This window comes from Bubalus bubalis, chromosome 17 (genome assembly GCF_019923935.1).
Source record: "Bubalus bubalis isolate 160015118507 breed Murrah chromosome 17, NDDB_SH_1, whole genome shotgun sequence".
Lineage (NCBI taxonomy): Eukaryota > Metazoa > Chordata > Mammalia > Artiodactyla > Bovidae > Bubalus > Bubalus bubalis.
In genome coordinates this window covers 30,009,657-30,586,372 of record NC_059173.1, presented here as the reverse complement: position 1 = coordinate 30,586,372, position 576,716 = coordinate 30,009,657, and the positions used below count along the sequence as shown (strand labels likewise).

Here is a 576,716-nt window from a genome sequence, read left to right as displayed (position 1 = left end):
GAGAAAAGAGAAGTTATGAGTAAATATCACAAAGATAGAAAGTAATATGGATCATATTGGAGTATAGATGTTCCAAAGCATTATTTCATGGATAATTGTCAGTAATTTAAAAACCAAAATATAATAGATAATTTCCTGGAGAAAAATGAATTATCAAAATTCATCTAAGAAGAAAAGAATCTGCATAGACAAATTGCACTTTTTAAAAAATGTACTTAGAATAATAAATGTCTTTCAATTTACCTTCAGTAGCAGAACACTAGATGTGTTTTATGGGAGTGAAAGCTCCAGGCTTATTTAATTTCTTCCAATCTAGGAAGAAATAAGAAGGCACATTTTATGAAATGAGTGTAATCTTGAAGCATAAATAGAATATGGATGCTATAAGAAAATGATATTATTGGCCAATGTCACTTATATACGTATAAAACAATTCACATAACTCTTAAAAGACTGTACTAAATGTAAAAGGAATGTTCTAAAAATAATATGTCACAGACAAAAAAAAAAAAACCAGTTTATCCCAGGTATTATTTCAAGTTAGAAAGTCTTTTAACACAGATGTTACAGTTTATGAGAGAAAAGCAATATAATTGTGTCAGTAGCTGCAAATTGAGACAACGAGTTTATTTAGCATATCATTTTGGGCTCCGAAAGCACTGCAGATGGTGACTGCAGCCATAAAATTAAAAGACACTTGCACCCTGGAAGAAAAGCTATGACAAACCTAGACAGCATATTAAAAAACAGAGATATTACTTTGCCGACAAATGTCCATCTAGTCAAAGCTATGGTTTTTCCAGTAGTCATGTATGGATGTGAGAGTTGGGCTATAAAGAAAGTTGAGTGCTGAAGAATTGATGTTTTTGAACTGTGGTGTTGAAGAAGACTCTTCAGAGTCCCCTGGGCTGCAAGGAGATCCAACCAGTCCATCCTAAAGGAGATCAGTCCTGGGTGTTCATTGGAAGGACTGATGCTGAAGCTAAAACACGAATATTTTGGCCATCTGATGCAAAGAACTGACTCATTGGAAAAGACCCTGATGCTGGGAAAGATCAAAGGTAGGAGGAGAAGGGGATGACAGAGGACGAGATGGTTGGATGGCATCACCGACTCCATGGACATGAGTTTGAGTAAGCTACGGGATTTGGTGATGGATAGGGAAGATGGACAGGAAGGCCTGGCATGCTGCGATTCATGGGGTTGCAAAGTGCCGGACACGACTGAGCAACTGAACTGAACTGTGCATATGAGCTTGGTGAAATTTCTACAGGTTAAATTCTGATTACACTACTTGTTGAATTGAGGGTGTGAATTAAGTTCTTTCTTACAATCTTGATAGAAGTGTCAATTGGTACTATTACTGTAGAAAAATTTTGTTACCAATTAATTTTTTAATTGCACAGAGGGTCTATCTGTAATTATTCGCTGTACAAAGTCATTCTCTGATAAATAATAGAGCACAAAAGCAAAATATGTTTATTTTAGCATTGTTTGAAATTAAAATTTTGAAACAATATGATTACTTAAATAAAATATGATACATGCATATGATTAAATAATCTGTGGATCTTTCTGAATAGTCTCAAAAAACCTAATGTTGTGAGTGATGCATATAGTTAGCATTAATGTAAATTTAAAAACATTAATACTTGTACATTTTTTTCTTTAAAATAGTATTAAATTTGTTTGGAAAAATACAAACAAATTGATAATCATGGTTCTCTCTAGGTGTAAGTGCAGAGAATCAAGATAAAGTCTTAGAGGTCATGATGATTTCAAGTTTATCTTAAAGGTTTTAAGTTGTTTTTTTTTTTTTAGACAAAATATTCATGTGTATTTATCAATAAAAAGAATAAAATAAAACTTCAATCAAATATTCTGGGAAGTTGAGGTGATTTAATTCTATGTTGGGGTATAGGTAATTATTATATTTCCTTTACCATTTTTCTGACTTTTATGGACTCACACCCCTAACTGTGTGTGTCTCTCTCTCAATCTGTTTCTCTCATATACACAAAATAAAAGCGTAAAACAGGGAGATACAAGTGGGAGTAGGGGGTTGAGGAGGTTGGGAGAGGTTAAGAGAAGGATGGGGAGTTAGTGTTTAATGGGGATGGCATTTCAGTTTAGGAAGATAAAAATTTGGGGGGATGGATGATGGTAAAAGTTATACAACAATGTGAATGTACTTAGTGCCACTGAACTGCACAGTTAAATATGGTTAAAATAGTATGTTTTATATGACTTTTAGCACAATCAAAAAAAATTTTTAAAAGAAGTTTTTACATTTTATAGTAGTTTTTTAAAAAATCAGAAAAGATTTCATGACATGCAAAAATTACATGGAATTCAAACTGCAATGTGCATAAAGTTTTATTGGCACACAGCCACACCATTTGTTTAAAAAAAAAGAAAGGAATTTTACATAGTGCAATGTTGTAAATATCTGTTATCTCCAAATTCATATGTAGAAATGTTGATACCCATACCCCCATGGAATGATATTTGGAAATTGAGGTTTGAGAAGGTCATTAGGTCATGAAGGTGGAGCTCTCTTGAAGGGGATTAGTGCCGTTATACAAGTGGACAGAGAGCTGGCCAGCACTCTTTCTGCCATGTGAGGGTGAAAGAGACAGAAGACACTCTTCTGTAACCAAGAAGGAGCTATCCCCAAGAACCTGACCATGCTAGCACCCTGATTTTGGGCCTCCATCCTCCAGAATCATGAGCAATAATAGATGGCTGTGGTTTAAGCCACTCAGTCTATGGTGATTTGTTAAAGCTCAAGCTCTGTACCTATGGGTATTTCTCTACACATGCTGCTGTTAAGTCGCGTCAGTCGTGTCCGACTCTATACAATCCCATAGATGGCAGCCCACCAGGCTCCTCCATCCCTGGGTTCTCCAGGCAAGAACACTGGAGTGGGTTGCCCTTTCCTTCTCCAATGCATGAAAGTGAAAAGTGAAAGTGAAGTCGCTCAGTCGTGTCCGGCTCTTAGCGACCCCATGGACTGCAGCCTATCAGGCTCCTCCATCCATGGGATTTTCCAGGCAAAAGTACTGGCATGGGTCACCAGTGCCTTCTCTGTCTATACACATAGGTAGATAAATAATCTAGGAGAGATTATTAGAGAGCATTAAAGAGCAATAAAAATGCTAATTCAACTCCCATATCCCTAGATGGTGAAGGAAAATAAACAGGGGCTACTTGTAACACACAGAGCTTGAGATCTATTTCATGGTTTGATGTCTAACTTAAACAATTCTCTGGACAGTTCTGGTTCGGTGCATGCATGGCAGAGATAGAAGTAAAACACAGAAAGCTTCAGGATGTGTGGGTTTTATTTATAATGGCACGGACGCTCTAGCAGGCACAAAGGAAATAAGATAAAAGAGTGGGGTATCAAGATATACATCCCAACAAAATGGGGCCATTCTGCAAGTGTCAAAATGCCCTGGAGGACTTGGTGTATGTGGAAGGAGTTAGAATCACTTGGTGTATGTGGAAGTGAGTCCAGAAGAACAAGACAAAGTGAATATGGATGCAACTGGGCATTTTTCCTGCCAGAATCTTTTGGCAGGTAGAAAAGAAGAGTTGCTCTTGATGTCTGGAATGATGGGGTAGGGGAACGGACAGTGCATTTTATGAGTTGGGACAGAATGGACCTGAGGTACATACAAGAGTGGGAGTGCATTTCAGTGTACTGCATATAAATAAATAAGTGGAACAATCTGTTGAGACTAAGTCTTCTTTCTGCGGGCCATCTGGTTCATATCAATTAGCACACACTTACTTTATTTGATCTTTAAATAGGCATTCCTTTAAAGAGCACCTAATGTAACATTCGTGTGAAATTGCTTCAGATATACATGAAATAGGTACACTGTAGGAGTTCCTAAAGAGGAAAAATAGAGTAGCTCTTGGTTGCAAATAAAATACCAATTAATGTTACATACTATATGTATGTATATATACATATGGTTGGCCTGGTGGCTCAGACAGTAAAGAATCTGCTTGTAATACAAGAGACTGAGGTTTGATCCCTGGGTTGGGAAAATCCCATGGAGAAGGGAATGACTACCCATTCCAGCATACTTGCCTGGAGAATCCCATGGACAAGGAGCCTGGGGTTACAGTCCATGGGGTTGCAAAGAGTTGGACATGACTGAGCAAATAACATTTTTTAACAAATATACATATACAAATGTATACATATATTTGCATAAAGCTCTTCACACAAACACACACGTATATACATACATTCATATATATATACATTCATATGGATGTATGTATGTATTTTTTAAAATCTAGTATCTTCTCAGCATTATACTTATGTTTTAAGTATTTAACAAGCTTTCTTCAATAAATGGATAAATACTGTGACTATAATATCAAACATATTACCTTAAGGAGAGTTAAATATGGTTTTATTACCTAAAGATTGGCCTCACACATTTTTAATGTGAATTCTGAATGCAGCACATTACCATCTATATGGAACTGGTTAATTGGATATTTTGATTAATTGAGAATAACCATTGTTCAGTAGTTGGATTACAAATCTTCAAAGAAGGAGAATACAATAAAATATTTTATACAACAATACTATTGAACATAATTTAGTGTTCTCTCTTTGTTTCTGAAAGAATTTTGCAAAGATGCAGTATTCCAGGATGATCATTAGGAGCATTAATTATCTTTTATTAGTACCATACATGCATGAGTTATAAGGGATCATACAATGCATGAATCACTTCCATACATGCACAAGTTATTATGACCTTCATTAGTACAGCCTGTTTAATGCATCTTGGAAATTCTTTTCCTTATTCTTTTTTTTTAAATTCTGAAACATTCTCATTTATTTATTTTTCTTTTTATAGGATAAATGTAAAATATTACCCTTAACTATCTAGATTCTGAATTTTGGACATTCCATTGCCCACAGCCTAATTCCTAAATTATGGATCTCCAACTAAATAATCCAAGAACTCCTTAAACTATTCCAAGAACATTTTAATATACATTGATATTTCCTGCTATTGCTACTCTCTTTAAATTGTTTTATATTCAAAATTGAGCTCAATGATTATGGATGTCAGTGCATATTATTAGCTAATAGATTTTGCGCTAGAAGAAATTTTGAAAGACTGAAACTTCATTAGAAGTAGTGTAGTGCTAGAAATAGTGTAGTAGCAGAAATAGATAAAAGGAGATAATAATAACCATAATTTCCTGCACACTTACTCTGCACTGGGAGCTCTGCTGAGACTACATATAATAATACATTATATCCTCACATTAATGTTACTATGTTCTTTTCATTGGGAAAACTGAGGCTCAGGATGTTAAAAAATCTGCCAACATTTACTCTGGTGAATGGGACGCTATCTCAGACTACCTGCTTCAAAGTCTTTTGTTGTAAAACACTGCAAAAAATAGAACTGTATGCTGTAGTTGGTAATTTTTAGGTTGTTTTTAATCCCTCTCTGAAAATAGGGTAATTGAGAAGAAGATTCTTTAACAAGGTCTGCAGGGTTGTAAATGACAAACCCAAAGCTATAACCACACACTATTATTTCTTTAAGCCCAATCTTTCTACTCTCTCCTGTTCCCTCTGTGACTACATACCGGATAGGCTTCTGACATAGCATAGATTCTGCGATTATTTCTATAGGATGCATGTCCCATGTATATTTCTTGGGAAATTTCACATTTTTATTTGGACATTTAAGTTAATTCCTTGGAAATTTGAAAGTTTCCAAGATACCAGTGGACTGATAGGAGACTCTAGTGATTTTTGAATGAAAGGGCTTTTGAGTACACAAAGGAATTAACCAGAGACAGGCAGCTGTGCTTAGAAAGAGGCTTTATAATAGTCCAAGGCAGAATTTATTAGATATTCCTGCTAATGAGTTCCATGTTATATTTTCTCAGTGAGTGAAATATCATCTTCGTAGCTGACAAGCCAGCAGATTCTGACTTAGATTTATGAAAAATGCTTAAAGTTTGTTAGTAAGCAGCAGAGATGCTGCTGCTCTTGTGTATCAAGTTCATGTCCTCAGGAGGTTTCTAAAAGCTTTATGGAAACTAGGTTGTGGTCCTGCAAGAGAAGCAGCCAGAGCGTTTACTATTTGGAAATGCCATGTTCCTTTGGCTATGTTTGCAACTCCTATAAACACTTAAAAGCACATCCCTTGAGAACATAAAATAAACTCAGCTGAGACTTTCAAAAGCTAAAATCACTTGCCTCTTCATCTTGTTTACCATCTAACAAAATAGGTTTCCTGTTATGTGTCAGCCAAGGCATAGGGGCAAGGTAATGCTAATTGACTAATAAAATCCCTATTTGATGAGGTAATTGACTGCATTCACACTGCTTCACAGAGCACTATAACTCCTGCTTGCCTCACTGTGAATCATATTAACTGAACTGCCATTGCCTCAGGCTACGAATTGGGATTTTTTTTTTTTTTTTTCTGAAAATTGTTTCAAGTTATAGGATTAAGATCAGATGGGAATTTTGGTTAAGAAACAAACACTAGGTAAAGTGTTTTACATCATCAGCTATGGAAATTTTGCTTTCCTGTTCATTATTTCCTCAGTCACTTTAACTAGGAAATAAAATTCAAATGGCACTTTAACTTTTAATGGCAATGTTTCTATCCTTTACCATTCGTACTTTTTCTTTTAGTTAATGTCTAGCTTAAAAATTCTATGATCTGTAGTAAAATGACCTTTATTTGCCTGAAGTAATTTTTACTTATTTTTCTTTAAGACAATTATTTAATTTCAATGATTTTCTTCTGTATTTAAATGATATGCATTATGCATTCTGATTCGTATTATAGTGATTTCTGTAATTAAAATTCTTATCTCTCTCATACTGTTGACTATCATTAAGGAGTGATTCCACCCTTAAAAGTTTTCTTCATCTTAAGCTAACAGAAGACCTTGAATATTTTTAAGTACCCAATAAGCACTTATGTATGTACAATTTTTTATTTACTATTCTACACTGAGAAGATTTAGAAAGACTTGTTTTGGGTATGATACATGTTCATTTCAGTTCAGTCACTAATTCGGGTCCAACCCCATGGACTGCAGCACACCAGACTTCCCTGTTCATCACCAGCTCCCTGGGCTTGCTCAAACTCATGTCCAACAAGTCGGTGATGCCATCCAACTATCTCATCCTATGTCGTCCCCTTCTCCTCCTGCCTTCAATCATTCCCAGAATCAGGGTCTTTTCCAGTGAGTCACTCCTTTGCATCAGGTGACCAAAGTATTGGAGCTTCAGCTTCAGCATCAGTCCTTCAAATGAATATTCAGGGTTGATTTCCTTTAGGATTGACTGATTTGATCTCCCTGCAGGCTAAAGGACTCTCAAGAGTCTTCTCCAACATCACAGTTAAAAAGCATCAGTTCATTGGTGCTAAGCTTTCTTCATGGTCCAACTCTCACACCCATACATGACTACTGGAAAAACCATAGCTTTGACTAGACAGACATTTGTTGGTAAAGTAATGTCTCTGCTTTTTAATATGCTCTCTAGGTTGGTCATGAGAAGGCAATGGCAACCCACTCCAGTACTCTTGCCTGGAAAATCCCTTGGATGGAGGAGCCTGGTAGGTTGCAGTCCATGGGGTCGCTAAGAGTCGGACACGACTGAGTGACTTCACTTTCACTTTTCACTTTCATGCATTGGAGGAGGAAATGGCAACCCACTCCAGTGTTCTTGCCTGGAGAATCCCAGGGACGGCAGGGCCTGGTAGGCTGCCGTCTATGGGGTTGCACAGAGTCAGACAAGACTGAAGCGACTTAGCAGCAGCAGCAGGTTGGTCATAGCTTTTCTTCCAAGGAGCAAGCATCTTTTAATTTCATGGCTGCAGTGACCATCTGCAGTGATTTTGGAGCCCAAGAAAATAAAGTCTCTCACTGTTTCCACTGTTTCCCCACCTGTTTGCCATGAAATGATGGGACTGGATGCCATGATCTTAGTTTTTTGATATTGAATTTTAAGCCAGCTTTTTCACTTTCCTCTTTCACTTTCATCAAGAGGCTCTTTAGTTCCTCTTTGCTTTCTGCCATTAAGTGTGGTGTTATCTGTATATCTGAGGTTGTTGGTATTTCTCCCTGCGATCTTGATTCCACCTTGTGCTTCATCCTGCCCAGCATTTCGCCTGATGTATTCTGCATATAAGTTAAATAACCAGGGTGACAATATACAGCCTTGACATACTCCTTTCCCAATTTGGAGCCAGTCCATTGTTCCATGTCTAATTCTAACTGTTGCTTTTTAACCTACATATAGGTTTTTCAGAAGGCAGGTAATGTGGTCTGGTGTTCCCATCTCTAGAATTTTCCAGTTTGTTGTGATCCACCTAGTCAAAGGCTTTAGCAAGAAGATGAAGACCTTTTTCTGGAATTCTTTTGCTTTTTCTATGATTCAACTGCTACTGCTAAGTCACTTCAGTCATGTCCGACTCTGTGCGACCCCATAGACGGCAGCTCACCAGGCTCCCCAGTCCCTGGGATTCTCCAGGCAAGAACACTGGAGTGGGTTACCATTTCCTTCTCCAATGCATAAAAGTGAAAAGTGAAAGTGAAGTCACTCTGTCGTGTCTGACTCTTCGCGACCCCATGGACTGCAGCCTACCAGGCTCCTCCATCCATGGGATTTTCCAGGCAAGAGTACTGGAGTGGGGTGCCATTTCCTTCTCCAGATGTTGGCAATTTGATCTCTGGTTCCTCTGCCTTTTCTAAATCCAGCTTGAACATTTGGAATTTCGTGGTCCATATACTGTTGAAGCCTAGCTTGAAGAATTTTGAGCATTACTTTGCTAGTGTGTGAAATGAATGCAATTGTGCAGTAGTTTGAATATTCTTTGGCATTGCCTTTCTTTAGTATTGGGATGGAAACTGACCTTTTCCAGTCATGTAGCTACTGCTGAGTTTTCCAATTTTGCTGGTGTATTGAATGCAGCACTTTCACAGCATCATCTTTCAGGATTTGAAATAGCTCAACTAGAATTCCATCACCTCCACTAGCTTTGTTTGTTGTAATGCTTCTTAAGTCCCTACTTGACTTTGCACTCCAAGATGTCAGGCTCTAGGTGAGTGATCACACCATCATGGTTATCTGGGTCGTGAAGATCTTTTTGTACAGTTCTTTGCACTCTTGCCACCTCTTCTTAATATCTTCTGCTTCTGTTAAGTCCATACAGTTTCTCTCCTTTATTGCGCCCATCTTTTCATGAAATATACCCTTGGTGTCTCTAATTTTTTTTAGAGATCTCTAGTCTTTCCCTTTCTATTATTTCCCTCTATTTCTTTACATTGATCACTGAGGAAAGCTTTCTTATCTCTCCTTGCTATTCTCTGGATTTCTTCATTTAGATAAATATATCTTTCTTTTTCTCCCTTGCCTTTAGTTTCTCTTTTTTTCTCAGCTATCTGTAAGGCCTCCTCAGACAACCATTTTGCCTTTTTTGCCTTTCTTTTTCTTGGGTATGGTCTTGATCACTGCCTCCTGTACAATGTCACAAACCTCCATCCATAGTTCTCAGGCACTCTGTCTATCAGATCTGATCCCTTGAGTCTATTTGTCACTTCCACTGTATAATCGTAAGGGATTTGAGTTAGTTTATACCTGAATGGTCTAACGATTTTCCCTACTTTCTTTAATTTGGGTCTGAATTTTGCAGTAAGGAGTTCATCATCTGAGCCACAGTCAGTTCCTGGTCTTATTTTTGCTGCAATGACTATAATCAACCTGATTTTGGTATTAACCATCTGGTGATGTTCATGTGTAAAGTTGTCTCTTGGGTTGTTGGAAGATGGTGTTTGCTATGACCAGTGCCTTCTCTAGGCAAAACTCTGTTAGTTTTTGCCCTGGTTCACTTTGTTCTCCAAGGCCAAACTTGCCTGCTACCCAGGTATCTCTTGAGGAGAAGGGCACAGTAACCTACTCCAGTACTCTTGCCTGGGAAATGCCATGGACAGAGGAGCCTGGGGCACTATAGTCCACGGGGTTGCAAAGAGTCGGACATGATTGAGAGACTAACACACACACAGACACACAGAGGTATCCCTTGACTTTTGGTTTGAGAAATTAAAAAAATACTTATGGAAGTCAAAATGCATTTATTGTTTGGAGTACAGAAATTCCAACTAGAACTGAATTCATGAATTTTCTCATTGCTCTTGGGTAAGGACAAAATTTAATAATATGTATGTGTGTGTGTGTGTGTAGAGAAAATGTATGTGTGTATATCAAAATTAAAAATATCATTTATGCATATTACACACACTAACATTAAAATCACCTTTGAATTTGACATCTCTATTACCCATTAATATCAATCACAAGAAAGTCTGTAAAGTATATCTACTCCATTGATGTAAAGAAAGAACTGAACACTAACCTCTTAAAATGTTAAGACTAGCTTCATACAAAAAAAAAAGGTAGAGGGGAGTTAGTGAATGCTAGATCATTGATAAGTTGCATAAGCATATGAATTTAATTTTAAAATATAAGTGGCAAATTCTGCTTTTCTAAAGCAAGATAGTAATATTCTAACAATAAATCCTTATTAAAGGTTATAAAAATTGTTTCAAACTATTTCTCATCTTAGGCTTGGTACTTAAAAATTTTATATCCAACTGTTTATTAAAACTGAAATTTTCCATTATATGGACGATGATAAATTGAGTGCTATTTAGAGCAGCTTAATCTTTATACTGCATATGCAATCTTTATACTGCATATGTAATGGTAAATATTTTAATTTCATTATTTAATAGAGAGGAAACTGCATAACTGAAAAATGCTTAATGTTGAATAAAAACATTTCAGTTAAAATAAGTATTTGAAGACACGCCATCCAAGAATGACCCACTGTAGAGAAATAATGAGACGTAAAATTAACCACTAACCTAAAAGGAAAGGAGCCTGGCTGAACTTAGCATTCCTGTCAGTGCTAAGTGTGAAACATAAAGGTCAGCTTTGGTTTGGTTGGCATTTAAGATGTGAGCAGTATGAAATGGCTACAAAATAAGTTAAACATTTAACAATCTGTATTTTATATGTCAGAGAGTGGATTTTTTACTTAGTTCATTGGGCAACACAAAGCTCTAAAGATACCTGAGCAGAATGCCATGATCTCAGCTTTGTGTGTGGGGGGGTGGGGGGGTGGGTGTGTAATCTCTAACTTTTCCTTGTTCTAAATTCAAGTGAGGATTTTCTTTCTGGAATTGATTTTCCTGTCTTTTTTTTTTTTTTTTAATGGCTGTCCTGGTTCTTCTTTGCTGTGCCAGCTTTTCTCTAGTTGTGGCAAGCAGGAACTATTCTGTAGTTGCAGTGTGTGGGCCTCTCGTTGCAGAGCACAGGCTCTAGGGCAGGCGGGCTTCAGTAGTTGCTGCACATGGGCTCAGTAGTTGAGGCTCCCAGGTTCTGGAGCATAGGTTTAATAGTCATGGCCCACAGGCTTAACTGCTCTGCAGCATGTAGAATCCTCCCAGAACAGGGATTGAACCCATGTCTCCAGAATTGGCAGGCAGATTCTTTACCACAGAGCCACCCGTGAAACCGACTTTCACCTTTATTTTAAAGAAATTAACATCATGGCAAATAAGTAGAGAATGTGATATTGGATTGCATCCTGATCAAAAAAAGAAAAAAAAAAAAAAAGGTGGGACAATGGGCAAATTTGAATAAAGTCACTAGATACTAATTCATCAATGTCATTTTCTTGATCTGGGTACCTAATGTGTGTGTGCTTAGTCACTTCAGTCGTGTCAGACTCTCTGCCACCCCATGGACCATGGCCCACCAGGCTCCTCTGTCCATGGGATTCTCCAGGTGAGAATACTGGAGTGGGCTGCCATTTCCTTATCCAGTGATAAAGTATGAAGTGAGTGAAGTGAAGTCACTCAGTCATGTCCGACTCTATGCGACCCCATAGACGGCAGCCCACCAGGCTCCCCCACCCCTGGGATTCTCCAGGCAAGAACACTGGAGTGGGTTGCCATTTCCTTCTCCAATGCATGAAAGTGAAAAGTGAAAGTGAAGTCGCCCAGTCGTGTCTGACTCTTAGTGACCCCATGGACTGCAGCCCAGCAGGCTACTCCGTCCATGGGATTTTCCAGGCAAGAGTACTGGAGTGGGGTGCCATTTCCTTCTCCAGTGATAAAGTATGAAGTGATTGAAGTGAGTGAAGTGAAGTCTCTTAGTTGTGTCCGACTCATTGCAACCCCACGGACTGCAGCCTACCAGGCTCCTCCATTCATGGGATTCTCCAGACAAGAGTACTGGAGTGGGTTGTCATTTCCTTCTCCACTGGGTACCTAGTACTACTGTGATTATGAGAGGAGTTCCTTGTTTAGGAAACACACATTGAAGGGTTTAAGTGTAAAGGAACATCATCATATCTGCAACTTTCTTTTAAATGTTTCAGAAAAAAAGTGTCTTCTTAGCACACACAAAGTGGGAGAAAGAAAATAAAGCAACTGTGATGAAACACTAACCTTTGGGCATCTGGATGAATGGTGCACAGGAATTCTTTGTAATATTTGCACATTTTTTGAAAGTTTGAAACAATGTCAAAAAAGTGTTTAAAAAAGAAAAGTAGTATGTCCACAGCATACAACAGGTTAAGAGATGGCTAGGCTGTAAACGTTTGCACACAGTCTACTGACAATCTACTTTAGAGGAATTTTGATGAGCGATTTCACTTTCACTTTTCACTTTCATGCATTGGAGAAGGAAATGGCAACCCACTGTTCTTGCCTGGAGAATCCCAGGGATGGGGGAGCCTGATGGGCTGCCATCTATGGGGTCGCACAGAGTCGGACACGACTGAAGCGACTTAGCAGTAGCAGCAGCAGCAGTAGAAACTACCAGAATTTAATGGGCTTTCCAGTTGGCACTAGTGGTAAAGAATCTATCTGCCAATGTAGGAGAGGCAAGAGATGCGGGTTAGAGTAGGAAATGGCACCCTACTCCAGTATTCTGGTCTGGAATTTTCCAGGGGCAGAAGAGCCTGACAGGCTACATACCGTCCATGGGGCCACGAGTTGGTCACGACTGAGCATACACATCAGAATTTAAAACATAGACATTTTTCAACTCAGTAACTCCTCTTCTGATATCTACCTTGTGGAAATACATGCATATGTGAGCAAAAACATTTAGTGCAATGCTATTTTGCATTAGAAGGGATAAACAGAACTTCCCTGATGGTCCAGTGGCTAAAAGTCTACATTCCCAAAGCAGGGGTCCGGGGTAAATGACTGATCTCTGGTCGGGGAACTAGATTCCAGTTGCTGCAACTAAAGATGCCATGCGCCACTAAGATCTGGTGCAGTCAAATAAATATTTTTTTTGAAAAAGATAATGTTTTTTTAAAAAGAAAGCAAAAACAATAAAAATTTGTGTTTAAAAAGTAGCTAAATTCAGGTACATTCACACTAAATAATAATAGGAGGCCAAATATAGATGTATGGACATCTGATATGACCCCAAATAGAAATATCCCCAACAGATGAAAAATTAGTAAACTGAAAAACTGTACATATGGTAAAATTCCATTGATGTTAAATTGTCCTTTATATTTAAAAAGTAGATAGAGGCTGTAGATGCCTAGAGTAAGGTCTAGATGCTCAAACGACAGTGGTGACCTCTGGGAAGAGAGGAGAGTTTGTAGAAAGAAGGTGGTAACACCAGCATTAAGTGCTTACTTTAAATACATCTGTTTTTCTAATGCAACAAGATATCTATGCATTACTTATGCAATTAAAAAATAAACATCACAAAGTAAATTCAAAAACAGAGTTATGAAGGAGGGAGCCTTCAGACTGCTGTAACAGTCTGATGAACATAAAAGGGAAACAAATTGGGTGGTGTTTACAGAAATGGAGACCAGGTGGTCAGCGTAAGGGAGAGAAGTTTAGGGCTTGGAACTTGACATCGGGTACCATGTGAGAAAGGAAGGTGGATGGACCTCAGAGGACTGGAATAGTGAGTTGTTTTTGTTTTTTTTTTTAATCAGAAACAGAAAATAAGAGAAGCCACTGATTTGTAAGGAGAAGATCATTTTTATTTTGGAAAGATCAAATTTGCAACACTGATATCCAGGTAAATACTGCAAGTTTCCTAGAAAGACATAATATTTAAAGTACACAGATCAGAACTACCCTGGGGTTAATTGGCTAAATTCTCAACATAACAATAAAAAGCAACTGTTGGTGGACACTGATTGTACTGCATTATGATCATTGTGTAATGTTCCATTTGTAGTTATATATACACACTTAATCCTGGGAGAGCTATTTATATATATTTGGGTAGTAAAATGGATCTTAGGAGGCTGCAATATTATATTACAGAAAGAAATTCATTCACATTATTTTCAAGAAATAAATTCTTACAAAATGAGACCTATTTTCCATTGGGTACATATCCCACTTAAAACTGTATGGAAATCAAACTCCCTAATATGAATGAAATTTGCAAGGATAAAGAAAAGAGACTATAAGGAAGTATAATTATTATTAATACAAATGTAAATGGTCTAAGTCTTTTTCAAGACACCTTTTTCCTATCACAGTACCATTAAGATACTACTGCCCTGGGTCCTAGCAGGATGTTAAGTCTACCAATAGGGTGACTTGTGACAATTTTAAAATGATTCAGATGGCTAAGCTTTTGCAACTAGAGGGTGCTGAAAGACCACAGAGGATTAGATACATCTCATTTTGTAAAGATTTAGTAATCAGTGACTCTTTCACAAATTAAAGTCTTCAGTAAAATAGCCTTGAAATATAGGTTGCAGTTTGCATAAATTGTATGTAAACACACTTTATTATTGAATTAACCATCCAAGATCTCAGCTGCTACTAAATTCTCCACATAATGTAAATATATTTATTTGGCCTCATGTTTATGTTATGTGGATTACTGATAGTTCTAGTATCAGCTATGGAGAAATAAAAGGTACTTTGGCTGTGATATTACTAGGAAATTCAAGTCTTATAGACCAGAAAATACTTATTTTCAAGTTAGAACAAGATCAAAGCAAGTAAATTTAAGTAGTCCAGACTTTCAGCAAGAAAGAAAATGCAACTAGAGGTGAGGCCTAATGAAGTAATCATTTACTTAATTGTTAAATGTTTTGTAACAAGTCAAACATTATTCAAATAAGAAAAAAGAAAATGAAAAAAATTAATTTTATTTTAAAATATGCTAGCATTTTAATAAAATAAAGAAGCTACAATCTTTTAATGATTTTAATTTAATGATTATGGATTTTTCTTCCTAACTCAAGTTACTTCTAGTAATAAGGTATTTTCTTCTTGGTTTCTTAAAAATGGTATGAAATCACAATATTCATTACTATATTCCAATTTAAAATATTTATGACTCTTTTTAAGGCACAATGATTCTGTATACTCTGTATCAACAAAATAAAATCCATGAAAATATATTTAGGTTTTAAAGTGGACTAAATAGAATTTCTTTTATCAGAAATATTTAATCAATATATCTACTTTCTTATCAGAAACCAGAATTCAGCACGAATGTAGGTAAATCTAGATTTCCCTTTATTCCAAAAATGCTTACTGGATTTTATTGTCTGGCGTTGCCAACACGGGCACACTTTAAAATTAGCTGACTTTACAAATTAGGAATCTTTTTGAACTTTATTTCTCCACAGCCCCCACATAATTATAGCTGATATATTTCTACTTATAAAGTTATACCATATGTAATATAATTTTGCTTTATCTGTAATAATACCATCTAAAATTATACAAGAATAAGATGGCTTTCTTTGAAAGTTACAAGGAAGATTTGAAATGCTACATACATTGGAATGCTGATCTTAACAGGGTTCAGCGTGCATACCATTTTATTATCAGAATTATCAGAAGTGTTTGCAATTTACACTAACTGGAGGGAAATGTTTGGATTTTATTTTATGTAGTATGCTTATCCTTCATTTATTCCTAAAGCAATTATGTTTGCTTTACCTAAGTACATCATGATTAGAGCACAGACGTAACACAATCATGCTGCCATTCCACATGAAGGTGCCATATTTGTGTTACAATCCCATGGCATCCAAAATGCAATATACTGCTATGAAAATGCAAAGATTGCTCACAGATTGGCATTTATGAACGAGGTTGGTCACAATGCAATGGGATTTTACTTCATATGAATGGAAAGGGTTTATCATAAATATATAGACCAGTAGATAACATTGAAGAATAAGAAGCAGAAAGGAAACAAGGCTCTCGCATAAAGGTCGATTCTCTTTGCTGCTGTCGGAATAACGGGTTTGGCAGGAGGCGGCTTCTTGTTGTTCTTGGCCTGAGACTTCCCAAGTCCATTGTTGACCTCAATGGGTTTTCCATAGCAGTCATAATTGGACAATTCAAAATCTCTCGGTAAGCTTCCCACAATGCTGAAGTCGTTAGATCTCAGATCAGACTTGGACGTACAAACCTTTTTGCATCTGGTCTCCCCAACCTGAGAATAACAATTAAAGACAGAGGGTATTGAGAATTTTTCTACTTATAAATAATCTGGCAAAACCAATACAATATTGTAAAGTTAAAAAATAAAATCATAAAAAAAGAAAAAAAAAAGAAGTTAATATCCAACACATGTAACAGGTCATACAATTCAATATCAAAAAAATAAATGACCTGATTAAAGATCGGCCATAAGAACTAAAAAAAAAATTATGGTTTATTCAGTTGGCTAGTGTCTCATTTAATCCACTAACGGAAATAATAGTCCACTGATTAAACCACATAATTACCTGAACATTTATGGTTCTAAAATGTTGCCTATCTATGTAACAAGGCTTAAGTCGTGGGCATAAACTTTCAGGAGGTTGTTTTATGTTAAGGGATCACGGTACCTATCATCATTTATCTTAGGTGCTCCCAGGCTTGTGAGAGTTCTCATCTGAAAGACTGATTAATAATAAAAATCCAGCATTGAACTATGACACATATCATATTAGTAGACTATACAGAATACAAACATCTTCTGGTGCTTCTAACCTTTGACTTTCCTAGGGATTCTATTTCCAAATTGAGTGGTTTTTAAATGACTGAAGCATGTATCCCTTCAGTGAGACAGACTGTATCTATAAACCACACTCACAAATAACTAAAAATGGTCACAATGATCATAAACCAAAGACTGATGAATGAAAGGCATTCAGCACTTGTTGACTAAAGATAAAATAGCTAGAGAATCCAAAGAAATTGTGTATATTTCAGCCAGATCATATCCTACAGAAAATATTCAGTTGATCATCTATGAATTTCTAAATTTGACTCAATTTCCTATAATATATAAAGTCATTAAAGTTTCTGGAAAAGACAGGTGTATAGTGCTGACCAGTGATTTAAGGAGTGCCTCCATTGCTTAATCTTCCACTGTTCTTACTTCCAACCTTTGTGATTTACCTTTGGAGTCTTCACTAAAATATTTACTGCTGCTGCTGCTAAGTCTCTTCAGTCGTGTCTGACTCTGCGACCCCATAGACGGCAGCCCACCAGGCTCCCCCGTCCCTGGGATTCTCCAGGCAAGAACACTGGAGTGGGTTGCCATTTCCTTCTCCAATGCATGAAAGTGAAAGGTGAAAGTGAAGTCGCTCAGTCGTGTCTGACTCTTAGCGACCCCATGGACTGCAGCCCACCAGGCTCCTCCGTCCATGGGATTTTCCAGGCAAGAGTACTTGTTACCATAACTCTCAGTATACTAGAGTTACACTAGTTTTTGTCTTATTATTATAATATGTTGAGTAATTTTTTGAATTCTATTTATATTTACTAGATTATGCCTGGGTAAAAATGATGCTCAATGTAAGACATAAAACAAATTATTCTCCAGCAGTCTTCCAGGTACCAGGACAGTGTCCTTTATCTGAACAGATACCGAGGCATGTTTTCTAGGCAAAGTCAAGTGGCACTGTTTAGAGGTGGATAGCAAAGACAACTAACATACACTGAGTGAAAAAAACAAGTGAGAATGTGTTTACACATCATCCTGGCTTTATGCATTTAAGTTATTTCTATATTTTTCAATCTTGAACAAGCACTAGTAATGCTTTTTGAAGCTGGTTTACAAATGTTGGCTTTATCATTATATCATTATACCACATAGATATTTGTACAGTCCTATTGGGTAAGAACTTTTGAAAAAGAAGTTTAGGTAAACAAATAGTTTAGGTAATATAATAGTACAAAAGCACTCAAGAAGTAGACTTCCATGGTGGTCCAGTGGTTATGAATCTGTCTTCCAATGCAGGGAACATGGGTTCGACTGCTGGTTAAGGAGCTAAGATCTCACATACTGCACAGAACTAAGGCTGTACATCCACAACTACTGAGCACATGAGACTCCACTAGAGAAGCCCGCGTACCACAGCAGAAGATGCCACATGTCTCAACTAAGACCCAGTGCAACCAAATAAACAAATGATAAACAGAGAGTATACAAGAAACTGTTAATAAGTAGGAATGGGATTGAGGCTCTGGAAGTTCATGCTTCTTGAACGTTCGTCTTATATGTTTAAAAAAATGGAAATCATCAATATATTAAAATATTTAGAAAATGTCTGTTTATCTCCATCCTGGTTTGACTGGACTTTGAGCTAAAGGAAGCAAACCTGAGAAAAGGGGATTTCTGATCCCCATTTTTTTTAATGTGTATTTCCAGTCACCCCAGTGTGAGAGCCCAGTGGGGCTTAAAGGGGAATTATGTCTTGATGGAGTCACCACTGATCCAGAGTCTGATCCAAATCAATTTTACACAGCATCTAGGAAAATGTCTGGAGAAAATAAGGACTCATCAATATAATGAAACAGAACAAAGCTAGCAACCAGAATTGAAGTAATTTAAATGCAACTTTGGGGAATCATTCATATATATGCATGAATACATATATTTAAAATTTACTTCCATGTCTTCTATTTAAATTCCCCAATTTGAAATCTTAAAAGGTCTCTTTCAGCAAGCAGCCCATCATCATCACACAAACACCACACACATGTTTCCACTCACACACCTTCCCAGTAAGTGTCACAAACAGAAGACCCAACTTGAAGCTCCAGTTTTTCAGTGTTGTTTGAAGGATGTGTAAGCGAACTGTATAAAGACTGAATCACAACCTGCACTGGAACAGAAATGGGAACAGCCTCTATGTAACAAACCTTTGCATTATTCTCACTCTCAGAGCAGCCTGCTGTGGGTACTTAAGACTCTTCCTCCCTTTAGAGTCCTCCACTCCAAAAGCACTAATCATGCTTTGGAATCCACATATCAAAACAAAGGAGGACTTAAGCTTCTGACAGTAACTCAGGAAGCATGATTCTTATCAGTTTCTTTTTTTTACTTTTTCACAAAGAAGGCTGTACATATTTACTACAGAAATGCATTTACTCTGAATAATTCATGACATCACGAATGGTTTCATTACCTGTAAGTAACCAGACAAGTAGCCAAATTTATATGATACTATAATCTAAGTAATACATTTAAACACCTCAAATTTTCTAGTTTTTTAACATAAATTTATTCTTATTAATAGATTATGCCAGCAATGTTAATCATTATAAAATTGTATTAATATCTATAGTTTATTAAAAATGTAGACAATGCATGTTATATTTATTTTGAAAGATTGTTTAAATATAGTAAATACCTAAAAGAAGAATAATTACTTCAATGTTAAAGTGATAACATGAAAACCACCTCCAAAAGCTTCAGTTTGGTTATACTAAATGTTTAATCATTTAATTTATTAAACCCTCTTCTATAAATGTATTTGGAGATTTTGATATTTGAAATGAGGGGTGTGAGTATGTGTGTGTGTGTGTGTTGGTGGAGAGAACGTCTACAATGGAAGTAATTTTCAATGATGTGACAGAATTGAATAAGGAATAAAATTAGGTTCACTACCACTCATAATTCTTTACTTAGTTAACTGGTCTCATCAAACACTTTATACAAACAAAACTTTCTTCAGTTATCACTCTGTACATCAATATCAAATCAAATCTTTACACGAGTACAAAGATAAAATAAATACTATTTTGTACTTAAAAATAAATATTATTTAATAAATACAAATAAATATTATTTAGTAAATACTATTTAATAAATATTTACAAAATAAATACTATTTTAAGCATCATAATATTATATGCATAGGGACTAAATGAACTACTTAAAGTAAGACAGTAACCCTACTTAACACATTCTTAAAGGTGATCTTGGTACTATGATTCTCTAATTTATAATTCCCCCACTGCTCCTCTTAGGAACATGTGACTCATTTACTTTCATCATATAAACTTGTCATTTCTGAAAATTACTGGTAGCAAAAATGAGGTATTAATGCTACAATAATGAGACTGTCGAGGATGAAAAATGATGCACATAAGAACTTCCAAAGGCTTCCAACTGTAGCCTCTAAGATTGTCTTTGTGGTCCTTCCCAGCTTCAATCTTCACACATGCAAAAGCGAATCACAGTAAACAATGTTTTTTTTTTTTTTTTTTTTAATTTTAGGGAGATGTTGGCTGGAACAAAAAATAAATTCTTTTTCTCTTTTTATCAATGACAATATTTCTTGGCCAGAAAACTTAGGTGTGATTTCATGGTGATAAAGGTATCCTCTACAGATGATAAAGATGCTCAGAAGGGAATAATTCCTATATATTTTACTGTATTTAAATCAATTCTTATTGTAAAATATACATAATTTTCATTAAGAAATAGCAATCATATTCATGCTACATGAAATGCAGCTCTGACTCATCTGGTGGATACTAGTGGTGGTTTAGGCTCTAAGTCATGTCTGACCCTTGAGACCCCATGGGCTGGAGCCTGCCAAGCTCCTCTGTCCATGGGACTCTCCAGGCGAGCATACTGGAGTGGGTTGCCATTTCCTTCTCCAGAGCATCTTCCCGACCCAGCAATCAAACCTCGGTTTCCGTGCATTGCCGGTAGATTCTTGACTGACTGACCTATGAAGGAAGACTATGAAGGATACTAGGGGTTGGAAATAGGTTCATGTGAACAGCAATAGGTCCTCAACTGTTTTGATTGAATAAAAGTAGAAATATATGAATGAAACAAATCAACAAACAAAATATTAGGATTTGTGGAGGAAGTACCAGATTTGGGGAAGGGAGAAACCTAAACAACTATATATGCCTGATGGCAAGTGATTTTTAAAAATCAGTATCAAAATATTTCTACAATTCAAATTTCACTGTGTTTTCATTAATCACCATTGTTATTCTGTCTGAAAATAAGTGATACATTTCCTGATTGACGTTATTGAGCAAAAATTTGTATTTTGAAAAGCAAAATATACTAGAATAAAGTATTCTGAAACTAAAGTCATAATTATATTTTACATCAGCAAATTCAATAAATTAAAAGGGCAATGGTTTTGAAATTTCCTTTTTCATATTTTCTTTCATGTGTCAATGTATAACAATCTTCTGAATTTGTCAGTCTTACACATTTGCTGTAAGTTGGATGTGCCTATTAAAGTTGAGTTATTTGGGGACTCATTTTCATTTTGAAGCTTGTCTCAGGATACAAATTGCACACAGGTTCCTGTGCATCTTGGAAATTTCATTTTGTAAGAAATAAGAGTACTTAAATTGATTTCTGGAGATGAAAAGTGAAAGTCACTCAGTCGTGTCTGACTCTTTGCAACGTCCAGGCCAGAATACTGGAGTGGGTAGCCTTTTCTTTCTCCAGGAGCTCTTTCCAACCCAGGGATCAAACCCAGGGATCTCTCGCATTGCAGGTGAACTCTTTACCAGCTGAGTCACCAAGAAAGCCCAAGAATATTGGAACGGGTAGCCTATCCCTTCTCCAGCGGATCTTCCTGACTGGGGTCAAACTGGGGTCTCCTGCACAGCACGTGGATTCTTTACCAGCTGAGCCACCAGAAAAACCCTGGAGATGAAAACCTCTGGTCAACTTTTCAACTCTAAAGCGTTATTCTATGACTTTAGTATCAAAATGTTGTAGTAGTTTCAGAATCCAGGCATGTATGCTATTACTAGTTGCTAAAAACATAGAGAATAAAAAGATAAGAGTTTTCAAATATGTTGATTTATTTAAATGTGTGTTTATTTAAATTATTTAAATATGTTGTTTTATTCGTTGGGTAGTTGTTTTAAAGCTTGAAAGCCAAATTTAGGATAATTCAGTCTAATATCCTGGATCCTACTTATCTTTTATATCTATGTTCACAGATCATGCTGGCATGTTCTCTATTACTCTGAAAATCTGAGTGCAAAGAATCTGTTTCCACCAAGACACTGGTTCATGGAATTAAGACCTAAGATTCTGCTGGCACGTCAGTAAACAAAGAATATTGCAGTCATGAACCAATCACATGACAGCCACCATCCTCCTCTCCTGTGAGCCCTGAGGGAACTCAGGACGGAAACAGGATGCCCCTCATCTGGCAGTCAGTCCTGAGGCCGCCCCAGTGTTGCATCTGAAGGAGACTCAGGATGAGAAAACACAGGGTCCTGGCCCAAACAGCCAAGGGGCACATCAGAGAAATGACTTCACTAAGCCCAGACTCTCGCATCTTCCCTTACAGAGAAAAGAGCTAAATTCATTAACTTGAGAAGTCTGGTTTTCAATCTGTTAAAAGATTAACAATAACCTTTTGTTCCAACTATCTAGTCTTTGTTGTAAAGACTCTTGTGCAACCTGGCTCCCCTCTTCCTCTTTGGAGCAGTTCTCTCAGCGTTCTCTGAGATGCAGTCTCCCAGGACTGAAGTCCTAAGAATACTCCCCAAATAAAACATAAATCTCAACTTTTAGTTTGTGCATTTTTCTCCAGTCAGCAGACTATGTTACGATTCCAAGTTCACGTGACATTCTCTGTGATCGGGAATCTCTGCAGTTAGTCAGGCCCCAGGACATTTCAGACGACGGAGCTGACTCTGACACTGCTGGAGACCGGACACCTATTCTTTAGCACAGCTTCACTGCGTGAATCCAGATATCTTGACCAGGGTTCAGGTCAGTGTGTTGGGGGATCAGTGGGCTGGAAACATGAGGAAGTGGGAAAAGACAGGGAGACGTGAATGGAGGGGTTGGCAGAGTCAGAAACTCAAAGAGTGACATCACCCTGGGGTGTAAGGGCCTCAGGGATCCCTCCTTCTGTTAGTGCCCTGGAGAAACACATGTATGTTTCAGAAGGAAATCCTAAGCTTCCCACAAAGAAATGCCAGGTCTTGGATGTGCCAACACGAGCCTTTCATCAGTCATTGGCTCTTTTAGGTACCACTGGATGGCACTGGTGGTAACAGAGAAGAAAGTAAAATCCTGGGAAAGAGAACCATGGTTTCTTTGAGAAGGTGTGTTCCTGATGCATGAAGGCAGTAGGTCTGAACTGGATTAGTAGATAGGAGGGTTGCACCATGAACAGATGCTTAAGAGCAGCCCACTGATACGTCTCTATTTATTCATGAGAATGCAGGAGGCAAGGTACAGGTACAAGGAGGATGCTGAGGGCCCTCGAAAGAACATGGGGCCCTTCTGCTCCCAGGAAGGTTGAGGGGGCACACTCTGGACATTATAAAAAGCTAACATAAGGCTGTGGAGGTGGAGGAAAGGAAGCAGGTCAACTGGAGACTTGGGGGCCAAGGAAGGACACTGTGGTGAGTTCTTGCATTTCTTTTTTGCTTCAGATGTCCTAGATTAGGAACTGAAAATGCCAATGCCTACAGAAAGAAATAGCCCCAATAACAGCCCCTCCTTCTAGACAGAGGACAAAGGAAGGGGCGGCTTAGGGAGACAGAAATCTTTCATACAATAACCTCTCTACTGGAGCCCAGCATCACAGAAACAGCTGTGGCCCCACCCCTATTCACACCAGCAAGGACCAGGCAGGTAGCAGCATCCTGCTTTCCAAATGCTGTGACAGGTGCCCAGCCCTCCCTGGAGGGTACTGCAGGAGGCCAAGCAGGGAGCTGGCCCTCATTCCACCTGGACCAGTAACAAGGCCCTACTCCCTGGGGAGCGGTGGGTGTTGGAGGGGATGGTGCAGGCAGGGCCACCTCCCAACCCAGCAGCAAGCACCACATTGATTCTCCTCTTCCCCTGGATCATTTTCCTAGGAGGAAGGGCTCTCCCCATGGCCAGGCATACGGAGGTACCCCAGTGTCAGGAGGCTACACCAGGAAGAAAAGATGCCCAATGCCACCAGGAAGCAATGGGAGCCCTCACCTAACTGTGAGGGGCCCATCTGGCAGCAAGGAAACAGCAGTCTTCCTTCTCCTGGAAGAACACTCAGAGGAAGGCAGCAACAACAGAAAGTTTACAAGATGCAGAGCCTCATCACATAATATGAAATGTCCAGGTTGCAACAGAAAAATCACTCATCATACAAAGTGCAGGAGAAGATATAAAATTGAAATTAAAAAAAATACAATCAGTAGAGATCAACACCAAGGAGAAACATGTTTGAATTATCCGAGAAAGGTTTTAAAGCATGCATGACAAAAATGCATCAATCAGCAATTATGAACATGCTTGGAACAAATGAGAAATGGGAAGCCTGGGAAAAGAAGTACAAAACCCCTGCCAAGAAAGAGAGAAAAGAAAGGAAGGAATGGAAAGAAAGAAAGAAAAAGAAAAACCAAATGGAAATGTTATAACTGAAAAACACGTTAAACCAAAAAAGAAAAAGAAAAACCAAATGGAAATTTTATAACTGAAAAACACGTTAAACCAAAATATGAATATCAGTGGATAGGAGATGAAGGGTGGGGAAAAGAATCCATAAACTAAAGATATAACAGGAGAAATCACTATAACAGGAGAAGTCAGCAGAGAACTGACTAAGATGATGAGCAGAGCATTGGTGACATATGGGCCCATAACAGAGCATCTAACATTTCTGGCATCACAGTCCTGGAAGGACGAGGTAAAGGTACTCAAAGAAATAATCACTGAAAATTTTTCCCATTTGGCAAGAAGCCTAAACCTGCATCTTTTTATTTTAAACTTTTTTATTTTATATTGGGGTATAGCCAATTAACAATTTAACAGTTTCAGGTGAACAGCAAAGGGACCCAGCTATACATATGCATGTATCCATTGTCCCTCAAACTTCCCTCCCATCCAGGCTGCCACATAACATTAAGCAGAGTTCCATGTGCTATACAGTAAAGCCTGCATTTTTAACAAGCTGAACAAAGCCCAAACAGGATGAACCCTAAGAAAACTACATCAAAATATATAATTAAACTTCTCAACAATAAAGACAAAAAAAAATCTTAAAAGCATACAGAGAAAAATGACTTTACCTAAAGAAGAAAAACAATGTGAATGAAACAGAGTTCTTAGAAGTCACAGAGGCCAGAAAGAAGGAACACAATATTTTTTAGGTGCTGAAAGAAAAGAATCATCAACCAGGAATCCTATTCCCAGTGAAAGCATCCTTTGGGAATGAAGGAAAATCAAGACATTCCCAGATAAAGGAAAACTAGAAGGATCTGTCACCAGAAGAGCTATCTAAAATAATGGATAAAGGAAATTCTCTAAAAGGAAAGAAAATAATAAAAAGAACCTTGCAAAATCACAATAAAAGAAAGATCAAAGAAATGAAAAGTATCCACAAATACAAAAAACTTTCCTTCTCCCTTTGAGTATTCCAAATTATTTTAGATGGCACAGCAAAAATTATAACACTTTCTAATTAGGTTCTAAGGAATATTTTCAATAATTCTGTCATATAGAGAGGAAAATAAAAGGTGTTAGGTAACATCACACAAATTTGTAACATAATGACATTAAGAGACTGTGAAAAAGTCATGTATATATATAATGTAACACCTAGAACAATGATCAAGCAAGGTAGTGATACACTTACAAACAATACAGGAAACTCAAAATGTCATGCTAGAAACTGTTCAAGCAATCCACACAAAAGGGAAAAAAGAAAGATTTTAAAAATATAGAATACACAGGAAATAAAATATAAAATCGACTGAAGCCCTAACATATCATTAAATTTAAATGATCTAAACATAAAAATTAAAACACAATCATGGCAGAGAAGATTAAAAGCCATCAGCCAACCATATGTTGCCCACAAGAAACTCACTTCACATAGAATGATATAGACATGATGCATGGAAAAGGATGGAAAGAGATATGTTAAAGACACGATTTCGTTAAGACCATGATAACTCCACATTAATGGGTATTTTATACTTATTCTTCATGAAGAGGAATAGGGTATAAAGAGCTCTAGGGCCTGAGGAACCTCCCTACAAGGCAGCAATGAAGAATTTGCAAGCAGACTTGACTGAAGGCTTAGAAAATGAGTTGATGACGACTTAACAGAAAAATAAACAAAAAAGAGCTTCAGGCAGAACCACCTAAGAACAGTTTAGTGGCCTCTGTATCTAAAAGTGTGTCCAACACTCTAGGGTTCAGTGGTGGTGGTGGTGAGCAAATGGACATGGTCTGGGGCCAGGGTAGGCAGGTAGGCAAGGTTTCCCAGAGGCAGAATGGTCTGGACCTGTTAGTCTCTTGCAGAACTTCCCATGCTAAGTTCCATGGAACTGGTCCCCTGGATAAGGGTCTTCTCGACTTGAGGATATCAAGTAGGCATAATGGGATAAGTGGACAGGTGTCCTTAACCCATGACATTGCCTGTGGCTCAAGGACTTATCATTACCTGAATCTGGAGGCACTGTTCACTATTCTTAGCCCGATCACCAAGCAACAAGGCAAGGCTATGTTTTTTCAGTTCTTCTCCAGCTACTCATCCTGCACTGGACACATACCAAACCATGGGCATAGTTTCCCTTTGGGCCAGGCACCCAATAAAGAAGTAGCCTGCCTGACATGTGCTTTGTGAAGCCCTCCAACTTGATGCGATCTTAGAGGTGGGAGATTGAATCAAGAACATGGGCTCCCTATGTCCCCTGGCCGTTCGTGAAGGATTGTCACATGAGAAACAGTAGGAAGGTCTGGAGTTTGGGCAAGACCTCCACATTTGATAGTGAACATCATACTGAAAGAATTTAAGCATCCTTGAATTCCACGAAAGTCATCTAGCAATTTGATGGTTGATTTGCTAAGTGTTCTATTCTTTTCCAAAAAGTAGATTGAGCTTAATTCTTTCTCATCTGTGAGCAAGAAATGAGTGTGAATCAATTCTACCAAACCTTTACACCCACAGAACACATTTCACTGGCTGACGTCAGACGTCATCCTTACCTGCAAGGTGCTGATGTGAACAGGTGTGCTTGCGCCATTCACAGTGTTCTTTTTAGCCACGTTTCCCCCCTTCCCATCTGCTTGCTCAGCCTTGGCAATTCTGGCTTTTTCTGCTTCAACTCGCTTGGGGTTATTGAGCATCACCTGGACGACTGCGTACTCCACCAGGGACGCAAAGCCAAAGAGGAGACATGCGATGAGCCACACGTCCAGCGCCTTCACGTAAGACACCTTGGGAAGTTCTGCAGCCAGGGTTGTACACTCAGAGGCCAAACTCAGTACCGAGAAGATTCCTGCAGGACAGAGACCAGAATTCAAGATGCTTCTTGTTGCTGCTGCTGCTGCTGCTAAGTCGCTTCAGTCGTGTCTGACTCTGTGCAACCCCATAGATGGCAGCCCACCAGGCACCTCTGTCCCTGGGATTCGCCAGGCAAGAATACTGGAGTGGGTTGCCATTTCCTTCTCCAATGCATGCATGTATGCTAAGTCACTTCAGTCGTGTCTGACTCTGTGCGACTCCATGGACAGCAGCCCATCAGGCTCTTCTGTCCATGGGATTCTCCAGGCAAGAATACTGGAGTGGGTTGCCATTTCCTTCTAGGGCTGGAGTAAGATGCTTCTTACTCCCATGAAATGTTCTACAATCACTGCTCTTTGATGAAATCTGTCTCCAGTAACTGGAGAAGGAAATGGCAACCCACTCTGGTATTCTTGCCTGGGAAATCCCATGGATGGAGAAGACTGGTGGGCTACAATCCATTCAAGTCACAAGAGTCAGACATTACTTAGAGACTAAACCACCACCACCTCTCTAGTAACCCATTATCACTCAAGTTCCTTTAAAGCATAAAGAGTAGAAGAAATACTATGTATATAATTTTTATGAAGGAATTATTTAATGTGCGTGAGGATGCATGTAAACACCTAACATTTTTTAAAAATAAATATAAATGTAAATCAAGGTATAAAAACCACCATTTGGATCTTATCTAAATATTAAAGATATCTAAAACTATTCCATAGTATCTCTAAGGAAGCCACAGAGCTCTCTGATTAGAGAAGTTATTTCACTTCTTAGCTTTACTCTAAACATTTATAGAGCTGAGTTTTGCTCCCTGAACTACTAAGTCAGAACAAGAATAGAACATATAAAGCAATTTTCTGATAAGGTTCAAAATTTTTAAAAATCTAATAGAAAAGACAAAGCAGAGAACATGCTGGATTATTTCAGGGAAAACAAATGATTCTAGTTTTTTAAGGAAAGAATGAAATCTTGTTATATGTTCTATTAACCTTTATGGGACGCTAACTAGTTGTGTATCAATTTAAGTCAAATACATGTAAAATCCCAAAGGAGAATAGCAATAATTCATCCCCCTCTATCTCTCCCCTCCTGCCACACTCCTAAACTTTCCCTGGGTCTTCCTTCCTCGGTATTTTCAGAAGAGGGGCTGGGAAGCCTGACTCGTTGGGACCATCACCACCACATACTGGGCTGGAGCCTCAGGTGAGGTCAAGGAAGCCTCACTCTAAGTCAAGCAGGAGCAGGTTTGCCCCGGCTCTTGAGAGTGAATTTCAATTATGGGGCTATGTGCACCTTTTTCTTCCTAGATGTGACCACTTCTGAGAGCTAGTGAATATATTACCCTAATGATGAAAGATGTACTTGGCTGTCTTTGCTCTTGTACTGGAAATACAGAAAGTAGTATACTAGTATCAATAATCAGCTAAAACATTGAAAAATATATATTCCATCAGTTTCATCACTTCAGAGGCTTCTGAAAGGTGTAGAGATTTTTTATTTTTGTTTGTAAATACTGAAGAGCTAGGAGACTCTCCCAGAAAGAGAGACTTTTTGTAAAATATAACTTCTGCAGATGGAAACAATATTAAGTATATATATATGTATATAACAATATCACATATATACATGTATATAATAATATTACATATATATTTAGGCTTGCTAAACATCTCTTTTACTATTATAGTAACTATCCTTCATCCTGATGAAAACTAATTATGTAATAGCACTATATTTTAAAAGTTAACATAGGTTTTAATGTTTTCTAACCTGGAAGTGAAAAGTAGCATAAAAATCCAAGATCTTCTCAATCATTGCCCTAACCTCAGTTAATTATAGTTATGGGCAGTCAATTGGTAAGTCATTTTTCCAAATCATTTTTTCTTAATTTTTAATCAAATGTTATGTCAACTTAAGCAAAAAGGGGCCTTGAGATAGACTATACTGACCATTCTCTGTGTTTTCATGGCATTCCATTCTCATTGATAACAGAATGTATCACATTGTAGCAAATTTAGTAGCATACCTGAGCCTTTGTCTTGACATGTTAGCAATCTTATGAATGACATGGACAATAGTGCTGGATTATAGAAGGTCTTGAAAGTCCTAATGTGAATCTCTAATTGTATTTGGTAGAGAAATGATATTATCAAAAGAATGTTTCAGTAATGTCCCTCCAGTAGGGATATAGAAATAGACTAAGAAAGAGAAAATAGGAGATTCAGAAACAAAGAATAACAAAATGAATGATAGGATTGATGTAGAAAGAGGGATTCTGGAGGAAACATTTTTTAAAACTTGGTTACCGATTAAGAAAGAAGGTAGACTGAGACAAACTTCTGGACAGAACGACTGGGGAAACATGAAATACATAATGGGAATAGGAGGCTATAGAAAAGCTGTGACTTTGAAAGGAAAATACCTAGTTAGGTCAGATCAGGGTCTAGAAACAAAAACTGGGAACTTGTTAAAGGACAAACTGGTCAGTCAGTATCATTCAGGGGCATCATGGTGAAAAGGGAAGGGACTCTGAGGCAGGGATGCTCGGGTGTCAGAAAAAGGGGATCAAAGAAGCAGAGAAGAATTAGGAGGGATAGGATATTAATGGACATTTGCAAGGTATTTAAAGACCCAGGTGTTAAGTTAATAAAAACCATAGTGGCCAATTCCACTAAGATTTGTATCATTTTGAAGAAGCAGGAATGGAAATGGAGATGAATTGAGGGACATGACTGTGTACCTTGTCTACAGGAAATCATTAAAATAGGAAACGTCCATTTGCTCTTTTATCCTAAAATAAGAAATTTGAGAAAATAATATTTCTCTAGACAATTCAGTATTTTCTTAAGACAGCTGTCAGATGGGATTACTTCACTTCTAACTAACCCATAGTGAAATTTTGCCTGAATTTTACTATATTATGAACCAATAAAAGAAATGTGAAGCCCATCATTCATACAAATGTGGATTTTTATAATTTCAATATTGTATTCTTAATAAAATATCCCTATTTAATGGAGCACCTCTCTAATAAATGTCAGGACTTCTGGGTTTAATATTTCTAAAAACGTTTAAAATGTATAGTCCTTATTTGTCATTTGTTAATTTTCTCTCCCTAGTGCAAAAACAAATCAAGTCTAGATTTCAAATCAGGGAATATGCCATAAAATTTATATCAATTCTGATAAATAGATGTGGAGGTCTACATATATTAAATGTTATGGCTGACAAATAATATAAATTAAAGCAATAATAAATTACATAAAGAATTGACCTGGACAAAAACATTTATAAAGAATTCAGCGGGAAGAGAAAGTTGTTTAGCTCATCAGTATAAAGAAAATACTTTATAGCGATAAAATCCTTACAGGACCACTATGTATAGTGAACTATGATTGACTGTGGGATGTCCAGAGAGTTCTCATTTAGCCAATCTCAGAGGAAACATCTGCAGAATGATTCTTAAATAGCACATATGCTAGGAACTTCCCTGGTGGCTCAGACGGTAAAGCGTCTGCCTGCAACGCAGGGGACTTGGGTTCAATCCCTGGGTCAGAAAGATCCCCTGGAGAAGGAAATGGCAACCCACTCCAGTACTCTTGCCTGGAAAATCCCACGGATGGAGGAGCCTGGTAGGCTACAGATGGAGGGGTCTGGTAGGCTACTGTCCATGAGTCGGACACGACTGAGCGACTTCACTTCACTTCACTTCATGCTAGGAATGCACTGAATTAAAGAGGAATACCTGTGGTGGATTCATGTTGATGTATGGCAAAACCAATACAATATTGTAAAGTAATTAACCTCCAATTAAATAAATTTATATTAAAAAAAAACAAAAGACAAAAAAAATAAAGAGGAATACCAAAACTAGAAGACTAAAAAAGGAAAAGAAGAAAAAAAGGGAAAAAAAGTATGAAGAATGGAAAGGAAAAGAAAGGGGGTTCTATTCACAACAAACAGAACCAACAGAATGAGTTTAGGAGAAATTGTGCGTAGCAGCTACTATCTAAACCTAAAATCTTTTTTATCCCACACTGAGATGAATTACAATACTCTCTAAATTCCTATATATGTAGTTGTTATTAATAACATGAAAATTCATTTAGGAATACTGCTAAATTATTATGTCAGCATGTTATCATTTCACATCATTCTAACCAAAGGACAGTTAAAAGCAAAACTACAGTTGCTACCATGTGCAAATCCAAAAATAGTTTTGAAATTTTTGAAGGAGATTCTTACAATCAAAAAGACCTTGAACCATGCTCCAGATGATAATAAAAGACTATAAGAAGAAAGAAGGGTACTATAAGAAGAAAGAAAGAAAGAAAGGTGGCCTGCTGCTGCTGCTGCTAAGTCGCTTCAGTCATGTCCGACTCTGCGCGACCCCACAGATGGCAGCCCACCAGGCTCCCCCGTCCCTGGGATTCTCCAGGCAAGAACACTGGAGTGGGTTGCCATTTCCTTCTCCAATACGTGGCCTACTAGAGATCTGAATTGTGACCTGAGTTACTCATCTTTTCACATTTATGATTGAAAATTATTTGTTTTAAAAGATCCTTTATTAGCAGCAACAAAAGCATTTTATGTACCAGGAAAAAAAAATGTTACAGCTTACTTAGAGTAAGAAGTATAAGACATTCCTGCCACAATCACTTTTATAGTTAAAGAAATAGCTGAAGACAAAGCCTACCTAAAATGCACAGAGGAAGCTTTGATTTTTGTTAACAGTGAAGAATGTAAATCAAAAAAAGACAGGAAGAAAAATAAAACTAGAATACAGACCAATCCTTTTTTTAAAAAAGCAAAATGAATCTAGGGTAAATGATACATGTTTTTCTCCTAAATTTTTAAAAAATAATATGAGCCATCCTAGGAAAAGATTGGAAAATTAATTTTGTAATCTTTTGAAACAATGTAGGGAAAAAAGAGAGAAAGGAAATATACACTGGGTCAAAAGAGCCATATTGACAGAATATCCTGAAATTTAATTTAAGTCAGTAACATGATTTCATTTTTCTTTTTGGGTAAAATTATAAATATGTGTGAGTCTAATATGAGAGCTTCAAAATACCTGAAGCATAATTCCATAATTAGAGTTGGAGATTTTAACCATACACTCATCAATAACTATGACCTAGACAAAAGACAGGAAAGATTTTAAAAGTACTATAAACTAACGTGACTCCATTCATATTTATGAATACCACACCAAGAATGACAAACATGCACTGCAAGTGTACATGGATGCTGCTAGGAAACATATGCTGGGCTGGGCATTAAAAAAGGCTCAATAAATGTAAAAGTATTGAAATCATAAACTTTGTTCCCCGATAAAGTTAAAAACAAATCGTATTCAAGTACTTATGAAAATCCTAAATATTTGGAAACCAAACTACACACATCTAAAAAATCCATGGGCCCAATAAGAAATCATAATGTAAATAAGAAAAAAACTGTTAACGAAAGAAGGTAAAAATATATCAACATTTGTGCACTTCAGCTAAAGGAGGCCTTACAAGGAACTTTGTAACTTTAAGTGCTCAAATTAAAAAAGAAGAAAGACCTAAAATGAACAGAGTTTCTACTTCAAGCAGCAAGAAAAAGATCAAATAAAATCTATTAGAATCTAAACAAGAGTAGGTATATGTTTCTGTATGGCTGATTCACTTTGCTGTACAGCAGACACTACCACAACATTATGAATCAACTATGTTCCAATAAAAATTATTACTCCTAACAAATTAATTTAAAAAATTAAAAATTAAAAATCTAAACTAAGTGAAAAGAAAGAATAAAGAGCTAAAATCAATGAAAAAGAGAAATAAATAGAAAAAAATGAATGAAATCAAAGCTTATGTTTTGAAAATACCAAGAAAATGGATAAGCCTTTAGCTAGAGCAGTAAAAAAAAAAAAAAAAAAAAAAAAAAAATTCACCAGTTAACAGTATCAGGAATATATAGGATTGAACACATTGCTACAGCTAGACATTAAAAGGAAAATCAATATTATGAACATGTTTGTGCTAATAATTTTTCCAATTCATCTATATCTAGAAATCAATTGCTAAAATTCATCAAATAAAGGGAAACAACATAAGCATTTGAACATACACAGAGAAAGCATCTGGCAAAATTCAACAGTCATGATAAGTTCAGTTCAGTCCAGTCACTCAGTTGTGTCTGACTCTTTGCAAGTTGGAATAGACAGCTGGTATTATAAGCAACAGTGAATGCTTCAACTATTGCTACCCAGGGTTAGGAATAAACATCTCTCACAATTCTATTCAACATTGTACTAGAGGCACCACAAGAAGACACAAAAATTAAGTGTTTGGGGAGTATGTGACAGAGGAGTATAGAAAACAAACAAAACAGTATATTACATTGATAAAGCCTTACAAATAGCTGTGAAAAGAAGAGAAGCGAAAAGCTAAGGAGAAAAGGAAAGATATAAGCATCTGAATGCAGAGTTCCAAAGAATAGAAAGGAGAGATAACAAAGCCTTCCTCAGCGATCAGTGCAAAGAAATAGAGGAAAACAACAGAATGGGAAAGACTAGAGATCTCTTCAAGAAAATTAGAGATACCAAGGGAACATTTCATGCAAAGATGGGCTCGATAAAGGACAGAAGTGGTATGGACCTAACAGAAGCAGAAGATATTAAGAAGAGGTGGCAAGAATACACAGAAGAACTGTATAAAAAGAGCTTCATGACTCAGATAATCACGATGGTGTGATCACTAAGCTAAAGCCAGACATCCTACAATGTGAAGTCAAGTGGGCCTTAGAAAGCATCACTACGAACAAAGCCAGTGGAGGTGATGGATTCCAGTTGAGCTATCTCAAATCCTGAAAGATGATGCTGTGAAAGTGCTGCACTCAATATGCCAGCAAATTTGGAAAACTCAGCAGTGGCCACAGGACTGGAAAAGGTCAGTTTTCATTCCAATCCCAAAGAAAGGCAATGCCAAAAAATGCTCAAACTACCGCACAATTGCATTTATGTCACACGCTAGTAAAGTAATGCTCAAAATTCTCCAAGCCAGGCTTCAGCAATACATGTACCGTGAACTTCCAGATGTTCAAGCTGGTTTTAGAAAAGGCAGAGGAACCAGAGATCAAGTTGCCAACATCCACTGGATCATCAAAAAAGCAAGAGAGTTCCAGAAAAACATCTATTTCTGCTTTATTGACTATGCCAAAGCCTTTGACTGTGTGGATCACAATAAACTGTGGAAAATTCTGAAAGAGATGGGAATATCAAACCACCTGACCTGCCTCTTGAGAAACCTATCTGCAGGTCAGGAAGCAACAGTTAGAACTGGACATGGAACAACAGACTGGTTCCAAATAGGAAAAGGAGTACGTCAAGGCTGTATATTGTCACCCTGCTTATTTAACTTCTATGCAGAGTATATCATGAGAAACGCTGGGCTGGAAGAAGCACAAGCTAGAATCAAGATTTCTGGGAGAAATATCAATAACCTCAGATATGCAGATGACACCACCCTTATGGCAGAAAGTGAAGAGGAACTCTTGATGAAAGTGAAAGAGGAGAGTGAAAAAGTTGGCTTAAAGCTCAACATCCAGAAAACGAAGATCATGGCATCTGGTCCCATCACTTCATGGCAAATAGATGGGGAAACAGTGGAAACAGTGTCAGACTTTATTTTTTGGGGCTCCAAAATCACTGCAGATGGTGACTGCAGCCATGAAATTAAAAGACCCTACTTCTTGGAAGGAAAGTTATGACCAACCTAGATAGCACATTAAAAAGCAGAGATATTACTTTGCCAACAAAGGTCCATCTAGTCAAGGCTATGGTTTTTCCAGTGGTCATGTATGGATGTGAGAGTTGGACTGTGAAGAAAGCTGAGCACTGAAGAATTGATGCTTTTGAACTGTGGTGTTGGAGAAGACTCTTGAGAGTCCCATGGACTGCAAGGAGGTCCAACCAGTCCATCCTAAAGGAGATCAGTCCTGAGTGTTCATTGGAAGGACTGATGCTAAAGCTGAAACTCCAATACTTTCGCCACCTCATGTGAAGGGTTGACTCACTGGAAAAGACTCTGATGCTGGGAGGGATTGGGGGCAGGAGGAAAAGGGGACGACAGACGATGAGAAGGCTGGATGGCATCACCGACTCGATGCATATGAGTCTGAGTGAACTCCGGGAGTTGGTGATGGACAGGGAGGCCTGGCGTGCTGCGATTCATGGGGTCGCAAAGAGTCGGACACGACTGAGTGACTGAACTGAACTGAACTGAACTGAAACACTATTTTAGAAAAGTGAAACATACTTTCCCCATAAAATGCAGAAATCTCACTTCTAGGTCTTTATGCAAAAGTAATGAAAACATATACCCACACAGAGGCTTGTACACAATTATTCGTAGCATCATTTGTAATACTCCAAAACTGGGAACAACCCAAATCTCCAACAACTGTTTAATAGGAAAGCATACTATTGAAGTGGAGCAGGACCCTATGGGTTTTGTCCCTCATGTCTTCTGTCTGCCTTCTGTCTGTGGAAAAACTTAAGCCAAAGAATAAGTTTAATCATAGAAGTGAGAAAATGCAGAAACAAAAGAAAACAAAGGACATCAAATAATAATAGTTTAGTCATTAAGCATAGTCAAAAACCTTTGGCTTCCCTAGTGGCTCAGTGGTAAAGAATCCTCCCGCAACACAAGAGACTCAGGAAATGCAGGTTCTGAGTTGGGAAGATCCCCTGGAGGAAGAAATGGCAACCCGTTCCAGTACTCTCGCTCGGAAAATCCCATCAACAGAGGAGCCTGGTGTGCTACAGTCCACGTGGTCACAAAGAGTCAAACATGACCAAGCATGTGTGCATGCATGCACAAGAACCTTTAGTTCCTTCTCAAAAGCTGTAGATAATATTCTAAGTCATATCTTGTGAGCCGTCATGTAGATACTGAAACCCCCACCAGGTGGAGAAGTTAACTACACGATTACCAGACTGTAGCCATGACATGTGCACTTAGCTTAGTCGTGTCTGACTCTTTGTGACCCCATGGACTGCAACCTGCCAGCTCCTCTATCCATAGGATTTTCCAGGCAAGAATACTGGAGTGGGTAGCCATTTCCTTCTCCAGGGGATCTTCCTGACCCAGGGATCAAACCCAGGTCTCCTGCAATGCAGGTGGATTCTTTACCATCTGGGAACGGTAAAGGGAAGGGAAGCCCTTCCATGGGGAAGCCCAGCCATGACATACGCTGCCAACATATTGACTGATCCCACTTTAAATTTATGATCATTGATGTCAAGAGGTCCAGGATCCAACCAGGTAGTCAGGATGTATTTCCTCTGTTCCTTTACTACTTTCTCTCTCCCTTCAAACCCACAACACTCTCTCCCACCACACCTGCAACTCAAGATCTTTCTTACTACTTTATTAAGAAATCAAACTCAATGACAAGCCCTACGACCACATTTGTCCACGTTCTCTGTCTGTGCCCACTTGCCCTGCCTTCTCTCCTGACCCTACAGACCAGGGTCAGTCATCTCAATGCACAGGGAAAATGTAACTCACCACCTATTTCTATAAATCAAGTTTTATTGGGATACATCCTCATTTCTTCAGCTATGTATTGTCTAAGGCTGCTTCAGCACTATGACAGAAGATTTGGGGGTCTCAACAGAAACCTAAAATGTTTACTCTCCAGTCTGTTACGGAAAGAGTTTGCTGACCCCAGGGAAAAATTGACTTTAATCTAGTAAAGTCCAGTCTCTCCCTTCCCTACCACTCATCTTTCCTCACTACTGCTGCACTTCTTCCATTGCTAATTTTTTCCTTTCCTACTGATTATTTTCCACCAAAAATAACCATGCGCTGACAGTCTGCCTTAAAAAAAACAAAACCAGAAACCTTCTTGATTCCCATTCCCACCCCTACCATTTACCTATCCTCTTTTACTTTTGGCACTTAACAGTGTCTAACGAGTTGTTCACACTGCCCATCTCCAGGTCCCCCTCCTATGCACTCCTGAAGTCACTCCCACCAGGCTTTCTCCTTCTCCTCACTCCATGGACACTCTTTGTCCTGCATGCCAGCGACTCCCCAGGCTGCTAAAGCCAAGGGCAATCTTTAGCCCTGGCCTTGACCTCCGGGCACTGACTGGTCACTCTCCTTCCCTGAAAACACATAATTATCCACTTGGCAGGATTCTAGGAAACCACATCACATGGGTTGTTCCTCATCTTCTCAATCTCAAGGATTTAGCCCTGAGACTCCACTACCTCCGTTCCACTCACCCCTCTAAATACCATCTAAATCCTGAGAAGTCTCAAATTCAGATCTCCAATTTTGTTTTCTCCAAGACCTGCTATCTCCACCTAACAGATATCTCAAACTCAGTGCATCCAGAACCTCCCCACATTCTCAAAACTACTCTACCTGAAGCTTTACTCACCTCTGTTAATGGCAATTTCACCACTTGTTTATTCTACTTTCTTAAACCCCACATGCAACACATCTACAAATCTCTCTCTACCACATCCATCATCTAATATTCATAAGGACCTCCACTAACACTCCCTGGTTCACACCAGTGATTATTTCAGGCTTCCTACCTGCTTTCCTTGCTTCTATTTTTGCCACCTTTGCTGCCTTTCAGCCTATTCTAAACAAAGCAGTAAAGAGAAACAGTTAAAATTTCAATCAGATCGTACTCAAAAGCTCTCAGGGCCTTCACATTTCACTCTGAATAAAAGCCAAAGTCACCAGAATTCCTTAAGAAGTGTTCCATAGCCCCTCTCTCACCACTGTTAATTTTCTGACCTCATCTACTGATTCCCCCTTCTCTCACTGGATTCCTTAGTGTCCTAGGCAGGCTTCTGCCTCAAGGATGCTCCCCTGATCGCTGACCAGTCAATCCCTTCCTAGAAATCTATAGTGGTCCATTCACTCCCCTCCTTCCTGCTCTTCTCAACATCACTTTCTCATTGAGACAATTCTCCACAAGCAGGCTGCTGCCCTCAACTTTCCATCCTGTGTCTCCATCTTACATATTATATGTTGTACTTATTTGGTGTCTGTTTCTTCCCAAGACAGCATAAATTCACTGAGGCTGAGTTGTGCTTTTTAAAATCTATTTTATAAACTATTTATTCACTACTTACTTTACATCCCATCATTTGCATAGTACCTAGCCCATAGTCAGTGCTCCATAGGTATCTGCTAAATAAACTAGAATGTGTCTAAGTGCTTTGTAAAGTAATATGTAAATGAGGCACATTATGAACTCATGAATGGGCTTAACACTCACTTTTTTCCCCAAATTTCCAAAAGTCCCTGCAGTACTTTTTCATCCCTGTTGATGTCTAAGAGTATGTTCATAGAGGCTGGATCTGATGGCTAGTTGTTACAACTGGTAGGCACAGAGCTGGAATTCAGACCTGGTTTGATTCTAGAGATCGATATTTAACCATTCACTTCTTTCCAAATAGTGCGTCTGCTGGATGCTAAGTGATAGCTCAAGAATTTTATAATCAGAAGTCCTATAAGAGATGAGGGTTTACAGAGAGTTTCCTCCAAAAACAAGCCAGAGATTGGAATGTCTCCAGAGCATTCTTGGAAGGCTGATATTTCAATTTATATCACTTCATGAGAGTAAGATAACTCTAATAAACAGAATATTTAGCAATTTAAGGGAAAAGCATGATATTTTTGACAAGCATAAGACTTTAAATCAAGTTTTGAGGTATTTTAGTCCCAGTACAATATCTACAAAGTTAATTCTACTTTCCTAAAGGATTAATCTGTCAATCATATTGTCTTCCTTAGAGATACACAATTCTTAGGATGAAATTTCTCACTTTTTTTGCTTATTAAGATATAGATCTGGTCTCTGTGGTTCTTATTAGAGAAAAATCACCAAATTTCTTATCTTGATAAAATTGTCATTTTCATTGGCTCTTTCCTGATTTCCTATTCTTTAATATCTGTATTTAATTCCTCCAGTAAGTCAGGAGGGAGGCTTGCACAAGGCCTTTTTGATGATAGAAAAAAAATAAAATGCTGAAACTAATCAGGTTGCTGAGAGGTCAGATATTTTACAGACTTACCTATGTAAGTTTCATGTGATATTCAGAAAACACACACACATACACATGAATGACAAATTTCAAAACTCTCCAAGCAATCAAAATGTGTTTTTACGAAGCTCTTACTTTGAGGTTTATTCACTTTACCCAGAATAAAGGCTCTCAATTATTTTCTCAACCAAAGACTATTTAAGCCTTAATACAGATATAATTTCCAACTCTGGCTAGTGGTGTTTCTATGTCACAGAGCATTAAAACTAACAAACAGGCTTGATATATATCTATAGGATCACCAGATCGTATTTTCTTTAGCTCTCCTTATGGTACACACACAATAATTAGTGTTCAGGAAAATGATGCCAAGTCATTTTTAAAACGATAAATGTTATTACACATTCCCTGATCAAAAGTATGAGATGGTATATAGAATGATTTAGAAAGATTTCTACCCAAATAGTCATTCGTTTTTAAGCTTGGCACTACTGGGGATTTTAGGCTTCCATTATCCATGAAAACCGCTTATTAATAATTATTTCATGAGCATCAATTTAGGATGGATTAACTGTTTAAAATACCCCAAGGACACAAAAAGAGAAAACTTGGTTTAATTATAGAATGCATAAACAGAGAGAAAATCTAGTTCAATGTCAAGGATTGGAGAAAGTCTGAGGAAAAGGTTACAAACAATTCCAAGACTCATTGATTTAGTATGAATTCAAAATTACACAGTCACTTCTATAAAGATGCAAGCACGCTCCTGACCCCCGAGAGAGACACTTTACCCAGGGGCACTCTGGCAGCACTGGCATCGGGGTTGATCCAGAAGGAAAGCCAGGACAGAACCACGATGAGCAGGGTCGGGGCATAGACGCCCATCATGTAGAAGCCCACCTGCCTCCTCAGGGTGAAGATGACTTCCACACACGTGTAGTACCCTGCCAGACACAGAGGCAAACAGGAGTGAGGTTCCTGGCACATCCGACTGCAAAATCACAGTGTGCACGTAAATCAGGAGTCATTGCTGCTTGAGGCAACTTCACAAAGTGAACTCCACCAAAAATGGAGTATTTTTTTCTGTAAATATACATCATTTATGTGATCTAAGAGGATGGAATTATGGGACCTGTTTCACCCAACCTTTTGCAACTCCATTATGAGATTGAGAAGCAGACATCCATGCTGCTCTGTGATACCCAGTCTCAGCTTTTAAGTCTTTGTTCAGAGATTTTTCAATGACTTAAGCTTTTTATCATCCTTGGGTACTCTGAGAGCCACTGGGAACAGCAAATCGAAGCAGCACAAGTCTACAAAGAAACACTCCTGGATTATGCATTGTCAACGTAATTTTCAGCCCTGTGAACCACTTCTTATCTGGGAGGACTGGCCAACTACAGTAGCTCATATGCATATTTATACCTTAACCCTGAAGACAGTGTTAGAGGTAAACATTAGCAAGGATAAGAAATGAATGTCCCCAGTCCATGAAGATTAAAGGTTACAGACAGCAGACATCTGACATCTCTCCCAAGCCTCCCCTGGCTCCACTCCAGGACCTTGAATGTTCCCTAATTGAGGGAAAGGATTTCACTTTCACAGACATAGACTAAAGCAGACACCACTTTACAACATCATTCTAGAGCTACCATGATATCAATATTTGGGATAGTCTCCCAAATTAATCACAAATTATGGGCAGCCTCATAATAGCCTTTGCTGACTGGAGAAAGAAAATAAGTGACACAAATATTCTCACAGCATTGGCATAGAAGAGACATTTCCAGATGTCTGAGATGATTTATTTTAATGCTTACTTTAGATAAAAATGTCATTTCCCATTCAACAAAAGGAAGGTTATGTATGAATTTCAAAAAGTTAAAATATTTTCAGTTGTGCTCAGCTTAAACTGTACAAAATTATTTTCAAATGTCAAAACGAATGAACAGTGAATAAATAAAATAATTATGGGGCAAAAGGCAATATTACTTTTTACTATGCTAACACGTGTATAACTGTGGTGGATTCATGTTGATATACGGCAAAACCAATACAGTTTTGTAAAGTTAAAAAATAAAATTAAATAAAAAAACATAAAATAAAAATAAAAAGTTGCATTTATCTCTTTTTGCTAGTTGGGAAGAAGACACATACTTCAGATGCTAGAATAGTTGTCATGTCATTTTTATTCGTTAGTAGTATCTAGAGTAGTAATTGCACACAATGCACATCTTAAAAACTGTTGAATAAAAGAATGGCTATTCTTATCCTTTTATCAAATAACTTAGATTAGAAATCTATCCTTTTCGTAATGTGAATTATAATGATCGATACCTCGGAGAGATTAGAAAGATATTAGGGCTAATACATAACAAATATAAAGAGCTGATTTGAACTGAAGTAAATTCTAATTATGCCAAATGTTTCCATATTATATCAAAAAAAGCAATGCACAGTGTTTGTCTTTTTTAAATTTTAATTTCACTGAAAGTGAAAATGTTAGCTGCTTAGTTGTGTTCGACTCTTTGCCACCCCATGGACTGTGGCCTGCCAAGCTCCTCTGTCCATGCAATCATCCAGGCAAAAATACTGGAGTGGGTTGCCATTCCCTTTAATTTCATTAAAACTAAGCAATTTGTGAAAATCATGCACAGGTTCTAAGAAGACATGAAAGGCAAACCGATGGAAATTTCCTCTCCTTTTTCAATGCCCATCTCTTATTTCAACTTCCTTCCTGGACAAATAAGAACAAAAGCTTCCAACTAACAATCATGTGCAAAACTTCCAAAATGCCATCTTTTACAAGTCTATTTGCTGTGATCAACAAGGCCCACAGTGTTTTCTACAAGTGGTTCTGAAGTACCTTGCTTTGTAAGAGCATCACTTGCTCAAGGTAACTAATTTCACATCCTCCTAGTGCCTATGAAGTAGGGAAGGACACATATGTGTTTACTGTGTATCTTTAGGAGCTTAGGTTGTCACAAATATCATAATAATTTTCTATAAGGTTGCTTACTTTCAAATGCATTTTGTATCCTATCCCTTCACATTTAGATGACAGCCTAGAAACTTAAGTCCTTCATCTGAAGGCACCCCGCTGGGGAACGTCCCAGGACTTGGATGCATGTGGCAGAGAAACACATGCTTGAATATAACAGTGATTCGCTCCATAAACTTTTATCAGAAACATTTCTTGATCTTTTTTGATCTTTTCGTGGTACTGTTAAATTTATGAGAGGCAGGTGGGCAGCTAATTGATATAAATGTTCATTGGCGAATTCAATTGACTATTTCCTATGAGGCTTTATTTGATTATTATTCACTCGGGCTTCCAATGTAAGTATAGAAATTGAATTTGGAATTATACTTGCATACTCGTATTTTTCTCCACCTGTGTAATTTCTATAATTACAAAAACAATAATTTTTAATAAAGTTAAAGCCAAATCATGATTTTTGGATAATTTTATACAAATTAAAGAAAATATTGGCCATCCTTTTGTACATGCTGCCCTCTGTCTTACCCACTATTCTACACGGTTAAGCATTCCATATATTTTGAATGTTCTATTTTTCTACATATATTTCTAACTATTATCCAAACACTAAAATGTTTCTTATATACATACAATGATTCATATAAATGTCGATAAAGCATGTTTACTGAAATATAGTTTCAATTATTACTCTCTTAGCCATGAGTTTTTGTTATTTTCTGTAAATAATGAGATATAATTGACTCATTTATGATAAACCAAAAAATACCATACACAAAAATATAGGAAAGATTTACTAATCATAAATCTTGAGTATTTCCCCGAATACTCTCCACCACAGCACACCCTAGTTCCTTCTTCGAACTAAAAGGGATTATATTTCATTTATTTGCTTGTCATTGGATCTATAAAAGAGCAGGGATCTATCCTTTATTTACTGCTGAATCCCCAAATGAAAACTTTTAAATTCAGAGCTTAAAGGTGAAAAAATGAATAACACCAGAGTTTTCAACTTTGCTTTTACATAATTTTATACTACATAAAATTAGATATAAAATTACTAATTTTATTTTCATCTCTAGATGAAGTTTAAAACTTCAATAAAAGATATTTCAAGCTTCTCAAAACAATTTAGAGATTATTCATTTTAGAATGTGAAGCATATAATCTGTATGTGGGTAACTATTTTCCAAGTAAAATAACACTCACTGAACTCATAACATTCCTGTGAGGACTAAATTATGGAATTCCTACAAAGCACTTAAAACAATGCCTTACAGCAAGAACTCAAAAAGCCATCTACTAAATGTGTTTCTATACAGCAATCCTCCCAAAAATACCTCTCTTGGCTTTCAAGTTCATTTTTTCATTTGATTTGTAAAAATCCCTAAAAACTGTAGTCAGGCTCTATAATTTGAGTGAGGAGCAGAGAGAGGAGAAGGAACACTGTGCCCAGGTCACAGCTGACACAGATTTGTCCTTGACATTCAGTAAGACATTCACCGTGTGTTTTAGTTATTTTTTGTGTTCAATACAGGAGCTGGCTCAGAATGAGCAAAAAGATCATGCCCATATCCAACAATCACTGAAATCTATGATTTCTTCATTGAGTACACTGACGGTAAAATTTTTAAGAGTGCTCCTTTTTTCCATTAAAAAAAAAATTGGCAATTCTTTCAGTAGTGTATTTGCTTATTTTGTTTTTTGTCCTAAAATACTATAAACTCTACAAGAGAAGGGACTCTTTATATATAAGTGTTATATAATCTGTTAATTTATTTGAAGGTCAGTGATAACGGATGCTTAAACTAACTTTATTTCCGAGCTGGCCTATGTCATGTTTATTACAATGATGCAAATATGCAACTGTTCACGCTTCTATTCTAGTGTCAGATAGGAATGTTTTAAGTCATATCTTGTCCTTTCTTAACGATGTCACAATGGCAGAACTTTAGTGCAAACATTTGATCTCTATAAATTTTCCACAATCACACTATATATTTTTATTTTTGCAAAGTCAACATAAATGTTGCAAAAACTTAAACTTTAATTTCATCTATTCATAAATATCTTTGATTTACTTCCTGATATAGACTTAGAACTGTATGGTAATTTACAAGTTAGACCAATTATTAATATGAATGTAATCATCAAAATCAATCATCGTTTTATTTACATTGCTAAGGGCAATAGCGCTATATTTAATATCTAAAGTCCTCAATAACCTATAACTACCATAGGAGACACAAAGGTTTGAATACTAATCATGTTATGAAAGTATTGATCAGTGAGTATTGCATTTTCACTTCCGTAAAGCTTGATGTAATTTAATGAATGAGATTAATTTGTTGAGATTTCATAATTGGCTGTTCCATAACCTAGGCCAAGAATATTATGTAGTGAATATTTACCAATGCCCAATTACCTCATGTGCTAATTATTTCCTGCAGAGTATAAAGATGAATGCTTTTGAAAATCAAGAATATGTAGTCAAAAACTAACATCAAAAAACTGCCTTAATGACAACAGATGACTATAAATGGGTTACATGTTCACATCCATAATGTCTGGCCCTTCCCAAAGGAGAATTTCTTGGCAACATCTAAGAATATCACTGCCTGGAGAATAAAATATAAAATAAAATAAAATAATAAAAATTGAAAACTCTTTTATTTGTAATTACATAAAGAAAAGCAAAACTATCTACTGAGTAAAAAAAAAATGTTTAACTTTAGTGAATGTAATTTTATGAAAGATTTAAATATATCAGTATGAACCATCTATAAATTTTGAACTTATTTTTTAACTAGTTTTTTCTATTCTGTCCTTAGCATATACAGTATTGAAATAAATCTTTGGAATAGGACTTCGTTTTGTTTAATTTAAAGGACATTACTTACCAGTGCCTTTATAGTATTTTGTGCAGTTACCATATTCAATATCTTCCTTTTTAATATCAAATTGAGGCAAGGCAATTTTTTCTAACTGGACAGGATCCCCCGACTGCCAGATAAATCTTAAGTCATCAGTTGTGTAACCAACTATAAACAAAAATAAACAAAACACTAGCTTGGGATATAACATTAACACTTTTTCAATATTGAAACATCCAAATATTAAACATAGAAATGGTAAAACTATAGGCCATTCTTACATGAAACTTCCGTTAGAAATGTAAAGAGGTAAAAATCTATGGCCACTAAATCAAGTATTCATAAAAAAGTTACAGATAATTGGCTTAAAGAAAGGACAAGCTAAAGTAATCAGCATATGGCAAATGGTTAAAATCCCAGGGTGTCAAAAATGGTAGTACATTTGTCTTTGTCAGAATTCTGAACTGTCATCAAAATAATAGGAAATAAGTGATACTAGCTTCCTGAATGTAAATATTGACAAATCATGCGCATATGCTACCTGGAAATTTTTAGAGAAACTTAAGCACCAAAACAAATTTTCTAGAAGAATTAACTACCAACTTCCCTAAAGGAGTTGCATGGCCTCAGAAAAACAATAAAACAGCTCCTCAAAGGGACATCTCTGCATCACTAGTGCCTCCGGAAGCCCACACTGTGGGCTTAGGTAACCTGGCTATAATTCAAGGGCCCATGGCTTTATGGTATGTAATAGCCTACCATTCAACTCTTACATGCCTGTATTTTTAAAAGCCATACTTTAGTGTATACAGTAACAGAAGTGAATAAATATACACATTTGAAATTTATACAAATATATATTGATACACAGACACACATATACAGCACATACACAAGGTACATACATACACTTATATCTGCAAAATCTGAAATGATAGTCAGAAAGCAATAAATATTGCTCAAATTTAGGATCCAGCTTCAGTAAATTAAAAATAAATAGCAATAACAACAAATAACCACTAAGTAACTGTAAAGTGTATCATCAAGTGCATACAATACATTTTATAAAGTTATTCTCTGTAGAAATAGGACACAGAATATGGGTATTCAGGCTGAAGACTCCTTACATTAGTGTTAGTTTTTCAAGTTTTTTTTTTTTTAATTCTATTTTATTTTTAAACCTCAAACACTGTATTAGTTTTGCCAAACATCAAACCTACTTTTATTTTCACGTGACAAGCTTCATAGCAATTTACCATATTTTAGAGCTAATCCTCTTGGTGAAGACATAATATATCTTTCAGAAACTGAAAAATACATGATCACAGAAGCAAATAAAATCCAAAATCCAATTTTGTAAACAATCTTTTTATAGAGCCATAGAAAGTGAATGCTTGGTAAAATTTAGTTAATATTTTTTTTCAGGGTTTTCCAAATTTTCTGCTGTGATAAATATAGTTTTAACATTATTTTAACATTAGAAAAGTTATTAGGACAGACAATCATTTTCTCCTTTACCTTGTCTATATTACTAATTCAGATGAAGATGGCAATTTGAATAAGTTAGAATTGTACAACTACACCTAAATAACTCAACTGAAATAAAAAAAACTAATAAAATGCCAAAACAAAATATCAAAAAGATTATCTTAGTACAAATTATATAGTAAAACATAATTCTAATAAAATATAAAATATTAAAAATATAAAATTGATAATTTCCCTACATAAATTATTCTAATGCCTGAAGTGATCTGAAAGTCACTCAGTCATGTACGACTCTTTGGGACTCCATGGACTATATAGCCTGGCAGGCTCCTCTGTCCATGGAATTCTCCAGGCAAAGAAAACAGGAGTGAGTAGCAGTTCCCTTCTCCAGGGTATCTTCCAAACCCAGAGATCAAACCCAGGTCTCCCACATTGTAGGTGGATTCTTTACCTTCTGAGCTACCATTCTAATGCCTGAAATGAAGTGAAGTGAAAGTCTCTCAATCTGTTCCGACTCTTTGCAACCCCCTGGACTATACAGTCCATGGAATTCTCCAGGCCAGAATACTGGAGTGGGTAGTCTTTCCCTTCTCCAATTCTAATGCCTATTTACAGTCAAAAGCATTAGCTTCAGCATTGTTATCTACGATATTAGTAGCAAGTAATGTCTCAAAATTTTAAGCATTTTATTCCTATAGTCACTTAGGGTCTCATTTACATACAGCTCTCAAGTTGCATCTTGCAACGCTGTGTATCCATGGGAAACAAGGTCAAGTCCAAAGGGCAGGAAAGAGTAATAGATAACCTGAAAGCAGAAGCAGAGGTCTTAGAACTCGTTTAACACATGCCTCGGTGACACATTGATTTTTAAAGAAAAATATAAATCCACAAATATAAGCCATAAAAAGAGTACCTCATACTGACAAGGACATCTCCATCTCGAAAAATGAAGAGAAGGATGTTTTCCTGGGTGACATCATGAAAATTGGCACTTTTTTCATTTGCAAAAAATAAATCAGGTTTCCACAGACATTTGTACATTGTGGGGTCCACGGTCAGGGCGTCCGAGCCCCGGAAATCACTAGGGAGCTTCAACCTGGGATCGTTCCATTTTTGCCTCAGGAAGATGTTGACTCTATAATCCTGGAAAAAATTATGTGTGCATGTGTGTGTTTACTGCTATTTTTAAGAACATGCTCAGCACCAGAATAAAAAGGGTTCAAAGATTAGCAGCCCAAACATGCTTGCTTGTCTAACATCAAGTAGGGTCACAATAGCTCGGGTATCTTTTGTGTCTTTCTAATGACTCTACAGACATCCTCTCAGCACTTGCAAGTTCAAATGTCATCACAGTACTTTACCGATAATTGCTTTACTCTAACACAAACACTAATTGTACCGGGGGTTAGTTGGTATTGCCATAAAAGCATACGGACTGCTAAATATTACCATTATTCTTCCCCCCAAAGTAGGATAAATTTTAGTTAAAAATAAATAAGAAGCCAAGAGAAAATATTTCACTTGTCTTTTACTCAACAGTAAATTACAAAAATAATTTATATGTATATAAAACTACAAGGTGGGTGGTGGAGGCATGAAGTGGGAGTTTGGGATTGGCACACGCAAACTATTATATATAGGATGAATAAACAATAAGCACCTACTGGACAGCACATGGGGAACTATACTCAATATCTAGTGATAAACCATAATGGAGAAGAATATGAAAAAAGAATATGCATATGTATAACTGAATCACTTTGCTGTACAGCAGAAATTAACAGTACAAATCAACTGTATTTCAATAAAAGTAAAATAAATAAAAATAAAACTATATATAACACTGGATTATATATATATTTGAGAAAGAAAAGAAAAATTATCCTCAATAACTCATATAAGTAAATGATTAGAGAGATATTCAAATAAGATTTGGATTATGCAAAAGAGTAGAAAGTATGTACAAAAGTATGTACAAAATTTGTACATGTGATGCTATATTCAACAATAGTAGAAAAAGGTTTGGAAATCCACTAAATAGCTGCTTACCTCAGTTTTCTGCCTCTCTCCAAAGTTTTAATTTTACAAATTTGTAAAAGTTGAATTATATCAAGACACAGAAATTCTAAGAATATATGACCCTAGAAACATATTTAACACCTTAATACATTTATTTGCCAGTGAAATGGCATTCTGACCCACGTTGGCTTGTTAGTATATAAAGTCAAACTCGGCATTGTGGCATCATGCTCAGGTCTTTTGATTTTAATTTTAGCTGCTGAACTGAGAATATGAACAAAAATGTCCAAGGTGTAAACCACTTTGGGCTTAAGCATCCTTATTTTCAAGTATTCAAAATTCACAAAATATTATCTATCCATAGCCTTTTGATATGATCAAAATGAAACAGATCATCAGCTTCAAATCAAGAGGGATGGTATGGGGAGGGAGGTGGGAGAGGGGTTCAGGATTGGGAACACGTGTACATCTGTGGCAGATTCATGTTGATGTATGGCAAAACCAATACAATATTGTAAAGTAATTAGCCTCTAATTAAAATAAATAAATTTAAATTAAAAAATGCAAATATTTAAACAGGAAGAGATAATAGCTTATCTTTTATTAAATAATAAGATCTAATATTATTATTAGAAGTGAGAAATGGCTCCACCCATCAACAGAAAATTGGATTAAAGATTTACTGAGCATGGGCATGCCCATCAGAACAAGATCTAGTTTCCCCCTCAGTCAGTCTCACCCATCAGGAAGCTTCCAAAAGCCTCTTATCCTTCTCCATCAGAGGGCAGACAGACTGAAAACCAAAATCTCAGAAAACTAACAAATCTAATCACATGGACCACAGCCTTGTCTAACTCAATGAAACTATGAGCCATGCTGTGTAGGGCCACCCAAGACGGACGGGTCATGGTGGAGAGTTCTGACAAAATGTGGTCCACCAGAGAAGGGAATGGCAAACCACTTCAGCATTCCTGCCTTGAGAACCCCATGAACAGTATGAAAAGGCAAAAAGATAAGATACTGAAAGATGAACTCCCCAGGTCGGTAGGTGCCCCATATGCTACTGCAGATCAGTGGAGAAATAACTCCAGAAAGAATGAAGGGATGGAGCCAAAGCAAAAACAACACCCACTTGTGGATGTGACTGGTGATAGAAGCAAGGTCCGATGCTGTAAAGAGCAATATTGCATAGGAACCTGCAATGTCAGGTCCATGAATCAAGACAAATTGGAAGTGGTCAAACAGGAGATAGTAAGAGTGAACGTCAACATTTTAGGAATCAGCAAACTAAAATGGACTGGACTGGAAGAAAAAGAGCAAGACCATCCCCAAGAAAAATAAATGCAAAAAAGCAACATAGCTGTCTGAGGAGGCCTTACAAAAGACCTGTGAAAAGAAGAGAAGCAAAAAGCAAAGGAGAAAAGGAAAGATATACAAATTTGAATGCAGAGTTTCAAAGAATAGCAAGGAGAGATAAGAAAGCCTTCCACAGTGATCAATGAAAAGAAATAGAGGAAAACAATAGAATGGGAAAGACGAGATCTATTCAAGAAAATTAGAGACACCAAGGGAACATTTCATGCAAACATGGGCTCAATAAAGGACAGAAATGGTATGGACCTAACAGAAGCAGAAGATATTCAGAAAAGGTGGCAAGAATACACAGAAGAACTATACAAAAAAGATCTTCAAACCCAGATAATCACAATGGTATGATCACTCACCTAGAGCCAGATATCTTGGAATGCAAGGTCAAGTGGGCCTTAGGAAGTATCAATATGAACAAAGCTAGTGGAGGTGATGGAATTCCAGTTGAACTATTTCAAATCCTAAAAGATGATGCTTTGAAAGTGTTGTACTCAATATGCCAGCACACTTGGAAAACTCAGCAGTGGCCACAGGACTGGAAAAGGTCAGTTTTCATTCCAATCCCAAAGAAAAGCAATGCCAAAGAATCCTCAAACTACCGCACAGTTGCACTCATCTCACACACTAGTAAAGTAATGCTCAAAATTCTCCAAGCCAGGCTTCAGCAATACATGAACCGTGAACTTCCAGATGTTCGTGCTAGATTTAGAAAAGGCAGAAAAACCAGAGATCAAATTGCCAACATCCGCAGGATCATCGAAAAAGCAAGAGAGTTCCAGAAAAACATCTATTTCTTCTTGATTGACTATGCCAAAGCCTTTGACTATGTGGATCACAACAAACTGGAAAATTCTTCAAGAGATGAGACTAAGAGACCACCTGACCTGCCTCCTGAGAAATCTGTATGCAGGTCAAGAAGCCACAGTTAGAATTGGACATGGAACAATAGACTGTTTCCAAATTGGGAAAGGAGTACTTCAAGGCTGTATATTGTTACCCTGGTTATTTAACTTATATGCAGAGTACATCATGAGAAATGCTGGACTGGATGACGCACAAGCTGGAATCAAGACTGCCAGAAGTATCAATAATCTCAGATATACAGATGACACCATCCCATAAGGATGGCAGAAAGTGAAGAGGAAATAGTCTCTTGATGAAAGTGAAAGATGAGAGTGAAAAAGTTGGCTTAAAGCTCAACATTCAGAAAACTAAGATCAGGGCATCTGTCCCATCACTTCATGGCAAATAGATGGGGAAATAGTGGAAATGGTGACAGACTTTATTTTTCTTTTGGCTCCAAAATCACTGCAGATGGTGACTGCAGCCATAAAATTAAAAGACACTTGCTCCTTGGAAGGAAAGTTATGACCAACCTAGACTGCATATTAAAATGCAGAGACATCATTTTGCCAACAAAGGTCCATCTAGTCAAAGCTATAGTTTTTCCAGTAGTCATGTATGGATGTGAGTGTTGGACTATAAAGAAAGCTGCTCCTGCTGCTGCTAAGTCACTTCAGTCGTGTCTGACTCTGTGAGACCCGATAGATGGCAGCCCACCAGGCTCCTCCTCCTCCCGTCCCTGGGATTCTCCAGGCAAGAATACTGGAGTGGGTTGCCATTTCTTTCTCCGATGCATGAAAGTGAAAAGTGAAAGTGAAGTCACTCAGTTGTGTCTGACTCTTCACAACCCCATGGACCACAGCCTACCAGGCTCCTCTGTCCATGGGATTTTCCAGGCAAGATTCCTGGAGTGGGGTGCCATTGCCTTCTCCTAAAGAAAGCTGAGCACAGAAGAATTGATGCTTTTGAACTCTTTTCTTGGATAAGACTACTTGAGAATCCCTTGGACAGCAAGGAGATCCAACCAGTGCATCCTAAATTAAATCAGTCCCAAATATTCATTGGAAGGACTGCTACTGAAGCTGAAACTCCAATACTTTGGCCACCTGATGTGAAGAACTGACTCATCTGAAAAGACCCTGATGCTGGGAAAGATTGAAGGCAGGAGAAGGGGAAAACAGAGGATGAGTTGGTTGGATGGCATCATCAACTCAATTGACATGAGTCTGAGTAAGCTCCGGTAGTTGGTGATGGACAGGGAAGCCTGGCCTGCTTCAGTCCATGGGGTCACAGAGTCGGACACAACTGAGCGACTGGACTACACTGAATGATCCGTCAAAATGATTGGTATTCCAAAAGTATATACACTAAAAGCTATTTTATTACCTCCTCTAACTGCTGTGGAGGGTTTCCTTGGTGGCTCAGACGGTAAAGAATCTGCCTGCCAATGCAGGAGACATGGGTTGGACTCATGAGTCAGGAAGATCCCCTGGAGAAGGAAATGGCAACATACTCCAGTATTCTTGCCTGGGAAATCTCATGGACTGGAATTTCCCATGGAAAATCCCAGAGGAGCCTGGCAGGCTATAGTCCATGGGGGTCACAAAAGAGTCAGACACAACTTAGCCACTTAAACAACACTACTATTGTGTCTTATCAAATCATCAAAAACTGCATCTTTAATCCTCAGTATCTCAACTATGCATTCATGGTATTATGATAAAATACCATGTCCTAAACTTATATTTAAGGGTCAGGCAACAGTGCCGATGTATCTTGTATAAGCCTGTTATTAAAGCCATGTTATCTTATTTTGGTCAGTGATCATGACATGAAAATTTTGAAGATGAATTTTTTAATTTTTCACTTGTTTAATCCATATAAAACTATAATATCATTATACAGGTATTTACTGTGTGCTAGGCATATTTGATCTAAGTGCTTTACAAAAGATCCTTGTATATGCTTCCTATCACTGGGAAATACAATGTAAGCCTATAGTCATGTTTTCCTTTTTGTCTGGTGTTCAGGGAACTAAAAGCTAAGCCCCAGAGCCCAGCAGTCCCCAACCTTTTTGGCATCAGGAACTGGTTTCCTAGAAGACAATTTTTCCATGAATGTGGTGGGAAGTAGGGTGGTTCAGGCGTAAGGTGAGCAATGGGGAGCGGCAGACAAAGCTTCACTTGCCCCCCACCAGCTGCTCACCTTCTGCTGTGTGGCCCATTTCCTAACAAGTACTGGTCCTGGTTCCCAGCCTGAGGATTTGGGGATCCCTGTTATAGCCAATTGAATTAATGCATAGCTCACGTCCTGATATGAGTATCATTGTATGGCTCCTGAACATTTAGTACTATTTCAATTACTTCATTGTATTTTTGTTATTATTAGATACCATAAATCACCTCTAGAAACAGGGCTGGATAAAAATGAAGTAACTGTTGAGACATTGCCACATACTGACAAGAGTCTTTCAGCATTATTTCGGCATGGCTCCCAGGCAACTTTGCCAGTGTAGCTGCTAAAATCAGGATGCTGGTTCCCTCTTTAATGAGTTAAATGAATCACTGACATGTCCTCACAAAATGCAGTTGTTTCAACCTTTTCAAAATTGTGCTTTGTTCTCAAAAAGCGAAACACAGAAGTACCATATGATCCAGCAATTCCACTCTTAGGCATGTGCCCCTAAAAATTAAAAGAAGAGACTACAACCGATATTTGTACACCCTTTTTCATAGCAGTGTTATTTACAATACTGAAAAGGTGAAACAATGCACGTGTCATCAACAGATGAATGGACACACCAAGTGTTGCATATACATATACATCATGGATTATTACTCTGCCATAAAAAGGAAAGAAATTGGGGTACATGTTACAACATGAATGAACCTTGAAAACATTACCCTCTAAAAATCAGGACTAAGGAAGAATTTGCCTAGTATTACTACTTAGAGCAGGGATACAGGGGCAAAGCAAACCCTGGGGAAGAAAAGCATTTAAAGGGCTGGCTAGAAGTCTGAGAAAAGGTAGAAAACCCTGGGAATGAAATTTCACCAAGCTAGAATCAAAAGCTTTAAGACGGTCAACAGAGCAAACACCATCAAAGGTCAAATACAATCAAACTGAATACTTTCAGCAAATGAGGAAGCCATTGACAATTTCAGCAAAAACCCTCATGGAAGGACAGAGGAGCCTGGCGGGCTACAGTCTATGGAATCGCAGAGTCAGACATGACTGAGTGACTAAACACAGCACAGCAGAGTGGCATACAACAAAAGCAAGATGACAGAAGGTTAAGAGGTGAATGAAGACTCCTATCTATAAGATGGAGATAAAATAACACACCCACAACACAGGGTTTTTATAAGGAATAAGTGAGAAAACATACGTAAAGTACATGAGCTTCACCTGACTGTATTATGTGCTAAGCAAGCATTTTGTTTTATTGGGACATACTCATTATGTTGCTATTCTTTTATAATGTTGGTCATAGTGGTTAATAGGCTTTTTGCTTGGAAAAAAAAAAAATCCTGCCTGTACTGTAATTCATTGGGTTTGCTCGGTACTGTGCCAACTGACCTACAATTGTACTAAATAGTATCCCTTTTCTAAGGTCACAAATCTTGAAACTGTGCCTTCAGCATCTACTGAAATTCTTGCTTCTAGCTGCACTGGGATAAGCTCAAAACACTATTAGTTTGGGCTCTCTACTATAATCTGTATCAAATTTTATTTCTTAATAGAACTCCAGAGTTGTTTTAGAATGAGCATCACTGAAAAACTGGAAATCAGTTACTTCATTGTATTATTCTTGGTCATTACAATTTATTATCTCATTATGAAAGTCCTTCCAAGATGCTTTTCCATTAGCTATGTAGCTACATATTATTATAGTGAATAGAAGTTGTTGCAAGTTTATATAAGGAGTGTTTAAAATTTTTACAATTTAAATTAATAGCTTTGGCTCCACATTCATTAGAAGATAAAAGCTTATTAGTTTAGTATGCTTTGGTTCATTTTTTTATGAGCATTTCTAAATAATTGCTAGTTACTGGCATTTCAAATGCTCTACGTTAAGATAACTAATTTGGAAACCTATTTATTTTCATTTTCAATTACTCAATCACTATAATTACAACTCTATCATATTATTTTGCAAAGAAGAAATTCCCATCAGAAACAGACTTCTTTTATCACTGGAAAATTACTTAATTGTTTTGAAAGAACTTGGTGACAAATACTATCATTGTTCATCACAAATAGCACACTTAACAGTCATGATCTGGAAAATGGATGTTCTCCCAGATTTTCAGTACCAATTAACATCCAAATTAAGCTACTTCTCGAGGCAATAAAAATTTCACAAGAAGACATTAAAACTAGTTTGTTTCATTAATGATATTTTAGTTTTAAGAACTATTTTACATCTTGTGTTATCGTTAGGATAGCTAGCACGGTTACTTGTAATTTTTACCTAACACTTACATATGCAATTTTTACTCTTTTATTTTCTTTATGATAAAAAATGGCATTCATGGAAACAAAGAAGATCAAATCTCATGGTATCCGGCAGGATTACATTTAAAGTTCTAGCAACAGAGCTTGTTTTTCAACCAAGCCTGGTTTGAAAAGGATTTACATTTAATCCTTAGTGAGGTTAGACGTTTCATGCAAGAACTGCAAGCTAACCAAACGTCAGTAAAAATTCTTAGGTTACACTTTATTTTTCTCAATATGACATTTTAAAAAGTTTTATTAAATACTGTTCTGTAACAGCATATGACTATCTAAATTTTTCTAGATCTATGCCAATATTCCATTTTGATTGGGGGTGCCTGCTATGCGGTGCAATGCAGCCACCCTAACTATAAGCTCCGTAAGTCTTGCAATCTGCCAGATCAGATACACAGGAAATTCTCAATATATTTCTGTTAAATACAGTAGTGAAGAAGTAATTTTCATGACATTTTCACAGATTAGGATATTGGTCCAGCATTATTTACACCACTTATGTAATGGTGCAAATTTTCTATATCAGTTGATAGTGACAAATTACAAGAAGGGAAAATAAAACTGGGGTGTTTCTCATCCTTCCTGATTGTCTAAGACAGGTGACTTTTGCACAACACTGGGTTAGTAGTGCTTACCCTCCATGCAGCCAAAAATCCACATGTAACTTTATTGTTAGCCCTCTGTATTCCATGGATTAAGCCAACCAACCAACCATAGCTCATACAGTACTATAGTACACAGATAGTATTATGGTGAAAATGGTAAAAGCGGACACACGCAGTTCAAACTCGTGTTGTTCAAGAGCCAACTGTATAATGCTATGACTTATGATGTCGAATCACCAAAGCTTCTGAACAAAACAGCTAGAAGAAATAGATTAAAAAGGATTTACCTTCATTTTGAGGTAAATCCACTAAAAAGTAACTGACAAGGAAAAGAGACAGGTATACAGTATATATTAACTAATAAAAACATAGCTTCTCTTTCTGGTTATGTCCTTTTGATGATTAATTTGAGTGAGTGAGACTTTTAGTAATTAATCACTGCACAAAAAATGACTGGCTATTTTGGCATTTCCATATATGGAAACAGTAATGTACATAATCAGATAGCCCTCTAGCAGCATTTGGGAGAAAGTCACATGTAATCAGATAATTCTCCAAGAGAATTTGGGAGAAAAAAATTATTAACTAGTGTCCACCAGCATGTGTATCAGTTCCTGAATGCTGCTAAAACTATTACCAACAGTCAGTGGCTTAAAGCAAGACCGAACTTGACCTTCTAGGTCTGGAGTTCAGAACATCAGAATCAGAGTCACTGAGCTGAGGTCCAGGCTGGTTCCCTCTGGAGGTCTGAGCAGCCAGTCTGATCCCTTGTTTTGCCCAACATGGCAAGGTTGTCTGCATCCCTTCACCTGCATCCTCTTCATGTCACTTCTACTGCACTGGTTACATCACATCTCCTGTTACTGACTCTACCCTCCTGTCTCCTCTCCTAAGGACTCTGGTGATTACACTGGGCCCACTTGATGATCAGGCTAATCTGCATTGCAAGACTTTTAATTTAATCACAGATGCAAAGCCTCTTCCACTGTGTAAAATAACATATTCACGGGTTCCAAAGATTAGGATAAGTTCCTCTTTAGGGGACAACTATTTAGCCTAGCACAAGGCACAAACCCTGAAGATGAATAGTAAGGGAAAAAATTAAATATTTTAAGATTTGAGTATCTAAGATGCAAAGTAGACAAAAAAAAATGGGGCAAGCATGTCAATATTATCCTATAATAAATGAAACAATGTTGGAAAGTTAATAACAAAAGCAATAAAATGTACAGAATAGTAAACTAAGAAAGTTTTAAGAAAAGAAATTTAAATGTACATATAGAAGAAAATATATAAAATAAAAATTTTTTAAAACAACAAAGATAAGTAATTTCCAAGAACCAGAATTAAGCTCTTTTAGCTGATCCCAAATATGAGTTTTTTCTTGACAGGTACAACTGTGTTGCCCAAACAGAGCTGAAGCCTACTATTAAAACACATAAAAAACTCAGGCAGCAGAAAGGCATAGAAAGTTTGGCAGGATCACAGATTGTAGTGTAACAATAATTCCATATAATTACAAAGCATGTCTACACCAAAGAAAATGGATTGTATAAACAGGCTTTATTTCCATGAAAGAGTTCTTATGTATTTCTGACAAGGCAAAATATGTATATAGATTGTTATAATATATAATACTTAACTATGTCCCATGAATGCAAAAGTTTACATTTTCTATTATAAAAACCCACAGATTTCAGTCAAAGGTAGGAATCGAATGGAGAAATCAACAAATATTTTAAGCATAACCATACAGCAGATGCCACTTCACCTCTGCTGCTGCTGCTGCTAAGTCGCTTCAGTCGTGTCCGACTCTGTGCAACCCCATAGACGGCAGCCCACCAGGCTCCCCTGTCCCTGGGATTCTCCAGGCAAGAACACTGGAGTGGGTTGCCATTTCCTTCTCCAATGCATGAAAGTGAAAAGTGAAAGTGAAGTCGCTCAGTCGTGTCCAACTCTAAGCGACCCCTGCAGCCTACCAGGCTCTTCCGTCCATGGGATTTTCCAGGCAAGAGTACTGGAGTGGGGTGCCATTGCCTTCTCCACACTTCACCTCTAACAAATCTATATTCTCACTGATTTGAGGGTCTTGGTTCAGTTGTCATCAGCAGTAGCATACAAACTGATATAATAAATGACTGTCATAACAACTTCAAAAGAGGATGATTACATTTATTTGATGATTTTGGTGAAAGTGAAAGTGAAATCGATCAGTCGTGTCCGACTCTCTGCAACCCCATGGACTGCAGCCTACCAGGCTCCTCAGTCCATGGCATTTTCCAGGCAAGAGTACTGGAGTAGGTTGCCATTTCCTTCTCCAGGGGATCTTCCCAACCCAGTGATTGAACCAGGGTCTCCCGCACTGCAGGCAGACGCTTTACGGTCTGAGCTACCACGGAATTACAGCATTAATAATGAGACCTTACAGAAATGGAAGGCAGCAGAATGCAGATGAACACACAGACATGAGAAATAGGAACCATAAAGCTAAAAACTGAGATGCGAAAAGCTGAAGGAGCACATAGCCCTGGAGGTTGGAGAGTTTCAGGAATATTTATATGGCTGTGATTTTTCTTCCACTACACAGTTACAGATTGTGAATAAATGTAAGATTGCTTTCTGGTTAGCCATTGACATTTAGCATCTGAATTAAAAGACAAATAAGCAGGAAGGAAATGTTTTGCAAACAGAATTGGCTAAAGTATCCTTATAGTGTTAATGCTCATTGCTTCAATGCATTCTTTGTTAGATAATGAACTTAATACACTGGGGAAAAGGGCTGCCCCCTTCCTTCAAAAGTTGCTCCACCTCTGTCTGCAGCTCCTAATGCTGCATCCACAACCAGGCTCTGGAGTTAGAGTAGAAAGACCTGAACTGCAGAGGAAAGCTCTGGCCAATATTGAAGCTTCCAAATTTTAGGACTTCCTTTATTTCAGCAGACCTTTGTAGGGAAATTTCTAAGGGGATATTAATAAACAAAACCTCAACTGTACAATAGAGTTACTAACAAATGGTTCATTTTCTTTAGGATGAGATTCTACTGTAAAATATGACATTAACTTGCAGATGCATCACAACCCTACAGTCAATGTCCCTTTAGGGTTGCGATGCCAGAAAAAATATTGTTCCTTAATTTCTGTAATTTTTCCACTCATTTTAGGGTGTAACACATCAAGTACACAAAAGATTCAAGCACAAGCCTCTCTGATATCACATTGTTCAGCATACTATTTCCATGAACATATATTCTGTATTTAGACAAATTTAAGTCTCTCTACTTTTCCAGCCTCTTGTTCTGGGGGTATCATTTGTTATTTTCTTTTGTTTTTTTTAAGAAATATGTTCCTTGCTATTACCAAAAAAAGATGAGATCTAACAGAACTTTGTAAATCAACTATACGACATTAATTTTTTTTTTTAATGACAAGCAGTAACAATTCTGTTTAGAATGTGAAGAGATTGTACACTATTAGTGGAAATTCAAACCAGTAAAGCTACTATGGAAAACAGTATGGAGATTCTTCAAGAAACTAAAAATAGAACTATCATAAGATCCAGCAATCTCACTTCTGGGTATATGCCCAAAGGAAACAAGACATCTAGAAGAGATGCTTGCATTTCCATGCTCACTGCAGTATTATTTACAACAGCTAGAGTATGGAAACAACCTAGGCACCCATCAATGAATGAATGGATGAGGAAAATGCGGTACACACACACACACATACACACATACATATAAAGTAGAACATTATTCAGCCTTAAGAAAAGAAGGAAAATACTATCATTTACAACAACATGGATGAACCTGAAGAGCATCATGCTAAGTAAAATAAACCAGACAGAGAAAGACAAATACGCCATGGTATCACTTATATGTCGAATCTTAAAAAAAAAAAAAAAGAGTCAAATCCATAGAAATGGAGAGTTGAAAAGTTGACTGCCAAGAATTTGGACTATGGGAAAGAGGGAGAGGTTGGTAAAAGGTGTAAACGTACAGTTATAAGATGAATAAGGTTTGAGGATCTAGGGTGTAACATGGTGACCATAGTTGTTAACACTACTGTGTACTTGAGATTTGCTAAGAGAACAGAACTTAAATGTTCTTATAAGAGAAAAAATACATATACACGAGATGATGGATGTGTTAATTACCATGATGGGGGAAATCCTTTCACAATGTAGAAACATATCAAATCATCACACACGTTTTAACTTACAATTTCACCTGTCAGTTATACCTCAGCAAAGCTGAAAAGTAAATACACCTACTCTTTGTGACTGGAAGGAAAAAGAAAGAAATACCCACTTATAATATAACTGCTCTCCACACCTGTGTATCCTCTTACCCTCCTGAGTCATCGTTACTATTTCCGATTGGTATTTGTAACAAGTCATGAAGAACAAGCTTTGTCTTAGACACAGTTTTCCCCTTAGAAGACATATAGTGTTATCTCTATACAGATAATAGCTTGTACCTTTCCTAACTATTACACAACAAGGTATTAAAGAGTTTGTTTTTTGGAAAAAGTGAGCAAATCTATAAAATATCACAGCCCTGAAAGAGACATCTGTAAAAACTGTCTTAGAAGTATGAAATAAACATTGCCAAAACCAAAAAATAATCATTACAATAAAGTAGACTATTTAAGTCTATTTGATGAGCATGGTTTCAATTCTGAACCTTTAGGCTATATCTGCACAACACAAAGGGAAAGATAGGTTATTTCATCTAAAGAAATAGCAAATATAAATAATTTGGCTCCTCTGCATAAAGGTCTCTAAATTGACAAAACTAACACTCTACTGTAATAGCATTCTTTACTCTGTTATTTAATCTATAAATTCAACATGGGCTTCCCAGGTGGCACTAGTAGAAAGAACCCACCTGCCAATGCAGTAGATGTAAGAGACTCGGGTTCAATTCCTGGGTCAGGAAGATCCCCTGGAGGAGGGCATGGACAGAGGAGCCTGGGGGGCTGCAGTCCATGGAGTTGCAAAGAGTTGGACACGACTGAAGCAACTTAGCACATACGCATGCATACATTCAACATGAGTCTGTTTTTTTAAAGTTTGCTCTGCTAATACTTTTATGGTGACCTGGGCTCACTTTTTGCTAGGCCAAAGCAGAATGTATTAATTTATTTAATCAATATTAGTTAATAATATGACATCATTTATGGGCTCACTCATTGAGGACCTACTGTCTTCTGTATTTTATGGAAAATGAAGAAGCAGAATGCACTGTTTCTGACTTTGAGAGATTAATACTCCATCAGAGAACAAAATTAAAACACACAAAAAGAGTTGAATTACAGTCAAGAATCGATCAGTTTAACAAACAAACAAATGATAGAGATGAAAGACGTGGATGGAAAAGGGGGCAGAGAGTGAGTGAGTGTAGCTCAGAGTCAGAGGCTCTGCTCAGACAAGAGATGGAGGTCAGAGGTAAGAGTGCAGGCTGAAAACTGATGGAATCCGGCCGCAGCATCGGTGCTCGGGGTTCGCTATTGTGAAGAGTGAGCAGAAGGATGAGACAAGATCATATTGAGAGACCATGCACTATTTTATTATGATCCTCAAATAACCTGTGAGAAAGTTCCTACCCCTTTTCTGTCAGCCCTTTACCCCAGGTATTTTCAGCTTGATACAGTCAATGATGGACTGATGGGACCAAAAGAAGTACAGTGTCTGTTAACTGGAAGGCATTCAATATTTATTAAAGAATAGATACATTAATGGTACTTAATGAGCTAGGACACATGTGTTGCTCTTGTGCAAATGAGAAAAAAAAAAACTGTATTAGTTGTCCTAAAATGCAGGATAGTACTGGGGATGTTTCCAACAGGATGTAACACCTCGATCATGGTGTTTTAGGGGTAGTATAGAGCCTGGTGGGCTGCCATCTTTGGGGTCACACAGAGTCGGACACGACTGAAGCGACTTAGCAGCAGCAGCATAGTGGTGTCATGAAAGATAAAACAGGGTACAGCGAAAAGCACAGATACCAAATAAATTTCCCAGACGTTTCACCTTGAGAAAATTACATTTCTCACTCTTCTTGTCGGAATTGCTTAAACTAGTCATATTTTCAAATGATGAATGCAACTCTTGTCTCCTCAGTGATACATACTTGTCTGTACATTGTTTAAGAGCTTTCTTGATCTATAATATACTAGATATACAGCCATTTAGGTTAACTAAAAGTCACTGGAGTGAATTTTGGACTTGATTTCAAAATAACTAATTATTCAAACTACACACTCTCTAAAAAAATTAAGTATTCAGAGTTAAAGACATGCTTCTATGAAAAATAAATAACATTCTCATCACAATATATTTTACTATGATATTAATTAATATAAAAATGTGTCATAATTTAAATGTAACATACAATTTTATAACATGCTATGATGCTCCTAGGAATACAGGAATACATTCTTTTTCTGGTCTGAGATATTCCCTGAAAAGCTACACTGTGTTGTAATCATTCCTATTAAGCTTTTAATCCACACTTCATATTATTACTTAAGAAACATATAAGTATCTCAAAAAATGATGCTCAAAACAAAACTTTTAAGCCTTCTTCCTCCCACCTGAAATACCATTTCAGCATGTGGTTTTTCAGAAAGGGTATAATATTAATATTTTAAAACATTAATAAGCAAGTGGACTTTCCTGAATGTCTTTGAGAAGCTGAAGGGTAACTGAACCACATGTCACTCAAGGAATCCACAAATCATCCTTCATAGGCTTCTTTGTCCCTAACACCCAACTCACGCCGGTCGGCAGCCCCACCCCAAGCCTCTCTTTCCTGTTCTTCCTTTTCTTCCTGGGCCTTTCCTTGTTCTTTCTTTATATAACATAAACGTTTCAGGGAGCTCTGTTGCTCTACTTTAGGAAAATCAAATTTGCTTTTTACAATTCTCTGCTTCACACATCACAAAATTAGTACAAGAGAGAAAACAAAGATTATCCTCAGGAGACTAGAAGAAAAAAAAAAAAACTATGAACACAAATTTTTTTAATGCTCATACACATAAGTGTATTAGGAAATAATGTTGCACCAGAATATTAATTGCACAAATCCCTTTCCTAGGTGGCATCCACTTAGTTGTTCAGAGTGAAATGTTAATTCTCCCAATTCTGTAAGTTTCAATGCAGTATAAAGACTAAATGTGAACTGCAAAAATACAAAGGCATTGAAATCACTAATTCAACAAAACCCTGAAATTTGAATATTTATACTAGGAGAGAGCATGCATTTTTTTTTTCCCTGAGAATTACTCCTTATTTTTCAGTTATAATTTCTTCTAATATTTTCCAGTTAAACTATTCATAACTAAAAATATTAAATGAATTTTAATCTTACCATTGTTGTCTCTTGAATAGATCCAAAACTGTTGATAAAAATGTTGACTACTACATCAACAGGAATGCCTGTCAATAAAAATGAAGGATATAGTTTAGTGGCTGTAAAAACCTTGGTCAGAATCTTCATATTTTTATGGTTTATGCAGTTGATTGCTATATTTTTTCCAATCCACACAGATGTATAAACCTATGGTTTCAAGATACATGTTCACAATTGCTATTAACTTATTCTTCTAAATAGGGATCAACACACAAACAAAAAATGAGTTATGTTGTTCTTCATAGCATTATTTATTCAGAAATATTTCTCTCTTAAATTGTAGGGACTCTGGGAAAATACATTTACCTTAAAAAGTTTTCAATTGAGCTGATGCATTTAAGATATTGTAAATTATTTTTTAAAAACATCATTTAAAAATATGATTTATGTTTTGCATTTTATAGTGTTTCAAATTTTTTACCTTAAATGGCAAGCAGAATACAACAATTACTATATTTTGATTTTTAATCCATGAAAATGTAAACTTAATCAGACATACAACAGAATTGTTATAAAGATTTTTGCCTGACCTGTTGGAAAATAATTTTAGAGTTCATAGAGTGAGAACTAAGGTATAATGTTGCCAATTTCTTTCTTGCTTTCTTTTTTTTTTTTTTTTTTTTTCACTCATTGTGGGTTGCTGCTTGGGCTAACAAAGGGAAAATGTGAAGTTAGCCTTTTGGCCACATAACCTCTGACTGATGAAAAACAGGTGTCGAATCAATACATGGTAGACATGTGACAACCCAGACCATGGTGCTGTTGAAAGTAACAGAGTAGGTTCTGGTAATGAACAAAAAACTCTGTTTTTACAACATCGTTGTATAACTTCAGTTGACTAGAAGCAGCTGCAGGCTTTACTTTTTTTTTTTTTTCCTTGTAAAGGGAAAAAAAAAAAATCAAGCCTCCTAATGTTAATGCAATCTACATTAATACCTGTCCTTAGCCAGCAACAAAGATGGCAGTTTTCCAGAGATATATTCATATATCTAACTCATCAAGAGGAAGAAAGAAAGAGGGAAAGTAACAAAGAAAGAAAGGAGGGAAGGGAGAAAGGAAGGCAAGCAAACATATACAATCTTCTCACAACTTTTACTGCAAGTACAGTTTTGGTTTTTAAATGGTGTGATAGGTGGTAATATTTTATTGAAATAAAAATATAGTCACATTTATTCACAAAGTTAACATGTTTTTAAAAACCATATGGCTTTTTTTTTCAGCCAAAGCATAGAGGGATTTTTTTTTAAATCAATGTAAAAAACTAATAAAGAGTAAAAAAATAATTTAAATGCTTCTCAGAGCTTTCTCTATTCGGAAATGAGTATATGGCTGTTCTCCTACAAAGTAGAACTTTGGTGTCTGAATGAGAGCCAGAGTCTAAATTTAAATTATTAAGGTTAAGAATACAAAATACTTAGAAAACCCATCACATGGGTTAGTCTATTAATTCACCATAGAAAACCCATCATATGGGTTAGCCTATTAATTCACAATATACGTTTTTCTTTTAAGCCCTAGAACCATATACAACTATTACAAGTAATGTTTTGCTTATCTTTAAACATTTTTTGCATTTAATTGCTCAGACATAAGAACATTACAGAACAGTTATTACTGTTTTGAATATCTGAAATAAATGATTTTACACAGATAAAATTAGGTTTTAAACTGCAAAGAATGGAGATATTGACGGGGGAGAGACAAACCTTTGAAATTTGGTCTTATCCTGGGATCATAACTGACCAGCAGCCTGTTCAAGATATTGCTGGTGGAGTTGGCGGGTACTCGGGCTAGGTCCTCTGCTGACTGTTGCCTATGAGAGAAAAAACAAAACCCTGGTATGTATTCAGAAACAGCAAGCAACAGGCATGGGTGATTTTCATTAAAGACTTTGCTTTTTGAAACAAATATATAGCATGTCTTTTCCAAATAGAAGTGAAAAGTAATAGATATTATCAGAAGCCCAAAAGATATCTGTCATTAAAAAAAAAAATTAAACAGAAAAGTAATCCAGCATTTAATTTTAACAAATGAATAAAACACTGCCGCAAATAATCCATGTTTCTTTCTTTTAAATAAAGTTAGGCAGACCTCTTACTTGTCCTGAAGCAGTATGCAATCAAAATCTAGACAAGCACAAAAGAAGGGCAGACAAGGAGTTAAGAGAAAAAAGAGATAGATAGTTTTTGAATAATATATTAGCCTTCTATCTAAGCAAAAAAGTATGTGAAGACTACAAGATGATATGGACAAAGAGACAGTCCAAGAATTTACAAAATTTATAAAAGTCATATGACACTTGTAAAATGATACTGTGTAAGAAACACACAATGAATGCTCTCTGTGGAGTTCGCTGTTGTTTAGTTCGTAAGTCGTGTTCGACACTTTTGCGATTCCATGGACTGCAGCCTGCCAGGCTCCTGTGTCCATGGGATTTTCCAGTCAAGAATACTGGAGTGGGTTGCCATTTCCTACTCCAGGGGATCTTTCGGACCCAGCGATCAAACCCTAGTCTCATGCATTGGCAGGCGGGTTCTTTACCACTGAGTCATCAGGGAAGCCATTAACTCTGGATTGGTAAAAGCAGGTCCTTTACTATCAGACCAATTAAATAAAGGAAAGTATAGAGGTCTGAGATACAGCTGCTTTTTTCTTTTATTCAATATATACATATTTGCTATCAACTATCAGAAAGAGAAAAACTGCCATATTTTTCTATTGTAATTAACTTTGAACAATGAATTTTGACTAAATTGGTAGTTGCTTGGGAGCACTTAAACTCTTCCTTGGAGGTCTCTGAAAACTGTTCTGTTGTTTACTGTTTGTTTGGGATCTATTACCACCAATAAAATCTTATCATATAATCATTTTCCCAGTCCAAAAATCAGTTCAGTTCAGTTCAGTTGCTCAATCATGTCTCTTTTCGACTCCATAAATTGCAGTACTCCAGGCCTCCCTGTACATTGCCAACTCCCATTTACTCAAACTCATGTCTATTGAGTCGCTAATGCCATCCGACCATCTCATCCTCTGTTGTCTCCTTCTCCTGCCTTCAGTCTTTCCCAGCATCAGGTTCTTTTCAAATGAGTCCATTCTTTGCATCAAGTGGCCAAAGGATTGGTGTTTCAACTTCAGCATCAGTCCTTCCAATGAATATTCAGGACTGCTTTCCTTTAGGATTGACTGGTTGGATCTCCTTGCAGTCCAAGGGACTCTCAAGAGTCTTCTCCAACACCACAGTCCAAAAATAATATCCATGAAAATCACAAGGAAGATTAAAACTACACTTGAGCATCCAGCATTGTCTATTCTGTATCAATATGATGTGCTCCTGTGTGCTCAGTCTCTTCAGTCCTGTCTGACTCTTTTGCAACTCCATGCATTGTAGCCCACCAGGCTCCTCTGTCTGTGGAATTCTCCAGGCAAGAATATTGGAGTGGGTTGCCCTGTCCTCCTCCAAGGTATCTTCCTGACCCAAGGACTGAACCTACGTCTCCTGAATTGCAGGCAGATTCTTTAACCACTGAGCCACCTGGGAAACCCCATTGAGATGGTAAAAGTATCAATTTCATAAATAACATTAATTTATAGGAAGCAAATAATGTAATACACTTGCTTTGAGATCCCAGCTCTGATGTATCAGGCTATTTTGTTCTTTGTTAATTATGCTACTATGTGCTGATAATATACAACCACTATAGGTGAAATATGACATTAACTAGCATTCAAAAAAAAAAATCTAAAAATACCATGAGTTGATACAGACAAACTTTTCAAGTAGCTATCAGAAAGAATCCAAAACATTGGAGAAATAAAGTGAAAACCAATTATTCAAATCTCCCCAAAGTGCAGGAGATTAAGTAGATTTAAGTTGTATCTCTTGACCTTATCAGCTCTCATATCCTACCTAGTTGCAGGTTTTGGGGACTGGTAATGAGATTTTTCCATTTCATTGCAAGGGAAATTGTAACCTTCTTAGAGCCAACTGTCATTCCTAAGCAAAAGGTAGAAAACTTCAAAGAAAATGAGCCTATTTCGGAAAATTGGATATTAGGATGCAAATTAGTGTCCAAACTCATCTACAGGTTTTCTCATTCAAGGAAGGAAGATAGAATTGATGGATTACAAACTACACTTGAATAGGATCAATTAAGAACTGTTATTATTATCTCTCAATGTAAAATCCTTCAAAAGTCTGTGTCTTCTAAGTAATGCAAGAACCAGACATCATAAAACCAATTAATAATCATTTATCTATTTATTTTTTTAGCCATGCCATAGAGGATTAGTCCCCCAAGCAGGGATCATATCCGTGCCCCCTGCATTGGAAGTGTAGAGTCCTAAATACCAGCCAAGTCTCACAATAATTTTTGTGGTAGAGAACTGTTCAGCCTGATTTTTTTCCCAGCTGTGAAGGGAGGAAGAATACGACACCCCACAATCTATACCTCTTTAGCATAAAAATTATTTTGAACCGAAAGCACTCGAAGAAAAGCAAACAGAGGGGCAGAAGAATTTCTCTAAATTCTTCTTATCTGACTACAGTCTGTCACACTGCTATATTTAAAATGAATAACCAACAAGAACCTACTGTATAGCACGTGGAACTCTTTCAATGCTATGTGGCAGCCTGGATGGGAAGGGAGTTTGGAGAAGAATGGATACATGTAGATGCATGGCTGAGTCCCTTCACTGTTCACCTGAAACCATGACAATATTGTTAATCAGCTATGCTGCTGCTGCTGCTGCTAAGTCGCTTCCATCGTGTCCGACTCAGTGTGACCCCATAGATGGCAGCCCACCAGGCCCCGCTGTCCCTGGGATTCTCCAGGCAAGAACACTGGAGTTGGTTGCCATTTCCTTCTCCAATGCATGAAAGTATAAAGTGAAAATGAAGTCGCTCAGTCGTGTTCGACTCTTCGCGACCCCATGGACTGCAGCCTACCAGGCTCCTCTGTCCATGGGATTCTCCAGGCAAGAATATACCCCAATATAAAATTAAAAGTTCAAAAAACCCCCAAAAAAACAGAGAAAGAGTTTCTCCAAAAGGAACCCTCTTGTCTTCAATCCCCTCCCCAGAGTTTTCATCAACTGGGTAAGATGACTCATCACAGGAGAGGACACCAACACTTGATCCACACCCAAGAAAACTGAGTCACAAACATCACACCTCTTTCATCTCTTCTTCTCCAGACCAGTCATCTTTTCTAAAAGTCATCCACTCCCTCTGGAGGCCCACATTCTCCTCCCCTCCCCCTTTCAAGATGATATATAAATTCCCAAAACTCACCACTCTCTCCCATATTCAATTTTGTTTTTCTCTGATGCTGGCCCATATGCACATAACATTAAAAATTAATAAATGTGCATACCTTTTATTCTGTTAGCATGACTATTGTCAGACTACTTCACAGACCCAGCTACTGAGGATGGTGTAGGGAAGAAAAAGAAACCTTTTCTCCCTTACAGGTGTAAGTCAAGTTACCCAAACTTATCTTCTAGCCTTCCAACTCACTACCAGATTTTATTTTTCTCCCGATTGTCAGCCTCTCTTAGTGGAAAATCATAATTCCTACTCATCGTTGAACTAATCTACACTATTCTTTAATACTGCCCCTCTAAAATGATGCTTCAATTATACTGGTTTACTCTAATAAACTCAAACTGAAAAATATACTCTTGGGCCAATATCCACTGGATCATAGAGAAAGCAACAGAGTTCCAGAAAAACATCTACTTCTGCTTTACTGACTACACCAAAGCCTTTGACTGTATGGATCACAACAAACTGGAAAATTCTTTAAAAGATATGAATACCAGACCATCTTACCTGCCTCCTGAGAAATCTGTATGCAGGTCAAGAAGCAACATTTAGAACTGGACATGGAACAATGGACTGCTTCCAAATTGGGAAGGAGTATGTCAAGGATGTATATTGTCATCCCACTTATTTAACTTAAAGGCAGAGTACATCATGCAAAATGCCAGGCAGGATGAAGCACAAGCTAGAATCAAGATTGCCAGAAGAAATATCAATAACCTCAGATATGCAGATGACACCACCCTTATGGCAGAAAGTGAAGAGGAACTTAAGAGCCTGTTAATGAAAGTGAAAGAGGAGAGTGAAAACGCTGGCTTAAAACTCAACATTCAAAAAACTAAGATCATGGTATCTGGTCCCATCACTTCATGGCAAATAATGATAAAACAATGTAAACAGTGAGAGACTTTATTGTTTTGGGCTCCAAAATCACTACAGATGGTGACTGCAGCCATGAAATTAAAAGACACTTGCTCCTTGGAAGAAAAGCTATGATAAACCTAGACAGCATATTAAAAAGCGAGACATTACTTTGCCAACAAAGGTCTGTCTAGTCAAAGCTATGGTTTTTCCAGAGTCATGTATAGATGTAAGAGTTGGACCATAAATAAAGCTGAGCACCAAAGAATTGATGCTTTTGAACTGTGGTGTTGGAGAGGACTCTTGAGAGTCCCTTGGACTGTAAGGAGATCCAACCAGTCCATCCTAAAAGAAATCAGTACTGAATATTCACTGGAAGGACTGATGCTGAAGCTGCAGCTCCAATACTCTGGCAACCTGATGCGAAGAACTCACTCATTGGAAAAGACCCTGATGCTGGGAAAGACTGAAGGCAGGAGGAGAAGGGGATGGCAGAGGATGAGATGGTTGGAAGGCATCACCGACTCGATGGACATGAGTTTGAGCAAGCTCTGGGTGTTGGTGATGAACAGGGAAGCCTGGCATGCTGCAGTCCATGGGATTCAAAGGGTAGGACAAGATTGAGCAACTGAACTGACTGAATTTTTGATAGCTTTTTTCATATCTATGTGTATATTACTAATTATACTGAATGTACTGACTGATTCTTGAGGGAACCATGGCTTCTATGGTTTTGTAATTCCCTACACTCATGTAGCAATAAATACATAATACCCCAGGCACTCTCCACCTGCCAGCTTTTCTACATCAGCTTCAGTCTCTGGATGCCCACGGGTACTATAGGGGTAGCAGCTTTGCTCAACATTTCCATACGAAGAGCATTTGCTCTTCAGAAATTCTCTTAGGAGAAAGGATTTTTTTTTTTCCCTCAGAAGCTTCCCAGCATTGGCCACTCCTGAACCAATCACTAGTAAAGAGGAAAAAGCAATCATTGATTGGCTCAGATATATAGTCTGGTAAAGAACAAATACTGGAGAACCAACCACCATGTCCATTACATGATTTCACCTGATCATCACAAACACTCACTTGGTTACATAGGAGAGACATGAACCACACAGAGAATAGTTTTTCAGCAAAGAAAGCGGAAAAAACAGATAGGTAGAGAGTGAGCAACAGATGAGTAAATGGGGCCATAAGGTATGTATATATGAAAACCAGGACACAGCAAGCTTCAGAGATTTTCCAAGGTGGGAGAGTCAAGAATGAACCCTGGTAATCCCTACTACTAGCCATCATTTCACAAACTTGCCATAATAAAAGTGGAGTATTATCTATCTTTTATTACTGTCCATCCATATACTCCTTTATGTGATAGAGGACATTAATCTTACCAATTTTCAAAATCATTCATCCTGACAATTTTTTTTTTTCATCCTGACAATTTGAAGTTACACTTTCTACAACTTGCCAGGGTCTCCCTTCCCTTTCCTGTAGTCATCTTCAGATGCTTGGACTTCTCTCCACAGTCAAACTTTAAAATATCTTACTTGTTAGTAAGCACAAAAGCACAGTTTGGGTTGACAAAAAAATCTCTTGAAATGAAAACAAGAGTATATCAAATATGTTATAGACCTTTTTCTTTATTCTTATTTGTGTCAGTACATATTTTCGTGTCTTTGCTGCAAGCAATTGGATAGAATCTTTAATTAACTCTTCACCTTTCTTTATATTAGAAATGCAAAGACATTTAAAAATTTAAGTGAAATCTCATGTAGTTTATTTTCACATACATGAATCCAGGGCATTTTCCCTACCTAAAAAAGCAGAAATCTTTTTTTTTTTTTTTTCCAGCTTCATCAATTCTAAAACAACATTAAAGTCATCTTTACCGATTAAGTATATATATATGCCACTTTATTTTCTTTCAACCAATCTGTCAACAGTTCTGATATTATTATACAACAAGATCGATTTCATGGAAATATGATATTAATTTAAGACAATAATTGAGTCTATTCAGGGAAAGTGATCAGATGACTAGAGAAAATAATGTCTTAGACCAAAAGCCTTTTTACAGTCTGTCCTCTTTTGTTCACTTGCCTAAACTTGAACTGATGTCATGACTAATATGCAAAGATATGCATGGAATGGACCAGGCTGTATAGCTGGATGATGTAATGTTTTCCAGAACTAAAGGAAAAATCCAGAAATGTGTTTCCAAAGAGGGAAGCTCAGTTTTCCATTAACTGCAGAATGTTCTTATTTTCCGTGACCCTTTAGCGGCCACACTGCACAGCAGCATTTCAAAACTGGGGTGCACAGACATATTGGCTGTATGTCCTCCCTTAAACCAGGAACCTGAGACATAGGATCATTTTGTTTTTCCAGTGAGTTACAATGCAGCAATGATATCACACATCTTCTCAGACCTGGGTGTGGCATGGATCTCTCCAGCTTGGGTCATCTCAAGATGGGAGCTGCAGAGTTTTCTACAAGCACAGGACAGCAAGGAAAGAGTTACGTTTGCACAATGTGTAGGTTTTATTATTTTTACTCTAAGGCAGTGGTTGTTTTATTCTTTTTTAGCACCACAGACATGCTGAGAATCTGATAAAAGTTATGTTCTTTCCTTAAAAACTGCCCACAAAGTTTGCAATCCTGAGGTTTCCCAGACTGAGCCCCACAGATTGAGAAACCCTCCTTCAGGACCTCCCTGGCACTCCGGTGATTAGGACTCTGAGCTTCCACTGCAGGGGACACAAGTTTGGTCCCTGGTCGAGGAACTAAGATCTGGGATGCCATAGAGCATGGCTAAAAAAAAAAGAGAGAGAAAGAAAAGAAACCCTTCTTCATGGAAACTAGTGCTGTTATCATCACCTAAAGTGAGATAAAGGAAGATTTCTTTTTTTTTTGAGACTCTGATGGGACTTTGTCAAAAAAGACACAGGAACAAACTGAAAGAGCTTCCTACAGCCACATCTAGGATGATTTCAGCAACAAAAGAAAATCAAGTTGGGTTATAATCCAAAGTACAAAATAAAAACCCATAAGTCCATAAAGATGTAAATAAAATGACTGATTGAATAAATAAATGGTAGAGAAAAGACAAATCTCCCATGCAAAATTCCAAGTAACTGGCATAGATCTCTGTGCTCAAACTGGGGCAGCATCACATCCCTCCTTGGTGTGAGCTACGCATAGAGACATCCTTCCAAAGACCACAGGATGGAAAGGAAGAAAAACAGTAACTTCTACACTGGTGAAGTCTAACAAATACAACTTTACCCAGGTGATCAAACTTAACCTGTTAACCCCATGATAAATCATGCTGATTTTGCATACCTTCAATATAGTATGATGAGAATGTTATTTCTAAACGTGTGTTCTTCCTCCGCAGAACACATAACCTCAATATAACCATGACAAAAACATTGGACAAGTCCCCATGGAGGGATGTTCTACAACTACCTAACCACTATTCCTCAAAGCTGCCATGGTCATGAAAAACAAAGTCTGAGAAACTGTCACAGCCAAAACTAGCCTAAGGAGACATGAGGACTAGATGCAATTTATAACCTAAATGAGATCCTGGAACAGAGAAAAGACATTAAATAAACACTAAGAAATATAAATAAAGCATAAATTTTAGTTAATGACAATATACCAATATTCATTCTTGAATTGTAAAAAAATGTGCTAAACTAATATAACATGTTAATAATAGAGAAAACTGCTGCTGCTGCTTCTGCGTCGCTTCAGTCGTGTCCGACTCTGTGCGACCCCAGAGATGGCAGCCCACCAGGCTCCCCTGTCCCTGGGATTCTCCAGGCAAGAACACTGGAGTGGGTTGCCATTTCCTTCTCCAATGCATGAAAGTGAAAAGTGAAAGTGAAGTCGCTCAGCTGTGTCCGACTCTTCGAGACCCCATGGACTGCAGCCTACCAGGTTCCTCTGTCCATGGGGTTTTCCAGGCATGATTACTGGAGTGGGGTGCCATAGCCTTCTCTGAGAGAGAAAACTAGGCACAGAGTATTGGGAACTCTATATCATTTTGATAATTTTTCTATAAATTGTCAATTCTAGAATTGACATTTAAAAATGTCAAGTCTAAAGCCATTATAACTTTTTCAAAGTGTATTTGAGAAAAAAAGAAGAGGGGGTAAATAATAATAATAAACACCTCTGCAAAGGTGAACAAGATGACAAATAGCATTGTGAAAAGATGCCCCACATCCTGTATCACCAAGGAAACGCAAACTAAAACAATAATGAGGTACCACAGCACACCTATTCGAATGGCCAAAATCCAGAGCCCTGACAATACCAAATGCTGGCAAGGATATGGAGCAACAGGAACACATATTCATTGCTGGTGAGAAAGCAAACTGGTACAGCCACTTTGCAAGGCAGTTTGGTGGGTTTTTACAAAACAAAACCTATTCATATAGTATGATCCAGTAATAGCACTCGATGGTGTATACCCAAAGGTGATAAAAACATATTTACACAGAAACCTGCACACAAGGTTTACAGCAGCAGCTTTATTCATCACTGCAAAAACTGGAAGATGTCCTTCAGTAGGTGAATGGATAAACAAACTGGCAAATGTCAAGACAGTGGACGCTGAACATCCAGACAGTGGAACAGCACTAAAACAAAATAAACTGTCAAGCCATGAAAGTACAAGAAGCAACTGAAATGCATATTTCCAAGAAGCCAATATGAAAAGGCTGTACATTTGCAACTATATAATATTCTGGAAAAGGCAAAACTATGAGAGACAGCAGAAAGACCAGTGGTTGCCTAGAGGTTGGAAGTTTGGAGGAAGGAAGACCAGGTGATGCACAGAGGATTTTTAGGGCAGTGAAAACACTCCACATGACATCATGATAATGGATACTGTAATGGGTGGACAACATCATTATACATTTGTCAAAATCCACAGAACTTGGACAACACCAAGAGTGAATCCTCATGTAAACCATGGACTTTGAGTGATTACCATGCAGGGTCATCGACTGTAACAAAGGTAGCAACTGGTGGAGGATGTTGATGATGTGGGAGGCTGAGCAGGGTACAGGGGAAATCTCGTACCATCCTCTAAATTTTGCTGTGAATCTAAAGAAGCTCTAGAAAAGCGAAGTTAAAAAAAAGAACAGGAAAGAAACTAAAAGATTCAAAAGAGGAAATTACACTTTCTTATTCTAAAATCTTTCTTACTTCATAACTCTGTAAACTCTGTATAAAATCATGGAAAACTGACACTATGATCATATGTGAAGGCTGGGGCTCATGATAAACTGCTGCTACAAGTCTGTACATATCACCTCAGAAGGTTCCATTTTTCATCCACATGGAATAATTTTCAGTTGGATAATCAGATAGACATACAAAGATAGATAAACACTTTCTATATCCAGTTAATAAATTTGGTCAGTAGTTACTTAAGAATCTTAAGAATCTAGATAATCTTGGGGTTATTATAGAGTATTTTAATTTGCTTATTATTTGCCTAACTATAGTGTAATTTATTATCATTTCTCTTGAAATCTTTTGTATTTATTTTCCATTTGGTTTTCCCAGATTAAATTATGAATTGAAGGTTTATGCATACAGGGAGTGATAACCTCTACCATCATTAGGTCAGTTTAATTAGTTTATATTATTTGAAAAGAAAGTGTTTATGGGTATATGTGTATGTGGGTGGGAAAGTGTGTTGTGTTATAATTGGCTAAGAATTGTAATTACCAACAGTGTTCCTCAACAATAGTTTTATCACCTCAGTTGGGCTTAAGGAACTGATGAATTCCATGGAAACATTTTAAAATCTTTCATATCTTAAAGTATGCAATTACTTATCCATGGCTCTTTGAAAAGTATTTTTCACAAAGTAGAAACACCTCTTTGAGAGGTGCTGTATACTGGATACTGACAACTACCAAAACCCATCAAAGACTATGGTCCTTTGGATAGAAGCCTCATGACACAACGAATTAAACCTCAATCCAAAGAAAATGTTTCCTGTGCAATTATTTTCCATACTATGCAGAAATCGTATTCCACCTAGCCCAGCAAATCGGTATCCATAGAAATGCCTCTGACTCTGAGACTAATTACAACTGGAACAGGACTTATCTTCACTCAGTTTTTCACACACACAGCATTAATATAAAATATTTCCTGTCTGACTTAATATAAATGGTAATATGAGAAGCCCCACAGTCACATAATAAAGTTACGTGCGACTATCACTGAAGAAACCCTTAAGGGTGGATACGTGTTCTGGTGTCAGACAGGCTGTGAGAGTCCAATGTGACAGTGGTGAATCACTTATGCTCTCCAGCCTTCATGTATTCCATGTACTTTAAATGAAGGTTTAAATGAGGTGACTGATAAGATCCTTCAGGTGACAATCCAAATCGCCCTGTGATGAAGGCTGTGACCTTGTGCCCCTCAGATCACCCAGCAGAACTGAGGCTGCCAAGAGCTCAGAGCTCCGAGTTGCAAAACTCTGGGAACAGCCTTCAGCTGACAGGACATGTCTTGCCCTGGAGGCAACCCAACTCTGAAGACTCTGACGCGGGGACACCAAGGCACCAAGCTCCTTTCTACTAACTTTAGCGGCCATTCTGAAAGTCCATCCCAGTCTCAGAGCTCCCAGGGCACCAACTAAAGCCTCAGTTTCATCTGCATTGTTCCTGTGTTTGAATCCTCCTCTCTCAGATCCAAGAGGTCTTTTTCTAGAAACAATCTCTTTCTACAGGGAAATCTTCATCTCAGAGGCTGTTTCTGAGAAAATTCAACTGATGATATAAACTAAATAAGATTCCTTAAAGAACAACCAAAGCTTCACCAGTAATGCAACTACCAATATGCTACATGTCTCTTCTACTTTAGTTATTTTAAAAGGTTTTATTTAAGAAAGCTCTTGGCATTCACAACATGCCATGCACCAGTTATGTATATAAGAGTCAAACACACATGTGGATGATTCTGATATAAAATGAACTTGTCCAGTGATTCTAAGCTTGGTTGCACTGAACCCCCCTGAGGAGCTCAGCAAACTGCAGGTACTGAGCCCCATACCCCACCTTCAGATTGAGTCAACGTGGGATCAGGATTTTAAAGGCTTCTCAGATGATCTGAATGGTTAGACAAATCACTTGTTAGCTCCATGACAAGCAGACATGGATTGTAATATGAGGAACCCTAACACTTAAGGAGCAGATGGAGGAACACCAGCCAACAATTAAAACAAAGAATGAGCTGCCCAAGAAGGAGGTGTGGTCTACGAATGTCACCTCCCCATTTAGTAAGCAAAGGATGCTGCAACCATCAAGCCGTCAGCTGCTGCAACTGCCCCAGCTATGTACCCCGAGGGGATTCAGGATGAGAATCACAGGATGCTAGCCCCAGAGAGCTGAGATGCACATCAAAGAAATGACTTAAGAGAGCCCAGACTCTTGTATTCTCCCATACATAGAAAGCACTAAATTCCTTAACTTGAGATATCTGGTTTTCCTTAATCAACAGTAATTTTTCAAGTTCTGACTGCCTGATCTTTGTTGCAGAAACTCTTAAATAGCCTGGTTCCCCTTTGCCTCTTTGGAGCCATCCCTCAGAGCTATGTGAGATGCTGCATCCCAGGTTCACATCCTCAGTTTTGTGCACCAAATAAAAGATAATCCTCAACGTTAAGATTGTTTTTTAAGTCAACAGAGGAAACCCATGGGTGTGTTATCAACAGAAATCCAGGAAAAAAAATATTTGATGGAGGGGTTGGTTCACAGGACCAAGGCTGCTGAGAGGTCAGTAAGATGAGAACTAAAGACCTTTCCAAGGATTCAGCAAAAGGGAGAGGTATTTCAAGATGAGGGAGAAATAGAAGCCACACTGGAGTGGGTGGATTGGTCAGAGCAGGGAGGGATAAGGACTGAAGAGCTTGACTGGAGAGACTTCAGAAAACAGAACAAGAACTTCTGTATTCTCCTTCCCCTGTGGACACACTGACTCAAGAGCATCTGAGAGATCCATTTCCTTTGCAAGAAATACAGAAATTAGCTGAGAGGCTTCTCCACTAACCAGCCCCAATGGCACCAGTAGGAAAAGGGGAGATACCATCTCCCCAAGAGCACCCACTCCCAGACACAGACCAGTGAGAACAGGGAAAGAGTGGAACCAGCACCCCAGCTCACCCAGGTACCACCCCAGGGACAGGCTTCCAGCTCTCCAATCTCAGGACAATGAAGGGGCCGGCAGACTCCATTCCCTGCGGACCACAGGGAACCAAGCTGGGACTGGAACTAAGGGCACTGGTGACACTCTTCCTGCCCCGTCAGCGCACAGTGTTGGGCTCTAAACCCCAGCTCCTCCCCATATCTGCACCCCCTGGAGTCTTGCTGCACTCTGCACTATGGACAGCACGTGGAAACAACCCAAAGTCTATTGACAGATGAATGCATTTTTTAAGGAGGCAGTTTATGCATGCAATGGAATATTGCTCAGCCCTGAAAAGGAAATCCTTCCATATGCAACAACACAGATGGACTTGGAGGATGTGATGCTAAGTGAGATAAGCCAGGGAAAGAACAAAAACTGCAGGAGTGCACTTGTATGAAATATCTAAAAAAGACACTCACATAAACAAAGGAAAAAATGGGGGTTGGCTGGAGTGGGCACGGGGGGGACTGGAGCCACTCATCAACGAGTTTAAAATTTCAGTTAAGCAAGATGAATAAGTTCTACAAATCCCCTGTACAACTACCTATAGTCAACCATGCTGTATTGGACATAAGAATTGGTTAAAAAGGGTAGATCTCATGTTAAGTGTCCTTGCCACAATGAATTTTTTTAATTAAAAAAAAATTTCCAGTAACAACTTCCCCCAAAAGAAAATCCACACTTCATGTATACATATATTTTAACTGAGTTACTGCTCAATTTAATAGAGAAAAAAGTCAGTCAAATTATTAGTTTGCTTTTTTTTTTTAATCAAATGGCTGATTATTAAAACTATTTCCATAGCTAATATTTGAAAACCAAATTTAAAGCTCTGGCTTCCTTCTAAGGAAAATCTGGCCCATGAAGAAATAAAAACTGAACATTAGCAGGACAAAACATCATTGAATATATTTCCTGAATACTTCAACTTCAAAAATTAATAAAATAAATCTACCTTTTTTAACCATCCCCCAAAGAAGACTTTGACTACACTGATTCTAGAAAAGGAGAACCAGTGAGTAGAAACAGGTATGGGTTTCAGAGACACACTGACATTTTTGTTCACTTTAGTCTGTGATGCAAAATCCAAGTATGTGATGAAAGATGCAGTTGAGTCGATAAACTTGAACAAATTAATTTCAATTTCAGATTCCCCCCAAAAAACAGGAGTCAATGAAATCTACATCGTGGTTTAGAGAATTAGCCTTGGCTGGATGAAGGGGAGCCCCTTCTCTGAAAGAGATGAAGGGAGAAGAGGACACAGGCAGGATCACATGCCTAGGGAAAGCTGAGTCAGACAGATGTTCTGTCCTCAAAAGCTTCACAATAGCAATCCAGAACACTTTTCTTGTTTACCTGCCAAGAATTAAGTTATCACACAAACACCTAGAAGATATATGAAATACACTGAATTGTATTTTAAAACAATTTTGAACATTAAAGGTAAACAAAATATCAGTGTAACGGATTTTGAAATTAACTCTTTAGGACTGTTACAAAATGATTCACTAAGCATGGTTATTTTCAATTGGTCTATAGTTGTCTATATTTGTTGACACATTTTGGGGAGGGGGGGTGTTCTTTGAAAGTAAATTTTCAAAGAGTTGAAACTCTTTCTCCCTCACAGAACTCAAACTTAAATAAAACTTCAATTATGCATACACAGCATGGGTAGCATTACACAATGAGCCAGCCGCAGCTAGGTATTTTCCTAAACATTGGAAATGCACAAGCAAAACAACATACAAATACACTGCCCTCACAGAGCTAAATCCCTGACTCACAGAGTAATCATCACTGGATCAGTTCAGTTCAGTTCAGTTCAGTCGCTCAGTCGTATCCGACTCTGCGACCCCATGAATCGTAGCATGCCAGGCCTCCCTGTCCATCACCAACTCCCGGAGTTTACTCAAACTCATGTCCATCAAGTCGGTGATGCCATCCAGGCAACTCATCCTCTGTCGTCCCTTTCTCCTCCTGCCCCCAATCCCTCGCAGCATCAGGGTCTTTTCCAATTAGTCAGCTCTTCACATGAGGTGGCCAAAGTGCTGGAGTTTCAGCTTTAGCATCAGTCCTTCCAGTGAACACCCAGGACTGATCTTCTTTAGAATGGACTGGTTGGATCTCCTTGCAGTCCACTGGACTCTCAAGAGTCTTCTCCAACACCACAGTTCAAAAGCATCAATTCTTCGGCACTCAGCTTTCTTCACAGTCCAACTTTTACATCCATACATGACCACTGGAAACACCATAGTCTTGACTAGACGAACCTTTGTTGGCAAAGTAATGTCTCTGCTTTTGAATATGCTACCTAGGCTGGTCATAATTTTCCTTCCAAGGAGTGTCTTTTAATTTCATGCTGCAATCACCATCTGCAGTGATTTTTGAGCCCAGAAAAATAAAGTGTGACACTGTTTCCACTGTTTGCCCATCTATTTGCCATGAAGTGATGGGACCAGATGCCATGATCTTCCTTTTCTGAATGTTGAGCTTTAAGCCAACTTTTTCAGTCTCCACTTTCACTTTCATCAAGAGGCTTTTGAGTTCCCCTTCACTTTCTGCCATAAGGGTGGTGTCATCTGCATATCTGAGGTTATTGACATTTCTCCTGGCAATCTTGATTCTAGCATGTGCTTCTTCCAGCCCAGCGTTTCTCATGATGTACTCTGCATAGAAGTTAAATAAGCAGGGTGACAATATACAGCCTTGACGTACTCCTTTTCCTATTTGGAACCAGTCTGTTGTTCCATGTCCAGTTCTAACTGTTTCTTCCTGACCTGCATATAGGTTTCTCAAGAGGCAGGTCAGGTGGTCTGGTATTCCCATCTCTTGAAGAATTTTCCACAGTTTATTGTGATCCACACAGTCAAAGGCTTTGGCAGAGTCAATAAAGCAGAAATCAATGTTTTTCTGGAACTCTTGCTTTTTTGATGATCCAGCAGATGTTGGCAATTTGACCTCTGGTTCCTCTGCCTTTTCTAAAACCAGCTTGAACATCAGGAAGTTCATGGTACACGTATTGCTGAAGCCTGGCTTGGAGAATTTTGAGCATTACTTTACTAGTGTGTGAGATGAGTGCAATTGTGCAATAGTTTGAGCATTCTTTGGCATTGCCTTTCTTTAGGATTGGAATGAAAACTGACCTTTTCCAGTCCTGGAAACTGCTGAGTTTTCCAAATTTGCTTGCATATTGAGTGCAGCACTTTCACAGCATCATCTCTCAGGATTTGAAATAACTCTACCGGAATTCCATCATCTCCACTAGCTTTGTTCGTAGTGATGCTTTCTAAGGCCCACTTGACTTAGCATTCCAGGATGTCTGGTTCTAGGTGAGTGATCACACCATCGTGATTATCTGGGTCGTAAAGATCTTTTTTGCACAGTTCTGTGTATTCTTGCCACCTCTTCTTAATATCTTCTGCTTCTGTTAGGTCCATACCATTTATGTCCTTTATCAAGCCCACCTTTGCATGAAATGTCCCCTTGGTATCTCTTATTTTCTTGAAGAGATCTCTAGTCTTTCCCATTCTGTTGTTTTCCTCTATTTCTTTGCATTCATCACTGAGGAAGGCTTTCTTATCTCTCCTTGCTTTTCTTTGGAACTCTGCATTCAGATGCTTATATCTTTCCTTTTCTCCTTTGCTTTTCACTTCTCTTCTTCTCACAGCTATTTGTAAGGCTTCCTCAGACAGCTATTTTGCTTTTTTGCATTTCTTTTCCCAGGGTAAGGTCTTGATCCCTGTCTCTTATACAATATCACGAATGTCCATAGTTCATCAGGCACTCTGTCTATCAGACCTAGTCCCTTAAATCTATTTCTCACTTCCACTGTATAGTCACTGGATAGGAATCCCCAAACCCCCAGTTCCCAGTACTAAAAGAATATCATTCAGTGCTAAGGTTTGCATTTGATATGGTTTCAAATACCCCCTATCCAGCCACATTTATGAAAAGGTGGTTATTGAAATGTTACAAAAAATATCCTCATTCCCAATTAATTTGCTTTGCCTATTTTCTCCATGTATGATGACTGTGGGCTTGCTCCAGCTGGCAACTCAGATTCCAACCCTGAGCCCAAGCATCCTGTAGTCCACACGCCTGGGTTTCAGAACCCTCCTGGGCCTCCAGGCACAGCTCCTCTACTGCTAATTTCACGCTGCACTTTCTTCCTCTCTCTCCTGGGACCACATCTGAGTTGCAGGAAGGACTCAATCTTTCTTTCTCCTGACAAATAGTAAACATAGTTCCACTCACAGCAGCCTCTTCTGTCTGTTCCTCTGTCTGTCACCCACAGACACAGCCATGCCTTCACTTCCATGGGGTCCAGGTACCAGGTCGCCATGAGCCCCCCACTCGGGGGACACAGGTGACTCTGCCTCTGGAGTCACCTAGAGAAGGAAAAGCATCCTCTCCATCTGCTGGGGACCATGAGAACTGCCACGGCACCTTCACAATCTCCTCCAAAGAGGCTCTCCCACTGGTCTTCTCCATTCTAAGTCTGCTGAGCCATGGATGCAGATGGCGGGCTAGAGGTCCCACGAGCATGACCGCATCAGAGGTCTGTTTCCCAACTCTAGGATGCAGGCATGGTTGTTCTTGGCCTTTGGAACCTCAATAAAACTGATGGAGAAAAAAATCCTACTTCAAATTCCTGACATACTGAGCTAAGTTTCAACTCCCCTCCTCTGGTTATTGCCAAAAGAAAATACAATTATAGATTACTTATATAAGTTACATAAGTAAATGTACTATTTACTTAATAATTAAATATAATTAATTAAAATGGTCCTTAATATCAAACAATCAATTATCTTGTATATTTTGGATTCTGGCCAGACATACTCTAAGGACAAAAGACTTTCAAATGTGAACAGGTGACTGTGAATTAATATAGGCAGATATTATTAATATATGAAATAAGCTATGTAGGCTCTTTAAAGTAGAAATTTAAGAATTTTCACATGAGGTAGGATTTCAGAATTATGAACATTATCAATTAGAATTTTAATAACTTGGCTTTTTAATTAAATACAAATTTTCTATTATACTTAATAATTGAATGAGCCATTGATCATTTTGACATAAAGAGCTAATAAAAACTATTTCAAAAACTTTTCATTTCTGATGTGAAGCGCTTAGAATAGCATGTAAAAGAGAGTAGAGAATCATGTAGTAATCAATGCTATTCCTCCCCCTGCAAGGTCACTGTAAACATGTTTATGCTATCCACAAGGAAGTCTTATTTTAATATTCCCATTCAAGTAGGTTTTCCTGTAAAACGTTACACAGTTTTGAAAGGTTATTTGTGCAATATTGCTTAGAAATAGGCCTCCAAAGACAGACAAATATGTGCAGAGAAAGCAATTTGAAATGTCTGGAACCCAGGGAAATGGAACAATGAACCACATCCATAATCCACTGCACGGCATGGTGACTTAACGCCTACACAGGTTTTACAGATCATGTGTGCTTCTATGGAGAAGGCAATGGCACCCCACTCCAGTACTCTTGCCTGGAAAATCCCATGGACAGAGGAGCCCGGTAGGCTGCAGTCCATGGGGTAGCTCAGAGTCAGGACTGAACGACTTCACTTTCACTTTTCACCTTCATGCATTGGAGAAGGAAATGGCAACCCACTCCAGTATTCTTGCCTGGAGAATCCCAGAGACAGGGGAGCCTGGTGGGCTGCCGTCTATGGGGTCGCACAGAGTCAGACACGACTGAAGCGATTTAGCAGCAGCAGCAGCAGCCGTGTGCTTCTATAACAGAGGCTTAGAAGAAATACAGCTATGTTCTGTCATCAGAAGATGACAGAAGATATTGACTCTTAAAGCTATGTATGGCATTTATATGTATGTAAAGTATTTTGCCTTGAATCTGTGTCAGCACAGAATAAATGGTAAGGTTTATAGGTGCACAGGGAAGATGCTCAAAATGTAGAACACAGAATAAACAGTACTGATGAACTTATGTCCAAAGCAAAAACAGAGACACGGACATAGAGGACAAACCTTTGGATACCAAGGGTGAGGGGAAAAGGGTGGAAGGAACTGGGAGACTGTGACTGACATGTATACACTACTCTGTATAAAATAATTACGAGTGAAAACACACTGTGTAGCACAGGGAACTCTACTTAGTACTCTGTGGTGACCTAAATGGGAAGGAAACCCAAAAAAAGAGAGGATATAGGCATACATACGTATGGGATCGCTGGGCTTCCCAAGTGGCTCAGTGGTAAAGAATCCACCTGCCAAGCAGGAGATGTGGGCTTGATCCCTGGGTTGGAAGAATCCTTGCAGAAGGAAATGGCAACACACTCCAGTATTCTTGCCTATGAAATCTCATGGGCAGAGGAGTCTGGCCAGCTACAGTCCATGAAGTTGCAAAAGAATCAGATACAACTTAGCGACTGAACAACAACACAGGTATACATATAGTTGATCCACTTTTCTGTACAGTAGAAACTGACACAGCAGTGTAAAGCAACTAAACTCCTACTAAAAAAAAAAAAAAAAAAAAAAGAAACTCCTATTCTAAAAAAGAGAGAGAAAAAAGAGTAATTGAATAAGTTAAATGATTCACTTTTAAAAAAATAAAATTAGAAACAGCAAGCCAGTTAAGAGTCATAGAGAAATCATTTTCTTTTTACTCTAAGTTGGAAGTTTGCTTAAGGTTTGTGAAATCCCAGAATAGAATATTATAAATGCATTCAAAGTACTAATGACTGTACCTTTTATTTAGAATTAACTATAGGACTACTACCATTCCATTGATAATTCAGAGCTGCCTAGACACACCTAATTTTGCTAAGCAAAAAGATGCATGATAATTCCAGGAAGAACTTAAAGGGGTTTGTCTTTATCTTGGATATTTTGATTACAGCTTCAAAGGTCAATTTTGCCTTTTTCATACAATTCTTATTCTAACCAACTCAATCTATTTCAGTACTACTAAAGTTTTGGTCACCTAGCCTGAGTGATGCTCAATATTATTTTAGTCTTAAAAATTTTGAATCCTCTGGAATCAAAAAAGCATAGACGAAGGTAACAAAGATGAATTATACTTCTGGTAATTACAAACAGTGCTTGTATGAACATTTTGTTCTGTATTTTGGTAAACATGTCTACATGTTTCTGCTTAGTATCTATACATAGGAATAGAATGCCTGAGTCATAGGGTGTATGGATTTTCAGTTTCAGGAGACACTGATAAGTGCCTTATCAAATGGTGCTGCCTATGTGGACTTTCACCAGCAGAGAATGAAACTGTACCTGTTCACATTCTCATGCACACCTAGTATTTCCCTCTCACTTCCACTTTAGCCACTCTGCTGAGTTATAATAGTGTCCCACTGTCATTTTAATCTGTATTTCCTTGACTAGTAATGATGTCAATCATCTTTAAATACGGCTCTGGCCTTTTGGCTGCCATCATTTGGGCATATTCAATTATGCTGTCTGCCTTTTTCCTAATGATTTCTAAATGTTTCTTATATATTCTCCATAAAAGTCTTTATTAGGGTGTGTGTGTGTGCTCACATGTCTATTTATTTGGAAACAACACAAATGTCTACAAAAAGTAGAGAAAAATAAAGGACAGTGATTTCTATCATGAACTATTATGCAGCAATGAAAAATGGTTGAACTCTTGCTACATTTAACATTGTGGATCAATCTTACATATATTTACAGGATTATTCCATTTATCATATTTCAAAAATGGGCAGACAGTAAGTGGCTTCTAACTTGACAATATTCTATTTCTAAATCCAGGTTCTGGTTACATAGTTACATGTGAACACTTAAGCTGTGTGCTTAAGATAAATGCACTTTTATATATGCAAATTACACTTCAAAAATGTTTAAAAACAATAACACACAAACAATTTTGTCACATTCTGTTATTTACAAATAATGCATTCCTAGTTATTTACAAAGTACTTCAATGAGTTTTAAGTCTTAGGAAAAGCCTACAATAAACCTAATATATGTTTCTTAAAAATATACAAAGTGAAATCAAGATAAAGTGTTCTTACTGGTGAGGGCAACAACTAGAAAACCACAAACATGGTGGTAAGGAAGTTCATGAAAAGACTTGGACTGGAAATCAGAAGTCTATGTTCCCCTCTGGCTTTTGGCCAGGGCTACGCCCTTGGCAAAAAAATCTTACCTCCTGGGACCCCAGCATTCTTATCTCCTAGATAAACAGGATAAACTATGAGATGTACCCAATGACCAAAAAAATGAGCCACAATACCCACCAGAGAGTATCACTGGAATATCACTGACTACTCTTATGACCCTAAGAAACACATGCCACAAGTTGCTCATGTGTAAAGGGAGGGTGCCACTGCCTGTTGTACAGACTCAGTTGAGAATCTGCCCAGCTCTGAGTCTCACACATAGCTTACAGTGCAGGCCTGGCACAGAAAGGTGGGACATGTGTTGTACTCACCCCAGTCCTAAAATCCTGAATCTTAGGAGAATATGTGCAGTAAAGTGACACAGGTATTGTTTAGCTGTAAAATTAGGTTTTCTGTCTCTAAAAATTAGCTTAAGTCACGATAGAAGAATAAGAGCTAGAATCACGAGTTGCCAGTCCAGGTTCGATGCACGATACTGGATGCTTGGGGCTAGTGCACTGGGACAACCCAGAGGGATGGAATGGGGAGGGAGGAGGGAGGAGGGTTCAGGATGGGGAGCACATGTATGCCTGTGGCGGATTCATTTTGATATTTGGCAAAACTAATACAATTTTGTAAAGTTTAAAAATAAAATAAAAATAAAATAAAATAAATAAATAAATAAAAATAAAAATAAAATTTAAAATTAAAAAAAATATGCAAAACCCCTTTGAGCTCTTTCAAAGAAACTCAGTATCACAAAAACAGGCAGTCCACCTTATAGAATGTTTAGGGTTCAAAAGATAATTTCATACACAATGTCAAATTATATTGTCGGATAAACACTGTAAATCAGTTCATCATTTCTATTTTACAGATAAGAGAACTGAGCACAGGTGGGGCAAAAGAAAGGTCACAAATGCATTAAGTGATCCATCCCAGAATAGTCCCTTCATACTCAAGACAATGGTGTTCCCACCTATTAAACCTGCAGAGCAAACTTCTCTTCCAGTGACTATGAAAAATTCATTAATTCTTTTGGCAGTTCTTTCATTTTACAGATCAAGACTATTAAGGTCCAGAGTAATTTATCTGAGGACACAAAGAAAGTTAGTGACAGAGTGAACCCCATTTTTCTGAATTTCAATCCCATTCTTCCTCTTCTGTATCAATTCAATTAATTCCACATTAATATCTGTCCACATTAATATGCACATTAATAAAGATGAGATGATCAAGGTGAATGTCTGGGACAGAATAGAAGATGTTTAAACCCTTTCTCATGAAAGGCTAGGTGCAGAGCTAAGGAAGGTTGAGAGCAGAGCTAGCTTGATATATTAATGCTGAGGTCCAGAGGAAGTTACAAATAATTAATTGGAACTCACAAGAGTAACTACACCTGGAGATAAGGATGTGTGCATAACCCACAGATACAGGTAGAACTAAGTGCTAAGAAAATAAAAGGACCAAGGATGAACCTCTAGCAGCACTGAGGATATGGATATCTGGTAAAATCCACTATTTCTTGACAGACATAATGGAATAGCCAGGGAAGGTGTCTAACCAGATATATGCTGGAAGGCAAATTGGGACTGGTGGGGGACATGGTCATTTCAGGACACAGAAGACAAACATTTCTACTGCTAAGTCACTTTAGTCGTGTCCGACTCTGTGCGTCCCCATAGATGGCAGCCCACCGGGCTCTGCCATCCCTGGGATTCTCCAGGCATGAACACTGGAGTGGGTTGCCAATTCCTTCTCCAGTGCATGAAAGTGAAAAGTAAAAGTGAAGTCGCTCAGTCATGTCTGACTCTTCGCGACTCCATGGACTGAAGCCTACCAGGCTCCTCCGTCCATGGGATTTTCCAGGCAAGAGTACTGGAGTGGGTTGTCATTGCCTTCTCCTAGACAAACATTAGTCCTTGTCAAATTATAAGGTCTCAAAATAAATTTAGCATATTTTCTTTAAAGGGACAAAATTAATATCTTCATCAAAAAACAGAATGGCTGGACTTCCCTCGTGGTCCAGTGGCTGAAAATCCGCCTGCCAATGTAGGAGACGTGGGTCGATCCCTACTCCAGGAAAATTCTACGTGCCACGAGGCAATGAAGCCCGTGTGCCACAACTACTGAGCCCTTGCCCTAGAGCCCATGTTCTGCAACAAGTCACTCCAATAAGAAACCTAAGCACTGAAACTAGATTAGTCCCTGCTCCCTGCAATTAGAGAAAGCTCACACATAACAACAAATAAGTAAATAATGAATAAATAAATTAAGGAAAAAAGAGAATGGTGACAGGAGTCAATGTGAATAGGAGAATTAATAAGGTTGTATTGCTTCCTTTGTTACAACAGTAATGTCTGGCTTTTGTAATTCAAAGCAATTCAAGTAAAAAAAGGAAAAAAAATAGTGAATTAGAACTGAGAATGATCTCAATGATCCCCCTTCACGGATCACTGCTTTGCTGTGGCTAAGGGGCTTGTGTAATTTGATGAAGCTATGAGGCATGCCATGTAGGGCTAACCAAGATGGATGGTCATAGTGGAGAGTTCTGACAAAACGTGATCCACTGGAGGGGGGAATGGCAAACCACCCCAGTATACCTACCATGAGAACCTCATGAACTGTATGAAAGGACAAAGATAGGACAACGAAAGATATGACAACTTCCCAGGTTGGAAGGTGTCCAATATGCCACTGGGGAAGAATGGAGGAGAACTACTAATAGCCCCAGAAAGAATGAAGTGGCTGGGCCAAAGCGGAAACGATGCTCAGTTGAGGATGTCTGGTGATGAAAGTAAAATCTGATGCTGCAAAGAACAGTATTGCATATGAACCTGGAATGTTAGGTTACTGAATCAAGGAAAATTGGATGTGGTCAACAGGAGATGGTAAGAATAAACCTCAAAATCTTGGGAATCAATGAACTAAAATGGATGGGACTGGACGAATTTATTTCAAATGACCATTACATCTACTGTATAGAATATATAGTAGTATATATTCTATATAGTATACTATATAGTATGAAGTGAAGTGAAGTGAAGTCACTCAGTCGTGTCCGACTCTTTGTGACCCCGTGGACTGTAGCCCGCCAGGCTCTTCTGTCCATGGGATTCTCCAGGCAAGAGTACTGGAGTGGGTTGCCATTTCCTTCTCCAGGGGATCTTCCCAACCCAGTGATCGAACCCGGGTCTTCTGTATTGCAGGCAGATGCTTTATCCTGAGCCACCAGGGAAATAGTATATAGTATCGTAGTATATATATAGAATATATAGTGGGCAAGAATCCCATAAAAGAAATGGAGTAGCCTTCATAATCAACAAAAGAGTATGAAATGTAGTACTTGGGTGCAACCTCAAAAATAATAGAACAATCTCGGTTCATTTCCAAGGCGAGCCATTCAACATCACAGTAAGCCAAGTCTATGTCCCTATCACTGATGCCAAAGAAGCTGAAATTCATTAGTTCTATGAAGAGCAAGAAGACTTCCTAGAACTAACAGCAAAAAAAAAAAAAAAAAAAGATATTCTATTCATCACTGGGGACTGGAGTGCAAAAGTAGGAACTCAAGAGATACCTGGAGTAACAGACAAGTTTGGCCTTGGAGAACAAAATGAATTAGGGCAAAGGCTAACTAAATTCTGCCAAGAGAAACCATTGGTCATAGCAAATACCTTTTTTCAGCAACACAAGAGACAACTTTACATGTGGACATCACCAAATGTTCAATACTGAAATCAAATTGATTACATTCTTCGTAGCCAAAGATAGAAAAGCTGTATACAATCAGCAAAAACAAGACCTGGAGCTGACTGTGGCTCAGATCATCAGCTTCTCATAGCAAAATTCAGGCTTAAACTAAAGAAAGCAGAGAAAATCATTATGCCAGCCAGATACGACTTAAGTCAAATCCCCCATGAATATGCAGTGGAGGTAACAAATAGATTCAAGGGATTAGAACTTGGAGAAAGTGTGCCTGAAGAACTATGGATGGAGCTCCATAATACTGTACAGGGAAGTAGTAAACAAAACCATCCCAAAGAAAAAAAAAAAAGCAAGAAGGCAAAGTGGTTATCTGAGGAGGCCTTACAAATAGCTAAAGAAAGAAGAAAAGTGAAAAGCAAGTGAGAAAGGGAAAGGTATGTCCAACTAAATGCAGATTTCTAAAGAACAGCACGGAGAGACAAGAAGGCCTTCTTCAATGAGCAGTGTATAAAACTAGAAGAAAACAACAGAAGGGGAAATACTAGAGATCTCTTCAGGAAAATTGGAAATATCAATGGAACGTTTTGCCCAAACATGGGCACAATAAGGACATAAATGGTAAAGACCTAGTAGATGCTGAAGAGATCAAGCTATGTAAATGATACCACTCTAATGCCAGAAGATGAAGAGGAACAAAGTGCCTTGTGATGAGGGTGAAGGAGGAGAGTGAAAGAACTGGCTTAAGACTAAATATTAAAAAAGCTGAGATTATGGCACCTGGCCCCATTACTTCATGGCAAATAGAAGGAGAAAAGGTGGATGCAGTGACAGATTTCCTCTTCTTGGGTTTTAAAATTATTGCAGATGGCAACTGCAGCCATGAAATCAGAAGACAATTGCTTCTTGGCAGGAAAGCTGTGACAAACCTAGACAGTATGTTGAAAAGCAGAGACTTTACTCTGCCAACAATGAACCGTATAGTCAAGGCTATGGTCTTCCCAGTGGTCACATATGGTTGTGAGAGCTGAATTGTAAAGAAGGCAGAATGCCAAAATGGTGCTGGAGAAGAGTCATGAGAGTCCCTTGGATAGCAAGGAGATCAAACCAGTTAATCTTAAGGGTTAACGGGACACTCGTTGGAAGGACTGATGTTAAAGCTGAAGTTCCAGTATTTTGATCACCTAATGCAAAGAGCTGACTGATTGGAAAAGTCCCTGATGCTGGGAAAGATTGAGAGCAGAAGAAGAGGGCATCAGAGCATTAGATGGCTGGGCGGCATCACCGATGCAATGGACATGAACTTGGGCAAACTTTGGGAGATGGTGAGGCCAGAGAGGCCTGGTGTGCTTCAGTTCATGAGGTCGCAAAGAGTTGGATACGACTGGGCAACTGAACAACAGAGCCAAGAAAGTAGAGGTTGCTGTGGGCTGTCAGTTTAAGAAGTGTGACAATGAACACAGGCGAAGAAACAAAGCCGATGAAACAGGAATATAAAAACTACTCACTTTTAATATTTTAAATGGATAGTGAATAAGGATCTACTGTATAGCACAAGGAACTCTGCTCAGTGTCATGTGGTAGCCTGGACAGGAGGGGAGTTTAGGGGGAGAATGGACACATGTATATGTATGATTAAGTCCCTTTGCTTTTCACCTGAAAATATCATGATGTTGTTAATTGGCTATACCCAAACAAAAAGTAAAAGTTAAAACAAAAAAAAAAAAAACTGCACACTTTTTCAGGTAGGTTAAACCTCAGCATATTTTTAAGCCCTTGGAAAAAGGAGCCAAAGAAGAGAAGATGATGACACATGGTAGAGCCAAGTGCGGTGATGGGGAGTCTCAGAGGCGTGGGGGGTGGAATCCAAGACTCTTCCTCTAGGTCAGAAGGCAAGAAGAAGAGAAAGGATGATGCCATAGGCAGCTCTGGAGGGAAGAAGGAGGGGTTCAGGGAGCAACTGTCCAGTGACTTCTATTTTTTTTTCTTTTAAAGTTGAAGTTCACATTGAAGGCAAGGACTGAAAGGGGTGTTGATCAAGGACTGAAACCGCTGTTAGGAAAAGAGAACAATGGAGCCACTAAGAGCCAAGTAAATGTGGAGGCCCCGCAATGAAGACCCAGAAAAGGTGAGATCAACACACAAAACAAACCAACGGAGATTCCAAGCAACATTTGTAAAGTGAAAGAAAAATATTATAGACATTCTAATCCAATAAATTTGGAGCTTCTAGGAGATATCAAAGAATGTTGCAATAAGACCTTGAGGATGTCTCAGCTGCAGGGTCCATGGTATAACTCAGAGCTCAACAGTGATGCACAGAAAGCTGCAAATCACTCACTTAAGGTGGGCCTATTCTCTTTGGTTACTCTCAGGCTCAGAGTCCTAAACTTCCCTGAATCCTGAGTCATCATGAATTCCTTCCATTGTCTTCTCACAGGAGGACTAATACAGGTCAGATATTTCACATTCTTTAACAGAGTCTATTAGTGATTAAATCAGTGTTTTGCTATTATTCCAATCAGAGCTCTGAGAAATGTAATTTTCTATTTACATCATTTCTCAGAGGAGCTATTTATATGTACATAAATTTGAATAATTTGCTTTATGAATTCTATGTGTAAATTTCCATAAAATGTCTGGGCCAGAGGAACTCATTTATGAAGAGTTCTCTGTTCTCAGGAGGACAGCTGTGATGTGCCTTTTTCAGGTAGTAGCATAAGGAGAATACAGGAGACTTATGCAAAGCTACTACATCCTTTACTGCATTACAGAAAGTATTCACCTCCAAAAGAAAACAAAAAAACAAACACAAGACATAAGTTTGTAAGTCAAATTCCACAATTTGATAATTATAACTTGTAAATAATTATAGAGCTAAGAACGGTGACTATACACCTTGGACACATATCATTCTTCGATTTGGGAGGACAGTTACATACCTATATTTTGCTAAGTCAAATCTGCAATCATAGCCCTTAGTAATTAATTTGCTTAAGAAACATAATTTTGTATATTCTCTTTCCATTTTTTAGGCTTGATTGGTTCTAAATCAGAAAACAAAAAGATTGTGACCAAAAAAAATAGCCCTGAATATTAAGTTACCAAAACAATCATAAATAAAACAGGATTGTAGCATAATAGATAGAATTGGAATAAATAAATGAAATGAGGAGACTACTGAGATAAAATTTTTCACCATGCAATGAGAAAATTGAGACCAAGATTAATTAAATGACCTACTGAAAATTATAAAGCCTATCAGCAACAGTTCTGAGATACAGCAGGGCTCTTTCTGTCCAATTACAGTGCTTTTTCCATCAAGATTAAACAGAAATACAGAGGGAATTTAAATAGCACATGTTCCAAGTATTTAATCTCTAAATATGGCCCCAGGGAGCCACTGAATTAATTTATGATTAACTTATGATTTTTCTATATACTCAGTCACCTGTTTGATTCCATTTGATTAAGTATTAACACAAACAGAGCTCAAATACAAAGAACTCTGAAGTAGGCAGAATATGAAACTATATATATAATTTGTGAAATTATATATATAATTTCATATGAAACTATATATTCATATCTATATTCTATATAAGAAACTATATAGAGAAACTGTATTTATATATACACATTTTCATTAAGTATATATTCATTTCATAAAGTATATATATATATTTAAATATATATATATTCTGCCTACATCAAAATTCTTTGCATAAGAGCTTCATTTATGCTTACTAAGTTAGAGTGTATATACTATAATGAAAGTGGAGAGACTGCACCATCTCATCTCAAGTATTTGTAATTTAGCTAAAGAGTTAACATAATATAAATGTTTCAATCAGAAAATAAAAGCTATCATATAAAGAGTAATAATATTAAATCTAATCAAGTGTCAAAACATACAAGATAAACAAAAAGGATTCTAAGAGATCCAGAAGTTTAGTTTTAGTTTTAATCATAAAGTCTAATCAAGCTTCCCAGTGACACTTGGTCTGGTTGTTGCCCCTAATCAAGCATGTTCATCACTCTGGTAGCAAAGAACCACCCAAGGAAATTCATTTTTTCTTTGGATAGTTATATCCTAAACTGTAAAACTGAAATGTCTTCTTCTATGTTTCTCTCTCTAGTCTTGGTTCTGTAACGTAAGGTCTAAATACAAACTCCTCGTCTATTCTTAAAGAAAACAATTCAGAGTACAATCGATCAAACCACAGACTTTCATGTTCCAGCAAACCCTGATCATGGTTCTTGGAAGAAATTCTCATGTAAATCCAACCCTCATAAACAACAGCAGCCAGAATTCCACACAAGGTTCCAGTTATGATATACCCGCCAGGAAATTAACACTCTATTCTATCTAAACACTGTATTCTATCAAGGTCCAACTCAATTTATTAACAACTTCAGCATACTATTAATTTGTATTACTATTTTTCTCAATGGAAATTTCTAATCATTTTACAAGTTTCATAAGGCAAGGCAAGGTAATATGATGAATTTATTCACAAAACAGAAACTCACTCATAGACATAGGAAACAAACATGGCTACCCAGGGGAAAGGTAGGAGGAGAGATAAATTGGGAGTTTGATATTAACAAATACTATTATATATAAAATAAACAAGGACCTCATGTACAGCACAGAGAACTATAGTCAATATTCTGTAGTAATCTAAATGGGAAAATAATTTGAAAATGAATATATTATATATATGTATATATACATATATATAATACATACACATACATATAAGTCACTTTGCTGTACACCTGAAACTAACACAACATTGTTAATCAACTATACTCCAATATAAAATACCTTTTTTTTTAATTTCATAAAGCAAAGCAATATCTGAGATGTGCCTGGAAGAGCTGCATAGATTAAGCAGGAAGTTGTCATCCTAACCAAAAGCCTGTCTACGCATAAGTGGCAGACTGGCGTAATGACAGACTGGCCTTTCTGAGACAAGAAAGTAGTTTTATACAAAGTTCTGCACGTAAATCAGAGAGGCCTTTCAAAGTCATAATGAAGAGTCTGCCCTGGATCCATGAAGGAATAAGACAACATTGTGGGTCTGGAACATAAGATTAACAAGATGAAAATGGAAACAATACATAAGTCAAATAATAATGAGCAGAGAAAAAAATACAGTAAATAAGTACGAAGCTATTGTAGCAGATAAGTTGAACATGATGGTAAGCACAGATACAATGAATAGGACAGACATAGGAGATCACTTTAAGAGAAAACAGGTTCCATTTAAGTTTCATGCCCAAATAACTAAAATAACAAAGAAGCTTACTTTAAAACCTAGGGAATTATTTGTAAAAGGAAGATCATTAATTCAACTGACTGCAAAATAATTGCATGCCATTAAATTAGAACGGTTCAATAGCTAGTAAGAAAATACATAACTGCCCATTGATGAAAAATTTGTTCTACTTTGTTATGGTGATAATAATATAGGCAATTTTCAATTACATCCATTGTACAGGCTCTCAATACTCTTTATAAATCAGCGTTTCATCTTTCTTGCCAATGTATTTATCTTGAACATCCCCATTAGGTAGTTAGAAAATGGAACTAAACAAAAATCAACCCATTATATTAATAACTATTAATTATTAATTACTATTAATTAATGCATAGTAGGCAAGAAAATCAGAATAGGAAGAAAATGGCTAACATAATTTAGGAAACACACAATGGCTTTAATTATTCACAGTAACCCAACCCTCCTTACTACACAGAACCGATGTATACAGATGCTATCATTAAATGGTACGACAGCTCTCTCAAGGAGACAAAAAATTCTCGAACACATTTATGCACACACAACTTTCTCAGATTGTGAACAAACTAGTAAAAAAAAAAAAGTCATATTGTTTCCCATTACACACAGAGAGAACCATAAATCTTTATGCCATGATTTTAAAGCTAGAGCGCCAACAGTTTGAGGGCTTCCCGGGTGGCTCAGTGGTAAATAATCTGCCTGCTAATGCAGGAGACATATGAGATATGGGTTCAATCCCTAGGTCAGGAAGATCCCCTGGAGGAGGAAATGGTAACCCACTCCAGTATTCTTGCCTGGAGAATCCCATGGACAGAGGAGCCTTGTGGGCTACAGTCCATAGATTTACAAAGAGTAGGAGATGACTGAGCATGCATGCAAACTGAGCAACAGTTTGACAGAAAGATCATTAAGAAGATAAAATAAATACATGCAAACATGACTACACACTCAGAAATAACAGCAGCCCTCACAAGTATCAAGTAAGGGCTTCTTAGGCTTCTTCACACCTAAGATAGAAATATGGGCCCAAAATGGGAGAAGTGAAAGTCTCTCAGTCGTGTCCGACTCTTTGCGATCCCATAGACCATACAGTCCATGGAATTCTCCAGGCCAGAATACTGGAGTGGGTAGCCTTTCCCTTCTCCAGGGGATCTTTCCAATTCAGGGATCGAACCTAGGTCTCCTGCGCAGCAGGCGGATTCTTTACCAGCTGAGACACAAGGGAAACCCAACAAAACTGGAGTGGGTAGCCTATCCCTTCTCCAGCAGATCTTCCAGACCCAGGAATCAAACCGGGGTCTCCTGCACTGCAGACAGATTCTTTATCAACTGAGCTATCAGGGAAGCCCAAGAAAGGAGATATCAAATGTAGCTTGCAAGCATATTAGTTATACCTATAGTGAGCGAGTAGGTGAAATTCAAACAGTCCTTCGTTAACAGTAAAAGGTTCCCTAACTCAGTGATGCCAAAAAAGGTAGTATGTACTAAGAGGTTATGATCTGGTCAAATTCAGTATTAAAAAGTGTTATTATGTCTGCCATGAGCACAAATAAACATGATAAATCATGTTTTGGTTTTGGTTGTGATAGTTCTCTTTTGTTTTGCTTTTGCTTATTCAATCAAGAATTCTGAAAGTATATTTTAGAAAGTTCTGGTTTCATGTACAATAGAGCAAATCTATAAATCTATGCCTCCTTCTTATCAATTATGGCAGGCATTCATTAGATAATTTAAATTTGTCATCTGTCAATCACTATTTCTTGAAATTAATAGTAGCTTAACATGCTTATTGCAGGAAAAAAGATTGTGTGGTTTTAAAAGATACTAAAAAAAAATCTGATTACTCATGAAATTTCAAGAAGAAATGCTACCACTGAAAGTTAAATCCTTATTACTAGACCAAGATATATTTATTTTATATGGTAGAGCTTTCCAAGACAATGCACCAAAAATAGCAGCTGATCCATTTAAGTCTGGATGGAGATAAAATTTTTAAAAGATGATTCTGTATCATTCTACTATTGGATAGTCTTAAGGCTATCATCACATACAATATATTAGAATCAAAGAATCTTTAGAATCTCACAAAATGAAATGTCCATAAATACTGCCATCTGGCCTAACCACCCATTCAACGCTCAAACTTTCTACAAAATATGCTGCCAAGCAATTATCCCCCATGGCTGAGTGCTTGGAGTCACTGTGAACTCTACTATCTCCCTGCCTAGGCAATTATATCTGGCAGACTGCTATTAGAAAATTCTTCCTAATTTGGAGCCAAAATTATCCCTCTTCGTGTCTTATGTTCATTAGTCCTTGTTTTAACTACTGGTGCCAAGCAGCAAAAACTTTCTCATTTAAATCAAAATTTTTCAAAAAATTGAAGACAACTGTCAAATACCTCAGTTCTTTTAGCTCTTCCAAATATGACATTATGGTAATTACTTCAACTATTCTTATTTCTCTCCCCTGAAAGTACCGACTAGCACAGTACAGAAATCTCTGTAAAGCTTGCTATAAATAACTGAATTATTTTAAATGAAGTAATATGCTTAACACAGAATTAGTAAAATATTAACACTAATTTCCTTCTTAAGTAACTAAATATAGTTATATATAGCTGAGAAAGATATGGAAAGATAAAGTATATAGTTACTCATCTGTATCATGTATATTCTAATATACTATTCTACTCTATTATACTATATTATGTTACATAATGCTTCATCTGTATCATGGTTACAACATTAACATACTGGTTACAATATTAATATATTATAAATAGGGCTGCCCTGGTAGTTCAGGTAGGAAGGAATTTGCCTGCAATGCAGGAGATCCTGGTTCAATTCTAGAGTCAGGAAGATCCCCTGGAGAAGGGAACAGCTAGCCACTCCAGTATTTTGTCCTTAGAATTACACAGACAGGAGACTTGCAGTCCATGGGGTTGCAAAGAGTCAGACACAACAGAGCAACTTTCACTTTCTTTTTTTTTTTAAACAATATTAATAGCATCTAACATTTTTTCCATTTGCTCTCTGCCAAACTATGCTTTCCCCATTCTATATACTTGGACACATGTTTTCTGAAACAAAGTGCAGTTTATACTTCAATTTTGTTAGATTCAGCCCCTCACTTTGGCCCTTCAAGACCATGAAAAGTGAAAGTGAAAGTTAAGTTGCTCAGTCGTGTCTGACTCTTTGCGACCCTGTGGACTGTAGCCCACTAGGCTCCTCCGTCCATGGGATTCTCCAGGCAAGAATACTGGAATGGGTTGAAATTTCCTTCTCCAGGGGATCTTCTCAACCCAGGGATCGAACCCAGGTCTCCTGCATTGCATGCAGATGCTTTAACCCCTGAGCCACCAGGGAAGCTCATTCAATACCATATTAGATCCTAATTCTATCTCACATATCCACCATCTATTTCATTTGAGTGTTTCCCTTGTACAGTCTTATTTTGGCCATTGGTAAAGATGTTTAACATGACGAGGCCAAACTTTCATCAGGAAACATCATGCAGGTTGAAATGCTGTACTAGCTACCTAGTTGTTAACTAATTTTCCCTATACTCAGACTGTAGGTCTAAATACTATCCACAGAGATCTATACATTATTTTCCAGCACTGTAAAAAAATCTAGATACAATGACATGTCATTCAAAGATCTGATGTTTGTATTCATTTTTTAAACAAATTTTTTTTCCACGTACATTTTGAACCTGGCATTATGTCAATCTCTGGTGACCAAGTCAGTAAGATGATGCCCTCAAGGAGCTTACAGTCTAGTAGGCAAAGCAGACAATTACAGGTGATATCATCGGATAGCCTTATAAACGGGACAGGCAATTAGGGAACCACAAAGGAACAGAGTGTGATTATAGAAATCAGATTGTTAGGCTTAGGAAAGGTCTCCCAGAGCAAACAGCAAGGTTTGTGTTGAATTGACTTTGAGGTCATTATAGAACAGTTAGATTGAAATGTTGGATGTGTGGGTGTGGTGCTTTCTAGACAAATCTGGGCTGGACATACAGAAGTCAACAGTGAAAACAGTATTTGCAGCTGTGGATTTGAATAAGAGCACTGAGTCAGAAGTTAATGAAAGAAGGAAATCTCTGGCATTTGGCTAAAATGGAAGAACATTTCAGAGGTCTGAAGCATGAAGTGTGTATGAGACTTGAGTAGGGGTGTGGGCTGGATGGGAAGATAGAGCTGGGGGAGTCAGAGGCCAGTTCAGCAGGAGTTCTGTGCCAAGAAATGAGAACCTTTTCCAGAAGGCTATGGGATCCCTAAAAGAGCTCTAAGCATTGGAATGACTTGAGTAGATTGAAGAAAATACACTCTAGGGTTGATGTGGGGTAGGAATTGATGAAGGACAAGAAGCAAGGAGACTAATAAAGTGAAAGGAGACTAATACAGGCAAAACAGGTGAGAGGAGGAGAAAAAGCAAGGTCATGATAGGGATGGGAGTGACTGACACACTCCTAACATTGTGCAGACTCTGACCTTGGAGTCTGGGTGACGACTGACTGGATTTGAGAAGCTAAGGTAGAGAGAGGGTCCCAGGTAATCCTGAGGATCTGAGCTTGGATGGAAAAGAATGCAAATGGAAACACCACTTTGGGAAAGGGTGGGGAGGGTTTCAATACTTGGTTTTTTATCACTTTAAATTGAGTTTTAAGATCAAGACAGGATAACTAGGTACTAATAGAAAAGCTGGATGTATGAGTATGGCTTGAGCTAAGAGAGGTCTGAGCTAAAATCAGAGCCTGAGAAGGTAATAGTGAATGGATGGAGTTACAGTCAGAGATTTGGACACAACCACTAATCCAGAATATATAGGAAATAAAAAGACCAAAAGATTAAGATTAATGTAAAATTCAACCTGTAAAAGAGAAAGCTAAACAGTGTCCAAAGATTTAATCTAAAATATATTTTCTAATTTTAAGTTTATTTTATATTTATTAATAGAGACTAAATTTCTGAAAATTTTTAACTCAAATTTATCAGGTAGTTTGTCAACCTGGTACTGCTGCTTTCATTACACACCATAAAAAATGAATAATGGCATAAATTTATGATTGTCAAGCTTCTCAAAACAATGTAGGTTAAAAAAATAATAAAAAGCCAGGAAAAGTTTATCATAAGATTCAAGCTTCACGCTGACCTAGAATATGAAGGGTCCTAAGTTCTTTATTTTTTCTACATTTAAAAACATTTTCCTCCTTATTTCTAATCTTTGGAGGGAAAAGTTAAAAGAGTAAAATGGGAAGTTTTTGCTCATGTTTGCTACACGAACATAACACATTAACTGCGTATACAACATCCAACTCCATTACTCAACTCTATTCCAAAAAAAAGTTTAAATAAATGAAAATATCACTGGGCAAGTTTCACCATATTGAAGAGAATATGGCAGTCCACCTAACTTCTTGGTTTTGTGATCTCAAATACTCCTCTTAATCAAGGTGATTAATGTTTAATCAACTTAAACAAAATGGGCAAACTGAACCATATGAGATACAAATAACTTGCATATTCTTTCTCAGCCCATTATTATAACTGAGATTCCAAATCTGGATGTTCAAAGAAATTTAATATAGTGGATCCAATAATAGCCAGAAAAAAACCTTAGTCTTCAGAGGTTTGCTGCTGCTGCTGCTAAGTCACTTCAGTCGTGTCTGCCTCTGTGCGACCCCATAGATGACAGCCCACCAGGCTCCCCCATCCCTGGGATTCTCCAGGCAAGAATACTGGAGTGTGTTGCCATTTCCTTCTCCAATGTATGAAAGTGAAAAGTCAAACTGAAGTCGCTCAGTCGTGTCCGACTCCTAGAGACCTCATCATGGACTGCAGTCTACCAGGCTCCTCCATCCATGGGATTTTCCAGGCAAGAGTACTGGAGTGGGGTGCCATTGACTTCTCCCTTCAGAGGTTTAGTGATCACTTAAAATCAAAATTCTTTATAAAATGCTCAAAGAAAAACTATACCAATCTAACTCTCCAAAGTACATCTACTTTTTAATAAGTTGGATTTGGGGCAGCATAGCTATGCCCGCTGTTCATAAAGTTTTATTTAGTCTCATTATTATTACACAAAAGTAAGTAATATAATCAAAATTTGACTACTGTGGTTGAGATAGATTTCTCAACATATCGAAAATACTGTGATATAGGCTTACCAGGTATATATTGGGCCTTCCACTTAGAGATCACCAATATGTGCCGAAGAGAACCTTCAGAGTTTCACTCTTTATCTATCAGATTTAACTTTAAAAATCTGTCTTAACTGTAGACACACTAAGTATACAGAAGTCAGTTCATGTGTGTGTGTTCAGTCATTCAGTCTTGTCCAACTCTTTGCAACCTCAGGGACTGCAGCCCACCAGGCTGCCATGTCCATGGAATTCTCTAGGAAGAATACTGGAGTGGGTAGCCATTCCCTTTTCCAGGAGATCTTCCCAACCCAGGGATCGAACCTGGGTGTCCTGCACTGCAGGAAAATTCTTTACCATCTGAGCCAACAGGGAAGCCCTAGGCAATAGAATAATTCTGGGAAGGGGTAAGTGTGTAAGTTGTTCAGTTTTGTCCGACTCTGCGACCCCATGGACTGCAGCCTACCAGGCTCCTCTGTCCATGGAATTCTCCAGGCCAGAATACTGGAGTGGGTAGCCATTCCCTTCTCCAGGGGATCTTCCCAACCCAGGACTCGAACAGTCTCCAGCAGGCAGATTCTTTACCAGCTATGCTATCAGGATGCCCTCTAAAAGACTCTTATAAGATACATGATAGTTATAAGGCTTGCAGTTGCCACATTCAGAACTCTGGTTCATGACATTTGATGGGGAGACTGGGTGGGAGAAGGGTGGGGAGACAGGATTCCTATCAGCTTCCTCAGTGATCACAGATGGCTTGACTGATAAACCGAATCACCAGGACTATAAGACAAATACAACAGTTCATGTCAATATGCTATGATTTATCAAATAAAAGGTTAATATAAACATGATCCAAAACAAGACAATGTGTCCTTTTGCTTGGGAAGAGTAAGGCCTGACCATGTCCAGTTCCCTAAAATGCTCATCTCCCGGCTGTTGCACAAAAACTGTATCAGTGAAGATGAGTGACAGAGGCAGGAGGTCACACTCAGCCAGGCAGTTGGGGCCATCCTGTCACACCCAGAACCCGGCCTGACATCAGACCGTGTAAACTGGAATAAGCAGACTGTTATAGTTGTAAACCAGGAGCTACTGCTTAACAGGGAGATTTATGCATGATAAGGCGTTATGTGGGTCACCATACCAGCCCCAGAACTTCTGTCTCACATATTCATACAAACATCCACCCTGAATACAAACTCTAATATCTTTTCTTTAAAAACTACACTTCCTAAACTGTACCTTAAAAATTTTTATGGAACATCTATGAAATTATATAGTCTATATTTAAATAATGATGATGCTGGAATAATGTTACCCCAGACCAATATGGCACTTAAGAAATCTTAATGTAAAAATAATCAGTATCAGCAAATTAATTTTTATTCCAGATAACTGCATACATTGTAACATTACTACCTAAAAGCACATATTTTGTGAAGGTTATTTATTTATATACTATTATTCACCAGTAATATTAACTCTTTATTTTACAAAATGGAGTCCAAACCACAAAACCTTGCTGGTTTTTTTCTGAGTGGGGAGGGAGTGGGAATTGGACTTAGATTCTTTTTTATAAGTAACTTCAAAATTAATGACATTTTCTGAGAAATATCCTAATTTCCTAATATAAATCTTTTGTAAAAAAAAAAAAAATACACTGAAATGGAAACTGATCTACCATGTGAATTTTCTCCTGCCGTGCATTAATATAAATTAAATAGACCTTAAAATTATAGTTCCAGCTATCTGATTTTTTTAATGAATATTCATTTTTAGGAGTGGTTTTTAAAGTCAACTTTTTGAACTGGTACTTGCTCAAAACACATAATCTCAGTATCCAAAGAATTCACAGTAAGAAAGAAAGAACTTTTTTTCCTACTTTTATAAAAGATGTATAAAATTATATAAGTCCACGGCATGAACAAAACTTGATAAAACTCTACTACTTTCATCTAAAAGCTGAGAACTAGCTTTCATTTCCTAAAGCCTTCTTCACTCTGTCACTTTCTACCTATGAAACAAATTGGTACATATTCTGATTGGAATAGTCCTGATGACATGTGTTTCAGTAAACCACTTTACTTTGATAAAAATGCAATAACATCTCTCTGTATAAGAATATAAGACATGAAGGACATACGATGGACATAGGTACTGCTTCTTTTTCCCCTTCCCTTTCTTTGAAGACTTTTCTTTTGAGTAGGCTTCTTCAATACACAAGGAAATTAAAATAAAAAAGGCCACTGCCAATAAAAACTTCATCTTGAAAATTTAAATTTCAGAAGATGGATCTACAAGAAAGAACAAGAAGATATTTACATTCATGAGACAAATGACAATTACATGACTCTTTAAGGATCGTGACTGTTACTACCATGGACAGGGCGCTTGTACATCATATTCTCAGGGCTCTTGGCAAACATCTGTCTTCCATACATGCACAAACATGAAGGCTTTGTCATATTTTAAGCGTACTAAATATATTATACTCGGTAAAATTTTCTATTATTCTTTCTCTTCCTTGAAAGAAAAACTCTGTAAATTGCATCTCTGTAATTACACCTTACTTTATATCTTGTGACGCTCTGTGATGTTTTCATAGTAAAAGTTAGTTTAAAAATTGCTTCGTAGAAAATAAGACCCCCATGAGGAGTAAAAAGTAAGTATGTAAAATTTTCTACTATATAGTTTCATAAAATTATAAATTGATACTGAATTACAGAATGTATCAATACATGCTTAGAAAGATAGCTGGAACGATGTTTACAAGGTGTTAAGATTGTGCTAGTACATTTAAATTTATGTTTTATTTTTTTAATTTCTTCTGTTCTTTGACTGTTGTATGCATATATTTTCAAAGACAATATAAACTATTCTCAAGGAAAAAGTTAATTCTAATTATTAAAGGACTGACAGAAATAAAAGAAAAAAATAGTATCAAAGTTTCATCTCTGAATTCATGGTCTTTTTTTTATATACATTAAATTTGCAAGTTACCTTTTACCCAAAAAAGGAAGGTGCATAATATTTTAAGTTAGCGTTCTCCTTTTCTACTCAGATGGTACTAACATTTAGCATTCAATAGATGATTTCTGACTCTAGAAATTCTAGGCAACACTGCAAGAAATAAATTAGCAACTATAGTCAGACTCCTCCAAATAATCTTCTTAGCCATATTTTAATAACATTTTTCACGCTCCAAGAGAATTACATTCTTGCCTATCTGATGCAACAACAGCAATAAAAACTTAAAGCATCTTCTAAACACTGGAATATTTAAATCTCTTCCGCATCCTTCATTCCCAAACCATAAATTGTTTCTCCTTCTTGTTTCCTGTCGAGTAAGAGACCGGCCTGTTCCCCAACATTAACTTAATCCCCAACTCCTCATAATTTTGCTTCTCCTGTGGCATGTTTTCCACCTATCTTCTTCCTAGGAACTCTTATTTTCCCACACTTATTCTTCATAGTCCCTAAGCAAGCAGTAAGGGCTTCCTCCCTGGTCTTTCTCCTGAAGACACCACAGAGGGGAATTATCAGGCCCACAGCTGCCCTCAGTCAACTCGCAACACTGGACTTCCTACCCCTCCCCCCACGCCCCAGCCTAGGGGGGCATCTGGCGCAGACACCTTGCCCAAGGCCGCAGGTACTGTGCCCACATCTTTGCCCACTCAGCCCCAGGAGCCCAGGAGCCCAGAGGCCCTGGAGGTCTGAGGGTGGAGCAATTCCACCCTGTCTCTCTGTATCCACCTCCCACCTTCCGAAGGGGCTGGCTACAGGGACTGAGGGACCCCTGCAGACCAAAGGACGCCAACTGCGCCTCTGATCCTCCGCTGCCCGCATCCCTCCAGCCGAGCACACCCACACCGCTGACCCGCGGGGACGTGCTCGCCGCCACCACCAGGGATGCTCTCGCCTCCTCCTCTTCTTCCTCCTCGCGCCGCCGCCGCAGTGCCCGGTGCCCCCGCCAGGCCTTGCCGCAGAGGTGCGCATCCCAGGACCCCCGCGCCCCCCCTCCTCTCGGAGCCGACTTACCTGAGGCGCCCCTCCCGCAGCCCCGGGAGGACGCGCGCTCCGCCGGACGCGCCGGTGCGGGAGGGGGGCCGCGGGGGGAGCGGCCGCGTCCCCGTCCCCGCGTCCCCGTCCCCGCGTTCCCGCGATGGGCTGACGCGCCTGCTCCGGCCGAGGAGCCTGCGCCGTGGTGTCCGCGCCGGTGCGGTCTGGGCGCTGCGGGGCCCGCGGCACATCCAGAGCGTGGCGAGAGGTGGGCCGGGCGGGACTGCAGAGGTGTCCCGGCTGCGCGCGTGTCCCCTTCCGGCCTCTGAGTGGAGGAATGCAGTCCCCACCAGGGGCTAAAGAAGATGGGGACGGTGGGTGGGGGACAGGGCGCGGGGGACAGCTGGGTTACTTCGAAAGGAAAAACATTTCGAGGAGCTGGAATTCTTTAGAATCTATTTTTTACCACTAGCAACAAAAAACAATCAAACAACAAATGACCTTCTGAGACCTAAGCAGACAACAGTTTCTGTGACTATCATTTTTATGGTCTTCTGGCATCTAACTTCCTCTCCAGTCTTTTTTACAATTTCTCTGCAGCTGCTGCTGCTGCTAAGTTGCTTCAGTCGTGTCCAACTCTGTGCGACCCCGTAGACGGCAGCCCACCAGGCTCCCCCGTCCCTGGGATTCTCCAGGCAAGAACACTGGAGTGGGTTGCCATTTCCTCTAAGCCTGACCTTTTTAAGCATGCTGAAATTGATCAGAATCAATAAAACCATACAATCTTGGACGCAAGTTGATTCATATCTTGGCTATTGTAAATAATGCTACTATGAAGGTTGAGGTGCATGTATTTTTATGAATTTTCTTCAGATAGATACTCAAAAGTGAAATTTCTGGGTCATATGGTATCTTCAGTTCTATTTTTTTTTTTTTTTAATTTTTATACACCCTCCATAGTGGCTGTACCAGTTTACATTCCCACCAACAGTACACAAAGGATCCCTTTCCTACACGTCCTCACCAACACTTGTTAGTTCTTCTGTGTTTTGATGACTGCTGTTCTGACAGGTGTGAGGTGACAGCTAATTGTGGTTTTGTTTTGCATTTCCCTGGTGATTAGTGATGTTGGGCATTTTTTCATGAGTCTGATGGCCATTGGTGTGTCTTCCTTAGAAAATGCATTCTTGAGTCTTGTGCTCATTTTTTGACTAGGTTGCTTGTTTTTTGATATTGAGTTGTGTAAGTGCTTTCTGTTTTAGAGGTTAATTCCTTACTGGACATACCATTTGCAAATATTTTCTTCCATTCAATAGATTGCCCTTTTGTTTTGTTGATGGTTTCCTTTGTTTTGCAAAAGATTTTTAATTTGACTAGGTCTTCAGTTCAGTTCAGTTCAGTTCACTTCAGTCGCTCAGTCGTATCTGACGCTTTGTGACCCCATGAATTGCAGCACGCCAGGCCTCCGTGTCCATCACCAACTCCCAGAGTTCACACAAACTCACGTCCATCGAGTCAGTGATGCCATCCAGCCATCTCATCCTCTGTCGTCCCCTTTTCCTCCTGCCCCCAATCCCTCCCAGCATCAGAGTCTTTTCCAACGAGTCAACTCTTCACATGAGGTGGCCAAAGTACTGGAGTTTCACTTACTTTTGCTTTTGTTACCTTTGCTAAGGAGATAGATCCCAAGAATATTGCTAAGAGCATACTGCCTGTGTTTTCTTTTCTTCTCAGAATTGTATAGTTTCAGGTCTTAAATTTACATCTTTAATCCATTTTCAGTTTATTTTTGTATGTAGTATGAGAAAACGCTCTAGTTTCATTCCTTTGCGTATAGCTGCCCAGTTTTCCCAACACCACTTATCAAAGAGACTGTCTGTTCCCCATTGTGTATTCTTGTCTCCTTTGTCATAGATTAATTCACTCATACATGTGTGGGTTTATTTCCAGGTTCTCTATTCTACTCTATTGGTCTATGTGTCTGTTTTCCTGCTAGTACCATATTGTTTGATTACTATAGCTTTGTAATTGCAGCATGCCAGGCCTCCCTGTCCATCACCAACTCCCAGAGTTCACACAAACTCACGTCCATGTCCATCGAGTCAGTGATGCCATCCAGCCATCTCATCCTCTGTCGTCCCCTTCTCCTCCTGCCCCCAATCCGAAGCATGGAAGTGTGCTACTGCAAACTTTGTTCTTCTTTCACAAGATTGATTTGGCTATTTGGGATCTTTTATAATTTCATATAAACATTGGAACTGTTATTAGAGTTATAAGAAAATGTCTTGGGTACTTTGAAAGGAATGCCATTGAATCTGTAGATTGCTATGGGTAGAAAATATATTTTTGTTGTTGTTGTTGTTCAGTCACTAAGTCATGTCTAACTCTTTGTAACAGCATGGACTGCAGCATGCCAGGCCTCCGTGTCCTTCAATATCTCCCAGAGTTTGCTCAAATTCATGTCCACTGAGTCAGTGATGCTATATAACCATCTCATCCTCTGTCACCCCCTTCTCCTCCTGCCCTCAAACTTTCCCAGCATCAGAGTCTTTTCCAAGAGTTGGCTCTTCACATCAGGTGGCCAAAATATTGGAGCTTCAGCTTCAGCATCAGTCCTTCCAATGACTATTCAGGACTGGTATCTTTTAGGATTGAATCCTTTGATCTCCTTGCTGTCCAAGGGACTCTCAATAGTCTTCTCCAGCACCACAGTTCAAAAGCATCAATTCTTCAGTGCTCAGCCTTCTTTATGGTCCAAATCTCACATCCATACATGACTACCAGAAAAACTATAGCTTTGTATATGGACCTTTGTCGTCAAAGAGGTACCTCTGCTTTTTAACACACTGTCTAGATTTGTCTGGAGAAGGAAATGGCAACCCACTCCAGTACTCTTGCCTAGAAAATTCCATGGATGAAGGAGCTTGGTGGGCTACAGTCCATGGAATCACAAAGAGTCGGACACGAATGAGCGACTTCACTTTACTTTTACTTTTTCTTTAGGTTTGTCTAGTTTTCCTTTCAAGGAGCAAATGTCTTTTAATTTCATGGCTACAGTCACCATCTGCAGTGATTTTGGAGCCCAAGAAAATAAAACGTGTCACTGCTTCTAATTGTTCCCCTTCCATTTGCCATGAAGTGATGCAACTGGATGCCATGATCTTCGTTTTTTGAATGTTGAGTTTTAAGCCAATTTTTTCACTCTCCTCTTTCACCCTCATCAAAAAGCACTTTAGTTCTTCTTCACTTTCTGCCATTAAAGTGGTCTCATCTGCTTATCTGAAATCATTGATATTTCTCCTGGCAATCTTAATTACTGCTTCTAATTCATCCAGCCTGGCATTTCACATCATGGACTCTGCATATAAGTTGTATAAGCAGCATGACAATATACAGTCTTGCCCTACCCCTTTCCAAATTTTGAACCAGTCAGTTGTTCCATGTAAGGTTCTAACTGTTGCTTCTTGTCCTACATACAGGTTTCACAGTAGACAGGTAAAGTGGTCTGGTATTCCCATCTCTTTAAGAATTGTCCACAGTTTGTTGTGAGCCACACAGTCGAAGGCTTTAGAGTAGTCAAAAAGCAGAAGTATATGTTTTTTCCTGGAATTCTTTTGCTTTTTCTATAATCTGCCAGATGTTGGCAATTTGATCTCTGATTCCTCTGTCTTTTCTAAGTCTAGCTTGTATATCTGGAAGCTCTTGGTTCATGTACTCTTGAAGCCTAGCATAAAGGATTTTGAGCATTACCTTGCTAATGTGTGAAATGTACTGTAGTTTGAACATTCTTTGACATTTCCCTTCTTTGAGACTGGAATGAAAACTAACCCTTCCCAGTCCTGTGTCCACTGCTGAGTTTTCCAAATTTGCTGCCATATGGAGTGCAGCACTTTCACAGCATCATCTTTTAGAATATGAAATAACTCAGCTGGAATTCCATCACCTCCACTAGATTTGTATGTAGTGATGCTTCCTAAGTCCCACTTGACTTCATACTCCAGGATGTCTGGCTCTAGGTGAGTGACCATGCCATCATGGTTATCTGGGTCATAAAGACTTATTTTGTACAGTTCTTCTGCTGCATTTTATTTCCACCTCTTCTTAATCTCTTATGTTCTGTTACTACTACTACTACTAAGTCACTTCAGTTGTGTCCAACTCTGCGACCCCACAGACGGCAGCCCACCAGGCTCCCCTGTCCCTGGGATTCTCCAGGCAAGAAGACTGAGGTAGGTTGCCATTTCCTTCTCCAATGCATGAAAGTGAAAAGTGAAAATGAAGTCGCTCAGTTGTGTCCGACTCTTCGCGACCCCATGGACTGCAGCCTACCAGGCTCCTCCGTCCATGGGATTTTCCAGGCAAGAGTACTGGAGTGGGTTGCCATTGCCTTCTCCAATGTTTCTGTTAGGTTCTGCTATTTCTGTCCTTTATTGTGCCCATCTTTGCATGAAATGTTCCATTAGTATCTCTAATTTTCTTGAAGAGATCTCTAGTCTTTCTGTGCATTGTTGACTTAAGAAGGCTTTATTATCTCTCCTTGCTATTTTTTGAAACTTGAGTATATGTATTCAGTTGAGTATATCTTTCCCTTTCTCCTTCATCTTTCACCTCTCTGCTTTTCTCAGCTATTTGTAGGGCTTCCCCAGACAACGATTTTCCCTTGTTACATTTCTTTTTCTTTAGGATTGTTTTGGTCACCGCTTCCTGTACAATGTTACAAACCTCTGTCCATAGTTCTTCAAGCACTCTGTCTGTCAAATCTAATCCCTTAAATCTATTTGTCACTTCCACTGTGTAGTCATAAAGGATTTGATTTCGACCATATCTGAAAGGCCTAGTGGTTTTCCCTACTATATCAATTTAAGTCTGAAATTTGCAATAAGGAGATCACGATCTGAGCCACAGTCAGCTCCGGGTCTCGTTTTTGCTGACTGTATGGAGCTCTCCATCTTCGGCTGTAAAGAATATAGTTAATCTGATTTCCTTATTGGCCATCTGGTGATGGCAATGTGTAGAGTTGGCTCTTGTGTTGTTGGAAAGGGATGTTCACTATACCAGTGCATTCTCTTGGCAAAACTCCATTAGCCTTTGCCCTGCTTCATTTTGTACTCCAAGACCAAACTTTCCTGTTACTCCAGTATGTCTTGACTTCCTACTTTTCCATTCCAGTCCCCTATGATGAAAAGGACATCTGTTTTTGGTGTTAGTTCTAGAAGGTCTTGTAGGTGTTCATAGAACCATTTGCCTTCAGCTTCTTCAACATTAGTGGTTGGGGCATAGACTTGGATTACTGTGATGTTGAATGGTTTGCCTTGGAAGAAAACTGAGACCATTCTGTCATTTTTGAAATTGCACCCTAATTTCTGTATTTTTGACACTTTTGTTGACTATGAGAGCTACTCCATGTCTTCTAAGAGATTCTTGTCCAGAATAGTAGATGAGTTTCTCCAGGCAAGAATACTGTAGTGGGTTGCCATGTCCTCCTCCAAGGGGTCTTTCCAATGCAGGGATTGAGCCCACATCTTTTTGTTTCCTGCATTGGCAGACAGACTCTTTACCACTATTGCCAGCTGGGAAGTAAAAGAAGGTATTCCTACATATTTTATTCTTTTTGATTGACTGCAAATGAAGTTGTTTTCTTGATTTCTCTTTCTGCTATTTCATTATTATTGTACAGAAATACAATAAATTTCTGAATACTGATTTTATACACTGCAGCTTTACTCAATTCATTTCTTAGTTCTAAGTGTTTTGCAGTGGAGTCTTTTGGGTTTTCTATATATAGTGTCATATCATTGGCAAATAGTAAGTTGTTTTTTCTTCCTTTTCACATTCAATGCTTTTCATTTCTTTTTCTTATCTGATTGCTGTGGCTAGGGCTTCCAATACTTTGTTAAATAGAAGTGGTAAAAGCGGACATCTTTGTCTTCTTCCTGATCTTAGATGAAAAGCTTTGATCTTTTCATCATTGAGTATATTACGTGTGAGTTTGTCATTAATTGCTTTGATTATTTTTGGATATGTTTCCTTTGTACCAACTTTATTGAGAGTTTGTATTATGAATAGATTTTTGAATTTTGTCAAATGCTTTTCTATATCTATGGAGATAAACATGTGATTTGTATTATTTGTTATGTTAATGTGGTGTATTTCATTGATTTGTGAATATTGATCCATTCTGGCATCCCTGGAATAAATTTAATTGATCATGATGTATCATCCTTTTGGTATATGGTTGAATTTTGTTTAATAGCATTTTGTTGAAGATTTTTCATCTATGTGTATAGGAACATTGTCTGTAATTTTATTTTTTGTAGTATATTTTCCTGGTTTGAGTTTCAGGGTAATACCAGTCTCTGTGTATATGTTTGGAAGAGTTTCTTCCTCTTCAATTTTTGGAATAATTTGAGAAAGATAGGTTTTAACTCATCTTTAAATGTTTGGTAAAATTCCCCTGTAAAGCCATATTTTTTGTTTGTTTGGAATTTCTTTGATTACTGATTTAATTTCATTACTAGCAATTGGTCTGTTCAGACTTTCTCTTTGTTTCTGATTTAGTCTTAAAAGTCTTAGGAATTTATATATTTCTTCTAGGTTGTCCAATTTACTGGCTTATAACTGTTCATAATATTCCCCTATGATTGTATTTCAGTGATATCATTTGTGACTTGTTTTTTAATTTTTTATTTTATTTACTAGATCGTCTTTTTTTCTTGATGAATCTGGCTACATATTTATTAATTTTGTTTATCTTTTTCAAAACACCAGCTCTTAGTTTAACCAATATTTTCTTTTCTCTTTTTTCTATATTTCATTTGTTTCCACTCTTATTGCAAGTTATTTTAACACCCTATTTTCTATGAAATACCAGAGGCTCAGAAAGGGAATTTACTTCCTTGGGATAATAGAATTGAAAGGGAAGAGATGGGATTATGTTATCTTTAATGTCCTATTAGAACATTAAAACTCCAGTTCTAGTTGCACATAGGTGAGTTAAAGCAGCTTATGCTTTAGACATAGACCTGGTTTGTACAGAATTCTGACTGCAGTATAGGCAGTTGAAGTAAAAGAGGCTGTTCTAGTAATAGATTCAGAATCTTTACCTCCAACTTTGGATTAGTCCTAAAGATTAACTAATATGTGAATCATTTTTCACTTAATTTTCTTTCTGTTCCACATAATAGCAATAATAATAATTGTCATCATTGATTGAGGGTGTACTGTTTTCCAGATGCTGCACAAGTTTATTATCTCCTCTACACCTTACGAATTTAGTACTATTCTTATAGGGCTTTCCAGCTGGCAGTAGTGGTAAAGAACCCACCTGCCAATGCAAGAGACATAGAGATGTGAATTTGATCCATGAGTTGGGAAGATCCCCTGTAGCAAGGCGTGGAACCCACTCCAGTATTCTTGTCTGGAGAAACCCATGGACAGAGAAGTCTGGCAGGCTACTGTTCATTGCAAAGAGTCAGACATGACTGAAGGAACTTAACAAGCACAGACTCACTATTCTCATAATAAATTATAGATAAAGATCCAGAGTTATCATATGACTTTTCCAAAGTCTGTTAATCACTTTCCTGATAAATGATTGAGAGAACCATACACCTAACTGTGTCTGATTTTGGAAACTGGGCAATATTTTTGTGTGACTGTAAATTGTATATTTAATAATAGCTCATGACATCCAAAATAACATTTGTATACAACCAAAACCCATTAAGTGTGATATAATCTTGAGAAGATAAAAATAGAAATATGAGTAAGAAACTCCTACTTATGAATTTGAATATTGTACTGTTTCATCTAACTGAGAAAACAATTCAGAACAATCAAAGACTGAATATCTGACAATCCACCTCAGCCCTAATCTTATAGAGAGGAACTATCTGTGCTTGGAGGTATATGGTTATCTAGATTTTAATGTTTTGCCAGAATATTCAGTGTAAAACCACCGAGATCATATCATAAAATTTTTAGATAAATTAGATATACTGTATATCCTAAGTCCTTAGCAAAAAAAGAGAAAGAATTACTTACCTCTTTGTAAATGACATGATGCTATCACCGTACTTTAAGAACACACCTTAGGAAAAAACAAGTAAACTAAGTGATTATTTAGTGTTATCTTCATTGAACCAAACTTGGGTTCACTTACCCAGGCACAGAAAAGCCAATTTACTAACACCAGTAGAAAGTGCAGAGTTTATTGCAGGTACCAACAAGGAATCAGGCAGCTTATGGTCAAAAGTCCTGAACTCCCGATAGCTTTAGGGAAGGGGTTTTAGGGATGGTCAGGGAGGGAGCTGCAGGATGCATGATCAGATCATGTACAGTATCAGACTGGTTGGCATTAAAGTGAAGTTTCAAGCATCGTCAACCCTCTGGTTTCAACTAGTCCAGGGTCTATGTGCTTGTGGTCATCAGTTTTCACCTGATGGGGATCTGCTTTCTGTAAAAATAACTTGAAACCATTATCTATTTCTTATAAGAAACAGGGAGTTTGGGGGTTCTGTGTGGCAGATTTATAGTCTAAATTGTTACCAGTTCTCCAGTCCAATAGCTGTCCTTTGTTTCTACATTTTCACATCTCCTAATCATTAACTCCTTTAAAAAAGGAGGTTTTTTTTTTCATTTATTTATTTATTTAATTTATTTATATATATATTATTTATAAATATTTCATTTATTTATTTTTGGCTGTGCTGGTCTTTCTTGCTGTGCAGATTTTTCTCAAGTTGTGGCGAGCAAAGGCTACTCTCTGTAGCTGCAGTGTGTGGACTTCTCACTGCTGTGGTTTCTCTTGTGGAGCACAGGTTCTAGGGTGCACGGGCTTCAGTAATTGTGGCATGTGGGCTCAGTAGTTGTGGTTTGTGGGCTTAGTTTTCCAAGGCATGTAGAATCTTTCCAGACCAGAGATCGAACCCTCATCCCCTGCATTGACAGGCAGATCCCCATCCACTACACCACCACTTTTCTCTGTGTGTTGAATTATTCATTCTTCTGTCTTGCAGTTAGCATGTGACAGGTCAGCGTGTTCCTACTGCTCAAGGCCAAATGCTCCTCTGAAACAACAATGATAGTTCCTGGGGCAGAGGTAGATGAACAGTCACTCAGATCTGCAAATCTTCCAGGAAAATAGAATCTCCGCCAAAAGCATTTGCAGTTTTTATCAAGTCTGAGCAAATTTATAGTTGCCTCTTGACCAGTTTGGGACGCGCCTGTTAGCAGAGCTGCAGGTCTGGGAAGAGGTCAGGCTCCCCTCCCTCAGCCAGGAGTTCACACCTTGCAAGTTCACAACAACAGCTGTCTTCTCCTGGTAACCAGGTGTGTCATATCAGTTTAAAAAGAAACCCTGAAACCTCTTTTAGAAACTTGCAACCAATGTCAGCGTTCATTTATTTTTGCTTATTATCTACTTATTTTTAAGACCTAGGTAAACAATTAATATTGGAGAAGTATTATCTATTAATGATATTAAGAATTTATTTCTCTAGGTTTTCTAATATCAAGCTAGATTAGCTGGAAGTTCCACAAATGCATAATTGTGGATTCAAAATCTGTGTCTTTGTTGGAAAGGTTTTCTATTTGCCCACAAGCAAATTCTACTTACAATTTTTGTCTCTAATGTGAGAGATGATGACTAAAAAGATCCTATCTTAGCAATTGTTTAGTAGAATTAGCAAGTAAATGTATAATGGTAGTACAAATATTTTAAAGTAAGTTATAGAAAGCAAGCCATGAGCTTCATCAAATTATTATGGTCTTAAAATGAGATTTAAAATCAGGCTCATGAAGCAAACTAAGCTCATCATGTTATCATTAAATAACTACTTAAGCTTTCTGTGCCTTTTTTTTTTTTTTTGCATCTCATAGTTTCTGGTTTTATTTCACTAGTGTATATTTCCATTTTTGTATTCTCATGAGCCATCTCTCCAAAGATTATTTTAAATGCTCTTGATGCATTGTTTTCTTCTCAGAATCATGCATTTCTTCTTAATGACAGGGACTAGAATCATAGTTACCAAAATTATACCAAAGAAGGGGGGCACAGACAGTATTTTGGTAATAGCAATATTGTTGGAATGGTTTCTTAGTTTTTTATGGTGAGTGGAGTTTCATGGTAGTGTATATGTTTTTTAAAAAAGAAAAGATTTACTTTGAACAAAAAACAACTATAAAGGTTTAAATATTCTAAGCATGAATATTTAGGCAAGAAGTCTTCTTAAATTGTTACAGAGAAGTAATCAGAATCTGTTCATTTTTGTGACACCACCCTTATAAATCAAGATGAATATTTGTTTTATTAGATTCAATCACCTAACAATAATGGCTGATGTACTAATTTACATAAACTGTTTTTTTCCAAAGATAACTCCCATTAGCATTTATTATACACCATTCTAGACATAAGCTTGCTGTGCATTTTAAACATAGTATCTCTCTAACCTAATTTTTTAAATTTTATTTATTTATTTATTTGCTGCCCTGGGTCTCCCTTGCTGTGCACAGGCTTTCTCAAGTTGTGCAGAGTTGGGGGCTACTCTCAGAGAAGGCAATGGCACCCCACTCCAGTACTCTTGCCTGGAAAATCCCATGGATGGAGGACCCTGGTGGGCTACAGTCCATGGGATCGCTGAGAGTCAGACACGACTGAGCGACTTCACTTTCACTTTTCACTCTTATGCATTGGAGAAGGAAATGGCAACCCACTCCAGTGTTCTTGCTTTGAGAATCCCAGGGACAGGGGAGCCTGGTGGGCTGCCGTCTCTGGGGTCACACAGAGTCGGACACGACTGAAGCGACTTAGCAGCAGCAGCAGGGGGCTACTCTTCACTACTGTGCATGGCCTTGTAGTGGCTTCTCTCATCGCAGAGCACGGGCTCTAGGGTGGGCAGGTTTCAGTAGCTTTGGCGCATGGGCTTAGTTGCCCCACACATGTGGGATCTTCTTAGACCCAGGATCAAAGCTGTGTCCTCTGCATTGGCAGGCAGATTCTTAACCACTGGACCACCAGGGACTCCCCTTCTCTAATTTAATGTTTAAAGCTTACTTTGGGTTTCCCTGGTGGTTCAGACATCAATAGAGTTTCTGTATGGTCCTGGTGCAGAGGAGAAGGACATTTGTTCTAGGTTAGCAGCATTAGCAGAGAGAATGAGGGCACAAAGATGAAGATCTAGTTCTGAAGCTGGTATGCAGGCAAAGAGAAGGCAACAGAAAAGTGAGCAAAGCTTTAAGTTGGGTTAGAAAAAGTGGGACCAGAATAAAATTTTTGGATGCAATTCTCTTGCACTTCCTAAAGCAGATTGTCTACAACATTAGCCCTCAGTGTGCTTAATAAAATATCCAAGCTTTATTTTCATCTATCATGTCTTCTTAAACTTATAAAGTACCCTAGCAGATTAAACGTTTTGTTGTCTTAAATAAACATTTCAACATTGCTTAACCAATGTTATTAAGCTAGTTTCCCCAAAACATGTTTGATCAGAAAATGTTTTTATGCTATATCTATAAATATTCCATACATGAGTCTAGAGGTCCAATAAATATAATTAAGAAAACTGTTCTGTGCAAAAACAATATAATAGACTCCTGTTAGGCTAAACAAATGGTGAAAGCATTTATTCTTTTCTTTATATATATAGTTAATTAAAGTATTATTGATTTACAATGTTGTCTTAGTTTCAGGTGTACAGAAAAATGATTCAGTTATATATGCATATATATCTATTATTTCATATTCTTTTCCCTTAGAGGGTTATTACAACATACTGAGTATAGTTCCCTGTGTTATACAGTAGGTCCTTGTTGTTCATCTATTTAATATATAGCAGTTATGTCTGTTAATCCCAATCTCCTGATTTATCCGTTCTCCCCACTTTCCTCTTTGGTAACCACAAGTTTGCTTTCTATGTCTGTGGATCTATTTCTATTTTGTAAATAAGTTAATATCATTTTTTTAGATCCTGTGTAAATGATATCATACGATATTTGTCTTTCTCTGTCTGGCTTTCTTCAATTAGTATGACAATCTCAATGCTTTTTATGTCTCATGTAAGAATAGAATATTAGCTAAAACCAGGGAATAGTGGCGCTATCAGGGTAGCACTAGACTTTTTTCATTAGAACAAAAGACATACATGAGGTACTCATAGCTCCCTGTGGAGAGAGTAATTAACTACTTTAGGGCATGGGAAAGATTGCCATTTCTCTTTAAAATATTGTCTGAGTTGGGTTTTATAGATCACTGTGCCAGAATGACCAAAGGGAATTTCTGACAAGTGGAAAGATGTGTGTCAAGACATAGATGTACAATACATAGTGTGCAGATGTTTCCGTAGAGTTTTATTTTTCTGGAAACTAAAGGATTCACAATTCAAGAAAGACAGTGACAGAAAATGAAGCTGGACGGGTTCATGGACCAGACAATGAAGGGCTTCATTGACAATGATGTTTATTTAATAGGTTGAAATAAAGAGGGAAGTGTCTTAAGAGAAGGGAATCATGTAACTGGATTTGCTTTGGAGAATGAGCCCTTGAATCATCTAAGAGAATGATGGGAGAGACAAACAGGGAGCAAGAAGGGCATTGAGGAAGTTGGCAGTAAGTAGAATAAGACAGACACCAATGAGACAAAATTCCCAGGGTTGGTGATGTCCAGACCTTGAGGATGCACAACAGACCGTGAGAGGATGAGGGTAACAGAACCAAGTGTGCAGAGGGCCAAAACAGGCCCGGCAGGCTAGTTGTTCTTGGCTTGAATATTTGGTTGGTTTTCAGTGGCTGACAGGGTGATGCAAACTGTGGTTGGGCAGTTTCCAAGAATATCTTTCTTATCAATATCTTTCTTATCAATATCCTGCACTGCAATGCTACCTTTCCTGGACAAAATTCCAATCCTGTGTGAAGCGCATCACCTGCTTTCTCCAAAACTGAGTGGAAAATTACTGTCAATTACTTATCAGGATAGCTTTCATTGCATTTATAGTACATGGGCCTTATTGTGTTTGCTCTGGTTTCCATGGTTATTTCATACACTCTCCATGATACTCAAACCCCCAGAACCCCTGTCCTTATTCACTTTCAACAGATGAGAAAGCAGAAGTCATCATTCACTCTACATTCATTCAACAATGTACTGAAGAGAAGTACTTTGCTTTTCTCCTTCCATTTCAGCTAAAAGAAAACATTTCTTCTCCTTTTCTCCTGCTGTCCATCATCAGCTCTGAGTCCCAACTCTCTCATATGTTCAGGGACCGGTAACACTTGCCTTCTTCTCTCCCTTCCCTTCACTTTCATCTTTACCCTCCATCATAAAACAATGCTTCCATCATTTAAAAATAAAAACCTTCTTCTGAAAACTAAGTAATTGATAATAAACTTTAATATTAAAGAAAGATAGAGTCATATTTGTGAGACATGGATGGACCTAGAGTCTGTCATACAGAGTGAAGTAAGTGAGAAAGAGAAAAACAAATATCATATGTTAATGCATATGCATGGAATCTAGAAAAAATGATACAGATGAAGTGATTTCCAGGGCAGGAATAGAGACACAGATGAGAGAACAGCTATGTGGAGCCAGTGAGGAGGGGGTTATGAATGTATAGGGGGAACAGAATGTATAGAGGAGAGATTTCAAAAGAATGATCCACACTACTCAAAAACTGATTGAAATGTGTAGGATAGTGAAAAGCTCTCAAAGACAACTCACAGGTTTTGAACTTGGAAGAGTAAATGGCCACAAGAAGTACAAGTGGGAAGAAATACAGAGCATTTTATTTCAGGGGCATTGAGATTGAGACACCAAACCAACACTTAGGAGAAAGTCAGAGATGCAGAGTTAAGAGCAGGCACAATACCAACCAACGCACTGAGGAAGACTACAGAAAGAGAAGTGTGTCTGTGGGGATGCTTACACTTAGAGGAGGAAAGAAAGGAAAACTGTTAAAACTGATAATAAAATTCATGGAAGTGAAGAAAGAGTTTGAAAGAAAAAAAAATCTTCAGAAACTAAGGCTGCAATATGTCATCTTCAATGAGTAAGATGCAGCTCACAAGAAAAAGGAGCAGGAAAACACACACAGATCAGTTTCCTTACACCAGAAACTTTATGAACTGTATCTTTAACACTGGAGGCAGGTATTGAATTTCACTTTTTACTATATGTTGGAGCCATTTGAAATCTAAGTGTTTTCATTTTCATACTCTGCTTCATGTAAAGGATTTATAGTAGATTACCTATATGGAACATTAAAAATAAGGGAACTCAAAACACAGAATTGAATGGAAAAGAGAATTGGTAAGAATAAATGATAGACTGGGTAATAAATAGATTGATACTTAGACATCAGTTCGGTTGCTCAGTCGTGTCTGACTCTTCAAGACCCCATGGACTGCTGCACTCCAAGCTTCCCTGTCTATCACTAACTCTCAGAGCTTACTCAAACTCATATTCATCGAGTCAGTGATGCCATCCAACCATCTCATCTGCTGTCGTCTCCTTCTCCTTCTGCCTTCAATCTTTCCCAGCATCAGGATATTTTCCAATGAGTCAGTTCACATCAGGTGGTCAAAGTATTGGAGTTTCAGCTTCAGCATCAGTCCTTCCAATGAATATTCAGGACTGATTTCCTTTAGGATTGCCCTGGTTGGATCTCCTTGCAGTGCAAGGGACTCTCAAGAGTCTTCTCCACCACCACAGTTCAGAAACATCAATTCTTCAGTGCTCAGCTCTCTTTATAGTCCAACTTTCACATCCATACGTGACTACTGGAAAAACCATGGCTTTGACTAGATGGATCTTTGTTGGCAAAGTAATGTCTCTGCTTTTTAATATGCTGTCTGGATTGGTCATAGCTTTTCTTCCAAGGAGCAAATGTCTTAATTTCATTGCTACAGTCACCATCTGCATTGATTTTGGAGCCTCCCCCCACCAAAAAAAATACAATCTCTCACTGTTTCCATTGTTTCCCCATCTATTTGCCATGAAATGATGGGAACAGATGCCATGATCTTAGTTTTCTGAATGTGGAGTTTAAGCCAACATTTTCACTCTCCTCTTTCACTTTCATCAAGAGGCTCTTTAGTTCTTCTTTGCTTTCTGCCATAAGGGTGGTGTCATCTGTGTATCTGAGGTTATTGATATTTCTCTCGGCAATCTTAATTCCAGCTTGTGCTCCATCCAGCCCAGCATTTCACATGATGTTTTCTGCATGTAAGTTAAATAAGCAGGGAGACAATATACAGCCTTGATGTACTCCTTTCCGAATTTGGAACTAGTCTGTTGTTCCATGTCCAGTTCTAACTGTTGTTTCTTGACCTGCATACAGATTTATCAGGAGGCAGATATAGATAGATTCCAAAAACATTAGTAGAAAGCTAATTCCTACTAAAGAGCCTTCTTTTGAGACTTTCTGGACATTTTTCAACCTCATATATAAGTCACCAAGTGCCAATAACAGGAGATCTCATTAGTTGAAACTGATAGTACCAAGTAAATACCGTTAATCCCAAGATGAAATAATTAGCTGTACTTTTGATAAAGATTTTTGTGTTATTATTTTGACAACTTTTTAAATTTATCAATTGTGATAAATTCAACTGTTTCCTATACTTTATTTGTGAATTATTGAAACCTAGGATCCAGTTATTGAAAGTTGGTGAAGATGGAAATGATAGAGGGTTAGAACAATAACATCAGATGTTATTTATTTTTAGTAAGAAAATGACTCATTAAGGCTGATGAAATGACACATATCTAATTTTTATTCTATTTTTCTTTTAATAAAAATATATTCTAAGTATCTACTCTGGGCCAAACATTGTGGAGACAACTGAAATATACAAACTAGTAAGAAATTTTACTAACACTGAAGCCATCCAAAGTAAGGGAAACAGAACTCTCAGAGGGCACAGCACAGACTGGGAGAGTTATGAGTGTTTCCCAAAGGAGATGAGCATTGTGGAATAATTAGAAGCTAACAGGATAGAAGTTCCTCGAGTATAGGTATTTTTTTCCTAAAGAGGATGTACATGAGCATATGAATTGAATGTGAGTTCCAAAGGTATTCAGAACTACACCATGGATGGAGCATGATGGGGGAATGGAAAATGAGGATGAAGCCAAGAGGAGAGTAAAATCAGGTAATGAAGAACATTGAACAACATGCCTATGGGTTTATTTTCACTTTATTCTGAAGACTATGAGAGCTACTGAAGAACTTTAAGTGGGAGATTAAAAGTCCAGACTTGCATTTAAGAAGTTTGATTAGCAAAAGAACATATCAATTTTGAATTGCTATAAAATATTGATGTCTTTAAAACAGATTAAGCAAACACTGTAATGAATTTGCACTGAGAATACATCTCTTTCAAAGTAACATTGTGATTCCAAAATAACACACCATTGTTATTTCAGTTTTATGCTATATTAATTTCTTTTAGGTAACTTTATTAACATAGCAGTAAAACAGACCTAAGAAATTATTTATGGTATTTGTTCATATAAATCTTTCCATTAACAAATTCTGTCCAGAACATGACTGCTAACCAATTTCTATCCACAATTGACTGGCTCTATCTCAATGGTATTTGTTAGGTAATTTTGCACCTAAAATTTCTTTATAAATAAAAATGGCACTGGCACAAAGGAAAATAATCTGAAAAATATACATATATGTATATAATTGAATCACTTTGTTGTATACTTGATAGTAATGCAACACTATAAATCAACTATACTTCAATTTTTAAAAATACTGGGAAAAAAATAGTTGTTCTAGCACAAATCAGTGCTACTCAAGGAAATTCCACCTGTGCTGCCATGAGCACAGCTGCTTGCTGAGCCTCTGGAAGCCTGATGCACAGAATAAGAGTATGTGCATGCAGTAGACAGGATCGCGCTGGGAGCATCCAAAGAGGAAGAACAGAAAGAGAAAGAACAGGTTGAATGCGGAGCACTCCTGGGGAATCTCTTCCACTAGATTTATGAGCTAAAGATTTTATCTTCCTAAGTACTGGAGAAATATATATGACACAATATGGTCAGAATTCCTAGCTATTTAATATAAATCTCTGTCCATGGAGTTTGGAAAACTTCCAGATGAATCATACATTTGAATTTCATAAGGATAAAATATTTGCCTTTTTTCTAACCTAGAATGTAATGATACGTATTTTGAAAGACAAACATACAAAAACAGGTAAATATTATACTTGAGACATAAGTCTACACTCCTTGGAGGATTATGGGGTTTTGTTTGTATGTTTGTTTGTGTTTTTGTCTGAGTTTGTTTTCTCAAAGAAATAAAAGAATTCCAGAAATAGTTCTTCCTTTATTCCATTTGGTTGGTATAATTGCAAGAAAAAAATATGTGCAGTTGATTAATTGTTTCCATTTGAAAACCAAGACAAACAATGGCTTCTCCAAATGCCAAACCAGGTACAGTGTTACTGATGGAATAGCTAAAAGCAAAAGAGGCTTTATTTGACTAGTGGAAGTATATATATCAGATTTTATAATAGAGGGCATTTAGCGCAGTTCCAATGATTTCATTATGAACACTTAAATGCTGCTTTTAACAAATTTGTGTCTCCAGATGGGAATTGATCTGGAAGATGAGAAAAGCCAGGAAGCAGGAAGTGTGCCAAGATTTAAGGAGGTCGAAAAAGCTCAAATGTTAACATGTGAATGAAGCTCAGCAAATTTAACGCTATTTCTGTTGTTTCTGAAGCAATATATTTTACATTCTCCACATTGACAAGTAGGACAAAATGCATTTCAAGAAATAGGCCTCTTCATTTTCACAATTTATCAGGATAATGTTTTTTGTGAATAAATAGGGCAGCCTTGATTTGAAAGATTTCACTTGGCCAGATGCAAAATAAGAGTCGAAAAGTTTGTCTAATACATACAGATACAGTTTTTTACTTTAGTTAATTCAAATGTGAGGAACTCTTTTACCTACAGAAGATGAAATATTGCACATTCTTTAGTTATCATCAGGCACACAATGCTGCAATTTTGCAGACTTCAATAGATGAAAGTGTTGCTTGTCTAACTTTTTTATTCAAGAAGATGGAAAAAAGTTAACAACCAGCAAAAGATTCTATAAAGATGGCTTCCTATGCTACTAATGAATCCTTATTTAAAACAAGAAAAATTTCCTCTAGTCATCTGAGTGTGTATGTGTTCTAAGAAGTTGGGGCCAAGGGCTACAGCTCAGGGAGAAGCAGGAGGTCAGACAGTCTCTTGTACAAGCTGCTCTTTCCAAGGGGCCCTGCGAGGAGCAGCATCCATCACAAGGCTTTGCAGTCTGAAAGGACAGCCCCCTGGGGAGACTCAGGTGATGACATCCCAAGCTGTGGCTTTCATGGAGAAACATCCCTGTCTGCTTTATGATCATGGTTCTAGGAAAAGCATAAAGTTGTTACCCATCCTATTGCCCTAAGGAGAACTGGCCAGGGGACCAGGAAACCAGGAGAAGAATGTCTCTCACTGTTCCCTCTGTAAGAGCTGACAAGCCTGGAAACATCCAAATAAAGTCACTCAATCTGTGGTTAGTTTTCCAGCCCATGCTCGTTGCCAACTGGTAATAGGATTCATTTTTAACCTCTCACCACCTGAGTGACACATTCCTCAGGTCGTCTAAGTAAGGAAATAAAAATGGATTCTTCAAATAATACAAGAAAACACTTCAAAAAATGAGCAGAGAGCAAAATTCTTAAACTGTAAAACAGCAACAATGATGTTTGTAAATTAATAAAGGAAACTAAAAATAGACTACACTGACACTTCATCAGCAGAAGAGTGGATAAAGAAGCTGTGAGATACATACATACAATGAAATATTCAGTTCAGTTCAGTCGCTCAGTCGTGTCCGACTCTTTGCGACCCCATGAATTGCAGCACGCCAGGCCTCCCTGTCCATCACCAACTCCCGGAGTTCACTCAAACTCATATCCATTGAGTCCATGATGCCATCCAGCCATCTCATCCTCTGTCATCCCCTTCTTCTCCTGCCCCCAATCCCTCCCAACATCAGGGTCTTTTCCAATGAGTCAACTCTTCTCATGAGGTAGCCAAAGTATTGGAGTTTCAGCTTTAGCATCAGTCCTTCCAAAGAACACCCAGGACTGATCTCCTTTAGGATGGACTGGTTGGACCTTCTTGCAGTCCAAGGGACTCTCAAGAGTCTTCTCCAACACCACAGTTCAAAAGCATCAATTCTTCAGTGCTCAGCTTTCTTCACAGTCCAACTCTCACATCCATTCATAACCACTGGAAAAACCATAGCCTTGACTAGATGAACCTTTGTTGGCAAAGTAATGTCTCTGCTTTTCAATATGCTATCTAGGTTGGTCATAACTTTCCTTCCAAGAAGTAAGCGTCTTTTAATTTCATGGCTGCAATCACCATCTGCAGTGATTTTGAAGCCCAAAATATAAAGTCTGACGCTGTTTCCACTGTTTCCCCATCTATTTCCCATGAAGTGATGGGACAAGATGCCATGATCTTCGTTTTCTGAATGTTGAGCTTTAAGCCAACTTTTTCACTCTCCACTTGCACTTTCATCAAGAGACTTTTGAGTTCCTCTTCACTTTCTGCCATAAGGGTGGTGTCATCTGCATATCTGAGGTGACTGATATTTCTCCCGGCAATCTTGTTTCCAGCTTGTGCTTCTTCCAGCCCAGCATTTCCCATGATGTACTCTGTATATAAGTTAAATAAGCAGGGTGACAATATACAGCCTTGACGAACTCCTTTTCCTATTTGGAACCAGTCTGTTGTTCCATGTCCAGTTCTAACTGTTGCTTCCTGACGTGCATATAGGTTTCTCAAGAGGCAGGTCAGATGGTCTGGTATTCCCATCTCTTTCAGAATTTCCCACAGTTTAGGCTTTGGCATAGTCAATAAGGCAAAAATAGATGTTTTTCTGGAATTCTCTTGCTTTTTCCATGATCCAGCAGATGTTGGCAATTTGATCTCTGGTTCCTCTGCCTTTTCTAAAACCAGCTTGAACATCTGGAAATTCATGGTTCATGTATTGCTAAAGCCTGGCTTGGAGAATTTTGAGCATTACTAGCGTGTGAGATGAGTGCAATTGTGCGGTAGTTTGAGCATTCTTTGGCATTGCCTTTCTTTGCGCTTGGAATGAAAACTGACCTTTTCCAGTCCTGTGGCCACTGCTGAGTTTTCCAAATTTGCTGGCATATTGAGTGCAGCACTTTCACAGCATCATCTTTCAGGGTTTTAAATAGCTCAACTGGAATTTGCAGGAACAAAATAATGTCATTTGTAGCAACATGGATTGTCATACTAAGCAAAGGCAAGCATATAGAAAAAAGCAAATATTATCACTTATATGAGGAATCCAAAGAAGAATGCTACAAATGAACTTAATTAGAAAAGAGAAATAGAGTCACAGATGTAGAAAACAAATCAAGGGAGAAAGGAGGGAGGGAGAAATTGGGAGACTGGGGACGACATATACACACTACTATATACATAAAAAATGGACAACTAATAAAAGCCTACTATATTACACAGGAATGCAACTCAGTACTATGTAATAACCTATGTGGGAGAAGAATCTAAAATCAGAGTGGATATATAGTATTGAGTGGAACCCCCTATGCTATACAGTAGGTTCTTATCAGTTGTCTGTTTTATATATATAATAGTGTGTGTGTGTGTATATATATATAATATTTTTAATGTAAAACAGCAAAATAATATTTGTATATAAAGAAAAAGTTAAAAAGGAAATTTAAAATATACACAATATATGTATGTATAACTGATTCACTTTGCGATAAACCTAAAACTAACATAGCATTGTAAATCAACTATACCCCATTAAAAATATTTTTAAAAAAGAATTTTTAAACTAATACAAGAAGACACTTCAAAGAATTGAGCAGAGAACCCAAAAAATAAAAAAATTAAAACAGACACAAAACAATTTCTGTAGATTAAGAAAACGTTAATAAAGGTAATTAAAAATAGACTGCTAAAAACAAATTGTGAATTTGGGAAATCAAGGTCAGAATCCTCACATCACAAAGCAACAGTGATGGAACAGCAGTTATATGTTGAGTTGTTCTATTAAAAGACAAACACTAGGTTGGATTAAAAAAACAAATCCAGCTATGTGCCTTTCAGAAGGAATAAGACAAAAACAAAGTTACATTAAAAGGCTGTCAGTGACAAAACATTGAAGGATGTATTAAACAAATGATAAATTAAAAATCAAATAAGGTGAGCTGTAACATGAAAAGGATTAAATGAGACCCAAAACAAGTCGCAGAGTCGGACATGACTGAGCGACTGAACTGAACTGAAAACAAGTGTACTTCCAATGAGAGCCTAGATTAAGGAACTGTAGTTCTGGATGCAGAGAGCTGGGAAGAGCCCAGAAGTTGTAACTTCTGTATTTAGGCAAGAAAAAGCTGAACAAACTGAAAATCAGTGATTTTCCTTAAACCTTTCAGAGTACTAAGTCTGTAGTGAAAACCTCCATCTGAAATTCTGGAAAGACTGGCAAATCTAGAGCTTTCTAACTGAGATCTGGACTGGGCTTTCCTGGCAGCTCAGATGGTTAAGAACCTGGCTGCCAATGCAGGAGACCAGGGTTTGATCCCTGGTTTGGGAAGATCCCCTGGAAAAGAAAATAGCAACCCACTCTAGGATTCTTGCCCGGAGATTTCCATGGATAGAACAGCTTTAGTGGACTACAGTCTATGAGGTTGCAAACAGCTGGACATAACAGAACAAGTAGAAATTTCACTTTCTTTCACCTGGAGTGGAAGCCCCAAAGCTATAAATGGATAGGGACTCTTACAGGTGCTTTTGTCAAACTATTGGAGGCAGAATGTGGATTAATGTAAGAGTGAGACCCTCCTGGGTGCTGAGGGCCTAGTAAGCGCCATGCTTCTTGGACTTCACCTCCAGGGACCTCCCTGACTGTCACAGTGGAGTTTGAAGAAAGGTCCCTTAGTAGCTCTCACAGCGGGCGGGAAGAGTGAGCTATGTGACGGATGCCCAAGACTTCTCTATAACAAGAGCCTACTCCACAGGGGAAAGGAATTCATCAGGACCTGGTCCCAGGGTTGTGTGTGAAGGATGTTCCTTTCCCCACCTCCACCACCCCCAGCCTTCCTGTCCTAAGAGGAGAAGCTATACAGGAGAAATCACTCATGAAGGTCACAGTCAGAGGTATAGTCCCCATGAAAGAGATTTAATGGGAAGTTTACAGATGCCCTCTCTCACCCATGTGCTGTGCTATGCTTAGTCGCTCAGTCATGTCTGACTCTTTGCCACCCCATGGACTGTAGCCTGCCAGCCTCCTCTATGCATGGAAATCTCCAGGCAAGAATACTGGAGTGGGTTGCCATGCCCTCCTCCATGCTTTCACCCATATCTTTTAATAAAAATGATTAATAATAATAATAGTGGATTACAACTATAAGCAAACAGACTCTCTCTGAGAAGTACTTACAGTCCAAGAAGGAAAAAAAATATGACACAAGAAGAATCTGAAGCCTTGTCACTCAAACCACAGCAAACAGTAAGAAAAGCCCCAATCCTAACCAGATTAGCTCAGAACTAAAAGCCTCTCCCCTCACTCCCCATTAGCCAGTAAAATGTGTTCTGATTTCATGAAAAAATGACAAGGCCATCTAAAAAGTAAGAAAAAACCACCTGAAGAAACAAAACAAGCAAAACAAGCATCAGTCCAGATTCAGATATTCAGGTATTTGAATTCTCAAACAGGAAATTTAAAATAACAGTGATTAGGGAATCCCCTGGCAGTCCAGGGATTAGGACTCCGCGATTTCATTGCTGTGGCCCAGGTTCAGTCAATGCCTCATCAGGGAGCTAAGATTGTGCAAGCTACATGGCACAGCCAAAAAAGTAAATAAATAAATAAAAACTTAATAAAAAACCTTGATTAACATGATAAAGGCTCTTATGGGGAAAGTAGCAACAGACAAACACAAGTGAGTGATATAAACAGACAGATGGATCTTCTAAGAAAGAATCAAAAGAAGTGCTAGAAATCTAAAAGACCTAGCAGAAATGAGGAATGCCTTTGATGACTTCGTTAGGAGACTAAACTCAACAAAGGAAGAAATAGCTTACCTAAAGAATATATGATAATCATGAAATTTCTTGCCTCATATGCTACAGGTAAGGCATGTACAGCAAAAATTTATATTAATTAAAAAAAAAGAAGTATGCAACTCACAGTGAGAGATTTTCACATGCATCTTTTAGAAACTGTCAGATGAAGTGAATAGAAATGTATAGAATTTGTTTGCTTTTTGCTTCTTCTGTGTGTTTTATTAACAAGATATATAATTCTCTTTGCCCCTGAGTAAGTCTGTACTGCATAAAACATGAAACATTTAGTAGAATCACCCTCAATTTCATATCCATACTGTCTCTCCTCCCCACGCTTTCCCATCAGTCCAGATTAAGGGCAATGTGATTCTGAGGAGAGAATTCGAATGATGCAATTAACATGATTGATCTAATATAGACAGAATTTTATAGCAAAAAAAAATTTATAGAAAAAAACACAAAGAAATTTTAACAATCCACACATATTCTTACCCCACACCCTAATTCTTTGACCCTGCAACAGTAGATCATGTCCATGTATAAGGCCACAATGAATAACTCGATTAATTCCAGAGAAAAGAATTTATACAGGCCTTATTTTCAAGCCACAATGCAATATACTAGATATTAGCTGGGACTTCTTAGGTGGTCCAGTGATTAAGACTCCACACTTCCACTGAAGGAGGCATGGGTTTGATCCCTGGTTGGGGAACTAAAATCCATCATGTTGCATGGTCCAGCCAAATATAGGCTTCCCTGGTGGCTCAGCTGGTAAAGAATCCATCTGCAATGCGGGAGACCTGGGTTTGATCCCTGGGCTGGAAAGATCCCCTGGAGAAGGAAAAGATTACCCATTCAGTATTCTGGCCTAAGAATTCCTTGTACTGTATAGTCCACAGGGTTGCAAAGAGTCAGACATGACTGAGCGACTTTCACTTTCATATATGTGTGTGTGTATATATATATATATATGCTACAAATGACTCAAAATGTACACATATATTAGCTCCAAATGACAAAATGCACATATACCTGTAAAGTACTACATCCTAAAATTTGAAGGCCATTTCTAAAGAAAATATAAGTTAAAAGAGGAATCAAAAGCAAATATTATGAACTTTATATACCAGTCGTGAATCTCCATATATCAAAAGTAATGGATTTAGACCAAAGCAGTACTGAGAGGAAAATTTATAACTATAAATGCATTCATTATAATTCAAAAATATTTTTAAAAAATAAATTAAACATTCAATCCAAGAAATTACAAAAAAACAAAGCTATTTTTTTTTAAATAAAGCCTTCAAAAAAGTAATTTTATTTTTTTTTAATTTAAATTTATTTATTTTAATTGGAGGCTAATTACTTTACAATACTGCATTGGTTTTGCCATACATCAACATGAATCCACCACGGGTGTACACGTATTCCCCATCCTGAACACCCCTCCTACCTCCCTCCCCATACTATCCCTCTGGGTCATCCCAGTGCATCAGCCCCAAGCATCCTGTATCCTGCATCAAACCTGGACTGGTGATTAGTTTCTTATATGTTATTATACATGTTTAAATGCCATTCTCTCAAATCATCCCACCCTCTTAGTCCAAAAGACTGTTTTATACATCTGTGTTTCTTTTGCTGTCTCGCATATAGGGTTATCATTACCATCTTTCTAAATTCCATATATATGCATTAGTACTCTGTATTGGTGTTTTTCTTTTTGGCTTATTTCACTCTGTATAATAGGCTCCAGTTTCATCCACCTCATTAGAACTGATTCAAATGTATTCTTTTTAATGGCTGAGTAATCTGTATGCAGGTCAGGAAGCAACAGTTAGAACTGGACATGGAACAACAGACTGGTTCCAAATAGGAAAAGGAGTACGTCAAGGCTATATATTGTCACCCTGCTTATTTAACTTATATGCAGAGTACATCATGAGAAACACTGGACTGGAAGAAACACAAGCTGGAATGAAGATTGCCGGGAGAAATATCAATAACCTCAGCTATGCAGATGACACCACCCTAATGGCAGAAAGTGAAGAGGAACTCAAAAGCCTCTTGATGAAAGTGCAAGTGGAGAGTGAAAAAGTTGGCTTAAAGCTCAACATTCAGAAAACGAAGTTCATGGCATCCCGTCCCATCACTTCATGGGAAATAGATGGGAAACAGTGGAAACAGTGTCAGACTTTATTTTTTTGGGCTCCAAAATCACTGCAGATGGTGACTGCAGCCATGAAATTAAAAGACACTCACTCCTTGGAAGGAAAGTTATGACCAACCTAGATAGCATATTCAAAAGCAGAGACATTACTTTGCAAACAAAGGTCCGTCTAGTCAAGGCTATGGTTTTTCCTGTGGTCATGTATGGATGTGAGAGTTGGACAGTGAAGAAGGCTGAGCACCGAAGAATTGATGCTTTTGAACTGTGGTGTTGGAGAACACTCTTGAGAATCCCTTGGACTGCAAGGAGATCCAACCAGTCCATTCTGAAGATCAGCCCTGGGATTTCTTTGGAAGGAATGATGCTAAAGCTGAAACTCCAGTACTTTGGCCACCTCATGCGAAGAGTTGACTCATTGGAAAAGACTCTGATGCTGGGAGGGATTGGGGGCAAGAGGAGAAGGGGACGACAGAGGATGAGATGGCTGGATGGCATCACTGACTCAATGGACATGAGTCTGAGTGAACTCCGGGAGTTGGTGATGGACAGGGAGGCCTGGCATGCTGCAATTCATGGGGTCGCAAAGAGTCGGACAAAACTGAGCGACTGAACTGAACTGAACTGAATACTCCATTGTTTTTTTAAAATAGACAATACAATCAGAAGTAAAAATTCTTTAAAATCAATAGCAAATAAATTATGCCAATTAAGTAAAATAGCATCTAGCCAAGTCTTATTTTTATCAAAATAGAAGTTATTATAAACATATTATTAGTAATAAAAAAACATACAGAAACGATAAATAAAGATGCAATAGTTTTTTTTAACTTTTCAATTTATACTGGAGTATAGTCAATTAACAATGTTGTGATAGTTTCAGGTGAGCAGTGAAGGGATTCAGCCATACATATATATGCATCCATTCTCCTGCAAATTCCTTTCCAATCCAGGCTGCCACATACCATTAAGCAGAGTTCTCTGTGCTATATAGTAGGTCCTTGTTGATCATCTCATCCAAGGATATATATAAATGACCAAAATTGACTCAAAAACACATAGAAAACACAAAAAGACCAAAACCCACAGACAATACTGAAGAGAATACTGTCGATTACAGGAGATGAAAAACCTGGTTTTTCTGTAAAAAGTCAGATAAAGAATATCTGAAACTTTGCCAGCAATATTGTCTCTATCATGTATGCCTGAATGCTTTCTCTTCAGTCATGTCCTACTCTGTGCAACCCCATGGACTATAGCCTGCCAGGCTACTCTGTGCCTGGGATTCTCCAGGCAAGAATACTGGAGTGGGTTGCTGTGCTCTCCTCCAAGGTATCTTCTGGACCCAGGCATTGAACCTGTCTCTTATGTCTTCTGCATTGGCAGGCGGGTTCTTTACCACTGGCGTCACCTGGGAAGCCCATTGTCTCTATTACAAGTACACAACTCTGGAGATGTATCAAGATGGCAGAGCAGGAGAACATGGAGCTCACTTTTTCCCACAAACACATCAAAAAAATCTACAGGTGGAATAGTTCTCAGGGAAGATACCTGGAAACAGGCAGAAGGACTCCTGTACAACCAAGGCTGTAAGAAAAATACACAGATAATCAGGTAGGGAGGGGAAAAAAATCATCACGTGGGACCTGGACCCCTGGGAGGGAACTCAGAGGAAAAGGGAGACAGCCCAGGTAGACACTTGTCCCAGGGAGTGAGCCACGAGAACCACAGATTGGGAGCTCCAGTCTTGGAACCCTATGAGGGGAAGACAACCCCCTTGCTGCTTGGAGGACCTCTGGGAGTCACAGGAGGGCTGTGGATGCCTGAACTGTGCCCTTTAGGGTTGCATGTACTGGCTTGTCCACTGGCAGGACACAGAAAGGTCTGTTCTAGTCGCTGCCAGGCTTGCTGCAATTGTTCCAGCCCTAGTGGAGCAGACACTATAGTCCCGCTCACTCCACGTCACAGGGAAGCACTGGGTCTGTGCAGCCACAGGTGGGGAGAAGACTGGACCTTCACACAGAAGACCCCTGGTTCTGGGCAGAGCCTGGGTGGACAGGGGTACCACTGCTGGCACTTACCCTAATAGCACATTGGAAGCAGCTCACATCTGTGACAAGGCTGATCCAGCACAGCCATCCCCATCCGCACTGGGCCTGCAGACCACACTGATTTCTGTACTCCCCCCCACCCGCCCACTCCACATGGAAAGGATCTCCTTGTGGGGAGGGGAAAACATACCTCAAGGGTACAGATCTCACTTAGGCAAGGATCCACAGGGTTTCTGCTCCAGAAACTCGGAATCAGACACCACCCCCAGTAGGGCAGTGATGGCCACTGAGCAGAGAGGAAGGCTTGCCTCAAACCAGCTTGCAGCTCCATCCCTTCCAACTCAGCCCTACCCCACCAAGGTGACAGCTGCCTGCCTACATGGGGAAAGATAGGACTGCATCCACATCAAACCCAGCTCTCCCCACAAAGGCTTTGGACACACAGCGTATATAGGGATGTTTCCACATAAGAACACTGCTTCAAGACCACAATGGATAACCGTTTTACCTAAATTCACAGACGCAGAGAAAGTTAAGCAAAATGAAATGGCATCGACAGATGAATGAATAAAGAAGTGGTGGTACATATATACAATGGAATATTACTTGGCCACAAAAGGGAACACATTTGAGTCAGTTCTGGTGAGCTGGACGAACCTAGAGCCTGTTATAGAGAATGAAGTAAGTCAGAAAGATAATAACAAATATCACATTTGTAGTATAACACAGGGAGCTCAACCCAGGGCCTCTTTGACAATCTAGAGGGGTGGGATGGATGGAGGATGGGAGGGAGGTTCATGAGGGAGGGGACATTTATATACTTATGAATAATTCATGCTGCTGTATGGCAGAAATCAACACAACATTGTAAAGCAGTTGTCCTCCAATTAAAAAAAAAAAAGAAATAGTAAAGGATCTGCTCTCAACAAATGAGCAGGAGAAAAACCATAAAAAATAAATAATGAAGTGAATGATTTATCAGATAAAGAGTTTGAAGTATTGAAAATAAAAATGTTAAGTGAATTGGGAAAAAAGAATATATATATTTTTTCAGATTCTTTTTTCTTATGTTTCCCTATGCTATACAGTAGGTACTTGTTCAGAGAAGGCGATGGCACCCCGTTCCAGTACTCTTGCCTGGAAAATCCCATGGACAGAGGAGCCTGGTAGGCTGCAGACCATGGGGTTGCGAAGAGTCGGACATGACTGAGCAACTTCACTTTCACTTTTCACTTTCATGCATTGGAGAAGGAAATGGCAAACCACTCCAGTGTTCTTGCCTGGAGAATCCCAGGGACAGGGGAGCCTGATGGGCTGCTGTATATGGGGTCTCACAGAGTCGGACACTACTGAAGCGACTTAGCAGCAGCAGCAGCAGCAGGTACTTGTTGGTTATCTATTTTATATATAGTAGTATGCATCTGTTAATCCCAAACTCCTTATTTTACCCTTCCCTTCCCCCTTTGGTAACCATAAGCTTGCTTTCTATGTCTGTGAGTCTATTTCTGTTTTGTAAATAAGTTAACTTACATCATTTTTTTAGATTCTACATATATGCAATATTATATGGTATTTGTCTTTCTTTGTCTGACATTTCATTCGGTATGAGAATCTCTGGGTCCATCCATGTTGCCTCAGATGGCATTAGTTTGCTCTTCCTTATGACTGAGTGATATTCCACAGTGTGTATGTACCACATCTCCTTTATCCTTCCTCTGTCAATGGACATTTAGGTGGCTTCCATTTCTTGGCTATTGTAAACAGTGCTGCTATAAACATTAAGGTGCATGTATTTTTTCGAATTATGGTTTTCTCTGGTTTTATGCCCAGGAGTAGGATTGCTGGGTCATATGGTAGCTCTATTTTTAGTTTTTGAGGAACCTCCATGCTATTTTCCATAGTGTAAAAAGGTTCCTTTTCCTTTACACCCTCTCCATTATTTACTGTTTATGAATTTTTTGATGATGGCCATTCTGACTGGTGTGAGCTGATACCTCATCTTAATTTTGATTTTGCACATGAACTGTTTATGATCCTCTTTGCTAGCAAGAATGGAAAATAACAAATTCCTCAGATCAGAAGCCATACACAGAGCACCTGTTATTCTACTCTAGCAAAGGCGATCACATCTGGACGAGCAGCTGCAACTTGGATGACGACGTGGTGGACTTTCCAGTAGTCGGCTTCATCTTCCCTCCAGGCAGCAGCCAGCCAGCCCTGAAATCCAGTATTAGCATCTGCTCTTTAGAACACTCCTGGCACTAGCTACCGCGATTTGGCCTCCCTACGAAGCAGGCTCTGAGATGAAGATGAGTTTGCCAGACATTTGTTAAAGAGTGCCCTTGGGACCCCACCAGTGTGGAAGAGATGGAAAGGAAACAGGACTGGACAGAGGGAGAGGCTGAACTGTGACGACGTCCCAGTAAAAGCCTCCCTGCATTCCACGGCCTTTTGGAGTTAGGGAGAAGGGGCTGGGCCGATGGGTCACTGAGTGCAGGTGAACCCCAGAAGCAGCTGTGACCTTGAGCTGGCCAGGTTGCTCCAGCCGAGGATATCCCCATAAATAGCCAAGAGTCAGGAAGCATTTTCAGGCAGGTTCCTCAGCAGCTTCCTCATTCTCAGAGGCAGTCCTTCTTTTGTTAAGGGAAATATGGGCTGCTCATCGGACCACCCACCACTGTCAGGTGACAGGCTACGGGCCACTTCTGGGCTCTCAACCTCTCTATCTTTGCACAAATATCACATTGTTTTAATTATACTGCAGCTATTTGGAAATGTCTAGCACTGTACTTCCAAGGGTCATAAATTATCCCTCCATGTACTTAGTCTTTCATCTTAAGGAGGATTTTATTTTCTAGTGTGGAGTCTTTAAACATCTTTTGATAGATTTATTCATAGATATCTTGTGGTTGTTGATGTGATTATAATGGCATACTTTTTTCCACTTTTTGTTGTTTTGTAGGTGGAATGCAAATTATTTTCGTTGATTGAACACACATGCAATAACTTTGCTAAATTCACTTAAGAATTCTGAATGTCTATGAACCCTTTATCTTTTCTAGGCATACAAAAACTATGTCTGAATAATGATTGCTTTATTTCTTCTGTTTTGGTTCTTATGTCTTTTTTCCTTGTCTTATTTTACTGGCTGAATTTTTAGTACAATGTTCATAATGAACAACTTTATCTCATTCCTAATTTCAAGGACAATCTTTTCAATATTTCACCATTGTGTAAGATGTTTGTTCTAGGTTTTTTTAAATAGATATTTTTATAGATTACTTATAGTTTATTTCCCTTCTGCTTCTAGTGTTCTCAGAGCTTTTAATCATGAGTGGGCTGAAATTTGTCAAATGACTTTTCTCTGTCAAAATAACCATGTGATTTCCCCCCTCTCATTTATTCTCAGTGTGTTAAATTACACTTATGGTTTTTCAGTGCTCAACTAACTTTGCATATGGAAAACCCCACCTGATATCAGTATATACATGCACATTCATACATACTCATATACTGAATTGAAATTGCTAACATTTTATTAAGGAGGTTTGTAACTATGTTCACTATTGGTCTGTAATGTTAGTTCTTTTGTAGTTTCCTTGCCAGGGTTTGGAATCAATGATTAGATGCTACTATTTTTAAAAAAATTTTAAAACTAAAGAATTATCCCCTTTTTCCATATCTTAAAATAATTTATGTCTGACTGGTATCACTATTTATTTACCTTTCTTCTTTAAAAGTTTGGAAAGATACATCAGTGAAACTTTCTGGGTCTAGTATTTTTACTATGAGAAGGTTTTTTAAATGATGTATTCAACTCTAACTTCTAGACTCTTAAGGAATGATATTCAAGGCCCATTTATTGAGTGTATGTTACCTACCAAGCTACTTATTGAATGTATATACTGTACCATTGTGGTAGAAGTCAATGACAATCCTGAGTGTAAATGGAATTTGTGCTGAAAATTCTGAAGTGAGATGCATGGGCCTTCTTTTGTGGAATACACTCTAGAGGGTAGATAGGATTTTGTTATATAGCAGTAAACATAAGATTTCAATTTTTACAAGTTTAAATAGAGGTTCAAGGAGCCATGAGAGTTAATAACAAGAAGATTTGATGCGTAGGCATATTAGAAACAACTTTTAAAAGAAACAATATGTGCATAATTAAATGTTTTCAATGTATCTGTATTTATATCTTTTCATTACTCCTCTCATCTTTGCATCTGTTAACAAGCTGCTCCTCCACATTGCTACTTCTCCAAGACAGGCTGTAAATGTGGTCGCATCTCTCTTATAATTAGGAACATCCACCCTGGAAGGAGAGTCCAACCAGCCTTTGTGGTCCTCTGCTACCCAAAGCTGTTTCTCATCCTCCTCCTGCTGTCATTGCTTCTCCCCGCCACAAGGTGTCTCTGGTGACAATTGGTCCTCCACAGTTGTGACTCCACAGTCACCTAGGAGATGAGTCCCTGCATCTCCAAAGGACTCTGAGAATAACTTGGCACAAGGATCCCCACTGCTTGAATGTTCATCATGCGCTGCTTGTGCTTGTCTCTCCAAGCCATCCTCACCATCCCCCAGACTCAGGGAGCACTGCATCCACATTTTTCAGAAACTGTCTTTGCATTTCTGAACCTGCCCCTTTATAATTCTCAAAACCCAAAGGGCTCCATAAGCCCCTTCTCTCCAGTTGAACACCTACCTTTGTAAGGATCATTAGACTAAATATCCCGGGTCTAGAAAACGAGGCAAAACACAAGAGAAACATAGAGAGCCCTTTTCTAGACTAAGGAATCTACTCTGTTCAAACAAACAGAGGGTTCTATTTTCAGATCTCAAGGGAGATTTCTCCTTCTAAGGATTACTGAGGTAACTTTCTAACACTCCACTTGCTAGATCAAAGAAGTAGAAAAGCAAACACACATTTAACTGGGGGGTATATATACAATTAAATGCTCTGTAATTAAAAACCTTTCTTTTGTTCTAGCAAACACTGGTGTTGAGAAAAAACAATAATTAGTTGCAATCTGATAAAATACCTCATGTATCTAATAATAACAATCAGGCTGTCCCACAGGCTTTTCTTCTCATAACAATTCTTTAAAACTTTCCTCAGGTTATTATTTTCTGTCCCTTCATTTTCCTCATTCCTTTCCCATTTTTTCCAGTTTGTCCACATCTTTTAGAAAGTATAGTGACCCAAAGTAGCCACAGGACCCTAATGTAGCACTCATGAATGCATAATATAGCAGGAAAATTGCTTCCAAATGCCCCATGAATTATTCCTTTTAATAAATTCCAGTACCCTCACAGCTTGGGTTCAGCATCCAGCCACCAGGTTTTTCTCCTATATTTTTGTCTAGTTGATCCTTTCCATTTTTTCCTACAAAGTTTTATCCTGCTTTAGAAACCAATATTTTTGCTAATGTCACTTTGATTCTTATTTTCACATTTCTGAAAAAAATGACAAGATTTCCAAATGCTAAGTTATTTCACATCCCAATCCTTATATATATATATGAGATTGATTCTTCAGTGGTTTCAATTTATTGGGCTTAAATGTGATTAATTTGTACTCGCCTTCCCCCAATATTTTAACATTTATTTTTTTAAAAGCACAGTTTATGAAACGAGTTGCCAGTCCAGGTTCAATGCACGATACTGGATGCTTGGGGCTGGTGCACTGGGACGACCCAGAGGGATGGTGTGGGGAGGGAGGAGGGTTCAGGATGGGGAGCACATGTATACCTGTGGTGGATTTGTTTTGATGTTTGGCAAAACTAATACAGTGTTTCAGGTTTAAAAATAAAATAAAATTAAAAAAAAAAAAGAAAAGAGAAAAAAAATAAAAAATAAATAAAGCACAATTTAGACAATAACTAAAAATGTCCTGATTCTGGAAAATTTAAGTGCATTTTGTCCAATTTTAGCAATGATGCAACAATTCTGTACCAAACAAAGACCCAATTCTACCATTCTTCTTTCAATAAAGTGCTAATACTAAAGAAGATATTTTATTTTAGTATGCTAATGTATCTGAAAGCATATGGGTAGATAGGATAATTTCTTCATATTCTTTACAGCACTATTATTTTAAGTAAATCATATGTATAAATTCTATAGCTTATCATTACACTGTTCAGCAAACAATAAAATTCATTGTGTTGTTCTCTTATAATTCACTTAAACACCCACCCACCCACCCCCATCTATGAATCTTGAAATGACATTAGAAATCAGCACATAAAGCTCCACAATTAAAACTATGACATTCAGGCAACTTAAGAGATTTGTCAAAAATCAGGTAGTGACCAAAGTTGTATTAGAAAACTGATGCAATATCTAATGTTCTTTCCTCTACATAATATCATCCTCTGAATTTGCCATTTCACTAACTTTTAACTAAATGTAGAGTTTAATGGGTAATATATAGAAATTTTCAGTCTATGAGCTTAAGTACCAAAGAATTGTGCTATATAGCAGAAAAATCATTTTCTTAGTATCAATTAATTTGTTGTAAATATTATTTATAATTAGAGCTAAATGAACTTTGATAGGTGTTTTCAAAGGTCTTCTTCAATAAACAATGCAAAGAAATAGAGGAAAAAAGAAGAAGGGGAAAGACTAGAGATCTCTTCAAGAAAACTGGAAATATCAAAGGAACATTTCATCCAAAGATGGGCACAATAAAGGACAAAATCTGTAAAGACCTAACAGAAACAGAAGAGATGGCAAGAATACACATCAGAACTGTACAAAAAAGATCTTAATGATCAGGATAACCACGATGGTGTGGTCACTCACCCAGAGTCAGACATTCTGGAGTGAGTAGTCAAGTGGACCTTAGGAAGCATTGCTGCCAATAAAGCTAGCAGTGGTTGTTGTCCAGTCACTCAATTTGTCTTACTCTTTTCTACCTCATGGACAGCAGCACACCAGGTTTCCCTGTCCTTCACCATCTTCCAGAGCTTACTCAAACTCATGTCCATTGAGTTGGTGATGTCATCCAATCATCTCATCCTCTTACAGGGGTGACTAGAGACTGATGTATGATCAAAATGGCACAGGGCAAGTGGCGGAGGGCGGAAAGAGGCATGGATTGGCAATTTGGAATTAGGAGATGCAAAGTATTATATGCTGGATGGATAAACAGCCAGGCTCTACTGCATACCACCGTTCAGTTCAGTCGCTCAGTCTTATCCAACTCTGCAACTCCATGGACTGCAGCATGCCAGGCTTCCCTGTTCTTCACCAACTCCCTGAGCTTACTCAAACTCATGTCCATTGAGTCTGTGATGCTGTCCAACCATCTCATCCTCTGTCGTCCCCTTCTCCTCCTGCCTTCAATCACTCTCAGTATCAGGGTCTTTTCTTATGAGTCAGCTCTTCACTTCAGGTGGTCAAAGTATTCGAGCTTCAGCTTCAGCATCAGTCCTTCCAATGAATATTCAGGACTGATTTCCTTCAAGATTGACTAGTTTGATCTTGCAGTCCAAGAGACTCTCAAGAGTCTTCTCCCAGCAATTCAGTTTGAAAGCATCAATTCTTCACCACTCAGCCTTCTTTATGGTCCAACTCTCACATCCATACATGACTACTGGAAAAACCATAGCTTTGACAAAAAGTATGAAAAAACTAGTGGAGTAGTGGAGGTAATTGAATTCCAGCAGAGATATTTAAAATCCTAAAGATAATGCTATTAAACTGATGCACTAAATATGTCAGCAAATTTGGAAAATCCAGCATTGGCCACAGGACTGGAAAAAGTCAATCCTCATCACAATTCCCAAGAAGGGCAGTACTAAAGAATGTTCAAACCACCAGACAATTGCACTCACCTCCAATGCTAGTTAGGTTATGCTCAAAATCCTTCAAGCTAGGCTTCAGAAACACATGAATAGAGGACTTCCAGATGTTCAAACTGGGTTTAGAAAAGACAGAGGAACTCGAGATCTAATTGCCAAAATTCACTGTATCATAGACAAAGCAAGGGAATTCCAGGAAAACATCTACCTCTGTTTCATTGACTATGCTAAAGCCTTTGACTACGTTAAGTCCAGTTCAGTCACTCAGTCATGTCCGACTCTTTGTGACCGCATGGACTGCAACACACCAGGCTTTGCTGTCCATCACCAACTCCTGGAGCTTGGTCAAACTCATGTCCACTGAGTCGGTGATACCAGCCAACCATCTCATCCTGTGCCATCCTCTTCTCCTCCTGCCTTCTTTGTGGTTCCAACTCTCACATCCATATGTGAATACTTGAAAAGCCACAGCTTTGACTAGACGGACCTTTCTCGGCAAAGTAATGTCTCTGTTTCTTAACATGCTGGCTAGGTTGGTCATAGCTTTTCTTCCAAGGAGCAAGCGTCTTTTAATTTCATGGCTGCAATCACCATCTGCAGTGATTTGGAAGTCCAAGAAAATAAAGTCTATCACTCTTTCCATTGTTTCCCCATCTATTTGCCATGAAGTGATGGGATCAGAATCCATGATCTTAATTTTTCAAATGTTGAGTTTTAGGCCAGTTTTTTTCACTCTCCTCTTTCACTTTCATCAACAGGCTCTAGTTGTTTACCTTGTTTAATTCCCTGCTGTTTAGATTCCTTCTGCTTCTTTTATCTGCCACCCCATATGTCACCATTACTCCACAGTGGAGAACAGAATTGGAGCAAGTATATATTGGACCATCTCAGGCTATTACCACAAAATCTTTCAATGCTCTACTTAATTTGACTGTGACAACTAGCCCGCTGTAAAATTTTAAGAAGATATGGATTATTTCCCAGAATGACATTTTAGTGTCTCAGGTCAACTGTAGGCTGAACTAAACACTTAAATGTGCACTATATAATCCCTGGCTTGAAAACATGCATATATAGTATCATATCATATCATATTATATTGTATTATATATTAGTATAAACTCAAAACTTTCTATCAAGTCTGTCTTTTGCTGTACTATTCCGGCCCAAGATCCCATTTCCTGGAGTCCTATTTTTATCTTATTGTTAGAATTTTTTTTAATATTTAATTATTTATTTGGTTGCCCTGGGTCTTATTTGTGGCATACAGGTCTTCAATCATCATTGTGGTATGTGGGATCTTTAGCTGTAGCATGTGGAATCTAGTTCTCTGACCAGGAACCAAATCCGAGTCCCCTGCCTTGGGAGCACAGAGTCTTAGCCACTGAACCACCAGGGAAGTCCCAGCTAGAATCTTGAGAAGTACCATGTCTTTGGGTCCTTACTTCACTGTAAAGCACAATCAATATCAGAGTTACAGTCCATGCAGATAGACTAATGTACACTTATACATTTTTAACCTTTTCCTTTCTGCTAGGGCTGGTAGGACCTATTGTGTATGTTGCATGCAGAATCACAACAACTGGTGTAAATGGATTAGTTAAATGGGTATTAGAAGGCTCCGAAGATTCAACAGAATAGCTTTGGGTTTAAAGTGTTAGAGATTAGGGGAAATCCTCCATTCTGCCTGGGTGATATATTCACCGGGATCTCATCCAAATCTCCGGAAGAGGCAATTTCAGTGCCAATTGTTAACTAATGCTTTGTTTATTCAAAAGGTTGATAGGTGACATCCTTTAGGATAGTCATGAACTCGCTAACATCTTTGAACGCGTTCTTTCTTTTGCTCACTTTTCCCCATCTACATCGAGTCTTTGATGTTGATCATTTTTGTTGGCTCATTAATTCAATGTTTCTTTGTTCAATAAATTCCCCACATGCTAATGTTAAATTGCCAGGAATAAAAATCCTGATGACAGAAGTGGCACCAGAGAAATCATTGCTATTCTTGGCCGCAGACATTTCCAGTCTGAACAATAGCTGTTTTCTTCATAGCTTTCACCAATGTCATATTTAAGCAGGGATTTTGTGGGATCAACAAATGAATGGAAAAGTCTGCAAAATGTGTTGCAGAAATCTCTCACAGGTAGGCAGGAAATTTGGAATACATGATCAGGACAGAAAAGTCATAAAGAGATGTCTAGGTCAAAAGACAGAGTAAAACTGCTGAAGAGTGCGGTAAAGTATGGTGCAGTCGGCAGCACAGCCATGCTCTTCCCAGCTGATTCTGAATCTAGTGCCACACGAGGAATTTAAGGCTGCAAACCAGGACACTGGGCAATCTGAAGATTTAAGAAGTGTTAAGAAAGCAGGTTTCACAAGAACAGAACTATCTCAAGGTAGCTTATTTTATAACTCAGTGTAATAAAGCTCTTATCCTTTAATTTTCTTTATTTAAATAAAGAATATTGAAGTATAATTGATTTACAATGTTGGGCTAGTTTCTCCTGCACAGCGTAGTGAATCAGTTATACATACACATATAGTCATTCTTTTAAGATTATTTTCCCATATAAGCCATTACAGAGTATTGAGTAGAGGCCCCTGTGCTATGCAATAGGTCCTTATTAGTTATCAACTTTGTATGTAGTAGTGTGTGTGGGGGTCAATCTCAATTTCCCAGTTTATCCCACCCTCCTTTCCCCGCTAGTAACCATGACTTTGTTTTCTACATTCTTATCCTTTAAAATGATAACTGTTTAAACCAAAATTTTCACAAATTGCAAATATCCAAATAGTCAATTCCAGAGTTCAAGGGATATCAGTTGGAGAGGCTTAGGGAGGATAGTCTCCCCAACTCTCTTGGTTACTCAGACAGTGAAGAATCTGCCTCAGTGCAGGAGACCAGGGTTTGATCCCTGGGTCAGGAAGATTCCCTGGAGAAGGGAATGATAACAAAGTCCAGTATTCTTGGCTGGAGAATTCCGTGGACATAGGAAACTGGGGGAGCTACAGTCCACGCAGTCGCAAAGAGTCAGACACGACGGAGAGACTAACACTTTCAGGGCGAATACAAGTAACGTGCTCATACTGGAGTTATGTGCCTTTCTTGGAGTTTTCATCAAAGGGTGAGTGGGAGGTAACATATGCAAAGAAAACTATTTAATTGTAAAAAAAAAATGCAGAGAAATAGGGAGTTTTACTGAAAAATATCTGAGATTTAGGGAAATGTCCCAAGTTTATTCAAATCTTTATTTTTCCATCTCTCCAGAGACCCACAGGAATGAGGCTGCCCCTCGAATACTCTGAATCTTTTCAACCTTTCTCTTGCCTTTTTATGCTGTTTATTTTCCTTCATTCCTCTGTAGTGATTTATTTACTCTGTAAATCAAGGTAAACCTTTGTAGATTTTTTCCTTTGGATCACCACCATGACTCCCAGCAAATTTACTTCATTATGAAAGCACACCTCAAAAGGTCAATTTGTTCTCTAGTTTAGAAGATATACCTCTTGTTAGAAAAAGCTGATTATACTGAGACATCACAAGTATTTGTGAGTTAACTTCTTTCAGTTTCAGACAGAGTTCAATGTCTAAGGATATTGCATTAACTCTTAAGCGGTGTAGAGCAGCAGCCTCCAATAAGAGTCATAGACATATCTGATAAATTATATCTGAGTTGTTTATTAAAATTAAAATTCCACTCTCATTTGCCACATTTCAACAGCCAACTGTGCCTAGTGTCTCTCATATTGGAAAGCACAGAAAGAGACCTTTTTCATCTTTGCAGAAAGTTCTATGGGGAACACTGTTCTAGAACCTTCTATTCAAGGTGCCTTCACGGACCAGCAGAGTCACCCTCCCATGGGAGGCAGTTTATTAGAAAAGCAGGCTCCACCCCAGGCCAACTGAATCATAATTTGCACTTTTCATGAGACACCTGGGTTTCCATGTGAGGACACATCAGTTCCATCAAGAGGTCATTTTTGAGTCTGCTTTTAAATATGAACTCCCTTGCAGAGACAACATATTAAAACATGTCTGATTTTGAGAGGTAGGGGTCAAAAGTCCATCAGAGCTTTTCTTATCATGAAGTACCCCTGGTGGCTCAGATGGTAAAGCGTCTGTCTACAATGCGGGAGACCCTGGTTCGATCCCTGGGTTGGGAAGATCCCTGGAGAAGGAAATGGCAGCCCACTCCAGTACTATTGCCTGGAAAATCCCATGGACGGAGGAGCCTGGTAGGCTACAGTCCATGGGGTCACAGAGAGTCAGACATGACTGAGCGACTCCACTCCACATTTATTTTGATAATAAGGGCAGTTGCTGCTGCTGCTAAAGTCGCTTCAGTTGTGTCCAACTCTGTGCGATCCCATAGACAGCAGCCCACCAGGCTCCCCCATCCCTGGGATTCTCCAGCCAAGAATACTGGAGTGGGTTGCCATTTCCTTCTCCAATGCATGAAAGTGAAAAGTGAAAGTGAAGTCGCTCAGTCGTGTCTGACTCTTAGCGACCCCATGGACCACAGCCTACCAGGTTCCTCCATCCATGGGATTTTCCAGGCAAGAGTACTGGAGTGGGGTGCCATTGCCTTCTCTGATAAGGGCAGTTAGGATGTGTTAAAAACCTTCCAAGATGTCTTCTTCAATTTAACAAGCTAATCGTTTTCTATAATTGTTCAAACACACACATCTTTCTGCAAATATGCTTCTTTTATTGGGACCCTCAGAAAAAAGAAATTCACAAACAAAGTGCAGTTCATCATGGTGCTACATTTTTTGGAATCATGAAAATACTTTAGTCAACATGAAGGAGCCAACACTTGGTACAGGCAGCTCTCTGGGTATTGAATGAACTATCCACTCTGCAGAATGTAATGGGATTAACCCAATTTTAAAGACAAGGATAATAATTTGTGTCCACCATTACATATAGCACCCTGAAGATGTTTAATGTTTATTTGAAATCATAAAAAAACAATTCAGCTCTCAAAGTTGCTAAACACTCACCATGGACTCCTTTGAAACTGAGAAAATCCTGCTTCACTTGTATTGTATATCTCATCACTTTTTACATTACTGGTAAATTGTTTAAGGACACTGAATATTATTAATGGGTCAAATATCAGAATTACTCCTGTGAGTCTTCTTAGGTAGATCCTTTGGATATAATTATGTTTCAAATAAAGATGAATATTCATTTCTTTACTAAGCACCAAGATTATAAGATAATTAGTTCTTGTAAAGTTGTATAGGACTTAGTTCAGGTTTTGAAGATAATTTGAATGTTTATCAAATTGGCTGGCCTTGAATTTCAACTCTTACTTTCCATTATGGTTTATTACAAGATACTGAGTAACATTTCCTGTGCTATACAGTAGGTCCTTGTTGTTTCTCTATTTTATAAACAGTAATATCTATATATTAATCCCAAACTCCTAATTTATCCCTCCTTCCCCTCTTTGACAACCGTAAGTGCATTTTCTATGTCTGTAGTCTGTTTCTGTTTACTGGTGTTGCTGCTGCTGCTAAGTCATGGCAGTCATGTCTGACTCTGTGTGACCCCATAGATGGCAGCCCACCGGGCTCCCCCGTCCCTGGGATTCTCCAGGCAAGAACACTGGAGTGGGTTGCCATTTCCTTCTCTAATGCATGAAAGTGAAAAGTGAAAGTGAAATCGCTCAGTCGTGTCTGACCCTCAGCGACCCCATGGACTATAGTTTATTAATTCAATCAAAAACCCTATACATAAAATCTGAAGCTTAGTGGATTTTAAGAATCAAGTTTATTAATTAAGCAGACGGAGTTTCAATTCAAAAGTTGTGCCAGGCAAGGAACAAAAAGCAATAAAGATTTTTCATGTACCAGTAAAAATAACTTTTAAAAAATCACTTCATTTTCTTTTTCTATTTTGGATATTTGAAAAATAATAATTTGAAATCAGCAGAAGTAAATGTTGATAATTCTTTCAAATATGCACTTCATTTTCACAACAGCCTATGGCCCAGGACAGTAGTTGAATTATAATATACATACTCTGGAATTTAACAGAATAGTCACTGTACCTCACTGATGAAATTATCACAGTAAGCCCCTTTCATAAGAAAATAAAGCTAGGAGAAGAATACATTTTCATAATTAGATTTATAAATTAATATTGTTATTGTATATTTGTAATTTTCCAAGTTCTTTGTGTAACTGAACAGGTTAACCATTTGTCATAATTGTTTCTATTGTTAGTTTAAGCAAACAGTTTTCCCAAAATCTTAGAAAATAGCATGCATAAATAAATCCATAGAGATAACATAAGCAGATAAACATATAGAAAGCAGAACTGACAGTGATGCAAATTCCAAGAGAAAATAAAATTATCTAGAAAGCAAAATTATTAATAAAATTATATTTTAATTACTCATAATAATTTACCTAGATAAAATTAGCTATATAAAATAAAGACTAAGCATCATACTTAAGACTATGTAGAAAAATTAAGAAAGCGACTCTTTTCCTGCAACTTTATGATACAATGAATTAATATGATGAGGACTATCTTTTGCAAAAAGTTAATAGCATCATTGAAAATAGAAAGAAATTTTTATGCTTTTCCAGGGTATATTGGTGCTGGAGAAGACTCTTGAGAGTCCCTTAGACTGCAAAGAGATCAAACCAGGCAATCCTAAAGAAAATCAGTTCTGAATATGCATTGGAAGGACTGATGCTGAAGCTGAAACTCCAATACTTTCACCTCCTGATGCAAAGAACTGACTCATTGGAAAAGTCCCTGATGCTGAGAAAGATTGAAGGTAGGAGGAGAAGGGGATGGCAGAGAATGAGATGGTTGGATGGCATCACCAACTCAGTGGACCTGAGTTTGAGCAAGCTCCAGGAGGTGGTGATGGACAGGGAAGCCTGGCGTCCTACAGTTCATGGGGTTGCAAAAAGCCAGACACAATTAAGTGACTGAACTGAACCAAACCCTGAGGGGTTCAGTTGCATACTATTTTAATTAATTAGAAGAAATAAGTATTTTAAATTATAAACATTTATTTTACTCACTCTAGTTATTAAATCCTCCTAGGACTTCTTATAAAATAGATGTGCTCTAGGAAGTACATTAAGTCATTTCTAATTAGAATAAATACTTACATGTATAAATGTTTTAAAGTGTCTTATATTTATAGACAAATAAAACTTGGTTAACTGTGGCATGCCTTTTGGATTCCAAAACTATATCCTAAGGAAAATAATTAAACCTTAATTTCTATATCCTTTCACAGTTCTACAAATGTTTGACTTATTTGTATATATTTAAATTTAAATTATAAAACTTTAACCACAAATTTTCAAAAACATCAATTATATTTTACATGGATTCTACTAAGAACATATTATACCTTTTTTATACTTTATGTATTATTTTAAATACAGTACTTAACACAAAAATATATGTGCCATACTAATGAATTATTAAGGAATTTTCAGACATAATTTGATTGAGCACTATTTCTATTTTGCACACTGACTTAGAATCTAAGTCTCACATAAGATGCATCATTTCTCATGATTAGTTAATTGTAGAACTTTATACCAAAGATATTAATGACCCAGATAACTATGGTGGTATGATTACTCACCTAGAGTCAGACATCCTGGAGTGCAAAGTCAAGTGACCCTTAGGCAGCATCACTATGAACAAAGCTAGTGGAGATGATGGAATTCCAGTTGAGCTATTTCAAATCCTAATAGATGCACCAGCTTGTTGATGTATGGCAAAACTAATACAATATTGTAAAGTAATTAGCCGCCAATTAAAATAAATAAATTTATATTAAAAACAAACAAACAAACAAAAATCCTAATAGATGATGCTGTGAAAGTGCTGCACTCAATAAGCCAGCAAATTTGGAAAACTCAGCAGTGGCCACAGGACTGGAAAAGGTCAGTTTTCATTCCAAGTCCAAAGAAAGGCAATGCCAATGTTCAAACTACTGCACAATTGCACTCATTTCACACACTAACAAAATAATGCTCAAAATTCTCCAAGCTAGGTGTCAACAGAGCATGAACCGAGAACTCCAGATGTTCAAGCTGTATTTAGAAAAGGCAGGGGAACCAGAGACCAAATTGTCAACATGCATTGGATCATACAAAAAGCAAGAGAGTTACAGAAAAACATCTACTTCTGCTTTACTGACTATGCTAAAGCCTTTGACTGTGTGGATCACAACAAACTGCAGAAAATTCTTCAAGAGATGGGGATATCAGACCACCTTAAACTGCCTCCTGAGAAATCTGTAGGCAGGTCAAGAAGCAACAGTCAGAACCAGACATGGAACAATGGACTGGTTCCAAATAGAGAAAGGAGTACGTCAAGGCTATATTTTGTCACCTGTTAATTTAACTTATATGCAGGGGACATCATGTGAAATGCCAGGCTGAATGCAGCACAAGCTGGAATCAAGATTGCTGGGAGAAATATCAATAACCTCAGATATGCAGATGACACCACCCTTATGGCAGAAAGTGAAGAGGAACTAAAGAACCTGTTGATGAAAGTGAAAGAGGAGAGTGAAAGAGATGGCTTATCAACATTCAAAAAACAAACATCATGGCATCAAGTCCCATCACTTCATGGAAAATAGATGCGGAAACAATGGAAACAGTGACAGACTTTATTTTTTTGAGCTCCAAAATCACACCAGATAGTGACGGTAGCCATGAAATTTAGACACTTGCTCCTTGGAAAAAAAGCTATGACCAACCTAGACAGCATATCAAAAAGCAGAGACATTACTTTGCCAACAAAGGTCTGTCTAGTCAAAGCTATGGTTTTCCCAGTAGTCATGTATGGATGTGAGAGTTGGACTATACAGAAAGCTGAGCACCAAAGAATTGACACTTTCGAACTGTGGTGTTGGAGAAGACTTGAGAATCCCTTGGACTGCAAAGAGATCAAACCAATCAATCCTGAAGGAAATCAGTCTTGAATATTCATTGGAAGGACTGATACTGAAGCTGAAACTCCAATACTTTGGCCACCTGATGTGAAAAACTGACTCATTGGAAAAGCCCCTGATGCCGGGAAAGTTTGAAGGAAAGAGGAGAAAGGGATGACAGAGGCTGAGATGGTTGGATGGCATCCCCGACTCGATGGACATGAGTTTGAGCAAGCTCCGGGAGTTGATGATGGACAGGAAAGCCTGGAGTGCTGCAGTTCATGGGGTCACAAAGAGTCAGGCACAACTGAGCAACTGAACTGAACTAAACTAAAACAACTAGAATTTTAGCAGCATTGGGCTTTAATCCAAATCTTATGGCTCCTCCTAATTGGAAGCATTTGAAACATTTTGTATTTGCCATAGTTTTATTCTTTGTAATGTGAGTAAAATGTGGTCACCCTCAACTTAGCAAATGAAACGATAAAAAATGTAAAAATTACATTCTAAAACTTTGAAATAGCAAAATAGTATGCAAAGCATTTGCCTGTATTATTAATGGCTCCTTTTCCCTTGAAAAGAAATTGACATTACCCTAGAATTTCACTAGTGTGCCTTAAAATCTCTCAGAGTGAAAATAAAAATGGGCATGTCCCTAGGCCCCACTTCCTTCTGTCCCAGCAGGTGTGAGATAGGCACTCTGGTGGTTCAGGTGTAAATGCTGCACTTGACCTGCCGAATAGCAGAATGTGTCACTCATTTTCGGCGAAGCTGCTGCTCTCCCTTAAGTTAGGACTTACTCTGTAATGAGTGTACATGTGAATCACACTGGCTCTTTAAGAATCTGGTTTAATATTGAAAAGGGTATGAGGCCTTAGGAGAAAAACAATTGCATTCTGGCCTCCCATTGGAATAATTCTTTTATCCCCATTACCAAGTTCTGAGGTCCAGTACAGGGGGAAAATGAGGTAAGTTTGATGAATAGTGAAATATTTTTCATTTATGATCTTTTCCTACTTAATGCATTTTCCCTTACATCTTTTGGAAAGTGCTAGAAAAAATTTTATAAAGATAAGGTGTCTTAATAAATCAGCATCTGGTAATAAGGTGCTTCCCTCTCATTGTCAGATGTGTCTGTGCATGTCTGTTTGAGAGAGAGAGAAAGAGAGGAGAAAAAGAAAGAGCATTTTTGGTTGCAGCAGGTGAGTACACAGAGAATCATGTCTGAAGGCAATGTGGCTGCTACAGTTCCCACACGCTACCCTGGGACTGTGTCCCAAAATGTTATCAAACTTAGGTCCAGCTGCTCCCTGCTCCAAAATCAGTACCCAGGGGACAAGTTTTGCTAGAAAGGAAAGTTGCTGTTATTTTTTTTTAATTTATTTATTTTAATTAGAGGCTAATTACTTTACAATATTGTATTGGTTTTTGCCATACATCAACATGAATCCACCACGGGAAACTGTACATGAAACTGGAGCCGATTATACAGAGGAAAGTTGCTTTTAATTAGAACATCATCAATCTGGGGAGAAGATGGACTCAGTGTCCGCAAAAACTACCTCTGAAAATCCTGCTCTGCCATGAAGATTCTCAAAGGGAAAAAGGGAAGTAACCTGAGTTATTCATTAAGAGAGGGGATCAGAGTCATCACCATCCCCTGCTGAATGCAGGCTTGTCAACTCTTCATGATCTTTCTTTAAATGCATCTTGTTCACACAGTTTGTTCAAGAGATTATTGAAGAAGAAGCTGGGGAAGAGACTTGGTCATCTGTTAATTACTTCTTTGATCTACTGAAGAAACCAACAAGTTAAGTGAAACATTGGGTGATTAAAAGATTCGAAAGGTGTGCTTGGGGTGGAGATGAGTAGAGCACAAAGGCATCTGGTTTAAAAGTTAGTTACATGTTGCTTTGTTAAAGTGATATGGAAAGAGGCTTCCTGCTGAGGACTGTCTCCTGTAAGCAAAGAACTGCTTACAAAAAAAAAGAGAAAACCAACAGCAAACCCTGGAGGTCACATTGTGATTACCACACAATAAATCTCTACAGGTCAGTACCAGCAGTCAGTCCACCACTGGAAGTTCTCCTATGAAGACATAGTATACTGAGAATATAACATAAAACTGCAAGACACTGTTCCTGACGATGGTGCTGTGGACGTGTGAGCAAGATCATGTAGAGGAAGAAGAGCCTGTAATTATGAAATATTCTTGGCTTTTGTATGTTGTTAACCTTCTGGCTGGGTGGTACCCTTCCTTGCTACTTATCATTCACTGTTAGCTGACTGTAAAGAGACTCCAGATTTTGACAATTAGACAATATCCTTATCGGTACTCAGTTCCTCCCTATCTTCTTTAAAAGTGAATATGAATTTAATAAAACTGAGAAGATACATACCTAAAGAATGTACAACACTTTCTCTAATATTTTGGATATGCTACAATTGCCTGATTTCAGTTCAGTTCAGTCCCTTAGTCATGTCCGACTCTTTGCGACCCCATGAATCGCAGCATGCCAGGCCTCACTGTCCATCACCAACTCCCGGAGTTCACTCAAACTCACATCCATCGAGTCAGTGATGCCATCCAGCCATCTCATCCTCTGTCATCCCCTTTTCCTCCTGCCCCCAATCCCTCCCAGCATCAGAGTCTTTTCCAATGAGTCAACTCTTCGCATGAGGTGGCCAAAGTACTGGAGTTTCAGCTTTAGCATCAGTCCTTCCAATGAACACGCAGAACTGATCTTCTTTAGAATAGACTGGTTGGATCTCCTTGCAGTCCATTGGACTCTCAAGAGTCTTCTCCAACACCACAGTTCAAAAGCATCAATTCTTTGGCACTCAGTTTTCTTCACAGTCCAACTCTCGCATCCATACATGACCACTGGAAAAACCATAACCTTGACTAGACGGACCTTTGTTGGCAAAGTAATGCCTCTGCTTTTCAATATGCTATCTAGGTTGGTCATAACCTTTCTTCCAAGGAGTAAGAGTCTTTTAATTTCATGGCTGCAATCACCATCTGCAGTGATTTTTGACTTTAAGATAGTGCAAAAGCACTAGGGAGTCAGTGTAAACCATACTTGGAATTTAGAATGTTGCTCCTTTCCCAGGCTAGTGACACATGGTACAATCCTATCTTGCGATCCTGGGCGGTCATGCATTTACCAGGGTAAACAACTGATACACTTACAATTCTATACCTAGATGATTCTGTTTTTGACTTTCAGTACAATATCCAGTCAATTACATGATATATTCAGCACTGTATTATAAAATAAGCTTTGTGTTAGATAATTTTGCCCAACTATAGGCTAATGTAAGTGTTCTGAGTCTGTTTAAGGTGGACAAGACTTAGCTATGATGTTTGGTAGGTCAGGCGTATTCAACACATTTTGACACGATATTCTCAACTTAAAATGGATTTAACAGGACTTAACTGCATCATAAGTCAAGGAAAAGAAGAGTTTTCAGCCAGTAACTTAAATAATGAATTAAAATATTTTCTTCTGGAAGCTATAAACTTATCAAATCACCTCTAACTTTATAAAATGTCAGTGCTTAAAACAATGAATATGTCATATTTAAACGTGTCTTAAAAGATTTGCTAGTAAAGCTGATAATTTTACAAACCTCAAATATTTTAATTTGAAAAAAGTAAATCCCATTTATCATAAACATATTTAACATTATTATAAAAATAATAAAACTGATTTTTATTGCCATGACTAGAAAGGACAATGGCAGGCAGGAGGAAAAGGGTTACATGAGATTGCAGGAGACATGGTCTGTGCCCTTGGGTTTATGTGCACATGTGAGGGGAGGAGGAATAGTGGTGGATGAGAAACACACAGGAATAGTTGTTTGGTATTTTCACAAGAACTCTAGGCAGGGTCTTTTTGTGTCCATGCATTTGCATTTCTAAGTGCTCAATGCAGATAGCATTCTTGTATCTATCTGATATAATCTTGGTAGAATAGTAAACTCAAAGATTTAGAAGAGTCTACTATAATGTCCCTTGGTTTCTAGCATTCTAAAGGCAAAGGAGCATACATTTAACATCAACTAATTCAGGCAATTGGAACAACAGACTGGTTCCAAATAGGAAAAGGAGTACGTCAAGGCTGTATATTGTCACCCTGCTTATTTAACTTATATGCAGAGTACATCATGAGAAACGCTGGGCTGGAGGAAGCACAAGCTTGAATCAAGATTTCTGGGAGAAATATCAATAACCTCAGATATTCAGATGACACCACCCTTATGGCAGAAAGCAAAGAACTAAAGAACCTCTTGATGAAAGTGAAAGAGGAGAGTGAAAAAGTTGGCTTAAAGCTCAACATTCAGAAAACGAAGATCATGGCATCTGGTCCCATCACTTCATGGGAAATAGATGGGGAAACAGTGGAAACAGTGTCAGACTTTATCTTTTTGGGCTCCAAAATCACTGCAAATGGTGACTGCAGACATCAAATTAAAAGACGTTTACTCCTTGGAAGAAAGGATATGACCAACCTAGATAGCATATTCAAAAGCAGAGCCATTACTTTGCCAACGAAGGTCCATCTAGTCAAGGCTGTGGTTTTTCCAGTGGTCATGTATGGATGCGAGAGTTGGACTGTGAAGAAGGCTGAGTGCCAAAGAATTGATGCTTTTGAACTGTGGTGTTGGAGAAGACTCTTGAGAGTCCAATGGACTGCAAGGAGATCCAACCAGTCCATTCTAAAGGAGATCAGCCCTGGGTGTTCTTTAGAAGGAATGATGCTACAGCTGAAACTCCAGTACTTTGGCCACCTCATGCGAAGAGTTGACTCATTGGAAAAGACTCTGATGCTGGGAGGGATTGGGGGCAGGAGGAAAAGGGGATGACAGAGGATGAGATGGCTGAATGGCATCACTGACTCAATGGACATGAGTTTGAGTGAACTCTGGAAGATGGTGATGGACAGGGAGGCCTGGCGTGCTGCGATTCATGGGGTCCCAAAGAGTTGGACACGAGTGAGTAACTGAACTGAACTGAACTGAAAGTCAAAAAATCATAAGTCGAATTGTTAGGGGAAGCACACTGATTGAAACCGCCCACCCTGGCCAGGCACCATAGTAACCATTTGCATGAGTTGTTTAATGACAGGAGATCCTGATAAGGAATATGGAACTAATAAGCCACCACCAACCGGAAGAGTTAGGGAAAGGTTGAAAGGAGACATCGCGTGTCCGTCCACTTCTCAGAATCCCTCTCGCTAGCATCCATCTTGGCTGAGCGATGCGTGTGCCACCAGGAAAGACTGTGAATTAAAGTGATTGGCCAAAGACCACCCAGAAACTAATCCCATCACCATAAAATGGGAGAACGGCAGAGCTGTTCTCCTGGGTTCCCTTACCCTACTGCTCTCCTCCTGGGTGCCCTTTCCCAATAAAATCTCTTGCTTTGTCAGCACACGTGTCTCCTTGGACAATTCATTTCGGAGTGTTAGACAAGAGCCCAGTTTTGGGCCCTGGCAGGGGTCCACCTTCCTGGAACAGAACCATTGTTAAATCAGGGATTGTCATACTAGAAATCATCTTTCTGTGTTATGATAGGAATTTCAATGAAGATTATTCTTTTAATAGTCTGTTTCACTGAATACCTCAAAACAAATGTTGAGATCTCTTGAATTCTAAAAGAATGTAAATATTCTTTTATAAACAGTGAAGTCTCTTGTAAATTGGGAAGATTTTGATGTATATATTATAAATTTAATTCAACTATAAAATAAATATATTGGAGGGAAAAAACTTCTATAATGATAATTAAGAATCAGCAAGATAATAGAGAAATACTTAATTTTTCACACAGGTCCACGAAAAAAACCAGCTGGTAAAACTAGTGTAGTGAAGCCAAGGAATTTTGTAATAAAATTCATGAATAACAATGAAAGGGATGCTGAAGTCTGTGTTGAAAAGAAACACTTTAAGCTTCTAGTCTTATAAACAGTAGTTTAAATTTTTTGCATTATTTTAAATTTAAAACAAATTTTTTCTAATGTTTGTTCTATATGCTCATTTCTTAAGGTTTTTCTCTTCTGGATAGACTTCTTAAAAACTACTTTGTATCTTAATGTCTTCAGACTCTTGGGTGAAACTAAGAATGCAACATCAAATTAAAATATGTAATTAATACAAAGGGAAGGAATTTCTAAAATGACTCAAGAATTTAGAAAGCTTAAGATCTTTCCCTTCATTTTACAGCTGCTTCTGTCATGGTGACAAGGCAGCAGGAAAAAGCCAAGTTCAGTTCACCCTTAGTCCTGTTATGAATTTCATGACTTATTTCATTTGGTTTACACAAATAGCAAGAAATAATATTGGCAAATCTATTTCACCTCCCCTGAGTTTCAAACTGATGCAAATTCAGAAGAATAAGCCAATACACTCATAAACAATTAAACTCAGTGGAAAATTACCCTGAAGCCCCAGTAATATTAATTATAAAATAAGAATTCTTAAGAGATCTTTTCTTCTTTACTTCTGGCTGTACTAGAAAAAAAATTATTAGTAGGCCATGTTTACTTTAGGACATTTTTCCTTAGTGTTGAAATGTTTCCAATTTCCTACCTTTTGTCAGAAACAATATTGAATACAGTCAGTTTATATCTTGGTCAAAACAATATACTTTTTATTTTTATTAATATAGTAATATGAATACTAATGAAAGATAACCCCTGGAGTTTCCAACTATTTCCTTCACTGTGTCTTAATTAAAAGTTTATTCTTACCCACACATAATATTTTTTATGTGTTTACATTGTATGTGTTAATTTGATAAGTTTTTAAGTTTGACTTTTTATATATGATATGTGCCTCTTTCATTTGTTCAAGACAGATTTATTAGCATCTCAAACCAAAGACCTTGCAAAAAGTTCAAAGATATGTATGTCTCATTCATGAATTTTTTCAGCAGGTATTACTGAGTATTTGCAATGGGCTAAACCTTGGTAATAGAGGTATCTGATTATGATGAGGCATGGCTGCTTCTTGCAAGAATGTTAATGTAAGAGTGAATTTTAATGTGTTATTTAATGTGGGTGAATGTAAATGTGTATTGGAAAGGTGGAGGTAGGATTGATTAAAGATGGCTGAGAATGGATTTCTGTTTCACTTTTCCCTTTAAGAAGTGAACTCTAATGTAATCTGGGCTATCCTTTGTGATGTATTTAACTGACAGAATGCATTGGCAGTAATGTTATGAGACATTCCAAGTCTGGACCGAGAAAAGACTTTGTCTTCATCCCTTAAAATACTCGCCTTTGGAAAATTATTCCCTCTGAGAACCCTGCTGACACACTGAAGCCATATGGAAAGCCCACATGTTGGTCCAAAGCTCTAGTCAAAAGTCCCGAGTGAAAGTCAGCATCAGTTACCTGCTGTGTGAATGATCCCTCTTGCAAACATCCAGACCAGTGGAACTTACAGGTGAGCAGAACCCCAGCTGACATCGCCTGCAACTGCACTAGTGACCCCAGGTCGGAAGCAGGCTCTACTGTACTTTCAGTGTTTTTAATAAGTATTAGAAAAATAGAATTGTGTTCCCTGGATATTAACTTATCATTAGGAAGTAGGACCCTGGTGATCTTTTACACCCACTGTATTAGTTTAGATGAGGATATGAAAAAGCTAAACTGGGAAATAATAATTATGCATCATGTATTTATTTCTTGATCATAGTACATATCCAACACAAATTCCACCAAGTTACAACAGGGTCCAGGTTTGTATTGGCACCATTATCCCAAAGCTACATCTTCTGGGACTCAAATTCTCCCTGTTTGGAAGAAGAAAAGACTGGAGGATCACATTTATACGCCCTTTTCCCAGTCTCACCAAGATGTGACACACATCATTTTCAATCACATTTAGTCAATTAGAACCAGTCACGTGGCTCTCCCTAACTTCCAGGGACCATGCAAATGTAGCCAGCAGATGGAATGTGAGTTGTACTGTAAACTTCTCTACACTCTCTGACTTGCAGTCATGACTTTCGTGAAACATTCAGTTTAATGTCAGTTTGGATATGGATACATTTGATGAAAATGTAGAGGGTTTAAAAATGAAAGAAATAAGGCAAACATGACCAAGAATAGCAATATTAAAAAGAATAACAAAAATAAGAAATGGTATTTAAGTGTTAGAATGTGCCAGACATGTTCTAAGAACTTAAAATGCATTATTTCCCTTAATTATTGCAATTACCTTCTAAACTAATTATTATTACTATCCAGAAATTGTTACAAAGTCCATGCTCACTCTGCTGACTGTCCAACAGGTCAATAAATCCAAGGGATGAGATGTTGAGGCAAGGGCTACAACTTTATTTACAAAGCTGGCAGACGGAGAGGATGGCAAACTAATGTCTCAAAATAACTATCAAGTTCTGGATGCAAGATTCTTTAATAGAACAGAGAAGGGGTAGGTGAAGAAGCAAAATTTTAAAAGCCATTAATCTTACAAATATCTCCTGGAATGACTTTCCTCAAGGAGGGGACGTGTTGATTTATTCCTTTATGTAGCCATCCACAGGTTGACAGGATCCTAAACAAAAGTATTTTTGTTCAACATTCAGACAGAGGGCAGGGTTCCCTGAAGCAGGCCATTATGTATGATTACAACACTAAATATTATAGTAAATACTAAATACAGTGAGGGCTTCCCATATAGCTCAGTCAGTAAAGAATCTGCCTGCAAAACAGGAGACACAGGTTCAATTCCTGGGTCAGGAAGATCCCCTGGAGAAGGAAATGGCAACCCACTCTAGTATTCTTGCCTGAAGAATCCCATAGACAGAGGAGCCTGGCGGGCTACAGTCCAAGGGGTTGCAAGAATCGGATATGACTTAGGGACTAAAAAGAGAGAGCTAATACTAAAAGCAATGAAAAATAAAGGCTAAATTAAAAAAAAAAAAGATCCTACATGGAGTCAAAATTGGCTCTTCCCTGTAACAATTTTATAGATGACAAAATGAAGTCTAGAAACTCAAGTCCTGATTACTTGAATAAGGAGTCCAAGGTCACACAACTAGTTGGTGGTAGAGACAAAATTTGAAATCTATGTGGGCTAGCTCCAGATTTTGATAAAATGGAAAAAATTCCAGAAGACAGTACCTGGAACAAAGCACACTGTATTTTCCCAAGATGGCTCAGAGAGTTGCACCATTACCACGTATTGAAATGCTATGAACCAGAATTTGATCCTGGTAGGCTGCAGTCTATGGGGTCACTAAGAGTCGGACATGACTGAGCGACTTCACTTTCACTTTTCACTTTCATGCATTGGAGAAGGAAATGGCAACCCAGTCCAGTGTTCTTGCCTGGAGAATCTCAGGGATGGGGGAGCCTGGTGGGCTGCTGTCTATGGGGTTGCACAGAGTTGGACACAACTGAAGTGACTTAGCAGCAGCAGCAGCAGCTTCCAAGCTGAGAAATATCATCCCAGCAGCTCTGGCCTTTCAGGGGTGACTAGAGACTGATGTGTGATCAAAATGACACAGGGCAAGTGGCAGGGGGTGGGAAGAGGGATGGATTGGGAATTTGGAATTACGAGATGCAAACTATTATATGCTGGATGGATAAACAGTGAGGTTCTACTGCATAGCACAGTTCAGTTCAGTTGCTCAGTTGTGTCCAGCTCTTTGCGACCCCATGGACTGCACCACACCAGGCTTCGCTGTCCATCACCAACTCCTGGAGCTTACTCAAACTCTTGTCCACTGAGTTGGTGATGCCATCCAACCATCTCATCCTCTGTCATCCCCTTCTCCTCCTGCCTTCAATCTTTCCCAGCATCAGGGTCTTTTCCAAAGAGTCAACTCTTTGCATCAGGTGGCCAAACTATTGGAGCTTCAACTTCAGTATAAGTCCTTCCAATGAATATTCAGGACTGATTTCCTTTAGGATGGACTGCTTGGATCTCCTTGAAGTCCAAGGGACTCTCAAGAGTCTTCTCCAACACCACCGTTCAAAAGCATCAGTTCTTTGGTGCCCAGCTTTCTTTATGGTCCAACTCTCGCATCCATACATGACTACTGGAAAAAAAACAATAGCTTTGACTATACAGACCTTTGCTGGCAAAGTAATGTCTCTGCTTTTTAATATGCTGTCTAGGTTGGTCATAGCCTTTCTTCCAAGGAGCAAGAGTCTTTTAATTTCATGGCTGCAGTTACCATCGGCAGTGATTTTGGAGCCCAAGAAAATAAAGTCTCTCACGGTTTACATTCTTCCCCCATCTATTTGCCGTGAAGTGATAGGTCTGGATATATTTATCTTCATTTTTTTGAATGTTGAGTTTTAAGCCATCTCTTTCACCTTCATCAAGAAGCTCTTTAGTTCCTCTTCACTTTCTGCCATAAGGGTGGTATCATCTGTGTATCTGAGGTTAATGATATTTCTCCCAGGAATCTTGATTCCAGCTTGTGCTTCATCTAGCCTGGCATTTCACTGACGTACTCTGCATATAATTTAAATAAGCAGGGTGACAACATACAGCCTTGACATACTCCTTTCCCAATTTGGAACTAGACCTTTGTTCCATGTCTGGTTCTAACTGCTGCTTCTTGACTTGCATACAGATTTCTCAAGAAGCAGGTCAGATCATCTGGTATTCCCATCTATGCAAATTTTCCACAGTTTGTAGTGATCCACACAGTCAAAGGCTTTGGCATACTGATTTCTCACAGGGAACTATATTCAATATCCCATGATAAACCATAATGGAAAAGAATGTATATAAACATACACACACACACACACACACACACACACACATAACTTAATTGTTTTGCTGTAGAGCAGAAATTAACATATTTGAATCAACCATACTTCATAAAATAAATTTTTAAAAAAGGATGACACTATTAATTAAAATGAGAATTTTTATGGCTGTCATACCTTCCAAGAAATCCATTCCTTTTATTTAGGAATGCTGGGAGGGTAATGTAACTATAACAAATCATCTCTTTATTAATTCATAATTGATAGTATAGCTGCTGAATAGCCTCAGAAAGAGAGCTCTGGAGCAGAGTGACATTTCTCTGGAGGAGGCTGACAAAGAACCTGAAAAATACTTGGCAAAAAGAAACTGCAACTTGGAATAGTTAGTTATGTGGATCCACTGCTTTTTGACATTATGAGGGTGGAGTGATTTCACCTCCTCATTTAGAATTATACCTTCCAGACATAGTCTGTATTCAAATACACCATAATTCCCCATCCAGGTCAGACAAAAAGTTTGCAAGGAAGGCATCTGAATGTCTCATCCACTTCTGGCTCCAGGGTCTAACTGCAGTTTCTTCTGATAGTCTCTACATAGGTCTAATGTGGCTTCTCTTGATTTGGAGATCTAGGAAATAAGAAGACAATTTACCTGTCCATATATATACACACAAAATACAATTGTAGGACAAAACAAGTTAACCAAAATAAACACTACGTTCTGAAAAGCAGAAGAAATGAGGGGTGGGCACAGAGCAGCCACTGGTCCATAGCAGTTCTGAAATCCTGCTGAGCAGATGTTACAAGATCCCAGTTTCCTGGGGATGGGGAGTGTTTTTGGAATAAAACCCAACTGAGGTCTCTGGGAATAGTTCCCAGCCCGTTTTCTCCATGGCTCTTGGACCCACCATCTGGGAAGTTCTTTTTCCTCATTTTTTTTTTTTTTTTTTTTTTTTTTTTGCTGATATCTTAAGAAGTTACTGGGGTCTATGGGCTCAGCTGCAGTCTCAGCCTGTTCCAGCTCTGAGTCAGCTTATATTTAATACACTCACATACCTTTTTCAGCCAGCCTGGTAGTACCTGTGATACGACTCTCTCAGAAACTGTGCTCACTTATGATTTTACTCAAGGGTTGCTGCTGCTACTGCTGCTAAGTCACTTTAGTCATGTCCAACTCTGAGACCCCATAGATGGCAGCCCACCAGACTCTGCCGTCCCTGGGATTCTCCAGGCAAGAACACTGGAGTGGGTTGCCATTTCCTTCTCCAGTGCACGAAAGTGAAAAGTGAAAGTGAAGTCACTCCGTCGTGTCTGACTCTTCGCGACCCCATGAACTGAACCCTACCAGGCTCCTCTGTCCATGGGATTTTCCAGGCCAGTGTACTGGAGTGGGTTGCCATTGCCTTCTCCAACTCAAGGGTTATGCAACCTCAACTCTTTGCAACCTCGTGGACTATATATATCCTGTCAGGCTCCTCTGACCATGGGGTTCTCCAGGCAAGAATACTGGAATAGGTTGCCACTTCCTACTCCAGGGGATCTTCCTGACCTAGGGATTGAATCCGTGTGTCTTGCATCTCTTCCACTGACAGGTGATTCTTTACCATTAATACCCCCTGGACAACCCACTTGAGAGCTATAGCCATGTCAACATTTCTTTTGACAGGACTTCTCTTGTGGTCCACTGGTTAAAACTCCACCCTTCCAATGCAGGAGGCTGGGATTCCATCTGTAGTTGGGAAACTAAGACCCTACATATCATGTGGTGTGACAAATAAATAAAATAGCTTACAAATTTCCTTTTGAGCAATGTCCCTCCAACTAGACTTAGTTATGATGCATTATGCTTATCAACTCTCCCTGGGATCAAGCCATTTGTCACTTCTCCTCCGCCATCTTCAGTTCAGTTCAGTTCAGTCACTCAGTCGTGTCCCACTCTTTGTGACTCCATGGACTGCAACATGCCAGACCTCTCTGTCAATCACCAAATCCCAGAGTTTACTCAAACTTTACTCCATTGAGTTGGTGATGCCATCCAACCATTGCATCCACTGTCATCCCCTTCTCCTCCTGCCTTCAACCTTTCCCAGCATCAGGGTCTTTTCAAATGAGTCAGTTCTTCGCATCAGGTGGCCAAAGGATTGGAGTTTCAGCTTCAACATCAGTCCTTCAAATGAATATTCAGGACTGATTTCCTTTAGGATGGACTGGTTGGATCTCCTTGCAGTCCAAGGGACTCTCAAGAGTCTTCTCCAACACCACAGTTCAAAAGTATCAATTCTTCTGTGCTCAGCTTTCCTTATGGTCAAACTCTCACATCCATACACAACTACTGGAAAAACCATAGCCTTGACTAGATGGACCTTTGTGAACAAAGTAATGCCTCTGCTTTTTAATATGCTGTCTAGGTTGGTCATAATTTTTCTTCCAAGGAGTAAGAATCTTTTAATTTCATGGCCACAGTCACCATCTGCAGTGATTTGGGAGACCAAAAAAATAGCTGTTTTCTTGGTAACTGTTTCCACTGGTTCACCATCTATTTGCCAGGAAGCGATGGGACCAGATGCCCATCTGGTCAGATCTTCGTTTTCTGAATGTTAAGCTTTCAGCCAAAATTTTCACTCTCCTATTTCACTTTCATCAAGAGGTTCTTTAGTTCTTCTTCACTTTCTGCCATAAGGTGGTGTCATCTGCATATTTGAGGTTATTGATATTTCTCCAGGCAATCTTGATTCCAGCTTATGCTTCATCCAGCCCTGGCATTTCTCATGATGTACTCCCCATACAAGTTAAATAAACAGGGTGGCAATAGACAGCTTTGGCATACTCCTTTCCCTATTTGTAACGAGTCTGTTGTTCCTTGTCCGGTTCTAACTTTTGCTTTCTGACCTGCCTACAGATTTCTCAAGAGGCAGGTCAGATCGTCTGGTATTCCCATCTCTTTCAGAATTTTCCACAGTTTGTGGTGATCCACACAGTCAAAGGCTTTAGCATAATCAATACAGAGGAAATACATGTTTTTCTGGTACTCTCTTGCCTTTTTGATAATGCAATGGATATTGGTAACTTGATCTCTGGTTCCTCTGCCTTTCCTAAAATCAGCTTGAGCATCTGGAATATCATGGTTCATGATGTACTGTTAAAGCCTGGCTTGTAGAATTTTGAGCATTACTTTGCTAGCGTGTGAGATGAGTGCAATTGTGAGTTTGAGGATTCTTTGGCATTGCCTTTCTTTGGGATTGGAATGAAAACTGACCTTTTCCAGTCCTATGGCCACTGCTGAGCTTTAAAAATTTTCTGGCATATTGAATGCAGCAATCATGGCATCCAATCCCATCACTTCATGGGAAATAGATGGGGAAACAGTGGCTGACTTTATTTTTTGGGCTCCAAAATCACTGCAGATGGTGATTGCAGCCATGAAATTAAAAGACTCTTACTCCTTGGAAAGAAAGTTATGGCCAACCTAGACAGCATAGTAAAAAGCAGAGACATTACTTTGTCAACAAAGGTCTGTCTAGTCAAGGGTATGGTTTTTCCAGTAGTCACATGTGGATGTGAGAGTTGGACTGTGAAGAAAGCTGAGCACCGAAGAATTGATGCTTTTGAACTGTGGTGTTGCAGAAGACTCTTGAGAGTTCCTTGGACTGCAAGGAGATCCAACCAGTCCATCCTAAAGGAGATCAGTCCTGGGTGTTCATTGAAGGACTGATGTTAAAGCTGAAACTCCAATACTTTGGCCACCTGATGCAAAGGGATGACTCATTTGAAAAGACCCTGATGCTGGGAAAGATTGAGAGCAGGAGGAGAAGGGGACAACAGACGATGAGATGGTTGGATGGCGTCACCAACTCAATAGACATGGGTTTTGGTAGACTCCAACAGTTGATGATGGACAGGGAGCCCTGGTGTGCTGCAGTTCATGAGGTTGCAAAGAGTGGGATATGACTGAGTGACTGAACTGAACTGAACTGAACTGGAGGTAGCACTTTCACTACATCATCTATTAGGATTTGAAATAGCTCAACTGGAATTCCATCACCTCCACTAGCTATGTTCATAGTGATGTTTCTTAAGGCCCAGTTGACTTTGCATTCCAGGTTGTCTGGCTCTAGGTGGGCAATCATACCATCATGATCATCTGGGTCAAGAAGATCTTTTTGTATAGTTCCTCTGTGTATTCTTGCCACCCCCTCTTAATAACTTATGCTTCTGTTAGGTCCATACCATTTCTGTCCTTTATTGAGCCCATCTTTGAATGAAATATCCCCTTGGTATCTCCAATTTTCTTGAAGAGATTTCTAGTCTTTCCCATTCTGTTGTTTTCCTCTATTTCTTTGCATTCATCACTGAGGAAGGCTTTCTTATCTCTTCTTGCTATTCTTTGGAACTCTGCATTCAGATGCTTATATCTTTCCTTTTCTCCTTTGCTTTATGCTTCTTTTCTTTTCACAGCTATTTGTAAGGCCTCCTCAGACAGCCATCTTGCTTTTTTGCATTTCTTTTTCTTTGGGATGATCTTGATCCCTGTCTCCTGTACAGTGTCATGAACCTCCATCCATAGTTTATCAGGTACTCTATCAGATTTAATCCCTTGAATCTATTTCTCACTTCTACTGTACAATATAAGGGATTTGATTTAGATCATACCTGAATGGTCTGCTGGTTATCCCCACTTTCTTCCATTTAAGTCTGAATTTGTCAATAAGGAGTTCATGATCTGACCCACCGTCAGCTCCCAGTCTTGTTTTTGCTGACTATATAGAGCTTCTCCATCTTTGGCTGCAAAGAATATAATCAATCTGATTTCAGTATTGACCATCTGGTGATGTCCATGTGTATAGTCTTCTCTTACGTTGTTGAAAGAGGTTATTTGCTATGACCAGTGCATTCTCTTGGCAAAACTCTATTAGCATTTGCCTTGCTTCATTCTGTACTCCAAGGCCAAATTTGCCTGTTACTCCAGGTGTTTCTTGACTTCCTACATTTGCATCCCAGTCCCCTATAATGAAAAGGACACCTTTTTTGAGTGTTAGTACTAGAAGGTCTCGGAGAAGGCAATGGCACCCCACTTCAGTACTCTTTCCTGGAAAATCCCATGGACGGAGGGCCTGGTGGTCTGTAGTCCATGGGGTCACTAAGAGTCAGACACGACTGAGCGACTTCACTTTCACTTTTCACTTTCATGCAATGGAGAAGGAAATGGCAACCCACTCCAGTGTTCTTGCCTGGAGAATCCCAGGGACAGAGGAGCCTGGTAGGCTGCCATCTGTGGGGTCGCACAGAGTTGGACACGACTGAAGTGACTTAGCAGCAGCAGCAACTAGAAGGTCTTATAGGTCTTCATAAAACCATTCAACTTCAGCTTCTTCAGCATTACTGGCTGGGGCATAGGCTTGGATTACTGTGATATTGAATGGTTTGCCTTGGAAATGAACAGAAATCATCTGTCATTTTTGAGATTCTATCCAAATATTGCATTTCAAACTCTTTCATTGACTATGATGGTTACTCCATTTCTTCTAAGGCATTCTTGCCCACAGTAGTAGATATAATGGTCATCTGAGTTAAATTCACCCATTCCAGTCCATTTTAGTTCACTGATTCCTAAAATGTCGACATTCACTCTTGCCATCTCCTGTTTGACCTTGATTCATGGACCTAACATTCCAGGTTCCTATGCAATATTGCTCTTTACAGCATTGGACTTTACTTCCATCACCAGTCACATCCACAACTGAGTGTTGTTTTTGCTTTAGCTTTGTCTCTTCATTTTTTCTGGAGTTATTTCTCCACTGATCTCCAGTACCATATTGGGCACCTACCGACCTGGGGAGTTCATCTTTCAGTGTCCTATCTTTCTGCCTTTTCATAGTGTTCATGGGTTCTCCAAATAAGAATGCTGAAGTGATTTGTCATTCTTTTCTCCAGTGGACCACAAATTGTCAGAACCCTCCACCATGACCCATTCATCTTGGGTGGCCATATTTGACATGGTTCATAGTTTCATTGAGTTAGACAAGGCTGTGGTCCATGTGATCAGATTGGTTAGTTTTCTGAGACTGTGGTTTTCAGTCTGTCTGCCCTCTGATGGAGAAGGATAAGAGGCTTATGGAAGCTTCCTGATGGGAGAGACTGACTAAGGGGGAAATTGGGTCTTATTCTGATGGGTGTGGCCATGCTCAGTAAATCTTTAATACAATTTTCTGTTGATGGGTGGAGTTTTGTTCCCTCCATGCTTTTTACCTGGGGACAAACTATGGTGGAGGTAACGAAGATAATGGCGACCTCTTTCTAAAGATCCCATGTGTGTACTGCTACACTCATTGTCACCAACCCTGCAGAAGGCCACCACTGACACACGCCTCCATTGGAGACTCCTGGACACTTCTAGGCAAGTCTGGGTCAGTCTCTTGTGGAGCCAGCCATCTTACCCAACAGAATTGGAGGTCACATGAATCCAATCAGAAGTCTGAAAGAAATATGGGATGGTCACATCCTGATGCTGTTGCCCTGAGTATTAACTAAACTTTGTGGCTCAAGGGGGTTATTCACTTTTGTCTTTGACTCTGATAAAGGAGAAACCATTCCATCTCTGAATCTTCCAGCTTTCCTCAGACTCACTGCATTCCCTTGAAAACAGTACAAATCTTTTCTGAGCTTTTTCTTTCTTATATTAGCTTTACAAATATATCAAATCACAACCAATTTCAAGCACCAAATACATTACATTCTCAGCCCCTCAGGTATTTGAGTTCAAAAGTTCAGCCAAATATTTCCTTATTACATAACATGGCTTTCCATTTTTCCAGACTCCTAAAAGTTTTCTTACATTACATCAACCAGCCGCAAGCCAATGCCAGAACTTTCTATTTCTTTGTTGTTACTGTAAAAAAAGATTCAATCCTAGATATAAATATCTCCACTTGTAAGCTTTAAGTATGTTATGCTCCATAACAACAACAAAAACTCAAAATCATGAGGGCTCCCACTACAAACACTTACATCTTATTCACATGGCTTGCTGCTGGCTGTGTATTGTGAGGGTTGCAGCCATGCTTCAGGCTGTGAACTGGATTAAGTGTGTTCCACAAACTGATGAAAACTTGTAATTTGTTTTAAAGCCGAGAGCTATCAAAATGTCACTTTTGCCATATTCCATTAGCAAAGTAAGTTATATGACCAAGCCCAAAATGGATGAGGTGGGGAAGTACAGTTCTCTTAGCAGTTAAGAGAGAAGAGGATTCAATATCGGTTGACAAATAATACAGTTTACCACAGTTACTAAACCTTTATTGGCTTCACTATGATGTGAATCCATTAAAAAAAAAAAAAAAAGATGGCACACAAGCGTCCATACTTTGTAACTGGATGCTAAAACATATCTGTGCTTTGGAATTTACAGAATAACTTTTATATACTAATAATTAGTTTGAAAACAAACTGAAACATACTTACTCCTTGCTCTCTGTAAGTGGCTTTACTAAAGCTGTGTGCTAACTTTCCCACTGTGTGCATCCTGAGGTCAGTGAGCTCCCAGTGATGACATTTAGATCTGGTACTACGCAACCATCAGTAACTCATCATTAAAATAGCAATGAGAAATGACAGTAATGTCTTTATCTGTAGTGTCAAAACATGAAAGTGAATTTATTACCCCTTTGCACAAATTTCAGTACAATTCAATCACCAGTGTGTCCTCTAAAGGACATTCAGCAAATACATTGGCTTTTAGCACCGTCAGAATATGGCCAATCTGCCTGTCACCCATGTTTACCCTGGTTTCCATTTGAAAGAGAAGAAAAATAAGTTTTTCTGTAACATGGCCAAACATAAAGTAAAATTTCTTCCATTACCTACCCTCCTTCGCCATTTCCAAATATCAGTTGTGTGGACTTTGGAATTCTTTCAAATTATTTGAATTGTTAGGCTCTAAAAGCATCACTACGAACAAAGCAAGTGGAGGTGATGGAATTCCAGTTGAGCTATTTCAAATCCTGAAAGATGATGCTGTGAAAGTGCTGCACTCAATATGCCAGCACATTTGGAAAACTCAGCAGTGGCCACAGGACTGGAAAAGGTCAGTTTTCATTCCAAGCCCAAAGAAAGGCAATGCCAAAGAACGTTCAAACTACCGCACAATTGCACTCATCTCACACGCTAGTAAAATAATGCTCAAAATTCTCCAAGCCAGGCTTCAGCAATAAGTGGACCATGAACATCCAGATGTTCAAGCTGGTTTTAGAAAAGGCAGAGGAACCAGAGATCAAATTGCCAACATCTGCTGGATCATGGAAAAAGCAAGAGTTTTCCAGAAAAACATCTATTTCTGCTTTATTGACTATGCCAAAGCCTTTGACTTTGTGGATCACAATAAACTGTGGAAAATTCTGAAAGAGATGGGAATACAAGACCACCTGACCTGCCTCTTGAGAAACCTATATGCAGGTCAGGAAGCAACAGTTAGAACTGGACATGGAACAACAGACTGGTTCCAAATAGGAAAAGGAGTATGTCAAGGCTGTATATTGTCACCCTGCTTATTTAACTTCTATGCAGAGTACATCATGAGAAATGCTGGGCTGGAAGAAGCACAAGCTGGAATCAAGATTGCTAGGAGAAATATCAGTCACCTCAGATATGCAGATGACACCACCCTTATGGCAGAAAGTGAAGAGGAACTAAAAAGCCTCTTGATGAAAGTGAAAGAGGAGAGTGAAAAAGTTGGCTTAAAGCTCAACACTCAGAAAATGAAGATCATGGCATCTTGTCCCATCACTTCATGGGAAATAGATGGAGAAACAGTGGAAACAGTGTCACACTTTATTTTTCTGGGCTCCAAAATCACTGTAGATGGTGATTACAGCCATTAAATTAAAAGATGCTTACTCCTTGGAAGGAAAGTTTTGACCAACCTAGATAGCATATTGAAAAGCAGAGACATTACTTTGCCCACAAAGGTCCGTCTAGTCAAGGCTATGGTTTTTCCAGTGGTCATGTATGGATGTGAGAGTTGGACTGTGAAGAAGGCTGAGCACCGAAGAATTGATGCTTTTGAACTGTGGTGTTGGAGAAGACTCTTGAGAGTCCCTTGGACTGCAAGGAGGGCCAACCAGTCCATTCTAAAGCAAATCGGTCCTGGGTGTTCATTGGAAGGACTGATGCTAAAGCTGAAACTCCAATACTTTGGCTACCTCATGCGAAGAGTTCACTCATTGGAAAAGCCCCTGATGCTGGGAGGGATTGGGGGGCAGGAGGAGAAGGGGACGATAGAGGATGAGATGGCTGGATGGCATCACTGACTCGATGGACATGAGTTTGGGTGAACTCTGAGTTGGTGATGGACAGGGAGGCCTGGTGTGCTGGGATTCATGGGGTCGCAAAGAGTCGGACACGACTGAGCTACTGAACTGAACTGATCCTTCAAATACTATTTACATACAATGATCAGAATTAGAACTGTCTTCCCAAAGCTTACTGTTAAAAGGGAAGTGTGAACCATGGAGAATATATGTCTCTGACCAGGAATTTTTCTTCTTCACTCTCAGCTCCTTTATAAACGTCACTCAGCACCTGCCAGTCACTTCAGAACGTTAACAGATCTCTGAAAGAAGCAAGTGTATCAATGCCCTGCGTGCTATTTCACAGCTTTATACCTGTGCCCTAATCCACATCCATCCCGTGACCTTTGGGTGTCCATTTGTTGCACCTCATAAGTGCAGGGATAAAAATAAAAGAGTCAGTGCCTTGAAAGAAAATTTGTACCACCTGCTGGTGTCCATTTCCCACCTGTTTATTTTATAACAGGCTCCACTTTACAAGGAGAAGTGGGTATAACCACATTCAAGGGAAAGGTGGGCCCATTAGTTCCAGAACTGGGACTGTCTCCACCATTCTTCAGGGGTACTGTGTTGATTCATTCACCATCACAGTGATCTGACCTACTCTTGGACATAAGCCAGAAAAAACCTGGTGTGAGTAAAAACAGTGTAAACTGGACCGAATTTTAACTCTTAGAAGCATGTTTGTCAGCTGCAGTTCCCACTTGTCATACATGAAAGTTGAGTCTAACACCCAACATAATCGAAGAGTTCAATAAGTTAAGCCTGGATTCTCAGATGTAAAGCTCAATTTTCTACTATTTGTTCCTCCTTTCATACGTAATAAGGAGGACTTTGTCTGAAAACATATGACAGAATTAAGTATTGCAAAATAAAATTTTAAGAAGAACCACTACATGCTTACTTAAAATGACTAAAACCCAAACAAAATACTGATAATGCCAAGTGCCGACAAGGAAAGAAGCGGCAGGGATGCACACCCATTGCTGGTGGGAGTGCAAGATGGTATAGACACTTTGGAATACTATCTGGCAGTTCCTTACAAAATTAAACATACTCTCAAAGATGATTCAGCAATCTTGCTCCTTGGGAGTTATCCAAATGATTTGATAACTTCTCTTCACACAAAAATCTGTACATGAATTTTTAAAGCAGCTTTAGTTATACACTGGCAAAACATGGAGGCAGCCAAGAAGTCCTTTAATAGGTAAATGGATAAATAAGCTATGTAAATCCATACAATGGAATATTACTCATTAATGAAAAGAAATGAGCCATCAAGTTATGAAAAGACATGGAGGGAACTTGAATACATATTATTAAGTGAAAGAAGCCAATCTGAAAGGATACATACTGTATGACCCCAAGTATATGATATTCAGGAAAACAGAAAACTATGGAGACAGTGAAAAGATCAGTGGTTGCCAGAGCTTCAGAATGAAGGACTAAGGGAAGGCTGAATAGACAGAGCATGTACAATTCTGGAGGCACTGAAATTATTCTGTATGACACTGTAATAGTGGGCACATGTCATTACATATTTACAACACAGCACAAGGAGGGAACTTTAATCTAGACTATGGAGTTCAGTCATTCATATGCATCAGTATTGGTTCATCAATTATAGTGAATAATTATACACATTCTCCTACTCTAACATCTTTACTATAATCCAGGATGTTAATAGCAGGGGAAACCATGGGGAAGGGAGAGGCATATGAAAACCCTCTGTACTTTATGCTAAATCCTCCTGTAAACTTAAAACTGCTCAAAAATTAAACTATATTAATGTAAGAAAAATAATTTAAGAAGATAGAGCTGTGGAGAGAATGAATTAAGTTACAACATATAGTGTCATGAGTTGAAATCAGTCCAACTGATCCCATCTTATACATAGCAATAAATTTCATTACACACCACTTATTTCATATTTCATAAAAATTCCAGATACATCCAACAGAAAGTTAAGAGTGAAAACTGGCACAGTATTTTCTGAGTGTTTAAAAGCTGTATATTTTAAAATATAGTTTATTTTTAAAGAACGATATTTTTTAAAAAGTATTCATTTGAAAAAGAATTTCAAAATTGAATGTATCTTTAGTTATTCATACTGCCTCTTGCCATTGCCTTAAAGATACCTCTTGCTTAGAAAACTCTTTCACTAATTTGTCCAACATTTATAAAGTATTTACTATGTGCTGGGCATTGCCCCAGATGTTTTGGTAGAACAACAGATATAATGAAGAAAGACCTCTGAGCTCAAGGAGTGTGCACAATCTAGTGAGACAAGATGTGTTTAGTTCTGTAACAAACATGTTGAAATCTCAGCAGCCTAATACAGCAAAGGTTAATTACCAGTTTATATCACAGTTTAGGGTAGATTGCTATAAGGGGGAGGGTGGATTTGTGAGGGTAGGGGGCTCCAGCCAATGACTCAGAAACTCAGTCTCTTTTTACCTAGTGGCTCCATCAACTACAGTATATGGCCTTAAATACTGCCATGAAGGGGAAAAAAGAAAGATAGAATGAAGACTGGAAAGTGGTCATACAGCCAAGCCTCTCTATTAACATACAAGTCATGGTTTCAACCTCATTATACGCGAGAGTAGAACACAGTACCTTTCTATTTGGCTGGGAAGAAATAAACTGGATTTATACAGAAGGTAATGCTTTCTCTGTCACATAGACATACAAGAAAGTATTTCTAATACAATGTGGTAAGTAGCACAACAGAGCCCTGTGTAGGCAGTCCCATTTTATTCAAAGGGGAACTTTCCAAAGACATTAAATTAACACTCACATAATTAAAATAATGTTCCCATAAAATAAAAATAAATGTCAGTTAGAGGACATGTATTTTTGGACATTATAATAACTCTTCAACTATTTGCTTGTCTGACCCCTTTCATTTTCTCAACCCATGTCCAGTATTTTAAAGTTTTCCATTTTAGATGAATTAGCAAGGCTGGTCTTGTAGTGTGTGACCTTGGCATTTCCTCACATCTCATGTGCATCCCAAAGTTTGAGGATGTAATTGTCATCAAATGCAGTTATACCACCAGTACAAACGACCTCCAAAATATTGTACAGTGGATAATTTGTACAAAGGATACAAAAATATTCTCTGTGATAATATCATATGATAAAATACAACTCCTTGTAGAGAGAGTCTGAGGTCCATAAACAAATTCACAGAATAATGGCTAAATATAGAGGAAAGGCAGAGCTGTTTACTGGCCAAATTGGTACCACCATACAGTTTACACAGGCAATACGGTTTATAGTTTACAATTTCCTCTGCCTGAGAGCTTTAAAAGTATGTGATCTTAACAACTAAAACTAACACAACATTGTAAACCAACTATGTGTGTGTCTGTGCTAAGTCGCTTTAGTCGCATTTGACTTTTCACGACCCTGTGGACTGTAGGCCACCAGGTTCCCTTCTCCATGTGGTATTTCAGTTTAAAAAAAAAAAAAAAGGATGTGATCTTGATGAATATGTTTAAATGTTTTCAGATTCTCAATATCTCAAAAGTATAATAATCAATATTTTAGTGGTTTAAAATCATATAATAAACTTGGCATAAAAATTGACCAAATTTATAAACTGTTTTTTTCAATTGCATCATAAGCTACAGAGTAATCTGGAATAGCTTTTCTATTCTCAGAATTTCAATTCCTCCTTCATATCATCCACAGAGAATTGCCAATGAGAAGCACGAATCTCACTGTGTGATTCCCTTAAGTCAGAGCCTTCAAATGGTTCTTCACTCCACTGGCTCCACTATAAGACAAAGGCCAAACCCTAAAACTTTTAAGTACAATTCCACACAACAAACGTCTAATGAAAATCTCCTAGATGCCAAGTCTTTGGGAGAAACAAAACTTAGAGACTTCATAGTCTTTTAAAACTTACTCTCCCATCTGTAGTTTCTGCCACATCCATCGTTGGCACCAATACACCTAGCAGCAACTCATTCCCTTACCACAAGATTCTTTTTTCACATCTCTTGCCTTTGAACATGCCGAATCAGCCAGAAAGGAGTGTGGTAAACAGATATTTCCAGCAGATGGGATTTGACACAGGAAATTAAATGCTTACGAAATGATTGAAGGGCTGCAGGAGGAGGGGAAGGTATGGGGTTGCTCCTGGACTGATTAGTTCAAAGACACACTGGATGCTGACAGCTAGACCCAGGTATGTGGATTCCAGCTCCTACACAGACTGCCTATAGACTCACCAATTCCTGGACTACTTCAGTCTAGCTGCTACCACCTTTAAACTCCAACATCTCTCTGGAAACATTTGCTACTTAAAATAGCAGAAAGAAAACAGCTCCCACCACATATCCACATTCCAAATTTCACATGAAAGCATTCAATTAGCATAACCTAATTTGCATCCAGGCCTGGGCTACCAGGAATTCTAAGAGACATAGTTTTGGGCTCTCCGTCTACTATCATTAAGGAATGCAAATAGCAAGAAGTAGGAAAGGATTCTGAGTCACATCCAGAACATAGTTGTATCTAATGCTTCAGTTGAATTCCTCTCTTATTTTTTGCTTGCTACCATCCACATGTGTCTAATGCTAGTGGGGGCATGTTAAGTTATTTCAGTCATCGTCGACTTTTTGTGACCCTATGGACCACAGCCCACCAGGCTCCTCTGACCCTGAATTCTCCAGGCAAGAATACTGGAGTGGGTTGCTGTGCCCTCCTGTGGGGAATCTTCCTGGGAAGTTCATCTAACACTAGTATTTGCTTCTATAAGATGATTTCCAAGTTATTAGGACCACAATCTAGCTCAGTTCCTGAGCGTACCATTCTCATAGGAGGTACTGAAGATAAAGAATCCACAGAACATCTTGGGTTCTGAGTGAGTGGTCCAGTTCTGAGTGAGTGGCTCCTCCTGAAACTGTTCACCTCAGCATCCCTGTGGTAAATTTTTCACAACCTGATTATATTGCGATGCTCTGCTCTCTCTTCACCCCAATAGACTGTGTACTTTCAGAAAGCAAAACCTGCATCTTACTCTATTTACTTCTTTTCTTTTTCCCACATGCCCAGGTGTATAAAATGTTCCTTAGATGATGCACACTTGAAACCAAGACAACATTGTACATCAACACTACTTCAATTTAAGAAATAGATTTAAAAAAGAATGTAAATACAGGCAAGAATGATTTAGGTAGCAACATCAATAAAACTTGCTGACTGCTTGGAAAATAAGTAAAATAAAAGCATGCCATCTATATAATAAATACATAAATGAAAGGCACTTAGGAAAAATGTGTCGAAGTGAATGAATGAATAAATAAATAAATCTTTCAATCATAGACATATTTGTCATTTTTGATTCCTGTCATCAGAGCAAGATGGAGACTTCTGGAAACTTTTTTATATATATGGAGAAAGTATTTGTGAAAGCTTTAGGCATATAGGAGATTCTTTTTAATTACTAAACTTAAATGAGTTTAAGATGACTACCTGGGGAAAACTGCACAGATACATAATTGACTCATACTGGAACGTTACCAGCTCTGAGTCATGTACATGAGTTTCGAATGCACGAGTGATCTTCCATGAACTTCTCAGTTTTTGTGTGTTTGTTTTGTTTTTGTTTCTTTTTCCTATTAACAGTTCATAATTAAGCTGGAAACAAAGGAGGCATTTTAATGTGGTTGATATACATTCTCTTTAGATATTTGTGGTTGGTTTTTGTGGAAAGTGAGCTCCCTGGGAATTCACGTAATCAGGGGCATAAAGTGAAGCCGGAAATAGCCAAGAACCCAAGCAGCTCTGGGGAGGAGCCCTGTGCTGTCTCTCAAGCCACGGGTCTTCCCTGGTCTCTCCTGTTCTCTATGCATTCACACTTCTCTCCTTGTCAGCTTCCCGAGGAACTCCCTTCCCCTCACACTTTTCTTCTGCAGGAGTTTGGCTCTGTCGACATCCATCCACATCTCTTTTTGCATTGTTTAACTGCAGTGCCTGCTGCTGTCCTTTTCGGTCCCCCATCAGAATCTCCAAAGAAGACTCCCCTTAGTCCAGCTTCTGTCTTCACGCTGGACCATGTCATGGGAAGTTTTCAAATCAGGTCCATGTCTTCACCCCTGAGAGTCACTGCTGAAAACATTTTCAGTGTCCCCGGGGTATTGGCCTGCCCCCAAACAACAGAAAGATGAATTCTTATAACTCCAGGGCAGTTGCTTCCCACATAACAGTTTACCCCAGTTATCTGTTCCTGGTTTTTTGTGGTGTATGTAGACATTGCACACTTTATGACATACAGAGTCTAGGTCTGTAAATAATCTGTAGTAGCTGCCAAGAACAGTCATGAGTTTGAGATTATACTCTGCTCCCAAGCTGCATTAGATGGCCTACAGCTTGTAGTCTGACAGGTACCTTTTGTGTTTCCTACTCTGAGAAGGACTCCTTTTCAAGGACTAGGACCTCTAACCCCACCGAAGCCTGGGTTTTCATTGCAGCCATAGAAAGCATAGAGTCCCTGGTCAGGCATAGGCAGTGACAGTAGGCGGGATCAATTTGGTTCTGAGAAGTGTGTATTCTTCCAATTGGAGATACAGAGTCATATGCAGAGGGCTCTTGATTTGTTTTTGTTTGTTCATTTTTACTGAAGTATAGTTGATTTACAAAGCTGTATTCTTTCAGTTGCATAGCAAAGTGACTCAGCTATACTTACATAGATATATATGTAAAAATATGTATATACACATATATATTTTTTATCAGATTCTTCTTCTCCACAAGTCACCACAAAACAATGAGCACAGTTCCTCATGCTATGCAGCAGGTCCTTGTTGGTTATCCATCCTATATATAGTAATATGTATTTGCTAGTCCCAAACTCCTAATTATTCCTACCTACCCACCCCACAACAGATTCAACATTCAAAAAACCAAGATTATAGCATCCAGTCCCATCACTTCATGACAAATAGATGAGGAAAAGTGGAAACAGTGTCAGATTTCATTTTCTTGGACTGCAAAATCACTATGGACAGTGACTGTAGCCATGAAATTAAAAGATGGTTGCTCCTTAGAAGAAAAGCTCTGACAAACCTAGACAACATATTAAAAAGAAGAGACATCACTTTACCTCAAAAGGTCCATATAATCAAAATATGATTTTTCCACTAGTCATGTAAGGATGTGAGAGCTGAACCATAAAGGAGGCTTAGCACTGAAGAATTGATGCTTTCAAATTGTGGTGCTGGAGAAGACTCTTGAGAGTCCCTTAGACAGCAAGGAGATGAAACCAGTCAATCCTAAAGGAAGTCAACCCTGACTATTCATTGGAAGAACTTGTCCTGAAGCTGAAGCTCCAATACTTTGGCTACCTGATGCGAAGAGCCAGTTCACTGGAAAAGACCCTGATTCTGGGAAAGATTGAGGGCAGAAAGAGAAGAAGGTGACAGAGGATGAGATGGTTGGGTGACATCACTGACTCAATGGACAGGACAGCAAACTCGGGGAGATAGTGAAGGACAGGGAAGCCTGGCGTGCTGTAGTTCATGGGGCTGCAAAGAGTTGGACACGACTTAGCAACTGAACAGCAACAACAACTCTGCCCACCCCCCAACACACACACGCATAATGTGAGCACAGTCCACTGAGTCTAGCCCACAACTTTTAAATCCCAGGCCACAAGCCATCTCGACCTCCAGAACTTCTCCTCAGCCCCCTGTGCCGAGATATCCTTGGCTCTCTCCCCTTTGCACTCTTTCTTGAGATTTCACAGCTTCAAATTTTGTTTTAAATTTTACATCAGAGTGAAATTACAATGTCATGTTAGTTCTAGGTGTACAACAAAATGATTCAGTTACACATATACATGTATCTATTCTTTTTCAAATTACCTTCTCATTCAAGTTGTTACAGAGTTTTAAGCAGAGTTCCCTGTGCTATTCTGTAAGTCCTTATTTTGTTTTACTTTATATGTAGTAGTGTGTGTGTGTCAATCCCAAACTCCCAGTCTTCCCCTCCCTACCTCTCCTTTTCCCACTTGATATGTATAAAATTCTGACTGTGAATCTGTTTCTGTTTTGTAAATAAATACATTTGTGTCATTTTTTTTTAGATTCCACATGTAAGTGATATCATATGGTATTTGTCTTTGTCTGACTAACTTCACTTAGTACAATATCTCCAGGTCTATCCATATTGCTGCAAATGGCATTATTTCATGATTGTTTATGGCTGAGTAATATTCCATTGTATATATGTACCTCTTTTTTATCCTTTCATCTGTTGATAGACCCTTAGGTTGCTTCCATGCCTTGGCTATTATAAAGAATGTTTCTGTGAACACTGCGGTGCACATGTCTTTTCAGAATGTGGTTTTCTTAGAGGCCTCTTAATTTGATGCCTAGGCTGCATCCAGGGAGTGACACCACTTTTCTGCAGACTATTACCTCCAAGATGATACATCAGGTATGTCTTCAAAAAGAGATACCTAGGCTGTAGCAGACCAGCCACATTTGGTTGGCATGGTACATAATACAACCAGAACATTCATGGAAAATAAGTCTCATACCATTTCCGCTTCAGTGTTCAGATGATGTGTCATGTGACTTTCCTGTCTGAGGGTAAGGCACTCTCTAAGCCCAAAGAGTGATGCTGAATTAGGCTCTGAGAGCAAGAGAGGCAAGCGCATACCCCACATGGGTACCTATTCTTCCAGGTACCTGGAGGGATAAAGTCTAGCCCTTTCAGGACAGGGGGGCCCAGAGTAGCTCAGTTGCCACCATGTAGGCGATATGTCTCTTTGAGAAACTGGCAAATGGGAGGCTCGGCATTGGTCTCCATTACTGGAAAGTGACATAGAGGTGGAAGCAGCTGTGTCAGCCTTAGCAAGTGGGAATCCATATGGCTGAGTGTATGTGTAGTCTCCTCTAGGTCATCTTGGTCACCCTACTTCTGGACTCATCATGCCAGTTCTTGGATGACCAATGACCAAGACAGGCCACATCATTCTGTCCACATAGCTCTTCAGTGCCTTTCCCATGATGAATACTTTCTGGTGGATGGACATGAACATGTGACTTTAAAAATACCTTCACACTTTCTGCTCACTCCTATGTATCCACCTACATGCATCCCTCTACTTCCCATGTCTTTGTCTCCGATTTTTTCTAGGCCCCTGACCAACTGGCCAGGGCATTGACCACTGTCTAAAAGTTTGTATATCTTCTCCTCCTGGGCCACTTCTTCCTCTATGACAATGAAGCTTCAGCCATTGGGAAGAGCTTCCTGCATTGCAGTTTGTATATGCACTGTTCTCCTACACTTTTTGCGTATCAGAATCACACACTGGCAAGGGCGTTCCTCTTCAACAGGACACTTCTCCAGGTCACTGCTGGTGACTTCTCAGCAGCTGGGCCACCACTGTGTTCCAGAGAGTGTTGTGGCATTCCTCCTGTCTTCTCAACAGAACCGACTGTGTCAGCTTATCCTCTGGGAAACAGGTGCCCAGTAGAAATTACAAATACAAGAGCCTTATCAAGGGAAAATCTCTGAAGAAAAAAAGAGGGTAGTGGGAGGAAGCATGGGAAGCCTACAGACTGCCAGGTTGGTCAGACATTTATGAAAGGAAGTTGCATAGGAAAACCTGACTGCAGAGCTGTGTTGAGAAAATCTTGGTGGAGTCAGTGGGCACCCAGACTGCATGAGAAGAGTCCACATCAGACAGAAAGGCCACAGCTCTCACGCCCCCACCATGTTGTCAAAAGCTGGGAGCCGCCCTGGGAGATGCATCTTCCTGTAAAGTCAGAGGCCACTAGAGGCCGCAGGTCACCTGTTCTTGCAGTGTGAAGTCTGAGACGTCATTGTGGAGTCAGGATGGGGCATGTTTAGCCCCTTTATGGTTGCAGAGGGGAATCTTCATGCCTGAAGACTTATACATGGGGTGGGAACATTATGGACCTGTTGTCCACAGATCTATTTCTTACTTTCTCATCATCTTAACAGAGCATTTTATTATTTTTTGTCATTTTCGTGATTTATTATCAGGTCTTTAGTTAGTTAGCTTTCAGGCAGTATGCTCCATCCATGATGACTTGCCAGCATTGGATTCTTGGTCTTTGTTAGGCATTTGCATCTGATATCCTATCCCACCTTCCTACCTGACTCTGGCACGCTTTTCTGACACATCACTTGGTAATTCTCAATCTTATATGACATTCTGTTCTAGCCTTGTGGTTTCCCACCCATTTCTTCCTGCACTCACTTCCCATCACCAGAAATCAACTTGCCTATATCTTACCAGAGATCAAATTGTGGGCATCTGTTGGATCATAGAAAAAGCAAGAGAATTCCAGAAAAACATCTACTTCTGCTTCAATGACTATGCCAAAGCCTTTAACTGTGTGGATCACAACAAACTGTGGAAAATTCTTTAAGAGATGAAAAATCTATTACCTGACTCCACCTTACCTAACTTATGAGAAACCTGTATGCAGGTCAAGAAGCAACAGCTAGAACCAGACATGGAACAATGGACTGGTTCCAAATTGGGAAAGGACAACAGCAAGGCTGTATATTGTCACCTTGTTTATTTAACTTATATGCAGAGTACATCAAGCAATATACCAGTCTGAATGAAGCATAAACTGGAATCAAAATTTCTGTGAGATATATCAGTAACCTCAGATACGTAGATGATACCACCCTTATGGCAGAAAGTGAAAAGGAACTGAAAAACCTCTTGATGAAGGTAAAAAAGGAGAGTTAAAAATCTGGCTTAAAACTCAACATTCAAAAAACTAAGATCATGGCATCCAGTCCCATCACTTCATGGCAAATAGATGGGGAAACAATGGAAACAGTGTCAGACTTTATTTTATTGGACTTCAAAATCACTGCAGATGGTAACTGCAGCCATGAAATTAAAAGACGCTTGCTCCTTGAAAGAAAAGCTATGACCAACCTAGACAGCATATTCAAAAGCAGAGACATAATTACTTTGCCAACAAAGGTCCGTCTAGTCAAAGCTATGGTTTTTCCAGTAGTTATATGTGGATATGAGAGTTGGACCATAAAGAAGGCTGAATGATGAAGAAGCTGTGGTATTGGAGAAGACTCTTGAGAGTCCCTTGGGCTACAAGGAAATCAAACCAGTAGATACTAAAGGAAATCAATCCTGAATATTCATTAAAAGGACTGATGTTGAAGCTGAAGCTCCAATATTTTGGCCGCCTGATGCAAAGAGCAGACTCATTAGAAAAGATCCTGATGCTGGGAAAGATTGAGGGCAGGAGGAAAAGCGGATGAGAGAGGACAAGATGGTTGGATGGCATCACTGACTTAACGGACGTGAGTTTGAGCAAGCCCCAGGAGATGGTGAAGGACAGAGAAGCCTGGTGTACTGCAGTTCATGGGGTCACAAAGAGCTGGACATGACTGAGCAACTGAACAACAATATCTTACCTACTCACAATCTTATTAATTTCTTGCTGACTTAACATGAAACATTAATGTCAATTAAAATAATATGCAATTCGTATTATGCCACTGCAGTGAGGTCATTGACCCTATAATGAATGACACTGTCATTCTGGTTAAGATTAGTTACAGTATAAGAACACTTAAAGTGCTGTGAAATCATATAGTTTCCATTTGAAATAAACTGGACAGAGATTTTCTTAAATATAACTACAATCTTATAAATTAACAATATAATTCAATTAAGTTGAAACTCTGAAACAATCATTTCTAAACCATTAACAAGAAGAAATAAATCTTGATTCACCAGACTATAGGAAAGTAGATTCTATTTCTCTATTCTCTCTACAACACATGACATTAATAAATTACAGTCATATGAAAAGGTGAATTCAACTATACATCAAAATAAGATAAAAATTTAAGGAAGGGATGTATCAGACAGTTTGTTTTCTATAAAGGCTATATCTACCAGAGTGAAACATTTTAAGATACTAATATAGAGTGTTATCTGCAGTAGGAAATGGCAACCCACTCCAGTATTCTTGCCTGAAGAATCCCAGGGACGGAGTAGCCTGGTGGGCTGCTGTCTATGGGGTCGCACAGGGTCAGACATGACTGAAGTGACTTAGCAGCAGTAGCAGCAGCAGCAGAGTGTTATCTGTGTCTTATAACATAAATGTAAAAGTATATTACTGGTGGGAATGTAACTTGTTATAAACCTAAAGCAATGGAAATCAAAATTTTAAGTTTATGATTTAAATTTTTTGAAAGATAGACTTTTAGGCTTTCAGTGTACACACTGAATATATCTATTGGCTTCAAGAGCACTTAAGCAAGTACATTTTGATAGAAATAAGGACATGTTATCCCTTTTGAAATATTAGCATCATTGTAGAATAGAAAGACATAGGCCTGGAAACCAGTCTAACTAGCTGCTAATCTCATTTCTATCATAAATCAATTTTTTCCTTTGGTCCAGTCATTAACTCAGCCTTTTCATCTGAAAAATTAGAGGAATGGCCAAAGTTTATAGCTAAACTAAAATTATGTGATTATTACCATCAATTCACTAGAAAATATAAAAGCCATCTTTTCACATACATTCTGTTTTGTAACATGATATAAAACCAAATAAAATTTCAGGTATTGTAACAGCTCTGCCAGTGATTAGTATTATCAGTCAGTACCAATGCTTATCAAGCTTTTAATTTCTAGGGATATTCCAGAAAATTTTTGTATTACATTCAAGACAACTCTTGTTTTGTTTTTGTTTTTTTTTTTTTTTTTTTGAGAGAGAGAGAGTAAATGGAGAAATATTTGCAACTACCAAATCCAACTGTGCTTTGTATCAACTGTAGCACAGAGGTCAAAAACCAGTGACTTGAATAAGATGGACTTTTTATTTTTCTATGTAAAACAAATCCAGGAATAAGAAATCCAAGTTCATGAAGCCTTTACAAACCAAAGCTCCTTCTTAGTTTCTACTCTGCCTTCTCCAAAGCAATTGTCATGGTCCAAAATGGCTGCTAGGGCACCAGCCTTCACATTTGCATTTCACATAACAGGATGGAGGGAAAATACAGGAAAGGAATAGACAGCTCCTTTAAAGTAGCACACCACTTTTGCTACAGGAGGTGGGCCAAACTGTCATCTCTTGGCTATAATCAGCTGCAAGAACGGATGCCCTCACTTCTTCCTGGTCTGCAATGTGTTCACTGGCTACCAGCATTGTTATTACAAAATAAGGAAGGAAGACAATGTACTGGGATTCCACTAGCCATCTCTGCAACAATATGCTTACCTCATCCTCTAAGAAGTTATTGTAAGTATGACGCTTTATTTCCAAGAATTTGTTTAGCTTCTAGCCTTCCAGTTTTTTCCTGATTTCTGTTCCATTACCTTGCTCTGATTTTTTTGGTTTTAAGCTGGCCACTGGCCTTTCTTCTAATCTGGCTTCTTCCTGGGACTGCCTTTCAAAGCACAGCCTCTTCTTGGCTCAGCCACTGGAGCCTACAGTCAAGAGATGCATTCCCCACCTTCAAGTCCAGCTCTGTAAGTCCATTCTCAAGCCTGAACCTAGCACTTCAGCTTCTTTCTTTTCATCCACTAACAGTCTAAGGTTTTTCTGTGCAAACTAGGACCCTGGTTTTTCAAGCTATATCTAAATTTTACTAACAGATAAGTTTTCATCTTTTAGACCAATTGCTCTGTGACTATATTGACTGATTCATCCATTGCCTTATTACCAAACATCTATTGAATACCCACCACACACCAGACACTGAATTAGCAGAGAATCCTTTTTCCTCTATATTGACTTATTTTTATAAAACACATGCTCTGAAACCAGCAGCAAAAGTGGGTTAAGGATTGATCACTCTTTTTCTTACCCAGAACACATTGCCACGTGAAACAAGGGATCACTGTGTACTTTCACAATGCCTCCCAGGCTAATATTTCAATATTTCAAGACAGTTATAGCACATTTCCTTATTTATCTCCCTGACTCTTTCAACTCCTGAGTTTCAGTTGTTGGCAGGTAGACTTTGGCACCTTCCTGTGGATATTCTTACACACCTTCCAGCAGGAATAGCTTCAAAGAATCAGCCTATTTACCGTTACTGATTATGCAACCCATCATCCTGACAACCATAACACTACTTCCTGGAATTATGAGAACACACTGTACTGAACTGGCAATTGGTGGAAAGAAGTTTAAAAATAATTTCTCTAGAAAATAGTTTATGATAAATCAAAAGCAATTTAAAGTATTTCTTACATCAAGTGATGCCTAAATATATTTCAATAATCTAGAGCAGACAAGTCATAGAAAATATTTTAGAAAACAATGGAGTGGTTTAATACAGGCCTTTAGTTTCAATGAGATCAGATTCCTGGCAATGAGGTCAAATTCTTGGCAAATCACCAAATGTGTAAATTCAGATACGAGTTTCCATTCAAACATGGGGATCAGAAGGTAAAAAGTGGCATTATCCACTCAAAATGGGTTAATTGTATGATCTAAAAACCAAACAAGTTAACTTAGACTCTTATAATGCTGTTATAACATCTCAATTGTCTATTAACAAAATCAAACATCAAAAATGTGTGTTTGCTTTTAAGACCTTGAAAACTCCCCTTGTTTCCTCCTTTTCCTCATTATCAGATTTTTTAAACAATAATCTCTATATTTTTCACCCACTCTGTCACCACTTGCTCAGTTTTGTGACTCTTAGGACTTGGTATATAATGTACTATAAGATTTACTGCAGGAATAAATGCATTGCAAACACACACATACACATACATGTGTTTCTTGTCTTGCCTGCAGTAAGTCTGCCACAAGTCCAGGGACTCTGCAGAACATTTTCCTTCTGAAGTTTCAGGGATCTAGAATGTTCCATCTCATGGTTCCAGAATCTCACTACAGTAAGTCCTCTACATAGGAACAAGTTCTATTCCAAGAGCATGCTTGTAAGTCCAGGTTGTCTGCAAGTCCAACAGAGTTAGCCTAGGTATCCAACTAACACAATCTGCTATTTAATACTATACTGTAATAGGTTAATAATACTTTTCACACAGATAATACATAAAAGACAAACAAAAAAAATAAAGTGCTTTTAATCTCTCAGTACAGTACCTTGAAAAGTACGGTAGTTCAGTACTACCTGGCATACAGAGACTGGTATTGAGTGAATAGGAAAGAAATGTTCCTGACTGGAAGAAGGAGAGGAGGTAGGAGATGGTAGAGCTGAAGAATCGTCAGCAATAGGAGAAGGTGGGCAAGCTGCAATTACACTTATGCCTGATGTTGATGCAATGCATGTTCACATCTTTGAAAATTCGTGACTTGAAGGTTTGTATCTAGGGGACTTACTGTACACAGTCTCATGAGCTCTGTGGGTGGAAAAGGACCAACTGGAACATCATACCATAGATTTTCATCACCTCAGCCCAGAAGTGACACACAGAACTTACTTCTCCTTTATGTTACTGTATTCTTCATAACTAAGCACGTGGCTTTGCTGTTTGCAAAAGGGCTGGTAAGTAGACCTGTTGGTCCTGAATGATTCAGAAGACAGAGACTTGACCGCTGGGAAGTTTTAGTAGTGTTTAGCATACCGATTTATTGAAACCATCCTCTTTACTATTAAATATAACCATACTTTCCTAGTGCCTTATATTTATTAATTTTGTTATCATTTTCTTCCTGGAATTATTATTTCTGTTCCAAAATTAGGATACACTTAGAACCCATTTGAACTCTTGGCCAAGATTGCAAGCATATTTTTAAAAAACCAAAACCACAATGAAAATGTTACTCTGAGTGTGGCCCCTGTGGTCTGCACCTCAAGAAATTCATCTGGATTCCTCTTCTGGGCTGGTGCCCTAAACCTACTAGCTGTGACGTGGTCTCTCTGTTGGCTATGAGGCCAGATGCCCTTACAGTCAGGAAGGACACAGAACAGGAATCCCGCTCCCTGTCAGTGACGTCAACATCTGCTTGGGTGCCCACCCCACTCCCACCACACTGCCTTTATACTTGCAGATGTGCTGGTTCATGACAAGACTTTTATGGAAGTCCCATCCATTTTTCAGAGGACAGCATCAGTAGCTTCAGCCCTCAGATTCTTGGAATTCCTGTCCTGCAAGAATTGCTTCCAACAGTCCTGGACTGTTGTGTGTGATCCTGACCCAACCCTAATCAAGTCCCTGTGTCGAAAACTCTCGTCCTCTTAAGTCAACTTCCCACTGTCAATTGCCTCTGACCTTCCCGCTCTGACTTGGAGGTACTACAGAGCTCCATGGAAGTGGTGTCCTCCTTTCCCAGTGAGCAAGCACTCAGCTGTGTGTTACCAACACAACTCGGCACTAAGGTCTAGGGAGCTGGGTAACTATTTCTTCTCTGGTTTCTGCCTCTTTGCCTCACAAATTTAGAGTGATTCTTTCTTTAAAAATGGCTTCAGTATCATAGGATACCAGTTATATGTGGAATCTAAAAATGTGATATAAATGAACTTATTTACAAAACAGGAACAGATTTACAAATATCAAAATAAAACTTTTGGTTACCAAAGGGGAAACATGGGTGAGGGGTAAATCAGCAGCTTGGGATGAATACACACACATTACTATATGTAAAATAGATAACAACAAGGACCTACTGTATAGCACAGGGAATTCTCCTCAATATTCTGTAATGACCTATCCTGGAAAAGAGTCTATAAAAGTCTGTACAGATACACACACACACACATACATATAGCTGAACTTGCTGTACACCAGAAACCAACACAAAACTGTAAATCAAATCAAACTCTCACCATCTTAGAGTAAACAGTTGTGCCTCCCTGGCATAATCATTTCAATATTCCAGAGCTATTAATGTTCATTCTTTGGATTCTTTTCAACCAATTATAATCTCTGCCTGGATTTTTTATTGATGGTATTAGTTTAATGAATCTTTAACACATATTCATTTTATATCTACATAAGTGTTATGATTTTACCCTTTTGTGAGATTAACTTTTAACAGAAATGAGTCCCTCTTTCATTCTTCCTGGTGTTGGTATAAATTCTGGCTACCAAGTTATAAGTAGAATGTTGGCTAAACTAGAAAACAATAAAAGGAGGGTGGCGAAAATAGTATGGAAATGTTGATACCCGACATAAAGAACACTTGGAAAAGATTGGGTACGTTTAGGCTAAAGGAAATGATCACTGTTTCCAAAAAACCTAAAGGGCTACTGTTCAGAAAAGTAGCTGGTCACATTTTATGAGTTTTTAGAGAATGAATATGAAAAATGCAAGAAAATTTACATGGCAATTTTGACTCAATATAAACACAAACATATCCACAATTAGAACTGTACAGAAATGGTGTGGTCAGCTTTGAGATGTGGAAATGTCCTTGTTTCCAGTGGAATTCAAGCCAAGTTTGGACACAGTCTTATGAGGATTCTTTTACTATTGATTAAACTATTGATTGTAGAATTGAACTAGATGCCTTCTGGAAGATTTCAACTCAGAGTTACAAATTTTGAAATTTAGCAGGACCCTGTGGGGCTCCTGGGCATGGAAGCATTTCTGTGTCTCCCATTTTCTTTGTAGGGAACAGATTCCAGCCTCCATGAACTTCCCTGAGTCCCAAAGGGCAGGTTCTCACAGTTGCTAATCAGGGAAGGAAGGGGATGCAGAGACAAGGGAGGAGCAGCCAAGAAACAATAGTACAGACTTGGGACAGGTTCCTGGTTCCTCCTCAAGGGATATCTTTGAGCTCTTCTGAAGAACTAAGTTCAGTTCAGTTCAGTTCAGTTCAGTCGGTAGTTGTGTCTGAATCTTTGTGACAGGTCTCCCTGTCCATCACCAACTCTCAGAGTTCACCCAAAACTCATGTGCATCGAGTCGGTGATGCCATCCAGCCATCTCAGCCTTTGTCATCTCCTCCTCCTCCTGCCCCCAATCCCTCATAGCATCAGGGTCTTTTCCAATGAGTTAACTCTTTGCATGAGGTGGTCAAAGTATTGGAGTTTCAGGCTCAGCATCAGTCCTTCCAATGAACATCCAGGACTGATCTCCTTTAGGATGGACTGGTTGGATCTCCTTGCAGTCCAAGGAACTCTCAAGAGCCTTCTCCAACACCACAGTTCAAAAGCATCAATTCTTCGGTGCTCAGCTATCTTCACAGTCCAACTCTTACATCCATCCATGACCATTGGAAAACCCATAGCCTTGACTAGATGGACCTTTGTTGGCAAAGTAATATCTCTGCTTTTTAACATGCTATCTAGGTTGGTCATAACTTTCCTTCCAAGGAGTAAGCATCTTTTAATTTCCTGGCTGCAATCACCATCTGCAGTGATTTTGGAGCCCAAAAAACTAAAGTCTGATACTATTTCCACTGTTTCCCCATCTATCTGCCATGAAGTGATGAGACCAGATGCAATGATTTTAATTTTCTAAATGTTGAGCTTTAAGCCAACTTTTTCACTCCCCTCTTTCACTTTCATCAAGAGGCTTTTTAGTTCCTCTTCACTTTCTGCCATAGGGTAGGTCATCTGCATATCTGAGGTTATTGATATTTCTCCGGGCAATCTTGATTCCAGCTTGTGCTTCATCCAGTCCAGTGTTTCTCATGATGTACTCTGCATATAAGTTAAATAAGCAGGGTGACAATATACAGCCTTGACATACTCCTTTTCCTATTTGGAACCAGTCTGTTGTTCCATGTCCAGTTCTAACTGTTGCTTCCTGACCTGCATACAGATTTCTCAAGAGGCAGGTCAGGTGGTCTGGTATTCCCATCTCTTTCAGAATTTTCCACAGTTTATTGCAGTCCACACAGTCAAAGGCTTTGGCATAGTCAAGAAAGCAGAAATAGATGTTTTTCTGGAATCCTCTTGCTTTTTCGATGTTCCAGTGGATGTTGGCAATTTGATCTCTGGTTCCTCTGCCTTATCTAAAACCAGCTTGAACATCTGGAAATTCATGGTTCACATATTGCTGAAGCCTGGCTTGGAGAATTTTGAGCATTACTAGTGTGTGAAATGAGTGCAATTGTGCGGTAGTTTGAGCATTCTTTGGCGTTGCATTTCTTTGGGATTAGAATGAAAACTGAACTTTTCCAGTCCTGTGGCCACTGAAAACCCCCAACAAAAGGATTTGATAACCTTAAAGCCTGTCAGGAGACCCCTAAGCCCAGATTAAAAGAGTGTAGCCCCTGCACACACTCTAATCTTATCAGCAACTCCATCCTTAAACCGTTGCTATAATCCTCTTCACCAAACCTCCCAGGTTGGGACAGACAGTTTTTGGAGGGCGCCAGCCCACTATGGCCCCTTTGCCTGTCAAAGTAATAAACCTATTCTTTTCTACTTTACCCCAAACTCTGTCTCTAAGATTTGATTCAGCATCAGTGCATGAAGGCCAAGTTTTCAACATCAATTTCAGAATTGAATTAGATCCTGGTTGTGTATGTGTATTGAATCTCTTGTGCCACCTTAAGTGCCCTCTTGTAGGGTTGCTGCAAAGCATACTGGTGTAGCAGGATATTAAGGTGAGGCTTTCCTCTGGAGGAGGCTTTGGCTCAGGTCCCAAAGCTGAGAACAAAGTATGATAGAGGGTGTAATATGGATGATCCAAAACAGTCTTTTGTGAACGGAGAGCATGCCAGCTTTTTAGAAACAAGAAAATATGTTTCTGTACCCAGTTGGGTGCTCAGGAAGCTGCAGGAACTCAGGCTTCCAAACACGGTGACAGCATCCTTGGGAGTTTGTGATTCCTGGGATTTGGGGGTGGTCGGCTGGCTGCTATGATTCTTCCCTGGGAGAGTCAAAGTCTAGGATTGGAGTTGCTTGAGAATCTGACCAAAGCTTGCAGCTGCCAGGGGAGGGGCTGGTCCTAAAGAATTTGGTGGGCAAAAGAAGTATAACATTTCCCAAAGCCAGAGGCAGCAGCCTGGAAGGCAGCCAGAGTGACTCATCAGGAAAGAATGTGACATCAGCAGCTGCTCCTTGGTGACTACTCCTGGGGCTGGAGTTGGGTGGTGAATGTAAGGAAAATGTTAGCCAGAGAATCCACTGTTGAGTTAGGAAACTGTGCAGTGCTGGAGAAGGGGGTGGAGTGGGGAAGGGGATTCCCAATTCCAGTAGGACTGAAGTGCTTGTCAGGACAGGAGGCCCACTTGGCTATGGCAGGAGCACCATTCCCGGGAGAACAAAGCCTTTCATCTCTTTCCTCCGCCCTTTCCTGATCCTGGAGCATCAGCAATGTGGAGTGACAAGGGGTCTTGGAGGAGGCACCTGGGAAAGAGACAAGAGTGAGGTGACCTGCCGCCTCCCAGGACCCATGGAAGAGAGCTCATAAACTGGGAGAAGCTTTAAGACTGAAGTTGTGACTCATTGTAAATCCAAACATGTCACAGTTAGAACTGTATAGAAATGGTGTGGTCAACTTTGAGATGTGGAAATGTCCTTTGGAGATTGGAGCAACACTTGAATAACTAAAAATGATGTTGTATTGATACCCAAAAGGTACTGGAAGGCCAAGACATCTGCCCAGAATGCTGTTATACAAGCAGGAGAGAGGGGCCCAAAGGCAGATTTGTAATGCAGAGGTGGGAGAAAGGAAGTCATTTCCATTCACAACTCACCAAGTACGGGCAATTTTATAAACCTGTTTCAGTTGTCATGGTGAACATTCTTGGTCACTCTTCACAGTTCAGTTCAGTTGCTCAGTTATGTCTGACTCTGATCCCCTGGACTGCAGCACACCAGGATTCCCTGTCCATCACCAACTCCTGGAGCTTACTCAAACTCATGTCCATCGAGTCAGTGATGCCATCCAACCATCTCACCCTCTGTCGTCCCCTTCTCCTCCCACCTTCAATCTTTCCCAGCATCACAGTCTTTTCCAGTAAATCAGTTCTTCGCATCAGGTGGCCAAAGTATTGGAGTTTCAGTTTCAGCATCAGTCCTTCCAATGAGTATTCAGGACTGATTTCCTTTAGGATTGACTGGGTGGTTCTCCTTGCAGTCCAGGGGATGCTCAAGAGTCTTCTCCAACATCACAGTTCAAAAGCATCAGTTATTCAGCACTCAGCTTTCTTTATAGTCCAACTCTCACATCCATACATGACTACTGGAAAAACTATAGCTTTGACTAAACGGATCTTTGTTGGCAATATAATGTCTCTACTTCTCAATATGCTGTCTAGGCTGGTCAAAAGATATCTAGGCATCATTTTTCAGAATTCAGTACAAATATGGTGATGCAAGGGCCCATATTATGATTTGAATTGTGTGTTATTCAATTAAACACAGACCTCCCAGATTTACATTTTTGCAGAAATTCTTATTTTCATGACTAGTACAACACTCAAGCTTTCCTTCTTTCTTGTCTTTGTTTAACTTTTTAAAATTTTATTGAAATATAGTTGATTTACAATGTTGCATTAATTTCTTCTGTACAGCAAAATAAGTCAGTTATATATATACTATATATAATAAAAAAGAAAAGAAAGAAAGGAAGTGAAGTCTCTTAGCTGTGTCTGACTCTTTGTGAGCCCATGGACTGTAGCCCACCAGGCTCCACCATCCATGGAGTTTTCCAGGCAAGAGTACTAGAGTGGGTTGTCATTTCTTTTTCCAGGGTACTTCCTGACCCAGGGATCGAACCCAGGTGTCCCACATTGCAGGCAGATGTTTTACTGCCTGAGCCTCCAGGACAGTCCATACTGTATATAGTATAGATATATACATTCTTTTTCATATTCTTTTCCATTATCGTTTACCCTAGGACATTGTATGTGGTTCCCTGTGCTACACAGTAGTACCGTGTTGTTTGCCCATTCTATATATACTAGCTTGCCTCTGCTACCATCTTGGAATTCAAAGATGCCATATGTTTTCAGATCAGATCAGATCAGATCAGTCGCTCAGTCGTGTCTGACTCTTTGTGACCCCATGAATCACAGCACGCCAGGCCTCCCTGTCCATCACCAATTCCCGCAGTTCACTGAGACTCACGTCCATCGAGTCAGTGATGCCATCCAGCCATCTCATCCTCTGTTGTCCCCTTCTCCTCTTGCCCCCAGTCCCTCCCAGCATCAGAGTCTTTTCCAGTGAGTCAACTCTTCGCATGAGGTGGCCAAAGGACTGGAGTTTCAGCTTTAGCATCATTCCTTCCAAAGAAATCCTAGGGCTGATCTCCTTCAGAATGGACTGGTTGGATCTCCTTGCAGTCCAAGGGACTCTCAAGAGTCTTCTCCAACAACCATATGTTTTAGACATTAGTTATTTAAGAACATCAGTTTAACTCCCATGTCACTGCATGACTGGAGGAGTCTTTCTCCTCCACCATGTCCTTCATCAATGACACTTCACTCTCTATCCACTGGCAGCCTGGGACAAAAACAAGGAAGTGAAGGGAAATAGTAGTATTTGTCAACTTAAAGAAATATGCACAACCTAAAAGTTGAGAGTTGTATTTTATTTGGTGGGAATTTTTAGGACTCAAGCCCAGGAGGTAGCATCTCAAGTAACCCTGAGAGAACTGCTCCAAAGAGGCAAGGGGGTGGGGAGGTAGGGTGGGGAACCAGGTTATATAGGAGTTTTTCAATAAAGAGCAGGTAGTCTGAACATCAAAAGATTATTTTTAATTAAACTAAAACCAGATATTCCAAGTTAAGTAATTTAGTGCTTTTCTGTGTATGGGAAGATGCAAGAGACTGGGCTCACTGAAATCATTGCTTTGGTGTGCACCGCAGCTATCTGAGCCCTGTATCCGGTGTTTTTCACATCCTGAGTTTCCTCAGGGCTCACCAGCTCACCATTGTGGTGAGCAATCACTGGTGAATGTGACGTCCTTGTTTACTGATAGAGCAGGAAATATTCCATTTGTCCTTTCTTAAAACGGTATTTAAAAAAACAGGCTGAAGTTGAAGGGAGAGAGATAGACACTGGTTTAGCATGTACTGGAACCAGTATACTGTAGAAGATGTTCTAGACAGCAGTTAAGCTGAACACTTAGGATCTGATTTTCTTTTAAATAGTCCATCTGGAGACTAGATGATTTTGAATTCTCAGACTCCTTCTCCTCCTCCTGGTCGGCCTTCTTCTTTCTGGTCCTCCTCATCCACAATAAGAGGATGGGGTAGGGAAGAAGGAAGGATAGATGCTTGAGCTGTGATTCAGAGGACTTGAGGGATGAGAAGGGACTAATGGGGGCATCATGGCAGGACTTGCTCTGACACCTCTAGACCAGGGCTTCCCTGGTGGCTCAGCAGTAAAGAATCTTCCAGGAGTGCAGGAGAGCCAGATTCAGTCCTTGGGTAGGGAAGATCCCCTGGAGAAGGGAATGGATACCCACTCCAGTATTTTTGCATAGAGAATTTTATGGACAGAGGAGCCTGGCTGGCTACAGTCCATGGGGTTGCAAAGAGTCAGGCAAGACTGACCAACTAGCAAACTAGACTAGAGGCCCTGTGTCTGGAAACAGAGCTGGGAATAACATGGGAGAAACTGAAGCTCTCAAAACCTCCAGCTATCCTTGAACATTGTATGACCCCAAATATCTACCGGCCGTCTTTGTTGTAGCTGTAGTATCTTGCCAGACTCATTGGAATCAATATATCTCTTCCTCCTTCCCACCCCAGAACAAAGTCTAACTTTGGAGTTCACTTCCCCATCCTCAGGTTTCAGTTCAGTAGCTCAGTTGTGTCTGACTCTTTGAGACTCCATGGACTGTAGCACGCCAGCCTTCCCTGTCCATCACCAACTCCCGGAGCTTACTCAAACCCATGTCCTTTGAGTCAGTAATGCCATCCAACCATCTCATCCTCTGTCATCCCCTTCTCCTCCTGCTTTCAATCTTTCCCAGCATCAAGATCTTTTCCAATGAGTCAGTCCTTTGCATCAGGTGGCCAAAGTATTGGCGTTTCAGTTTCAGCATCAGTCCTTCCAATGAATATTAGGACTGATTTCCTTTAGTATTGACTGGGTGGTTCTCCTTGCAGTCCAAAGGACTCTCAAGAGTCTTCTCCAACATCACAGTTCAAAAACATCAGTTATTCAGCGTTCAGCTTTCTTCATAGTCCAACTCTCATATCCATACATGACTACTGAAAAAACCATAGCTTTGACTAGATGGACCTCTGTTGGCAAAGTAATGTCTCTGCTTTTGAATATGTTGTCTAGGTTGTCATAGCTTTTCTTCCAAGGAGCAAGTATCTTTTAATTTCATGGCTGCAGTCACCATCTGCAGTGATTTTAGAGCCCCCCAAAATAAATTCTATTTGCCATGAAGTGATGGGACCAGATGCCATGATCTTAGTTTTCTGCATATTGAGTTTTAAGCCAAATTTTTCACTCTCCTCTTTCACTTTCACCAAGAGGATCTTTAGTTCTTCTTCGCTTTCTTCCATAAGAGTGGTGTCATCTTCATATCTGAGGTAATTGATATTTCCTCAGCAATCTTGTTTCCGAGAAGCTTGTTCTTCCTCCAACCTGGCATTTCACATGATGTACTCTGCATATAAGCTAAATAAGCATGGTGACAATATACAGCCTTGTCATACCCCTTTTTGGAACCAGTCCATTGTTCCATGTCCGGTTCTAACTGTTGCTTCTTGACCTGCACACACATTTCTCAGGAGGCAGTCAAGATGTTCTGGTATTCCCATCTCTTCAAGAATTTTCCACAGTTTGTTGTGATCCACACAGTCAAAGGCTTTGGTGTAGTCAATAAAGCAGAAGTAGATGTTTTTCTGGAACTCTCTTGCTTTTTCAATGATCCAACGGATGTTGGCAATTTGATCTTTGGTTCCTCTGTCTTTTCTAAATCCAGCTTGAACATCTAGAAGTTCACATTTCACATATTATTTTAGCCTGGCTTGGAAAATTTTGAACATTACTTTGCTAGTGTGTGAGATGAGTGCAATTGCGCAGTACTTTGAATATTCTTTAGCAGGGCCTTTCTTTGGGATTAAAATGAAAACTGACCTTTTCCAGTCCTGTGGCCACTGCTGAATTTTCCAAATTTGCTTGCATATTGAGTGCAGCACTTTCACAGCATTATCTTTTAGGATTTGAAATAGCTCAACTGGAATTCCATCACCTCCACTAGCTTTGTTCATAGTGATGCTTCCTAAGGCCCACTTGAGTTTGCATTCCAGGATGTCTGGCTCTAGGTGAGTGATCACACCACCGTGGTTATCTGGGTCATGAAGATCTTTTTTGTATAGTTCTTCTGTGTATTATTGCCACCTCTTCTTAATATCTTATGCTTCTGTTAGGTCCATACAATTTCTGTCCTTTACTGAGCCCATCTTTGCATGAAATATTCCCTTGGTGTCTCTAATTTTCTTGAAGAGATCTTTAGTCTTTCCCATTCTATTGTTTTCCTCTATTTCTTTTCATTGATCACTGAGGAAGGTTTTCTTATCTCTCTTTGCTATTCTTTGGAACTCTGCATTCAAATGGGTGTATCTTTCTTTTTCTCCTTTGCCTTTCACTGCTCGTTTTTACTCAACTATTTCTAAGGCCTCCTCAGACAAGTGTTTGCCTTTTTGCATTTCTATTTCTTGGGGATGGTCTTGATCACTGTCTCCTGAACAAGGTCATGAACCTCTGTCCATAGTTCTTCGGGCACTCTATCAGATCAAATCCCTTGAATCTGTTTATCACTTCCACTGTATAATTGTAAGGGATTTGATTTAGGTCATACCTGAATGGTCTAGTGGTTTTCTCTACTTTCTTCAAGTCTGAATTTGGCAGCAAGGAATTCATAATCTGAGCCACAGTCAGCTCCTGGTCTTGTTTTTGCTGACTATATAGAGCTTCTCCATCTCTGGCTGCAAAGAATATAATCAATCTGATTTCAGTATTGACCATCTGGTGATGTCCATGTGTAGAGTCTTCTCTTGTGTTGTTGGAAGTGGGTATTTGCTATGACCAGTGCATTCTTTTGGCAAAACTCTTTGTCCTGCTTCATTTTGTACTCCTCGGATTTAACCCCTCCCCTTAGTCTTCAAGGGCTTATATAACTGCATGCTTTTGTTCCAATTCCCTATAAACCAGGCTCCCTCTAGCTTCTAGATCCTTTTTTCTCCTAATGAGAACTTTCTCCCACTCCACATTCACCTGAGTATCTCCTATAATACCTCTGCTATGAGGCACCTCCCACTGGATGAGCATCTCTGCCCCCCAGTCCAGGCTGAGTTTCTGTGTGCTCTGCAGATGGCTACTCTCTGGTACCTTGTGCTAACTGTCTTGTGCCCTGGTGTGCAGTCCTCACTGCTCTCATGCTCAGGGAGAGCAGAGTTTTGGTCACTGGTAGGTCCTCAGAACCTTGCACACATTTGGCAGCAATGAGACACTCCATCATCTGTATTCCTGAAATTGTGTATAGTTTCTCTCTTATAGAACTTCTATGCTTTATTATAAAAATGTAGGGATGAGCATGTTTGCCAACCAGACTTGGTACAGGAGAAAAGACATTTTCTCCATTTGGTGTAGGGTTACCCACATTGTAGGCATTCAGAGGTGCTTGCTAAAATCTAATGGACCCTCCAACACAAAATTATCCTCTCAGGAATATGATCCCTCTAGTGGCTGACATACATTAATACATATTTTCACTTTGATAAAACTCTTGATTAGGAACCAGCTCAGCAAAATTCTTAACAAGAGAATTACATTTGGTCTATCCATTTTATTATATGATATTTGCAATACCTTGTATTTTGCACACTTTTTATTGAGGAAAAGGAACAGGTAGGGAAGAGAATTTATGGATCACACTTTAAAAATATTAATTCACTGCCTTCTTATCTCTTAATACGTATCTAATGAATAATAATCATTTTAAATAAACACTTAAGAAGAAAATGTTGTTTTGTGGGTTTATTAGTATATATTTTTTAATAAAATGTTTTTACTATCAACAATTAAATAATGTTGTTTTTTGTATGTTATCATGTATCTGGTATAAGGCTCATGCTGAAAATTAGATACATTTCCTACTGGGAATCTATTAGACTTTGGATACATTCACAGGGCTCAGCCTATTAATAACACTTGACTCGCTGCCATAAGCCACCAATAAAACATATTTTTTAAATTTTCATGTGAGTGGAGCCTACCAAGTATTGAAAAATTGTTGCAATTTGATAAAAATCATTCTTGGAAATTTTCACATTAGCTGCATGGGGGTGAAGAAAGCAGTAAAGCACGTGAGACTCCAATGTCAAGAAATGCTTTTCTAGTAGTTTCACATCACAATAATTTATTTTTTTTCACTTATGCTTCTAAGATAAATATATCTGTCATTTATGTGGCTCATTTTGTTTTAATAATAATCTATCCCAAAGTATTTTGTCGTACTTAAATGGATCTTTGGAATATTCATCATAGAAACCAGTAGGGCTGACATTGCTCAAAATTTACTTTCAAAGCATATTATATTTGGGTATTATGTCAGGTGTGTAGGCATTTATTTATTTAGCAAACATTTAATGAACATCTGCTGTGCACCTGATTCTGTGACTCAACTCCTGTCTCAAAAATCTGGGGAGTAGGATGGGTGGTGAACCCACCTGAGTTAATACTCATAACCTAAAGCAGTCAGCAGAGTGATGGAGATGCCCACCCAATCCAGGATCCCAGGGGAGAGGCATGCAACTCAGCATGGAGATTTCCAGAAGGTTTCCAGGGGGCAGTTATGTCAGAGCTGTGATCTCACAGGTACATGGACATTAGGAAGGAAAAGGAGAGGAGAACATGGTAAGCAAAAGTATAAGGACAAGAAAGAACCTGATGTGCAGGGGGGAAAGCAACAGAGTGGAGAGATGAAGGACAAGAAATGGACAGAAAGGTCCTGGAGATCAGGCCATGTCATCTGCCATGATGAAAAACAGCTGATGACCATTGAGAATGGGGATGGCATGACATTGTCATATTTGGAAAGAAGTCTGAATCTAAGAAAGAGGAGACCAGAAAGAGTAAGGCCAATTACAAGGCAGCTAAAATAGCTCGAGTGAAAGTCATGAAGGCCTTAAATAGAACAATAATAGTAGGACTGGGAGAGGGGCCTGAATTGAAGACTATTTCAAAGATCATCCTCTGCTAAGAGGGAGGAAGAGAATCCAGGATGATTTCTTAGACTCCAGCTTGGGTGATAAACCAGCTATGAGGATTTATTTTACAAATGACAAAAGTCTCATTTCAAAGTGGCTTAAAAAGACACAAGACTAAATTAGGAGATTGGAATTGACATATACACACTATTATATATAGTATATATAATAGTATATATACTATTGACATATACACATATTATACTATGTGTATACATATACATATACACATATACACATATATATACTATTGACATATACACATATACACATATGCACACTTATACACAATATACATATATGTCAATATGTATATTGATGTATACACACTACTAGTCTATAAAATAGATAACTAATAAGGGCCTACTGTATAGCACAGGGAAATCTACTTGATACTCTGTAATGATGTATATGGTAAAATGATCTGAAAAAGAGTGGATATATGTATATGTGTAACTGATTCACTTTGCTGTACACCTGAAGCTAAACACATCATTGTAAATCAATTATACTCCAGTAACAATTAATTTAAAGAAAAAATGAGCCTAAAACAGTCTTGCTTTAGGCATGAAGCTCACGTGGAACATATGAAGCTTTGTCCCTCTGTTCGTCCCCTCCCCCCATTTGGAGCCCAACCCTCAAATGTCCTGGTCGACCCTCTGCTTCTCTGGGACCCCCGAGCCTCTCCAAAATCCAGCAAGAAGATTTACCCCTGGTCCAGCATGAAACTTCCATCAATCAGCTCCAGCATCATGGCCAATATCTAGGTGCTGTACAAATGGTTAAATCCTTTAAATCCTTTGAATAGCCGATTGATATAGGACTCATGACACAGGTTCGTTTTGTATTAGATACCAGTAATACAGAGTGCTTTGTTATATGAGATCATGGCACTGATCCATCTGATTTGGTGAGAAGAAATTTGCAAGTTCTCTAGAGGCCCCAATAAGACCTTGTGTGCTATCAGGTAAAGCTTAGAAAAGATCCAGGGGCCTAGTGCACTGGTGAAGCTTTAGGGGTCCAGGGGTCCAAGTCAGGCTATGATGCTCTTTCTATAGCCATGAATTTATTCTTGTAGTTTATCATCCCCTAGAAGCAAACCCTGAGACAAAGCATAGAGTGCAGTAAGTTTAAAAAGTGATTCCAACCAACATCAATAGGGGAATAGGAAAGTTAAGCCAAATTAGAACATTTTACAAGCAGATTATATTGTGTAAGCGGAACTTAATCCTTTGGGAATTCTAGCAGCCAAGGAGGCCTGACCTCAGCATTGATCCACTTGAGGGGCCAAGGACCTAGGATGTTTATACAACAGCTTCCATAAGCAATTGGTTAAGGAACAACTGTGGAGATTGATTCCTCAGTACTTCTGGCCTCCATGCAGTTCTGACCACCAAGAAAGCCCTCAGTCAAAAGGTATAGGTGCTGGGAGTTAGAGGTCAGCCCTGGGAAGGCTGGACTGAGGATGGGGTTACATCTAGACCACTTATGGCATAGGATCAGCTCATCCTTTCCATTGCCACTTCTTCAAGTTGATGCCTGACCGCAACTTGTGATGGAAAGATTCTATTAGAAAGGTTTGTGGAACCAAGTATAGTCCCCAGGTACATTGAGCTTTTACTAGAAGAACTAGACAAAAAAATAAGCAAGAATATAGAGGGACTGATAACACTGTCAAACATTTTAATAACTGCAAAACATACATTCATCTCAAATGTAACAATTTAATGTAAACATTAATCCAGTTAAACCATTTTATGAGGTCATTGTTACACTGATACCACATTCAGAAAAATACATTCCGAATAAAGAAAACTACAGACTATAGACACAAAAATCTTTTATAAATTTAGTACCAGCAAACTCAATATGACTAAGTATAACTAAGTCACCTGAATTAGAAGAAAACTTTGTCAACCTGATAAAAACCCACAGCCAACATCAGATGTGGGGTGAAAATCTAGATCCATAATCCTCTGGGATCGGGATGGAGCCACGGGTGCTTGTGCTCCTCACCTCTAATCCGAGTCTTATTGAAAAGACTAGCTACTGCCATGCGGTAGGAAGAAGAAATAAATGACATAGAGGTTGGAAAGAAAGAAAGAAAACCGTCTTTACTTTCAGTTTCTTAGGGCTGCCATAAAAAATACCACAAGGTAATTTCTGGGAGCTGAAGTCTAAAATCAATCTATTGGCCATGAATGATCCTCCTGAAACTTCTAGAAGGAGGATCTTCATGTGTCTCTTCCTGTCTTCTGGTGGCATCTACTAATCCCCAGTATTCCTTGCCTTGCAGCTATTTAACACCATAATCTGTCCTAATCTTCAGAGGATGTTCTTCTTGTGTGTCTATATCTGTGCATGGCCATCTTCCTATAAAGATATCAATCCTATTGAGTTAAGGTCTATCCCAGTGATCTCATCTTAAATTAATAAAATCTTCAAAGACCCTACTTTTAAACAAGGTCATATTCACAGGTACTAGGCGTTAGGACTTCAACATATGATTCGAGGGAGACGTTCAACCCATAATAAGATGACATGATTATGTACATAGAAAACTATAAGGAATCTGTGAAAGATCTATTAGAATTAGGAAGTCAATTTAGGTAAATCAACAAGATCAGTATACAAAAATTGATACTATTTCTACTTGCTAGGAACACAAAATTAGAAAAGGAAGTAAAAAAACACAATCTCATCTATAGTATCATTTAAAAGCAAAAAAAAAAAATTTAGCTTATGAATTTCTCAAAATAGGTACAAATCTGTATCCTGAAAACTACCAACCATTGGTGAGAGTAACCAAATGTCTAAATAAATGGAGGGACATGGGACAGAATATGCTCACATATTGATACTGATCGAGACTTGATATTATTAGGAGGTCAGATCCTCCCAAATTTATCTGTAGATTTAAAGTAATCCTAATAAAAATTCCAGCATGCTTTTTGGGTAGAATTTGAATGGCTGATTGATTTATCTATAGTCAAAGCAATCTAAAAAAAAAAAAAAGAACAAACCTGGAGGATTTAGGTTTATTAATTTTAAGGCTCACTATGAAGCTACAATAGTTTGGATGGCACTGTAGAGACAGAAAAAATAGAAATACAGATCCAGGGAACTGAATGAAGAGTTCAGATGTGCACTAATACACACATGCTCAATCGATTATCGATAAAGGTGCCAAGTTAATTCAATGGGGAAAGTAAAGTCTTTTCAACAGTTTTGGAACAATTAGGTATTCAAAGTGGGAGAAAAATGTAATATTTTTCCACTTGCCTACAAACCCAAATGTTAAGTTGAAATGGATCCTAGACAAAAGCTTAAAAGATAAAAATTCCAGAAGAAAACACAGCAGAAAGTTGTATAAATTTGAGTAGGCAAAGATTTCTTTGATAAGGTATAAAAACTTTGAAGGTACTTCCCTGGTGACTCAGATGGTAAAGAATCTGCCTGCAATGTGGGATACCTGAGTTCTATCCCTGGGTTGGAAAGATCCCTGGAGGAGGGCATGGCAACCCACTCCAGTATTCTTCCCTGGAGAATCACCGTGGACAGAGGAGTCTGGCGAGCTACAGTTCACGGGGTTGCAAAGAGTTGGGCACGACTGAGTGACTAAGCACAAAACAAAAGAACAAAAACTTCAAAAACCCTGAAATAAACACATGATAACTCAGACTTCAAATAAAAACACTTTCTTTACTAAAAATACCATTAAGCAACCAAGAAGGTTAACCATGGAATGGTTAGCCTAATGTTATCAAATAATATTTCTGACAAAAGTCATCTTTCCATAGAGAGAACTCTCACACCCAGCCCAAGTTTGTGGGGGAACAGACACTTGTATTAGTTTGCCAGGGTTGCCATAACCCCAGTAAACAGCCAAAAATACCACAGCCAGGGTAGCTTAGACAGCAAAGGTTTATTTTCTCCCAGTTTTGGAGATTAGAAGTCTGAGATCAAAGCGTGGGTATTTTTGGCTTCTTTTGAGGACTCTCTTCTTGGCTTATGTGTGGCAGCCTTGCCTCCTTGCTGTGCCTTCGTGCTGTCTTTCCCATCACTTCCCTATTGGTGTCTACATGTGGCAAAACTAACCAAATCATAAGCTTAAAATAAACAAATTAACTGTGTATCGATGTAATACAATGAATTATTTAAATTAAAAACAATCTCCAATGAACTCTTCTGCTCATCCCATTCTAGTTACAGTTATTGCTTTGCTACTAGAATTGCTTTTATCAAGATCAGCAATTACCTCCACAATCCCAAATCCAATGTGTTCTTTATCCAGTTCCTATAGATGCTACCTTACCTACTTCCTTACCTCTAACTACTGATATTACGTACTTTCCCCAGCTCTCTTGACAACATCTGTATTTATTACACCTCACAAGTCTGGGTCTTCTTAGACCCCTTTCCTCAATTGTTCTTCTCAACCCAAAGTCTACATATTAGAAGTTCTTGGGGCTTCATCTTAGCTAGGTCTTCCAGAATCTAGCACAGTGCCTGATACACATAGTCAATGTATGCTGAAAGAAGGAGGAAATAAAATACTGAAAATACAAGCCCAGAAATATCTCTGTATCAATATAGTATTGTGATTCATGACCTGGAAAAGGGTATCTTTCTAGGATGTTAAGCATGGCACTTGAAAGTGAATTTATTTCTCTGTCCACTCATCCTAAAAATGATTTTGGTCAGCATATTCAAATCAAATTTATCCATGATGTAGTACAAATCCTCTTTATGATTTTTTATGTTATAAAGGGTTTATTACAAACATCCAGTAAGTGACAGAGCTATGATTAGAGCCAGATCAGACTGTCTTTACAGCCTAAGTATGTGTAAGCATTTTTAAAGGAAAAGAAAAGTTGTAGTTTATTCTTAAAAACTCAGCTATGTATATTGTTCCAACTAACTACATTTTCCTTGAGAATAAAAAATAAGAAGCATATGACTTTAAAAAATATTTAAAATGTGATGTCTAATTTTCTACAGTTTTTAAAAGTTGGGTAGTAATATTTAAATTTATGCATAACAATGGTTGCTTTTTCTTTCAAAATATGACCAAAAGTCACCATAGTAACTGATACAGAGTCTCCTGTATGTGCCTCCTGGTGCTATCAAAGTGAATAATCACACAATATTAGATTCAGAAAAAGGCAAAGAACAAATCCATAGCAGAATGTCAGGAGATAAGTTTTAATAATTGTAGTTCTTTTAATTTATATTTAAATCTAGCAATATTAATATTCATTATTATAAAATAATGATAAAGGAAGTTTTCCCTTTTTAATCTAGATAATATTAATACAAACATAATTTACATATGTATAGAAGAACAGACTGAACCATCAATCAATATCCTTTTATACTGCTCCACGGAGTTCAAACATCACAGACAGGCTTGTTACTGCAGAACCACCAGCAGAAGCCAAAACAGAAAGTGGCTCTGTCACTTTGTAACTCATATGTATATTAAAAGATAATGACCAAAGGCTGTGTAAAAGTCCTAAATTGTTAAACATTTGAAGAATAATTTGTATAATAGATTTTTTTAAAGACATTGAAATTTTGATTATAAGATCTTTATCTTTTCCCTCGGTAACTTTTTTTCCTTCCTTCTCTTTTTAGATTCCATATTCTTTCCCCCTGCCCCCCAATAAGTTTTTGTTGTAAACATCTGAAAATTTTAGAGTGATGTATACCCTGCCTCTGGTCAGAAAAGTCTTTAAGGCCCAGGTCTGCAAGTCTCTAACAAATCATGACTACTCTGATGTGATGTTCAGCTAAGTAGAATCTTTCTGGACACAGGTTGTTTCCTTTTAAAGAAAAAAAAAAAAGATTTTTGAAGATGCAATTGTCTCCCCAAAAGAAAGACTATGAGAATAGATATTTTTTTTCCTAGTAAAAAAGAGGCAAATTGGACATTGGGAATAAGCAAATGTTGGAAACAGAATCTTGAAGTCAACCAGGTAAACTTTCAGCTTTGCAGCTATAGAAACTGAGGAAGTTAACGTCTATCAATTGTGGGTACTACTCCAGTCCTTTGGCCACCTCATGCCAAGAGTTGACTCATTGGAAAAGACTGTGATGCTGGGAGGGATTGGGGGCAGGAGGAGAAGGGGACGACAGAGGATGAGATGGCTGGATGGCATCACTGACTTGATGGACGTGAGTCTCATTGAACTCCGGGAGTTGGTGATGGACAGGGAGGCCTGGCATGCTGCGGTTCATGGTGTCGCAAAGAGTCGGACACGACTGAGCGACTAAACGGAACTGAACTGACCATAGTAACATGATGCTCTGTAATAAATTAGTATCCTGCCCCAGCGTTTGGTAACTGTAAAACATTTTAAAATCTTTCAAAATTACATTACTAATGAAAGCTCCCTCCCAGTTTCAGAAATATAAGATACCTTTCAATTGTGAAGTTTTGTGTCTGATCAACTTCACAAGGTACATTTATATGGAGCAGTGGTTGGAAGCGCCATACCACATCAGTTGCAAACACATCATTTCAGCATCTGCGCAGTGAAAGGAATAAAGAAAATACCATAAACAGCAGTTTTATTTATTTTTATTCAAGTATAGTTGATTTACAATGTTACATTAGTTTCAGGTGTACAACACAGTGATTCAGCTTTTTTATAGATTATGTGTTAATCACTCAGACGTGCCCCCAAGACTCTTTGTGACCCCATGGACTGTAGCCACCAGCCTCCTCTGTCCATGGAATTCTCCAGGCAAGAGCGCTGGAGTGCGCTGCCATTCTCTTCTTCAGTGATAAACAAGATTTTTAGGTCATAACAAACAGAATTCATTTTTATGAACTTAGAATAATTATATTTTATCTAATCTCATCAAGGAAGTTTTTTCATTATAGTGGTATGAATTAATTTATTATAAGAATAGAATCTCAGCCTGTATGCTTTAATTTTTTTTAGTTAAGTATAATTGATTTGCAATGTTGTGTTAATTTCATGTGTATAATAAAGTTATTCAGTTATACATTCATAAATATCTATATTTATATCTATATATATTCTTTTTCACATTCTTTCCCCTTATAGGTTATTAAAAATATTGATTATAGTTCCCTACTTGCTGGTTTTAAAGTAACAAATTGGTGTTAGATAAGACAAAAATCATAAAGTGGTATGTCTGGTTCATTCCATGGCCATTTCTTTATTTTTTAAGATACTAACTCAGAGTTGAAGTCTAAGTTTTCACATTAAAACTAATTTCCCAAAGCACATGTAATGCAAAGGGAATTTTCATTTCATAAAATTACTTTACATATGAATCTTCATAAAACAGAGATCCTTCATATCCCATTTTATTTAGATCACTGGCTCTTAAAAGTTCTTTCACACGGGCAGCCACACTCAGCAATTAAAACCACATCCTTTCACACACATACACATTTTAAATTGTAACACACAAACTTTAAAATCTAAAAGTAAAAAAAGCAAAGAATTTCATTTGACATCATACTTTGATGTCATGAAGAAGATACTTTCATAAAAGTTATTTTCCAAAATGATGACATCTTGGATATAACAGATTGGCTACTAAATAGAGTCTTGTGAACCAACTGTTACATAAGATTTTTCTATCATAAGGAGTTAACTCTGTTTAAACCAGTCAAGCAATGAACATGGGCTGTTTGCCAGGCTTTAGAAATAACTTTGTAATATTGGCATGAGTATTACCATAGGATTTATTAAAAGGCAGATGTTGCATTGATTCCAGTTTGGAAAGTGTTTACTTGTTTTTTTTGTTTTTTGTTTTTTTTTAGCTCATCAAATACATAAAATTATATGAATAATTTCACATAGGTGTGAGCTTAGACATTAGTACAGCTTGACTCCTGCTTTCCATAATTTAGCTCTTTCGTTTATAAGCTCCCCAACTCTGACTGACAGCCAAGCCAGAAAATGAACTCCACATGGTTCCAGTCTCTCATTGTATCAAGAGCTGAGCTTCATTCATGTTTTCCTTCCATGAAGATTTATCATGGGTGTAACTGCATTTGGCTACTTCATACTTTTGATAATTTCACTTACCAGCTATTAAAAGATGTGTTAACCATGGAACTGCACCCACTCAGTGTTAAGTGCTGCCACGGTGAGATGGGAAAGGGGTGGAAAGCACAATTTCTTCCATTGAAGAGTTTATATGGAGGGTACATCAACAAAATTAGAGGATGTAATCATTAATTTGGGGGCAGTGAGGTTAAGGATTTGTCCTGGAAAGTTTTGGGGAGGATGAGACTTTCCCTGGTGATGTAACCTGTGGTGGCAAGTAAAGCAGAGGAGAGAGGGAAAGACTTCTTTATTTAGCCAAAAAAATTACTTAGTATTATCTCATTTTGAACTGTGGTGTTGGAGAAGACTCTTGAGAGTCCCTTGGACTGCAAAGAGATCCAGCCAGTCCATTCTGAAGGAGATCAGCCCTGGGATTTCTTTGGAGGCAATGATGCTAAAGCTGAAACTCCAGTACTTTGGCCACCTCAGGTGAAGAGTTGACTCATTGGAAAAGACTGTGATGCTGGGAGGGATTGGGGGCAGGAGGAGAAGGGGACGAAAGAGGATGAGATGGCTGGATGGCATCACCGACTCGATGGACGTGAGTCTGAGTGAACTCTGGGAGTTTGTGATGGACAGGGAGGCCTGGCGTGCTGCGATTCACAGGGTCGCAAAGAGTCGGACAAGACTGAGCGACTGAACTGAACTGATCTTCATTTTAAGACACCATTAATGATAAAACTCTCAATTGAATTAATAACAGCCTTTTGGAGAGAAAAAAAAAGATGTTAGCTTGTACTTCTGACTTCAGTGTTTGGATTGTGACTGGGCATCTTCATGGCCTTCGGTACTAGTTGAACACTTTCTGTTAGAGTGATGGCTGAATGCAGGGATTTGAGATAGACTTGCCAAGTTCAAGACCCAGCTCTGCTAACGACCACGTGAGGAGTCTTAGGCCAATTGCTTAGCTTCTCTGTTCTTACTGTTTCCCTATGAAAGTGCTAGTCACTCAGGCGTGTCCGTCTCTTTGCAACCCCATGTAGCCTGCCAGGTTCCACTGTCCATGGAATTCTCTAGGCAAGAATACTGCAGTGGGTAGTCATTCCTTTCTCCATGAGATCTTCCACATCCAGGGATCAAACCCAGGTCTCCCACACTGCAGGCAGATTCTTTACTGTCTGAGCCACCAGGGAAGCCCAGCAAATACTGGTTAATACACCCATCTCAGACAGAGAAAGACAAATGCCACAGGATATCACTTATACATGGAATCTAAAGTATGACACAAATGGACCTATCTATGAAACAGAAACAGACTCACAGACACAGAGAGCAGACTTGTGGTTGCCAAGGGGGATGGGGGTGGGGGAGGGATGGACTGGAAGTTTGAGATTAGCATATACAAACTATTATAAGATGTTTATCCATCTATATAAGATGGATAAACAACAATGTCCTACTGTATTCAACTTTCTGCAATAAACTATAATGTAAAAGAATATGAAAATGAATATATATATACATATATATGAATCACTTTTCTGTATAACAGAAATTAACACATTGTAAATCAACTATAGCTCAATAAAATAAATTAAAAAATTACAGCCAACTCATATGTTTCTGGTGAGAATTAAGAAGTGAATAAACATGAAGTTGTTTTTAAAATAGTGTCTGGCACATAGGAGAGTTCACTATCATTATTTGATAAGTGCAGTATGTTAATTACTGGGAAAAAAGAAGCTAAGAAAAAAATGAAACAGAAGAAGTTCTAGGTTGAGTTATCTGTAACTATGGAGTGAGCATAAGAATGGAAGCAAAGACCAACAAGCACGGGAATTGTGGTGCCTCAGGAGTGTGAGACCTGGAGTGGAAAGAAGAGCAGGTGATGCCCACGGAGAACAGTTTTTCTCCCGCAGGCAAAGGAGAGGCTCAGATTTTTAGAGTAGGGATCAGGCTGCGATCAGCTTTGTGTTTAAACAGACCAAGCGTGTCTGAGGACAGCTTGCAGGAACATGAGTGGCCCAGGCAGAGGGCAGTCTTTAGGCACAGATAATGCTGGAAGACAGGTTGCATAAGAGGTGGACACAAACACACGTGAGGATGACCGGAGGCACCAAATCAGGGTGAACTCCCTGAGGGTAGTGATCCCGCCTTTTACTCAGCTTGTGATTTCTTGGGACCAAAAACATCATCAGTGGTCTTGACAGATTGCTGTCTTGGTCAAGCCCATGATGATCTCAAACCGAAACTGTCTTCCCCGCACAACGTTCACCTTACCCGAGAAACTAGTGAGTCGTCTCACTACCTTCGCTTTTCCGACTTTTGTCCTTCAGAAACTTATTTGAATGCATGTTATAGATTTCCTTCATCACAAGTTGTCAGAACCAGCGACAGTGTAATGACGATTTTATGGCAGGGTTTTATCACTAAGAATCAGGGCAACAGACCCTTTTTTCCTTCAGATGGTTTCAAAAGGTTCATTTCTCATATCTATAGCCACTCAAGAGCATATTCCATCTAAGACACTGTGATGGTTTCTTTGACTAAGTGCCTCATTCCCATAGGCTTGGGGCACCGTCCTTTTGATGTGAGACCAAAATCAGAATGATGTACTGTTTGTTGTTGGCAGTAGAATTTTAAGTTACATATTTCTGATTAGAATGGTGTGGAGTTATAAAATAAACCCCCAATGCTTAACAGAAACGGATATTTCGTAAGTTTGAAACGTCTGTTTGAAGTCACTCCACACCTAGCACTGTGCTGGGTGGTGTGGAGGAATGGGAATGAGAGGTTTAAAGCGCTAGCTCTGGAAGCAGGTACCCGCCTCTCAATTCTGACTTCAAAACTCATGCAGGAAACTGGCCTCTGTGCACTGGTGCCAAAGGGAATCTCAGAGACAGAGTTTGGGTGAAGTAGAAAAGAACTGGCTTTATTACTTTTCCAGGCAAAGGGAAACACAGCAGACTGCTGCCTTTGAAAACTGTTTGTCTCAACCCTGGAGGATTTGGTGAGGAATTTTATAGCAATGGTTTAAGGATGGAGCTGCTGCTAAGATGATAAGATCAGAGTGTGTGCAGGGCCTACAGTCCTTTCCTCTGGCCTCAGGAGGGTTCTTGATGAGTTTCAAGGTTATCAAATTGTGACTTTCTCTCTGGAACATCCTCCAGTTTGTGAGGGTTATAGTTCCGCACAAGAACTCAAAGATATCCTTGAGGAGGAACCAGGACCCTGACCCAAGTCTGCACTATTGATTCTTGGCTGCTCTTCCCACACCTGTGCATCTTCTCAACTATCTGATTAGCAACTGTGAGAACGTGCCTTTTGGGACTCAGGTCATGGGTCATGGAGTCTGTTCCTTACAAACACGAAACAGGGGACAGAGAGGCTTCTTTGCCCAGGAACCCCACAGGGTTCTGCTCAGTTTCACTACTTATAAATATGTGTCTCTGCTCAAGTTACAGAACCTTCCTGGGCCTCAGTTTCTCATCTTTAAAAAGAGGATTCTATTAATATTTGTGCATAGAGTTGCACTTAATAATCAGTAGAAGACTCCAATGTAGAGTTCTTCATTGTGGACATTTCAATTAAAAAAAAAAAAGAGTAGTGATGTAACAACCATTCCCCAAGATGTAAATGAAAGTGTGCAGGTTACTCTGCTTCACTGACTAGGTGACAGTCGGTTGATACACCAGACCACACAGAGTCTGAAGGATAGACATTTCTTTCCCCTTAGCAGAGCTGAGAACACTGAATGTGGGTTTACACAGAGATGATCATCCTGGAACAGAAATCTCGGTAGGCAGGAAGATAGTGATATTAGGACATGTTTTGAATTCTTAAAATAATGTTTTTAACAGATGCATAGTTCAATCATTTGCTTCAATTAGTATGAATAATAGTGGCTAGAATAATTGACTGATTGTCACATTTTTCTGTTCAGTTTTATGTGTGTCCAAAATGTTGTTCAAGAAAGAAAAGAATGTAAAGAATGTTTTCTCTTACTGTCCATTGGAACAAAAATGGATACTATGAGTATCTTTTCATATGGTATACCCCTTCCGATATGGATCTCGGGAATTAGAATTTCAGTTGAAGACGTTTTCCTGTCTGAGGGCTTAACAGGTCACTGGTTCCTTCTTGCCTTTGGGCTTCGAATAACTTCAGCCAATCTAAAAACACCTTCATAAAAGTATCAATGAAAATGCGAATCTGCCTTGTCATAGGACTTAACAAAAACCCTCGGCCAGGAACTTTGAATTAGAAACACACGAAGGGATACACATAGGAACAGTGTGCATGAGCGAAGGCTATGCTCTGACACCTAGAGTTTATCATGAATTGATTCTTCAAAGGGAATAACTGGGAAAACACTGTATCTCTTCCCAGCCCTGATGCGTTTGTTTAGTAGCAATCGTGAGCAGGAGGAGAGGAATGATAATTCATTCCCTTTGTCTTCAAAGACAAGGAGATAGATTCTCTGACATAACTGCCCACAGATGGCGGAGGCTGAGGCATTAGCTGGATGACTAACTTGGCCAGGGTAAACAGGATACTCAGGCTAGCCCACACTTTGGGTGGGCTTCCACCCCAGGCCAGCTTTCTGATGTCTTAGTCACCATCTCTGCCTCCAGTAACCCAGATTCAGTGTGGCTCAAACCTTTTATGTAGGCTGTTCCAGAAGGATAGCTGTCTTAGTGCTGTGCTCTTAAACATGTGGGGAAGTCTAAGTACCCCAGGGTCTCCCCCAGGGCAAACATGTGGAGGGCAGTCATTGTGGAAAACTTAGGGAAACATACAAAAGCTTCCCATAGGAATGCTCTTGTCCAAAACCCAGGGACCTAGCGTCACATGAAAAGCACAGGAGTCTAAGGGGAGCCCTGGGGACAAAGGTGATCTGTACTGGTCACCCATAGGGTCATCCTGGGCAAATTCTCCATTAATTCTCCATTTCTCTGCAGTAACATGGGGAAGTTCTGGCTTTTCTTGAAGGACTGGTGGGAAGATGAAATGAGAAAATATATTTTAAGGTATCTAATAGTTCCTGGAACATGATCAATGCTTCACAGGGTAAATTTCAACCTGAATGATTCTCCTCTTGTGTTTATTTACCCTGGGTTGACTTTTATTTAACTATCAGTCCTTTTGAGTTGTCTGTGGGAGGAAAACATGCTTTGTACCCTCCTAATTTTATGGGAGACCAGTAAAAGAGCATCCGGACAATGAACAAGCAGTGAAGGTGGTCCAGGGAGATGCAAAAAGCATCAAAGCCAACTGGGCTGATAAAAATAAAATTTGGAAAACAAAACAATGCCTTAAAATGTCACACACTGCTTTAGAACAGAAGAGAGCAGGCACTTTTCTATGACTATAAAGATGACAGACGGCTGACAGTCATAATCATCATAGAAAAGGGATATGGAAATTCCTTGAACTATCTTGAACTTCAAAAGCAATTGAGGTTACTTTAATGTTAGATGAGTTAAGCTCTATTTTCCTTCCTTCTAATCAACAATACTTTTTTAAGTGTTCATGAAGTCGGGTACTGATGCTCTGGCCTCTTTTACAAAGGCTAGCAGCCAAGGAAAGACTGCATTTGAAACAATGATTGCAAAGTGAGAGGGTCCTTCTCTCATGACCTTGGAAAAAGGGGGTCACTGTCTGAGGAAGGAAGATCTGTAGCCATGTCTTGACCCCTTTACTATGATTTGTCACCATGTGGACAGAAGCCTTCCTATCCTACACATGACTTCAGGCAAGAGAAAAATGACATTTATTGACTCGGGGATATGACCAAGCACAGTGTTTGACTGCTGGTCTCATTTTTAGAGGATTTCCCCCCAACTTAAGGATTGTTAGGGATGCCACCGATGGAGTTCTACAGGATAGTAGGAGGTTGGACATTCATTCTTGGCTAATGACAATAGAATTTCTATATCATTTACAACTTGTTTGTGTACTATAGGTATTTTTCTTTTACCTTGAGACCAATCCTTTGCCTCTTTTGATGTTGTTCCCGTGATATCAAACAAATATTAAAATATGGCTCCCACACATATTTAATTGTTTCCCTGAATGCAATACAATTCCTGATACTTGGATTAGTCAGTGATTTCCAAACTCCTTTTTTCTTCTCTCTTTTTGGTTATCAGTACATTTTTTCTTTCCCAACCAAGATCACAACAGATAAAACGGAACTTTTGTGCATGACTGGACAAATTCAGGGAGAAACCTCTGCTCATCATCTCTTACCAGCCTCCAAGGCACCTCTGAGTTGAGGCCAGGAAACTTGTCCTAGTTCCATATCATCCCAGAAACACTTTTAAGTTTTAAAAGAACTGCCATCATTATCTGTTGCATTCTAAAGAATTCTAAAGCAATTAGAGGATGGAGTTAAGAATCCAATGGACCTCTGTGTCTCCTCGGGGGAGGCGAGGAGGGGATGAATTGAGACAGTAGCATTGACATATATACACTACCATGTGTAAACTAGACAGCAAGTGGGAACCTGCCGTGTAGCACAAGGAGCTCAGCTCGGTGCTCTGTGATGACCTAGGGGGGTGGGATCAGGGGGCTGGGAAGGGGACCTTAGAAGGAGGGGTTGTGCGTGTACCTATGGCGTATTCACTTTGCTGTACAGCAGAAACTAACACAACATTGTAAAGCAATTATACTACAATACAAAAAAAGAATTCAGTGCAATTTTCTCCCATAAAGAAAAGGGGCCTGAAGAATTCTAGACTAAAGTTGTGCTGTTGCTAGCAGTAAGGCCAGACTAGGTCCCTGGTCTCTCATCTCCCAGGGAAATGACCTTTGGCTGTGGTGGTCCTAAGGTGATCAGGGCTCCTGTCTCTTTGGGGCTGTGTCTGGCTTCATTCTTCCTTGAGTTCTGAGTCAGACCAGCACTTCTGAGGTCTTGTAGAGTCTTTGCATGCTTCAGCATGACTGCCAAAAGGAAAGAGCTGCTTCACTTCAGTGGGAAAGCCCACAGAGCGCCACCCCAAGGCCTGTGCTTGTCACCGGTCTAGATCACACACCTCCAACTTCCCACCCCCAGACTCTCCACCCTCAGGAAGTTGGATTTAGGATCCTTGGGAGCAGGATCCTAACACAAGCCCCTGCAATCTGCTTCAGCAAGCCAGCCTTTCTGATAGCATTGCTACACTGGTAAAGGGTGACTGATCTGGACCAACAAAATATAAGGAAAAGTGTGTTTTTATTTTTGCAGGTTGGAAAAGTAGAGTCTAAATATATCCTGAAATAGCCAGAGAAAGCATGGTCATATGTTTCTCCGGGTGGTGTAGTTGGAGAAACTGGACAGAGGAAAGGATGATTCTAAGATTACTCCATTTCTTTTGTTTCCCCGCTAGAACAGTCTTTATTCCTGCTGTGATCTGTGGGCATTTACTTTGCTTACTAATGATATCCTCAGCTCCCAGCCTCATTTAAATCTATATAGAAGTGTTGCCAGTTAGTCATTTTGGAAAGTAGTGGATACTTAGGTAGATCGTAGGGCTCTGAACTTCAGAAACTCATGTTCAAATCACCAGCCACTAAAATACTGAAAAGTTCTAGGAAAAGTCTTAATATCGTTTTGCACCTGTGTGTGTTAGGATTAATTCCGAAGAAGAGAGAGGAAGAAAATTTGCAATATTTTATTTTCTGAGCAAAAATTCGTCCCCATGGTTTCTGCTCTCCTGAATGTTAAATGCCTAGTTGAATGGATAGTTGACTTTAAATGTTATTTCACTTCAAAAAGAATTTAGTAGTGATGTCCACCCTCCCTTCTCAAATGATCACTGCTCATAACCCAGTACCTTCTGGCATGTTCCTCACCAGGGATTTGTAGGTAGCACTCTCTGCATTCAGCCGGAGTGGGCACGCCTGCTGAATGTTTAAGAAAACATGAAAACCACAAAGAATGTTCCCAATTATTTTCTCCTGGTTGGTGGAACAGATGCCTTTCCTCAAGGAAAATGCTTTAGGCCCAAACAAAGCCACATTCATTCAGAATCTATTGTTTAGTAATTGTGCAGACTTTGGATTATATAAAATCTACTTGCAATGCAAAGATCCCGCTTTCCTAGGAAGGGTTTGTAAGCAGAATAGAGTAGGAAGACAGGCGGAGGATATTGTTAAAACAAACTTGCCAAGGGTAAGAGCAGTTCAGGAGACAGCAGTTCAAGGATACTGGAGGGAACCCAGGCAATGCAGATGTGGACGTGGTCAGGTTTGGGGTCCTGTAGGAGCACCTGGCTGGCTTTACTTATAAGGCCTGTCTTAAAGCAATCTATAGAATTTGGATGAGGTGAAACCTAGAGCTGGAGTATTATTCCTGATCATCTGTAACTTTTCAAATACATCCTCCATACTGAAATTCTAGGGCACATTTAAGTGACTCCAATAAAGAAACCTGCCAGTCAGTCAAGAGTATTTATTTATGACCCCCTTGGGCCAGGCACTCTTCTGGACGATATGAAATGATCCAAAATAAAGGGCATCCTCACCCTTATGATCTCATGAAAGCAAATGGATTGAACTTGTACACACACACACACACACACACACACACTATATGTGGGTGGTCATCAAACTCAACTATATAGACATAACAGCCTCATTTATTAATAGAAAAATCCTGATTAGAAAATTAAATGTACCAAATTAGAAAAATTGGGGAGTAATTAATTTTATTACAAATAGATTAAAGTGTGTTCATAAAACATGTCTTTTATATAACGAGTCTCATTAAGCCATTAAAACTGGGAACACTCCCTCACCCTCCCACAAATCTACAGAAAACTCTTGGAACCTATTATTTATTGTGCAAATATGGATACACACTGGCCTTGAGGAGCTGCTGGAGTGAATACAATGACAAGGCCTGTGTCCTGCTAAACTGTAACTTCTTCAAAGACTGGGCTTTCCTTACTGGCCTTGACATCCTGCACTCTGGATACAGACGTGGTGAAGGAGTAAGAATGAAAGGATGGTCGAGGTGAGTAAAGGTTCAAAGAGGAGATGAACTTAGAATTTTAAGAAGGAAAGAAAGAAGAGGACTAGGATGTTAAGTGGGTCAAGTGGGTTGGTCTCAGTGGACTTCCAAGCTTAGGAAGAGGACCTGACATTTTTCAGCCTGACTGAGGACGGGTCTGCCCCATTTGGTCCACGGGACATCTGAGCATCTCTGGATCTTTGTCAGGGCAGCTCTCCCCAGTCCTCATGGAGGGCCTAGCAGGGCAAGAAAGCAAAGCTACTTAAAAAGAAACATTGAAACTCCACGGTATTTCAGCTTATGGCTTCCTTGGTGGCTCAGCGGTAAATGCAGGAGACACAGGTTCAATCCCTGAGTTGGGAAGATCCCCTGGAGAAGGAAATGGCAACCCACTCCAGTATTCTTGACCGGGAAATTCCATGGACAGACGAACTTGGTGGGCACAATTCATGGGGTCGCAAGAGTCAAACCTGACTTAGCGACTAAATCATCACCACCATCTCTGCCCACATCTTAAGGATCCATCCTTCAGTCTGACTCCAGATGGAGAATATACCGAGTACAACCTGTCAGTTTGCATCCACTTGTCGACAAGCAGTTGGAGGGTATTTCTTCTTTGCCTGCCCTGGCCCTTGCTTGATCCTGATTTAAGGCAAGTTTCAGGAGGCCAGAGACTTATGTCTGTTTTCATTTCTGCAGGCTTCGAACAGTGCCTACCTTCATAGGCATTCAGTCAACAGAGCGTTCGTTAAATGAATAAATGTGATTATTCTGGCCATTTGTCTTCGTTTGTCTTTACTTTTGCTTTTTCCACACCCTGCTTCAGAGAGTTGTTAACAGGCAGGAAAGAAGTCCCTTCGTTGCTTCAGCCCACAGTCCCTGGCCAAGGGTCCCGGCCAAGCCCTTTGGGAATGGGGATCCCTCGGGAAGGAACAAGGAGTCCTGGCTCAGGGGCGGGGAAGAGGGAAGAGGCAGGAAGTTCTTCCCACTTCTTCTGGCTCCCGCGGCATCCGCAGCGCCCGGCCCGCCCGTTATTTGGGGCTCGGGGCGTCCGGGAAGGGGAGCTCGGGCCGCTCGGCCGCATCCCCGTCCGGGGCCCTGGGCACCCAGCCCTCCCGCAGCACCCCGTCAGCGCTGGCACCTGCCGGACCGCCCGGCGGCAGCCCCGGCAAGCGGGACCGGGCCCCCCCCCCGCCACCGCGAAGGTGGGGAAGGGGAGGGGACAGGCGAGCTCGCGCCGGTCTGCTGCGCGCCCGGGGCCCACTCGCGGCGCCTCCGGAGCGCGGGGGAGGGGACGGCGAGCGCCCCCGGCTCGACCCCAGTCCGACCTCCGGAGCTGCGCCGGGCGAGGGCGCCCGGGCCCGAGAACTCTGGTCGCGGGACCCGCATCCAGGTGCTGGATCCGCGCCGCGCGCCGGGCGAGGAGCGCGTCCCTCGGCCTCCCTGCACCCGGCCCCGGGCGGCCTCGGCCTGGACCCCGGCCCGGCTCGGGACCCCCGGCCCCGGCGCCGCGCCCGCGCCTGGGTCTCCCCTCCCCCTCGGGGTGGGGGCGGGGCGGCTGCGGCGCCCGGAGAGCGCATCGATCTGCAGCTTTGTTATTGATCAGAAAGTGCCCGCCGTCGACCCGCCTGCCGGCCGGCCCCGCGCGACCCCCAACCCGTTGCCGGTGCCGTCCCTCGGCTGACAGGTGCTCCCAGCCCCTCGCCAGGGACTCCTCGGCGCGCCCGGCTCCCCGCGTCCCCACCCCCCTTTCCTCCCTCGCCTTCGCCCCCACCCCACCCCCACCGCCTCGGCACAGCGCAGGATTTGTTTAAACCTTGGGAAACTGGTTCAGGTCCAGGTTTTGCTTTGATCCTCGGCACAAGCTGGAGACGCAGAAGAGGGCCCTCGGAGAAAGTCTTGGATGGGAGTATGTGGAAAGTGCCCCGCGAGGCTCGGCGGCCAGAGCAGGCGCGGCGCGTCCCGCCCGGCGCGGCCCTCCCCCGGCGGCGCTGATCCCGGCCCGGAGCCCCGCTCCCCAAGTGCCCGCCGACCGCGCGCCCGCCCGCTCAGCCCAATGCTCCTCTTCGGGCTCCTCCTGCTGACATCCGCCCTGGCCGGCCAGAGACCCGGGACCCGGGCTGAGTCCAACCTGAGCAGCAAACTCCAGCTCGCCAGCAACAAGGAGCAGAACGGTGAGTGCCCCCCCCTCCCCGCCCCAGCTCCTTCTCCCGCTCGCTTCCCGCGCCGCATTGTGCACCCGGGCGGGATGCACCCCGGCCCGCGCTGGGACGGACGCCTCCGCGCGTGTTCGCAGGCACCGGCTTTCGGAGGTTCCGCGGAGTTTGCAACTTCGGGAGCGGCCGCCGGGGCTCCAGCCTGGCGGCGTGATTGTCTCTGCGGGCGCACCCGGAGAGGGGACGTTCGGGGAGCCCTGGGGAACGTCGGTGCCAGCGTGCCTTGCAAGAAGAACTCTTGTTGCCAGAGTTCTAAGTTCAAGAACTGCCTCTAAATCCGAAGGCAACACGAATAAGTCTTGGCGTGTTTGACTTTACTCAGAGTTTTTTGGATTGGGGAGGGGTTGTTCCAGGACGTGTATCAACCTCATTAATTGAAGCGCTCTAAGTGGAAAGACATCAATTAATCAATAAGTAGATAGGAAGTAAAGCGATCAAGAGGCCTTGTGGATGTCTTTAGGAGGTATTTAAAAATGTATTTCTCTTGCGCTTTTTTTTTTTTTTTTAATATGCCTTTGTACTCTGAAGCCCTTACCTTTCTGGTGGTGTGTTTTTATATGCGATGGTGAGTGGCTGCTATTTTGTGTGTGCTGGAAACGACTTAATCCTGCATAGGAAATGAGAATTACTTTCAGCTTTCAAGTGTACCTGAAATGTTTAGAAAACTCTCAGATGCAAGTTCCCTTGGGCTGGGATTGCACAGCGCTGGAGAAAGGCTCCTTTCATGAAGCCAGGGCTGCTTCAGGGTGTGTAATTTGCTTAGCCTCTGAACTCCATATGATTTACATCATTCAGTTTCTAAACTCCTTTGCTCTTGATCTACCATTATGAAGTCATTTTTGAGACTACTTTGTAAATAGAAATTTTATACTGCACATGAAACCACAATGTTAATGCAGGCTGTCTAAAATTAGAATATTAAACACCCTGTTTACAAGCAGTGGCTCTCAGTTTTATTTGAAAAGAAATGTACATGTTTTTACTGCTTTGTGTGCCATCTATTTAGAATGCAAGAATGCTGTCTCTTCATTAACCAGGCGACATGAACATAAGCAGCATACTTAGGAGATTGGAATGGTGTACGCTGTGTTTTTAAGTCTGAGCACCATTTTCTCGATGTTTTGGGGGCGTTTCCAAGCTTTAGTTTTGTACTGAAACTCTCCAAAGTGTTCACCTTTAAGAAAGCACAGAAAGTTCTAAAGTACAGAAGGAGAGAAAATAAGGATTCCTGGGACCTTTGTAGCCATTATGTGTATTTATTGTACCCGCAGCAAGACAAGCTATCACATTCATCAGCTAGACTTAATGTGGCTGCTTCTTACAACTTGTTGATGTGATGGCACATGGCACCTGCAGGCTGCTTGAGCTGCTGATCAAAAGGCAGCCTAGGGATCCATCTCTAATCACGGGGACTGCAGAGGACTGGGGAGAGGGGGTGATCAAAGAAGTCACAGCACCAGCTGTACCCTGGCAGGAAACAGATCAGACCAACCTTTGTTCTTTCTCATGTAAAATAAATGTCAAGCTCAAAATATTGCCTCTTACTGGACAGACTTTCTCAAAATGAGTATGCATGCTATTCCTGGCTTCTGGCTTCTGTTTTTTACGTTTTCTGCCCCAGGTCCCTTCTTCTGCTGCTCTCACATATCAGGCCTGGCCTGACATCTCTTATGTTCCCGAGTCCCTTTAGGACTTGTACCCGTCATTGTCCTTTCCTTGTCATTTTGTCGTGTGTTCCATGTGCCACCATCCCTTATAACCAGACTCCAGAACTTTCACAGGATCTTAGGCCACTTCCTGGAGTAGGTGCACACCCTCCTGAGCGATGGGTTCATGAAGTCAGGCCACACACATTCTGTTGTCGTCAGAGACTGGACCATTTCTCTTCCTAAGATGCATGATGCTAAAAATAGCCGGGTTGTTTCCTAATCTGTGGGCAGAGGACCGGGCTATGTTTAGCCCTATGAGGGTTGGCCTCCGGAAGTAAGTGGAGGTGGAGGCACCACTCACCTTGCGGTGTTCAGTCTGAGAAGCGAGGCGATCAACACTAGGGGGCGGTATAGAGCTATTTTCCCCGCACAGGCGAGGTTCCAGGATGGGAGGGTAACAGGTAGTTGCTGATTAAGATTCCCCCGGGGAATGTGAGCAGTTTGTGTGACTTTCAAATTTCCCACCCCGTCAAGTGGGCATTTTTTTGCCCTCCTGTTGAATTTTGATTGATTTTTGATCGCCTTGTTGCTCTTCTCAATTTAGCTAAGTGTCTAATTCTGAAAGTACAGACCCACCTGAGGATGCCACCTAAAAAATGCCATTGGTCCAGTTTGTAATGGATCTTTTTCTGAACGAGCTTCTAAGTGCGAAATGTGAAATGTCCAAATTCACCTATCATGACCATAGGAGTTCATTTTTACTTTCATGGACCCCTCCTCCATCATGGGAGTGTTTTTTCTGGAGTATTCCAAAGTCTCCTGTGGTGTCGACCCCATCACATCCCCAGGCCTGCTCAGTTTCAGGTCAGCTGAGTGTCCTGAGATGTGTTATAAATGGAGATTGGCTGCTGTAGCCAGTGTGGGTACTTGGATTTACACTGGGGCAAGGGAGGTGTTTCAAAGTTATCCTTGGGAGATCAGTGTCATTTACCCAGTTAATTAGGTACTTGGATGTTTACTTAAAACTACGTTGCAATTCTTGCCACTTTACTGTAAAGATAATTGTATCCTCCAGTATCACCTGTTACCTTTGTGTCTTTTGTTTCTGCCTGTGCCATGTGGCTTGTGGGATCTTAGTTCCCTACCGAATATGGATTGAACCCTCCTGAGTGAAATCGCCGAGTACTAACCAGTAGACTACCAGGGAAGTCCCGCCTTTGTGTCTTCATCCTTCACACAACTCCTAGCAATGAAGTCTCACATATCCATCAAGGATTTCACTTAAAGAGGGAGATAAAAAATCAGAACACTGAGGTAGGCAGGGTTTCTTACCTGTACACTCATGGCCATGGAAAAATTATTGTGATCTGTGTGCACTCATTTTAGAAGAGGATGCCTCCCAAGAAATGAATAAGTTCCAAGATACTGTAGCAGAAGGAACCATATATATCACAAACAAAACAAAACTCAGCTTATTTGTTTGCCATCTGTGTGTAGCCCTAATTGGGCTTCCCAGGTGGCTCAGTGGTAAAGAATCCGCCTGCCAGGGCAGGAGCTGAAGGACACTGGGGTTTGATCCCTGAGTTAGGAAGATTCCCTGGAGGAGGAAATGGTAACCCACTCCAGTATTCTTGCCTGGACAGTCCCATGGACAGAGGAAAGGAGCCTGGCAGGTTATGTCCGTAGGGTCACAAAGGTCAGACAGGACTGAGTGACTGAGCACACACTCATGTAGCCTCAGTAGACGCCAATCACAAGCATCTGGACTAAGGCCTCACCTGCCTCGTGTCACTGGACAAGCGTCTTGAATTACCCACAGCCCTGAAACACGCTTCTGACTTCATCTTCTTTAACTATTGTGAGTGTAGATTTGGAATATGCCTCTATTGGGGTTTTCCTTATAAACATCACTTAAAAAAATTGAGTAGAGTTGATCTTTAATCTTATGTAATGTACAGTATAATGAGTCACAATGATTACAGTTTATACTCCATTTATATTTATTGTAAAGTATTGGCTACATTCCTGTCTGGTGTAATATGCTTTGTAGCTTATTTTATACATAATAGTGGACCTTTTAATTCCCTATCCTTATAAGCTCCTCCTGCTTCCCTCTCCCAATCACAGCATTTATCATATGTGCGCTTTTCCTCAAGGACTTTTGTGGCCTGTGAAGCCATTTACTTTGGGGACAAATGGTCCCCTTGTAATGTGTCCCTGAGTACGTGTATCTTGTATTTGTGGCTTTTCTGTCATTTCCAGTGCCAACTTTCTCCTCCTCTGGCCAGCATGTCCCTACCCACCCCCGCTACCATTCTCAGGTAGCCGCTTCAAAGCTGTATTTGAAGCAGATCCGGTCATCACAATCCTCAGAGTACTGTCCAGGAGTAAAGAACTCTGCCCAAGGACTCAAGGGACTTTCCTGTTAGTCTGTAAGTTGTCATGAAAGACCTTTGTGACAATTATTTTTGTTGTTTTGGGTTTTTTTTTTTTTAACTTCCTCCTGGTTCTCTGCTCTCTTTGGGATGGTTTGAGGAAGTTGAAGAAGTGAAGTACCGTTATGTAATGATGAATATTGCTTTTCACAAGAGGTGACCGGAAAAACCCCTTTCTATTTTATGGTAACTTTTCTTCTCCTACCAACTCTTATCTTTTATGCTTAACCTGATATACTTGGTGATTACTTCTGAAAGGTAATTAGAAAGTACAAAGATCTGTGTGAAGCTTCAGGGACTATATTTCACTTGTGAATAGTTGTAAGTAGATGCTAGCGGCCGACCCTAAACTTTCCTCTTTGTTACATTTTGCAGATCCCTGTCTTGGCCACTGGGATCCTAGCTTGGTCTATTCTTATTTCATCTTTCCTAAAATTTATTTCTTACATATATTCTTGGCATTCTCTTCCACTTCATGTTTTTTCAAAATTTTTGGTGCTAAAATTTTGCTGTATGTGTAAATTGCACACTTTTTGTAGAAATAGAAATCTAGTGATCATGCGATGTGTGTTAAATACATCATAACTGAATCAATGCATTTGTAATATCCACCCTCCCAAAAGCCCCCAAGACTGCTAAACATTTCTCCAAAGGTTTCTGTTTTGTTTTTATTTATTTTTAAAATTGTAAGTTTATTTTATATTGGAGTATAGTTAATTAACAAAGTTGTGTTAGTTGTAGATGGATTGCAAAGTGATTCAACTACACATACGCTTTTATCCCCTCTTTTTCAAATTCTTTTCCCATTTAGGTTATTCTAGAATATTGAGCAAAGTGGAAGTTTCTGTTTGTAGTAATCAACATGGTAGAAGTCGTAATAAAAGTCCCTTCACTTACTTTGTCTGATTTTAATTTTTCTCATGATTTTAGTTGAAAACGTTATCTGTAGTCAGAATATCTTTGTATCAACAGTCCCCAACTTTTTCAGTACCAGAGATGGGTTTCATGGAAGACAGTTTTTCCAGAGACCAGGGGTGGGGAGATAGTTTCAGGATGATTCAAGTGTATTACATTAATTTGCACTTTATTTCTATTATTAATATATCAACTCCACCTCAGACCATCAGGCATTTGATCCCAGAGGTTGGGGATCCCTGCTGTATATAATGCTATATCATTTCTGTATAACTCATTGGTTAAGGGGGTCTCTGTGAATTATTTTTCTCTACCACTGTCTCCACCTGTGATTTTTTTTTTTCTCACATCTCCCTTTCCTGTCTCCTGAGGAAATGTCTAGTGGTTGATTTTTGGCTAGTAACCCCAGGTACAACCACACCAATTGTGGAAATTTTGAAATATCCTCAGAGGGTTGGGAAGGAGCCCAGCTGCTTCTCCAGGACAGATGGAACATCTTTGTGCCTGGCCCAGCTCTGGACATCAGAGGCAGTGCCCCAGACCTCCTGGCCTCCTTCCTGATGAATCCCTGTGCCTGCCACTCTGATGGTTAAGCCTTTTGACACTTTCCGCTATGGATAATTTAGTTCATAATGGAGTTAAAACTGCTGTCTCTTCTCCCCACTGCTGGGCATTCAGGCCCAAGGCACCTGCGGCTTGAATGACCCAGAGAGAAGAAAGGGTACAACCTCCTTCGAGCCTTCTCCTTGAAGCTTCTTTGGTTCGAGCCAAGGGTGTGTCTGGGGGTGAGATGGGGCAGGGGACGTGGCACGGATGGCATGGGATTGGAGCACTCGGGTGCCTGATCCTGCTTCCCCAGATGACACCGAGCAGCTGCTCCCGCCTGGGTACCACCTTCCTGTTATCTGGTTTAAAGAGACTGTCTGCTCTCTGAGGCCCTTTTTCTAACTACTTACATTAACCACCCCTGTTCATCACATCAAGGTGAATCCACTCTTTGGTATTCTGCTTGTTGTTTATTGGTTTATTTGTTGTCTCCGTGCCCTGATCCCCACTTTGTAGAATGGCAGGTCCCTGAGAGCACAGCCCTGTCTGACTTGTTCTCTGTGGATGCTCCAGGGTAGGGAACTGAGGGCGTCATATGTTGAGTATTTGTTGGATGGTTCTGGATGTTAGTGTCTTGTTTCAGGAGAACTCTGGCGTTGCCTGGAACATGCAGGCCATCTTGGAAGGTGGCATTTTGACACTGGAGCTTTCACATTGCTTGACTGTTTTCATAGGAAGAGAAACTTGCTTATTGGCTGCGATGGGGGATGCCAGTGAGAGTTTTACTTTGTCATTTTGGTAAATGTCCCACGTTACCAGGAGTGTACCAGTTCGGTGGGTAGGCTTCCTAGAAGTGGTGCTAGTGACTGTCTTAGAAGTGCCACTCTGCCAGGCACTCTGCAGGTGGACCACGTGTGGTCAGGCTCCTGCACTGCCCAGATGGTGAACTCTGAATGGCTGACACAACTCCAGAACCAGCGTGCTTCCTGCCTTCTGCTTGTGGTGCACAGGTTAGAAATCAGCACCAAGTCTGGTGTGTGGAGCCTTAGAGCTGGAGGGTTCCCAGGAATCTGTCCCCACCGATGTTTAAAGTGAGGTCTGGACCACCAAGGTGACTTGGTCAAGGTCGCCCTGGAGGGCAGCCAAGTTCAACGGCTCATGTGCTGATCTGTTTTTCTTCCAGGAGAACCAATTAGGCAAATGGAATTCTAGTGTCAAAATTCCAACACTCCGTATAAAAGCATTTTTTTACTGTTTTATGAGGTTTCATGTTTTGGGGGCAGTAAGGGGAGGTGGGACTCCTTTGATCCTGAAACATTGTTTATGGGAACACGAAAGACGACAATCTTAGAATAATCATGCTAATTAAATATAATTGGCTAATGTCTATTGTAATAATGCTGTTGTGGTGGGACTATGACAGTTTGGCAAATGACTTGAAATACTTCCTTTAGAATTGTGATGTCTTGAGATCTTATTTTCAGTGGGTCTGTGGATGAACAGTGTTTAGTTGCATATTTTGCCATATTTGTTGAGGATGGTGAAGAGAAAGACTGACATTGGAAAGCCTGGCTTCACGGGGAGCTTTTCTTATGCTTTCTGTTTTTTATTTTGGCAGTTTTGAACATTTTATTTAGCAGGATGTCTCATTGGTAAAAGTACCATCAAAATGAGTGGATGAGCGTGGTTTAGTGAGCTCTAGGGTGCACAGCCTGTTATTCTTATGCAGTGGATTTAGTGAATGATTTCAGCCTTTATTTACACTATATTACGGGATTTCCTAGTCAGAGGTTCAGATTGCTCTTAAAGCCAAGAGCATCAAGGAAATTAATTTATACCTGTAGACTTGAATGCTTTCCTAAAACAGGATTCACTTACCTTTATAAAAAATTGTGTTTGTAGAGTTCAACATCTGAGAATAGTTGAGCTGCAGTTATAAAGAGGAGTTACTTTCTTTTTTTTTTAAAAAAAGTTTTTTAGACCCAAAGGCCATTTAATACAATAAATCCTACTTGGATAGTTTAGCAAACATTTTTTTTAAAACCCACATCCAACAGACTGGTTAGTATTGGATACACAGATTTGGTTTCAAAGCTGAAATGACCCTGGTGTAATAGATCTTCTCATGAAATTCGGTTATTTTATATTATGCCTTAAAAAATAGGGACACATATCAATTGACAACTTAAATATTAACTCAATAGGCTACCTGGTGATATAAATAGGGAAAAAAGTGGTCATGGATTAGGAGTGAGAAGACTATGACACCAGCCCATCTTGGACTGCAAAGAATGTTAAATTCTATCCTAGAACCTAAAACAAGAAAAAAAAAGAGTCAAATATTCCACTCCATATAGACCCCATCTGGCCCAAACCATTCCCCAAGGAGTGCACCCCCAACACATGAGGTTTACTAACCACCTGCTACAAATGTTACTATGTCACTAATTAACAATGATCACAGAAAATGTGTCATACCAGAGGTTTTGTTATCATACACAGCACATTTCTTATATTTCTATAAGCCACATGACTATGGGTGATGTTTTTGGTAGCATCAGCTCCTTTTGTCTTTTACATTATGAGGATACATTGTAAATGGAGTTCAGCTCCTCTTACCTGCTCTCTGCCTCCACATCAGACCTCTTATGCGCCTTCGAATTGGTGACAGAGCAGCCTCCTTCCTGGACATCTGCCTTGTTGCAAAGCCAAACCATCTTTGCCAGACTGGCTTCAGTAATTTTACTTTCTTAGTGTTAAGCTTAATTCCTTTTTAATTTTCAATCTGTGATTTTTTTTTGTATTTGGCATTTCCTCTATTGCATAGTAGTTGAGCCATTTCTCAATTGAGGGGGGGTGTATTGGATTGTTGCCAGGTTTGGAGGAGCCGAGGCAAAGCGGATGTCTGGCTCTTTGAGGAAACCAGCATCCCTAGCAGCGTGAGGTCCATTGATGATAATAAGTATAAGGATGCAGCTCTGCCTTGCTCCTACGTCCACTGTATTCTGATGAGAAACCAGGAAGCGCTCCTGGAAAGGGCAGCATCTGGAAGCATCCTTGGGGGCGATTCATTGGGACAAAAGGGTTCTTAGTAAGCCTCTGGTTTTCTGATGCTTAACGATGACTCCGCAGGAGAGCCTGTTAGGAGCTACTCTTGTGCTCAGCAGTTGCAGACAGTATGGAGTTTATATCTCTGTAACCTCCCCTTGTGGTATTAGGAAAAACACGGAGGCTTTACCGGCTAAGTAGCCAAGGTCGCACAGCTGGTAAATGTTTGGACCTGGATCTGACTCCAGGCCAGGACTCAGAGCCACGTGCCTCCCCCTTCATGACTTAATGGTCTAGTGTTTTATTAGAACATTGTTTTTAAACAGCAAATATTTATAACCGTCTACTCTGTGCTAAGCTCTGCCCTCGGTGCTGGATACACAGAGAAGACTAGGTTCTCGTCCTTGCAAAGCTCTGCCCAGGAAGAACTGTGGCTCAGAGTTCGTCTCCTGATCTGTTGGTTCTGGGCTCCTGGTGCTGTGGGAATGCAGAGGGCTTTACCGCACTCTCGCACTCTCAGAAACTTCTGATTGACAGGTGGTGGATTCGACCTCGGAAAGAAGCACATGGAGAAAAGCCCCCACAAGGGAGCTGACATGTTTTGAAACGGGCTTGAAGAGGGAAAAAGAGGAAAGGGTTCTAGGCCGAGGGCACTCTGCATCAGAGAGTAGAGACAAGTCTGGGGCCCAGGGTAAGCAGAGGTGGGGGGAGATTCAAGGGCCGGATGCTGTTTGCAGGGAGTGCCTCCTGCAGGGTTGGCAGCTCACAAACAGAATTCCAGAAAAGCTTGTCTTCACTCTGCAAACAATAGAAACTGAAGAGGGTGTGGAGACAAGGGAACCCTCCTACACTGTTGATGGGAATGGACATTGATATGGTCACTATGGAGAACAGTATGGCAGGTCCTCAAAAAACTAGAAATATAGAGCTGCCATATGATCCAGTAATCCCACTACTGGGCATATATCCAGAGAAAAGCAATTCAGAAGGGTTCATGCACCGCAGTGTTCATAGGAGTACTGTTTACAACAGCCAGGGCATGGAAGCAACTTAAGTGTCCATTCATAGATGAACAGCTAAAGATGTGGTACATACATATATATAGTGGAATACTACTCAGGCACACAAAAGAATGAAACAATGTCATTTGTAGAAACATGGATAACCTAGAGATTATCAGATTAAGTCAGAAAGAGGGAGACAAATGTCATATGATATATATCACTTATATGTAGAATCTAAAGAAAAAAAGATACAAATGTACTTATTTACAAAATAGACATAGAGAACAAATTCAATGTTACCAAAGGGGAAAGGTGAGAGAAAGATAAAGTAGGAGTTTGGGACTGACATATATACCCTGCTGCTGCTAAGTCACTTCAGTCGTGTCCGACTCTGTGTGACCCCATAGACGGCAGCCCACCAGGCTCTCCCACCCCTGGGATTCTCCAGGCAAGAACACTGGAGTGGGTTGCCATTTCCTTCTCCAATGCATGAAAGTGAAAAGTGAAAGTGAAGTCGATCAGTCGTGTCCGACTCTTAGCGACCTTATGGACTGCAGCCTACCAGGCTCCTCCATCCATGGCATTTTCCAGGCAAGAGTACTGGAGTGGGGTGCCATTGCCTTCTCTGATATACACCCTACTATATATAAAATAAATAAGCAACAAAGACCAACTGTATGGTGTAGGGAACCATACTCAATATTTTGTAATAACCTATAAAAGAAAAGAATCTGAAAAAGAATATGTATATATACACATGTACATACCAAATATATACATATATACATATGTATATATACACATATACATACCAAATATATACATATGTATATATACACATGTACACACCAAATACATACATATATACATATGCATATATACACACATGTGTACGTGCTCAGTCTTTTCAGTCGTGGCTGACTCTCTGCAACGCTATGTCCATGGGGTTCTCCAGGCAAGAATACTGGAGTGGGTTGCCATGCCCTCCTCCAGGGGATATATATATATATATATAAATATATATAAGAGTTGGACACGACTGAGCATGTGGCACAAGCATGTGTGTGTGTGTGTATATATATATATATATAGTGAGTGAAGTGAAGTCGCTCAGTCGTGTCCGACTCTTTGCGACCCTGTGGACTGTGGCCCACCAGGCTCCTCCGTCCATGGGATTCTCCAGGCAAGAATACTGGAGTGGGTTGCCATTTCCTTCTCCAGGTGATCTTCCTGACTCAGGGATCAAACCCGGGTCTCCCTCCAGTTTAACCTCTGAGCCACCAGGGAAGATATATATATATATAGTATACATATGTATATATTCAGTATTTATATATATACACATACATATACTGAATGACTGTGTTGTACACCTGAAACTAACACAGCATGGTAAATCGACTGGACTTCAATAAAAAAAAACAAAAGATTGTCTTCATGTTTAAGATTGGTCAGAAGCTTCCAGTTACTTTATAGGCAGGCAGGCAGCAGAATTCTGCACTGGTGTGAGCAGAGAAGGGCTTATTGGGGTTTTCTTGGGAAGTTCTGAGCTGGTCTGGGGGCAGGCTGCACAGCCTCAGGGACACTCAAGTAAGGGAAGCCAGTGTCCACACTGCTGTCTGCTGCCTGATGCTTACATGAGTAAACAAAGAGCTCTCTTCACACTCCACTCACACAATGGGTGGCAGGCAGTAGGAGGCTGGGTGCAGGACCAGGATGGGGTAGGGGGCAGTGTGCGTGCAATCAGTGTGATGAAGCTCTTCCCCTGACAGGAGCAAGGAAGACAGCCTTTGCACTTTCAAGGGAAAAGATTGAGTTTCCTGGAAAGGTAATTCTTGTGAGGTAATGCAAATGCAGGAGGTTGGTCCTGGTTCCATGGACACAACACTAGAAATATTTTGAGGTATTTAAGGATTTGAAATGAATGCACTCACTTGGTGGATGGGCTATGTGGATCTCATGTCATTTTTTTGAAGTCAGGCTGTTTGCATTCCAGGAAAGCCTTGTTCCTGAGTGGACACTATTTTAAGCTTTTCAGCCTTTGCAAGATGGTCTTGGGCTTCTTTGCTCTGATTATGCACAGCTGGCCCTTGCACCTGCCTTGGGAATCAGTGCACAGATCAGAAACCATTAACAACAGAAGCTGGCCTTCCGTGGTTCTTATCTCGTGTTGTTTCTGGCAGTTATTTTTGCTGGGTATTTATAAGGACATCTGTCTTTTAAAGAGTCATGTTATTTATCTTTTTTTTTTCTTCACTGAGGAATAAATCACAGCTTGTTTCCTTACTGCCACACACATTCATGGTCTGAGGTGATTATAAATGCAAATTGTAAGTCATTAAAGTGTTATAATGTCTTTTTCTGTGGCAGCAGGCGATGTTTAAAATCACTGTATGAAGAAGGATCATTTGCTTAGAATGTGATTAAGAGATGGGAACAGATGAGAAGCAAAAAAAATCCAGTTCTTTCCTGGAAAATTCTTACTAGGTTTGGAGAAAAGGGGAACTTCGGGGTTCATTTTTGATGTATCTTAGTTTAAACTTGAGACATGGTGATGGGAGGGTACACATGGTTTAAGAACACAGGAAAACACAGTAACTTCCAGCACTTTCATATTTTTCCTTGGAGATAGATTAACTTCTTAGAGTGTGACTTGCCATCTGATTAGCCTCTCAAAGGATGGAGATTGAACTCCATAAAAACAAGAAGCCAAGCTGGCTAGTGCTCATGGAGGGCCAGAGATGGGGTGTCCTGCAGGCAGGTCTCCCCTGCCGGTAATAGATTTATTTTGTGGGTCATAAAAAGTATTGGGGCGGCTTCCTGTTAATAAGCAGCAGTGTTTCAACGCGTATGTTTAGTGACTGGTTTTACTTTTATCTGTAAACTAAAGTGCACTCTATCTGGAGATCCCCATGGAAATGAGTTGCCTCTGTGATACAGGAGACTAGCTCTCATAGCAGACTACTGTTCTAGAGTTTCAGATGCAGTTTCTTGTATAGCATAGATGTATATGATGGCCTCAGCTGTATCTTTATTTTGTGTTAGTCACAAAACCTTTTGTAGAAGAATCGACAATCAAAAATAGCAGGCATTTCCTGGTCAAAATCTGCCCAAATATTGAGAAATGTTGAGAGAATCTAGATACCTCATTGATAAAGGTTAACCCTTGAAAAAGTGGTTCATAGTTGAGACTGTTCATAGGCTTGCTGTTTACAGGCATGATTAAAAATGAAATATTAAGAATTAAATAATCTGTATTTTTGTTCTTAGTACTTTTTTCATCATGGTAGAAGATGCATCTTTCATGGATACTGATCACTTTTAATGGGCACCGGTGGACACCTCTTAAACTAACTGCTCTAGAAAGGCTCCCTATGAGAATTAACATTTACATCCTCAAAAATCAATGATGGTGTCTGGATCCCAATTTCCTTGCAATCTTCCTTTGTGGTCACTTCCAAATGGCCAATCTCCTGTAGCAAAATACTCAGCGGTGCAAATCTTCTGGAAGAAGTGTAAATGCTATACTTTTACTTGGAAAAATGGGAAAGGAGGGCTTCTTAATATATCTGCTGGGCATTTAAGACTGCACAAAGCACAGGAAATAGTTTGGGAGTGTGGGAGCATGTGGTGTTTCCAAGTACAAACATTGTTTTGAAAATTTCCCCGGTAGTGGTGAATTATATGAGACCACGTCCAGCGAAGGAGAGCTTGTTTAACTGGCTTGTGGTTCTGGGGTTCATTCAAACACTCTTAAACAAAATAAAGGGAGTGGATGTAATGACTTCTTTATGGAAGGGCTGTAAAAAGGTACAGAGCCGTGTAAACAAATTGAGTCATTTACTAGATGTTTCAGTGATAGATTTGCAGTCCAAATTCAGGATTGTGTATTATGGTTTACAGGCTCTGACCATGGTCTACCTTAAAAATGAAGTTACAAGCTTGTTTTTTGGTTTGTCTATATGTTTGCTTTTCTTTGGTGCATGGAAATCCGTTATTGCTGTTTTATGTGACAGCTTGAAAAAATACAGTTTTGAACATCGACTTGTATGCTGGTTCAACTTTGGAAAATGGTGAGAAACTCACGTGTGAAAAGTTGAACTGACCTGATTTTTGGTAGCCCTGGGTTCTACTCAAGAAAAATAGGATGATTGGAATTGAAGTTTTCCTTCTGGGCTCAGGCATGTCCAAACTAATTGTAAAATAATTGTTCTGGCTAACAAGAGCAGGCCCGTAACTATAACTATGTAAAGTAGAAATCCAACAACAGTTATGATTTACAGTTACGATAACTCTGCCAATGTTGTAATAAAACCTCTCTTATAACCAACCTACAGTCACATTCATTCCTCTTAGTTGAGGCCTAGGTAAAAGTCCTCTCCTGAGTGGTCTTGCTTTTGAGAGTTGCTTTGCATTAGAATATTCATTGACCTCCTCTAAGATTGGTTGGCTGTGAGGATCGAGGGCTGTGCCTTCCAGGTGAAGGGGAGGTGGGTGGGGTAAGAGTCAGAACACGTGGTTCTGCACACCGGTCATGGTGACTAGCTGCAGCGGAAGCCAGAAATAAATTTGGAAATTGAAGTGAGGAAAGGAAACTAAATAATTTCTATGTTGATACCATAACATTTATTCATTCTGTAAGTTCTCTCCATCAAGGTTGGCTTGCCTGGCCTTAGAGGAAGTGGATTGTGTAAGAAACCTCGGTAAAAATCAATGAGCCTTTCTAAGTTCTGAAAACTGGTGGCATCGCACCATACTGGCAGCTTTCAAGTGTTCCTGCGGGAAGTTTGGCAGAGGAAATAGCTGCTCCAGCTCCACAGGCCTGAAAAACAAGGGACAATGGTGGATATTATAGCTTCTGTGTAATGTGTGACTTGCCGTTTCCTTTTATCCCCTCTTTTTAATGCATATGGGTTACATGGCCTTAAGTCTGTGAAAGATCTAGGATCTGCCTTTAAATCAGATTCTTGGTGATCTTGACAGCAGTTCAGAGCCTGTTAACCTCTTTTACATAGCGCAGAGTTCTGATGGTCATATGTGATCTCAGCACAGAGTGACCTGGGACCTGCCTGAAACCAGGACGGGTCACTCCCTTCAGCAACTTACCTTGCAGAGGGGAGACGAGGCAGGTACTGGCCGTGATGCAGAGTAACCCAAGTGTGTGGTGGGAATGCAAGGAAAGGCAGGAGGATTTATAGCCAAGACCTTAGAAGGTTAGGGAGGTTGTTAGGGCAGAAGTGCATTCTGAGCAGAGTCACCTGGATAGGTGAGTAACCTGTGTTCCTGCAGAATCAGGGCTGCTGGAGTGGAGGTTGGGAGGGGGAGCTGCTGAGGAAATGTGCAGAGCAGGGAAGCCAGGAACCTCAGTCTATCTTGCAGTGTGTTGTGATGGAGACCTCTGGGTGAGTCCCGGGGGCGGGTGGTGGGAAGGGAGGCCCAGAGGAGGCTGGCACAGCGAGGAAAGCGTGCCTGCAGCACCATCGTGAGCTTGCTATGAGCCCTAGCAGAGCTGCTCAGGAAGCCAGGCGAAGACCTATCTTTGGTTCCTTGTGGAGTGTGCCATAAAGAGACAGGATGCGGGCTGCAGGAAGGGAAGGGTAAAGTGGAAGGACAGGGAAGCCCCACGTTTGCGGTCCAGAACCAGCAGGAAGAGTCATGCGGGGAGAGAGGGAAGAAAACAAAGAGGGGAGAAGAGGGAGGAAAGAAATAGAGAAACATGAGGGGGAGTAGGAAGGGAAGGAGAGCAAGAAGGAAGGAAGAGTGGGAGGGAGGCAGGAAGGAGGCACTTTAAGGCAGGAAGAGGTGGGTGCCCTGGAAAGGGAGAGAAGAATCAAGGAGCTTGGTCAACGGTAAAACATATAGTAGAGTTTCAAGAAAATGAGGACTGATGAATAGACATGAGGTTTCAATGTAGATGGAAAAACAAACACAAAACAAAAGCAAAAACCCTTCAATGTGATGAGCAGTGCAGAAATACAAGGCAGAATGTTTATGGAGTACAGTGGAAACAGATATATTCTGTGAGGGTTTGGGGAGAGCTTTAGGGATCAAGGGAAAGCAATACTGAAGTGGTTTCTGAGGGGAAAGGGAAAAAAAAGTTTTTGTTTGCTTGTTTGGTGGGTTGGAGAGGGACCTGCAGTGGGGTTTTGGTCCAGCTAAGTGTGTCCTAGGTAATAGGAGAGAAAAGGTAAGGAAAGTTGGTGTTTCTGCCTGGCCTGTCTATCTAGAGGCATAAGGAGATGACAGGACTTGAAGACGTAACTGGAGGAAAGATGCGTGAAGGCAGTGACTAGGGCAGCATCAGTGAAAATACTTATGTGGAAGAGAGTGACATGGAAAATGTATGTGAAAAAGACACAACGGAAACCAGTGTTAGCAAGGACTTTAACTTATTCATAGTTACAGGGATTTAAGAAAATAAGCATGGAAATTCAAATTCAATGAGCACCCTTTAAATTTAGTTTTTATTTTATACTGGAGTGTGGTTGATGCACACTGTTGTGTTCCAGCTGTACAGCACAGCTGTTCTGTTATTCATATGTATGTGTCCATTCTTTTCCAGATTCTTTACTCCTGTAGTTTATTACATAATATTGAGCAGAATTCCCTGTGCTATGCAGAAGGTCCTTGTTGGCTACCTATAGTAGTGTGTATATGTCAGTCCCAGTCTCCTAATTTATCCCCCACTACCTTTCAGTTCAGTTCAGTCACTCAGTTGTGTCCGACTCTTTGCGACCCCATGAATCGCAGCACGCCAGGCCTCCTTGTCCATCACCAACTCCTGGAGTTCACGCAGACTCACGTCCATCGAGTCAGTGATGCCATCCAGCCATCTCATCCTCTGTCGTCCCCTTCTCCTCCTGCCCCCAATCCCTCCCAGCATCAGAGTCTTTTCCAATGAGTCAACTCTTCGCATGAGGTGGCCAAAGTACTGGAGTTTCAGCTTTAGCATCATTCCTTCCAAAGAAATCCCAGGGCTGATCTCCCTCAGAATGGACTGGTTGGATCTCTTTGCAGTCCAAGGGACTCTCAAGAGTCTTCTCCAACACCACAGTTCAAAGGCATCAATTCTTCGGTGTTCAGCCTTCTTCACAGTCCAACTCTCACATCCATCCATGACCACAGGAAAAACCATAGCCTTGACTAGACGAACCTTTGTTGGCAAAGTAATGTCTCTGCTTTTGAATATGCTATCTAGGTTGGACATAACTTTCCTTCCAAGGAGTAAGCGTCTTTTAATTTCATGGCTGCAGTCACCATCTGCAGTGATTTTGGAGCCCCCCAAAATAAAGTCTGACACTGTTTCCACTGTTTCCCCATCTATTTCCCATGAAGTGATGGGACCAGATGCCATGATCTTCGTTTTCTGAATGTTGAGCTTTAAGCCAACTTTTTCACTCTCCACTTTCACTTTCATCAAGTGGCTTTTTAGTTCCTCCTCACTTTCTGCCATAAGGGTGGTGTCATCTGCATATCTGAGGTTATTGATATTTCTCCCGGCAATCTTGATTCCTGCTTGTGTTTCTTCCCATCCAGCGTTTCTCATGATGTACTCTGCATAGAAGTTAAATAAGCAGGGTGACAATATACAGCCTTGATGTACTCCTTTTCCTATTTGGAACCAGTCTGTTGTTCCATGTCCAGTTCTAACTGTTGCTTCCTGACCTGCATACAAATTTCTCAAGAGGCAGATCAGGTTACCCGTTGGTAACCATAGGTTCCTTCTCTTAAGTCTGTGAGTCTGTTTCTATTTTATAAAGAAGTTCATTTGTATCACTTTTATTTTATTTTTTTAATTTAATTTTATTTTTTAAACTTTACATAATTGTATTAGTTTTGCCAAATATCAAAATGAATCCGCCACAGGTAAACATGTGTTCCCCATCCTGAACCCTCCTCCCTCCTCCCTCCCCATACCATCCCTCTGGGTCGTCCCAGTGCACCAGCCCCAAGCATCCAGTATCCTGCATCGAACCTGGACTGGCAACTCGTTTCATACATGATATTTTACATGTTTCAATGCCATTCTCCCAAATCTTCCCACCCTCTCCCTCTCCCACAGAGTCCATAAGACTGTTCTATACATCAGTGTCTCTTTTGCTGTCTCGTACACAGGGTTATTGTTACCATCTTTCTAAATTCCACATATATGCGTTAGTATACTGTATTGGTGTTTTTCTTTCTGGCTTACTTCACTCTGTATAATGGGCTCCAGTTTCATCCACCTCATTAGAACTGATTCAAATGTATTCTTTTTAATGGCTGAGTAATACTCCATTGTGTATATGTACCACAGCTTTCTTATCCATTCATCTGCTGATGGACATCTAGGTTGCTTCCATGTCCTGGCTATGATAAACAGTGCTGCGATGAACATTGGGGTACACGTGTCTCTTTCCCTTCTGGTTTCCTCAGTGTGTATGCCCAGCAGTGGGATTGCTGGATCATAAGGCAGTTCTATTTCCAGTTTCTTAAGGAATCTCCACACTGTTCTCCATAGTGGCTGTACTAGTTTGCATTCCCACCAACAGTGGAAGAGGGTTCCCTTTTCTCCACACCCTCTCCAGCATTTATTACTTGTAGACTTTTGGATCACAGCCATTCTGACTGGCGTGAAATGGTACCTCACAGTGGTTTTGATTTGCATTTCTCTGATAATGAGTGATGTTGAGCATCTTTTCATGTGTTTGTTAGCCATCTGTATGTCTTCTTTGGAGAAATGTCTGTTTAGTTCTTTGGCCCATTTTTTGATTGGGTCATTTATTTTTCTGGAGTTGAGCTGTAGGAGTTGCTTGTATATTCTCGAGATTAGTTGTTTGTCAGTTGCTTCATTTGCTATTATCTTCTCCCATTCTGAAGGCTGTCTTTTCACCTTGCTAATAGTTTCCTTTGATGTGCAGAAGCTTTTAAGGTTAATTAGGTCCCATTTGTTTATTTTTGCTTTTATTTCCAATATTCTGGGAGGTGGGTCATAGAGGATCCTGCTGTGATGTATGTCAGAGAGTGTTTTGCCTATGTTCTCCTCTAGGAGTTTTATAGTTTCTGGTCTTACATTTAGATCTTTAATGCATTTTGAGTTTATTTTTGTGTATGGTGTTAGAAAGTGTTCTAGTTTCATTCTTTTACAAGTGGTTGACCAGTTTTCCCAGCACCACTTGTTAAAGAGATTGTCTTTAATCCATTGTATATTCTTGCCTCCTTTGTCAAAGATAAGGTGTCCATATGTGCGTGGATTTATCTCTGGGCTTTCGATTTTGTTCCATTGATCTATATTTCTGTCTTTGTGCCAGTACCATACTGTCTTGATAACTGTGGCTTTGTAGTAGAGCCTGAAGTCAGGTAGGTTGATTCCTCCAGTTCCATTCTTCTTTCTCAAGATCGCTTTGGCTATTCGAGGTTTTTTGTTTTTCCATACAAATTGTGAAATTATTTGTTCTAGCTCTGTGAAGAATACTGTTGGTAGCTTGATAGGGATTGCACTGAATCTATAGATTGCTTTGGGTAGTATACTCATTTTCACTATATTGATTCTTCCAATCCATGAACATGGTATATTTCTCCATCTGTTTGTGTCCTCTTTGAATTCTTTCACCAGTGTTTTATAGTTTTCTATATATAGGTCTTTAGTTTCTTTAGGTAGATATATTCCTAAGTATTTTATTCTTTCCGTTGCAATGGTGAATGGAATTGTTTCCTTAATTTCTCTTTCTGTTTTCTCATTATTAGTGTATGGGAATGCAAGTGATTTCTGTGTGTTGATTTTATATCCTGAAACTTTACTATAGTCATTGATTAGTTCTAGTAATTTTCTGGTGGAGTCTTTAGGGTTTTCTATGTAGAGGATCATGTCGTCTGCAAACAGTGAGGGCTTTACTTCTTCTTTTCCAATTTGGATTCCTTTTATTTCTTTTTCTGCTCTGATTGCTGTGGCCAAAACTTCCAAAACTATGTTGAATAGTAATGGTGAAAGTGGGCACCCTTGTCTTGTTCCTGACTTTAGAGGAAATGCTTTCAACTTTTCACCATTGAGGATAATGTTTGCTCTGGGTTTGTCATATATAGCTTTTATTATGTTGAGGTATGTTCCTTCTATTCCTGCTTTCTGGAGAGTTTTGATCATAAATGGATGTTGAATTTTGTCAAAGGCTTTCTCTGCATCTATTGAGATAATCATATGGTTTTTATTTTTCAATTTGTTAATGTGGTGTATTACTTTGATTGATTTGCGGATATTGAAGAATCCTTGCATCCCTGGGATAAAGCCCACTTGGTCATGGTGTATGATCTTTTTAATGTGGTGTTGGATTCTGATTGCTAGAATTTTGTTAAGGATTTTCACATCTATGTTCATCAGTGATATTGGCCTGTAGTTTTCTTTTTTTGTGGGATCTTTGTCAGGTTTTGGTATTAGGGTGATGGTGGCCTCATAGAATGTGTTTGGAAGTTTACCATCCTCTGCAATTTTCTGGAAGAGTTTGAGCAGGATAGGTGTTAGCTCTTCTCTAAATTTTTCGTAGAATTCAGCTGTGAAACCGTCTGGACCTGGGCTTTTGTTTGCTGGAAGATTTTTGATTACAGTTTCAATTTCTGTGCTTGTGATGGGTCTGTTGAGATTTTCTATTTCTTCCTGGTCGAGTTTTGGAAAGTTGTACTTTTCTAAGAATTTGTCCATTTCTTCCTCGTTGTCCATTTTATTGGCATATAATTGTTGATAGTAGTCTCTTATGATCCTTTGTATTTCTGTGTTGTCTGTTGTGATCTCTCCATTTTCATTTCTAATTTTATTGATTTGATTTTTCTCCCTTTGTTTCTTGATGAGTCTGGCTAATGGTTTGTCAGCCCCAAACAGGATAAACCCAAGGCAAAACACCCCAAGACACATATTAATCAAATTAACAAAGATCAAACACAAAGAACAAATATTAAAAGCAGCAAGGGAAAAACAACAAATAACACACAAGGGAATACCCATAAGGATAACAGCTGACCTTTCAATAGAAACTCTTCAAGCCAGGAGGGAATGGCAAGACATACTTAAAATGATGAAAGAAAATAACCTACAGCCCAGATTATTGTACCCAGCAAGGATCTCATTCAAGTATGAAGGAGAAATCAAAAGCTTTTCAGACAAGCAAAAGCTGAGAGAATTCTGTACCACCAAACCAGCTCTCCAACAAATACTAAAGGATATTCTCTAGACAGGAAACACAAAAACGGTGTATAAATTCAAACCCAAAACAATAAAGTAAATGGCAACAGGATCATACTTATCAGTAATTACCTTAAACGTAAATGGGTTGAATGCCCCAACCAAAAGACAAAGACTGGCTGAATGGATACAAAAACAAGACCCATATATATGTTGTCTACAAGAGACCCACCTCAAAACAGGGGACACATACAGACTGAAAGTGAAGGGCTGGAAAAAGATTTTCCATGCAAATAGGGACCAAAAGAAAGCAGGAGTAGCAATACTCATATCAGATAAAATAGACTTTAAAACAAAGACTGTGAAAAGAGACAAAGATGGACACTACATAATGATCAAACGATCAATCCAAGAAGAAGATATAACAATTATAAATATATATGCACCCAACACGGGAGCACCGCAGTATGTAAGACAAATGCTAACAAGTATGAAAGGAGAAATTAACAATAACACAATAATAGTGGGAGACTTTAATACCCCACTCACACCTATGGATAGATCAACTAAACAGAAAATTAACAAGGAAACACAAACTTTAAACGATACAATAGACCCGTTAGACCTAATTGATATCTATAGGACATTTCATCCCAAAACAATGAATTTCACCTTTTTCTCAAGCGCACGTGGAACCTTTTCCAGGATAGATCACATCCTGGGCCATAAAGCTAGCCTTGGTAAATTCAAAAAAATAGAAATCATTCCAAGCATCTTTTCTGACCACAATGCAGTAAGATTAGATCTCAACTACAAGAGAAAAACTATTAAAAATTCCAACATATGGAGGCTGAAAAACACGCTGCTGAATAACCAACAAATCACAGAAGAAATCAAAAAAGAAATCAAAATTTGCATAGAAACGAATGAAAATGAAAACACAACAACCCAAAACCTGTGGGACACGGTAAAAGCAGTCCTAAGGGGAAAGTTCATAGCAATACAGGCACACCTCAAGAAACAAGAAAAAAGTCAAATAAATAACCTAACTCTACACCTAAAGCAACTAGAAAAGGAAGAAATGAAGAACCCCAGGGTTAGTAGAAGGAAAGAAATCTTAAAACTTAGAGCAGAAATAAATGCAAAAGAAACAAAAGAGATCATAGCAAAAATCAACAAAACCAAAAGCTGGTTTCTTGAAAGGATAAATAAAATTGTATCACTTTTAAAAGATTCTGCATATAAGCCATTTCCTATGATACTTGTCATCTCTGTCTGACTTAGGTTATTTAGTATGATGATCTCTAGGTCATTGACCTCTTTGATGACCTTTACTTGATTTGCCTGGTGCTAATGCCCTTAACAATGTGCCATCAAGTCATAAAAGGTAGGGGAACACCAGGGCCAGCCTTCTGGGCATCTCTGCTGTGGCAGCTTTAGCATCTGTTGTAAGCACTACACAGTTTTGTTCTGTTTTGTTTTTTAACAGCTATTGAAGCCACATAAAAGTTTGTTGGGGGTGGGTTCAAGTTATGGTAGTTCTTTGCTTGAGAGAATATACCTCATGAGTCCCATGCCCTCCAGAGAGAGCTGTTTTCTCTGTACATCTGCAGGGCAAGGATTATCTGTGCTGCCGTCCTGGGGCATCCTTCTTTATGTGTCCATGATCATTGGAAAGAAGCTTTTGGAATGGGTTTGTTGAATGATCGTGACCCTTGGGTCTTGATCAAAATATGATGTTATTGTTGTTACTTATGACTTGTATTGAGCAGGGGAATTCTCCTTCTGTCCCAGGATGGATATTTCTGTAAGGTTGTGTGTTTTTCAGCTCAGTCCTAAGAAGTATACCATTCTAGAGTAACTTCAAATGTCAACACCCATACAATTTACCGATGAGACATCCCAGTCCTTTGGAATAATGAGAACTCTCAGTGGGACAGCTTTGGATCTCTTGGCCCTCTACCCAGGCCTGCTTTCTGTGTGGAGAAGGAAGAGGGTGGGGGTACCGAGGGACTCCACATTCAGGGAAGGCTTCTGGCCCATCCCCTTGAAACTCTGCAGGTGGTGGCAAGTCTCTTACTGTTTCTTGGTATCCTGGCCCACTGGTGCCAGAGTCCCCTTAGCACACCCAGTTACACTCGTGGTTTCAGGATTTCTGATTCCTCCTGGTTGCACTTGCTCTTAGAACTCCAAGTCTGAGAATGCAGTCTAACACTAATAGCATTTGTTCTGTTTAATATCATTCCTTTACAAACATGCAAAGTGTGTAATATGGTCAATTAATCAAGCACAGAATTATTGTTTACAATACAGTAGATTAAACAAGCTCAGAATTATTGTTCAGCTAATGAATGAATATTAACATTTCTATTTTTAGATAAAGTAATTATATCTCTCATTTCTGCATTCTCACTGTAAGTCACCCTAGGTCAGGTGCTGGCTACCTAATCAGTGACAAAAACATCCTTTCTCTTCCTTCTGCATCCAGGCTTTTCCCACACTCCCACTCCCAACCTGTCACACCTAAGAGGTTGATATCAGACAGTCTTCCTGCAGTGGAATTCTGATTGTTACTCCTCTTTGGCTTGGATCCCTACTTCTCTCACTTTGATGTTCTTATAAATCACTTGGGGATCTCAGTAAAATGTGTTCTGATTTTGTGAGTTGTAGGGGGCAGAGAGGGCATTTTAGCAGCTCCTGGGTGTTGTTGGTGATGTTGGTGATGGACAGGGAAGCCTGGCATGCTGCAGTCCATGGGGTCGCAAAAATTGGACACAACTGAGCCTCTGAACTGAACTGGGTGATGCTGGTGCTGTTGGGCTGAGGACCAGACTTTGAGTCACAAGGGTCTCTCCTTGTCCCAAGGTCTGCTGTGACCTCACCAACTTTAATATCTTTCTAATAAAAAGGTTCCACCAAGCCCATCTCTGCTCCCTGCCGAGGTGACTCCATGCCTCTGTTCTTGCAACTCTGTTAACCAAGCAGTCAGGTCCATCTGATGAACATGGAGTGCTTTGGTTCTGGGTAACATGGCCCATCCTGAAGAGGATAAACCCATAGAGGTACTTGAGGTCTGAGATGTTGACAGTCACGTGACTTGTGACACCCCAGGAGTAAATGCATACCAGAGGGGTATGCAGAAACCTGAGAAAGAAGAGCTATTCCATTTCCCAGTCATGAAAGACTTCTCCTGAGGCTTCCCAGTTGGGTCTTGAAGGATGAAGAGAATTCACTAGAAAAGGAGGAAGGTTCCAAGCAGAAGGCATAGACTTTGGAGAGACCACAGTCTCTTAAAAAGTCAGCTTTGTTTGATGGGAAATAAAAGATTGACAAAGTTATTCATTGAATATGAAAAGCTCTGTTTGACATAAGGAATATGTTTGGGTCTATGGGATGGTGTGGGGGAAGCCCATAGACCTTCTGCAGTAGTCCCTAATCGTAAAGGCCAGCCCTCCATTTTTCATATTCTTTTTGTTTTGGCCATGCCATGGGGGATCTTAGTTCCTGAACTAGAGATTGAACCTCTGCCCCCTACATGGGAAGCTCAGAGTCTAACCACTGCACTGCCAGAAAAGTCCTTCCATTTTCATATTTTTTACACCTATAACAGATCAGTCACTATCTGTCGGATGGTCAGATTTGTTGTTTGTTTGTTTTGTTTTTTGCTTTCAAAAAATATATGTCAGGATGATCATAAAGAGAAGCTGGAGGCAGAAGGCAGACACCAATTTGAAGGCATTGGTGACAGTTTGGGTGCCAGATGAGGAGTAAATTGGCCAGTTAGTGTCCCTGGGAAAGAGGCAGGTACACACCACCTCTCTGTTACTCTGTCTGCTCACAGCTCACACGGATTCAAGGTTGGCAGGTCTGTGTGTGTGTCTATATGTGTGTGTGTGTGTGTGTGTGTTATTTGCTCAGTTGTGTCCAACTCTGCCACCCCATGAACTGTAGCCCACTAGGCTCCTCAGTCTATGGAATTCTTCAGGCAAGAATACTAGAGTGGGTGGCTATTTCCTTGTCCAGGGAATCTTCCCAACCCAGTGACTGAACCCAGGTCTCCCGCATTGCAGGCGGATTCTTTACTGTCTGAGCCACCAGATAGTCAAGGCTGGCACGTCCACCTTGTTCAAACTCCCAGAATATTGCAGAGTCCACTTTTTTCTACTTTAGATTCGGACTGTACATATGCCTCATCTCCCATGATTGTCGATTGTCAGAGAGTTAAGATGAAGAAGCCTTGAATTTAGAGCCCCATTGGATGGCAGATCTTTGAAATGAAGGGCAAACAGCCCCCTTGACCCAAGGCAGCTTGTTCTGTCCATGTAGACCTCTGGCCTCTTGGCTCATGGCTGAAGAGCTCTAAGAAGTCAGCTGCCTTATTTCACAACCAAGGCAGCAGCTAATGTCCGGCTTCATTTTGAGGAACTAGGAGGGGGTGCATTGTAGGGCCTCTTAATCTTTCTGCTTAGACTGAGCAAAACGAATGTGCAAAGAACCTCATTGGCAAAATTATAATGATGACTGCTTAGAATGTGATTTCCTCCACAAGAAAAAAGAAATGTATCATTTCCAGGAAACTTATTTTTAGACAGAGAACTTTGTGATAATGTTTCTTGCAGTGGTTTATTCTAAGAAGAGCATGACTCTCAAAAATCCATTTTCGAGAGTTACTTATTTTCATTTTCAATTATTTCCACCCATCTGTTTTTTTTTTCTAGTTAACATTAAATGTGTACTTTCTTATTTTTAGTCTGTTTTTCTTTTTTTTTAACCTTTGAGATTGACAAGTGTGATTGATCCCCTCGAAGGCAAAACTCTTGAAAAAGTCTTTATTTTAGAAAGTCATTCAAAGAATGTATTTTTTTTTTTTTTGAAATACAGTGGAATTTCTCAGCCTTGATCATATGAGACTATGGGCAAGTCGTCTTTCCTTCTGGCGCATGGACAGAACAGAAGCAAGCCCTGGAGGGGAGAGTTCAGAATTCATGGCAGGGAGCACGTGTCAGTGTGCCAGTGTTTATGGTGTCACAGCCAAATTAAAACCATACCCTCTGCTGTGTACAGAATGGCAGCCCCCAGACTGGACGTTTGTGCCCAGCTTTCTGCATAAGTCTAAGGCAGTACAGACGCTCAGGACTCTTAAGGATCAAACTCTTTCTCTTTACATCCATTCGGTTTTGCTCTGTGAGGGAGAATGAACTATCTTCACTTCTGTTGCTTCTGAAGGGCTTAAATTGAGCAGAGGTGAAAACTGGCTTTGTGTCTCACACATGATGTATTAAGGTATTAATAGTTATGCCTTCGGAGAAGGCAATGGCACCCCACTCCAGTACTCTTGCCTGGAAAATCCCATGGACGGAGGAGCCTGGTAGGCTGCAGTCCATGGGGTCTCGAAGAGTCGGACATGACTGAGCGACTTCACTTTCACTTTTCACTTTCATGCATTGGAGAAGGAAATGGCAACCCACTCCAGTGTTCTTGCCTGGAGAATCCCAGGGACGGGGGAGCCTGGTGGGCTGCTGTCTATGGGGTCGCACAGAGTCGGACAGGACTGAAGCGACTTAGCAACAGCAGCAGCAGCAGCAGTTATAACTTGGTCTTCTAACTCCCAGGCTGGGGGCAGCCAGGTGTATTGCTTACTCATCATGAACATAGATGGCTTCTCATTTTTTAAAAAGAATTCAAGTGATTTTTACTTTATTGTTAATTTTTTTTTTCTGAAATGGGCATGTGGTTTTATATGATGTTTTTAAAGCTATCTCTATAGTGAGGAAAAAGATAAAATAGAATGAAGATCTCATTTATAATTAGAATAGAGATATATAACAATTAGAAGTAAATTTAACAAGAGAGATGTAGAAAAAGCTTTAAAGCTTTGACGGATGTAAAAGAAAACTAGTCTAACTAGAGAGACGTGCCCTGGTATTGCATATAATATTTTTTTTCTTTTTTTTTAATTTAATTTTTTTCTTTTGTTTCTAATTGTTATTTTATGTTGGCGTATAGGGGATAATGGGGGCTTACCCAGTGGCTCAGTAGTAAAGAATTCACCTGCAATGCAGGAGATGTGGGTTTGATCCCTGGGTTAGGAAGATCCCCTGGAGAAGGAAATGGCAACCCACTCCAAGATTCTTGCCTGGAAATCCCCACGGACAGAGGAGCCTGGTGGGCTATAGTCCATGTGGTCGCAAAGAGTCCTACACAGCTGAGTGTCTGAACAAAACATAGGAGGTTAACAATGTTGGATTAGTTTCACGTGTGCTGCAAAGTGATTGAGTTAAACATATACAAGCTTCTATTCTTTTTCAGATTCTTTTCCTATTTGTGTGTGCTCATTCACTTCAGTCATGTTGGACTCTTTGTGACCCCATGGACCGTAGCCCACCAGGCTCCTCTGTCCATGGGATTTTCAAGGCAAGAATACTGGTTGGGTTGTCATGCCCTCCTCCAGGGGATCTTCCTGACCCAGGGATTTGGACTTGCATCTCATGTGTCTCCTGCATTGCAGACAGATTCTTTACCACTGAGCCACCAGGGAAGCCTCAATTTCTGTTTAGTTTATTACAGAATATTGAGCAGAGTTCCCTGTGCTATTCAGTAGACCTTGTTGGTACCTGTGAATGGCTTTTTAAATTAGGTGGGTAAGTCCCCATCTTTCCCATCTAGAGTCTTATTTCTGCTAGGAGAGGACCTGGATTACACCGGTTTGGAGGGAAAAAAACAACTTTTAAGCATATTTTTGGTAAGAAGACATAGTTTTTGTCTTTTTATGGCAAGGTTGAAAGTATTACACTTTGGAAGGATACATTTTTAAGAAAAGTAAAATGTCAGGAAGTTGTTGGGAGTCCATCTTACCTTAATACTTTTACAAAACCAAGATATCTAGTAATTCAAGTTATAATCCCACTGTTAGGCACTTGTACAGCTTTGCAAGTGACAGAGATAGTACAAAACTGCAGTGGAAAGAGGTTTTGTAGAAAACAGAATATCAGCTCGCCCAGTGGATATGACATTTCAGTGTGAATGCATCCTTAATGATCCTTTTGAAAGTCCTAGGTTCCTCCCAGATTTCTCCTGATTCTAGGGTTAGCTGATACTGGAAAAGAAATATGGACAGGAACCAGATTATGAGACATCTTTATAGGTTGGCTCTCTGACTCTTGGGGCCCTATGAGTCAGCGGCAAGAGAAGGTTTTCACAACAGATGGTGACTACAGTGGCCATCTTTTCTGCAGAGGGGAGGCTTTCTCATTTGTGGGATAAAAGAAGCTGTTACAGAGTAACCCCCCTCTGAACAAATGAAGCTTGACTATGTAATTCCTTCTTTTGCAGTGGAATAGAATCCAAGATATTTTGGAAGTTATTTTGGTTTTTTGAGTTCAGTAATTTAAACATTGTACTTATGTTCTTTTTTTTTTTTTTTTGCAGTCCAAACATTGATCTTTAAGATTTCCTTGATGTTTCCTTAAAAAGACAAAATTCATTGTGTTTCCATTGTGAATAATTGTTTTAAAAATAGACAAAACAGAAAATAAACTTTCCTCTACCATTTTTTAGGTGAATTATTGGTTCTTATGCCCAAGAATTTAAACATGACCACAGATTTTTCACTGATCTTTTAAAATGTTATTTTAGTACTGAAGTAAACCTCACAGATTATTCTGGGTGTTTAAATCTTGTGCAGATTAATAGAAAATACCAAGGAAATTCCCTTGGTTGTGTCTTGGAAGGGTGGGGAAGATCACTGGCTTTTGCAGTCCTTCAGTGGATCAATTTATTGAATGTTTTATGTTAGGTGTCTCATTTATCAGGCAGTGTCCTGGGCTTTGGGGAGACTTGGCCTGTGCTATTTACATTCTTGTCTAGTTGCCAACATTGATTTCCCATTTTGTATGCAAGTTAGGTCTTTGTACTAGAAGAGATACCAGGTTAAAGAATGGTTCATATCTTAAAACGTTAATGGATTAAGTTCCAGTGCTATCTGTGATTTTAGTGGCTAATAAAAGGACATTTTTGTGTGTGTGTATTTAAAATGCAGATTTAGAAATTTGAAAAATTAAAGAATTGAAGGTTTCTTTTTAATTTTCTACATGATAATAAGTATTATAACTGACTATAAATAAATACTGCATTTCCTAAAAAACTTGGCTATATCATCATATGTCTCTGTGTAGTAACTAACCTATAATTTAGACTAACAGCATCATTATTTTATGACTTAAAGTTCTTGCTTGTGACTGTTTCATGGCTTCTTTTAAATTTTGTAGAAAATGCCTTATTTATTTAAGTGGAAAGAGGATGTTGGTAAAATAAGATATTTAGTAAAAGCTCTAGAAGAAAGTTGTACTTACTGGAAACATCCAATATTTAAAAGTCCTACAGAGTCATCCTTTTGCCTAAATATATTGCTTAGGTTATAAACAGGACATGTTTCAGTTTATGGTACATATGAAAGAGGTTATGCCGCAAATAAGATAATGTGACCAACAGTTGCCATTTTTAGTATTTGGAGGGAAGGAAGTCTGAAGCAGAAGAATATTCCTAGAGGAAGGATTTGGTTTCTTTTCTACCAATTTAGATGTTTCACTGTCAGTTTCTTTGCCACTAACATTTATTCTTGAAATGGCCCAGAAGTTTTAAATGTGGAACATTTTGGGGGCCTGAGTACACTGTGGGTTTAGGAATGACTAACATCAGCCCTTTGTGCAATGAGTCTGTGGTAGAAAACAAGGACTTTTTGTCTTTCCAGCCAGGTGGAGTGTGGATCTCCAGGCTCAGATTTTGGCTAAGACCTTTCTCTGGCTAGATGAATATCTCAAAGCTAAGGCTGACTCTGGAACTGAGGTAGCGGTTGTCTTCTTTTCATTGTCATTTGCCATTTGAATTGTATTTGATAGATTAATATAATGACCTTGAACTTGAAAACACTCAGGAGTCAAGGTTAACTTCTGCCCTTTCAACACATCATTCAGCAAGAAACCAAAACGTTGAGAATCTAATCACAGCCCACTAAGCAAAGCTTGCACAGTTAATGATGGTTTCAGAATTTTAAAAGTAGTATGATGTTGGCATATTTTCAAGCAAACATATAGAAAAACAGAAATATGTGTATTGTGCATTCTCTTTGAAATGGTTGCCTACATTGATTGTGGTGGGTGCTTAGGAACTGAGAGAACAAAAAAGTGAATTTTAAAAACTACAAAAATGTGAACTGTTGTTTTTTTACAAAGATGTATTAATTGGCAATTTTGATGTTGGGATGATTTTTTTTTACCAGTTTATGAATTTTTGCATTTCACAAGTTTATGCTCATTTAGCACCTCAACAATGATAAACATTTTGGAGATCTGTGCATTTGTGAGTGTTAGTAAGATTTTTCTAACTCAATTCTGTAGAAGTTGGGGGATTTTTTTCTCTACACTTTTAGATTTTGTTCTTGCTGTATGTAAATTTAACTGACAGAAGACACATGAAAAAGATAAAAGCATACAAATTTAGTTAATATTTTTAATTTAATTTCATAGAATCTTTACAGAAAAAAACAAAACAAAACAAAGAAGCAGTTAGATTCAGGGGCTTATATACCATTTTAACAAAGGACTATAAATTGTGAGAAAGTGACTTCCCTGGTGGCTCAGACGGTAAAGGTCTGCCTACAACGCGGGAGACCTGGGTTGGGAAGATCCCCTGGAGAAGGAAATGGCAACCCACTCCAGTGTTCTTGCCTGGAGAATCCCATGGATGGAGGAGCCTGGTGGGCTACAGTCCATGGGCTCGCAAAGAGTCGGACACGACAGAGCGACTTCACTTTCACTTTCGCAAATTGTGAGAAAGTGACTAGGAAATATATTGGGGAGATTAATGGAAGATAAGGATTATTTTCACTTTAGTGAGGTCTGTTTATGCATACTCATCTCTGTGCATCCCTGTGTCTCCAGGAATAAGAGTAGTTTTTCTTGTCTGTATATTGGGATTGGGGAGGCAGAATTTATGCCACCTTCCCAAGGGGGAAGTGGAATTGACAGATGAGGGAAGAGCAGAGAATTTTCCCTGTATCTGTTGATTCTTAATTGCCTTCTGCTCAAAATAGTAATAGTCCTTGTGTCAAAGTGGTGTATTTGGGGGCCTCCATATTCTGGATTCCTAACCATTGGCTACACCATTTGACTTTTGCTAATATGTAGCCTCGAAAATGGGTCATAAGTGGGGCTGCTGACAGCTAGTGATGCTGGTGCCTGGGTACCTCTGTGTGGAGCTACTGTTCTTTTCTGGTACACTTTTTTTTCTTGTAAAAGCTGAAAGTTACAAATGATATAGCATCTAGTTCTTCTGCCAGGACTGGATCCACACAATCTCAAATATTTCCTCCGACAGGGAGACAGGAGGCTGAATGAAGGAGAAGAGATGCTACAGCCTCATCCGTGCTAGCTTTGATTTCCGCAGACAATCAGAGGTCATTCTAGTAACATGCACCAAGGAAATGTCAAGCATTCTGACTCATTGCGTGTTGGCTTTGCGCAGTGTAGAAACTTTCTGACTGGGAAGGAATTCCTTTCCAACTGGCCATCCGCCGGAGCATGACCTGTTCTCTTCTAAGTAGGTAGTTTTCTCTTTGCTCAGACATTCTTCTGGGCTTAGCTGCTGTGTAACCTCCTAACCCCTCATTAATAATTTCCTGAGGCTGGTTTGTTATAAAGAAACATTGCAGTGCAGATGATGTGTGTGTGTGTCTCTCTCTGTGTGTGTATTTGTGTGTATAAATGTGAGTGTGTACTTGTATGTGTGTAAGCATGTGTATTTGTGTAAGCATGAGTGTGTGAGTGTCTGTGTGAGTGTGTGTGTGATGACTCCTTAAACACCAACTCAAATGCTATTAACATTCAGCAGGAAAAAACAAGTGAGATTTAGAAACATTTCCTTTTAGTTTACATGTTAGTTAAGGAGATCATAGCCTTAAGCAGAAGGTAATGAGTGCTTTTCAACTTCTCTCCACCATTCAAATTAAATGCCTCATTTTAATATTGCACACACATCCCAATGTCTTGAGTATTTAAAGGAATAATTGTGAATTTTTTCAAAGGCTTCATAATATTAGGAAACCAGAGAACTTTTGGTTCTTAACAAAAAATTCTTTTTAGTTTCTTATTTTGGGAAGAGAGTGTTGGAAAGGTTTTTATTTATTTCCTTATTTTGTTAAATTTTATTGGAGTATAGTTAATTTACAGTGTTAGTTTCAAGTATACAGCAAAGTGATTCAGTTATACATACACATATATCCATTCTCTTTCAGATTCATTTCTTATATACGTTATCACAGAATATTGAGTAGAGCTCCTGTGTTGCACATACAGCAGGTCCTGTTGGGTGTCTGTTTGATTTATGGCATCTTTCTAGCTTCTTGACGAGATCTCCCAGGAGCTGGGTGTGTTCAGAGGTGGGCATCTGGGCTTCCATCCTGCACTCTGTATCCCTCTCACCTTTCTCCTGTTTCAGCTGCACACACCGTTGGTGAACTTAACCCTGGTGCAGGGTAGCCAGCAGAGCAGAAAACCTCCCAGAAGAAGAGCTCTGAATTATCTAGAATTGTCACTACTCAGAGGAAACGGGGTGTGATCAAAATGCCATCACTCCTGGGAAAATGCTCACACAACCATGTTCACAGAAAAGGCAGGGTGAAAGTCAGATTTTAAAAATTTTATATATGCCCACGTACATTTTTCCACAGATGTAGAAGAGTGGAACATACTCACATGTTCTCAGTATTTTATCTACAAGGGCTCCAGCAAAGCAGTGGGGGGGGGGGGGGGGACTGATATTTTCCTTCCTACAGTACACTTAAAGTTTTGAAAATTTCCTATAGTATACTTATATTACAATTACAGTAGAAACCAAGCTGTATTAATTTTGAAAACCTAATTTTCAAAGAAATTCAGGGAGGCAAATTCAAACAATGGCACTTTCCCCAGTTCTAAAGGAAAGCACCTAAAATGCAAGCCTTGTTTTAGAAGCTAGCAGGAGATGACATCTCTAAAGGTGGCCTTTCAGGGTTAAGAACTGAAATTGGCACTTAGATTAATCCTGTGGCTGGACGTGGCCACAGCCCTCGGCAGGGGCGCGCCATCACAACAATCATCTGTGTTGTTTCTGGCACTTGACAAGAAATGTTGTTTTCACAAGACCTAAGAGTTTTGTCTGGGAAGAGAGAAGAGAGTTGCCAGCATTTGGCTTCATTTGGGGATTTCTCCTTTTTTTTTTTTTTTTCCTCTCGAGCTTAGCGCATAGTCTGTATACCCTGCTTAACCTTTAAAGATCAAGACATTTTAGTGAGGGATTTTGCACACTCGGAGGCACCTGGAAAGTGGTGCTAGGTTGCACACATGAGCTTTGTTTACAGACACATGTGTGATATAAACCACTGTGAAAAAAGAAGAGCTGCCCTCCTTCAGCTGCATTTCATAGCATATGAGATTCCCAGGTCTTTATGCACCACAGAGTCTGGTCGTCCTATTCACCCAAGCTAGTAGATGGAGAAACACATGGGACTCGCCCTTCAACATGAGCTTCCCTGGTGGCTCAATTGGTAAAGAATCTGCTGGCAGTGCAGGAGACCTGGGTTTGATTCCTGGGTCAGGAAGATCCCTTGGAGAAGGAAATGGCAGCCCACTCTAGTATTATTGCCATGGACAATTCCATGGACAGAGGAGCCCGGTAGGCTAAAGCCCTTGGGGTCCCAAGAGTAGGACGTGACCTAGTGACTGAATCACCACTACCAGCCTTACGAGTACAGCAGGTCCTTCAGGTGGACCAGATCCTGGACTGACTGCTGCTGGAGTCAGGCAGCTTCACCAGGACTGCCCTTCCCTAAGGCCACCCGTTCTCACACTTCAGTTTTCTTTTTTTCCATTTAGAGAAAAAGAATATTTTATTGTAGTATAGTGGATTTACAATGTCTTGTTAATTTCTACTGTCCAGCAAAGTGATTCACTTACATATATGTATTCTTTCTCAAGGGCTTCCCAGGTGGCACTAGTGGTAAAGAACCACCTGCCAATGCAGGAGACTTAATAGATGTGGGTTTGATCCCTGGAGAAGGGCATGGCAACCCACTCCAGTATTCTTGCCTGGAGAATCCCATGGACAGAGGAGCCTGGCGTGCTACAGTCCGTAGGGTCACAAAGAGTCAGACATGACTGAAGTGACTTAGCAAGCACACATGTTATTTTTCATATTTTTTCCATTATGTTTTATCACAGGGTGTTGAATAGTTCCCTGTGCTGTACTAGTAGGACCTTGTTTATCCATGCTACATGTAATAAATTGTACCTGCTAATCCCAAACTCCTAATCCACGCCCTTCTGCCACCCACCAGCAACCACAAGTCTGTTTTCTGTGTCTGTGAATCTGTTTCTATTTCATAGATAAGTTCATTTGTTTCATATTTTAGATGCCACAATGGTGACCCACTCCAGTACTCTTGCCTGGAAAATCCTGTGGAGGGAGGAGGAGCCTGGTGGGATGCAGTCCATGGGGTCACGAAGAGTCAGCCATGACTGAGCGACTTCACTTTCACTTTTCACTTTCATGCATTGGAGAAGGAAATGGCAACCCACTCCAGTGTTCTTGCCTGGAGAATCCCAGGGACGGGGGAGCCTGGTGGGCTGCCGTCTATGGGGTTGCACAGAGTCGGACAAGACTGAAGCAACTTAGCAGTAGCAGCAGATGCCACATATAAGTGATAACATAGGATACTCGTTCTGTGATTACTTTTTTAGAAATTCCATGCTAAAAATTATTTCCAACTCCAGGTCTAAAGCACAATGAAATCTCTGCTCCAAGGAATATTATTTTGGAAGAAATGCTACAGTTTGTATTTACAACACTGAAGGTTGAGTTAAGGGAATGAGAAAAAACAGACTCATAGTGATGACTTGGTTTTTCAGTGCCTGTGGGTGAAATTGCACCTTGACTAAGGTGCTTATTTTGGGAGATCCCGGCTCAGCAGTTCATCTGTCACATGAGCAATGACGTTGGTAACAGAACCCAAAGCAACAAAAACCCAAAATAACAAGGAAACTACACAAGTGACTGGTTTCTTGACACTCACTTTTCCATACTTTATGGTCTTGCCTTCATTCTGATGTTGGATTCTTATGGTTCCAGAAGGCAGATGGAAAATTTTGTCTACCCAGGCTGGAGCCCCTCCAAATGCACTGAGCTCTGAGACTTGCCAGCTCAGGGGAGAATCCTAAATGAAAAGGGAGTTTTGAGTAGGGAAACAGACTTGGGGTTTTGCATGGGGAAGCAGAGACTGTCTGCACACAGTGGAGGGTTGCAGCTCCCTGGTGGAGGGTGAGGGCTGCAGCTGTGTGTCCACAGAGCCTGAGTTGGGGGTTGCCAGGCAGGGTCCTGGGCGCTACCCTTGTTTTCCCTGCCTTTGGTCTTCATCCTGTTTACTTCCTCGTGGTGAGAGTCCTAGGAGATCAGAGGGCGATGCCTCTGTTCACCCTGGGGCCCTCCTTTCCTCCTGTGGTTGCAGACTTGTAGGGTGACTCACCCTGCCCTGGGGCTGGGCTGTCTGAGCCATGGTGACAGCCCTGCTCCCAGACTTGAAATCAAGAGAGCTCTGGGTGTCTGCCTTCTCCACCCAATACTCTCAAGATTATTTCAGGATTCTGAACTAGACCTGATGATGTCTTTTTAATGCTTTGGTTGTGGACCTTTTCAGGATGGTCAGAGTCTAAACCTCCAGGAGCAGGCCCCGGGAGTGGGGAAGATGCCGTCAGGGGCCCCTCCTCTGGTCTGGGAGGTGAGGTCATGGCCTGAGTCATGGAGGCCTTGGCAGCAGGACCAGAAAGCAAGGCTGGCCCTCGCCCCGGCCCTTGGGCAGCATCCTGACCTGCCCTTCGGTTCACATTGTCCTCATGACAAATGGGTGACCTCCTGAGAGAAGACAGGGTTCTGCCTTCCAGCAATCTTGGCAAATCTAAACTCATTGTTGCCTCAAAAAAGGGGTTTTAAAAATAGCATGCTCATTAAATGGAGAAACAATACCAAGGCCATTTTTCAAAACAGGTCAAAACCTTGCTCTGACGTATTCCTTTACAATTTTCATTAATAAATAAGTGAAGTCATCTGGGGTGGAATATTTTCTAATGTGCTTTTAGGTGGGTTGGTCTCCTTTTCTGATTTGTACATTTTGTGTCTGGTTAGTTTGTTACTGTATCCTGTTAAATCAGAGCTGCTATTTCTGTCTCAGTCTGGGTTTATATTCATATTCTAGATGGTAGATAAGATGTTTCAGAATTTCACCTTACATTTCTTGACTTTTAAAATTATTTTTTCTATATCTCTTCCATCTGTATGAATGATATCAGTAAATAGTACTTTCTGCAGGCTCAGGGTTCTCCTTTGTTCATATTCTGTAGGTTGTTTAATAGGTAGGACATAATCTACTTTTATTCATTTTTTTTAATAAATAATACATACTCTGCAGTTTACAAGAGAACCTATCAAGGCTAAAGCTTCCCATTGTTGGAATGATAAATATGACCAAACCAAACACAAGAGGAGGACTGAATATGAGTTCTGGTTCCTTCATTCTTAGCAGCTGGTTTGGAGAAGGTGAGTTAGTGTGTTGGAGCAAGGGGTGGAGTCCTGATGTGGTCCAGGTGATGCATGAGTCATATTGAACCCATGAATAGATATCAGGGTAGAGAGAAGGGCACAGAATTCAATACTTTACCGATTAGAGTGGAAACTAAACTGCTGAGTCTTGATGCTCATTAAAATCCCCAAGGTGCTTTTTGCAAGATTATGAGTTGTTTGTTGCATCTTGGCCACATGAGTAATTGCTCGATCAGTCAGTCCTGCGGTTTCATTACTGCAAGGTCACTCTATCCACCATCGCATTCAGAGAGAGTGGCCTTTATAACTGAATTCCTTAATTCACAGACTCATACATTCATCAGGCTTTGCTTTGGGAAATGAAATAGTAGCTGTTTAGCGTCTATAAATTGGAGTTTAGTTTTTTTTTCCCTTTTCTCCTTTTAAATCTTTGGGTTTTGATTTAAGTTTTTGCACAGGAAAAAGCATATTGCAGTCTTAAGTTTTTGCTACTAAGATTATATATATCTTATTTTTAAATAAAAAAAATATTTATGTATTTATTTTTGTTTGCATCAGGTCTTAGTTGCAACAGGTGGGCTTCTATCTAGTTATGGTGCATGGGCTCCAGAGTGTGTAGGCTCAGTAGTTGAGGTGCTTGGGCTTAGTTGCTCTACAGCATGTGGGACCTTATTTCCCTGACCAGGTATGGAACCCACGTCCGCTGCATGGTGGATTCTTAACTACTGGACCACCAGGTAAGTCCCTTTACCCATATATTCCTATCTTGAAATATTAGGAGATCTCTAGACTCTTCATGAGTCTTGGGGGTTAATGGGATGTGAATAGGATGACACCCCCGCCTATTCATTTATTCTTTCAACAAATGTTTCCTGAGGATTTAGTACATAGATGGCAAGATGCTAGACCCAGGTGGTAAAGCGATGAACAGATTATCTGCAACCTCTTGAGACAGGCTGGAACCTGAGACCTCTGCTCCAGTGCTTGCACCTAGAGAAACATCTTCTCCAGCAACAGATAAAAAGAAACGATAAGGGATGAAAAATAAGTGTGTGCATGCATAATTGGGTCAAATTATGGAAAACAAGATACAAAAAGACCAAAAAGCCCAAGCAAAGACAGGTCCTGCGCCTGATCCCTGCACACAGCACTACCCAGAGGGTGGGCAGACCACCCAAGGCACCCCTCTGGCCCTGACCCACCCATCTGCCCCCTTCCTTACCCTGTTTAAGGGACCAGACTGCCCTTCCCTTTCAGGGAGTAAGCATGGGAACCTGTTACTTGTTCTCATTCCCCTCCTGCTACAGCAGGGGCCCCATTAAAGCCTCTCCTGCATTCCTTGTCTGGCCTCTGATCAATTTCTGTTGATTAAAGATCTTAAAAAGCTTTGGTGGTTCAGATGGTAAAGAATCTGCCTGCAGTGCCGGAGAACCCGGGTTTGATCCCTGGGTTGGGCAGATCCTTGGAGAAATAAATGGCATCCCACTCCGGTATTCTTACCTGGAGAATCCTGTGAACAGAGAAACCTGGCGGGCTACAGTGCAACTGAGTGGCTTTCACTTTCAGCTGTTTTTCACTTAAGAGCCTGAGGACCCATGTCACTCACACTCTGACCTCATGTACTCTGCATTCTAGTGAGGACAGAAGATGATAAGCATACACTGAAGGGAGCTATTGAGATGGTGAGGCTGGATCATACTGTGACTGGAGGGTAATTAGTGTGACTGCAGTTTAGGAGAGGTCATGGGGGTCTCACCAAGGTGGCTTGAGCATGGATCTGAGCGGATGGGGAGAAACCTCACAGTGGTGTGGTGGGAAACTCAGGCCCCTAACAGGGACCCTGCCGTGTGCTGGGGACATGTGGGGACAGCAGGGGGTGGCTGGTGCAGGCTGAGGTTATGGGATTGCTACTTCTGCAGGGGAGAAATGAAGAGGATGGTAGCTTAGATCACAGTGAAGGAGGTGGGTGGTCAGATCTGGATCCCTTCTGAAATGAGAGCTGTTAAGATTGTCGAGTTCTGAATCAGTTGTGGGGAGGAAGCTTGAGGCTCTGGCCTGCAGGTCTGGACAGGCATTAAGGTCTGTGGCCCGTGTATATGTCTTAAGAGGCTTCAGGCAACTTGTTAATTGCTCTCTTAGCTACTGGATCACATGACTTGTTTGTAATCATGAAAGGATGTATAAGATACAAACTGGTGATGGATTTTATTGTCTATATTAATAATGATAAGCAATTATACAAAACTGAAAGAGACTTACAGACTTTGAGAATGAACTTACAGTTGCTAGGGGGAAGGGATAGTTAGGAAGTTTGGGATGGACATGTATACACTACTGTATTTAAAATGGATAACAAACAAGAACCTGCTGTATTGCACAGGGAAATCTGCTCAATATTATGTGGTGGCCTAGATAGAAGGGGAGTTTGGGGGAGAATGGATACATGTATATGTGTAGCTGAGTCCCTTTGCTGTTCACTGAAACTGTCACAGTGCTGTTAACTGGCTATACCCTAATACAAAATAAAAAGTTTAAAGAAATACAAAAACCTTCTACAAAAATTACAAGAAAGAACACTAAAACCAGAATTTATTGATTGTTTAAAAAATAATGATAAAACGATCAATATGTGTGAGTTTAAGAGCAACAATGAACAAGAAGAAAAAGAATGTTGTATTGATTTGGAAGGATAGCTGCTTACTTAGTGGAAGACTGGCCCTTTTTATTTTATCCAGAGGCAGGTTGTACTGGAATAAATTCCATTTAATATTAGATACACTTCACACTGGGCTTCCCAGGTGGCCCAGTGGTAAAGAATCTGCCTGCCAGTGCAGGAGATGCCAGAGATACAGATTCGATCCCTCGGTTGGAAAGATCCCTTGGAGTAGGAAATGGCAACTAATCCAGTATTTTTGCCGGGAAAATTCCAAGGACAAGGAACCTGGCAGGCTAGAGTCCATAGGGTTGCACAGAGTCCGACACACCTAAACACGCACGCACTGCACCACCATACTTGATACTAAGTGCTTACTGCTTACCATACAAAGGACATGCATTAATGCATATTTATGGACATTGATTCCTTTAATCCTCACAAAACCTATAGGAAACGTGGCTTGGATTATTCCCAACTTGAGGAGGATGTGAGCCATGAGCCACTTGCCCTGGGTCAGGGGCTTCAAGCAAAGCAGTGTGGTCCCAGGAGGCCTGCCCTTAATCACTGCGACATCTTTCCTCTAATTGCCACCCTCTTGTGTTGGAATGGCAGGTCCATTGGTTAAGACCTGAACAAACTTAGTGACATGTGGTTCCACTTCTAGTTTTCATAACTCTTATTTGTGCATAGTTGATTTACAATGTTGTTTTAGTTTCCAGTGTACAGAAGAGTGAATCAGTTATACACATATGTATGCGTGCATGTGTGCTAAGTTGCTTCAGCCGTGTCTGACTCTTGTAACCCTTTGGAATGTAGCTCACCAGGCTCCTCTGTCTTTGGGATTCTCCAGGCAAGAATACTGGAGTGGGTTGCCATGCCCTCCTCCAGGGGATCTTCCTGACCCAGGGATTGAATCTGCATCTTTTTTGGCTCCTGCATTGGCAAGTGGGTTCTTTACCACTGTTGCCACCTGGGAAGCCCATACGTGTATGTATATTTATTCTTTTTTCAGGTTTGTATTGGTCGTTACAAAGTGTTGAGAATAATTACCTATGCTATACAGTAGGTCTTTAGGAGTTAACTATTTTATATGTAGTAGTGTGTATATGTCAGTGTTTATTGCAACACTGTTTACAAATAGCCAGGACATGGAAGCAGCCTAAATATCCATCAACAGATGAATGGATGAAGAAGATGTGGTACATATATACACAGTGAAATATTACTAAACCCTGAAAAAGAGTGGCATCATATGGTTCTATTTCTTCAATCTCAAGAAATCACTGGGGACCCTGAATACCTTGGAGGTTTTTCTCTCCAGCATCATATTCTTGTTTTTTCGAGAAAGACTGGACATTTGGGATGAGAAGAATCCATAGAGGAAGAAAAGGGTGAAAGTATGACTTAGTGGAGCCCCGAACTGAGTTTGAATCCTGGTTGACCCATTTGTTAATTCTAAGATCTTATCTTTGTTAATTTTCTGAGTTCCTAGGTATTGGATTTAGAGAATTTTCGTATTAAGAATGATCTCACAGAATAACAATAATGAAAACTAGGAAAATGCCTGATTTACTTTATATATTTGACTTTCTCTGCCCATCTTCCTGGCTATGGAGGCTGAAAATGAACGTAGGAATTTCTAGGGCAAATTGGATATAATTGAAAAAAGATTTGATGCATGAGGGTAACAGGACAGGGCAGTGCAGCCCCAGGGAAGACCACTCAAGGAAGAATCTGCATGAGTTCATTCAGATCAGTGGTCGTCAGACTGGAGTGTTCATTGGAACCCTCTGGGATTTTGTTAAAATACAAATTTTGCTTCAGCAGTCTCGGGTGGGGCCTGAAATTCTGTTTTTCTGTCAAGCTGATGGGATGCTGGTGCTGCTAGTCTGGGGAACACATTCTGTTACCAGACAAAACTTGGATCTGCTTGCCCGCCTTGCTGCAGAGCCAACCCCCTGACACAAAGTTGTGGCCAAGACAAGTACAGCTTTTATTGCAAGCATCAAGCAAGGAGAATGGATAGTTCATGCTCAAAAAGACCTGAACTCCTTGATGACTTTTAAGTAAGGGTTTTAAAAGGCATCATTTGAGATGAGAGCTGCAGTGTGCATGCCTTTCCTCTGATTGGCTGGTGATGAGGTAACAGGGTGGTGGTTCAGGAATCTTAATCATCAACAATCTGGTTCCGACCAGCCTAGGGTCTAAGGGCTGTAGTCAGCATGTAGTCACCATCCTCCACATGGGTGGGGGTCTTAGATTCTACAGAATTCAAAGATAATGTGTCAGATTGATCTGTGTACCCCTTGGGGAGGAACTTGGACTCCATTTTATCATTCAACTATTGTTTAAGCCATCATTACTTTCTTGTTTAATTGCTTTTCTTTTGTTTCTGTATGCCCTCCCTTTCCTAATTAGTAACTGCTTGAGTCTGCTGTTTGGAACTCAGGGAAAGTCTAGGAGACTAAAGCCTTTTCTCTACAGACAAGAAATGGGTGAAATGGAAGGACTTTGCACCCAGGAGGGCCAGATTCCCGCTCAGTTTGGGAACTAGCAGGGAATTATCAAGATACATTTATGGCCACTAGTCTGTTCTCTACATCTGCATCTTCATTCCTTCTCAGTGATTCATCGATACAATTTTTCTAGATTCCATACGTATGCATTAATACACAACATTAGTTTTTCTATTTCTGGCTTACTTCACTGTGTATAACAAGCTCTAGTTTTATCCACCTCACTACCACTGACTCAATTCTTTCCTTTTTATGGCTGAATAATATTCCTCTTTATATATGTACCACATCTTGTACAGTAGAAACCCAGACAATATTGTAAAGCAGTTTCCTTCCAATTAAAAATACATTTAAAAAGAAGAAAAAATACATTTATGAAGTACATGGGAAGTGATAGTCAACATCAGGAAGACATTCTTCTAGAGCATCTCAGAGGTGAGATGAGCTGCTTCATTGAGGACTGTTCCCCAGTCACTGTTGATGTTCTGAAGGTTGAGCCACACTCGCATCTTGTCTGACCCACTGGTACCCGGTAACCTTACCTGGAAGTGGGTGGAGCCTTCAAGCATCTTGTTTAGATGGGTTTGTTGGGGAGAGCTGACTCATTGGAAAAGACCCTGATGCTGGGAAAGATTGAAGGCGGGAGAACGGGGCAATGGAGAATGAGATGGCATCATCAACTCAATGGACATGAGTTTGAGAAAACTCCAGGAGGTAGGGAAGGACAAGAAAGTCTGGTATACCACAGTCCATGAGCTTGCAAAAGAGTTGGACACAACTGAGCAACTGAACAGCATAAACATCTGGGGGAGAGAGTCTGAGTATCTCGGGATGATGACACCACTGAGAACAGACGTTTTCAGGGGAATTTACTCAGTGAGAAGATGATCAGATGAGATACTGTTAATATTCAGTTTAGCTTGGTGATGGGTCTTTAAATCAGACACTGATTCCAGCTAAAAGCGATACTCTGAGATCTGGACAGTGTCTCTCTAACACAAGTTACTAAACTGAAATCACAGTTTCCTAAGAGTTTTAAATGGAAACTATTCATTGTCATGGCCACGTGATCTCTGTTCACAATGTTGTAGTTACATGCACTATATACACACACAGACACACACGTGTGTGCGTGCCAAGTATATTGTGCCTACTGTGCCTTCTAATTTATTGCTACTAGTATTTTTTTTTTTTGTCGTCAGTTTTAAGCCATGGTAATGTGTGCACTTATTGTTTCTCAGAAGCTTCCAAACTTTAGCCTTCTAGAAGTGTAAATGGATAGATCATTGTGATGGAACAGAAACACTCTCTTTATTCCTCAGTGTTCACACAGCTGTCCTGTTACTAGAAAAAAAGTGCCTATTTATGGGAAGTGTGTTTTCTCTCCTCCTGCTGAAACTTAAAGGCTTATTTCCAAGTATTTCTGGAACAGTCACCTGTTAAATGATAGTGATCTTATGCTTTGTAGATATTTTTCGCAGGAGAGAAGATAAGCTAGAAAAATAAAGTACATTAGATGTTGGAAAAATGTCACAGACTTTTTGAATCCTATTTGCGTTGTACCAGGGACAGGGGAGCCTGGTGGGCTGCCGTCTATGGGGTCGCACAGAGTCGGACATGACTGAAGCGACTTAGCAGCAGCAGCAGCAGCAGGGACCCCCCTCTCTGGCCAGGCTTCAGGAGCGCCAGTGAGCACAGGGGAATGGCATGTATTTATACTCCTGTAAATAAGATCCTGTATACTCTGCCTGGGAACATGCAGGCAGTCCTTTTATGGTCAGCCAGGGGGTTTTCCTCTGGCCTTTAGGCTGACAGTGGGGCTAGGAGCTCAAGAGTGTATTTTTATACCATCCATAAAAAGGGTTTCACAAGGTGGTTCCCTTTTATAAAATCTTAGAAATGGTTTTGTAATGCTTGTCTTTATTCTCTGATGGGTCATCTAGGAACGTATGCAGACAGACTATATTTTTGGTGTTTATTTTTTTTAAGTTCACCTCTGTTCCTGTGCAGTGTTTAGTTTTGTTAATATATTCTACTTATAGAATAGACAACATCACCTTATTACTTTGATGATGTCTTATTATGTTCAGAATTGCTAGGGTTCCTTCCAGGAATATATGATGTCTTATTTTGTCCCTTGAGTAACTTCTGCATTTGTCTTTGAGGAAGAGTGTCATCTATTCTATACCCAAGAAAATTACTAACCAGTCCAAAAAGATAATGGCTGAGTCATTTTAGGAAGCACCCTTGCACAAACACATATTTGATATTTTCTTTGCATTTGATGTTATTTTTAATAGCAAATGATATTAACATCAATCATAATAACATTATTTAAAAACTTACACATTCTAGAAAATGGTAGAACTGACAAGAAAATGTACTGTTTCCGTCAGCATAATTGCCCTAGGAAAGATGGTTGTGTGTCCAACTTGAAATCCAAGATTTTCTCTAGAACTGCAGCATAGACTCTGCAGAGGCAGTGTTCCCGTTATCTTGTTCAGTTTCTTATTTGTAAGGGACCTCTTCATTTCAAATCATTTTCTAGATGGTGCTCAACAGCTTGAACATTTTAAATAACATTACCTAATAAACTATGTACATTACTAAAGCAAAATTCTCCCCCTCTTATCTTCTACTTATCTTATAGATCAGTGCCCGCCCTTCAGACCCCAGCTTAGCAATCACTGTGTTTGCTTGGCTTCCTTCGTAGTTCACGATTCAGTACTTACTGAGCACCAACTATGTACTGAACCATTAGTCCTCAGACTTCTTGGTCTTAAGGTCTTCCTTTTTTTCTCTTTTGGCCTCACCATGCAGCATTCAGGATCTTGGTTCCCTGACCAGGGATTGAACCTGATCCCCCTGCATTGGAAGTGTGGAGTCCTAACCACTGGACCCCCAGGGAAGGCCCCAAGATTCTCGTATTCATTTCAAAACTATTGAAGATGCCAGAGAGCTTTTGTTTGAATGGATTATATCTATTGATATTGATCATATTTGAAGTTAAACTGAGGAAGCTTCAACATACTTATTCATTTAGAATTAGCAATAAATATTAATGTGAACCTGTTTTATGAAAAAAAATCTATTTTCTAAAGAAAAAATGAGTAAGTAGAGTGGTGTTGCTTTATACTTTTCGAAAATCGTTTTAGTGTCTGGCTTCTCGACTCAGTCTGGTGTGATGTGTGCATCAGGCAACCTCAGTAAAATATTATGGAATGTTGGTGGGAAAAGAACTTTGACCTCACAGGCCCCCTAAGGTTCCCAGAGCACAGTTTGAGAACCCCTGTGCCAACCATGGGTATAGACTGGTACACAAAGAGACACTCGTCTTGGCTTTCATGGACCTGAGTGCTGTTTATTCTCATAGTATGTACAATTTTTCTTTTTAATTATTATTATTATTATTTCCCTCCTTTCTTACTCTTCTTTTTATTATAATTTTTTAACTCTCCCCCTTACAGTGAAGTCTCCAAAAAAGACTCCTTGTTTTTGATTCTCACTTACTGGTTTATTTTTCTGGTTTACATTATTATTAAACATTTATGGAGGGAATGGATAAAGTCAACTGTTTATGGTGTTGAATATACACTTTCTAATCCCATATTTGGGGCTTCCCTGATGGCTCATGGGCTTCCCAGCTGGAGCAGTGGTAAAGAATTCGCCTGCCAAAGCAGGAGATGCTGGAGACGCGAGTTCGATCTCTGGGTCAAGAAGATCCCCTGGAAAAGGAAATGGCAACCTATTCCAGTGTTCTTGCTGAGGAAGTCCCATGGACAGAGGAACCTAGCAGGCTACAGTTGAAAGGGTCCCAAAGAGACACTACTGAAGCAGCTTAGCAGCAGCAGCAGCATAGACATGACTCAAAATCTTAGAGAAGGCTGGCTTCAGTCTGCCTGGATGAAATGCTGTACTTTTTGAACTTTTTCAGAATATTTGGAAATAGATACAATTGAGCCTTGAACAACACAGGTTTGAATTGCCTGGGTTCACTTATATGCAGATTTTTTCCATAGTAAATATACAGTACTATGCAATCCAAGATTGTTTGGCTCTGAGAATATGGAAACGCTGTGGGTTTGGAGGGCTGAGTATATGTTATATGTGGATTTTCGACTTCCCAAAGGGTTGGTGCCCTTAACCCGCACTTTGTTCAAGACTCAACTGTAAGTGAAGTACTTAGGTAGGAAATGCTATTTTTAAATTTGAAAATAATTGACTTTATGTAATAAGAAGATGGTTTCCTTTAGAGTTCCTTGACTATGACCAGTAGTTTGATTCTTTAAATATCTATTTCTAGTAGTTCACATTGTTCAACATTATAAAAAACCTTTTATCTGTGAAGAATCTACCTGAATTAGTATTAATCTATTCAGATATCATGAGGAAATGAGAAAATTGGCTCTCTTTTGTAATGATTCTAAGTAAAAAGCAGTAGTCTTGTAAAGCATCTGCAATTGTTTACCCATTTCTAAGACTTTCTATCCAATAAGTCATTGACAATTTCATATTGGCTGTTGTTTAGTCGCTAAGTGGTGTCCAGCTCTGTAATCCCATGGACTGCAGCACGCCAGGCTCCTCTGTCCTCCACTGTCTCCTGGAATTTACTCAAATTCATATTTATTGAGTTGGTGATGCTATCTAACCATCTTACTCTCTGCCACCCCCTTCTTCTCCTGCCTTCAGTCTTTCCCAGCATCAGGGTCTTTTCCAGTGAATTAACTCTTTGCAGCAGGTGGCCAAAGTATTGGAACTTCAGCTTCAGCATCAGTCCTTCCAATGAATATTCAGAGCTGGTTTCCTTTAAGATTAGTTTAAATAGTTTGATCTCCTTGCAGTCCAAGGAACTCTCAAAAGCCTTCTCCAGCACCACAATCTGAAAGCATCAAGTTTTTGGTGCTCAGCCTTCTTTATGGTCCAACTCTCACATCCATACATGACTACTAGAAAAATAGTTTTGTCTTTTGTCTTTATTCTTTGTCCTGTCAACGTGAAACTGGTATCAGGGTTGATGGTCTTGTATCATGGAGGCAATATCTAAGTAGTTTGTACAGCAAGGATCAAAGTTAGGAATCAAAATTATTATATAAGACATGCTGAGAATTAGTATCTTATAAGAATATGTTAATGTGACTTTTTCTGATGGTATGTCAATATCATAATATATTTTTAAATTTAATTTTTATTGTATATTGGGGTATGCTTAATTTACAATTTGTGTTAGCTTTAGGTGTACAGCAAATATTAAGAATATACATTCAGCTATAAATATACATATGTTCATTCTTTTCAGATTCTTTTCCCATATAGATTCTTATAGAATATTGGTTAGAGTTCCCTGTGCAATACAGTTTACGTATAGTAGTGCATATATGTTAAACCCAAACTCCTAATGTGTCCCTCCTCATCTTTCTCCTTTGGTAATCTTAAGTTTGTTTTCTATGTCTGTGAGTCTGTTTTGTAACTAAGTTCATTTCTATGATTTTTTTAGATCCACTTCAAGAGATATCATACAGTATTTGTCTTTCTCTGTCTGACTCACTTTACTTAGTAAGATAACCTCTAGGTCAGTCCATGCTGCTGCAGATGGCATTATTTCATTCTTTTCTATGTCTGAGTATTATTCCACTGTTTATATGAACCACATCTTCTTTATCCATTCCTCTGTCAGCAGGCGTTCAGGTTGCTTCTATATCTTAGCCGTTGTAAACAGTGCTTCTGTGAACACTGGGGTGCATGTATCTTTCTGAATTATGGTTTTCTCTGCAAAGATGCCCAGAAGTGGGCTTGCTGGATCATACAGTAACCCTAGTTTTAGTTTTTTAAGGAACCTCCATACTGGTCTCCATAGTGGCTGTACCAATTTACATTCCCACCAGCAATGTAGGGAAGGGTTCCCTTCTCGCCACACCCTCTCCATTTATTGTTTGCAGACTTTTTGATGATGGCCGTGCTGACCGCTGTGAGGTGCTACCTCATTGCTTTGCATTTCTCTAGTAATTAGTGGTATTGAGCTTCTTATGTTTTGGTAAGATATGTTGTTTAAACAAACCACAATTTAACTATGCCATGAGACAACATTTTCTTTGTATATTTTCAATGACTTGTGATACAATTCTGAAGTAAATTCCTCAATCCCATGTAAATGAAAAATGTGTTTTCTTATATGTGAGATCTGTATAGACTCCTGTTTTCAAGTCATCTTATTTATGAGCCTAATTATGTTTTTCAGGTTCATGAGAGAAAATCCAGGAGTGAGAATAGGCCTTGCTGATGAAAGGATTTTCTTTCATGCAGAGTTGAACTTGCTTGTTATTTCTTGTTTCTACATCTGACTCATGGAGTTATTTTTCAAGTGAATTCACTTTGTTCATGATGTCAGCATTACAGGTTTACATACATGTTGTATAATATAATTTAAGATAATATTTGGACCAGAAAAAAGCATAACTTTCAAGTGGTGATGTAAGTTGGACTGTGGTATACGGCCAGGCATACCTTTGAGCCTGGAGAGTAATGATTTATAAATTAAATATCAGAGGATCTCTAATTAATTCATAAAGCAGGCCTAGACTTTATTCACTCACGGCTTAAGAGAAGCTGATGTCTTCTGAGGCTGAGCTGCAGACAAGACACAGCTTCTTTCCTGGTGAAGGCAGTGATCTCTGACTTGCCATTCTCTTTCCTTGGGTGTATCCAGATCATTCATCTTCTAATACATTTCCCTTTTGCTTCTTGGATAAAATCTACATTCTTGAGCACGGCTTCCAGAGCTTCCAATCTGGTCTTTCCTCTTCTGCTCTCCACTTGGCATTTCCCTCTTGGTCCTACCTGTGACTCACACTGCACAGATAGAGAAGTTCTGTCTCCTCCCAGCTCTACCTCTTCCCCATGATGGTTTCGTGTTAGCTCTCAGTTCTGTGTTGCTTGGTCCTGGAAGCCTTCTCTTCCAGGGATCTTTTAGCCATGTTACATGCTTCTCCTTGCTTTCATGAATATTGACCACCTGTTTACCGAAGTTAAATTTTGATGTATGTGTCACTTTCCTTTGTTTTTTAATCAATTGTATTTACAGTTTTCACAAAAATGAAATATTGTGATTCATCTGCTTTATAATATGATTTTTCACAGGATAATAAAATGCCATGGATATAAAATATTAGTTGACAGCATTATTTTGTTCACGATATGCTGCTCCTTTCGATTCATGTTCTGTAATTCCTTAATCAGTTTTCTATTGAAATATTTTGATTCAGGTTTTTTTGTATTTCTGTGAGCAGTGATGTGATAATTATCCTTTATAGATATATTTTGTTTTAAAACACAAGCAATTACTCATTTTGTGTAGCATGATTTCAGTACAGTACTGGTAAAGTTTAACATTTTTCTTCTTTCTTTTAATTTGTGGTCATCTGCATTTTTCTCTTGGCAGGTGCATCTTCATAACCTGGGTCTAATTTTTGTGTTGGTAAATTTTTTTTTTCTTATTAGGTGTTAGATTATATTTACAATAAAGAGTCCATTACATTGACACAAGTCTAGGGAGTATTTTCTCTAGTTTAAGATTTGCTTTTCAGTTTGCGCACAGAAGAGAAAAGAGAGGTAATCAAAGAGACGTTTTTAACAATAGTTTTATCTTTTTCTCTATGAAACAGCAAATAGTTTTTGAATGAAGTATGAGTATGATCTGGCTCCTTTTATGTAGGAACCAAAGCTGCTGGGACGGATTGTACTAAACCTGTATTGGGCTCCTTATCTATGTTACTTTTTGGCTGAAGACCCTACCTTTCTATTGTCCTTGTGGAGTTCACCAGGCCCTTGGTATTTGGGGTTTTTTGCCTCTCAGGACTGGCTGTATTGATTGACATGTTGGAATTTAACCCTCCAGTTCTTCTTGTTTTATAAAAGTTTCCTGAGGACAAGAACAGAAGCTCTCTGCATTTGAAAGATTTTATTTTAAGTAGCAGACATTTGGTCATTAAAATGGTTATGACTGTCTATAAAACTCCTATAATTGAGCCAGACTGCTTTGTTAAAGGGATGAATGAAGTTTAGGGGGGCCACTGGCTTCAGTGCATACTTTGAAAGAGCAACTCCCTAAACCTTTTTCTGTTAATGCCTTTGGAATTGAAACATTCTTTTACTCCTCTCCTCATCCCTGACTGAGCATGTGCCCAAAAAGTGGAGACCCTGCTGGTGACCAAAGCAACAGTCTTGCTCAAGGTTGGGCAGCCATCCAATAAGTTTGCCAAATGCAGGGATTCAGAAATTTATGTTGGAGAAGAGATTTGCACTTGAGACAAAATCAGAGTTTTTGCTTCCATCCCTGCCTTGTTAACCCTCCTGACCTGTTTTTCCTACGAAGTCACAGAGGTGGGCATTTGCCAAAGAGGTTTGGGAGGAGATGCCTCCTGTGGCTGGCAGGGTCCTGGCAGGAAACAGGTGGAAACTTAATGTAGAAGAAACCTTAAATATAACAACAAAGCCATTCTATGTTAACTTAAATAACGTAATTTTATGAAACATAAAATTGCATTTTCCAAAGAAGAATTTTATTGATAGTGCTGGAATTCTTTTATGGTTTTGCCAATTTCTTTCACATCTGGTCTATTGGAAGACAGCTTGGTGTTTGTATCCCTGTCTGTGCTCAGTAAGTTGTGGTGTCAGGTCACGTTGCTGTTGGCAAAGTTCATTGCACACACATCACAGAGTGAGTGTGAAGAATGCAGAATGGATGCTAATATTGTTATGAAAATCATTTTGAGCTCATGGACTCCTTGAAAGGCGTTTGGGAACACCCAGGGGTGCCTGGGCCACTTAGCAAGTCCCTAATTTGAGGACAGAGGGCCTCCCAGGTGGCTCAGTGGTAAAACAACCATAATTTGATGACAGGGGTTTGAGGGAAAAAGTGAAGTCGCTCAGTCGTGTCTGACTCTTTGCGACCCCATGGGCTGTAGCCTACCAGGCTCCTCTGTCCATGGGATTTTCCAGGCACTAGTCCTGGAGTGGATTGCCATTTCCTTCTCCAGGGGATCTTCCCAACCCAGGGATCGAACCGGGTCTCCCGCATTGTAGACAGATGCTTTACCGTCTGAGCCACCAGGGGTTTGAGGGAGAAGGGGATAAATGCACAGCCAGGGCTTGAACAAGGCAAGGAGCAGAGGTAGAGGACTCAGTTTTCTCCTCTTTCTGTCCTCTGGACTTGGACCAGTAACCCGGCTGGATGCTGGTGGCCTGTGAAGGTCAGCACCCGCGGGTACAGTGCAGGACAGGAAAGGTGTAGGGTGGGGAGGAGGGACAGTGCTCACTGCACTGGTGGGTGAACTAAGGGGAAAAGGACAAAAGGGCTCAGTGCTGGCCTTTTTAGGTCTCAGAGAGAGGCCTGAAGCTGTCTGATGTTTTTGTTTGAAAGACACAGTACGAGATTTAGGAGGCAAATTCATAGTGTTATTCCTTCCCCACCCTTGAAGAGGAGTGAGTTGAGCGGGTGCAGGTTGTGGGGAAGAGAAAGACTGATGCCAAATCTGGCCACTGAATTAAATCTTGAAGTTTTGGGTGAGGTAGAAAAGAACGGCTTTATTGCTTTGCCATGCAAAGAGGGCCATGCCAATACTGTGTGTCCTGACCTGGAGGGGGTAGTGAGGAGTTTTACAGGAATGATTCAAAGAGGGTGTGATCTGCTCATGGACATTCTTCTGATTGGTTGGTGGTGAGGTAATCGGGAGTCATCATCATCAACCTTCTGGTTTCAACTGGCCTATGGGCCTGTGGGCAACATATAGTTAACTTCTCCCACCTGGTGAAGGTTTTAGCCTCTGTGCATGTGAGCAGTTGCTTCAGTCACGTCTGACTATGCGACCCTATGGACCGTAGCCTGCTAGGCTCCTCTGGCCATGGAATTTTCCAGGCAAGAATACTGGAGTGGGTTGCCATTTTCTTCTCCAGGGTATCTTCCTGATGTAGGGATTAAACCCATATCTCCTTCATTGACAGGTAGATTTTTCCTTGAGACACCAGGGAAGCCCCATTTGTTAATTTTACATAGTTCGGAAAAGAATGACATAAATTTTGTTTATATTTTAATGTTTTAAGAAGTATGTACTTCTTACTTTTTACTTTCCTTGATTGTAAGGGTCTGTGTTTTTTCTTTCTTTTCTTTCTTTTTTTTGTGTGTGATTTGTTTTACTTTTGACTGGTCCACGTGGCATTTAGCAGCTTAGTTCCCTGACTGGGGATTGAACCCACACCCCGTGCAGTGGAAGCATGGAGTCCTAACCGCTGACTGCCAGGGAATTCCCAGAGCTATGTTTTTAAATGGTGTATTCCTGTTGCTTAACATAAGATCTTGTGTATACATAACACCAGTTATTATTTTCCATGGTAGCTATGTTCTGTAAAATCATCGCAGATGTAAAATAGTGAATACCCGACCATTACTCCTAGGGGAAATGTAGGATGAGGTTCCCATGAGCCCTTGGTCACAACTTGGTTTTATGTGTGTCTGTTTAAAGACAACTCATTTTTCTCTATTTTTGATTCATGACAACTGAACCCATAGCCAGTGGCATATAATTCATGTCTGAACAAAGCTTACCTCATACCCATAAGAGTCATCACAAAGTCAGCACTTCAGCACCAGTGTGGGGCTCTTGAAAACATTGAAATCTCCCCAAAATCACAAGAATGAGGAACATGAAGAGGAAAGGAAACTTGTTCGCAGGATGGGACTGAAAGCAGCCGACAAGTGCCCCCTTGGACACCAGCTGAGGCGGGGCCTTGGGGACTGTATGTCTGCTGGACCCCAGATGATGACGGTCGTTCCACATGTCCATTTCATTAACAGATAACTTTTAGCTGGTCGAACATTAGAAAACATAGATTCCAAAAACAGTGAGACTCTACCGTAGTGCTTGCCAATGAGTGTGAAAAGCTGAGCAGCATTTCGTTATATGAGTGGAATGTACGGCCAAAATCTCCCAGTGTCTGCCGTAGCCAGGAGTTCCCTCACTTTTTTTGTCAGGGGCTCTAGACAAACCTGTGTGTTTGCTGACATTTTGGTTGAGGTGAGACAACTCAGACTCTGAGAAGTTAAGGAGGACTTAACGGTTGGATTCTCAAACGTGTGTCTGGCTCCACCGGGAATTGGTATTAAATATTAACTCCCTCCCCATTCTTTTTTTGTTCCCACTTTGAGCACAAATACAGAGTGGCATTTGTAGGTTGACTTCCTTTAACTAGATAGAGTAAATATACCTGCCTGGATGTCAGAAAGCTAAACCTAAGTGCATTCATTCATAAAAATTTTTCAGTGTTGCCCTTAGAAGTATAAACTGTAGTAAATGTGAGAAGGAGATGAATACAGACAGGCTGTTGATTAGAGTCTTTAGTGTGTTAGAAGTTCCTAATAATGGATTAGATTGGCATTACGTTGGTATATAGAGAGCTCTCCTCACTCCTATTTTGACATTTTCTGAAATGTGGAGCTATTTGAAAGCCAACTCATCTTATAAATGTCATGACCAGGTATTGTGTGTTTTTTAAATGTTGCCACAGTATACTTTTTAGGAAGAATGTATGAACAATTTTCAAAGGAAAGACACTCCTAAAATAAAAGTAAATACCTGAGAGTTTTCTGTTCAGCAGATGTAGATTAAAAAAAAAAAATCCTCCCATAAATGTGATGTTTAAAATCCACACAAAGATACGTTCCACTGTAAGTATAAACCATAATTCTGAATAAATATCTCCACTTCAGTTTAAGAGGATGGTTAACATAGCTAATGTCTGGGTGGTCCAGGGCTTCCTGGGATGGGGGCCTCTGTCCCTGCCCTGGTCCCAGCTGTGAGCCACGGTGGGTGGATGTGTGAGGTCTTCAGGAGTCCCCTGGGTTGTGTTTCCTGGACAGTAAGGAAAGATGAGCTCTCTGCCACTCCTCCTCCCGGCACGCCTGCCCAGTGGCTGTCCTGTGATGCACTGACCAGGGAGATGACGTGATCCCAGGCCACTTAAGCCTTTGTTGGATCTTGGCCTATAAGTGTTCTTTCCAGTGGAAACAGAATACTCCTGTCCTCTAGCTGATGGACCCTTTTAACAATCTTCTCATTGTCACTGTGCAGCTATCTGTTCAGAAGGTCTCCGTTACTTTAGGGAAGGTAATACAAAATTGCTTTCATTAGAGGAAATCAGTGCTGTGTTATTCCTAACACAGAAGTGTGCATGCCTGCTGGGGAGCTGAGTTGGACCTCTGGGTTTCATGTTCTACAGGTCAGAATTCGGAGGCTGTCACATCCTTTGCTCTCAGGATTCTTGTCAGTTTGGTCTATTCAGAACGATTTTGCTCATTCATGGGTAGCAAATAAAGAAAGTTAACATCATGTATGGAATTACTGGGCAGGGAAATTAGCACCAGTAATAATGTGGGAAGGGAAGAGAAGCCAGGCTGAATTTCGTGTGTAATAAACACATGAACCTAGATTCTTCATTGTGGCGTTTCTTACCAGGAGTCTCAGCTTTATAATGAGATTACATTTTTGTTTACAATTATATGACTCTGGTGGTAATGCCCTACTTAGAGAAAGTATCTTTTAAGATAATGTAAACAATTCATTCTGTATGTTATTACCTCTCCCCTGAAAAATCTAATAATAGGGTTTCTTATTTTACAAATCCTTCATGGATCAAGCTCAAGCACCTTATTGCTTTCAGCCATTCATTCACCTCTGCTACCTAAAGTCTCAGCTTTTCTGAAAGCCTTTCAATTCCCCAAATGTGAAGATTTTTGCATAGTTTTGCACATGCTCTTCCCCTTGCCTGAAATTCTTTCTTCACGTGTCTGCCTGGAAAAGTCATATGGCAATAAGTGTGAGCTAAACAGAATTTTTTTTTCTTTAAATCTGTTTTTGAACATGCAATTTTAAGACATATTTGCATATGTTGTATATACGTTACTTGGTCTTCCCACAAAGGCATTCAGGCGAGTTATAAATGAAAATGTGCTTTTTCTGGAGGTTAGAAAGGTGAGTCTAATGACAGATTAATCCAGTTAGCAACCCAGCTCATTTAGTTTAGATCCAAACTCAAATGGCAACCCACTTGGTGTTTTCCAGCATCTGGTGTATTACCATCTGTGAGCAGACGATTTTTTTCAACATTCTACTTGGGTGGGCCTTCTGGGCAGGACCCTGCAAGCTCTGGTCTGTCAGCACTGATATCTTGAAAGGGCCATTTGAAAGTAGGAGAGGTAACTTGATGTGAACCCAAGTATTTAAAAATGTTATCAACTGTGGCTTGTATCTGTAAGTCACTGAAGGGTAAATAACTAGGGAATATTTTTCATTCTGCTGTCTGTAAAGTTTGAGCACCAGCTCCCCCCACTTTTTTTTTCTTAAGCTGACCTGAGTTAACCCTTGTTGAACAGTAAATCATTCACTGCAGGAGGAGGAGGAGGAAAGATAATGTCTCTTTGGGTCATTTGGTTGTATTTTGATGCTTTCCGGAAGGCTGGAAGAATTTACAATTACATGTAAAAAAATGACATGTCCACATACCTGGGGGCAAATTCAATTTTGTTTTTTAGCTAGAGAGTAGTTCTATATTTTATTGCCCTTTTTACTATGAAAAATTGGTTTTATGAACTATAAAAATAATTTTTATGAGATAGATTTACTTTTTCTCCTCTTTCTTTCCTTTCTCTTCTTTCCTCCCCAACCGGTATCTTACCTAGAGAGCTCAGGACATAGAATATATTATTTTTTCATAATTTCTAAATGTCAAGCAGATTATATTCATAACTTTTCTTTGAAAGTACACAGAATTTAATATTGAATTAACACGTCATGTCCATAGCATTATTATTACCATTCAGTAGTTTTCTGTAAAGGTTGACTAATTTGTATGTTATATCTTCTTGCAAATTGTCACTGGCACAATTTTTTAACTAAAGGTTTCCAAGTTGAGGGTCTTAGGGTCTGATCCAGGCAGGGGTGTCATTTCTCCTTTGTCACTCGCTTCCAGCCCCCAACACCCATCCTGAGCTGCTCCTCCTGAATTCATTTATTGCAGTTGTTTCTACTGATCTTTCTTTCGCAAAGATGCCATGCTGTTCTTTGAGTTTATCTCTTCTTTGCCTGTTGTGTTTTCTATTTGTTATTTGGTTTCACTTTCCTATACAAGCAATCTTGTATTGTTAGCTTGATCGTCCTCTTGAGACCCACCATAGGGATAAACACTTGTTTCATCAGCGATTATAAACTTTATACTTACAACGAGCGGTATGAGGAAATGTGACCTCTCTTGTGTGCAGTGTTTTTCAGAAAGTCCTTTATGGCTACTTTTTTGTTTCGGGGAAGCTATGAGCTAAGAAGTCTTCAAATGCCACCATAAAAGGATATTTCTCATGGTCTCCTAAATAGAGGCAAAAATAAGCTGAACTGGTGGGTCTAAAATGAAGGCTCTCTAGAGCTGAGTGCTGAGCATGGAAGGGGTGATATCCTCTCTGTGGTGCACCCACCCTCTCCACTCCATGCATCACTGGGGCCTCAGGACCTCTTCCTACCAGCAAGTCACCTGTATGTCACTGTTCTCAGCCTGCTTCATCTTCTTCTTACCCAGCTCAGGCCTTTTCCTTTCCCTTTATACTGACCAGTAATTAGTAATCCCACCTTACAGATCCAATTTTAATACATAGATTTTCAGTCTTTAACGATCAAGTCAGATAGATCGATGGAAAAGTGCTGTTGTTATGTACAATATAGGAACTGTATAAGTGAAATGAACAATGTAAGTGAGAAGTGAATTTCTAAGTGGCTAATGATTGTTCATCGTATGTGCGAATAATGGAAAATAATAGTCTATAAAATGAAAGTGAGATGAAATTATGACTTAATTTTTTCCCCTTAAACCCGACCAAATATATATATTTGACACCATAGAAAGTGACTTACGTGGAATATTTTAGACATGAATATGACAAACCTGTATTCTAGAAATATTCACCACCTGTATCTCATTCATATGTTTTATCATTTAGCAAATTGAGTTATTTAATGAACTCCAGAATTATGCTGTCTCCAATGTTCCATCTCTGTGGTTCTTTAAATCTCTAGCTTTTGAAATACATCCACTTTGTATATGTTTACAGAGCAAATTCTACAAATTTGGAAAGGCTTTAAACACCAGCTTAAATGCTACCTTTTCAGTCAAAACCTTTTATTATGATTTTGCCAGGTGGAAGTAATTCTTTCTCTTGAATTTCCATGGTCCTTTCCGTGTGTCTCTCTTAGGACCATTACTGTGCTCAATCTTTAATCTTGAAGGGTTTGTAGACCTTTAGCTCTTAAGAATGAGGATTATTATATGATATATTTAAATTTCTTACAGTTATTAGCATGATGCCATATGTCTCTTTTATATTCAGTAAATCTGTTTTAATTGAGATATGGTTGTTTTACAATGTTGTGATAATTTCAGGGGAATTATCTATTCAATAATACTGAATGAATGAATGATAGAATGAGTCGGCTGTGACTACTGAGGTACATTTAACAGGTAAAATAGAAGATGATCGACGTGAAATTAATATTTGAAAGCTAACAGTCTATTTTGGAACCCATGTCTTCTTTACCTAATCTCTTGACTTCGTATGCTGCATGTATGTAGATTACTCTCATATTTATCTCTAGTTCTGATTTTTCTCTGACTTCACACTTGTCTTTTTTTAATCCATCTGCAAATATCTCGTAGGCATCTTAACTTGAACTTGAATGAAATGATCTCTTCGTTGTTTTTCTCACATGTACTCCTCCTCTAGTCTTCTTCCTTCTTAGTAAATGGTTTTGCACTGACACTACCATATACAAAGTTGCTGAAGAAGAAAGCTCGCAGAGTTTTTCATCTTGCCTCTCTCTCACCCTTGTGTGCACACATCTGCCCAACCATGACTTATCCTCCCCAGCATCCTGACTTTCCTGCTTTCGCTCAGGGCTCCACTATCCATTTGCACCAGAGTCATCTTTTGAAAATACACATTACGGATGAATGTATAGAGAAGATATGGTACGTTTATACAACGGAAAACTACTTAGCCAAAAAAAAAAAAAAGAACAAAATAATGTCATTTGCAGGAACATGGATGGATCTAGAGATTATCATACCAAGCAAAGTAATCCAGACAAAGACAAATCTATGATATCACTCATATGGGGAATCTGGAAAATAAATGAACTTATTTACAAAACCAAACAGACTCAGAGACAGAAAGCGAATTTATGGTTGCCAGAGAGGAAAGGGGAGGGGAGGGATAAATTAGGAGGTTAAGATGAACAGACAATGTACACAGTACTATGTATAGAATAGATAGATAACAAGGACCTACTGTATAGCACAGGGAACTATACTCAATATCTTGTAATAATCTATAATGAAAAATTGGAGAAGGAGATGGCAGCCCACTACAGTATTCTTGCCTGGAAAAGCCCATGGACAGAGGAGCCCACAGTGGTGGGCTATAGTCCATGGGGTCGCAAAGAGTCGGACACAACTTCAACAACTGAACGCATAATGAAAAATAATCTGAAAAAGAACAAATATATGTGTTCTTTCAATCTGAAGAAGAACAAATGTGTGTGTGTGTGTGTGTGTGTTACTCACTCAATCGTGTCTGACTCTTTGGGGCCCCAGGGATTGTAGTCTACCAGGTTCCTCTGTCCATGGAATTCTCAAGACAAGAACACTGGAGCGAGTTGCCATTCCCTTTTCCAGGGGATATTCCCAACCCAGGGATTGCACTTGGGTCTCTCACATTGCAGACAGATTCTTTACCATTTGAGCCATCAGGGAAGCCTATAAGTATGTATGTGTGTTTGTGTGTGTGTGTGTGTGTGTGTGTGTGTGTGTGTGTATGTGTGTGTATAAAATGCACATAAAATCCTGTTGAGCCCATATTCCCACCAGTGTCTCCCAGACACTTTGCTCTGGCATCCAGAGCTCTCTGTGGTCTGATTTTATATATTAACTCACCCACTTTGCTCCAGACATTCTATTGGGTGACCTTGAATGAGTATTCTAAGCTAGAGCCTGTTCTGGAAGTTCCTTCTGTCTGGGAATCTTTCACCCTGAATCCTTCTTTCCATCTAGACACTAGCACACACATCTGGTCCATGGGACTGCCTGCCAGTGCAACCTTCCTGTACACCAGTGGCATCTGCAACTCACTTGAGCCTCCCTTACTGCCCAGAAGGATGGAAGGTGCCAAGGAGTTGATCTCTCTCCCCATTGGCTCGCAACCACCTATTCATAGGACTTGGTGTATAAATACCCCAGCTCCCTACCCCTCAGTACTGGGAAACTGGAAAGCGTGTACATGTTCACAGGGTCTCACGGTTTGCCCAGAAAATTATCACTAGGAATTAATTGATGCTGTTCATAATGGTGACTGGCCTGATAAAGAAATTCTGCTGGCTCCTTGATTTCCTGGTCTCAGTCTGCACTCTCCCACTGATGTTTTCTTCCACGTCCCAAATAAACATTTTGCACCTAAATCCTTGTTCCAGTGTCCACTTCTGGGGATACTAGTATCTGAATCTGATATACTGAGACACCTGAGGCCACCAGTGAACTCACCCCATTTCTATCTACCACATCACGTCATTTTAATTCTCTGTGTAGCACACATGACTCTCTGATATTTTTCTTGTTATTTTAGATAAAATGTATTAAAGATTGTTTTTCTTCCTGCTGAGATTAAGAGCAGGGTATTTTTCTGTCAGCACACCAGCAGCAAAAGGATGCTCTGTGTATTGCAGGCAGTCTGTAAATGATTGATGGAGGAGGTAATGAGTTTACACAGAGAAAAAGGGCCTGATTTCAAGAATGTGGTTGTAGGTTAAAACTGTTCAGCTGTGCCTGAATAGACACTTGACTGCACGGAATGAAGTTTTAAACTTTTGTATGACCCAGCTTTGTGGAGACCAGAAATTGGCTATTCATTCTGCCCAGGTTTACTGAGTGCCTCTTCTGTGCATTTTAGGCCAGTATGCTTGACTGTGGGCATGCATATTAAGGAGACCCTGGAAAGAATAATATTTCAACTGATGTTGCAGTCCTTAGGGGAGCGAGGGGCCATATTTCTTTTTAGGAGTAGGCATCAGCCATTCCACACTGTGCATCTTTTCTTCCTTATTCACTCCTCTACCCCCAACAGCCTCCTGTCTTCCCATTGGCCTCTGTAACCACCCCCAGCATCTGTGTTTGCTCGTTTTCTGCCCTGTATGTTCTCCAGACCATGAGCTGCAGAATTGCAGGAACTTATTTTCTTTATCTGATTTTTTTTAATCTTTTTGTCCCTTATTCCTTGCATGTGTTAGTAAATGATGAATAAATACTTGCTGACTTATTAGATGCTATGCCTGCTGGAAGGTGCATGGCCCATTTTCGAGAGTTTTATAGGTCATTTGAAAAGAAACTGCTAGCAGTTGTTGGTCATTCTAATGTTGTTGAGTGGAATTTGGAAAAGGAATCTTTGTTTTTATATTTCATTTAAAAAGATGGCTTGAAGAAAATGGCTTTTGAGTTTTCATTGAAACTTCTTTGTTTATTTACAAGTTAATAGCCTTCCACAGCATTTCACTTTAGTGCTAGTAATTAAAAGTATTTAAAAATAATTAGTAACCACGTCCAGTCCTGATTTTCCAAATCTATTCACTGAATAAAATTGAATAGTTTGCTTTTACTTTCTCTTTATCATTTTTGAGCTAGTTTACTTAGCTTTTTTTTTTTAAAGGCTTGCAGGGTTTGATCCATAGATTTGAAATAATATTCATTAGGTCTAGCTGGTATATAACTAGCTGGTCTGTAATTATACTAAACTGTTAAAAGATTTTTCAATAGTTTACCATAATTATGGGTGGATGTGAGATGCAGACATAATGAGTTAATTATATCTGATTGTGAATATATGTTAATTTTCTCATAGATTTGTGTCTTACATAAAGAAGAAATTAATTACTCTGTAGCTCTTTTGGCCAACATAATTACTTCAAAAACCAACAGGATAAATGTATTTTGGGACACTTTAAACAGAAGTTTTACAGTGTCCAAACAGGTAACAGTGGTCTGGAACTCATGTCTAATATACTATATTACTACAATCCTTAAGCCATTCCTTGGGGCTTTTATACATAACAAGCTAGGAAATTGAAGCCTCAGTTTAATGCTTCATTGCTAACAGATGCCACTCTTCTGGACTAACTTTTAAAAAAATATTTATTTTATTTGTTGATTTATTTGTCTGCATCAAGCCTTCGTTGCAGCACACGGAATCATCGTTGTGGTTGTGACATGCAGGCTCAGTAGCTGAGGCCTATAGGCTTACTCTGCTGGATGTGGGATCTTAGTTCCCTGATCAGGGATTGAATCCCCACACCCTGCATTGCAAGGCAGATTCTTAACTGCTGCACCACCAAGGAAGTCCCAGGACTGGCTTGAACTTAAGCCATGATTAAGGAAAATAAAATGGGTAAACCTTGCTATGGGAGATGGTACCAGTTACTTATTTTATATATTTATTGTGTATGTTGTTTGTTAGTATATTATAAGCATGTTATTATAAGCATGGGGTTTAGATGATATTTCTGTTTTTCTTTTCTAAGAGTACTATTTGATGAAATTAAGAAATGACCACTGATGATGTATTATAATAATTTATTATGCCTCTATTGAATATTTGTAATTCCTTGACCTGGAGAGGCACACTTTTTGCAAATTTCCATGACGGAAGTTGTAATAGACCTTAGACTTAGAATGCATTTAATGTCCTCTTTGAGCTGACTGCAAATTAATAAAAAAAAAAAATCATCATTTTGAGATGTCGTCTTCTCTTCTACGCAACACCAATGAACCATTTCTTGATCAGATTGTAACATACCATGAAAAGTAGGTTTTATAATACGACCAGTAACAACCAGCAGAGTGGTTGGACTGAGAAGAAGCTCCAAAGCACTTCCCAAAGTTAAACTTGCACCAGAAAAAGATCATGGTCACTGTTGGGTGGTCTGCTGCTGGTCTGATCCACCACAGCTTTCTGAATCCCGGCGAAACCATTACATCTGAGAAGTATGCTCAGCAAATCGATTCGATGGTATTGGTCAACAGAAAGGGCCCAGCTTTTCTTCACGACAACACTGGACAGCACATTGCACAATCAGTGCTTCGAAAGTTCAAGAATTGGACTCTGAAGTTTTGCCTCATCGCCATATTCACCTGACCCCATCACCAACTGATTACCGCTTCTTCGAGCATCTAGACAACTGCAGGGAAAACACTCCCACAACCGGAAGGAGGCAGAAAATGCTCTCCAGGAGTCTGTGGTATCCTGAAACGTGGATTTTTACGCTACAGGAATAAACTTATTTCTTGTTGGCAAAAGGTGTTGATTGTAATTTCCTATTTTGATTAACAAAAATGTGTTTGAGGCCAGTTACAATGATTTAAAGTTCATGGTCCAAAGCCACAATTATGTTTGCACCTAAATATTAAGGGATAATGTGAATAAATCTCTGTCTACACCCTGGGAGACTTGTTTATTAATTCCAGCTTTGGTAGTAAAATATTTTGACACCCAGAGGATCATTAGAATGAGTTCTTCACTGGTGGGAAGTTGTTTCTGTAATGAGACAGTTCCACTGTCTTATTTTGTTTTTCATTTTGTTTTTATTTTCATTACTCTTAGAGGTGGATTGAAAAAGATATCTCTGATTTATGTCACAGAGTGTTCTGCCTATGTTTTCCTCCAGGAGTTTATAGTATCTGGCCTTACATTTAGGTCTTTAATCCATTTTGAGTTTATTTATTTATTTTTAATTAAAAACTTTTTATTGTGGTAAAAGTCACAAAACATAAAGCACACTGTTTTAACCATATTTATCTGTACAGTTCAGTGACACAAAGTTGTTGTTTAGTTGCTAAGGTGTATCAGACTCTTTTGTGACCCCACGGACTGTAGTCTGCCAGACTCCTCTATTCATTGGATTTCCCAGGCAAGAATATTGGAGTAGGTTGCCATTTCCTTCACAAGGGGATCTTCCTGACCCAGGGTTTGAACCTGTGTCTCCTGCTTGGCATGTGGATTCTTTACCACTGAGCCACCATGGAAGCCTAGTGGCACCAAGTACATTCATATTGTTTTGTGACTTTCACCATCGTCCATTTCCTGAGTTTTTCACTTTTCTAAACTGAAATTATGTCCCCGTTAAACATAACTCCCCATTCCCTCTCCCTATCCTACTTCCCTCCCCCAGCCCCTGGAATTTATTGGTGTACTACTTTCTGATTCTATTAATTTGACTATTTATATTAGTAAATATATCCTGCATTCTTTATTTGTATTAGTGTATGTATATTTATATTAATGTACATATTAGATTAATAATATATAAATTATAATTAATGTATATATTACATTTATATTAGTGAGTATATCTAGCGAGGAGCTGGGAGATCCAGCTGGAAGGTTGGCACAGAGGTTCCATCATGCTGTTCAGCCTCAGTGGTCAGGATAAGGAGCTTGGATGACCTCCTAAGCCTGATGAGAAACCACTGGAAAGTTTTCAGGGGAATAAAATGATCTGATTTGTATTTAAAAGAATCACCTGGCTTCTGTTCGGAGATGAGACAGTGGGTGGGTAGGGCACTTAGGAGTGCTTTCAGCGGGAGAAGGCATGGACCTGAACGTGGTTGGGAAGGATGCAGGGGCCTGGCGTGTCCTCGCTGCCACAGTGGCCTTGATGCTTTCTCTTACCCATTCCTCTGCTCACCTTTTCTCTTGACCCTGCTTCCCATCCCTCGCCTCCACCAGCATCTTTTCCCAACACCAGTCCATGGGGATGCTCAAGTCTTTCCCCTCATCTTCCCATGTGAACATTCCTTCCACCTTCTCAAGTGAGCTAGCTCCACCCACACCTCTGACTGTAAATGTGAGCCTTGGTCCTCCATGCCCTGCTTTATGGACAGCCTTCCGAGGTTCAGACCACTTCCTCACTCCAGCCTCCACCATTCTTCTCATTGTCACAGTGACACTCCTCACACCACGTGGTATCAGATGCTAGATACTTTTTATTATTTCTAGTCTATTGACATTTCCAGAAGAACAGCCCTGGGTACATTTTCTTCAGTGTTGTAGCCTAGGCCCCTAGTATTACACACAGAAAGGATAAAATGATTTTTCCAGATTAGAGGTGAAACAGAACAGTCCTTTTTCAATGTCCAGCACCAGTGAACAGTTTAACTGAGTACATACTTTATATAAGGATTGAATCAGGAATCAGAAACACACACATGCACTGTCTCCCCCATTGAAAAGATGAATCCTTGTGATGTGGGTACAAGCCTATGGACACTTTACTGTATATTTCTAAATAGCACAGTACACTGATTTTCATTTTTTGTTTCCCACTAGGCTGAAGCTCCTTGAGGGCTGGGTCTAGGCCATATTCATTACGATTGTCTGCATACCTATTATTAGCACAGTTAGCAGAAACAGGAGTACAGTCCCTGGGTTGGGAAGATCCCCTGGAGTAGGAAATGGCAATCTACTACAGTATTCTTATCTAGAAAAATCCCATGGACAGAGGAGCCTGGTGTGGTACAGTCCATGGGGTTGCAAAGAGTCAGACACGATTGACACACACACACAGCAGGTTGTTACATCAGTGGTAGTTGTCGTCATCACTGTCCTGGGGTTTTCAAGCACATGTGTATGTGAGGGTGTGTGCGTGTGAAGTGAGTTGCTCAGGAGGGAAGATTTTGAGATAACAGCATACGTATAAGAGCGAAAAATTAGAAATATTAACTATGGATACTCAAATCAGTATAAATAGTTATCTGTACCCCTTTTAATAACAGAGTTTTAAGTTTTATATACATGTACACACACACACATACATACATATGTGTGTATATATATTTATAAGTAGACTGTGAATCTTTTTCCTAAGTTAAAATTTTTATGAAAAGCTTCCAAAAATGAGTTGTGAAGAGAGAAGCAAGCACCTTGGACTGGGACACAGGATGATTGTCAGTGAAAAGTTGTAAAATGTTGGTGGGTGTTGAATTCCTTGGAAATCACTCCCCTTTTATAAGATTGAAGGGTTGAACTATATGGGTTCTAATACTGGTTGGTCTTTGATCGAAGATGTAAGGTCACTCGGTTCAGATAGTCATTTCAAGTTCAAAACTTCAGCCATCACACTGGAAATGTCTTTCTTTCTCAACTCAATCACCCCGGGGAAAAAACCTCTGGTTCAGTGTGTTGTTGTTTTGTCATTAAACCATGTCTGACTCTTTTGTGACCCCATGGATTGTAGCCCGCCAGGCTCCTCTGTCCCTGGGATTTCCCAGGCAAGAATACTGAAGCAGGTTTCCATTTCCTCCTCTAGAGGATCTTCCTGATTCAGGGATTGAATCTGTGTCTCTTGTGTCTCCTGTACTGGCAGGCAGACTCTTTACCACTAAACCACCTTGGAAGTCATGGTTCATTGTAAATCTTTATTTTCTTCCTTTCTTCCCCACCCCCTCTTCTTTTTGGAAGTTCCTATCTAATTCTCTGGAAGCCTGGCATCACAGTCTCTTAACACCCAAACACGCCCCATCCTGTTGGTTACTGGAAGTTCACCACGATTCTTGGTATTTTGGAGATCAGGGTTGAGTCCTTATTCTTTGACTGTCTGCTGCTCTGAATTCCTGGTCGTGGGTGACTGGATCCCTGGTCCTCACTCCTTCCCTCCTGGCCATCCTGCCTTCTGTAGTTCCACTCACACATGGGTCAGCTTCCTGCCTCGTTACCAGCACAACATTGATAGATCTTATAAACCTTACTGCAGTCTCAGAGATAAATCAGGAAGGTGGGCTCAACTTGACATTGAGAGAAACAACTTACAATTGCTTAGGAATCTGACCTTATCTTGGCCACTTCTCTAAAGGGGACTGTGGTATTGGCAGTCTCATTCTTTACCCAGCTTCTAGTCGTGTTCTGATCTGAGGGGCCCATTCTCTATTGCGTCTCATCTTCCATCTCCACTTCTGTCTCTCTCTAAAGTTACAAATGTGTGGATTTTATTATGCAGAGAAATTTAACTTTTAATCTCCATCCTCTGGGCTCTAACATTCTTGGCACAAAGGACAGGATTCTTTGTACTTTTTCCCAAAGTGAAGAACCATCTACCACGCCATATGCTTCTAGGACCAGAAACACAGTAGAAAAAGTTTTAAAATTATAGTTTTCATTTTAGTTGGGACAGAAAAAAATTCTTAGGCAGATCTAAGGCCATCCATAGGACAAACTACATAGGATTTGTCTCTATCCATAGGACAAACTACAGGCCTGGGTGCATGTGAGTGTGTGTGTGTGTGTGTGTGTGTGTGTGTGTGTGTGTGTGGTGTGAGAATGTTAGTTTCCCGTCCTGTTAAGATTTTCTGAAGTAGAATTTATGTACTTTCAAAATACACTTTCTCAGATGGTTTGGTTTTTCTTTTATATTGAAGTCTGCTGATTTAAGCTAACTTCTAAATTATCTTGACACATTTTTCTTGAAGACATTTTTCTTGAGGTACGGCAGAAGTTTGGAGAGAGTATAGAATTTGAAGTCAGACTCTTCCGTGCTCAAAGCCTCATCTACCATTTTAGTATTCTATCTATAGCCTCAGTGGTTTCCATCTGCAGAGATGATGACAGTATCCATTTCGCAGAATTGTTACAGGGGACAAAGGAGACAAGGTTTAGGTGAGACGACAAGGTGACCTGGTTGCTTGTGTGATGCGCCTTCAAACAGGCGAGTTGACCATAGGCTGATACATTAATAAGACTAGTTCTGTTTTTAGAGAACTAAGGTCTTTTGAAACTCCAGTTAAGTTTCACATAGGTATTGTGCTTAGTCACTCAGTCGTGTCCGACTCTTTGTGACCCCGTGGACTGAAGTTACCGGGCTCCTCTGTCCATGGGGATTCTCCAGGCAAGAATCCTGGAGTGGGTTGCCATGACTCTATCCAAACTGATGCTGTCCTGTTGTATTCTGGTGACTACAGCAGTCACAGCTGACTGAACCTCCTTCGAGTCCTGATAGCATTTCAGTGCCTGTTATCCAGGGACTGGGACACATCCTTGGGGGCCTTCTCCCTGGTCCTCAGCTTTGCTTCCATCCTTCTTGCTTCCCCTGGAGGACAGAGCCCAGGTAGGCAACTGCCTGAGGGTTGTTACGTGTGGAGCCGGGGAGAGAGGGCGATGCAGGACAGGCCAGGATGCTCCTGAGGACCTGGGACCAGGTTGTCCTTTGGGTTGTCTGGTTTCCTCCTCAAGAATCACTTCCTATTCAGTGGGGGAGGTTCAGACGACTTTTATTTAAATTCTTTGATAACCTCCTTTATCTATCCCAATAAATTCTTTAGTCAAATTAAGATTATGAAATGTGGGGGTCATATAGAAAGGTTAGGGACTTCTTGGATGTAGAAAAATGTACGTGTACTTTTTTGTACTGAATTGCTAATTTTCTTTTTTTAATTTGTAAGGAGATAAGTGAGAAAATAAGATTTGTGAAGCCAGCTTTCCTTAAAATAAGATAATAGTTTGCTTTGCTTTACTCTGTATGGCAATCTCTAGGTCCATCTACATGTCTACAAATGACTCAGTTTTATTCTTTTTTATGACTGAGTTATATTCCACCATCATCTTGGGGGTTGGAATGCAAAAGTAGGAAGTCAAGAGATACCTGGGGTAATAGGCAGGTTTGGCCTTGGAGTACAAAATGAAGCCGGGCAAAGGCTAACAGAGTTTTCTCAATAGAACACTCTGTTCATGGCAAACACCCTTTTCCAACACAAGAGCCGACTCTACACATAGATATCACCAAATGTTCAATACCGAAATGAGATTGATTATATCCTTTGCAGCCCAAGATGGAGAAGTTCTATACAGTCAGCAAAAACAAGACCCAAAGCTGACTGTGGCTCATATCATGATCTCCTTATTGCAAAATTCAGGCTTAAGTTGAATAAAGTAGGGAAAACCATTAGGTCATTCAGTTATGATCTAAATCAAATCCCTTATGATTATACAGTGGAGGTGACGAATAGATTCAAGGGATTAGATCTGGTAGACAGAGTGCCTGAAGAACTATGAATGGAGGTTCCTTATTGTACAGGAGGCAGTGACCAAAACCATCTCAAAGAAAAAGAAATGCAGGAAGGCAAAGTTGTTGTCTGAGAAAGCTTTACAAATAGCTGAGGAAAGAAGAGAAGCAAAAGTTAAGGGAGAAAGGGAAAGATACACCCAACTGAATGCAGAGGTCCAGAGAATATCAAGGAGAGATAAGAAGACCTTAAATGAATATTGCATAGAAGTAGAGGAAAACAATAGAATGGGAAAGGCTAGAGATCTCTTGAAGAAAATTGAGATATCAAGGGAAAATTTCATGCAAGGATGGACACAATACACGATAGAGATAAGAAGGACATAACAGAGGCAAAAGAGATGAAGAAGAGGAGGCAAGAATATATGGAAGAAAAAAAGAAAAAAGGTCTTAATGACCAAGATAACCATGATAGTGTGGTCACTCACCTAGAGCCTGGAGTGTGAGGTCAGGTGGGCCTTAGAAGCATTACTATGAACAAAGCTAGTGGAGATGATGCTAATCCAGCTGAGCTATTTAAAATCCTAAAGGATAATGCTGTTAAAGTGCTGCACTCAATATGTCAGCAAATTTGGAAAACTCAGCAGTGGCCACAGGACTGATAAAGGTCAGTTTTCATTCCAATTCTAAAGGGCAGTGACAAAGAATGTTCAAACTGCCAAACAGTTGCAGTTATTTCACGTGCTAGCAAGGTTAAGGTCAAAATCCTTCAAGCTAGGCTTCAGCAGTACATGAACCATGAACTTCCAGATGTTCAAGCTGGATTTAGAAAAGGCAGAGGAACCAGAGATGAAATTTCCAGCATTTGCTGAATCACAGAGAAAGCAATGGAATTCCAGAAAAATATCTACTTCTGCTTCATTGTGTGCACTAAAGCCTTTGACTGTATGGATCACAACTGTGGAAAATTCTTCAAGAGATGAGAATACTAGACCACTTTACCTGTCTCCTGAGAAACCTGTATTCTGGTCAAGAAGCAACAGTTAGAACCTTACATGGAACAACTGACAGGTTCAAAAATAGGAAAGGAATATGACAAACCTGTTATTGTCACCCTGTTTATTTAACTTATATGCAGAGTGCATCATATGAAATGGCGGGCTGAATGAATCACATACTGTAATCAGTATTGATGGAGAAATAGCAACAACCTCAGATACAAAAATGATACCACTCTAATGGCAGAAAGTGAAGAAGCACTTAGGAGCCTCTTCCTGAGGGTGAAAGAGGAGAGTGTAAAAGTGGGCATAAAGGTCAGTATTCAAAAAACTTAGATCATGGAATCCAGTCCCATCACTTCGTTGCAAATAGAAGGGGAATAAATGGAAACAGTGAAAAATTTTATTTTCTTGGACTCCAAAATCCCTGCAGATGGGGATTGCAGCCATGAAATTAAAAGACATTTGCTCCTTGGAAGAAAAGCTGTGACAAACCTAGACAGCATATTAAAATGAAGAGACATCACTTTGCCAACAAAGGTCCGTATAGTCAAAACTATGGTTTTTCCATTAGTCACACGTGGATGTGAGTGTTGGACTTTACAGAAGGCTGAGTGCTGAAGATGTAATGCTTTTGAACTGTGATGCTGGAGAAGACTCTTCAAAGCCCCTTGGACAGCAAGGAGATCAAATCCTAAAGGAAACCAATCCTTAGTATTCACTGGAAGGACTGATGTTGAAGCTGAAGCTCTAATACTTTGGCCCTCTGATGCGAAGAAACTCTTTGGAAAAGACCCTGATGCTGGGAAAGACTGAAGGCAAAAGAAGAGGGCAGTAGAAATTGAGATGGTTAGATAGTGACTCAATAGACATGATTTTGAAGAATCTCTGGGAGATCGTGGTAGACAGAGGAGCCTGATGTGCTACAGTCCATGGGATTGAAAAGAGTCGGGCAGAACTTAGTGACTGAACACCACCACCACCACCACCAATATTCCATTGTATATAAGCACCACATCTGTTTCATCTATTCATCTGTCCATGGACATTTAGGTTACTTCCATGAGACATGTATGTGGAATGTAGAAAAGTGGTAGAGAGGAACCTATTTGCAGGGCAGGAATAGAGACGCAAATATAGAGAACAGAAATATGGACATTGGGAAGGTGGGGCCAGGCTGGGATGCATTGGGAGATAAGTAGTGGCATATATACAGTACCATGTGTAAAGTAGGTAGCTGGTGTGAAGCTTCTCTGTAGCACAGAAGCTCAGCTTGGTGCTCGGTGATGACTTAGAAGGTGCTCTGTGACGGGGGAGTGGGAGGAAAGTCCAGGAGGAAGGGTATATATGTATACATGTAGCTGATTCACTTTGTTGTACAGTAGAAACTAACATAAGATTGTAAAGCAACTATACCTCAATTTTTAAAAAAAGGTGATGCTTTGCTTTCCTTTTTTCAGATATCCTGATATAAATAATTTTTCAATGGTATACTTCATATTTTTGATTTACAAACTTGTATATATATATATATATATGTTATATATATACTCAGATGGAAAGCATATTTAGAAACAAATCAATATCTTTCTAGGCCTGAAAAGAGGGTACTTTATGCATAGTACTGAAAATGTGTTCTTGTTTATTGAGTCATGTTGTAGAATCTCTTTACTTTTAGGCAGAATCTTATTAGCCTACAGCCTAATACAATACTAAGAACCATTACAAACTATATATTAAAAGAGTGTTCTTTTAGGAAATTTGGTAATATCTTTTTTGATGATGTCATGGATTTTACATTTCAAGGATATTCAGTATGACAATTAATAAAAATACTCCGTACCTATCTAAGGGACCTAGTCTTACAGATACAACCTTTTAAATTCCTGTTTTCCTCATTTTTCCTAAGTGGAATATATACTCTGTTTAACTGTATATATGTAGCATATTTCAGGATTAAAATGATTATGATTTCTTAGAGTAAATTCCCCAAAAATAGTTATATCTAAGGAGAAACAATAGTTTAAGAATAACCACATTTTAAAAGTGCCTGTTAAAAAGATTACCCATAAGACAAAAAACAATGAAATGTCTTCAGTTATGAGTTAAAGTTGATGTGGTGGAAGTGATTCACTGAGCAATGTTAAGTTGGTAAGAATATCACTTTAGAAAACTAAGTGCATTTAAAATTTAAAAAGTGTTTTTTTTTTTTTTTTTTACTGCTGCTTCTGCTAAGTCACTTCAGTTGTGTCCAACTCAGTGCAACCCCATAGACAGCAACCTACCAGGCTCCCTTGTCCCTGGGATTCTCCAGGCAAGAACAGTGGAGTGGGTTGCCATTTCCTTCTCCAATGCATGAAAGTGAAAAGTGAAAGTGAAGTCGTTCAGTTGTGTCCGACTCTTAGCGACCCCATGGACTGCAGCCTACCAGGCTCCTGTCCATGGGGTTTTCCAGCCAAGAGTACTGGAGTGGGTTGCCATTGCCTTCTCCATTTTCTTACTAATGGAATTTAATTAGATTTGAAGCAAAACTTTTTCAAATGTTAGACACGTGATTTTAAGTATGAATCTGCTTGAGAAACAAATGAAAATCAAAAAAATAAAAAAAGCATTATTTACTGTTCATGCAGAATTATTTTTGTAACACTCTGATAGTTTGAAAGCTAACAGCTTCACATATAAGCAAAATATTCCACTGAATATAACCCATGTAGATGAGATAAATTAAAGTTGGATTAACTTAATTTGTTAAAGATTTTGCAAAATAAGCATTTTAGAGCTTCTATTACGATTCTAGCCAGGGGATTAGTTTTTAAAATATGTATTTTTTAATATGTAAGTGGAAAACAGACTTAAGGCTTAAATACAACTTCCCCCCTTATGTTTACAATTCAGAATAGTTGGTGTACTAGCGTGGCAGCACTAAAATGATATAAAGATGCTCTTCAGATTATTTTTATGGAACCTTTACTGCAGTGCTTATGTTTTACCTGGGGCATGGAGAGAGGATTTGACACCTTCTTCTATGTCTATATGAGCTTTCCTTGTGGCTCAGCTGGTAAAGAATCTGCCTGCAATGTGGGAGACCTGGGTTTGATCCCTGGGTTGGGAAGATCCCCTGGAGAAGGGAAAGCCTACCCACTCCAGTATTCTGGCCTAGAGAATTCCATGGACTGTATAGTCCATGGGGTCGCAAAGAGTTGAAAACAACTGAGCAACTTCACTTTCATACTTTCTGTGTCTATATATACTCCATAACTTAACTGATTAAGTATCTTTCTTTAGGAAGAACTGTATTCTGAGAGCTTGTTGATCCAATATTTTGTGAAATGATAAGTGTAAATGGTAATTTTAAAAAGCTAATCCCATACTAATAACCAATTAATTAGTTAAAATGTACTGAATTATACAACTGTGAATTTACATAAAACATTGAATTATGTACTTCGTACAGGCGAGTTGTGTGGATATGAATTAGATCTCAATAAAAGCTGTTACAGAAAGTAAGCTGTTGACCCATGAGATCTAGGTAGGCTGGTTCTTAGCTGAAGGATGCGAAAGGTTTGCGTGTATAAATTTTGTGCCAATGGTGCCCAGGGTGTGTAAGAAATCTTCCAGGATCTCTACTCTTTGAAGAGAAGGGGATCACAAGAGGACTTGTTGTTAAAAGACAGGCTTTTTAAACCTAAGCTTTGCATCTGGGTCTTTCTGTTAGTGTACTGTGGGCATCAACTTCCCAACTGGAAGCCTCTGTCCAAAACATGAGGATGGGTGTGATTTGCATCTCAAAGGATTATAACTGTAAACATGGAGGGGAAAATAGCTCTTGAAGTTTTATTTAAAATGCCTCCAGTGTTTTTTTAGCAGCATTCTTTTTATTTTATAGTCTATAATTTTAAGTAAATGTATGTATGTATGTATGTATGATATCCTACTGAATACATCCAATGTCAACAAAAAATGTAAATATTTATACAGTAGTGACTGTGTACTTACATACATCTTGAGTTTGCCTCTTTTTTCTCCTGAAGACTTTGACTGATTCCTTTTATTAAAATTGTGAAATCTCATGAACTTTGACAGATGAGGCTAATACTGTTGATAAGCAGGATATAGGGATAGTTTTTGGCTTTGCCTCCCTATTATTTCCTCACCTGCCAGAAAGGAAGAAGGAAGGAGGGAAGGATGAAGGGACCAAGGAACAGAGGGAGGGAGATAGAGAATGTTCTAAGGGCATTTGCCCTGAGTGCAGTAACTACTTCCTAATCATTAGAGGTTAGGAACGCATGATCATTTGAGTATCTACTGTGTACAAGGGACTGAGTTCATATTTTTTTAATTTGTTTTATTGAAGTATAGTTGATTTACAATGTTGTGTTAATTTCTGCTGTATGGTAAAGTGATTCAGTTACATATATATATTCCATGATGATTTGTTACATGATACTAAATATAGTTTTCTGTGCTATAGAGTAGTGCCTTGTTGTTTATCCATACTATATATAATAGTTTGCATTTGCATCCCAAACTCCCAGTCTGTCACTTGGCAACCACAGGTCTGTTCTATATGCCTGAAATTCTGTTTCTATTTTGTAGAGAAGTTCACTATACCATATTTTAGATTCTCCATATAAGTGTCATTATATGGTATTTGTCTTTATCTGACTTCACTTAGTATGATCATCTTCCGGCCCATTCATGTTGCCGCAAATGGCATTATTTCATTCTTTTTTCCCCAAGTAGTAGTCCCTTGTTTATATATGCCACATCTCCTGTACCCTCTCCTCTGTTGATGGACAGTTAGGTTGTTTCCACGTCGTGACAGTGCTGCTGTGACCATAGTGGTCACAGCAACCTTTTGAAAAGGTCATAGCCTTTTCAGATTATCGTTTTGTCCAGATAATGCCCAGGAGTGGATTTGCAGGATGATAGGCTTCCCTGGTGGTTCAGACGGTAAAGCGTCTGCCTGCAGTGCGGGACATCCAGGTTCGATCCCTGGGTTGGGAAGATCCCTGGAGAAGGACATGGCAACCAACTCCAGTACTCTTGCCTGGAAAATTCCATGGACTGAGAGGCTCCTCAGAGCCTGGTAGGCTACAGTCCAGGGGGTCACAAAGAGTCAGACACGACTGAGCGACTTCACTTCTCTTCACATGGTAGCTGTACTTTTATTTTTCTATACTGTTCTCCATAGGAGCTGCACCAATTTACATTCTCACTAACGATGTGGGAGGGCACCCTTTTCTGCATACCTCGGGACTTAGTGTAGCACATTTAGTGTCTACATCTTAAGTGTAGCACATTTAGTGTCTACAAACACAGGCTGCCTGTCCTCCAGGAGTTTCCCAGCTCATTCTTCAGATGGAGACCACAGCTCAATGAAATATATGCAGAGTCCAGCTACTATACTATTGATGAATCCTTAAGGCTTCCCTTGCTTAATGTCCAGCTTCACTCCAGCTTGCTAAGAATTAGATACTTTGTCCTGTAATCCCTTTTCATGACTTCCAGAAAAAAATCAGTTTCTCAGTTTAAATTCACTTTCTGCCCCCTTCTTTCTTTTTTTGGCTGAATCCTAACAAAACTCTCCTCATTCCCTCAAATCCAGTCTCTGCCCCCCACCTTTTTTTCATATAGAAACCTTGATCCAAAATGATTGAATTTCTGCTGAAGATTATTGATATTTGTTTCCTAGCTATAATTGATTCTCCAGTTATCATACTATTGTAAATAAATCATTAACACATCTACCCATAGAAAATACATCTTTTCCTTACCAGTAATTGTGTGGATTTATTTTCAAATATCCTCTCTGTCTTACTACTCCCAATATTCAGCTGTTCTTTGGAATAATTATACACATGTTGTGTTTAAGAGATTAATTCTGGCATCAGACAGAACTGGGTTCATTTCTTATCTCTACCAGTGTCTGGGTATTAATGGACTGAATGTTTGTGTCCCTCAAATTCATATGTTGAAGTCCTAGCCCCAAGTGTGATAGTTTTCGGAGGTGATGTGATACTGTTGGGGAAGTGAAATGCTACAGGCACTTGGGAAAATAGCTTGGTGGTTTCTTATACTAAAGATGGACTTACTCTATGATCCAGAATCGCACTCTTTGCCATTTATTCCAGATAAATGAAACCTATACTCTCACCAAAAGAATCTATATATGAATTTTCATAGCAGTTTTATTTGTGAAAGCCACAAATTGGAAGCAACCTAAGTGTCTTTCCACCAGTGGATGCTTAAAAAATATCTGGTGCATCTGTGCTGTGGAGTGCTGCTCAGCAGTAGGACAGATATACCACATTGTGTCTAACTGTAGCCTACCAGGCTCCTCCATCCATGGAATTTTCCAGGCAACAGTACTGGAGTGGGTTGCCATTTCCTTCTACCAGGGGATCTTCCGACCTGGGGATTGAACCCAGGTCTCCCACATTGTAGGCAGACACTTTACCGTCTGAGCTACCAAGGAAGCCCATCAGGCAAATCTTAGTTAAGGGCTGTTCAACAAAATGCCTGACTGGTGCTCCTGAAAGTTGTTGCTGCTGCTGCTAAGTCACTTCAGTCGTGTCCAACTCTGTGTGACCCCATAGATGGCAGCCCACCAGGCTCCCCCATCCCTGGGATTCTCCAGGCAAGAACACTGGAGTGGGTTGCCATTTCCTTCTCCAACTTATGAAAGTGAAAAGTGAAAGTGAAGTTGCTCACTGTTAAGGTCAGCTAAAAAAAAAAAGAGAGATCTGAGAAACTATCGAAGTAAAGGGAGCCATGCTGCTTAGTGACTCAGTCATGTCCAACTCTTTGCTACCCCATTGAACCCTACCAGGCTCCTTTGTCCATGGAATTTTCCAGGCAAGAATACTGGAATGGTTGCCATTTCCTTCTTAGGGGATCTTCCCAACAGAGGGATTGAACCCATGTCTCCTGTGTCTCCTGCTTTGGCAAGTGGACTCTTTACCACTAGCCCCACCTTTACTGTTTAGCCTAAAGGGAAGCCTAAGGTAGTGTTAATACAATAACTCCATGTCAGTATGGTGTCCTGGAACAGAAATGGGACTGTAGGTGAAAACTAAAGAAACATAATAAATCTTTTACCTTTGTTAATGATAATGGAGCAGTATCAGTTCGTTAATTATGACAAATGTACCCTAGGGATTTTAAGATGTTAATGATGGGAAGCAAGGTTAGGGTTGATGGGTACACTACTATTTTCACAATTTTTCTGTAAATCCCAAACTTTCCTTAAAAAACAAAAAACTTACTAAAAAACTACCTGTGTTACATGTAATTGAGGGAAAAAAATCCCAGTTGCAAATGCCATTGAGCTACAAATAAAGCCTATGTTTAATCCCCTTTCTCACCTTGAGATGCCCTCAGACAATACTGAGGGGTAGCCAGAATCCAAGTGTGCAGAGAGGAAATTATAAGAGCTTTATGAATCCAAAGTCTATTTCCACTTTAATTATATCCCCAGACTTCAAAGAGAAGCCTTTGTCCATGCTCAGAATTTCTTCAAAGTACATCATAAATCTTTTTTTTTTTTGGAAACTGTCCCCCTAAGCTACCTTCCAGGAATTCCTAATTATAACACAGGGAAGAAGCAAGACGTCAGCTCCCATTACTCATCTGTCTACTCTTAAAATTATAGTTTTACACTGCCTTGTATCACATGTTTTAGAAGTGATGATAAAAATATAGTTGAGTCAAAGAGAGAAAGTGATTATTCCTACAAAAGAGGAGTCCAAACCACCCCTCAACATGTACCATAAACATTCTAGAGTTTAAGCAAGGAAGTAGAAATCAAATAGATAAACAATGAGGTCCTACTGTATAGCACAGAGAACTTATATACAATATATCCTGTGATAAACCATCATGGAAAAGAATATGAAAAAATCTGTATATATATAACTGAATCACTGTGCTGTCTACCTGAACCTGATACAGCATTGCAAATCAACTATACTGCAAGAAAAAAGGTAAAATCCAGCAAACAAAAATTAGATTGGATTTCAATTACTATCTTTAACAATGGATATAATTTTAATGAAATGGAAGAACAGAAGAAGCTCACATTTTCCTCTTTTAAAATTTAGGACTTTAAGAAATCTAAGTCAGAAGTATTTTTAAGTGATTTGTATTTGGGCACAATGATCATATGAATTGGAGAAGGCAATGGCACCCTACTCCAGTACTCTTGCCTGGAAAACCCCATGGATAGAGGAGCCTGGTAGGCTGCAATCCATGGGGTCGCTAAGTCGGACATGACCGAGCAACTTCACTTTCACTTTTCACTTCCATGCTTTGGAGAAGGAAATGGCAACCCACTCCCGTGTTCTTGCCTGGAGAATCCCAGGGACGGGGGAGCCTGGTGGGCTGCCGTCTATGGGGTCACACAGAGTCGGACACGACTGAAGTGACTTAGCAGATCATATGAAATCCTCTATTATTTGCTTTCAAAATTTTTACAGGTGAAATGCATGTATATATTATATGTGTACACATAAACATTAAATACATATGTGTAGATGATAAATGCATGCCTCTCTGTATAATTATAGACACATTTACACACACCATGACATAAGCATACAAAGCCAGGAGCAGCTTTCTCCCAGCAATACTGGGTTTCATGTTTTGCTTTTGTTTCCTGACACATTTGCATTAATGGACATGCAAGCTCACATGTATGTTTGAAGTGGTGTATCTGCTATAAATTAAATGTGGGATGATAGGACTATAATGTTCCTTTATTCCATTTCAGAGAAAGAAGGCCCAATGGGTAATAGAGAAAAATATTTCTAATGGAATTAAAAGAAAGTTGAGCTCTTTAACTAGATTTTCTTTGGTATCTGGGCAAATAGTCTCTTTGGGAATGAATCAGAGATTGGATGCCAGGATTTCTAAATGGTATCTTTATTATTATTATTTTAATTAATTAATTTAATTGGAGGATAATTTATTTACATACTGTGGTGGTTTTTGCCATACATCAACATGAATCACCCACGGGTGCACATGTGTCTCCCCATCCTGAACCCCGCTCCCACCTCCCTCCCCATCCCATCCCTCTGGGTTGTACCAGAGCATGAGCTCTGAGTGCCCTGCTTCATGCATCGAACTTGTACCGGTCATCTGTATTACATATGGTAATATACATGTTTCAATGCTATTCTCTCAAATCATCCCACCCTCGCCTTCTCCCACAGAGTCCAAAAGTCTGTTCTTTACATCTGTGTCTCTTTTGCTGCCTTGACATAGGATCATCATTACCATCTTTCTAAATTCCATATATATCAGCATTCAATCTTATCAGTCAGCGTTCATTCTTCATTTTGGGGTCACTGTCATTCTTAATACCTGTTTCTGAATTTGCTATGTAAATTTTTTAGTTTACATTTTGGGTGTAATTTTCACTGTTTGTAGGTGAAAATGGCCATGTCTATTGCTAGTGTGTATAAATAACTATAGATGTAGAAGTGGTACATAATTTTACTGTGTGGGAACATGATAAATTCTTGTGATAAGCTCTTCTCTCACCTTTGCTTAGTTTGGTGTGGTCTCCCAATTGTTGTTTTTATTGAGTATGTGTTCTCCTGTGAAGACTTAAATTGGCACAGACACATGAATGATGTAAGTCATCAATGCATCATTGAAAGTTGATATTTAATTTGTTCTATAAATCATTCTATTTCATAATATTATTTCCCCCATTTTTTTTAGGTTGAATATTTCATCTCTTTAAAAAATTAAAATTTCTTTAAGTGCCCTCTTACACACACACACACACACACACACACACACTTGTCACTGTTGCTTTGTGGCTTCTCTCTTTCTTCACCATCAGAGCCAGGAGGGTAGGAAGTCTTTGAAACCACCTTATGTTACTCTTAACAAGTGAAACATAGTAGAAGCTCTCTAAAGAAATCTTCAGGAACTAAATACTTTTTTTAATTCAGTAAATAATTACTGCATGCACATTTTTTGTTCTGTATAGTTGAAGACTGAGAAGTTTGAAGGAAGCTAAAAAGGAAAAAACATATTCTTTGCTAAAGTGCTGATGCTGGGAGGGATACTTCAGGTGGAGATGAGATGAACAAAGGTGAAATATTCAGGACCACAGGTAGTAGTTTGGCTGTGGCATAAAATGCAGATGGATTGTTAAATAACTCCCTGCAAGTCCATCAAGTTGTAATCTTGTGGGTAAACTATGGTAAATTTATACAATGCACTATACAGCCTTTAAATAAATAATCTAAAATCTATTTTATATGGATGTAGTCAGAAGTATAGCATTGAATTAGGAAAAGTAAATTATAGACAATCCTTATAGTTTGATAGAGCATATATAAAGTGCGGAAACATGAAAAGCAATAGAATATTAGGGATCATATAAAAACATTTAAGAAATAATAAAGACCAAAATAAGCATAAAAGTTTTCTCCATGGTGATGAGGAGGACTATGGGATTATGAGAGGGAACATGGGGTCTTCAACTATATCATCAATAATTAATTTCTTTTGAAAATTCTGAAGCAAATTTGGCAGAATATTAAGACCTGTGAAAGTTGGGGCATAGGTACTAAGTGTTTATCCTAATATTTTCTGGACTTTTCTTTTTGCTTGAAATACTTTATGACAAAATCACAAACATATTTTATAACAAGATAAAGTAGTTCAGTTCAGTTCAGTCGCTCAGTTGTGTCCAACTCTTTGGGACACCATGAACTGCCGCACGCCAGGCCTCCTTGTTCAATACCAACTCCCGGAGCCCTCCCAAACTGATGTCCATTGAGTTGGTGATGCCATCCAACCATCTTATCTTCTGTCGTCCCCTTCCCCTCCTGCTTTCAATCTTTCCCAGCATCAGAGTCTTTTCTGATGATAAGGTAGTAGAGAGTAGTTAAAGAGAAGATTGAAGGAGTCAGGGGTGAGGTTGTAAAGTGTCATGAGTGTGATGTGTAGTTGTAAAGTGATTGTGTCATGATGTGTCATGCTGAATTTTGAATTTGCTCTATGAATGTATCCACTCGTATGGTCTTTGTTACTCATCTTTTGGTTGATGACTGTGAAATCCTTGAGCTCAGCGCAACCCAGCCTCCTCCTCTGCATGTCGGATACCCTGGTCCTGGTAGCACTGTGGGTGCTGCATGCCCCAAACTAGACTCCTGCTTTATTCTAGACTGTTGTTGTTCAGTCACTAAGTCATGTCTGACTCTTTGAGACCCCATGAATTGTAGCATGCCAGGCTTCCCTGTCCTTTACTATTTCCTGGAGTTTGCTCAAACTCACATCCATTAAGTTGGTGATCCCATCCAACCATTTTATCTTCTGTTGTCCCCTTCTCCTCCTGCTTTCAATCTTTCCCAGCATCAGGGTCTTTTCCAATGAGTCAGTTATTCTCATCAGGTGGTCAATGTATGGAGTTTCAGCTTCAGCACCAGTCCTTCCAATGAATATTTAGGACTGATTTCCTTTAGGATTGACTGGTTTGATCTCCTTGCAGTTCAAGCGACTCTCAAGAGTGGTCTCCAACACTGCAGTTCAAAAGCATCCATTTTTCAGCATTCAGCTTTCTTTATAATTCATCTATCACATCCATACATGACTACTGGGAAAACCATAGTTTTAAAACCTTTGTCAGAAAAGTAATGTCTCTGCTTTTTAATATGCTGCCTAGGTTTTAAAAAGCAGGACCATCACTTTGCCAACAAAGATCTGAATAGTCAAAGCTGTGGTTTTTCCAGTAGTCACGTACGGATGTGACCTGGCCATTATTCTCATCTCTCTCTCACCACCAAGATATAATTGTCCACCTGCTGTCACCTGTTTCATCTGCCATGAGTTTGTCTTAAATTCTCTTTCAACTATTCTAACATTGTCTGAGTCGGGCCCCCGTCCCTCTGTCCTGGCCTACTGAAGTGTCCTTGCTAGTGGTCCCTTGGATGCACTCCGCATATTAATCTTTCACCTACTTTCTAGAGAGACACACTCAAAGCAAGTCTGACCATTACCCATGCTTGCTGAGAACTCTTTCAGGACTCTACACTCTCTATAAGGATATTTGTATGTTCCATGGAAGGCCCAGTACCAAAGCCACCTGTGGTCCTTGTTAGAAATGCAAGTTTCTGGATTTCCCAGATGGTCCAGTGGTTAAGAATACGCCTGCCAATGCAGGAGTCATGGATTCCATTCCTGGTCTGGGAAAATTCCATATGCTGCAGGATAAGCAAGCCTGTGTGCCACAACTACTGAACCCATGCTTTAGAACCCATGCTCCACAACAAGAGAAACCACCAAGTGAGAAGCCCACTCACTCTCAACTAGAGAGTGCACACAGCAGTGAAGACCCAGCACAGCCAACAATAAATAAATAAATAAATAAAAAAGGCAAGTTCTCTGGCACAGACTCAGACCTGATGACATAATCTCTAGGGTTGGGTCCCCGACAAGGATTTATAAGAACAGCCCATTATTTATATGCATCATAATTTTGAGAATCATCAATCTGGATAAAACACCAGCTCTGGAGCTGGGTGTGGGAAGCACATTCTTCACGAGTCAGCTTTATCTATTGATACTTCATCTCTGCCTTCCATACTCTTTCCTGCCCAGTTATTTTTTTCACTCTCGCTCATCCTTTAGACTAAAAACACTAGAATCTCATCTCAATGTCTTACCTGTTTCCTCTGCCCCCAACTCCACAAGTTTCTGTCTCCAAATCCATATAGTTTCTCAAAAGTTCCCTTCCTTTAAGTGGTGATGGTCCTGAGGCTGGGGCAGTCTTGTTTATGTAACACACAGCAAGGGATCTGGTGTAAGGGTGACCTTCTAAAAAGATTCTTCAACTAATGGCACTGCTTTTGAGTTGACAGGCACCTGATCATGAGTTTTGAGCCTGTATTTCAGGTAGGTCATTCAAGAAATCTGTGAAAAGGAGAAAATCAGAGCGGCCATGTTGAATTCTAGCAGTTGGATGTTTAAGAGATCAAGATTGGAGATTTTCATTAGATAAACATAGAGATGATTGACATCTCTGGGCTATAGCCAGATGAAAGGAGAGGATGAAGGTTTACATTTTACACATATTATGTTCTATTACTCAGTTATTTAATAAACGTGACCAGTATTTATTTAGAGATAAAGAGTCATGATCATAAGTCTAGAAATGAACATTTTGGAAGGTTTCAGCCAAGTAGGGGTACTTGAAGTGATGTGCTTAAATTATCACTTACAGGAAGGAATAGAAAGTATAGGATATAAATTATAGAGAAAACCAGTACTAAAGAGAAACTGAGGATAAGGGCTTCAGAGGAGGAATGACCATACGGTAGTTTTAGCAGAAGAGTGGGGACTTTGTGAAGAGCAGGAGTGGACAGCTGTGGCAAGTGATGCAAATAGATCCAGTGAATTGCAGATTGAGAGTTACCTTTTGGAATTTGCAATTGGGATATCGATAGGAACCATAAGAAAAGCCATTTTAATAGGGCTTTGAATGAGGTGGTGGAAGTGGGAGCTGTTGGATTAGTGAATGAATGGTTGGTGAAGATATATTGACAATGAGAATCAATCTTGTGTTCAAGAAGCTTTAGACAGCAAGGCAATCATGCATTTGAGTGGTATTGTTTTGTTGGCTTTAGTTGTGATGAGTGTAACTTGAGTATGTGTAATTGCCCAAGAGATTGAATTCCTAGAAAAAGAAAAGTGCCTTAGGGCCCAAGAAAGATTGGAAACCATTTCTATGAAGAGGGTGAGTTATCCTGAGCAGAAGCAGAGGAACTCTAGCTTGGGTAGAACAGTGACCGAAAGTGGGATCCAGCTGCTCGCTGCTCAAAAGCCAATAAAGAGGTGAGGTTAGTGGAAAGTTTGCTTTACTTTGGATGCAGGGAGCTGAGGGTAGGGGAAGGGCCAACACCTGTCCAAAGCCTGATTCCCCCACCTCCCTGCATCCAACAATCGGGGGACCAGAGGTTTTACAGACCAGAGAGGGGGCTTCATGCAGAAACAGTGCAGTTAGCTCTGATAGTCTTCTTGAAATTGGTCATCAGTGGTCTGACCAGTGTCATCTTCATTGTTTTAAGTACAGTTAATCTTCAGTTCCAGGGTTGTTTGTTCCCATTTCTTGAAACTAGTTCTCGGAATTGTGGCAGCTTATATCATAGCTACAATCTGTCATTACGTAGTTAACTTTTTTCACCTGGTGCGGGTTTAGTATCCACAAGACAGTTTACAGGACATGGCTCAGAATATTATCTGTAGCCCTTGAAGAGGGACTAAAGGTACTTGGCGATGCTTGATGACTGCATGCGTGCTCAGTGGCTAAGTGGTGTCCAGCTCTTTGCCATGGACTACAGCCAGCCGGGCTCCTTGGTCCATGGGATTCTCCAGGCGAGAATACTGGAGTGGGTTGCCATTTCCTTCTCCAGGGGATCTTCCTGACCCAGAGAGCAAACCTAAGTCTCCTTCATTGGCAGGTAGAAACTTTACCACTGAGCCACTAGGAAAGCAATGCGTGTCTATCCAAATAGATAATTTATGAGTGTGAATGTTAATAGTGAGATTTCTGGAAATCAGTGTATACCATGAAGCTCAAGTTGGCTCATATTTTTTATGATATTTTCAACATACATTTAATGTAGAACAAGAAATCGTTCTTTGTCTTGGCTAGTCCTCTCTCTCCTGACAGGCTAGGTAAAGCTCATTCAGTCAATTTCTGACTGGCAGGAAAGTCTCATAATTTGGGGACCAGAAAATGTGTGAATGTGCAGAGATGGGAGCAGACAGAGCCAAAAGAAAAGTAAAAGAAGGCTGATGTAAAATGTGTTGAGTTTGAAATAATGATTTTGGCTAATAATACTGTTAATTTGAACAATTTCCTTTGTTGAATTATCAAAGAAAATGAGACCTTCTGTCTTTATCTTTTAGTCATATGTCTGTTTTCCTCAATAAAACCAAATGAATTTATCTCATGGGTTTAAATCCCCAAATAAGTTTCTGTCATCCTTCATATTACATGTAGAGGCCTGGATAACCTAACACTTTCTTTGTTACTTCAGAGAGGCATTGACCGGGCTTCTTTATTTTACATATGAAGTTATCTTTAAAAAGTGATGGAGATAGTTTCTGCCAAAAGTGATGCCATTATTTTAGCAGATGGTCCATAGACACATAGTCTCTTCTTGACTTCATTTCAAATCTTAATAGAATACCCTTCTTCTTTTTCTTCTGAAAAAAATCTGTTTCCAAACATGGTATTTGGTGGTCCTTAAAGCTTATAGTTTTCTCATAAATCATCTTTGTCAGTGGCTGCCCTTGTTTCTGAGCTTCCTGGGCCTGGATGACTGAGTAACTTTCTACCCTCTGAATACCTGGCTTGCTATTAGTAACTTGCTGTTCAGATTGCACAGTGGGATCTGCGTAGTTTTCTTTGTATTTTCAACTCTTAATGCACATTTAATGTGTTAAACATAGGACTTTTCCAAATGCATAACAAATTTTGATTTGTTAGTATTGTGTTATCAGTCTATTAATTAAAACATATGAGTTTAAATTTGTAATAAAAGTTTGAAAGTGGTAGCTATGATGAAGGGCAGGAGGGCATTTCTCTTGACTGTCCAACCTGGAGCCCTGTGTGTCTAGGGGCATGTAAACTTCTTGATCTTAAGGTTTCTAAGCTGTTGAATGAGGATACCACTTACCTGTCAGGGTCATTTTGGGGAGTGAATGAGAGTATTAGAGCATCCAGCATTTTCCCAGTCATATATCACATAACCTCAGTCACTGGTGGAGTGTTGTTGAACCTCAGAAACTTCTTTAAAGCAATAATGATATTTATACTTTGTCTTTAGATACTGTAAGGTTATGAAGTATTTTTGAATTATGATAAGAAAGATTGAATTATTCTTTATATATTTACTCTATTTAAAATTATTGTTCTGTATTTCTTTAATTTTTTATTGATGTATAATTGATTTACAGTGTTGTGTTAGTTTCAGGTGTACAGCATAGTGATTCAGTTATAAGAATCAGTTATAAGAATCAATATGTATACATACATATATATTGTCTGTCACATTCTTTTTCCTTGTAGGTTATCACAAGATAGTGAGTATAATTCCCTGTACTATACAGTAGGTCCTTGTCATTTACCTATTTTATATAGAATAGTGTGTATCTATTAATCCCAAACTTCTATTTTATCCCTCCTACCCTTTCCACTTAGATAACCTTAGATGTGTTTTCTGTGTCTGTGTGTCTGTTTCAGTTTTGTAAATAAGTCCATTTTTGTATTATATTTTTAGATTCTGTATATAAGTGATATCATATGATATTTGCCTTTGTCTGGCTGACTTCACTTAGTATGCTGCTGCTGCTAAGTCACTTCAGTCGTGTCTGACTCTGTGCGACAGCATAGACTGCAGCCCACCAGGCTCCTCCGTCCCTGGGATTCTCCAGGCAAGAACACTGGAGTGGGTTGCCATTTCCTTCTCCAATGCAGGAAAGTGAAAAGTGAAAGTGAAGTCACTCAGTCATGTCTGACTCTTAGCGACCCCATGGACTACAGCCTACCAGGCTCCTCCATCCATGGGATTTTCCAGGCAAGAGTACTGGAGTGGGATGCCATTGCCTTCACTTAGTATGATCATCCCTAAATCTATTCATGTTGCTGCAGATTTTGCCCTGTATATATTTGGGAATTGTTTATTTGATAAGAAGTTTTGTCATATTTGATTCATTAATTGCCTTAATATTTTATTAATCAAAATTCCTTAATCCTGGTATCAGATGTCCATTATTATTCATTTTCTTTGTAATCTGTGGTTGAAATGGTATAATTATTTCTAACCTTAACTTCATTTTTATCTAGATTTGACTAAATCACCTTCTTTTGATTCACTCAGTGAAAGCGGATTAATTATTATTGTATCGATGTTAATGCTTAATGTATGAGTCACATTTGTTTTTTGAGTAAATCAGCATTTTCAGTTATTCTGTGATTTTACTAACCTTTCTGTTTGAATTCCATCCATCCCTGTTTGCTTATTCTCTTTTCCCTTTCTGTGCAACTTATTTTGGTCTCATTATTCTGTTTTGGCTTGTGTAAAATAGATAGCTAGTGATAAGCTGCTGTGTAATACAGGGAGCCCAGCCTGGCTCTCTCTGGAGACCCACCTAGATATGAAGGTGGGTGGGAGGGAGGCTCAAGAAGGAAGGGATATATATGTGTATATGTGTGTGTGTATGTATGTGTGTATATATATATATACTTGTAGCTGCTTCACATTGTTGTACAGCAGAAACCAATAGAACATTGTAAAGCAATTATCCTCCAATTAAAAATAAAAAACACAAATGTTTTGTGCATATATTATGAATACACAGACAGATATATACATAGAGTTTATATCTCTGAGGAATTAAGCTAGGATTTAGCACTTTTATGACATGTGTTTTTTTCTTTTGATTGTTATCCCCAATTAGGTATAAATGCATTTGAATTAAAATTGAGGGCAAGAGGAGAAGGGGGCAACAGAGGATGAGAAGGTTGGACAGCATCACTGACTCAATGGACATGAGTTTCAGCGAGCTCTGGGAGTTGGTGATGGACAGGGAAGCCTGGCATGCTGCAGTCCATGGGATCGCAAAAAATTGGACATGACTTAGCCACTGAACAACAGCAACAATAGCACTTTTGTGAAAACCTTATTTTTATAGAAATAGAAGATTTAGAGTACTAAGTGGAACCTCATGCTGGTTGGTCTCTAGTCTCACCTTGTCAATAGTAGGGACCGTGTTCACTAACAGAAGGTCTGTGTTTGGACAGTCACTTCTATGGTCCTCCTGTGTAGTGGCCCTTACATAGAGCCTTCTTAGTGGTGCGTTCTGTGAAGGAACAGACAGATATAACATGTCATCTGAACTCACAGAACTCCACTTTACTTGCAGAGGCAAGAGGAACACATGGAAGGTGGACAGTTCATAATTGGATGTAATTGTACGCTGAGTTGCATGCAGCTTTGCTGATTTGCATGTCCAGTCTGTCCAGATCATCAAGGGTATCTGTAATAGACAGTGAACCGAAGAATTCAAGGATGGGTCAAAATCCATAAAGAGGCCTAAAATGAGTGAAGAACTTATGCACTGGTGTTTGTTCATTTTTTCTGTTAACTTCTCAGGCAGGATCTCTGTCTTCTCGCTTATTAACCAATCAGTCCTTTAATTTTCTATTTGGTGGAATCCCAATTATTCTACAACATCAGGCTCCCATTTCTTGAAGGTATCATTAACTTAAAATTGTTTTAAATTTTATATTGGGGTATAGTTGATTAACAGTGTTATGTTAGTTTTGGGTGTACAGCAAGGTGATTCATTTCTACGTTTACATGTATCTTATTCTTTTTCAGATTCTTTTTCCTTACAGATTATTACAGAGTATTGAGTAAAGTTCCCTGTGCTATGCTGCAAGTTCTTGTTATGCTGTAATTTTATGCTCCCTGTGATAGATTTCCTGTTTATGACCTGCCTCTGAACAAGAGAATGAAATTGTTTTGAATATAAATTAAATTACTGCCATGCATTTACTCAATTAATTAGTTGATGAATGTTTTTAATGTATGTTTAGATACCTATTGTGTACATTACAATAGTGATGAGACCAACCCTCCTGGGACAGATTTTTCATCAAAGGCAGAAATGTCACATACTCTTGTAAAGATCTGTCAGTCCTTTATGGAGGGACTTAAATCCTTGGCTTTAGCATTAATTTGGGGGGAGAACTGGATAAATAAGTAGCCCAGTTAGAAAGTTAGATTGATAATCTAAGTTTTGATATTCTACATTATATGTTTAGACTATAATTAGGCTTATTATTTCTCAAAAGATTTTAAAACAGCCTCTAATAAAACAGTCAAGATTTGAAGGGGGAGTTAATACACCAGAATTTTTGCTAATATATTTGTGATGGTAGAGTAATAATGCATTGTGTCATGGACATTCTTTTACTCATGAATTAAAAGACGTGAATGCATAATAAGTTGAGCAGTTGTTTTTGAGTACCTGATATATATCTGGTACCTTGGAAGATGTTAGGAATAAAAGGTGAATTTTAGTTAATTGTGTATCACCTTCAGGAAATACATAATCTAAAGGGAGACCTCAAGGTCTAGTCTGAGAGAAAAACATAACTAAAGGGAAAAAAAATCTAACCTCTGCTATGATTTTAATGGAAGACTAGGAAATATAATATTTACATATATTTCCATCTTAAGATGTCCAAACATTCTGAGTTTCTAAATTATATTTGTTTTGCTTGCCCTTTGAGCTAGTCAGTGTACCTCACTGCTGGTTAACCAAGCATGGAAACTAGCAGACCAGTGTGAGCAGTAATTGTGTTCACTGTTGCTTCATCATGAAGATTTTTTAATGGGTGATGAACGAGTTCATAAATAGATCCAGCAGAACTTTTTTTTACATCTCATGTCCCTGGGCACTTTCTCTTCCTAAATGATAAGACTGAAGTTGAAAACATGTATTGCTACTGTTGTATATAATGAACAGAACAGTTCTTTTCACATTAAGAAAACTAGATTCTCAGGCAAATATGGTATCACACACACACACACACACACACACACATATATGTGTGTGTACAAATAAACTCATTAATGAAAAAATAGACTCACAGACATAGAAAACAAACTTCTGGTTGCCAAAGGGGAAGGGGGGAGAGATAAATTAGGAGTTTGAGATTAACATATACAAATTACTATATATAAAAAGGATAACCAAAAAGGATCTACTGTTTAGCACAGGGAGCTCTACTCAATATCTGGTAATAACCTATAATGAAAAAGAATCTGAAAAAAAAATGTTCAGTTGCTAAGTCACGTTCGACCCTGTGACTCCATGGACTGTAGCAGTCCAGGTGCCTCTGTCTTCCACTATCTGCCAGAGGGCTCAAATACATGTTATTTGAGTCAGTAATGCTGTCTAACCATCTCATCCTCTGCTGTCCCCTACTCCTTTTGCCCTCAATCTTTCCCAGCATTAGGGTCTTTTCCAATGAGTTGACTCTTTGCATTAGGTGGCCAAAGTCTTGGAACTTCAGCTTCAGCATCGGTCCTTCCAATGAATATACAGGGTTGATTTCCTTTAGGATTGACTAGTTTGATCTCCTTGCAGTCCAAGGGACTCTCAGGAGTCTTCTCCAGAACCACAATTCGAAAACATTAATTCTTCGGTGCTCAGCCTTCTTTATGGATCAACTCTCACATCCATACATGACTAATGAAAAAAACCATAGCTCTGACTATACAGAACTTTGTCACATTTACTTGCTGTATATTAATGAGATGAAATCAGCTGAAATCATATAAATTTAACATTTGTGAAATTTGAAGGATTCTTCTTTCTCATAATATTTCCCCCATCTTCCTTGTAATAGAAATAGGTCGTGAAACCAAACATTGTCATAATTCTTACAATGCATATACTTCAGAAAAATGCAAATACTATGTGATAATTTTATTGGGCTTCAGTATTGGTGAGAGTCCACCATGTGAATATACGCATGACTACTGGAAAAACCATAGCTTTGATATATGGACCTTTGATGGCAAAATGATGTCTCTGCTTTTTATTTTTTTTAATTTAAATTTATTTATTTTAATCAGAGGCTAATTACTTTACTATATTGTATTGGTTTTGCCATACATCAACATATGCATTATATAGGTTTGCCATAACTTTGCTTCCAAGGCACAAGTGTCTTAGTTTCATGGCTGCAGTCACTGGCTACAGTGATTTTGGAGCCCAAGAAAATAAAATCTGTCATGGCTTCCACTTCTTCCCCTTTGATTTGCTGTGAAGTGATCTGGCTAGATGATAAGATCTTAGTTTTTCTAATGCTGAGTTTGAAGCCAGCTCATTCACTCTCCTCTTTTATAAAGAAAAAATTATTTCAGAAATGAAGACTAAAGTAGGAGAACCAAAAGAGTGCATAAACATGACAGATAATGCCTTAAGAGAAATATAAAATGAAAATGAAAAACCAGATATATAAATTTTATTTTATTTTATTTTTTGAAGGTTTTCTTTTATTTTTGTTTAATTTAATTTTATTTTTTAACTTTACAATATTGTATTGGTTTTGCCGTATATCAAAATGAATCCGCCACAGGTATACACGTGTTCCCCATCCTGAACCCTCCTCCCTCCTCCCTCCCCATACCATCCCTCTGGGTCGTCCCAGTGCACCAGCCCCAAGCATCCAGTATCGTGCATCGAACCTGGACTGGCGACTCGTTTCATATATGATATTATACATGTTTCAATGCCATTCTCCCAAATCATCCCACCCTCTCCCACTCCCACAGAGTCCAAAAGACTGTTCTATACATCAGCATCTCTTTTGCTATCTCGTATACAGGGTTATTGTTACCATCTTTCTAAATTCCATATATATGCATTAGTATACTGTATTGGTGTTTTTCTTTCTGGCTTAAAGACATTTTAGTGCAGTTTCAGGTTCATAGCAAAATTGAGGGGAAGTTACAAATTCCCAAATGCCCTTTCCCTCCACACACCCCTCAGCCTCCACCACTGTCAGCGTCCCCACCAGACTGGTACACTGATTACAACTGATGAGCGTGGTTTGGCACATGATTACCACTCAAAGTCCAAGTTAACATTATGGTTCACTCTTGGTGTCACACTTTCTATGGGTTTTGACAAAAGTATAATGATGTGTATCCATCTTTATGGTGTAAATAGTATTTTCACTGCCCCCCAATACTCTGTGCAACTGCCTATCTGACCCTCCTTACCTCCTCTGACCCCTGACATCTGACAGCCACTGAAAATTTTACTGTCTCCATAGTTTTGTTTTTTCTTGAATGTCATAGATTAAATCATACATGATGCCAATCGTCAGATCTTTCACTTAGTAACATGCATTTAAGTTTCCTCCATGCCTTCATGATTTGATAGCTAACTTCTTTATAATCCCTGGGAAAGGAAATGGCAACCCACCCCGGTGTTCTTGCCTGGAGAATTCCATGGACAGAGGAGCCTGGTGGGCTACATCCGTACAGTCCATGGGTTCAATGAGACTCAAACACGAGTGAGCGACTGACACTTAACTTTCACCCTCATCAAGAGGCTCTTTAGTTCCTCTTCCCCTTCCCTCTGCTGTTAGAGTGATATCATCTGCATATCTGAGGCTGTTGATATTTCTTCTGGCAATCTTGATTCTAACTTGTGTTTCATCCAGCCCAACATTTTGCATGATGTACTCTGTATATATGTTTAATAAGCAGGTTGACAATATACAGCCTTGTTGCACTCGTTACCCAATTTTGAACCAGTCAGTTGTTCAAAAAATATATATATATGTGTGTGTATATATATGTGTGTGTATATATATATATATATGTATGTATGTATATATATATACATACATATCAAACATCAGGTGCTTTTAAGACTCACCTGTTGTTACTTTGCTGTACATCTGCAACTAACATGACATTGTTATACAACTATGCTCCAATGTAAAATAAAATGTTTAAGTATCTGTATGGTGTACAGGGTGGTGAGGACTTAGCCAGCCATGTGCCAGGTATCTGTATAGTTGACTCCAGAGCACTTAGTAGGAAGGTCAAGTCCCCCAAACATGGGCAGTACCCAGCCTTGCGAGTCCAGAGCCTTGCCTTAGGGAACCAACACAGTAAGTGATAACCAATTGCATGTGCCTGCCTGAGCAAACAATATCGTGGTCCAGTGTGCTTGCCCAGGTCTGTTTACATCATCAGTGTCATTTGCTGAGAAATTATAAGTTCAACTGAAATCCTTTGACTGCATAGTTCATTTATAGAATTCCTGTAACAAAAGCATGTTTGAGTTTCCATCCATATTTTAATGTTTTATATATTTATACTGTTCTCTGACTCTCTTCATAATAATCCCTCGGGAGTTTATATCCTCTCTTAGACTCCCTGTTGACTATTCATCAAAGATTAGGGCAGTATTCTGTTATGATTATGTTTCATTTTCATTTCTGACTTGTGATAAGAAAAATGATGCCAACATTGGAGAAAATGAAAAAGTAATTAAAATAATCTCAACAACAAAAGTAAAACAATACATTATATCAAGAATTGATTCTGGAGCAAGACCATTCATTCTGTTTTAAATGTATTGCATTTTTATAGGTCCTAGGACCTCAAAGCTGGATTGAGAAATGTCACTTTTGTTAATTATGCCTCCACTAGAGTGTAATCTACATAGGCAGAGCGACTGTCATTACTGGAGAGTATCTGACCCTACTGATGCCTCAGTGATTTCTGGCTTTACTGTTGCTTTACTTATTTTTTTTTTGTAATTTGTCTTAAAATGTAGACATTATTTTCCCCTGTTTTAATGATAAGGACTTACAGGGTCAGGGATCTTACCTGTTCCAGGCTATATAGTTGGTAGGGCTAGCATTGAGCCTAGTCTTGGCTGTGTTCAGAGTTTATGCAGACTAAATCAGGACCTCAGGGTTCAGAATATGCCAACTGGATGATAGCCAGCAGGTCCCACGTCTAGACAAAATAGAACACCCTACTCATCACAATGGTGGCATTTGGAATTACAGGGCTAGTTTGTGCTTGTGTCCAGGTTTTTCAGTTATAAAAATCTTTACTGTACTTTGATGCTGATAGAAAATTTATTTTTCCAGGAAATGATCAGACTTTTAAAGAATGCTCTCGCTTTGGTGGAAATGATCAGTGAATTATTCAGTCGTAAGGTCAGCTACCTCTACTCACTGCTGTGTCTTAGCACACATGCTAAGGGAGGGGAAAGGTTCATATTGTTTGCCTGAGCCTGCACTTAACTTATTTAACTGATCACTTGAAAAGTTTGCTGAAAGGTTAATCTGAGGTCAGTTCAATTTGTCTCTGGCCAGTGGCCAGGTGGAAATCACTATTCCTCTCTGAGGGTGGAGGAATAAGACTTTGAGTGTAATATCCACAGTGAAAATGTAATATACGTGCATATGTGTTACCAAATAAGTGTATATGATGGGGAACAGAAAAATTTAAACATTGAAATGATATAGGGAGTATTTGGTTTATAAAAGCTATTCTTTAAATTTATATTTGTTACTATATTGCCATAGCAAGATTTACATGAAACATTGTATAGTTCATTAAGGGTTTTTTTTGTTTGTTTTTTTACTTCAGTCTTTCATTCAACACATGAATTGAGCGTCTGTTTACTCTATGTTATAAACCGATTAAAGAAATTACAGAGATCTTTGCTCCTACTTCAAGGAGATCTCAGTTTAGTGATGAAGGCAGTTAAACAAGAGGGCTGCATGTGCTTTGGCTGCACTGGGGAAGGGGAAGCCTTAACTTACAGCAACTCAACATCAGAAAATATCCAAAAAAACTCAATGAAAAAGGAGGAGAGGACCTGAATAAATATTTTCCCAAAAAAGACAGATAGATGGCAAACAAGTAAATGAAACAGTGCTCAACATCGCTAATCATCAGGGATATGCAAATCAAAACCAAAATGAGATATTACCTTACATCTATCAGAATGGTATCATCAGTAAGATCACAAATAACGAGTGTTGGTAAGGATGTGGTGAAAAGGGAATCCTCGTATACTGTTGGTGGGAATGTTAATTGGTGCAGCCAGTATGGAAAATAGTATGGGAGTTTCTCAAAAAATTAAAAGTAAAACTACTGTATGATCCAGCAGACCTACTCTTGGGCATATATATGGAAAAAGTGAAAACACTAATTTGTAAAGATACATGCACCCCAGTGTTCACAGCAGCACTGTTTACAATAGCCAAGACAAAGAAACAAATCTACATGTGCATTAGCAGATGAATGGATGAAGATGTGATACCTATATAGATACGTATATAGGCAGCAACATGGATGGACCTAGAGATTGCCATACTAATAAAATAATAAGTCAGATGGAGAAAGATGAAAATCATATGATATCTCATATATGGAATCTAATAACGAAAACTAATGAATGAAGCAGACTCACAGATACAGAAAACAAACCAGTGGTTCCCTGAGGGGAGAGAGAATGGGGAGAGGCAAGAGAGGGGTAGGGGACTAAGAAAGACATACTTCTTTTGATCAAAATACAAAATAAATAAATGACAAGGATATATTGTACAGCACAGGGATTACAGCCTTTATCTTGTAATAACTTTGGATGGAGTATAATCTGTAAAGATACTGAATCGCTATGCTGTACACCTGAATCTAACATAATATTGTAATTCAATTGTACTTGAATTAAAGACACAAAAAAAGAATGCATGCAATACTGTAATGGGGGCGGTGCAGGGGAGGCTCTTCCAAGAAGCCAAGACTTTATTTCCAGGGTCTGGAAGGTGAGGAGGAAGGGTATGGGCAGAGGAGGGTGTTCTAGGTGAGGCAGCAGCTGTGCAGGATGCTGAAGCAGGGAAGCCTGGGATTCAAGGACCAGAGGGAATCAGGGGGCGGGACGTACATCCCTCTCAGGCTAGCAGAACCACAGCCTCCAGCAGGAACATCTGGTTTTTGCAGTGGTCATCCCCCACTTTCCTGGTCCTCCCCACTCTCTGGATGGATGCCCCTGCTCTAGTCCAAGAGTCAGTGCTTCCAATTGACTCCCCTTCCTGTGTGTTTTCCCCTCACTCGACTCATGTTACTTCCAGCCAGATCCCAACCTCTTTGTAAACCCTGGAGCTCACAAAATGCAGACCACCAGTGTGCATTAACTTAGACTACCCGCTGAGGTGAAGTTAAACACATACATAAAACTAAGGAATGAACTGAACAAATAGCTAAGAAAATCCCTACACCTACTTCTAGGTAATCATATACATTTTCCCCTGATAAGCCAATACTTGGACCCTTCAACGCTAAAAAAAAAAAAAAAAAAAATGCTGTTTTTATGCAGCTTACTAAACCTTTCAGGTAAAGCTTGCATGCTGCTGCTGCTGCTAAGTCACTTCAGTCGTGTCCAACTCTGTGCGACCCCATAGACGGCAGCCCGCCAGGCTCCTCCGTCCCTGGAATTCTCCAGGCAAGAATACTGGAGAGGGTTGTCATTTCCTTCTCCAGAAGCTTGCATGGCTACTGATTATATATATACATGAATTGCATTCTTTGTTTCACAGAGAATGGCAATTAACTGCTGCTGAGAATTGGGCAAAAGTCAAGATTATTTAAACAAAAGCAAGACAGTTTCTGTGTGCTTCAGGTCTTCTTTTGGTTTTGAAGTTGGCTGTGTTTAGCTGGTCCACGTGGGTTGGTTGGAGGGACATATAGAGCTTGACCCACAAGCTCTAGTCAGTGAATGAAGCCTCCGGTTTTACACGTTGAACTCCAGGTTACAGGATTGGTATCGTAGACACCTGGACAGGGATGAGGAATGATACAGGGAGTATGACAATGAATAACATGGGCCTTGAAAGTTGTACATGTTGAAATCCCAGTTCTAATACTTGGGCAGGTGACTTGAATCTGTTCAGCCCGAGGACACTTTCATGGACTGTAGGAATAGTGTATGTTCCTTCTCCATAAATCTGGGACACTGTGCGGATCAGATGCTGTCTTAAATACAGTCAGGCCTCCTCCACACCCATGGACTCAGCCAATCTAGATCAAAACTATTCTGAGAAAAAAATATTCCCTGAAATTCCAGAAAGTAAAACTTGAATTTGTTGCACACCCCAACGATTTACAGGGCATTTACATTGTTAGGGATTGTAAGGTGTCCAAAGATGATTTAAAGTATACTAGAGCATTTTGTGTAGGTAATATCATTTTATGTAGGGGTCTTGAGCTTCTGCAGGTTTTGGGGGGGTCCTGGAACCAATGCCTTGTGGATACCAAGGGCAGACTGTGCAGATGTGTTAGGGAAAGTATAAAATGTGATGCTCACTAGGCCTAATGTATAATAGGTGTGATGTTTAGAGAAACTTCCAGATCTGTATGTGAGATTCTGCAGACACATCTGGGTAATGGAGTAAATGAAAAGAGGAGGAAAAGAGTGATAACCATGAACAGAGTTAAGAAATCATGACTGAGGGCAAGATTGGTTTGTGTCTGCTCATGAAAAGTAGATTTCTGAAGATAATAGCTTTGAGTGAAAAATGGGAGGCTTGTAATCATGCAGAATAATGATCATTTGTATTCTTCATCCCAGCGGTAGACACACAGTATGTTCATTCTCTCGGAGTTCTGGGTGGTTCACAAAGGAATCATTACATGCCATGCAGTTCAACAGTACTTTAGCCCTAAAGAGTGAGTCAAGGCATTTAGCAGACTGAGTTTGAAAAAAACTTGTTTTTTTTTTTTTTTTTCCTCAACCCTGTAGTTCTTGGATGAACAGTTCCTGTCTCTAATTATGTGAAAGTTGTATGTACCCTTTTCTTCCAGCCTGTTGTGAATACTTCATGCAGGTACCTGCTGAAGCCTCAAACACAAATGTGCAAAATTGACCAACGATAAATATACACTGTTGGAGGGGGGCAGCTTTGGAGGAAAAAGGGATGAGATCCTAAGAAAGAATGATGTGAATTACAAGTAAACAAAACAGAGCAAGACTGAGTGATGTGAGAAGAAATCAGAGCAGCAGATAAAATAAATCAATACAAAAAGCGAGGCAGAATATATAGGAAAGAGCCTCCTGAGGACGGATTTCTGGGTGGTGGACCAGGAAGAAGCAGCAGCATGTGATGAGGTGAGGGTGCTCTGTGGAGAATATTTTGATCTAAAACCTAACTTTATATCTGAATTTATGATCAGTAAAGATCTTGTGTCTTTAAAGGATCTGTTGAACTGAATTAAGTTATGAATATGTAGGTGGTATAAATATGCACAAAGTTGAATTCTAAAACAATGTTCCTGAGGTGACCAGGTAACTAATTGCAACTTTAAATGATGTGTCACAGTGATAAGGTGCTTTCTTCTTTATGTTATTTAAATACCAGGATGAGTAGCATCTTAGGTCTGTTTGACCTGGGGACTCACACATGGTAGCCATGGTTTAATTTCCTGTTGGTATTTATCAAGCAGAGATTAAGAGTATTATTTTAAAGAGATTCCTAATAGAAAGCTTTTTGAACTGTTATGGAAATTAGGGTGTCAGTTTCTGCTTATCTTCTGTTCCCTCCAAGTCTTGAATTTCGACTTGCTTCTTGTCCTGAGACCAACATGGACTCTTACATTTCTTTTAAAAATTGATTCCTTTTTTTAAAAAAGATTTATGCCTTCTGTGATTGTCAGCCTGTTATCAATGAAGCATTTAAATAACCTATGTGACCTCTGGCAGAATAGTAATGCTCCTATTTGATGATAACACACGTAAAATGTCCTTATTCCCAAAAGAGAAGTGTGAGGACCACCAGTGGAGAAGGGACAGTGAGCCGAAATGGGTTCCTTGCATTCCCTCCCTGACTTGATACTAGACAGCAGAGCTAGAGAAAGTCTTTCCAACAAATTGACGTTAGACTTTTAAATAAACAATTGGAAACAATTGGCATAAATGCATTCTTAAATTGGTTTTTCACACATACACTAAACTGTGATGCTGTGAAACTTCATGGTGATCTTCTTCCTCACATTCTAATAAGTACATGATCTAAAGAACATTTGAATGCAGAAATAAGCTTCTTAATATTAGGTCATGTGGCTTTGTTTCTGAATATATATTATGTGTATTGGTCGTGGTTTAGTTACTAAGTCATATCTGACTCTTGTGACCCCATGGGTAGTCCACCAGTCTCCTCTGTCCATGGGATTCTCCAGGCAAGAATACTGGCTTGTTTGCCATTTCCTTCTCCAGGGGATCTTCCCGACTCAGGGATTGAACCCCTGTCTTCTCCACTGCAGGCGGATTCTTTACCTACTGAGCTATTCAGTTCAGTTCAGTTGCTCAGTAGTGTCTGATTCTTTGTGACCCCATGGACCACAGCATGCCAGGCCTCGCTGTCCATCACCACCTCCCAGAGTTTACTCAAACTCATCTCCATTGAGTCGGTGATGCCATCCAACCATCTCATCCTTTGTCCCCTTCTCCTCCTGCCTTCAATCTCTCCCAGCATCAGAGTCTTTTCAAATGAGTCAGCTCTTCACATCTGGTGGCCAAAGTATTGGAGTTTCAGCTTCAACATCAGTCCTTCAATGAACACCCAGGACTGGTCTCCTTTAGAATGGACTGGTTGGATCTCCTTGCAGTCCAAGGGACTCTCAAGAGTCTTCTCCAACACCACAGTTCAAAAGCATCAATTCTTTGGCGCTCAGCTTTCTTATAGTCCAGCTCTCTCATCCATACATGACTACTGGAAAAATCGTAGCCTTGACTAGACAGACATTGTTGGCAAAGTAATGTCTCTGCTTTTTAATATGCTGTCTAGGTTGGTCATAACTTTCCTTCCAAGGAGTAAGTGTCTTTTAATTTCATGGCTGCAATCACCATCTGCAGTGATTTTGGAGCCCAAAACAATAAATTCTCTCACTGTTTCCACTGTTTCCCCATCTATTTGCCATGAAGTGAAGGGACCAGATGCCATGATCTTAGTTTTTTGAATGTTGAGCTTTAAGCCAACTTTTTCACTCTCCTCTTTCTCTTTCATCAAGAGGCTCTTTAGTTCTTCTTCACTTTCTGCAATAACTGAGATATTAGGGAAGACCATTATGTTTACCATCTGAGCCACCAGGGAAACCCATATATATATATATATACACACAGTTTCTAATACAGGGTCATTATATAAGATACTAATAGCTGCAGGTTACAAAACACTCAAGTCCTGGCCTTACCTGTTACATTTATTGTCTTTTATAACAAGACATCCAGAGTTCAGGCAGGTTCAGGATGACTTAGTTTCAGGGCTCCGTGCCATGGTCACCAGGCTCTTTAAACGTTTAGCTTCATCATCCTTGGCCCGTAGACTTCAGACCTTGGGCTCATCCCAGTATCACCTCCTGACGGAGCTGTGTCCAGACATAGGAAAAAGAAGCTTCAACATAGCTTTTTAAAGTGCAGTTTTTCCGTCATTGGCCAGAAATGGATCTCAGGCTTCTGTCTGGAACAATCACTGGCCACATGGGCAAAGACACTGCCATTCATTTTATTAGATCATTTCTGAGTCTATTTTTCTGAAGGAAAAAACCCAAGATTCTGTTAACAGCATATAGTTAGAGTGGGATGACAGTTGGCGTATTAACAAAATTGTGTCTGCCAAATACTAATTCGCTATATTTCATATAACCTGCTGAATGATAGAAACTATTTTTGTACAGAGATTTTTTTTTTTATAAAGTCTCAACTGAAACAACAAGTCTTGCAGGAATAATCATCAAGGATGAAGTAGCATTTAATCTTTTGGTCATCTACAAATAGTTCCTGGTACTTTGGCATTTTACTGACAGATAAGTGAAGTCTCTACAAAATGTACCCCCCAATATACTTACATCAGTAGTTATGAATTTATGTAAGAGACCTTGCTACAAGTTTCTCTTGCTCTAAAGTTATTTATTTATTTAAGTTATTATTTCATTTCTACCTACCCGCCCCCCAAGTATTGCTTCCTGCTCAGTTGAGTGTAGGTTGGGTTTTGCAGTGCAACATTTTAATAATTGAATGGGAATTCTAGCTGATAATGATCAACCTAGGAGATAAAATGTAGTGTACTATTAAATCTTTCTCTAAATGTGCTAGGATGCTAAAAGAATTGCCAAAATTATTTTGTTATACTAGAAACTGAAAATAAGGAATATAGATGGCTACATCTTAGGAAATGAAACAGCAGCAATATGACAGTTAATGAGTGCTTCCTTCGAATTGCCAGTTGATATTTTTATTTTTCTATGCCATTCATATTTAAACTTTAGAAATGTCGAGTGTTAAATCATACATGCAGTGTGAAAGGGTTCATAAATATTCTAACCTTTATTAAATGCATTTTTATTAATTTTTACAGCCCCCACATTTTTGAAACTTACATTTTTATTGACCTGTATGTAAGGTGATGTTCATCATTTGTACTAGGACATATATGTAATGCAAGATTTTGTTGGATGCTATTTACATGGAAGAGATTATAAAATCAACTGACATAAACCTTCTGTTTGTGGAATAGAACTGCTGGTAAAATATTTAGATATTAAATGTTTGTATAAGGATGGATGGATGTGTGTGTGAACACACATACACAGACACATACATATACATATGTGTAGGCTTGAGTCCTTTTTTTCCTCATATACTATTTCTGCTTAGATTAGGAAGTTTGTTCTCAAATGGCTAATATAGGGAATACTGTTAGTATTATTATGGTCTCTCCAAATATGCAGCACCTGAAGCAACAGTGGCAGGCATACTCTGAAAATATCTTTTATCTAAAGGTTTATGATACACAGATAGGCACTGGAAAGGTTCTTTTTAGGAAAGGCTTGCCTAAGCCAAGCCTGAACTCTCAGCAACATGAAGCCTATGGATTTCATCATTCTCTTCTAAGAAAACACAGATAAACTTCCACTTTAGTAGAATTCATTAGGTGATTGAGTTTGCCTCATGGTAGTGAGGCAATCATTTTGAACAAGTGTAAAATCACCTTCACATGAAGCATTTGCTGCGGAGAATCTGGGATCCCTGTCTGCTAAGCCTCGACTTCTGCACATTTGATGTTTGGGTCAGATAAGTGTCTCTTTCATAGGTTCAATTCATAGGTTGGGAATGTGCCTTTTAGAGGAGGAAATGGCAGCCCACTCCAGTATTCCTGCCTGGAAAATCCCGTGGACAGAGGAGCCTGGTGGACTATAGTCATGGGGTCGTAAAGTGTCAGACACAACTGTGTGACTGAGCACAAATACACACACAAGTGTCTCTTTACCTTCTAACAGCTCCACGACCATATTAGTCAACCTCAGCATAATCATTTAGAGTCAACTTAGTGGGTGGTTTCTCTCATTTTCTGAGAAAACTGGAACTTTTAAACTGATCCAGGGTAGACATTGTGTAGTTGACAGAGTTTGTACAAGACAGAACAAAGCCATTCGAAATAGTTTCTCAATACAAATATGAACTTTCTTTCTGTAGATGACAGACCTCTTAGATTAACAATTGCATCCAAAAAAAAAATATATATATATGTTTCAATCAGCTACAGAAAGCAATACTGAAGCTCAATAAAAATATAGCATAGTATTTATATTTTCCTAAAGTGTATACATTTTTAATAATTATGACCGTCGTCTTTGGTTTCATGACCTATTTATATTACAAGGAAAAGGGAGAAAAATAAAAATTAAGAATGCATCAAATTTCACAAATGTTACATATACATGATTTCAGGTGATTTCACTTAATTAATATACAGCAAGTAAATGTGACAAAGGTCCATACAGTTAAAGCTATGGTTTTTTTGGTAGTTGTGTACGGATGTGAGAGTTGATCCATAAAAAAGGCTGAGCACTGAAGAATTGATGCTTTCAAATTGTGGTGTTGGAGAAGACTCTTGAGAGTCCCTTAGACTGTAAGGAGATCAAAACAGTCAATCCTAAAGGAAATTAACCCTGAATATTCATTGAAAGGACTGATGTTGAAACTCTAATACTTTGGGCACCTGAGTGCCCAAAGAGGCAACTCATTGGAAAAGACCCTGATGCTGAGAAAGATTGAAAATCAAAGGAGAAGGCATCAGCAGAAGATGAGATGTTTAGATAGAATCACTGATGCAATTGGTATGAATTTGACCAAATTCTGGGAGATGATAGAGGACAGAGGAGTCTGGCATGCTACAGTACAGGGGTCACAAAAAGTAGGACTTATGACTGAACAACAACACAAATGAGACATTATTGTGGAATCTAAATATATTTGAGGGTCAAAACTAATTGCTGGGTTTGCCTTCGCATGGGTTTCCTCCTATCTTGCTTAGTTTTTTTCTTAGAGGCAGGGTCCAAACAGTATTTGACTTAAATAGAGGGAAAGAGGTCCTTACAGACCCACAAAAGAATACACATGCTTAATTCATCTGCTAAGAGTCAAAGTGAATAGATTCTAAATGGCCTGTAAGAGGTGGGCATCCTTAACTTCCTTTCAAAAATGATGTGTGAGTGGTGTTTGTCAAGAGATCCAAAGCTTCTTGTGGGTGTGCTTGGGTTTAGGTAGATGCTTGGAATCTGCCTGCAATGTGGGAGACCTCAGTTTGATCCCTGGGTTGGTAAGATCCCCTGAAGAAGGGAAAGGCTACCCACTTTAGTATTCTGGCTTGGAGAATTCCATGGACTGTATAGTCCATGGGATCACAAAGAGTTGGACATGACTGAGCAACTTTAACATCACATTGGTAAAAGTAAAACCCTAATGGGTCCCCATAAGCTATGATGATATTGTTAAGTTTTCAGTGGATAAAAATCACAATTTAGAAAATACCAGTTTGGATAAACAACTACTTGAGTTTTCTTTAAGGTACTGAGAGGGAAAAAGCAAGTCTCAGATCCTTAAGATATCCTTACCCTTATCAAGAAGATAGTTCAGAAAACGCATATAATTCAGTGACGTGCGACAGCAAATGGTCTCTGAAATTATTCTGGCTAATTTGTTTTCTTCTGCGCAAGGTAAATTGCAAGGTTATCGATCAAGACAAGAATATTTGAATGTTTGCATTTTTAAGGCATTTCAAAAAAGTAGTTAATGTAGCACCTGCCCCTGAAATTGATCATTCTTGAGGTAGGCTAATTGTAAGCATGTGAAAGAGAGAGTAGTATTGTGGGCTAGAATGAGAAGAAAACCAAGGGTCTGAAGATCTCCTGGGTGTGTTTTCAGTTTCAGAGTCTGGAAAACCCAAATGGCTTTCATCCAGTGACTTTGGTCTTACCATATCATGGTGCTTAGTTACATAGTCCTCATCTGTAAATTAAGAGTTGGACCTGAAGACCTCTTAGGTCTTTTCCAACTGTACTCTATTCTGAAATAATAGGAAAATACTGTAGAAGAATGCAGTACATAGAAGAACGCAGTCTTGTTTGATAGAGACACATGAGGAGAAGTGCATAAGAATGATATTAAGGCTAGACCAATGATGACATCAAGCCAGAGTGACCAAGTGACATTTTCTGTAATATTGTGGACTTGAAGGCTGCAGGTATCTTAACAAAGCAGTATGTATTTCATTTACATTTGTCCTTAAAATGGCTTTAGGGAAGTCTATTTCAGAATCTGTTGCTGTTGTTAAGTCGCTCAGTTGTGTCCCACTCTTTTGCAAATCCCATGGATGGTATGTAGCCCATCAGGCTCCTCTGTCCATGGAATTCTCCAGGCAGGAATACTGAGAGGGTTGTCATTTCCTTCTCCAGGGGATCTTCCCGACCCAGGGATTGAACCCATGTCACCTGCATTGGCAGGAAGTACTTTACAACTGTGCCACCGGGGAAACCCCATTTCAGAATCTACTGCTGATTGATTTTAGTGAAAATATCTCCATTGAGCCAAATTTTACTTTTTTAAGAAGAAGAAAAATCTTTATCGACACAACTTTCTGTAATTATAAGCTTTGTATGTGGCATATTTTAGCTTTCTGAACCCCATGTCTTTATTTATTTAAAGTGATAATTTAACTATCTTATGTTTTTGGAGTATTTTTTAGGTTATCTTATAGCTGGGGCATTTCATGCACATTTAAGGATAACTTCCTTAATACTTCTTCACATTAAATGAATTATACCATGCTGTATTTTTGTATTATTATCTCTTGGAAACAGGGGAGAGAATTCTTTTAAGGTTTTTGAATCTTGAGGCAGTTTGTTTTCCCTAAAATATTTTTGTCAGAAAATTCTTTGATACAATTTGCAAAGGAATTAAAAGATAGATAGTAAATGCCAAGGGTTGAAGACTTAATTTTAAAATAATTAAAAAAAGGTTTTTCAGTTGTACTATAATGAAACAGTCAGATATAAGATATATAAGACTTGGAAGACTTATTACTTTGTGAGATATAAAGTGTAGCTTAGAAAGTCTGCCTGGTAATATACGGTCTTAAAGAACTATATTTCAGGAGAGGAAAATAATGTGTTATTGTCTAAAATCAAAACAGTGAAAATCTGCGTGTTCTATACAGTAGCTCGAAAATGTCCATAAATCATGTTTTAGAATACTGGAATTTGGAGTAAATGCCCCATTGTTTATGTAAAGGCTTAACAACTGATCAGCAGCTTTATTCTTTATTATTAATGTACTGTATTTGCTAGTGACACTCACTTGTTTGGCTTTCTTGTGCCTTTGGAGAATTCATTTTCCTGTTATCTGTGTCACAATTGGGCTGTTTTCCAAGAGTAAGGTTTTTAGAAAGTAAGCAACTTATAAGAGGGAGCAAGGAACTGAAGTCTATAATGCTTATTTACAGAGTATAAACAGACTCATAGACTTAAGAGAATGAGTCTATGGTTATAGGGGCAGGGGGAAGGATGGGAAGAAGGGGCAGGAAGTTAGGGAGTTTGGGGAGATGGAAACCAATACAATATTGCAAAGTTAAAAAAAATAATAATAAAAAAAATTTTAAAAAAGGAAATACACAAAAAAATAAAATAGGTAATGAACAAACGCCTACTGTGTAGCACAGGGAAGTCTGTCCAAAGTTACATAACAATCTAAATGGGAAAAGAATTTGAAAAAGAATAGGTAAGTGTATATGTATAACTGAATCAGTTTGCTGGGCTCCTGCAACTAACATTGTTAATCAACTATACTCCAATACAAAATTAGAAGTTTAATGTAGTTGATTCATATTGCTGAAAAGCAGAAGCTAATACAATATTTAAAGCAGTTATCCTCCAATTTAAACATAAACAAATGAATAATGATAAATTTTAGGATAAAATTAAATGGTTAAAATAAATAAAGAAAAAGAAACAACAGCAAAAACAATGACAAAACCCAAAATAAAACAAAAATCAATGAAATTGACCATACCAGCAAAATAAAGCAGGAAAAATATGTGATCATTCGATATGCAGATAGTATGGAACAAATAATCTAAAATGCTTTACTAATAGAACCTCAGCAAACTAGGAGTAGAGGAAATTTCCTCAACTTGATAAAGGACATCTACTAAAAACTTCCTGCTTACATCCTACTTCGTGGGAGTACCCTGATATACTAAGCAAATACTAACAGATAAGAAAGGAGAAACAGACAATTCAATAAGAGTAGGGTTGTTGATACTACACTTCTAACAGTGAATTCATCATCCAGACGGGTAATCAATAAGGAAACAAAGTAAAAGAAGCTATTCATAAAAGGCCACTTATTATATGATCTTGTTTATGTGAAATACCCCAAAACAGGAAAGTCCATAGATAGTGCATTAGTGAATGTGGTGAGATTGGGAGGAGAGGAAAATAATTCTTTGTGCACTCATCAATTAATTTTGCTTTGTTTTCTGATAATTTGAATATCTACATGATCAGGGTGGTTCCTATACCTAAAATCACCCTAGCTATTTCAAAAATAAGTTATCAAATAGAGAAATTTTATTCTGTCTGACATCTACCCAATGTTTTTGATCAAGAGGCAGCTGGAGGGAAATGCAGTATTGTCTTTTTTTTTTTTTTTCAGGTGGATTGGCTTGTTTAATTTCTTAAGCTGAATCATAGGGAAACTACTGATTTTTTATTGTTGTTTATTCCAGCTGCCTTGACTTTATCATGTGTAAATTCTCCCCAGATTGGGTAAGATCTATTTTGCTAGTCATAGGTTTTGTTGTATCTGAGTCATCATTGTTCTCCAAGGTCTGTCTAGAAACCACCTTAAACTAAAGTTGTTCTTGTGTTTGAGTCTTCAAACTGGATATTTAATAAATATTTTAAATATTTAAATAAATATCGATATACAGCTTATGGTCTATAGTTTTACTTTTTTAATTCCTTGAAAATGGTTATTTGATGGTATACATTTTTTCTTTCCATATTTGTTGTAGTTAAGTCAACTTATTAACCATGTAATACACAGCTGTACATGTTTACAATTATACAATTGGGCAATTATTATACAATTGTTATCATGTTTTTTGAGCATGTTGTAATTTAATGTCTCAGAGCTAATGTCCAAAGGGTTGTTAAGGTTTTGGTTTTGATTTTAGTATAGAAGGGACTTCATATCTGGTATTTGGCCATGTCACACTGTCTTCAGTCCTACAAATCTCATCATTACTTCTGCAAGTGTTGATACGTGCATATGTAACAGTAAACATCAAATTTGTTATATCGTTATAATCCAGGGGACAGCTTTCGGGGTTTTAACCAGGAATGACTTGTGGTAGTTTCAGTAAAAGCAACAAAATATCTTTGCAGTACTGGACTTTAGTATTCAGTGAATCACTTTACATATGTAGTTTTGCTGTTTTTTTGCTCAAAGCTGATGCTTCTTATTTTTTTTAACTACTTCTTTTCCTATCTAGATTACTTTTATTTCTTGTTATTCTCTGATTGCTGTGGCTAGGACTTCCAAAGTAAGTTGAATAATAGTGGAGAGAGTGGGCACCCTTATCTTGTTCGTGATCTTAGAAGAAATGCTTTCAGTTTTTCACCACTGAGAATGATGTTTGCTGTGGGTTTTGTCATGTATGTGGCGTTTATTATGTTGAGGTAGGTTTGCTCTATGCCCACTTTATGGAGAGTTTTTATTATAAACGTGTGCTGAATTTTGTCAAAAGCCTTTTCTGCATCTATTGAAATGATCATGTGGTTTTTATTATTGTTTGTTAATATACTGTATCACATTGATTGATTTGTACATACCAAAGAATCCTTGCATCCTCAGGATAAATCCCACTTCATCATGGTGTGTGATCCTTTTAATGTTTTGTGGGTTCTGTTTGCTAGTATTGTGTTGAGGGTTATTGCATCTATGTTCATCAGTGTTATTGACCTCTAATCTTTTTTTTTTTTTTAATGATATCTTTGTTTGGTTTTGGTATCAGTGTAATGGTAGCCTCATAGAATGAGCTTGGGAGAGTTCCTCCCTCTTCAGTTTTTATGGAAGAGTTTGAGATGTTAGCTTTTCTCTAAATGTTTGACACAAATCACCTGTGAAGCAGTCTGGTTCTGGACTTGTGCTTGTTGGAAGACTTTTAATCACAGTTGCAATTTCATTACTTGTGATTAGTCTGGTCATATTTCCTATTTCTTCCTGGTTCAGTTCAGCTGTTGTATCTTTCTAGGAATTTGTCCATTTCTTCCAGATTGTTCATTTAATTGGCATGTAGTTGCTTGCAGTAATCTCTTATGATCTTTTTTTATTTCCTTAATGTCTGTTGTAACTTCTTCCTTTTCATTTGTAATTATATTGATTTGAGTCCTCTCCCCTTTTTTCTTGATGAGTCTGGCTAAAGGTTTATCAATTTTGTTTCTTTTCGAAGAACCAGCTTTTAGTTTCATTTTTGTTTGATATTGTTTTCTTTGTTTCTATTTCATCTGTTTCTGCTCTGATTTTATGATTTCTTCTACTCACTTTGGGTCCCTATTTTTTTTTTTTAAATCAAGTGACAAGGTAAATTATATACTTCCCAAATGTTTTTTAAGAGCATAATAAATCCAAAGAACATGCTGGATGGACCCTTGGTATAAAACAGTGAGCATGTCAGCCTTGATTCCATCCTCATGAACTTCTTGCTGTTATTCAAGATATGACACTGCTTTATACATGTTCACAGTTATTACCAAAATTATACTCACCTGTTAGTCACTAAATTATTCACTCAAATATTCCCTAAAAAATTTCCCTTACATTGAACAACTCTTCTCTTAAATGAATAGATTTTTTTTAAAAAGAAAGCAGTAGGAAATATCCATGGAAACAAAAATATAAGTATATATAATATCTATTAAAGTGAATTATCAACTGTTAAAGAACATGCCTTTTCAGTGTACTAGCCAAAATCACATTAAGAACTGCTAGTGGTTCATTTACTACACTTTCAGAAACAGCGATCCAGAGCAAGGTTCTGAACTGGATCACCAGGAAAAAGGCTGGCAGTCATGCTTACTTTGGATTCAGGGGTGAGGAGATGAGAGCTGTGGTCAAACTATTTTTCTTAACCTATTCTTTTTTTTTTTTTTTCATTTTTTTCTGTTTTATTTTTTAAATTTTATTATTTAACTTTACAATATTGTATTAGTTTTGCCATATATCAACATGAATCTGCCACAGGTATACATGTGTTCCCCATCCTGAACCCTCCTCCGTCCTTCCTCCCCGTACCATCCCTCTGGGTCGTCCCAGTGCACCAGCCCCAAGCATCCAGTATCCTGCATCGAACCTGGACTGGCAACTCATTTCATACATGATATTTTACATGTTTCAATGCCATGCTCCCAAATCATCCCACCCTCTTCCTCTCCCACAGAGTCCAAAAGACTGTTCTATACATCAGCATCTCTTTTGCTATCTCGTATACAGGGTTATTGTTACCATCGTTGTAAATTCCATATATATGTGTTAGTATACTGTATTGGTGTTTTTCTTTCTGGCTTACTTCACTTTGTATAATAGGCTCCAGTTTCATCCACCTCATTAGAACTGATTCAAATGTATTCTTTTTAATGGCTGAGTAATACTCCATTATGTATATGTACCACAGCTTTCTTATCCATTCATCAGATGGGTGAAAAGTAGTTGGATAATCCTAATCTTGGCAGGGGTCAGTTATAATAAATAGTAGATGTTGTATTTATTTTGTAAATCTCACGATGTATTTAGTGTTATATCAGTTGAGTCGCTCAGTCATGTCTGACTCTTTGCGACCTCATGGACTGCAGGATGCCACACTTCCCTGTCCATCACCGAATCCTGGAGATTACTCAAACTCATGTCTATAGCATCACTGATGCCATCCAACCATCTCATCCTCTGTCATCCCCTTCTTCTCCTGCGTTCAAACTTTCCCAGTGTCAGGGTCTTTTCCAATGAGTCAACTCTTTGCATCAGGTGGCCAAAGTGTTGGAGTTTCAGCTTCGGCATCAGTCCTTCTAAAGAATATTCAGGACTGATTTCCGTTAGGATGGACTGGTAGGATCTCCTTGCAATTCACGGGACTCTCAAGAGTCTCCTCCAACACCACGTTTCAAAAGCATCAATTCTTTGGTGCTCAGCTTTCTTTAACTCTCACATCCATACATGACTACCGGAGAAATCATAGCTTTGACTAGATGGACCTTTGTTGGTAAAGTAATGTTTCTGCTTTTTAATATGCTGTCTAGATTGGTCATAGCTTTTCTTCCAAGGAGCAAGTGTCTTTTAATTTCATGGCTGCAATCACCATCTGCAGTGATTCTGGAGCCCCCAAAAATAAAGTCTGTCACTGTTTCCATTGTTTCCCCATCTATTTTCCATGAAGTGATGGGACCAGATGCCATGATCTTAATTTTCTGAATGTTGAGTTTTAAGCCAACTTTTTCACTCTCCTCTTTCAGTTTCATCAAAAGGCTCTTTAGTTCTTTGCTTTCTGCTTAAGGATGGTGTCATCTGCATATCTGAGGTTATTGATATTTCTCCCAACAATCTTGATTCTAACTTGTGCTCCAGCCTGGCATTTCACATGATGTTCTCTGCATATAAGTTAAACAATCAGGGTGACAGTATACAGCCTCAACGTAATCCTTTCCCAATTTGGAACCAATCTGTTGTTCCATGTCCAATTATAACTGTTGCTTCTTGACCTGCATACAGATTTCTCAGGAGGCAGGTCAGGTGGTCTGGTATTCCCATCTCTTGAAGAATTTTCCACAGTTTGTTGTGATCCACACAGTCAAAGGCTTTGGCGTAGTCAATAAAGTAAAAGTAGATGTTTTTTCTGGAATTCTCTTGCTTTTTCTGTGATCCAATGCATGTTGGCAATTTGATCTCTGCTTCCTCTGCCTTTTATAAATCCAGCTTTGAACATCTGGAAGCTCACGGTTCATATATTGTTGAAGCCTGGCTTGTAGAATTTTGAGTATTACTTTGCTAGTGTGGGAGATGAGTGCAATTATGTGGCAGTTTGAACATTCTTTGGCATTGCCTTCCTTTGGGATTAGAATGAAAACTGACCTTTTCCAGTCCTGTGGCCACTGCTGAGTTTTCTAGATTTCGTGTTATATAGATAGTTTATTTCAGTGTAAGAGTTCTTTTTTTTTTTTTTTTTTAATAAATGACTAACAGTCTGAATGTTATCCTTCACAGAAATCCTAAGATTCTTATATACTTAAATGCTTATTGGGTGCAGAATGGTTCTTGTCAAAGATGGAATCATTTGAAATTCTATATTCAGTTGCATTGACTTGGAATGTTGAAAAGGAAAACATACCAAAGTATATTTTGTGGCCTCAAGTAACGTCCAGCCTGGTTAAGGAGATAAAATTTAAACACATTCTTTAATTAAAGAACAGCAAAGGCCTCTAAGCTGCGAGAGCCTGGCCCATGTGCCTGGATCCTCACATGGGATGAGGTTGTGTATGCGTTTGGTCCATGGCTGTGTGCTGGTCCCCCTCTGGCCTCCTACCCTTTGAAGCTCTGAGTCAACAGCGTACCCAGTTGAAGCTAATCAAAGCAATGCCACCAGAAATGTCTGCTAATGTGTGTTAGAATAAACAAATCCTTAATCACGTTTTGGAATTTGAAGTCCTAGCCTTGTTTGTGTTTGTTTCAAACCATAGACTCATTTTCTTATTTCCCAGAAATCCACACCTGTGACTCACTGTTTATATTTGGGTTTAGTGATGTGTGTGTACATATTGTATATGTACAAATAAATTTCAGTATATTATTAAATTTACCACAAGTGTGGCAAAGGACAAGGCTGTGACTATTGGTTAAAGGAGTCCAAGTGTAACAAAAGTGGGCAAAAGTATTACTTTTAATCTAAGTGGTAAATAGAGGTTTAGTGATCTTATGTATGTTTTTTAAAGAGGTTTATTTTTATAATCTTAAGGGGTTTTTGTTATTTATTATTTTATTAGTTTTATTCCTTTAAAATATGCCATTTAATTTTTGAGGACCAAAATAGTTACAGATTTATCAAAAAAAAAAAGCGTTTGAGAATTAATCTCTAGAGGTCTATAACAGGCAGTAGTATAAAGTTAAAAGCCTGAAATTGACACATCCTTGGTGACACCTTTATCTTTCTATGGAAAACACATTGTCAGGATCCCAGTATCCATTTACAGTAATAGCAAAGTATTACAGACTAGCCAATAACATAAAAAAATATATCTTTTAAAGCCCGTGGCTACAGTATTTAAGCAGTATAGTCTAAGAAGTATATTCTCTTTAACAAACTTTCCTGGAGTCTTTCTTAACTCATTTTCACTTGAATTAATTATCTAAGCACACTTTATATTAATCTATAAACAAAACCTAAAGATATAGGTATTGAGCAAAAATGATTGGATGCTTTGAAATAGATGACAGTCGTAAGAGATGAATTCTCTTATGCAAGGCCCATTACAAGAGTCAGTTTATTCATTCAGTTTTTATTATTATCCCTGCACCACTTCATATATTCCATCGAAACTGTAACTGAAAACTCTGGACAACACAGTCACTTTTTGGTTAGACTCCCTGGGTCCTTGCCTTGCTTATTTGTTTCTTGATTTCCGGTCTTTGCCAGGATAATATTTTTAAACCTAATCCTTTTTAGGCCTGTTCCTCTATAAATTGCCTAGATTTGTTCCACTTCTTTCCATTTGTCTCTTTTTTAGTGCTCATATTTGCAAAGAATTTCTTACACACTTCCCACCCTAAGCTGATTAAACCCCCGTGTTGGCATCTCCTTAAGAGAAGTTGCAGCTGCTACTGCAGACTGAGCTGTTCACAGGACGGAATACCAAGGATTATGGCCTTTATGTCCCATGTTGATTTTCTTTATACCATACACTCAACACAAAAAAGCTCCTGCTTGTGAACCTTTATTCTGTTGACCTATAGGATTTCCCTCCATGTTGACTTTTAGCGTTTTGAATCACTCAGTGTTCAGTGTTTTCTATGATCTTTCCCACTTTACCATTTCCTTTGAACAGTTTCTTTAAAGAAACGTTGCAGCAATGTTATAAAGCATAGCTTTTGTTGTCATGTAACTATAACAAGATGTAATGTATAAATAAATGGCATTAAAATTGGGCTAAACTTTGGGCTACCGTGGTGAACATGAATGGGTGAGAAAACCATTTATTTCCCCATAGGGAACAGTTTTGTATTTAAAGGATTTCTTAAACTTCATGGTGTTTATGTATCAGTGGTATAGTAACTGAGCATTCTTTTGAAGCACTCATTCCATATTTCTTCTTTTTCAAAACAAGTGTTTGTTATAAACCTGGTGGAAACAGTTGTGCAATATCAATTTATTTATCAGATCAGATCAGTCGCTCAGTTGTGTCCGACTCTTTGCGACCCCATGAATCGCAGCACGCCAGGCCTCCCTGTCCATCACCAACTCCCGGAGTTTACTCAGACTCACGTCCATTGAGTCAGATGCCATCCAGCCATCTCATCCTCTGTCGTCCCCTTCTCCTCCTGCCCCCAATCCCTCCCAGCATCAGAGTCTTTTCCAATGATTCAACTCTTTGCATGAGGTGGCCAAAGTACTGGAGTTTCAGCTTCATCATCATTCCTTCCAAAGAACACCAAGGGCTGATCTCCAGAATGGACTGGTTGGATCTCCTTGCAGTCCAAGGGACTCTCAAGAGTCTTCTCCAACACCACAATTCAAAAGCATCAATTCTTTGGCGGTCAGCCTTCTTCACAGTCCAACTCTCACATCCATACATGACCACAGGAAAAACCACAGCCTTGACTAGATGAACCTTTGTTGGCAAAGTAATGTCTCTGCTTTTCAATATGCTATCTAGGTTGGTCATAACTTTCCTTCCAAGGAGTAAGCATCTTTTAATTTCATGGCTGCAGTCACCATCTGTAGTGATTTTTGAGCCCAGAAAAATAAAGTCTGACACTGTTTCCACTGTTTCCCCATCTATTTCACATGAAGTGGTGGGACTGGATGCCATGATCTTCGTTTTCTGAATGTTGAGCTTTAAGCCAACTTTTTCACTCTCCACTTTCACTTTCATCAAGAGGCTTTTTAGTTCCTCTTCACTTTCTGCCATAAGAGTGGTGTCATCTGCATATCTGAGGTTATATAGGTAAATAAGATAAAAGCCATTTATTGGTAAATATGGTAGGGATTGGACACGACTGAGTGACTGCACTTTCCCTTTTCACTTTCATGCATTGGAGAAGGAAATGGCAACCCACTCCAGTGTTCTTGCCTGGAGAATCCCAGGGACGGGGGAGCCTGGTGGGCTGCCATCTGTGGAGTCGCACAGAGTCAGACACAACTGAAGTGACTTAGCAGCAACAGCAGCAGCAGCATGGTAGGGATAGCATCTTCATGGAGAGGGCAATGGCAACCCACTCCAGTACTCTTTCCTGGAAGGTCCCATGGATGGAGGAGCCTGGTAGGCTGCAGTCCATGGGGCCGCTAAGAGTCGGACACGACTGATTGACTTCACTTTCACTTTTCACTTTCATGCATTGGAGAGGGAAATGGCAACCCACTCCAGTGTTCTTGCCTGGAGAATCCCAGGAACGGCGGAGACTGGTGGTTTGCTGTCTATGGGGTCGCACAGAGTCAGACACGACTGAAGTATCTTAGCAGCAGCAGCAGCAGCATCTTCAAGAAGATTATGGAGACAGTATACAAAAGAGGAAATTTCTTAGAAGCAGAAGATAATTACGTGCTGTGCTCGTCTTTTCGTTCAAGAGTTAAAACAAAAACATTTAAGTTCACTTCAGCCTTGTGACTATATATCCCTATGAAATTTGTCTGAAACATTCTAAGCTTTCGTCCTAATGAAATTCCTTTGTGTGAAATAAATGGAGAGAGGAAAAAGAAAGTCCTTTTAAATGAGAGGGGATAAAAAAGAGACTTGTTAAAGTGTAATAAATGGGTAAAAAGAATTGAAAGGAAGAAGTGGGAGGAGCCATGAGACAGTTAAGTAAGTCAAGTCAGTCATTTTTATTAAGTAGATGCTCGTGGTTTGGCTAGGATGACAGTCCTTTTGGGGTCCTTGCTAAATGGACAGCAGTATTACAAAATCATAAACCTTTTTTTTTTCTCCTGGCTGTGCTATGTGGTTTGCAAGATCTTAGGACTGAACCTGGGCAGTGGAAGCTCAGAGTCCTAACTGCTGGATCGCTAGTGAATTTTCAAAAAATCATGAGACCATTAAGACAGTCTGACACTTGTATAGTTACATATAAGGCATATCATTAGATACATATCAATTTATTGGTTCAACAGACACATTATGCACCTCCTATGGACCACGTATTATTCTTGATGCTGGGGATGCGGCAATAAACAGAACAGACACTTGTTAGCTTTCCAGGAATCCCTCTTCTGGAAAGCAGAGAGGGGCAATGAAGCTAATGCATGTTACACAAGATGATTTCAGAGTTGTAAGTACTGAGGAAAAACTGAAAGTCGTGTGATGAAGAACCCATGGTGAAAGGTGTGAAAAATTACCCTACTCATGACAACTACACAATTGCTACCTTTCAGTTCAACTAAAAACAGATGTGCGAGATCTTTGTAAAGATAATTAGAACTTTACTGAAATAGTAGCTGGAGAGCAGTAAAGCTGTGCATGTGTCTTAAGGGAGGCAAGTGTCTCCTTTGGTGATGGGGCAGGAGCCAAGAGCTAGAACATTTTAACAGCTGACATTTTTGAGAACTCTAGCAGTGGTTACTTTTTCCACCGAGCATCTGTTTTTATTTCATACCCCTGGATTCAGCTTTGGGATGTTGATAATCAGATCACAAATCTGATGCTGGCATTTTCTAGCTGACAGGACTGTACTCAATAGCAGTTTTATATATGTTCTTTATATTTTCAGTAGCTATCTTTGGAGTTGTTCAAATTGTCTTAAAAAGAAGAAAACATAAAATGTAAATAAATGAGAGGAATACCATGTTTACTGCTGGGAGAATTTAATATTACAGTTATGTAAAGTGTCCTCCAGTAATTTTATAAATTAAGCATTATTTCAATGAGATTCTTATAGAATTTCATGGAACTCAGTTAGCTAACTTGAAGACTAATGTAGAAAATAATGGGCTATGAGTAACCAAGGCATTAAAATTTATTATAAAGGTATAACTATATGGTGTTTTTTGTTCAAGAACAGCCAAATAGTACATTGAAAAAGATTTTTAAAAGACATAAATTGATATATATACATATAGTAGTTTAATTTGTGAAATAGAATGGACAAGTGTTTAGAATATTGGCCATCCGTATGGGAAAATAAATGAAATTAAATGTGACTTGTACCATACACAGTTCAGTTCAGTTCAGTTGCTCAGTCATGTCCGACTCTTTGCGACCCCATGAATTGCAGCACACCAGGCCTCCGTGTCCATCACCAACTCCCGGAGTTTACTCAGACTCACGTCCATCGAGTCAGATGCCATCCAGCCATCTCATCCTCTGTCGTCCCCTTCTCCTCCTGCCCCCAATCCCTCCCAGCATCAGAGTCTTTTCCAATGAGTCAACTCTTCGCATGAGGTGGCCAAAGTACTGGAGTTTCAGCTTCAGCATCATTCCCTCCAAAGAAATCCCAGGGCTGATCTCCTTCAGAATGGACTGGTTGGATCTCCTTGCAGTCCAAGGGACTCTCAAGAGTCTTCTCCAACACCACAGTTCAAAAGCATCAATTCTTCGGTGCTCAGCCTTCTTCACAGCCCAACTCTCACATCCATGCATGACCACAGGAAAAACCATAGCCTTGACTAGATGAACCTTTGTTGGCAAAGTAATGTCTCTGCTTTTCAATATGCTATCTAGGTTGGTCATAACTTTCCTTCCAAGGAGTAAGCATCTTTTAGTTTCATGGCTGCAGTCACCATCTGCAGTGATTTTGGAGCCCAGAAAAATAAAGTCTGACACTGTTTCCACTGTTTCCCCATCTATTTCCCATGAAGTGATGGGACTGTACCATACACAAAAAATGTTAAAAAAAAACACCAAAAAACGCTCAAGTCCTGTCTGACTCTCTGCGACCCCATGGACCATAGCCCAACAGGCTTCTCTATCCATTGGATTCTCCAGGCTAGCTGGAGTTGGTTGCCATTCCCTTCTCCAGGGGATCTTCCTGACCCAGGGATAGAACCCAGGTCCCTTGCATTACAGGTAGATTCTTTACTGTCTGAGCCACCAGGGAAGCCCCTTGATTTATACACATATAGCAATCTAATTTGTGAGACAGAATGGACAAGTGTTTAGAATATTGGCCATCTGTATGGGCTTCCGTGGTGGCTCAGAGGTTAAAGTGTCTGCCTGCAATGCAGGAGACCTGGGTTCCATCCCTGGGTCGGGAAGATCCCCTGGAGAAGGAAATGGCAACCCACTCCAGTATTTTTGCCTGGAAAATCCCATGGACAGAGGAGCCTGGTGGGCTACAGTCCACAGGGTTGCAAATAGTTGGACACGACTGAGCGACGTCACTTTACTGCACTTTATGGGAAAATAAATGAAATTAAACATGACTTATACACACACAAAAACATTTAAATAACACTCAGGGGTGAAATATTAAAAAAATATATTTTTGACATGTTAAGATATAGTTACTTAAGACCTAAAAGAAGCACAATTTGCCTACTAAAGTTAAGCTTTTGTGTGTGTACGTGTGTGACAAAAAGCCTTACCAACCTTTTTTAAAATGTTGGAAACAACTTTCCTCTTAATTGTGTTCACTTAAAAATTCACTGTGATACCATCTTTCTAAATTCCATATATATGCGTTAGTATACTGTATTGGTGTTTTTCTTTCTGGCTTACTTCACTCTGTATAATAGGCTCCAGTTTCATCCACCTCATTAGAACTGATTCAATGTATTCTTTTTAATGGCTGAGTAATACTCCATTGTGTATATGTACCACTGCTTTCTTATCCATTCATCTGCTGATGGACATCTAGGTTGCTTCCATGTCCTGGCTATTATAAACAGTGCTGCGATGAACATTGGGGTACTCGTGTCTCTTTCCCTTCTGGTTTCCTCAGTGTGTATGCCCAGCAGTGGGATTGCTGGATCATAAGGCAGGTCTATTTCCAGTTTTTTAAGGAATCTCCACACTGTTCTCCATAGTGGCTGTACTAGTTTGCATTCCCACCAACAGTGGAAGAGGGTTCCCTTTTCTCCACACCCTCTCCAGCATTTATTACTTGTAGACTTTTGGATTGCAGCCATTCTGACTGGTGTGAAATGGTACCTCATAGTGGTTTTGATTTGCATTTCTCTGATAATGAGTGATGTTGAGCATCTTTTCATGTGTTTGTTAGCCATCTGTATGTCTTCTTTGGAGAAATGTCTATTTAGTTCTTTGGCCCATTTTTTGATTGGGTCATTTATTTTTCTGGAGTTGAGCTGTAGGAGTTGCTTGTATATTCTTGAGATTAGTTGTTTGTCAGTTGCTTCATTTGCTATTATCTTCTCCCATTCTGAAGGCTGTCTTTTCACCTTGCTAATAGTTTCCTTTGATGTGCAGAAGCTTTTAAGGTTAATTAGGTCCCATTTGTTTATCTTTGCTTTTGTTTCCAATATTCTGGGAGGTGGGTCATAGAGGATCCTGCTGTGATGTATGTCAGAGAGTGTTTTGCCTATGTTCTCCTCTAGGAGTTTTATAGTTTCTGGTCTTACGTTTAGATCTTTAATCCATTTTGAGTTTATTTTTGTGTATGGTGTTAGAAAGTGTTCTAGTTTCATTCTTTTACAAGTGGTTGACCAGTTTTCCCAGCACCACTTGTTAAAGAGATTGTCTTTAATCCATTGTATATTCTTGCCTCCTTTGTCAAAGATAAGGTGTCCATATGTGTGTGGATTTATCTCTGGGCTTTCTATTTTGTTCCATTGATCTATATTTCTGTCTTTGTGCCAGTACCATACTGTCTTGATAACTGTGGCTTTGTAGTAGAGCCTGAAGTCAGGTAGGTTGATTCCTCCAGTTCCATTCTTCTTTCTCAAGATCACTTTGGCTATTCGAGGTTTTTTGTTTTTCCATATAAATTGTGAAATTATTTGTTCTAGCTCTGTGAAGAATGCTGTTGGTAGCTTGATAGGGATTGCATTGAATCTATAGATTGCTTTGGGTAGTATACTCATTTTCACTATATTGATTCTTCCAATCCATGAACATGGTATATTTCTCCATCTATTAGTGTCCTCTTTGATTTCTTTCACCAGTGTTTTATAGTTTTCTATATATAGGTCTTTAGATTCTTTAGGTAGATATATTCCTAAGTATTTTATTCTTTCTGTTGCAATAACCCTGTGTACGAGACAGCAAAAAAGACACTGATGTATAGAACAGTCTTATGGACTCTGTGGGAGAGGGAGAGGGTGGGAAGATTTGGGAGAATGGCATTGAAACATGTAAAATATCATGTATGAAATGAGTTGCCAGTCCAGGTTCGATGCAGGATACTGGATGCTTGGGGCTGGTGCACTGGGACGACCCAGAGGGATGGAATGGGGAGGGAGGAGGGAGGAGGGTTCAGGATGGGGAACACATGTATACCTGTGGCGGATTCATTTTGATATTTGGCAAAACTAATACAGTTATGTAAAGTTTAAAAAAAAAATAAAATCTGTTTTGCAAAAAAATAAAAAAATAAAATGGAAAAAAAAATTCACTGTGATAAAAGCAGAAATAAATAGGCATATTGGTGAAATACGTTTCTTCCTAAGTCTATTCTTTAAGGAGTTAAAGGATTATCAGTATTCATTTTAATACAGATTTGTTTCACTTATAGATATATCCATGTAGTACACAAATATATTGTTACTTGAAGATGGCAAACTCTGTAGGGTCACAGGGCTGGGAAACTCAACCTTTATTAATGAAGAAGAAAATTGCCATTTGATTAAATTGAGTGTTCCATATTGAAGACAGTTGTAGAAACAATAGTAACCAATACAGTAAGTTCCCTGCATAAAAAGGAGTTCTGTTCAAGAGCCTGTTTCTTAAATCCAATTTGTTCATAAGTCCAACAAAGTTGGCCTAGGTACCCAACTGACAAGATCAACTTTATAGTAATCCACCTGCAATGCAGGAGACCAGGAGACCGGGGTTTGATCCATGGGTTGGGAAGATCCCATGGAGAAGGGAATGGCAACCCATTCCAATTATTTTGGCCTGGAGAATTCCATGGACTGAGAAGCCTGGTGGGCTATAGTTCATGGAGTCACAAAGAGTCAGACACATCTGAGCAACTAAGCACAAGTGTGCACACAAACACACACACAGACACACACACACACACAGAGTAATAGGTTTATATGTACTTTCCACACAAATAATACATAAAGAGCAAACAAGAAATAAAACTTTTAAATCTTACGGTACATACCTTGAGAAGTACAGTAGTGAAGTATAACAGCTGGCATACAGGGGCTGGCATCAAATGAACAGAGAAGAAGAGCTGGAAGAGGGAGAGAATGTGGGAGATGGTAGAGCAGAAGGGTCATCAGCAACAAGTCACGGAGTGCGAGCTGCCTCATGCCTGATGTTGAGGCACAAGTTCTGGTTCCTTGAGAGATTCCATTCTATCTGCCCTCCTGAAAAAGCAATCCAGTGATGTCGGGTGGTAGCTCTTTGTTTCTCATCCTAGGTGATGCCATAGCGCTGGATTCATCCTGAACAGCTGCTGCAGCCTTCATGCAACGTTCTGCGTTTGGGTCTTGTTCTCAAAAATGCACAATGCCTCCTCAGATAAAGACCCCATTACATGTTTTTATTCTTCAGTTATTTCTTCTTCCTCTTGTCTCTCTTCATTCTCTCTCTGGGCCTCCAGTTCCATCAGGTCTTATTAGTGAGCTCCATGTTCACATCTTTGAAAGTTTGAAAATTGAAGGCTTCTAAGTAGGGGACTTATTATACCTATTGGACACCAGCTGGGTCCTAAGCCATATCTTTGCCTTTAGCTAAAGGCAAAGGAGAAAAGGAATGATATGCCCATATGAATGCAGAGTTCCAAAGAATAGCATGGAGAGATAAGAAAGCCTTCCTCAGGGATCAATGCAAAGAAGTAGAGGAAAACAATAGAATGGGAACAACTAGAGATCTCTACAAGAAAATTACAGATACCAAGGAAACATTTCATGCAAAGATGGGCACAATAAAGGGTAGAAATGGTGTGGATCTAACAGAAGCAGAAGATATTAAGAAGATGTAACAAGAACACACAGAAGAAATATGCAAAAAAGATCTTCATGACCCAGATAACCACCATGGTGTAATCACTCACCTAGAGGCAGACATCCTGGAGTAGGAAGTCAGGTCGACCTTAGGAAGTATCACTACAAACAAAGCTAGTGGGGTGATGAAACTCCAGCTGAGCTATATTGCATGTCCTAAAAGATGATGCTGTTAAAGTGCTGCACTCAATATGTCAGCAAATTTGGAAAACTCCGCAGTGGCCATAGGACTGAAAAAGGTCAGTTTTCATTCTAATCCCAAAGAGAGGCAATACCAAAGAATGTCCAAACTACCGAACAATTGCACTTATCTCACAGGCTATCAAAGTAATACTCAAAATTCTCCAAACTAGGCTTCAACAGTACGTGAACCAAGAACTTTCATATGTTCAAGCTGGATTAAGAAAAGGCAGAGGAACCAGAGATGAAATTGCCAACATCCATTTGATCATAGAAAAAGCAAGAGAGTTCCAGAAAAACATCTACTTCTGCTTTATTGACTAAATCAAAGTCTTTGACTGTGTTCAGTTTAGTTCACTTCAGTTGCTCAGTTGTGTCCGACTCTTTGCAACCCCATGAATTGCAGAACACCAGACCTCCCTGTCCATCACCAACTCCCGGAGTTCACCCAAACTCATGTGCATCGGGTCGGTGATGCAATCCAGCCTGTGTAGATCACAACAAACTGTGGAAATTTCTTCCAGAGATGGGAATACCAGACCACCTGACCTGCCTCCTGAGAAATCTGTATGCAGATCAAGAAGCAACAGTTAGAGCCAGACATGGAACAACAGACTGGTTCCAAATTGGAAAAGGAGTACATCAAGGCTATATATTGTCACCCTGCTTATTTAACTTTTATGCAGAATACATCATGCGAAATGCTGGGCTGGAGGAAGCACAAGCTGGAATCAAGATTGCCGGGAGAAATATCAATAACTTCGGATATGCACATGACACCATCCTTATGGCAGAAAGCGAAGAGGAAGTGAAGAGCATCTTGATGAAACAGAAAGAGGAGAGTGAAAAAGCTGGCTTAAAACTCAACATTCAGAAAACTAAGATTATGGCATCTGGTCCCATCACTTCATGGCAAATAGTTGGGGAAACAATGGAAACAGTGACAGACTTTATTTTTCTGGGCTCCAAAATCACTGCAGATACTGATTACAGTCATGAAATTAAAAGATGCTTGCTCCTTGGAATAAAAATCTATGACAAACCTAGACAGAATATTCAAAAACAGAGACATTACTTTACCAACAAAGGTCTGTCTGGTCAAACCATGGTTTTTCCAATAGTCATGTATGGATGTAAGAGTTGGACCGTAAAGAAAGCAGAGCACCAAAGAACTAATGCTTTTGAACTATGGTGTTGGAGAAGACTCTTGAGAGTCCCTTGGACTGCAAGGAGATCCAACCAGTGCATCCTAATGGAGATCAGTCCTGAATATACATTGGGCGGACTAATGCTGAAGCTGAAACACCAATACTTTGGCTGCCTGATGCAAAGAAGTGACTCATTAGAAAAGACCCTGATGCTGGAAAAGATTGAAGGCAGGAGGAGAAGGGGATGACAGAGGATGAAATGGTTGTATAGCATCACCGACTCAAAGGACATGAGTTCGAGCAAGCTCCAGGAGTTGGTGATGGACAGGGAGGCCTGGCATGCTGCAGTCCATGGTGTTGCAAAAAGCTGGACAGGACTGAGTGAACTGAAGCCATGTCTTATTTTAAAAATCATCTCAATCATATTAAATTGACCATGTAGTGTCATAAGCAAAAGTTAAAAATCATGAGGTTTTGAGGCGATATTATAAAAGTAAAGTAGAAGACCATCTAGACCTGATGAGTAAGTTTGCAGTAGGATATATTGATTTGAAGGTAGTGAAGCACTTGGGAATGTGAGTTTTGTGGTTTGAAAGAGAGTTCTGAGCTGTTGATGTAGATTCAAAGAGCATATGCTTATGAAAGATAGTTCAAGAAGTAAGCTTGCCAAGGATTTGAGATTGTAGAAGAATACTGAGGACAAAATCTTGGCAAAGAATGAACTCCAGGTATCAGACTAGATTCTAGAGAATCTAAGATATCTTAAGTGGGTCAGAAAGTAGAAAGTGGTACCAAATAGAACAATAACATGAAACAGATAAAAGAGCAGTTTGTTACTGTCATATCTTTCCATCGTTGATTGGCAGCTCATTGATAGAAAATAATCATAGAATCATTCCCTGAAAATGTATAAAAAACTATGTGCTTCTAATTTAGGAGGGTCATTTTTATATATCCATTTTTCCTTGCATGTTTTATTCAGTGTAAAACATTATAAATTGATCCTCTAACAGATGCACTGACTCTTCAGTTATATTTTCAAAGCTAGTGACAGATAATCCTTAAATAACAGTGTTTGCACAGAAATCATTTTGAGAACAGTTTGTTTTTGCAGTAATAAAATTTTATTTGACTTCAAAATGAGCTATGAAAGAGGTGGTTTCCAGCTCAACAATTTGGTATTATATTAGATAAAACTATTTTATTTGAACTTTCAAAATGCTTCTGTTTTGTTTTAGTGACAGGTATGGCCACAAAATATTCATTCATGTAATTCCCTCACATGATATCACTTTGTCAGTGAGTCAAATGATTTGGTCTTTTTTGCTTAAAATTTCACTTTCACATTTTTTTTTCTTTGATACTTAAATGGCTTCTTAGCACTCCCCATCAATTCTTTTGTATTGGAGGTTTATGGTTTTAATTTAGGATCTCTGTTTAATATAGAAAAAAATACCCAAACTAGCTATAATCACGTGCTCATGAACAGCAAGAGAGGCATAACACTCAAAATACATACCTTCTGAGGTTATATTGGACATTTTTCAATTCTCTATGCCTTCTCTAGATGACTTGCTGCTTATTTTAAGGTCAAAGCAGATATCGATAGATTGATAGCTAAGTTCACTTGAATTGAGAAGTAAAGACACTTGGCCTTGGCCGTGATGACAGTATAGTAGCTTCTTCCACCTGGACCATCACCAACCACCACCATCTCTTGATGCCAAAAGAAACCTTAAGTGACTATCAGTTCCATCGTTCAGTCGTGTCTGACTCTTTGCGACCCCATGGACTGCAGCACGCCAGGCTTCCCTGTCCATCACCAACTCCTGGAGCTTAAGTGACTATGGAGACTTACGATATGCTTTTAAAAGTCACTTAGTCCAAGAGGTAGAAGAGTCACCTCTCACTGATGCTCAGCACTTTTGGTTCAAATAAGGAGCACCTAAGTGTGTGGCAGTGAACCTGGAGCCACCGGGCTGCAGTAGCCTGGCACCCCTCTAATAACCTGAACCCAGTGGGCAGTCGTTGAATATTTGTTGACTGAAACATTTAGACACAGCTTTGAAGTCTAATTTTATGTAGAATACGTTCTATGATTTACTAAAAAATTCAGTTTCATATGCATGCTAAGATATTTCATTCCTGACTAAACCATGAAATTTGGGGGTGAAGGCATATTTTTAAAATTATAATTTAACCACCTTTCAGGATTTTTATTGTACTGCACTTCTTATACTGAACTGTTATACTATATTTTTTATGGAGAGGGAGTTAATGAGAAATAACGTGAATAAGTTAGTGAATTGTCTTCTCCACTTCACTTGTACTCTATAGTGACAAGTAGAAAATAATGCTGATTCCAGAGCATTACAGGAGCCTGAATCCAATGCTGATTTAAAATGTACTCTCAGTGCAGTTTTCCTGTAAGTTTCTGTACTGTGTTCACTGAGAAAAAGAACCTAACTTACTGTACATTTGTCAAGAAACAACCTGCTTTAGTTAATATTATTAATAAAAATATTCAACTGTCTAGGTAGAATTTATATATAGTACTGTTATATTTTTAAACTTTCTTAAATTTGCTTTATGAAATAGAAAATCTAGTGAAAGATTTAAATTGTATCATAACAATTCCTTAAGAAGCAAAAAATAACAACAGGGACTTCCCCAGTGGTCCAGTGGCTAAGTCTTCACGCTCCTAATACAGGGGACCTTGGTCAGGGAACTGGATCCTACTTCTCGCAACTAGAGTTCACATTCCATGACTAAAGATCCTGAGTGCTGGGACAAAGAGTCAGTGAAGCCAAATAAATATTAAAAAATATATATATAACATATGCAATCCTTGTGTTACTGCTTTCAACGTGACTGAACAAGATTTTGGGTTGTTGATATATGGCAAAACCAATACAATATTGTAAAGTTAAAAAACACAATACAATAAAAAAAAAGAATGTAATTAAAAAATGAAAGGTAGATGACAACTTCTAATGTTGTCTTAAATATTTTCTGCAAATGAATCACTGTCAATTTGGTCAGGAGAGAACTAGGATCAAATTACATCTATCTCTTGCTATCTGATCCCCTCCATGGCTCAGGAGAACCACCGCCCATTTCCGAATGTGTAAACTCTTTTTACTACCCACCCTAGGGTGCAGTTACAGCTAGCCCCAGAAGGAAGCAGCTTTGTTATCAACCTGTGCCGGCAGGCGGAAGCATTGTTGCTGGGGGCGGGGCGGGGGGGGGGGCGCCCACATTTGTCGCCACTTTTTATTCTCTGTGCTCATGATGTGTTGATCGAGTTAGAAGTGTTCTGCTTGGTGGAGCAATGGTGCCAGGGTCTCTCTGACAGCATTGTTGTTGGATAGTTCACACTAATGCCTGACAGTCACTGCTGCTGCTGCTGCTGCTAAGTTGCTTCAGTCGTGTCCAACTCTGTGCGACCCTAGAGATGGCAGCCCACCAGGCTCCCCCGTCCCTGGGATTCTCCAGGCAAGAACACTGGAGTGGGTTGCCATTTCCTTCTCCAATGCATGAAAGTGAAAAGTGAAAGTGAAGTCGCTCAGTCGTGTCTGACTCTTAGCGACCCCATGGACTACAGCCTACCAGGCTCCTCCGTCCATGGGATTTTCCAGGCAAGAGTACTGGAGTGGGGTGCCATTGCCTTCTCCCTGACAGTCACTAGTCCACTGTTAATGCTCAAAAATGGTAAATTTTCTGTCTTTGCATTTATAAGCTATTATAGTAAATAATCCTTCTTGTTGAAATATAGGAGTGCAGTTAAAGTATATGTTACATTCTTTTCTGTATACATCTCATACATACATATTGTATACATGTTCTTTTCCATTATAGGTTATTAGAAGATATTGAATATAGTTCCCTGTGCTTGTTTAACTGTTTTATACATAGTCGGGTATACCTGTTTATCCCAGTCTCCTAATTATCTTCTCCCCTCCCACACTCTCCCCTGGTAACCATAAGTTTGTTTTCTCTCTGTGAATCTATTTCTGGTTTTGCATTTTGTTGTTTAGTCTCTAAGTTATCTCCAATTCTTTGTGACCCCATGGACTGCAGCATACCAGGCTTCCTTGTCCTTCATTATGTCCTGGAGTTTATTCAAACTCATGTCCATTGAGTCAGCGATGCCATCCAACCATTTCATCCTCTGTCACCTCCTTTATCACCCCTCTGTCTCTTCCTGCCCTTAATCTTTCCCAGCATCAGGGTATTTTCCAATGAGTCAGCTGTTTGAATCAGGTGGCCAAAGTATTGGAGCATCAGGTTTTGTACACGTTTCCTTGCAAACAAATCTTTAAGCTTTCTCCAAAAAAGATAATATTTGAAAAATATCACTGAAAAATGAATGCAAAGAATTCTTTGTTGGTTTTCAGTCGCTAAGTCATGTCCTACTCTTTGCGACCCCATGAACTGCAGCACACCAGGCTCCTCTGTCCTCCACTGTCTCCCAGAATTTTCTCAAATGCATGTCCATTGAGTTTGGGATGTTACCTAACCATCTCATCCTCTGCTGCCCCCTTTTCCTTTTGCCTTCAGTCTTTTCCAGCATTAGGGGCTTTTCCAGCTAATGTTGAGTCGGCTGCTTGCATCAGATGGCCAAAGTGTTGGAGCTTCAGCTTCAGCATAGTCCTTCAGGTGAATATTCGGGGTTGATTTCCTTTCCCCTTCATGGATTGCCCTTTGTCATGGCAAAGGGACTTGTGTAACTCAATGAAGTTACGAGCCATGCCATGTAGGGCCACCCAAGACAGGTCACAGTGAAGAGTTTTGACAAAATGTGACCCACTGGAAAAGGAAATGGCAACCCACTCCAGCCTTCTTGCCTGGAGAACCCTGTGGATGGCATGAAAATAATTCTTAGATTGTTCTAAATTATGCATTTTGGATACATGTTTTCAGAAAACATTTTAAAATGTTTTATAGAGTTTCTGCACCAGAAGTCTGAAATAGTGTCATTATTTTTTTATGTAAAAAACATGTTACACCTACCTATATATGTGTATGTATTATTTATTTTAGTTTTTATTTAAATTGGAAGATAATTGCTTTACACTGTGGTGTTAGTTTTTGCTGTACAACAGAGTCTATCAGCTGTAAATATCCCCTTCCTCTAGCACCTCCCTCCTATCTCCCCTCTAGGTCATCACAGAGCACCGAGGTGAGCTCCCTGTGTTAAATAACAGCTTCCCACAAGCTATCTATTTTACAAATGGTAATGTGGCATATAGGCTTCCTCGGTGGCTCAGTGGTAAAGAATCCACCTGCAATGAAGGAGACGGGTTTGATCCCTGGCTTGGGAAGAACCCCTGGAAGAGGGCATGGACACCTACTCCACTATTCTTGCCAGGAGAATTGCAGGGACTATATTCCCTGCAATTCTCCTGGCAAGAATACTGGAGATATATATATATGTATATGTGTGTGTGTATGTATGCAATATATATATATATGTGTGTGTGTGTGTGTGTGTGTATAATTTACTCTAAGATAAATATATATTTTATTTAATCCAAAACTCAAGTTAGACTTTCAGAATGATTTCTTATATTGATCCCTGTTTGCTAAATTGGTTACTCGTTTACACTAATGATATTTTACCCAAATGGTTGCTTTATGATGGATAAGTTATTTTTGAGGAGAGTGTTGATTTCATAGATAAAAGGTTCATGAATAGTTTTCAGGGGCTGGTTGAACATTCTGAAATTATATGCTACTGTATGAAATTATGAGAGTCTGTATTTATATATATACTTTCCTGGCTTGAGTATTCATACTTTTCATCAGATTCTCAAAATTTTCTCAAGCCTGTGGTTTAAAAGGATTTAAAAAGATAGCTCTGGTTATTCTTAGTTCATAACTTTAACATCGTTGAGAATCCTGAAGCCTAGTTTTATTTTTGGAGCAATAACAAGGGAACAGAGGATTATAGGCATTACTTAGCAAAATATGTCAAAGTTTGTTTTTGTCTCAACAACTTCCTATATTGTTAAATTCTGTCCAGACCAGCCCATAGCATGCTCTTCACCATCATGGTGCTACTATATTATCCTACCATCCCATAATGCTCACAAGCAGTTCTGAACATCCCCTATTATAACTCTCCTCTAGCAAATTGTAGTAAAGATGCAAATTGTGAAGAGAATCTCTCAAATTTATCTGTGTTTCAAAGATATGTGTGGTTCTAAAGTCTGACCAAGAGAATGGGGATTCTATTTTTTAAAACAAGTATTTGACTTTGGATCAGAAAAGTAAAAAGAGTTTCTTCCCTGAATATGATGCTCTATGAGTGAAATCTTACAGTTGCTTGAAGTTTTATTTTAGAGATCTCAGATGTGGTGACGTAACTCCAAATACGAGTTTAGTATAACTCAGTTCCATGGAAACAGGTTTGCTGGAGTGGCAATCGATTGCTGACATCTCCCCTCATAACATGAGGGATTTTGTTTCTTCTTAAGGCAGAAATCTTCAGAAAACAGCAATAGGCCAGGAGTCTACCCACATATCATACTTTTTACTGAATACATTTCCTTTGTAAGTGTGTTTGCAGCTGAAACTTGTGCTTTTACTTCTGGGCAACCCAGCCAGTCAACACTTATTTATTAAGTCTCTATTATAGGTGAGGATACATTAGTGAAAAACAATGAAAACAAAGCAAAATGAACACCTAAGCAAAATCCATAATCTCTTGACGTTTGTTAATGAAATTACACGCAGATAAGTTAAAAACTGAATAAGCAAGTAAGGGAATATATATATACATGAGACAATATTCCTTATGAAAGGTATATAGTTTTTACTTTCAGTATTGCTTCATTTTTCCATACTTTTTAACCCTAATGATAAGGTACCTTTCAAATGACCTCTTATCTTCTCTAAATGTATACGGAATTTATCATTTGTTAAGGAGTACCGAATTCTGGAATAATGTTTACACTTAGAAGTAGAGTTAACATCAGGCCTATTATTCCAAGCAATGGAATGGAGTTAGAATCCAGAAAACAGCAATTATTGGTAAAAAATGTCTCCTGCTTCCTTGGTAGTATTAGAAAGACCTCAGAAATAATCCATTAAAGAGAGGTTAAACAGGAAATGTTTAAAGTTAGGATTGTTATTTTGTTGCTGTTTTTATTTTAACCTACATTGAATAAAATACTGTGAAAGTACTAGATATTACTAAGTTGATGAAAACAAAACATTCATTCTACTTGGTGAACTGAAATAGCTATGGATGCTAACAGGAAAACAGACACTTCAGAATTCTTCATACAGATGTTTGAGGTGAAAAATTTCCTGGAGTCATGTAATGTAGTGGAAGGAGAATAGGATTTAGACTCAAAAGCACTGGATTGAAGGGTAAAGCTGTTTGTCATTATGGTAACCATGAGCTCAGGTTGTCTGGGGACCATCGTGGTTTATATCTGTGGTCTTGACACAATTAATAATACCACCTTATTTCAGTCATAAAAATGTGCTGGTTTGGACAAGAAACTATATGGTCAATTTAAGGTGACAACCAACTCTTTTTGCATTAATAAATTTTGCATGATACATTGGCTCTTCTAAGTGATTGTGAGAGCAGAATAAACTTGTGTGTCAGAAAATGATTTGTAATCTGAAAATAATTTATAAGAGCTAGAAAGAGGTGTATAAATATTAGTGTATTCATTTGGACAGAATCACCACAGTGCTTGTGTAAAAAGAGTAGATTTATTTTAGTCAATCGCTCTGGAACAGAACAGATTGAACAGATTACTTAGATTAAACAAATTACTCTTGTTTAAGAAGCTGGGTAGAGACTTCCCCGGGAGGCCCTGTGGTTAAGACTTCTCCTTCCAATGCAGGGGTGCAGGTTTGATGTCTGGTGGGGTAAGCTAAGATCTCAGAAGCCTTGGGGCCAAAAAAAAAAAAACACACACAAAAAAACCATAAAGCAAACGCAATGTTGTAACAAATTCGATAAAGACTTAAGTTGTATAATGCCCTAGTTTTCCAAAATGTGTTGTGTTGGTATCAAGGACCAGGACAACAAGGAATAATAAACCTAGACTTTACTTGTGATGAGGATAAGGAATAGATTTCACTTAATTAAAATTCTAACGGATTTACTAAACTGAGAAAAATGGAACCAATTATTGCATAATTTCATCAATATTCAATTCAGTTTTCTTCCAGTTTGCTTCTTTATCATCTTCAAGAGACACTTGCATGTCCTATTAGCTTTGGAAAATGATAATGATTTTATTCTTTTTCAGAAGCTAGTCCCAGTCATTACAGATGTTAATGAATTTGATCTTAAGTGAGCAATTTCTAAAAGAAAAAAAATAGTCACGGGACTCTCCTCCCAACTTCTGTTTTATTCAGGATGATCCATGTGATCTCGATAAACTGGCTGAACCATAGTGTGGTTTTCTTTCTTTCTTTCTTTTTTTTTTTTTTTGCAGGGGGTTGCTGTGCTCAGTCTCTGTTGCTTTGCACAGGTTTTTCTCTAGTTGCTGCGAGTGGGGGCTTCTCTCTAGTGTGGTGTGTGGGCTTCTCTTATTGCTGAGCATGTGCTCTGGGGTGGGAGGGCTTCAGGAGTACTCAAGCTCAGTACCTGTGGCTTGCAGGCTTAGTTTCTCTGAGGCATGTGGGATCTCCCCGGACCAGGGATTGAACCCGTGTCCCCTTCATTGGCAGGTGGATTCTTATCCATTGTGCCACCAGGGAAGCCCTGCACCATAGCTGTTTAGATTTCTTCCTGAGAAGCTGGCACAAGACTTGTGTTCATTTGAAATGAAATAAAACCAAATCGGGTTTTATTAACAGAAAATGAATTTCCCAGAACGTCAAGGTCCCTTCATCAGTAGGAAGAAGAAACTAAATCAGTATAAATCTGTGAAGCCATTAACTAAACATTGTGTGAACCACAGAACCTTGGCAAGCAAGAGCCAACTCACCATTTGCAACTTTTAAAAATAGTTTCTGGGACAAGATATTAGGGGGTAGTTATTACTAATTCACAAGGTTGTTAAAAAAAAACTAAAGAGATAATATATATGGAAACATTGAGATAGTAATCTGCAATTTTGAGTCACTAGTCAATAAATATTAGTTGAGTAAATGAGCAAGATTTAGGAAGAATGAAGCATCAAGGAAATATATCCTAAAAATAATGCTCTTTCTTTTATTTTTTTCTATGCCAGCCAAGACCTTTCCCTTATACATTGGTACAGATGGCCATGAATGAGTTCATTTGACTGACTCAGATAACAATGATCACAAGCTTTATGTGTCTTTTAAATCATTAAAATCATTTTTACCTCCAAAATCTGAAACTGAAGATTCTGAACCCCCTACAGTAGGATTTGAGGTCACCACAAGACTCAATTTTACTATCTCCATCTACTGGCAGGGAGGAACTATACCCAAGCATCTGGACTGGCATAGAAAAGAGGAGAAAGAACATTTAAAAGGTAAGCAAAATGTATATTTTTATTTACTTTACATTTTTAAACTTTACTTATACATTCTTGACATAATCTCACATGATTAAGGTTTATACAATGAACCATATTAGAGAAGAGACTCCTTTTAGGTGGGATCATATTCTTATCTGATTTTATGACCTGAGCAACTACAGACTTCACTGTCTTCTTTTCACAGTGGGAGTTTTTCTGTTCTTGTAATTCTACATTTCTATCCAATTGTGCCAATGCTCAGTACTGTTTCCATATTCCTAATAATCTGCAAACTGCAGCAGGGTTACAGAACTGTTCTCATTTTTGCATTCTTTGATGTGTTAAAAGTAATTTCCCCTGCACATTATTTTGACGTTATGGTGTAGAGAGAGTGGCAGAATTTTTCTCAAACTGTAATTGATTATTTTTAGACTTTTTTCCCCCATACTTCTTTGATACTAATTTTATTTGGCAGAAAGTGCTATATAAAAGGTTCCTGTTAATCAGTTAAAGTCTTCATACATATTTATATCAGGTTTTTTATTTTTTTTTTATTTTGCCTTCCTATCATGAATCTTCGGCTTTGGTTGGTTTTTAACAGGATTACAACACTGCTATCACATTTTGAATTATGATAACTTCTTTAAATGTTTTGATGGTCTCTGTGCTTATGCAGGAATTTAAATCGCATGCTTTAAATGATTAGGTGTTATTAAAGCTTTTATTATACATATCTTTCTTTAAAAAGCCTGATCTCAACTAGAAAATAAGAGTAATAGCCACATGTCAAGATAATTAGTATTACTACACTTTCTGTAATTAAATTAAGTACATTTTGTACTTTTTTCTCCTGTTAGGCTTGTCCTGCCTCTCCCCACCCCCAGGCAAGTGTTTCCCTGTCTTTTTTCCATTTCTTTGGATGGTGTTCCAATTCTTTCAGAAGAGGGACCGGTGGATTTATAGGGGACATGGGTGGAAAGTTTTCAACATCAAAATCAGATTTTATGGGCAAGAATTTTCAAGGAACTCCTGTGTTCAGACAGGTCTGTTCATTCTCTGGGAGGTCACGGATGCAGCTGGTCCATTTGCTGACTGGGGATTACAGTCGGGTAAACAGTGCAAACGCTGTACAGGATTCTTAAATCTCCTTCTGGCATCTGACAGCGTCCAATCTGAGAGATGTATCCTCAGAGTCCTCCCTGAGATCAGAATGTAGGGGAGTAGGTATTTTTGGATAACGTCAAAGGAAGCAGTAATAAGGAGTGTTGGAGAATCATCCATGAAATGAATGAAATGAAACTTCTGGTGGACTCTGTAAGGTTTCAGTTCAGTCCCTGCTTTGAATTTGTGTCCAAAATTCAAAATATGTATTTTCTTGACTCTGTCCCATCCCGGTGTTTCAGCTCCTCTTTTTAGACCACTTTTCTCTGGATCTTTGGTTTGATTTTAAAACTATTATCATAAAACTGGCTGTTGCTGGAGAATTCAGCTAATGGTTCTGTGGTTATAGTTAAGCCAATTATTCAACATCTCTTTATTTACTCTCTTAGAGTAGACTAACTAGATGATAACATAATATAACCTGAAAATGAAATAGCTAAGCATGGTTAAATATTTCATGCTGCTGCTGCTAAGTCGCTTCAGTCGTGTGACCCCATAGATGGCAGCCCACCAGGCCCCCCAGTCCCTGGGATTCTCCAGGCAAGAATATTGGAGTGGGTTGCCATTTCCTTCTCCAATGCATGAAAGTGAAAAGTGAAAGTGAAGTTGCTCAGTTGTGCCTGACTCTTCACGACCCCATGGACTGAAGCCTACTAGGCTCCTCCATCCATGGGATTTTCCAGGCAAGAGTACTGGAATGGGTTACCATTGCCTTCTCCAAGGTACCTCATGATCATTATTAAAAATGCCATTGAGGAATAGAATTTAAGTAATCTATATACCCATAGATGTTATGTGTTTTATTTTTATTTTATGACTTCCACTTTTTTTAAAAGCCCCACAGTTATATTTTATGCACATTTTAACATCACTTTAAGATTGAGGACAGTTGTTGAGGGTAGGGGGTGGGGTGGGAGGTAATGTTTTCCAGCCAAGCAGAAAGATTAGAATATCCTTGAGTGTAAGTTTGTTTAAATATAGCCTCTGAAGTGCAGTCATGTCCAGTGTGATTACTCTTCATTTATTGCTGCTAGTTTGATGTGGAATTCCTACTGAAGCCAAATATCCTCCTACAGATGTAACTTCTAAATCTCAAATATTGCTATGGAAATGCAAATCTTTTGTCACTTATTGACAGTGTTTAGTTAATAATATTAAAAACATAAAGTGGGAGGACATGATTTGTATAGAAGCAACCAAATTTACTATTTTTCCTACTTTCTTTGAATGTTATTTATAGGAACCTCATAGGCTTATTACATATAAATTATATACATTCATTTTTGAATATGAAATGCTAAATATAAGTAGGAAACAGTAAAGCCTCATTTTTCAGTGTTGATGATTGCTTGATATGTTAAGACAGAAATAAATTCCTCTTTTATTGTTTTTTAGAAATCATTTATTTCCCCTAATGCAGAGTTTAATGTAAGAGAGAATTTTAAACATATTTTAGATTTAAACATATTTTAGATATTCACTAAATTCATAAACAAATGGCCTTATTTGCATTTTTAAATGAGTTTGTATTGATTACATTTTCATTATTATTGTCCTTGATACATTTTAAACATCTACCCATCAAAATGTCACTACTGTATCTAGACGTTGTGTGCTCCCAAAGAAATAGATCACTGCTTTCAACATTTGAAATTGCTCATCAATTCCATCTGAATGTTGTAAATTATGTGTCCAGTGCACATACAATATACTGACAGATGCTGAGTCTCCAAACAGATGAAGTTCTTTAATATATTTTTTTCTTAACTAAGCATAGTTGATTGTTCTGAGGTGAAATAATATGAATTTGTATTTAATAATGTTAGCTGGTTTGGGGGATAATATTTCAAATAAATGCCTTTCAATGCTTAAAATATTTCAGAGTTCCTACCACTTAATGTAAATTCTCTAATACTGAATAATAGTTTTAATTCAATAAGAGAGTTGATTAAATATTGAAAAATGAAATGAGTAGTGAATCTTTAAAATGAATGTTTCTTTTTTAAAGTAAATTATTCCTTATTTATCTCTGTTCTATATTCTGGTTTTAGCCTCCTTGTGGTATGTATAATTCTGTACACTTTAACTCATAAAATATAATATCATCGCCTAAACATGTTTTGCTGTAGTACTGTGTGTGTATAAAATTATAAACATTACTAATTGGAGTTCAGTAAAGCATTTAAGGAGAATTCTGTGTTTCTATTGTTCTCCAGTCTCTAAGTACTGTCCAACTCTTTGCAACCCCATGGACTACAGCATGCCAGGCTACCCTGTCCTTCACAATCTCCTGGAGTTCGCACAAACTCATGTCCAATGAGTCAGTGATGCCATCCAACCATCTCATCCTCTGTCTCCCCCTTCTCCTCCTGCCCTCAATCTCTTCCAGCATCAGGGTCTTTTCCAATGATTTGGCTCTTCACATCAGGTGGTCAAAGTATTGGAACTTCAGCTTCAGTATCAGTCCTTTTGATAACTATTTAGGGATAATTTTGTTTAGGATTGCATGGTTTGATTTCCTTGCGATCCAAGGGAATCTCAAGAGTCTTCTCCAGCACCACAGTTCAAAAAATTTAGTTCTTCAGTGCTCAGCCTTCTTTATGGTTCAGCTCTCACATCCATACATAACTACTGGAAAGACTATAGCTTTGACTATACAGGACTTTGTTGGCAAAGTGATGTCTCTGCTTTTTAATTCCCTGTCTAGATTTGTCATAGCTTTTCTTCTAAGCAGCAAGCACCTTTTAATTTCGTGGCTGCAGTCACTGTCCGAAGTGCTTTTGGAACCCAAGAAAATAAAATTTGTCACTATTTCCATATTTTCCCCAACTGTTTGCCATGAAGTGATGGGGCCAGGTGCCATGATCCTGGTTTCTTGAAAGTTGAGTTTTAAGCCATCTTTTTCACTCTCCTCTTTCACCTTCATGAAGAAGCTGTTTAGTGTTTCTTTGCTTTCTGCCATTAGAGTGGTATCATCTGCATATCTGGGATTTTTGATATTTCTCCTGGCAATCTTAATTACAGCTTATGATTCATCCAGCCTGATGTTTCGCACAATGTACTTGGCCTATAGGTTAAATAAATAGGGTGACAATATACAGCCTGGCCCTACAACTTTCCCAGTTTCTACCTAGACCATTGTTCCATATCTGTTTCTGTTACTTCTTGACATGTGGACAGGTTTCTCAGGAGAAAGGTAAGGTGGTCTGGTAGTCCCATCTCTTTAAGAATTTTCCAAGTTGTGATCCACATATTCAAAGGCTTTGGTGTAGTCAGTAAAGCAGAAGTAGAGGTTTTTCTGGAATTCCCTTGTTTTTTCTATGATCCAGCAGATGTTGCAATTTGATCTCTGGTTCTTCTGCCTTTCTAAATCCAACTTGTACATCTGCAAGTTCTCAGTTCACCTACTGTTGAAGCCTATCTTGAAGGATTTTCACCATTAACTTGCTAGCATGTGAAATGAGTGCAGTTGTACGGTAGTCTAAACATTCTTTGACATTGCCTTTCTTTCAGATTGGAATGAAAACTTGCCTTTTCCAGTCCTGTGGCCACTGCTGAGTTTTTCAAATTTGTTGACATATTGAGTGCAACACTTTTACAGCATTGTTTTCTAGGGTTTGAAATAGCTCAGCTGGAATTCCATCACCTCCTCTAGCTTTATTCGTAGTATTGCTTCTTAAAGCCCACTTGACTTCACACGCCAGGATGTTTGGCTCTAGATGAGTGACAACACCATTGTGGTTATCCAGGTCATTTAGAACTTTTTTGTGTAGTTCTTCTGTGTATTCTTGCCACCCCTTCTTAATGTCTTGTGCTTGTATTAGGTCCTTGCTGTTTCTGTCATTTATTGTGCCTATCTTTGCATGAAATTTTCGCTTGTTACCACCAATTTTCTTGAAGAAATCTCTAGTCTTTACTTTTCTACTGTTTTCTTCTATTTCTTTGCATTGTTCACTTAGGAAGGTTTCTTATCTCCCCTTGCTATTCTCTGGGACTCTGCATTCAGTTTGGCATCTTTCCCATTCTCCTTTGCCTTTCACTTCTCTTCTTTCTCAGGTATTTGTAAGACCTCCTCCAGCAACCACTTTGCCTTCTTGAATTTCTATTTCTTGATGATACTTTTGGTTACCACCTCCTGTACAATGTTATAAACCTCCATCCATAGTTCTTCAGGTACCTTGTCTATCATATCTAATCCCTCGATCTCTTTGTCACCTCCATTGTATAATCGTAAAAAATTTGATTTAGGTATATCTGAATGAGCTTATGATTTCCCCTTCTTTCTTCAATTTAAGCCTGAATTTTGCATTAAGGGGCTTATGATTGTAGCCACAGTTGGGTCCAGGTCTTGTCTTTGCTGACTGTATCCAACTTCTCCATATTCAGCTTCAGAGAATGTAATCAATTTGATTTCAGTTTTGACCATCTGGTGATGTCCATATGTAGTGTCATCTCTTGTATTTTTGGGAAAAAGGGTATTTGCTGTGACCAGTGTGTTCTCTTCACAAAACTCGGTTAGACTTTGCCCTGGTTCATTTTGTACTCCAGGGCCAAACTTGCCTGTTATTCCAGGTATCTCTTGACTTTATACATTTGTATTCCAATCCCCTGTGATGAAAAGGCCATGTGTTTTTTTGTTTGTTGGTTGGTTTTTGGTATTGTTATGGAAGATCTTTCGCTGGTGGCTCCAGTGGTAAAGAATCTGCTTGCGATGTGGGAGACCTGGGTTCCATCCCTGGGTGGGAAGATCCTCAGGAGGAGGGCATGGCAACCCATTTCAGTATTCTTGCCTGGAGAAACCCCATGGACAGAGGAGCCTGGCAGGCTACAGTCCATGAGGTTGCAAAGAGTTGGACATGACTGAGAGGCTGTACAAGCACATATTAGGTCTTGTAGGTCTTCACAGAACCTTTCAGCTTCTTCGGCATCACTGGATGGGGCATAGGTTTGGATTACTGTGGTTTTGAATGGTTTACCTTGGAAATGTTCTTGAGATTGCACCCAAGTACTGCATTTTGGACTCTTTTGTTGACTATGAGGGCTACTCTATTTCTTCTCAGGGATTCTTGCCCATGTAGTAGATATAATAGGCATCTGAATTAAATTCACCCATTCCTGTCCATTTTAGTTTATTGATTCCTAAAATGTTGGTGTTCACTCTTGCCATCTCCTGTGTTTCTGTACTAGGCAGTTTATTCCACATCATTGTAGGTAAGAAGATCATTGAAAGTTTGTCTTCATTGAAAATGTTATACCCCCAAACCAAAATAGATTATTTTTACCATTACCTTGAGGTTAAAATACCATGTTGTCAAATCACTGCCATTTGTTTCCCATGCCTCAATATCAGAAGAATTTTATAGATCTTACTTGTGGTGTAACATCAATTCAGATATTTCAGCAATGAAAAAGGAACACCAGCAATAGCCACTCCAGGATAAATGGCCTGAAACTGCCACTCCAGGCAGACCCAAACATGTTTGCTATGTAACAATTTTGGTTGCTTGTATAAAAACCTTAACTCTAACTGGCTTAAATGGTGTAAGTAATTTGATTAATCATGTTTCGAGAAGCCTAGAAATGGGCTGAATTTATTGTGTGGCTTGAGCTGGGATCTGGCCCCGTTTTGCTGTCGTACTGTGTGTCTGTCTACTTCTGTGCATCAACTTTTCCATCAGACTGACTTCTAAAATGACACCTTATTGACTACAGCAGTTCTAGACCTTACTTCTGTGCCCAGCTTGGTCTAGTCCTCTACTGTTGAGGGAAAAAAAAAGAAAGAAAAAAAGCCACTGGATTTACTCTGATTGTCCCATTAGAGCTAATCCATGGAACAAGGGAAATTGGCGTATGTTGATTTTCCAGGTGTACTTCTGGGTAGAGTCCGTCAGGACTGCTTCACCGTGGTGGTGTTGGGGGGTTCTGGGAAGATGTTCACTTGTAAACTGTTCATCATTGCACATGGAAGGTTTGCTCTGAACTTCTGAACTGGGTCCCCGTTTCATACCATTGCTCATAGTTAGGTAGGATGGTAATGGCTGAATTCATTTACTTATTTTTAGATACAAAATAACTCAAACCCTTATATGCACTGCTATGTATAAAATAGATAATAAGAACCTGCTGTATAGTACAGGTGACTCTACCCAGTGCTCTGTGCTGACCTGAATGGGAAAGAAATACAAAAAAGAGGGGATTTATGTATACAGGTAGCTGGTTCACTTTGTTGTACAGCAGAAAGTAACACAACATTGTAAAGCAACTATATTCCAATAAAAATTAATTTTAAAAAGATAGTGTCAGGTCAAAGAAACTGCATAATTTCTACAAAGTTATCATTTTTTCCATCTTCTGCAGTCAACCTGAATTGCCAGTTCAGGCAATTGGGAATTTGCATTCACTCTTGAGAAATTATTGCTTGCTTCATTAGTTTGGTCTTTGTGAAATTGGATTCCTCGTATATACTGACCAATTTTGCATTATCTTTCATAGCAATCTCCTGTTCACTAATATCAGAAAAACTGGACAGTTGATAAAAAATTTTCTTTCTCACTGTTTGAATTAGATAGAATATGATGGACAAGATGTCTGTTTTACATACATACTAATTTATAATTATCAAGGTGGTTAGTTTATACAAGTATCATTTCATTTAAACTTTAAAACAGCCTCTGATTATTGCTAGTTTATAAAAATTAAAACCTGATATGAAGTATCTTGCCTAAAATAACAGATTATTACCATCAAGTGATTCATAGTTCCGAGTTAAGATAAAATAATAATACATGTGGTATTCTCAGTGTGGTAAAATTATAGAAGATGCTTTATTTAAAAATGAGTATATTAAGACAATGGAAAATCTCACTAATGAGTAATATAAAACGTGTCACCAGGAGCTGAAGTATATGTGTATGTAATAATAGATGAACTTTGAGTAAAATATGAATTAAGGGACTTGAGGAATATACATTGTAAAAGTTTATTATGTTTACATGTATAGCCTCTGGAAACTTAGGAGTGAAGGATGAAATATTGAAATATTGAATTTTTTTGCCATGAGCTAGGAAATAATTTTTCTTTATGTTAGCAATATGTACCATGTGGTGCCATGTGCTGGGGAAAAAGCTAGATACTGGTTACAGACTTCAGAATCAGTTCTGTCTAGGTTTTTCTGTCTCACTGGAAGCTCAGAGTAGAGCAGGAAAGAAAGAAAGGTCAGCCCACAGAGGATGATTAAAATATGCTGCCTTACATAGAGAACAGACTTATGGTATTGCCCAAGGGGAGGAGGTGGGGGAGGGATGGATTGGGAGTTTGGGATTAGCAGATGTAACTATTATATATAGAGAATGGATAAACATCAAGGTCCTACTGCATAGCACAGGGCACTATATTCAGTGTCCTGAGGCAAACTGCAATGGAAAATAATATATTAAAAAAAATTGTCCATGTGCATGGGTGTATAACTGAATCACTTTGCTGTACAACTGAAATTGACACGACAATGTAAAGCAACTACACTGGGATAAACAACTTTTATAAGATGCACCCCTAAAGGAATGTACAAAGGGAATTCAGGATTACATTGTATCTGAAGTGGGATTTGATAATTGAATATATGCTTACTAGAATTTCTAGTTGAGGAGTGATATTAAATTACAGTTTTATAAATTGTCACATTAAGAGTACAAAGTTTCACCGTGTTCTGACATCTCAAGCCCTTGGTGCAGTGCATGAAGCAAAATAGGTTCTCAGTATATGATTTTTGACTATTCATTCCCTTGAGGAATAAATGATTATCTTCTGGAATGGATTCAAGAACCACAATTGTATGTATTTTAAATAATTGCATTTGTTTTTATGGCTTACTTAATATAGCAATCTCTTATTTTTTCCTAGTGCACATTTATTCTCATACATAATTCATGAATAGTTTGAGGTATTGTTGTTCAGTCACTAAGTCTTGTCTGACTCTTTGTGACCCCATGGACTGTGTATGCCAGGCTCCTCTGTCCTTCAGGATCTCCTGGAGTCAGCTCAAACTTATGTCCATTGAGTCAGTCACGCCACCCAACCATCTCATCCTCTGTTGCCCTCTTCTCCTGCCCTCAGTCTTTCCCAGCTTTAGGATCTTTTACAATGAGTTGGTTTTTCGCATCAGGTGGCCAAAATATCGGAGCTTCAGCTTCAATATCAGTCCTTCTAATGAATATTCAGGGTTGATTTCCTTTATGAGTGACTGATTTGATCTCCTTTCCATCCAAGAGACTCTCAAGAGTCCTCCAGTGACACAATTCTGAAGCATCAACTTTCCAGCTCTCAGCTTGCTTTATAATCCATCTCTCACATCCATACATGAACTGGAAAAACCATAGCCTTGACTAGACGTACCTTTGTTTAGAAAGTAATGTCTCTGCTTTTTAATATACTGTCTAGGTTGCTCAGAACTTTACTACCAAAGAGTAAGCATTTTTTAATTTCATGGCTTTAGTCACCATCTGCAGTGATTTTGGAGCCCAAGAAAATAAAGTCTGACACTGTTTCCATTGTTTCCCCATTTACTTGCCATGAAGTGATGGGACCACATACCATGATCTTAGTTTTCTGAATCTTGAACTTTAAGCCAACTTTTCACTCTCCTCTTTTACTTTCATCAAGAGGCTCTTTAGTTCTTCTTCACTTTCTGCCATCAGGGTGGTGTCATCTGCATACCTGAGGTTATTGATGTTTCTCCTGTCAATCTTGATTCCAGCTAGTGCTTCATCCATCTCAGCATTTCGCATGATGTACTCCTCATAGAAGTTAAACAAGCAGCTTAACAATATACAGCCTTGACGTACTCCTTTCCCAGTTTTGAACCAGTCCATTTTTCATGTCTAGTTCTAAATGTTGTTTGTTGACCTACATACAGATTTCTCAGGAGGCAGGTAAGGTGGTCTAATATTCCCATCTCTTTAAGAATTGCTCACAGTTTGTTGTGATCCACACGGTCAAAGGCTTTAGTGTAGTCAATGAAAAAGATGCTTTTCTGGAATTCCCTTGCTTTTTCTATGATCCAGCAGATGTTGGCAATTTGATTTATGGTTCCTCTAATTTTTCTATATCCAGCTTGTACATCTGGAATTTCTCAGTTCACCTACCAGTGAAGCTTAGCTTGAAGGATTTGAGCATTAACTTGCTAACTTATAAACTAAGAGTGTTTGTATGGCGGTTTGAACTTTCTCTTGCATTGTCTTTCTTTGGGATTGAAATGAAAACTGACCTTCCCCAGTCCTGTAGCCACTGCTGAATTTTCCAAATTTGCTGCCATATTGAGTACAGCATTCTGACAGCATCATCTTTTAGGATTTGAAATAGCTCAGCTGGAATTCCATCACATCCTTTAGCTTTGTTTGTCATAATGCCGTGACTTCCTCCAGGGCATCTTCCCAACCCAGAGCTCCAACCCAGGTCTCCCGCATTGCAGGCAGGTTGTTTACCATCTGAGCCGCGAGGGAAGCCCAAGAATACTGGAGTGGATAGCCTATCCCTTCTCCAGGGGGTTCTTTCCAACCCTGGAATCGAACCAGGGTCTCCTAATTATAAGCAGATGAGCTACAAGGGAAGCCCATAATGCTTTTTAAGACCCACTTGACTTTGCATTTCAGAATGTCTGGCTCTAGGTGAGTGATCACACCATTTTGGTTATCTGGATCATTACGATCTTTTTTGTATAGTTCTTGTGTGTATTCTTGTCACCTCTTCTTAACCTCTTCTGCTTCTGTTAGGTCCTTGCCGTTTTTGGCCTTTGTTGTGCTCATCTTTGCCTGAAATAGTCCCTTAGTATCTCCAGTTTTCTTGAAGAGATCTCTATTCTCTCCCATTCTGTGAATTTTTCCTCGATATTTTTGCATTGTCCACTTAAGAAGGTTTTCTTATCTCTCCTTGCTCTCTCTCTGGAACTCTGCATCCAGTTGTGTGTGTCTTTCCCTATCTCCTGTGCCTTTCGGTTCTCTTCTTTGCTCAAAGATTAAAGCCTTCTTTTCTTAGTACAGCCTCCGAATATGACCACTTTGACTTCTTGCATTTCTTTTTCTTTGTGATGGTTTTAGTCACCACCTCCTATACAAGTTATGAACTTCCATCCATCGTTCTTCATGCACTCTATCTACTGGATCTCATCCCTTGAATCTGTCACCTCCACTGTATAATCATGATGGATTTGATTTAGGTCATAACTGAATAGTCTAGTGGTTTTCCCTACTTTCTTTGATTTAAGCCTGAGTTCTGCAAAAAGGAACTGATGATCTGAACCAAAATCAGCTCCAGATCTTGTTTTTGATGACTGTATAGAACTTCTCCATCTTCAGCTGAAAAGAATATAGTCAGTCTGATTTTGGTGTTTACCACCTGGTGATGTCCACATGCAGAGTCATCTCTAGTGCTGTTGAAAGCTGGTCTTGGCTATGAACAATGTGTTCTTTTGGCCAAACTCTGTTAGCTTTTGCCATGTTTCATTTTGTACTACAACACCAAACTTTCTTGTTACCCCTGGTATCTCTTGACTTATTTTTGCATTCCAATCTGCTATGATGAAATTTTTTCCTAGTCAGCATTAGTTCTTGTATGTAATTCATGAATAGTTTGAGGTGGACTGCACTTTCTGATTGTGGTTCTTTTATTTGCTATTGTTTGATAGTATGTAAATGGTAGATTGAGTCATGACAAAATAAAAACACGAGTCCTATTTTTCTGTCTAGCATATTACTGTACTTTTATGCTAATAATCAGAATTTAGAATATTAAGCATGAAAAACTCCTATATAGTTTGTAATTTATATAGAGAGATTTATTTGCACTGTGGAGTTCAGGTATACCATCTCTCTACAGAATCAAGAAAGATTAATTGAGATAACTCTGGATTTTCCAGGCAAAAAGGTGCCATTTATGGAGCCAGTGAAACAAGCCATATACACGTATGTATATACATAAACATATATATATATATATATCAGAGAAGGCAATGGCACCCTACTCCAGTACTTTTGCCTGGAAAATCCCATGGATGGAGGAGTCTGCTAGGCTGCAGTCCATGGGGTCGCTAAGAGTCGGATACGACTGAGTGACTTCGCTTTCACTTTTCACTTTCATGCATTGGAGAAGGAAATGGCAACCCACTCCAGTGTTCTTGCCTGAAGAATCCCAGGGATGGGGGAACCTGGTAGCTGCCGTCTATGGGGTCACACAGAGTCGAACACGACTGAAGTGACTTAGCATAGCATAGCATGTATATATGTGTCATATGATTTTAACTAACTTTTGTTAAAAGTAAAATTTGTTAATTAAGGCTTAAATAGATTGAAAATGGAAACAGGCTTATGAAAACTAGCAAGATTAAAATAAAGGTTTATTACAATTTAAAAAAAAAAAACTAGTGAATAGAGCAAAGCACAAATAAGACATTGACTGTGTTTATGTATCAGGGAAAGATTTGGAAATAGATGCAAGTATTACAGAAATGCCTTTTCTGACCTAGTTTGAAAATAACATATTTAGAAATAAACACATCAAAAATCATATAAGACACCTATGAAATCTAGCACTTTACAAGGACACTTTCCTATACAGTCTTGCCTATGTTAACAGGATCCCGAATTCTGCCGAACTTTAAACCAAGATTGAAGACCCTTCTGTTTACCTCCTTCTGAATCCTCCAGGACTTTTCTGCTACAGTCGACTTAAAACATTAGCGTGGAGAAGGATATGGATGGTCTCTCTTTCTTTAGGGATCATATCTTGTCCACAAACTTCTTATTTGATGTTATTTTTTTAAACAATACAACTTTTTCAAGTATTACATTTTTATTGCTTTCCATGATTTTCTTATTCCTATCTGCTTTCATTCATAATGAATATACCTTTGAAGGAAGGAATTATGTACCAATATGCCAAGTAGTATAAAACTACTTTGATTTTAATGTTAACTTATTTAATTTAACAATGTTTAATGTTAATATACAAATGTGTAATTATTTTTTCTAATTAATTTATTTAATTTTTGGCTGCGTGGGGTCTTGGCTGCTGTGCTGGCTTTCCCTAGTTGCAGTGAGCAGGGGCTACTCTCTAGCTGAGGTGTGCAGGCTTCTCACTGTTGTGACTTCTTTTGTTGCAGAGCTTGGGCTCTAGGCAGCAGGTCGGTAGTTGCGGCGCACAGGCTTAGTCTCTCTGTGGCATGTGGAATCTTCCTGCACCAGGGATCCAACCATGTCCCGCACCTTGGCAGATGGATTCTAAACCACTAAACCACAAGGGAAATCCCTGTAATGATTCTTTATAACTGAATTGATGACCAAGCTGTATGGTTTGCGGGATATCAGTTCCCCAAGCAGGGACTGAACCTGGGCTCATGATACTGAAGGTGCCAAGTCCTAACCACTGAACTGCCAGGAAGTTCTCTTTGTAACTGTATTATATGTGAACATATGTAGTCAACAGTTTTACAGTAGTTACATGATTAATCTCCTTTCTTGTCCTTTTTTAATTTTTATTTCATGTTAGTTTTCAGTACTGCTACCTCGAGGTAGATTGGGCAGGATAGGAAAAGGTGTTAATTTTAAATTTTAAAATTTACTGTCTGTAAGTATTTTCATGCAAATCCTATCTGGATAAACAAGCCTTATTCTTATTTAGGATGCATTGAAGTAGAGTGTTGCAAATACTTTTATGATTTGCCACCAAACATTTGTTTCATTTCTTTGGTACTTTCTTCGAATATCCTGCTTATTGTTTAGGAAAAGCAAATGTTCAGTAAAGTAGTCACAAAATATGTACTTGTCTCAACCCTGATATCCTAGTTAAGTTCTATGTTTGGAAAGATCATTTTTAAACAACAGAACTACGAATGCAGTCTTATTTTGGTAGATCCTAAATGTTGTTTCTTTTTTTTTTTTCTTGTTGATTATAGGCCTACTTGTTTGAGATTTACATAAACTGTTGACAGTCATGTGCAAATCATATGTATTTGGTGGCAAACCTCACTGCATTCCAAGATGATTTGGAGGGAGCAGCAATTTAACTTAAAAGGAAATTTACAATTCTTTTACCACAAATAAGGTCTAGATTTTCAGCCTTTAAATTATGCGTAATTATAGTTTAATGAAATTGTGAACTATAAAGGAAAAAAGATGTAAACATAATTTAAGTATATACATTTTAGTTATGGGCTTTTTTGACTGCAGATATAAAAATAGAATTCAGATTTTTTAAATCCATAGTTTTCTAGATTGCATATGAAAGCATAAACACAGCTATATTTGTAAAGAGTATCTCAGATGACATAAAACACTTTTTTTGAGACAGAATGGGGCAAATAATAAATTTTAATAAATCTGATTGGAAAAAAATTAATTCATTAAAAAAAATATTAGTTGCCAAAATGAGAAGGCCTCTTAATATAAACTACTCTAATCCACCTCCATAGTATGTATGTTATTATATTAAAATTTCAGAGAGTGGGGAAATATCTCTTCTAAGAGAAATCTTTGAAAAAGAGGATATATTAACTTAATTTTAATAGCAAACTGACATTGATTTATTAAAAAATTTGTCAGTATAGAGAATTCAGCCAACTTGATAGATCCTTCTGTGACTCCTAGCGACCCCATGGACTGCTGCCTACCAGGCTCCTCCATCCATGGGATTTTCCAGGCAAGAGTACTGGAGTGGGGTGCCAGTGCCTTCTCCCTTACAATAATTACTGGAGCTAAATTATGTGCATAGGAGAGGTATTGATTATTTCATATATATTAATATAACCAATGGCCAATCCAAGCATTATCCCCACCAATAAGACAGAACATGTTTCTGCACAAATTATAAGTGTACTTATAAGTAATAATTAACTTTTCCAATTTAAAAATTTCATGGAACTTAAAGGCCTATTTACATAATATGATGATATTCCCCATCACATGCACTGTATATATTCGAAGGAAATCATATTTGTCTTTATCTTGTCTTAGACAATATAAAATCAGCTTTAGCAGACGCATTGTTGAAACAGCTGGGTTTAAAAGAATGAAAAAGCTGCTTTACGAACCATAACTACAACTTGTTACTATTATGTGAGGTATTTTAACAAGAAAACAGGTATTCTTTAATCCTAACCATATTCTCACTAATAAATAATCCTTAACATTGTCTTTTGAATTCTGGAAGTTTCTTAGAGTGTATTATTTAGTTGCATTTTATCAGTTGAAATACGTATTTTGAGTTACATAACTACTAAATGACAAGTTGCCACAATTACTGTAATTGCCATTGAGAAACAGGGACAAAGAGACATACTTCCAACCAAAATAGCTTTGTGCACAGTAGAAGATGTGTTAGTCATCTACTGTTATGTAAGAAATCCCTAGAAACCTGCAATTTTTGCAAAACTTCCCTGGTTTGCTTTCAGGTGTGAAGCTCAGAAATTCAGTCCTGGGAGACTGGGCTTTTTCTCTGAGTTTTTACAAGACGAAAACCAAGGCATCAGACAGACCCGATTTCCTTTCTGGAGACTGGTAGAGACACTGCCTTGGATTCATCCAGGTCTACTGAGGCTTTAGGATGGAGCCCCCTCTTATTCAGTACCCCTCAGCTGCCTACATCCTGAGCATGCAACCTCCTCCCTTTCCAAGGCTGGCAGCACAGAACTCCCTCTACAGTCTCTTTCATACTTTGAATTTCTTAAGATCAGGAAGCGCCCAGCTTCTGTTCAGGGCTTTTCCTATTTAGGTTCAGCTCCCCCTATAATCTAATTTATGATCAATTCAGAGTTAACTGATCTGATCTTGGGAGTAATGCTCCATCCTTTTCACAGTTTCTGGTTGAAATCAAGGCAGGGGTTCATGCACACATGAGAGACACAGGGTGGCGGGGGATCACCTTAGTGTCTGCCTTCCAGAGCGAGAAGCGAGGTCATTAGTGTGAAATCATGGGCAGAATGAATGAAGTTTAAATACTGAAGAGGCAGTTGGGCACTAGAAGTCCATTCCATTGGTTAAAAGGGAATTAAGATTAGTAGATACACAAAACTGTGTTTAAAGAGATAAACAGCAAGCACCTGCACTATGACCTAAAAGGCCTTAGACAAATCTGTATTGCAAAGTTTGATGAAACATATCTAAAAGGAGTCAATAAAATGAGGAACTTTTCATATTTCCACAAGCAACTATATGTATGTTGAGCCTGGAAATTTGGAGAAGGACAAATAAAGGGAAAATGGTGCTTATAAAGTAATGATATTCTTCTCTCTGTATAATACCACAAATACAAAATTCAGTCTTATGAAGCATATCTCTTAGTCATGACAGCAGTTAAGGTATTGGTATAGTTTAAAATTACTGTTCTGGCATTATGAGTGTATCAAAGTTGAACAAAAAAGTGTCAGGTATTATGCCGTGCACATTACTTTGTGTTCATGGTCCAGTTCAAGCCTTTTAAATTGTTTTAGAAATTGAATTAAAGATTGTTTTAAAGGTTTTTGTGATTTTTTTTTTTTTGCTTTGTTTTGTTTTTACTAGGATTTAGCAAACTTAATGGATTGGATCTTCATGACCTGAAAGGGCACAAATATCTTACTTCTTAGATTTTGTTTTTGTAGATAAATAGCTGCTCATTTCCCAAATATCGTCATGTGTTTCCCCTCAATATCAACTCTTAAATGGGTGGACATAAGAACAATTTTGTCTCTATGCACTTGTGTACAAAATAGATAACCAACAAGGACCTATTATATAGCAGAGGTAACTGTATTCAATATTTTAAAATAAAAAAGTATCTGAAAATGTGTATATACATACATATATAGCAGAATCACTTTGTTATACACCTGAAACTTTGTAAATCAACTATTTCAATTAAAAAGAAAGAACACTTTTTTCTTAACAATACTGATTTTCCTTACCCCTCTTGTCTCCCCAACAATCTAATCAGAAGTAAGAGATATTATTAACAATGTATTTTGGCGTTTCACCATGTAAAATGTTGCCATGCCTAATAAACTTGGAAACTATTTTATACTGTATTTGCCTCTTAGATATTTAAAATTTAGGTTAGCCTTTTAAAGTCACTGTGAAGCCTTGCAACATTTCTTATAATTTCTTATCTTTGTAAACTGCTGATAATTCCCATACAAGATATTGACATGACTGCTTTGACCTCATTTCTTTTTTCAAGGTCATTTAAGGGTTGAGATCATTTAGTAATTACAGTTCATGGGAAACTTTGGACTTGTATCAGATACCTTTTTTCCTAAAGTTATTTTGAAACCCATAATTTTTGACATCTATTCTAAGTGTGTGTCTTTGCTTCTGGTTTTACTTTTAGGTGTACAAGATCCCCAGCATGAGAGAATTATTACTGTGTCTACTAATGGAAGTATTCACAGCCCAAGGTTTCCTCATACTTATCCAAGAAATATGGACTTGGTATGGAGATTAGTAGCAGTAGAAGAAAATGTGTGGATACAGCTCACATTTGATGAGAGATTTGGGCTTGAAGACCCAGAAGATGACATATGCAAGTAAGTTATCGTACTTGAAATTCCAACAAAGCAATAAATGTTACAGTCTTTCAAGATGCTTCCTTCTGAGGGTGTGATTTTTAAATGCCATCTTTTGTCCTCATATTTTTTTGATCATCCAAGAAATTTACATCCTTGTTTAAGCTATGTTTCCATCTACTTCTGAAAATAGTTTGAGGTAATGTATGGCAAAAAAATACATATAGAGTAAAGCAATTTAAAATATAGAATAGAGTAAAAAACCAAATAAAGGAATGTAAGTTGTGCCAGAGTTACCATTAGTGCCAAAAATTTTACTTTTAAGCTTCCTCATAACCAAATCAATAAGATAAACAGTAAGCTATTAAAAGAAAGAATAGTATCCATGGATATGTATTACCCATAGCATCCAATATCTACAGGGACACACACAGATACACACACACACACACACACACACACACAGGACTCAGAAGTTTGAATATCATAAGAAAGAAACACAATTCTGAAAGCAGAATTAGAAATTTAGATTTGTATTAAAGTTGACTAGGTAGACATTTATCATAATTCTCCTAGAAGCTTTCATGAACTAAAGTCAGCTGGAATATTTCACCCATGCAAAAGACCACCTACCGCATGTCATACAAATATTACTCTTTAAATCCTATGTGAATACACTTGTCAAGGTTGGGTGGTCTTATGGAAGATTTTTCACTTCATTGGCATTTGTATATCATGAAAATATTTTACTTGAGCTTCTTCGTGAGGGTCTTTATTTTCCCTTTGATATACAAGTTAAAAGAGAATTTTCGCTTTATGGTATATTACAGATAAATATTTCAATACAGATAAAATAAACTTTATACTTCACTGTCGTCACAATTTGTATCTTTAACCTTTATATATGTAGTTACTTTTTTCCAATTCTTCTTTCTGTGGATAGCCGCATTTCAGGTTATTTTTTCCTCTAACCTCTCTAAACTTAAGCCTGGAAAACAAGAAGTTATTCTAGTTATTTTTGGAGATGGTGCTATTCAACCCTTCATTTTATAGATAAGCAAATGGGCCAGAGAAATAAAATAGCGACCCTGCATCTCATTCATAGTTTGTAACTCAACACATGCGAAAATCCATTTTCCGAACAATCACAGAGGTGGTTTTCACTATTCTCTTCTGCACCTCTTGCCTTCTTTTCATGTGGAGTATTCCATAATGTTGTAGAAATTGCAGAGTTTAAGATCTGGCCCTCTTTGCAAAGTAGCAAGTTAACCTACAGCAGTCCCATGGCCTGTGACCACAGACGGCAGGCTCGAGGTTCCCAGGCCCAGGGTGGGTGACAGTGGCAGGAGTTCCATTCCCACAGGGCAGTGCCAGGAGGGCCATGTTATACCTGGGTCCCTGATAGTGTGTGCCAGGAGAGGTGACGGTGTGTGTGTGTGTGTGTGTGTGTGTGTGTGTGTGACTAATGCATGTTAGTAGTTAGATCATAAAAATAAACTTGTCCAGAATGCCCCTGTGACTCAATTTCACTCAGTATGAGACTTAAGAAAAGTTACTCTTCCAATAGTTCTGAAATCCTTTCCTTTTGTACCTCCTTGATTTCTTATTATTCCTGCAAACATAAATCATTTTCCTAATTTTTTAAACCTGGTCTCTCAATTTTCTAAATAATTTTATCATGTGTCCTTATCTCCCTATGTATTATCCTATAATTTTAAATATATTTTTGTCTGTTTTGAAGTATCTATCAATGTGATAATACTGTGTGTTTACTTTTATGATGATGTGCATGTGAAAACAGCAGAACTCAGCAATGTGAGGCTTTTCAAGTTCATGTGGACTCAGAGAGATCAGATAGTTTGCCTTCCATGGTGTACAGTATCCATTATATAATTAGGCAACCTTTTCTCTTCTGCTCTGATGAAGCCTTGGCTCACTTCCAGCTTTTCTTGTCCAAAACTGCAAGAAATCTTTCTTGGCATTTATAGCTAACAATGGTATTACGTTCTTAAGACATTAATATTTTTAGCTTTATGAGGTAGAGTTAAATTATTTCTAAAAGTGACCAGTTTACAGTTCTACCAACAATATGTGAAATTTTATTTTTCTGCATTCTTTGCAACCTTTTGAACTGGCACTCATTTAATTCTGGGTAGAAGGATACATATAAAATTATACCTCATTGTAAAATTTTGTTTCTTCTTCCTACCAATGAGATTGAAAATGTTTGTATTGTTATTGGCTGCTCAGAAATCCTTTACTGTGAAATGCCTGCTCTTGACTTTTGCCCAGATTTTACTGAACTCTCTGGCTGTTTAAATTTTGGTTTTCATATTTAAGTCCTTGATCCATCTGTAATTTATTTTGTCTATGAGAGGTTTTTCACTAGGGCATCTGATAGTGTCCTGACACTATATATTTAATAGTCAAACTTTCCTGCAATGAAAAAGGCCAGCTAACTTGCAGGTCAGATTTTGTATCTGATGTGGTCTGTTTCTGGGTTCTCTCTTCCGTTCTCTGGCTTTATTTTGTCCTTCTGTGTACCAAGTTAATACTCCCTTAATTACAGTAGCCTTATAGAAGCTGGGTGATAGGGAAGTCACTTTGTTTTCCTCCTTTTGGAGCATTCTCAGTGTTTTACTTTTCACTGTATTTTTTTTTTTACAAACAAGTTCCTTGAAACCTCCTGTTGCAATTTCATTGAAATTGTGTGCCATCTATAGATCATTTTGAAAAGAACTGACATCCGTATAGTAAAGAATCTTTGTCATTGAGAACTTTATGCATCTGCAGCTATCTAGGTATTGTTTGTTGTCTGTACAGTTTTAAACTATTCTTTATAGAAATATGAAGCACCATTATTTAATTTCTATGATCTCTATGTGGTTGTACATTTGCTAAGTCATGTCCAACTCTTGCGACCCCATGCACGGTAGCATGCCAGCTTCCTTTCTCCTCCACTGTCTCCTAGATATTGCTCAAATTCATGTCCACTGAATTGGTAGTGCTATCTAACCATCTCATCCTCTGCTACCCCTTCTCCTTTTTCCTTCAGTCTTCCCCAACATCAGGCACTTTTCTAATGAGTCGTATCTTTGTATCAGGTAGCCAGAATATTACAGCTTAAGCTTCTGCAGCAGTCCTTCCAAAGAATATTCAGGATTGATTTCCTTTAAGATTGACTGGTTTGATCTCCTTGCAGTCCAAGGGACTCTCGAGAGTCTTCTCCAGCAACACAATTCAGAAGCATCAATTCATTGGCACTCAACCTTCTGTTGGAGAAGGCAATGGCACCCCACTCCAGTACTCTTGCCTGGAAAAATCCCATGGATGGAGGAGCCTGGTGGGCTGCAGTCCATGGGGTCACTAAGAGTCGGGCACGACTGAGTGACTTCACTTTCGCTTTTCACTTTCACGCATTGGAGAAGGAAATGGCAACCCACTCCAGTATTCTTGCCTGGAGAATCCCAGAGACAGAGGAGCCTGGTGGGCTGCCATCTATGGGGTCGCACAGAGTCGGACACGACTGAAGCGACTTAGCAGCAGCAGCAGCAGCAGCAACCTTCTGTATGGTCCAGCTCTCACATCCATACGTGACCACAGGAAAAACCATAGCCTTGACTAGACGGACATGACTACTGGAAAAGCCATAGATTTGACTAGATGGACCTTTGTTGGAAAAGTGATGTCTCTGATTTTTAATACACTGTCTAGGTTTGTCATAGCTTTCCTTCCAAAGAGCATCTTTTAATTTCATGGCTGTAGTCACTGTTCCCAGTGATTTTGGAGCTGAAAAATATAGAATCTGTCACTGCTTCCACTTGTTCCCCTTCTATTTGCCACAAAGTGATGGGATAGGATGCCACAATCTTCAGTTTTTGAATGTTGAGTTTTAAGCCAGATTTTTCACTCTGCTCTTCCATCCTCAACAAGAGGCTCTTTATTCCTCTTGACTTTTTACCTACCATTAGAAACGAAGATCATGGCATCCGGTCCCATCACTTCATGGGAAATAGATGGGGAAACAGTGGAAACAGTGTCAGACTTTATTTTTTGGGGGTCCAAAATCACTGCAGATGGTGACTGCAGCCATGAAATTAAAACACGCTTGCTCCTTGGAAGGAGAGTTGTGTCCAACCTAGATAGCATATTGAAAAGCAGAGACATTACTTTGCCAACAAAGGTCCGTCTAGTCAAGGCTATGGTTTTTCCTGTGGTCATGTATGGATGTGAGAGTTGGACTGTGAAGAAGGCTGAGCGCCGAAGAATTGATGCTTTTGAACTGTGATGTTGGAGAAGACTCTTGAGAGTCCCTTGGACTGCAAGGAGATCCAACCAGTCCATTCTGAAGGAGATCAGCCCTGGGATTTCTTTGGAAGGAATGATACTAAAGCTGAAACTCCAGTCCTTTGGCCACCTCATGCGAAGAGTTGACTCATTGGAAAAGACTCTGATGCTGGGAGGGATTGGGGGCAAGAGGAGAAGGGGACGACAGAGGATGAGATGGCTGGATGGCATCTGACTCGATGGACATGAGTCTGAGTGAACTCCGGGAGTTGTTGATGGACAGGGAGGCCTGGCGTGCTGCAGTTCATGGGGTCACAGAGAGTCGGACACGACTGAGCAACTGAACTGAACTGAACTGAGAATGGTATTATCTGCATATCTGAGGTTGTTGATATTTCTGCCAGTAATCTTGATTGCGGCTACGCTTCATCCAGCCTGGCATTTAGCATCGCATACTCTGCATAGAAGTTAAATGAACAGGGTGACAGTATACAGCCTTGTTGTGCTCCTTCCAAATTTAGAACCAGTCAGCTGTTTCATGTCCAGTTCTAACTGTTGCTTCCTGCATACAGGTTTCTCAGGAGACAGGTAACGTGGTCTGGTATTCCCATCTCATTAAGAATTTACAGTTTGTTGTGATCCAGACAGTCAAAGGCTTCAGAATGGTTAAGGAAGCAGAAGTAGATGTTTTTCTGGAATTCCCTTGTTTTTTCCATGATCCAACTGAATATTGGCAATTTGATCTCTGGTTCCTCTGCCTTTTCTAAATCTACCTTGTACATCTAGAAGTACTTTGGTTCACTTACTGCTGAAGCCTAGCTTGAATGACTTTGAGCATAACTTTGCTAGCATATGAAATGAGGACAATTGTACAGTAGTTTGAACATTATTTGGCTTTGCCCTTCTTTGGGATTGGAATGAAAACTGACTTTTCCAGTCCTGTGGCCACTGCTGAATTTTCCAAATTTGTTGATATATTGAATGCAGCACTTGCACAACATCATCTTACAGGATTTGCAATAGCTCAGCTGGAATTTCATCACCTTCAGTAGTTCTGTTCACAGCAATGCTACCTAAGGCTCACTTGACTTCACACTCTAGGATATCTGGCTCCAGGTGTGTGACCCCACCATTGCAATTATCTGGGTCATAAAGACAGTTTTTGTATAGTTCTGTGTATTCTTGCCACCTCTTCCTAATCTCTTCTGCTTCTTTTAGGTCCTTCCTGTTTCAGTCCTTTATTTTGCTCATCCTTCCATGAAATATTCCCTTAATATCACCAATTTTCTTGAAGTAATCTCCAGTCTTTCCCATTTTATTGTTTTCCTCTGTTTCTTTGTGTTGTTTGTTGAAGAAGGCCTTCTCATCTCTCTTTGCTCCTCTCTTGAGCTCTGCATTCAGTAGGGTATATCTTACCCTTTCTCTTCGCTGCTATTTTTAAAGCCTCCTCAGACAATGTTTTTGCCATCTTGCATTTTTTTTTCCTTTGAGATGGTTTTAAATACTGTGTTCTGTACAATGTTGTAAACCTCTGTCCATGGTTCTTCAAGCACTTTGTCTACCATAATTAATCCCCTGAATCTATTTGTCACCTCCTCTGTATAATCATATGGGATTTGATTTAGGTCATACTTGAATAGTCTAGTGGTTTTCCCTACTTTCTTCAATTTAAGTCTGAATCTTACAGTAAGAAGCTCATGATCTGAGCCACAGTCAGCTCCAGGTCTTGTTTTTGCTGACCGTGTAGAGCTTCTCCATCTTTGGCTGCAAAGAACATGATAAGTCTGATTTCTGTATTGACCATCTGGTGTGTACATGTGTAGAGTTGTCTCTTGCATTGTTGGAAAAAGGTGTTTGTTATAATCAGCATGTTCTCTTGACAAAACTCTGTTAGCCTTTGCCCTGCTTCATTTTGTACTTCAAGGCCAAACTTGCCTGTTACTCCAAGTATCTCTTGACTTCCTACTATGATTTATAGGACATCCAGTTCCCTGTGATTTAAAGGACATTTTTTTTTTTTGGTGTTGGTTCTAGGTGTTGTAGGTCTTTTAGAATCAGTCAACTTTAGCTTCTTCAGCATCAGTGCTTGAGGCATAGACTTGGATTAGTGTGATGTTGAATGGTTTGCTTTGGAAATAAAACAAGATTATTCTGTCATTTTTTAATCCGCTCCCAAGTACTGCATTTTGGACTCTTTTGTTGACTATGAGGGCTACTCCATTTCTTCTAAAGGATTCTTGCCCACAATAGTAGGATATAATGGTCATTTGAATTAAATTTGCCGATTCCTGTCCATCTTAGTTCACTGATTCCCAAGATTCCGATGTTCAATCTTGCTATCTCCTGCTTGACCACATTCAGTTCCCTTGTGTCTCAGCTGGTAAAGAATCCACTTGTAATGTAGGAGACCTGGCTTCAATCCCTGGGTTGGGAAGATCTCCTGGAGAAGGGAAAGGCTCCCACTCCAATATTCTGGCCTAGAGAATTCCACGGACTGTATAGTCCACGGGATCGCAAAGAGTTGGACATGACTGAGTGACTTTCACTTCACTGGACATAGTATTCCAGGTTTCTATGCAATATGGTTCTTATGGTCTTTAGAGATGGCTGCTAAAATCCCTTTTTAAAAATTACATTTCTAATTGTGTATTGCTGGTGTAAAGTAATGCAATCCATTTTTTAGTATCAATCTTACATCTTGCAAACTTCCTAAGATCTTTGTTTAATAATTATTCTGGAAATTAATTTAGATTTATCCAAAAAATGATATGGTTTTTGGAAAAGATTTCTTTCTTCCATTCAGTTCTTTCAGACTCTGTTTTCTATTTCTTATTATGTTATTGAACACACGCAGAGATGTCTCTGACTTCTTGGATTTATTTAAGATTTATTTATTTATTTTTATATTTCTTTATTTTCGACCGTGCTGGTTCTTCATTGCTGGGTGTGGGCTTCCTCCGGTTGTGGTGCACGGCCTCTCATTGCAGTGGCTTCTCTTGTTTTGAAGCCTGGGCTCTATGGCGCGTGGGCTTCAGTAGTTTCAGTGAACAGGCTTAGTTGCTCTGTGGCATGTGGGATCTCCCAGACCAGGGAATCGAACCTGTGTCCCCTGCTGTGGCAGATGGACTCATTAACCACTGTACCACAAGAGGAGCCCTGGCTTCTTGATTTTATAGTTTGCTTCTTTAAAAATAAAATTTAAAATTTGGAGTAACTTTAGACGAAACAGTTCTACAAAGATGATCCAGAGAGTCTCCATATCCCCAGGTTTCCTCTCAGTTACATCTTATGTCATCACAGCATAGTTGCATACCTAAGCAGCCAGCATTTGTACAATACCATTAACTGAACTGCACATTTACACTGATGGCAGCAGGCGTTTTCACTCTGGCACCTTTTTCTGGCTCAGGATCCTTTCCAGGATGATCGTTGTATTCATTCTTCAGACCTTACTTAGTCTCCTCCAACCTGTGAGTTTTTCCTTTTTTGTCTTTCATGACCTTGACAGTTTTGAAGAGTAGTGGTCAGGTATTTTGTAAAAGAGTCCTTGATTTAGGCTCTCCAGATGTTTCCCTATAAATATGCTGAGGCTATGGGTTTGGAGGAAAGGTTCCAAGGAAAGGTGATGCTCTTCTCCTGTTGTAGCGACGGGCGCAGCCTGCCGACTTCACTCATCACTGATGCTGTTAGTAGTGACCACTTAGGTCGGGCAGGCTTCTCCCCGGTGAGAAAATACATTTCCCCTTTATATGCTAGTATTTGTTGGTATGTGACTAAGACCAGCCCATGTTCCAGCAGACAGTGACTGTTACACATCCTGGAGAGGGGAATATATACATAAATTATTTGGAATTCTTCAGTAAAGGAAAATTGTGCCTTTTCCTTCCCTGCCTTCTTTCCTTCCTTTTTCTCTTTATTTCTTCAATCATTTGTATCAGTATAGGCTCACAGAGATTTATTTTATGCCATGTGTTATAATCCAGTGCTATTTTTATTTACCTTATTGTTGACATTGTTTCATCTTTGGCTGCTGAAAGTAGAACTTTTGTTGTTACACAACAAAATTGAGTATCATATTGATGAAATTTTCTTATATTATTTGAAGTGTTTTGTTTATTGTTGTTGTTGTTTCTTACTTTTCTAAGAGGCATTTCCCCCTTGAGAAACGTTTTTTATTCTTTTAATTCAACTTTCAAAAATAAGTTCCAGACATAATGACATTTTATACTTCACCATGCATCACCTAAAAACTAGGGTATTTCCTGTGTGTTTTCAAAACCAGTGTCACATGCAAAAATGTAGCATTAATATAAAACTATTACCCAATGCATAGTTGATTTTCTATTGTTTCCTATGATCCCAAAATGTTATCACTTCTTTATATTCTTTTTCTCTTATCATGTTATGACTCAGCAATCAATCAGTGATTCTCGTTGGTTATCAGAAATCTTTTCATGCCTTTTCTTGGTTTTCATGACATTGATATTTGTGAACAATCCAGCCCAATTGTTCTGTGGAATGTCTCTCAATTTCACGTCTGTGTGTGCCTTCATAATTAAGTCCTGCTGAAAGATCCTGGCCAGAATGTTCTGTAGGCGACATTCTGTAGAGTGCTTCTGACTGTTCACACTGCTTGCTTATTGCATATCCACAACATGATTTTGCTTTCTCAATCCTGGGTTTCATACATCTTGCCAAGTTTGATAATGTGGTATTTTTATTTTTGTCTATTTGAGGATGTTTTATAACATCCATCATTTTCTTCTTTTAAACTATAGATCATATAGAAGTATATCGTTCATTTTTCATGTTAAATGCATGAGGCTTTTTAAATGTATTTTTTATTGTAGATTTCTAAATTAATTGTGTTTTGGATAAAGAATATGGCCTGTCTGTCCATGATTATTTGAAATTTAAGACTTGACTTCCCTGACATGAGGTTTTTTTAAGTTTCCAAATGTACTAGTCTTCCATTGTGGGTACAACACTGCATGTTATGTACATTACATCAATTTTGGCAGTTGTGCTGATCACAACATCTGTATCTTTCCTGATTTTGGTTTTTTTTTCTGATATACCAATTCCCAAAAGATATCTGTCAAATTCCCCTAATAGAGAATAAAAGCATTTATCAGTTTCATCCTGTAGAACAGTCCACTTTTGTTTTTATATGTTATTAAATTGGGTCAGTTGGCACAAGCAGGCTCAGGTACCTGACCTTGTTTAATTTCTTTTAATGTTTTGTTTTGACTTCGAAGTCTGCTGTGCCTAATACTGATGTAACTGTGTCAGGTAATTGTGGTGGTTATTTGCACGACACTCTTTCCATTCTTCTACTTGGAATTTCCCTGTGCCCTTGTGCACGCGTGCATGTGTGTGTGTGTGTGTCTTTTGTTTGTCTCTTGTGAGAAGAACATAAGGAACTTTAAAAAGAAAAATTCAGTTAAAAAGGCTTTGTATTGGGGATTAACATATATACACTACTATGTATAAGATAGATAACTAATGAGAACCTAAGGAGTTCTACTCAGTGCTCTGTGGTGACCTAAATGGGAAGGAAATCCAAAAAGAGGGGCTGCATATATATGTATAGCTGATTCACTTTACTATACAGCAGAAACTAAACTACAGTATTGTGAAGCTACTTTACTCCAATTTTACAAAAAGAATGTTAATACAGAATGACTTGTCTGATATAAAAATTGAATTATGAGCATATTTAAGAAAACCTTTTTATTATTATCGCTTAGGTACTTAATTTAGCACATTGGTTCTGATTATGCATACTTTAGATTCAGTGCTGCTGGTTCTTCTGTGCATTCCATTTACCCTTATGTTGCTGTTTCTCCCTTTCCTTTCTTGCATTCATTTAGTTTGTCTTCGTATTCCATTTTTCTTTTCTACTGTCAATAATTTATACTGAAAGTGTGCACCAAGTTCCGCGGTTAAATGGCTACCTTAGAAATGCATATGGAACTCCATATGGAAGGTTAGTTCATGTTTACCTGACTTTCTCAAATAGAAAATTACCTGAGAACATTTGAACTGCCCGGGAACGCTGGCTGCCTGCTTCCCTGCTCTCAGTTCGCTAAGCTAGTAACACAGAACTGCACCTATTGCTCAGCATAGTGACAGGGATGATCATCTTGATAAGCTTCAGCAGGGTCTGGGAAGGAAACACAAAACCAGACTTTGTTGAGGATTTGAAGTTTGGTTCAGAATGGATTTATCAGCCTTAGATTGGATTAAGAGTCGGGTAAGAATCAGGACATAATAGTTCAAAATTGATGCAAACAAGGCAGGGATTTTAGGCTTGAGTTCCATAGTGCTAGATAGTAACTGCTGGTGCTTTCAGTTGAAGGAGTTAGTGGTTCTTTGGGGGAAGTTCTTGTGATGAACCTGAGAAGGCAATGGCAACCCATTCCAGTACTCTTGCCTGGAAAATCCCATGGGTGTAGGAGCCTGGTAGGCTGCAGTCCATGGGGTAGCTAAGAGTCAGACACGACTGAGTGACTTCACTTTCACTTTTCACTTTCATGCATTGGAGAAGGAGATGGCAACCCACTCCAGTGTTCTTGCTGGAGAATCCCAAGGACGGGGGAGCCTGGTGGGCTGCCATCTATGGGGTCACACAGAGTCAGACACTACTGAAGTGACTTAAACAGCAGCAGCAGCTTGTAATGAACAGTAAAGTTATTTACCTTGGAAATAATGAAGACAATAAAATAGTGATGCCCTGTTACTGTAACCACTTAGCTGGGTGGTTTCATCCTTATTGTCCACTCCTGATTAGTATGTGTTTGTTCCTGAGAATATTAGTTTTGTAGTTTTTAATGTCACCAGTAAAACATTTGTTATTGTTATTTTGTATAATTAATAATTCCTTAGCTATTATATGTGCCTAAGTTTGGTGCCAATAATTGCTTCTTGAATTTCAGAATTTTGGTGGTAGGATTAGTTTACTTATTTAAGAATTGCCTTTTTAAAAGTCTCTTAAGTGAAGTTGGTAGTAAATACTCAAGTCTTATGTATTTGAGAAATTCCTCTATTTCACCTTCATTCTTGGAAGTTAGTCAGACAGGATATAGGATTTTTGGTTGTGTGCTTATGTTTTCTCAACAGTGTGAAGATGCCACCTGCTGTCTATGGCTGTTGAGAAGCTGTCCATCAGTTTAATTGTTGACACCTAGCTGTAGTCTCCCCTCAAGGGGTAGATTTTTCAGAGTGACAGGGAAAAATGGAGCAAGGGTCCAGCCTCACTTGAGTCCTGGACTACTTGTGACCTGTTAACCTCCCACCCCAGCCATCCGTTGCCATTGCCCACAGAGAGGCTCAGCAGATGCCTGCAGGGCCCAGAGTGTATTCACCTCCCCAAAATCTTGGTTCCTTTTCTTGTTTGTACTTCAGAGAATTTTTTTTTCTTGATGGTTCAGGACTGCGTCAAAAACAATGATTTTCTTTTCATCATTTCTTTAACAATTTTTATTGTAACACACCAAGGGGAGTTTCTCTGCCTGACTTTGTCCACCATGGAGCTGGAAGTTGCGCTGTTTCCAGCAAAACCAAGTCCCTCCTAACAAGACATAGTATTCTCAGGTTCAACTACAAAGTTGAATTTTTTAAAATGGCGAGATGGACTCTTCTCCAAGCCAGGACTGGAGAACTAAATTATAGATGTGTCCTGGATAAAATGCACCTGCAGAATTTAAACTGCCCAGTGTCAATATTCTCTCAAGGCTGGATCATAGGAGAAGCCAGAAAGGATGCCTCACTGTTTCAGAGGCATCTTTAAAACAGGGTAGCAGGATGAGGTGTGTGACTTTGACCCCCATGGCCTTTCTGGCTTCTCAAATCATCTTTTATTTAAAAAGAGAGAGACAGAGGGAGTTGTGTTTTTATGCTACTGAGGGTTGACTTTACTACTGAGAACAAAGCAAGTCAGAGGAAAGTTAGGTTTTGTTGATTTTCTGGCCTGAGAAGATGTTCAGGCAACATGGTGGAGGGTGTTGGTGTGTGTGTGTGTGCATGCACGTGTACACACTTGGTGTAAAAATTGCCAAAATAGGTCTTGTCTTTCAGTACTGTGTATACATATGTGGTTCTTATATGAGTGACACATGGTGTCCTTAAGAAGGAACTGTTTTAGTGGAAAAGTCTTAAAATTTTCTTTGTTTGTTAATCTGATGTAAACAATTTATACAGATTGGTGGTATATTATATTTTACAAAGAGAAAGACCATAAGGGACACAGTGTGGAAGAGAATGGGGTGCCCAACAGTGCCTCTGTTTAACTGAATCATTTTGCTGTATAGCAGAAATTAACACAAAATTGTCAGTCAACTACATTTCAGTTTAAAAAAACAGTGGCTCTTTTCCACCAAAACAGCTGAATTTCTTTTGGAAGAAATGCTATCATCCAGTGTGTAAAACTGTGAATGATAAAAATGCTAAATCTACTAAATGAACACATTTTTTAATATTTAGAATTTAAGATGATCAAAATGGTTAGTTTCCTTTAAAATGGAAAAGAAATATTTTGGACATTTTCCCTCACTTCCTGCTGTTCATAATAGCATTGATGTGGCACTGTGATTTGCTCATGTATTTACTGTCAATCCAGTAGGCACTTGCTGAGCCCTGTGGAAGGTGTGTGGGGGTGGTGTGGGGCAGAGGTGGAGAGGAGGTAACTTGTGTCCTCAAGTAGCTCATAATCTGTTTAGACACAGACAAGTAAATAGACAATTAAAATGAAATGCTGCCAGTCTCAGAAGATGGTAAATAGAGAGCACAGTTATGACTATAACTGATTGTATTTAGATTGCTTTGTTGACTCCCTTCTAATTCAGACTGTAGCTGTGTATTTTACTAGCCACAGTCTATAAATAATTATTATTAATTTATTATGGAGAAATTGGGTGCACAGATTAAACCTCCCCTGCAGACCTCGAAAACTCATTTTTTTCAGAACTAATTTTTTAATATATCCCCATATTAGATGTAACTTTCAAACATATGATATATTTCTTACGTTAATTTTACAATGACAATGCAAGCTCTAGGTGACAAAATTTTAAGGAAAAAAAGGTATTTTGTGAAAAGAAATAAAGTTATCTCTTGGTTTCATTGCCATACAACTGAAATAAAGGAAGAAAATACATTTAGCCATTCATGACCTTGGAAACCCATCAATGTGTGTCCTAAGAATTTAGTTTTCAAGCAGAAGTTTTCATGAGCCCCTTAAAATGGTGAAAGAAAGGAAAAAGCATTAGTCACTATTTGGCGTAAATGGCCTGTGATTTTAGCCCTGAGACATCCAGAGGCACCCCATGAAGCCAGTTGCATATATACCTAATTCCCAGCCTGAGTCTGCAATACTGGGGCTCAGAATGACTAGCTGAGAATGGACCTCCAATTCGGCATTCCAGTCCTATTCAGGATTGCAAGAAACACTTAGGTGAGAGAAAAAGATCTGTGCCTTTTTAAGGGGCCCTGTGGGAGTCTTGGTGTGAGATCAGGTTCAGTTCAGTCGCACAGTTGTGTCCGACTCCCTGCGACCCCATGAACCACAGCACACCAGGCCTCCCCAAACTCATGTCCATTGAGTCAGTGATGCCATCCAACCATCTCATCCTCTGCCGTCCCCTTCTCCTCCTGCCCTCAATCTTTCCCAGCATCAGGGTCTTTTCAAATGAGTCAGCTCTTCACATCAGGTGGCCACAGTATCAGAGTTTCAGCTTCAACCTCAATCCTTCCAATGAACACCCAGGACTTTTGTCCAATATTATAGGTGATGGCAGGCTTTCCAGGTGGTACTAGTGGTAAAGAACCCACCTGCCGATGCAGGAGACATAAGAGACGCAAGTTCAATCCCTGGATCAGGAAGATCCCCTAGAGGAGGGCATGGCAACCCACTCCAGTATTCTTGCCTGGAGAATACCCAGGGACAGAGGAGCCTCGTGGGCTACAGTCCGTGGGGTTGCAAAGAGTCAGACACGGCTGAAGCAACTTAGCACGTAGCACACACATAGGTGATGGTATGGGGAGTGCCTACCTTAACCTTTGGCAAGGGGTAAGGGACCCAAGTTTGCTTGGAGCATTTATTATCTGCCCCCGAGACTTTCCTGAAGGTCTGTCTGTGCCAGTCATGTGCAGCCTGGTTGCCTACACTGGTCACTGCTGTTTGGGGCAAATGGGGCGGGTTCACTGGAGGAGACCACGAGGGCAAATGTAGGGTCTCCTCCACCACCTGTCATGATTAGAAAGTAATCAGTTACCATCCAGAAGGATTGGAATACAGCATGTGTCCAGCCTTAAGAATAGCTAAAACATCACTGCTGCTGCTGCTGCTAAGTCACTTCAGTCGTGTCCGACTCTATGCGACCCCATAGACTGGACTAAAAACATCACTAGCTGACCAGAACTTAGTGGGTACTCAGTAAGAGCTGGTTAAAATTAGAAGAATTTTGAAGAGGAGTAGTCCTCCAAACAGATTTAGACTGGTAAAAATGGGGAATAATGTGCCCATGATGAGTTGGCCTGGACCATGGGATGCCCTGGAGATGAGGCAGGGATTTGACTGTCCTGGTGGCAGGGTCCACCTGTGAACCCCCAGCCAATGAATTTGGACTCCCTTCTCTTGCTCTCAGAAGTTGAGGGTTTTGTTGCAGAACAGAGTGTGGACCGGTTTATAGATGAGGAAGTGAATATGGCCAAAGCCATGCAAAATAGGTTGGAAGAGACTTTAATAAAGGCGCTTAAAACAGTTTTGAAGAAATTGTGTTATTTTCAAACACAAAATTCTCTTGTTGAGATTTCCTCAGACCTACTCTTGGCTCATTATTTTCTACGTGGTCTCATCACAGAAAGCACATTTCTCTCTTCCCACCCCTCCTTTCTTGTGAAAGCTCCATGTGAGTGGAGGGGTGGGGAGATGGGGAGTGTGCCCACGCATGTGAGTGCAAAAAAAGACAAATATCATATGATATTGCTTATATGCAATTTAAAAAAAAAGTGCTACAAGTGCACTTATTTATAAAATGGAAATAGAGCCACAGATATAGAAAACAAACCTATGGTTACTAAAGGGGAAAGTGGGGGAGGGATGAACTGGGAGACTGGGATTGACATATACATACTGCTATATATAAAACAACCAATAAAAACCTTCTGTATAGCACAGGAAACTCTACTCAATACTCTATAATGACCTACATGGGAAAAGAATCAGAAAAAGAGTGGATATATGTATACGCATAATTGATTCACTTTGTGGGACACCTGAAACTAACACAACACTGTAAATCAACTATACTCCAATAAAAAGTTTTTAAAAAGGAACTCTACACTGGGATCAATGCTTTGTATTTTGAAGCTACATTCCCTTTTGCCCCAGGGACACAAGTCTGGGGAGGAACCAAACAACCAATTTCAAAATTGCTGACAATAGACAGTGAAAGTGTTAGTCGCTCAGTGGTGTCTGATTCTGTGCAACCCCATGGACTGTAGGCTGCCAGGCTCCTCTATCCATGGAATTCTCCAGGCCAGAATACTGGAGTGGGTAGCCATTCCCTTCTCCAGGGGATCTTCCCAACCCAGAGACTCAAACCCAAGTCTCCTGCATTGCAGGCAGACTCTACTGTCCGAGCCACCAGAGAAGCCTGAAAATAAAAAAATTTATATTAAAGACAAACCATGGAATCATCTAGGATGTTGAATGGCCTCTCTGTTTTAGAAAAGAGATGGACTTCCTCACTTTTCATTGGGATAAGTCAGTTTTTCAGGGGCAAGGATACACACCAGTGTTTCGTAAAGTCTGGGAATAATACTATAGTTCTGCTACAGGAGTGCCAGGACAGAATAAATTTCCCTAATAGGTAATGACATCAGTTGAAAGATAGTGGGATTCATACCAGAAGAGTAACTTTTAAGATTATTTAATTTCAAGTAACCACAAGTAATTAGCTGGTAACCAACTGAAAAAGAAATGTTTGGATCTGTTCTTGAATATTTCAGGGATGAGCTTCATCCAGGTTTCAAATGATGCCACCAACTCTGTCTCTTTCTCTGACTCCATGGACTTGCTTCAGTCTCAGTCCGTTTTCATAAAATCTCAGAGCAAATCAGGAAAGCGCCAAGATATTAGCACTTCCAATCTTTGAATGAGACCGGAACTTTTCCTGCAAAAGTTTTTGGAATATTTTTCTTTCAATTTTATTGAAGTATAGTTGATTTACAACGTTGTGTTAATTTCTGCTGTACAGCAAAATGATTCAGTTATATGTAGGTATACATTCTTTCTCATGTTCCTTTCTGTTAGACTTTATCACAGGATACTGAATATATTGATAGTTCTCTGTCCTATACAGTAGGATCTTGTTGTTTATCCATTCTGTATATAATAGTTTGCATCTGCTAATCCCCAAACTCCATTCCATCTCTCCCCCACACTACTCCCCCTTGGGAATCACACTCCTCTTTGGAAAAGTTTTGATTGGGCTGGTTTGAACCAAGAGTCTGTCCCTGGACCAGTTGCTCTAGGGAGAACTAAGAGCAGGTATTGTGCTTCCCAGTTGGCTCAAACGGTAAAAAAATCCACCTGGAATGTAGGAGAACCAGGTTTGATCCCTGGACAGGGAAGATTCCCTGGAGAAGGGAATGCCTACCCACTCCAGTATTCTTGCCTGGCAAATTCCACAGACAAAGAAGCTTGGTGGGCTACAGTCCATGGGGTCAAGAGTCGGACACGACTGAGTGACTAACACTTTCACTTCACTTCAGGAGAAAGTGTTACTATGCTTGGCAAGATTTTGGTTACTTGCCCATCCTAAAATTAAGTGGTGGTTTGTATTGCTGGAGAAATGATTCCTGAAAGCAAAACTTTCTTTTTTCACCAGAAAGTGCTGATGGTGCAAAAATAACCATCTCCTCGCTTGGTATTAAACCCAAAAGGAGTTAAGTGCAGCTTTCAAATGTACACTTACAGTTTTCCTCACCTGCACTTCTGGCCACAGAATGAAGCTTTCTTTAGAGTGGAGACTTTGCCTGTGCCCTTTCAAGCCACTCTTCTGAGTATAGTGAGCTCAGTGGCATAATTTATAGTTTCATCATCCTTTGACCTCTGTAGCAATTACTTTTGTAACTTAGAAAAAAGTCATCATTTCCAAGAGGGCTTAAAATGAAGGGTGGGGATGTGACCAAGTCTGAGATCAAGGGACTCTGCCCTTGGCTAATGAGATGTTTTGATTTTATGTTTTGAAATATTCAAAATCAACATTCCAGCAGAGGAAGAATGGATCCCGTAACTCCCAGAACCATGTCAGCTCATCCGGTGCCTCTGTCTCCAGCCCACTATATCTGTTCCCTGTCTTACCTCATCACCCGACTCCCAGCACCTCCCTGTCTTGCCTACGTTCCTTCTTCCACCTTCCCTGTTGATTGCCCAGCTCTGACTTTCCTGCGTTTATTCTGAAAGATTCTGAGAGTCTGTACTCCATGAGAATTTGGGGGATATCTGAGCACCCTGCTCTGGGCCTAGTCTTTATTTTCAGCTCCTGTTGTGTCTACAGGGCGATGCTGAAGCGTCCTGCTTGTCCAACTAGCAGAATGACTTACACATGGATAACTTCTGTGACCAAAGAAATACCCATATGACTAGCTAGCTATCTAGTAATCTATCTGTATCATTTCACCCCGAAAGAAAAACCAAGCAAGAGCAATACAGCACCAATCATTAATAATAAAAGATTTCTATGTGGACAAGTCTTAGATACTCTGCACTGGTCTTTCTTTTCTTAGCATATTCAATGTTTTATTGGGCTTTTTCGGTAGTTGTATCTTCAGTATTAAATTCTTGTTATTATTTTGCTTTAGGAGCTTTCAAATGGCATCCTTTCCTCAGTTCCTGTAGCTATGACTCTTGGGGAGCTAGACTGTGCTCAGTTCCATTTAGTGGACAGCCTGAGTTCTAAAGAAGTCAACCTTTAATTTTTTTTAAATGTTTTTACTGTGGTAAAAGTCACATAATATGTAAAAAATGCTATTATCTGCTATATTGACCATATTTAACTGTACAGTTCATTGGCACTAATTCCATGTTGTTCAAATCTCACCATCATCCATCTCCGGAGCTTTTCTCCTTCCTAACCTGAACTCTGTCCCCATTAAATACTGTCACCATTTGCCCTCTCCACCCCCACCCCCAATCCCTAACCTCTACCAAAGTAGTTTCAGATTCTGTGCATTTGACGATTCTATGTACCTCGTATAGGTGGAATCAAATTTTATTTGTCTGCACCTGATGTGAATTGGAATGCATTTTTAAGGTTAACTTAATATATGTCCTACAAATAGATTGCACCTTCTTTTTTTCCCCTGGTGCTATAAAGTATGCTCTCATTAGTTATCTACTTTATACAGAGTATCAATAGTGTAGGGCTTTCCTGAAGCCTCAATGGTAAAGAATCTATCTGCAGTGTAGGAGACCCAGGTTCAATCCCTGGGTTGGGAGGAAACCTGGAAAAGGAAATAGCAACCCATTCCAGTATTCTTGCCTGGAAGATGCTATGGACAGAGAAGCGTGGCAGTTTACAGTCTATGGGGTATCAAGAGTCAGACATGACTTAGCAACTAAATCACCACCACCACATTAATAGTGTATGTATGTCAGTACCAACCTCACAATTCCTCACATCCTTCCCTTTCCCTCTTGGTGTCCATACATTTGTTCTCTGTGTCTCTGTCTCTATTTCTGCTCTGCAAATAAGTTCATTTGTACCATTTTTCTGGAACTTCCCAGGTGGCACCAATGGTAAAGAATCTGCCTGCCAATGCAGGAGATGTAAGAGACATGAATTTGATCCTTGGGTTGGGAAGATCCCCATGAGAAGGGCATGACAACCCACTCCAGTGTTCTTGTCTAGAGAATTCTTTGGACAGAGAACCCTGACGGACTACAGTCCATAGGTTAACAAAGAGTTGGACACGACTGAAGTGACTTAGCAGGCAGATACCATTTTTCTAGATTCCACACATATGCATTAATATACAATATTTTCTGACTTACTTCACTCTGTGTAACAGTCTCCAGGTCCATCCACATCTCTACAAATGGCACAATTTCATTTCTTTTTTATGTCTAAGTAATATTCCAGTGTATATATGTACCACATCTTAAAGAAGTCAGTCTTTACTGTTGAACTCTGTGGGAGAAGGCAAGAGTGGAATGATTTGAGAGAATAGCATTGAAACATGTATATTATCATATGTGAAATAGATCGCCAGTCCAGGTTCGATGCATGAGGCAGGGTGCTCAGAGCTGGTACACTGGGATGACCCTGAGGGATGGGATGGGGAGGGAGGTAGGAGGGAGGGTCAGAATGGGGAACACATGTACATCCATGGCTGATTCATGTGAATGTATGGCAAAAACTACCACAATATTGTAAAGTAATTAGCCTCCAATTAAGTTTTTTTTTTTTAATTTAAAAAAAGAAGTCAGTCTTTAAATAGGCCACCTCCTCTGCTTTTGTAGGACAGAGATGCTGACTGAGGATTTATTTCTAATTGATGGATGGAATTGTTTCTAAGTATTATTTGATTTCTCCTCTAAGGTTTCTGCCTGAATGAATCAAGACACATAACTTTCACATAATGATTATTGTTTTGCTATGCAATTAACAGAGAAGGGTTAAATTAAAATATCACAAAACCCTCTCAAATTAAGCTTAAAAGATTTCATTGCACCCGATTCACATATGGGACTTCTCAGGTAGCACTAGTGGTAAAGAACCCACCTGCCAGTGCAGGAGATATAAGGGATCTGGATTCAGTCCCTGGGTGGGGAAGATCCCCTGGAGGAAGGCATGGCAACCCACTCCAGTATTCTTGCCAAAGAATCCCATGGACAGAGGAGCCTGACAGGCTAGAGTCCACAGGGTCACAAAGAGTTAGACGTGACTGAAGTGAATTAGCATGCTGCTGCTACTGCTGCTGCTAAGTCGCTTCAGTCGTATCCGACTCCGTGTGACCCCATAGTTGGAAGCCCACCAGGATCCCCTGTCCCTGGGATTGTCCAGGCAAGAACACTGCAGTAGGTTGCCATTTCCTTCTCCAATGCATGAAAGTGAAAAGTGAAAGTGAAGTCGCTCAGTCGTGTCCGACTCTTAGCAACCCCATGGACTACAGCCCACCAGGCTCCTCCATCCATGGGATTCTCCAGGCAAGAGTACTGGAGTGGGGTGCCATTGCCTTCTCCATAGGGTCACAAAGAGTTAGACATGACTGAAGTGAATTAGCATACACTCATGCAATTCACCTATGAAGGTAGAAAAGGGAAATTAAGAACTGCTTCTCAGCCTCCTTCACTGTGTTGGTCAGGCTGACACCTCTGCTTTCAGCAGAAGGAATGATGTGACCATTTATCTCCTGGTCCATGAATATGACATGAGTGATATGTGTATGTGAATATTCAGTTCAGTTCAGTTCAGTCTCTCAGTCGTGTCCGACTCTTTGTGACCCCATGAATCGCAGCACGCCAGGCCTCCCTGTCTATCACCAACTCCCAGAGTTCACCCAAACTCATGTCCATTGAGTCAGTGATGCCATCCAGCCATCTCATCCCCTGTCATCCCCTTCTCCTCCTGCCCCCAATCCCTCCCAGCATCAGAGTCTTTTCCAGTGAGTCAACTCTTCTCATGAGGTGGCCAAAGTACTGGAGTTTCAGCTTCAACATCAGTCCTTCCAATGAACACCCAGGACTGATCTCCTTTAGAATGGACTGGTGGGATCTCCTTGCAGTCCAATGGACTCTCAAGAGTCTTCTCCAGTGCCACAGTTCAAAAGCATCAATTCTTTGACACTCAGCTTTCTTCACAGTCCAACTCTCACATCCATACATGACCACTGGAAAAACCATAGCCTTGACTAGATGGACCTTTGTTGGCAAAGTAATATCTCTGCTTTTTATTTTATTTATTTTTAATTTTATTTTATTTTTAAACTTTACATAATTGTATTAATTTTGCCAAATATCAAAATGAATCCGCCACAGGTATACATGTGTTCCCCATCCTGAACCCTCCTCCCTCCTCCCTCCTCATTCCATCCCTCTGGGTTGTCCCAGTGCACCAGCCCCAAGCATCCAGTATCCTGCATCGAACCTGGACTGGTGACTCGTTTCATACATGATATTTTACATGTTTCAATGCCATTCTCCCAAATCTTCCCACCCTCTCCCTCTCTCTCAGAGTCCATAAGACTGTTCTATACATCAGTGTCTCTTTTGCTGTCTCGTACACAGGGTTATTGTTACCATCTTTCTAAATTCCATATATATGTGTTAGTATACTGTATTGGTGTTTTTCTTTCTGGCTTACTTCACTCTGTATAATAGGCTCCAGTTTCATCCACCTCATTAGAACTGATTCAAATGTATTCTTTTTAATGGCTGAGTAATACTCCATTGTGTATATGTACCACAGCTTTCTTATCCATTCATCTGCTGATGGACATCTAGGTTGCTTCCATGTCCTGGCTATTATAAACAGTGCTGTGATGAACATTGGGGTACACGTGTCTCTTTCCCTTCTGGTTTCCTCAGTGTGTATGCCCAGCAGTGGGATTGCTGGATCATAAGGCAGTTCTATTTCCAGTTTTTTAAGGAATCTCCACACTGTTCTCCATAGTGGCTGTACTAGTTTGCATTCCCACCAACAGTGGAAGAGGGTTCCCTTTTCTCCACACCCTCTCCAGCATTTATTACTTGTAGACTTTTGGATCGCAGCCATTCTGACTGGTGTGAAATGGTACCTCATAGTGCTTTTTAATATGCTGTCTAGGTTGGTCATAACTTTCCTTCAAAGGAGTAAGTGTCTTTTAATTTAATGGCTGCAATCACCATCTGCAGTGAATATTATAGTGGTACTAATAGTACATGTATATAAGTATAATATGAATAGTGTCTGTATTTGAATATTATGATATGAATGGTACATTTATATGAATTTCTAGTTATATGAATAGTGTCTGTATATGAATATTACAGTTATATACAGTATATGTATATGAATATTATAATGATGTGAATTATATGTGTGTACGAATATGATAATGATATGCATAGAGTGTGCATGTGAATATTATAGTGATATGTGTAGTATATGTGTATGAATATTGTGATGATATGCATAGTGTGTATATAAATATTATGATGATATGCATAATGTGTGTATGAATATCATAATGATATGACTAGTACACAGGTATGGATATTATGATGATGTGAATAGCAGGTATACATGAATATTGTAGTAATATGAATGGTGTATGTATATGAATATTATAATAATATGAATAGTATATATATATGAATATTATAATGATGTGATTGTTCATGGGTATAAATATATAAGGATGTTAATAGGATGTGTGTATGAATATGATAATATGCATACTGTGCATATATGAATATATAATGATATGTATACCATGTGTATATTAATATTATGATGGGACTACTATTCGGATATGAATACTTATCACCATGCAGATGAGGCAGACTTGCTGTGTGCCCCAGCAGACTGATTCTGTGCAGACAGAAGCAACTCTGAGCACTCACTGAAACAGAGAAAGAATAAGGGAAAGGGATTTTCTGTTGGTATGTAGAGTCTCTCATAGAAATCAGAGAGAATGTTCTTTTATTGAATTAGAATAATTAAAGAAAAATTCTATAGAAAGGACCTCACTTTCACATTTCATTAAATGAAATGAAAGGAACCTCGCCTTAACTAGGCGCAGTGCTTTAAAGCAAGGGTTTATGGTACTTGTAACTTTCCTACAGATGAGAAGAAATGAAATATTGGTGGCAGATGTGTGTTGTGTAAACCAGAGGTTCCCAACCCCCTGTTAGGAACTGGGCTGCACAGCAAGAGGTGAGTGGTGGGTGAGCAAGTGAAGCTTCACCTGTATTTCCAGCTGCTCCCCATCACATGTATTACTGCCTAAGCTCTGCTTCCTGTCAGATCAGCGGTGGCATTAGATTCTCGTAGGAGTGAGAACCCTACTGTGAACTGCACATGCCAGGGATCTAGGCTGTGCACCCCTTATGAGAACCATTCAGAAACCATTCTCCTCCTCCTCCTCCCCCACCCCTACTACCACCAATTCATGGAAAAATTCCCTGAAACCAGTCCTTGGTGCCACAACGTTTGGGAATCGCTGGTATAAGCCACCACCTGACTTGAGAATAATTGTGGAGACCTCTGTGTTCTTAGATATCCACTCAGAGGAGGGCAGAGTGGAAAGAGGGCAGGGGTCCTGCCCCATAGAATGGACTCTACCTCTGTGAACTCCAGTTCAGAGCAATTGGATGGTTACTAATCTAGGGAGCTGCTTCTTTTTATGTAGACACAGAGAGATGTTCTTACCCACAGTAATGTACACCTTATTTCATTTCTATCCATAGAAAAAAATGACTGGTACACAGAGCTGTATGTTTCTATTCTCTTACTATTAATAAACCCATGGAGGAGATGGTAAGGAGAGTATATTCTTTCTCATGCGTCAAGGTGAAATTCCAAATGCATTTTTCTGTGCTCATAGTATTGAGACTGCTAGTTTGGCGAATGGAGAAATTTGCACTTTGCTCCAGGTAACATACTAATGACTGATTTTTTTAGTAGGATGAGTTGGCCGCTTATGAACAGGAGAGAGCTTAAGGTCCTAGGAAGAACACCAGCTTGGAATGCCTGCCATGTTTCAGATCTAGCTCTGTCCTTTACTATTAACCACATGCCTTTGTTTACATTACTGAGACTATTTTATCAGAATACTCTTTAGATAAAATAAAATAGGACTGGGTCCCAGTTGAAGATACAAGTCTCTTCCAACAGTGAAAGATCTGTGTTTCCTCAGAATATCCACATGTATAGTATAGTCACACTAACATTTGTTTTACCTTTATCCAAATAAGTAATGTTTTATAAAAGGTATTTGAAAATATTAAAGTATAAGATAATACTATAACTTTCTTGTTCCAATGGGGGGGGGAAATCACTTCATAGTTGTTAAACTATAGTTTGATATATGATTATTTGAAGTAAAATATTGATTTTTTTGAAAAATATTTTATTTACAATGCTTTGTTAATTTCTGCTGTACTGCAAAGTGATTCAGTTACATATGTGTGCGTGTGTGTGTGTGTATTATTTTTAATATTCTTTTCCTTTATGGTTTATCACGATGATATTAAAGATATTAAATAGAGTTTACTATACTATACAGTGGGACCTTATTGTTGATCCATTTTCTGCATAATAGTTTGCATCTGTCCTAATTTTTCCCTGTCCCCATCTCCCATTTTGTCACCATAAGTTTGTTCTCTAGGTCTGTGAGTCTGTTTCTATTTTGTAGATAAGCTCATTTGTAACATAGTTCATATTCCTTTAAATTTAATTGAACAGGACAGAAATTTCACTACCCAGAAATCTCTAAGGTACTTAGGTGTTCTGTTGTCATTTTTAAACTCTTAACTGTATGATTCAAGCCCATGACAAATCCCTAAGTGTAATAGAACCGGCCATTCTGATGAACGTGCTGCCGACAGTCAGGTAAACAGAAAAGGATTTATGCATTGCATGAAGTACATATTGAGACTTCATTGCTCAAAGATTTTCCCCCTAAGGTGACTCCTCATAGCTGTTTCCAGCACTTGGAACACTGTCTGAATACATTTTCGAATATCAAGTAGACGGTGCTCCCTGTCTGCCAAAAAACACAGATCGTTCCCCCATATGGCAGCTGACTTAACCCCCGACTTCTTTCTCAGCTGAAACCCCGTGCACTGACTTCAAAAACTTCACCCACTTCTTGACCTTTCTATCTGTGGCTCTCCATCTCTCTCTGTCCATTTGAATAAGCAAGTCAGTTCATGATATCAAAATATTTGCGTAAATGGAACCAGTCATAATTTATTGCTTCTAAAATTATTTCATGGGATTGTGGTAGGCACTGTTTTCGCTGAGGTATCAGGGTTAATCTCTGTGGAAGTGAGGCATGCACTGTATGTTATCCTAGAGAATTTTGCCCACAAAAACTCTCTAATCATAGTTTCCCTACTATTTATCTAGGTTAAGAACTTCCAAATGCGTTAACTATAATAGTTCTACCTCATTCTCCAAATGGTGACAGTCTTCTTTTACGCTTGGCAAAATGCAGACTCTTGTTTATATAGCTTAAGAAGTTGAATATGAGGAATTTCTTAGAGATAAGACGGAAGGTTTAAAAATCTATTCAAGGTTTTCCATGAAGTCTGTAAAGAAAAGAAAGAAAGAAAAGGGAAGGAAAGAAAAAAAGGACAGAGGAAGGAAAATGGGGAAAAGGATGAGAGGAAGATGCTTTGTTTACTGCTGGCTGTTTACAAACTACACCCCTTTACTGATGGTCTTAGGTGGCTGAGGGCCTAGGCAGAGATCCCTAGCAGATCAGAGCCACGTGACAAATAGCACCACTTATGGAGCGCCTACTGTTTGCAAGCCCTGAACTAGGTTGGTTACTCATATGAGTTCTGGTCTTTCAGCAATCCATCATGGCAGGGATTATCCTTATTTTACAAAAGAGGATACAGACTAAAAGAGGCCTTAACAATTGTCCAATTACCATGTGTAAAATAGATAGCTAGTGAGAAGCTGCTGTATAGCACAGGGAGCTCAGCTTGGAACTCAGAAATGACCTAGAGGGGTAGAGGGCGGAGGGTGGGTGGTAGGGAGGTCCAAGAGGGAGGGCATATATGTATACATATAGCTGATTCTCGTTGTTGTACAGCAGAAGCTAAGACAACATTCTAAAGCAATTATATTTCAATAAAATGAAGATAATGTTTGAAAACACAAAAAGCAAACGAATCAAAAAACTTCATGTACTCATTATGTGATACATGTAGGTGTGGTAGCAACAGTTGAACATCTTGTTTGTGAAGGGCCTGAAAGCTTTATCTCCTTCATAAATCCACCACCAGAAGGTGGCTTTCAGCTAAGAGGATCCAAAATCTGGCTTGACTAACACACTGGGCCAGGACGAGCTTCTCAAGGCCAGGCTTCAGTAAAGCAAGCTCTCAAAATACCAACCTGTAAATCAGAATTAAATGTATTAAGTGTAAATGAAAAATGCAATGCCCGACGTTCTTATTTGACAAAAAAGCAGATAAATCACCAATGGTGGTTTGTATGTAGTGCGTGTGGCTTGTGGGCCAGCCTTTAAGGTGGGCAGGCCTCACACTGTGTAGACAAAGGAGGAGCGAGTATGGATTAGGGTTGACTAATAGAATAATTGGAATTATGTTAATGAGGGCCTGAAATCATGGGACTACAGTATTGAGAGAGGAAATAGACAAAAATATTTGAAATGAACAAAAATATTTGCAATATCAATTCATGGGCTGGGCTGTTTGTGATAAGGGAGGATTAGTCATGAACCACTTTATAATTCATTAATCTCCTGTTTAACAAAGCAGGTAGGAGGAATTAGAAAACTTAGCTACAGTTCTGACTGTTGTTTCCCTGAAAGATATAAAACGTTCAGTCACAGAGAATGATTGAAATACATACTATCTATAGAAAATATGTAATTGATAAGGACCTACTGTATAAACAGAGAAGTATACTCAATATCTTATAATAAGCTATAATGAAAGAGAATGTAAAAAAAGAATATATAGATGTATACACATATGTATAATTGAATCACTTTGATGTCTGCCTGAAACTGAAGCAACATGGTAAATCAGCAATATTTCTATATTTTTTAAAAAGAGAATGATTGATAATAACAATAAGCCTTGAGGCTTATGTGAGAATATGTAATTAATACTATTTTTACAACCCTTTATTCAGTATAGTAACCATTCCTGGGATTGAGATGTATGACTCCCTACTTGGAGACAGATTTGAAAAAGAAACAGTGAGATACCTAGACTGCAGAGTTCAAACACAGCAAGTTTCATAACTGGTATTCAGCTGGTGTGCCAAGTGTATACAGCAAGTCAGAGGACTCACCATGGTAATGAGCAGCATGTAAGGAAATGAAAGAAGTAACAGTATAATAAAGTTCTAAAAAATAGGGTCTAATTTATTATTCTGAATAAAGTCTAGTGTCTCATTTTTTAAAAGCCACTTGCAATTATTGTTGAGAAAGTGAGTTACACTTGCATTTCATGTGAATAGGCAGAAATAGAGAAAGAAAAAAATGTTTAAGAGTACAAATATTAGTTATATAGGAGTATTTCAAGAGCACTTGTGTAAGCATGACTACTTATGTTCGTATATACATATGTGTGTTAGCATATATGGGGGCTTCCCAGGTGGTGCTACTGGTAAAGAAACCCCCTGTCAATGCAGATAGATGCCAGAGACAAGGGTTGGGACGTCACCCTGGAGGAAGGCATGACAACCCAGCCCAGTATTCTTGCCTGGAGACCTCCCTGGGTGGAGAAGCCTAGCAGGCCATGGTCCATAGGGTCGCAGAGTTGGACACAACTGAAACAACTTAGCACACATATACCCATATATGTATGTATAAACTCATCCATCCATTTGTCCAAATATCCAACCATCTATCCATCCATCCATTACTTATCAATCATTTAGTCCTTGCTATGTATAAATCAAAAACCAAAGTAAATACTGGGAATAAAAGATTATTAGATGGGCCCCTGAACTCCAGAAAGCACTGAATAGTAAGGAGACAGGTATACAAAAAATATAATTGAAAGCAGTAATGTGTGTAGTATGGACCTTGCTGGGGAAGGTTGCAGCCTTTTTGCCTGTACGACTCACAGGAGTGTCTCTGAGAAGATGATATTCAGCTGAGATGTGAAGATTACACATAGTTTTGCCTAGGGAAATGATAGAGCTAATACTGTTGGTCATGCAGCACTTAATAAGTTGACTTATAAAGTGTTGAGTGTGTGGGATTCATTGATTTAAAGGAGTCCATGCTGAGTACTTTAAAAGTTGCCATTAGGCAGGTTCTAAGTAGATCCATGAGATGTCCCGCCGTGTGTGCCTGGAACCCATGAGTCATAATTGGTGATATAAAGTGCGTACTTGACCTATGACAGGAATATAATTGCTGGAGTTGCTGCCCTGAAAAATGGGATCATACTCGCCATCTGGTGAACTGTGCTGTCTCACCCAGGTTGAGGTTCAGGATGACTAACGCCCTGCGCAGCCCACAATTACTCAGTTGCCCAAAAGCCCACAAGTAGTCGGGAAAGTTGTCTGTGTTTCATCAGATTGCTGAAGTGAAGTCTGCAGAGCGCGGGGGTGGGGGAGGTTGCGTGCTGCCTTATCTTTCACTTTCCTGTGTGGTTTGAAGCACTTCGATTCTCACGTCAGTGAAATGGAATGAATGGATCAGTGTTTGTGCCTTGGTGTCACATAGTGGTTAGAAGCTGGGGATATGGAGATTTTAAAAAAAAAAAAAAAAGAAAGAAGGAAAGAAATGCAGCCCCTGCCTTCTAAGAGCTTACATTCTAAGCTTATATCTTGTGCTAAAACAGTAGTAGACATTTACATTTTACATGGTTTTTTTTTCCCCCCATATTTTAAACTCTGGTTTAGATGAAAATATCAACAGCTTTGTAACTGAAACCAGAACACATAAATTGCTATATGTGGCTCTTGTTGAAAATCGGTTTGGCCTAAATGGCACATGATTTGGTACTCTGCTGCTTTTTTTAAATATTATTTTCTTGTTTACTTACAAGATTAATAAAGTTCAGAAGTGAAATACATGATAGATTCCTGTCATTTTCAGAGAAAACATTGAGGCTTAGTAGAAATAAGTAGGTAGATAAGATTTTCTGAATATATGAGTAGAAGTCAGGAGATAATTTAAAAAATAAAATAAAAAGCTGTTCTACCCCTTCTGCCAGTTGTTGAAAACAGCTGAATTTTCTGGTAGCCTGGGAACCTGTGAAGGCTGTGGTAGGAATCCTGGATATTAAAGCCCCTTGAAGGGGTAATTTTACCAGGATAAGGAAAGAAACACAGAGCAAGAGGAACATGTTTAAAGTGAGAAGAGGAAAATAAAACAATCCCTGGGCCAAGAAAACCCAGCCGAGGGATGTTGCCCAGGAAGGCGGGTGGAGCCAAGTGGGCACAAAGCCTCCTGTTTCTTATTTCCTTTTTCAGGCTCAAAATATGAAGTAATTGCCTTCGCAGAACTTACGTGATTAAACCACCAAGCAATCTGAAATGCTTCCCCAAATATGAAGATTGTTGTTTTGTTTAGTTTCTTGAGATATGGCAGCCTTTTTTTTCTTTTGCCTCATTCCATAGTCAGGTTCTGAGGAAAATGTAATCCCATATATCCCCAAATCTTTTTTCATTGGAAGTAAAAGTGATGATCTCAGAGAAACTCAAAGTGAAAATCAATTTTTCAAATTGCTAAATAAACCTTAAAAAACTTATACTATCTTTACCTAATTCAGCTTCTGGAGTGTGTGTGTGTGTGTGTGCGCGTGCACATATATACATATAAATATTTTTTATAGTATTCCAAGAGATTAATAGTATAGATTAATAATGAATATCCTTAAAGTGGATACATGTGTACTTAGGAGTGATATAAAAATGAAAGTGTTGTGAGTAGAATTTTACCTATTCTACTTTATATATGTATACCCTAAATACACACATGCATATGTGTGTATATGTGTATATTTACATATGGATGGGGGTATATACATACACAAATATATGCCTGTATTCTATAGAGTGGTCACTGAAGAAAAGTTAGAAAAGTGCACAAAATAGTAGTAAAATTCCACTTTTGTGACTTAGACAACATAGGTAAATGAAAAATTAGAAAGTCTAGGAATCTAATAAAATTTTCATTTGATAATAAAAACATCCATTAATTCAGCATCTTCTTTATGCCAGATCCCATCCTGTTTGTACTCCTTGGAGCCACTCTTAGAATCTTGAAGGAGGGATAAGGGGCCTATTTCTTATCAGAAGAGTCGGATGGAGCCTATGTCACATGAATTCCAAAATGTGCTTTTGTGTTCCAAAAGAAGATCTTTTTAAAGTTGTTACAATGTTGTGTTAGTTTCAGGTATACAGCAAAGCGACTCGGTGTGTATATGTGTGTGTGTGTGTGTGTGTGTATATATATATATATATATATATATTCCTTTTTAGATTCTTTTCCCATAAAGCTGACCTTTTAAGGTGTGGTTTGTGCTGCTCAACTTATAAGAAAAAGGATTTTGTGCTGCTAGACAGCATTGCAGTTGGGGAGCCCTAGGTTTTCATACCAGTAAGCACTTGGAAAGGTTTTATGGAAGTGCCTTGGTTAGGAGGAAGGGAGGGGGCTTCACTCCCTGGGGGACTGAAAGCCCCTACCCCTAGGCTGCTTGGTGAGAGGGCTGGCCATGCACAGAACCAGGCAAATCATTGGCACATTTGCTCAGTCCCTCAGCACCTCCATCCAGGACTATATATATATATTTTTTGACTTCATAGTATACTGATATTTATAAGTTGGTTTCCATGGAGATTGGCTGTAGAAAATGATGGTATCTGGTGATAACGGTACCACATAGACATTTGGAAAATAATCAGACGTTCTGGAAAAATGTGGTAGTGGGTGTGTTCTACTAATATATTCTGTGTTTAAGTTGTTTTTTTTTTTTTTGTTTGACATGACTATACACATCAAAGGAAATGTAATTTGAATCTTAAACCAGAAAAAAGAAAAAGCTAAGATTTAAAAAAGCTATGCCTTCTGGACTAACTACTTCACTGCTTCATTTTGCCAAGAGGAACCTGATGTCTGAAGCCATTTATTATTGAACAGCTATTTCCTTAAAAAAAGCAGTTCATGAGTCAAGACTGAAGTGGTCTACACATCTATTTGTGTTTCTTAAACTACTAGGCTATAATATCTTCTTACTGGTTTTAAAACTTTGAATTATAAACAATACTTGATGGCCAGATTTTTTTTAAACCCTGAAAGTATTGTTTAAGATTTTTTTCTCATAAATCATTGTATTATGAAATAATTTTTAATAAGTATAAATGATCAAAATAAGTACTTGAGTTCTAAAAATAGCACTCATATTCAGGATTATGCTTGAAATTCTCTAGTGTCTTAAGAGGAAGAATATTTTTATTTCACTTTGGTGTAATAAACTTATTTTGTCATTTTTACAGACTTTATCATCAAAAGGTAAATTTGTATGTCTAAACAGATAAGCCTTTTAAAATCCCTTATGCTGCTGCTCGGCTATTTAAATATTTTCTTTTAAAATCAGGCCTGAAGTCATGATAATGCTTTGATAAGCATTGCATGAATCCTATCCAAATTTTATTATCACACTACTTAAATATTTCTCTCAGCTTTAGAAAAACCCATATCTACTGCACCTTGGTCCAAGCAATTATAACGAAAATACAGCAAAGATTAAAAAATGAAACAACCTAACCAATTATAGTCCCCTAAAAATATCTTGATTAATGGTGTGATAGCCTTTTGCTAATGTGTTAGGCAATGAAACTCAGCTACTCAAAGAATATGTTTAGTTGGTAGGTAAACAGAGTACAGAAGGAGCATTCTGTAAGGTGCCTTTGGGTGATAGTTAATTGTGGGTTTCTACGCATGGGATGGCCTTGGTGTTGGGTGGATGAAAGTATATTCATAGTCTTTCTTTCTTGTCTTAAATTTTGATGCCCTTTAAGTAAACCTTGATACATGCATTGCCATTTCAATATTCCTAGTTTTCTGAAACTCAAGAGTTGAAATGCATTATCGGAAGCCCTACTTTTTTCATATTATCTTCCTACATCTATAGGCAAATTCTCCTGTATCCTTACTCTAAGCATTAAAACTAGAAGGAAAAACAAACAAGATGATAATCTATGAGAGAAAACTTTTGCTTAAGTCTAAGGAGAATATTAATTTCAATTCTACTATCTGTCAGTACTACAGTGCTGAAATTGTTGGCATATGTGATAAAGGTATATTCTCAATCATTTATATGACCTGTTACTTAATTATCCCCCTTCATGGATCACAGCCTTGTTGTGGCAAAGGGGCTTGCCTCAGTGAAGAGCTATGAGCTATGCTGTGCAGGGCCACCTAAGATGGACAGGTACATAGTGAAGAGTTCTGACAAACATAATCCACTGAAAAAGGAAATGAGAACCCACTCCAGTATTCTTGCTTGGAGAACCCTATGGACAGTGTGAAAAAACAAAAAGATATGGCGCCAGAAGATGAGCTCCCCAGGTCAGAAGGTGTCCAGTGTGCTGCTGGGGAAGAGTGGAGGGCAATTACAAATAACTCCAGTAAGAATGAAGCAGCTGGACTAAAATAGGACCAGTGCTCCACTGTGGATGTGTCTGGCAGTGAAAGTAAAGTTCAGTGCTATAAAGAACAATATTGCATAGGAACTTGAAATGTTAGGTCCATGAATCAAGGTAAATAGGATATGGTCAAGCAGGAGATGGCAAGAGAAGGGAAAGGCAAGGGAGAAAGATAAAGATATACCCAACTGAATGCAGAGTTCCAGAGAATAGCAAAGAGAAATAAGAAGGCCTTCTTGAATGGACAATGTTAAGAAATAGAGGAAGACAATAGAATGGGAAAGACTGGAGATCTCTTCAAGAAAATTGGAGAGATGAAAGGAACATTTCACGCAAGGTAGGGCATGATAAAGGACAGAAATGGTAGGGACCTAACAGAAACAGGAGAGATCAAGAATAGATGGTAAGAATACACGAAGTGAAAGTGGCTCAGTCGTGTCTGACTCTTTGCGACCCCATGGACTGTATAGTCCATGGAATTCTCCAGGCCAGAATACTGGAGTGGGTAGACTTTCCCTTCTCCAGTGCATCTTGCCAACCCAGGGATTGAACCCAGGTCTCCCTCATTGCAGGTGGATTCTTTACCAGCTGAGCCACAAGGGAAGCCCAGAATATACAAAAGAACTGTACAAAAAAGGTCTTTATGACCCAGATAACCACAATGGTGTGGTTACTCACCTGGAGCCAGACATCCTGGAGTGTGAAGACAAGTGGGCCTTAGGAAGCATTACTATGAACAAAGCTAGTGAAGGTGATGGAATTGCAGCTAAGCTATTTCAAATCCTAAAAGATGATGGTGTTAAAGTGCTGCATTCAATATGTCGGCAAATTTGGAACACTCAGCAGTTGCCAGGACTGGAAAAGGTCAGTTCTCATTCATACCAACCCCACAGAAGGGCAATACCAAAGAGTCTTCAAACTACCATACAATCGTGCTCATTTCACATGTTAGCAAAGTTATGCTCAAAATCCTTCAAGCTAGGCTTTAGCAGTGAACTGAGAACTTTCAGATGTTCAAGCTGAATTTCATAGGGGCAGAAGAACCAGAGATCAGATTGCCAACATTCAGTTGGATCATGGAGAAAGCCAGGGAATTCCAGAAAAACATCTACTTCTGCTTCATCGACTTCCTAAAGCCTTTGACTGTGTAGATCACAACAAACTGTGAAAAATTCTTAAAGAGATGGGAATACCAGACCACTCTGCCTGTCTCCTGAGAAACCTCAAGAAGCAACAGTTAGAACCAGGCTTGGAACAACTGACTGGATCCAAATTGGGAAAGGACAAGGCTGTATATTGTGACCCTGCTTATTTAACTTATATGCAGAATACATCATGTGAAATGTGGGGTTGGATGAATCACAAGCTGGAATCAAGATTTCTGGGAAAAATATAAAAGCCTCAGATATACAGATGATACAACTTTAATGGCAGTAAATGAAGAGGAACTGAAGAACCTCTTGATGAGAATGAAAGAGGAGAGTGAAAAAGCTGGCTTGAAACTCAACATTCAAAAAATTAAAATCATGGCATTTGGCCGCATCACTTCATGACAAACAGAAGGGGAAATGTGGAAGCAGTAACAGATTTTATTTTTGAAGGCTCCAAAATCACTGCAATGCTGACTGCAGCCTTGAAATTTAGAGATGGTTTCTCTCTGAAAGAAAAGCTTATGATAAACTTAGATAGTGTATAAAAAAACAGATACATTGTTTTGCCCACAAAGATCCATATAGTCAAAGCTATGTTTTTTCCAGTAATCAGTACTAATGTGAAAGTTGGACCATACGTGGAAGGTAAACATAGAAGAATTGATGCTTTCTAGTTGGGATGCTGGAGAATAATCATGAGAGTCCCTTGGGCTGCAAGGAGATCAAACCAGTCAGTCTTAAAGGAAATCAACCCTGAATATTCTTTGGAAGGCCTGATGCTGAAGCTGAAGTTCTAATATTTTGGCTACCTGATGCGAAGATCCATCTCATTGAAAAAGACCCTGATGCTGGGAAAGATTGAAGGCAAAAGAAGAGGGTGGCAAAGTATGAGATGGTTAGATAGCAGCATGGACTCAATGGATGTGAATTTGAGCAAACTGGAGGAGATGGTGGAGGACAAAGGAGCCTGGCATACTGCAGTCCAGGGGGTCGCAAGGAGTCAGATATGACTTCGCAAATGAACAACAACAACCTGTTTGATAAATAGCCACACACCACAAAGTATCACACTAGGTAAGCACTTGTGTTCTTGTGGATTTATTGTAAGAATAATTATTTGATAGTAATGATGACTAAAAGTGGGCCTCAGAATAGAAAGGAGCTTTGTCTTCAGAGGGAATTCTCAGCAGTTGACACAGCAAAGTGAGCTCCTGAATCTTGGCATAATTTCAGGAATTGGGCAATGAAACAAGGTGATGTTTCTGTAACAGAGAGAAAAAAGCCCAGAGGGGCTGGTTCTGAGGTCTGCCTGGAGCCAGAGGTAGTGACCTTGCAACTTGGGGCTGGATGAGGAGCTCTGGATCTGCAATTTCACAGAGTGGAGTCATTGCATTTGTGCTGATCAGTTCAGTTCAGTTCAGTCAGTCAGTCGTGTCCGACTGTTTGTGACCCCATGAATCGCAGCACGCCAGGCCTCCCTGTCCATCACCAACTCCCGGAGTTCACTCAGACTCACGTCCATTGAGTCAGTGATGCCATCCAGCCATCTCATCCTCTGTCGTCCCCTTCTCCTCCTGCCCCCCAAAAATCCCTCCCAGCATCAGAGTCTTTTCCAATGAGTCAACTCTTCGCATGAAGTGGCCAAAGTACTGGAGTTTCTCAGCTTTAGCATCATTCCTTCCAAAGAAATCCCAGGGCTGATCAGTTATTAAAAACAATACCACTTATTGAGAAGTTTACTCCTTAGGCAACATTCTAATTACTTCAGGTACATTCTCTCATTGACTTTTCATGACAAACTTGAATGTTAATCAGTATTATCCTCATTTAGAAGAACAAAATCTGGGGAATTGTCATCAGAATTCTTGGCGCTCTATGGGCCCATTCTTTTCTGTTTATCTAGAGACAGTATGTTCAATGGCTAATAATATGGGCTCTTAAGCCTGGAACATGGTCCCTTCCCCCCATTATTCTTCACTGTGTGACTTGTTTTATTACCTCTGTACCCCTCAGTTTCCCCATCTCTAATCTGGTTTTAATAATCAGAGCTAAGATAACATTGTGTTGGAGACTGAGTCAGTTAATATTCATAAAGTACCTGCAAATAGTGTGTATTCCATATTCCTTGCGTTGTTGTGATTATTATTTTGCACAAATTTTTTAAAAGACTTGGGATTTTGGTAAAAATTAACATAAATGCCAGGCAAGTACCGCCTTGGAGAACAAAATGAAGTAGGGAAACTGCTAAATGAATTCTGCCAAGAGAATGCACTGGTCATTGCAAACACCCTTTTTCAACAACACAAGAGACGACTTTACACATGGCCATCACCAAAGGGTCAATACCAAAATCAAATTGCTTACATTCTTTGTAGGCCAAGATGGAGAAGCTGCATACAGTCAGCAAAAACAAGATCTGGAGCTGACTATGGCTCAGGTCCTCAGCTTCTTTTAGCAAAATTCAGGCTTAAACTAAAGAAAGGGGGGAAACCACTAGGCCAGGCAGGTATGACTTAAATCAAATCCCCTATGAATATGCAGAGGAGGTAATGAATGGATTCAAGGGATTAGATCTAGGTAAAAGTGTGCCTGAAGAACTATGGACAGAGGTCCGTAACATTGTACAGGAGGCAGTGAACAAAACCATCCCAAAGAAACAGGAAAGCAAGAAGGCAAAGTGGTTTCTGAAGGAGGGGAGGCTTTCGCTCAGTTGTGTCCAACTCTTTGCGACCCCATGGATTGTAGCCCACCAGACTCCTCTGTCCATGGGATTCTCCAGGCAAGAGTACTGGAGTGGGTTGCCATTTCCTTTTTCAGGGGATCTTCCAGACCCAGGGATTGAACCGGAGTCTCCTGCAATGTAGGCAGACGCTTTACCTTTTTGAGCCACCAGGAAAGTCCCGAAGAAAGAAGAGAAGTGAAAAGCAAGGGAGAAAAGGAAAGGTACCTCCAACTAAACGTAGAGTTCCAAAGAATAGCAAGGAGAGACAAGAAGGCCTTCTTCAATGAACAGTGCATAAAACTTGAATAAAACAACAGAAGGGGAAAGACTAGAGATGTCTTCAGGAAAATTGGAAATTTCAAGCGACTATTTCTCTCAAAGATGGGCACATTAAAGGACAGAAATAGTAGAGACCTAGTAGATGCTGAAGAGATAAAGAAAAGATGAAAAGAATACATGGAAGAACTGTACAAAAAAGATCTTAATGAACCAGATTACTATGATGGTGTGGTCAGTTACCCAGAGCCAGACATTCTGCAGTGTGAAGTCAAGTGGAACTTAGGAAGCATTGCTGTTAATAAAGCTAGTGGATGTGATGGGATTCCAGTAGAGCTATAGGAAACACTAAAGAATGATGCCATTAAGGTGTTACATTCAGTATGTCAGCAAATCTGGAAGACCCAGCAGTGGCCACAGTACTGGTAAAGGTCAATCTCACCCCAATTCCCAAGAAGGGTAGTACTAAACAATGTTCTAACCATAAGACAATGCACTCATCTCCCATGCTAGTGAGTTCATGCTTAAAATTTTTCATTCTAGGCTTAAGCACTATGTGAGCCAAGAACTTCTAGATGTCCAAGCTAGGTTTAGAAAAACAGAGGAACCAGAGATCAAATTGCCAACATTCACTGGATCATAGAGAAAGCAAGGGAATTCCAGAAAAAAACATCTATCTCGGTTTCATGGACTACAATAAAGCCTTTAACTGTGTGTATCATAACAAACTCTGGAAAGTTCTTAAAGAGATAGGAATACCAGACCATCTTACCTGTCTCCTAAGAAACCTGTATGCAGGTCAAAAAGCAGCAGTTAGAACCCTGTATGGAACAACTAATTGGTTCCATATTGAGAAAGTCATGCAACAGGGCTGTCTGCTGTCATCCTGTTTGTTTTACCTATACGCTGAGCACATCATGACAAATGCCTGGATGAGTTACAAGCTGGAATCAAGATAGGTGGGAGAAACGTCAACAACCACAGATATGCGGATGATACCACTCTAACAGCAGAAAGTGAAGAGGAACTAAAGAGCCTCTTGATGAGGCTGAAGGAGGAGAGTGAAAGATCTGGCTTAAGACTAAAAAAACCAAAACAAACAAAACAAAACAAAACTAAGATCATGACATCCTCCCCCATTACTGCATGGCAAATAGAAAGGAAAAAATTGGAAGTAGTAACAGATTTCCTTTTCATGGGCTCTAAAATCACTGCAGATGGTGACTGCATCCATGAAACCAGAAGACGGTTGCTTCTTGGCATTAAAGCTATAACAAACCTAAGCAGTGTGTTGAAAACCCAAGACATTACTCTGCCGACAGAGGTTCAGAGGTCTTCCCAGTGGTCATGTATGGTTGAGAAAGCTGGACAGTAAAGAAGGCAGAATGCCAGAGAATTGATGCCTTCAACCTGTGGTGCTAGAGAAGACTCCTAAAAGTCCCCTGGACAACAAGGAGATCAAACCAGTCAATCTTAAGGGAAATCAACCCTGAATACTCAATGGAAGAGCTGATGCTGAAGCTGAAGCTCCAGTATTTTGGTTACCTGGTGTAAACAGCCAGCTCATTGGAAAAGTCCTAATGCTAGGAAAGACTGAGGGCAGAAGGAGAAGAGGACATCAGAGGATGAGATGGCTGGATGGCATCACCAATGCAAAGGACATGAACGTGGGCAAACTTCAGTCGATTGTGAAGGACAGGGAAGCCTGGCATGCTGTAGTCCATGGAGTGGCAAAGAGTCAGACACAACTGGGTGACTGAACAACTGTAAATGCATGCCTTTTTGTCACTTAGTAATATCATTTGCCTTTATTCATAAAGTATATTTTATTGGTTAAATACATTACTACACATTTTTGACATTTTTCTCTAATCAGTTACTCTTTTTTTTAATAATATCAGTAAGAAATACTATTGATCCTTGTATATTGATCTCAAGTTTGTTGAGATTCTGAGTCTAAATTCTATTTTAGTTCTGGTTGATTTTTAAAAGCCAAAAACCTTGAAGTCATCTTTGACACCTGTTTTTCTCTCACACCCACACCATCTCTGTCAGGTCTTCAGGATATTCACAGCCTGGAGTCATTCTTTACATCCTCCTCCCTGCATGCTCAAGCCACTGCTCCCCATAGCAGGATGATGCCCAAGCATTTCCAGTTTCTGTGTTTATAAAGTCTGTTCTTTTTTGTTCTTTTTTTTAATTTATTATTATTTTTTTTTACTTTACAATATTGTATTGGTTTTGCCATACATCAACATGCATTAAGGGATTTGTTGTGAACTAAGCAGATAACACCATCCTTATGGCAGAAAGTGAAGAGGAACTAAAAAGCCTCTTGATGAAAGTCAAAGAGGAGAGTGAAAAAGTTGGCTTAAAGCTCAACATTCAGTAAACGAAGATCATGACATCTGGTCCCATCACTTTATGGGAAATAGATGGGGAAACAGTGTCAGACTTTGTTTTTGGGGGGCTCCAAAATCACTGCAGATGGTGATTGCAGCCATGAAATTAAAAGACGCCTACTCCTTGGAAGGAAAGTTATGACCAAGGTCCGTCTATTCAAGGCTATGGTTTTTCCAGTGGTCATGTATGGATGTGAGAGCTGGACTGTGAAGAAGGCTGAGCACCAAAGAATTGATGCTTTTGAACTGTGGTGTTGGAGAAGACTCTTGAGAGTCCCTTGAACTGCAAGGATATCCAACCAGTCCATCCTAAAGGAGATCAGTCCTGGGTGTTCATTGGAAGAACTTATGCTGAGGCTGAAACTCTAATACTTTGGCCACCTCATGCGAAGAGTTGACTCATTGAAAAAGACCCTGATGCTGGGAGGGATGGAGGGCAGGAGGAGAAGGGGATGACAGAGGATGAGATGGCTGGATGGCATCACTGACTCAATGGACATGAGTTTGAGTGAACTCTGGGTGTTGGTGATGGATAAGGAGGCATGGCATGCTGTGATTCATGGGGTCGCAAAGAGTTGGACACGACTGAGCGACTAAACTGAACTGAACTTAAGCATCATCTTGGGGGCTTCTCCAGTGGCTCAGCGGTCAATAATCCACCTGCAGTGCAGGAGATGTGGTTTCAACCCCTGGGTCGGGAAGATTCCCTGGAAGAGAATATGGCAATCTACTCCAGTAGTCTTGCCTGGAGAAACCCACAGACAGAGAAGCCTAATGGATTACAGTCCTAAAGGTCTCAAGGAGTAAGACACAATTGAGCGACTGAGCACCAAGGATAATTTTTTCCTCTGTTTCTGTTATGTTTATTTGCTTTCCTGTCATTAAAGTAGCTAGATCTTTCCTCCAAAATACTGAAAAGCAATAGACTGGCCAGTCCTGCCTTTGTTCTAACTTTAATGAGAATGAATTTGGTTTTATTTAATGTACTATTTGCAGTTAATTTATGTTATCCAGTTTTACCATGATTTAAATATTTCCTGCACTTCACAGTTGACTCTGTTTTTATCTATTTGATTTATTATGTTTTTCAACATTTATTAATATGAGCATATAGTTTTTCTCCTTTGAATATTCTAAAAGTTATTCTTATATTAATCCTCAAGTTTATGAACTAAATTCATACTCTGTTAAGAAGTATTATATCTTTTAATCCACTGTTCAATGATATTTGATTAAATTTTATTTAGAATTTTTGCATTTCCCTCAATTTATGAATGAAATTGATCTTCATTTTTCATGTTTTATATTGGCATTTCAAAAAACTTGGACATAATACTTTTTCCCATTTATTATAAATGTTTATTTTTTCCAGTTTAATTGAGATGTAATTAATATGTAATACTGTGTATGTTTAAGACCTACAGCATGTTCATTTGATATACTTGTATGTTGCAATATGGTTACCACTATGGGTTGGTTAACAGCCCCTTACTGTCAGATCACTCTACTTCTTTTCTGTGGTGAGAACATTTAAGATCCACTCTTAGCAACTTCCAAGTATATGATACAGTATTGTTAACTCTATTCATAAAATTTAGGCTAGCTTTTTTTAAATTAATTGAGTGAATATCTACCTTAAAAAATTTTTTTTACAATTTCTTGTATAAAATTGAAATTATCATTCCTTTAAAATCAAATAGAACTCTTCTATAAACTTCATGCAATTGCATCTTTTTTATTGATAAACATTTGACAGTCTTTTCACTTTCTTCTGGTGTTATTAGTCTGTTCACTTTTTCTAGTTTTTTTAGTCAAGCTTTATAATTTGTTTTCCTAGTAAGGCATCCATGTCATTTAGCCTTTCAGATTTAACTGGTATAGTGTTACCTAAAGCATATTTGCAGATGTGAAATCCATTTTTATCTGTGATTTTATCATTCCTGTGTATGTAAATTGTTGACCCTTCTGTATCTTTCCATTTTCTTATCTCTCTCTCTCCCTCCCTGCCCCTTTCTGAGAACCAGCTCTTTTATTCTGATTTTATTTCTGAATCCTAATTTTATATTTGAATATATCTTTTATAGTTTTGTCTTTACCTGTTTTCATCTTATACTCTTTTTTTTTTTAATTTTTCTCTCTTTATGGACTGAATTTATGGCTTATATATTTGCAGTATTTTTACATAGTAATAATTTAAAATTATTCACTTCCTACTGTGTGCAGTCCACCATGTACATGTACAACATCCCCATTTTTACATATAGAACTCTTGCATTTTCCTGAGAATTACTCCATTTTATGTTGTCCTCTCTCTGAAATGTTCTCCTTTGTTTGACACACTGTGTAGGTTTAAAATTCTCCTTAAAGAATTTTGAGTGCTTAGAAATAAACATCCCTGAGTCAGTTAACATAAATATCCATAGCTAGGTATGCCCAAATTCTCAAGTTGACTGATCAATTCAATTTGAATAATCCTTGATGTTTCCCCATCACCAACTCCGGGAGTTGGTGATGGACAGGGAGGCCTGGTGTGCTGTGATTCATGGGGTCTCAGAGTCGGACAAGACTGAGCGACTGAACTGAACTGATGTTTCTCCAGCCACTGAACGAAATCATGTGGCCAATCTGAACAAAGGCACGTGAATTCTACACCATTAGCTCTCAAAATAGAGCAAGTATAGTTAAGTAGACATATTTTAAATATAATAGGCTGTATGACTTGCCTCTTGAGAGCATGGGATCTGAAGCTCAACTATCGAAACTGAAGCCTTTGTTCTACACTTAGTTGCTCTGTGGCTTTGCCCAGGTACTTAGCTTTTCCATATTTTATAATCTATAAAATGGCCACAATGACAGTATCAACCTTTTATGATTTTTGTGAAGATTAAATGAGTTAATATATAGAGACCAATGTATATGTGTATGATGTATAATTATTAAAACATATTTTCATTATAAAGTAAAGCATGGATGTGTCCAAATGGGGATTTAAAGCTTTTACTCTGGGTCTGGGTTGTCTTCTGTTAAGCTGAAGTGTAAGCCAGTGAGCACTGTTGGGTAATTGTCGTCTTATTAATTTTATTGCCTTTCTCAACAAGCCCAGGCTCCCGTTGACACATGCAGAGCAAGGCCTTGTTAAGATGCATGTTTACTTGTTGGCAGAGTTTCATGCCACCTTCAGGTCTGATCATTCTCAGGGCAGATTTAATTGACAGGGTTTTAGTTAATATGAACTAGAAATAGCCTGTCTTGTAAAGGTTGGTTTATTTTTGTGGAAGGAAGGTGGGTGTCAAACAGTTGTGTTTACAAGTGAATTTATTTCTTTGGTTTACTCCTCAGCAACCCTCCTATCTTCGCAGTTTTTAAATTCCCACATGAGAAAGAAAATTTTGTCTACAATACCAGACTTGTTTGTTAAACATAAAAGGACATAAATCCTCCCTGGGTCCCCAGGGGTATGATAGAGAAAGGGAGTGATCATTATAAACCACTTAGCGCTATGTGCTCTGTATCATGTTTCCTTGAGAAAGTGATGTTCGATTGGCCCTTAATGTAGGTTTAGTAAATCCCTTAAATACTGATGTGAGCAATAGTGCACATTGGAAATTAATACCTGAGAGTGTATTATAGGGATTACCATGTCTCCAGAAAAGTCACCTGGGCATGTGTAGATTTCTGAACCTGAGATGATTCTGCTTTGTAATTTTACATTTATGGGTCAAACGTTGTTCGTTTTTCTTTTCTTCTGTTCATTTGGCTGAGGTCCACAGATAATCTTTATCATTGTTTTCTCTTTTCCTTTTCTTCTTAATGTTTTGAACTGTGCTGCATTGTTATCAGCCAACCAGCTTATGCAATGAAGCCATATTCCAAACATGGCATTCTATAAGAAAAAAGAATTATTTCAAATTATTGTGGAAGACAATTGGATTGACTGCATTAGTCCTTTTCCAACCATCAGATCAGATCAGATCAGTCGCTCAGTCGTGTCCGACTCTTTGCGACCCCATGAATCACAGCACGCCAGGCCTCCCTGTCTAATCACCAACTCCCGGAGTTCACTGAGACTCACGTCCATCGAGTCAGTGATGCCATCCAGCTATCTCATCCTCTGTCGTCCCCTTCTCCTCTTGCCCCCAATCCCTCCCAGCATCAGAGTCTTTTCCAATGAGTCAACTCTTCACATGAGGTGGCCAAAATACAACCATACTCATAAACAACTTGGAGAAAAATACGGAATCAAGTGGCAATATTTTTTTTTGTTTGTTTTGTTTTTCTGTTTTGAAAAAACCATGAGACATGGGGATGCATCCCAGGTAGATTTTCACTGGCTCTGTTTTAGATGATTTGACTATAATTTAAATTTTTAAAATGCTGTTTTTAGCAAGAGAATTTACTGTTTTGTCTCGTACAATTAGTGGTAGAATATTTGGATGAAATTTATAGTTATGTTGTCATAGATTCCACTTTTGAAAAAAAAACCTAAAATGCCTAATCTACCATGAAACAATTTGTAGCAAAACTTTTAAGTTCTACTATTTTTAAGGCAAAGAACATAGCATTTTTTAGATGTTCATCTCATTTAACTTCATGGAATGCAAAACTATGTAGAGCTTTAAAACACAGTGATAAATGTATGCCTCAGACTTGTATGAGCTTGTGAGAATGAATTGCCAGCTATCTCACTGCAAATCCAGAAATTGTTATAAAGATTAGGGCTATGTGTTTTTTTGAATGACATCTAATTCAGTAAAAAGTCTTCATGAAACAAGTAATAATGTACTTGTCAGTCTTCTCTTATTTGCAGGACAGTAGTTTTTGTACAAGTTAGGTAAGATAAAGTTTAAGACTTATTTGTTCCTTAATACATGCTTAACATTTATAATCTAAATATTTCCTAGTGTGGTTAAAAACTCTTTTTACATACTTTTAAAAGGCTTACTTAACAGATTAACACATATAATGTCGTGGTTTTTTTTTTTTTTTGGCTGTGCCACATGGCATTCTCTGAGCAGGAATCCGACCCCTATCCCTGCAGTGGAAACACAGAGTCCTAACCACTCAGCCATTGGGGAAGTCCAGTGGTGTTTCTTTTTTAACAGAAATCAAAAGGAAATTATGTACAGCAAAATAGTTATGTGAGTTGTTAATTTTAAGTTCCTTATAAATGCTATTCTTATCTCTTGAGATGTTTCTTTTAGAAAGTGTTAGTTGCTCAGTGGCATCTGACTCTCTGCAGCCCCATGGACTGTAACCTGCCAGGCTCCTCTGTCCTTGGAATTCTCCAGATAAGAATACTGGAGTGGGTAGCCATCCCCTTCTCTAGGGGATCTTCCAAATGTTGCAGGCAGATTCTTTACCATCTGAGCCATCAGGGAAGTTGCCTTAGAAAGACAGTTATTTTAAAAATGGCTGGAAGAGGGATAATTCAGAAGGTTTGATTAACATACTACTATATATAGTTAATCATCAAGGACCTACTGTATAACATAGGAAACTTTACTCACCATCTTGTAATAACCTATCATGGAAAAGAATCTGAAAAACAATAGATCTATATGTATAACTGAACCATTGTCCTGTACACCTGCAATTTACACAGCATTGTAAGCCAACTATATGCTGATAAAAGCTAAATAATTTTCTTAAAAAAAGATCTGAAGTAGTGTTTTGATCTTATGCGTTCATTCACCCAACCAGCTGACTGAAAATGACTTCATAATTGCCAGGTCCCGGGAGAGCTTCTTAGTTTTCACCCTCTTTGGTCCTCTTTGGCGTAGATGATTTGCCCACTTCTGCTTGGATGGACCCTGTCCCTCCCTTTTCTCTTGGTTCTGTGTCATTTGTCACAGTGGTTTTCCTGCTGCTTCCCTGAAGGCTCCTTTTCAGGCTCTTTTTTGTTAAAAGTTCTTCCTTCCTGCCCCACCCTTGAGATGCTGTGGTTTCCTGGCATCCTCAGATGTACTGGGATCCTGTGTCTATATTGCTCCCTCACTGAAACTTCCAATAGCTGCCCTGTAGGCTGCAAACTCAGGTGCCCGTGTGGGCAAGTGATGGAAATCAGTGAAGATCTGGGTACTAAAAAAAAAAAACCACCATAGAGACTAGACAGGGTTTTTTAAAGAAACTAAACAGGGGTTTTTAAAAACTGGAAAGAGCATGTTCCCTGGCCTAGCCTCCATTTCCATGAAGGAGTAAAGGCCATCCTGACCTCAGGTAGTGAACAATCTATGTGCCTGACACACAGGTGCTGGGTGAGGCTGTGAGTGAGAGAAAGGCCTCTCCTCTCCTGGAGTGGATGCCAGTTCTGCAGACCTGAGCCCACAAGGAGCCACACCAGGGCAAAGAATACTTAGTATGACCAGATGTTCAAGTTTGTTTTAAGAAAGCCTGAAATTCAGTTTTTTCTGTGAAATTCAACTTTTTCCAAATTGTGATTTACAGGCAGGAAAAGCCAACTATTTTAGGATTTCATGTATATGTGGAATCTTTTAAAAAAACAAAAAAAGATATAAATGAGCTTATTTCCAAAATGGAAATAGACTCACAGACATAGAGAACAGAATTATGGTTACCAAAGGGAAAAGAGTAGGGGTGGGAAGGGGCAGGAAGGGGTGATGGGAGATAAGTCAGGAGGTTAGGATGAACATACACACGACTGTGCATAAAACCCATAAACCACAAGGACTGACGTTAGAGCACAAGGAACTCTACTCACTATATTGTAATAATATATAATGGAAAAGAATCTGAATATATATATATATATATATATATATATATATAGAACTGAATCACTTTTCAAGTACACTTGAAACTATTAAGTTATAAATTAACTATATTTGAATTAAAAATGAAAAAATACAGGTAGTGCCTAAAAGATTAATTAATTAAATGTTGACCTAAATATTTTAAAGCAACATAGAACCTCTTTAAACTGTGCTTCCCTGCTTTCAACACTGGTCTAAAAAATAACATTCTCACATTCGACCCTGGAATCCCAAGGTGGCCTCACCTGCACCTGTCCTCCCAGCTTGAGCTCTATCCTCTGCTCACAGACAACCAGCCAGGCCCTGGGGTTCTTCTGTTACATCCTCAGGATTGTGCTTCTTGCTAGAATGCCTTCCCCCACCTCTTCCCCCCAGCAGCCCAGATGCTCCCTTGTAAGCCGACCCTAATCTCACCGTGTAGGGTTTCCCTCACCCTGCCAGCATTCCACAGTGTTTCCTACGCACTCTCATTAGAGCACCCGCCAGGGTTTAATGGACCCTGAGCCCACAGGAGCTGTGGTTTCATATTTGCACCCTGAGAATCTAGCCAAGCACTTTGTACCAAGTCCATGCTTCACAAATACTCACAGAATGATTGACCAGCCTGAAACCAGCTCTCTGCAAACTAGTCCTGATGGTGACGTCTATCAGCTAGTTTCCCTCCCAAGCACAGAGCAAACATACTCTGTGAATAGCAGCTTTGTTCCACATGGAAACGATCTTGATATAAACATAACTCTTTGATTTAAAATGCTGGTTATCAACTTTTGTACCAGATATGTCTGAAATAACCACCCAGTCTGTTTTACCCCCGTCTTCCTCCCCTGTGCTCCACTTATTGTTCCCACCACACACTTAGAGCAGGCTCCTGGGATGGTTGTCCTGAGGAGGCTTATGCATTTGTAATTTATATCCCGGACTTGTCATGTGATAGAGCAGAAGTACTCTCTTCCTTTGGTATTTGAGTTCTTCTCATTTATGCTTTCAAACTCTCAGGGTTATAGGTATGGAGTAGGGGCAATATGTGCTGGTAGGGATGTGCGGCAAACTGTTAACTGGCAGCTGTATAGCACAACGCTTTCAGCACTGCTCAGGAACTGTTCCATTTCCCTTTTCTCAAAACATCCCTGTGAGTCAGGTTGCACTATCCTAATTTAAGGACAAGAAAAATTAGGTTGGAACAGGTATAGTTTCCATTAGAGAGTTCTGGCTAATTATTTAGAATAGGATTTATAATTGGTTTGTTATGCACTTTGTCCTTTTTCAACATTTTTTTCTTCTGTAAATTATATACTGTGCAAAATATATTAATTTTCGTTGTCTGGTATATACTGGTTTTAGACTTTCTAAAAAAAATCTACCAATAGTTTTCATCCACGCCAGACCTCCCTTAAGAAAAATTTGGCAATGTCCTAAGAATTCTGAAATGCAGTTCATAACAGTGATCCTCTATTTATATATGCAGTTGTTTAAAAATAGATATAAAGGCCTACATGCTATGTAAAGTTGACATAACAGCAGTAATTTATATTAAAATAATGCATTTAAGTACATAGATACACATGCCTAATTGCATGAAAATGAAGTAGTCAGATGTTTGTATCTTTTAAGTAACAGACTCATTGTGTATACGATAGCTATGGTAATAGACTAAATGGATATGTCTAATTGTTTTCATCATGACGCAGAGTATAAGTCATGCTCCTGTTAGTGGTTTGATTCTCTAGAATAGTAATTCTTGTTCCAAAACATAGACACTTCGTTCAACTTATTTGATAGTTGAAGGTCTAGAAAAGTGGGTTTAAACTAAACCTTTGAAACATATTTGCATTTATATGTGAGACAGTATTATGTTGCAGACTCAGATGGACAATAGCAAGAATGTTGCTTATGTGAATGTCCAGTGAACTGTTTGAAAGGCCTGGAGGGTGTGGAGTGAATACCCGTTTTTCTGGACTGTCCTGTGTTGGGTGTCCAGGGACCTTGCCCTCCTCATCCACCATCACTGAGACAACCTAAAATGCCTCTACACATTTCTGGAACATTCTATAAGGCAACTCTGCCCTCCATGAGTACCACTGAACGAAACCTTCAAACCCAAGGTAACAGTGGTTAGAAAAGTATTAGCCATTCACTGCTTAGGTTTAAGATGCCATGTGTAATGCAGTGTAAACTAGAACCACAAGAGAATTGAATCCTTTCTTCAAGAGTTTTACAGCCTAGCCAACTAGATGTATCACGTGCATATATGTAGTTAAATGTTGAAAATATGTGTTTGACAGAAAGAGAAAGACATCTGTGAGGTGAGGACACATAAAGGCCTCACAGAGGCAGTGTAGTACGGAGTGGGATTTGGAGAATATGTATATAATGAAGAGGCTCTAGAAAAGCTTGGACACAGATGAGGATAGGGAGCAAGGAATCTGACCAGGTGAAGGAGTTACTGCCGGAAAGTGTTGGACAATAATCATGGAAATTAAGAGTAGAGCAAAACTGCCATATCCAAATGGAAATTAAACTGAATAATTCATAAATAGTCAGATATGGTTGCTACATACAAAATGTCTAAGTTTGACGTGGCTGTTTAGTGAATTTGGAGTTCCTTACCAACAAGACTGGAGGGCTTAGAATAGAAGACTCATATTTCTTTAATTGAGAATGCTGTTTCAGTTGTGTCTCATCTTTGGCATATTTTATTCTATTTACACAGTTAAATTTGAGATGAACTCACTCCCTTGAATTCTTAAAATAACAGATCATGGTTTTATGTCTCTTTTCTCCTGGTCTCTTGCAGGTATGATTTTGTAGAGGTTGAAGAACCAAGTGATGGAACCATTTTAGGGCGCTGGTGTGGGTCTGGCAGTGTGCCAGGAAAGCAGATTTCTAAAGGAAATCAAATCAGGATCAGATTTGTATCTGATGAGTATTTTCCCTCGGAGCCCGGGTTCTGCATCCACTACAACATTGTCATGCCAGTAAGTACCACTTAGAGATGCCCCTATGTATGCATTTCAGACTTGGTTATTTCTTTTTCCCCTCTTAAACATGAGATTAAGGAAAACCAAGAACCAAAAACTGTCTCTGGCTTGATGTTTTCTCATAAGTGTCTCTATAGTTATCACAAATAACTTGTGTGTTGTCACTTTAAATCTTTAGTGTCTGTATTGCCTTAAGAGTTAGTGGTTTTATGTGGTTTTATTTTTTCTCCCCCATTAACATGACATTGTTCTTTCTATTCCTTTCCATACCCACCAAAAGTTGATTTTTTTAAGTGGGTCCCTTACAAATACGTCCATGACATTTTTCATCTTTTTTTTTTGGAAAATGGCCTGGCATGCTGCAATTCATGGGGTCGCAAAGAGTCGGACACGACTGAGTGACTGAACTGAACTGAACTGAACTGAAACTCCCTATTGGAGAAGGAAATGGCAACCCACTCCAGTGTTCTTGCCTGGAGAATCCCAGGGACGGCAGAGCCTGGTGGGCTGCCGTCTATGGGGTCGCATAGAGTCAGACACGACTGAAGCGACTTAGCAGAAGCAGCAGTAGCAAACTCCCTAGTGGCTCAATAGTAAAGAACCCGCCTGCCAATCCAGGAGATGCGGTTTCAATCCCTGGGTTCGAAAGATCTCCTGAAGAGGGAAATGGGAACCCACTCCAGTGTTCTTGCCTGGGAAATCCCCATACACAGAGGAGCCTGGTGGGCTACAGCCCATGGGCACACAAAAGAGTCACACACAACTTAGCAACTGAACAACAACAAAACATGTTAAATATTCTTTTCAAATCAATGTTTTAGTAAAATATATTTTTAAAAGCAGTAATCTGAATTTTCCTACTTATCTTAATGTTTATCCTGCTTAAATAATATTTATGTCCTTGGTGCCCCAAAAAGAAAGTTTCAAAATTCTTACAGGAATTTAAGAAATCTATTTTCTCTGATTATAATTGTTACTCTCTTTTCATTTGTGTCACAATTTCTTGTACCCTTTATTTTATGTATTATTGTAAACATTTGTATCTATTTATTGCACTATAACAAAAGTATTGAAATCATTTTGGCTATTTTTATCCCATTCTACTTATAATAGCAATTCAGAAGTACAAATGTGATGTCCCTTAGTATACTACTCAAATATGATCACTATCACCACTTAAAACAGTATAAAATTGATACCATTAATGGTTTTGACAGATTTAGCAAATCATTGCACACTGGGAGCACAGTATGGTGTGAATTACATGCATTAGTTAATATGTATATCCTAACTGTTTATAAAAGAATATACCTAGCACACTAGCAATTCATGAGGTAATTTAGAAAATATGGAATCAATATTTTGCTTAATATATTTGTATTATAACATTAAACAGAAGTTTCCCTTTTTGATTACACACACTCAGTTCTGGAAATACTATTTAAGCCACTGATTAAATTGTGAAATTAAGTGTTATTTGAGATACATCTGAAAAGAAATAACAAAATTTAAATTAAAGCTGGAAAATGAAAATTTTATTTATTTAGTAACAGTATTGTTTATTGTGTGCAATTTAAGATAAGGGAGATATTTCTAAAATATATGTTATGAATTTTATATGGTGACTTTTGATCAATCTCCTTATATAGATTATTTAAGATACCTTTATCTTAAATATACATTAGCTTTAATAAAATTTAATAATTTCATCTAGAAAAGTGTTAATGGTAGACAAAGATGAACTAATTTAAAAACGCATTGATACTGTGATTATTAGCTTGAATGAAGCCACTAGGAATTTATCATCCTTTCACAGTACTCTGCTTCACAGAATTTGTGAGTTAATATTTGTTTTAAGTCTAAAATAGCCTTGGAAGCCATGGCTACACTTTCACAAAGTTATGCAGTCCATATTTTCAGTTTGGGTTTTAGCACAGCTAATGTTCTTATATATTTAAATATGAACAATCAAATTTTGCTATAAAACACTATGATAGATCTTGAATCATATAGATTTGATTTACCCCAAACCTGTAACAAAAATAAACTTGAAACTGAGAAGTTATTTGTATTTTAAATTAGCTAGCATCTTCATATTATGTTGATAGCAACCTATTATCATCCCGCAGAATAAGACATGAAAGTGAAAACATATGTATGCCAACACCAAGGGTTGTCTTTTTCTGATTCTGTGGTCTCGTGAGTTTTCTGGTTGTGTAGCCCATGCAGTTATGTGGAGGAAATTAAATATATAAAGACAAAAACAGGAAATGTACAAGGCCTCGTTTAGTCCCAGCCCCGTTACAGTTTTTCAGTAAGTGGTTGAGCATTGAGTTGACCATGCAACACAGTCACCTGAGCTTAACTTGTAACAGCAGGTTCACTGACACTTGTGTTTCTATATGTAAGTGTATGTCAGATACCTGACCCTGGAGATGAGATAAAGACATATAGAAGATCTGCTGTAAGTACCACCCATCCTCTGGACCAGAAAGGGTCTTTCCCCCTGAATTTGACTCGTTACCAGAGATTCACTGTGACTAACACCAGGAACTTCATCTGCAAGATTCTAGGTGGAAAGGGTGTCAATCACTGATCGCATCATCAAAATTAAACTCAGTGCATTTTTAGATCATTATTGAAATAGCTGGATGAATTGTAAATATGGACTTTGGGGGCTGGGGGTTGACAAACTCCTGGGCTCTGTTGAGCCCTGTCTTTCTTTGTATCTAAGTTGCCCAGTGATGGCTGCCTAGGAAAAACAGCACAGGAGCCCTTATTCTAGTTTGCTTTCTGCTTAGAAAGCCAGCAAGCTAGGGACAGAGAAATGAGAGAACAGGACAGTGGTTCCTGCATTGCCTTATGTGATGTGGTGATTTCAATCTTGCCAGATTGCTCTCTGGAGTGATCATTGGTACATGAATTGTACTGCGTCACGAGCTTTCTTTCAGGGTTAAGTTTACTCTGACAGTTTATCTGCCATTCCTTCATTTGTCCTTTGTCCTAATTGCATGCACCCATCTTTCTTCCCATGCAGCCACACCCATTCTGCTCTCAATAACTGCCTGAAGTTGCTAGGTGAAAATTTGACAAGTAATTTTGCTTTGCAGCCTCACGGAGTGTTTTGAATTATCACCATGCATCGCTCACGGCACCCCTCCCTGCCTGTCCCTCTGCCCCCTTGCATCCCTGCCAACAGGACAGCATCCATCAATCTTATCTGTGTATCAGTGAAGGAAAGCCTCAGGGGGAAAGATTGCCTTTTGGAGCATAGGCTTTAAAGTTCTGTGGCATTTGCTCAGGGGCAAGTGCTCCTCTGAACCCCTGGATCATCACTCATACTTTTTTTTTTCTTCCTTTTTTAGCCAGAGATGAACTTCATAATTAGCTCCCCCAGCTCCCCAGAGGCCATAGTCCCACCGACTGCAAACTCATCAGTGCAAGGTAGAGCCAAGGGGCCACTGGCCTGATGGCTTCTCGGTTTTGTACTGAAGACGATATTCAGCACAGGTCCCGAGTGGGCTCTGAACTTCATGCCTTGAGGTTTGTCGCTGTGCAGCTGCTCAGTGGTACCTCATCCTGCATTGCTCCTGGAGGGTATCTGAACCCCATGGAGCTGCCTCATTTACTGTATATTGCACAGTAGTAATGACTCATAAACCAGAAAACTGAACAAGCGAGTAATGACACCACATATTCTCCTTGGCCTGGTGTATTATGTTCTATTGCCAAGGACCATGATGCTTACCCTCTTTAAAGAATGGAATTGGCATCTTCTTTTTTGGTTGGAGACTAGACACCCAAGTAGTTAAATTAGTGCCTACTTATGATGTCATGTGCATTGATGTACATAGTCATCTTTCCTGCTTTTTAATAATTATCTGAATGAATATTTTGCATCTTTTCATACATAGAAAAACTGTTGAGTATAATAGCACTTTTCTGGGATAATTATAAAGAAAGTTTATTTTAATGTCTTTTGTATTTACAAATAAGACTGAACTCTGCAGTCCTTTTTTTGGGAGCTTGAATGAATATTTGATTCTAGTCAGCCTTTAAAATTCCATGGCTCTGATCACCATACATCTTAGCAGGAGAGTTTTAATGCATTAGTTAAAATTCTCAGAAGCAGTTTTTGTCTCATGTGTTTCCATTAACAATTGTGCGTACCTTTGTAAGATGATTCACCCACTCTTTTTCACTCCACTAGTGAATGAGAGCATATAGTGAAACAAGGGATCCCTTACTAGTGTGAACAAAGTGATGCTGGTCTGAGTCTCCCACTTTGTAGGCAGATTTTTTACCATCTGAGCCACCAGGGGAGTCCTTAGTATATTTTACATATATTGTATATAGATATTCTTTCCTTTGAAATATTAAACTTCTAATACCTTTTTCTTGATTCCCAGGTACCTTAGACTAAGACATAAATAAAATTCATCTTCCCATTTTGCTCTTTCAAGTAGATATAATAGACTAAGTGTTAGTTTAGGGAAAAACTTAGCATAAGATATATACCTGGAATTGTATGGCTAATTGTTAAGAGCTTAAAAAGTACTAACAGATTGACTATACACATTAAAAATTTTAGAATTTTCATGCAGTTTTCAAGAATTATTTGTGGAAATGTATATTCTCCAGTCATGCTCCATTAATAAGTAATGGAAAAGAAAACCAGGGCAAAGGATATATATTCAGCTTTCCAATGGTGCATAAGGAGTTAATAATGTCTTTGATTTTTGTTTCCTTTATGCTAGAAGAGAGGGAAAAAAGGCCCGGTAGATTAGCAGTGAGAGATTGTTTGGGAAGAAATGAAGCAAAACTGAAATAAAACAGTGCAAGCTTGTTTCTGTTTGGAGGCCACACACATTGAGAGCCAGTGCACATTTCAGATCTCTTAGAAAGAAAAGAAAATTTCTTGTTTAATTTCGGAGGAATTTATAATAGAGTATGTATGTTTTACTTTGTGTACTGTAGTATAAGCACCATTATTTTAAAATGTTAAACCTACAAAGGCTGAAAAATAACACCTTTTTTCATATCAAAAACTTTGTGAAAAGTTTTATTTTTTAAAAAATCTTGGCCTTCGTGTAAAATATGTATCATATTTTTTGTTAACCAAGAAACAGTATTTATTTTTAAAATATGTATTTGTTGGGCAGTTACATCACAAAACCATACCTTTTTTTGAAACAAAATGCACAAATCCAGAGCTGAATATTTTTAATGGTTTTATTTATATAGAGAGCTATTCTTCTTGAGGATAATATTACTTGTAATCCATACTTTTTTAATGGTTCTGAGTTTTGAGGACTCTTTTTCTCCAATCTGGTTAGTATTTTGAAGGGTGATTAAACTACTGCTGTTTTCTTTCAAAATGGTTTTACTGAATATTATGTTTTAAAGAGTTTTAACCTAAGCATTCTAATCAGAAGTGATAACAGTATTTTCAACAGTTTATTTGCTCTCCTTTTCAATTTAATGACTGGATCAGTTTAGATCAAAAAAATAGATATTAGAGCTGCTACCATACCACTTGACTCCATATAATTTTTCAAATTATTTATTTATTTATTTGGCCATTGGGTCTTAGTTGTGGCACACGGGTTCCTCACTGCATCCTGCAGGATCTTTTGTTGTGGCACACACACTCTCGTTGTGGCTCACAGGCTTAGGCTTAATAGTTGTGGCACCTGGGTTTAGTCGCCCCATGGCACACGGGATCTTAGTTCCTTGACCAGTTATCAAACCCACGTCTCCTGCATTGCAAGATGGATTCTTAACCACTGGACCACCTGGGAAGTCCCTTTGACTCCATATATTTTGATCTTCTTTCCTTTATTGTCTGAAAATAAAGGAAAGGAGGAGGAGGGTGGAATATGAATGAATTGAAGCCTCCTTTAATGCAATCCCATGCAACTCATCTTCCTTTAAGTTGCTTCCAAATTTGTTTCATTATTAGTATGATTTTAATTTTAATTGTCTTAAATTACCAAAGGTTATTGTTTAATCTTTTTACATTTTTATTGAAATACAGTAGATTTACAGTGTTGTGGTAATTTCTTCTGTACAGCAGAGTGATTCAGTTATACATATTTGTATAGATATAGATATATTCTTTTCTTATGTAATCTTTTCCATTATGGTTTATCACAGTATATTGAACCTAGTTCCCTGTGTTACTTTTTCTTTTTTAATATGTATAACTGGAACCTGTTGGATATCACACATGTTTTATTCTTACTAGTAAAATTATACCCAGAGATGAATGTATGTGAGAGAATGAGTGTAAGTATGACAACCACTTGCAACCCAATGTGTGCTCTCCTGACCCAATGAGCTTTCCTGTGAAGTACGTGTGGGAAGTGAAGGGGCGATGGGTTGGGAGCAGAGGGTGTGTGGTTTCCACCGGGCGGGCTCAGAGGATACTTGAGGCCTGAGGGGCCATTGAGGAATGCATGACTGATCACCAAAGGAGTTATTAATTATGCAGGATGAGGGGTACAGAGCCACTCAGTGAATATTGGCCTCGGGGGCAAGAAAGGAGGAAGGAGATGTTTTCCACCCCTTCTGGATATGCCGGTAGGTTTATCACTATTATGATCTTGTCAAGAAGAGGCTTACCTGAAAGCCAGATTTGCTTTTATGTTGTTCAGTTTAAGAAAAATTCCAGCTAACTCTCAAACAAGGCATCAGATTCATTGGTTCACTTTCTCAGGGGAAGGAAAAAAATAAATAAATAACAGTATCGTAACCCAAGTCCCATAGGAGAGAAAATGTCAAAATGTATTCAAGATTTTTAAGAATCATAAATCTTCATAACAAACTGCATTGCATTCCTATGTTATTATATTAAACTGATGTGAACAAATAAAAATTTAGGTTTAAACCTTTTAAAATTAAATTTTATTTACCTTAAGAGAGAATTAAGAGAAAAATGTGTTCTTAGAATTTTTTTTGTAGCAAAGAATGCAAGAAGTATTTTAAGTATAATATGTCTACACTAGAGTCTGAAACACATTGGAATGATTTGATTTTTATTAAAATATACAACTTACTTGTATATTTATGCAGGGAGTCTTGAGGTGACAGTGTTTTTTTGCATCAAAGAAATTATACAATTGCTGCAGAGACTAAACTCTTACTTGGCTAAGAGCTGTTAAATATATTTTTCCACCCACCCTCCAACCCTTGGACACAGAGCTCCCTTTCACGTGAAGAGTATGGGCTGTCTTCCATTTCTGCTGATGTTTTTTGTTCCAGTTAATTCCGAGCTATCTAAGAAACAATCTCACAGATAGAATGATTTGTAGTTGGAAAGAAAAAGGCAGTTGCTAAAACTGCAGAAACGGTAAAAGGCAGGCAGATCATTTTAAGTTAATATACCCAAGTGGGTTATAAATTAGAATTTAGACTAATTGAAAGTTTGGAGTTTGATTCATATTTTCACATCAAAAGCCACAAAGATTTAAAAGCTTAGGGTCAACACAGCAACCTAAATCCAATGGAGAGAACTGCTCTCTAGAAGTAAGTTTGTCACCATTTAAAATGACAAAATAGATATGTTTTCTTCAATATCCCCATCCATGTTCCTGATAATTTTTTTTCTTTTAGCATGTATTGAAGAATATGTGATGAGATATTTTGTTATGAGAAAATTCATAGATGTATATGGTATTGCCCTGTGTCTCTTAAGAGCCTCTCTTGCTTTGGAGAAGAAATATATACTGTACAATATTTGTACAATACATGTACAAAATATACCTGTACAAGTATTTGTGTGTGTCAGTATGTCCTATAAGGAGCTGGAAAGATTTTGAGAAGGAAGAGAGGCCACTGTTGAGAGCAGAGGATATCACAACTCTTAAAGATAACCAAACAAACCAGCAAACAAACAAAAACCTGGGAATTATCTAGCATTAATTTGATAGCAACTATATAATAAATATCTCTGAAGAACTTATTAAAAATGTATATTATCAGATATCAGAGTTTATGATTCTCTTTTTCTGGAGAAAAAGAAAATTATCTGCATTTTTATCAAATGTGCTTAGAGATTCTGATCCAAGACGATCTCACACTGAATTAGGGGGAAGAATATGCTCTAAACCACAAACTGAGCAGGATACAGAGAGTTTTACTACAAGATGTTGGGGAAATACTGTTTTATATTCAAACAAGCATGAATATTTTATGGGTAGACTGGAGACTCTGCTTGCATATTTTATAGCTAACATGCCCATGTGTTCTCTATTTTTCAGGATTTCAAAAAAGAGTGAGATTTTCCCTTAGAATTAGATGGATATATTTCAATTTTTTTTTCAAATTATTCCAGTGAGAATTTTTTTTTTATGATTTCAGCTTGTAGTACTTGCTTTTATTGTACCAACTTTTTCTGAGCTTCCGATTAAAACCCATCAAGTTTGTCAACTGTCAGTGTCTGTTAGGCCTGGAGCTACGATGCATGACCACCTGCCATCTTTTCTGGGTTAACACTAGCTTGTCTGATAATTTGCAGATGACGAAGGCCCAGCACCAAGGCACCGTTCCAGACTACATATTTTGTTCTCGGGTGTGATGAGGGTGATGAGACACTGTCAGTTAAACAAGACTGTCCCAACCATCAAGAAACATTCTTCCATTCTTCCTGTACACTTTGACATGCAATCTTAATTTTGTCAGAGTTACAGTTGCTTATCTTTAAAAAGCAGCTCTTCTTGGGCTAGTTACACACTTGGCAGTTCCCATGCCCCTTTTCCCTACCCAACTATTGTCCTTTGGAGGCAGGCACTTCTGGTTCTTTTAAGTCAGCAGCTTCCAACCTTTTTGGCACCAGGGCCCAATTTCATGGAAAACAGTTTTTTTGCACAGACTGTGGAGTGGGGGATGGTTTCAGGATGATTCAAGCACATCATATTGTATTTATTTATTTATTTTCGGCTGTGCTGAGTCTTCCTTGCTACTTGCAGGCTTTCTCAAGTTGCAGAGAGTGGTCGCTCTTCTCTAGTTGCAGTGTGCAGGCTCCTCATTGCAGTGGTTTCTCTTGTTGCAGAGCACGGGCTCTAGGCATGTGTACTTCCATAGTTGTAGCACTCAGGCTTAGTCCCTCCATGGCATGTGGGATCGTCCCAGACCAGGAATTGAACCTGTGTCCCCTGCATTGGCAGGCAATTCTTATCCACTGCACCAGCGGGGAAGTCCCAAGCACATTACATTTACTGCGCACTTTATTTCTGTTATTATTAGATCAGCTCCACTTCAGATCATCAGGCATTAGATCCTGGTTTTAAGTGATGCTCTTAGAATTGACCTTCAGGTCACCGGCTTTTGTTGCTACTTCTTGCTTCTTTGGTTTTAAGAACTGTTTGTGAGCGTCCTTGACTTCATGTTCTAAAGGTGAGGCCTGCACACTCTTTCACCCTCCTGCTTCCACACCTGTGGACACCTCCCGTCCCCTCCCCCGCACCCCCCTACCCTCTGTTGGATCCTAACTATATTCAGATCCAGATGCATTGTGTACATCACGGCAGCCACGCAATCATTTCTCACAGCTAAGCCATGAAGTATGCTGTGACAGCGTCTCCTTTCTTGCCCTCTGTTTTGTTTTGTTTTCCTTAGAGTTATATCGGTTGGGGACTTGCTTATCTTTCTATATATTTATCACTGATTCATCCCCAAATCATTCCTCAAATCATGTGAATCTGCTTTCTGTGTGGTCAGATGCATTAAGTTTCCTAATAAATTCATCTTCCAGAAGAAATCCCTGCAGGAACAGTCGGTCTGCTTCTCTGTGGGCTGGCTGCCCTTTACCTGCTGCCCAGCCATCATCCTTGGGGCTTTGCCTCCACCACTGTCCTGAGCATTCCCTTTGCTGTTGTCTTGAATTAGATCCCTTGTTTGCCGGATCTTTTGTCTTCCTCTCTTTTACTTTACTTCCTTATTTGGGAAGGGAGCAAAAGCCCCATGAATTTACTGAGAAAAAAGGAGTATCATAGAGAAAGTTTTTGTGATCTTGCATAACTGAGAATGCCTTGATTTAACCCTCCAACTTGAATTCTTGGCTCAGACTAGAATCTGAGTTGACCACTTTGAAGCTGACTGGACATTCTGTGCATGTGATGGGCTTGCTGACAAAGGTGTTTACTGTCTTGTGAGCTGGCAGGGTCAGTTCCTTGAAAACCCCCAGATTCCCCTTGTCTCTTCTCTAAGGAGTCCTGGCTGCCAGTTCTCTGGACTCAGAGCTGAGTCACAGCATTAGGTATAAAGGTTTATATTCAACCTCCTCCTCACCGCACATTCAGAAAAACACTGCTGCTCCCTTTTCTGCTTGGGTTCCTCAAGCCATAAATCCTTGTGTTAATCATGCTCAGGGAACAAATTCAAGCTGGGTTAAATCCCTCTTCCAGCCCTGAAGTAGTTTTGGGGTGTCTGATGTTCAACGATCTCCAACCCGTCCCCCCCTTTGCAGCCTCCCGTCATTACCACAGCCGTTAAGTACCTGACACCACCCGACCCCAGAGCTTTTGGGTGATTCTTTCGTGTCAGTGAGGTGGCTTCTGGGCCTTTCCTCCTGCAGGTCCACCAATGCAACAACTACACATCCAACTGCCCATAGATTTCAAGTGTTATCTCATTAGGCTCCTTTCCTTTTTTGTTTTTTGGTTTTTTTTTTACCTTAAAGGTTTATGCATTTAAAAATACCTTTAGAATTGCAGAGCTACACTCACTATAGTTTCATTTTTTTCTTTTATTCCTATAGTAATTTCTTACTAAAGACTGAGTTATCCAGTTAAAAAAACATTCAGAAAGTCTGCACAATATTGAAGACACAGTGCATGCAGGGTGTGGTGCTCTGTAATTGGTTTTTAGGAACTGTTACTAAGTCAAGGCTTTCCCTGGTGGCTCAGATGGTAAAGAAACTGCCTGCAATGCAGGAGACCCAGGTTTGATCTCTGGGTCAGGAAGAACCCTTGGAGAAAGGAATTGCTACCCATACCAGCATCCTCAAGTGTGTGGCCCCATTGCACAGTGATGCCAATCAAACCAAAACTTCAGAGTTTGGAGCAGAGAAAGGTATATTGCAGGGCCAAGAAAGGAGATGGGTGACTAGTTGTCCCACAAACCCCAAACTCCTCAAAGGGTTTCAGGAAAGCATTTTAAAGGCCAATTGAGTTAGGGGCGTGGTTGGTTGTTGCACACTTCTTGGTTTTAAAATCCTTTGTGCTTGCAGCTGTCCATCTTAGGTCAGGTCACAGTGTTCTTATAAACCTCCAACAAGATGAATGTTATTCTCTGATCTGCAACTTTTTATCTCTAAATGGATGAAAAGCATTATACCTTTAAAAGTCAGAGTCTTGAGAACAGGCTACCCTGTCTATTTCCGGCTATAGGCAACATTCTTAACTTGTAGCAAGAGCAATAGAATATAAATATTAAGGTAAAAGAAATGTAGAATGACTGCTACCCTCCCAGCCCAGATAAATAAGCCACTGTAGAGGTTGCTTTGCATGATTATGCTAATATTTTGTTTAGTTTTTTAAAGTTGCAGAGGCAGAGAGGACTTGATGAGCTAGTTAACATTTCCTGAACTATGTTTCAGGATTAATATCCTGTCTAGAAGTAATGGCAACCCACTCCAGTACTCTTGCCTGGTGAATCCCTTGGATAGAGGAGGCTGGTGAGCTACAGTCTGTGGGGTCTCAGAGTCTGACATGACTGAGGGACTGATACACACATAGTAGTAAGCACTAGGATTCCAACCATGATTCATTCTTTATACCTGTCAGTCATACCAAACAACTTGTATATGATCGACACATTTGAGAAAATGCTATCCTTAAAAACATTCCTCAAATATTCATTCATTTGAGTAGTGCTATTCATGTATTTGAATGCTTCAAACATTAAGACTAGAGCTTTTACATTTTTACCTATTCCTTTAACTAACATATGTTATTCCTTTAATAACATATTTGTCATTTATTTAAGATTACTCTAAAACCACATGAACCTGATTTTGTGTATTATATATTTTTTCTTCCTCTGACAGTCTTAGAACAAAACTAAAAGGTCAGTATGATTAGTGTTATGATATTTTTTTAATTGACATATAGTTGATGTACAATGTCATGTTAGTTTCAGGTGAACAGCAAAGTGATTCAGTTATACATGTGTGTATGTAATGTGTGTGTTCTTTTTAAAATTCTTTTTCTTTTCCCTTATAGGCTCTTACAAAATATCTAGTATAGTTCCTTGTGGAGGGAGAAGTTAATTTTTGAAAAGTCAAGTATATTTTAAATATATTTTGGAAAGAGATTGCTTAACAATGTCAGCTTGGAAATAGTTGAATAAGGCAGAAGAGAATGAATATTAATTGAATGCTTGATGGGCACATTTTTGTTTTTGACATACCTTTTGTTGGCTGTGCTGGGTCTTTGTGGCTGCATGGGCTTTTCACTAATTGTGGCAAGTGGCGGGTACGATGCATGGGCTTCTCATTGCAGTGGATTGTCCTGTTGTGAAGCACAGGCTATAGGGGGGCATGGGCTTCAGTAGTTGAGGCATGTGGGCTTGGTAATTTCTGCTCACTGACTCTAGAGCCCAGGCTCAACACTTGTGGTGCAGTTGTTCCATGGTATGTGGGATCATCCCAGATCAGGGACTGAACCCATGTCTCCTGCATTGGCAGGTGTATTCTTTCCCACTAAGCCAGCAGAGAAGCCCTTGATGGACATTTTTATATCATTTAACCCCCATAATTCATTTAAACCATCATTTTTAGATTATGACTCAGTGAAGTGAGGATATTTAAATAGACATCCTGGAATGTGAAGTCAAGTGGGCCTTAGAAAGCATCACTACGAACAAAGCTAGTGGAGGTAATAGAATTCCAGTTGAGCTATTTCAAATCCTGAAAGATGATGCTGTGAAAGTGCTGCACTCAATATGCCAGCAAATTTGGAAAACTCAGCAGTGGCCACAGGACTGGAAAAGGTCAGTTTTCATTCCAAGCCCAAAGAAAAGCAATGCCAAAGAATGCTCAAACTACTGCACAATTGCACTCATCTCACACGCTAGTAAAGTAATGCTCAAAATTCTCCAAGCCAGGCTTCAGCAAAACGTGAACTGTGAACCTGCAGATGTTCAGCTGGTTTTAGGAACGGCAGAGGAACCAGAGATCAAATTGCCAACATCTGCTGGATCATGGAAAAAGCAAGAGAGTTCCAGAAAAACATCTATTTCTGCTTTATTGACTATGCCAAAGCCTTTGACTGTGTGGATTGCAATAAACTGTGGAAGATTCTGAAAGAGATGGGAATACCAGACCACCTGACCTGCCTCTTGAGAAACCTATATGCACGTCAGGAAGCAACAGTTAGAACTGGACATGGAACAACAGACTGGTTCCAAATAGGAAAAGGAGTACGTCAAGGCTGTATACTGTCACCCTGCTTATTTAACTTATATGCAGAGTACATTATGAGAAACGCTGGGCTGGAAGAAGCACAAGCTGGAATCAAGATTGCTGGGAGAACTATCAATAACCTCAGATATGCAGATGACACCACCCTTATGGCAGAAAGTGAAGAGGAACTAAAGAGCCTCTTGATGAAAGTGAAAGAGGAGAGAAAAAGTTGGCTTAAAGCTCAACATTCAGAAAACGGAGATCATGGCATCTGGTCCCATCACTTCATGGGAAATAGATGGGGAAACAGTGGAAAAAGTGTCAGACTTTATTTTTCTGGGCTCCAAAATCACTACAGATGGTGACTGAAGCCATGAAATTAAAAGACGCTTACTCCTTGGAAGGAAAGTTATGACCAACCTAGATAACATATTCAAAAGCAGAGACATTACTTTGCCAACAAAGGTCCGTCTAGTCAAGGCTATGGTTTTTCCTGTGGTCATGTATGGATGTGAGAGTTGGACTGTGAAGAAAGCTGAGCGCCGAAGAAGTGATGCTTTGAACTGTGGTGTTGGAAAAGACTCTTGAGAGTCCTTGGACTGCAAGGAGATCCAACCAGTCCATTCTGAAGGAGATCAGCCCTGGGGTTTCTTTGGAAGGAATGATGCTAAAGCTGAAACTCCAGTACTTTGGCCACTTCATGCAAAGAGTTGACTCATTGGAAAAGACCCTGATGCTGGGAGGGATTGGCGGCAGGAGGAAAAGGGGACGACAGAGGATGAGATGGCTAGATGGCATCATGGACTGAATGGACGTGAGTTTGAGTGAACTCCAGGAGTTGGTGATGGACCGGGAGGCCTGGCATGCTGCGATTCATGGGGTCGCAAAGAGTCGGACACGACTGAGTGACTGAACTGAACTGAACTGAAAGCCATGCTGCCTCTGGGCTGGTTTGGGAAAATATATCAGGAAGGTCATTGAGAAACAAATATTTTGCTATTAAAACACCTAACTGTTATTTCTGCTGATAATGATGTCATGGCTACTTGGGCACTTTGAGAAGTTGGTGAGCTAAATTAGAATTTACCAATGTTATAAAATTATAGAGGTAATAAGTATTGAGTGTTATTATACTTTTTCCACATAGTTACCTTTAAAGTGCAAACAAGATGTAAGTTTCTTTAATAATCACTTTCAAAGTAAACACAGTATTACCAAAAAATAAAAAGTCCATGGAGTCATTATCTCACTGATCATATTTCATTTATCCATCAATTTCCATTGCTATTGAAAAATTACACAGTTGCCTGTAAGTAACCTAGAATCTTTTCAGCTCCAAAGACTTTTTCAGGATTTTGTCATTAAGGAAACTGAAGGCTAGCACTGGTACAAAGAAACAGAAAAATAAAGTTGGAAAACAAGCATAAGGAGGCAAATTAAACTTCATAGACAGTCTCCTATGAAGCATCAACATGATGTAGCCGACTGGAATACCAAAGAAGATCCAGAGCATTTTTAGTCTGAAATTATGCATTTTGTGCACAATGTCTGAAAAATAGTAGACACTTGATAAGATTTCAAATGAATGGAAGAGAAAACATTCATCTAAGGATTAATATATGCAGAGAATGCCATTTCACAGTTGTTTGCAGGATGACTACCTGGAGTTCACCAAAGGCTCAGTGTCTTGGCCCCAGGACAGAGGTCCTGTGTCTGCCTAGGTCATTTCCACTCTAGACAAATAAGTCGACCATTAAACCATATTGGAAAAGAATGTGCCTGTGTGCAAAGCTGAATCACTTTGCTGTACACCTGAAACTAACACAACACTGTAAATCAACTATACTCCAATAATATAAATTTTTAAAAAAGTAAGTCAGCTTTTGTTTCACTGTGAGTAAAAGCCATTATGGAAATACCTGTCTCGTACCTTGCCCTGTGTTTCTCCACTGCAAGTAGTTATTCAGAAGCTGGATTAAGGCTGTCATCTGTTGCCTTAAAATACCATATGAATTATCTTAAGTACTTCTAAAGCAGGTTTGCTTAAGAAAGCTAAGGTTTCCATTTAAAAACATTTTTTTTCCTTTGAGAGAATAATAAGAAAGGCATTGAAGTGGCAATTACCCAAGGCTCTAAAATAAAACCTAAGATAGGAAGAGGAAATAAACATGGGTAGCTCCAAGTCAGCTTGTGCAAATGTTCTAATACTACGTCTAAAATTGTGCTTATAAATTTCATAGCACCGCTAGAGAGGAAATGCATTTTTCCAGAAGAATAACATTCTGATAGAGCTTGGGGAAAAAAAGGCATTTTCCTGCTGGGTATAAGTTAATAAAATAGCATTAAGTATAATGAGTTGTTTTAGGAAGAGTCACATGAAAGACACCAAATCGTTCCAGAGACAGAAAGACACTGCGTGCTCAGACTTGACTTCCAATGCTTGAGTGAGGCGATGTGGAAAGAGATGACACATCCTTTGGATGAGAGTCTTTAGAAGTCATCTCAAGCATTCTGACAGAAATATTCTTTTTTTTTTCGAATATGATGAGTGATGCTTTGTGGTATTCTAAGCCCATTACTGGTAAAAGTAATAAAAGGAACTCCCGAATCCACCCAGGTTGCAGTGTTTTGTTAACATTGGGGGTTCCCTTTTAGCCTTGGTCTTCTGCAGGGAACTGACTGCCCTGAATTCAATGTTTATATGTTGCTTACTCACCTTGCGGAACTCCGCTGAATGGTAATGGTAGCAGTACCAGTGCGGATTGAGAATTGTGCATTTGTGCTGTGTATTTCAATTGGTCTTCCCAGATCCTGGCATCATGCAGGTGATGTTGTCTCTTCCAATAGAACTCCTTGTTCCATAAAAAGCCTTCAGTATTGCCCCTGGCTTTGCCACAGTTTATTTGGTGAGAATGCTGTAGCATTATTCCATATTTGAGCAATTTAAGTAAATTAACTCTTTGAAAGCACAGTTTTGTATTCTGTGTTGTAGTGCCCTTGTGTATCTAGTTTTCACTTCTTTATATGTACTGTGAGGCCGTGGCAATTTGGCTTAAGTAAGGGTTTAGTCATTTGACCTGAAGATATATGGAATTTTGTATTTTAACTATAACTTTGTATTAAGCTGATTAAAAACACTCCAGCCTTCTGACATAAATAATAGTAGTATGAACCATTTCTTTAATATCTGCTACTATATTGGGTTCTTGATATTTGTCCTCTCATTTATTCTTTATAATAACTATGAGAAGAGATTCCCATTTTCCCTGTGAGGGAGTATACCCAGAAAGAATGAAGCTTGCCTAAGATTCAGAGGAAAGAAACAGAAAAAAAGAAAAAAAAAAGTGATAGATCATGAATTTCAACCATAGTGTTATCTCCTAATCAACTTTTGTTCAATAAGAATTTGAACATTCTATTTTGAAATAATTGTAAGCTGACATCCATCTGTGAGAAAGATCTCTTCACCTGGTTATCCCTAAAGGTAGCATTTCACATGACTGTACACAGAAGCATATCACAACCTAGAAAGTGACACAGACACAGCCCACCAACCTCGAAAAGAAATTTTGGAATAAAAATACACGGTACTGTAGAAGGTATTAATAACAGTGTTATGCAAAAAGACTTTTGGAAATGAAAGTTAAAAGGATGTTTGATTAATACATAGTTTTTTTAAATGACTCAATCGAGAAAGAGCACACACTTTTGCATCACAAAATGGCTTCAGATTATCAGCTGCAATCATGAGAAGGATTTCTATTCTGAGCTGCTGCTGCTGCTGCTGCTAAGTCACTTCAGTCGTGTCCGACTCTGTGCGACCCCATGGACTGCAGCCTACCAGGCTTCTCCGTCCATGGGATTCTCCAGGCAAGAACACTGGAGTGGGTTGCCATTTCCTTCTCCAATGCATGAAAGTGGAAAGTGAAGGTGAAGTCGCTCAGTCGTGTCCGACTCTTATCAACCCCATGGACTGCAGCCTACCAGGCTCCTCCATCCATGGGATTTTCCGGGCAACAGTACTGGAGTGGGGTGCCATTGCCTTCTCCCCTATTCTGAGCTAGGTGATCTGAAATTCTGTAGTGTGGTGCAGAATTCTGTAGTGTAGACTAGAATGTCTATCATAGAATAAAGCTTATAAAACCAAAAATAATACCACAAATCACCCCTCCTTGATGTGGGATTCAGAGTGAATGTGTGAAATGTAAATAGTCACTATAAATTAATTCGTGAATAAGGCTCTGCTGCCCCTGAGACAGAGATTAATGAAGTTTTAGGATGCTGAGAGCTCAAGATATTATCTGCAGCTTTAAACTGATGTCAAGATTCAGAACTGATTGCTTTAAAAGCCCTTCATCGCTGCAGAAGAGATTGATGACTTCAGTGCTACTAGGTCTCTTCTCATGCAAAATCTGTGTGATTTGGTTCCAACAGGTATGGTATGTGGGAGGATTTACACTGTAAATATAACTGTACAATATGCAAAAGTTAAACTGCTATGGAAGCAAAATATAGTAGCGCATGATATTTTTCCAGCTATGTTTTAAGTTTAGAATTCCATGGAATCCAGCTCATGGACTCACTGGGGCCTGATAGTTCATCTATTACTTGATACAGGAGTCAGGAGGACAGTCCTAACAATGATATACATAAACTTTAATATTTGAATTTTTTAAAATGTATTTTATTGAAGTATAATTGACTTGTGACATCATATTAGTCTCCAGGAGATAGTGGAGGACAGAGGAGTCTGGAGTGCTGTGGTTTATGGGGTTGCAAAGAGCTGGACATGACTTAGCGAATGAACAACGGTATTAGTTTCTGGTGTATAGCAAAATGATTCATTTATGTACATATATACATCAGATCAGATCAGATCAGATCAGTCGCTCAGTCGTGTCCGACTCTTTGTGACCCCATGAATCGCAGCACGCCAGGCCTCCCTGTCCATCACCAACTCCCGGAGTTCACTCAGACTCACGTCCATCGAGTCAGTGATGCCATCCAGCCATCTCATCCTCTGTCGTCCCCTTCTCCTCCTGCCCACAATCCCTCCCAGCATCAGAGTCTTTTCAAATGAGTCAACTCTTCGCATGAGGTGGCCAAAGTACTGGAGTTTCAGCTTTAGCATCATTCCTTCCAAAGAAATCCCAGGGCTGATCTCCTTTAGGATGGACTGGTTGGATCTCCTTGCAGTCCAAGGGACTCTCAAGAGTCTTCTCCAACACCACAGTTCAAAAGCATCAATTCTTCGGCACTCAGCCTTCTTCACAGTCCAACTCTCACATCCATACATGACCACAGGAAAAACCATAGCCTTGACTAGACGAACCTTTGTTGGCAAAGTAATGTCTCTGCTTTTCAATATGCTATCTAGGTTGGTCGTAACTTTCCTTCCAAGGAGTAAACGTCTTTTAATTTCATGGCTGCAGTCACCATCTGTAATATGTATATTTATATATATACTTTTTCATATTGTTTTACATTGTGTTTTTTTACAGGATATGAATATAGTTCCCTTTGTTATACAATAGGACCTTATTGTTTATCCTGCAAGCATTTAATTTTAATTTCACTGCTTTTTATTTAAATCCAGACCTTTTCTTTAAGTAGGCTTCCCTTGTGGCTCAGCTGGTAAAAAATCCACCTGCAATGAGGGAGACCTGGGATTTGATCCCTGGGTTGGGAAGATCCCTTGGAGAATGGAAAGACTACCCACTCCAGTATTCTGGCCTGGAAAATTCCATGGACTGTATTGCCCATGGGGTCGCAAAGGGTTGGAGATGACTGAGTGACTTTCACTTCACTTCACTTTCCTTTAAGTAGGGCTTCCCAGGTTGAGCTAGTGGTAAATAATCCACCTGCCAGTTCAAGAGACGCAAGAGACATGAGTTTGATCCCTGAGTTGGGAAGATTGAAGGAGGTCGTAGCAACCCACTCTAATATTCTAGCCTGGAGAATCCCATGGACAGAGGAGCCTGGCAGGCTACAGTCCATGGGTTCACAAGAGTCAAACACAACTGAGGAACTTAGCCCATACACACGGTGCTACTTGAAATCTTGTTATATTTCTTTCAGAAATCATAGGTATAATGCCTAAATATTCACTTCCAGTTCAGGTGTCATTAAGTAAAAATGAGAAGTCAAAGATAGCTTTCAAAGCAATCTCAAGGCAGAATTCTAATAAGATGATGGAAGGTTTTGCATCCTAAATGTTACAGTTTTCTCTCTCACATCTGCTTGAACAGCACCTTTGTATAGTAACTCATTTTGGTTGGAATCCTTGGGAAGCATCTATGTTTTCAAAGAGGCAACAGCCCTGTTTGATTGGGTTACATAATATTTAAATTAGGAGTGTTGCAGAAACAAATACTGCTGATAGCAGTAGTTTGGGTAATGATACAGCCATCTCTTGGTAGGCATAAACTCCCCCCCCACCACCACCACCTCTGGTGAGCAGAGAGGATGCCATTAGCATTCAGTGAGCCCTCGGAGCTCTTGGAGTCATCAGCCACTGAGCTTTGTGCGATAGGAAGGTCACCTACACCAGGAGGTCAGTTCAGTGAAGGTTAGCTGAGATGAGGACTCCTGTCCTTGGTTCACTTTTGATACTGATACTGCCTTATAGTTGTCACTGAGAAATTTTATATTAAGTGTGTGTGGCCAGTAGAAAGATAGCTGGTAACTGTGCCTTTGTCTGTCTATCAAAGTCGGAATGATATGCCAGGCATAGTGTAGAACATTTTTTTTTTCTCATCTGTAATATTTCCTGTGATTTTGCTTCACTATTTTTCACACTGCAGAGAATAACATGGCATCTGCAAGTTACTTTGCTTGAAAGAGTGAGTTTCCTACAGTGAGCTGTCCTTTATAGAGAAGTTCAGATGAAAATTTAGGAAGAGATGTTTTCATATTATTGAAAAAGTTAAATGACTTATGAAAAATTGTTAGATATTCACCAAAGTAATGGAAGAGCAAGCTATCCTTTTCTTCCTTTCTCCTTCCTGCCTTCCTGCTTTCCTCCTTCCCTCTCTCTTTCCCTTCCTTCCTTCCTTTTACCTTTCTCTCTTCCTCCCTCTTTCTTTCCTTTCTTTCTTGCTAGATGCTCCTTATCCTAAACAACTGCTTGACTTCTGTTATTTTCAAAACTTAGTATTTCTGAATTTCTATACCTTCCCACCCTCTACCATTCTTTTATTTTTGTTTTTGTTTTTCAACCCTTCTTTAACTTAACCTAACTCCTTACTTCAAAACTAAGTGTTCTACTTTCTAAGGTATCGTATGACCTTCTACCATAAGATGTGCTCTGAGTTGCCCATCTCCTTGTGCTAAGGGAAAGGGTGATTGAGTCTGAAAACTACAAGCAACTGAGCTTTATCTATCACCTCCTACTCTCCCCCCACGAGTGTGTCAGTCTCCTTGGGGCTGTAAACAAATCAAGCTGAAGATATGCAGCTTAAAACGAGCTCTGGTTTATTTTCCTTGTGAATTGTCATAACTCCCACAGAATACAAGTCATGAATGCTGGGCTAGAACAAAGTTTTATGGTACACAAAGTTTTGAATCATCTGTCTTAGCGGGAGTGTTTATTCCTCTGTCTTCCTGGTGCTCCTCACGTATCCTTAGATTCCAGATTACCACCTTGGCTGAGATTTTTTTTCCCGGGGACTCATTGCAAGGGGCTTCTGTGATGACAGATCTGAGTGTTGCAGATCTGGCTTGAATTCTCTAATTGCCTTTATCACCCTGGGCAAGCTTTTCCACTTGCCGAAGGAGAATGAGAGAGGTTTCTGCCTTACAGCCTTGTTGAGGATTAAATGTCAAACAGTGTCTAGCGTGCAGTCATCAACAAATGTGTTATTTTAGGTCACATTTTCTGGCATGATCTGATTCCAAGCTATTCTCTCCTTAGATCGGTATATGTTAAACTTTTTAGTCTTGTATGCATGCACTGGGTACACACACACAATCACATTTTAAAGTATATTTGTATGTACATTTTTGTATGATGAAATAATACTTAACCTCAATATATGAAATCATTGTTATAATACCTTTTCTGTTTCTTTATTTTTTAAGAATGCTGGTTAAATATACTAAATCAATCCCACAACTCACTGAACATGCCACAACTTGAGTTTGAGAAATCTGACATGATTGTAAAAGATGCATTATTTGTAGATGGAAGAGTATGGCTTTGGACCATTTTTCTCATCTTTCTGGGAAAATACCATACTGTGCTAAAATATATAATAATTCATTCTCAAAGTCTCCAAAATTGATATTGAAGAACTCTTTCCATGATATCCTGCAAAACGTAAAATGGATTTCTGGAAATCCAGATTTGAGGTCTTTCATCAGTGTTGACCTGTGGAAAACTTACTCCTTTACAAACTTGTGCTTGTTGGTGACTTTTCAGAAATGCCTTGAATAGAAACTATAAAGTGAATGCCTCCCTATAGTCTGTGATGTTAAAATAGACAGCCTGTTTGTGATGATACACTGTTAGTTTGATTTTGCACTTGGCTTTTGAAGAACTCATCCACCTTCTACTGCAGGAATTAAGAGTTCATGTAATGGTTTCTGAGACAGAAGCCCCAAACTCGCCTGTTCCCCATGACTGTGTAGTGCCGGCAGCCATCAGCACAGGGGTAGGATATCACTTCCTGTACACCTTCCAGCTCTGTGCATTTTCAGTGACACCAAAGAAGAGGCTGGAGCTCAGATGGGAAGCCGTCCAGGGCCAACTCATAAAGGCAGGGTGTGAATTGGTTCTCTGTGACTAACTGGAAACAGAGATGAAAGCTTTTGGAAACCTGTGTTTTATGGTTTAGACAAGTCTCTGGGCTTCCTGAGCTGTGCACACAACACGAAATGGGGCCTTTTGTGGTATTTACTCTTTGTGTATTAATGACACTTCTGCCTGAAGATAAAGCATTTTTCGTAAAATAACTTTGTCACTCAATTGAGACGTTTTGCTTGGAAGATGCTTCGGTTTCAAATTATGTCTCTGCTCATGCACGTTCTTGTTTTCCTGCTCATCTTAGGTTTTCTGATTCTGACATGTTGGGTTTTGTTTTTAAATCTTCATTTCTGTGATGTTCAACTTTGTATTGCATCTGTGTAAGGTGACTGTTATTAACATGTTTTATTACTTTTAAAACAATGTCTTTGGGATATATGTTAAACAAGTAAACCAAAATATTTTGCATGGAGTGTGACTTTTAGGTATTAATTTAATTTCAAATTTCCTCAAGTATCCCACAGACATTGCCATTTATTCTTACTCTAATTTGTTTTAATATAATTGTATTTTTCTTTCTGTATTTGGATTATGACTCCAATGAAATCTGTATTTCTTCAACCTTTCATCCATGTGTAAATCATACAGAAATTAATACTTATTTCATCAGTTTCCTACCTACCTATGCATCCCCCCTGCTCTACTTTTGAGAACATTAAGAATTTCAGTTTAGTGTCATATTTGTTTTGAGTATGAGCAAAGGCACTAGAAATTTTTCCTCAACCTTTGGGATTGACAGAAAATATTTACAGATGTTAGGCATGGTGAAAGTACTTTTCATATATCCCTTTTGATCTCTATGAATAATAAACAGTTGGGTTTCATTAGGCATATCAAAATTTTCAGGCCTTCCAAGAATAGATTTAACAGTTGATGGCCAAATGGAGATGATGTTCTCAAGCCCTTGTTGCTACCATATCTACATGTATCACCTAATGAGTATGTGGAAGTTTTTCTGGCTTGTTTGTTTTTGTTTTTTGCTTTTTTTTTTTACCATTTTTTATTGGAATATAATTGTTTTTTATTGGAAAATAGTTACTTTACAATGTTGTGTTAGTTCCTGCTGCACGACGTGAATCAGCCATATATATCCATATATCCCTGCCCTCTTGAGCCTTCCTACCACCCCCTATCCCATCCCACCTCTCTAGGTCATTGCAGAGCATGGAGCTGAGCTCCACATGCTGTACTGTACCTTGCCACTAGCTATGTTTTACACATGGCAATGTATATATTTCAATGCTACTCTCTCAAATCATCCCACCCATTCCTCACCCACTGGGCCCACATGTCTGTTCTCTATGACTGTGTCTCCATTTCTGCTCTGCAAACAGGTTCATCAGTATCATTTTTCTGTATCCCATACATATGTAAATATATTTGTTCTTCTATTTCTGACTTAGTTGATTCTGTGTGACAGAGTCTAGATTCATCCATATGACTTCAAATGACTAAATTTCATTCTTTTCTATGTGTTTTTAATGTTTTAAGAGTTGCTTTTGTAGTGCATCTATGTAAAGTTACCAATGCTAACATATTTTTATTACTTTGAGAACAATTCTGTTGGGAATTACATAAGACTAAATGTTGCTCTTAATCTTCAGTCACTAAGTCGTGTCCAACTCTTTGTGACCCCATGAACTACAGTACACCGGGCTTCCTTGTCCTTTACCATCTCCCAGAGTGTGCTCAAATTCATGTCTATTGAGTCAGTGATACCATCTAACCACTCTGCCCTCTCTTCTCCTTTTGCCTTCAGTATTTCCCAGAATCAGAATATTTTCTAATAAGTCAGCTCTTTTTATCAGCTGGCCAAAGTATTGCAACTTCAGACTCAGCATCAGTCCCTCCAGTGAATATTCAGGGTTGATTTCCTTTAGGATTGACTGGTTTTATCTCATGTAATCCAAAGGACTCTCAAGAGTCTTCAACATCACACTTCAAAAGCATCAATTCTTCAGGGATCAGCTTTCTTTATAGTCCAATCCTCACATCCATACCTGACTACTGGAAAAAACCATAGCTTTGACTAGACAGACCTTTGTTGGCAAAGTAATATCTCTGCTTTTTAATATGCTGTCTAGGTTTGTCACAGCTTTTCTTCCAAGGAGCAAGGATCTTTTAATTTCTTGGCTGCGATAAACATCTGCAGTGATTTTGGAGCCTAAGAGAATACAATCTGTAACTGCATCCTTGTTCTCACCATCTGTTTACCATGAAGTGAGAGAACCAGATGCCATGGTCTTAGTTCTTTAATGTGGAGATTCAAGCCAGCTTTTTTTTTCTTTTAGTTGTTATTTATTTATTTATTTTAATTGGAGGCTAATTACTTTACAACATTGTAGTGATTTTTGCCATACATTGACTCTTTCACTCTCATCAAGAGGCTCTTTAGTTCCTGTTCATTTTCCTGCCAGTAGAGTGGTATCATCTGCATGTATGAGGTTGTTGATATCTCTGCTGGTAATCTTGATTCCAGCTTGTGATTCATCCAGCCTAGCATTCTGCATGATATGCTCTGCCTGTAATTTAAATAAGCAGAGTGACAGTATACAACCTTGTCATGCTCCTTTCCCAATTTTGAACCAGTCAGCTGTTCCATATCCAGGTCTAACTGTTGCTTCTTGACCCATATACAGGTTTCTCAGGAGACAGGTAAGGCGGTTTGGTACTCCCATCTCTTTAAAAAGTTTTCCACAATTTGTTGTAATCCACACAAAGACTTTACTGTAATCAATGAAGCAGAAGTAGATATTTTTCTGGAATTCCCTTGCTTTCTCTATCATCCAACGGGTGTTGGCAATTTGATCCCTGGTTCTTCTGCCTCTTTGAAACCCAGCTTGTCCATCTAGAAGTTCACGGCTCATGTACTGCTGAAGTCTGACTTGAAGGATTTTGAGCATAACTTTGCTAGCATGTGAAATGAGCACAATTGTACAGTAGTTTGAACATTCTTTGGCTGTGCCTTTCTTTGCTATTGGAATGAAAACTGACCTTCTTCAGTCCTGTGACCACTGCTGAGTTTTCCAAATTTGCTGACATGTGACTGCAGCACTTTTGCAGCATCATCTTTCAGGATTTGAAATAGCTCAGTTGGAATTCCATCCCCTCCACTAGCTTTGTTCATAGTAATGCTTCCTAAAATCCACTTGACTTCACACTCCAGAATGTCTAGCTCTAGGTGAGTGACCACACCATTATGGTTATCTGGGTCATAAAAACTTTTTTTTTAATAGTCCGTCTGTGTATTTTTGTCTCCTCTTCTTAATCTCTTCTATTTCTGCTAAGTCCTTACAGTTTCTTTCATTTATCATGCCCATCCTTGCTTGAAATGTTCCCTTGATAGCTCCAATTTTCTTGAAGAGATCTCTAGTCTTTCCATTCTATAGTTTTCTTCTATTTCTTTACATTGTTCATTGAAGAAGGCCATCTTATCTCTCTTTGCTCTTTTCTGGAACTCTGCATTCAGGTCGGTATATCTTTCTCTCTCTCCCTTGCCTTTCACTTCTCTTCTTTCCTCACCTATTTGTAATTCTTGTGCCTTCTTGCCTTTCTTTTTCTCTGGGGTGGTTTTTGTTGCTGTCTCCTGTATAACAGTATAAACCTCCATCCATAGATCTTAAGGCATGCTGATTACTAGATCTAATCCTTTGAATCTATTCCTCAACTCCACTGAATAATCATGAGATTTGATTTACATCATACATGAATGGCCTGGTGGTTTCCCCAACTTTCTGGAATTTAAGTTTGAATTTTGCAATATGGAGCTGATGATCTAAGCCACTGCCAATTCCAGGTCTTGTTTCTGCTGACTGTATAGAGCTTTTCCATCTTTGGCTGCAAAGAACATAATGAGTCTCATTTCAGTATTGACGATCTGGTGATGTCCATGTATCACGTTGTCTCTTGTGCTACTGGATTTATTTATTTCACTTCTATAAAATCTTTGTTGGCATTGCTTTGTATTTACCAGATTTTCAGATGTCCCCCCGATTAATGTGTGAATCAGTTCTTTAGAACTCAAACCTTATTTTAAATAACCCTTATTCATTCATTCATTTTGGTTCATTTTTTCACATTCTTTCTTCTGTTTTGCTTTTCCTTTCCTAAAGTTCTTGTTGTTATTGTTATTGTTCAGTTGCTAATTTGTGTCCAGCTCTTTGTGATCCTATGGACTGAAACACGACAGGCTCCCCTGTTCTTCACCATTTTCTGGAGTTTGCTCAAATTCATGTCCACTGAGTCGGTGATGCTATCTAAGCAGCTCATCTTCTGCCACCTCTTTTCCTTTTGCTTTCTATCTTGCCCAACCTCAGGATATTTTCCAGTGAGTTGGTTCTTCACATCAGGTGGCAAAAGTATTGGAGCTTCAGCTTCAGCACCAGCAGTTGTTACTATATTCTTAATTTAAAAACAGAAAATTCATTTTTGAGCCCTTGTAGCTTGGATTTTTTATAGGCATGTCAGATGCAACATGGTCATTTTTAAATTTTCTTTTATGGATAGCTGTTTCAGGTTCTGTTTTTCTGTTCACACTCTGTGTTGGGTTAAAGGGAAATCCTCACATCTGACCAGCATCATCCAGCTTGACTAGCACAGGAAATCCATGCTCTCGTGACACAGCAGTCCACTCAGTCAATCCCAAGTATTGCCAGAATTCACTGAGAAACTGCCTTACTCAGTGGATACAGGATTATGCCATGTTCTGAATATCAGAGAAAGGGGTTAGCCCAGTGTCAACAAATATATAATTCTGTACTTTCAACCCCAAAACAAAACTAACCGCTTCCTAGACTGTGAGTCTCAGTAGCACAAGCTGAAACCACAGCTGATCGGAGCATCTAAAACCACAGTTCTGTTGGCACTGCTCTGTAATTATTTCCATATATTCTGCATAAAATCATCAGAATTCGGAAAGTATTTCCACATCAGTGAATAGGAAAGACATTTAGAAAGATAAATCATTTTAAAGTAACCATTTGTGAAACAGTGGGGAAAAATAATGGCATCGTATTCATTGCATGAATATTCACGTGATTAGACTTAACTGTATGCCTTTAAAGCTGATTTATCTGAAATTACAGTGCTTATATTCAGAATTTCAGGTTCCTTATGAAGCTCACCCATACTTTTAGCCAAATACCCTTTTTTGAAGCTAATTGGTTAGAAAATGATTAAAATTAGAAGTTTAATTTCAGTATTTTTTCACATTGAATAAGAGATAACATTGGATTTACAGTGATGACTTAATGTTAGCCAAATGCCCAGTTTAGTTAAGGACTTGGCTGGCTGAGTTTCTGATAATTAATGTATGTCTTTTTATAAAAAAAATTTTTATCAGATTGTCTTCAGAAATTTCTGCAATAGATTAGCATTGATTCTTGCTGAATCATAGTCAAGTTCTTAAAGGTTCTCAGCAGAAACATTCTGGAAGTTCAGAGCTCCTTGAAGGACCCAGTGATTTTCTCTGGACCTGCAAGTTTCTTCCCTGAGCTCACGGTTTCTTTGTATCCTTCTGTCCTCAGTTTTTGCTCTGGACTGGTCTCTGCCCCTGTCACCCCAGCATTTGCCTGCTTTGACTCCTTATGTGTAGGTCTCCTTCTCTGAGACATTTGGCAAATGCACCTGACTTAAGAATGTTCTAGAAATACCCAACCACAAAATCACACCCCCCCACTCTAAGTGGAGTCCAGGAGGAAACTCTGCTGTCATTCTGACTGATCATGCTTTTTATTTTATTTTATTTTGTTTTTAGATTTGATTGAAGTATGGTTGATTTATAATTTTGTGTTAATTTCTGCTATACAGCAAAATGATTCAGTTATGTATATATATATATATGTGTGTGTGTATATATATATATATACACATTCTTTTTAGTATTCTTTTCCATTATGATTCATCACAGAATATTGAATATTCTGTGCTGTACAGTTGGACCTTGGTGTTTATCCATTCTATATATAATAGTTTGCATCTGCTAATCCCAAACTTCCACTCCATCCCTCCCCTGCCTCTCCTCCCCCTTGGCAACCACAAACCTGTTTTCTATGTCTATGAGTCTGTTTCTCTTTGGGTGACTCAGTGGTAAAGGTTCTGCCTGCAGTGCAGGAGATGCAGAAGATGCGGGTTCGATTCCTGGGTCGGGATGATCCCCTGGAGGAGGAAGTGGCAACCCACTCCAGTATTCTTGCCAGGATAAATCCCATGGACAGAGGAGCCAGGCGAGCTACAGTCCCTGAGGTCGCAAAGAGTGGGACACAACTGAGCACACACCCTCTGTTTCATTTGTGTCATATTTTAGATTCCACAGGTAAGTGTTATTGCATGGTGTTTGTCTTTCTCTTCCTAACTTACTTGTCTTAGTAGGATCATCTGTGCACTTATGTGAGTTTCACATCTTCTATTGGGCTTGCACAGTCATTCTACAACCTCTTTGCCTGCCCTTCCTCCCACTCTCCACAACTCTAGTGGATGATACCTTCTGTCTCATCAAACCTTGAGCATCTTTTTTCCCATCCTAACTCACAGATGATGTTTTTGCTTACTGTTTCATAAGGACAATACCAGCAATCACAAGCTCTCATCCTGCTCTTTACCCACCTAGCCCAGAACACCTGACCTGCCTGCCTGCCTCCTTCCTATTTCCTTTGTCTGCATCTACTTAGGGGGCTCCAGCTCCCTGTCTCCCTCTCCTGCACTGTCTTAATTTTTTTTTTTTTACCTTTTATTGGCACATGTCCCTTAACATACAAATAGACTATTATTTCTCCTTCTCCTGATCCCACATTCTCATCCAACCGCTGCGCCTGCCCTCTGCTCTCCACTCAGAGACTCCGCACAACTGTCCTTTGTGTTTGCTCTCTCCAGTCTCTCTGATTTTATTCTCTCTAAACTCACGCTTGTGAAGCTTTGTGTCACCACCCCTCTCTACCAAAATCATGCCTGCAATGTCTCCAATGAATGCACACAGAGGTTCCTCGGAATCCTTCGGGACTGGTCCAGGACTGCCTTGGGTACCAAAATCTGAGGATGCTCAATTTGAGTTTGTATATAAAATGATGTAGTACATGTATGGCTAAGTCAGGTGTCTGATTCTCTGATCACACCCGTCATCAGTGTTGGACAGAGCTCACCCTGTATCTCCTCCTGCTGTACTGTTTCCACCTCTTCATAGATCATTACACTGTTTCCAGTTTCCTCCCACCTCAGTCCCCTTTACTGCTTCCTCCTTCTCTCTTGGACATGGAATTATGGGAGTATCGCTAGGGTCATTCCCATTTTTAATCAAGACCTCTTTATCCAGGCTTGGAAGTAATGGTGCTCATATCTCCCTCATCAACATTCATTCATCTTGCAAGCTCAGCCGGTTGCATGGCTTCTTTGGCTCAGAAATCTATCCAGCCCCTGTATCTAACCTGAGATCCTTTCTTGAATATCCAACTGCCTCCTCAGCCTTTCCATTTGAATGATTGGAGTTACCTCCTAAGTACTCTCCTGAAGTCTGCTTTCAGCACAGCAGTGAGCTAACTCTTTCTAAATATATTCAAATAATAACATGGTTCTGCTTGAAACTCTGCAATGGGCCCCCACCTGGGCTGCTAGAATTCAGTTCAGTCAGTTCAGTCACTCAGTCACATCCGACTCTTTGTCACATCATGGATTATAGCATGTCAGGCTTCCTTGTCCATCACCAATTTTCGGAGCTTGCTCAAACTCATGTCCATCGAGTCGGTGATGCCATCCAACCATCTCATCCTCTGTCATCACCTTCTCCTCCTGCCTTCAATTTTTACCAGCATCAGGGTCTTTTTTTTTAATCAGGTGGCCAAAGTATTTGAGCTTCAGCTTCAACATAAGTCCATCCAATGAATATTCAGGACTGATTTCCTTTAGGATTGACTGGTTTGATCTCCTTGCAGTCCAAGGGACTCTCAAGAGTCTTCTCCAACATTACAGTTCAAAAGCATCAATTATTTGGCACTCAGCTTTCTTTATAGTCCAGCTCTCACATCCATACATGACCACTGGAAAAACCATAGCTTTGACTAGACGGACCTTTGTTGGCAAAGTAATGTCTCTGCTTTTTAATATGCTGTCTAGGTTGGTCACAGCTTTTATTTGCCAGAATTAGCAAATAAAAATAATTGAATGACTGTGTATTATCTTATTTGAATAATTAAGATCCTATTGGTTGTGGATGTATCTACTTTTCTATACTGTAACAGTTTTAGTTTCAGCATTACCCCCTCAGTAGCCTTGTTGAAATCAGCTGAAAGAATGAGAATTTTTAAAGAAGGAGGTAGAGATGAAGGGAGTAAAGATGGTTCCAGAGCACAGGATACTTAGGGCAAAGGGTGGCAGTGTGGGGGGACAGGATAAGGACAAGACAGAAAACATGTGGGAAGATACCTAATCATGTGCCCTGATCTTTAATAAGCTCAATTGTCACTTGGCCTCTTCTGAGTATCCTAGAAAGTCTGGTATTTCTCCATGCAGAACATACTGTTTTTGTTTTGTTTTTTTATGATCCAGTGAATTGACTCTGGTTGGAAGAGTTTTGCCTTTTGTATACATGTGATTGTTGCCTTTTCTAAAATAACTTAAAAAAAATTTTTTTTTCTATATTTTTGGCCTTGTCAAGCTGCATACAGAATCCTAGTTCCCTGATCAGGGATCGAATATCCACCCCCAACACTGGAAGAGTGATGTATTAACCACTGAGCCACCCGGGAGAAGTCCCTGTTGACCTTTTCCAAATAACTCTCAGCCCTTCTCACTTGGCAGACATAGCTGTCCAGTAACCCAGTTACTTAGGCCAGATGCTCCTGTTCAAGAAGGGAAATGCATCCAGAAGATGCCCGTCTTCTCAAAGTGATGACCAAAGGGGCTACTTTTAGAGGTTTATTAACCTTAAATTAGGGAACATAGAGGAAGTCTCAGGCTGGCTGTTTTCCAGTCTCAGACTGTTTGTGATGTCAGTTCTTTTTTGTTTTATGGCTTAGCTCACAGGAGCCGTCATAGCCCCATGCTGTCAGGGCTCATTTCTACATTGTGCTACCCACACTGAAAAATTAACAGTACAATAGATCACTGTATACACAAATGGTATAATCACATTTTTAACAATCTTCCCTTTATGAACATTTTTTTAACTTTTTTTATGAACATTTTTTATTTTGATTTTACTTCCTCTAATCATATTGCTGCAATCAGTATTCTTGAATTGTACCTCTGATTATTTCCTTAGGATAAACTTCTGAACATAAATTTATAAGATCTTAGAAAACAGGCATTTTTAAGGCTTGTGGAAAATATCATCCGACTGTCCTCCAGAGATGCTCTTATACTTTATTTCCATACAACTTATGGGAAGGGTATTCTCTGTCACTCTCTACCTACAGAGAATATGAATTCTTCTCTGTCTTCAAATTCCTTTTCTTCAGTAGGCCTCTTGTTTTCTGATTGGAAATACGCACGTGCTCTCAAGGCACTTAGTTTTTGAACAGTGCTGCAGTCCTTAGCCAGGGAACATTGGTTTGTCCATCAGGAGCTCAGTGGCTGTCTTCTCCATCACCCCTGCCAAGCACTTGCAGCATATAGTACAGTTTGCAGGGCAGTGTTAGTTTCATCTGCCCCATTTTCAAAGCCATGTCTCACTGACATCAATAGAAGGAAAAGATATTTCAGCTGTGTTTAGGAATAACAGTAGCAACTTTTCACAAAAATGTTCTCTTTTTTTCCCCACCTTGCATGATTTTTTTTGACAGAGTTCCATGTAATGCAGTTTCATCTTAGTGCAGTGACTGGTGTGAAAGAAAGAATGTGTAACTGCTTATACCTTTATTTTTTGAAAGTGTTGGGATGTGTGGACAGTCATGAAAGACTGTATCATTGGCTTCCCTGGTAGTTCAGTGGTAAAGAATCTGCCCACAGTGCGGGAAACACAGGTTTGATCCCTGGATTGGGAAGATTCCTTGGAGAAGGGAATGGCTACCCACTCCAGTATTCTTGCCTGGAGAATTCCATGGACAGAGGAGACTGTCAGGCTACAGTCCAAGGGATCGCAAAGAATCAGACATGACTGAGTGACTAACACTTTCACTTTCAGGTGTATCACAGAGTGATTAATAATGTAAAAGAAAAATGGCCTCATACTCCATAAAATAATTGTCCTTTGCATTTTCCTCCATAGCTGTCTTGTTATTTTATAGAAATTTGTTTTAATACACTGTCATATACTGTTGTTAAAATTTCAGTTACACAGTAGGTCTGATGAGTGAAATTTTGCATTTTTCATGGGTTTCCTGTTTGTTTCATTTCATAGCAAGACTTTTTAGACGAGCAATTTGAATTCAGAAAACTGAAACTAGAGATGTTAGTTATGAACATTACTATACTTTTTTCAAGTTTTTCAGCATAGAGTTATTCATAGTCATGAACATACCCAGACTTGCATTTACTGAACTTGTTGCTCTAAATGCCCATTTCTCCCCTAAAACAGCTGCTTAATATAAAGAAGTTTGAACAAGGATGTTCCCTGTGGGTTAGGGCAGGCTCTGATGTGCCCTGTCAGTGTTGTAAGGATATTGAGCCTGGTGTCAATGAACATGGACTAAATAGCTAAATCACTCACTCCATGCAACACAAAACAGCATGAATCAGGAACTAGACTTTTAAAAGTAATTGATGTTGAGTAAAACTGACAAAATAGGGATAACAAAATGTACAATTAAAAATGTATTTGATAATTCTTTAAGTCTGTACAATAGCTCAATTGTTTATTAGAATGTTCAATTATACTCTTTTACTCAATTCTCAATTCTTTCAATGCCAGCAAATTTGGAAAATTCAGCAGTGGCCACAGGACTGGAAAAGGTCAGTTTTCATTCCAATCCCAAAGAAAGGCAATGCCAAAAAATGCTCAAACTACCACACAATTGCACTCATCTCACACACTAGTAAAGTAATGCTCAAAATTCTCCAAGGTAGGCTTCAGCAATATGTGAAATGTGAACTTCCAGATGTTCAAGCTGGTTTTAGAAAAGGCAGAGCAATCAGAGATCAAATTGCCAACATCTGCTGGATCATGGAAACAGCAAGAGAGTTCCAGAAAAACATCTATTTCTGTTTTATTGACTAAGCCAAAGCCTTTGACTGTGTGGATCACAATAAACTATGGAAAATTCTGAAAGAGATGGGAATACCAGACCACCTGATCTGCCTCTTGAGAAATCTGTATGCAGGTCAGGAAGCAACAGTTAGAACTGGACATGGAACAACAGACTAGTTCCAAATAGGAAAAGGAGTCCATCAAGCCAGTATATTGTCACCCTGCTTATTTAACTTATATGCAGAGTACATCATGAGAAACGCTGGACGGGAAGAAACACAAGCTGGAATCAAGATTGACGGGAGAAATATCAATAACCTCAGATATGCAGATGACACCACCCTTATGGCAGAAAGTGAAGAGGAACTAAAAAGCCTCTTGATGAAAGTGAAAGAGGAGAGTGAAAAAGTTGGCTTAAAACTCAACATTCAGAAAACTAAGATCATGGCATCTGGTCCCATCACTTCATGGGAATAGATGGGGAAACAGTGAAAACAATGTCAGACTTTATTTTTCTGGGCTCCAAAATCACTGCAGATGGTGACTGCAGCCATGAAATTAAAAGACGCTTACTCCTTGGAAGGAAAGTTATGACCAACCTAGATAGCATATTGAAAAGCAGAGACATTACTTTGTCAACAAAGGTCCGTCTAGTCAAAGCTATGATTTTTCCAGTGGTCATGTATGGATGTGAGAGTTGGACTGTGAAGGAAGCTGAGTGCCGAAGAATTGATGCTTTTTAAGTGTGGTGTTGGAGAAGACTCTTGAGAGTCCCTTGGACTGCAAGGAGATCCAACCAGTCCATTCTGAAGAAGATGAGCCCTGGGATTTCTTTGGAAGGAATGATACTAAAGCTGAAACTCCAGTACTTTGACCACCTCGTGCGAAGGGTTGACTCATTGGAAAAGACTCTGATGCTGGGAGGGATTGGGGGCAGGAGGAGAAGGGGATGATGGAGGATGAGATGGCTGGATGGCATCACTGACTCAATGGATGTGAGTCTGAGTGAACTCCGGGAGTTGGTGATGGACAGGGAGGCCTGGCGTGCTGCGATTCATGGGGTCGCAAAGAGTTGGACACGACTGAGTGACTGAACTGAACTGAACTAAACTGAACTCAATTCTTTTACAATTTTGTAATAAAAGTAGTATCATCCAGGCCTTAAACAGTGATCCCTACAGACACTCACATAAATGACATAGTCACTGTGTAATCTATGGAAATGCTCCATTTTCTTGGGCTAGTGGGAATGGCTCTCCTGCTTTGAAGCAGAGACCATGGTTTACACCATCTGCCCTCTGAGGGAGGGCTAGGAAGGGGTGCCTTTCCCCTGATAGAAGGAAGGATGGCAGGAGTGTGAGTGGCAGATTTCAAGAAGCATAAGAACTATACAAAAGTTATGATATCAGTACAGACCTCTCCCATTGGGTTCCACTGGTTATCTATAGCATCTTTCAAAACAGGCCATTTTTTTAAAAAATGTAATGTTTAAAAGAAGGTATATGTTTCAGAAAAAGTAAAATTTAAATAGTATTTTAACTATACTCTCTTTACCCTTTGTGGTAAAATTGTATAAATTCAGTCAACAAAGGGAAAGGCAAAAACAGGCAGGCCAGCTAGAAGACTGTTAAAGGTGGTGACTTGGATGTTAGGGTGGTAGCCATGGAAGTGGTGAAAAGTGGTCAGATCCTCTTTGGGGTGGTTGGTCCTGAGACCAACTTTGTGTCGGAAGCAATGCTCCAACACAAGCTGGATGTACTACCTACCACTCGACTCAGATTCCTCGGGTAAGAGTTCAGTCCCACAAGACTGCCTCCCTCCCCACCTCAGAAACTGTCACCTGGGCTTCTGACCAACCAGCTACAGTTGGGAGGTTCCAACAGCTTCCTCCATTTTGGAAAGCAATAGTGAGTTCAGATGTCACCAGTCCTCTGACTTAACTGCCCAGAGATCAGAGGTCCCCATGACCCTCTCCTCAGATTCCATTAATTTGTTATAACGGCTCACAGAACTCAGAGAAATATTTTGCTTACTAGATGATCAGTTTATTATAAAAGGATAAAACTCAGGAAAAGCCAGATAGAAAGAAGCTCAGGGTGAGGTATGAGGAAATGCCTCTGGGCTTCCATGCCCTGAGCTCACCTCTCTCCCAAAATGTCCACATGTTCACCAACCCAGAGCTATCTGAACCCCACCCTTTGGGGTTTTCATGGAGGCTTCATTTCATAGTCATGATTGATCAAACCATTGGCCATTGACAGTACATTCACCCTCCTGCTTCTCTCCCTTCCCTGAAGGTGGGGGGAGGTGGGGAGGAGGGGAGGACAAAGGGGAAGGGAGGTGACAAGAGACTCAAACCCCTAGTCACCTGGTTGGTTCTCCTGGCAATCAACCCCTCTTAGGTGCTGCCAAGAGTCACCTCATTAACATAGCAAAAGACACACTTACTGCTCTCAGAAATTGCAAGGGTTTTAGGAACTCTGCAGAAACAGAACGAATACCAAACCTGTATTTCTAACTGTAAATCATGTTATCAGAGATACTAACCCTTGTCTGACAGTAGAGCCGAGATAAGGTGGGAAGCAGGATGCAGGCAAAGGAGAGGAGCAGAGGACAACTCCACACGATTGTCCATTTTTCCATGGTAGCCACAGGTGCAGGCTACAAATAGGAAGGTGCTGTTAGCATGTAAGTCACAGGGAACGTGCAAAGCTCCATGAGGTCACACAAGGAAGGAATACAGGTAGAAATTAGGTGAGGTCCAAGCCTGGAGGTGGGTGACTAGGAGCGCCCAGCCAGGAGCACAACTCAGGAGACTCATCTCTCCAGGTGAGAAGGATGGATGGAGCCAGGTGTCAAGATGGACTCAGAAAATGTGCTGCAGGGGTGGGGGTGACGTTGTTGGCCCTCATACTTTCAGTTCAGTTCAGTCACTCAGTTGTGTCCAACTCTTTGCCACCACGTGGACTGCTGCATGCCAGATTTCCCTGTCCATCACTAACTCCCGAAGCGTGCTCAAACTCATGTCCATTGAGTCGGTGATGACATCCAACTATCTCATCCTCTGTCGTCCCCTTCTCCTCCTGCCTTCAATCTTTCACAGCTTCAGGGTCTTTTCCAAGAGTCAGTTTTTAGCGTCAGGTAACCAAAGTATTGTAGTTTCAGCTTCAGCATCAGTGCTTCCAATGAATATTCAGGAGTGATTTCCTTTAGGATTGACTGATTGGATCTCCTTGCAGTCCAAGAGACTCGCAAGAGTCTTCTCCAACACCACAGTTCTCATACTTTACATCCTTGCTAATTACCTCCATTAGATGATCTCATTTTCCCCTCAAAGTGGGACTTCTTATTACTGTCCCCAGTCTAAGCTACTTGCTCACACTTTTTATATTTTCAAGTAATTAAAAAAAAATTTTATTGGAATATATTTGCTTTACAGTGTTGTGTTAATCTCTATTGTACAGGAATCAACTGTATGTATATATACAACCCCTCCCTCCTGAACCTCCCTTCCCTACTTCTCACCCTTCTAGGTCATCACAGAGCACTGAGTTGAGTTCCCTGTGCTATATATAGCAGTTTCCCACTAGCTGTCTGTTTTCCACATGGTTGTCAAGCTATTTTAAAATAAATTACTCTGGACTAATTTTTTTGCCCCAAGTATGATCTTCCACCAATATTTGAATGAGGTTGAGGGTCTTATCTGACTATTCAGTTTATTGAACAGATGATAGAAAATATCCACTAATATAGATGCCATTTCTCAGCTAGGTCCCCACAAAACATTCTGCAAGTTACCCTTAATGACTGTTAAATATTACATTGAATAAATATTGAATTGCAAGGAAAATTTCTGTAAGAAAGAGCCTTAAGGATTCTTGTTTGAGTTGCACAAGGGTTGCATGGAAGGAGTGTTTTTCTTTTAACAGTTCTTAGCTTGCCTCCTTTTTCGTCCAAAGTTCCTTTCTGTTAGTTCTTTCTTGAGAACGGAAACAAGAAATCCACAAGTATTCACTATAATAAGATTAGGGGGAAACTCCCATGGTACTTTATTGTCAGACACTAGTAGCTGCTAGATGTTGTTTCAGCTTCTTAGGGCCTGTCACATTTTTTGATTCAGAGGAATCATTTTTAAGATCGCAGAGGAGGGAGGAGGGTTCAGGATGGGGAACACATGTATACCTGTGGCGGATTCATTTTGATATTTGGCAAAACTAATACAGTTATGTAAAGTTTAAAAATAAAATAAAATTAAAAAAAAAAAAAAAGATCGCAGTAGGAAAAAAAAAAAAAAAACCTTCATTTTGGCTTCCCACAGATGCCATTGTGGAAATGCTATTTAACTTCCTATGGATCCTAGCTTTCAGTCTAGATTGTTACTGTTAATCCACAGTTTTACCTCAGGAGTGGAAACCAGTTCTGATTCCCCAGCCTGCAGTCAGCTGTCTTGGAAGGCCTGGTTTCTGGGAGACCTTCCACCCTGAGGTGCTGGCATGAGGTGGAAACTCTTTAAGTGGGGTGACTATAAACCAGGAACTTTAGGTCAGAAGGAGTGGGGATAATGGTGTTGTGATTGCAAGTCTAGTCAGGTGGTGGTTTTTTTGCACTGATTGGAACATGGGGCCAGTAACAGTCTCATCCACTAATTTAGTAAGAAACTGCTTCTAACATAAACATTCGTCTTTTTTTTTTTTACCTTTTCAACAAAGCCAGCCATCTCTTTTTCCATATTTGGGCCCAGGCAGAACAGGGCTGCAACTCAGGGTTTGCCTGAAACCAGGAAGGCAAGATTTGAGCCTCGAAATGACAGCTTTTAAGTGCTGGAGGATAAACATGATTCTCTTTTCAGCCTGGATGGTCGCTGGGATTGGCTGTGTAGACAAACGAAGGTTTATTCCATGGCCAAGCTCTCTGAGTAAGAGCCGCTCAGTGTTACAACTCAACGTGAATGCAACTGGCCACTTTCCCGAGGATTTATCACTTAAATATATAATCTGCATCACTCACCCAGTATTAAAACATCTGTTCTTGAGTATGAATGCAAACATCTGATTTTCTTTGCTAGCTTAAAACTAATTTAAAAACCTAACCCAGATAACTTTGGGGATGGATTCAGATATGAGCACGAGGAAGAAGCGTGTTTAAGTGAATTGTTCCATAGCATTCTTGTGTCTTTACAGCACCTCCTGTCAGTCATTCCTGGCAGAAATTTTTGTCTGCAGGCACTGTCTGTTTCTTAAGCTCTTTGAAAGGCAGCCCTGTGCTCAATATATCAGCTTGACATGATGTAACTGAGATTGGATGATGTAACACAAGGCTGCAAAAGGCTGAGTGCTTTTTCCTTTTCCCTTACCTGGATGATCATGTTTTTGTTCTTTTGTGTTTTAATTACTACAACAATAAAACCTAAACTGCATTCCTAATACTCCTGTCAGGTATGATTGAAGTGAAGGCTCCTTATCAGTTTGAAATGTCCTGTATGCCTGGCTAGAAAAACTGCAGCATAAATCTTTGCAGGTCTTAAATGTTTGCAGCAGTTGCTATGCTACTCAAGGTAAACATTGGTGTGTGTGTGTTTGTCCAAGGAAGGTTCATTGTCAATGTTATATTTTTAAGATGGCGCTCGCCAGAGAAATCCTAATAAAAAGACAAGCTCTGTTTTTTTTTTTTTGAGATAAGTGTTTATTGTAGAATTACAAGCAGTTCAGATAGTACTATTCCAAATAGGAAGTCAGCTTTTCTTTTTCTGAAAAAAGAGATGATAATTAATGCAAAAGATATCTAAGGTAGCCATCAAAATACAAAACCACCAATATGCTGATTTTTAAATGAACCTGTAGAAGTCAACAGAGGAACTAACTTGCTGTCTTGAGCTTATAACACCCATCCACATGGGCCTTACCTCATCCAAACACATGGGCTATCTGTTATGTTTCAATAATGAAAGTAGAAATATATTTGTTTTTCATTTCTTTCCTACTAGGTTCCCTTTTTATGGTCCACACTCACCAGGACTTGTTTGAACATTGTTGAGTTGCTTATGTGATTCTTGATAGCAAATTCTCAGTTTGGCTTTGTTTTGGCAAAGGGAAAAAGTCTCTGCTGTGAAACAGAATACTTGGCATGTAAACGTTAAGCTTCCCAAGAGCGAGAATTCTGGTCTGTTTTGCTCACAGTGCCCACGTGATGAGCTTTTTAATAAATGTTTGTTAAATGACTTAATGGACATGGTATAACATTAACCTCTGCTTGCTGCTGTAATCAATATTAAGTCGGGAATTCCATGACAGTGTGTTTTAGTCTGCCAGGGCTGCTGTTACAAAGTACCACAGGCTGGGTGGCTTAAACTTCAAATTCATTTTCTCACGGTTCTGGAAGCTGGAAGTTGGAGATCAAGGTGTCAGCAAGATTGGTTTCTTACGAGGCCTCTTTCCTTGGCTAGTAGACAGGCACCTTCTCCCAGTGCCTTCAAGTGGGCTTTCCTTTGTGCATGTCTGTGTGTCCAAATGTCTTGTTCTGTGAAGGACTTCTTCCTACAAATTTCTTCTTCTTTCAAACCCAGAACCCAGAATTGCTAGATCAAATGGCAGTTCAATTTTTCATTTTTTGCTAACCCATGAGCTAAACAAATTTACATACCCACTAACAGTTCACAAGAATATTTTGGAAATGACACAGAAAGCACAACAACAAAAGCAAAAATCAAACAAGTAGGACTTTAACTAAAAACAAAGCTTCTGTACATCAAAAGTGAAGTGAAGTCGTTCAGTCGTGTCCGACTCTTTGCGACCCCATGGAATGTAGCCTACCAGGTTCCTCCATCCATGGGATTTTCCAGGCAAGAATACTGGAGTGGGTTGCCATTAAGGCACTAAAAATCAAAAGGCAACCTGTGAAATGGGATAAAACATGTGCATACCAGACATTGGATAAGGTGTTGATATACAAAATGTGTAGAGAACTCATGAAACTCCATAACCAATGAAATAATACAAAAATCCAACTTTAAGATGGGCAGAGAAGTTTAATAGAAATTTTTCCAAAGAAGACAGACAAATGGCCAACAGTACATGAAAAGATGCTGAACATCACTCACCATTTGGGAAGTGCATACCAAAGCCACAGTGAACTATTACCTCACACCTGTTAGGACGGTCATCGTCAAGAAGACAAGAGAGGGAGTGTTGGCAAAAGTGGGGGAAATACGGACTCTCCTGTATCCTGCAATGACATAAAATTGTTAATTTAAAGGCAGAAAAGAAACTTAAAGGCACTGGGTGTAGCAGCCCTGCTTTACAGAGGGGAAAACTGAGGCTCTCATGGGTTACAGTGTTTGTGGAAATTCCCTCTCCTGACGTAGTAGCTCCAGGGGTACACCAGAGGCTCCCTAACTCCTCATCAGGCTCTTTGCTCACATCATGTCATGACTCAGACTGACCTTCTTTGAGGACCTGAGAAGACTTCATCTTGTGTAGGATCATGACACATGATCCTGACATTCTAGAAATGGTTGGACAGGACAATTCATTGCACAGAGATTTCAGATCTCTTTTCTCCTCTTTCACTATCTGTCTTTGCAAAGTTCTGTGCCCAAAAAGGTTTAGGCTAGGATTAAGTTCTGCATTGGGAAAGACTGAAGGCAAATGGAGAAGGAGGCAGCAGTGGATGAGATGGTTAGATAGCATCACCGACTCAATGAACATGAATTTGAGCAAACTCCAGGAGATAGTGGAGGACAGGGGAGCCTGGCATGCTATAGTCTATGAAGTCCCAAAGAGTGGGACACGACTTAGCGACTGAACAACAATAATAGGATTAGGTTTTCTACCACGTTATTGCTGCAGAGCTGCAGTTAATAGCAGAAAAGCCCTTTTCTGGCTTATTGAAGTAGGGATATTGATTTAGCTAGTACATTACGGAAACCAGGAAACTCTGCTTGCTATTTCTGGCCATTGTCATCCACTGGGTAGTCTCAGCACGATCCATAGCCTAGAAGTAGGTGTCTGTTTCCATAGTGACTAAAGGAACTATTCAAGCCACTCTGCTCAATCATGTCTTTTTTTAATTTTGTTTTTAATTGGAAGATAATTACTTTACAATATTGTGATGGCTTCTGCTATACATCAGCATGATTCAACCATAGGTATACATATGTCCCCTCTCTCTTAAGCCTCCCTTACACCTACCTCCCCACCCCACTCCTCTAGGTGTTTTTATACAGCAGAGGTATTGTTAGAATTTGCTAGGCACTTAAAATGGGAGAAAGGCACTGAGCTTGTCTGGAAAGTGGAGTTTTTGGTTCAAGGAGAAATGAAAGATTAAAAACAGTAGAAGATATCTTTCCCTCTAACTTCTTTTTTTCTTCTGCTCCCCCTTTTCTCTGAAAATCCCTTTGGACTACTTAGAAAAGCAGAACCTCAAAAGTGAACAATCTGAATGTTCCTTGAACCAGTGGGTGGGTGACAGTCATGAGAAAGCCCTTAAAAAAGAAAAGCACCACTTCCTCTCTTCTGTCCGGGGGATTGAATGTTTGAATCCAAGGGGAAGTAAGTTATTTCTCCCCCCGCCTTTTTTTTTTTTCTTTAGATGGGGACTTCCCCGTGTGCCTACATGTATGCGTGTGTGTGTGGTTATCTTTTTTAAGCATTATCTTATTTTAATTTATATCTTTAAAAGTGTGGACACAGCACAAGTAGCTGCATGCAGTAACAGTTGTCAGGTGGTTTGGTTCCCTTGGTCACTTGAGGGGATTGATATTCAGATACCTCACTGAACTCAGGATGTGCATATTCTGTTTGTCCAACATTACAGAACTATTTTGTTTTTCTTTAACTGTATAGCTACTTTAAACTTTATCTCAGCAGGACTGATTTTAGTTGGGACTTTTCATTGTTCTTGAAGGAATTCACTACATTTCCAACAGACTTGGAAGCAAAATAAATCAACTCCAGAGCATAAATAATTCTATATCCTGCCTAAAATATACATCCATAACCTGACACTTTAATGAATAATATATTGATACATTTTGTGTCGGCTTTCTATACATTTATTCTCTGTATGTAGATTGATGCAATTGATTTGTATCATCATAGTCATGAGTCATAACTCAGTTATTCTTTGAGTAATACACATTTTGGCTGATAGTTTGAAATATTTCAAAAACATGGCATCAACTTTTTCACATTATAAACTACATCAATATTAACCAAATTGGTTAACCTAGTAATGAACACTTTTATTAGGTAATTGTTTATTTATATATAAATCACAGTTCAGTTCAGTTGTTCAGTCATGTCTGACTCTTTGCGACCCCATAAATCACAATAGTACTCTGTCAAAGCAATTTTTCATTTCTTAGGCAATTAAAAACTTCTGGTAGTAAAGAGAAATATATTAAATTTGTTTTTTACTCTTAAAAGTTGGTTATAATAATGGAAAACATCATAGTGCTAATAGTTTAGCCAGAATTTTGACATTCTTGAAAGTAGATCTTTAAAATAAGAATGAAATCAGTGTTGACCAAAACTGCCACATTCATTTCTACTGATCAGCCTTTATAAACCCCCTACCACCACCACCACAGGCAAGAGGAGCTCTGGACCCACGAAGCTACGAGTCCCAACAGAGGCTTGTCTGCCCCAGAGAACGAATGTCCTTTTTTCTGAGTGACAGTGGAGCTTCTGCTTTTCAACCCCGGTGCCCATAGCATAGTCCAGAGAGGGGGTCTTTTCCAGATTAACACAATTGCTGTATTTAGGGCCTCCGTGGCTCTGTTACTGGAGGAGTTTTCATGGATGAGTTGGGTTTCAAGGAAGGCTGTTATAAATGGTCAAGATTTATTGTGCAGATCACAAGACAGAGTTGTGCTCATGGGAGCAGGGCAACAGCGTTAGCAAGGGTACAGGTCAAGGTCAGGAATACGACATGTGCAGCAGTCAGTAAGGAGACTAGATTGATTGGGACAAAATGTGCTTGTCTTTGATGAGTGGAGGATTAGATGGGAAAGGTGAGTGAGGGTCAGGTGGTGAAGCTCCTGAGTACAGGGTAAGGAATTTGGATGTTATCCTCCAGATGAGAAATCACTCTAGGCATTTGTCCAGATTCATCCCGTGATCGGCGATAGCTTATTTTAGGTAGATTAATCCAGGGTTATGCAGCATAGGATAAAAGGAATAAGGGAAGATTGAAGACAAGGAGACAGATTTACAGGCTCCTAAATATAGTCCGTGGTTTTCAGCTTCTGCCTGAGACCTGAGTAATGAAGATGAAAAGGAAGAGCTGATATGATAGTGTTTTTTTTAATTACAGCAAATGTTATCATTTTTACCTGATCTCCAGAAAGAATCCATACTTATTATAGAAAATGCTTAAAATACACAGTTATAAGGAAGAAAATGAAAATCACCTGTTCTCATTAAAACTATATATGAATACTCTTGACATTTTAGGCATTTTTAATTTTTTGTTTTGTTTTGTTTCAAAGTATGTGGGTTGAAATCATGGTAAAATAATGCTAAGTTAAAAGAGCTTGGATTACTTATCATTTACTATGTTTTAGACATTTATTTCTTAGTAAAAAATTCTAGAGGACTGCATTTTTATTGCAGTATGCTTGATTTACAGTGTTATGTCAGTTTCTAGTATAAAGTGAATTATATATATATGTATATGTATACCACACATACATGTATATATCGATAGATAGTCTTTTCTGTTATGGTTTATTGCAGGATATTGAGTATAGTTTCCTGTGCTATATAGTAGTAGGTCCTTATTATTTATCTAGTTTATATATAATAACATGTATCTATTAATCCTAAACTAATTTATCCTTCATCCTCTTTGGTAACTGTAAGTTTGTTTTCTATGTCTGTAAGTCTATTTCTGTTTTGTAAATAAGTTCATTTGTATCAATTTTTAGATTTCATGTATGAATTATATCATATGGCGTTTGTCTTTCTCTTTCTGACTTATTTCACTTAGTATGACAACCTCTAGGTCCATTCATGTTGCTGCGGAGAACAGTATTTTGTTCTTTTCATGGCTGAGTAACATTCCACTGTATACATGTACCACATCTTCTTTATCCATTCATCTGTCAATGGACACTTAGATCTTACTAGAGAACCTCATTTTTAGTGTCTGTCCCACTATTTCAGATTATGAGTGCAACGTTATTAGCTATTCCACTATCGTAAGTCTAGATTGTTACCAACTTTTTGTTATTATGGATTTTACTGTAATACATCAGTCAATGTAAATGCTTTATTTCATACTACTCGTCTTCCTTCCTCTGTAAGTAAATAAATAAACTTTAAAGGTGAGGTGGAGCATTTGTTCCTGTATTTATTTTGTCTATTTTTATTTCAGTTCTGGTCTACCACACCTCACCCTTAGCCCACTTTAAAAACTGGGGAAGGAGATATTACTTTTGAACTTTTCCTGAAATCATTGCCTTATTTTGATGCTTGTCATTTAAAATGGTGTATTTTAATCCATGGTTCTATACCTGAGCATTTTAGGTTGTTTTGATTTGCTCCTTTTCAGCACTGATGAATTGATATTCCTGCATACATACTTCATGTGCACAAATAAAAGGCTATAACCTTGAAACTGAATTGTAGGGACATGGGATGTATCCATCTTCAACTCTAGTATCCTGTGCACATCAGTTACATCAACTGCAGTGGTACCAATTAATACTCACTTCTGCAGGCAGACCAGAGAGATTTCAATTCACTCACATCCTTGGCAATCCTTTCTTTTAAATGCTCACCAATCTCCTGTAAGTGAAATAGTATCTCTTTTGTGTATATGATGTCTAGTGGCCATTCAAACTTCTTGTCTGGAATGTGCCCATTTTCTATTGAGTTTGTTTTATTTCTCTATCCTGTGGCAGGTATGTGGTTTGCCAAGGTATTCTCCCAGTGTCTGTATTTTAACTCTGCTTACTTAAAAATTTTAGGCAAATTTATCAAAGTTCTCTTTTATGGTTTGGATGTTTCCTATCTTGATTAACAAGTTCTTCTCCAATGTCAAAGGTGTTTCACTTACAATTTATTCATATTCTTCATGGATCAATCACTTTATATTTAAGTTTTAATTCCTCTGACAATCATTAATAAACCCGCCAGGTGATTTCCCAGAATGAGGAAGATGAAAAGTGGAAAACAAAGGAAAAAAATGATAAACTCTTTTAAGGCTTCCATTGTTAAGTCCATGACTGGACCACAGAGGCATCATCTGTTTTGTGTAACAGCAGGTACCCACACCCACCATGGTTTGTGTTAACAAAAGTGGATGTCTTCCCCATTGAAAATCTTCCACAGAAACTCCGTCCAAGTTCATCTACATGAAGTCTTTGCAAAGTATCAATTATTACTGGTCATTGAGGTTGAATAAAATTTCACTTCCCCGTGTTTTCAGCCATAGTCTCACTACCTAACCCCGTGCCTGAGTCCAGAAGGCATGTGTTGTCATTTTTGCAGCAGAGTCCACCTGACACTGGCTTCCTTTTGCTTTCAGCAGCTCACAGAAACTGTGAGTCCGTCCTCGCTGCCCGCCTCAGCCTTGCCACTGGACCTCCTGAATAACGCTGTCACTGCCTTCAGCACCTTGGAAGACCTCATTCGGTATCTTGAACCAGACAGATGGCAGTTAGACTTAGAAGATCTCTACAGGCCCACTTCTTTGCAACTGCTGGGCAAGAATTTCGTGTTTGGAAGAAAATCCAGAGGTAAGCTCTCTCTTCAGGTTAGAACCTCATCTAATTTTCTTAGCAGCTCATGTTTCGGATTCTTCTGCCATACCGTCTAAAGAGTAGAGTTTAAAATTCTTCCTTGATAAAGTTAAATGCTGCATTTTCTTAATATTTGAGCATATTTACATATTAAATGAAAATGCACATAAAAGGAGGCTCTTCTGACTGGGTATGGGAGATTTAAAGAGATGCTTTTGCTGAAAATGCCTGTTATTTCTTTAATTCAAAAATATCATGTTGATGAAGTCCTCTGTTACATTTCACAGGAATTGTTGCTTATTCAAACAATATTTGGTGTATATTAAATTAGAGATTCAGCAGAAATTATCATAGCTGCTGAGCCATGTTTGAGGCTAGAAAAGGGGAAAGCTCTATTAAAATCTTTGTCTAGCATGTCTCCTGAATCAGAATTATATCCATTTCCATTTCCTAAGCCTAGAAACTTTTCTAAATACTATGAAAAATAACCATGGCTCCCCAGAAAACAGACCTAGTAGTTTCCAAGATAGGAATCACTTTAAGAAAATAATGCTCTAAAGGAACTCACACCATGATGATTCTTTCTCTGTATAAATATGTTTGAAATGATCCCTTTTGACTATATGAGCGTATCTCCTTCCAAGAGTGAAAGTGTTGATAATTAAACTTAATTCCACATGGTCAAGAAATTGGAAATAATGGTAACAGAATTTGCTGTAAGGTCCGCTAACTTTCCTAGTAACATTAACATTGGAAAGCATCCCTGTCAGACACAAATGAAAATGCAACTGGCTAATTATAATACCCTCAGAAAATCTGTTTCAGTCTGTCAGATACTTTAAAATCTACCTAGGGTCTTTTACAAATGGAAGAACAGTCTGTAGAATGTCTATAGAAAGCAGAATATTTAGTTAATTTGAGCAACTCACAGAGGCAGATTACATCAGATGTGTTCTTCAGAAAGAAACCCTATTCCCACCCTTTTCTCCTTAGGCTGCAGCCCTTCTGATCAGAACCTTCCATCTCAGCAAATCCTGTTGAGACTTGCCCAGCATGGTATTCTGCTGGGCCAGCAGCCCCGGTTTCCTCTCAGCAATATTGGAAATCTTGTCCAGAGGCAGCAAAATCTTGTCCAGATCCCGAAAGCTGTTACATATTTACAAGATGTGATCTTGATGAATAACTCACCAACCGCACTTCCCTTCCCTCCTGCTCAGGAACGGGAAGATGGAGATTTGTGAGGCTGGCTGCAACACCCCTGAATACAGCCTTTGTTAGCAAATTTGGAGTAGATTATCGAGTGGATCTGTAAGAAGCAGAGGGAGTCAGCTGGGTTCTGAGCTCAGATTGAGTTTTTTGACAGCTGTTCTTGGGATGGGAACCTGCACATCTCTCCTCCAGCCATGCCCATGTGCCTGTATCTCTCTGTGTGGTGCTCAGTGAAGATTTGGCCAGAGGCTAGGGTGTATTTAAAAGACCCAGCATTGAACCACATCTTTCAAATATTCATTTAACACTTTCCAAATTGAAGCCCTTTGCAGTTTGCCAAATCTATTAACTTTTTAAGCATACGGTAAGTGTGAGAAAAGCAGTGTATATTTTTGGAACTTTACATAAACTAAAATGCAGGTGTGGGATAACATCTATGTAGACAAAACCAACTCCCCTCCCCAGAGTCTTTCTACAAAGGAACGAGGAGTAAAACGTTTAAAAGCTTCTAATTAGACATCGAAAGAGATTTTCCATAGAATAAACATATCACAGTGTTACCACATTCATCTTAGAAAGACCACCCTCAGATTGCAATACAGTCATAGAATTTCTCTGGGCTGAATGTCTTAAAAGAATGAACACTGACAAAGTAAAATGTGATCATGGTTGGGTTTTTTTTTTTTTTTTTCCTTAACCAGTGTTCTCCTTTTTAGTAAAACTTGCAATATTTATGAATCTGAACAAGAAAATAGGTATTAGAAAAACAGTGTTCATTGACGACAAGCTTCACATCTTCATTCTTTAGAAAGACAAACTAATGCATGCATCGTCTTAGTAGTCACAAAAAGAAAATAAAGCGTCTGAAGGCTAAGTTTACTTTACAAATATTTTGTAGAGGGAAACTTCATAATAGTAAAGTTATACAAAAGTGTGTGTTGATGCATGATCTTTCTCTGTTTTTCTTCCTTTTTTTTTTTTTTTTGCTTAGGTGTCCTACACCATATTTGATGAATTCGTGACACCAATTATAGTCACATGACTTATTTTAATGAAGCTTAGATGAGTTTGAAGTCCTAGCAGTAGGAATCATAAATTTCAAATAACATATGCTAAATTTAAAGTCCTTCTTCAGCCCAGAGTAGACTGCATTCATGTCTTTCCGTTTCTTTATTTTCCTTTTCTTCCTCCAATTCAGTGTATTCATTCATATCTTCCTACTACAGAAAAGAAAAACTCATTTTTTTTAAGTCAGGCTTAACTAGTACTTAAAAAGGGCTTTTGACTTTTGTGTCAAACATGATAGATGAGTGGAAGCTAAGTTGAAAGTCTGTTTAAATTTTCACATTGTAGCAGGTATCATAACTTGGTTCACTTGGGAAATCCATCTAACCTTTTATTGTGGTTAAGTAAACATTTTAAAGGGAACATATACAGTCTCATTTTCTAGTTGCATGAAATGGTATGTTTAAAACTCTTTGAGGCAGATGAATATCCTTTGAAAGCTAAGAGCTTCATTCACATTCTAAAGAAGTATAAATCTTAAATAAGCATTAAAAACTTTGGCAACTGGCTTTTGTATGTGTGTGTCTGTTTTAGGTTTTCTCGCTTCTTGCCTAGATATTAACTTCTAGAGAAAAGATTCAAAGACGCTCCTATACAGCATTGACAGTTAAAGAGCAGTATGTACATAGACTGTTAGTCCAGCAAAATGAAATCAGATAAAACAGGTGACATCACTTAACCTAATTATCTCATTAATTTTATTAGAACTAAGTTGGTCTTTATGGCACTTAAAAGAATGAATTCATTTCCTCTTAAATATTTAAAAGTTTTACTTACACAGGATCATTTTTCAGATGAAAGGGAAAACTTTAGATACTCAAATAAAACAGTAATTTTTCTGTTGAATTGGAAAAAATTTTTTTAGTTGAATGAGGCTGAAAAGAATCTATTAATTTACCATTTCCTTGGTGTTTCCCTGTTCTTGACAAATTTTAGTCAATTGTATAGTTTACATGTGTTTATAATTTACAACTGCATATACAGAATCTTGTATGTGTTTCTTAAAAATACTTACCTTGACTTATTTTGACATTTTAGAAAAACTTGACCACATACACAAGTAAAACATAGCTAAAGAAAGCAAGCATTTGATTCTTACTTACCTTGTCATTTTAAAAATATTTTCAAATATTAGTCAGTTAATTTTTACAACTGGATTATTATCTGAAGTTAACTTTGGCCAGAAAATATTATTTATGATGTTGTCAGTATTAATGAAAATATATTTAACATAGCTCTTATATTTTAGATAATGTTCCTGAATTTTAATAAAACAAATGCAAAAAGTAAAATGGCTTGTCTGAGGAGGCCTTACAAATAGCTGTGAATAGAAGAGAAGTAAAAAGCAAAGGAGAAAAGGAAAGATATACCCATTTGAATGCAGAGTTCCAAAGAATAGCAAGGAGAGATAGGAAAGCCTTCCTCAGTGATCAATGCAAAGAAATAGAGGAAAACAATAGAATAGGAAAGACTAGAGATCTCTTCAAGAAAATTAGGGATACCAAGGGAATATTTCATGCAAAGATGGGCCCAATAAAGGACAGAAATGGTATGGATCTAACAGAAGCAGAAGCTATTAAGAAGAGGTGGCAAGAATAGACAGAAGAACTATACAAAAAAGATCTTCACGCCCAAGATAATCACAATGGTGTGTTCACTCACCAAGAGCCAGACATCCTGGAATGTGAAGTCAAGTGGGCCTGAGGAAGTATCACTACGAATAAAGCTAGTGGAGATGATAGAATTCCAGTTGAGCTATTTCAAATCCTGAAAGATGATGCTGTTAAAGTGCTGCACTCAATATGTCAGCAAATTTGGAAAACTCAGCAGTGGCCACAGGACTGGAAAAGGTCAGTTTTCATTCCAATCCCAAAGAAAGGCAATGCCAAGGAATGCTCAAACTACCACACAATTGCACTAATCTTACACGCTAGTAAAGTAATGCTCAAAATTCTCCAAGCCAGGCTTCAGCGATACGTGAGCCGTGAACTTCCAGATGTTCAAGCTGGTTTTAGAAAAGGCAGAGGAACCAGACATCAAATTGCCAACATCCGCTGGATCATGGAAAAAGCAAGAGAGTTCCAGAAAAACATCTATTTCTGCTTTATTGACTATGCCAAAACTTTTGACTGTGTGGATCACAATAAACTGTGGACAGTTCTGAAAGAGATGGGAATACCAGACCACCTGACCTGCCTCTTGAGAAACCTGCATGCAGGTCAGGAAGCAACAGTTAGAACTGGACATGGAACAACAGGCTGGTTCCAAATAGGAAAAGGAGTACTTCAAGGTTGTATATTGTCACCCTGTTTATTTAACTTATATGCAGAGTACACCATGAGAAATGCTGGGCTGGAGGAAGCACAAGCTGGAATCAAGATTGCTGGTAGAAATATCAATAACCTCGGATGTGCAGATGACACCACCCTTATGGCAGAAAGTGAAGAGGAACTAAAAAGCCTCTTGATGAAAGTGAAAGTGGAGAGTGAAAAAGTTGTCTTAAAGCTCAACATTCAGAAAACTAAGATCATTGCATCCAGTCCCATCACTTCATGGCAAATAGATGGGGAAACAGTGAAAACAGTGGCTGACTTTATTTTGGGGGGCCCCCAAATCACTACAGATGGTGACTGCAGCCATGAGGTTAAAAGACGCTTACTCTTTGGAAGGAAAGTCATGACCAACCTAGACAGCATATTCAAAAGCAGAGACATTACTTTGTCAACAAAGATCCATCTAGTCAAGGTTATGGTTTTTCCAGTAGTCATGTATGGATATGAGAGTTGGACTATAAAGAAAGCTGAACATGGAAGAATTGATACTTTTCAACTGTGGTATTGTAAAAGACTCTTGAGAGTCCCTTGGACTGCAAAGAGATCAAACCAGTCCATCTTGAAGGAAATCAGTCCTGGGTATTCTTGGAAGGACTGATGTTGAAGGTGAAGCTCCAATATTTTGGCCACCTGATGCGAAGAGCTGACTCATTTGAAATGACCCTAATGTTGGGAAATATTGAAGGCAGGAGGAAAAGGGGACAACAAAAGATGAGATGGTTAGATGGTGTCACCGACTCAGTGGACATGAGTTTGGGTAAACTCCAGGAGCTGGTGATGGACAGGGAGGCCTGGCGTGCTGCGGTTCATGGGGTCGCAAAGAGTCGGACACAACTAAGTGACTGAACTGAACTTAACTGACGGAAAAAATTCTGATGGATTATATATTATTCAAAACTTCAATTTTATTGGAATTGCTTTTATTTGAATATTTCTAGGTGAAAAGGCAAAGCCTTAAACCAGAAATTAAGATCATTTTAGAAATGCTTATCCTAGTAATTATCAACTACTTCATATTTTATATATAAGTTCATACTAAATGTGACATGTTATTCTGATACAATTTAACTGAGGCAATGTCATCTTGTAGTTAAAAAGCAATAGTTGTTTGAGAATTTACTGCAACAATTAATAAAAGGATATTCTTTTCTCTTCATAAGTAGATATTCTAAAGAATAAAACACAACATAGTTAACCAAGTTACTAAAAGAATAGAGACAATGGTTATAAATTAGACATTACTTCCATCCATTAAAAGGAGACTACAAATCTGAAGGTGTCTAGTTAAACTAAATTTCCAAGTCCATAAGCTAATCAACATGCCAGAAGCAATGCTTTCCAACAACTCCTGCTGTTTTAAAATGTGTCTTCTTTTTCATTCCTGGTCTACTCAGTTATCTTCAAAAACTCATTTTCTTCATTCCTTTTCATATTCTATGATTCGTGCAAAGTTCTGCCAGCAAGTTTCTAAACTCCATTCTTCATTCATTGCATGAGCTTGTCATCCTTTTAAAACTTAGATTTATTTTTTCGTCAAAGCATTCATTTTACATTCTATTCTTCCCTCCAATGTGTCCCATATTTGCTTTTCTTCCAAAGGTTAGAAGATGTAGCCCCATTTTTCCTGTAAAGTTTCCTATGTTTAGCTCTTAACTGTTTCTGTTGGCTCCATCAACTCTGCACAATGCTACCTCTCAACCATCCCTGGGTCACACATAAGCTCTGTTTGCCATAAAATAGAAAGTCCAGCCCACAAGCTGCATCACCCTAAGACCTGGTTCAATAATTAGGGTTATTGTTGAGGTGATGGTTCATGAAATAGATTTCTGTGTGAGAACAAAAGAGCTTAGTGCAGAGCCTCAGGCTCAGAGCTCACCTCCTCTTGGCTCCCTGTGTGCCCCGCAGTGGTGGACCTGAACCTGCTCAAGGAGGAGGTGCGGCTCTACAGCTGCACGCCCCGCAACTTCTCCGTGTCCGTCCGGGAGGAGCTGAAGAGGACCGACACCATCTTCTGGCCTGGCTGCCTGCTGGTGAAGCGCTGCGGCGGGAACTGCGCGTGCTGCCTGCACACCTGCAGCGAGTGTCAGTGCGTCCCCAGCAAGGTCACCAAGAAGTATCACGAGGTACGGACGTCCTTGCCTTTCCTGGTCTTTCAAGCTGGGGGTTGTGTCCCAGGATATCATAAAGCGGTGCATCAGAAAAGGCTTGTGGTTTTAAAGGAGAGGTCGTCTTCAGGGAAACCAAACAAAACCAAACCAAGGTTTACAGAAGACTTCCTATTTTTATTTATTACTTTTAAAAATTAGAACCTTGAACTCAGAAAGCCAGACATGAAGGATTTGGACAGCTTGTCCTCCAAATGGACAATCACGGGTGATCGGGGGACTTTTTCCTCATAGAAAAAGCACAATATGTTCTTCTGGATGGGGAAAAATGGATGAAATTTTCACCTTTTCAAAATATCAAGGGAAAATATTTTAAAGACAACTTGGAGGTAAATTATGGTCTGTTTTGGAGGAAAGAGATCTTTGATGTTTATTTTTCCATTTGGGACAGTGCTAACACATAAATCCCAAGAGTATATTCATATTATACTGCCTGTTATTCATCTTTTATATTGTGTCTTCCTATTATTCATCTTTTACATTGTGTCTTCCTATTATTCATGTGGCCCCAAATAGTATGTTAAACCTTCATGGATTCTTCATCCTTCTATATCTTTATCCTATGTAATTAAGGAAAATACAATAGGAAATATTAGTAATTTTTGGTTTTCAGAGCCTTGGTAATGTTAGAGCTTAAACATTTAAAATTCTTGTTAATTATCCCCGGTTGTACTCCCCGCCACCCTCTCTAGCAGCACATAGCTTTCACACATCAGGAAGCAATCCCTTTTTGATGGCTCAACTTCAGTGTTTACAAGACATGTTTTACAAACTTTAATTTTTACAAAACCAAACCAAGGTCTGCCTCCTAACTTCATTTCAGTATGGCTTCATTTGTTTTTATTTTTTCTGCTAAATAAGAGAATGGCACAAAATAAATATCTGCTTAATAAATGAAATGATTCTTCTTATATATGAAGACACCAGCAGAACCCACATTTGCTGGGTAATCTGAATATGTCATGTCATAAACTACACTCATGTGACAGGGCTGCCCAGTTCTTCCCTGGTATTGTGTTGGCAGTTGACTAAATGGGAAAAAAGTACTGAGTTCCAAAATAGAAGGTCCCTGTTTCTACCCTACGTGTATTATTAACTTGCTGTAACTATCATCAGTACACTTAGCCTACAAAAATGCAAACTAGGATCGATTTTTCCTAATGGTTTTATTCTCTGACAATTATTAGATGACAGTTTTTAGAAGATAACATCCCAAACTGGCAGTCTCTAAAATAAGTAGGACTGCTTGCTCTCATATTCCACATGCATCTAGAGACCCTTGTGCCAGAAACACCCTCCATTTCTGTTTCAGGAGGAACCCCAGTCCCACTCTGCCCAGGGGATGGCTTTGTTGCTACTCTGAGAACTGGGAATTTAGTTGAGAAAAAACCCTTCACATGGCAGTTCTATAACTGAACCAAACTTGGGTGTGGTTGCCCTCCCGAGCAGTAAAGTCAGTCTTTTGACCCAGCTTGTAGTGCAGGAAATACAATGTTTATTATAGGTGCCAAACAAGGAGTCCAGGTAGTTATCGTTTAAAAGGCTTGAACACCTGAAGGCCTTCAGGAAAAGGTTTTTAAAGACGGGGTAAGGGAAATGGTTTCAGCTCATGAACTTTCTTCAGATTGGTTGGTGGTAAGGTCATCAGAAGTCAGCATCATTAACCTTCTGGTTCCAACTGGTCTAGAGTCTATATGCTTGTGCTTATGGGGAGCATATAGTTACGTTCTTTTACCTGGTGTCTGGAAAACAGCTCAAAGGATATGACTCAGGATACTATCTATAGCCCTTGAGGAAGAACTCTAAAGGTCCTTGACTTTGTTTAATGACTAAACTATTATTATTTTGTTTTACTTGACTGTTTTCCTTTCTGCATTTTCTCACTTCTCCTATTAAATTTATTCTTTGAATAGTTTTTCTACAGACAAAAGACAAAATGAGGACATGGAGTGGGGGAGTAGCCCACAGGGTCTTGTTCTAAAACATGTTAAAGTCAAAATACCTCAATGGTAGGCTGATATTAGAATTGATTGGTATAATGTAAAAGGATGTGATTAAAGTAGGAGATAAACTGGAGTGACTCTTTCCCCACCTAAAATTATTCAATTTTAAACTTTCTAAAGCAGGTACTTACTAAGGAAAGTGTATTTGGGGACATGATTTAGCCGACAAGTCTTGGGTTTATGACCCAACTTGTGAAGAGCTATAAAAGCCAGAGGAGTCTTGTGAGCTTTTCTAAACAAGCTTATCAGATGCTGAGTCCATGTCAGGCTTTGGGGCTGCTGAATCAGTCCTCAGATCAAGAGGATCCTCCTCCATCCTATACTTGTAAATTTCTTTTCAAATACCATTAATTTCAGAGTTATCCAGAAAGTTGCCACAGAGTGTGCAATATCTGTTTTAAAGTCTCAGGTAAAATTCTTCTGTGGGGAAAGGCCATGGGCAGAGCTTCTGCACTACTACTCTTCAGAAGGGCATTGATTCATCCTCTCCAGCCTGCAGGTGGGGTTGATTGTGTGCACTACCTATATGTCCACACTTAAACAACTGTGCGTGTTTGTCTAGTTGTAAGATCATGGAGTACATTTCCCGCAAATATCTCTAATGTGTATGTGCACAGATATAATTATATGATTACCAATTCCACATTTCTCACAGATATAGCCAACCTAATCCTGTCTTAATTTTTTCAATGTTTTGTTGGAATTATAAAATTTTCTTTGATACTATTTTTTTTTAGCAATCAAATTAGCCTATAAAAAAAGATTATTTGTTTGGTGTAATTCATAGTTCTTGAGCCCTAATTTTTTCTCAGCCTTATAGTTTGTGTGTTCTGAGGCTAGTAAATTTAGTATTACTTTTAAATAAATGAACTTTTTCAAAAACATAATATAACATTTCTAAAATCATTGTTATTTAATGCCATTAATCAAGATCTAGACTTATTTATTTATTTTTTAATATAATTTTAATTAGAGGCTAATTACTTTACAATATTGTATTGATTTTGCCATACATCAACAGACTTATTTAAAGTGAAGGCTTTCATTCTTTTTGATGATCCTTGGTCCAGTTTTCAGTTTAAAGATTATTCTACTTCGTGGACAAAGCAGAAGCAAAGACAGAGCTTAGAAGTTTTCTTTTTTCTCTCTTTCCTCCGGCTCTTTTATGCAGCTTGCCTACATATTAAGCTGAAGTGTATCTATTTGTGTCACTACAAATATAACTGATGAAGTCCCTCTTTTGACTTCCTTTAACATTTTCATTGGGTTTTCACAAACTTAAAAATATCAGAAAATGTGTTTGTTAGCCATCTGTATGTCTTCTTTGGAGAAATGTCTGTTTAGTTCTTTGTGGGGAGGGAGGTGGGAGGGGGATTCAGGATAGGGAACACGTGTACACCGATGGCGGATTCATGTTGATGTATGGCAAAACCAATACAATATTGTAAAGTAATTAGCCTCCAATTAAAACAAATAAATGTATATTAAAAAATCATAAAATATAACAATGTTATATTTTGATAAAATATTATCAAATTAGATTTTTTTTGCTTTTGTGTATAAAATCAGATATTCTTTATTTGAAGCCATATTAGCCAAAAACAAAAATGTTTTCTTAATTTCCCTGTCTCCAAAAAACAAATTTTCAGAAAAACAAGACAGGGGTTTCATGTATATGTAAACCTAGATGTTCGGAGAAGGCAATGGCACCCTACTCCAGTACTCTTGCCTGGAAAATCCTATGGACGGAGGAGCCTGGTAGGCTGCAGTCCATGGGGTCACTAAGAGTTGGACACGACTGAGTGACTTCACTTTCACTTTTCACTTTCATGCATTGGAGAAGGAAATGGCAACCGACTCCAGTGTTCTTGCCTGGAGAATCCCAGGGATGGGGGAGCCTGGTGGGCTGCCGTCTAGGTGGTCGGACACAACTAAAGTGACTTAGCAGCAGCAGCAAATCTAGATGTTACAACATTCTTGAATCGCTTTTTAGTTTCCTGTCAATCCCAGCATAACTGTAGTTCATCCTCCTGCATGTGTGCAACTTTAAAGATATTTCTGTTAGAGAACTGTTATTACTTTGTGTTTGTTTCTCCCAAATTGAGAACTAAGAATAAAGATCCCATTACAATGCAGGGCTCAAGTGCAGGGAATCCAAGGCTGTGTGACTTGGAGCTAATTGCTTAATCCCTGGCCCCTCAATTTCCTCATCTGTGATGTGAGCTGTAAGCCTTCACGCTTCATTATGGGGAATCAAGGAGCTGATGCTTACAAATACCTAGAATGAGGTCTGGCACATTTCAAGCCCTCCATATATACTGGTGATTGTCTCACTCAGCTTTCTCTGGTGACTCAGACTATAGAGAATCCGCCTGCAATGCAGGCAAGCCAGGTTTAATCCCTGGGTCAGGAAGATCTCCTGGAGAAGGGAATGGCTACCTACTCCAGTATTCTTGCCTGGAGAACCCATGGACAGTGGAGCTTGGTGGGCTACAGTCTGTGGGTTTGCGAAGAGTTGGACGCGACTGAGTGACTAACACTTTCACTCATCTTTATTTCTGTCCCCTCCACCTTGTCCAGCCTTATTCTTTGATTATGGCAAATAATCAATAAAGATTTAATGAATTTTATCCAGAGATAGGATATTTTCTTTCTGGCAAAAAACATTCGTAAGATATTCTGACAAACATATTGCTCCTTTCCCCTGTTCTTAGTCACCCTAATCGGCCTTCATCTTGTTTATATCTTCATACATCTCGTTTCATTTTTCATAACACATAGTCTTTTCTTGTGTAGATCTGTTTTTTCTGGGGGGGGGGGAATAATCATATCACTCAATTGCCTTACTCTAGTAACGTGTCCCATCACCCAAGGCTCTGTGTGACCCAGAATTTGAGACAGTAGTACACGAGCATTGTTCCTTGATGGGTCTTTCTGGCCTGATCTGTTCTCTCCAGAGTCTCTAGTTTTAGCATTCCCTTGCATTATTTCTTCACACAGTCAAAATTGTAGTTTGAGTATCTTCCTCAACACTTTGTGAGATATGCTTCTACTTCTTTTCTTTCCTATATCATAAACCCTGTGCTAAAGACCAGTAACCCTTTTTAACATTATCTGAGACCAGCTAGTCATTTTCCAGGTCTCTCTGTGTCTTCCAAAGTCCAAACTTTCAAAGGGAATTAAGAGGGAAAACACTAATTAAACCTGCACCACATTCAAGACCTGAACACCCTTGGAACATTAGGAGATTCTTTTGCTTTCATAAATATCCACAGGCATGGGTGGATGAAGATGGGGTGGAGAGGGGACAATTATGTGGTGACTGCATCTTGTGTAAGCTCTGCAGAGGGAGGAAGGGTTGTTGGGTTGTAGCCTGGTGTAACATAGACTGGCAGAACTGTATATGGGGGTCTTACTAACCCTTACCAGTCATGGTCTTTCTTCCCCCTGCCAACTGGGAGGATGTATATAAGTGGACACAGGAATTAAAGACACTTCCAATGTTGCAATGTATTAATCCACCTGACCTGATCCAGAAGCCATTTGTCGAGAGTGATGATAAGGCATAGTGCCAGCATCTTACAAGTAGTTGGTTTTGATGCCACCTTATATTGATCAAAAGTGGGAGATCAGTACCAACACATATACTGTATTAATCTCACTGGATTAAGTTTCACATGAAAATAATAGTCTGAATAATTTTCACTCTAGAATTGTAAATGTCATAGAAAATCTACTTTAAAAGTTCACTCTTTTTCATAGCTATCATAAGCCTTTGCAGTTTATCTGTCTGGGAAGAAAGTTACTAAATAAGTAGAGTATATGACTAGTAATATTCTGGGTCTTGGTGAAATTATTATCTATCATTATAATCATTCCCATTTGGCAAAAGTATAGATAGTGACTGTGTGACTCATTCTCTCTAAGCTTCTGTTCACTCATGTGTAAAATAGGGCTAATAATTATAAATTACTTCATAGAATTCTAGTGAGTTAAAGTATGTGAAAACTATTAGATCACCTGGTACCCAGTAAGCATTCAAAAATTGTCAGCTAATTAACCTTTGATATGACCAGATACTCCAAAGGGAGGACGATTCTTTGTTTTTCATTTTTAAATATTTAAGTAAAACAGTCATAAAACCAGTTAGTTACTAAGTCATAAAACCCAGTTGTGTTGTTGTTTAGTTACTAAGTCATATCCAACTCTTTGCAACCCCATGAACTATAACCTGCCAAGCTCCTCTGTCCATGGGATTATCCAGGCAAGAATACTGGAGAGGGTTGCCATTTCCTTCTCCAGGGGGTCTTCCCAGACCCGAGTCTCCTGCATAGCAGGTAGGTTCTTTACCACTGAGCAACCTGGGAAGCCCCTGTAAAACCTGATTTGTGCCATTTTGGATTAATGAATATTTCCAGAATGGTATCTTTCAGAAGTTGCTCTGCAAAGTTATCTGTGTCAGACTCAGAGAGCAAACTACACAACTTCACATTATTTTGTGCTCTGTTCATAAGCCAAAGCCACATAATTTCTAAAACTTTGTATCATTTCTGTTATAAGACCTAAAACGTAATATACGTTGAGTAGTTAGTTCTTATCAAATATGTCAGAGAATCACGTATAGAATACATAGCTGTATCCTTTCATCACAGTCTGAAAAGGGTGTGTTTAGTATCAGTGTCTGTTTTGCTGTATTTCTGGTTAAAAATCTCAACCATCCAAATTGCAAATAACTTCATTTAATAGAGGCATTCTTGTTATTCTTGCCAACTGTACACGACACAGTAGGACCCAGCTGCAGAAAGTTAACTGTGACGGAGCTGTTGTCGACGAAGTACATCTAATCCATCTCATCAAGTTTACAGAGGACTTGACGTGTAGCCAAGCACGTTAATGAGCAGCATAATTGAGCAGACTCAGCTGCAGACAGGTCGGGTTTCTTTTCACAGCATCGCAGTACTTGCCTGCCATGCTCCAAGGATAAATATTTACTAGGCATGTGAATAAATTAATGAAAGAAAACAACAAACAGAAAAACAAATTGTTCAGTAGTGGTTTCCAAAACACCTAAAGAAGGTGAAATTCCCTCTGATTACAGTTAAATGCGTAAGGGAAAGAGGGCATAATGAATCTTTCAATTTAAGGACTATTCTTTTTTAAAAATTTGTTTTATTGAAGTATAGTTGATTTCCAATGTTGTGTTAATTTCTGCTGTATGGCAAAGTGACTCAGTTATACATATATATTATTTTTCATATTCTTTTCCATTATGGTTTATAACAAGATATTGATTATAGTTCCCTATGCAGTACAGTAGGACATTGTTGTTTATCCACGATATATATTCTAGTTTGCATCTGCTAATCCCAAAGTCCCAATCCATTCCCTCACCTGTCCCTCTCTCCCTTGGCAACCACAAGTCTATGTATTCTGAGCAGCCTCCTTCCTAATTGTTGGTATTAAAAGGTCTTTCCTTTCATGAAAAGATGATAATCATTTGTGATTTCTTTGAAGGGTGGGATAATATGTTCATAATGCCTTCAGGAGTAGAAATTAAAATGTGTTAAGTCATTGTTGGGCCCCGAGATTCTGTTCTGAAATCATTTAAAGGTGGTTTCCATTGTTCCTTTTCAGGTCCTTCAGTTGAGACCCAAGACAGGCGTCCGGGGGCTGCATAAGTCACTCACAGATGTGGCCCTCGAGCACCATGAGGAGTGTGACTGCGTGTGCAGGGGGAACCCTGGGGGATAATGCCTCGCGGTGGCTCAGGGCTGCCTCTGCGACGGAACTTGTGCCTTATCTCCATCCACAGTCCCGGCTGTTGGCTCCAGGGCCCTTTCATCTTCAGGATTTACAGCGTGTTCTGAGAGAGGAGACACCGGGCAGAATTAGGGGTTGTGCAACGGCTGTTTGGAGATGAGGCCCCACGACAAGAGGAACGTCCTCGCCGGGAAAAGGAATGAACCTTGTAGATTTCTAGTTAGTTGCAAAGTCCCTATGAGCGCCCTCGGCTGCATTGTGTCTCTTGTCTGGATGTGGCCTAGGTTCATGTCAGCACAGGAAACACTGCCTGTGAGCCCCTGGTTCTGTCGCCTTGCTTAACTCTCAGCCCTGTGCTCTGGGGCTAAAATCACAGAAATCTCGGATTGTTTCTTCTAGTCACATGTATAAGAGTGTTCTAAGTTCTACCAACATGGGTTTTAAAAAGGAACTGTGTTGCCATGAATTAAACTTGTCATGCTGATAGGAGAGACTGGATATTCCATATTTCTTAATCAGATTTCTACCATTTAGAAGAAGAGACCTCCATGCATGGTTTGGAACAGACAAACCTGAGAAGAAGAGTGGCCTTATCTTCACTTTATAAGTTGGTTTATTTGTTTTATTGTGTACATTTTTTATAGTCTCCTTTTGACATTATAACTGTTTGCTTTTCTAATCTTGTTAAATATATCTATTTTTACCAAAGGTATTTAATATTCTTTTTTATGACATCCTAGATCAAATATTTTTAGCTTGGTAAAATTTTCTAAACAGAATTGTTATAGCCAGAGGGACAAAGATGATATAAAATATTGTTGCTCTGACAAAAATACATGTATTTCCTTCTTGTATGGTGCTAGAGCTTAGATCAATCTGCTTTTTCAAATATTAATTGGGAAATGGATAGAATTTGGTAAGTTGCAAAGACTCTTGGAAAATAAATAATCATGTCTTCAACTCCTCTTACTGGGATGCAAGTAAAAAAGCAGGATACCCCCAGAGGCATCCAGGTCCAGGCGTTACTAACCTCTAACCCTTTTTTAGGGAAATGTGAGCCCAGCTCAGAAGATCATAAAGCACCTTGAGAATAAGAGACTTGACAACCTCCTGACAAAGCATGCTCGGCTGTCCTATAGGAACACATCCTATTTATTGTGATGTTCTGGTTAGATTATCTTTAAACTCTGTTCCATACACTTGTATAAATACATGAATATTTTTATGTACAGAAGTATATCCTTTAATCAATTCACTTATTGTACTCTTTGGCAATTGAAAAGAAAATCAGTCAAATCCTTCGCTTGTACAATGCTGAATCTTGTGCCTAGGTTATGTGGTGACTATTGGAATTAAAAATGTATTGAATCACCAAATAAAAGAATGCAGCTATTTTGGGGAGAACCTGAGTGTGTGTTTGCAAGATTTGTGTCACCATGACTTTTATTTTGCAAAAGGAGAAATCAGTTCAAAAGACAGGCAAAAAAATGAGCATTTCTGATGAGGCTTTCCTGCCTCTGGACGCCTGTGCTTTTGAGCAGTAGTTTTCTTTTTCTCAGTTATCTTGATACTGATTAGTGGTAAATTAAGTTGCAAGTGACTTGGAGTTGTGTGTGATTAATGAAATGCTTGATGACAGATTAGATGGTGGTATGAAATGGGGGTGTATAACTTCCTACTCCTGTCTTTGCATGTTCAGTGGCTGATACTAGAAGGGGTGAGCCCAGACCCCTCTAGCACGTGGATCCACATACCTAACATGGCACACATCAAGTTGTGGGCCTGTGTTTTAGAAGTAGATCTCAAGGCAGGCTGGTGTCTTCAGCACTTGAGCCCTGCCTTTGAACTTGCCTGGGGGCCATTTAGGTCCCAGGCTCTTCCAGGCAATAGCCTTTCAAGCACTTTCCCGCCTGACAGTCCTACCCTGCGCCCACCCACGTGAAAGACAAAGTGAAAATACCTACTCGGTATTATTGACTTATTATCATAATTTTGTCCCAGCTGCCTGGAGGCTGACTAGATACAGCTTGGCTGCCGTCCTGGAAAGTCTACCACGTCTCTCTCTGGCCATTTGACCACTGTTATTAGACTTATCAACACACTGTGAAATGTGATAGCTGTGACCTGTGGAACTGCATTTAATCCAACATTTCCAGCTTTTTCTTTAAATTGAAGTATAGTTGATTTGCAATGTCATGTTATTTTCAGGTATACAGCAAAGTGCCTCTGTTATACATATGTATACATTCTTCTTCATGTTCTTTTTCATTATAGTTTGTCACAGGGTATTGAATATAATTTCCTGTGCTGTACAGTTGGACCTTGTTGTTTATCCATCCTATATATAATAGTTTGCTACCCCTAATCCACCCCTCCCCCTTCCCCCTCCCCTACTCCTCCTCCTCCTTGGCAACCACAAGTCTGTTCTCTGTGAGAGTCTGTTTCTGTTTTGTATGCTAGCACTGTCTATGGAGCACTGTTCTTGTGCTCATCTATTTCAGTAATGTCCTCCCGTGTGTATTAAAATGTTAATTATATTTTGTAATCTGCTTCAGAAAGCATTTGCCTAGCCACTTACACTAAATGCAATGTCTTTGTAACTTCTAAGCCATTATAGTAATTTTATTTAGTATAAATCTATACAAAATTTAGGAGAAGGAAATGGCAACCCTCTCCAGTATTCTTGCCTGGAGAATCCCAGGGACAGAGGAGCCTGGTGGACTGTAGTCTATGGGGTCACATAGAGTCAGACACGACTGAAGCAACTTAGCAGCAGCAGCAAACACAATTTAAGAAAAAGACTTAGTAGTTTCATAGGAAGGATAGCTATTAAGATTAATAACTTTATTGTTTTAGAAATACATATGTACTCCTAGCTACCATTTTAAAGAAACAGGAAAGCTGATCTTAATATTCATGGAAATGCAAAAGACCCAAAATAGCTAAGAAATCTTGAAAAAGAGCTACAAACTTGGAGTACTCACAGTTCCCAATTTCAAAACTTACTGTGAAACAATAAAGATAGTGTGGTAAGGCTAATACTTTAGACATGCAGATAACTGAGAGTCTAGAAATAAACTCTAACATTTATGGTCAATTGATCTTGACAATGCTACCAAGACAGCTCGATGGGGACAAGGTATTCTTTTCAACAAATAGTGCCAGGACCCCTGGATATCCATATGCAAAAGAATAAATGTGAACCCTTAACTCCTACCATGTACAGATATTAAGTCAAAAATGAATCAAAGACCTAAATGTAAGAGGTAAAAGTATGAAACACTTAGAAACACATACAGGAGAAATTTCTGATGACCTTAGATTAGGTGATTGGTCATGTCTCAGATACACACCAAAAACACATGTGACAAAAGAAAAATGACATTATTAAATTAAAACCTTCTGTACTTCAAAGGACACTGTTAAGAAAATGAGAAGACAAACCATATAACATGAAAAAATATTTTCCATTCATGTATCTGATTGTGAGCATGTTCAGTTGCTCAGTTGTGTCCGACTCTTTGTGACACCATGCACTGTAGCCTGCCAAGCTCCTCTGTCCATGGACTTCTCCAGGCCAGAATACTGGAGTGGGTTGCCTTTCCCTTCTCCAGGGTATTTTGCAAACTCAGGGATCGAACCCAGGTCTCTCACATTGCAGGCAGATGCTTTACCCTCTGAGCTACCAGGCAGGCCTATAATATCTGATTAAGATCTTATATTGATATTTAAAATATATAAATAACTCTCATGACTCAACAATAAAAAGATAATAGAAAAATGAACAGAGTGCTTGAATACCCATTTCTCAAAAAAGATATACAATGGCAAATACACACATGAAAAGATAGCCGACATTATTAGTTAATATGGAAATGCAAATTAATATCATGAGCCAACTACTTTACACCCAGTGAAACAGCTAGAATCAAAGAGACAGTTAGTAGTAGGTGTTGATGAGGATGTGGAGAGACTGGAACCTTATACATTGCTTGTCAGATTGTAAACTACTGTAGCAACTTTGAAAATAGTGATGCAGTTCTTCAAAACCTTAAACCCAGAGTAAATATATGAATTAGTAATTCTACCCCCAGGTATATACTCAAGAAAAGGGAAAATCCCCACACACGATGGTTCATAGCAACATTTTTAATAATAGTAAAAAAAAGAAAGAAACCACCCAAATGTCCATCAACTAATAAGTAAACAAAGTACAGTGTATCTATACAATAGAATGTTAGGCAATAAAAATAAAAAGTAATGAAGTATTGATACATGCTGCAGCATGGATGAACCCTGAAAACATGGTGCTAGGTAGAAAAAGCCATTCACAAAAGACCATAAAAATGTAAGACTACATTTATATGCAATGTTCAGGACTGACTAATCTATATAGAAAGAAATTTGACAAGTGTTTTGCCAGTGGCTGGTAGAAGTGGGTAAAAGGGCAGTGACTGCTAATGAGGACAGCTTTTCCCTTTGGAGTGATGAAAATACTCTGAAATGAGATACTGGTGACCACTGAACTCTACACTTCAAAATGGTGAAATATTTGAATTATATCTCAATGAAGTCAATCTAAGTAATTAAGACTGCAGTAAATTTTTAATTATGTACTGCAGTATTTAAGAAATAAAATCCCTCCCCCTCAAAAAGAACAAGGAATAAAGTAAAAAAAAAAAAATCCAAAATTTTATCACCATGTTCCCCACCATGTTTATCTATGCATGTCAATGTGTAGATAAACATACAGGTAATTAAATGGCATTTCTGGTCTCAGTTTTGTCCCCGGTAGTAGTAGCTGATGTCTACTCCTTTTGAGGTGTATGTGTCTATCAGCATGTGGTCTTTGCCGTGGCTTGCTGTAACCTACAAGATGGAAGTATAATACCTGTGACAGGTGCCATATGCTGGTACAGATAGTTTGCTGTCTTTGCTGCCATCACCATGAGAAGAGTGTGCCCCAGAGAGCACAGTGGACTCAGAGGTCCTGCTGCTGTTCTGAACCTAGTTCCTGCCATGGGGTCAAGTTCTGCAGATTCCAGACAGCCCACACACACTTGACTGAGAAATAAATAATTCTTGTTGTAAGCTGCTGGGATCTTGGGGGTATTTGTTATGCAGTGCTATTTGGCAAATGAGACTAGTAGGTATTATTTTCTTTGCAAGGAGATCGTATCATATGTGCTATATCTCCAGGAAACTTTTATACATACCTTCACTTTGCAACTTATGGACAAAAAATTGAAATTGAACAGGAAATATGTTCTTTGGAAAATGTTTCATCAGTATAGATACAACCTTTCTAAATGATCTCTCTAAATCTGTGAAAAAAATGTTATTAAAAAAATATTAAAAGCATAGAATCCTTTGCAAAGCACTTGCTTCTATTTCAGTGAGCATCTATCATTTTTCTATTAAGAAGGGAAAGTAAACTCTCAGATAATGTGGTCTACCTTTTCAGTAATAGTCTCATTGTTGTTTATTATTAATTTTATGGTTTAATAAACATTTAACTAATACAAAACATTGAAACATTTACTTAAAATGTTTAACATTTAGCTTTTAATGAACTCTTCTATAACTTAAGACACTTAGGGAAATTTTCATCTGCTGTTTATGTTATCTTCTTTCCAAACTTTCTCTCTCTCTATCAGTCTCTCTCATTTCTTCATTCTTCCTTTATAAAATACTGTTAATTGTATAATCTCCATGCCTTTAATTCTTTTGTGATTATTTACATAATGCATAGATTACATCCAGAATACTGTTCACTCAATGTGGTGTGGATAAATCCTTGATTCCATTTTTAGTTTTCTAAAACTTGTTTGCCAAATAGAATTATAATTTGAGAATTAGATATTGTATTTGATTTAGGGGCTTTCCTGGTGGTCCAGTGGTTAGGATTCCACTGTAAGGGGTGCAGGTTCTATTCCTTCTCAGGGAACTAAGATCTCACATGCCATGTGCCACAGCCAAAATATTAAATTAAAAATATATATTCAATTTAACTGTCTATCTCTTGTGAAGGAAGGAGATTGAGAGCAATTGAAGAAATGTGAAACCATGTTTAAAAAATTTTAATGAAGTATATTTGATATACATGTTATATTACTTTCTGCTCTACAGCAGTGATTCATATATATATGTATATTTTCATATTATTCTTCATTCTTGTTTATCACAGGATAAACCCACTGTGATATAGAGTAGGACTTTGTTGTGTATCAATTTTTTATGTAATAATTTGCATCTGCTAATTCCAAACTCCCACTCCTCCCCACCCCAACCCCTTACTCCTTGACAACCACAAGTCTGTTCCCTATGTCTGTAAGTCTTCTTGTTTAATAGATATGTTGATTTGTATCATGTTTTAGATTCTACATGTAAATGATATAGTATGGTATTTATATTTCTCTTTTTGAGTTACTTCATTTAGTATGATAAGCTCTAGGTCCATCCATGTGGCTGCAAATAGCATTATTTCATTCTTTTTGATGGCATCAGAAGAGGAATGTAAATTAAAAATCCCTTTTAAAATCACATCAAAAGATAAAATACTTAGGAATAAACCTCACCAAGGAGGTGAAAGACATGTATTCTGAGAACTACAAAACATTAATGAAGAAAACGAAAGATAGTTCAAAGAAATGGAAAGATATCCCGTGCTCTTGGATTGGAAAATTTAATATTGTTAAAATGACAATACTGCCCAAAGCAATATATAGATTTAATGTACTCCCTATCAGATTACCCATGACATTTTTCACAGAACTAGAACAAGTAATCCCCAAAGTTATATGGATCGCAAAAGCAATCCTGATGCAAAAGAACAAAACAAGAAGCATGACTTCAGACAATACTGCAAAGCTACAATAATCAAAACAGTGTGTTATTGATGAAGGAATTCTGCTCAGCCCTCTCATAAAATATCTCCTGCTGGGATTCATTCTGAGAGAAGCATCCACTCTTCATGGAGTGGAGAAAGAAGACCAGTAGGTTTCAACTCTTATTCTAGATTCAGTGCAAAGAACTTGAAGTTATTCTTTCATTTAAGGGCATCGGTTCCCACTCTCCAGTGTCTATGTTTCATCTGATTCTTCAGAAACCATTGCCCCTTGACCTTCTACTCACAATAAAGGGAGGATGATGGTACCTCCTCTGACCACTTCTCTTTAAAGTTAGCTGTATTTGTGAGGATGCTTAGAACTTTATTTTTGTACTGTATCTGTAAAGAGAGATTGGAATGGGGATTATCCTGAGACTCACCATAAACTCTTTCACTCTTAAACTCTCATTCACTTAGCAGGAAGTACACCCTTTTCATTGGTTGACATTAGCAAATGAACTTTTGTTGGAATTTTGTTTTTGAGATTAAGTTCCCCTTTACTGTTATTATCCTAGTATTAGAAAATGTTTTACATTGTAAATTATTATGACTCCAATAATCACTTATTTTTGCTTTTTTTCTCCTGAAATACACTATTTCCATTTTATACTTATAAGCTAAATATTATGTGACCCTATAAAAGCTTTTGAAGTCTGTCTTTAAATCTTGTTGCAGATTTAATTTTTAAAATTGTTGATGCCACTCAGCACTAGGTGTATGGTGGATATTTTGCCCATTTGTCAAGAAAAAATGAGCTGTTACCCTATTCTCATTTGTTATGAGATCAGGTCTTCTACAGAATTCAAGTAGAAAAATTATAATTATTTTCTAAGCTAAGTTGAAAACAATTCTATATAAGGTTTTTTTTTAATCTCCTGTTTAGGAAAATAACAAATTATTATAAATTTTTTTAATGGTCTTCAATCTATTTAATAAGTAAATATTTTACTAAGAAGGGCAAAATTTAACTCTGTTTAAAGTGTTTAGTCGGAGAAGGCAATGGCACCCCACTCCAGTACTCTTGCCTGGAAAATCCCATGGACGGAGGAGCCTGGTGGGCTGCAGTCCATGGGGTCGTGAAAAGTCGGACACGACTGAGCGACTTCACTTTCACTTTTCACTTTCATGCATTGGAGAAGGAAATGGCAACCCACTCCAGTGTTCTTGCCTGGAGATACCCAGGGACGGGGGAGCCTGGTGGGCTGCTGTCTATGGGGTCCCACAGAGTCGGACACGACTGAAGTGACTTAGCAATAGCAAAGTGTTTAGTATTATTTTAAGTAACACCTTCGATGTAAGTCAAATTCATGACAACCCACTAAACACTATAAAAGTTTCCTATAAGCAAAAGAAATTCTAGGGGGGAAAAAGTGATCAATTTTAGTGCAGAAGTACCTGCTGGACTTACCAGTAGATAACTAGTTCCAATGACATTTGGAGAAGGAAATGGCACCCCACTCCAGTACTCTTGCCTGGGAAATCCCATGGATGGAGGAGCCTGGTAGGCTGTAGTCCATGGGGTCGTGAAGAGTCAGACATGACTGAACGACTTCCCTTTCCCTTCCAATGACACCACAGAGAGATGTAAATAAAATATCATTTATATGAAATAACCTAGTTTCTGGTATAACTAAAATGTCTATTTAATAATAATAGTAAGCAATAGACAAATTTTGAGGCACAATCTCCTCTAAAATTTAGAAAATAAGATGTATTCCTGGTTTTCTATATTTAACCTGCACTAGAGTCTGACATGACTGAGCGACTTCACTTTCACTTTTCACTTTCATGCACTGGAGAAGGAAATGGCAACCCACTCCAGAGTTCTTGCCTGGAGAATCCCAGGGATGGCAGAGCCTGGTGGGCTGCCGTCTATGGGGTCACATAGAGTTGGACACAACTGAAGTGACTTAGCAGCAGCAGCAGCAGCAGGAATAAAATTAATATATCCTTATGGAGATGCTATTTTTTTTTTTAATGATAGTATGTATGGTAGGGTTTACCTTCCCAATTTCTAGACTGGCAGTCTTAATTTCAGAATATTCAGAGATCAACAAGTACATGTCATACATATCTGGAAAAAAATATATTACAAGGAAAGCAGGAAGTACATGAATAATTCATTGGCCGTATTTGATATGCTTTGCTTTCTGTCCTAAAGCTGTGATCTGAAAACATGATTGCCAGCATTTCAGCAGAAGCAGGAGGGAGGGAGCTGGTATTGCTTCCAGCTTAGCTCCTGGAATCCCTGGAGATTGAGAGGCTACTGGACTTGACCACCTTGAGAAGAAACTTACCAGAAACAAAAAGCATAAGATGAAGAGATGTATATTGACCAATTCTATGGTGAATATCTTTAGAACTCTTCTGAAACACTTGATCATTCAACCAATGAGTTTTGACTGACATCATATATCTGGGTGGTTTAATGTATGCAACTTGCTAAATCAAATTCTTCCTGTATTGCATAACGTGTATCTACTTTGACAATACATTGTGTCATCATCATGGAATAAAGGCAAACAAACTGCTGTAACAAGACATGTGTCTTGCTGCAGTCGACTGGCATGGCAATAAATCTGAATGACTTGTTTCTAAACTGTCTTTCATCCAAATCTGCTTCAACACTTTGTAATGATTATATTTGTGGAGAGTTTTTCATCTTAATTTTTGCAGCTGGAGATTGAGTAGGGAAGTGAGAACGTGTCATGACTGACTAATTACTCAATATCACACACAGATGTATAAAAACTTTTGGAGAAAATTAGGAGGTTCATATTTGGTTTCTCTTCCTGGGAGAAGGCAACTATTGTGCATGCATTTGTATTTCCTTTTAAAATTAGTGTGTGAATAAACAAAATCTATGTTCTTCTCTCTATAAAGTAAGCTTCATTTTCACTCTTGAATTCTATCAAAGACTTGCCATTGTCTGAGTCTTTGCAGCCCAATGTCTGTTTCAGAAAATCTAGACCAGGGGTGCTCAGCCAAATCCTGGCATCAAAACAGGTCATGAAGCCCTGTACGTCCATCCAACTACTGCTATTTCTTTTTTTATATAACCATTTTAGTATTGAAGTGTAGTTGATAACAATGTTGTATTAGTTTCAGGTGACAGCAAAGTGATTCATGTATGTTTGTGTGTGTATGTGTATACATATCTATTCTTTTTCAGATTCTTTACCATCATAGGTTATTATAGGATATTGAATACAGTTCCCTTTGCTACATAGTAGGCCCCTGTTGTTTATCCATTTTATATATAGTAGTGTATATCTGCTAATCCAAAACTCCTAATTTATCTCTCCTCCTCCTATCCCCTTCAATAACCTTGTTTGTTTTCTTTGTAAGTCTATTTCTGCTTTGTAAATAAGTTTCTTTGTATCAGTTTTTTTTTTGTTTGTTTGTTTTTTTGTTTGTTTTTTTAGATTCCATATATAAATGATGTCATATGTTGTTTGTCTTTCTCTGACTTACTTCACTTAGTATGATCATCTTCAGGTCCATCCATGTTACCACAAATGCTAGTATTCCATTCCATTTTATGGCTTAGTAGTATTCCACTGTATGTATGTACCACATCTTCTTCATCCATTCGCCTCTCAATGGATACTTTGGGTGCTTCCATGTCTTGGCTATTGTAAATGGTATTGCCATTGACATTGGGGTGCATGTATCCTTTTGAATTAAGAGTTTTCTCCAGATGTATGCCCAGGAGTGGGATTGTAGGATCATACAGTAGCTCCTTTAAGTAATTTCCATACTGTTCTCTATAGCTACTGTATCAATTCCCACCAACAGTGGAGGAGGGCTCCCTTTTCTCCACATCCTCTCCAGCATTTATAGTTTGAAGACATTTTCATGATAGCCGTTCTGACCAGTGTGAGGTGACACCTCATTGAAGACAATTGCTATTTCTATCAGACATGGTGAAGGACGTGTAAAGTCTTCAATGTGCCCATTTACCTGGCAGTTACAGCTGATACCCTCTGGATTCAGAGATCCTGAGATGCTTTGATGAGGAATGACTTGAATCTTCCAGTCTCTTTTCCTCCTCAAGGTTCATAAGCAGCTGTCAGTTACCCCATAGAATTAAATTCATCAGTAGCCTCAATAACCATCTAAAGTTCTCACATCCAATACTTGTTCAATGAATTTTGAATAAATAAGTTTAAAAGCCAACATTCAAATTACTTTAAAAGCTTTCATAGTTCCAGTTGATTTCTGAGACAATTCATAGGTATTTTATTAGGTGTAATTGAGCGACTTCACTTTCACTTTCCTGCTTTGGAGAAGGAAATGGCAACCCACTCCAGTGTTCTTGCCTGGAGAATCCCAGGGATGGGGAAGCCTGATGGGCTGCCATCTATGGGGTCACACAGAGTTGGACACGACTGAAGTGACTTAGCAGTAGTAGCAGCGACCATGGTTAAGTACCTGGATAGAGCCCTGATATTAGTATAGATGCAAATTCCTGATATTTCTCAGAAACCAACCCTCCCCCAAATCCACTAGATTTCCTTTTTGTGTGCATAACAAATTAACTATAAAACTGGTTCCTAGAATGAAGAGCTATATGTAATTACTTCAGTTTATGAATGTAAATGATCATTCAGTTAAAGATGACATTTGAAGTCAAGTCTTCAATACAATCAGATCAGTTGCTCAGTCATCTCCGACTCTTTGCGACCCCAGGAATTGCAGCACGCCAGGCCTCCCTGTCCATCACCAACTCCCAGAGTTCACTGAGACTCACGTCCATCCAGTCAGTGATGCCATCCAGACATCTCATCCTCTGTTGTCCCCTTCTCCTCCTGCCCCCAATCCCTCCCAGCATCAGAGTCTTTTCCAATGAGTCAACTCTTCGCATGAGGTGGCCAAAGTACTGGAGTTTCAGCTTTAGCATCATTCCTTCCAAAGAAATCCCAGGGCTGATCTCCTTCAGAATGGACTGGTTGGATCTCCTTGCAGTCCAAGGGACTCTCAAGAGTCTTCTCCAACACCACAGTTCAAAAGCATCAATTCCTCGGTGCTCAGCCTTCTTCACAGTCCAACTCTCACATCCATACATGACCACAGGAAAAACCATAGCCTTAACCAGACGAACCTTTGTTGGCAAAGTAATGTCTCTGCTTTTGAATATTCTATCTAGGTTGGTATAACTTTCCTTCCAAGGAGTAAGCATCTTTTAATTTCATGGCTGCAGTCGCCATCTGCAGTGATTTTGAAGCCCAGGAAAATAAAGTCTAACACTGTTTCCCCATCTATTTCCCATGAAGTGATGGGACCGGATGCCATGATCTTCATTTTCTGAAGGTTGAGCTTTAAGCCAACTTTTTCACTCTCCTCTTTCACTTTTATCAACAGGTTTTTAGTTCCTCTTCACTTTCTGCCATAAAGGTGGTGTCATCTGCATATCTGAGATTGATATTTCTCCTGGCAATCTTGATTCCAGCTTGTGTTTCTTCCAGTCCAGCGTTTCCCATGATGTACTCTGCATATAAGTTAAATAAACAGGGTGACAATATACAGCTTTGATGGACTCCTTTTCCTATTTGGAGCCAGTCTGTTGTTCCATGTCCAGTTCTAACTGTTGCTTCCTGACCTGCATACAGATTTCTCAAGAGGCAGATCAGGTGGTCTGGTATTCCCATCTCTTTCAGAATTTTCGCCAGTTGATTGTGATCCACACAGTCAAAGGATTTGGCATAGTCAATAAAGCAGAAATAGATGTTTTTCTGGAACTCTCTTGCTTTTTCCATGATCCAGCGGATAGTGGCAATTTGATCTCTGGTTCCTCTGCCTTTTCTAAAACCAGCTTGAACATCAGGAAGTTCATGGTTCACATATTGCTGAAGCCTGGCTTGGAGAATTTTGAGCATTACTTTACTAGCGTGTGAGATGAGTACAACTGTGTGGTAGTTTGAGCATTCTTTGGCATTGCCTTTCTTTGGGATTGGAATGAAAACTGACCTTTTCCAGTCCTGTGGCCACTGCTGAGTTTTCCAAGTTTGCTGGCATATTGAATGCAGCACTTTCACAGTATCATCTTTCAGGATTTGGAACAGCTCAACTGGAATTCTATCACCTCCACTAGCTTTATTCATAGTGATGCTTTCTAAGGCCCACTTGACTTCACATTCCAGGATGTCTGGCTCTAGGTCAGTGACCACACCATCGTGATTATCTGGGTCATGAAGATCTTTTTTGTGCAGTTCTTCTGTGTATTCTTGCCATCTCTTCTTAATATCTTCTGCTTCTGTTAGGTCCATACCATTTATGTCCTTTATCGAGCCCATCTTTGCATGAAATGTTCCCTTGGTATCTCTAATTTTCTTGAAGAGATCTCTAGTCTTTCCCATTCTGTTGTTACCTCTATTTCTTTGCATTGATTGCTGAAGAAGGCTTTCTTATCTCTTCTTGCTATTCTTTGGAACTCTGCATTCAGATGTTTATATCTTTCCTTTTCTCCTTTGCTTTTCGCTTCTCTTCTTTCCACAGCTATTTGTAAGGCCTCCCCAGACAGCCATTTTGCTTTTTTGCATTGTTTTTCCATGGGGATGGTCTTGATCCCTGTCTCCTGCACAATGTCATGAACCTCATTCCATAGTTCATCAAGCACTCTATCTATCAGATCTGGGCCCTTAAATCTATTTCTCACTTCCACTGTATAATCATAAGGAATTTGATTTAGGTCATACCTGAATGGTCTGGTGGTTTTCCCTACTTTCTTCAATTTCAGTCTGAATTTGGCAATAAGGAGTTCATGGTCTGAGCCACAGTCAGCTCCTGGTCTTGTTTTTGCTGACTATATAGAGCTTTTCCATCTTTGGCTGCAAAGAATATAATCAATCCAATTTTGGTGTTGACCATCTGGTGATGTCCATGTATAGAGTCTTCTCTTGTGTTGTTGGAAGAGGGTGTTTGTTATGTCCAGTGCATTTTCTTGGCAAAACTCTATTAGTCTTTGCCTTGCTTCATTCCGTATTCCAAAGCCAAATTTGCCTGTTACTCCAGGTGTTTCTTGACTTCCTAGTTTTGCATTCCAGTCCCCTATATAAGACATCTTTTTTGGATGTTAGTTCTAAAAGGTCTTGTAGGTCTTCATAGAACCATTCAACTTCAGCTTCTTCAGCGTTACTGGTTGGGGCATAGATTTGGATTACTGTGATATTGAATGGTTTGCCTTGGAAACCAACAGAGATCATTCTGTCGTTTTTGAGATTGCATCCAAGTACTGCATTTCGGACTCTTTTGTTGACCATGATGTCTACTCCATTTCTTCTGAGGGATTCCTGTCCACAGTAGTAGATATAATGGTCATCTGAGTTAAATTCACCCATTCCAGTCCATTTCAGTTCGCTGATTCCTAGAATGTCGACATTCTAGGCGGCTGCCACCGGCGCGCTAAGTGTGGCTGAGAGGAGCCACCCCACATCCGAGGTCAGGGGCAGAAGCCGGGAGGACCCCATGCAGGAAGGGCGGTGGCCAAGAGGAGTTACCCCACATCCGAGGTCAGGGGCAGCGGCTGAGAGTACCAAACTGTGACAGCGCAGGAACGGCCGAGAGGAGCTACCCCGAGTCCAAGGTCATGGGGAATGGCCGAGAGGAGGTACCCAGTGTCCAAGGTCAGGGGTGGCGATGAGAGGAGTTACCCCGTGTCCGAGGTCAGGGGCGGTGGCCGGGAGGAGCTACCGCACGCCCCCATGCCCGAGGCCATGGGCGACAGCTGGGAGGAGCAACCCCATGTCCAAGGAGCCCTGGCTGTGCGGGGGCAGGAGGGCCTAGAGGAGCTAGCCCACGTTGAAGGTCAGGAAGGGCGGTGGTGAGGAGATACCCCTCGTTCAAAGTAAGGAGCAATGGCTGAGCTTTGCTGGAGCAGCCGTGAAGAGATACCCCACGCCCAAGGTAAGAGAAACCCAAGTAAGACAGTAGATGTTGCAAGAGGGCACCAGAGGGCAAACACACTGAAACCATACTCACAGAAAACTAGTCAATCTAATCACACTAGGATCACAGCCTTGTCTAACTCAATGAAACTAAGCCATGCCCGTGGGGCAACCCAAGATGGGCGGGTCATGGTGGAGAGATCTGACAGAATATGGTCCACTGGAGAAGGGAATGGGAAACCACTTCAGTATTCTTGCCTTGAGAACCCCATGAACAGTATGAAAAGGCAAAATGATAGGATACTGAAAGAGAAACTCCCCAGGTCAGTAGGTGCCCAATATGCTACTGGAGATCAGTGGAGAAATAACTCCAGAAAGAATGAAGGGATGGAGCCAAAGCAAAAAGAATACCCAGCTGTGGATGTGACTGGTGATAGAAGCAAGGTCTGATGCTGTAAAGAGCAATATTGCATAGGAACCTGGAATGTCAGGTCCATGAATCAAGGCAAATTGGAAGCGGTCAAACGAGATGGCAAGAGTGAATGTGGACATTCAATACAATAACCAGTGTTAAAACATCACCTGAGTGTTATATAAGCTTCTCCCTCTTTTCTTCATATGATGGATCTGTGAGTAGTTTAAACTAGATGATCTCTGCGATTTCTCCATGCTCTTACACTGAAAAGTTCCTTTGAAAACATTCCTCTGGACAGTTCAAAAAACAAATCTATTTCCCTATAATTTCCTCTTGTCAGTTCAGCTTTTGACCTTTGTAATCATGAACACTCTCTTCTGCAAATAATGGAAGACAACTTACTCATTTATTTCCCATGAGTTGCCTTTTGCAAGTGAAGCTTCAGTTCAGTTCAGTCTCTCACTCATGTCTGACTCTTTGTGACTCCATGGAAAGCAGCATGCCAGGCCTGCCTGTCTATCACCAACTACCAGAGTTTACTCAGACTCATGTCCATTGAGTTGGTGATGTAATCCAACCATCTCATCCTCTATCATCCCCTTCTCCTCCCACCTTCAACCTTTCCCAGCATCAGGGTCTTTTCAAATGAGTCAGTTCTTTGCATCAGGTGGCCAAAGCATTGGAGTTTCAGCTTCAACATCAGTCCTTCCAATGAACATCCAAGACTGAAATCCTTTAGGAAGGACTGGTTGGATCTCCTTGCAGTCCATGGGACTCTCAAGAGTCTTCTCCAACATCACAGTTCAAAAGCATCAATTCTTTGGCACTCAGTTTTCTTTATACTCCAACTCTCACATCCATACATGACTACTGGGAAAACTATAGCCTTGACTAGACGGACCTTTGTTGGCAAAGGAATCTCTGCTTTTTAATATGCTGTCTAGGTTGGTCATAACTTTTCTTGCAAGGAATAAGAGTCTTTGTGTGTGTGTGTGTGTGTGTGTGTGTGTGTGAATTGTAATTTTTTTTAATTTAATTTAATTTTATTTTTTGACTTCACAATATTATATTGGTTTTGCCATATATCAAAATGAATCCGCCATAGGTATACACGTGTTCCCCATCCTGAACCCTCCTCCCACCTCCCTCCCCGTACTATCCCTCTGGGTCGTCCCAGCGCACCAGCCCCAAGCATCCAGTATCATGCATCGAACCTGGACTGGCGACTCGTTTCATATATGATATTATACATGTTTCAATGCCAGTCTCCCAAAGTAAGAGTCTTTTAATTTCATGGCTGCACGATGTAATTTCAATCACTGCAGTAACAGTCTGCAGTGACTTCAGAGCCCAAAAAAATAAAGTCTCTCACTGTTTCCATTGTTTCCCCATCTATTTGCCATGAAGTGATGGGACCAGATGCCATGATATTAGTTTTCTGAATGTTGAGCTTTAAGCCAACTTTTTCACTCTCCTCTCACTTTCATCAAGAGGCTCTTTAGTTCTTCTTCACTTTTTGCCATAAGGGTAGTGTCATCTGCGTATCTGAGGTTATTGATATTTCTCCCGGCAATCTTGATTCCAGCTTGTACTTCATCCAGTCCAGTGTTTCTCATGATGTACTCTGCATAGAAGTTAAATAAGCAGGGTGACAATATACAGCCTTGACGTACTCCTTTTCCTATTTGGAACCAGTCTGTTGTTCCATGTCCAGTCCTACCTGTTGTTTCCTTACTTGCATACAGATTTCTCAAGAGCCAGGTCAGACGGTCTGGTATTCCCATCTCTTTCAGAATTTACCACAGTTTATTGTGATCCACACAGTCAAAGGCTTTGGCATAGTCAATAAAGCAGAAATAGATGTTTTTCTGGAACTCTCTTGCTTTTTTGATTATCCAGTTGATGTTGGCAATTTGATCTCTGGTTCCTCTGTCTTTTCTGTAACCAGCTTGAACATCTGAAAGTTCATGGTTCACGTACTGTTGAAGCCTGGATTGTAGAATTTTGGATATTAATTTGCTAGAGTGTGAGATGAGTGCAATTGTGTGGTAGTTTGAGCATTCTTTGGCAATGGCAATGCCAAAGAATGCCCAAGTGAAGTTTATAGTGCTCATACCAAACTTCAAATGTCACAGCTTCATATTATATTCTGTGCATGGACCACTTGTCTAAAAATTGATCCCCCCACCACTGCAATTCACCAAAAGTACTGAAATCTGAACTTTCTTTGCCCTGGGTGTGGTGTTCCTGTTAAAGAAGCCTAGGTTTTCAATACTAGCTAATACAAAACAGCATATTGAAAAGCAGAGACATCACTTTGCTGACAAATGTCTGTATAGTCAAAGCTATGGTCTTTCCAGTAGTCAAGTATGGATGTGAGAGTTGGACTGTAAAACGACAGTGGTAAAGAGTTGATACTTTTGAACTGCGGTGCTGGAGAAAACTCTTGAGAGTCCCCTGGACATCAAGGAGATCAAATCAGTCAATCTTAAAGGGAATCAACTCTGAATATTCATTGGAAGGACTGATGCTGAAGTTGAAGCTCCAATAATTTGGCCACTTGATGCAAAATGCTGACTCACTGGAAAAGACCTTGATGCTAGGAAATATAGAAGGCAGGAAGAGAAAGGGATGACAGAGGATGAGATGGTTGCACCCCTGACTCATGAACATGAGTTTGAGTAAACTCATAGTGAAGGACAGGAAAGTCTGATTTATTGCAGTCTATGGGGTCACAGCGGAGAAAGCAATGGCAACCCATTCCAGTACTCTCACCTGGAAAATCCCATGGATGGAGCCAGGCTGCAGTTCATGGGGGTAGCTACGAGTCAGACACGACTGAACGACTTCACTTTCACTTTTCATTTTCATGCATTGGAGAAGGAAATGGCAACCCACTCTAGTGTTCTTGCCTGGAGAATCCCAGGGGACAGGGGAGCCTGGTAGGCTGCCGTCTATGGGGTTGCACAGAGTCCGACACGACTGAAGCGACTTAGCAGCAGCAGTAGCAGCAGCATGGGGTCACAGTCGGACAGGACTGAAGAACAAGAACAATGACACAAGCGGGATTCATGCAGGAGTAAGATCGGCATCACCTGGACTTTGTTAGAAATGCAGAATTTGATCTGGGGCCCCAGAGTAGATCTACCGACTTGGGCCCTGTATTTTAATAAGCCCTTCATGTGATTTGCATCCACATTAAAGTTTGAGAAGCACTGACATATGAAAAAGTACTTGATGGAGATCTGCAGGTGCGGGTGTACACTGAGTTGTGGTCAACTACAACCACTAGCTATATTACAAGTCAGAACTCTGAAACCCTCTGCTGATGCAACCACCTTAGAAAAAAAGAAATGTAGGTTAAGTTATTATATAGCATTTAAAAGTACATTGTATCATTAAAATGATTATGTCTGTGACACAACCAACCACTCCATTTCTTGACACACTTTCTTTTCTTGTTTCCCAGGATGCCTTTGTTCTTGGTTCTCTTCCAGGTTCTGAGCACTGCATTTCAGTCCCCTATGCTGATTTCTCGGAGAAGGCAATGGTACCCCACCCCAGTACTCTTGCCTGGAAAATCCCATGGATGGAGGAGCCTGGAAGGCTGCAGTTGATTGGGTCGCTGAGGGTCGGACATGACTGAGCAACTTCACTTTGACTTTTCACTTTCATGTATTAGAGAATGAAATGGCAACCCACTCCAATGTTCTTGCCTGGAGAATCCCAGGGACTGGGAAGCCTGGTGGGCTGCCGTCTATGGGGTCGCACAGAGTCGGACACGACTGAAGTGACTTAGCAGCAGCATGCTGATTTCTGTTTACTCAACTTGGTTCTTCATGCACTTTTCCTGAATCAACCCCTGCACTTCCTGACTTCAACTGCCCATGGGTTGGTCATTTCACAATCCCCACCTCCCATCCTGCTCTTCTGAGTTCAAGCTTAGGTCAAACGAATAGTTTACCTGAACGTTCTGTAGGTACCACTTGGAGGGAATTCATTTTACCCAACCTCCTTTCTCACGACGCCTCCTCTTTTTCTGTTCCCATTAGTTAGCGACTGGTATCTACCACGTTGTAACCTTGGGAGGCATCCTGAGCACTTCCCTCGCTAACTCCATTAAGCCTCTATTGGCCACCTAGCCTGATCAATTTCACTGGTGAACTAGCTCATTTTGGGCCCATTCCCACTGCTCCAGCCTAGATTCCATCGTCATTCAAGCTTTACTGTCAATTTCTTAATTTATCTCCTCTTGCACATAATTTCTGTCTCCACACCACTGCCGCCCCTTTTCTAGCCCCCTTCTCACTAAAGACAATGGATTTTTATTTCTAAAAATGTATCTAAATAAAACACAAATACATCCCTGCCTCAAAAATCTCCTCTATCACCTGGTGCAATAAAGTTCCCACAGCTCTATGGTGACCCTGGTGCAGATGGTCCACTCTGCCGGCTCTTTCATGGCTTCTGTCACCATGAATTGCTCAGCCCTGTACCTTGACAGGTGCCATTTGTTCCAAATTCAACTCCTTTCTTCTTTTCATTTATAGCGAAATCCTGTTCATCCTTTCAGAATTAGTACAAGTGTCACTTCCCCTGCCATGACTTCACAGATTTTTAATGCTTCCAAAAGCGCGTGCTTCACACCTGCTTTATCCACCAAGAGGTTGGGTGGTTCTTCTGGGGCTCTGGGTTCGATCCATCACCACTAACGTGACCTTAGGCAATTTATTAATAATCTTGATTTCCCCCTTGGCTCCCGTGTGATGCAGAGATCAGAGGACCACTGCTGGGAACTAGATTGCATAAGTGAGGTGTGGTATGACGTGGCTTGTGCAAGATGGGTGTGGAGTAATGGCTTGTCCTCTGGATACCAGTGACCCATCATGGGTGCCTTCCTCTTCCCTTAGCAGATCAGGGCCAAGCTCAAGGATGCACAGGTCTCACTCAATATATATTATTTGTGGCCAAAACTGATCTCATATAAGAGGCCCTCAGTAAATGTTATGTTGAGATCCCACAATATTACATTTTATCCCAGTGCTCACTAGTAAGCTACATGAGGAAACCATTCTCAAGGCCATAGACAACACAGCCATCCTTAACACAGTCCAGTCACATGCTCCTTTTGACCTTTTTTTACCCAAATACTCTCCTTTTTGCTTCTTTAAACAAAGACTTTCCATGTGCCTTTCATCTGTGTCACTGTGATCATTTTTGTCATAGTCATAAAATTGTGTTTCCCAATTCTCTACTATTTCTCTTTTTTAAATTGGAGTATAATTGCTTTACAATGTTGTATTAGTTTCTTATGTTTACATATATCCCTTCCCTTTTGAGCCTCCCTTGCCTCACCACAGCCCACCTCTCTCCGTCTCCACAGAGCCACAGGCTGAACTCCCTGTGTGATAAAGCAGCTTCCATCAGCTATCTATTTTACGCATGATAGTGTATATATGTTACTGCTACTTTCTCCACTCACCTCGCCCTTTCCTTCCCTCGTTGTGTCCACACATCTGTTCTCTAAGTCTACGTTTCTATTTCTGCCCTGCAAATAGTTTCATCAGCACCATTTTCTAGATTTTATGTAAATGAATTGATTTAAGACATTTGTTTTTCTCTTTTTGACTTGCATCACTCTGTATAATAGGTTCTAGGTTCATCTACCTCACTAGCTAACTCAAATTCGTTCCTTTTTATGGTCGAGCAATATTCCATTGTATAATTGTTACCACATATTTTTTATCCATTCATCTGTCCATGGACATCTAGATTATTTCTTTGCCCTGGCTATTGTAAACAATGTTACAATGAATATTGGGGTACCTGTGTCTTTTTAAATTGTTGTTGTCTCAGGTTATATGCCCAGTAGTGGGATTGCTGGGTCATATGGTAGTTTTATTCCTAGTCCTTTACTATTTCAATCCTTATTTTGTTAATTGGACAGATTCTGTGTATTAATATATAGGGAAATAGATGGGGAAACAGTGGAAACAGTGTCAGACTTTATTTTTGGGGGCTCCAAAATCACTGCAGATGGTGACTGCAGCCATGAAATTAAAAGATGCTTACTCCTTGGAAGAAAAGGTATGACCAACCTAGATAGCATATTGAAAAGAAGAAATATTACTTTGCCAACAAAGGTTTGTCTAGTCAAGGCTATGGTTTTTCCAGTGGTCATGTATGGATGTGAGAGTTGGACTGTGAAGAAGGCTGAGCACCAAAGAATTGATGCTTTTGAACTGTGGTGTTGGAGAAGACTCTTGAGAGTCCCTTGGACTGCAAGGAGATCCAACCAGTCCATTCTGAAGGAGATCAGCCCTGGGATTTCTTTGGAAGGAATGATGCTAAAGCCGAAACTCCAGTACTTTGGCCATCTCATTCGAAGAGTTGACTCATTGGAAAAGACTCTGATGCTGGGAGGGATTGGAGGCAGGAGAAGAAGGGGACGACAGAGGATAAGATGGCTGGATGGCATCACCGACTCAATGGACGTGAGTCTGAGTGAGCTCCGGGAGTTGGTGATGGACAGGGAGGCCTGGCTTACTGCGATTCATGGGGTCGCAAAGAGTCGGACACGACTGAGTGACTGAACTGAACTGATTCTAGTCAAAAAGTCACTCTGTCTTGCATTCCCCTGTACTTTCTCCACTGACACTCTTTCTAATCACACTTGTACTTTTACCTATACTTTTCAAAGGATTCTATTCAATCTTCTGCTGTCTCAAGTTGCAAGCTGTTTAACAGCATTGCCAAACCACCTGCCCTTCCAGTCCTTGTGAAAGATGTATATCCAGATGTGCTTTGAGATAGATCTCCTCAGAAGTATAAAGGTAAAAAATGAAAGATTCAATTTTTGTTATGAAGAATCCATGGAGAATTTGTCCATTATGATACATTTCTTCATCTTGTATCTCAACAGATTAATTTCAGAAGTTATTGTTTCTTGATAATGTGATATTGGAAAGTCCCTGTTTCCCAGGGATGCTTGAGTCTGAGAATCGCTTTATTATATCTTTCTGTAAAAACAAGTGACTTAGATATGCATCTCTGAAATAGCAATGTAAATCAGTGGGAAAACAAGATTCAGTAACAGAATTTTCTCAGAAAATCAGCATAGTTCTCAATTGGAAAGAGTCCCTATTCCAAGCCTGTACTACAGAAATCTGTTTATACATTTTAGCGCTTAGAGCAAATGCACTTAAAATTCCCTGTGAACTTCATGAAGTTGACCTAGACAGTCTGTAAACACACATACACTGTCAGAGGACTTGATCAAAAAAAGGTTAGGAATTAGTGACATGACACAGGGAACTGGAAGACGATGTTATCATGATCTTTAATTTCTAAGTTTCTGCAGAAGAGTGATGGGACTAAGCCTGAATCTGAGGGTAAAGCATGTGGTAAACTTGATCTGTTGGAAAAGGCCACACAGGGGGGAGGTGGGATGTTTAACTTAGAGATCATCTCTTTTATCAGCACTGCAGATGTTAACTTGCATTTAGTGCCAGTGAAAACTGTCCTACACATCAGAGCCCGTGGGAAACAGGCTCCCCGCCCGACTACACTTAACATTTAAAATTCAAGGATGCTTCAGTGCAAGGTGAATTTGACTTACACAACTACAGGGAGATTCTCACGGATTAAGTCACCAGATGTATGTCACTGATAATTACTAAGAAAGAAAACAGAACCTTCTTGGGTGAAATTATGGGAGAGATGACAGAAAAGACATTGAAAGCTTAAGCACATTAATCTCTAGGTGGATTTTGGACTCACCTCTAGCAGAGCAATCACCTAATGCTCACATGGAGGTCTTCCCCTCCCAGCCTCCAAAAACATAAGAAAGTAACCTTCACCATGTGCTCAGAGAATAACCATATGGCCCAAGCAACATAGCTCTGATTTACAATAAGATAGCATAGGAAAAGAATTCCTACATGGAGGTCAAACTCAATAGGTTTCTCACTTAAAAAAAATTTTTTTTATTGGAGTATAACTGCTTTACAATGTCGTATTGGTTTCTGCCATACAATAGCATGAATCAGACATAAGTATACATATATCCCCTCATTTTTGGACCTCCCAACCCCACCCACCCCTCTAGTTCATCACAGAACACTGAGCTGAGTTCCCTATGTTATGCAGTCACCTCTAAGTAAGTTGTGTCTTTGATGTGATGTTTTCCAAGTTAGATTTGGTTTCATATTTGTTTTGAAAATTACACACACATCCTTCAAAACCTCTAATCATAAAATTGACAAAAAAATTGTGTGCAATGTTCCATTTTTCAATATATGAAGTGAATGTGACAACAGCAAGAAGAGTCTCCCTTGATAAAACCTATCACTTTTGCAAATTTCAGAAGTGTTGACTAGATTTTCTTAACAAAATATTTTCCTAATGTTAACTTTGAGTGTAATTCTTTTCCATTACCTCATAAATTCGGCCTCATAATGTTGATACATTTCTGCCTAATTTTGCTTGTATTAATAATACTGTATGATGAATGTTTTCTCCATACCATTAAAGTTTCATAGTTTAATGGAATGATTTCACTATATTCCAGCGCAGAGATATACCAAAATTTAGTTATATCTTCTCCTTCTGTTAAAATTTTAATTATAACATTTTGTTGTTAGGTGAACACTTTAAGTCTTCTGATGAACTTATTCCTAAGATAAATATGAAGGTAATTAGAGAAGGCAATGGCACCCCACTCCAGTATGCTTGCCTGGAAAATCCCATGGACGGAGGAGCCTGGTAGGCTGCAGTCCATGGGGAAGCTAAGAGTCGGACACAACTGAGTGACTTCACTTTGATTTTTCACTTTCATGCATTGGAGAAGGAAATGGCAACCCACTCCAGTACTCTTGCCTGGAAAATCCTATGGATGGAGGAACCTGGTAGGCTGCCGTCTATGCGGCTGCACAGAGTCAGACACGACTGAAGTGACTTAGCAGCAGCAGCAGCAGCAATTAGATTTTAAATCGATTATAAATAAATTACAGCAAAACCATGTGTGTGATTTACTGGTAATAATAATGATGAAATTAATGTTTTTTTCTGGGGGAGAGTATGTTTTACTGTTTTTTCAGCTCAAGCTATTCACAAGCCAAACCCTTTTTTCTATGGCTTTAATTGTGCACAATATCAAGGAAGCAAAAATTAAAGTTGTTTGATCTCTTTTGGGGATCTTTTTTGCACAAATATTCCATCTATATTGGAAGTGAATATTTTAAATAAATTTTTAATAAATGCATAATCCACATGTCTCTTGTGTGCAGAGTGTTAACCCTGACATAGGATTTCCTGTTTTGGTCTCTTAGAAAATGTTTTACTTCAAGTATGGAACCCATGAAGCTTCAGGTTTATTTTGCTGTCTCCTGTTTAGTTGATGATTTTTATTATCATACTTTTTAGGGTTAAGATAATCTTTTAGAGTTCACATCTTCATTTTTTCTAAAGTGAAGTATAGTTGATGTATAATGTTGCATTACTTTCAGGAGTACAGCAAGTGGGCCATATACATATATATGGAAAGGAAATGGTAAGCCACTCCAGTATTCCTGCCTAGAGAATCCCAAGGACAGAGGAATCTGGTGGGGCTACAGTCCATGGGGTTGCAAAGGGTCAGACATGACTGAAGTGACTTAGCACGCATGCATACACATATATGCATTCTCTTTGAGATTCTTTTCGCTTATAGGCCATTAAAAAATACCGAGCAGATTTCCTTGTGATGTATACTAGGTCCTTGTTGGTTACCTATTTCTTATATATCTGTTAATCCCAATCTCCCAGTTTATCCCTCTCCCTTTCCCTCCTTCAGTAAGCATAAGTCTGTTTTGTATGTTTGTGGCTTTATTTCTGCTTCGTACATAAGTTTGTTTATATCATTTTATTCTTATTTTAATAAAAATCAGATTGATTAAACTATCTGGTGATACAACCTTTTCATGGCTTTATAGTTAGACAGGCTTCCTGGTGGCTTAGTGGTAAAGAATTTGCCTTCAATTCAGGAACAGAAGGAAACATGGGTTTGATCCCTGAATCAGGAAGATCCCCTGGAGAAGGGCGTGGCAACCCACTCCAGTATTCCTGCCTTGAGAATCCCTATGGACAGAGAAGCCCATTGGACTAAGTCCATGGGGTCGCAAAAAGTTGGACATGGCTGTGACTGAACTGAATTAACACTCAATCACGCATAGTTAGATACCTGCCAGTAATACAAAAGTAAAGCCACCTGTATTTTCCCTAAAGGTTATTGAAGATATTTCCTTCTTCTGTGTCATATAAGAAATTAATTTTGTATCTGTGTAGCTTTTGTAGCAATGGATAGACCTAATCCAGCTAATAATACTAAAGACCCACCACTTAAAACTCAAAAGTTCTATCATAGATTAACAGAGAAGAATTGTAAACCTCACAGAGAAGGAGGAAAAAGAGGGTTTCAACCACAATGAAAAACAGGCACTGGCTGTGAAAAACTCCCTTCAAAAATCTTGACAACTTTACACTCACACATTGTTGTGTTGCTCATGCCAAGGAAATCTCAGTATTTTGCAGAAGCAGCAGTAAGAAATAAAAACTGCATCATGACTTTGTGGATTCCACTTAGAGAACCTGACCAGACACACACATGTGCACACATGTGTGCACACTCACATATATACCCTGCTTGCATATACATGAACATGATAGCAAAATATACATATTGTGAAGTTTAGAAAGAAGAGATCAGTGTAGAATATTGTTTTCTAAAGGACTCTTTGGAAAAAGACTCTGATGCTGGGAGGGATTGGGGACAGGAGGAGAAGGGGACGACAGAGGATGAGACGGCTGGATGGCATTACCGACTCGATGGACGTGAGTCTGAGTGAACTCCGGGAGTTGGTGATGGACAGGGAGGCCTGGCGTGCTGCGATTCATGGGGTCGCAAAGAGTTGGACACGACTGAGCGACTGAACTGAACTGAACTGAAAGGTGCTGAATGTTTCTTGGAACTGTGTCTGACCCATAACGAATACTCAATGAATATGTATCGTTGAATAAATAATCAAATAAGTAAATTAAAATATGAGCATAAATCAAGAATATTATAAATAAGACTTTAAATGTTTAAATGCCCAACGTAAACAAATGTAAAGCTCCAAAATATACATCTTTTAAAAAAGGAGGAAACTTATGGAGCTGATAAATATGTTTATTACTTTAATTGTAGGGATCATTTCATGGGTGCATACATACCTTCAATCCCATCAAATTTCATACATTAAATCTTTGCAGTTTTCTTTCTTGGTATCATTTGCACTTCATAAAAAGCTTCAAACAAAATAAAAATGTCAATACACACAGTAATTAAATTGAATGCCATAAAATATTCACTTTTCATCTTTCCTTGACAAAACACTCTCAATTCTGTGTTTTATCTTAAGTAACTCAATTTTGTCCTGCATCAAATGCACAGATTGGATCATGTGTTTGAAATACATTTTGCATCCAAGGTTTATCTATTTGACATTTTTCCCATCGTCTCTCACGAGATCTCACATTCTTCCCTATAATATGTTTATGCTTCTGTTGTGTCCAACTCTGTGCGACCCTATGGACTGTAGCCTGACAGGCCCTTCTGTCCATGGGATTCTGCAAACAAAAATACTGGGGTGGGTTGCCATTTCCTCCTCCAGAGGATCTTCCCAACGCAGGGATTGAACCTGTGTCTCTTATGTCGCCTATATCGGCAGGCAAGTTCTTTATCACCAGTGCCACTTGGGAAGACCCAAAAGATTCTAAGACCTAAAAAGGATATCTTTCAAGTTTCAGAGCCACTTAACTTTTTTTATCCCTGATTCTCAGTGTTCTAGTATGGGGAAGGAGTCTTTCTAATTAGGAAAAACATTCACTTTTTTCCCATCATAGCAGTTCATTATTACATGTTACCATAGGGAGTCAATTTACTAAAACTGTATTTCTAAGAATATTTCCTCTGCTCCTTTGTACCTAAATGAGAAATGGAATTGCTTTATTTCCCTTAAGGAAAGGCTGGAAGCAAGAAAGAGCCTCTGTTAGTTGTTTTTAAGCTCAGAAATCTGTATTTCACATTCAAAGCTACCTTCTTAATGCACTTTTCAGGGAGGAATTGTGTTCCCTGTCTTGCTCACTCCCATCCGATTTCCATAAAAGTGACTTCCGGTGTCTCTCTGAGCATTACTATCTCTTTGTTGTGTTCTGAAAACATGCTTCCTGCCGTAACTTCTGCACCCGAAGAAGGTATTTCCAGTGACTTACTGTGAAAGGCACAGACATTTCCCATCAGGGCTCTAGGACCACAGAGAAATGTTTAGTGCCAGCAACAGCCGTTACCAGCCAGGCTGCCTCGGAATGGTCACTTCACCTCTTTCATCTCAGGGTCCTCCACTAAGAAGAGGAGAACAATCCTTAGCTTTCCAATTCATTTAAGGATTAAAGAGGAAAACTCATGAGAAACACAGCTTAGTGCCTGGAATGCTGTTGTGCAGACAGTAAACATGAGCAATTATTCTTATCATGATTAGTATATAATTATATACTATCTATGTATTATATTTATTACAATAATTATATGGTTATATAATGATAGTTGGGCTTCCCAGGTAGCACTAGTGGTAAAGAACCCACCTGCCAAGGCAGGTGTAAGAGATGAAGGTTTGATCCCTGGCTCAGGAAGATCCCCTGGAGGAGCTCATGGCAACCCACTCCAGTATTCTTGCCTGGTGAATCCCATGGACAGAGGAGCCTAGTGGGATAGAGCCCATAGGGTCACATAGAGTCAGACATGACCGAAGCAACTTAGCATGCATGCATAATGATAGTTAGAGTATTATCATCTTGTTATTAACTGGATTCAAATAACTATCTTTATTCTGACACCTAATGCTGTCTTTTCTGAGTGTCATCCTTAAGATTCTAGGTTCCTGTGGCTTGCTCTCCTCCCAGTGAGCCGCAGATCTTCTCCTGGAGCTCTGGGGTGCTGGTGTGTACAGTCACTGGTGTGCCTCCCATTCCTGCCTCCCTACAAAGGGCATCTTCTTACCTTGGATGATGAGTGGTCTACCCACATCTCAGATCTCTATGGTCGATAGGAAGGTGAAAAGTCAACACAATGGAGTCATCATTCTAGGGTTTTCAGATGCCTTCATGTGATCTTGATTTTTTTAAAATTTTATTTTATTTTTAAACTTTACATAATTGTATTAGTTTTGCCAAATATCAAAATGAATCTGTTCCAAGTGGCTGTAGGGCTCAAGTCATGTTGGAATAGACAAGTGGGGTAATTTGAACGGAGGAACAAGGCCCGATGCTTAGGAGATACAGGTACGAGCACATCTGTTGGGAGGAAAGAGAAAGGTCAAAGGCAGAAGTGTCACTGAAAGCCCTGGAGATTAAGACCACTGGGTGGGGAGGAGTCTGGCTGGTGCTCAGAGAAAGGGAGATGGATATGTGAAAGGTGCAAAACACAGGGCTCAGTCATATCACCAGGCTTGCAGTGGTGGGCTTCTCTGAGAACCTTGATATTCTCAGAGCTCACTTAAAAAATCACTACTTTTGCCATTGCATATTACTACTTTTCTAAAATGGATATATTCCTGGTTTCTGGAATAGGTAATTGCTTTAACTAGGATATATAAAAGAAAGTTTCAACTAGAATGCTTTAAAATGTCAAAAAGACTCATTTCCAAAACTAAGGATTTATATTGAAATAAAGCAGACTAAATTTTTCTGGGTAAGAATCATGTGTTTTGATTTACCTGGTCCTTCACTTTTCCAGGATGCAACAGCTCATGACTTCCCTGATCCCACGTTTTCCTTTAGTATATCCTAAGGCAAGCTGTGGAAGTACTGCACTCAATATGACAGAAAATTTGGAAAACTCAGCAGTGGCCACAGGACTGGAAAAGGTCAGTTTTCCTTCCAATCCCAAAGAAAGGCAATGCCAAGGAATGTTCAAACTATTGCACAATTGCACTCATCTCACACGCTAGTAAAGTAATGCTCAAAATTCTCCAAGCCAGGCTTCAGCAATACGTGAACTGTGAACTTCCAGATGTTCAAGCTGGATTTAGAAAAGGCAGAGTAACCAGAGATCAAATTGCCAACATCCGCTGGATCATCGAAAAAGCAAGAGAGTTCCAGAAAAACATCTATTTCTGCTTTATTGACTATGCCAAAGCCTTTGACTGTGTGGATCACAACAAACTGTGGAAAGTTCTGAAAGAGATGGGAATACCAGACCACCTAACCTGCCTCTTGAGAAACCTATATGCAGGCCAGGAAGCAACAGTTAGAACTGGACATGGAACAACAGACTGTTTCCAAATAGGAAAAGGAGTCCATCAAAGCTGTATATTGTCACCCTGTTTATTTAAATTATATGCAGAGTACATCATGAGAAACGCTGGGCTGGAAGAAGCACAAGCTGGAATCAAGATTGCCAGGAGAAATATCAATAACCTCAGATATGCAGATGACACCACCCTTATGGCAGAAAGTGAGGAGAAACTAAAAAGCCTCTTGATGAAAGTGAAAGAGGAGAGTGAAAAAGTTGGCTTAAAGCTCAACATTCAGAAAATGAAGATCATGGCATCTGGTCCCATCACTTCATGGGAAATAGATGGGGAAACAGTGGAAACAGTGTCAGACTTTATTTTTCTGGGCTCCAAAATCACTGCAGATGGTGACTGCAGCCATGAAATTAGAAGACACTTACTCCTTGGAAGGAAAGTTATGACCAACCTAGATAGCATGTTGAAAAGCAGAGACATCACTTTGCCAACAAAGGTCTGTCTAGTCAAGGCTATGGTTTTTCCTGTGGTCATGTATGGATGTGAGAGTTGGACTGTCAAGAAACCTGAGCACCAAAGTATTGATGCTTTTGAACTGTGGTGTTGGAGAAGGCTCTTGAGAGTCTTTTAGACTGCAAGGAGATCCAACCAGTCAATTCTAAAGGAGATCAGCCCTGGGATTTCTTTGGAAGGAATGATGCTAAAGCTGAAACTCCAGTACTTTGGCCATCTCATGTGAAGAGTTGACTTATTGGAAAAGACGCTGATACGGGATTGGGGGCATGAGGAGAAGGGGACGACAGAGGATGAGATGGCTGGATGGCATCACTGACTCGATGGACGTGAGTCTGGGTGAACTCCGGGAGTTGGTGATGGACAGGGAGGCCTGGCGTGCTGCGATTCATGGGGTTGCAAAGAGTCGGACACGACTGAGCGACTGAACTGAACTGAAGGCAAGCATTGGTTTTCATGATGTATCCCTTATTCGATTAAAAGCTTCTAGAAATGATTTCTACATGTTATTCCAGGGTGTGGTCCCCAGGGGCCTGACACATAATAGAGAGCCGGTTGGGAAAAAACAAAACAAAACAAAACAAAACCAAAAACCCTGAAGTCACACTGTGGAGTTTTGTTGTTGTTCAGTAGCTAAGTCATGTCAAACTCTGTGTGTCTCCTTGGACTGCAGCTCCTTGGACTAGGCTCCTCTGTCCTTTACAATCTCCTGAAGTTTGCTCTAATTCATGTCTGTTGAGTTGATGGTGCTATCTAACCATCTCATCCTTTGCCACCCTGTTCTCCTTTGCCTTCAATCTTTTCCAGCATCAGGGTCTTTTCCAGTGAATTGGCTCTTTGCATCAGGTGGCCAAAGTATTGGAGCTTCAGCTTCAGCATCAGTCCTTGCAATGAATATTTCAGGGCTGTTTTTCTTTATGGTTGACTGGTTTGATATCCTTGCAGTCCAAGGATATCTCAAGAGTCTTCTCTAAGACCAGTGTTCAAAAGCATCAATTCTTCAGTGCTCAGCCTTTTTCATGGTCCAACTCTCACATTCGTACACGACTACTGCAAAAAGCACAGCTTTGACTGTACGGACCTTTGTCAGCAAAATGTTATCTCTTCTTTCTAATATGCTGTCTAGGTTTATCATAGCTTTCCTTCCAAGGAGCAAGCGCCTTTTAATTTCACGACTACAGTCACCACCTGCAATGATTTTGGAGCCCAAGAAAATAACATCTATCACTGCCAATTCCAGCCATATTCATGAATATGCCGCTTTCAGCCATACTCAGACTCAAAAGAGAGAACTAAGTTTCACTTCTTCTTTTTTCCTTTTTTTTTTTTTTCGAATGTTAAGACTGTGAAGTTTAACAGTGATGATAATAAGATGATTTGCATGTGAACAAATGCCTTGGTTTGGAGAGAGTTTGAAAGAGAAAGAGAGCTTTTTAGAGAACCTAAGAGCAGAAAGAATAAGACTTAGATTCAGATCAGGAGCCACCAAAGAACACATAGGCAGTTTGAAGACAAATCATCTGAACATCTAAACACTTTTCCAGCCTCTATATCTGTCCTTGCTTTTCTTGCCCTGGGATAACACTTCCTCCTCCACACCGCCCCCCACTACCCACCCCAAATCAACAGGTAGTACAAGTAACTGGGCATATCTGTATTATTCCACTACCTTGAACCTATGGAAGATACTGCTAATAGATCAAAACTCCCCCACCCCACTAAATCTGGCCTTAAGATTCTTCTCAGTACTACTTCTCAGGATAGGTTAAATACCAATGCCGATTAATTGCAGTTGGTTTATGAGGTGAAATATACTGTATTTGACCTCTTGGTGACTTTGTCCTAATTGGTGACTGGCTGAGTCAGACAGGATTGGGTGGCTTTGTGGAATATAATTTTGATGTGCTTATCGAGAGGCTTGTGGAACAGAATGTCTCTCCATATACATGGCAACACAAAGAATAGCAACAGTTGTGGACATGGTTTTAGAAAGCCAACAGAGTGGTCTCTCCAAATTCTGAGAATTGTATCTGGCATTTTGTTCCACTGGAAAAACAGTTTCACTCTTGGTGCCCCACCCAGAATCCCTCAGATTCCTTTTCCTGGTTTTGTCTATCATCCTCAAGCTCCCATTTTCACACTTGCCATGTTTAGAGGTTTGCTCTTGGTCACTGCACTTTCACATATGGAAAGCCAGGGTGTTAGCGGAAGTCCCTCCACATGGCAAGAACACACACACGCACACACACACACACACGCCATCTGCAGCCAGTGGTGGAATGAGCTCTAAAGTGTACTTTCCTTCCTGCCCAGAACTCTTTTTGAGATCTGTCTACATCTGGGGCTTCATCTAAAACTGTGCCTTTGCTTGATTTTTTCCTCTTCTGCATCCTCTTCCATCCTGGACTGGTTCTCCTGAGTGATGGTCCTTCTTAAATGACCTGCCACTGAATCCTTGGTTCAGTGAACTTTTCACCCCAAAAGACAGTATGGAATAGTTTCTTTGCCTTGAGCTTTCCAAAAAATTTAAATTCGTAATTTATGTTATGGATATCATTTTATTCAAAGCTATTTTGGTTGCAAAATATCTATTAAAAATGGATTTAAGCTAACTCAAGTGAAGAGAAGCAGTTGTGTAGTTATAGGATCTCATAGGTATTTGTTGTTAAAATATGTAATATTAGCCTGGAATTCCAGGGACATAAAGTGGCAGATACTTTCTATGTCTGCGATACATGACTTCTCCAATCACTGTCTCTCTTGGTAAATCCAGTTTTTCTTTTTCTTTATTTGCAAATTACTTTGGCTTATTTTTCTAAAGCATAGCTAAATCCAGGTGTCTCCCTGCTTCTCTCTCTGTTTCCATCACCAATTCCCCCTGCCTGATTTGTTTCTTGTTTTAAATTTTCAAGCCACGAAAATTCTGATAAAGTTAGATCCTATATGTAATCAGACGACCCATGGCAGTGGATTCATTCAATCCCATTCCAGGAAGCAAACAGAGAGACAGAGATTCACACAAAGTATCTTTTTGATACATGAATCAACAGTTCTGAGGGACAGGAGACAGCAGTGTTGAGCAGAGGGGAGCATGCAGTCACAGTCGAAGCCTCAGCCACACTTCCAGGAGCCCTAGACATAAGATGTCTTTCTCAGCTGTCCTGACTTAAGAACTGGGGTCCAAGGATTTACTACCCTGAATCTTGGGGATGCAGGACAAGGAGGGGCACTCTTGGGCAGGGCTGTCCAGCTCCCAACAACCACAGGGCAGGGACCCAGCTGAGCTTTAGTCCTGAGGGGATGGATCTGCTGTATCCTCAAGGCACCCTCAAAGCAGATCCAAATGAGATGCCCCTCCAATGGCCTGGCCTGAGCTGGGGGGACCCCTGGCATCTGCCCATCAGCTCTCAATAAGTTGTACATCGTGGTCACCAATGATGGAGACTGGAGGGGCCTCCAAGAAGTTCAGTGTCAGTGAGATCTCTCTGAGTGTGGAGGGAAAGAAATTACAGCCAATAAAATTCATGAGTGACTGGTGGAAATGCAGAAAACAGTTTAAGAATGACAAATAATTTTCCTAAGATACTTTAGGTGTCATTAAATGTAAACCACCAGTAAGGTATGACTGCCGTTCTCCACTTTTAGAGGGGTGGAAGGACTAGTCAGGCACAGCTTCTACATTAACTACCCTGTAATTGCAAACTTGAGTTAAATCCACATTAAGTCAAAACGTGCTTTACTGATCTGAGATAAAATGGATCTTTAATTTAAAATAGTCCTTTCGTGCTTGCCCTTAAAACAAACAAATGCATATGTTTGCCCCTCTGAAAATGTAAAGTTTGGTTTAAAGTACAGTATAATTCCCTTCACCGCCTCCGTGAGATGGCCCTTAAAGAAGTAAGGGCGGTGTTCCTTCCACACAAATGCCGCGAACAAGCCTCGCTGCATAAATATTTTGCTCTGTGGCACCAGCATTGACATGTCGCTGCTATAAAAACAACACTCCATCATGGGGCCAGCGTTTGGAAACTGTCTTCAATGTGGTAGCTGAGGTTTAAGTGAATGTAAACACAAAAGGATTCCCCTGATGATGCCCGGAAAGGTATACTTTCCCTGTCTTTTCCTCCTTTGCTCTCCTTCCTCAGGAAGAAAAAAAAGAGAAGCAAGGATGTGAAACAAGGAGCACGTGCCTGACGTAGGTGTTTCAGGTCCCCTGGGAGCTGCGCCCCGCTGCCTCCCCCCACCAACTCTGCTGCATCCTGCAGGGTTCTTACTTGCAACCATGAAATCCTTTTTGACTAGTGTAAAGCAGAAAAGAATCAAAGGTATTAGGTTGTTCACAGACCCTTTTCAAGGGCCTAAGATTCATACGCTTGTCTTCTTTACTTGTCTCGCTGTCATCAGTTCCTTTGTAGGTAGCCTCTGGTGAATGTTACCAATTTTATAAAAGTATATTTGAATTATTAATGATTATAGTTATTTTAATTGTATTTGTATTTGTGCTGTTAGAGCAATTGTTGCATGTAAACTGCAAGGCAGTAAAGTATTTACAGTAGCTCCTCTTGCCAATATGATGTTTAATTTGTTTATTCAAGGCAGTTTTTCAATGAAAAGCACTTTGCTAATTGCTGCCTTAAACCAATGGTGTAATGCACCAATTGTTGTGAGTTTAGTGGATTAATTTCAAATGAAATATCTTAAACATATTGTATTGTTATATTTTCTGTTTTCTACTAATATTGTTTTAATTTTTTGTTTTATAAAATTAAGCATTGAAATGAAAAAAAAATACAATTCTGTCTAATTCAATCATGAATGGTCAATTTTCCCCTTCCTTTTATATTTCTTTTCTTCGTTCTATATTTCCTTTCTCCCTCCTCCTCCCTTCTTCCCTCCCTTCATCTCCTTCCTTCCTTTTTCCTTTCCTTACTTTCTTCAGTCAGCCCTTCAGCAAAGATTTCTTGGTTACCTAGTATGTACCAGGCTAAAATCTATGCTAGGAAATGCATAATCAAATACCTCCTTGTTACAGATATAAAGGGCCTTCTATTCTATTGGAAGAGTTATCCCTTTGTAATGTAGTATTCACCATAGTTATTTTTTATAGTGAATGTGTGTTACTTGCCTGCCCAGAATCAATCCCTCTTTCTTTATGGTACGAGTGCCTTGAATTTATCTTTGGAGACATTCCTTCCTCATCTACTTTTTAGGGTTTGGTTGGAAGTGATATCAGTCACACATTCAAGGATGGACCCCACTTATCCTATCAATGTTTGCCCAGCAACGGTAATCAGCATGGAACCAAACTGGGGATGCAATTAACATAGGACTTAGTGATGGACCCTGGTGATACTGCTTACACACAGAATGAAGCCAAAGCTTTGCCTGGAGCCACAGCCATAAGTGACTTACCCCTTGGGTTCCCTCTGTCACAGTGACCAGTGGCACTAGAGAATCCCACATCTCCATTTGCATGCTCCATCAGCAAGATGCATCTGAAGGATGATGCCAGACAACCCAGTGTATATGAAACAATCCAGTGTACATGAAAGAGAAATGTTTATAGCTTCAGGCCAGTGAGATTTGGGGATTGCTTATAACTGCATCTTAACCTAGCCTATCCTGGCGGATACAGGTAGGAAGTAGAGCTTGATGAGATTACAGAGGAACAGGAATCAAAAGCTTATTCAAGAAGGCATTTTTTCAATTAATGGCTGCCTTAAAGAATAGAAAAACATAGTTTTCTAGGTATGTTTGCCAGTGATGTTAACATTCAAAACCTCACATTTTACACTGGTGTATTGACATAGAATGTTTTCTTCCTTTCCTTCTCTCTTTCTTTTTGTAGCCACTTAGTTCTGATTTAGCTTGTCTAACTTAGCACTTTAAAAAATCCTTTTCATTTTGAAATAATTACACATGCACAGGAAGTAGCAAAAAATAGGAGAGACAGATGCCATACACATTTCTCCCAGGGTCTCCCAATGGTTACATCATATATAATTAGAGTTTGTTATAAACTCAAAAAACTGGCATTGACACCATGTGTGTGTTTAGTTGGATGTCACTATATTACATATGGAGATCCACCTGACTACCACTCCATCACCTCCAGCCCTCTCTCCTGTGGCCCTTTCATGATCACCCCACCATCTCCCCTCCATCATTGCCCTGCTCCTGGCAACAACTAATCTGTTCTCCATCAGTATGATTCTGACATGTGGAGTATAGTATTTTCGAGTGCATTCTCTGTATAGCTTTTGCTTTATTGTGGTAAAAGTCGCATAATATAAACTGTACTATTTTAACCACATTTAACTGTATAGCTCAGTGTCACTAAGTATATTCATATTGTGTGCAACTCTCATCGTCATCCATCTCCCGAATTTTTTACCTTCCTAAACTGAAACTCTGTCCCCATTAAACACTAACGACCCATCTCTCCCTTGTGGCTCAGCTGGTAAAGAACTCATCTGCAATGCGGGAGACATGGGTTCGATCCCAGGGTTGGGGAGATCACCTGGAGAAGGGAACAGCTATCCACTCCAGTATTCTGGCCTGGAGATTTCTATGGACTGCATAGTCCATGGTGTCGCAAAGAGTCGGACATGACTGAGAGACTTTCACTTTCATTTCACCCATCTCCTCACCCTACCCCTCCCCATACCACACCCCTGGCATCAACCAATGTACATCTACCAATGTACTCTCAATGACTCTGTGAATTCGACTATTCAGGTACCTTATATAAGTGAAATCAAACAGTATTTGTTTGTACCTAATGTATATTGGAATGCATTTTATGGCTAACTTAATATATGACCTACAAACAGATTGTATATTCTTCTTCCTTTTTTTTTTTTTTTTGTTTTTGTTAGTGGTTGCACAAAGCTTTTTTCCCCCTTTAGGTTACTAGGTTATTTTATATATACATATATATATATATATATATATATATATATAAAATATGGAAGGAATGATGCTAAAGCTGAAACTTCAATACTTTCGCCACCTGATGCGAAGAGTTGACTCATTGGAAAAGACTCTGATGCTGGGAGGGATTGGGGGCAGGAGGAGAAGGGGACGACAGAGGATGAGATGGTTGGATGGCATCACTGACTCGATGGATGTGAGTCTCAGTGAACTCCGGGAGTTGGTGATGGACAGGGAGGCCTGGCGTGCTGCCATTCATGGGGTTGCAAAGAGGCAGACACGACTGAGCGACTGATCTGATCTGATCTGATTCCTTCTATGTACACTGAGATCACATTAAGCAGTGTTATATGTTTTGCTTCAGCCATTAAACATAATACAATTTAGAAAACTCAAGAGAGTGAAATAGTTTCACTCTTTCTGTTGCTCTTTCCTATTTCCTGGTATTCCAAGATTCCTTCTTTCATCATTTTTGCTGGTTAGAGAATTTCCTTTTGGCATTCTTTTAGGGTAGGTCTGATGACTACCCTAATGTTGTTGATGACTTTAGTTTTAGTTCTTAGTTTTCCTTCATCTGAGAATCTCTTGATTTATCCTTTCTCTTTGAAGGACATTCTCACTGGATATAGAATTCTTATGGGCAATTCTTTTCTCTCAGTGCTTGTTTCCTTCTGGTTTCATTCTTTCACATCAGAAATCTGCTATCCTTCAGATTGTTTTTTTTTCCCTATGGGTTAAAGAGTGACTTCTTTCTATTTTTAATTTTTTTTTGTCTTTAGTTTTCAGAAGTTTGCCTATGATACATGATACATTTTGTCATGAATTTCTTTGGGCTTACCATGTTTAGTGTTTGTTCAGCTTCTTGAATCTGTAAGCTTATGTCTTTTGTTAGACTTGGGAAATTTTCAGCCACTTTTTACCTAACTACTTTTTCAACCCTGTCTTCTTTCTTCTTTGTTCCAGTTACTCAGTTGACATAAAAGCTAGAATTTTTGCTATAGTCTCCCATGCCATTTTCCTTCTTTTTAGTTGATTTGATCTCTGTTTCTCAGACTGGGTAATTTCTGTTGTTCTAATGAGGGATTTTATTGCAGATTTTTATAAATTTCAATTTAAAATTTCAATTTGGTTTTTCCGTATACCTTCTACTTCTTTGTTAAAACTTGCTGTTGTGTTTTTTGTTTGTTTGTTTTAATTTGTTTCAAGCATGTTCATAATTGGTTCTGGAAGTGTTTTTATGATGGCTGTTGGGAATCCTTGCCAGATTATTCTAACACCCGTGTCATCTGAGTGTTAATGTCTATCGATTATCTTGCTTCATTCAAGTGGAAATCTTCTTGGTTCTTGGTAAGATGAGTGACTTTCGATTGAAATCTGGACAATTTTAGTATAATGCTTTGGGAGTCTGGGTCTTATTTAAATCATGTGTTTTAGCAAACCTCTCATAACACCCAGCAAGGAAGAGAGTGCTGCTTGGTGACTGTCATGTGGGAGGTCTTCTACTCGCTTCCACTGACACTGGGGGCTCCTTCCACTGGGAGCTCCTTCTTGCTGGGGGGAGGTGGGCAATCAAGTTTCCCAAGAGGCTCCATTTGTAATGTCCTTGCTCGGAGGGAGGAGGCGCCTAATGACTACCTTTACCTGATCCACTTACCCTGTGGAGGGAGGTTCCATCACCACTGGGTTGTTGTTGAGGTCCATTATTGCTGGTGGGTGGGAGCCCAGACTCCCTGCTTCTCAAACACAAGGAGAGGGGGGTCTTTTTAGAGTTTGCTGAGGGTGGAGTCTATGCTCTCCATGTGGGCTGTGATGACAGGGATGGTGGTGGACCAGTTTTTCTTCTGGTTTTGGCTGGAGCAGAGTGATTATGCTCTAGAAGTTCTCCGTCTCTCTGGGATGTCCCTTTCCTACTCCTTTGGTGAGAGAGAAGGCTTCTCTGTTCTGTCCCTGTTGGCCTTACTTTATGTTGTCTGCTTCTCCAGTATCTTATGGACCCTGTCTGAGAGATTCTAGACTAAAAGGGGACCCAGGGCACTCACAACTGTGTCACTCCTAGGACACTGAGGTCCTGGTCTACTTCACCTTTTTCTCTACATCTTGAGGAGTACTTACATGTTGTTTATGCATAATATTCAGGGTTGTTATGTCTTCTTACTGAGAGGAATAGAGAAGTTACATGTACTCTATCTTTTCAGAAGAAGAAGTCCAGATTTTTTTCAATAAAAATAAACTATTGAATCATGATTATTTTCACATTTATTTTTACCTTATGACAATTACTACTAAAGTTTGCATAGTTATCTAATATAGCTGTCATTTGCAGAATCAATATAGATCATTCAAAGACATCAGTGGTCTCGCTGCTTTATAATATTAATTTAATGTATTTGCCTGAAAACAACCAATGGTCTCATAGGACACATTCCTATTTGTGGTAATGTTTGACTCTATTTCAAGTTCTCCAACACTCTCCTAAGAGTTATTTAAAAGGAGTAAATCTCTTCATGAGCTCACAGTGAGCTGACAATCTAGAAAATAGTCCTCATTTTTCATCCAGAGTCCTATCCAGAATTCTCTTTTGTACAGTGTAGCTCATTTTGAGAAGCAATACTTATGATCTATTGCAACTCTTTGCATGCACAGACCTCTTGTTCTTCTTATTCTTCCTCATTGTGCTAATTTTCATGTCCTAATTTTGTCTAAATTTGCCTTACAAATAGAGCATATAAAATGCAGTCTTTCAAAAATTAAGCTGTAACTGTGCCAAGAGTAAGTTGGCACTGTTATGAAGGCATGATGTTAGCACTTGTACAGCTCAGATCGTGAAATGGAGAATTATTTAAGGAACAAATGGAAAAATTTGTAAGAGCATTAACCTGTCTTTGGAGAAATTGGCCTAATGCTTCATTTTTTCAACCATTGTTTCTCGTATTTATAGAAGCCCTCATGGAACAAGTTTATAGGTTTGCATTTTATTTTATTTTTACTACCAGAGTGGAGTCGTCTTTGAGGCAATTGAAACTTTTAATTGTCTAGCAATCTGAACCTGTTTCCTTCTATTAATAGTCCAGTAAGCTCTTTAACAGAGACTGAGTTCCCAGAAGGTCTCCTGATAAATTGCACATCATATTTGGTGGGGGGTGAGGAAGGTGGGAACAAGTCCAACCATTTGTATCCTGAAAAGCATTTTTAAAAATTGTGTTTTCTTGTTACAGGATTCCATTAATAGGTGGTTGCCAATTCTTTAATGAATTAATATAAAATCCTAGCTAAATATTACCTATTCACCAAATAGCCATGCCCAGATATGAGCAAAGTGTTGTATTCTACACTGTGGGGTAGGAGCACAGACATAGAGAAATGGTCCAGATCCTACACGGCCCTCAAGAAAACAAGAGGCAAGACACACAGTCATGACCATGATGTAACAGGACATTAAAAAAAATGTCAAATTGTAAAAGCCCAGTGTTGGAAGCCTGCTGGGTGAAACAATGAGGCAAGATTGCCCAGAGGAAACTGAGCTGCATAGGATGTGAGGTCATGGTGGAGGGACCTGAGTGATGCTAAGGAGGTGATGCCACATAGAGCACGTAGTGGTCCAAACACAAAACCAGGAAGGATGGACGGTCCTGCTGGGTGGAGGAAACCAGGAAGGAGCACTTTGAGAAGAGGAGCTTTGCAGAAGGAAGAAGGAGGTGAATAGTGACTTAGAGTGGGAGTTCACACTTTGACAGTTTTGGGAATTTGGTGGAAAAATTTCTCTGTTGTCCTGAGACCACAAGGATGCTTGGCAAGTTCAGATACAAGGCAGATATGTGATCAAAGTGCTATTCTAGGAGGTCACATTCTGCAGTGGTGTTATTCTATATGTTGGAAAGCAGAAAGACAAGAGGCAGAAGTGCCAATGCAAGGTTAAGATGAAAAATCAATTTCCAACCCACCAAATCCGGTGATCACAATGGAAATAAAGAGGAAACAATTATTATGAAGGAAATGGTAACAACTTGGTTTCTGACTGAGTGCAGCACAGTCACTAGGAGTCAGGAATCAGCAGCAAAAACTCTGAGCCTCGTTGTAGCCATTTTTGGAAACCACTCTGTAAATCACTTAAATTGTTTGATGAAAAATGGAAATTATATTTTTAGAACATTTATCCAAGATCACTAGACAAAGCTAGCGGAAGTGAAGGAATTCCAGTTGAGCTATTTCTAATTCTGGAAGATGATGCTGTGAAAGTGCTGCACTCAATATGCCAGCAAATTTGAAAAACTCAGCAGTGGCCACAGGACTGGAAAAGGTCAGTTTTCATTCCAATCCCAAAGAAAGGCAATGCCAAAGAATGCTCAAACTACCACACGATTGTACTCATCTCACACGCTAGTAAAGTAATGCTCAAAATTCTCCAAGCCAGGCTTCAGCAATATGTGAACTGTGAACTTCCAGATGTTCAAGCTGGTTTTAGAAAATGCAGAGGAACCAGAGATCAAATTGCCAACATCTGCTGGATCATGGAAAAAGTAAGAGCATTCCAGAAAAAACATCTATTTCTGCTTTATTGACTATGCCAAAGCCTTTGACTATGTGGATGACAAGAAACTGTGGGAAATTCTGAAAGAGATGGGAATACCAGACCGGCTGACCTGCCTCTTGAGAAACCTACATGCAGGTCAGGAAGCAGTAGTTAGAACCGGACATGGAACAACAGGCTGGTTCCAAATAGGAAAAGGAGTACGTCAAGGCTATATATTGTCACCCTGCTTCTTTATCTTATATGCAGAGTACATCATGAGAAACGCTGGTCTGGAAGAAGCACAAGCTGGAATCTAAGATTTCCAGGAGAAATATCAATCACCTCAGATATGCAGATGACACCACCCTTATGGCAGATAACTAAAAAGCCTCTTGATGAAAATGAAAGAGAAGAGTGAAAAAGTTGACTTAAAGCTCAACCTTCAGAAAATGAAGATCACGGCATCTGGTCCCATCACTTCAAGGGAAATAGATGGGCAAAGAGTAGAAACAGTGTCAGACTTTATTTTTTTGAGCTCCAAAATCACTGCAGATGATGATTGCAGCCATGAAATTAAAAGATGCTTACTCCTTGGAAGGAAAGTTATGACCAACGTAGATAGCGTATTCAAAAGCAGAGACATTACTTTGCCAACAAAGGTTCGTCTAGTCAAGGCTATGGTTTTTCCAGTAGTCATGTATGGATGTGAGAGTTGGACTATGAAGAAAGCTGAGTGCCAAAGAACTGATGCTTTTGAACTGTGGTGTTGAAGAAGACTCTTGAGAGTCCCTTGGACTGCAAGGAGATCCAACCAGTCCATTCTGGAGATCAGTCCTGGGTGTTCATTGGAAGGACTGTTGCTAAAGCTGAAACTTCAATACTTTCCCACCTGATGTGAAGAGTTGACTCATTGGAAAAGACTCTGATACTGGGAGGGATCAGGGGCAGGAGGAGAAGGGGACGACAGAAGATGAGATGGTTGGATGGCATCACCGACTCGATGGACATGGGTTTGGGTTAACTCTGGGAGTTGGTGATGGACAGGGAGGTCTGGCATGCTGCAATTCATGGGGTTGCAAAGAGTCGGACATGACTGAGCCACTGAACTGAACTGAACTGATCCAAGAAATTCTGAAAAAAAAAAAGTACAGAAATAATAAGGTGGTTATAAGAGACAATAGAGAAGATATGGAATCAGCCTAAATGTCCAACAACAGATAAATGGATAAAGAAGATGGGTCCATATATACAATGGTATATTACTCAGCCATTGAAAAACGTTGAAACAATCCCATTTTCAGCAACATGCATGGACTTGGAGATTACCATATTAAGTGAAGCAAATTCTATAGAGAAATACAAATATTGTATGATATTATATGTGAATCTAAATATGACACAAATGAATTTATCTATGAAACAGTAATAGACTTACAGTCATAGAGAACATACTTGTGATTGCCAAGGGGGAGGGGAGCAGGGGAGGGACAGATTGGGAGTTTGGAATTAGCAGATGCATATTATTTTATGTAGGATGGATAAACAACAAGTTTCTGCTGTGCAGCATAGGGAACTATATTCAATATCCTGTGATAAATCGTTATGGAAAAGAATAATAAAAAGAATGTATACATATACATATAACTGAATCACTTTGCTATTCAGTAGAAATTTACACAACATTGTAAATCAGCTATACTTCAATAAAATCTTTGAAAAGATGGAGAGAGAGAGATGGTGGAGGTGAGTATGTTTGTTGGTCAACAAAGCAGAAAGGAAGAAATTGTTCACAGGATCAGTTGGAGATACTGAATAGCATGATGGAGTGAGGAGGGAAAATTCAAGAAATGCAGTATTGCTTTTCTAGTATAGGTCAAATGGATAGGAAGGACAGTGGAGATGGCCAGTGGAGATAAACACTTTAATGTCTTTCCCTCCAAGTCAGGAGAAAATGATGAGAAGATGGAGACACATCTTGAGAGGCAGCTTGTGTCAAGGTCAGTGTCACAGAAGTGGAGCTGTATTCACTGTCTTTCCTGCTACCTCTGTGACTTTAGGCAAAACACTTACCTATCTACTTCTGCTCTATTGACTATGCTAAAGTCTTTGACTGTGTGGATCAAAACCAACTGTGGAAAATTCTTAAAGAAATAGGAGTACCAGACCACCTGACTTGCCTCCTGAGAAATCTGTATGAAGGTCAAGAAGCAACAGTTAGAACAGAACATGGAACAACGAACTGGTTCAAAATTGGGAAAAAGGAGTACATCAAGGCTGTAAATTGTCACCCTGCTTATTTAACTTATATGCAGAGTACATCATGTGAGATGCTAGGTTGGATGAAGCACAAACTGGAATCAAGATTACAGGGAGAAATATCAATAACCTCAGATATGCAGATGACACCACCCTTATGGCAGAAAGCGAAGAGGAACTAAAGAGCCTCTTGATGAAGGTGAAAGAGGAGAGTGAAGAAGTTGGCTTAAAGCTCAACATTCAGAAAATGAAGATCATGGCATCCAGTCCCATCACTTCATGGCAAATAGATGAGGAAACAATGGCAACAGTGAGAGACTTTATTTCTTTGCCTCCAAAATCACTGCAGATAGTGACTACAGCTGTGAAATGAAAAGACGCTTCCTCCTTGGAAGAAAAGTTATGAGAAACTTAGACAGCATTTAGAAAGCAGAGATATTACTTTGCCAACAAAGGTCCATCTAGTCAAAGCTATGGTTTTTCCAGTAGTCCTGTACGGATGTAAGAGTTGGGCTATAAAGAAGGCTGAACGCCGAAGAATTGATGCTTTGGAACACTGGTGTTGGGGAAGAGTCTTTTTTTTTTTTTTTTTTTTTTTGAGATTGTAAAATTTTATTTTATTTTATTTTTTTAATTTTATTTTATTTTTAAACTTTACATAATTGTATTAGTTTTGCCAAATATCAAAATGAATCTGCCACAGGTATACATGTGTTCCCCATCCTGAACCCTCCTCCCTCCTCCCTCCCCATTCCATCCCTCTGGGTCGTCCCAGTGCACCAGCCCCAAGCATCCAGTATCGTGCATCGAACCTGGACTGGCAACTCGTTTCATACATGATATTTTACATGTTTCAATGCCATTCTCCCAAATCTTCCCACCCTCTCCCTCTCTCACAGAGTCCATAAGACTGTTCTATACATCAGTGTCTCTTTTGCTGTCTCGTACACAGGGTTATTGTTACCATCCTTCTAAATTCCATATATATGCGTTAGTATACTGTATTGGTGTTTTTCTTTCTGGCTTACTTCACTCTGTATAATAGGCTCCAGTTTCATCCACCTCATTAGAACTGATTCAAATGTATTCTTTTTAATGGCTGAGTAATACTCCATTGTGTATATGTACCACAGCTTTCTTATCCATTCATCTGCTGATGGACATCTAGGTTGCTTCCATGTCCTGGCTATTATAAACAGTGCTGCGATGAACATTGGGGTACACGTGTCTCTTTCCCTTCTGGTTTCCTCAGTGTGTATGCCCAGCAGTGGGATTGCTGGATCATAAGGCAGTTCTATTTCCAGTTTTTAAGGAGTCTCCACACTGTTCTCCATAGTGGCTGTACTAGTTTGCATTCCCACCAACAGTGTAAGAGGGTTCCCTTTTCTCCACACCCTCTCCAGCATTTATTACTTGTAGACTTTTGGATCGCAGCCATTCTGACTGGTGTGAAATGGTACCTCAAAGTGGTTTTGATTTGCATTGCTCTGATAATGAATGATGTTGAGCATCTTTTCATGTGTTTGTTAGCCATCTGTATGTCTTCTTTGGAGAAATGTCTATTTAGTTCTTTGGCCCATTTTTTGATTGGGTCATTTATTTTTCTGGAGTTGAGCTGTAGGAGTTGCTTGTATATTCTCCACCAGAAATTACTAGAACTAATCAATGACTATAGTAAAGTTGCAGGATATAAAATCAACACTCAGAAATCACTTGCATTCCTATACACTAATAATGAGAAAACAGAAAGAGAAATTAAGGAAACATTTCCATTCACCATTGCAACAGAATGAATAAAATACTTAGGAATATATCTACCTAAAGAAACTAAAGACCTATATATAGAAAACTATAAAACACTGGTGAAAGAAATCAAAGAGGACACAAACAGATGGAGAAATATACCATGTTCATGGATTGGAAGAATCAATATAGTGAAAATGAGTATACTACCCAAAGCAATCTATAGATTCAATGCAATCCCTATCAAGCTACCAACAGCATTCTTCACAGAGCTAGAACAAATAATTTCACAATTTGTATGGAAATATAAAAAACCTCAAATAGCCAAAGCGATCTTGAGAAAGAAGAATGGAACTGGAGGAATCAACCTACCTGACTTCAGGCTCTACTACAAAGCCACAGTTATCAAGACAGTATGGTACTGGCACAAAGACAGAAATATAGATCAATGGAACAAAATAGAAAGCCCAGAGATAAATCCACACACATGAACACCTTATCTTTGACAAAGGAGGCAAGAATATACAATGGATTAAAGACAATCTCTTTAACAAGTGGTGCTGGGAAAACTGGTCAACCACTTGTAAAAGAATGAAACTAGAACACTTTCTAACACCATACACAAAACTAAACTCAAAATGGATTAAAGATCTAAATGTAAGACCAGAAACTATAAAACTCCTAGAGGAGAACATAGGCAAAACACTCTCTGACATACATCACAGCAGGATCCTCTATGACCCACCTCCCAGCATACTGGAAATAAAAGCAAAAATAAACAAATGGGACCTAATTAACCTTAAAAGCTTCTGCACATCAAAAGAAACTATTAGCAAGGTGAAAAGACAGCCTTCAGATTGGGAGAAGATAATAGCAAATGAAGCAACTGACAAACAACTAATCTCGAGAATATACAAGCAACTTCTACAGCTGGGGAAGACTCTTGAGAGTCCCTTGGACTGAAGTGAGATCAAACCAGTCCTAAAATAAATCAAAGGAACATTCATTGAAAGGACTGATGTTGAAGCTGAAACTCCAGTACTTTGGCCACCTGATGCGAGGAACTGACTCTGATGCTGGGAAAGATTGAAGGCAGGAGGAGAAGGGGATGACAGAGGATGAGATGGTTGGATAGCATCACTGACTCCATGGACATGGGTTTGAGCAAGCTTCAGGAGTTGGTGAAGGACAGGGAAGCCTGGCGTGCTGCAGTCCCTGGGGTTGCAAAGAGTTGGACACAACTAAGTGACTAAAAAACGACTTACCTTTCTACCTGTCAGAGTTCCCTAGATCTGTAGTTCCTAATGATACTTATGTGGGAAGGATACGATAAGGAATAAATCAGATAAGTTGCACAAAGCATTAGCAGGATATCTGGCACATTGTAATCCAATAAATGATATGATTGCTGTGGTATTTTTCTTCCACGTATTTCTTTTTGGGGTGAAGAAAGGCTCATGAAATTCACTGCTTGAAATAGTAGGGAGACAGTTTAGCTATTTCAGGCAACCTATTTTTATTTAGCCTCAAGGCTTTTCTGAGAAGTAAATCTACCCAGAAAATATTTGCATTTTAATAAGGACCTTCAAACCTCAAGAGAGAGGATGGTAGAGAAAAGGAGATTTTGCCTCCTCAAATAGCATGCAGCAAATGGACTTAGGCTTGCCTTTGTGTAAGTTGAACCTGTTCGGTACCATGCTTGTAGTAGCATCTCAAAAAACCTTGTAGTTAGTCTAAACTAGTCAAAATAATATGTTTAGCTTGAAATAATTTCTAAATTCCCTTAAAGTCATTACAATATGAGGATTAACTCCTGTGAGGTCAGGCCACTGAGCAGACCCCTGTAACCTTCCTTGTAACCCCTGATTTCTGTTTCTTAGAAGCCTGGATCTGTTGATGCATCTGGGACATGGTGATAAATACTATGGAGGATTAAGTCAGAAAATGATTTATAAATTTGGTTGGTACATTCTTGGTTTTAAATTAGCAGTATAGTCAAAACAATGGTTTTTCCAGTAGTCATGTACGGATGTGAGAGTTGGACCATAAAGAAGGCTGAGCATTGAAGAACTGATGCTTTCGAATTGTGGTGCTGGAGAAAAATCTTGAGAGTCTCTTGGACAGCAAGGAGATCAAACCAGTCAATCCTAAAGGACATCAACCCTGAATATTCATTGGAAGGACTGATGCTGAAGCTAAAGCTTCAATAGTTTGACCATCCGATGTGAAGAGCTGACTCATTGGAAAAGACCCTGATGCTAGGAAAGATTGAAAGTAGAAGAAGAAGGCAACAGAGGAGGAGATGGTTGGATGGCATCACCAACTCAGTGAACATGAATTTAAGCAAACTTGGGGAGATAGTGAAGGACAGGGAGGCCTGGTGTACTGCAATCCATGGGGTTGCAAAGAGTCAGACATGAGTAAGTGACTGAAAAACAACAAAAAAATCCACACCAAAGACTATTTGTGAGAAGGAAACATTGGCCCAAACTGCTAAATATGTTTTGAGCCCAAGTTCTTTTTCCAGTGTTGCTTAATTGCCATAAATGCATATTTACATTTTAATCATATATGTATTTGTGCTGAGATTGCAGTTAACAGCAGACATCCATTTTATACTTTGAGACTTCAAAAGGTTTTTCAGGTGTGTAAAATAAAGATTTTGGACTCGTTTTAAAAAATAAAAAGAAATTAAGTGAAAGCTGAGCCCTCTTAGGTTTCAAACTACATGATTCTGTATGTGTCACTACTTACAGCATGTTTGCTGAGGACAATTATTTAAAAATCTCAATGAACATTGCAAAAATTTTGCTGGATATTGAATCAGAATTGAGAAATTGAATGGTATATTTTGGGGGTTAAGTGTAGGAAATAGGAAATTCTGTGAAATAATATGTTGCAAGAATACAGATCAATTGACTTCTCTGCATCTTAGGGCAGTGTTCTGCAATTGAGACACATGAGAGCAGAAAGGCTTTGGCAGAATCATTGCCATGATCCATGTAGTGATGATGTCCTGGATGGGTGAGCTCACGTCTGGAGGTGAACTCCCCCGTTATGATATCATGATGGCTATTCTGAATCTGCAAACGCAGCAGGTTTCAGCTGAAACATGGACACGTTTCATCTCTCAGTGATAACAGGTTAGTTACGGCAGACACAAGACTGGCATTTTGCACAGCAACACTTCATATCCTGCTTCCACAAGCAAAAGGCCAAGTATAGCTTTTTTTTTTTCAATTGGATTGGCATTGTCCTCTTTTTCTATATGGGCTTCTCTGGTGGCTCAGACAGTAAAGAATCTGTCTGCAATGTGGGAGACCTGGGTTCAATCCCTGGGTTGGGAAGATCCTCTGGAGAAGGTAATGGCTACCCAGTCCAGTACTCTTGCCTGGAGAATTCCATGGACAGAAGAGCTTGGTGGGCTACACAGTCCATGGGGTCTCAAAGAATCAGACATGACTAAGTGACTAACACTTCTTTTTTATACAATGTTATTTTTGAAGAATATTTTAATATTAAAGTTTTGTTTTTAATAAACAACTAATTTGCTCTTTTCTGAAAAGAATGTTCACTATAAAAATGAAGATATTTTATATGCACTCTAAATTTTGACCCTTGTCTTAACCATCTCTCTGATGGTTTCCTAATCTTGTCAAAACTATAACTCTCTCTATCCATTTCATGATTTCAAATAAATAAGCCTGATATTTTCTCACTAAACTACTCTTTTTTTGGTGAACATTTTTGGAAACTACATTAAATGTTGCTGCCAGGGTAATACTACCAGCAAATATATTCATTTGCTAGATGTTTTAGATTGAGTGATATTAGAGGTCTGGTCCTTGACAATAAAGATGGACAATGCAGGACATTTACAGAGGAGAGTTCTTGGGTTCAAATTCTAAGGGTAAGAGCAGGAAGCAGGACTGAGCAGAGGGAGATCCCCACCCACCCTGGGGGAAGCCCTGAAATTGAGATGAGTCTTCAGAGCAGATACATGAAGACCCTGTAGGTGCCAGGCAGGCTCATCTCCTCTTGTGTGGAACCACACTTCCTTGCCACCCCCAGGAAGTCATCCTGCCTGTGTCAGCAGAGGGAAACTTCTGGAAAGGCTGTGGGATGGAATCTGGCTTCACAAATAGGGTTGGGGATGTTGCCCCCTACAAAGAGTTAGTGTCTTTAAAAATTGTGGAGCTGCATGGATCCCAGACTCCATAATAATCTTAGAAACATGAATTTGGTAAAGTCTGTGGAAGAAATATATACATTCCTGGAAATTACTTATATGACACTACTTGTTGAGGTGATCAGAAATTCTATCACTCAAATTTATTATTTTAGGGGCATTCTTTATCCATCTTCCTCTGGTCTCTTTTTTTCAAGGTAGTTTCAGAATCAAAGTTACATGGAGATAAATTACATGGAATTTAGAGTTAGACTTTTCAGGATTAAAGATTTGTTAGAAAACAGCATTTGAAACCAACAAAACTATCCCTGACTAATTATTATCAATCTTTATTGATAATAATTATTGTTTATTTATTGTCATTCATTTGTTTATGGTCATTGACTTTTTACCTCTCCTGATTAAAAATGTGTGGCTTCTCAAAGACATCATAAAACTAAAATATATTTATTTCAAAATTATTGGCCAAACTAAAATTTTCTCAGATTAAAGATTGCTGAATTTATATGTTTTGAATCCTTTATCTTTTTAATTTTCTTTGTTGAAGTATGTGCTTAGTTGCTCAGTCATATTTGACTCTTTGCGACCCCATGGACTACACCCACCAAGCTTCTCTGTCCATGGAGATTCTCCAGCAAGAATTCTGGAGGGGGTTGCTATGCCTTCCTACAGGGGATCTTCCCAACCCACGGATCAAACCCAGGTCTCCCAAATTGCAGGCAGATTCTTTACTGTCTGAGCCACCAGGGAAGCCCTTGTTGAAGTATAGTTGATTTATAATACTATGTTAATTTCTGCTGTACACCAAAGTGACTCGATTATTTGTATATATATATATGTGTGTGTGTGTGTGTGTGTGTGTATATCCTTTTTCATTTTCTTTTCCATTATGGTTTATCGCAGGATATTGAGCATAGCTCCCTGTGCTCCACAGTAGGACCTTGATGTTTATCCATTCTTTATATACTACTTTTCCTCTGCTACCCTCAACCTCCCAACTTTCTATGTTTAGCTGCTTTCAGCCATTTAGGAAAACAGAGCCCCTCCAGTGGTGATGCTGACTGCGGTGGTTCTGCCTGAGACATCAGAGCCCGTCTTTCCTTATCTTTAAGTTGTGATAATTAAGTCCCTCTTGTTTTTTTGTGGCTCAGCAATACCATCTACCTCTTTGCCCTCATTTTCCAAAATGCAGCTTTCTTTTCTCCTTTACTCCTTCTAGTTATTTTTCACTCAGCATGTTTTTGAGTCTGAGTATAACCAACCCATCAGATGGAAAAGTGAGGACCTTAGAACCTACTTGATGGGCTAATCTTTTGAAGACAGGGTTTGTGCCCACATCTCCTGCAGCCCTTCAAAGGGCTTTATGGGAGGAGGAATCAGACTGGCTGATGGTGGGATTATGCTATGGGTGACGGAGCACAGTTCATAAATTCTGAGCAGAGAAATGGGATTATTCCATATACAACAAGGATAATTAAAGCTATAATCCTAACAGGCTCATTTTGTTCAAAGCTTTTATATCAAAAATATTAATAAGATGCAAAGACTTTCCAGTCCTCAATATTATTGTTAGTGGACTTCTCAGTCTAAAGTGACTCTGATGGTAAGAAATGCATTTCTCCTTCATCTTGGACACATCCTCGTGTCCCTATAAACATTTCATTTATCTTCACACATATTGAAGATGGACTAGGTGACCTTTAAGAGTCTTTCTAAGACACCAATAATATACTCTCTGCTGAAGGGGATTACACTACTTCACTAAATAATTTAAATTTCTTCCCATTCAGTTCAGTTCCTATTTTTATCAGATCTGCCTTTTCAGTATATCACTGGCCACTTCTACACACATGTGGTATCTACATCCTGCAATGAACCCCAGCTCCCTCCTCTGTCCCCTGTTTTTACACCTGAATTTTTTCGGCCACTGCAATCATTTTCCCCTTACAATCAATCCTGGAGCCCTCGACTGTCTACTCCAGAATCTCAAATATTTCCCTACCTTCCATATGCAGTGTTAGGACACTGGCTCAGGTCTTATCACTTTCACTCTGACCTGTTGAATCAGCCCGTTGACCCTGACTCTACCTCTAATTTATCTAAAGCAGGCATCATGCTGATGTCCTAATTGTTTCTAAAATCCAGCTTGGTTATCTCACTTCCCTGGAGAGCCCTCTGTGCTGTCACAGGGTCCAGGCCAAACTCTTTAGCATTCAAAGTTGATCACAATCTTCCTACCTTCTTTCCTCAGCAAGCTCTCAGAGAAGGAACTTTACTTCGTTGAGGAGTAAATTTGCTGATGAATGTAAAAATGTCTGAATAGAGAGGAAAAGGTGAAAGCTGTCCTGATGATTTTTGATCATTGCGCAGAAGGAAGGGGTTGGTTATTAGATTCAAATGGGTGCGGTACAAAGGACCCCTTAAGATTCACCCACTTGAGGCTGTAGGGAGGTGTCACCCTGTTTGACATCTGAGAAGCTCAGTGGAGCAGACGAAACAGCAGCTGCTCCAAGTGGTTGACAGCACAGCCCTGGCCTGGACGTTCTTTGAAAGGCAAAGTGACAGGTGAGTTAGAAGTGAAACAATGGGGTGACCTTCCAGTGGCCAGGGTCTTAGAGAAAAATAATACTTTTGGAGACACACCTGGAATTCCCTCTTAAAAAAAAAAAAAAAAAAGAAAAGAAAAAAAGCAAACAGATACTTTCACACATTGAAAAGAACTAAATTAAGTGGTTGGCTACAAATGAGCATTTAGGCCTAGCCTTACTCCTTGGAAGCAAAGTTATGACCAACCTAGATAGCATATTCAAAAGCAGAGACATTACTTTGCCAACAAAGGTCCATCTAGTCAAGGCTATGGTTTTTCCAGTGGTCATGTATGGATGTGAGAGTTGGACTGTGAAGAAATCTGAGCGCCGAAGAATTGATGCTTTTGAACTGTGATGTTGGAGAAGACTCTTGAGAGTCCGTTGGACTGCAAGGAGATCCAACCAGTCCATTCTAAAGGAGATCAGTCCTGGGTGTTCTTTGGAAGGAATGATGCTGAAGCTGAAACTCCAGTACTTTGGCCACCTCATGCGAAGAGTTGACTCATTGGAAAAGACTCTGATGCTGGGAGGGATTGGGGGCAGGAGGAGAAGGGGCAACAGAGGATGATCTGGCTGGATGGCATCACCAATTCGATGGACGTGAGTCTGAGTGAACTCCGGGAGTTGGTGATGGACAAGGAGGTCTGGAGTGCTGCAATTCATGGGGTCGCAAAGAGTCAGAGACGACTGAGCAACTGAACTGAGCTGAACTGAACCAGCCTGGGAGAATCCCCCTTGGACATTCTGTGATCTTGACTCCCAGGACCGGTGACAGGCTCTCCTACACGGATAGGCAACTTCCCCAATGCATGCTGGCTTTTTCTTTGCTGCCCACAGGCACCTCTGAACTCTGGAAGAATCAGTTTCCTCTTTGTGAAGTTCTCCTTCTTTCCCTACCTATCAAAATTTAAAAGCTGGATATTAAGAAGCAATTTAGACCAAGTTCTGTGTTCTTTTTCAGAGACAGTATCAGCGGTAGGAAACACTGAGGAGAAAGAGGGTCAGATGTTACTGCCCACGAGGCCAAGACTTTAAAGAACACAAGTCTCAGACCAAATGCTGTCTATCACATATACTTAACACCCACACACACGTATACAAACATGTGCATACACACAGGCACACACAGGATACTACCCATAGACACACAGGCACACGTGGTCACACACGGGCATACAGACACATACACAGACACACACAGGAACACACAGAGGCATACACAGACACACAGTCAAACACTCAGGCACAAAAACAGGTGCACACACATAGACACACAGGCTTGTTAGCAAGCAGCTATGAAACAGTGTGTGTATGTCCCATCTCTAGGTTAGTGCTCCAACCACCATCGTGCAGGGTAAGTTCCCTGGAGGCAAGGGAACCATGCCCTGGCTCAGTCTCAGCTCTGTGTAGAGTGGCAGGGAGCCTCCAGAAATCCATCACACCGAAGGACCACAGAGTTGCTGCCTGGACACCAGAGTGGCCCAATACGTGGATCACCCCAAAGTGAGGAATACCTTGCAGGCAACCAGTCTACACACCCCCAGCTATGACATCACACCTTCTGCCCACGTGCTGATACACTACCGCTCTCCCAGATGCAAACCCTTTCCTGACATTCACTGCCTTACTTAGCCACATGTGTTTAAAATGGGAGTAACGGAGCACTGTGGGCTTCCCAGGTGGCTCAGTGGTAAAGAATTCACCTTCCAAGTAGGAGACACAGGTTCAATCCCTAACTCAGGAAGATCCCCTGGAGAAGGAAATGGCTACCATCTCCAGTATTCTTGTCTGAGAAATACCATGGACAGAGGAACCTGGAGGGAGTTCATGAGTTTGCAAAAGAGCTGGACACAACTTAGTGACTAAACAACAACAACACGACAACAAGCACTGTAGTAAGCTGGCTCTGGTGCACTTTCTGACACAGTGCTGGCTGAACAGTGCCGGACTATGGGGTTTCTGCTTAGAGGAGCCAAAGGCCTTGTATTTAGACCTCTCTCTGTAAGTTACAGCCATGAGAGCAATTTGGCTTATGGCATCATGTAGGAAAAGCATATCTCCACTGCCTCATTTTTGAATGACCTTGGACAAGTTACTTTTCTGATCCCCTCTTTTTCATCTATAAATTAAGGTAAAGATCCAGGCATGTAGATAATCTATAAACATTATATCCAGTGGGTTCCAGAGTCCCCTTGGAGCCAGGGTGGTGGAGTCCAGTGGCAAATTTGCAAGTATTTTATGAGACATAGTAAAAACATCACTTACCTAACTATTTTACTAACATTTCCCCATTTTGTGTGTTTTTATTCTACTTAAGTGTATAACATACTGTTGTACAAAGATAAATCCTTTTTTCAACTCTGTTTTCAACATCTTCATGTAGCTGATAGCTTGAAATCAGACATGTTAGAATGTTCAGACCATGGAAATTAGCAAGCACGAAAAATCAGAGTTTGATCATCTTATTGGTTATCTCCAGATTTAAAAAAATACTGGAAAGAATGTCAATAATGTGGATTAAGCTTAAACATGTGTCATTTTAGTGGTTCTTACATAGTGAAGAGCATGAAAGATTGAAGAAATAGAAAAACTACTACTGATCCTGTTAAGTTGCTAACACCACTGACAAGCTATTGAAGTTACAATGTAGGGCATTTGCAATCACACTCATTTATTAAATGCCAATATTGATCATCTATAGGCACAGAGTTTGGCAAAAATCAATGAAAGTATTTTGTGAGTTTATGTCAAAATAGAAATTACAAAAGAATATTGCCCATTTCATTATTTGCAAATTGTGGGTTAATAGATCTGCATCATTAATTTTTATAATAAAGTTAATTATACATATTATATATATAAATATAATGAATTAAGCCTTTGACTGTGTGGATCACAATAAACTGTGGAAAATTCTGAAAGAGATGGGAATACCAGACCACCTGACTTGCCTCTTGAGAAACCTATATGCAGGTCAGGAAGCAACAGTTAGAACTGGACATGGAACAACGGACTGGTTCCAAATAGGAAAAGGAGTACGTCAAGGCTGTATATTGTCACCCTGCTTCTTTAACTTATATGCAGAGTACATCATGACAAACACTGGACTGGAAGAAGCACAAGCTGGAATCAAGATTGCTGGGAGAAATGTCAATAACCTCAGATATGCAGATGACACCACCCTTATGGCAGAAAGTGAAGAGGAACTCAAAAGCCTCTTGATGAAAGTGAAAGTGGAGAGTGAAAAAGTTGACTTAAAGCTCAACGTTCAGAAAACAAAGGTCATGGCATCCGGTCCCATCACTTCATGGGAAATAGATGGGGAAACAGTGTCAGATTTTATTTTGGGGGGCTCCAAAATCACTGCAGATGGTGACTGCAGCCATGAAATTAAAAGACGCTTACTCCTTGGAAGGAAAGTTATGACCAACCTAGATAGCATATTCAAAAGCAGAGACATTACTTTGCCAACAAAGGTCAGTCTAGTCAAGGCTATGGTTTTTCCTGTGGTCATGTATGGTTGTGAGAGTTGGATTGTGAAGAAGGCTGAGCGCCGAAGAGTTGATGCTTTTGAACTGTGGTGTTGGAGTAGGCTCTTGAGAGTCCCTTGGACTGCAAGGAGATCCAACCAGTCCATTCTGAAGGAGATCAGCCCTGGGATTTCTTTGGAAGGAATGATGCTGAAACTGAAACTCCAGTACTTTGGCCACCTCATGCGAAGAGTTGACTCATTGGAAAAGACTCTGATGCTGGGAGGGATTGGGGGCAGGAGGAGAAGGGGATGACAGAGGATGAGATGGCTGGATGGCATCGCTGACTTAATGGACATGAGTCTGAGTGAGCTCCGGGAGTTGGTGATGGACAGGGAGGCCTGGCATGCTGCGATTCATGGGGTTGCAAACAGTCAGACACGACTGAGCAACTGAACTGAACTGAACTGAATATTTTTTGGGTAACTAATTGTTAAAAATTTACCAGCGCTCTTTTGCATATATTTTTAAAAATTCCTCATCAAATGTTATATCTTTCATGAACTCTTTCGGATCTTGTCTAAATCAGTATGAAATTCAGCATCTGGTCCCATAGCAAATTGTATTTATTCAAAGTGTTTTATATGCTACAAAGTAATTAGTTGTGCATATATCTGTTTATCTCTTTATGTGGTAAACTCCTAGACAATTAAAAAAAATGTGTTATGCATCTCAGTTTTAGTATGACCCGTATCACCTAGCATAAAGCTCTACACAGCAAGAGTCTCAGGATGTATTTTTTCAAAAAATCGAATATTTCACCAAGCTCAATTTAAAATCTAGTTTCACTTTTCCAGTTTAGAAGGTTTTTTCCATTGTCCACTCATAAATTACTCAACAATAGGAGTGGCTTTGAAGTCAAGGAATTAAATTCATATTTTTCTTTCTCCGTATTAGTGACATGGACAGCATCAGTAAATCTCTTAAGATTTGTCTTTTTTTTCCTTTAAGACTAAAGAAGCTTTCTTCTTCACAAAGCTACTCTGAGTAAATGGGATAACTTTGTGCCAGTATAAACCTATTAGGTATTGAGCCAGTTCTTCTCTGCAATTTTTTTTTTTTTTTTACATCTGAGATTCTTCCCCTAGTCTTTGTCTATTAAAAGTAACAACAATGATAAAAATATTAGTAATAATGATAATGTTATTGTTAGTAATTTTATGTATCTACTCTGTTTCAAATGCTTTCATGTCTCATTCATCAAATCCGCCTCACATCTCTACAGTTAAGAAACTGAGTTACAGAGCAGTTAAATAACTGAACTTGGGGCTATAGAGGGACAGTCTAAGTTCAGAATTAAATTTGTCAAAGTAGTTTTGGTCTTCCAGAAGAGACCATCTTTTGAGAGATAAATTTTTGTGTTGTAAATAAGAGTATGACGGAATCAGAACACAAGTTTATCTGCAAACTACGAATTTGAAAAATAATTCAAATCACAACACAAGAGGCAAATTTTCTTCCCTCAGGAGATAAAATTTTACTGTCTGGGAGAGGAGGAGGGAACAAGAGAGAAGGGAACCGCTGCAGGCTTTGATGTTGGTGTGGTCCCAGAAAACATGACGCTATGCTGCTCAGCTCTGCCAGGTTGGCAAAGGAGACTTGTCCTGCAGATATTGTGGGTGGACCTGAGAACTCACGCCTAGGCTACAGACTGGGGGTGGGGATCTGGTCTCCCAAAGATGACTCTGCCAGCCCTGTTCCAGCTGTGAGAGAGCAGAGTGTGGCAGCCTGCATGGTCTAAGACTGGGGCCTGCGAGAACTCCCTGGGGCTCTGAGGTTCCCGGGATCACAGATGAGAAACTCAACAGTTTCCCACAATGAAAGGTGTCAAGAGGATGGAAAGCATCCTCCAACTACAAAGAAGCCATGCTTTCAGCAGACCCACAGGTATTGAAAACAGTGTCTACAGACCAGATGGAAGAGGATGGCTCCACACAGACAACACAACATGTGTTATGCTTGAGATTTCAATTCCGAGTTAACTGACTTTTCACCTGGGGCTGTGGAGTGATTTTTAATCTCACCAAGTTAACTGAGGGATGATTAAAAAACATTTTATGCAGTATTAAATTAGATTACAGAAACTAAATTTAGGATTCTTACAAACTATATTTCAGTTCAGTTCAGTTCAGTCTTTCAGTCATGTCTGACTCTTTGTGACCCCATGAATCGCAGCACGCCAGGCCTCCCTGCCCATCACCAACTCCCTGAGTCCACTCAGACTCACGTCCATTGAGTCAGTGATGCCATCCAGCCATCTCATCCTCTGTCATCCCCTTCTCCTCCTGCCCCCAATCCCTCCCAGCATCAGAGTCTTTTCCAATGAGTCAACTCTTCGCATGAGGTGGCCAAAGTACTGGAGTTTCAGCTTTAGCATCATTCCTTCCAAAGAAATCCCAGAGCTGATCTCCTTCAGAATGGAGGGACTCTCAAGAGTCTTCTCCAACACCACAGTTGAAAAGCATCAATTCTTCGGCGCTCAGCCTTCCTCATAGTCCAACTCTCACATCCATACAAGACCACTGGGAAAACCATAGCCTTGACTAGACGGACTTTTGTTGGCAAAGTAATGTCTCTGCTTTTGAATATGCTATCTAGGTTGATCATAACTTTCCTTCCAAGGAGTAAGCGTCTTTTAATTTCATGGCTACAGTCACCATCTGCAGCGATTTTGGAGCCCCTAAAAATAAAGTCTGACACTGTTTCCACTGTTTCCCCATCTATTTCCCATGAAGTGATGGGACCAGATGCCATGATCTTTGTTTTCTGAATGTTGAGCTTTAAGCCAACTTTTTCACTCTCCACTTTCACTTTCATCATCTCAGACATCCCAAGAAACCAGGTCACAATTTTTTTTTTAATTTCAGAATGTATTAATAATTCAATGTCAGCCTAATTAAGGAATACTTACTCCTAAGTCAAGAGTAAGGAAAATGGGGTCCTACATTTTAGAAACTATGTTTTTAAAAAATAATGGTTCCCTGATAAAAATTTAAGATCAAATGTTAAAGGACAAAATGTTAGAATCATACCACTAACTATATAACCTCAATTACATTTCAGTCTTCTATCCCCTTATAACTGTGGATAACTCTGGGATGTCTGAGAAATCATTAAAACATGATACAGTGTAATAACGTCATTTTCTATCTTGTCAGAATGTCAATTTCACATCTTTTTGAGAAAGAAAGCTTCCAATTGTGTATCTCACTGGGAATAATGAAGTATCTGCATGAGACACATCTGATTTAAGGCAGACCTTAGGGCCCCAGATATTTTATGTGTAAAATGAAGTTTATTAGACTATCTGCCTAACTCTCATATTCTTCGTTTCCCTAAAAATTCTGAGTGAAAATAAGCAGACAGGATTCTAAAAGAAAATACTTACCAAAGCCGCTTCTAATATTTTTTTCTGCCCATATTTTTGCCAGAGTAATTTGGAATTAATATAAAGTAACTCTGTAGTACAAGTTGCTTGGCTTCTTCCTAGCTGATTAATTTCAGGCCCCCACATTCCAAGATGAAACTTCAGAGTTCAGCAGCCTTCACCAGACAATCCACTCTAGTGCTCCTGTGTGCACTTGAAATTTGGGAAAACACTAGGGATTATAGCCCACCTGGAACAATCTAATAGCAGTTTCCATGGTAAAAAGAATGACCTAAATAACCTCATTGGTTTCTGTGATGCCCCAGTTGCATGGCCCAAGAAAAATGCCACACTTCATTTCATTCACACGCTGTGATGCTTGGTGGCATTATTGTTCTTTGCATATGTGTATTTATTTCAGGACTATCTCAGCTCTCACCATAAAATCTTGTTTCTTGCCTTAATGCAGATTCTGGCAGCTTACTAAATTTCCAGTGCATCTGAGAATTTTAAGAAATTCAGTGGGAGGAAATGGTTATCTGTGAAGTTCCGTGGCAGTTTCAGCACTGGAAATATACCTGCATTTCACATAATTAGGGTTGGAAGATAATGTGGCTGTGAACTCTCAGATACTAAGCAATGAGTTTTTTCTCCAAAGGTTATATTATTCTGCTTCAAACTAGAAGTATCATTGGTACCAAGACTCCTTGGGTACACTTTTTAACAAATAAATCTGCTGCAGAATGACATCAGCATCATTAGAAGTTCAGCTGGCCAATAGTAGAATGTGCTGGCATACAAGCTTTCCATCAAAACTAATAATAAGATTCCAAATGATCATAAAGTTCAGGCAGTGGTGCAAGGTATGTGTGATGATCACAATCCATTGCAAATTTGAGGGGACAGTCAAGGGGGATCAAACTTCAGACAGGTATACGGTCAGTCCTCCTAGAGACAAGAGTGAAAGGCAGCCAACAAGGGTACTTCTGAATTTATACAATGAAAAATAATCAAGGATGGATCAGCAGGAAACCGAAGGTGGTGCCTCAATAAAAAGTCATGGTTCCTTACCCAGTTCCTGGACCTGCGCCAGTCCTCAGACCTGGAACCGGTCACTGAGGGAGAAACAAGATTCTCGGGAGAATAGACCCTGCATCTCAGCAGCAAGGGTACTCAGTGGTAATTCCTAGTCCTTCTCTGAAGTGAATTGTGAACATTAACTAATGCAAGTGTATGATGGGAAGACAGAGATGCTCAGACCTTCAGAGATCCTTCCCCAAGGGTCTAGATTGATATCACTAGCCAGAGACCTCCCAGCGTCATTGCAATCCTCCTAGGAGTGTGGTGGCAGACAGTGGCCAGGAAGTAAATGGGATCACAGTGGGCAATCTTGGTAGCTGACAAAAGCTTCAGTTGGTTCTTGATCCTTGGGCAGTAGAGGCCAGTGAAACTGCCCTTTCTGCCCGAGACTGGAAATCCATCCTGTGTCTTGGTATGAGACAGAATCCGAGGTGGTCCCTATCATATTCCCATTAAGTTAATTGGTCTGGTCTTTACAGAAATATGGTGGATGTCAGCAGAATTCTACAAACTGAATCAAACAGGAGCCTTCATTGTAGTTGTTATGCTGAGTGAGGGACCTTTACTGGTAGAGATGAACAGAAATTCTGCCCTCCAATATACTGTCATTGATCTGATGGATGTCTTCCTTTCTGTCTGTATCAGAAAAGAGGATTAGAAATTGTTTGCACTTACTAGGGTCAAATGTTTACTGTGTGGCCCTATGTCTGTTATATCTCCAACTGAATGCCCTACTAGCACAGTCCAAAGGGGGCCTGAACAGGACACTTTGTGGCATGTCATATTGTCACATTGCTCTGATGTATTGAAGACCACAAGGTAACAGGGCCAGATGAGCACAAAGTGTGTATGCTGTGCTAAGACACGTGCATCCTGTAGGATGGAAGACGATGCTCATGAGGGTTAAGGGGCCACCACATCAACCAGGTATTTAGGGGGGTTAGTGGCCTAAGGAACTCAGGACAACCCTTCTGAAGTGAAGGACAAACTCTGGCGTAGTTCACCTCCTACCAGTAAGAAATATAACTCTTGGTAGATGTTTTTCAGATTCTGGAGGCAGTATGGTCCACCTTTGGAAAGTCTCTTCTATCTGATACACGGGTTGGGTGGAAGGCTGCCAGCTCCATCAGGGCCCAGGTAGGAAAGAGGTCTGAAATGGAAAAAGCATTAATGAATGATACATCATTCAGAAAACAGCAACTGAAACACCATTGGTCCCTTGTAGAGAATAGACCACAGAACACCAAGTGGCCAGACTCATGTGGCCTGAGCTAGTGTCTGCTGAACCACCAAGCCAAGATCAGGTAAGTCTGGCAGGGATCTGCTGCCAGATGGAAGTGATGCTGCAAGCCCTGGACACAGGAAGGACCAGATGGTACAGGTTAGCTATGCCAGCAGGTGGTGGAAAGCCCCTTACCATCCCATCTGTCACCCCTCCCCTCTGACTTTCTGTGGGAATTGAGGTTCCTTACAACCATCTGATAGAGGAGGAAGATGCTGGCTTGGTTCACTCATCAGTTTGCTCAGTTTGTTAGTGATGGCTAAAGATGCAGCTCCCAACAGTCCCATTCAGGATGGCCCTGAAAAGCGTGGTGAGGGCAAGTGCTCCCACTGGGCAGGGTTCTGGGAGGTGCCCTTAGTTATCGACTGTGTGTGAACAGAAAAGCGGGACAAAGTAAGAATATCCATAGACTCATGGGGGTTGGAGCTGATCAAACAGGGAAATTTGGAAGATCTGGTTGAGGCGGTTTCAGGAAAAGACAAGGGGATGTACCTATAAAGGTGCACAGGCTGCAAGCTCTTGTCCTGACAGCTGTGCTCAGATCAGACTAAGCCACTGTGACACATGGTGCCTGGAGGATACTTGCTGCCAAGCAGTCCTCCTTTGGGGTTTTGGGTCCACTTTGGGGATAAATGGACAACAGAGCCGCCATGACCTGGGGAGGGGCTCAGGTCCACTGGGAGTGAGGATCTGGGTCACCTCTCCAAGCAGGACAACTGAATTACCAGCCCAGCAGGAGGGACATTCAGAGTGCGTGGTGGAGTAGAGAGGGCTGAGAGGTAACAGGTGGGACCTGAGAAGCAGCTGTTGCACCTGGGCTGTCGTTGCTTCTTCTGACCAAAGAGGAGCCAAAGCTCCTCCCCAGGGGGCAGACTTACTCTAACGCCCTCCAAGAAGTGGTCTGAGTGGTGCAGGGTGGATTGTAGGGAGCAATCATACCATCATGCTCTGCCCAGATTTGTTCTTCCCCTTTCCCTCCCTTCCCTGCCTTTCCTTCACCTCTTTCTTTCCCTTTTCTTCCTCTCATTCCCATCTTTCTTTTCTCTTTTCTTCTCTTTCTTCCCCACTTTTCCTTGCTTCCTTCCTTCCTCCCACCCTCCATCCCCCACTCTCTCTCATTCTTTCTCTCTTTCTTTTTTTTTTTTTTTTTTCCCTCTCTTTCATTCTTCGGCATTATGGGGGCATCTTTGTTTCAGACCCATGCTCAGGGCTAATGCACTCACTGCTGTATCAGCTGCTGGTTTCTCACAACCAGGTCTTTCTGCTCAGCCCTATGGAGCTGCCTCACCTCCAGTTACACTCTCCTTGGGGAGAAGGGTTGGCGGTGGAGGCCCTTCAGTGCCTAGCCTGCTGGCTGGTGGGCAGACCAAGCTGGACCTCCTTGCCTCAACTGCTGAAGCTGCATAGCTCCTGATGCATCTGTCAGAGGCCTCAGTCAGAGCTGTCTGTACTCAGTGTTACCTTCTTCCATGCCTGCCCTCCTCCCTTCATTATAGGTGTTTCTTTGAAAACTTTCCTAGTAAAATTTCTGTATGCCCCTCTGGATCTCACAGACCGTTTCCACAGATTCCAATCTAAGACAGATGGAGATAACATTCAGGTCATTTATAAACCAGAGCAACTTGGGGAATGTTTTCAGTATTAAATCAAGACCCACAGATTTTGAAGAGTGGCAAGGGAATTTGATAGTTCGAACAGGGTATAATCTAAGTATTACTCTAAAATAAATTAATGTGATTTAAAAATAGATTCTTTATTAGCAGTTTCAAAGACTACTTTCCCCACTGTCTAAATTCCTGTGCTCTTAGAGGTGGACAGACCACGTAATTTAAGATGTAAAATCATTTTCTCTCATCAACTCAGTTTTCATAAAATTAAAGCATGAATTTTCTTCCTCCACTAGACATATTTTTTTCTTGGTTAATCCAAACTTTAAAACATTGTTTTTCACACGAATTCATGTTAATTTGACTTCTCCAAAATGCATAGCATAATCCATGCACTTTTTTTTAAACAGCTCCCCATATGAAAACAAAATGTTATTATCAAGTACGTATCTGTGGCTTAAATTTCAGACTCAGAATTTTAGTAAATTCTTTCTGGTAATACCATATGTGTCACCAAGTAATACAGTGCTGTAATGATAATTATGTGCTATAAACTTGCTTTGCATGGGGATCCTGAGCTGGTATGTGAGGCCCACATCCTCTTAGCTACTCACATAACAGCTACAGTTCCTGTTTTGTCTGACTAAATCGACTTAATGTCTTACTGTTCTTTTTTTTTTTTTAATTTAATGGTGAATGGGAAGTTTTAGTTTTAAATTCTGAGCATGCCCAACTCAAACTGAAATAAAAGGCATTCTTTTATATTGACTGGCATTTTCTGTGTTTTAAAACACCAAGATGTTTGACATCCAGTTTCTAAGACACTATATATTAAAGCATTACTGAAAAAAGGAAGTTCTGCTTATTTTCTAAAAACAATTAAAACTAAAACACATATTTCTTTTTCACCCCCTACCCATGATCACAGCCAAAGTACACCATCTTACTCAATAATTTGTTCAACTGTCGTGGTTCCCCAACTTTGGAGAGCTTCAGAATCACTTGGAGAGCTTAGAAAATTGCTCATGTTCTGGAGAGTATGACTTAGTTGGGTCGAGGTAAGGCTTGGGTATATGGACTTTCCCCCCCAAACTCTAGGTGATTCTAAGTTAACACCAACTTTATGTCCAGTGGGAAATAGTGTTAGATGACATAAACTAGTTGTTAATATTTATATACAAATTGTATATGAGGAATTTAATGTCCTTTTCTGATAATGTAAATATTGTTTTTATCTTTCTATACTAAAAAAAATTACTTTGGTGATAAAACCAATGCTCTGAGATGATCTCACATTAGAATAGTCCTCACTTTTGGCAGAATGAAATGCTCAATGGATAATTTCGTCTAATATTTGGTGTTTCCCAGTCTGTATAATAGTTTTTCACATTGGTGAAAATATCACCAGTGCCTAATTTTGTGACCCAGCACATTCATACGTGGCTTCTCTTATGCAAGTCAATGTTAAATCTGTTACTCAAGAAATGCATCCTCATATTCATACTGAATTCTCATTTCAGGAATTTCTTCCTTTTAGGGATTTTTCTAGAAAAAAATTTAAAAATTTAGTTGCCACTCTTGACCAGGGAAGAGTCAAGAGTTTGTTTGCAATCTAAACAAAATCACTTTTCCTATTTCACAGTTTCTTGATTTGATGAGTAAAGGATGATTCTGAGGGCCCCTTATTGAATCACATGTCGGAGTTATTTAGTTTGGAAAAGAAAAAGGACATACCTTCCCCATCAACAACAAGAAAATTACAAAAATAAATATCTAAGCTTGCTGGGGGAGGTAGAATTTGGAGACACAGAAACTCCACTTTTCAGGTTTTTTATCATCTACTGTCTCGTGTTTGGAAATTCATCACCTCCTGGAGCAGAGAAAACTGAGTTGCTACATGCTTTAGTTTCCTGCTTTCTAAATTTTACATAATGGGTTGTTTGCAAAAACTGAAAATTTATTGAAAGTTTTATAAAAAAAATAAGATCGAAATTTGTCCTTTCTTCCTCATTTATTGCAGAAGAAGGACCATTTTTGAGGTTAAAAAAATATTTCTATCTTTGCCTTGATGTTCTTTGCTTAGTAAGTATGAGGGAGCATCCTACCTAAGAAGAGAATGAATTGGATAAGATTTATCTTTATTTTTGCTCCTATAAAAGTCTAACACATATAACGAAGTCTCTTATTCAGAAAGACTGTCATTTTAGAATATGTAAGATTACCTGGATGATTTCTAGTACTGCATTTAAGCACTGCTTTTAGGACATTCTCTGTGGGTTGTCTATAATTAGATTCTTCTTTTTCCTTAGAAGTTAAATGCTAATTTTTACATTGTTGGCAAATGAAAGTTTGATAATTTCAACAAGTCAATAAGGACATGTTCTTTCTCAAAATAGTATCATTCAGAAAACTTACTGTAGGTTAAATTGTTTTAAATAGAAAAAATTTAATTTCATAATATTAAAGGAAAATTACATTAGTGGACATGCAAAGACTCAAGAGATTTAGGATTGAGGGAGGGAATAGGGGGAAGTCACCCTTCTCTTTCTTTGTGGTTCAACATTAATTATTTGTAGCCATAACATAATGGGAAGCTTGCCTCATGATTCATGTTTTGCATTTTCTACCTTATAAAATTTTCCTGAAATGAGTGTATATTTATCTTCATTCTATTTAATTTCTGTCATAATAAGACTTGAGATCTTTCTGTCTGCCTTGATGTGTATGGCTTTTAAAGTGAAAGTGTTAGTCGCTTAGTTGTGTCCAGCACTTTGGGGCCCCATGGACTGTAGCTGCCAGGCTCCTCTTTCCATGGAATTCTCCAGGCAAGAATACTGGAGTGGGTAGCCATTCTCTTTTCCGGAGTATCTTCCCAACCCAGGGGTCAGACCCAGGTCTCCTACATTGAGGGCAATTTCTTTACTATCTGAGCCATCAATGAAGCACATATGGCTTTGAAATTCACACACATATATTTTTTTTTTTTGGTAGAAGCAAATAACACATTGAATGCCCTCTTTTAAGATATTATTGATGCAGTTGATTTCTGTTTTTTTTTTTTAAGATTTCTTGTTAATATAAAACTTAAGAATAGTATATAAAGTTTATTAATATAATTCTTATTGGCAGATTACAATGTCTAAATCTGTTATATGAAAATTAGCACGGGAAATGTTTTCACTAACTTTCAAATGCACATTTGCCATAACTGACCTCTGCACAATTTGATGATTTCTGAAGTGGCGGAAGAAGCCAGTGTGTTTGGTGGGAGATGAGGAAGAATACACTTCTTTGCTGGGTGAACATCATCACTGAGCCCTTTACCAACTTCCTGGTTGTCCACCAAGGCTGAGAATTTACTCAATCATAAAAGATAGTTGGGGCAGGATGTAAAATTGCCTTGTAGAACTTGGTAAATGCCCAAATGTTAAACTCCAAATTAATAGGATATTGCTCATCTCCCACATGTAATGCTAGGATTAAGATCTTGAAATGTAAAGTCAGAATTACTATGAAAAGGATCTGCATGTGTATATTTTCTCTAAAGGGAATATGTGGTATGTAGAGATTTTCGGAAGTTTAATGAACAAAGTTTCTGGAATAGAGGGCAGTGACTTTTCAACACAATGCTTTGGTTCAATTGGAAAAGGCAAGAAAATGTTAGTGATTTAGGAAATATCAGGGTTCAGATTGCTTTCTCATATAAAAGCTTTTGAATAATAACTGAAGATCAAGTTTTATTACCATCAGCTCTGAGGGATTAAAAATTGGTATAAGACGTGGTCTCTAAGGCCTCCCATGTTGTTTAGCGGTAAAGAATTCACCTGCCAACACAGGAGATTCAGGAGACGCTGGTTCAATCCCTGGGTTGGGCAGATCCCCTGGAGGAGGAAATGGCAACCCACTCTAGTATTCTTGCCTGGAAAACCCCATGGACAGGGGAGCCTGGTGGGCTACAGTCCATAGGGTCACAAAGAGTCAGACACAACTTGGTGATTGAGCACACACGTGTATGCATGGTCTCTAAGCAAAAAGCAAGCAGATGAACAAACAGAACCTAATACACACATTCTAGCGTCTAGAATGGATGTGTCTACTTTTCAAGGAAAATGTGATAAATATCCCAAATCATATTTAGAAGTAGTCCAATAGCTGACTCGCTGGAAAAGACCCTGATGCCGGGAAAGATTGAAGGCAGAAATAGGATGATAGAGGATAAGATGGTTGGATGGCATCACTAATTCAATGGATATGAACTTGGCCAAACTCCAGGAGATGGTGAGGGGCAGGGAGGCCTGGCATGCTGCAGTCCATGGGGTCACAAAGAGTCAGACATGACTTGGTGACTGAACAACAGCAATTCCAGGACTAAAATGAAAAGATTTTTCCCTCTGACAGTTGCTTACAGAGATCTCCTGACTGTGGGCTTTAAACTATGTAGATTTTAAGAAAAGTTCAGAAAGGGAATTTCAGTCACAATGAAAAGTCTAGAATTGGAATGATGGTGGTATTTATGCCCAGGAACAGAAGATGGAGTCTAACTGTATTGCTTCTGATAGTCACAGAAGGTTGGGCCTGTATCTGCTCTGGGGTTGGGGGTCTGAGTTTATGGGTTACTTTAGGTAACATGTCAGGAGGGCTCAGAACACCATTGGGTACAGGAGGATGAAAATGAGCTCCTTCCTCCAGGCATGTCTGTCAAAGGAAAAAAGTAAGAGCAGAAACAGTGGTAACTAGAGTCCTGTGGAGAGCAGTAACTTAGCGATATTAGTAATACCCATCTGTCTTTCTCTCTGTTGCTGAGAAGATCCTTCCTTTGCCCAGACACTCTCCACAGTACTCTTCTAAGACCCTCTGTATTAAATAAATTTCATTACTTTTTGTTGAAAACAATCTCTCCTATTTTTATGTAATTAAGTGCCTCATATAAACAGTTTTCACATTCATCCACTGCATGTGAGATGTGAAATTGGTGGTTTCTGGCCAAGGATTGAGATGAAAAGTGAATTTGGTGAAAGTCACCAAGTGGGTGATTCCAGACAATTGATTCACAAAATAAGAGTGTCAGGCCGGAGGGCGACGAAGCCGTCCAGAAGCCAGCAGAGCAGTGGCCCAGGATTGGCAAGGAAATGAGGACTCTTTTCCCTAACATAGTGCTTCTCAATCTCTCCTGTGCTTAGGGGGTGATGTTAAAGATGGAGATCCTGATTCAGCCCCAACAGTCTTCTCATCTAAGAAGCTCCCAGGTGGTTTGCGGAGGCACTTTGAGAGCATGGTTATCCAAAGATGGAGGAGATGGACAAGGGCAAGAAGTCTAGTCTCCTCCAGTCTAGGAATCCTGGACAGAAATTCAAATCAGGACCTTAAAATCCCTCTTTGCTTTCCCACAGGTAAGATCTGTGTTTCGAGGTCAGGGGTACTCATTCAATTAGAAGTTTTGAACAGTGAAATAGTACAAAAACCCTTCTTCCACTACAAGATAGGTGGACAGGAGAGGAAGGAAGGAAGGACGGCATATGACTTGGTAAGAGTGTGCGTGCATGCTAAGTCACTTCAGTCATGTCCACCTCTTTTCTACCCTATGGACCATAGCCCAACAGTCTCCTCTGTCCATGGGATTCTCCAGGCAAGAATACTGGAGTGGATTGCCATGCCCTCCTCCAGGGAATCTTGCCCACCCAGGGACTGAACTTGCATCTCTTCTGTCTCCTGCATTGGCAGGTGGGTTCTTTACCACTAGTGCCACCTGGGAAGCCCAACAACCTGGTAAGAGGCCTCTTGTGTAATCCGGTTTTGAAGCTCTAAGAGCTGAAAAGAGGGTTGCCAGGAGCAAGGTACTGCAAGAAATTGATGAAATTTGACTTTGAAGATGGAAGATGGTGGAGGGGAAAAACAATTAGGATGTAAAGGGAAATTTATTAGAAAGTACAGCGTCAGACCATGGACACTGGTCTTATGGAAATCTTCCTCCTGCTTTACATGGAAACAGTCATCCACTTTCTACTTTAGGGTCCGTTATCTTCGTTCTGTCTAGGAGGGATGGACATGGCATGCATGGGGTCAGGCTCACATTTTCCCTCACTTCATGCTTCACCAATTATAGATAATGAACAACTATGAGATACAGCTACTGGGCAGGGACAGAAGACCAGAAATTTGAGGGTTGGGATTTATTAGCTGCAGTCAGCTCCCTTTACCAAAGAGAAGGGAGAAAATGGTTTCTGTTGTTGCTCTAATGGAACTTGATGGTCACAGTTTTTAAAGCAACTACCTTTGACAGATTATCCTGAAACTTCAGAAACTTACAAGTATTATCAATGGGGAGTGGAGTACAGAGAAACACAGATTTCAGTTGGAGAAGAAAGGGAAATTCAATACCCTGATAGCATTAGCGCTGTGTTTACAGCTGTTGCTGCCGCCCACATGAATAAATGCTCCCTGTGGACCCAGATCAAAGGTGTCGGCTCGGCTGGACCAAGCATGGGGCCACAGTGAAATAATTTTACAGATTTAGCAGAAAGTTTCCAATGGAAGGGCATGTGATAGCAGTCGCAGGTGTTCATAAACACGACGCAGGGTTCAAGCTGCTGTCGGTCTGGAGTTGGGCTGCTCTTCTTACCTCTTTCTTCTGAAATTATGCCCCAGTGGATCAATAATAACCATGGGGGCACCCCTTTGGGAGTAATATTTCAGCTCTGGCCAAGTGTGAGCGTCTGTGCATATTCGATACTTTTAATTTACTGTGTCCATTCTGGTATTAATGTTCCATTTCTAGTGGAAATTTTCTCTATATAGGCTTTTAATTCTAATCTGATTTTTTTTTTAATTTTATTGGAGTGTAGTTGATTTACAATGTTGTGCTAGTTTCAGGTGTCCAGCAAAGTGAATCAGTTATACACATACAGAGAGGCTTTTAAATTTTTAAATTGTATCTTCTTGTCCCTAACTTACATTTGTTTTAAATGTGGCATAATGAATGTGTAAATATGTATATAAGTATATACATATGTCTTGAAAATGGCTGTCTGAAAAGCTAGAAGAGGTGCATTTTTGAAATTTTGCATTCTCCCAAGCATTTTAGGCTGAGATTTTAATGGGAGTGAAGACATGAATGCTCCACATACCAGGGTGATTGACAGAACCCACTTGTATTGTACTTTCCTGCTTTCCAAACACTTAACAGCTCTATTAATTCTCAGTCTCCTTTAATATTGAACAACTCATAATTATTTTCAATGAGATAAATAATACTGAGGCCCTGAAAAATGGTCAGGCCACATAACTTCCGGCTCCATCTTCAATTCTGAAACTGTGAACCAAGAAAATGACCAGTAGCCTGTAATGCAAACAATTTCCATTCTTTTCCCTGTGGTCGTCTGGTTCCAAAAGAGTTCCATTAGGGCACTGAAAATATTGTGGAAGAAAGTTGGACATCAGTTACATGGTAACTTTGTTCAGAATTTTCTCTGGCAAGAATAGGCAAAATTACCCATGATTGATTTAACATTTGATTTTGCATGCTAATTTATTATTTTAAAATTTTATCATGAATGTAAATAATACATGAAAGTTCTAAGTGGCAGGTAAATACATTATAACTCTATGGCTGTTATTGCTAGTGTTTCCAGGACTGCCATAATTAAATGTCATTTACTTGGAATCTCTGTGCTGGGTTTTAATACAAACTACATACTATAGCCTTGTTTGATGTGTTTCATTGACTGGACTTATTTTCGGAGGTTTGAAACAATGAGCAGTGGGAGTTTTTGTTCTCATTGGTATTGCAGATAGAATTCTTCTACTTTTTATTAAAAAAAAGTAGATTTAGAAGGAAATGTTTGGAATGAATGTGCTATATGTTTTACTGGGAGGCTGTTTCTGAAGACATAATGAAGACTTTTAAAAAATGAAATACAGGAGGGCCTGGTCTCAGGGACTTTCCTCAGCCCCAGTTAGCAGTTTGTGTGGTGGGGTGAGGGAATGGATGAGCTGCTGCACTTCTGTAGGGTCTTACATCCTGACATGCTCTCAGGTTTGAGACTGATCCCTGGACTATTATGTGATACTTCTTATCATATATAAGTGTGATGTCTGGTTTTAAATATTGTAGATTCATATATATATATATATATATATATATATATATATGGGAAATAGATGGGGAAACAGTGGAAACAGTGTCAGACTTTATTTTTCTGGGCTCCAAAATCACTGCAGATGGTGACTGCAGCCATGAAATTAAAAGACGCTTACTCCTTGGAAGGAAAGTTATGACCAACCTAGATAGCGTATTCAAAAGCAGAGACATTACTTTGCCAACAAAGGTCCGTCTAGTCAAGGCTATGGTTTTTCCTGTGGTCATGTATGGATGTGAGAGTTGGACTGTGAAGAAGGCTGAGCGCCGAAGAATTGATGCTTTTGAACTGTGATGTTGGAGAAGACTCTTGAGAGTTCCTTGGACTGTAAGGAGATCCAACCAGTCCATTCTGAAGGAGATCAGCCCTGGGATTTCTTTGGAAGGAATGATGCTAAAGCTGAAACTCCAGTACTTTGGCCACCTCATGCGACGAGTTGACTCATTGGAGAAGACTCTGATACTGGGAGGGATTGGGGGCAGGAGGAGAAGGGGATGACAGAGGATGAGATGGCTGGATGGCATCACTGGCTCGATGGACGTGAGTCTCAGTGAACTCCGGGAGTTGGTGTTGGACAGGGAGGCCTGGCGTGCTGCGATTCATGGGGTCGCAAAGAGTCGGACACGACTGAGTGACTGATCTGATATATATATATATATATATATATATATATATATATATACACATTGGAGAAGGAAATGGCAACCCACTCCAGTATTCTTCCCTGGAGAATCCCATGGACAGAGGAGCCTGGAGGGCTACAGTCCACAGGGTCACAGAGTCTGACACAACTGAGCAGGCACACACCATATATATAAATATATATATATATATATATATATTTATACATATATATATTTTTGAGAAATTATTTTTGGTTCTGTTCACAGTAGCCTTGTAACACGTTATCTCATTTTGTGTGAATTGTTCCCAGGTCATCTTGGGAGGGTATATCTTTTGTCTGTTTTGTGTTATCTCCATGAAATGCTCATCCTTTCCTTTAAGTAAAATTGACACTTTTCTTTTATATCCTGATTATGTTTCAAATGTATGTTTCCTGAGAGCAGCTAAGATGATTTAAAATTGTATAAATGACTTAAGTATAATAAATTTGCTGGAATTTTACATTGTGATTGAAGAATTTTGACATATTTCAATGGCAAAAGAAGCAATAATTATATTTACTTGCTTCTATAATGAGTAAGTAAAATTATGACTGAACTCATCTAGTGGGACAAAGTTAAAACCATTCTTTAGAGCTGATAGAGTACGTGACTCTTTAGCTGGTCAAATCAGTTAGTTCCTTCTCTATATTTTCCATTGTATTATTAAGTTAATTTAAAAACAACTAAAATGTGAGGTTTTCACTGATAATTTTGAAAACCTCTGAGAATTGAGAAGGTGGTATGTTTAATTTTTGCTAATTGTATCTTATTTTTTTAAAAAAAGAGACCTATCTGATAAAAGTTTTAAAATAATCTGCATTTACCAACTATCATCATTATTTGTAGCGTTTATTAAAGTAGAAAATATGATAAACATAGGATCTCTAAAATTAAGAAATTATCTTAAAAAAAAACCCATAAAAGTCTAAAGCTATGGAAAATCTTGTCTGGCCACCCACAGCTTCTTTGAAATTTATCTTAACAAAATTGATTTTGAAAAATTTTTTAAATTTTGTATGCCTTTGAAGCAAACTTCTTTACTTTCATAAAAATCTTGAAGGAAAGGCACTTAATATTTCTACCTTATTTAATCGAATACACTCAGAATTTTACAGAATTGTGACTATGAAGAAATGACATTTTAATCTTTAAGACCTAAATATATCTCAGGACTTTTGAAATGTAAATTGAATGAACTGTGATACTTTTCAATAAATGTTGACCTGAAAGTACTTTTAAAAAATTCTGATAAGATAATGGCTATTTTTTACAAATGTTAACATTTTACCGTTAATATTTCCTAACTGTCCACAGACTAGATGTGACTATTTCTTGGGATGGTCAAGGTCTTTCCTCTTCATAAATCCACCTGCCCATCTCCATCTATTTCTTGGGTGGCAGCTGCCAGGTGGACCCTTCATCCTGTTTTATGTTCGACTCCCTCCTAATACTCTGGAGGAAACCCCAAAGGCCTTCACTCCCTATTTTCAACATAATCTTGACCAAACAGGCCATTAGAAAGTAACTTATCTTTTCTTATTTATATTAAAAAAAAAAAAAGAGCTACAAGAACTGTTAACTGTTTTGTTTTGCAAGAAGTACAGGCTTGCCATAGGGAGTCACAGAATTTCTTGGTTGTCTGAAAGGCAGGTTTTTAGACTGGTGCCATTTTTGGATGATGAGCAAGTGACCCCAACATTAGGGGAGGCAGCCCCAGTGTGTGAAGACAGTAATTAAATATTTTAACCCAGAAGATTTAGAACTAGGTGTAGAGACATAATAAAGCAAAACTGTGATATTTACATTTTATGTTGGTGAGGATAATGTGTATATGTTGTGTATTATAAGTACTATGATGCTTGCTTAGGTATCTTTTATCTAGTGTTAAAATATGTAGTTGAAAAATGAATTTGTATTTGTGATTTCATTTAAAAATAAATTACAACTAATATTAAAAATTAGAACTTAAGAATTACTATATTTATAAATTCATTTGGTCTACTCTGGTGGTTCAGACTATAAAGAATCTGCTGTGGATGGTGACTGCAGTCATGAAATTAAAAGACGTTTGCTCCTTGGAAAAAAAGCTACAAGAAACCTAGACAGCGTGCTAAAAAGCAGAGACATCACTTTGCTGACAAAACTCCATATAGTCAAAACTATAGTTTTTCCAGTAGTCATCTATAGATGTGAGACTTGGACCATGATGAAAACTGAGTGCAGAAGAAGACTATTTAAAGTTCCTTGGACAGCAAGGAGATCAAACTAGTCAATCCTAAAGGAAATCAATCCTGAATATTCGCTGGAAAGACTGATACTGAAGCTCCAATACCTTGGTCTTTTGATACAAAAAGTCGACTTATTGGAAAAGACCCTGATGCTGGGAAAGATTGAGGGCAGGAGGTTAAGTGGGCTACAGAGAATGAGATTGTTGGATGGCATCATTGACTCAATGGACATGAGTTTGAGCAAACTCAGGGAGATAGTGAAGGACAGGGAAGCCTGGTGTGCTACAGTCCTTGGGGCTGCAGAGTTGGACACAACCGAGCAACTGAACAACAAGAGTAACAATAATAAAATCACTTACTAGATTTTGAAGATCTTTTTAAGTGTGTGCAAAGGCTTTGTTTGCTATGGCAGACATATTTGTGGGGAAATGGAATATGGTAATTTTATAAATACATGTTGAAATAACTTAGAGCTTTTAATTGATTAAAGGTTAACAGTCCTATAAAATATGATAATATTTGCAAGCTAAATTTTAAACTTCTAGATAAATTTCACTCTTGACTTTGTAATTTTCATAAATTAAATAGTAATTAAGAGCACAAATATCAATTCTGCCTACCATTGCTCTATGAAAAGGCTAATCTCAAAAGCACCCCAAATTCTGCCATTGACAGTTTAAAGGGTAGCATGATTGTTCAGTCTAAGAGGTTTTGATTAGAGTGACGACAGCCGGGCAGGGTAATGGTGATGAATGATCGAAGGGGTAGTGATCCATGCTCTGAAATGGGGATCCTTTGATTCAGATTCAAATAATGTTTTCTGACTATTTATTCAACATTTAGTGGGATTGGGAAGAAACCAATTTTCCATTCAAAGAAACTGTCAGCATGACAGAAACTCAGAGCAACTCATTTCTATTGGAGAAGCCAGAACTCATGTTATCACTTCCCTCCCAAATATTTCCTGTTTCTCTGAGTGCCCTTCAGTTTTGTTTGCTTATCAATTGGTTGGTATTTGTGTTCACATGTGTGCTATTTTCAAGCCAACTTCTCAGAAGCATTGTAAAGGGTTTAAAGTTGAGATTAAACATTTCAAGCAGTTTCTGGAACACTAGAGAATGGGTTATTGGCTTCCAGAGTTTTCCTGGCTGCCAAGGACAGTAGCAGATGTATATTGCAAAAACACTTGGTGAAGATTGGTTGGCATTTTAGTTTCCCCTCCAGGTGGCTGGCTGCTGTAGAGATTAGGATGAATTTACACTCCCTCAAAGGAACATAAAGGATTGCCTAGGAGAGCATTATTACACTTCCCAGCACTTTAAAAGAGCCTCAGTGCAAATTGATCCAATTGTTGGATCTAGAAATTTTACAGAAAGGGAGTCAAAGCCTCTCCATTGTTTTCCAGCCAGCTGAGATGGAGAGTGATGATGCCTCATTCCATAATAGGGACAAGAAATGCTAACGGGGTTGGGAGGGGAAGTCTCAGGGCGACTGAGTCTGAAATTGCAACCAGTCAGTACTTGGAAATGAAGGATACAAGCATAGGCCAAAAACCAGAGTACAAAAGAAGGATGCAAATATATCCGGGGAGAACTGCCATTAAAAAGGATACAGGCGCCTTATGTTCATTATTTACAATAACCAAGATGTGAAAGCAGCTTAAATATCCATCAGCAGATGAATGGATAAAGATGTGTTACACATAACCAATGAAATACTACTCAGACATAAAAAATTACAGGTTGTTTCCAAGTCTGCATACATGCTCACTTACTCAGTCATGTCTGAGTCTTTGTGACCCCATGGACTGTAGCCCACCAGGTTCCTCTGTCCATGGGATTTTTCCCCACAAGAATACTAGAGTGGGCTGCTGACACCTACTCCAGGGGATCTTCCTGACCCAGGGATCAAACCATGTCTCCTGCATTGCAGGTGGATTCTTTACTGCTGAGCCACCGAGGAAGCCCCTTTCCATGTCTGGGCTATTGTAAATAGTGCTTCTATGAACTTATGGCCATGTATACATCTTTTAAAATTAGAGTTTTTGTCTTTTCTGGGTATATGCCCTGGAGTGGAATTGCTGGATCACATAGTAACTCTATTTTTAGCTTTTAAGAAACCTCCATACTGTGAGAAATAGATTTAAGGGCCTAGATCTGATAGATAGAGTGCCTGATGAACTATGGAATGAGGTTCGTGACATTGTACAGGAGACAGGGATCAAGACCATCCCCATGGAAAAGAAATGCAAAAAAGCAAAATGGCTGTCTGGGGAGGCCTTACAAATAGCTGTGAAAGGAAGAGAAGCAAAAAGCAAAGGAGAAAAGGAAAGATATAAGCATCTGAATGCAGAGTTCCAAAGAATAGCAAGAAGAGATAAGAAAGCCTTTCTCAGCGATCAGTGCAAAGAAATAGAGGAAAACAACAGAACCGGAAAGACTAAAGATCTCTTCAAGAAAATCAGAGATACCAAGGGAACATTTCATGCAAAGATGGGCTCGATAAAGGACAGAAATGGTATGGACCTAATAGAAGCAGAAGATATTAAGAAGAGGTGGCAAGAATACAGAAAAGAACTGTACAAAAAAGATCTTCATGACCAATTTAATCACGATGGTGTGATCACTCACCTAGAGCCAGACATCCTGGAATGTGAAATCAAGTGGGCCTTAGAAAGCATCACTACAAACAAGGCTAGTGGTGGTGATGGAATTCCAGTTGAGCAATTTCAAATACTGAAAGATGATGCTGTGAAAGTGCTGCACTCAATTTGCCATCAAATTTGGAAAACTCAGCAGTGGCCACAGGACTGGAAAAGGTCAGTTTTCATTCCAATCCCAAAGAAAGGCAATGCCAAAGAATGCTCAAACTACCACACAATTGTACTCATCTCACATGCTGGTAAAGTAATGCTCAAAATTCTCCAAGCCAGGCTTCAGCGATATGTGAACCGTGAACTTCCAGATGTTCAAGCTGGTTTTAGAAAAGGCAGAAGAACCAGAGATCAAATTGCCAACATCTGCTGGATCATGGAAAAAGCAAGAGAGTTCCAGAAACACATCTATTTCTGCTTTATTGACTATGCCAAAGCCTTTGACTGTGTGGATCACAACAAACTGTGGAAAATTCTGAAAGAGATGGGAATGCTACACCACCTGACCTGCCTCTTGAGAAACCTATATGCAGATCAGGAAGCAACAGTTAGAACAGGACATAGAACAACAGACTTGTTCCAAATAGAAAAGGAGTCCATCAAGCCAGTATATTGTCACCCTGCTTATTTAACTTATACACAGAGTACATCATGAGAAATGGTGGGCTGGAAGAAGCACAAGCTGGAATCAAGATTGCCGGGAGAAATATCAATAACCTCAATAACACCACCCTTATGGCAGAAAGTGAAGAGGAACTAAAAAGCCTCTTGATGAAAGTGAAAGAGGAGAGTGAAAAAGTTGGCTTAAAGCTCAACATTCAGAAAACGAACATCATGGCATCTGGTCCCATCACTTTATGGGAAATAGATGCGGAAAGAGTGGAAACAGTGTCAGACTTTATTTTTGGGGGCTCCAAAATCACTGCAGATGGTGATTGCAGCCATGAAATTAAAAGACGCTTACTCCTTGGAAGGAAAGTTATGACCAACCTAGATAGCATATTCAAAAGCAGAGACATTACTTTGCCAACAAAGGTCTGTCTAGCCAAGGCTATGGTTTTTCCAGTGGTCATGTATGGATGTGAGAGTCGGACTGTGAAGAAAGCTGAGTGCCGAAGAACTGATGCTTTTGAACTGTGGTGTTGGAGAAGACTCCTGAAAGTCCCTTGGACTGCAAGGAGATCCACCCAGTCCATTCTAAAGGAGATCAGTCCTGGGAGTTCTTTGGAAGGAATGATGCTGAAGCTGAAACTCCAGGACTTTGGCCACCTCATGCAAAGAGTTGACTTATTGGAAAAGACTGATGCTGGGAGGGATTGGGGGCAGGAGGAGAAGGGGACGACAGAGGATGAGATGGCTGGATGGCGTCACTGACTCGATGGACATGAGTCTGAGTGAACTCTGGAAGCTGGATTGACAGGGAGGCCTGGAGTGCTGCGGTTCATGGGGTCGCAAAGAGTCGGACACCACTGAGCGACTGAACAGAACTGAACTGATACTGTTCTCTGTAAGTGGCTGCATCAATTTACTTTCCCACCAACAATATAGGAGAGTCAAAAGGCACAGATTTAACGGTCTTGTGGAGTCCAAGTCCCTAGAGCCCACGGCATATGTGCGCTGCAGAGACCACTTGACAGGTGAGTCGGACACAACTGAGCAACTGAGCACATCACCTCCAATGTCGTAGTTGGTTAACGGCTTTTTTCTAACACTGGAATTAGGATGGAGACCCTGTTCAGTCTTCCTTTTCTCTCCGACCTCAAGACCCAATAGTGTAACTAAAGCTTTTGGGGCACCTGGACAATAATTCTCAGTGAACAAAAGAAGGAGGCAATACTACTTAAAGATGATGCTATGACTGCAGTCCCTTGGTATAATGTAATTCAAATGATCTGGGTAGGGTAAAGTTCTGGAAAGTATTTTCTTTCACTCTGGTTTTATTTCTCACTTTAATGATATTACCTTTACTTTCTTAAGATTCAAAGGACATTTTTGGATAGTTTATGTTAAAGGGGTACATTTGTCTGGGTTATTTTTTCAGAACTTTTTCTTTTTTACATTTACATTTTTGGGAAATGCTTGGCTAGAGTTATGCCTGGCTAAATTTATTATTCAGTCTCTAAAGCCTGTAGTAGACATTTATGCATGTATTAAAGTTAAAAATTAGCATTTAACATATAATTTTATTATTACTAATACACTTTGTAAGTCCCATGTTTCTAATTCATTTTAAAGGCAAGCTGTCCAGAAAAGACATATTCATAAACCAAAAATTGGGGAAGAGACTGAAAAAAGGTATCTTTTAAAACAGGATGCTGTTTCTGACTTAGGTTTTTCTAAACTCACTGCTGTTCTCTTTTACATGTTACTCTTTAAAGCACAAATGAGGAATTAGACACTCCCAGGTGAAATATAAAAAGAAGAGTCAAAAGATACCACAGCCCAAATTTCACAGAAAAACATGTACATTTTATGATCTGATAATGTGAAAATTACACATATATTTTATAGTAAAGTAATGCAAGCCTTTATATTTAATTTGTAAAAATATTTTCAAAATGGTATAAGCACAAAACAATTGTTTCAAGCTCTCACAGCTTTAACCATTTAAAATATGGTTATTTTTCACAGTGATAGATGTTTGTAGCTATTTGCATTTTTGGTATCCTATGGAGAATGATATGATCTCAATCCAGTCTTAAAGTACAGCTGACCCCATTGAAAAAGTACCTAATCCAGGTGACTGCTTTTTTTGTTTGTTTGTTTGTTTTTTTAATTAGCAAAGAGCTAAACAAAAGAAAAAAGAGCTGAACAAAAAGAGAAAGCCATCTCTACAATATCATAGATGTAATTTGGTTGGCTTGGGAGCAGGTGGTAGGGTGCATCATTATTTAAGGTTTGGGTTTCAATTTAACTTGTAAAAGATGTGTGTGTGTGTGTATGGTTGTGTGTGTGTGTGTGTGTGTGAAAGAGAGAGCAAGAGCAAGAGCGAAAAAGAGGAAGGGAGAGAAAGAGAGAATGAATAGATTTTCTTGGGATGGATACAAGTCCACACCAATCACGACGTCTTTGCAGTAACAATTCACCCAGTGGGGTGAGAGGAGCAGCCCCCTGCATATGCTGAGTGCTTTGTGCACACCCACTAGGTGGGCTGCACGCAAGGCTCGGACCACGCTCACCAGAGCCATTCCCTGGGTGTAGTCCCTTAGGGACAAAGACCAGGTGTTGGATTCCCCAGGCTGTGTTTGTCCCCTATGGTGCAAGCCTTCAGTGGGCTCAGCGAATCACTGGGATGCAAGGGGTGGAGGGGAATCGCCTGAACTTAACACCCAGGCTGCTGCCTCTGCTGGTTCTGCTGCTTTCTTGTCTCCAAGCCAGAGGATGTGTGTCCTCTACTAACATCCTCGAAACTAGGCTAATTTAATAGTTTATGAGAATGGCAAACCTCTAGGCATCTCAGGATTCACATGGGAAACTGCAGGTAGCAAAAGACCACCAGTGAATATAGAATATTATTGTGTGTCAAGAATACCATTCCCGATTATCTACAGCACAGCCAAGAGATACCTATTTCTTTTCAAGCCACGACTTTTTGGTATAGAAACCTCCAATGCACACAAAATTAGTTACAAACCACATATGCAATATAATTAGATGGAACAAAAACAAATCTTTTGGGGCTGAGGTGATTTCTGAAATGTTAGTCTCAGTTCAGAGAAAATATTTTCAATCTACTTAAACAGCAGTTTAGGGAAAAGAATATGCTTGAAAAGTCTTCGAAATGAAGGAAATGGTAGCATATTTTGAGTTGCCTAACAGCAAAGGTTGAAAATAATATTTATGATTTGGTGGTTCTGAGCAGAATTTATTTGGAGTTCAGGCTATCTTGTTATTGAATATGGTGAGGAATAATGAAGCACCTGTAATGTAATTTTAACAGTACAATTTTTCTTTTCTGAACACTTTTGGAACAATTTTGGAGATGGCAACCTTAGCTTGAAAGCATGGGGTTGCAGATACTCAGTATGGGGCCTGGGGTATCTCTAAGAACTGCAATTAAAATGTGTTTATACTTGGAGATAGGAGATCCTGATTCTTTACTGAGGTGCAAAATGAGATGTTCGTATTTGAATTTTAAAAACTTGTCAGAGCTGCTTAACATCTGGTAAAATAGTCTTTTTGTTTAGAACAGAGATCACTGTACATTGTAGATCTCAAGATTATGTCACCACAAATGCATGCTACTGAATGGAAAAGGGAGAGAAGATTTTTTTTTTAAGTAGAGTTCCTATATGTTAAATAATACTTCAATTAAAAAAATGAGAACAGAGATTTCTCTTGTGGTCCAATGGTTAAGAATCCACCTGCCAATGAAGGGGACACAGGTTGCATGCCTCGTCCAGAAAGATTCCACATGCTGTTTGGCAACTAAGCGTTCACACAACTGCTGAGTCTGAATGCAGGAACCTCTGAAGCCTGCAAGCCCTACAGGCCCACCCCTCTGCAAAAAAAGAAGCCACCACAACGAGAAGCCCGTGTGCACCACAAGTAGAGAGCAACTAGAGAAAAACCCACACGAAGCAAGGAAGACTCAACACAGCCAAAAGTAAACAACAAAATAAATAAAGTTTAAGAATGAGAAGAATCTTTGGGTCCCTCAATGTAACATTTAGAAACTCTTCCTCTTTGAAGTTTTATGGCTTAGAACTCTGATTTCATCATGAAAAAGTACTTATTTGGGGTCCTTCATCCAATAATGGTGAGTCACTGGCTTTGCTTTCCAGATGGCATTTTCTATTTATTCCTTTCTCTTTTATCATGTAGTTTAATGCACAACATTGTTAAATTCACTTATTTTCCTTTTAAGGCTAATTTTCTCTCGCTTCCAAAAATAGCCTATGTATTTATCAGGAATAGGTTTGGGAGGTGGCCTTTTTTTTTTTTTTTTTTTGTGGGTGGGGAGGAATGATGAGTAAGGAAGAGAAGTCAATGCCTCTTTGTTAAAATGTACTAATGACAAACAACGTGGGGACAGAACAACTTGTCCATTTATGAGGAAAAGATCTGTGGATTGTGTACTCTCTTATGGAAAGCTCCTTGACATTTTGCTTATTAAAGGGTCACCACTGCCAAGACTGGCCTGCAGGACTTTATTGGCATCAAGTCTGTCTTCATGTTTGTAGCTTTAATCAGTTGAATATTATTTTCTTTCATTAAACTGGGTTTCAGAGTTTGCAGACATGGTTCTTTTTATAAAGTGAACATCACTCTAAAGTGAAATACACCAGTTTCCTTTGAGTTCTTCTGAGGAGACTGTTGAGGTCTAAGGGGAAAATATGAGAATGGCCACCTCTGTGCCCATTTTGTGGCGAAGCGGTAGCTTCTCCTACTAGCTCCTTCCACTAAAAGTGTTGCCATCTTAGCCACGATTGTTAAAATAGAAAACAAAGTTTCTTCTACCCTTTAAATAAAAATGTGATTTTCTAAAGATTAAATAAAAGAACCCAAATCTGTCAATCACCATCCACATCAACAGTGGCCTTCGTAATGGTCTTGAAATGAGCAAAGCAGGTTCCCTGCTGACTCCATAGCTACTCTCCCCAGAGTCCCTCCCTGACCCCACGCCTCCTGCAAAACTGCAGCTGTCACACTACCCAGCCCCTCTCATTGGCCCTTTCTGATTTATCCTTCCTATTAGCAGTCATCACAGTCTAACATCATGTTCATCATCTGCTTGGAAGATAGCCTGATGGTCCACATGTCTCCAGGGATGCCCAAAACCCTGAAAGGAAGGAATCAAAAAATCTTGTTTGAATGAAAGATTCAACATTGCTCTGTGGTTCTACCAATCATTTGAGGTGCGATAAGCATCTATGTAATTTTTTTTTAAAAGAGTGAAAATCCCAATTTAATAGACCATGACAGAGTTTTTTTCATTATTGTTTTGTCATGCCGTGTTTTCAGCTTAAAGTATGGTATTGCCTGATGGGTTTTATTTTTGCATTTTGCTCTTTGGGAACTTAGGGTGCTGCTCTTAATTTAAAGGATTATGTAGGAGAAGGCATTATTACAGTTCCTGATGGCTGCCAAGAGCCTGAGAAAAATATAAATGTGAAGGGCATTCAGACAAGCTACCTGTGCCCTTGAATCCTGCCAAAGAGGCTGCACCTCAGACAGAACCTGCTTCTTAGACTCAATCATCGCCTTACGAAAAGCAACGAAATGGATGTTCTATCTGTTTCAGAGTAGGTTTCTTTGCACAGGGAGACTGTTGAAATGGAATATTTGGCTTCTGCCTTTTCTCACCAAGTGTTGCTAAAAATAAATACATATTTCTTCTTATCTTCCATTACACACATCTTCCTATGCAAAAATTCTATTAAACACAGATCATAATCTTTTTCCCACTAAAGAATTGTCAAAAAGCAAGACAGTAAGACCAATCATATAATTCACACAATAAAATGACACAGGGATTTATCATTTGGAATCCACAGCACAATAAGGCTTCCACCGGGTGCTCGCTCAGCCACACCTATAAAGGGTCATGGGATCATGGGATCACCTCCATCCATTTTGCAGAGGGCTACCCTGCAGTTGATGAGGAAGCACTTTCATAAATTGTGAAGGCCTTTCTATTTCCTTACAAATATGTAAACTTGACAATACACATATTAAAGCTTATCACCTAACACACTTTCAGGCATAAAACTGAGCATATCAGAGATATGACCACAGATTACAGGATATATATATATATATATATATATATATATATATATATATCTTAAGGAGAAACACTAAAATGAAAACATGCTTGTGAAGATTTCTGTGGTATAGTTAGAAAGAGCAAACCATTTTCCCTGCCCACTTTCCACTAAATTCACCAGCCTAGGAATCTGTTAAAAATGCATCAAATTCTTTGTTACATTTGTGTGCTTCTTACGTTTTGTAGGCACTAATACCCAGTTTCCCAATGGTGGCTCAGACAGTAAAGCATCTGTCTACAATGTGGGAGACCTGGGTTCGAGCCCGGGGTTGGGAAGATCCCTTGGAGAAGGAAATGGCAACCCACTCCAGTCCTATTGCCTGGAAAATCCCATGGACAGAGGAGCCTGGTAGGCTACAGTCTATGGGGTCGCAAAGAGTCAGACATGACTGAGTGACTTCACTTTCTTTCACTTTGTATGCTCAAAAGATTTTTGCATCTGATATCTTGGTCACCAGCTTCACACTTGCTACATGTATCTCCACATGCACTTAGGTTAGCATCCATGTGGCCAGCTACAGTATACACACACATTTATTCTATGGGGAAATAGTGACTTTAGGTCAATATTTCCACTTTCTGATGTTAAAATGTGAAATCAGTGCAACCCAAAATGTTTCATATCTTTTGGTTTTGCAGTCAAAAGCCTTCCAGTCAAATTCATTGCCTGAGTATGGTAATCCACTCAATTCAGGTATGTCAAAGCAGTTATTCAAATTTCCTTCAGTTAACTTTGTTATGTTTATCCTTCAGTGGTCTGTATCATATTGTGCTTTAGTTTGCAATATGCTTCAAATTATTTCAGGATGTCAAACAACCAAATGTCAACAATGAAAGTAAGTTTGTACTTCTGTTTTGAATAAACATATATCTACCTTTCATTCCAACTGTGAATACAATTTGGATTTCATTGGTTAGAACAGTAGACAGGACATCCTGAATATATTTTCATTAAACTTACTTCCCTTGGTGACTAAGGATTCAGAATGTTTTTTCATCTTTGAGCTCTTCATTAGGGAGTTTTAGACCTTAAGATTTAGTTGTCCTAATGTTTTATAGCATGTGGATGACTGTAGGCTTTCATTGAACCCCTGTTTTTTGATAAGTTCACTTATTTAAAAAGATAGCAATGACATTTATAGGGAATAATCTGCTTTGTGGAAGACCAGCATAAGCTTGCATCTTTCATGAGTTTAATAATATTCTTGTTTTACCTACTCAACCTGCAGCTCTGGTTCTTGATGTTATGAAATCATCAGCATGAGTCCTTCACTTTTCTTTCCAGCCAAAATGGATTTCTTTGTAAAGTTTATGATTTCCCATGAATCCATGAATTTTGAAACTCCTGAGCATTGTAAGCAGCGCCCTACTCTGAGGCTTAATGGGAAAATATTTGGAATTTTCTAGCTCTGACTGAAGGCTGGGTGAAATCAATTATTTAAGCAATGTAAAGTAAGGGTTTGGGTCTCAGACAACGATTACAAAGCAGACACACTTTAACACCCAGAACAATCATGTGGAGCTTGTTGACTCTTATCCATGGCCAAAGGGTGAATGAAATATCATTCCTATCTGCTGATGCCATGGAGAGTCCTTCAATCTACGAGCAGCTGGAGCCCCCATCTACACACACACACACACACACACACACACACACTTCTTACTAGTCATACAGATGTTAAATGTAAAGAATTCTGACAGCTTTTACTAAAGCCATCAGAAGAGCCGTTGACTTTTTTCTCGCCTGTATCTGCAGTGGTCTTCTGGGTCTCAAAACACTCAATTTGTACAAAGTAATAAAGGTCATGTTTTAAAAAGGGAAAATATTGTGCTTCTCACTGTGCTCTAGAAATACTCAAATGGTATGGAAAAATTTACTGAAGACTTGATGTGACTTTTATAGACACTGATTTTTAAATGTTTAGAAGAGATGAGTTTTTATTATGCCTGAGTGCTTAGCAGTTGTTACTACCCCCAAATTTCCCAGTGTGGTTGGAGGAATTATTTCAAATGAAGGGCTGGCTTTCAAGGTGCTAAAACTTCTGATTCAAAGAAAATCAGGGTGTATTTTTGATGATATTGGAGAAAATGGGAAGGGGAAACCTTAGAGGACTAAGGGAGTTTTCACAAACAGTCATGTTTAGGACTCTTATGTAGGAGATTATCACGGGCTTTAGTGGCTTTGAAATCTAATCATCACATAAAGCTCCCCTCAAAAGCATCACAGCTTTTGGTGCCAGATTTTCCTGTAGAGATCAACCTGGAGTGATATATCAAGATCAAGGTACATTTCAAAGGGAAAGTCTTTAAAAACAAATTATGGTCACTGTCAATGAATCATTCAAAATCATAAATCTTGTGTGGTGAGTTAACAGTGACCAGACCTGGTCACTGAACTGAAAAAGAAATAACAAAAACTCAAAAAAACCCCGCTACTTTTTCTTCTTGTCTGTAGAGACCACTGTGATGTTTTAGAAACATCAGTCTCCATCAAGCCTCTTGTGAGTCTATGATTTAAACTAGAGCCCTGGGCTTCAGACTTTTATTATTTTATTTCTAAATGAATTTTGTAAACTTCAGACAACTTCAGATGTTTAGCTGACCATTTAGAAGGTTTCATCACAAATATAAATATTGCAATTGAAAGTCTCCCAACATATTGTAAATGGTCAAAACTAAGTTAGAAGTAGTGCTTCATCTTTTGAAATGTATCTTATTGAATTTAAACCCTGCAGCAACTTGATGTAAACCATCATTTATTTTTAAAAATATATGAAGTACATTTACATTTGAATGCCTTCTACTGATCTTCCTTTCATGCTTCTACCCAAAAAGAAAACAAACAGGTACTCATGTATAATTGAAATCTAAAATTAAAGAGTCCTGTAGTTGCAAATCTCAGATGAAAGAGTTTTTCTGAATTGAGTTTTCATTATAGTTATAATAATATAATAAAAACAACATATATACTAAAATTCTGAGAAATAATTGTTAAATATAACAGTAAGAATTTTGTTGGCACATCTCTCTTAATAGATCTCTGAAAGGAGGTAATTAAAAATTAATTTATGTATTGATATCTAGTTGTTGCTAGATTTAGATAGTGTTCAAACGTGATTCTAATCATATTCTTTCTTGTCTGCTTACATGTACATGTTCATAAACTTATTACATAGATAAACAAGTAGGAATAGATGCTTTATCATTAGAATTTGACATAATTATTTGAAGTCTTTCCTTGTTATCATTCCAAATAACACAGATTGTTAAAAACAAACTTGATACTTGATCACTACCAGTTAGATCTTTCTTCCATTTTGTTTAAAAAAAAAAAAAAAGGATTGTAAACTACCTGACTTACAGGAAGATTTATCAATCATCCATCATTTCCTTTCTCAACACCAACATAGAGTATGTTTATACCTCTTTGTGGCTTCCCTGAAAGTTTTATACCCTGGAGTTATGGTCTGTAATAACTGAGATGGGCATAAGGTGTCTTCAGAGAGAGATTGGAAAGGAGATCTTGAACTTCAATCTAAAGTGTGTTCGCAGAGGGATCAGTTTAAGAGAGTGTATACTTAGGAGTTTAAAAACATGGAAGTTGTACCTATGGTCAATTAATCTTTAACAAAGGAGGCAAGAATACAAAGTGGGAAGAAGACAGTCTCCTCAGCAAGTGGTGCTGGAAAAGTTGGACAGCTGAATGTAAATCAATGAAGTTAGAACACACCCTCATACCACATACAAAAATAAATCAAAATAACTTAAAGACTAAGACAAGATACCATAAAACTCTTAAAAGAAAAGAAAGGCAAAACATTCTCTGACATTAATCTTATTTCCCAAGGCCATAGAAATAAAAGCAAAAATAAACAAATGGGACCTAATCCCACTCCTGGGCACATATCTAAAAAAGATGAAAACTGTAATTCAAAAAGGTACACTCACCCCAATATTCACTGCCACCCTAGTCACAATAGCCAGGACATGAAAGTATTCTAAATGTCCATCAGTTGGTGAATAACAGATGAATGAATAAAGACGATGTGGTATATATACATATATATGCCATAAGAATATATATATTAGCCATAAGAAGAATGAAATAATATTATTTGCAGCAACATGGATGGACCTAGAGATTGTCATACTACGTGAAATAAAGACAAATATCATATGATATCATTTATATGTGAAATCTAAAGATGATACAAATGAACTTATTTACAAAACAGAAACAGACTCACAGACATAGAAAACAAACTTACTGTTACCAAACATGAAAGAGGGGAAGGGATAAGTTAGGAGTTTGGAATTAACAAATATACACTATTATGTATAAAATGGATATATTTTATAGATAATATATATAGTATATATAAAATAAATATACCAACAAGGACCTACTGTATAAAACAGAGATATTCAGTATCTCAGAATAAACTATACTGGAAAATAATTTTTAAAAGAATATATATATATATGTATATGTATAACAGTCAATTTGCTATACATCTGAAAGAAAAACATTGTAAATCAACTATTCTTTAATAAAAAATAAAAAAAAATAAAATCATAGAAGTTGAGAATCAGAAAGTTCATTCCTTTAACAGATTTTACCTATGCCTAGGTGTTTGTAAAACAAAGTTTGAAAACAGATGATTATAGCATTTTAACTTACCACAAAGAATTTCTCTTCTTCAATTCAGATTAGGTTAATTATGCGGTCATAATAAGAGTTGGGGTGTTTTTTATTTCTGCTCTCCATGAGCTAAGAGGAACTCAACAACATCACACAGGCTAGTCAGGATTTTGTGGTGCAATAAAAATTTTATAAATAGCCTTACAACGTATGTCTAAATTCTTTGACTTTCAGAACAGCATTACATAAGAAATCTTTTCAAATGAATTTAACTTGTAGAGAAATAAATAAGATTTACTCAAAATTTGTGTAGTATTTCAAGTAAAAATACAAGAAATAATGGAAAACATTTAACTTTTAATTTGCCAATAAATTTGCATAAATTCTTTATGCAGAAAACCCAAGGGAAAAAAAAAAAACTATTTTTACTGTTCTCTTTATTTTTTTTTATTTTAAATTTTATTTTATTTTTAAACTTTACAAAATTGTATTAGTTTTGCCAAATATCAAAATGAATCCACCTCAGGTATACTTCTCTTTATTTTTATTATTATATTTCCTTTGGTCTTCATCTTTGTAAACTAATAACTTTTTTCTTTGCCCCTATTCCCATTCAGAAACCTACCCATGTCTCTGAATTTTGATTGCTCACATCTCCCTTCTCTTTGAAGTCTTTATTGCAAGGTAAGTAGAACCCCTGAAGCTTTTTGTAATGAGAACCATGCTATTTTTGCATTATGGTAGCTGTTTCCATTTCTATTTAAAATATACTTTCAGTGATGCTTATGTTTTGCTTTCTTTTGTATCTTCTTTATTCGGGGATTTCTTGCAGATTTTTTTTCTTAAAAATTGTGATAATAGCTGCTTTTTAAAAATTGTGCTGTGATCAAAATCAATGACCTCTTACTCTTAAAATTAATAAACTAACACACTTACATGCCCTATAATTTCATACACATAACATCTTATAATCATAACTACCCTATTAGGAAAATATTATCCTTCATTTTAGGAATGCTGCTGCTGCTAAGTCGCTTCAGTCGTGTCAGACTCTGTGCGACCTCATAGACGGCAGCCCACTGGGCTTCCCCGTCCCTGGGATTCTCCAGGCAAGAACACTGGAGTGGGTTGCCATTTCCTTCTCCAATGCATGAAAGTGAAAAGTGAAAGTGAAGTTGTTCAGTCGTGTCCAACTCTTTGCGAACCCATGGACTGCAGCCTACCAGCCTCTTCCATTCATGGGATTTTGCAGGCAAGAGTACTGGAATGGGTTGCCATTGCCTTCTCCATTATTTTAGGAATGAGGAAACAGATTTTGAGAAGTTATGTGTTTTGCTCAAGATTGTATTTCTAGAAAGTGGGCAAGCTAGGATTAAAATCCAAACTTCTTTTTTTCCTCTAATGGTGTGCTTCTTTTGAAATATTTTGTCTCTAATTCTTTTAAGAATAATACCTTTGAAGTTGCTCTTCCATGTCCTGAATTTATTTAGAAAGAATGAAATGTCCTACATGTCTAAAGTCATCTCTTCACTAAAACTAAAAGAAAATATTCATTAATCATATATTCTGATAGACAGGTAACTGGAATATTGTCTTGTTCTCTTGTTCCTGAGTTTTTAAATTCATAATTAATGAATAGTCAAATCTCTCTAAGATTATGAACATCCATTTTATTTCTCCTTCAAGACTTAAGTCCCACTCTGAGTTTTGATGGATTCAAAAGTCTTTCCTAACAGTTTTTAGATGTTTGTTATTAAAAATAAAACTTTCATGTGTCCAGATAATGTCTACTCCTGTGTGTTCATTGCTATATTTCATTTACCATCAGGACATCCAACTCTTTCTTACTGTTTATTTCCGTTCGTTCCTTGTGTATTTCTGGAAATACAGGTCTATCTATCCAGCTTTCTGTTGGCATTGTTAGATTTCTCCTGCTTCTGAGGACTTGCTTTGTCCAATCATCATATCTTAAGTCTATCTGCAGTAGTTGGATGTGTAATGTGGCAGAATTCTTTAAAAGACTAGGGAGTAAAATAAATGCACAAAGTTTTCAATACTAAAATGGTATAATATATAAATAGGTATCTTGAAAGAGGCACATAAAGAGAACTGATGAGATTCAAAGAGAGATGACATCTGGTTGGTTATTTCAATATCTGTAACTTTATTTTAAAAACTTCAGCATTGGTGTGTAGTACTACATGTCTCGTATTTAGATTAAGTTAAAACTCAGTTGCTGAATTTTGAATTCTAATGGAGAATGTAAGTGACAAGTGTCATCAGCTAATATTCTAAGGAGAAAGCCCAAGTTCTGGTGACTATTCATGCTTTGTCATGGTCAGCACATGAGCCTTTTACCATCTGTGAACATCAGAAATGGCATTAGTTTGTGAGTTGTTGTTGTTCAATCGCTCAGTTGTGTCCAACTCCTTGTGACCCTATGGACTGCAGCACGCCAGGCTTCCCTGTTGTTCACCATCTCCTGGAGCTTGCTCAAACCCATGTCCATTGAGTCAATGATGCCATCCAACCATGTCATCCTCTGTCATCCCCTTCTCCTCCTGCCTTAAGTCTTTCCCAGCATCAGGGTCTTTTCTAATGAGTCTGTTCCTTGCATCAGTTGGCCAAAGTATTGGAGCTTCAGCTTCAGTATCAGTCTTTCCAATGAATATTCAGGATTGATTTCCTTTAGAATTGAATGGTTTGATCTTCTTGCAGTACTAGGGGCTCTCAAGAGTCTTCTCCAGCACCACCGTTTTCGCCATGTAACACCCCAATCCTCTCAGTAAAGAAAAAGGACGGAACCTGGCGAATGGTTCAAGATCTCTGGATTATAAATGAAGCTGTAGTCCCCCTCCATCCCACAGTACCCAATCCCTATGTAATCTTGGGAGAAATCCCACCCAGTGCCAAATGGTTTACTGTCTTGGATCTCAAAGATGCATTTTTTTTGCATACCACTGGCTAAAGAATCCCAATACCTCTTTGCCTTTGAGTGGGAGGCCCCAGGAGAAAAACACCAACAGATGACTTGGACAGTATTACCTCAGGGGTTCAGAGATAGCCCCCACCTGTTTGGACAGGCCCTTAGCTGAGATCTCCTAGATCTGGACCTGGGACCTAATGGGAAAATATTACAATACGTAGATGACCTACTAATCTGCTCTCCAGATGAGAAAAGTGCCCTACAACATGCAATTCAGGTTCTAAACTTCTTGGCAGAAAGGGGATATAAAGTCTCCCATGCTAAGGCACAGATGGTCGAGACAAAGGTCACGTACCTGGGAGTTCAGATTACACACGGGTCCAGGAGGCTGTCCTCTGATTGGTACAAGGAATTCTCCAGCTGCCCTCCCCCATGACTGGAAAACAATTGCAAGCTTTCCTGGGGCTAACTGGTTATTGTAGAATCTGGATACCCAACTATGGTCTAATTGCCCAGCCTTTATATGAAAGCTTAAAGGGTCGAGATGATTCAATCCCACTGATGTGGGGAACTCCTCAAAAGAAGGCAGAGGCTACACTAAAACAGGCCTTAACTCAGGCACCTGCCTTGAGGTTGCCAGACCCAGAAAAAGCATTCCAACTTTATGTCCATGAAAGAGAGGGAATAGCCTTGGGAGTGTTAACTCAAAGGTTGGGATCTGAGCCCCAGCCTGTAGCTTACTTATCCAAGAGGCTCGATCCAACTTCCCGAGGTTGGCCCCCCTGCCTTCGAAATCTTGCAGCTATTGCAATCATGATAGAAGATGCTTTAAAACTCTCCTTTGGGGGCAAACTAACTATTTTTACCAGCCACCAAGTAAAACAACTCCTAAATGGGAGAGGCCATTTATGGATGTCTGATCAAAGAATCCTCAGATATCAAGTAATGCTGATGGAAAATCCAGGCCTCACTATATCCCCTTGTGAGGTTCTTAACCCAGCAACCCTCCTACCTACCCCCGAGGGCTCTCTCCCCTTTCACTCTTGTCTAGAAACCTTGGACCACTGGACAAAACCCCGAGAGGGATTGTCAGAAGATCCTCTGACCAATCCTGAGGAAATCTGGTACACTGATGGAAGCAGCTTTGTCTTGGATGGAAAAAGAAGAGCCGGGTATGCAGTAGTCTCCAATTTTGAGACGATAGAGGCTAAGCCTCTGCCACCAGGTACTTCAGCCCAGTTAGCTGAGCTCATAGCCCTGACTTGAGCTTTAGAGCTGGGAAAAGGAAAAAGAATAGCCATTTACACTGACTCCAAGTATGCCTTTCTGGTGCTACATGCACATGCGGCTGTTTGGAAAGAAAGGGGCCACTTGACCACCTGAGGGTCCCCAATCAAATATGGTGATCAGATTCTTCGACTCTTAGAGGCAGTCCATCTGCCCACTGAGGTTTCAGTCTCCCACTGTAAAGGACACCAAAAAGGGAACATGGAAGTGGCACGAAGGAACCAAGCAGCTGATCAGGCAGCTAGAAGAGCAGCATTACAGAACCATGACCTAATAGGGATTGCCACCTTAAATCCACAGACTAATTTGCCAGAAACTTCTTCATATACTGAAGCTGAGACTCTTAAAGCTAAGAGCGAGGGCTTTCAAGAAGATCATATGGGGTGGTTCCAAAAGGAGGGACTCCTTTTTCTGCCTGGAAACCTCCAATGGAAGTTGGTTAACTTCTTACATGCCACTACTCATTTAGGAGAAAAGGCCCTCCAAAGATTACTAAAAAGGTCCTTCAGAGGAACAGGGCTCCAAACAACTATAAGACAGGTGGTCTCCTCTTGTCCCACTTGCCAATTAAACAACCCTCAAGGAGCTCGAAGACCCCAGCTGGCCCAGCCCATCTAATGATGCGGGGCCTACCCAGGAGAGGACTGGCAGATGGACTTCACCCAGATGCCAGTTTCTCAAGGGTATAAATACCTATTAGTTATGATAGATACATTCACAGGATGGATTGAAGGCTTTCCCACTCGGACTGAGAAGGCTGAGGAGGTGGTAAAAAAAACTGCTCCATGAAATCATTCCAAGATTTGGTCTGCCCAGGTCATTACAAAGTGACAATGGGACATCATTTACTTCTAAGGTCACCCAAGGGGTCTCGAAAGCATTGGGCATTACTTATTATCTCCATTGTGCCTGGAGGCCTCAATCCTCAGGAAAAGCAGAAAAAGCCAATCAATTCTTAAAATCAGTGATAAAAAGATAACCCAGGAGACCTCCCTGGGATGGAAGGAGGCTTTACCAATAGCTCTCCTCCGCACCCGCATTGCCCCTAAGGAACAGGTTGGTCTTAGTCCTTATGAGATGCTATATGGGAGACCTTTTGTTTATGTCAATGACCTATACTGATGATGCTTATGATTATTCCATGTACTATGAATTGTCTAACCTGTTTTGTCTCTGCCCAGGTCAACCAGCTACAACATGCAGTGCCAGTTCAACAAAGATATAAAACCACAGCTGACCACGGAAAATATCACACACCCTTGGACACCGCTATAAGGACTCAGGATTGAGACTAGCAAGAGGGAGAGGCCCAATACCCCTCGCCGCCCCAGTTCAGCAGGAAGTAGCCAGAAAGACCTCGACGCCCCTATTCCCAAAGAATTGGGCCTCCCATCTCTTGAGGGGGGAATGTTAGGTAGGTAGAATAGGGAAAAGGAGTCCAAAATGGCAGTGGCTAAAAGACAAGGAAGGTCAAAGGAAGGTCCGAGGAGCCAGAGTGAAAACTTCAGGCAGAACAAACAGCACTCCTGGCTAAGCCCAATTTGCATAGGGCAGGCCCAGGTGGAAGAAAAAACATATAAAAGGAGGAGCCAAAGCGCTTTCTCTGGGACTCTCTCTCCCCCGTGCATGCACGTGCGCTCTCTCTCTCTTTCTCTCTTTCTCCCTTCCATGCACTTCTCCACTCCCTTCTCTTCTAGTCTTGGATTCTCCTGCTATCTTCTAAATAAAATGGAGTTGTAACACTGAAAAAAAAAAAAGAAAGTACCAATTCTTCAGCACCCAGCCTTCTTTATGGTCCAATTCTCACATCAACACATGACAACTAGAAAAACCACAGCTTTGACTGTATGGACTTTGTCAGCAAAATAATGTCTTTGCTTTTTAATATGCAGTCTAGGTTTGTCATAGGTTTTCTTCCAAGGAGCAAGCATCTGTTTACCATATTAAATGTTAAAATGGTATCTTTTGGTGAAATAAAAATATTCAAGATACATGGATCAACTTAGATGTTTCCCAGACATTTACATCCTTTTGAGAACAGTGCATGAAAATCTAGGAAGGCTCATTGTCTTATTCTTAAAGATGAAGACCTAGCTCAATTTTACATAATCTTTTTGGTCTCAAAAGCCTTCTATACTCTTAAAATTGATTGAAAATTCCATAAGAACATATGTTAAGAAATTTAAAATGGGAATTAAATATTTATTAATTTAAAAGTAGTAATAAATGGGTTAAACATAAACATTTATGAAGAATAACCTTACTCTTAAAAACAAAAATGGTCTTGTTTTACATTTTTGAAAATTTCTTTACTGTCTGGATTATTAGAAGATATCTGATTCTCATAATGTTCCAATTTGTTGAGATACATAGATTGGGTTGAAGTACATGAAAAAAATCTGACCTCAAACCTCATCTGACTCATGTAACTGGAAAAAAAGTAGGTATCCTTTGCAGATAATTTTGGATTTTAAAATATTATATGCCAACATAACAAGTGGTAGTTTATTGAAGATTATGGGGAAATCGGAAACTATTTCCATGAACATTTTGTATCCTGTTCCAATAAGGTCCATTAGTCTATCCTGCACTTTGAAACGGAGAAAGGATCATCTCTCCCTGCATGAGTTTGAAACATCATGTGGTAGTCATTATGAAATATGAATACATCAACTTATCCAGATCTTCTAAATATTTAATACACTTTGTTTTAATAAACACACACAGTGTCATTAATATAACCACCAATCTTATAAGAAAAATTTATAAATATTAGAAAACTGCCAATATGATAAAGAAGACAAAGTTCTAAAATGCCAAATCTGGCATGAAACCTCCAATTTTATCACCGTGCCACATATTGTTTGTTGGTTGCCTTCTTTTTTGTAGCAGGTTCATTTCATTCCTTTATGAGAAGATGCCTGCCAAATACCCAAGTTTGAGTGACCATAATTTGTCTTTAAGTTCCTATTTCAAGTAAAATTAAGATTCATGATAAAAACTTCTAGTTCAGCTGTAGCTCAACCACACAAGTGCTCACCTTGAGTCAACCATCGTACTTAGGTATGGACATCATATAAATGTTCCATTTTGCACACAGAACATTAAAGAGACATGTTCTCAAGAGTTTGCTGCTGCTGCTGCTAAGTCGCTTCAGTCATGTCCGATTCTGTGCGACCCCATGGACTGCAGCCTACCAGGCTTCTCTGTCCACGGGATTCTCTAGGCAAGAACACTGGAGTGGGTTGCCATTTCCTTTTCCAATGCATGAAAGTGAAAAGTGAAAGTGAAGTCGCTCAGTCATGTCTGACTCTTAGCGACCCCATGGACTGCAGCCCACCAGGCTCCTCCATCCATGGGATTTTCCAGGCAACAGTACTGGAGTGGGGTGCCATTGCCTTCTCCCTCTCAAGAGTTTAGGTGTAACAAAATCAATAAATTTGGTTGCCTTTTTAGGGCCAATTTTAAGTAGAGCTTTTTTTTTTTAATCCTGTGAATGCACTGGCAGTCAAGAACACAAAACTCTCCAGGAAAGTTTAGTGCCACTGCCTTGGGTTTGTGCAAAGGCTCCAACAGTTTTACTAGTCAGTGCTCTTGCACCATCATTGTAGATGCTGAAACACTGATGAAAGGGAAATAATATCTAAGTATTACCACAGAGTTGTTTTGACCTTGCAGATTCCCTGAAAGAGCCTTAGTGATCATTCTAAGAACTGCTATTCTAGTTAAATTGAAGAGAAAAAATTTCATTGTATTTAACCAGGAACCCAGCAGATTTGGGTGGCCCTTTGACAGCACGAAGGTAAACATACACTTGCTCCTGGAATCTGGCTCTGGAGAAAGTGGAGTTTTCCTGCCTGGTGGTAGACAGACCTCTAAGGAGACAGAGTGCTGGGCCTTTCTGAGCTTCCAAAACAGGGGGATGAATGGCTTTTGACTCATCAGCTAAAAATTGTTGGTGACCACAACTTCCACCAAAAACAGCCTAAAAGTTCTACCTGACATATCTGGATAAAGTTGGGTTATAACATCTGAGAAATTAGAAAACTTTCCCAAGGACAAAAGTCATTTGCCATGTGAGCTTTTCTGCATTTAAAGTATGAGACTTTGGATGGATTATTACTGTGTCTGTTTCTCATGAACAGCAGAACCTACCACACAAGGATGTCCAGAGGAAGAAAGAACCTACTGCAAGGTATGAAGGGCTCAGCTCAATGCTTAGCCCATGATGAGCCCCTACCAATGTTGGCTGCTACTCATCACTGTCGCCCTCATCTCTACTATTAGATGTGGTTGGAATGGAATTTGAATGGCATTAGAATCACATCGGAGAAGGCGATGGCACCCTACTCAAGTACTCTTGCCTGGAAAATCCATGGATGGAGGGGCCTGGTGGGCTGTAGTCCATGGGGTCGCGAAGAGTCAGACACGACTGAGCGACTTCACTTTCACTTTCATGCATTGGAGAAGGAAATGGCAACCCACTCCAGTGTTCTTGCCTGGAGAATCCCAGGGATGGGGAGACTGGTAGGCTGCCATCTATGAGGTCACACAGATTCGGACATGACTGAAGTGACTTAGCAGCGGCAGCAGCAGCAGCGTCACATAGAGAAAAGCAGGAGAGAAATTTGAAGAAGTAGAAAATTCTCCTTTCTAAGACTTTGTCCATTTTTTCTAGGCTGTCCATTTGAAAAAGGAACCCTCCTACACTGTTGTGGGAATGTAAATTGGTGCAGCCAATATGGAGGTTCCTTAAAAAATTAAAGATAGAGTTTCCATTATAGTTTTTTTTGAAACTGTAATTCAAAAAAATATTTGCAGCCCAATGTTCATTGCAGCAGTATTTATGATAACCAGGAAATGAAAGCAATTTAAATGTCCATTGACATATAAATGGATAGAGAAATGTGGTGCATACAAAGAAATATTACTCAGCCATAAAAAGAATAAAATAATTCCATTTGCAGCCACTTAATTGTACCTGGAGATTATCATATTAAGTGAAGTAAGTCAAAGACAGATATCATATGATATCTCTTATATGTGGAATCTAAAATAAAATAATACAAATGAACCTATATGCAAAACAGAAATAGACCTACAGACATAGAAATCAAACTTATGATAACCAAATGGGAAAGGTATGTACAAGGGATAAATTAGGAATTTGGGATTAAAATATGTATGCTGCTACATATAAAATAAACAACAAGGACCCACTGTATAGTACAGGGAACTATATTAAATATCCTGTAAAACCTATAAGGGAAAAGAACCTTTGCTGTACACCTGAAGGTAACATAACATTATAAATCAACTTTATTTCAATAAATATACATGTATGTATTAAAAAATATGAATCAGAAATAATTCAGTGAGGTTGGAATTTAGGAATGTCTAAAAGAAAATAATACAAGTAAAGATGAAGATGCTGGGGGAAGGGGACTCTGCATGTGTGGACAAGATTTTAGAATTTAATTTTGTAGGTAACAGGCGGGCCATGCAAGGCTTTTCAGAGATATGGTTCCAACCAGCTTTGTTAGGTTCATCAGGTAGCAGGCTGCATATTGGATTTCACAGAGGTCCCTAGAGAGTCACGATGCTTGGGCTCATTGACTTTCTCCTGCCATTTTTACACAATCATCTATCAGATTTCAATTTTAAAAACATAGTATGAGTCAAAGTTTTAAAAGCGCAAACCTCAAATTCAGGAATGCTGCCATTGTGAAATGAATAATGCTTTTGGAATTTCAGAGTTAGTTTTGAGCCAAAAACAAATGGGATGCAAATAATGCCAAATATTAATTATGTTTTGCGGCTGCACAAGTTTTGCTGAGTTTCATTGTATTATATTGGAAGAGATTTCATATTTGGTCACAAAATTATTTCTTGTGCCTGACAGATAAAAGTTGGGAAGAAAGTCCTCTTGTGCCACAGTATCTAATAGTTATCTGATCTCTAAAACAAAATGGTTGAACTTCATAAAAGTAGAAGATAAACTCTCTTTTCTTTGCCCCCATCTACTAATAGGAATTTAGTGAAAGATTTTTCATCCTTTATTGTCTGGACACTGAGAATACAGTCATAATGAAATTCCAATGCACAGCTATTGAGATTTAGTAAAATCGTTATACAAAAATAGCCCTGTGGTCTTGGTCACCATTGCTGGGTGAAAAACAAAAGGAAAGAAAGTCTTGAAGATTTGCGTGTGTGCATGTACATGTGTGTTTTAAATTATTGACATGATACAACATGCCCCATTTCATAATTTTAATATGACATTAAAATAATAGTGATATGTATATTAAACACATATTAATACAGATTAATGTATACAATATATATATTCAACAGGATCTAATCCTTTCTGAAGTTTTTGGATTCCTTGATACATCTCCTTTCCCTCTATTTTTATTTTTAAAACATTTTTCACACCATCAACTTGCACGGAGTGTTAGTGGACTTCACATGCAGTCCGTGGAGGACTCTGGTGATGTGAGTCAGTCTGACCTGTATCCACAGAGACACCTGCAGATGTCTCCACCTGTTTCTCCTCATTCTCCCCCGGATTTTGCTTTCATCCAGCAAATTCTTCCAACAGCTGGGTGGTGCCAACACATGGAGGCCCCCCGAGGAGGACATTTTTGTTCCACAGGAGAAATCCAAACCTAATTGCTCTGTAGCATTTGGGGAATTTTTTTTTTTCTCCTGCATGAATACACTCATCATGTTGGCCATATTTGAATTAGGAAATAGCAGTGTTTTCAACCGTGCAAGATGAACACAAATTTACTTAAATATGAATATGTTGCCATTATAATGAGGCTTGTTTTCCTGTGACTAGAAAACAAATGGATGTGCCATGTGATCCTTCCCAACTGCTCTCTTCCTGAGAGACTTTATCTAAAAAGGGCCGCGAGGGGCACTGCAGTGGTGAATGAAGAGTTTCAGATCAATGCTTTACCTTTTATTGTGGTCTCACACCAAACCAGTAGGGTGTGCTCATGACTCAACGTTCTGCTGGTGTCTGACCACTCTGGCCTTGCAGCGTTTGCACCCCAGGTAAATAAAAACAACATACATTTGAGAGGTAAAAATGCCCTGCTCAGACATTGCTTTTGCAGTTACTGCCATGCCTTATTAAAATGATGTGCTAAGAGAACCCTCAGTCGCTTTGGTTTCTCTGCTAAAACGTGGATCAATCTCTTCCCAAATTCTTTTCTTCCCTTCTTCTAGGGAATAATCCCTCAGTCCAGGTCCCACTTATTAAGGCTTTCTGTCTGGAGCCCTGAGCGTCTCTTTGGGACAGCTGGCATTCATCACCATCAATCCAGGGATCTCTTTGGTACATAAACACTTTTGCGAAATGAGATAAGCTTGAGTATGTTGCTAAATCATGGCTATCTGTCACCTCGTGGTACCTAGAAACGATCAAATCATCTACTCCACTGCTTTCCACTTTTTAGGAGAAAACTTCATTTCTGTTGCTGCAAAGTGATAAAGCACAGCTTGGCAACATGGATTCAAAGGAGAATTGAGAGATGAAAATCAAGATTCAATACAAACAGTTCTTTCCAGGTTAAAAATAGCCTGCAGAACATTGCATTGGCTCTCTTTGAGGCTTACTTTATATTTCGTGGAGGAGGAATACACTTAGTAGCCTTCCTTGGCTGCGCATATGAAAACTTGGCTGAAGCATCCTGACAAAATGGATAGTGTGAGCTCATCTGCCTTCAAACTGTTGGTTGATGTCTGAGTGGACCACTCTTGTTTAATCTGACCTGGCGCAGCCCAAGAGGACTGGGCCCAGGCATTTGAAAGCACGTGCAAATTTAGATTGACCAAGTGCCTATTTATTAACATTGCTATGCTAGGTCCAAGTTTATTCTTCTCTATTTAAAATAGGATATACCAGGTGTTCTAAGAAACCCTAGAGCTCTCATCTGAGTATCTTTATTTGAAGTATGAATATGCTTTTTTAAATTTTTATGATTGAAAAAATTAATTTAATTTTTATTTTATGTTAGAGCATAGTTGATTTAAAATGTTTTGCTAATTTCCAGTGTTAAGCAAAGTGACCCAGTTATGCATATACATGTATCCATTCTTTTTCAGATTCTTTTCCCATATAGGTTATTAGAGAATATCAAGTAGAGTTCTCTGTGCTATACAGTAATTCCTTGTTGTTTATCTATTTTATTTATAGTAGTGTGTATCTGCTAATCCCAAACTCCAAATTTATGCTTCTGGATGTGCTTTTAAACTAAGCTTGAGATAAAATTTGTGTATAACATTTATTACTTTCAGGTGTTGTTGTTCAGTCACCCAGTTGTGTTCAACTCTCAACCCCATGGACTGAAGCATGCCAGGCCTCCCTGTCCCTCACTATCTCCCAGAATTTGCCCAAATTCATGTCCATTGCATTGGTGATGCCATCCAGCCATCTCATCCTCTGACGGCCTCTTTTTCTCTGCCTTCGATCTTTCCCAGCATCAAGGACTTTTCCAATGAGTCATCTGTTTCCTGGTGTACACATCATAATTCAATGTTTGTATAGTCTGCAAAATGGTCACCATCATGAGTCTATAAGTACCACCTGTCACCATGCAATTGACCCTTTTTACTGTTTTTGCCCCCTCCAACCCTCTTCTCTAATAACCACCAACCTGTTCTCTGTATCTGTGAGTTTTGTTTTGTTTCATTTGTTCAATTTTTAGATTTGTTATTCTCTGTCTGACTTATCTCACTTAATATGATAATCTCTAGGTCCACTCATGTTGCTGCAAATGGCAGAATTTCATTCTTTTTTTTTTTTTTTTTTCGTGGCGGCTGCTGCTTCTGCTAAGTCTCTTCAGCCTGAGTAACATTCTATTGTGGACATGAGCACTTAAGGTTGTTTTCTTGTCATGGCTATTGTGAATACTGCTGCAAGGAACATAGGCATGCATATGTCTTTTCATGTTAGTGTTTTCATATTCTTTGGATAAATACCTGGGTTATATGGTAGGTGTAACCATTTTTTAAGAAAACGCCATACTGTTTTCCATAGTGGCTACACCAATTTACATCCCCACCAACAGTGTAACAGGGTTCCTTTTTCTCCATATTTGTATTTGTAGACTTTTTGATGATACCCATTCTGACAGGTATGAGGTGATATCTCCTGGTGGTTTTAATTTGCCTTTCCCTGATGATTAGTAATTTGGAGCATCTTTCCAGGTGTCTGTTGGCCATCTGCATGCCTTCCTTGGAAAAATGTTTATTGAGATCCTCATTTTTAGTTAATATGATTTTTTTAACATGGAGTACCAAAAG

The 576,716-nt window shown here is 39.2% G+C and overlaps 2 protein-coding genes across 7 annotated transcripts; one reads left to right on the top strand and one right to left on the bottom strand.

Annotated features, from left to right (window-relative positions):
* Window positions 1-14,087: 14,087 nt before the first annotated feature.
* GLRB (glycine receptor beta) lies at window positions 14,088-105,962 on the bottom strand. Of its 3 annotated transcripts, none has more exons than XM_006078207.3 (10): window positions 105,530-105,668; window positions 103,635-103,785; window positions 65,505-65,611; window positions 63,757-63,824; window positions 47,951-48,180; window positions 47,760-47,842; window positions 45,577-45,717; window positions 40,470-40,622; window positions 27,311-27,603; window positions 14,088-16,540 (listed from the first exon to the last, which is right to left on the bottom strand). In XM_006078207.3, the coding sequence occupies exons 2-10, from the start codon at window positions 103,754-103,756 to the stop codon at window positions 16,244-16,246; spliced, it is 1,494 nt and encodes a 497-aa protein (XP_006078269.3). In that variant the 5' UTR covers window positions 103,757-103,785; window positions 105,530-105,668; the 3' UTR covers window positions 14,088-16,243. The 3 variants fall into 3 exon arrangements, with proteins under 3 accessions (XP_006078269.3, XP_006078270.3, XP_025123750.2); XM_006078208.3 differs by lacking the exon at window positions 105,530-105,668 and adding an exon at window positions 105,369-105,513; XM_025267965.2 differs by lacking the exon at window positions 103,635-103,785 and having other exon boundaries at window positions 105,530-105,962.
* Window positions 105,963-216,671: 110,709 nt separating this feature from the next.
* Window positions 216,672-476,388, top strand: PDGFC (platelet derived growth factor C). 4 transcript variants are annotated; one of them, XM_025267962.3, is made up of 8 exons: window positions 216,672-216,958; window positions 246,496-246,590; window positions 347,708-347,768; window positions 365,265-365,460; window positions 414,203-414,383; window positions 460,236-460,446; window positions 466,962-467,179; window positions 474,859-476,388. In XM_025267962.3, exons 1-8 carry the CDS (start codon window positions 216,688-216,690, stop codon window positions 474,973-474,975), a joined length of 1,350 nt encoding a protein of 449 aa, XP_025123747.1. In that variant the 5' UTR covers window positions 216,672-216,687; the 3' UTR covers window positions 474,976-476,388. The 4 variants fall into 4 exon arrangements, with proteins under 4 accessions (XP_025123747.1, XP_006078272.2, XP_006078273.2 ...); XM_006078210.4 differs by having other exon boundaries at window positions 216,682-216,958; window positions 460,239-460,446; XM_044930377.1 differs by lacking the exon at window positions 466,962-467,179 and having other exon boundaries at window positions 216,683-216,958.
* The last annotated feature ends 100,328 nt before the right edge of the window (window positions 476,389-576,716 follow it).

Excerpts from the sequence above, each read along its gene's own strand:
- GLRB (XM_025267965.2), bottom strand. The coding sequence starts at position 105,741 with ATGTGCCGCGGGCCCCGCAGCGCCCAGACCGCACCGGCGCGGACACCA. Across the intron at positions 63,825-65,504 it reads GATAAGACCAAATTTCAAAG|GCATTCCTGTTGATGTAGTA; the intron begins GTTTGTCTCTCC and ends TTTTATTGACAG. Across the intron at positions 27,604-40,469 it reads TGCTGCCAGAGTGCCCCTGG|GAATCTTCTCGGTACTGAGT; the intron begins GTAAAGTGTCTC and ends TCTGTCCTGCAG.
- PDGFC (XM_025267962.3), top strand. The coding sequence starts at position 216,688 with ATGGGAGTATGTGGAAAGTGCCCCGCGAGGCTCGGCGGCCAGAGCAGG. Across the intron at positions 460,447-466,961 it reads GTTTGGAAGAAAATCCAGAG|TGGTGGACCTGAACCTGCTC; the intron begins GTAAGCTCTCTC and ends TGTGCCCCGCAG. Across the intron at positions 467,180-474,858 it reads TCACCAAGAAGTATCACGAG|GTCCTTCAGTTGAGACCCAA; the intron begins GTACGGACGTCC and ends GTTCCTTTTCAG.